This window comes from Cupressus sempervirens, chromosome 5 (assembly GCF_028749045.1).
Source record: "Cupressus sempervirens isolate cs-2001-9-10 chromosome 5, ASM2874904v1, whole genome shotgun sequence".
Classification (NCBI taxonomy): Eukaryota; Viridiplantae; Streptophyta; class Pinopsida; order Cupressales; family Cupressaceae; genus Cupressus; species Cupressus sempervirens.
The window spans coordinates 499,763,113-500,339,828 of record NC_143122.1 but is presented as its reverse complement, the minus strand read 5'-3'; positions in this window follow the sequence as shown (position 1 = coordinate 500,339,828).

The window sequence follows — 576,716 nt, the reverse complement described above, 5'->3', positions numbered from 1 at the left end:
ATAACACCAAGGGTGAATCCTATTAAAAAGAAACTCAAAAAGATGCACTCTCATGTGGCACTTCTTGTTAAAGATGAATTGGAAAAACTATTGAAATTTGGTTTCATTCGCGTCATTGATTATGCTAAATGCATATCAAATATATTTCCACTCTCAAAACATGACAAATCTATCAAAGTCTTCACTAATTTCCAAGATCTTAACATAGCATTACCTAAGGATGATTTTATGCTACCTAACATTGATATGATAGTGGACATGATGGTTGGGTATGAAATTTACTCACTAATGGATGGTTTCTCTAGCTATAACCAAATCAAAATTAGGCCAGAAGACCAAGAGAATACTACCTTCACCTATATGTGGGGACATTTTGCTGGAACACAATGCCATTTGTCTTAAAGAATGCTAGTGCAACATATCAATGTGCAATTACGATAATATTTTATGACATGATGCAAAGAATAATGGAAGACTATGTTGATGATATGCTAGCCAAGAGTATGTAGAAAATAACTCATCTACAATATTTGGGACCTATCTTTGATCGCATTGAAAATTAGTCTTAGATTGAGTCTTAAGAAGTGTGCATTTGGCATCACATTAGGAAAATTAATAGGGTGTATTAGGTCTATAAGAGGCATAGAGGTGGATCCTGAAAAGGTTCAAGCTATAATGAAAATTCCTCCACCTCAAAACATTAGTTAAATGAGAGTGTTACAGGGTAGAATTCAATCTATTTTCTGGTTCATATCATAGTTAGCAGATAAATCATAACCCTTCAATAAAACTTTGCATAAGGGTGTGGAATACAACTAGAACACATATTGTGATCAAATCTTAACATAGATTAAGCAATATCTTTCTAATCCACCAATACTAATGCCTCTCATTCATGGGAATCCACTCATTTTGTACATCTTTGCAACAGACTCATCTCTAGGTATAGTACTAGCTCAAAAATATCAAAACAATAAATAACTCACTATTTACTATAGCATTCATACATTGGTCTCATATGAGATGAATTACACTATCATTGAGAAATTTTTCTTGGCAATTGTTTTCACTTACCAGAAGCTGAGGCACTACATGCTTGCTCATACTACAAGACTGATTGTGAAGATTTATCCACTAAAGTATCTACTTGTAGGACTAGAAAATGGTTTAGAACCAAGCATACTATGAGAAACCAGAAGAACTCAATAAAAATACACTAAACCCTTCTAATATAACATGAAAAAAATTGAAATAAAGAGAACCAACATAAGCAAAGCCCCCTCCTCAGGTGTAGTTATCATGTCCTTTCTTCTCCATTTTGATGTAGCTTCAATTTCCTATAGTGCACACAATTTAAAGCAAAAGAATATGATGTGATGATTCTATTGAGAATAATAGAAGTGTGCTTCAAGCCTAATGGATTATAAGAGATGTTCTAAGGATAAAAAATGAGAGAAAGATGGCTCAATTTATAGCCAAAATACAAGAGATGAGATATGAATGAGAGGATGGACACTTGTCAACTTGAATGCATAACTTGGCATGATATTCCTTAGAATGTCTATGAAAAATATGACACAAGATGCCAAATGTAAGAGTCTATGATGCATGAAAGTCAACATGACTAAAAGTGGAGGAGAATCTATGATGTGCATATGACATCTCAAAGCCACTTGTAGACAAGAAGCTATGATGAAGGTGGTTTATTATAGTCATATCTAACGAATAAAATATGTCAAATTTGACACATATTAGCCATGTGTAAAGGGAGAGTCTATGGTATATGATGTCCATGTGTCAAGAATAGGTGGAATATTTGAATTAAAAATTCATATATCCATGTCCTTGGCATGCTATCAATCTTAATAAATCATTCAATTTGATAATGTCTTTGATCTACCCACCATCATCCTAGTTGATCTGTGTAATAATCACATCTCATCAAATGGATAATCTTACATTTATCTAATCAAATTGGCCAATAATTTACTATTCTACCCTATACGAGTAGTTAATCTATAATCTATTCCATTGTCATCTCAATTATTTTCATCCCACTTTACTAATTATTCTTACTAACCAAAATTTCTTGATTAATTGATATTTATTAATTAATTGATTCATCCTTCACATATTATGGGAATTCTCAAATTTCCTAAGTCATATTTTCCACTTCTAATTTCTATTTTTATTACTTTCCATTTGTGAAGCATGACATGGAAAAAGGACATGTGACATTTAACAGACATAGTAAATGCCATAGGATCAAAGTTGATCGATAGGGTTGATCATAATAACATCGATGGACATTGTCAATGTTGTTAAATTGGTTTGATAATGCCACAATTTAACACTGAGGGACTCAATAATGTCAATGATCAGATGATGAAAATGATAGTTTGACCTAGCATTGAGGGACATGATAGTTCTAACGTTAGTTTTGATAGATTTCCAAGGCACTGAGTGACACAAAAATCCCTAGGGTTGGACATATGATGATTGACAAGGAATATTTGACATGTTTTAAGTAGATTAGGGTTGATTTTGACCAATTTTAGGTTGATTTGGGATGATCTGGATTTGATTAGAAAGGATTTTAATGATGTTCAAATGATTTCAGGTTGATCAGATGAGATTTTGATGATGTTCAAATGATTTATAGTCGATTCTATAAATTTTGGATAAAATAGGAGCCAATTCTGAAATAATTTGCAATTGATTCTATGAGTGATGAAAAATATTATCACAATATGCTCAAATGATAATCAAGTTGGCCAAAAGATCAAAATTAGTAAAATGAGAAAATGGTATGTGTTAGTATAAAAATGTGATTGAATCGTAGACATGAACCATTTTTGAGAGTGTATATTTTCTCCATTTTTGATACAATGTGATTTAGAGCATTGTGTGAAAGAATACTAATGAAAAAGCCATAATAACATGCCTTAGTAGGGGTGATATATATGGGTTCCCCCTAATTTTAAAAAAAAATAATGCAAAGGATAGTTCAATTTTTTGATAATGAACAGACTAATTCATAGCAACTGACGAATCAAAAATTACAGTTCAAACACAAAAGTTATGGGGTTTAGAGTGCAAAATGGGGGTCAATCAGGACCCCAGGAGCAGCTTCGAGCATCCAACTACCCCAAGTGTGGCTAAAATGCACCCAACTGCACATAGGGCACACTTGGCATGATCAAGTGCACCCTGGGAAGCCCAACCATGCCATAGGATGCTCTAGGGGCTGAAAAAATGGCCCAGAATATTTTTTGCATGCCAAAAATAATAGAAAGAGGTAAAAACATTGGTAAAATCAGTTAAAATGGTCAAATGTTTCTAACTTTAGTCAAACCTAGGTCGCAATTAGTAGAAAGTTAATAGGTAGTTAGGTAGAGGGTCAAAAACAATGCAAATGAACTCAAAATGACCCAAAATTTGGTGTGCATGTTCAAAACCCTAGGAAGAGCTCAAAACATAGGTCAACCTAGTCAAACATGATAAAATATTGTCAAACATGGTCAAACATAGGTCAAAATTATTCCATGCAATGTATTATTATGCAAGAACATAGGAATGCATGATGAAAATGATTTTGGTGTATCAAAATACATGACCATGGTGGTGGTGGATGAGATGAATGTTAGAAGACAGAAGACATGAGATGAGGACTAGTTATTATAAGGTGATTTTTTCTTTCATAAAGTACAATATATGTCAAAGGAGCTTTATTTTGATTGGAAAATGAGATGCAATGCATCATGGCATAAAGGGCCAGAGCACAAATGCAAACTTTTTTGCATAAGCAAGCATGATGTAGATGGAAAATGACCTTGTCCTTCTTGAGGAATATATACATGTCCCATACTCTTATAGGTACATGTAACAGAAAGAAAAAATAAAATAAAAACAGATGACCATGAACCATCCTAACCACTCTAATAGATTAGTTTATATCATCAAGTGGCATAGGAACATGACTAAATAAAAAATAAATCACTCACTAAATAGTGTGAGCCCACAACTATTCTCATCCATTATTACTTACTTTCTTAGTGTCTTTTAGTTTGTGTTAGCTTTGTGATGTGATAGGTTTTATTGTTGGTTCATTTGATAGTGACAAGTTGGATTAATTATTGGTTCACATTGCTCAGATAGTAGGTTAAGGTGTGATTGTCATTGAAGTGTAGTGCTTTGAGTTTTACCCTGCAAAAGTGTAAGTGTTTAAGAAAAATGGGTGATTATCCGTAGTGATTATGTACAAGGTTTATTGCAATTTTTTGGTGGGTTCTATGATTTTTAGGGTTTTTGGAAGATATTTGATGCTTTTGTGTTGCTTGTTTCTTTAGGAAATTTTATGATTTTTAGGGTTTATTTCAAGACATTTTATGATTTTTATCAATTTTTTAGTACATTTTGCAAATTTTAGTGATTTGGTTAAGGAAATTTTATGATTTTTAGTGATTTGTTCATGACATTTTATGATTATTATTTTTTTCAAGACATTATGTGATTTTTATGAATTTTTTAAGAATATTTTATGATTTTTATATATTTTTTTGGATTGTATCTAAATTTTTAGGATTTGTTTAGGATCATATTTGAATTTTTAGGACTTTTTCATGACCATAAAGGATCACAATTTTTAATGCCAATCTGATATGTGATAAGTCCAATGGATAACATGTGCTTGGGGACATGCCCTCAATTCAATTTCAAACTCCTACACTATGTAGGTAATATGCTCACAGACAAGACACAACCAATGTATAAGGGCCAATGACAAAGTATGTCATTCTAGTAATGCTTGGGTAAGATAACAATTGATATTAACCAGTACGTGGGCCATGATCAAGAACGAGGGATGTCTTGCAATATGAAGGATGTGATCAAGGATGACAAGGGGGGGAACTAGATAGAATCTCGATAGATGGAGGAGCAACAAATAATTACACATAGTGCTTGTTTGCTAGGTTTTCACCAAGGTACTAGCCCAAAGTTCCTATTAGCCAAGTTTTCACTTTTGGACACAAATTTTCTCTTGACTCAAATATTCATGTCAAGACACCTATTTTCTATATTTTCATCAAGGCATCCATTTTTTCATTATTTTTTCTCTTTTTTATGACTTTTTGCTATTTTTTGATATTTTCTCAGGACTTTTAGCACTTTAAAAAACATTTTAAAAGAATTTTAGACAGAATCAAGCATGTTTCTAACAAAATACTAACATGAATCTGTTGTTGGTATTTTTGGTTGATAACCACTTGACTCACAAGTGTCTATAGCTACATAGATTTGTTCGAAGTTTGTAGCTATACTCAAACCATTGGAATGGCCTTGAGATATACCATCATGTACTATATGTAAGATAGTGTCTAACTCTCATGAATCAAGGCATCTAAGGATAATTGGGTCAAAGGATCCTTTGTATAGGATGTCACTGATGATGGCGTGCTCAAAGGATTGATGTATTGATGCAGGAGCATCTTGCATGGGAAAATTATTTAAAAAAAAAAAAAAAATTGAGGAGGAGAGAGAAAGTGATGAAAATAGAAAGAAAACAATAAAAATTAAAAAATAGGAAAAAAAGAGAAAAGAGGATTTTCTATTTTCAAGGTGCATAGGTGGCGTAAATAGAAAAATAATAAAAATAGTTGTTATTCCATCAATCGAGGCGTGTAGGTGGCATTTTAGAAGTTTGTGAAAAGTTCCTTAAATCATGCATTTAATATTTGTTGTGATCCATAAAGAAAATTTAATTTTGTAATTGGGCCACATGGTGGTGCTTAGTTGTATTTAGGTGGAAATTCTAGAAGGTTGTAGATATTGTAGAAGGTTGTGAAAATTCTAGAATATTGTGGATAAATCATGCCTTTGGTGGTAAGTGCCTATTTAAGGAAGGCTTATGTTCATTTGTAATCAAGCTCTTCAAGTGTAAGCTCTCGTAGTGAAGCTCTTCTAATGTAATCTCTTGAAAGGAAACTCGAGAAGTAGAAGTTTGGGAAGTAGAAGCTCTTTGAGTGTAACCTCTTGAAGGATAGGCTTTTTCTTGTAGAAGCTCTTAGTGAGAAAATACCTCTTATATTGTAAGAATTTGGAGTCCTTTTATTTGGAGAATATTGTAATGAATTTCAAGTATTAATGGATGCTTTATGAAGCATTTTTGTCATCTCTTTGTCTCCATCTTGTTGTGATCTTGGTTGTGAGTTGGTACAGGTGGTATGGCCCTACATTAGTGGTATAAGAGTGGGAGTTCTTGAGTGTGCGGACAGATCGCCGAACATGAGGCAGTTTGCACTAGGACCTTGAGTTGGGTGAAGTTTATCAAGAAGTTCTTGATTGTGTAGACAGATCACCAAATGTGAGGCAGTTTACACAAGGTTCTTGTGTTGCACTAGATTTGTCTTCTAAAGACTTGATTATGGAGAAAAGAAAGAAGAAGATGACTTTTGTGATTGGATGGATTCTGAGGATTCCTCAACTAGAGAAAATTAAGGCAAGAAATCAAGAGGCATTGCTAGTTGATTTGCAGAAGCAAGTGAATGAATTAGAAGCTAAGTTGCGGAAATAAAGAGCACATTACCAGAAAAGGGATGTTGATAATTCCTTGGATGCAGAAAAGAAAGATGATCCAGTGGAAGAGCAAGTGGATGAAGAGGAAATTATTTGTGAACCTAAAGTTGAAGAAGATGAACAAGAAGAGGAAGAGCATTAGGATGACAAGATTTATGAACCTGAAGTAGATCAAGATGATTTTAAGATTGCAGCAATGAAAGAAACATATAGTGCCTTCATTGGAGATCAAGTAGGTGAAGTAGTTACATGCAATGTTGACGACATGAAAGAGGCAAGCAAAGATGACTATGTCAAAGAGGTAAATTTCTATGAATTATATGATGTTGAATTTGAGGTGAGTTTGAAAGATATTGATAATGGTTTGCATGAGGATCTTGTTAGTCATGTGTGGTATGCAAAGGAAGATTGGTATGGTGTTGCTGGGTTCATTACATATGTAATTAATTCAACAAGATTCGATGAGGATGAGAGTTATACTTGGATAGAGTTCATTGCAGAAGAGAGATTTCAGCAGCAAACACTTGTTCTAGCTAGGGGTTGGAAAAGAAAAAAGAAGGAAATATATTGGCACCAGATACTTGTTCCAGCTATGTGTTGGAGGAAGAGAAAATAAAAAACTTTCAATAGTGGCTACTTCATTTTGTGAATCCATACTCACAAAATTTTTCCTACCATGGGAGTCAGATGTAGGAGCATCATGCATCAGAAAAAAAAAAAAAAAAAAAAAAAAAAAAAAAATGTGGAAGATTTGCATGTTGGTTTTCTTGTCCCTGTTGAGGTGGAAGCTTATGGTGAAGATGAGGATGGTTGTGTATCTTTCTTTTGGCGTCAAAGTGTGGGACACACTTTTCTATCTACCAAGGGAGTCTGATGCAGGAGCATCTTGCATGGGAATTTTTTTTTTAACAAAAAAAAAGAAAAAAAGAAAAAAGAAATTGTGGAGGAGAGAGAAAGTGATGAAAATAGAAAGAAAATAATAAAAAATTGAAAAATAGGAAAAAAGGAGAAAAGAGGAATTTCTATTTTCAAGGTGCATAGGTGGTGTAAATAGAAAAATAATAAAAATAGTTGTTATTCCATTAATTGAGGTGTGTAGGTGGCATTTTAGAAGTTTGTGGAAAATTACTTAAATCATACATTTAATATTTGTTGTGATCCATAAAGAAAATTTAATTTTGTAATTGGGCCACATGGTGGTGCTTAGTTGTATTTAGGTGGAAATTCTAGAAGGTTGTGGATATTGTAGAAGGTTGTGGAAATTCTAGAATGTTGTGGATAAATCATGCCTTGGGTGGTAAGTGCCTATTTAAGGAAGGCTTATGTTCATTTGTAATCAAGCTCTTCAAGTGTAAGCTCTTGTAGTGAAGCTCTTCTAATGTAATCTCTTCAAAGGAAACTCAAGAAGTAGAAGTTTGGGAAGTAGAAGCTCTTTGAGTATAACCTCTTGAAGGATAGGCTTTTTCTTGTAGAAGCTCTTAGTGAGAAAATACCTCTTATATTGTAAGAATGTGGAGTCCTTTTATTTGGAGGATATTGTAATGAATTTCAAGTATTAATGGATGCTTTATGAAGCATTTTTGTCATCTCTTTGTCTCCATCTTGTTGTGATCTTGGTTGTGAGTTGGTACGGGTCGTATGGCCCTACATCAGTGCATCATGTATAGAGGTTTAGTTTTGAGTGTTGGATAGGTTAGGTAGTTGGATTTGGGCATAAGTAACTAGATACAAGGAAGAAATAGGAGGATTGAGACCAATGACTTCCCACATGAAGGCTAACTGAGAGAGCTCAAAAATACTTTGTGGAATATTGAACACTAGAACACTTATATTCATGGGATCAACTTTTTCATTTTTTATCCTTGGGAGCTTCTTAGCTTTTTCTTTTTCATGGTCTAATGGTGCTTTTCAGTTTTCACCAAGAGAGACATTCTTGACATTTTTTCCTTTGTTTTTATTTTTACAATTGGAAGATAGAGACTCCCCAAAATATGCCAACGTGTTTAATTTAGGATAAATTTCCTCTTTATGGTTGCCAATTGTAATGTCTTTATAGAGTTTGAATACTTTTACAAGAGCATCATAATTGTTGAATCGATCAAAGATTGATGGTCCACATTGGTCTCAATCTAATAGTGTAGGATAACTTGAGGGGATGTCATCATCAATATTGAATGGGATTTGGTCAAAGGTATATAAATGGATATATGATTCAGTGGTATTGTTGGGGTTATATTCAGAAGTTGGAGAACTTGGATCCTAAAATGTTTTGATCCAAGGTGTGGAGTTAGCTTGAGGGATACATGGAGTTATAGTAAGATGTTTATTATCCATAGGTAGGATTTAGGGTCAGTATGGTAAAGTGCATAAGGACTATCAAGATTATTGGTTTTAGGTTGGATATCCTTAGATGTCTTTTCATCGTTCAAAACATTCATAGTCCTAGAAGAGCATACCTTAGTACTAGGAGGACTTATTTGCAATGGCCTAAATCCAATCCCTAAACTAGGAGGTTGTTATTTTATAGTGATAGGTTCAATTATTCCTTATTTCTAATATCCAAGACCACTACATCCATTGTATCCTTATTTTTACATGATAGTAAACCTAGGTCTATACTTGCTAGGAGATATCAAAGTCAGTTCTTGTTCTAATTTTTCTTTCTCAATATAGATAGATGTAATCTCAAAGACATGTTCTTCATGTATGCCACGTCCACTAATGAAATTGATTGAATTAGTATTGTTTGTACTGATCTTGGGCTATTGTACTTATAGTAGTTGTGATTTACCATAAGATTGGGGAGAAAGTGGTAACTCCCTAAAGTGGAATATTTGAGACATAAAGTATTCTCCACAACCTTTGTATTCGATCTTTAGTTTGTCCTTAGTCTTACTAAGGAGTATATTATGGTCCATATTTAGAAGAATTTGTGGGTTGTGACTTCATTGTTTATTGGGACTTGGTATGCAATAACATCTCTTAGGTTAGCAAAAAATTGGAAAGGATCTAAATCACCAAGGATGGTAACCTCCACATTGTTGTAGCCAAACTTTAGACATTGATGAAATCTAGAATGTGCAGCTTTTATAGCATGAATCCAAGGATATCCTACTATCATGTTGCAATTCATTTCAATATCTAGGACTTCAAACAATGTGTCTTCAGTAGTCAGACCAAATCTTATAGGTAATATGATAACATCCTTGGAGAAGCATTCACCATCATTGTAGGCCTTTATTATGATTCTGCAAGAGGGATCCACATCTTCTTTAGAGTAACCTAGACCCTTGACAACTTTAAGGGTACAAATGTTAAGTCCTACTCCTCCATCTATCAAGACATGTCTAACCTTGGCATTATTGATAAAGACTTCAATATGAAGGGGGCCACTATGGTTAGGTTTGTCTTTAGGAACATCCTAGGGTGAAAAGGTGATGTGATGTAATGCATATAGGTTCCCAACCATGACCTAGAATTCAGCAACATTAATTTTATCTGATACTACTAACTATTTTAAAGGCTTGGTCAAGGGTCTTCTGCTGCTGGGGTGATGCACACAACAAATCTAGGATGAATATTTTCACAAGGGTTTTTACAAGTTGGTCTACAAGGCTATAATCTAAAGAAGTTGGATCATTAGGCCTACCAGATGTTGTAGTTTTAGGGTGATCTGAGTATGACTTGTTGTGACAACACAACAATAGTCTTCAGCCTTTAAGGTGAATGTGGATATGCAGGAGTTAGACTCATTGAATAATTGATGACATAGTCATATCTAGTGTGTGTGTAATTTACATTAGCTTGTGACTTTGATTTTTAACTAGAGGCTTTCCCTTTGTTATGATTACCCAAAGGATCTTTGAAAATATTATGATCAGAATTGGATGATAGTAGTGAAGGGTCATCGATAAGGTCTTGGATTTCATGTTTAAGGTGGAAACATGACCTAGTCTTGTATCCTTTAGTACAGTGGTAATCACAGAATTTGTTGTCATCCCATCAAGTAGGTTTAGTTGATGGTTCATCCCTGACTAGGAGTAACTGCAAGAAGTTATTGCTAAGTAGTTGTTGATATATTGTCTCAAGTGGTATCCCAAGGGTGTAAATTTTCTATCTTTATTTTTGGGGTGTCTCTACAGTCTTCCCTACATCAAGGATTTAATTTTCTATTGTTGAGGAGGATCTTGGGTAGGAGTTTTTAAGTTTGTAGGGTCTTCACCTTTAAGATTCATTTGAGGGTGTGTTATGTTGATTGTTCATGCATCCACAATACCATCATTGGTTACATTCTTTTTCTTGGATAAAAACTATGCCTTGTAATTAGATGAATTTTTATAGGTATTTTCCTTGCTTGTTTGTTTTGACGATGCCTTTATAATAAGGGAATCTTAAATGCTATCCCCCTTAATCATTAAATTAGCAATGGTGCTTGGACTTTTGATCTTGAGTTAATACATTAAATCAAGGACTAGGTTTTCAATGCATAGATTAACTTGTTGTTCTTTGGGAATATCCAATGAGCATTAACTTACAAGGTCTCTCTAACATAATAATAATGTTATGAATGGTTCTCCCATCTTCTATTTTGTTGAGCATAAATAAGGTAATGTCACCTTGTTTGTTATGTTGAAGGAAAAGCGGGATATGAAATTGTCTACTAGTTCTAACCAAGATTTGATATTATCAGGAAATTTGAAGTGCCAATCAAGTGTTGGCCCACCAAGAGAAAAAGGGAATAGGCTCATAAGATATATGGGATCATCACTAAGCTCAGTACAAGAGGCATAGAATTCTCTAATGTGGTCAATTGTGTTTATTTTTTCTTGATATTTTTCAAATATTGGTGCCTCAAAATGTTTTGGGAATGGAGGCATATATAGACTTTTATCAAAGGGATTAGGATGTAAATCCCTTTCTATGTATAGGGCTTGTTTCTTTTGGACTCCCAATGCCTCAACTTATTTGGCTAGTTGTTTCTAGTGTTGTACTAAATCCTCATTAGAGTGTTGAGTGTTAAGTCTTTCTTTGAGTCTTTTATGTATATGAGTAGATCATTTTCTATGGTGAGAACTATGTCTACTCGGCTTTGACATTTCTTTATCTAAAGATGTAGGTGATTTTTTTCTAGGAGGTGGAGTTATGTTGGCACCTCATGTTAGAGTGGGCTTACCACTGCACCAAAAGGCTGATCTTTCAATGCTTGATACAACCAATCAACTTATAGTGTTGATCTCAGATTGATTTTGATAATTGAGTGTCAACACATTTAAGAAATTTACTTGGTTCATGTCAAGCTAGTAACACATGCCAAGTATAATATGTATAGATGTTGAGTTGCAATGAGTGCTGAGTCACTCATGTGCTGAGCAATTCAAGTGCCAAGTGAACAGTTGATGCCGAGCAATTCAAGTGCCAAGCAAGACAAAATTAAAGTAAGTGCTGAGTAACACAAAATTGATCTAGTTGTTTGTGATGGCACAAACAACTATGTAAACCATTTTTTGAGCTGACTTATGGATAGATCTTGAAGCTTTGAAGATAAGATTGAATCTATTTGGATTCTCTATGCGATCAACATGCAACCAATTAGAAAATGGAAGGAATTGAGTGGGAAAAATGGATGAATCTCAATCATAGATTCATACATAAGCCTAAGCCACCAAAGTCTTTTTAAAGGGAGATGAAGCCCCATAATTTAGTATGAGAGAGATGATAAGTGAATGTGTATGCAAGGAGGTGATGCTAGCAAAGATTTGAAGGAAGTGAAAAGGGTGAATTGATCAGTATACATTCAAGGTGACTTAGAAGGACATAATTGTAGAATTAGTTTGCTAAATAGAGGATTGCGGATACATCAATTTCATATTAGGTCAGAAAGGATCAAGATGGACTAAATTGAGATTTGAGATTAGCAATATTGGATTGTAAGTGTATCAGATCAAACATTCTACTATACTTTCTAACAACTGTATCAGCAGGATGAAATCCTTAGGAGTAAGGTTGGTTTAATAGTCATTATGAAATCCTTTAACAGGGTGACATTCCAAGTGAGTGTTCTAAATTCTTTTAGCCAGACACTTTTAATAGGGTGTTAAATTCCTTTAATAGGGTGGGATCTAACAATCCTTTGTAAGCCTTTAACAAGGTAGGCCTTTCATAGGGCAGATCATGAGAATGGTCAAACTATGTAACTTTAATAGGTGAACTTTATTGCTGCACTAGTGAGGAATTATGGGTGTCATCCCCACCCTAGTTTTACCTTCTCATTGGAGGGTTTCTAGGTAATCATATCTGGTGTCAAGTGTTTATGTGAATGCATTTACTTTACATGTTATTTCAATATGTTTATGCATGTATTGTTTTAAAGTTAAAAGTTTTATTGGAAAAAGATTAGTACTTCTGAGTCACCCCCCTCTCAGAAGTATACATTTCTCATTTGTATTTCCAACAATTGGTATCAGAGCTAAGTTCTCATTAGGAGAAGCCTTATAGCTTGGAGAAAAGATCTTGAAATGGAAGTCTACTAGTTGGGAAAGACCATTAAAAATTAGGAGATTGAGATACATCTCTTACTACAACAACTGAATGAAGCCAGAGATGCCTTGAGAAGTTCACTAAAGAGAAGGAAAGAGATTGCTATGGAAAACAATGACACACAATACAAAGAGATTGACACCAAAAAGTTATTTGTAGATGGTAACTCCTATGAATTTGATATAGCAATTGCAGATCTCATGGACAAGAACATAGTACAAGCTAAGGAGATCAGAAATATCAAGTTGGAACAAGAATCACAAGCTATATTGCTATGTGAGATGACTAAGAAAAAGAAGAAAGCTATAGAAGAAAAGACCATGATTGAAGAAGACAAAAGAATTTTGGCAAATAGACTAGAAGAGAAGTCAACAGAGCTATCTAGGATCTCAAACATGTAATTAGACATCCTAAGCCAAATGATGAATGCCCATCATGAGTTGAATGTCAAGGACATTGAGATAACTACATTGAAGTTGCATAATGAACAACTACAAAATGACTTGAAAAGAGAAAAGGAGTTTGCTAAAAGTTTCAACAAGCCAATGAAGCCATCAAGTACTTTAAGCAACTACTGAAATCCCCTAGATTTAGTAAAGACACATCAGGATTGAGCTACACAAGCACTAAAGAAGGAGAATCATACAAAGATGCTAAGGAAAGAAAAAATAAAGGTAAGAATTCTAAACCTACTTGTCATCATTATGGAAAGGAAGGACACACAACTAATTTTTGCAAGAGAAAGAATGCTAGTCAAAATGCTAAGCCTAAGAATGTGACTCATTGTCACAATTGCAACAAACAAGGTCATCAGGCACATGAATGTATAACCAGAACCATGGATGCACCAAAATTTGAAGGACGTTGCTACAATTGTTAGAAGTTTGAACATAGATCCTTTGAATACAAATCCAAGTTCACATGGTCATCAAACACATCAACAAAGGGAAGAAGGTATGAAAATTCCTATAATTGGGATTATAATACAAGACATAGTTGTCATTATTGTCAAGAGGATGGATACATCCCTAAGAATTGCATAAGAACACACTTCAGTGGTAGCTACAACAAATGGTTGAGTCAAACTACATGCTTTAGCTATTTAAAGACTGGTCATATCAACAAGCATTTCCCAACAAGAACAAAGGCACCTAACTCAGAGTTGAACAAAGGAGAAGGCAAGGTAGATGTTCAACACATCAGAGGAGAAATGAACAAAACATGGAGGAAGAAATATGGATGCAACACATCAAATGAAGGGATCACTTCACCTAAAAGGTCAAGTGATCACATTTCATCAAACTAGCAAAAGGAGGTGTGTGGGACTTATACTTTAAAATGTTTTATCATACATCAGTTCCAAAAGAAGTTTGCACTAAAAAGGATATAATAGCATAAAGAAAGATGCAATATAATAAGTAAATTCCATGATTAAATCTTTAAGTTTTCATCCTACTGCTGAGTGTGAAAAGTCATCTTCAATTGCCAAGTAAATTCTAGTATGTGTCGAGCTATCTGTCAAAGCTAGTTGAAGCCAAGTCAGTAGTAGCTACCGAGGGAAGGAAATTTCTATTGGTGCCGAGTAAGAGTAATTCTTATATTTGTTGAGTGATGGGAAAACTAATGGATGTTGAGTAAAATAGAAATTTCATAGAAGCTAAGTTTATAGCTATACATGCACCATGCATTAAATACAATGTTTTGAAAGGGTATAAGGTAGGTTTTTGCTCATTTTTTCATTATTACAAACATAGAGCAAGAGTGAGGAGAGAAAAGAGGAAATTTTCAAGCAAGAATGAAGCATTTGTAGAGATTCCAACAATGATTAAGCATCATTTCATCAATCTAAAGGTATTCTTCACCTGCCAAGTTACACAGTTTTATTTTGTTAAAACCTTAGTTTTCAAATGGCATTGAGTTCTAAGAATTCAATGAATAAGGAACCATTTAAAGTTCAACTAGTCAATAATGAAGTAAAACAACTAGACTTTACGGCCATACCAAAGGTTGCATACAAGAATGATCCAATAGGTGTGTTATCTATTATTCCACCCAAGGTCATAATGGTATAAGATGTGAGGAAGTGTTATAAGTAAAAAGTAAGAGGAATTGGAGACATGGAAATATTTTAGGCTTATGATAAATTATGTGAAAATGGAGTGTTAAAGGAAGAGTTCAAAATCGTAGAAAGAAAGGGACTAACCCATGCCCTAGATTTCCCCACTATCTTCAAAATAGAATGGATAAGAATTGTCTTAAGCAAAATCCATGATGGATACCTATGGCTGGAAGGTGGACCCATCAACTTTCAAAGAGGATTATACATAGGGTTACAGGATACCCAACACTAGATCAGCCCAAGACCCTAAGAAGCGACTCTGAAGAGGTGATAGAGTGAAATATAGGGGTTAAGTGGAACAAAAGAGGAATGACAATTGATACTATCAAATATCCACTTCTTGAATTTGCAAAGAGGGTCATATCAAAAAATTCTATCAGTCAAGCTGACTGAATAGTGTTCCTTGTATAGCAGTTGATGAAGGATACAAGATTGTGAAGAAAGATCATACTTATGGTCTTGCAGAACTACAGTTCCAACAAATAATGGAGAACCTAGGAGCAATAAGGAAGTCTAAAAGTGCTCAATGTAAGTTTGGTTCCATATTGATATGCATATTTTTCTATGTTCAAAATGAATTTCCATTTTTTGGTAGAGTAGGGTGGAAGACCAATAGGTTTGTGGCTATGCAAATAAATGAGTACATTGAACAAATGGGAGACAATTTTGAGTCTATGATGAGTAGTTACTTTGAAAATTTCAAGCAATCAATGAAACAGACGCTGAGAATTCTTCTTTCCCTGGTAGAAAAATAGTACAATGACATTTTCTTTCTAGTAGATATTGACTATACCTTCATTCGAGCTGTAGTGTGTAGCATTAGATGGCTAATGCCTTTGGGTTATGAGATCAACATTGATGAAGCTTCAACTGCCATCACTACACTTCTTGCAGAAGAAGTTGACAAGATAGCTATTTTTTTTGGTAATTATGATGTTGTCAAATCAAAGGTTGAAATGGAGTTGAAAAAAACCTCAACTCTGAAAAAGAAAGACAAAATAGCAGGGAAGCTAAAAGCAAAATTTGGTGAAGGAGCTGAAGGAAATAATGGGGAATATGATGACGAAGAACAAGAGGAAGAACAAGAGCAAGGTCAAAAACCTCTTGCCCTAACCCAAGGCATGGGTGAAGATGTAGAAGAAGAAGGTGCCAAGGATGAACAAGTTGAGGAAGCACCAATCAAACAAGAACCAAAGAAGAGAAAGGCTAAGACACAGCTTGCAACTCAACCAAAGGGAAAAAAAATTGCGAAATCAAGCCCTGCAAAGCCTATTGCTCTAGCTACAAGAGTTAGTACAAGGGCCACCAATCAAAAGGCCAAGGAGCAAGTAAAGGAAAAGAAGAAGGCTACTAAACAAAAAGGTCTTGTGCAGAAGAAACTAAGGAGAAAATATGTTGTAGAATCAGATGATTAAAGGACAGAGTCAGAAGACACAAGCTAGTTTAGAGTGGTAAGTCATGCTCCCAAGTTTGATATTGAAAAAATTTGTGATGATGTTAGAGATAATGCATACTTAATTGGTTTGAAAAATATTGAATTTAATAAATTGAGTAGAGAAGATCAAAATAAGGTTGAAGAATTAATGTATGCCATGATGGAAAAATTCAAGAATGCCTCTCTTGAATTTGACAATGCAATGCCAAAAGACTTGTATTCAATTGTTGAGAATAAATGGCACTATTGCCTGAATATGGAGAAGGAAATAAGAGAATCTACATTGGCACAAGTGATGCTAGAATTGTCAAAAGGGAACATCACAAAGGCAAACAAGAAACATGGTAGCAAATTTGCACCCAAGTACAGGGCATTTAGCATCCTCCAAAAAAATATTGAAGATGTTGTAAAGAAATCCAATCAAATGTGGAAGTTGATATATGGTTTGACTACTATCAAGGAAGGAGAAGAGGATTAATTTGAGGGCAGGAATAATGGAGAAGATGAGGATGATAATAAGGAACGAGAAATTGAGAAAGAAAAAGGTGATAAAACAGTGGAGGAGGCACAATAGAAAAAGGATGAAATGGCAACATTTGAGGAGCAACAAATAGAACAAAGTGTGCAAGACACACAAATGCCACCATTAAGCCCTCCACATGACACAAACACACCTGTAGTCACAATAAAAGTTAAAGATGTTCTTGATAAATCAGCTCAAAAGATCAATCAACTAACTACAGAGGATCTAAAGAAGATCCTTGACCAATCCACACTACAAGCTAAATTGTGTGATAATCTAGTGTTGGTCAGTGTGGATGAGCTACAAAAAGTAGTAGTTGACATAACTAGGGATAAGGTGAATAAACAAGAACCACCTTCTACCATCCCTATAGCTACTAGTGGTCAACCTCTAGTGCAACCATCAGAGGATACATCAGCAAAGGTTGACACCATAGTCAAATTTTTTTATAACTGAACAACAGACTTAGACCACAGAGGAGCCCACAAATGATCAAGCAGGATAGACAAATGCTTCTCTACCTACTACACAAACACAAGGTGCACCACAAATAATTGTCATTGATCAAGGAAGATTAGAAGAATACAAGGACATTCCAAAGGAAAAGGAGTAGGAAGCCATTCAAACATTGGTTAATTTACCAAAAACTGGCACTCCTACCAAAGTCCTTTAGGAGCCCAACACTAATGCAATGCCTCATCAGATTTCTACACTAGGCTCAAGCTCAACAAAGGTTGCAAGGGTACTTCACTATGGAGACCCAACACTAGATAAAGAAATAGTTATACCAAAATATGACTATGCAACCATGAACTTAGAATAGATTAATATTAAAAAGAGGCATTGGAAAGAAAGAAGAATCAAGAGATACTCAAGAAAGAGTATAAAAAAAGGCAAGCACTATGTGAGATCAAAGACATCTTTTTAGATGCCTTCAGCTTGCAAACACCTGATGAAACCAAGCCTATATTGGAACAATTGTCATAAATTGTTGAACAGGTCACAAATGAAGGCCAGGAAACCAATGTAAAACTCATGGAATGGTCTGAAAAGAAATTTCAAGGAAAGGTAAATGAGAAGATATCTAGTGGAATAGCACTATCAAAAGTGGAACTATGAAATGTCCCTTTTCTGATTTTTTATGATATTTCAAGCCTCTAATCAGATCTTTAAGATCAAACAACCAATCTTTCAAAGATCCACCAATTTCTCAATAAACCCCAAATCGGGTATGCTGAAAATAGTGCCAAAAACTTCACAGCTTCACATATTATTAGTAAATTTGAAAGTGGAAATTTTTATAGAAATTTCAGCAGCATAAAAGCCTACAAAATAAAATTTTCAGATCTGTATAACATTTACAAAACAGCTCCCAAACGAAGGATAAAAACAATGCTCATCGAGCTCCCGAAAACAACATAGAATAGCTCGAAAACACCACCAAAAACACAAATAATCTATCACAGAAGTATAATCATGACCAAATACATATATTGAGCTCTATTTTAACATCTAAAAGTTTGAAATATAGAAGCAACCGAAACTGATATGAAATACTCAACTGGAAACACCAAACTCTTACAAAAAACACACCCGAAAAACCACAAATTTGCACTGTTCAGCACAAAGGAAAACTTTGCATGAGCATGCACATGGAATGGCTTCAAAATCCCATCCTTAGCTTTCTTTGAAACCTACAAACTCCCATTCTTGGGTCTCCTTCTCCACAGGTTTGGTAGCCTCTGAAGAATAACAAAGAAATGAGCAAAAATCAAGTTCTGGAATGAGCCCAAAATGCCTCCAAACCCCTTAAAAGAGGGCATAACCCTAACTAATGTCCAAGAAAGGTTAATGAAACATATTTTAATAATAATTTTCATTTATTAGTCCAACGGTTTCCAAAGATTAATCCCCTTTTTTCAAAACTTCACTTTCTTGGGCCTGCCTGCCTTGGCAATAAATATTATTTTTAATTATTTGAAAAGGGACATGATAAGTCCTCCCCTCCCAAATATTTCTTGTCCTAAAGAAATGGCTGAAAAATAAACCAATCAATCCACTTGGATCCCAAATGTAGTCATGAACTATACTACTATCAATTAACATAGGCTCTTGCAATATCCTCTGCAATATAACCAAGAGGAATCCATAATCAAACTGATAATTATAGCTCAACCAAACTCCAAAATCACCACTACCATAGTCAAAAACCCATGAGACACAAAATCTTAGAACATCAGAACCCAAGTAAAGTGGACAAATCAAAATGCCAACACAGTAAATACCATCAACGCATCCCACTAGCCTATATGGAATGTATAATCCAACTCTGCAACAATGGTGAATGCTCCCGAATGAAACTGTACCAAGTATGGAGAATCCACACATTGTACAACTCCTGCAGTCAACACAACTTTGCAAATCACTAGCCATTGTCTCATAACCATAACTCCCATGCACTGCTGATGGTGAAAAGACATTACAAGATAAATAGTAAGAAATAGAACCCAAACCAAAATTTCCATGAACAAGTGATACAACCCACTGTGACTGACCACCAGCTAAGTCAAGAGATGTCATATCCAAAGGAGTAGAATCAATAACAACAACTGCTAGAGCATCACTCCCAAACTCCTGCTCTAAGTCAAGTATTATCAAGCTGTCAATTGCAGAACCTATTGCCGTGTCATGCCCATCACAACTCTCATCCCGAGGTGTCGAACCATCCCATAATTGATGACAAGCACTATGAACCAAAGTACATCTCTGTATCATCATCTCATCAACATGGTCATCAAAGGTAAATTGATGAGCATACCTCACAGTGTAATGCTGATAGAATGCACCAATCTCAGTCAGTGGCTCAGATTGCAATCCATATGTAACTAACTGCAATCGATCACTAACCAAGTTAGAACTAACTACTACCTCTGAAGACATTGCCAAGGGAGTAGTATTAATATTAGGAAGCATGCCAACTATCGGCTCACCAACATCACACATGATCTTTGATACAACATCTCTAGCCTTCGTGCCATCAGTACTAGAGGTCACCACCATGTCAAGCATACCACAACAATCTACTGCAGCACCCAACTCAACTGAACCTAACTCTAGTGGGGATGAACCCGATATGCTAATGTTAGTATCAAGGATGGATGCATCCCCATCTCCACTGTCTTTGAAAATCTCAACCATGGACATCCTCAGATCACCAGACACCACAACTTGTGACTGTACAAAATCTGGTAAAGATTGTAGTTGCTCTAACTCCATGGTCACCTTAGCCAAATGAAACTATGACTCCTTGAAAGCCAACTGTGTACTCTCAAGAATCTTAGAAGTCACCTCGAGCTTCTGAGTAAACTCACTCACCTCATCTTCCTTGGCCAATAATGCATCATATGTTGTACTCCCCCACTCCATAAGATAATCTTTGTCGGCTACCAACTGCATATAATCCTATCTCAAAATCTGGATAGCCTCCCATAAAGAGTGGAATTCTGTCAAGGAAAGATAACTACCTCCCTGCTCATCACTAATAGGAGAACCCCATCCATAAACTGCTAACAACTGACGAGTATCATCAAAATGTTGGCAAGCGATAGCAATGTCTCGCTCACTAAATCTCAACTGATTAGACACATGATGGCACTGGGTAGACTGTCTCCTACAAACCTCCTCTAATGCACTGTCTAAAGGAGTATCCTCAAAGTTACTAGTCTCTAGAGTATTACCATCCATATCCTGTGAATCAACTCGAAAGCTCATATCAACATACAGAGTATCAAAAACTATAGCACTGCTATCCAACTCCTCTGTACCAAAAGAAACTACCAAGGAAACTAAGTCTTCAAAACTGCCCACTACATCCTCCTAGATGTCATCAATGCCAATATGATCCTGGGACTGATCTGTACACACTACCAAATATGAAAGATCATCAACACATTCCAGCAAGTATGGTCGACTAGATATATGAACAAAGCCCAACACCAGTGTATAAAAACTAATATCGACATCGAACAAGCTGCTAGCACAAGAAAAGACAACACCGTGCAATCTACTAATCAAATCCATGATAGCACCCAAACAAACACTGCTACCAAAAAGTGTTAAAGATCTCCAGTCAACTGAATCCCAAACACCAATATAACAATCTTGAGTCCATATTCATAAACTAGAATTAGTTGGTAACTCAAGAAAACTCCTCACCTGAGTAATATGACCAATACCAACTAACTCCACATACCTGTCATGATGAGATAATGAAGTCAAAATACCGTCTTTGTTCACTTTCAACTGGTTGGACAAATCATGTGAAGTACTACCAGCCTCAACCTCATGTGATGCATCATCTAACTATGCCTGGTACTCTTTCTCAGCAAATTCATGAATGCTCAATGTCTACTCATCTCTACCAGGTATCTCACCATCGTGCACAACAACATCCTCATAATCATCATCTGAACCCACTACACTGTAGTCACTGCCTGTTGTAACTATACCATCCTGAATACCTATGACATCACCCTTTGATGACCTGTATACAATTATCTCAATTTGAGTATCAAGTTGACCATTACTTTCAATTTGTGTAATATCCTTCCTCACTACCTCCTGTGGTAGAGTAGAATCTAAGACCTCTGCTTGGCTATAAGCTAGTTTCTCAAACTCCTCATGCAAGTTCTTGGTAATTGTGTCATCTGCCTTGTGAGAAAATCTACCAAATAGAAATCCAATCAACTTATCCACCTTAGCTGGGTCGGACAACATGTCATTCATCATATGGTGGTGCTCAACCAACTGTTCAGACATGTCATGGCTTATTTTCCTAAGTTTATCTTGAATGTCTAAATAACCATCCTTTCTACTGTTCTGACTCTGGATATCAATTGTCCAAGATCATGTCCTCTGAGACTCTGTACTATACCTGTCCATTCTGGATAAAGTAGAGTGTTACCCCAATAGGTTATAACTTCTTCAAACACCAAGAACTAACATGCAATTGATTAGAAGTAGCATGCAACCATAGATTTTGACATGCAGCTGATTAGAAGCAACATGCAACCACCAAATTCACCAAGAACTAACATGCAAATGATTAGAAGTAGCATGCAACCATAGATTTTTACATGCAGCTGATTAGAAGAAACATGCAACCACCAAATTCACCAAGAACTAACATGAAAATTATTAGAAGCAACATGCAACCATAAATTTTGACATGCAAGATTTGGGTAGTTGTCAAAACTAACATGCAAACTTCTACAAACCCTCAAGCTGGCAAGATCATAGCTCTGATACCACTGAAATGTTCCTTTTCTGATTTTTTATGATATTTCAATCCTCTAATCAGATCTTTAAGATAAAACAACCAATCTTTCAAAGATCCACCAATTTCTCAATAAACCCCAAATGGGGTATGCCGAAAATAGTGCCAAAAACTTCATAGCTTCACATATTATTAGTAAATCTAAAAGTGGACATTTTTATAGAAATTTTAGCAGCATAACAGCTTACAAAATGAAATTTTAAGATCTATATAATATTTACACAACAGCTCCCAAATTGAGGATAAAAACAATGCTCATCGGGCTCCTAAAAACAACATAGAATAGCCCAAAAACACCACCAAAAACACTAATAATCTGTCACAGAAGTAAAATCATGACCAAATACATATATTCAGCTCTATTTTAACATCTAAAAGTCTGAAATACAATAGCAACCCAAACTGATATGAAATATTCAACCGGAAACACCAAACTCTTACAAAAAACACACTCGAAAAACCACAAATCTGCACTGTTCAGCACAAAGGCAAACTCTGAATGAGCATGCACATGGAATGGATTCAAAATACCATCCTTATACTTTCTAGAAACTTGCAAACTCCTATTCTTGGGTCTCCTTCTCCACAGATTTGGCAGCCGTTGAAGAATAACAATGAAATGAGCAAAAATCAAGTTCTGAAATGAGCCCAAAATGCCTCCAAACCCCTTAAAAGAGGGCATAACCCTAACTCACATCCAAGAGAGGTTAATGAAACATATTTTAATAATAATTAATTTATTAGTCCAATGGTTTCCAAAGATTAACCCCCTTTTTCCAAAACTTCACTTTCTTGGGCCTGCCTGCCTTGACAAAAATTATTATTTTTAATTATTTGAAAAGGGACATGACAAACTAGCTACAAAGATTGAAAAAGTGAATAAGGTACTTGAGAATATATTCTCTCTGTACACAAAATTGTGTGACCCCACACTCTTCACACAAGAAACAAGCTAGAGGATTCTAAGTCTGGAAAGAAACCTAAAGATATCAGGCATGCAACTGCCTCAAAATCCAACTTAGAGTGAGAAGCACTTTCATTCAATGCTTCACACACAAAATGAACTAGCTGTATTAATAGTATAAGAGGCTAACACAAGATCCAAGCTAGTCCACATTCAAGCTTCCCTAACCCCTCACATGGAAATACTATAGAAGGAACTAGCCTATGCTAAAACAATGCTAAAGAAAGATCCTAATCTTTCAACATTAGACAGCTTAGTTCACCTTGTAGCTGAGACAATCATCCAAATAAAATCGTTAGATGTTGCAATAGACAACTAGAATGCTGGTCTCAAGATTGTAATGGAAGTTAACAATAAATTTTTGGATAAATACACACTCAGTGTATAGACCCTTTGACATACATGTCAAAAAGGGGGAGATAAACATAAGGTGGAGATAAAAAGGTTTAGATAAAATCCAAGAGGAGACAAATATGCAAGGACATGTGAAAGGGGAGATAAAGTAAATAGAGAGAAGAGAAAAAAAAGGGGGAGTAAACAATAGAAAAGTAGAAATAGGGCATATTAGATAAACAATATCAGCAAGAGGCAAATCTACTTAGAGAGATTTTGGATACAGAAAAGACACATTAACTTAGGGGGAGTTACAAATTTTTGAGGTATATAGTCCATCACAAAATTTTGAACAATTTTGAAGTTTTGTATATATGTCAAACTAGATGTATATTATACTTGAGGAAATTAGATTTGTTATGTATAGTTAACTACTTTTGCCACTCATATCAAAGGGGGAGATTGTCGATCTCAGATTGGTTTTAACAATTTAGTGTCAACACAGTTAAGAAATTTACTAAGTTCATGCCGAGCTAGTAACACATGCTAAGTATAATATGTATAGATGTTGAGTTGCAATAAGTGCCAAGTCACTCATGTGCTGAGCAGTTCAAGTGCTGAGTGAATAGTTGATGTCAAGCAGTTCAAGTGCCGAGTGAATAGTTGATGTCAAGCAGTTCAAGTGCCAAGAAAGATAGAATTATAGTAAGTGTCAAGCATCAGTATTATCAAGTGCCGAGTAACACAAAATTGACCTAGTTGTTTGTGATGGCACAAACAAATATTTAAACTATTTTTGGAACCAACTTATGGATAGATCTTGAAGCTTTGAAGATAAGATCAAATCTATTTGGATTACCTATGCAATCAACATGCAACCAATCAGAAAAATGGAAGGAATTGAGCATGAAAAATAGATGAATCTCAATCGTAGATTCATACCTAACCCTAAGCCACCAAAGTCTTTTTAAAGGGAGATGAAGCCCCATAATTTAGTATGAGAGAGAGAGGATAAGTGAATGTGTATGGAAGGAGGTGATGCTAGCAAAGATTTGAAGGAAGTGAAAGGGGTTAATTGATTACTATACATTCAAGGTGACTTAGAAGAAGGACAAAATTGCAGAATCAGTTTGGAGAACAAAGGATCAAGGATGCAATAATTTCATATTAGATCAGATCAAGATGGATTGAATTGAGATTTGAAATTAGAAATAGTAGATTGTAAGTGTATCAGATCAAACATTCTACTGTACTTTCTAACAACTATATCAACATGATGAAATCCTTAAGATTAAGGTTGATTTAATAGTCATTGTGAAATCCTTTAATAGGGTGACATTCCAAGTGAATGTTCTAAAGTCCTTTAGCCAGAAACACTTTTAATAGGGTGTTAAAATCCTTTAATAGGGTGGGATCTAACAATCCTTTGTAAGCCTTTAACAAGGCAGACCTTTCATAGGGCAGATTGTGAGAATGGTCGAACTATGTAACCTTAACAGGTGAACTTTATTGTTGCAGTAGTGAAGAATTGTGGGTGTCATCCCCACCCCAGTTTTACCTACTCATTGGAAGTTTTTTGGGTAATCATATCTAGTGTCAAGTGTTTATGTAAATGCATTTACTTTACATGTTATTTCAATATGTTTATGTATGCATTGTTTTAAAGTTAAAATTTTTATTAGAAAGAGATTAGTACTTCTAATTCACCCCCCCTCTTAGAAGTATATATTTCCCATTTTCATTTCCAACATAAAGTACATAGGAGGTGGTTAATCCCTTGTCAAAAATCCTAAGGGGAGTGCTAAACAAATTTCAAACAATCTCCCCCTTTACATTACTTGAGGGTCTGAGGATTCAAACCTATGACCAAGCTCTGATACCACTTATTAGAGTGGGGCTTTTGCTGCACAAAAAAATTGATCTTTCAATGCTTGATACAACCACTCAAATTATAGTACATAGGAGGTGGTTAATTACTTTTCACAAATCCCTAGGGGAGCATTGAACAAATTTCTAACACCTCAAAGACATAATGGTCCTTGTTGTAGTACTTTTTGTGCCATCGATTGTGATTGTTGTACCATGGGTTGTTGTTGCATCACTTGTTGTGGTTGTTTTTGTGCTATTTATCATGGTTTCTATTGAGATATCTTTATTTTTTGAATATAAGGCCATGTATGTGACTATTTTTGTGGAGGCATCTATTGAGTGTGTTGTGTCACATGTTGTTGTTTCAATAATTGTTGTTGATAGGAAATTTGTTGCTTTAGGCATTTTTTATATTCCAACTATTATTTTAGTTGCACTTGTTGTTTAGCAAATATTGCTTGTTTTTTTAGGAATTGTTTTTGTTACATTGCATGTAATTCAAATGGATTTAGACTAGGTTGTGCATTAGAGGTTTTGGGTCCTTGTACTACTTGAGGTTTTTTGTTGTTGTTGTGGATGTTGATATGTTACATGTATGCTAAGTGGATTTTGATTTGGTTGTGCATTAGGGATGTTAATTCCTTGTACCACTTGATGTTGTTGTTGTATTGGATGTTGGTTATGTCCCTTAGAGCTGAACCTTAATTTAGGTTCTTTGTTTTGATGCATTTGGGTTTTTGATGTTTCACCTTGGGACATCATATTGATTTGGCAATGAGCCATGTTCCTTTGAGGAATTGGTGAAATATCAATAAGGCTCTTCCTTTGTGCTTCAATAGGGGTTTTTGCAATATTTTTTGATGCTTCACATGGTGTACTCATAGGAGACTCCATAACATTTGATGTCATAATAGTTGGTAAAGTTAGGAGCAAGGGTGCACTCAGTTGATTTCCATCCAAAGGATGTATGTGTGACATCCCTATGGTAAAAGTCCCCTTAGGTAATTCTTGTTGTTGTATCATTTGATTAAGGTCAATTCTTAGTGTCCTTTTTAGATACTTTGGAAAAGTCTTATTATCATTTATTGATAAGGGTTCATCAAATAGGGGATTGATATTTATGTGTTCAAAGGTGCCTTGGAGGATCTTAATAATTTATTCTTTATGAGATATCCTAGGTGTGACCTCTATAGTTGAATATTCTAAAGGTTGTTTCCATTTATCCATGTCCAAATTAATCATAGGTTGTATGTTTTCAAATGTCTAGTTGTCTTAATATTTATACTTGTGTCCTTCAATATTGGGATTAAACTTGACAATTTCTTGGGCCACCAAGAGTTTAAAGTTCTTTCAAACATTTGTGTCTTGACAAGCCCCAACCATTTCTTCATTATTGATGCCATGGTCTATGTCAAAATCATCAATTAGGTGTAAAGTACCTTGTTGTATGCTTGATGGATTGAAGGTACTTATGTTAGGTTTGTTGAATTCAAAGGAGTGTGTTTATTCATTCTTAGGTATTGTAGGTACACTTGCACATCTATGTGGTATAGGTATGAATATGAGTTCAAAATTAGGACTCCATTAAACCATTTCATGTGTAGGGGAAGTGTTAAGAGGAAATTTTATGGTGGACATGTCGTTAAAGGTTGGCTATCTTGTGTCTTGAGAGTTGTTCTTTGGTGGATACATGCTTGGTGGGTCCATGAGTAAGGGTTGTGATACTTTGGTTTGATCTATGTCAAGTGTTTGTTGAGATTTCTTGGTCTTTCTTTATCTTGGATGTGCTTTAGGTTGTGTTTTTACTTTAGAAAACAAGGGTTGTTACAATTCTTCTAATCTATGGGATGATTGTGTCCTTGTGAGTGATGGCATGATACCTAATAATACAGATGCAATGGGGAAAACTCAAAATGGATTCTTTGCCTCCCCAATGCACACCTAAACTACCAATTTTTCTATGATAGTACCAAGTGTTCCCTCGGGGTGTGCACTTAGTATCCAAAAGGGTGCAGTTGGAAAAAGACATGTTTGGATGAAAAATATGCAAAGTATGGATGATCTAAGTGTTTTTAGGTGTTTTATAGGATTTAGGGATGTGCTGAAAGGTTGGGAAATGTAGTTTAGGGTTATGGAACCTAAGATGAACTTTTTAGTTACCAAGTGCACTCTAAAACTACCAACTATGCACCTGAGGTGTGCAATAGGTTAAATAGGGGTGCAGTTGATAAAATAGGCCAAAACTTGATAATTTGGAAGTGGGTATGCAAGATATGATTTTTTTTTGGATTTTTAGGGACTTATGTGTGTTATGTAACCTAAGGAAGTGAAAAATGACTTAGGGTTATGATATGAAAAATGTAAATTACCTAAGGGGATGATACACAAATGCAAACATGGGTGACATTTTTGATTTTGACTAAGATGGATGAAGATGATTCTAAGGTATGCAAAATATAGTTTGTGTTGGACCTTAGACTTGGAAATCATGTTAAAGGTTGATGTATGAAACTTGAGGTGTGATTATGCAAGGGGTTATGCTAAGGTTGATAAGGATGTTTAGGACATGCAAGATAGGGATGTGAGATCAAGAAAAAAAAGTGTTGGGTTTGACAAATGATTTGAACAAGTTGATTGTTGAAGATGTTGATGGGATTTTGATATTCAAGGGAAATGTTAGGGTTTTGGATTATGCATGGTAGAGTGATTATGAAAATAAGAATAAGAAAAATGACATTTAGTCAGATAGTGCTATGAAAAATGTATATAAGGTTTTGAACTTAGGAGAAATATTTCAAAAGTATTAATCTAAGAGTTTAACCTTACGAAGATGGACTTTGGATCTTGACCAAAAGAGACAAAAAAAGAAGGATCAAGTTGATAAAAATAACAAGATCAATCTATCAAGACATATATAGAGATTGACCCAAAAAATGACAAAAAAATGACAAAAGGACTAACGTCAAGATCCATCATCCATCAACATAAGGAGATACTCTAGGACTCATACTTTGTTCTAATTTTTGACTAAATTCAAAGGGGTTTTAGGTTCAAAATGAGGTTTAGATAGGATGAAAATTAGGAGTATGTGAATTGGATATGCAAGATGTAAGGATCCTAAGATGCAAGATGATGTTAAGGGTGAAATATGATGTTTAGGGTTATGATCAGAGTGAGGACCTATACAAGAATATAGAAGCAATTTTAGGGTCCCAAAATATTGTTAGGAAGTCCAAATTTACTATTTTGGAAACCAAGTGTGCTATGAAAACACCAACTATGCTCTAATAGTACAAACTACACCTAGGGTGTAGTTGGGACCAATTTGATACACTTGGGAAGTTGGGCTAGAAGTTTACTAATTGTAGACTCGGTGACTTTCAAAAGTTAAGCAAGAAAGCTAGCTAACTAGGGATGATATTATGAGTAGAATTTAGATGTAGAATGAGGGTTAGGAGATGATATATGAAGCCTAAGATGTGTAAAATTAGGGTTAAGACATACATGAATGATGGTCTAGACATTATTAGAATGAGGACCTATATAGGCATCTAGTAGCATTTTTGGGGTTCCATAATGTTGTTCGGAAGTTAAAATTAGTTGTTTTGGGAATTGAGTGCACTTTTATAGAGATAACTACACTTAGAGTGTAGTTGGGGCTAGTTTGAGCACAGTTGGTAAAGTGGGCTAAAACTTGGGTGATTTTGGACTTGATGACTTCCATACTATCATCTTAGAGAGCTAGTTGATAGGGGATAATGCTATGGTTAGAATGAGGATGGAAAATGAAGGTTAGGACATAAGGAATGAGGAATAAGATGTGATAAATGATGGTTAATGTATGAAATAATGCAAGTTGGGGGATGCAAGATGAAGATTAAGTGTTGAAAGTTGAAAACTAAGAGATGTAAAAGGAAGTCTAAGGGATGCACTATGAAAGTTAGAGGATGGAAAATGAGGACTAAAAGATTCCAAATGAGGCCTAGAGGATGAAAGTATGAGGCTTAAAAGAAGACAAGAACAAGGTTATGATATGCAAGCACGAAGCCTAAATCATGCCAAGCACTCCTAAGATTATAAGTATCCATGTTTTCAAAGTCTCAAGTATTTCGAGTGTTTGGAAAAAGTCTACAATTTGTTGACAAGAGTTGTAATGTTTTGACAATGTTTGAAAGTGCTAAAGGTTCAAATGCATTTGAGTATATTTGGAATTATTTGTTGACAATTGGCTAATATAGATATGTAATTTTTGTCATTTATGGCAACACATGATGTACATTCTTACAAGATTCCTTGAAAATAAAGAGACTTAGCTTTTGGTAATCAAAAAATTATCTAAGTATAGAATATGGTATGCAACAATGTATTTTTTTGTTTATAACTTGTTGCTAATGTCATATTATGACTAGAAAATTTAGATGGAGATATTATAAATGTTGATGATTATGTGTATAACCTCAAAATCTAGTACAAACTATACATAATAGAGATAATCATGTTTTAGCAAAACATGATAGCGGGATTGAAGGAAAGGATTATTTTGTTTACAAAATAATTACTTGTCCAATTTTGGGACAACATCCTAGATGTTTACTTTAAGTTGGAAAAGTGGATTGTGGTCTTAGATGACCCAAAAATGATTTGTGTAAAGCCATGGTATTTATGCAAAGGACATTTTGCAATGAAGTCTAGTAAGTTGTGCTAATATTGTGATGTGCGAACTTATTGTGAAAGTGATATATGTGAAGTTTTGTATAAGCTATTTTGTGATCCAAAATTGAGCTAAAGATTAGACATCAATTGAGGAAGAAGATAGAGTACTTATATTCCAAAAGTCAGATTACTTGTTTGGGTAGTGAGCTCTTCTTGTAATTAGAAGTGTATGTTTGGGTAGTGGGCTCATCTTGCATTCTCTGTACTACAACTCCTAACAAGGATTCAAAGCATCCTAATAGGGACTCCTTATACTAAATTTTCTCATTGATTTCTAATAGGGTCCATCCTCTAACAAGGAACTTATATATTAGTATATTATCTAGTGGGTATCATCTCCACTAGGGTTTTCCTTTGGCCAATGTTTCCCTAGCAAAAAAAAATGGTGTTATGAGTTTTTGATTAAGTAAAGTAGGTTTTATAGGGATCCTAAAATCAAAAAGTTTTTACAACATATCTAAAATAAAAATATTAAGAAAAGTCCAGCTACACTAAAACTACTTAATAAAAGCCAACTGTAAACAACAGGCCTGTGACCAGGAAACAAAAAATCAACTACACTGGAACAAGAAAGAACTAGCTACACAAGGAAAACAAAGTAGCACTAACTATCAATTCTCTCGATCAAGAACTTAAAGGGTCTCTATAGCTTCATTGGTCTTCCTATCATTTGTATCTTCCTGGTCCTAGTTCTGAGCATTCATCTGGTCCTTGGTTTCTTTCAGATCATCCTCAGCCTGCCCAATGTCCAAGCTGGCCTTCTCCATTATTTCCTTGCCAAATCTAGCACTAATTAGTGATTCACCTGGACTATTAATTTTCTCATTCAAGGCATTCAAAGTGGTAATCACCTGATTGGCCAAGTTCTGATGGTAGAACTCCACCCTTTGGACTCTTTGTTCAACCTTGGTGATTGTGTCCTCCTAGACATTGAAGTGCCATTGGCTTCCATCCTGGCTTCTCTCCTCTTCATTGTGTCCTTGGTCACTACCAATTTTTTTGGCTTCCTTCCTAGCTTCTTTTCCCCTTAAGGTCTTCAATTTCATGGAATAACCATTTGATGGACCAAAAATTGTCTATCATGCTGTTCTTAGCATTATCTAAAAAGTTAAGCCCAATTTCCCTTGCATCATCAGAGATAACAACCAAAGCAGGGTCAATGAGTTCATCATAGTGGGCTTTGCCATCAATGTCCTCCATCACTTGGATATTCAACGACTCCCTGATAGTCCCCAATTTAACTATATTTGAATTAAAATTCCTCCAAGAACTCCTCCCATTTTTTGTTATCACCTCCCCACTTTCTTTACCCTGAATATCTACAGACAAAGAGGTAGTGGGTCTAGGGCCTAGAATCTTAGGGATCTGGGCATTGATTTCAAAAGCCTTGTTGCTCATTTTTGTGCCCCAACAATATTCAAAATTTAAATGCTTTCCTACCCAAAGACTAGTTCCCAGGTTTAATGTTATTTTAATGCCTAAGAAACATTAAAAAAAATTAAATGATCAAACCTTATGATTTGTTTTTGCGGGCTCACAAGTCCCTCATCATCAGATCAAGGGAGATCTATGGCTGGTGCTATCTCGCTATGGGGAGTTGCATGTTAGATACCCATAGCAACATAGAACCTTTTGGCTATGTGTCAGGTGGGTCCCTCTTTGCTTGGTTGTTTCCCGGTGTCAGTTTTGGATATATCAACATAGGGCGCTATGGCACTATCGAGAAATTTGTTCTTCTTGCTATTAGCAACATAGTGCCTAGACAAAAAATAACATTACAACAACATCAGGAAGATGATGGGTCCCAAGTATGCTCCATTGGATACCAGTGATGAATTTCTTAGACATGTCGATAGTTGATCAGTCTTTTTATTGGCTAAGGCATTACTGTGTGGAATGTGGGCCCTGCGAGGACTTGTTAGACAGGTTGGCACATGGCCAGTTCTCATTGGTTGGTATGCTAAGAAGTCAGATGCATCTTGCTCACTGTTAGATCTCAAAAAATTGATGATAGGCGCTATCTTGCTATGGAAAGCTGCAAGGATGTTATCAATAGCAACATAGCACCTTGGTGACGCATGGCACAGATGACATCATGGGCTCATTTTCTCAGAAGGTATCAATAGGTGGCTTGTCTTCCATGGTAGCTGTTAGGTAGGTCAAAATATGAAGGCAAATCTTATTGGCCCATCTAATTGACCAGGTATGTAGTCCTACACAGATTTTGATCACTGTCAAATTTTCAAGGATCGAGGGCTAGCGCTTCCCTGCATTATGGAGATGCGAGGAGATTAAATAATGTAGGGAAGAAATTTGGTGACACTTGTCTCAATTGACATCATAGGTCCACCCTTCCTAAAAGTAATATTATGACTCATCCTCTGTGGCAGATTGTTAGGTGAGTTAGAGTATGATAGGGAGCATCTCATTGATCAGTCTAGCTAACTTGGCTTACAGTTCTGTGGAGTTTTGTGCACCATAGATGTGAATTTGGATCCATAGCTAGCGCTATCACACTATGGGAAACTGTATGATATATACACATAGTGACATAGTGCCTAGGTGACACATGTCTCTATCGAACTAGTTTCCCTGTGGATTGCCAGTTGGATGCCATGTGTTGCCAAGTGTGATACAGATTGCCAGGTGTGCTGAGGTGTTTCGTGGGACCTAAAGGTTAAGGACAGAGTGTAGTAATGCGATGAGTCTTCACGATCGTGAAATTAAGTAAGATCCATGGCAAGTGCTATCTCTCTATGAGAAAGTGCTAAGAGGATATGCATAGTGACATAGTGCCTAAGTGAAACGTGTCCCAATGGGTCTAGTGTAGGCAATAATAGTTAGTGGCTGTCAATTAACGTGATCATCACAGTTGGAGTTTGAGAGGCTGGCGCGCTTAGTTAAAAGACATGGTCAACTCGGGAAGACTTTGTAGGGTGGCAAAAAGATAAAAGACTATTGGTCCACGTGGCTCATCCCAGTGCCAAGATAGGTTGACTTGCTGACTCTACTGATCCATACACCAAAAAATGATAAGAAATTAGGTTTTGCCGTACGATTTGATCTCTGTAATAAATCCTAACCAACCCAGAATGAATGCAAGACAAGGAAGAACACTCCACCTCCGATTCAACCCATCTACCTAGTCAGAGTGGCTTAATGGTGCCATTTCTATCTTCTTAAGGCATTATTTGACAGAGAGGATTAGATATCATTGCATCTAGATCGGTACCCAGATCGAATTTTCTTCTGGATCCCCATGACTATTCTCTGCAGGACTTTAATGTAGTGGTTGTAGAATAACTATAGTTAGAGGACATCTTAGTTATGCCTGCAATATAAAGGAAAATTTTGTAGATTTTGTTCAGGTCAATCATTCTCTATTGTTCTCTACTGTTGCTTTGCAATTCCAGTGTAACATTCCCTTCCCCTTTGAACTGAATGATATTCTAACTTATCTCCTTCAGCTATTGGTGTGAAAGTGCAAGAACCCTTTGCCTCTCACTGATGTTTTGTGGAAATCTATAATCTGCATGACTATATCTCCTTGGATCCAAGAATGATAATATAAGTGAATATCCCTTTCCTTGTGTCAGTCATCTTGGTCTCCTGATCTGCATGTGATTATTAGATTAAATCAAGTTTGAACATGTATATCCTTAGTTTCATTCTAGCTTAATAGTGCATATATGGGCAAAGATTGGTTTGAATAATCTATTTTGGTGCATCACCTCTTTATATTAGATTAGGTAGGTTTTCTTTCATGCTCTCCTTCTCCCTTTTCCTCTCTAAGAGTAGTTAGGTGCATCCTGATAGTAAGAGGAATCCTGCCTTCTCTGGATAATCAACCTCATAGTTCAAGTCCCATAGCTTGGAGGTTGTTTCCAAGTTTCACTAGGTTGTCCTCATGCATAGGCTTTGGAAAAGGGTGCAAACCTAAGTGACAACAGTTTTTGGCACGCCCGGTGGGACTAAATCTCAAAAAATTTCAAGCCCGCTAGTGTCAAAAAAGAAGATTTCAAGAACAATACCGAGGAGATAGTACTGGCTTTGATGTTTAAGCTTTCAAGAGGGTCATTCTTCAAGTACTTGGTGACTCTAAGCTTCAAATACATATCCAGTTCCAGACTAAAGTTGCAGTGATTCATGCCCAAAGATAAAATAAGGGCATCTTCTAGAGGTAAGTTTTAGTATCAAGAGCTTTCATTTTCAAACCCTAGAAGAAGGAGGACTAGAATATCTTTATCACCAGTTAGGAGTGCAATAGTAACAAATATACCTACAAGATCTATTTCTACTCCTCTTGCTGTTAGAACTTAGCCTAGACTGCCATTAGTACATATCAATAGATCACTTGTCTATATGGCATTTCCTAGAGCTCATACTTTTGTCACCTTTAATGGTGAGAGCCCTTTCTTATTAGCCCAAAGACATGACATACCAGTAGCTGCCCTCAAAAGTATACCAAAGTTTACTGGTGAAACTTCTATCTCCCCTTCAGAACACATTCAAGAAGTTGTGAATGTCTGCAATATCCATGGTATTACAAAGGATGATGTTTCAGTTAGGATCCTAGCCTCATCCTTGAAAGGAAAAGCACTACAATGGTATAGAGGTTTAGCTCATGGTTCTATAAAAAATTAGGATGGATTAGGAGCAGGATTGTGCAAACATTTTGAGGATAAAAGTGACTATTTGTCACTTTTAGAATAGTTGACCACTATAAAAAGAGCCCCCCATGAATGTATGACTGATTTTAACTATACATTTCAAAAGACATGGGATAGAATACCTACTTCAGTGAAGCCTACCCCTGGTAATGCCTTCTTACATTACCTTAGAGCTTTTAACAGTGATATTGCCACTACAATCCAAATTATGGGAGGAGATACCTTGCTTAACACTTATGACATATCAATAAGGGTGGAAAATATATTGATACAAGGAGGTAAGCTAGCTCCAAGGCCTCCTATGCCCTTCTTCCCTAATGTTCCAAATCATCAACCAGCAATGGCTCCCCTTCCCACAACTTCTACATCACAATCCCTTACAACAGTCCCTCAAGCTTCCACATCCTCAAATGGGATAGATGAGATCAAGGATATGATGCAATCTTTGATGTAGAACATGGAAAAAAGAGACAAGAACCTTGATAGAAGATTGCAAGATCAAGGGAAGAAGTTAGAGGATCAAGGAAAGAGGCTGGAGGATAATTTCTCTATGATGCAAAAAGTAAGCAACAAGGTGGTGACTTTAGAAAGACAACAAGCTCAAGGTAGTAAGCCTCATCAATTGTAGTATCAAGCTCCCATTAGTGGTAGGCCTCCAAATCCTAATCATTGGAACAATTCCTTTGATTAGAACAGCTAGAGTAGCCATGCTTCAACCTCAAATGTAAATCAAACTAGGGCCATAGTCCCTCAAAACAACATGGCTCAAGATCAAGATTTTTGTCCCTCTTGTAACTACTCCTATGCCTATTGTATGTGTCAAAAGGTTGAATCTTTTATGACTTTGACATTCCAAGAACCTATAGCAAAACAATCATACAAGGAGGATCAATTTAAAGATGCCTCAGATATGCAAAGACAGGGTGATTGCTCTTTTATGAATCATCCGATGGAGGAGCATTGTAATGTAAACCAAGAATCCATTGCTCATAACAATAGAAGCAAAAGAAGAGCTATGGAAGATGTCCCTCCTCCTCCCAATTAGGCCTCAACTTCAAATGCAATATCTAATGAACAAGCAATCGACAATCAATTAGGTACCTTTCACCAGCAAAGGCAAAATCATGGCAGAAAGGATGCAAGTGATCCTCAGGTTATTCCATCTCAAAATCATACAATTACAGCTCCCAAGGCTCCTACCAAAGCACCTATTAGGCCATTTAGTGTAGTAGAGAAAATGAAGAAGAAAAATGTGAATATCTCTATGTGGGATGTTGTTGCTACTATACCCATGCAAAAGAGGTTGTTGTAGCAAGAATTGGAAAGAATTGAACCAAAGGATCAAACACTCAGTATGGAAAGTGCCACAAGCATAGTACAACCATCAAGGGAGGTAGAAATAATTAAAAAGGTTAGACCTCCTCCATTCTATGTTTCTCTAATTATAGGGGGCAAGCTAGTCCATAATTGCATGATTGATTCAAGGGCTAGCAGTTTAGTGATGCCTAAGAGTGTTGCTGATGCTTTGGGAATGAAATATAAGCCCATTGTTAGGAATGTATTATAGTTGGATGATAGTACTGTCAAGACTGTGGGAATCCTTAGGAATGTGGAGATGGCCTTACATGCATGCTCAGGTTGTACTGTAACCCAAGATATCTCTTTTGCTGAGGTTGAGCCATATTTTCCCAATTGTTTGTCAAGAGACTTTACTGCCCAAATAGGTGGTTTCATATCTTCTGATTGGTCATATATGTCTTTTAAAATGAGATATGGAGCCAATGCTTCAATTAGAGTAGAGGTTCAAGCCCTCCATCATACTGAACCCTACACCCCTAATTCCATCAAAATGAATTGCCCTATCCTAGAGATGGATGAGAATGACATAGTGAATGAGACCACCACTTCCCTAGTAGAGATACCTAATTTTTTCTTGCATGAGTGGGCTAATGCATATCAATTTGACCCTATGTTAGAAATCCTTGAGACGGGTCTCAGTACATATTGTATATTAGAGAAAGATGCTCTAGTTCCCAATCTTGTGGAGACTAAAGAAGATGTAAGTGGGATATGGAGTATGTACTTTGATGGATCAAGGAATAAAAATGGTTAAATGTTGATTTCTCCTGCACAAGTAATGTACTACTTCTCCTTTAGGCTCCAATTTAGATGCACTAATAATGTGGCCAAGTATGAATCCTTGATTCAAGGTTTCCTACTTGCTCAAAAAAGAGGAATCCAAGCCTTAATGGTATATGGAGATAGTGAGTTGGTGGTTAATCAAGTGAGAAATCAGAATACCACCAAGAATGGTCTACTCAAGTCTTATAAAAATAGGGTATGGGATTTTCTTGAAGGTTTCAATGCATTTAATATTCAAAGCATCCCTAGAAAGGAAAACAGACATGCTGATAGACTTGCAACAATAGGTGCATCTTATGATGTGCCAGAGAATATTGAGGAGGAGAAGAAGCAACAAATTAGAGTGGTAGTGAGGCCTGCCATCCCTAATAACAACATCCATTGGAAAGTGTTTGAATCTAATAAGAAAATTGTGAGCTTCTTGCAGAATGAGGCAAATTTTTTAGAGAGAAATCAGTCAAGGTTGCGGGATTAGTATGGTGACCAAATCATTAACCTCAACTCCAACAAGCTACCTAAAGGTCTCATTACTCTAGATTATGTTTTTAATCCTGATGATCAAGCAAGAGGCAAGGCCATGAACCTAGCTACTGATGAAAGTGACTACATTCCAGTCATGGTTGCTGATGGAAAATCCTTAAACATGGGGAAGGTATGTTTTGAAATTGAACAAAATTTTTTTATTCATCTATGTCAAGAATTTAATGATGTATTTGCTTCGACATATGATGACTTAAAGGGCTTTGACCCAAGGTTGTTTCAGCATACCATAGATTTAATTAATGATGTAAAACTAGTGAGACAAAAATAGAGACTAGTGAATCCCAAAATTGAACCCTTAATGAGAAAAGAGCTATCTAAGTTGATTGAGGCCAACATAATTTTTCCCATCAAACACTCATCATGGGTAGCAAACCTTGTCCCTATTAGGAAGAAGAATGAAGAAATTAGATTGTGTGTGGATTTTAGGGACCTTAACCAAGATTCCCTTAAAGATCACTATCCTCTCCCTTCTATGGAGCAGATTTTGTCCAAGGTCAGTGGTTCAAAGAGATTTTCATTTCTTGATGGATTTTCTAGCTACAATCAAGTGCTGGTTAAAATGTTTGATGGTACAAGACTAAATTTGCCACTAAATGGGGTACCTATGATTATTGTAAGATGCCATTTGGGCTAACCAATGCAGGTGCTACATTTTAGAAGGCCATGGATATTTCCTTCAAGAATTTGATTGGCAAGTTTGTCTTAGTTTACCTTGATGATATTATAGTGTATTCTAAGAATGCAGAGGATCATTTTGATCATCTAAGACATGTATTCTTAAGATGCAGAGAGTTTGGGGTTTCCCTTAACCCAAGAAAGTGTGTCTCTACTACTAATCAAGGAAAATTATTAGGACATATTATATGTAAGGATGGCTTAACCATTGATCTGAAGAGAACAAAAGAAATACTTTCTCTCCCTCTTCCTAAACACAAGAAAGGGTTGCAAAGTTTCTTAGGTAGGATAAATTTTGTGAGAAGTTTTATCCCTAATCTTGCTACCATGGTGAAACCTCTTATAGCTATGCTCAAGAAAGGTATGATCTTTGCATGGACCAAGGAAGGGAAGGAAAGTTTTGAAGAGATTAAGACAACCATAGCCTTAGCCCCTACTCTCATGAATCAAAATTTTGAGAAGGATTTCATTCTTTATACCTTAGGTAGTGACTCAAGTATCTCTACTATCTTGACTCAGACAAATGACAAGAATGAAGAACAACCAATAGCTTTCTTTAGAAAAGGGCTTAAGGAATATGAAGATGAGTACAACTATGTAGAGAAGCAAGCCCTTGCAGTCATCAAAGCTTTAAAGAAATTTAGACACCTGCTATCTCATAATAAGATTCATTTATTATTACCCCATGCCATTGTAAAGGATTTCCTTTTGAGAAAAGATATTAGTGAGAAAAGAGCTGGCTGGATTACTAAAGTAATGGAATATGAGGTTGACATTCAAATTACCAAGATGGTAAGAGGGAGGGGATTATGCAAATAGATGTTATCATCTCAAGAGCCTAATGAGGAAGCTACTATGATACTAACAGAGAAATAAGAGGTAAGAAATGGTGACCCAAAGAATTGGATGGATGATATGATGAATTTCTTGCTAGGCAATGGATACCCTCAGGGATTAGACAAAGCTAAAAGGAGACAGTATAGGCTATAGTCAATTGCTTATGTCATAATTGATGGTATCCTTTTCAGGAGATATTTTAATGGAACCTTATTGAGATGTATTGACACAAACCAGGCTAAAAGAATGATCAAAGAACTTCATGATGGTCTTGATGGTGGCCACTTCTCAGCTAGAACAACTGCAATGAAGATCATGAGGGCTGGTTATTACTGGCCATCTATGTTTCATGATTTCCATAAGTATGTGAGGAAGTGTGAAAAATGTACCTTCTTCTCTGAAAAAAAAAAGACTTGTAGATCTTCCCCTTCATACTATCTAGGTGGATCAACCTTTTGCTCAATGGGGATTGGATTTCATAGGCCTTATCAATCCTTCTCCTAGTTCTGGTCACAAGTGGAATTTAGCTGCTACAGATTACTTCACCAGATGGACAGAGGTGGTTGCATTGAAGGATGCCACTGAATCTTTAGTTGTTGAATTCCTTGATGGGATTGTGACCAGGTTTGGTGCCCCTTCAACTATTATTTTAGATAATGTAAGGTCTTTTGTTGGAGCTCAGATCTGTGCACGAGCAATTGACCATAATATCTATTTGGCACATCCTTAAATTACCATCCTCAGGGTAATGGCCTAGCTGAGTCATCCAACAAGAACCTGATTAGGATCATGAAAAGGACAATAAAGGATAACCAAAGGTGTTGGCATAAAAATCTAAAGACTACACTGTGGACTGACAGGATAACACCTAAAAGATCAATAAGGAATTCACCATTTGTGTTAGTTTATGGCAGAGAAGCAAGGTTTCCAATTTTATTAGAGTTCCCAGCCCTAGAGCTAGCTCATCAGCTAGAGTTGATTGAAGATGATGCCATGCCAGTAAGAATTGTAGAGCCGATGGAGCTAGAAGAGAAGAGAAATAAATCTATGCAGACCCTAGAGACACACCAGCAGCAAGTAAAAAAGAGTTTTGATAGGAAGGCTAAGGTCAAAATCTTTAGGGAGGGAGATTTGGTTCTAAAATGGGATGTAGATAAGGAAAAACTAGGAAGAAACTCAAAATTTGACACACTATGGAGTGGTCCCTACTTGATTGAAAGTTGTAAATAGACCAATGCTTTCCAGTTAAGCAGGCCTGGTGGTGAAATTTTTCCCATCCCAGTCAATGGGATTTATCTCAAGCCATGTTTTTGAGGGTTTGAGATTCCATGTATATAGTTAGCTTAGTTTTGTTTTCCTATTTGTTCTTGGCTTTCCCAAGAAGTGCACGAGCATAGGTTTTGTCTTTGTGAGACAACAAGTTTTGAAGGTTGCAGAAAGAACTTTTGGTCTTTGGTTCTAGTTGCAGAGACAGAGGTTTCTGGGATTTCCTCTCAGAGGTAGGGTTAGGGTTTCAAAGTGCACAAGTTCCACATCTTTTCGACTCTATAGCCCAATGGATGCTTTAGGCCACTGGTCTTATGCATAGTAGGCTAGCATCCCCTATGAGTTGTCAAAAATGTTGCTCATTTTTGCGCCCCGACAATATTCAAATTTTAAATGCTTGCCCACCCAACGACTAGTTCCTAGGTTTAATGTTATTTTAATGCCTAAGAAACATCAAAAAAATTAAATGATCAAACCTTATGATTTGTTTTCATGGGCTTATAGGTTTCTCATCATCAGATCGAGGTAGATCTATGGCTGGCGCTATCTCGCTATGGGGAGTTGCATGTTGGATACCTATAGCAACATAACACCTTTTGGCCATGTGTCTAGTGGGTCCCTCTTTGCCTGGTTGTTTCTCCAGTGCTGATTTTGGATAAATAAATAGAGGGGGCTATGGTGCTATCAGGAAATTTTTTCTTTTTGTGGTTAGCAACATAGCGCCCAAACAAAAAATAACATTACGGAAACATCAGGAAGATGGTGGGTCCCAAGTATGCTTCATAGGATACTAGTGATGAATTTGTCAAACACATTGATAGTTGATCAGTATTTTCATTGGCTAAGGCATGACTATGTGGAATGTGGGCCTTGCAAGGACTTGTTAGACAGGTTGGCACATGGCCAGTTCTCATGGGTTGGTACGCTGAGAAGTCAGATCCATCTTGCTCACTGTTAGATCTCAAAAAATTGATGGTAGGCACTATCTCACTATGAAAAGCTATGAGGATGGAGCTGTTAGGCAAGTCAAAATATGAAGGTGGATCTTATTGGCCCATCCAATTGACCAGGTATGCAATCCTACATAGATTTTGATCACTGTTAGATCTTCAAGGATCAAGGGCTGGTGCTTCCCTGAATTATGGAGATGCGAGGAGATTAAATAATTTGGGGAAGCAGTTTGGCAACACCCATCTCAGTTAACGTCATAGGTCCACCCTTCCTAAAAGTAATATTAATGCTCATCCTTTGTGGTAGATTGTCAGGTGAGTCAGAGTATGATAGGGAGCATCTCATTGGTTAGTCTAGCTAACTTGGCTTATAGTTCTGTAGAGTTTTTGAGCATCACAGATGTGAATCTTGATCAATGGTAGGTGCTATCATACTATGGGAAACTGCACAATATATACGCATAGTCGCATAGCGCCTAGGTGACACTTGTCTCTACAAGACCAGTTTCCTTGTGGATCACCAGTTGGATGCTATGTGTTGCCAAGTGTGGTATAGATTGCCAAGTGTGCTGAGGTGTTTCATGGGCCCTAAAGGTTAAGGATAGAGTGTAGTAATGTGACAAGTCTTCACAATTGTTAGATTAAGGAAGATCCATGGCGGGTACTATCTCGCTATGAGAAAGTGCTCAAAGGATACACATATTGACATAGCACCTAAGTGACATGTGTCCCAGTGGGTCTAGTGTGGACAGTAATAGTTAGTAGCTGATAGTTAATGTGACCATCGCAGTTGGAGTTTGAGAGGTTGGCGTGGTTAGTTAAAAGACATGGTCAACTCGAGAAGACTTTGCAGGGTGGAAAAAAGATAAAAGATTGTTGGTCCACGTGGCTCATCCTGGTGCCAAGATAGGTTGACTTACTGACTCTGCTGATCCATACACCAAAAAATGATAAGAAATTAGGTTTTTCCACATGATTTGATCTCTGTAATCAATCCCAACCAACCTAGAATAAATGCAAGACAAGGAAGAAAACTCCACCTCTGATTCAATCCATCTACCTGGTCAGAGTGGCTTAATGGCACCATTTTTGTCTTCTCAAGGCATTATTCGACACAGAGGATCAGATATCATTACATCTAGATCTACACCCAGATCGGATTTTCTTCTAGATCCCCATGATTATTCTCTATAGGACTTCAATGCAGTGGTTGTAGAATAACTATAGTTAGAGGACATCTCAGTTATGCCTGTACTATAAAGGAAAATTTTGTAGATTTTTTTCAAGTGAATCATTCTCTATTGTTCTTTGCTATTGCTCTACAATTCTAGTGTAACATTCCCTTTGCCTCTGAACTGAATGATATTCTAACTTATCTCCTTTAGCCATTGGTGTGAAAGAGCAAGAACTATTTGCCTCTCACTGATGTTTTGTGGAAATTTTTAATCTACTTGACTATATCTCCTTGGATCCATAAATGATAATATAAGTGAATATCCCTTTCCTTGTGTCATTCATCTTGGTCTCCTAATCTACATGTGATTATTAGATTAAAGCAAGTTTGAAAATGTATATCCTTAGTTTCATTCTGGTTTAATAGTGCATATATGGGTAGAGATTGGTCTAAACACTCTAATTTGGTGCATCACCTATTTAGATTATATTAGGTAGATTTGCTTTCATGCTCTCATTCTCCCTTTTCCTCTCCAAGAGTAGTTAGGTGCATCCTGATAGTAAGAGAAAGCTGGCCTTCTTTGGAGACTCAACCTCATAGTTCAAGTCCCACAACTTGGAGCTTTTTTCCATGTTTCACTAGGTTGTCTTCATGCATAGGCTTTGGACAAGGGTGCAAACCTAAGTGACAACAAGCCTCATCTGATTTCCTTTTCTTGGGATTCTCTGACACGTTAGTATAATCCTCGTCCTCCTTTTCAGTTTCCCTCCCCTTGTCCTCCTCCTTCTCATCTTCCTTCCCCTTTGTCTCTTCCTCTGAGTTTGTGTCCTCATCATCATCATTATCCTCCTCCTCCTCCTAAGGCTCAGGCTTAGGGGGAATGGGGGGTAATCCTCTGGGGCTCTTTCTATAGAGAATGTGGGCAAAGGGTTTCTTTTCTTCCTTGGGGCTTCACCTTTAGAGGAAACATTGTCCTCTTCTTTTTATTTTATGCTATGCACATCCTCAGAATCCAAACTCCTAGTTTCCTCAGATGCACACCTAGTATCACTAAGAGATTTCCCCCTGGTTTGAGTATTCAGATACTCATAGACCAGGAGGAGTAATCTCTCATGAAGGGAAAGATTAGCGGTAAGTTTCCTCTTAAAAACCTTGATACCATTAATAATGGAGGTGAAAAGATCAAAAGGAAAATAGATTTTGATTCTATGCCTAAAGTGGTTAAGCAAGACAAAATGATGCATGCTAATCCTATCAAATCTGGGGTCTAGGGAAATATATTCAATGATAATCCTAAGGACATACCTCCATAGCTTTTTAATTGACTCTATCTTGTAATATGTCTCTACCTTGAAGAGCTTATTCAGTTCCTTTTCATCCTTCACAAAAACTTTGACAGTGTTTGTCGACATTTTCTTGTCTCTAAAGAAGTTACTCCCTTCTAGAGGGATCTCTGCAACTCGAGCTATCAAATCCACATTGACATGGTGGGTGACCCCATTGATTTTGACTCTCCCATTTTTCCAAGAATCCACCATAATCTTGGTGATCCCCACATCAAATCCATGGAGCATCTCTAGGAATCTAGTGATTTTACCCTTTTCCAACTTATACCAAACCTTCGGTTTCTCCTTCAATTTCTTTGCCTCCCCCAATAGCTCCCTCCTACTTCTCTCCACTACCATGGTTTATGCTAATTCAATAAGCCCCAAGCTGCTCACAATTTACTTATAGACCTCGACCTCCTTCAAGCTACAAAACTCGAAAAAATCATTGAATTTACTAGTTTTAATGGTTGTATTGAAGACAACCCTTGAAGTGTGTCGTACGTACATGCTATAATATTTTGAAAAGAGTTTCACATGATTTTCATTAACTCCCACTCCTACATGCAATCTTACAAATCTTCCCATCATTAATTTTGGATTTCTATTGTACTTCCCTGGATGCGATCTTGTCATATTAAATTATTCACTACCACAAGAAAGTTGTCGCTAACATGTCACATCATCTCTAAATTTTTGGTGACCACTTCATTGGCAAACTAGTTGGCTGCTGAATTGGCCTCCCTATACATGTGGATGATATAGGTCTTGTTGAACTTACCTAGGTTAGACTTTAACTTGATTACATTCACAATGGTCTAAGAAGTCATAGAGTTATTGTTGATACAATTTATGATATTTAATGAATCCCCCTCTAGCCAAAGGTTCTCAATCCTAGAAGCCAAGGCCAGTTTAACAATGTGAGTAGCAGCATTGCCTTATACGAAGTTATTCATCTGATGTCCAAGTGGGTTGGAAAAGGCCATAAATCCTCCACTATAGCTATTTTTGATGATGCCTCCACTGCTTGCAGGATTGAGGTTCTCTTTTGTAGCCCCATCAAAATTGGCTTTGTACCAATTTTTAGGGGGAAAAAAAAGCACCCAACCTCCTGTGTTTTCCTGTCCCTATCTTTTTTCCTTAGTTTGCTATTCCCACCTTCTTCAATATTTCCTTCCTTTATGGTGGAAAAATTCTCCTTCATTGATCCTTCAATTTTCTTAGCAATAACAAACTCAAGGGATTCTCTATCTCTAAAAATTCAGTTATTCTGCTCTTTCTAGATGCCCTAGCAGAAGTGTGGGAGGGACTAGGAGCGAATTGGTTGAGTGATCAAACCTGAGTGTGAACTCTTCCATTGGCTAAAAAATTCTTTAATGTTGGTTGTGGGACACCAACTGACCCCAAAGTCCCTGGTCAGGAGGTTCCAAACATTGAGGAAAAGGAGTAATGAATAAATAAGTGATTGACCATCTCCAAGTCATGCTTACATAGACTACACCTATTGGGGATGATCTAACCTCTCTTGGCTAAACTATCCAGAGTAAGGATTTTGTCTTGTAGCAAAAGCCAGAAGAAGAAATTGATTTTTGGGGTAAGGCTAGGAGTCCATGCCTTGGCCCAAATGGGTTTCTCCATTCTATCCCACATTGAAAAATACCTAGAGGCAATAGAGTATTTCCCATTTGAGTTATCTCCCCAAATGACTTCATCCCTTTTGTTATTTATGGAAATAACATTCAGGCTAATCATCAAAGAATTAAGGTCTCAGGATATCATCGATAGGTCATTCCATCCATTACCTATTTTGTACTCACTGACATTCAGACCATATCTTCTTAGGGATGGCTCTGCCCATCCACAATAATTTGGGTGATCAATAAGGGGTCTCTGGCTCATCCAGTCATGCTACCAAAATAAGATATTCTTGCCTTTACCAATTTTCCATTTTGCCTTGGACTTAGCCAAGATTTTTTCCTTTAGGATCCCATTCTATAAGTATGATCCTTGAGAAATTTTAGTCTCATGGAGCAAAAAATTGAGAGATTGGCTTCTTAGGTATTTCTTAATCATAATTTCCCTCCATTCTCTAGTACTTTGAAAAATGTGCCAGATCTATTTGGCTAAAAGGGCATTATTGAGATGTATGATTTTTCTAATACCAAGGCCCCCATAAAATTTTGGAAGGCAAACAAGGTTCCAGGTGACAAGATGATATCTTTTGTGCTCTTTAACCCCACTCCAGAGAAAGTTCCTCTGAATCTTCTCCATTCTGTTAGCTTCTTTAGATGGGATCCCAAAGAGGCTTAATCCATAAGTGGGGGGATTTTGGAAAATAGATTTCACCAAAGTGCATTTGCCAGCCTGGCTAAGGGTAGCACCTTTCTAGCCGGCTAATTTCTTGTTGAATCTATCAATGATGCTGTTCCAAAAAGATTCTAGGGGTTTGGAGCCCAAAGGCTTTCCAAGATAACTTGTAGGAAGAGTTCCAATACTAGTTCCTAGAATACAAGAAATTTTCCTCCGTCTCTCTAGTGGAGTATTGAAGATGTAGACCAAACTCTTATCCTAGTTGATAGCCTAGCCAGAACTCCTAGTATAAGTATTCAATAGACCCTTAAACACTCTGGCCTCCTAGATTGTAGCCTCTCCCCCCAGAATAGTATCATCTACAAATTGCTAATGGGTGAAGGAATGATGAGCAAATGAAGGCTTGAGACCTTGTAGACTCTGGTCCTATCTTTTTCTTGAAATTAGCCTTCCCAAGAAATTAGACAAAATGATGAAGAGAATAGGGGAAAGAGGATCACCCTGTCTCAGCCCTCTTGAAGGGAAAAATAAATTTGATGGGGAAATATTAACCAGAATAAACAAAGAAGGGGAAGAAACAAGTTGAAAGATGAGTTCACACACTTGGGAATCAAATCCAAAAGCTTGGAGGACTACCAACAAGAAATTTTAATCCACCCTGTCATAAGCTTTAGAGATATCAAGCTTTAGCAGGAATGCTTCCCTTTTGCTAGCTTCAAGAGAGTGAATCACGTCATGTACTATGGTAATAGAGTTTAGAATCTATCTCCCTGGGACAAAGCCAATTTGTTGAGGGGATATAATTAGGTGAAGAACTCTAAGGATCCTGATAGTGAGGACTTTCGATATGATTTTGTAGAAAGAGTTGCAAAGATTGATGGGCCTAAACTTATCCATCAAATCTGCCCTTGGGATTTTTGGTACGAGAACCAGAAATGTGGCATTAAGTTCTTTCAAAAGGTTTTTGGCCCCAAAGAATTCTTGCACAACCTTCACAACATCCCCTTTGACCACCTCCCAATAGACCTAAAAAAAGAAAGTCGAGAAACCATCCGGGCCAGGGGCCTTATCAGCTAAAAGGGAGTTGAGGGCTTGAAAAATTTCCTCTGGGGTTGGGATAGCTTTCAACATGGAGTTTTGATGGGCTTGCAGTAGAGGAAAAATAGTAGATAGAATATCCTCTTGATTAGACACCGAGAGAGAATGATCCTTAGTGAGAAGAGAAGAGAAAAACTACACTACTTCATTTTCTATCTCATTATCTTTAGATAATGTAGTCTATCCTTTCTTGACACTGGAAATCCTATTATTGGCCCAATGTTTTAAAGTAGATAAGTGGAAGAACCTAGTGTTCAAGTCCCCTTCTTTAAGCCAGTTAATTCTTGATCTCTATTTCCAAAAGTGTTCTTCCCTAGAAATGATGTTATGGAGGTCAAAGAGGATAGACCTTTCCTCCAACCAATTCTAATCATTATATCCTTCTTGCTGAATCTCTTCCTAGATTTTGTAAAGCTAATTAGTCTTCTCATCCTTGTCTTGGAAAATGTTGCCAAAGTCTGATTTGTTCCAGATTTTAATGTTTCTTTTCACATTCTTCAATTTTTGGGCCTCCCTGAACATAGCAGTACCCTCCACCTCCATGTTCCACTATGAAGAAATCTTGGTTTCCAAAGTTGGGTGGGAAATCCACATTTTCTCGAAATGGAAAGGGAAAAATCTTTTGAACAAAAGAGGACAAATAGAGAGAGCTATGGGGGAGTGGTCCGATCCCATTCTAGGGAGAAGGGAAAGTTGAAAAGAGTGGGATTGCAACCAAATAGGGGAAATAAGAGCTCTATCAAGACAGACTTGGATGCAATCCCCCCAACTCTCCTGTTAGACCAAGTGAATCTACCCCCCAGGAGATCAACATTCATAAAGGCCAAGTTGTTAATGAATTTTGATAGGTCTAACTTACTCTCCTGATCTGGTGCAAGCCCTCCACTTTTTTCATCATCAGATGGGGGGATTTGAAATCCCCCATTATAATACCTTTTTTTTTATGTTGTTGAGGATAATTACCTCTAGCAACTTAGCCCAGAAGACCTTTCTCTCCCTTTTGGAATTGGGAGCATAAAGATTTAAAATAAACCAAGAAACATCACTATGAATATGGGACACATTTTATAAGAGGGCATTACCTACATTATAGATAGTAGATATATGATAAGCCTTGTTATTATAGAGAATCAACACCCCTATTGCAGCTCCCTTCGAGTTTGTGGCCTCGCTAGTCATGTTCTTGTAGAAAGAGAGCTTGCCTACCACATATTTTCTCATTTTGGTTTCTTGAATCAATAAAAAATATGGTCTTTGGTCTCTAATCATATTTGTAACTAACTCCTATTTGTGAGCCCCATTTGGGCCCCTTATATTCCAAGATATGATCTTCATTTCTTACTTCTAGAGTATTCCTTAATGGCTCTCTAGCTCCCATCTGCTAGGTTCTTTCTAGTCTCTTCTTGCAATAACTAGTTCATATTTTTCCTTCTTGAAGTCTTGTGCTTACCCCTGACATCAGCCTTAACCCTACTCCTAGTTGTCACTGGTGATAGAGGAGGGTGGTCATAGTTCTTCTTCTTTTTTCAAACTAGACTCCAGCCATTAATACTATCTTGAGAGCAGCTATCAATCTAATCTTTCGATTGAGAGATCTAATTTAGAGAAGAGTTGTTAATAAGCTCTATGATCTTAGTGCCCAAACCTTTAGGTATTGGAAAGTTAATTAGAGGAGCAAGACTTCCCACCTAACTAGACCCATCACTGACATCTTCATCACTTTGGTTGTGCTCCACTGCCCTTGAGTAATCATCAACACCATTGTTCGGGGGATCTAAGTTAGAGACCCTTGAAATCTCTACCCAAGGGGTCTCTTGCCTTCCTACATTCTACTCTTTTACAAGCATCACATTTTCTTCTATCACAGCTATGACCAAAATAGTTGGGCTATCCACCTTAGACTCCTTTGGATCACTGTTGTGGGTTTCATTTTGTATATCAAGGTCAAAGTGGGGTGGACCACTGTAACATTTATCACCTTGGAATCCATCTTGCCTGGTGGCATTACTCTTTGCTTCCTTTCCATCCTGGTGCTTGGACTACTTAACAGGTTTGTATCTCTAGATCAATTTCTTCTTTTCCTTGACTAAGGTTCCCATGGGCTTGGATTTCTTCTTTGCTTTGGCCAAGTTATTAGAAACTTGACTTTTTTGACTTTTTTGCTTCACAACCCTTGGGCACTAATTTTCCTTATGCCTAGCCTTCAAACAAAGGAAACAGACAAAAGACACTATTTCATAGACCAATTTTTGAACATGTACTCCAAGTTTTGAGTGAGAAGCCATAGTTTTTGGCATTTTTGTGCTTTCTCTAACCCCAATGCAGATACGAGCATAGTTGAGTTGTCTTTTAGAGGCAGTGATCAGATCAATAGACAAAAGTTCTCCAAAAGACCTAGCTAGCCCCACAAAAAACATCTTCATTCCAGAATTCTAAAGGAAATTTAGGTAGTCTAACCCACATAGGGGCTTGAACAAAAAAAGAGTCATTCAGATTTAGCTTGGAAGACCACTTTTGGAGGACCAAAGTGAAATGACCAATAGCCCATTGGCCTTTATTGAGAATGGAGGAAATATCTTCCATGCAAGTGAATTCAAAAGACAAAAAGCCCTTTGCCATGACCATGACTAAAACTTGACCTTTAAGAGCCCATTTCTTCTTTATAAAAGACCTCACATCATCTATATTCGGTCTAGGCCCCAAGAATTTTCTAATCATGGTAGAAACCATGGATCAAATGCTATGATCCACTATTTCATTTGGAATGGCAATGGCACAAGAACCTTTCTCCAACTTGGGAAGAATCTTAACAGGTAGGAAATAAGACTTACTTGAGGGCTTAATCCCAAAAAGAGAAGACCATTTGGTAGATTGACCCCCATTAGGAACCAAGGGAATCTTGACTGCTTCCTTGGGGGGAGCATCTGATTATCTTTGTGCATTATTACTATTACTATTCAACATTAATTTATGACTTTGTTATGCATGGTTTAAAGTAAGAAATAATATCTAGTTGGTGACTAATGTTTGTAGGCTACTGACTCACCCCTCACCTCTTAGTAATTTTAATTTCTAAGAATATTTATCAGAGTCTAGTTACTTTGAAGAGGCTTAACAACTTGAGTAAGATCCCTATGAATATGGAATAGTTGATGAAGAACCTTGAAGATGCCCTTGAACAAAATTATCTCCTTATTGAAGAAAGAGATAAGATGAAGGATAGATATGAAGACTCCAAAGTACACATTGGTCATTTGAAGGAAAATATTGAACATCTCAAATCCAAGCATGAATCTACTAAGTTTAGAACTAGTGACGATGATTATTCAAAGCTAAATATAGAGTACAAAATCTTGAAGCATGAATTGGAAATTACAAATTTGAAGTTGATTTGAGGAATGATCCTAGCAAAATTGAGTCTAATTTGAAAACCAAAAATGAAGATCTGAGAGCTAGTCTAGCAAAGAAGAAATTTGAGTTTGATACATTGAAAGAAGATCATGAAGAACTTCATAAGTATAATATTATTGTGAAAAGTGAATTAACTCAGTGCAAGCAGTAGCTTGAGAAGCTTTATTATAGAAGAGAAAAGCTTGATGATTCAATGTCAATATAGAGACCAAATTATGATAAGACTAGTCTTGGTTATCTAGTTAACATGTCTATTAAGAAACTTGAGATTAGATCAGATAAGAAAGAAAAAGGTAAATCTGATGATAATATTGAATCTAGTCAATCTTTTGATAAATCCAAAGAAGTTGGACAAGACCAGGAAGTTGAAATTTTGGATGAACCAAAGCAAGTGGAATCTCCAATGGAAACCAGGTATGAATTTAGAGATAAGTGTTCTTTATGTAATGAAATATGACATATGAAAAGAAATTGTACTAATAAGTCATTTAACCATGTTAAGGATTTTTACTATCATAATTGTCATGGCATTGGTCATAAAGCAATTGATTGTAGGAAACCTAAGTATGATAATAATAAAAGTAATAGTAGAATGTCTAGAAATACTAACCTTGTAGATAGAAAAAGATCTAATTAAAGGACATCAAGTGAAGGAAGACCTTATGAAGATAGAAGATAGATCATGTGTTATAAGTGTAACAACCTTGGACACATTGCTCAAAATTGTCATGCACTTGATGATCAATAGAATCATAGAAGTAGAACACTAATATGTTAGTTGTGCAACAACTTTGGACATACAAAAAAGTACTATAGAATGGACAAAAACTTTAGAGATAGAAGGAACAATGGAAGAAACTTTGGGAATAGAAGGAATGATGGAAAGAATGTCAGAAATGATATAAGGAACCATGAAAGGAACTGTGGAACTAACAGAGATAATGAGGAACAAAGAAGTTTTGTTAGTGAACTTCAAGAAGGACTAAATGAGGCATTCATAAAAGGAGTAGATATCTCAAAGGAAAAGCTAGAAAGTGATGAGATAAGAAGATCAAAGTTAGTTGTTGAGTTTGATTCAACTAAGTTGAATTATGTTTGTTCATAGCATCAGAATTTGAGAACTTCATCAAGAAACTAAATTATAAATAGTAAAGTTAGGAAAAGCTATATCCAGTTAAGTTTGGATGGTACCTAAGCTCACTTGTAATTGGGAGTTTATCTAAACAAGTTATGAAGGAATTCAGAGTTACTAGTATTACATAAAAGGTTAATTCTATAGTAGAAGATGAGAAGTATGTTTTTGCAAAGAATTTCATATAGAAAATTTTAGCAGAGTTTTTTCATGATGGAAAATAGCTATGGAAAACCTCAGGTGTCATTTGAAGATCAAAATAATGATCTTGAGTAGTTATTTGATTACAAAATATAATTGATAGCTTTTTCATGTCTGCAAAGTATGAAATTAATGCAAGTTGAAATTAATGGAATAAATGGAGTACAAAATTTATTTTCACTTCATTGTGAATACATCCAAAGTAAAGAGTACTCAGAAGTAAATTGTCAAGGTGATTTCAAAGAAAATCCTATGTTTAGAAAGAGGTATTTTATCATTTTTTGATAAATTTTTTTGGTAAAAATTATTATTTGATAGAGTCATGGATATGTTAGTATTGCACAATATTGAGAATGAGGATAGACCTAAGTTTAAGATTGTTTCCACAAAACCTACTAAAGGAAAACCTAACTCAGTGTTATCCATCACTCTAAACAATGTAGTATATCTTGAAGATATAGGAAGTTATCTTAACAATAAATTTGAGTCTATTGGTAGTGAATATATGAACAAGGACATGGAACTAGTTTTTAATCACGATATGACTATGAAGTCTAGATTTGAACATTTAAAGGAACTAGACTTATTCAAATATCAAATTTACCATGAATTGTACATAGATGAATGGACATAGATCATATTAATTAGGATACATGATGAGAAACAATGGACGCAAGATAATGCAATTAATATTTCTACCAAGTTTATTCATGAGGTAACTAGTCTTAGTAAACAAGGCAGTGTACCTATGGGTAATGCAATGTATAATGGAAAGTTTGCAATGTGTTGACAAGAGTTGTAATGTTTTGACAATGTTTGAAAGTGTTAAAGGTTCAAATGTATTTGAGTATATTTAAAATTATCGATTAACAATTGGCTAATAGAGATATGTAATTGTTGTCATTTTTGGCAAAACGTGATGTACATTCTTACAGGAAACCTCATAAATAAAGAGACTTAGCTTTTGGTAATCAAAAAATTGTTTCAGTGTATAATTTGGTATGTATTGTTTTGTTTATAACTTGTTCCTCATGTCATATTATGACTAGAAAAGTTAAATGGAGATAGTATACATGTTGATGATGACGTGTATAACCTCAAAGTTTAGTACAAACTTTATAGAATAGAGATAATCATGTTTTAGTGAAACATGAGAACAAAATTGAAGGAAAGGATTTTTTTGTTTGCAAAATAATTACTTGTCCAATCAGGGCCGACATCCTAGATGTTTACTCTAAGTTGGAAAAGTGGATTGTGGTCTTAGATGAACCAAAAAAAACTTGCATAAAGGCATGGTATTTATGCAAAGGACATTTTGTGATGAAGTATGGTAAGTTGTGTGAATATTGTGATGTGGAAACTTACTATGAAAGGAATATATGCAAAGTTTTTTATAAGCTATATTGTGATCTGAAATTGAGCCAAAGATTAGAGATTAATTGAGGAAGAATATATAGTACTTATATTCCAAATTTTTGATTACTTATATGGGTAGTGAGCTCTTCTTGTAATTATAAGTACATGTTTGGGTAGTGGGCTCATTTTTCATTCTCTGTACTACAACTCCTAATAGGGATTCAAAGTATCCTAATAGGGACTCCTTATACTAAATTTTTTCATTGACTCCTAACAAGGTCCATCCTCTAACAAGGAACTTATATATCAGTATATTATCTAGTGGGTATCATCCCCACCAAAGTTTTCTCTTGGCCAGGGTTTCCCTAGTTAACAAAATTGTTAGAATTCTTTAGAATAACTGAGAGGGGGGGGGGGGGGGGGTGAATCAGTTATCCAAGGTCCAAATGCCCTATTAATACTTTTTCACTACTTTTAATGAATCCATACACTTTTCTTCCATCATATTAACAAGTTATAGTAAATCAACATGCAAAGATAAAACATGCAAGATCAACACATGTCACAATGATTTATGTGGAAACCCAATTTGGGAAAAACCACCAGTAACATGCTACTTGATTCTCACTCTTCTGAAGTGATGCCCTATTGAAAGCCTACCCTATTAAAGGCTTACAACACACTGTTAAATGTGACCTTATTAGAGGATTTCACCAAACTGTTAGGAATGGGCCTGGTTAAAGGACTTTAGAAAATTCACTTGGAATGTCACCTTGTTAAAGGATTTATCTCATGACTATTAAACCAACCTAAGTCCATACGATTTAAATCTTATTGTTACAATTGATAGAAAGTAATTATAATGGTCTTTTGATTTGATATAACTTACAACATACTTTGTAGATTTCAGATCACACTTTCAGTTCAATCCTAATGCTTGGCTTCAACCACTTCAGCTTTGACTGCTTGACTTTGTTCTCAAGATTTGTCTCCTTGAGTCTTCTAACTCATTATACCAATGCATCCATATTAGGGGTCTTCTTACTAAAACATAGTCACTATGCTATCTTATCTTCTTAGCAGCTCCTTCAGCATTTCATGCTTTCATGCTTGACCGCCTCTCTCTCTTTTTTTTCATTAACTTATGACTCCTTAAATAGAAATCTAATTTGCCTTTGCTGCTCATTTCTCCCTCTCCAATTTTAGGGTTTTGAATGGATTAGGTAGGATACAATGTATCTACCTCATATCTTGTTTTATCTTCAAAATTTGTCAGTTGTATCCTTAAAAATTTTTACATGGTGTTCTATGCCACCAGCTCATCATTCTTATCTTCCATTTTAATTCAAAAACTTCTAGATAACAACCTTGTTAGCTTAGATCTGGAAAATCTTTGATTTTCAAAATAATGTAGCAACTTGACATTATTGATTTACTGGTGCTTGACATCTCTGTGTTACTCAACACTATTAGTTTTACTAGTGCTCGACATCTCTGCGTTACTCAGCACCTATTGATTTTATTGGTACTTGACATCTCTATGTTACTCAACACCTATCTTTTCTTGACACTCAATATCACTCGGCACTTGAACTTTCTCAGCACTTGAAGTTTACTCGACACTTGAACTTGCTTGGCAGTTGAAGTTTACTCGGCACTTACTAGGAATTTGCTCGGCACATACTAGCTTGCTCGACTCCTTCTCTCTAATGAACTTAGTTGAGCTTTACAAATGTCTTAGCTAAAACTTTACATCTTTGATATGTTTTAGTGTGCCCTTTCTCTATATCTTATAGTGTCATCAAATACACTTTTTCATCAATGGCTTAGTTGATCCTTGTACTTCATTACAACATCATAACTTCAACCTTTCTCTAGGTGTTCTAGTTACATCTTATTGATTGCCTCCTCCTTCACAATCAACTAATTGATAGTATTTGGATCACTAAAGAAATTTTCATTCCTACAAGTAGCAAGTTTGACATCAATGACAAAATAATGATTGAGAACATTCTTTACCAGTTCCATATATCATTCCAATAGCTTTTCTTATGATCATTTCAATGATTTCCAACAATCGCCCTCTTTGGCATTGATGGCAAACCAAACTGATCAATTGATCTACTTAGTTAACACCAAGATTGTATATGTTGTCTGCTATATTTCTTTGCTTCTACATCTTTTACTACTAATCTCATATATCTCCCTCTTTTATATATATCTCCCTCTTTCTTATATATTGATTAGGTTTCTACACATTTCTCCCTCTTTGACATAAATGCTAAAGATGTAGCATCTTTATCATGCTGAATATGAGCTTTGGCTTCTTGTTGTTTTCTCCCCCTGTCACCATGCTTGTGACTAATTTGGAGTTTCTGCTCTTGTTGTCATCCTCTGCATCACTCTTCTGATATTTCAATGATTTGTTTTTGTTGATGCAGGGCAACATCCTTGTTGGTTTAAACTGCTTTAGTTAGGGGTATTACCCCCAACTTTCCTCTAAGATATTCATAAGCATCCTTGGGCAATGGTTTGGTGAAGATATCTACAATTTGTTCCTTTGTGTGAATGTATTCCAACTTCATTTGTTTGTCTTCTACCAATTCTTTGACATAATGATACTTGATTGCAATATGCTTGGCTTTTGCATGCATCACTGGATTTTTGGATATGTTTATAGCACTTGTATTATCACAATATAATATCATAGGTTTTGTTACCTCTTCTTTCATTCCTTTCAATAGATGTGTGAGCCATACAATATTTGTGCAATTCACTTCAGCTACTACATATTCTGACTCTGCAGTGGACTAGGATGTACATGTTTGTTTCTTGCTAGTCTAGGTAACTAGCCTTTTGCCTAGAAATAATGCACCTCCACTTGTGCTTTTTCTATCATCAATGTTTCCTCCCCAGTCTGCATCTATATATGCATTGAGCTCAAAGTTTTCATTCTTTTTGTAGTATGGACCAAAGTTATCAGTTCCTTTAAGATATCTCATTATTCTTTTTACTGCTATGAGATGATTTTCTTTGGGGTTAACAAAGAATCTAGCTACTATTCCAACTACTAATGCTATATCTGGTCTACTATGTACAACATATTGTAGTTTTCCAATCATGGATCTATACATTGTTTGATTGACTTCAACAAATTCATCATTTTTGGACAGCTTATTTCCTGTTGCCATTGGTGTACTGACTAGTTTGGATTCCTCCAATCCAACCATTTTAAGAATCTCTTTGATGTACTTTGATTGTGTTACAAATATACCATGTTTGAGTTGATGTACTTGCAATCCAACAAAGAATTTGATTTCTCCAAACATAGACATCTCAAATTCATGTTTCATTTTGTCAGCAAAGCCTTTGCAAAGCACTTCCTTTCCAACAAACACTATGTCATCCACAAAGATTTTAGATACAATAATGTCTTTATCTTCTTCTTCTTTGATGTACATGTTGCTGTTATCATCAGTTCTTTCAAATCCAATTTGCACTAGATACTTGTGAAGTCTCTCATACCATGCTCTAGGTGCTTGTTTCAAACCATAGAGTGCTTTATGTAGCTTACACACCATATCCCTATTGTTTTCATCAACAAATCCTTTTGGTTGTTCAATGTAGACTTCTTCTTCTAGTATACCATTTAAGAAAGAAAATTTTACATCCATCTAATAGACTTTAAAATCTTTGTAGGCAGCATATGCAAGTAAAGTTCTTACTCCTTCCATTATAGCAACAGGGGCAAATGTTTCCCCATAGTCTATTCCTTCTTCTTGAGCATAACCCTTGCATACTAGTCTACCTTTGTTTCTAGTAATCTCACCATTCTCATCTAGCTTGTTTCTGAATACCCACTTGGTGCCAATCACATTCTTGTCAACTGGTCTGGGAACCAGACTCCAGGTTTTGTTCTTCTTTATTTGATCAATCTCTTCTTCCATAGATTTGTACTAGTCATAATTTTGTAATGCACCATATACTATCTTAGGTTTAGATTTTTCGATTAGACATGATTCATGTCTTAGTTTGTTCCTTGTCATTGGTCTTGCATCTTTTTCACCAATTATCTGTTCAGCAGGGTGATGTCTTTTTACATATTTGGATAATCTTGGCTTTGTCCTTGTTTCCATGTTTGATCTTTCGGATTCAGGATCACTATGCACTTTGTTGTCAAGTTGTTCTTCATCATATGTACTGTCTTCAGAATCAGATTATGCATTTTTTTCATTCTGCAACTCAGCTTCTGAATGCAACTCGACATTCACTAGTTGTGACTCGACTGAAATTGATACTTGTTGTTGATTTTCAATTTGATTGACATCATCCTCATCAATAGTCATTCCTTCATAAGAATACACAAAGGTTTTGTACTCTTCCATTTTCTTTGGTACTTCAGCTTGGACTTCTGTGTGCTCATCAAAATTTACATTTGCACTTTCCACAATTTTGTTAGTGTTAATATTCAAACACTTATATGCCTTACTTCTAGTGGAGTAACCAAGAAATATACCTTCATCACTTTTTGCATCAAATTTTCCATTTCTAGCATCTTTAAGGATAAAACATTTGCAACCAAAAACTTTGAAATGTTTTACATTGGGAGAGTGACCATACCATAATTCAAAAGGTGTTGTATTTGTACCTTTCTTGACTTGTACTCGGTTTAGTGTATGAACAACTACACTTACAGCTTCTCTCCAGCATATTAGAGCAACAATATTTTCCATCATTAGTGTTCTGGTACAGTCAATCACAGATCTATTTTTTCTTTCAGCAATTCCATTCTATGGGGGGAGTTCTAGGAGCTGACGTTTGTCTTTTGATTCTTTTATCATTACAAAATATCTCAAATTCATTTGATGTGAATTCACCACCTCTGTATGATCTTAGGCATTTCAAGCTTTTTCTTGTTTCCTTTTCAACTCTAGCCACATACCACTTAAACATTTGAAAAGCATCAGATTTTTGTTTCAAGAACATAACAGTCATCATCCTGGAATAGTCATCAACAAACAACATTACGTATTTATCTCCTCTATAGCTTTGTACTTCCATTGGACCACATAAGTCAGTATGAACTAATTCAAGTACTTCTTTAGATGTATAGTTTTTGCTCTTGAAACTTGACTTAGTCATCTTTCTTAGCTGACATTGTTTGCGCATGATATTATCAGGCTTCTTCAATTTTGTTAAACCTCTGACTTTCTTCATTTTACTGATGTTGACCAAATTGTCAAAGTTGACATGACATAATCTTCTATGCCATAACTATTCATCATCAAAATTTTCAATAAAACAAGAAATATCATCCATATCAAGGTAAAACAGATTACTCTTTGTTTGATCTCCTTTTCCTATCAGTTTGCCATCAATATCATAGATTTTTGTAGTTTTGTTTCCAAATTCTAGTTTGCATCCTATATTGCCTAACTATGAGATACTTAGTAAATTGTAGTTTAATCCTTCAACATAGTATGCATTAACACATGAAATTTGTTCTGCGAGCTTAATGGAACCTTTTCCTTTGATTTGACATGGAGCATCATTACCAAATCTAACACTATTTTCATCATACTGAGTAAAGTTAACAAACTTACTTTTATCTTCTGTCATGTGATGTGAGCATCCACTGTCTATGATCCACCTATCATTCTTGTTTATACATGTTACTAGTGCTATGGGTTCTTCTTCATCAGATTGATCCTTCATGGCTACATAAACAACGTCATCATCATTTTCATCAGAATTTTCTTCAACAATGTAACACTTCTTACCTTTTTCTTTGTAATCTCTTTTGTCATCATCTCTTCTAAATTTATTTTTGTTGACTTCCTTGTAATCCTTTTTCTATGGACACCTGGCTACAATATGACCTACTTCATTGCAATTGAAAAAAATGATAGGCATCTTACCCTTGAATTTTCCTTTACCTCTGTGAAATCTTCTAGCAAGCAATGCTTCCAATTGTTCCACATCTTCCTCAGCAGTGCTGCTGTCACTAGATACATACTTCATTTTTCTTCCTTTCTTTGATTTCACCTGTTCAGCATCTTTCAATGATAACTTGGCCTTAAAGGTAGATTCAACATTCTGTAGTCTATAGTTGTCAAAATTATATAACTCAAATGTAGTGAGTCTACCTATTATACCTTCAAAACTTAGATTGTTTCCTGGTATACATCTTAGCTCTTGTATTGCTGATACTCTAATAGCATAGATAAGAAGCAAGGTTCTTAAGAACTTACTATTAACAGTATCTTCATCCAATTGACCACTCAAGCATCTTATTGCACTTACCACTTCCTTTATTCTTGCACCATACTGAGCAGCGTTCTCATTTTCTTCCATTTTCATGTCATCAAACTTTCCTCTAAGACTTTCTCTTTTTACTCTTTGTACATTCTGATCTCCTCCATAGATGTCTAATAGGGCTTTCCACATTTTGAATGCAGTATCACATCCTTTGATATAATCAAATTCAGCATAGCTGAGTGCAGAAGCAATTTCCAGCATTGTCTGATTGTGTTCTTGCTTGTTTTTCATATCTTCTGCAGTAGGAGCACCTGTTGGATCTACATGTTCAATAACAATTGAATTTTGAGCATAATCTCCTATGGATCCAAGATGTAGCTTCATCAAGCTTTTCCATGCAACAAATTTTCTTTATTGAGCTTGGGAACTTCTCTCTTAGGCATTTTGATCTTTTCTGCTTATAGTTCCTTTAAACTGAGTCAACAGTAAGGCTCTGATACCAATTGTTAGAATTCTTTAGAATAAATGAGAGGGGGGGGGGGGGGGGGGGGGGGGTGAATCAGTTATCCAAGGTCCAAATGCCCTATTAATACTTTTTCACTACTTTTAATGAATCCATACACTTTTCATCCATCATATTAACAAGTTACAGTAAATCAACATGCAAAGATAAAACATGCAAGATCAACACATGACACAATGATTTACGTGGAAACCCAATTTGGGAAAAACCACCAGTAACATGCTACTTGATTCTCACTCTTCTAATGTGATGTCCTATTAAAAGCCTGCCCTGTTAAAGGCTTACACCACACTGTTAAATATGACCTTGTTAGAGGATTTCACCAAACTATTAGGAATGGGCCAGGTTAAAGGACTTTAGAACATTCACTTGGAATGTCACCCTGTTAAAAGATTTATCTCATGGCTATTAAACCAACCTAAGTCCATAGGATTTAAATTTTACTGTTAAAATTTCTATAAAGTAACTATAATGTTCTTTTGATCTGATATAACTTACAACATACTTTGTAGATTTCAAATCACACTTTTAGTTCAATCCTAATTCTTGGCTTCAATCACTTCAGCTCTGACTACTTGACTTTCTTCTCAACCTTCATCTCCTTGAGTCTTCTAACTCATTGTACCAATGCATCCATATCAGGGGTCTTCTTACTGAAACAGAGTCACCATGCTCTCTTATCTCCTTAGCACCTCCTTTAGAATTTCATGCTTTCATGCTTGACCGCCTCTCTCTCTCTCTCTCTTTTTTCATTAACTTATGACTCCTTAAATAGAAATCTGATTTTCCTTTGCCACTCATTTCTCCCTCTCCAATTTTAGGGTTTCAAATAGATTAGGGAGGATACAATGTATCTACCTCATATCTTGTTTTATCTTCAAACTTCGTCAGTTGTATCCTTAAAATGTTTTACATGGTGTTTTGTGCCACTAGCTCATCATTCTTATCTTCCATTTTAATTCACAAACTTCTAGATAACAACCTTGTCAACTTAGATATGGAAAATCTTGAATTTTCAAAATAATGCAATAACTTGGCATTATTGATTTACTGGTGCTCGACATCTCTGTGTTACTCGACACTATTAGTTTTACTGGTGCTCGACATCTCTGTGTTACTTGGCACTATCAGTTTTACTAGTGCTCGGCATCTCTATGTTACTCAACACCTATCTTTGCTCGGCACTCGATATCACTCGACACTTGAACTTGCTTGACACTTGAAGTTTACTCGACACTTGAACTTGCTTGGCTCCTTCTCTCTAATGAACTTAGTTGAGATTTACAAATGTCTTTGCTAAAACCTTACATCTTTGATATTTTCAGTGTGCCCATTCTCTGTATCTTATAGTATGTCATCAAATACAATTTTTCATCAATAGCTTAGTTGATCCTTGTACTTCATTACAACATCATAACTTCAACCTTTCTCTAGGTGTTCTAGTTACATCTTATTAATTGCCTCCTCCTTGACAATCAACTAATTGATAGTATTTGGATCACTAAAGCAATTGTTATTCCTACAAGTAGCAAGTTTGACATCAATGACAAAACAATGATTGAGAACATTCTTTACCAATTCCATATATCATTCCAACAGCTTTTTTTATGATCATTTCAATCATTTCCAACAAAAAATATGGTGTTATGAGTTATCTTTATGTATTGTTACTATTATTGTTCAACATTACTTTATTACTTTGTTCTACATTGTTCAAAGTAAGAAATAATATCCAGTTGGTGATTAAAGTTTGTAGATTACTGATTCACCCTCCACCTCTTAGTAATCCCTATTTCTAACAATTCATATCAGATTGTAGTTACTTTGAAGAGGCTTAACAACCTGAGTAAGATCCCTATGGATATGGAATAGTTGATGAAGAACCTTGAAGAGGCCCTTGAACAAAATGATCTCCTTAATGAAGAAAGAGATAAGCTAAAGGACATATATGAAGACTCCAAAGCATACATTGGTCAATTGAAGGAAAAGATTGAACATCTCAAATTCATGTTTGAATCTACTAAGTCTAGAACTAGTGATGATGATTATTCAAAGTTGAAGATAGAGTACAAGATCTTGAAGCATGAATTGAAATTTATGAATCTAAAGTTGACTTTGAGGAATGATCCTAGAAAAATTGAGTCTGATTTGAAAATAAAAAATGTAGATCTAAGAGCTAGTCTGGCAAAGAAGACATCTGAGTTTGAAACATTAAAAGAAGATCATAAAGAACTTCATAAGTATAATACTATTGTGAAAGGTGAATTAACTTAGTGCAACCGATAGCTTGAGAAGCTTTATTCTAGTAGAGAAAAGCTTCATGATTTAATGCCAAAATAGAGACCAACTTGTGATAAGACTGGTCTTGGCTATCTAATTAACATGTCTATGAAGAAACCTGAGATTAGATCAAATCAAAAAGGAAAAGGTAAATCTGATGATAAAATTGAATCCAATCAATCTTTTGATAAGTCCAAAGAAGTTGGACAAGACAAGGAAGTTGAAGTTTTGGATGAACCAAAGAAAGTGGAATCTCCTAAGGAAACTAGGTATGAATTTAGAGGTAAGTGTTTTTTATGTAATGAAATAGGACATATGAAAAGAGATTTTCCTAATAAGTCATTTAATCATGTAAAGGATTTTTATTTTCATAATTGTCATGGTATGAGTCATAAAGCAATTTATTATAGGAAACATAAGTATGATAATAATAGAAGGAATAGTAGAATGTCTAGAAACACTAACCCTATAGATAGAAGGAAGATCTAATGAAAGGACATCAAGTGAAGGAAGACCTTATGAAGATAGAAGAAAGATAATGTGTTATAAGTGTAACAACTTTGGATACATTGCTTGGAATTGTCATGCACCTGATGATCAACACAATCTTAGAAGCAGAGAACTAATATGTCAGTTGTGCAACAACTTTAGACATACAAAAAGTACTGCAAAATGGATAGAAACTTTGGAGATTCCTAAGTAGAATCATTGCCTATTCTATATGTGCAAGATCAAAGATTGATGAGCAATAAACTAGATTCATTTATGTAGCATATATGTGTATAGAAGGAACAAGTAAATCATAGTGAAATTGTGAGAATGCAACTCGTAGAGAACCTAGAGAAGATCAAGAGGACTAAGAATGATGTGTTTAGATTTTAGTCATTGATCAATCAAATATTCTTTCATGTACTTAAAAGATTTCCATATTTATCAATCACTAGGATAATGAACAGTGATAGAGGTACAATGGAGAAGGTCTTAGAAGTATGCAGAAGGCATCCTTCAGATAAGATATTACATAGTGGAAACTTGATAATTAAAACATTTCAGAATGAGATGAGATAGAGATTCAAAATTGCACTTACAATTGTAGATAGATTTAAAGAAGATATTTGCATTATGGTTGATATAGATTATACTTATATACAAGCAGTAGAACTGTGGGAAACATTTCTTGATCCTTTGGGTTATGACTTAAATGATGATATAATAGTTAGTTAAATTGATTTATTATTGAAATTAGAGAAAGATAAAGTAGAATACAGATTTGAAACTTATGATGAGATTACCTAGTTAGCTCATCAAGCAACCTTGGAGAAGGCATCACACAAGAAGATAGAGTTTATTAAGAAGAAAGCCTTATTAAATGCCATTATGACTGAGAGTGAGTCTGAGGTAGTCAGGAAAACTATGAAATAAGGCATACTTAATATACAACCTTTGTCAATATCTATTGTAGAGACATATTTAGAGAAAAGAATTCCATATGTAGCAGTGTCAGATGTTTAGCCTAGTGAGCTGAAGAGAAAATATGAGAGATTGGTGGAAGCTGTGACCACTAAGACAAAAAGGGTCAAGAAACAAGCCACTGAACTAGGAAAAAGGGAAAAGACATTGTTGACAATTGTTGAGTCCAATGATGAAGAGGAAGAAGAAGAAGAGGTTAAGCAAGAAGAGAAGGTGATATCATCAAAGGAATTAGTAGGAAAAGCTCAACAACCCTAGAAGCTGAAGATAGAAAAAATTAACATAGTTATTGCTAATGAAGGTAACTTTGTTCAGATGAACAAATTTTATGATTTGTGCAATAGTTTTGAGAAAGATCAGATTGATATCTCCACTATGAGATACATTATAGAAAACAATTTGAAATTGAAAGATATTGAGTGATTAGTGAACCAAAAAGTCTATGGCAGACTTATTAAGAAGAAGACACCTACAAGGGAAGAAAATCTAGAACTTCAAAAGTCTGCTTAGAACTATTTGCGAGACTGATGATGAAGAAGAGATTAAAATATTATTGACTAATCTTGCACCTCACTTGAGAAATAAAGTAAGAACATTTATATTTATGGTGGGTGAGAAAGATAAATTAAGAAGTGAGACTATAGTAACAATAAACTAGATGTTGACAAAATCAAAGACAAAATCTCCTCCAACACTTAGAACCTTGGAAGTGCCAGTGAGTAGTGATACTATGTAGATAGATTAGACCAATGTTACCATTAACATTGATGATACTAATCCATTTGAAGGCTCCAAACTAAATGAACCTAATACCAATGATATTGAAGAAAAAATAAGACAAATTGAAGAGGAAAAGAGGTTACTTGAAGAAGAAAACAAGAAAATAAAAGACACCAAGTAGAAATTGCATGAGGATGAGCAGAGAAGAAAGGAAAAGGAGGAAAAGAAAACAATAGCAGAAGAAGAAATAACAAAGAAAATAGAGGAATACAAGAAGAAGATATTGGAAGAGAAAGAAGAAGAAGAGAAAACAATGAAAGAAGAAGCCAAGAAGCAAAGGGAGGATGGCACTAAACCTTCTAGTTCATCTACTGCACTTTGACTTGCCAACTTAGCAACTAATGATGATGATCAAATGGATTTGATCTCATCCCTATCAAATCTTATTCAAAAGAATAGAATAGTAAAGAGTCTACAAAAAACCTTGATGGAGGTTACTAATAGACTGCATAGTACTTTGGAAGTACAACACATAGAATTAGATCCTAAATAGAAGGCATAAATAGTGCTGAAATCATTTGATGAAGAATTTACTAACTTGTTAAATGTTGCAGAAGCAAAGGCACAGATCTCACATGATGCTAACTTGTTTAGCACCATCTTTCAAAACATTAAGAATGATTTGGTTAGTCTTGATACTTGTATCAAGGAACTTTGGAAATGTTAATAGGATGGGAAAATATTGTACATTAAGTGTACTCTATCATACATATAGACTAAGGACATTGACAGTCAGATAGAAGAAAATATGAGTGAACTAGTGGGTCTATCCAACTAGATCCAACATCCATCTTGTAAAGATGATGATTTTGAAGGATAGGTGGCTAGTACTCACAATTATATCAAGAAACTAGAACTTTGGAAGTAACAAATTTTGAAGAGGATATCAGATTTTAGAGAGTCTATTGCTCTAAAAGTATCTTATGTTGAGATATAGTTGGAAGAATGTGTCAAGGCCAAGGACACCTATTCTAAATTTTTGTATTCATATCTTAATGCAGTTGAGATTGCATCATATGATTTATGTGCAATTATCACCTCTACTAAATCCACCAAGGAGACATGGGCTAAGGGTATGGATAATCTTAAGGGAAATTTTGATGATTGCATGAAGATCCTATTAGCTTAAGGGAGGACAACACTTTTGATAGTTTTGGACAATTTTTGACATTTTAACCTTTGTCATTGATGTCGAAGGGGGAGAAGTACACATGAAAATTGATAAGAGTAGAAGTATGTTTAAGGAAGATAAATATTGTAAAGTATATTGTAAGGGGGAGCTTATGTAAAGATGGACAAATATAATAGATGCAATGTTATCATATTGTTTATATAGTTTTTGTTACTTAACCAATTTTCCCTATTTTGTTTCCATCAATGCCAAAGGGGGAGATTTTTGACAATTAGCTAATAGAGATATGAAATTGTTTTCATTTATGGAGACACATGATGTACATGATTATAGGAAACCTAAAAAATAAAGAGTCTTAGCTTTTGGTAATCAGAAAATTGTCTAAGTATAGAATTTGGTATACAACAATGTATTGCTTTGTTTATAATTTGTTGCTGGTATCATATTATGACTAGAGAAGTTAGATGGAGATAGTATACATGTTGATGATGACATCAATAACCTCAAAATTTAGTACAGACTATATAGAAGAAAAATAATCATGTTGTAGCAAAATAGGACAAAGGAATTGAAGGAAAGGATTATTTTGTTTACAAAATAATTACTAGTCCAATAAGAGACAACATCCTAGATGTTTAATTTAAGTTGGAAAAGTGGATTGTGGTCTTAGCCAATCTAGCAAAAATTTGTGTAAAGGCATGGTATTTATACAAATGACATTTTGCAATGAAGTATGGTAAATTGTTTAGATATTGTGATGTGCAAACTTACTGTGAAAGAGATATATGCAAAGTTTTGTATTAGATATTTTGTGATCCAAAATTGATCTAAAGATTAGAGATCAATCAATAAAGAAGATATAATACTTATATTCTAGAGGTTTGATTACTTGCTTGGGCACTCTTCTCTTCTTGTAATTAGAAGTGCATGTTTGGGCAATGGGGTCATCTTACATTCTTTGTACTAAAACTCCTAACAGGGTTGGAATCTCCTAATAGGAATTCAACATCTCCTAATAGGTACTCCTTATAGTGAATTTTCTCATTGACTCCTAACAGTGTCCATCCTCTAACAAGGAACTTATATATCAGTATATTATCTAGTGGGTTTCATCCCCACAGGGTTTTTCCTTGGCTAGGGTATCCCTAGTTAACAAAATATGGTGTTATGAGTTATCTTTGTGCATTGTTACAATTAGTGTTTAGCATTACTTTATTACTTTTTTATGCATGGTTTAAAGTAAGAAATAATATCTAGTTGGTGACTAAAGTTTGTAGATTATTGATTGATGCCCCCTCTTAGTAATCCCTATTTCTAACATTATCTCGATTAATGTTATTCACACATAGAAGACAATAGAAAAGAATAGTTTTAGTTAAAATTAAAAGACACATCAAAAAATAGGCTTTAAGGATGTATCTATTGAATTCCCACATGAACCAAAGTTCATTCATGCTTATCCAGAGTGGACAACCTCAAATCTTTGCACCATAAGATACCCCTTACAACACTCACTTCCTGGGGCTTCCAAGATCTACTTCTCAAGGGTCATCACTTCCCAAGGGCCTATTGCCTCTACTAAGGACTATAATAATGTGATATTTCTTTATGGGCATGGGTAACCCCTCAGCCGATGTATAGAAAGGATTTTGGCCACTAAGACAAGGTGTTTAGTTTGGGTAGTCGTTTTGGCAAGTGAATGATAAACTTCCTCAATAGGTCTCCCAACCCCAAGAAATAGGGTTTGACAAACCATAAGGGTACATGAGGAGAGCTATCAAACATAAATAACATCGACATGACATTAACCATATCAAGTCTATTATAGTGACTAGAGTGTAGACCTAGGTTTAGCCTATTACCACTTTGAGATAGACCCTTGGGACTTACTAAGTGGTAAGTCTTAGTTCCAAGGTAGGTCTCTCTAAAGAAATTGCACAAATTTCTCTCAAACCCAAGATCCATGAATGACAAGGGGAGAGGATATGTTAATGGAACTCTTAAGGTTATAAATAATATAGAGAAATCATACAAAAAATAAATTTCATTTTATAGTACCAAACTAAGTTGTAGGTAATTTAAGAAAACTAAACACATAGTTTGAACAAGCACACAAGTCTTCATCAACATCCTACAATAAAGAATTAGTAGTTTTCAATAGATATGTATTATACCAACAAATGCCACATGCTACTAATAGATCATTAGTAATACAAATAACCTCTACCCTAGGTTCTAGAATGAAATTGAAACCCTAGATATAGATTATGACTGAAACATGAACTTTCTATGAACCAAATGTACCCTGACAGTGCAAACTGCAGCACAGAGGGCCAGAAACAATTAGGAGATCCCCATGTGTACATAGTGCCAATTGTGATCATGGTACAATTAGGGCTAGTAAGAATGTAGTTGGTAGTTTCATACAAAATTTAGGAAGAAAGGACAAAACTAGGGTAAAATTGGGTCAAAATAGCACCCACAACTTGCAAAATTGAAAGCCAGACTCCCAAGTGTGCTCTCATAGTGCCAAGTATGCCCTTGGTGCATTTATGGCCTAGAATGGTGCAATTGGTAGTTCTGGAGTGTAATTGGTTAGGTGTGAATAATAGGTAGAAGTTATAGCAATTCCTAAGACCCTAAAATAGCTTCAAAAGGCCTCCAAGTAAACCTTGATAGAGCTAAGTGCACACCTGAGATAAAGAGCTATAGAAATGCATAAATGAAAGAAAAAAAATTATTACTAGGCATCCTAATTAGACTAGGTGTGATTTTTAGCATGATTTTTTCTGATACTACATTGGGGGAGTATCCTAAGCGTTGAAGAGTATTGATATGTTGTATTCATGGCTACATTTGTCATTGATGTCATCAAAATAGTAATTCTGTTAAGACTGGAAGAATAGTAGTCAGTAATTTTAGTATGCCTACCGGTAGGAGTTGAGGAAGTTTCAAATGAAGTGCAATGGAGGATATGTTCCTGAGGTTGTCTTGATTATGTGGTTCAAAGGACTAAGTTTGATTTGATGTTCTACAGAAGTTACACTTGTTTTACTAGAAGGAATGAAAAAATAGAGCATTGAAAAACAAAGTTATGATGATCTATCGCTATCTTTCATCTGAGATGTAATGAAGGTGATGCACAGTTAATAGTGATAGAGGATGATTGTATGATGATTCCAATGTGTGCTCATAATGTGGTTTCACATGTATAAAGGAAATTACTTTTCCTTATTTGTGTATGATCAAGGATCAAGAGGATCAAGTGAATGCAAAGTATCAATATGCAACTCAAAAAGGAGAAGAATGCTTACTGAATGTATGTAAGTAATCCAAAGGATCATTGGATATGTAGTATGAGATCTAGTTACAAGAGCTAAAGGAGAAAAAGTCCAGTTGATAGGATAGAGATAGAGGAAGAAGTACATTTTAGTTCTATTATTTTGTAAGGAATAATATCGATATCATTTGAATAGTGGGTTCTTTGATCTTAACCTTGGAGCTATTTGGGTAGTGGTTCCAGCTGTCTTCCACAACTTTTAATAGGGTTGACACAAATCCTAACAGGGATTCAAAGTCTCCTAATAGGGACTCACATGTGCTGAATGTTGTAACAAACTCCTAACAGGTATTCAAAGTCTCTTAACAAGGACTCACACGTACTAAATGTTGTAATAAACTCCTAATAGGGTTTATCCCCTAACAAGGAATATTTATATTAATACATCATCTTGTGGGTACCATCCCCACTGGGGTTTTCCCTCTGATCAAGGGTTTCCCTAGTTAACATATCTAGTGTTAATTGTGTATGAGTATCTTGTTGTGGTTTTAATTTATATTACTCACATGGTTAAGTTTGTTTAAGGTTAATGTTTGTGATGATAGTTGGATAACTGATTCACCCCTCCTCTCAGTTATATTAGTGGACTATATATTCTAACAATTGGTATTAGAGCATCAGGTCCTTGAAGATAAGGCTTAACAACTTTGGGAGATCAATGGTGAATATGTTCAGGAAAGATAGTCTAAGATTCGATGGGGCCAACTATGATAGTTGGGAGGAGAAGATGAAGATTCATCTATTGTGCATGGGTTTGGGTTATTGGATCTTGAAAAAGAGTGAGAAGACAATTGTCGAAGATGGAAAGCTTGAAGAATGTGGTGAAGCAAAGAGAGATCTATTCATGTGTAACATGCGAGCTAGAGAAGCCCTACTATCAGCTCTTCTAGAGAATGAATACAATCAGGTAAAGACATTTCAAACTTCTCATGAAATTTGGAAAGATTTACAAGTTACTTTTTAAGGTGATGAACATGCAAAAATGATGAAATTTCAAAGTTGAATTTGCACATTTCAACATGCTAAGGTGATGGAATGTGATTCCATTAGAAATTATGTACGAAGAATATCATAAATTGTTGTTATTAGAAATTCTTTAGAATAACTAAGAGGGGTTGGGGGGGGGGGGGGGTGGTGAATTAGTTATTCAAGGTCCAAATGCCCTATTCAAACTTTTTCACTAAGTATAGTGAGCCCATTCAACCATTCATTCATCTAAGCTTTAAAAATTTCTATTCAGCAAGTTACTATAAATCAACATGCAAGCATAACACATGAAAATATCAACACATAACATAGTGATTTACGTGAAAAATTGATTTGAGAAAAACCACTAATAACATGTTATTTAATTCTCACTCTTCTAAAGTGATGCCCTGTGAAAGGCTTGCCCTATTAAAGGCTTCCAACACACTATTAAATATGAACTTGTTAAAGGATTTAACCACCCTATTAGAAGTGGGCCTGGTTAGAGGACTTTAGAACATTCACTTGGAATGCCACCTTGTTAAAGGATTTACAAATCACTATTAAACCAACCTAAGTCCATAGGATTTTCATATCTAATACAATTTCTAGAGAGTATTAGAAAGTATTTGATCTAATTAAATTTTCCATCATTAATTCCATTTTCTACTAATTCTTATTTTGTGGAATATAAGGATTTTAATTCGAGTATTCCATAAAATATTGCATGATCATGACACTTGGATATGACACCTCGCGGATTCTCCTTTGACACTTGACTAAGATTTTTCATAATCAAATATTATTATTCTCTTATGCATGTTCCTATTTGGCTTATTTGTCATAGATTCTTGGCTTTAAGTGGGCTTGAGATGTCTTATGATGTGTCATAGATTCTCTTCCACATTTAGCCAAGTTTGACTTCCATGCATCATAGAATCTTTCAATTGGCATATTTTGTCATATGCATCATGGATTCTCATAGGAATCTCTTGCCACATCGCATATATATGGATGACAAATCCAATGCTCTCATCCTCCATGTCAATTATAAAATGGACACTCTTTCTCTCATTTTGGGTCCTTGAATCCTTGAAGTCTTGGAAGTCTTTAGGTCCAAATTCTTGAGTCTTTGAGTCCCGACTTCTTTGAATTTTGCATTCTTGCTTTCAAACTGAAATTAGACTTCTAGTATTCTCATGGAATTATCCACATCATAGATATTTTCTTCAATTTTGTGTGCACTATAGGCAAGTTGGAGCTACATCATTTGGAGAAGAAAAAGGACATGTGAGCTACAAATGAAAGAGGGGTTTTCTATTGCTTTCTTTATTAGTTTGGCTTTCATGGTATACTAGTGGGTGCTAACATATGTTGATTGAGTTTTGTGATTTCTCATAGTATGCTATGCATTTAACCCATTTTCTAGTTGCTACATTTGGTGAACCCGACGTGAACATGCATATCTAACTTGGGTTTTTTTGTTTTGTGCTTGTAGGTGCAAGGAAGGAGCTCACTTGGAAGGGTATAATGACTATCTGGTCTTCCTTTTCACACCTATATTAATTAGGGGGTCTAAAAATATGGTTGAATCCTTTCATTCTATGCATTTTTTCAGCTTGCTGTCCTAGGGTGCACTCTGCTCTATCAGGGTACACTTGGGACTCATAGGAGCAGTTTTAGGAGTCTAGAAGCCACCAAAACCCATTTTTGCTATTTTTGACTTACCAACTACATCATAAAACTACCAACTACATTATTGCCATAGTTGGTACTATTTGGGTGCACTTGGTAGTATAGGTGTCAATTTTTTTTTTGTTTCTGGGTCTTATCTAGGCACCAATTCTCCATAACTTGCACCTGGGCTCCCAATTGTGCCCAAAAACTACCAACTGCACTCAAATGGGCCCCAAATACATCATTGACATAGTTTGCACTATTTGGGTGAACTTGGGAGTGTTTTGAGTGATTTTGGCCTTCTGGGGTGCAATCTGCTCTGTCAGAGCACACTTGGGTTCACAGTAAGCACATGCATCAATCAAAATCTACATCTAAGATTCTTATCACTCTCTAGGACATAGATTAGATGATTTTGTGTTACTTATGGTCTATTTTCAGCATGTGGCTGTCATTGGATGAAGACATGATCATAAGAAACTACTAATGTGTGCTTTGCAGGATGTTGTCGAAGACTTTGTGTGTTTGTCAAAACTATGTGTGTGGATTTTCTAGCTTAGATAACATTTTGTTTGGTGATTAAAATGATTTTTTTCTTTTTTCTTGGCATGTCTAAAGTGTTTAAATCCCTAGGGGTTACATTGGATGTATCCTCTCCCCTTGCCATTCATGGATCTTGGGTGTAAGAGAAATTCATGTAACTTCTATAGGAGGCCTGCCTTGCACCAAGATACTTGATATTGGGTATGCCAGGGGACAACCTTCAAGCAGTAATGGGCCAAAGCTAGGTCAACATTCCAGCTGCTATATAAAATTTGATTATGGTGAAAGCTGTGTTAGTGGTATTGTTGCATGATAGCTTTCCTCTAGTACCCTTGTGGTGCATCAAATCCTAGTTCTCAAGGCTGGGAGACCTTCTGTGGAAGTTTATCATTCACTTGCCGGACAGAATGCCCTTACTAAAAACCACTGGCCAAAATCCTTTCTATCCACTGGCTCAAGGGGTCACCCATGCCCATGAAGACATCCTACATTGTTGCGGTCCTTAGTAGAGGCAACGGTCCCTTGGGAAGTCATGCCCCTTGGGAAGCGGATCTTGGTAGCCCCAAGAAGTGAGTGCACTATAAGGGAGATCCTGTGGTGCCAAGATCTTAGGTTTTCCACTCTAGATAAGCATGAATGAACTTTAGTTCAAGTAGGAATTTAGTGAATATAGTCCTAAAAGCCTAGGTTATGGTGTGATTGTTCACTTTTAACAACAGTTATTCTTGTCTTAATGTGTCTTACATGTGTGTAAAACATAATCAAGATAAAAGACAAAATTTTAAATTTACACGTTGGATATCATTTGAACTTGTCAAAACATTACACATTGTCAAAACATTTTAGTCCTTCTCCAAACTTTGCAAACTCAAACCTTGGAAAACATGGTGACTTGTGCTCCTAAATGTGCTTGGCAAAACATAGATCTCACACTTGCATAGGCTTCACTTGCATTCACCCTAGTATAGGCCTCATTCATGCATCATATAGACTTCATATTGCACCTTTTAGTCCTTATTTAGTATCTATTACCTTTCATATTGCATCCATTTAGGTTTAGTTTATCTCCCTTAGTTTTTTGCATTCCCATCTTAAAATTTGCACTTTGCATTCACCACCTTGCATCTTTGCATACCTATTCATCATCTTGACCATTTTATCCATCATTTTAGGTGTCCTAACCATCATTTTGAGCATTCATACAAGTCTTAAAATTGTCCTCTACTGTTTACCTCTTTGTGACATAAATATGGAAATCATAGCTCCTAGAATTACCTTAGTTTCAGACCAGTTTACCAACTGCGCCCTGAAACTACCAATTGCATCATAAAACTACCAACTAAATCATTGATTTAGTTAGCACTATTTGGGTGCACTTGGTGTTCCTCAAATCTAATTTTGGATTCCAGATAGCATTTTGAGGCTTCAACAGTGTCCTTAGGTACCTGGTTAGCTCCCCTTGCATTAGCTTGACTAGATTAGCATTCTACATCACCTAGTATTCATTTCCTTCAATTAGGACATAATTTTATAGTTTATAACCTCTTTTTTGTACCTCCCAACCCATCCTAACATCAAACCCAACATCCTAGCTTCCTGGCATATCATTTTGGCAACCATACCTTTTAGAATCAGCAAACATTCTTCCTAGCTTACCAACTATGCCCAGAAACTACCAACTGTGCCCAAACTAGCTCCAAGTGTGTAAATTATGTATTAGTCCTATTTGAGCACACTTTGCACTTTTAGGGTGCACTTGGGTACCTGCATGACCATTTTGGGCCTCCGAACTGCACTTTAGGACGCTAAAATTGCATCTAGGAGCCTCTACACCTCCTCGTTCTGCACTTGACCCAAAACCACATCTTGCATGAAAAATCCCCTTTTTCATCATAGGAATTGTCCATATTTCATATCCAATCAGAATTACCACCATTTTGAGTCCCCAAAAAATCATTTTGAACCCCCAAAATCTTTGAATTTAGTAAAAAATCTAGACAAAGTATGAGTCTTAGAGTATCTCCTAGTGTTGATGGATAATGGATCTTGACTAGTCTTTTTATATTTTCTTATCACTTTATTTGGTCAAAATCTATCTATTTCTTGATATATTTGACCTTTTCATCTTTTATCAATTTGATCTTTTCGTCTTTTATCAATTTTTGGTCAAGATCCAAAGTCCTTTATCACAAGGTTAAACTCCTAGATCCAAAATACTTTCTAAAAGGTTTTACCTAAGTTCAAAACTTTCCATATACCCTTTTTATAGAATAATCATATCCCTAGGATCCCCAAACATCATTTTGGCTTACCCTAGTGGTATATCCCCTTCATCTTGCATGGTCCAAACCTTAGCATCATTCTCACTACCAAACCCTATCAGATTATCCATCAACCAAATTGCTTTCTTGATTATTTACCCTCATTTTTCATATCCTAAACATCATTATCAACCCTTTGAAACCATCCTTTGCATAGTCTACCTTGAATATACCTACCTTTAGTGTCATTACCAAGTCCAAAACATAACCCTAACCTTCATTTTGGATACCTTCATTTTGCATACCCTCAAAACATCACCTTGCATTTGCATTTCCATAACATCCCTAGGACATTTGCACTTTGCACATCAAAACCCTAATTCAGTTAGCATTTCCTCACATTTCATAACATTCCTAAACACTTAAAAATCCCAAAATAGTCAAAATTTCCATTGTATCTGCATTCTTAGGTATCATGCCAACACTTACTAGGACACAATTAGCTCAGAGACCTGAGGAATTCTATCAACCTTTTTTTTTCTGAGGCACAAACACAACCAAAACCTCCTCCAAGATAGAAGAAAAGCAAGAGAACCCAAGTAACCATTGATGAAGAACAAATCGAGGCATCACAACCTTTACTTGCAGACCCCTTAAACATGTATCCACAAGAGCACCATAACCAAGCTATGACACAAAAAACCTTAAACAATGCACCTACCATGGGATTTCCTCCAAAAAATTCCCCCACAAATGGGAATGTTCAGTGGAGTCCTAACTTTGAATCTATATTCGTACCAATACCACATGGAGGTGGAAGTGTACCAACCACACCTGAGGATGAACAATCACATTCCTTCAAATTCAGCCAACCTAACACATCAAACATACAACAAGGTACTGTACACCTCAGTGATGAATCTGACACTAATTATGGCATCACTAATGAAGAAATGGCTAGGGCATGTCAAGATAAAAACTTTCATAAAAACTTCAAACTTTTGGCAGCCCAAGAAATTGTCAAATTCAACCCAAATATGGAAGGACCTATGTCCAAACATCAAACCAACACAACCATTGAAAACCTACAACCCATGATCAATTTGGACTTAGATAAGGGAAAAAAACCTTTGGAGTTTTCAAATGCAATAATGGCACCTATAAGGTCCCATCAAGAACCAACAATTGAAATCGTCCAAAGTACATTTGAACACATCAATGTTAATCCCTTGTTCGATGAAATACCACCAATTTCTTAACACCCCAAAAGGACATTGAGACTTGATTTTAGTCACATGATGTAACAAAAAGATGCACCTAAAGGGACTTGTGCTCTAGGGATGCCAGACATACCTTCTTTGGAGGAAAATCAACAAAGTACACCTTTGCTCCTAACCCTACAAAGTGGTATGACATCAACTATTACGAAGCCTCCCACGAGTACACTATGTGCAACATCAACTATGATAATCCCTATTAAGGCACAAAGGAAAATCCTTATTAACATTTCACCCATTCCCAACAAGAACTCATCTCATAGTCAAGTGAATATGATGTCACAAGGAGGAACCTCTAACACACAAAGGAGCCAAAGCAACAATAACAACATGACGATCACTTCTCAAGGACATAACCAACTACCCCAACAACATCAACCTATGGTGATGCAAGGAATTAATACTTCCAATCCTCAACCAAGTATACATCCACTTAACACACATCCCACATATCAACAATAACATCAACCTCAATGACAACAAGCTCAAGTGGGGTGAACATCCAACATTTTTAATATGTAGTTCCATGTAAACCCACTTGACTTATAAACAATTTATCAACAACAATTTCAGCAAAAATTCCAACAACAACAAACCATGTTTGCTAAACAACACGAATAACTCAAACAAAAAATGGAATATCGAAGATGCCTTAAGCAACAAATTGCATACCAAAAACATTTATTACAACAACAACATGTGCCACAAAGACCTCAATAGATACCTCTACAACAAAACTCACATACATGGTCTCACATACAACCAACAGAGTTATCCCAATAGCAACTACCACACATGACACAAAAACAACACATGGTACAACAATCATAGTCAATCCCACAACAAGTGCCACATCAAATGCCACAAAAAGTACCCCAACAACAAGGACCCTTCTATATTCAAAGTGCCAACATACCTCCACCACCTAGCAACACTTCACTAGACTCATCAGACACATAAATGTCAGAATCGAGTAGACATAGCTCCCACCATAGCAAATGGTCTACTCATAGACACAAAAGACTTGAAGGAAAGACCATCATGCAAAACCCCAATGAAGAACTATTAAAACAATTCAAACAACTTTCCAAACAAGTTGAGGCATTGGGAGTCCAAAAGAAATAGGCTTTATATATAGAAAGGGACCTACATCCTAATCTATTTGATAAAGGTTTGTATATGCCTCCATTCCCAAAACACTTTGAGGCTCCAAGGTTGAAAAAATATTGAGGAAAAGGCAACCCTATTGATCATATCAAATAATTTTGTGCTTCATGTACCAAACTTAGTGATGAGCCCACTTACCCTATGAGATTGTTCCCTCATTCTCTAGGTGGGCCCACACTTGAATGGTACTCCAAAATTCCTAGTAATATCAAATCTTGGTTAGAACTCACAGACAAGTTCATCTCCCACTTTTCCTTTAACATTACAAATGAGGTGACACTTTCTAATTTGTGATCAACTAAAAAAAAGGTAGGAGAGCCATTCATCACATTCTTACTCCGTTATAGAAGCTTAGTCAGTCAATGCTCACAAGACATTCCTAAAGAACAACAAGTTAACTTGTGCATTGAAAACTTAGTCCCAGACTTAATATATGAACTCAAAATCAAGAGCCCAAGCACCATTAAACTAATGAAAAAAGGGGCTAGTATTGAAGATGCCCTTATCCATAAGGGAATCCTCAAGACAAATAAGGACAACACCAATACCAACTTTTCTAATGATAAGCCAAAATTTTTCTCCAAAAAAAAGAATGTGACTAATGATGGCATTGTGGATGCTCGAACAATTAGCACAACACAAACTCAATTGACTATGAAAGGCACAAACCCCACAATTTCACAAACTCCTAATCAAACAACACCTGAACAATAGAAAATTGAGACTTCCATGCAAGACAAACCTCAAAGATATTCTAGAACCAAGGACATAAAATTCACACCATTTGGGATACCTCTTGAGACTGCATTATAACAATTGAGTAATAACTTCCTACAATTACCCCCAATCAAAGACAAACCATTGACTAAAGTAGATTGGTGGGATGACAAAAAGTATTGTGATTACCATCACACCAAAGGGCATAAGACTTCATCATGCTTCCAATTGAAACATGCTATAAAGACCTTATTGATGATGGTGTAATCATGGTTGATCCATCACTATTAGCATCCAACTCTGACCATACCATATTCAAAGATCCTTTGGGTAATCATGACAAAGAGAAGCCCTCTAGTTCAAACTCAAACTCACAAGCCAATGTGAATTACACGCACACAGGATATGACTACACTATCAACTATTTTAATGAGTCAAATTCTCGAATATCCACATTCACTTTGAAGGTTGAGGACCCTTGTTGTGCTATCACTACACACTATACCAAGATTATTGTACCTAGAGCCCCATCAAGACCTACTACTTCTACTAGACATGTATCCCCTAGTAGACCTGCTACCCCTACTTTGTCTGATTATAGTGTCATTGAAAAACTCAACAAGACCCCTATGCAAATATCCATCTTGGACTTATTGCGTGCATCTCCCCAACATCAAAAGATCTTGGAACAAGCCCTTAAAGAGTCAATAGTCCCAAATAACATGGATGTTGCCCAGTTCCAAGCCATGGTTGGCAACTTATCTACCTCACAACATATCACCTTTTCCCCTCAGGATGTTCATAAAGACAAAACCAACCACAATGATCCCCTCCACCTCGAAGTCTTCATCCATAATGCCAAAGTCAGATGTGTCGTAATAGATGGAGGAGTAGGACTGAACATCTATACTCTTAAGGAAGTCAATAGTTTGGGTTATTTTGAAGACAATATGTATCGCTCTCGAAGAATCACAATAAAAGCCTATGATGATGGTGAATGCTTCTCCAAGGGTGTCATCATATTACCTATTAGAGTTGGCCCAGTTACTAAAGATACATTGTTCCATGTCCTAGATATCAAAATGAACTGCAACATGATACTAGGATTCCCTTGGCTTCATGCTATGAAAGCAGTGTCCTCTACATATCATCAATGTCTAAAGTTTTCCTATAATAACATGGAGGTTACCATCCCTAGTGATCTAGATCCTTTCCAATTTTGTGCTAATCTAAGAGATGCTACTACATACCAAATCACAACAAATAATGAAGCACAACCCACAAATTCCTCTAAGTATGTGGATGTTGATATACTCCTCCGTAAGGCCAAGGAAAAGATGAAGATTGAAGACAATGGGTGTGGAGAATACTTTTTGTCTCATGTATCCCACATCAGGGAGTCACCACTTTCTCCCATCAGTACACAAAATGCCACTTCTATTAATAAGAATAGATCCATATGTATTGAGAAAGAAAAAGCAGAAGGAGAACCTACTTTGATATCTCCTGGCAAGCATGGACTTGGGTTTACTAAACAAGGCTATGATGGCTATAGTGGTCTTGGATCTCAAAAACAAGGAATCATTGAACCTATCACTACAAAAGGAAGACCTCCTAGTTTGGGGTCTGGATTTAAACCATTATGAATAGGTCCTCCTAGTACTATGGTACCTATGTGTAAGACTATGGATGTTTTGAATGATGAAAAGGCATTTGAGGATATCCCACTTGAAACCTACAATCCTCTAACTTCTAAGCATAACCCCAATAACCTAGTTGAATTAGATACCCATATATCTACCTTCAACCAAAGCCCATTCAGTACTGATGATGACATCCCCTCAAGTTATCTTGAATTATTGGATTGGGACCAATGTGGACCACCAATTTTTGATCAATTCGACGACGATGACACTCTTATAATAGACTTTGAAATATATGGAGGCATTATGGACAATAATCATAAAGAAGAAATTTCTCCTGAAGAGAACACATTGACATATTGTTGGGAGTTAACTCCATTTGACATCAAAGAAAAAAATAACGAGCATAGGTCTCTTGGTGAAAATTGAAAGGCACCATTAGCCGGTGAAAAATCAAAAGCTAAGTAGCTCCCAAGGATAGAAAATGAAAAATATGATGCCATGAATATCAGTGTTCCAGTGTTCAACATGCCACAAAGTCTTTTGGAGCTCTCTTAACCAACATTCATGTGGAAAGTCATTGGTCTCAACCCTCCCAACCCTCCCTTATATCCAGTTGTTTATCCCCACATCCAGATACCTAATTTTCCCAACACCCAAGATCAAATCTTTATCCAACAAATCTTTGCATATGCCATCATCAATTAAATCCCACATGACATATCTATTGACCCATTTATCCTCAGATGCCTTGATTCACAAGAGGTAGACATTGTCCTACATACAGTACATGATAGTATATCTCGAGGCCTTTCCGGTGGTTTGGTCTTAGCTACAGACTCGAAACAAATCATGCATAGTTATGGTCAGTCATAGACTCTGAGATTATCAGCTAGCAACAATGACACCAGATCTCTTCTCAGCATTCAACAACAACATTCTTTATTCCATCTAAAAGTCCTGAAAAAATATTTAAAAAAATAGAAAAAAGTCCTGAAAAAAAAAAAAAAAAAAAGTGAAAAAAGTCATGAAAAAATGGATGCCTTGATGAAAACTTGGCAAACAGGTGTCTTGGCACAAAAATTTGAGTCAAGAGAAATTTTTTGTCTAAAAGTGAAAACTTGGTAAACAGGCACTTTGGGCAAGTACCATGGTGAAAACCTGGCAAACATGCACCATGTGTAATCAATTGTTGCTCCTCCATCTATCAAGATTCCATCTAGTTTTTCCCCCTCTATCATTCCTTGATCATATTCTTCCTATTGCAAGACATCCTTGGCTCCTTGACCATGGCTCATGAACTAGTTAATGTCCTTTATTACCTTTCCTAAGCATCACTAGTCTACACACACACTTTCATTGGCCTTTGTACATAGTTTGTGTCTTGTTTGGGGGAATATTACCTACATAGTGCATGAGTTTGAATTTGAATTGGAGGCATATCCCTAAGAACTTTTTTTCCATTGGACCTATTACCTAATAGGTTGGAGCTAACACCTGAATATGCTTTTATGATCTTAAAAAAGTCCTTAAAAATTCAAATAAAATCTTGAAAAAAGCATTAAAAATCGTAAAAATGTCCTGAAGTAAAACCTAAAAATCATAAAATGTCCTAAAAAAATCAGTCACACAAAAAATCAAATATCCCCAAAACCCTAAAAATCACAAAACCCATCAAAAATTTGCAATAAACCTTGTACATATTCATTGTGGATAACCACCCCTTTTGTGTACACACTTGCACTTTGCAAACTGATACTCAAAGCACTACACTTTCATGACAATCGCACTATCTAAACAATGTGAACCAATAATCAATCCAATATATCACTATGAAGCTATCAATTGAATCCACAACTAGAACTATCACATCATTAACATGTCAAACACCATATGACCACCTAAAACACTAAAAAAAATGTAATAATGGACAAGAATAGCTGTTGGCTCATGCTATTTAGTGAGTGATTTATTTTTCCTTTATTTTTCTTCGATCATGTTCCTATGCTACTCGATGATATAAATTGATCTATGAGAGTGGTCGAGATGGTTCATGGTCATTTTCTGCTATTTCTATTTGTTACAATGTACCTTTGAGAGTCTAGGGCATGTACATATGCCTTAGGAAGGACAAGGTCATTCTTTGTCTGCATCGTGCTTGTTTATGCAAAAGGCTTGCATTTGCGCTCTGGCCCTTTATGCCATGATGCATTGCATTCCATTTTCCATATCAAAATAAAACTCCATTTGACATATAGTGCACTTTCTAGAAGCAAGAGTCTTTCCATCATACTAACATCTCCTCATCTCATTCTCCATCACCATGATCATGTCTTCCGATTCATCAAATCATCTTCATCTAGCATTCATGCATTCCTGCATCATCCTACTCTGTCAATCAACTTTCTATGGCTTTCCTCCTAGTTCAACCTTAGTTTGACATTTATCTCACCATCTTTGACCAAATCTAACCCCATTTGATGATTTCACTCATGTTATGACATCTTTCCATCATTTTGGGCATGCACACAAAGTTTCAAGTCATTCCAAGTCTATTTGCACCCTTTTGGGCCCTTTGTACAATTTTTTGTCAACATTTACCCAAGTTTGACTTGCATTAGTCCTATGTTTGACCAAATTCTAATAATTTTTACCACCTTTGATTGCACTTTATCATTTTTCTAACATCTCCCTAGGGTTATGCTAACCCATACAAAGTTTCAACTCGATTCGGGACCATTCGGACCCCAATCAGAGCCCTAGAGCATCCTAGGGTGTAGTTGGGGTTCCCAACAATGTCATTGACACACTTTCTCATACTAACTATGTCATTGATGCACTTGGGAATTCCAACTATGTCATTGATTGACTTGGGGACCTAGGATCCCCATAAAATCTCCTGAAAGCCCTATGTTGCACTTCGGAGGCCATAAATTTTGCATTTTAACTTGGATTTGCAATTCATAAGTTGTGTTGGATTCATATCTTCATTAGGGGAAAAATAAGCTATCATTTTCATCATTTTTTTTCTTTCTTGAGTTTTAACCCTTGCAATTACTCTCGGGCTCCTGATTGACTCTATTTTGTACTCTAGGCCTCATAACTTTCACATTTTAGCTCCGATTTTCATTCTATCAGTTGCTATGGTTTTGTCTTCTTTTTGTAAAAAAATTGAATTATCATATGCTTATCTTAGTAAATTTTTTGAGGGGTTACCCATATATATCATCCTTACTAGGGCATGTTCTGGCTTTCTCACTAGTTATTCTTTGACACAACACTCTAAATCACATTGTATCAAAGAGAGGCAAAATGTAGATGCTCAAAAATGTATTGCATCTATAGTTTCATCACTTATTCATACTAATTTTTCCCATTTTCTCATTCTACTAACTTTGATCTTTTGGCCAAATTGATCATACTTTATCATTTATATCCTCTTTCACATCAATTTCATGTCAACTCAGAATCACCACAAATCAATTCAAAATCACTTAGAATCAGTCCTAATCAACCTGAAACATATTAAAAATCTCAAATTAATCATCATTTATTTGACTCCTAGGTATTTTTGTGGCTTTCAGTGCCTTGGAAACCTATCAACCTATCAATCTTATCAATCTGACCTTAGAACTGTCATGGTTCTCAGTGCTAGGTCAAACTATCATTCATGTCATTCAATATTTGACATTGTTGAGGCTTTCAATGTCGGATCATGGCATCATCAACCATTTTAATAATTTTGACAGTGTCCATTGATGTTATTATGATCAAACCTTATCAATCAATTTCAATCCTGTAGCATTTAGAATGTCAGTTAAATGTTACATATCAACCAATTCATGTCATGTGTCCTTGGCATGTTATCAATTTCGATCTATCAATCAATTTGACCATGGATTTGGTATATTTATCATCATCTTATTCAATCTATATCATTATCATATTTTCATCAAATGATACAGTCGCATTTATTTAACCAATTTGGCCAATCATCTACTAATTTTCTCTGTAGGATTAAATAACCCATAATTTAATCCTATTATTCTTTCTAATTATTCTTCCTAATTATCATCCTCAATTAATTAATTTTATTAATTAATTGGTTCATCATCTGCAAACCATGGAAATTTGCAATTTCCTAAGTTCCATTTTCCATCATTAATTCCATTTTCTACTAATTCTTATTTTGTGGAATAAAAAGATTTTTAATTTGAGTATTCCATAAAATATTGCATGATCATGACACTTGGATATGACACCTCATGGATTCTCCTTTGACACTTGACTAAGATTTTTCATAATCAAATATTCTTATTCTCTTATGCATGTCCCGATTTAGCTTATTTATCATAGATTCTTGGCTTTAAGTGGGCTTGAGATGTCTTATGGTGCGTTATAGATTCTCTTCCACATTTAACCAAGTTTGACTTCCATGCATCATAGAATCTTACAATTGACATATTTTTTCATATGCATCATGGATTCTCAAAGGAATCTCTTGCCACATTACATATCTATGGGTGAAAAATCTAATGCTATCATCCTCCATGTCAATTATAAAATTGACACTCTTTCTCTCATTTCGGGTCCTTGAATCCTTCAAGTCTTGGAAGTATTTAGGTCCAAATTCTTGAGTCTTTGAGTCCCCACTTCTTTGAATTTTTCATTCTTTCTCTTACACTAAAAGCACATTTCTAGTATTCTCATGGCATTATCCACATCATAGACTTTTGATTCAATTTTGTGTGAATTATAGGCAAGTTGGAGCTACATCATTTGGAGAAGAAAGAAGGACATGCGAGCTACAAATGAAAGAGGGGTTTTCTATTGATTTCTTTATTAGTTTGGCTTTCATGGTAGACTAGTGGGTGCTAACATATATTGATTGAGTTTTGTGATTTCTCATAGTATGTTATGCATTTAACCCATTTTCTAGTTGCTAAACCAGCCTCTATATCTTCAATTATGTTATCAATACATCATTTATCCATTATCTTAACTGATCCTTGCACTTCATTACAATATTATAACTCAACCTTTCCCTTAGGTGCTCTTGTTACATCTTATTGATTAAATCCTCTTTATCAATAAACTAAGTGATAGTACTTGTATCTTATAAGAAATTGTCATTCCTACACATAGCAGGTTTGACATCAATGACAAAAAAATGATTTAAAAACATTCTTTTAATAAAAATATCCCTCTTTGATCTTCAACAATGACCTTTTCAATCAGATTTCCCATAGTTGTAGGTATTTGAATTGTAGGTAATTGATCTCTTGGTGGAGCTAAGCAAGATGATGAGGTTATATGGAAGATCTGGAAAAGTCTATCACCACCATTCAAGCAAACTACTTAGATGATTTAGCTAGTAATGCCCTATACAAAAGACTTCACAAAGAAATTTTTTCTTCGAAGATTGGAATTTTTAGAAACATAAATGAGATAGTCTAGAGAATTAACCAGAGTTGAGATAGCTTTTAGTGCTATGCACATTTGACCTAATATGTCAAGAAGTACAAGCACAAGAGGAGATTTTTCTAGTAGTAGCATATCTAAAGAAGATAAGAAGATTGAAGAAGGAATAGGCCTTCTAGTAAGAAGAGAGAAAGATGGTAAGAAAATGTTTAAGTGTTGGACTTGTGATGAATATGGTCATTTTACATCTAAATGTCTTGAAAGAGAGAAAAACATTTAGAGAAAAATTTAAGCCTATAAGAGATAAAGATATAAATTGCTTATATGATAATGAGGATGAAGAATTTTATGAAAAGGATCAGAGTGAAAGTGATGATGAATTAGGATTTATTTCTATTAAGGAAGATGACCTTGATAGAGAAATTAGAGAGGAAAGAGCTCTAGTTACCCAAGTTGAGAAGAAATTAGATTAGATAGTTGATAGTGGATGTTCACATCACATGACTGGTGATATGAACAAATTTGTTAAGTTCAAAATCATGATAGAGGTATTTTTGGAGTTGGTAACAATGCAACCTATCATATTATAGGATTTGGATCTATTACTCTTTATGGTAAAACTAACATTGATGATTTTTACTTTGTTGATGTCTTAAAACATAATTTATTAAGTGTTGGATAGTTGGTAGACAAAGGATATCTATTTTAGCTCATAGAGAAGACTTTCATTATCAAAGAAAAATATGGTAAGCTAATTGGTACTAGAACTAGATCTAGAGGTAAAGTATTTCAGTTGAATCCTATTGAAATAACATGTTTGGTTGCAAAGGTTGATAACAGTTGGTTATGGCATAGAAGGTTCTATCATATAAGCTTTGACAATATTGTGAAAGTTAGTTGTACATTTGCAGTAAGAGATCTACCTAAGATTATTAAGCCTACTAATGTTATCTGAAATGAATGTATTTTGGCTAAGTAGAGAAAATTATCTTTTCCTAGCAAGAAGTTCTCTACTATAGATAAATTGGAGATTGTTCAGACAAATCTAAGTGGTCCTACAAGAACCAAAGGATTCTATGGTGAAAGGTGCTTTATAATTTTTGTTGATGATTACACTAGGATGATGTGGGTAGCATTTATTAAATAAAAATCTGAAGCTTTTGAGAAATTTAAGATATTCAAGAATAGAGTTGAAAATGAATTTGGTGTTAAGATTAAGTGGTCAAGATTAGATAGAGGAGGAGAGTTTAGTTGGAAATATAATATAGGCTAGGTTACTAAGAGGGGAGGGGTGAATTAGTAACCACTAAAACTTAATCTTAATTCACCAATTAATCCTTCAAATGTATTCTAATCTAATTGCATGTATGAAAATTTGAAGGCATTAAAACATTCATAACATTTTGACACACAATATAGTAACCTAAAAACCTTCCAAATAGAAGGTAAAACTGGGGTGGGGATGATACCCACACACTTTAGTAGTGCAGTATAAAGTTGGGCTATTAAGGCTTGCAATGATCACTCCTAATGATCTTCCCTATTAGGAGCAACAAGGATTGCTAGGTCCACCTTGAAAAAGGATTTACAAAACATACAATGAAGTATGTGCTTGATAAAGATATTTTCAAAAGACTATTAAGTGTACCTTGTGAAAGGATTTAACTATTCCATTTGTTAGGATGAACCAATGGCTAATATTTGATCTACAACTTTGGTTTTTCTGAATGAGATTCCTTTGGAGTGTAATGATCACCTTGTTTTGATAGATAAATCTTTTTTGCTCCTTATACTACTTACAACCTTCTTACTTCACACTTCTACTCTTATTCATTCATTCTATATTTTTAATACCTTTTTGGATGTGATTCAATATATTACATATATACCAATCTAATTACATTTCATCAGAGTCAACTACAATACAAGTTTCACCAAAATACACAAAGTCAGCCCAACTATAGGTACTCAAGTTTTGAAGAAAAACTTAGTGAGGTTCTAACACTTGACAACCATTGTCAATGCTTTGCATCATCATGCACTTGGTAGATGTAGAAGCTTGACTCATACTAATCACTTCCAAGTAGTCTAAACTCAGTCTGCACTGGTGACACAATGAACCCTACGAAACTCAACATATAAACTAAATTACTTGGTTGACATGGCATAGCTCAATCAACACTATCACTGTGAGCTTGGTAAAAACTAAATCACTTGGTTGACACTATATAGCTTGGTCAACATTAGATTCACATTGTTAAAGATGCAAACTCATTAGGCACTAGAAAACTTGGTTTGCACTGAGAAACTTGGTATACACTATGAAACTTAGTTTACATTAATAATCATCAACTTGGGTGGATACTGCTTGATGCAAACAGAATATTGTTCCTGAACTTGGTAGCAACTGTAAAACTTAGTAGAGCATGAATTACTTGGTTAACAATGTAGTCTACAAGATAAGCTTGGTAGCTGCTAACCATTAGATTAAGTGTGTGTGTCACTAATAATTTTTTTTGACTATAATTTCAACAATCTCCCCCCTTGGCGTTAGTGACAAAAACACTTATAAATCAAAATTGAATTCAAAAGTTCAAAAACAATCTCTTAGTCTCCATCATGTGGCTTCAACTCAGTAACATACTCTGTGTTTGAGATTTTTCAAAATTTCTTTTGTAAGAGATGTTTATTTGAATATCTATACATGTGTATATGTATGATATTATGATGCTCCCCTATACATATATACAATATACTTTACATATTATATACATTTGTCTCATATCTTTATATTACATCTTCTTAGCTACTCTCCTTTTATTGCATCATCTCATATTCTCCCCCTTTTACGTATTCTCCCCCTTTTTGACATAAATGCCAAAGGTGTATGCTATATGATTATTCAAAAATGTGATAAGAAGTTAGAATGTATGTTTAAAATTAGTGACATTGTCTTGTCCCAATTGTCTTGCAACACCTTGCTTACATGAAGTGAAATTTGAACTTTTGCTGATAACTCTATCATGTGATCAGCTATGGAGAAGTTGTTATCATGGATGAGAGTTTTGGCATGTGCAATATGTTTTTACAATGCATCCATGTTTAGAAGAATCATGCCTTGTATATCTACAAGTGTGGCCCTTATCTTGGCTTCTTCCCTTAACAATTCTGCTTGCTATGAATCAAAAATTTGATCTTTGTGTAATGAGCATAACTGTAGCCTAGGTCAAGTGATAGTTGTTGTACACTTGCCTTCAGATATTCATCTATCTTGGAGAGTTTATCTCTGATTTCCTACATAAAGATAGATGTGTCACATAGTTTACCAAATGGAGAAGTGACATTATTGGCAGAGGTTTCCAATGAGCTAAGGATAGTAGACAAGTCTACTTGTTATAGTGTAATTGTCTATCCAACTAGCTCTAATACTATATTTTCAAATTTCTTCTATGCTCTTTGCAACAATTTCTCTTGCCCATTCAAATCTTCATTAAATTTCTGAACCACTTCTGCTAATTGGGTCAAAATAGGTTGAGAAGTGTCAACTTTAGTGCTAAGTGCATATGCAATAATGTTCTTTACATCTTCTAACAATTGATACTTTCTATTTCTTTCTTCTCTAAGCCTCTATTTCTTGGCCTTCTTCTGTAAAAGCTCTCCTACTATATGCATTTGATCAAGATTCAAAGTAGAGATATCCCAATTTGGGATAACTATCTCCTCATCAAGATCAATTTCTTCTTCTCTATCTTTGCATTTGTTGGAGACCTTAGTAGTTGGTTGAGGCTTTCTCTCAACTATCTTGGTACTAATTATTTGTACACCTAGACTAGTAACAATAGTGGAAATGGAAGGATTGGAAAAAAGGGTAGATATTGCACTGATTGAAGAAATACCTTATTGTTGAGTAGCCAAAATTGATGAAGGAGGAAGAAGCATTGACTTCTCGATAGATGAAGTGTTGGTTGCTTCAATAAATGAATTACTAAGCTAAATAGGTGTAGAGATTGGTTGAGTGCTTAGATTTGTAGTGTTTTTCACAACCAAATTGATAGAAGCTTTTCTCAGAGAGTAAGGAAGTGAGACCATAACTGCTATTGTAATTTTTTTAGGGTTAGTTTCCTCAATACTTTGAATCTTAGAGAGATTATCCTCATTGGCTTCCTATTCTTGTTCCTCATCATCTTTATTATCATCATTGGTTTCTTCATCATCATCATTGTCTTCTTCTTCCTTGTCATCTTCACCATCATCTTTATCATTGACATTAACAAAAAAATCACTCTACTAATGAAGATTGAAAATATTCTTGCATGTATTAATTGAATTCTTCATCACATGTTAAATGTCATTGATCAATATTAAGCAAGTGTTAAATTTTAAAGTGAGTTTTTTTTCATTCTGCTTCATGGAATCTTTCACTTATTTATCATTGAAGCTTGACTTGAGTTTCCTCAGAGTTTTCTCATATATATCCTTTGCATTTTTCTTGGAGTTCTTCCATCTTGGCTTATTAATCTCCATTATTTCATTGTGAGTCTACTGTGCAAGTTGGTCAGGTGAATATTTCCTTTTGCCTAGCTTAGACATAATCATGTCCTCAACTTGCTTCTTCTCCTCTACATTTCTAGTTTCATACCTCAATGATTTAAAGTTTTCCATGCCATCTCAAGAATCAATTTATTTCAATTTATTTTGAAATGTAGGTGGAGGCCATTTGAAAATCACATCCTCTACTTCTTTATCTAATTTCAATTTCTTTCTAGATGTTCTTCTTGTAAATACTATAGTAGATGACTTGGTAGGTTTGGTTATAATAACCTTACATTTCTTCTTGATTGGCTCTTCTTCTTCTAATTTTGCTTCATCTACCTCATCTTCTAAATTATTTTCAATCACATCATCTCCTTTACCTTTAGTCAATAGGAGAGTAGAACTAGTTTGCCTTATTTTTTCTATCCTCTTCTTTCCTTTGCCGACAACCTGTGGAAGCTTTATTTCTAGTTCAATTCTGGATTTAGCTTCATCATATGTTCCAAAATATGTGGCCTTGGGATCTATAGGTTCAAAAATGCCTCAATTATGTCCTTGGTATCATCAATATTAACCTCATAGCCTAGAGGTTTAATCCATACAACTCTAGGTTTGACTGCGTGTATGTACACTTTGTCATAATCTACCATAAAAAAACATCATCATTATAATCTTCTACAAGTTTCTTTGGAATTCTAAATTTTTTATTCATCTTATCCTTGAATGAATCAAAATAGTTTTCCATTATACTATGATAATTTTCACCCATCTTTTCTATAAACTCACTGATTTGATATAGAACAAGTACATATTTTCTCCATACAATGTACCTTTTGAAGGGAAAAAACTTTGTACAAAGAAGAATAAATGGGTTAAAAGTGAACTAAACTTAGACAAGTTATTCTTTGAAGTTCTAATGCTTTCCATGTTTTTGTTGAATTGGTTCAATATCAACTCGGCAAGGCCGAAGGACCTTTTTTTCTTCACTACCTCTAGAGCTAGATCCAATGCCTCACATGATACACTGTTGAGACAACTAGAGCTATATACTTTTTATGAAATTAAATTAATCCCAAAATTTAGCTCTATGTTGATTACACAACTGATCTTCATACCTCTTCCATCCCATTTGGCAAGAGTCTTCTTTTCCAGTTCTACCTGACTTAGGGTTTTGGTAGATTTTTCCTTGGTCAACATTGGGAGCCCTATGATCCAATAAATCATTTTCTTTGTTATGAAAATAGGTTACTTCAACCATAACTACCCATTGTGTACATGGCTAGGGATGAACCTTATCCATTTTATCTAAAATTATCAGGGCATGTGTGGGATGTGGGTTAAACCCTTGGCTTCCAAGTGTTGATGCTAGGGTTTTAATGCACCATTCACACACAACTTTTCAAAAGTTTCATCCATTTCTAGGTTTCCTATGTCTTGAACTAGATAATGAAAATGTGAGTGAATATCATTAACCAGTAGTACCTTTGGTGGAATTTGTGATTGAGCTCTAGTAGGATCAAGGGTTTCCACAATTACTAGAGTCAACTTGAAATCTGGTGCTTTCTACTCAACTCCTGGAACCAACATCTTGAATCCTTTCTTGATTTTGGTACTGAAGGATGCCATTTCTTAGTAGGGTTTATGAGAATACAGAAAAAAAATCACATAGATCACTTTGACACATAGAAATTGCTCTTTGCATATAGCCCTTGAAAATTCTAAGTGACAAATGAATTCAATTTCACCATTTTTAACAAGTTTCACTTTCCAATTGCTACAAATGCTTGGTACATTTTCTTACTTGATGATAGACTGTCATCCACTTTGTTTGAATTAATTTCCTGGCAAATCCATTCATGACTCGGTGTCCACATAATAACTTAGTTACTCTCAACCTTGCTTGGTAGGGTCTTGCAAACTGACCTAGCTTGGTAAGGTCTAGAATTTCCTTAGACACTCGATGATCCCTTTGCATCTTGAATGCTGATATGGATCTTTCCTTTTTCCTATCTAGAATAGAAGTAAGATGTCTACTTCATAATCTTAGTTCCATTTATCCTTGTGTTCTCAAGATCAAGTAGAAGTGTTTGAGTCACCCAATTCTTGAGTGACATGTGCTTCATTGCTCAGACTTGCATTCTCAAAAGATTTCAAAATCCATTATTGTCTCATCTAATTTTTGATGTTATCACCCTTGGCTTTGTTTTCATCTTCAATTCTTCCAATGTTCATATAGTTCTTGGCAAGGTGTCCAAGTTCTATACAAATGAAAAATCTTCTAGTAGTGTCTCTTGTCCTCATGTGATGTTTTACATAGTTTATTCCAGTGTGTCCAAATTCTCCACAGTAGTGACATCTACACCATGTGTTGTAGACCCAACCAAATATAGCATTTACAATCTATTATGCTAGATTTAATATCCTAGTTTTGCATTCAAAAGATTTATGCTCATGCTTCTTGCATTTGTGACATTTGCCTTCAAATTTATGTTTCTCTTTGCATTCATTAGCTCTATGACCATGCTTATTGCAATTGTAGAATTTTCCATTGAATTTAGCTTTACCATTACTCCAACAATTTTTTAATGCATGACCTAGTTTACCATAGTGATTGCAAGTAGGTCTTTGATTATTTTGAGTTCCTTTCTTGGATGATTCACCTACTTCTATATATCCAATTCTTGCTTTTCCTTTTCATCTGTATTGGATTTTCTCATTTAATCGATCCACGTCTACTTTAGATTTCATCATTCTCTCATTGGTTTTCTTTTTAATGCTTAGATCATTCTACAATATTTCATTCTCTAATCTTAGATTCATGATTTATTCATTTGCATTAGTAAGTTGATCAATGAAGTCTTCCTATTGAAGGGATAGATGCTAAATTTCATTGTTCTTTCCTTCTAACTCTTCTTTTATCTTGTTTTTTTCTTCCATAAATTCACACAATCTTACTAAATGGATTTCTTGTTCTATTTTTAGCTTCCTTACTTCTTCTTGAAGTATACCATTCTTTTCTAATAGTTCTTTGATTGCTTCATTAGCTTCATCTAAATTACTTTCTAAATGGATGACTTCAATTCTTTCTTTGGTATATATTTTTTCATTCATCTATACTACAACATTTTTTTCTTCTTTTTAGGAATTGAGAGATTTTCTCCTTTTCTTTCTTAAGTTGCCCAATAGCTAGTTCCAAATCTAAATTTTTATTATCAATAGCCTTATCAAGTCTAAATACTTCTATTATCTTTGATCTTTGCTCAAGTTGTTAAACTTCTTCTTTGAGAACCACAAAGCTCTAATACCAATTGTTGGAAATACAAGATAGCCTAGGTTACTAAGAGGGAAGGGATGAATCAATAACAAATAAAACTCAATCTTTATTCACCAATTAATCCTTCATATTATGATCTAATTGAATTTATGAAAAATTGAAGGCATTAAAACATTCATAACACTTTGACACACAATAGGGTAACCCAAAAACCTTCCAAATAGAAAGTAAAATTGGGGTGGGGATGATTTCTACAAGCTTCAATACTGTAGTATAAAGTTGGCTTGTCAAGGCTTACAATGATCACTTCTGATGATCTACCATGTTAAGATCATTAAGGACTACTAGGTCCACCTTAAAAGGATTTACAAAACATACAATGAAGTATGCACTCGATAAAGATATTTACAAAAGACTATTAAGTCTACCTTGTGAAAGGATTTAACTATTCCACCTGTTAGGATGAACCAGTGGCTAGTCTCTGATCTACAACTTTAATTTTGTTGAATGAGATTCCTTTGGAGTGTAATGATCACCTTGCTATGATAGATAAATATTTGTTGCTCCTTATACTTCTTGTAGCCTTTTTACTTCTTACTTCTGCTCTTATTCATGCATTCTATATTTTTAATACCTATTTGAATGTGATTCAATATATTACATATAAACCAATTGAATTATAATTCATCAAGGTTAGCTACAATAAAAGTTTCACAAAAATACACAAAGTTGGCCCTACTAAAACTATTTGGGTTTTGAAGACAAACTTAGTGAGGTTCTAACACTTGTCAACCAATTTTAATGCTCGGCATCATCATGCACTCGGTAGACATAGAAGCTCAACTCATAATAATCACTTCCAAGTAGTTTGAACTCGGTATACATTGGTGACTTGGTAAACACTATGAAACTCAGAATATAAACTAAATTACATGGTTGATACTATATAGCTTGGTCAACACTATCATGTTGAGCTTGGTATAAATTGAATCACTTGGTTGACACTGTATAGCTTGGTCAACACTAGATTCACATTGTTGAAGCTAGGAACTTGGTAAGCACTAGAAAACTCAATTTGCACTAAGAAACTTGGTAAAAACTATGAAATTCAATTTACACTAATAATCATCAACTTGGTAGATAATACTTGGTGCAAACTGAATATTATTCCTGGAACTTAGTAGCAATTGTAGAACTTGCTAGAGCTTGAACTACTTGGTTAACACTGTAGTCTATAAGATAAGCTTGATAGATGCTAACCATTTGATTAAGTGTGTGTGTTACTAATAAACAAACTTGACTATAATGTCAAAAAGTTCACCTCTAGAGAGTTTAACATGCTATGTGAAGAGAATGGGATCAAAGGATAGTTATCTTCACCTAGAACACCTTAACAAAATGAGATTACTGAAAGAAGGAATGAGTTAGTACCAGAAGTAGCAAGAGTGATGTTATTTGAGAATGATGTCTCAAAGAAACTTTTGAGAGAAGTAGTTAACACTATAGTATATACTTTGAATAGAGTATAGATTAGGAAAGGAATGAGCAAGATAGCCTATGAGTTATGGTTTGGTCACTCACCATCAGTTAAGTATTCTACATTTTTTGGAAGTAAGTGTTACATAAAGAGAGATCATGATATTGGCAAGTTTGATCCTAGAAGTGATGAAGGTATATTTCTTAGTTATTCATTGAAAATAAAAGCATGTAGATGTTTCAACTATAGAACTAAGGTAATAGTTGAGTGTGCAAAAGTAAGGATTGATGAAAAGTTTGGTACTTAAGAGAAAATGGTAGATTATAATTCTAATGAAGAAGAGGATATTTTTGGAATTGTTAGATATAATTTTGAAGTTCTTTTTGAGACTAAAAATGATTTGTAGAATGAAGTATTTTTTGAACACAAAGAAGATCAGAGATTTGAACCTAGGGATGGGATCAGAGTTGAGATGCCAACTCCTACTTCCAACAAAAACATGACAAAGAATCACCCTCTAGAGTAGATTATTGGGAGTGAGAATAAAGGTGTGATGATAAGAAATAGAGTAAATGAGTAATTGTGTCTAATTTATCCAGTGGAACCTAAGAGAACAGATGAGGCATGTAAAGATGATCACTAAATGTAAGCTATGAAAGGAGAACTAGATTAGATTGTGAAGAATGATACATGGGAAATAGTTCCTAGACCTAAAGACAAGAATGTAATAGGAACCAAATGGGTATTTAGAAATAAAATAAATGAGTAAGGAGAAGTTGTGAGAAACAAGGCTAGACTTTGCAAAGGTTACTCACAAAAAGAAGGCATAGATCATGAAGAAACCTATGCACCCATGGCAAAGAATGGAAGTAGTAAGGATGTTCTTGGCTTATGCAGTAAGCAAGAATTTCAAGGTTTATTAGATGGATGTCAAGTCAAATTTTCTTAATGGAGAACTTGAAGTTGAGAACTACATTGAGAAACCTAATGGATTCCCTCTAACAGAAGACAAAGAATTTGTATGCAAACTAAAGAAATCATTCTATGGTCTAAAGCAAGCACCTAGAACCTTCTATGAAAGGTTGGAAAAGTATTTATCAAAGGTAAAATAGATGGTAATTTATATTTTAGGAAAACTTATGATGGTCTATTTATCATTGTAATATTTGTGGATGACATAATATTTGGAGGAAATGATGAAGAAAGTGATAAGTTTGCTGAAGAGATGAAAAATGAATTTGAAATGAGCATGATAGGAGAAATGGAGTTTTTTTTAGGATTTCAGATTGCACAAAATAAAGTTGGGATATTTATTTTGTTACAAGATAGAGTTTGCATTGCACAAAAATATCAACCTATTAATGCTTGATACAACCCACTAGACTTATAGAATACACAGGAGGTAATTAAGCCATATTGCAAATCCTAAAGGGGAAGGCTAGTGGTTAGTCCAACAATTCCCCCCTTAGCACTATTTGAGGGGCCTGTGACCAAGCTTTGATACCACTTGTTATAAGTTGGAGTTGCCATTGCACCAAAAAATTGACCTCTTAATGCCTGATAAAACTTACTAGACTTATAGAACACACAAGAGGTGGTTAAGCCATGTCACAAATCCTGAAGGGGAAGGCTAGCAGTTATTCCAACATATTTCACAAACTAAGTATTTGAAATATTTGTTGAAAATATTTGGTTTAGAGAATTACAAACCTATTAGTACACCCATGATAACTAGTCACAAGTTATCTAGTAAAGATGAGACACCTACAGTTAAACATAAAAAGTATAGATCTATGATTGGAGGATTGCAATATCTGAATCATGCCAGACCACATATAGAAAATGTAGTTGGGATTGTGGAAAGATTACAAGATGATCCAAAAGAGTATCATTATGTGAAAATAAAGAGGATATTTAGATATTTGAAAGGTACATCTGATTATAGAATATGGTATGATAGATCAAGTGATTTCACCTTATGTGCATATGCTGATATAGATTGAGCAAGCAATATAGATGATAGAAAGAGCACCAATGGTGGAGCATTCTTTCTTGGAGGAAGATTTGTTTCTTGGTTGAGCAAGAAACATGACTGTACATCTTAGAGTATAGCTAAGGTATAATATGTTGCAATAGAAAACAACTGTAATCAAGTTAGGTGGATGAAACAAATGTTGAAGAATATTGGAATTGAGTTTACAAAACCTGTTATCATTTAATGTGATAACACAAGTACAATAAGTCAAAATGGCTAAATATGGAGGAGAATTTATGACGTGCATATGATATCTCAAAGCCACGTGTAGACAATAATCTATGATGAAGGTGGCTTACTAAGTCATGTGTACAAGGAATACAATATGTAAGATATGACACATATTACCCAAGTGTAAGGGGAAAACCTATGGCATATGATGTCCATGTGTCAAGAATAGGTGGAATATTTGAATTAAAAATTCATATATCTACATAAATGAAAATTGATAAAATAGAAATTAGAAGTGAAAATTAGGACTTAGAAAATTTGAGAATTTCCATAGTTTGCAAAGGATGAATCAATTAATCAATAAATATCAATTAATTGTTAAATGTTGGCTAGTAAGAATAATTAGTAATGTGGGATGAAAATGATTGAAATGACATAGGAATAGATTATAGGTTAAATGTTCCTATAGGGTAGATTAATAAATGATTGGCTAATTTGATTAGATAAATGCAATATTATCTTTCGATGAGATGTGATGATTACATAGATCAACTAGGATGATGGTGGGTAGATCAAAGCCATGATCTAATTGAATGAATAATTAAGATTGATAACATGCCAAGGACACATGACATGGATTAAGGACATGTGACATTTAACAGACATTATAAATGCCATAGGATCAAAGTTGATTGATAGGGTTGATCATAACAACATCGAAACACATTGTCAATGTTATTAAATTGGCTTGATAATTTCACAATTTAACACTAAGGGACTTGACAATGTCAATGATTGGATGATGAAAATGATTTTTTGACCTTGCACTAAGGGACATGATAGTGCTAAGGTCAAATTTCATAGGCTTGATAGATTTCCAAGGTACCAAGGGACATGACAATGCCTAGTGTTGGATAGATGATGATTGACTAGGGATATTTGACACATTTTAGGTAGATTAGGGTTGATTTGGGCTAGTTTTTGGTTGATTTGGGATGATTTTAAGTTGATCAGATGAGATTTTGATGATGTTGAAATGACTTGGATTCAATTCTATAATGTTTGGATAAAATAATAGCTAATTTTGAAATGATTTTTAATTGATTTAAAGGGGATACAAGTGATGAAGAATATTGTCACAATATGCTCAAATGACATTCCAGTTGGCCAAAAGATTAGATTTAGTGAAATGAGAAAATGGGATGTGTTAGTAAAATAATGTGATTAAACCATAGACACAACTCATTTTTTATCTTCTACACTAATCAACAAAGCTACTCTGATAGGAAGGTTGAAAAAATGGGTTATGATCCTTCATGAGTTTGATATTGAGTACATGGAAATGAAAGCTATCAAGGGACAAAAAATTCTGATCAAATAGTAGAAGCACCATTTCAAGCTCACCAACCACTAAATGTTGAATTTGCTGATGATTCTATTGTACTGTTGACACATCAAACATGGGTTATGTCCTTTGATGGATCATTTTCATTGAATGGGTTTGGTGCTATAATTTTTTTCATCACCCCACATAAGCATTCTTTACCCAAGGCATACAAGATTATTTTTCATTGTACAGACAACATTGTTGAATATGAATCCTTGATCAATGGGATTAAAATAATGGTTGAATGGAGGTTAGACAAACTAAACACCTTTGGTGATTCACTATTGGTGATCAACCAAGTTAATTATATCTATCAAAAAATAGATGAAAATTTTGATGCCTTATAAGAGACTGGTTGACAATATGAAAAAGTACTTTGCACATGCTACTTTTCAGTAGATTCCTCTAGTAGATAACAAGATGACCAATGTAGTGGCCATTCTAGATTCTATCTTAAAAATGCCAGAAAATGAATTTTGACATGAGTTCCTAGTGGAGAAATTATCCTAACCTTCCTATTGTAATCAGCTAAAAATGGTCATCTAGACCATTAGCCCCCTTCTCAACATTTTGGCTAAATCAATTAATCATTTTCCTAGGCCAAATTGCTAAGAATTAATTAATTTGATTATAATATTTAGTTTTAATATATTTTTCCAAGTTCATATTTGATTAAAAGAACATGTCACCTTTTAATTAAATAAAAGATCCCATTCTTTTGACCCACACAATGTGCACACATAAAGTGTTTATTTCTATTTATAAATTAAAAGAAAAGGATTTTGTCTCACATGAAAAGTCAACTCCTTTTCATTGGTTAACTTTCTCTTACACATGGATTATGCAAAAATTCAATCCCCACCCTTGATCATCCATCCCTTGATCTTGATCTTGATCATCTACGCAACTTTAAAAGAAAGAGCTCTCCCCTTCTCAATGGATCCATCTTCTTGATTATTGTTATGTTGCAGGTTTCTTGATATCTTTCTTGGAGATTTGTGGAAAATTTCTACTTCTTGTCTAAATTATTTCAAAACCATTGCATATTAACTTAGATTCATGTAACTTTCCCTTTTACAATAATCTAGATCATCTAGTTTAACTAGTTTGGCTTGGTAGCACTATCATTTTGTTAGTATAGTTGCATTGTATATATCATCCTTGCTTAGACCATATTTTCATCACATGCTTGAGGACTCCTCTTGGACACTTACACTTTTATCCTTGTCTAAGGAACCTCCCATTGCATGATATACTAGCAAGGGCTTCATCTCTAAGGGTAATCTGAGAGAAAATTTCATACTTGTTTATGGACCTCTGTACTCCATGGATAGGGAGCTCTAAGCCAACATTCAAGCATTCCAACTCATGGAATACCTTGGATAGAATGGCATAGAGTAGTGCATATTTCTAGTGTACATTTATGGCACCCACCATTGGGTAGAACACTCTAGTTTTGCCCCTAATCTAGGTTTTTTTCTACATTTTCTTCTTGCAGTATGCTCTTTTATTTACTTTTTATAGTCATAAATATCAGGTGATACTTTCTCAGTATTGTACAATATTTTTCAGCACTATTGAGTAAGAATTTTCCAATAAAAGTATCATGCACCCATACTAAACTATATCGATTTGGTATAGTAAGTTGTATTGCACGGCTATAGGAAAAACTATCACACATAGAAAAAGTATCATACCACTATACTAAAAACTATTGTCTGATACTCTTCTAGCATAAAATGTTTCCCAACCTGAAACTTCTTAATTTTTGGGTTCTTTAATAATTTTTTCATTCTATATCTATTTGTTTGTCAAGTTTTTCAAGTTCATTATAGTCTGTCAGAGGTTTGGTTGCATGTTTTCATATTATTTTTAGGACTAACTCATGTTAGACTAATGGTTGTTCTTATCATTTTTTCCCCCTAAATGCTTGAATACCTACCTTAAAAGAATGCATGCCAAAGCTTCAAATGAAAAAAGGCTGCTAACACTGATTTTCATGGCTGCCCAAAGAAAGTAAACAAACAAGTGTGTTTTATTTCCCTTATTTTTGTGTTCAGAAATATTACTAGTTGTTCATATTTCATAGCCACATAAAACTTGCAATTGGGATTTCTTTGTGGTAGGAAAGTATCCTTTTCACCCTTGTGGTGAATCAAAAATCTTGACCCACCTTTAGATTTTGAAAGTAAGTGGGTTAATTGATCTTCTTGGTGTGTTTGGGGGAAACAATTGGCATAGGAGAGTATTCTCTTCCCCCTTGTAGTGAATCAAAAATCTCGACCTCCAAAAGTTGATCTAATTTTTTTTAGTCTATCATGCTTTAGAGGACCTACTCCTAAGAAATCAAGAGGAGCGACCCAAGTGGAGACAAGTGAACCTAGATATTTTGACCCACTATAAAATCAAGGTTATCAAGGATACAAAAACTTGGTAGATATAGTACTTGTCTTCATCTAGTGGAAGTACTTGTGGGATTGTGACCAAGAGGAAATTAGTAGGTGAGAATTCTTAAGGTACTCTTGTGGATCTAAGGTCTATTACTTATCATATGATAGGGTATCCCATATCAAGAATAAGAGGAGTGCTATAAAGAAAAGCCCTTACTAAGAACCTAGGATAGAAACTACCTTATTTTTCTTCTTAACTTCTTGCTGCAAGGATTGATCCTAGTGGATTTGTGTCCCCTTGGTTATGCCAATGAAATATCCTTGAAAAATTCAATATATCTTATGGATAACCACTTGGTATGTGGAAAAGAGGCATCAAGTGTGGTCCATGTTGTTGAGTAATGAACCATGTCCTTTAGGTAGATATTGGTTGATGTGTTCTCAAATGTACTAGACCCATGGAGATCTTTTGAAAATACACATGATGATAGTTATAGGGATTTCGTTTAAGACCTCACATATTCTTGTATCATGCAAGGTTTATTTGTTCCTTTCTTGATTTTTTTAAGACTACTCCATGTGTCACATCTTTCTTTTGAAAATTGAACTTTCTATGCTATCAACTTTGTCAACCAAGTTGAAACATCAAGTCTAAACATTTTTCTTATGTTTCTTACTAGGGGAGTTCCATTTTAACTTTGATTTTCTATGTCTCTAGTGCTTCAACATGTTTAAAGTGTCTTTTGGTCTTTCCCACCTTCTTCATCTATGTCCTCTTTTTAGGACCCTCTTTTGCTAAATATTACCTTAATCTATTGACTACACTTCTTGATTGGAATATTTGTTCACTTATTTTTGCTTATCTATGTACTTCGCTATTTAGAATTCTTGCCTAGCTCTTGAAATGAGTAACTAGTGTTGTAATCTTCTTGGACACTTTGATTGATAAGTCACTCAATCATTTTTACCTCTATTTGACAAGTGAACACTCTACCTCTCTAGTTTGGACATCAAGTTATCTTGTGTTACATTATTATCTTCGTCTAATCTCCTTCATGCTTGATTTTATATTTTCTTATATGAGATTCAAACCTCAACCAAGTCTAGATGATCATGATTTATTCTATGTTGGTAGAGAGTTTCAAGATCTATATGCTCAATACAAAGAGCTAGAATAGACAAATGATCCTACTTACCTTCATCTCACTAAGCACATAATGCGAGTGCACTCTAAATTTGAAAAAATGATAGAGGAGAAGATTACATCATTATATAAATAAATCTTCCTTAAGGCCTTTACATATATGTGGGTTATATTCTTCAAGGTCTACATATTCTAGTCCAAGATATCAAATCTCTTCATCTTCTAGATCCAAAGACCTCTTTAGAGAATAAGGCAGTGACACCTCCTTTGAGCCTATGCTAATATTTAATGATGGACCTATCTTTGACCAAGATAATGATGAAGAAATGGATGGATTATATGCACTTGAGAAGAAAAAAAATGATCATGGAGATACTTTTAGATAAATTTTCCTCCCTTGGAATATTTGTATGATGACATTTGAAAACACTTCTAAGAACTAAGCTCATCACATTGCCTAAGTTTAGCTGATATGGAAACCCATTCATAGATATCTATTATTTTTATCATCAACATAATGAGAATATTACATCAAATTTCATTGAGATGACACATAAAATACAAGATCTTATTGATGATGGGATTATTGATACCTCTAATGAATCATGTGATGAGGATACTTCTCTTGAGCAAGATCATATTGATGAACCTATGTCTAGTGATGGTCTCCTTGAGACTCCTACTTATTCCAACACTCATGAACCTCTCAAAACTTCAAAGCTTTCCAACATGCCTCCATAAAATAAAGAACCTAATTCTTTCCATGTACACTATGCCTATCCTCAAGGGATACCTCTAAAAGAAACTCAAGATAATATTCACTTGGCTAATCCTAAATATACTCAACTTTCACATGATGGTATGCTTAGCATGCCCACTTTAGCTAATCCCCCATTACCTCTTTAAGAGCCTATCATGAAAACCTCATATATTGCCAGGTCCTTAGAAGTGGCTCCATGTCAAGAGGACTCTAAAAAAGATAAACCTATAGATGTCAAGAAAGATAAAGATCAAGAACCCTTTCATCTCCTTCAAGAGGTCATTATTCCATATCCTATGTCTTATCCACCTCTTAAGTATGATGAAGACATCACTTCCAATATTTACATTGAGATTACTAAAAATTATGAGAAAATATCTCTTCATAGTCTATCCAAAGCTACTTGTCAAGATCAAATTGTGTTGGAAATATTTCCAAGAAATCATATAAGGTAAGTTATGATTGTCATTTATGGCAACATATTTGTTTTGTAGATTAGCCTCATTTAGTTGCAAAAGAAAATTGTCTAAGTATCAGACACTGTTACATCAACAAGATACTTTTGATGATAATAAAATATTCCCTTGGAATATTCTTATGCATACTTGACTAGAGATGCATGAAATTATAATGATGATGTATAACAGTGTGCATGTCCATATAGTCAATCGAGTTCAAGTTATGAAGAAATTTGTGATGCAGTAATGACACAGTACAAAACAAAACATATCAATAGAATATGTTTAACAATTCAATTTTTTTTTTTTGAGTTATTAATTGTTGTTGAGCCGACTCTAATAATATTATATGAGCTAACTAAGGAAGAATTTACCAAAATGTTTTGTATAAGTAAAGAACTTTATTTGTGAAGTAAAGTGTGAAGAAAAGATGTGAAAAAGTGAATGATCATTCAATAATCAGTAATTGTGATGTTATTATGATCTTGTGAAATGTGAGTAACAAGTGAATGTGATACTTTGTTATATGATGTGAAGATATGATGTAGTCTGATATGTGCATAGTTGCTCTTGTGTGAAGAATCATCTATCAGAAGATTTGTGAAGTACAAAAAACTACTCAGTATTTTATCTATACCTATTTCTTGAAGAACTTATTGTATAGTTGCATGTTAGGAAAGTGGGCTCTACTTGCACACATTTGTATGTAATCCACCATCTCTTAACAAGGTTGAAGCAAATCCTAATAGGGTTGAGGCTTCTAACAAGGCCTAGTCTCCTAACAGGGACTCGAGACACTATACATGCTTTATAGACTCCTTACAGGTTCAATATCCTTAACTAAATTCTTTATATAGTGGATCATCTAGTGGTTCCATCCCCACTGGGGTTTTCCCTTGGCCAAGTTTTCCCTAGTTAACAAAATATGGTGTCATGATCTCTCTTTGTGTATGGTTGTTTACATTTTTCTACACTATTGGCTTATTTTCTTATGCACATTATAAAGTAAATAATAATATTTAGTTGTGGGTAAAAAGATTAAAAATACCGATTCACCCCCATCTTAGTATTATCTATTTCTAACAATTGTTATCAGAGCTTAGTTATTTAGAAGAGGCTTAATAAATTGAATAAGATCCCTATGGATATGGAACAACTAAAGAAAAATCTTGAAGAAGCACTTAAACAGATTGATCTTCTTATTGATGAAAGAGATGGCCTCAAAGATGATGCTAAAGCCTACATTGGTGAATTAAAGGACAAGATAGATGACCTAAAGTAGAAAGGATCTACTAATCAAGCTAGTGATGATGTATTGAAGATTTCAAGAAAGAAAATGAGATCATAAAACATGAATTAAAGGTAGTTGAACTTAAGCAATGTAACATCAAAATTAGAATCTATTAAGTTAGATCATGCAAAATTAGAGAAATACAAAACCATTGTGAAAGGTGAGTTGGTACAAACCAAGCAATAACTTGAGAAATTATATACTAGCAGTGATAAAATTGAGGAGCAAATATGTGTGCAAAGACTAAGTTATGATAAGACTAGACTTGGATTCTTTCTTTGTTAATCCACCAAGAAATCTACTAAAACAAAAGAACCTATTACCCTTGAAGTCAACAAGGACCTAAGAAAGATAGAGGATACATCTAAAGACAAAATGAGTGTTGCTCACTCTAAGAAAGACAAAGAATTTAATCAAGATATGAATATCAAAAGAAAGGAATCCTTTGCTTGGTGTGATGAACCTGAGGACACTGAAGTCAATAGCAAAGTTAAGTCTTTCAAACTTATTTCAAAATTTTATTGTCATAATTTTCATGGATATGGTCATTATGTAGTAGATTGTAAGAAACCTAAATTTGATATTAATAATGTAAATAGTAGGATGCATGGAACACTAACCATGCAGGTAACAAATGAAGATCCCACAGTAATGATAGTGGAGAAAGAAGAAAGATTATTTGCTATAGATGCAACAATCTAGGACACAATCCAAGGAATTGTAGAATACCTAATGACAAGCTGAATGAATAGAAAAGAGATGTACCCGTATGTCAATTGTGTAACAACTTTGGACACACATCAAGGTTTTATAGAATGGATAGAAAAGATCTAAACAAGAATTAGAATTATAGAAGGAACAATAGAAGAAATGAAGTAAAAGAACAACCAAATGAATTGAAGGAATCATTTGTGAAGGCAAAGGAACTAGAAAGCTCTCATACAACTATAGAAAATGCAATTGAGAGGACAATGAATTCACTTATTATCTATGACTCCTCTCACCATAATTGAGCATTCTCATGAAATAGAGTATCATTTATTAATAACTAATGCTAGAGGAAATATTAAGGGTTGTGTAGTTAATAGTAGGTAGTAGACATTGAGAAAAGTCTATAGTAAAGTGCGCATTGCTTGATATGATTAGGATGAGGATATATGAAAGGATCAAACTCTCTACTACACAAAGACAATATATTGAACTAGTGGTAGATATGCATTTATTACATGATATAAAGTGTGAAAGATTTAAAGGATGTGAACTGACTTGTTTAGATCATTTTCTTGTGCAAAGTTTGTGTGTGAGATTGAAGCAAAATTTGAAGAATTAAAGAGCCCTACAAGCACACAAAGTCATCAAAAACCCTAGAATGCAAACTTTGAGGTATTTTTCTGAATTTTTGAGCATAATCCTTCAAAAATGGCAAGGCAAGAAGTATATAATGTAAGCAATAGGCCTAGGTATAATTTCAAGAAACACCCATTTGTTTCTTTACTTGATGAACCCATTGGAGCATTTTTGTGAGTTCCAAAAAATGATCTTCATGTGGAAGATATCAGAGGTTATATATACTACAAGATTGAAAGTATAGATGATTCAAAGATTCACAAGGATTTGGAGAAGATGTGCAACAATGATTTATCATTAAAATTTGAACATAGATATCTAGAACGTCTTAACCTAATTAAGCATATGTTCTACACAGATTTCATTAATAATGATTGGACAAGAATAATCCTTAGCAGAGTACATGGTGCTCTTCTATAACTAGGAGATTCTATCATTAGCATTGACAATGACCTAATTCACAAGGTCACAAGATTGAGCAATCAGGGCAGCAATCCAGTAAACATCAAGAATGTGTGCAAACTTGTTGAGTCAATGTGAGGCCTCACCCTATCCACCGTAGTATAGATGACACATTTGCACTATGATACATCTAATTTGACATTTTGATATACTTCGAGACTATAGAGTTATGTTATTTTAACATTTTCATTTTAATGATCTTCACATTAGGACCTAATTGATATAATTAATGATTCCATTTCATGTTCTAAATTATTTCAATTTCTTTAATAGAAATTGAATTGTAGAAATGCTTGAAATGTCAAATTATAATTCTAGGGTTAAAGGATAGATTTTGTTGTGAAAGAAAACCTAATATTGAGAATGGAATGATAAAAAACATATGGATGCAACTTCATAACATGATAGAATTAGATTATGATGGATGCACAATCTTAATTTAAATATGATAATTTATGATATGCAAATAAATTTTAATCGGATTATGATGATTTGTGATATGTAGATTTGATTATGATGATTTATGATATGCAGATTTTGACATTCTAACATTTGGAATGATTAAGAAAGGAAATTTAATTGAATTATGTTAATATGGGTTTCGTAACATTTGAAATTATATATAAGTTTTATATGACCTCCTTGGACTACTAATTCTTGGGTTTAATATGCAGGAGTGGAACCATGGAAATTCTTGGGAGAAACAAGTTCCAAACCTATGTGAAACACAGTTTGACCAAGCTAAATCTTTTGAAGCTTCAAAAGCTTCATTGTGAAAGTATTTCATTTCATAATGTAAATTTGTTTGTATGAGGAAATGTTTAATCATAATGCATGTCATGGTGAAGTGTAATGTATTTTAATGTGTCACTTGACACTTGTATTTCTCTATGTGTTGATGACATGTCACCTAGAGTGTTGGTCACAAGGTCACTTAATCTTAGTCCTTTCCCTTTCTTCCAATTAATGTTTAAGTACACCCACTTGGGAGAGAGTGTTGGGATGGTTCCACATCATGTTGATTTTCGGATTCAGACTTGTCAAGGATTTTAGGGGGCCTAAATGGGATCCTAAAGTGTCATTTCATTGAAAATTAGCCACCCTAATGGTAGTAGAACATGTTAGGTGCCTAAATTTAACCATTTTAGTGATTAGCTAACTTAGGGGACCCCTTAAACAATGACCTCTTGAACCAATTCGAAATTTGGGGTTTCCCCATGAGTGTACCCTCACCATCCCACTTGGTCAACTTTCTTATTTTGAAGGGGCAACAATGTAAGAGAGAGGGGGCTTGATGTTCCTACTAAAAAAGGTTGGTAGAGAGTCTTTTTAGAGGGGTGGTGATAAATTAGTGGGTGTTCAACCACTCTCTATGTTTAGAGATGGTTAGGTTTTGGAGGGAGATTAAGGGAGCTCTACTACAACTGTCATTGCCCTAGCTTGGAACAAGGTTGGTGTTTCTAAAACTATGCTTCATTTTCCTTCTTGAGTATTGCAAAATAGATCTGTAAGTATGAGGAATGTGTCAATGGAGTATGTATTGTATTGGGAGTCTTTGGATTATGGATTTTTTATATTGTGTGGTGGCAATGTGAAAGTGAATTGTGTTCTTGAAGATTTTTTGGTTTTCTTTCTTGATTTTGTTTTCTTGTTTGGATTGGAATGTGAATATGATCATGGGTGTGAGGGCTTCACTCACCCTTTTGGGAAGGGAAGAAAAGTCTAGGGTGAAAGGCATAGTTGGGCTTGAAACATAGTTGAGGACCTTGGAGTATGGGCTCCATTGTATGCCATTCTCATTCATATCTTTTTTGGGGGGTGATAAGGGAAAAATGGTGAAGAAAGGAAGTAAATGAAGTATGGTTTCAAGGAAGCTATAGTTGTTGGTAGTGTGTTTGGAGGATGTTTATGGAAGCCTCAAAAGGGCAAGATACTTTGTTGATTTGTGATGCCTCAAAAGAGCATGATACCTTGTTGATTTGTGAAGCCCCGAAAGGGCATCAAAGTTGTTTATTTTAGATATGATATGATATGGAAAATCTCCTTTTGAAAGCACACCTTCACCCTATGTTTAAGGTTCCACTGGTGAACCATTGTGAAATACCTTGGGATGGGATTGTTGAAAACTTGTAATGTGATGTTCATGCATTTGTAAGCTTGGAATGAAACCTAGTTTGGATCTTGTTTCCCTTGCTTAGTGGGTGGCTTCATAGAAGCCTAGGTTGGGAGGTGAGTCTCCATGGTTCCTAGTTTTGTGGGTGTTTGTAGGTTTTGTAAAGATGGTTTCTCCCTAGACAAGGTTGAAAAAAAGAATCAAGTGTGCAAGAAGAGATCAATGTTCCATACCATATCAAATTTCTATGATTTCAAGTCTCCATTTGTTATTTCATTTTGATTTGGTTACCATTGTATATTGTCAAAGTTGTGTAAGGAAAAATTGAGATTTATTTATATAGTTTACTTGAAGGATGTATTCATTGTAAGTTTCCATATCTTATGAATTGATGTAATAGGGAGAAGTTGTAAAAATGAGACCCTCTTTCTTATGGTGTTCTATGAATAACTAGTTAGGAACATTTCATAGTATTGTGTGAATGATTTCTTAGATGTAGTTGATTCAATACTGATAATTGCATTGTAAAATTTTATGTTATGGAAGGGAAGAAAGTTGGGATATTTTGATAGTTCAATTTATGTGCATGAGAGTTAGATCATTTAGTTTTCAAGATTTAATAAATCCCTAGGTTAGACAATACTACCACATCATCAATGTGTTCACCACAATTCCATGGAAGGATAAAAGGAAATTTAGCTTGAGGATATACATAGTCCAAAACTAAGAGAAAACTTTCTATAGGAGCATATTATGCTCTCTAGAAAATGTATGGGGAAAGAAAAATAATCCCTTTCCAAAATGTAGATCAACAAAATATTCATAGGAATATACCTTGGGATCCCATACATAAAATAATAAGAACTAGGACATTAGAATAAGGATTCACATGAATAATAATCTTTTGGCTTGTCAACATTTGAAAATCAAAGACTCATAAGAGTCACATGACTTTTGTCACATCTTTCTCAAATAAATTATATATGTATGCTTAAAACATTATTGAGACTACATTAGGACCTAAGCACCTATTCCTTTACCCTAGGTGTTGCTCAAAACATCACCATCAAGAAATAATAAGAATTTAAACAAATTAAAAAAAAATAAAACAAAAATAAGTAAATGAATAAGCAAAGCCTAGGCACCATGGTTTAAAGTGGGGAAGAGACCAAAATTCAAAAAAATAAAATAATTAAATTTAAAAACAATAGCATCATGTGATGGGGCCTAGGTGCTAGGTTTTTGAGTAAGTGGTAAAAGTGTCATCATAATGTGTAAAGCACCTTACACTTGGACGAGACTTAAGGTGTAGATGGAGGTACCTACTCTTGACACATGTTAGGCCTAACCATAGGTGCCCTTCTTCATTTCAAAAAAATGCTGCCCACCTTGGCTTAAGCACTTTGGCCTTGGCTTAGTAACCTAGGAGGTGGGCTAGATGCCTTGTGTGGGTAGGGAAGTAAAGAAAGTAGAAATTAAGAAATTTTAGGAATAAGCGCCATGTTTTATGGTAAGAAGGGAAGTAGTTAGGAAGTGGGATTAGTAAATAAAGATATGTGCTAGGTACTAATTAAGTTAATATTAATATTATTTGTTAGTAGGATTCCTAGGATAGGTAGGAAAGTATGTTAGGAAGGTAGGTTAGAAAATTATGTTAGAGGGTATGGTTAGTAAGTGAGGAGAATGGTGTTAGAAATTAAGAGTATGGGACAAGTTGATGTTACTTTATATTAATTAATAAACATAGTAAAAGTGAGAAGAAATAAATAAAGTTAGGATGTTTTAGAAAATTAGTTAGTAGTAATTCTGATAGATAGATAATAATAGTATATTGTTAAAGTTGATTTAAGTGTACTAAAAAGTATAGTGAACTTGTGGGAATCACTAATTAGTAATTAGTAGTAAGTGGATAATAAAATTATACTAGTACGATAAAAATTAGTTGTTAGTAGTATATAGTGATTCATAAAATTTGTGATTATTAAGAGTTTAGTAAATAAGATAATGCTAATATATGATTGATAGATCATGTGTAATAACCTAAAGATAGATCATGGTCAGGAGAGGCATTCCTACATAATAAAGCTTCACAGTGAAAAAGATATTTTAATATAGATTGCATAGTGAATATTGGGGACTACTAGTATTCTAGTAGGAAGTAGGTCACTTAGTAAGTATTTATCTATGAGAGAATACTCTTACTCTAACATAGCTTGTGATAACTAGAAAATGATATTAAAGTGTTATCATCAAACAAGACAATGACATTTTAATGAAATGAGATCAGATTCTAGGATGATAAGGCATATTATCTAAATGATTAATATATCCACTAATGCATCCACTATAACTTGTTTAAGGGAGTACTACACTTAGAAAACTTTTAATAAAACCCTTGTTATTAAGATGTAAGTATTGAAGTCATTTCTTTTTTTAGTGTTGAATCTTTTGTATGCCTTATAAACCATAAGTACTTACATCTTGAGCACTTATCTTATAAACAAGCTAGATGCAACTTATTATTGTCAATGCATTATTAACCTAGGATTGCTGTCTCAAAAAAAAAAGTTAGTTGTGTTTTTCTTTGAAATTATGGGCATGACAGGAAAATCTCAACATAGATTTTGATGGAAGGAACATGAAATTCAACTCAATCCAAGATGATGGAGTGAGACTTATTTGCAAGATTTTGGGTTACAAGTATAATCATGGATCAAGAATAGATTCAATCCCTACAAGATTTCTACATGTAGCTTACCTGGTAGTAAGAAGCGAAGAAGTGAACATGTATGATATTGTCAGAACACAACTATTGGATAATATCTCAAGAATCAAGAAATCAAGAAGTGCAGTATTCAGATTTGAATCCCTTCTAACACACATATTCTTCTATCCTATCAAGAAGTTTCCTAGTATCATAGTTTGGAATGAAAATGAGTGCACTATGTCGCAGATCACTCAAGCTTATAGGTCAAGACCTAAAGCTATCAGAGATAAAAACTTGGATAGGATCATGAAACATTTCCAAATATAAATGAAGAAAAGGTATAGAATACCTCCAACACTAGTGGAAAAATATCAGGATAAGATGTTATGTTTCATGGTTGAGATAGATTTTACATGCATGGAGGAAAAAATCCCTTGGGTGAAATTTATTGAACCTATGGGATATGAGATGAGTGAGGATTTGATTGAGGGGTATGCATAGATAATCCTTCATTCTAAAGTTGATTCTAACTATCCCAGATGGGGAACATATACAGAGAAAATGGGAGAAGTGAAAACTAGTCAAGTCATGAAGGACTCCAAGAAAAAGGTAGAGAAAGCTATTGATTCTATCTTAAAAGAATCTAGAATGACAAGGAAAGAGTTTGATGAGGTAAAGGGAATTGCTATGGAAATGAAGGCCAATGGTCAAACTGAGCTCTTATCCCCTACACCCATTGTAGTGGCAGGACCTATTGAAGAGGTTATAGTTGCCCAAACAAGTGCACAAACTTCTTTTGTGCCTTATGCAGCAGTTGCACAACAACCACCAAGAAAATTGGTAAAGATAGAGAAACATCAACACCAAGAAAATCCACAAGGATAGAAACCCCTCCTAAAAGGAGAGTAAAGCATATCATTAGTGCCCCAAGCAAAAGAAGGAAAACTCTATAGATTAGCTCATCTAAGTTTGAGGAAGAGACTAGTGATAGACCCATTGAAGTAACTAATCAAGAAGCCAAGACATCAGTAGGACACAAAGCATGGAAGCCAAAGGTAGAAAACCTTAACATGCAAATTATTAAGATAAAAATTTTGTATAATTAAATAAATACTATGACTTGTATAATAACATGGATAGGAGAAAGCTAGAAAATGTTATATTTAGAAATATTATTTTGAAAGATAAGAGGTTTGAAACTATAAAAGTTCAAATACTTGAAGATTTGTACAATAGATTTCTAAATAAGAAGAGCAGAGTTGTAGAAGAGGATAAAAAAAAAAAGAATAAACATGGTGAGAAATTTATGCACTGTAAATAGTGAAGAAGATGTAAGAGAAATTTTGAAGGGTATAACACCATTACTAAGGCATAAGAAAAGATCCATTCTTATTATGGAAGGAACTTATGAGAAAGTCAATAAAGAAACTTAGGAGGCTATAGTTTCTTTCATGTGCACTATGCCTAAGGATAGTGTGTGGACTAAGAAGGCAAGTCAGATGCCTGGAGACAGTGCACAGATACCTAAAGTAAGTGCACAGATGCCTAGAGATAATGTACAGATAGAAGAGGCAAGCAAGAAGCCTAAAGTAAGTGCGCAATTAGTAGAAGCCAGCCAAACACCCAAGGAGAGTGTGCAGACAAAGGAGGATAGTCCTACAACTTACAACCCTCCTCACAATATTGAGCCAATAGCTACTCCAAGTTCTCCTCCTCACATCACTATTGGCAGTGACTCTATGCAAGTAGATAACACCAAAGTGACTATTGACAAATCAGAAGATCCATTAAAGGATTTTTGTGCTAGCATTGTTGGTAATATTGTGGATTAGAGTAGTTTTGATGAAGAAGAGGTTTAGGAGACTACTAAAGAAGTTACACAAAAAATGGAAACTAGTACTGAAGAAGGTACCTCAAGTGTGCCTTTGGAAATAACAATACCAGTAGGAATTTCCATTCCTTCTACTCAAACAATAGCAGCAACTCCAGCTCAATCTGGTGAAGAAGATGAGGCGAAGAACCTTATATCTTCTGTAAGAAAACATTTTGAAAAGAAGAAATCAGTCAAGTCAATAGAAAAGAATTTGACCATAGTTTTGGACAATATGGAAAAGGTAATAAGACCTGTTGACACCCTAGCTAATATTCAATAGTGCACAACAATTTTGTGCAAGGCTTTTGACGATGAGTTTTCTACACTCATGAATGTAGCTACCATTCAAGCACAGGTTGAGCACAATGGTAAACTTCTAAACACCATGTGCACTAACATGAGAAATAATATGGAAATGTTGAAAATATGTATTAAAGCACTAAGGTAGTGCATAGAGGAAGGAAAATAGGCATATGCTAAGTGTAACATAGCATACATTTATCTAAAAGAATATGATGATCAGATCAAGGATGAAGTGACTAAGCTTTAGGCAGTCACTAACAAATTTTTGAATTAGAATCAAAAAGTGGACACCATTGACCATACAATTCAACTACTTCATGATAGTATAAGGGAAATACAAGTGGAGAAGGAGAAAATTCTAAAGAGGTTCACTCTTTTGAGAGTACATTGATTCCCTTTGATAACATTGCTGGAAAACCAATTGCAAGAATGCTTGTTTGCAAAATCTTGTTATGACAAGTTTGTGGCTATAGATTTAAATGCAATAGAATTGGTAGCATATGCTTTATGTGTGCTTATTAGTGTATCTGATGCACTGAAGGATAGTTATAAGACACAATTTGAGTGGTTGAAGACCAATTTCAGTGATTTTATTTCCAAGTTTTGATATGAAGCTACCAAAATTTGACAATTTTTGATACCTTTGTCATTGATTTCAAAGGGAGAGATAATGTATGGAAAAAATTGTATTGTAACAAACTATAATAGGTACAATATGTAAGGGGGAGAAATAAGTTGTAATAGGAAGAAATAAAGAATGTAGTCTTTTATAACATCAAATAAAAATGCTTTCTTATATGTTTTATGTTATGGCTATTTGTTTTGATTGGCATGAAAGCATGTTTGGGACTTAGCCAATTTTCCCAAAATGTTTCCATCAATGCCAAAGGGGGAGATTGTTGGAAATATGTCCAAGCAATCAAATAAGGTAAGTTATGATTGTCATTTATGGCAACATATTTGTTTTGCAAATTAGCCTCATTCAGTTGTAGAAGACAATTGTCTAAGTATTAGACAGTATTACAGCAATAGGATAGTTTTGATGATAACAGAATATTTCCTTGGAATATTCTCTTACACAATTGACCAGAGATGCATGATGTCATAATGATGATGTATACCCATGATATGTTCGTATAGTAAACTAAGTTGAAGTTATGAAGAAACTTACGATGCAGTAATGACATAATATAGAATAGATAGGGTATAATATAGTGGCAAATTTTTGTATTTTGGAAAATTTGACATTTTTCCAGTGTTATTTTTGGCAATTTCTAAGCCCTTCCATGGTTTCTTGGTCACCAAGATTTGTTGGGTTTACCTAATTGCCTAGCATTGTAATTGCCAAGGCAAATGTTATGTTTGAGTTTTTCCCTGGTGGTATTTGCCTTTCACACAGCCAACCAGGTAACACTTATTGTGGAATGTTCGTCGGGTTTCAAGTTTTCATTTAATGCAGTATGGGAGAATTTTTCATCCTAGTTTCACTTTACCATGGAGGAGTTAGCTTGTTTCACATTATGGGAAGTGGAGGAGTCGGCTTGTTTTGCCAACACACTTTCATTTTGTCATGGAGGAGTCAGCTTGTTTGGCAGGGTAAATTGGTAACTGTATTGATTTGTATATAAATCCAAATTCACCCAAGCAATGAGACATTCACTAAATACTGCTAGTACTCCAAATTTTTGGTAGCACAGGACACATCGCGGACAAGACTCAGACTCTAGAGATAGCTTCCACAAGTGGTGGTACACTAGTATGTGTAGCTATGCTATAAAATACTCTCCTTGAGCTTATGTAGTTTAATTTAATCAGAAGCTTATCTATAGTTTCCTTTCTTATCTAATTTTTATTAGAAAATTTTCAAAAAGAAAACGTTAATGGTTTTTAAAGCTTGCATGCATGGATATTGACCACCTAAGGTCAATATCCTATTTCCTTTTCCATGAAATGTTGATTCACCAACTGTCAAAAATTAGATTTGAAATTTAACATTTTTTCTTTAAGTTTCAATTCCTAGTTTGAAAGTAATACTGCTTATTCTCAGGGAAGTAAAGTTTAAATGGATTATTAGTGGATTGAGATGTCAGGGGAGGGTGAGTCTGTAACTAATATTGCTTAGTCTCAAGGAAGTGACAAGGGTAAGACCCCCAAGGGTAGTGAAGGGATTAATCTTACATCAAAATGCCGAAAACTTAGAGATAATACCATAAAGGCTTTCTTTGGAATTGACAATGTTTCTTGTCCACCAACATTGGCAAGTACAAGTGCAGAAGGAAATCATAATACCTCACCACCACTAAAGGAGCAGGTTGTTATTCAATTAAATTAAAATGCATCAAACGAGGACAAGAATGTTCCAACAATAGAAGAGTTGTAACATAAGATAATATTGATGTTGGTAGGAAGAAAAGAAAAAGGAATGTAAAAATGGGGTGGGAGTGGGAAATGAAAAGGACTTTCTAGGTTGATTGGGTAGCAAAGTACTGGTTTATTGAACCAGTCACAAACAATGATGAACCACCAACAGAATGCAAGTGTACGATTTGTACTTGGAAAACTAAAACAGAGAAAAAGTTGTAGTTAAAGCTTGACACAATAGAAAAACATATTGGTAAGGTTTATGAAAATTTAATCATAGATGGAAAGGAAGTAGTAGCAGTGAGATGGAAATCAAAGGAAGAATGCCTTCATGTTAAGTATGCCATAGAATATGAAGAGCATTTCAAGAAAATAGCGGTAATTGGTAGTGGAAATAGTGGCAATCCAATCAAGGATGGGCTTCAACATGCAGCCAATGATGCAAACTTGGCAAAGACCATTCAGATGAGTGTTGTTTTTCATTTTCTATCTAGAGGGCATCCTATGAGAGAATTTTTAGAATATGGTAATTTATTATCTTTTTTGAGAGTTCCTCACTATCCTATGTCACATTGGTCAATATACACTGGATGGGAAATGGAAAGCTATCTTGCTGAGGTGGAAAAACAAAATGTACAGGAGAAAGTAAAAGAATCCAAGTTCATTTCATTATCCTTAGATAAAGTCATTGCGGTAGATAACACTGCTTGGGTCTTATACATATATATACTGTCAAAGATCATGTCCATCAAGATAATCTACTTTGTGTTCATAAAATGAGGGCCAATTCAACTACAAAAAATTTATATTTAGAAGTTAAGAAAGCTTTGAATGAAATTGTTGGTATGGATGACTTGACAATTGCAAAGAAGTTAGTGTGTATCAGAGCTGATGGAGCTGAAATAATGCAAGGGCAAAGGACTAGTCTTTGTGCAAGATTACAAACTAGTATTGCACCTTACATGCTTGGTATACATTGTATGGCCCACCGGATGAATTTAGCATATAAGATTGTAAGTACTTTTCCTACAGTGTCAAAAATTGAAGATCTAATCCATGAGCTCCACTTGTACTTTTGCAAAAGTCCTAAATGCTTTGTAGAATTTAAGATTTTTTTCTGAGGGAGTAACAATAGGAAATAAGATTCTCAAGGATGTTGAGACCAGATGGATATATTTGCATGGACTAGCAGAACGAGTTCTAGCAGAATATCAATCCTTGATTGGAATTCTATATGAGCAATGCCTTATAGTGGATAGAGCTCCTGATTTGTTAAATAAGTTAAGTGATATAAAGAACCTATTAAATTTAGCCAGTCTTCTCCCCATGCTAGATTTAATGAAAAAACTTGTTAAGAAAGCCCAAGACAAAACTATGTATATTCATGAGTATTCTGATTTACATAAAATGACATGCATGGCTTTGGATTCTTTGTATTTAGATCTCTCAGGTCATAGACCAATTTTTTCAAGGTGGGAGATAATTACAAATTTGAATCATGCTGAGAATTTTTTACAATTAAATGGGAAAAATGAGCTATGTGTGTTTGTGAAAGGATTTGAAATACAAATGCACCAATCTAAAACAACCAAGAGAGGCAGAGTACTACCAGTTAGAAAGGATGATTTTGACAAGATTTTTAAATCTATTAGTGAAAATGTGAAGTCTATTTCCTACCAACTTTCAAGTGAGATTCATGAAAGATTCCCTTGAGAAGAAATTCTTGAAGCCATGAGTTGTGTGTTTCCTCAATTTTGGAAACACTTTGGATATAATCCAACTGATGCAAAGTTGTTTCATAATAAACTTGATGAATTGATAACATAGTTTCAAAGCATACAGATTGCAATGGACAACTAATACAAGGAATCTTAGATTCAAATAATCTTAAAAATCAATGTAAACTTTTTGCATTGTGTATGAAAAACCAGATGGAAAACTTTGAGAATCCATTCGATCCTGGTGCAATAATAAGGCTCTGGAAAAGGATAAGTCAGAGTGAAGTATTACGTACTTCAAAGAATATTTCAAACTTGCTGATTTATGTCAAACGATGATATCAGGGTCGATGGAAGATGAGAGAGTTTTCAATGCATTGGGGTTTTAAAAATAAAATGTCAGAAACAAACTAGACAAAAAATTGCAAACTTGTTTGAGGTTGTTTGTAACTCAATACAATGTTAGAGATTTTCCTTATGATAGGTCATTGGCCATTTGGAATTCTACACGTGAAAGATGAGGCCTTTGCAACACTTTAAAAGATTATGGTTCTACTTCTACTACTGAATCCAACATAAACGATGAATTTAGGTCTCAAAGTCAAAATGAAGATGAAGATTTTACGGATTCTGAATACCCAATTTAGAATGAAGAGGAACCTATTAGTACTTGTCAGACTTTAGTTTTAAGATCTGGATTCTGGAGTCCATATGGGATATAGAAACATCACATTTGAGACTGATTCAATGAAGTGAATTGTGATTTAGTAATGTAGCATTCAGTTCTAAGGAATTTATAGGTATACAATATACTCTAGAGTCTACTTCAATTCTTCCATATTCATTATTCAGTCATATTGCAATTACAATTTACAAAAATTGAGTTCAAGATTTTTGTTACTCTATTGTTGACATAATGTTATTTTTGTACCTTTCTCTTGATTTGAGTTCAAGATTTTTGTTAGTTGTTACTCTATTCATATTGTTGACACAATGTTATTTTTGTATCTTTCTCTTGATTTAGTTGTTTGATAATAAAAAAAAGAGATAATAGAGATGTGTGCAAAGCCCATAACATCATAGAGAACTACTAACTACAAAACAAAATGGAAAATTGAAATACATAGAGTTGGAACAATATTTGCTCTTAAAGAAAATTATAGTTAATCTGAAAAATAACAATAGATCAGACCATTTCTAAGCCTTGGGAATTCATATTTATATCACTTGAGTTGCAAAAAGCTTGAAGCTTACAAAGGTTACATCATGATTCATTACAAAAGACAAAAGATAACAACAATTAAGATAATCATTACGATTTGTTGAAACCTTTTGTGACATATTTTAACAGAAAAAGGGGAAATAATTACAAAATGTGACAAGTGGCAAGTGATCATTAAGCTTGTCTTCCAGTTCTAACTATAGCATTACCCACAATAGATGTACTACAAAGGTAAAGTAATCTATTATGATGAACAACTTCTCTTTGATATTCTTCTACAACACTTGTCCTCCAATTGATTCCCTGGGGCCACCATCTTTTGTGCTAATCATCTTCTACTGAAGGGATTGCTTTGATATCTGCTATAACCTCCTAGATGGCAATATCTGTATCCACAATAAGCCACACTATATTTCTAACTACCTCTAATTCACTGATGTTTTTAGTCCATTTTGCATCTATGATGGCTTTACCCTCTCCAGTAATTTTTTTCATATCTGCTTCAATTTTGTATGTCATATCAATCATATCATAGACAACTTGATCACTTGATTCACCTCTTGAAAATTCTATAAATTTTGGATGGTCTAATATTAGATCAAAAGATTCAAACCACTCTTGCGAAGATTTGAAATACCCTTCATTGTTCAAAATTGTTGGAATGAAATTTGGGGTTCCCAATGCTATGCTTTTCAATTTTCCCCTTACTGCTTCGATCTTACCAATGAAGAATGAATTCATTTCTTTAACTTGATGTATCATTTTCATTATAGGAACAATGATCTCCTTAGGTAGTTCCTTTTTCTATGTGAGTAAAGGAATTAACCTATCAAAGAATTGAATGTATGGCCCCCACTAGGAAAACAATGGAGATAATAGTGATAAAGCCTCAGAGCATTGGTATTCATTACTCTGCATAGTAATGTACATAATATGTATAGTTACAAAGGCTCTCTTTAAAGTAGTGATTCTATGAATCAAAAACTATTTCATTGTCCTGATCTTTGACCTTGCTAATCTCAAACTCATCCACATCCATATGTGTTATTGGATGTGGTTCTTCTGCTATCTGGTCAATTTGAATATTTTGGTCTTGTACCTCCCTTACTCTTAGTGACCTTTCTTCTCTTTTCAAATCTTCATTCTCCTTTTTTGATTCCTCCAAATCATGTTGTAGAACATATGTTCTTCTCATTTCCTCTTCATACTTCTTCTTGGCATCAAGGTACTTTTCATATGTCTGCACCAGTTGTTCTTGAAGAATATCAATCTTGTTCTTGCCTAGCATAGCAGTAGTGTTTTGAAGGTTGTAAATTTGATCTGAAGAAGTTGAATGTGCATTCCAAAAAATTGCATTAACTGCTGGTGTCTCTTTAATTTCCATCAAGGTAGGCTTCTTTGATTCTAGAGCTACACTCCAAATAGCCATTGTCTTAGTATCTATATTAAATCCTACCCACTGTAATTCACCAAATGGATTAATCTCCTCATAAGAGATTGATTTTTCTTGTCTCCTCATTTGATCAAGAAGGAATGATGAACTAATATCCCATCCTGGGAAAACTATCATACCACTCCTTTGTACCAATTCCCTAGGCTCCTCTACAGTGAGGCTTTCACTGTTAGGATCATAGGCTTGGAGCTTCTACACCATTTCAATCACTTTTTCATCTGTGTCTCTAGGTTTTACATGCAAAGAAAGTTCATTCTATTTGAGTTTATACAGAAAACTTTTGAATTCTTCACTCTTGATAAAATTATCATCCTTCATGAATTCTTGAGCTTGTATAATTCTGTCATCCAGCATCATGGACTACAGTTCTAAACTATTGGGTCTCCTCTCCTCTTCAGCAGCTTGATCAATTAAGAACTTTTTTCTGGCATCATCAAAATACCTAGTTCCTTTTGGAAGCACTTGTAAGGCTTTCTCTCTAGCCTTTTCTAGAACCTCAATCAATTTTTTTTTCTTCTTGCCCCCTTTATCCCAGTCTAAAGGGCCAGGCTAATCTTCTTTGTCACTAATTTCCAATACAACATCTGCCTCTGGAGAAGAACAGTTTACCCTATCTCTAGCATTTAGAGGAACTTGAGCCATAATGTTATCAAACTCCTCAAAACACTTATCAATTTGTTTAAAATAGGGTAAATCAGAATAGAAGCCCTAGAAATTAGGATCTACTTTCTTCATTTCTTCCTCTACTGAGAGGATTTCTCTCCACTTCTGCATCCTATCAGCACAGACATCTTCATACAATACATCCCTTATTACATCCTCTTCCCAAATTTTCCTTCCAATGATGACATTATAACCCCTCATTTGTTTAAGAGCACTTGTAACAATGTTATATGGGTCATAAACCCTAGTGGGGACAATGGGGAAATTTAACTCTCTTAGGAAGGCATCAACTTCCTCAATGGCCTCTTTTCCAATTTCAAAATCCCCTGCTTTGAAATTTCTACACACAAAAGACCCCTTTTTAATGGTTGGCCCTAGATATTCTCTATTCATGGATAACAACTGCCAAACAATTTCCACTACACCCACCCTCTCCGGTACATATCTTGGCAAGAAATGAGGGGGTTGGGAACAACCAAAAATTCTAATCACTGTACAGTTTCCTAACAAAAAGGAACTGCCCCAATCATGATCAATTGGTTCCTCATCATCAAAACACATAGTTGGTCTAAAAATCTTCTTAATTAACCTAGGTAATCTTTCCAATTTTGAACCTAACATCCTATGAATAGTTGCAACAAAATCATTATAAAAAGAGAGGGAATTAGAAAAAGAGTAGAACCTCTACTATAATCTTGTCCATCTTTGAACAGGAAATGCCTCTCCAAAATTGTCCAAAGCTTCAATGAAACTAGAATCCAAATGGCCCACATTGTAGAAGAGGATGAGATACATAAGCAACGAGTAATGTAGAAATTTGAAATTGTCAAGATCACCTTGTTGAGATCTCACCCTCTGCTGATGAGTATTATTAGCAATGAATGTTCCAAAATCATACCCCACATTAGTATGTGGGTCTTGAATGTCTAGAGCTATCACATACAATGTTGGGGAGGCATCCATGGATCCATCTACTCCAAATAGTTTGTTCAATCCAAAAACTATTTTCTGAAAGTATGCACACAAATATGACAAGGGTATAAAATCAGTAACCATTTTCGGAATTCTCCTTTCATCTTGTTTTGATTTTCCCTCAGGATATGTCACAAAATTGCATGTGTTGTATAGAAATCTCTCTATTTCTCAAATATTGCTTCCAATTTTTCTAGGTTAATAGGAGCTGACATGGGACCCTACAAATCAAATGCTTCAACAAAAGCAATCTTACTTAACTTATAGAGAATGCTCATATCCTTTCTATGAAAGGACCGAGTGGTTGGATTATATGCATTTACTAGTGCCTTGATAAGGTCAACATCCACGTATACCTCTAGCATTATCAACTTTCCTAGGTTCCTCATCCATGGATTTGAGACAACAACCTTCTGCACCCTATTCTTGTAAAAGTACCAAAACAATTCAGTTCCATTGGTGTACGGTACTTGAGCATCTCTATAGAAGCACTAATTGTCTCTAAACGTGTGGACATTAGCACTTTGATCATTGGAAGATTTAGGAAGAATCTTCAACCATTCTTCTACAAATTTGGTAGACAATGAAACCTTGTTGCCCTCTTCAGTGCTCTTCTTTACTGATGATTCTACTTCTACCATTCTGAATCTCTGATCTTACTACAAATTCTTTTGGCTCTGTTAGCTCTAGATGTCTGAGAATTCAATTCACCTTGTAAACCTTTTGCTTCGATAACTGGTACTTGAATAATCCTTGGATGTTCAACTTATAGTAGTACTAGTTTTCTACAACTTGGTGACGACGTTAATGACTTTAAATTTTTAAAAGCTTGCATGTGCATGGATATCGACCTGTAGTAAGTACCTTAGTACCGCCTTAGGTCTTCCTTTATTTAATTTTCCTTAGAATGTCAACTCATCAACTGTCAAGAATCATATAATAGATTTGAAAACATGTTCTTTTATCCTTTCAAGCTTTAAAATCCTATGAGTTGCGAAACCCTTCTTTTTGCACTCTGTCGCAAGCAGTTTAACTTAACCTTGAATTCTTTTCTCAAAACTGTGAAACCCTTCTTTTTCTTTTCTCGGGCTATCGCAACTGTTAAATCAAATAGTCACTTTACCCTTGTGATCTTATGTTATAAAGCCTTATATCCTCTTCCAATGAGATTCCCCTTCTGTCGTAGCTTCGAAACTTAAACTTTTCACATCGTAGTCTCGCAGTTGTGAAAACCCATTTCCTTCTAACCGGTGCGAAGTGGCAAAGATGGCTTCATCTTAACTTTTTGTGGCTTCGCAAGATGACCATATCTTTCTATCAAAACCTCAGAACATGAAAATCCTTGCCATCGCAGTCTCACGACAATTGGAAGTCTTTTCCCTTTAGTCGTTGCCAACATCCGATGGTGTGATCTCCCTTTTTCGTGACTTCGTAACATAAAATTTCATCATCATTTAAATCAAAGATGATGCAACCTCTACCCTCCTTGTAGTTTCACAACACACATCTTTTCAATCGGCAATGATGTGATCTATGCCCTCCTCACAGTTTCGCAACACATAAACTATTAACTTGCGATGATGCAATCTCTGCCCTCCTCGCGATTTTGCAACACACATCTTTTCAATTGGCGATGATGCAATCTCTGCCCTCCTCGCGGTTTTGCAACACATATCTTTTCAACCAGTGATGATGCAATCTCTGCCCTCCTCATAGTTTTGCAACACACAAACTATTAACTTTCACTTTGACAGCGACATTGCGATAGACCTGTTAAAGCCTTTCTTGTAGTTTCACAACTACCAACTTCAAACTGATGAAACCCTTTGCGAACCTCCAATGCCATCGACTTCGCGTATGTTTTTTTAACATTGAATAAAATGAAATGATTTGCCCAAAAAATTAAAATTTTACTGTGATTATTATTTTTTGTTCACCAATGTATAAATTTTTTGTGATTTTAAAATAACACAATTTGCCTACATTTTACACATTGTTTGAGAGACTATGAATGATTTGCCAATGGAGATTATTATTTTTTCTTTGTAAACTATTTTTTTGCCACAAAAAATAATTTTTTTTGTCAGGTGTTTTACACCTTTCACCAATTTTTTACACCTTTTCTAAAGGAGGGGTTTCTTAAAGTATACCCTGAACAGAGCATATCAGTAGAATATGTTTAACAATTTAATTTATTATTTTGAGTTATGAATTGTTATTGAGCTAAATCTAATAATTCTATATGAGCCCACTAAGGAATAATTTACCAATTTTTTTTGTATAAGTAAAGAACTTTATTTGCAAAGTAAAGTGTGAAGAAAAGACATGCAAAAGTGAATGATGATTCAGTAATCAGTAATTGTGATGTTATTGTGATCTTGTGAAATGAAAATAACAAGAGAATGTAATACTTTGCTATATGATGTAGTCTAATATGTGTTTAGTCACTCTTGTGTGAAGAATCATCTATCAAAAGATTTATGAAGTACAACAAACTACTCAGTATTTTATGTATACCTATTTCTTGAAGAACTTATTGTATAGTTGCATGTTAGGGTAGTGGGCTCTACTTGCACACATTTGTATGTAATCCACCAACTCTTAATAGGGTTGAAGAAACTCCTAATATTTTTGAGGATTCTAACAAGGCCTAGTCTCCAAAAAGGGACTTGAAACACTATACATGCTTTATAGACTCCTATCAGGGTCAATATCCTTAACTAGATTCTTTATATAGTGGATCATCTAGTGGGTTGCATCCCCACCAAGGTTTTCTCTTGGCCAGGGTTTCCCTAGTTAAAAAATTATGGTGTCATGATCTCTCTTTATGTATGGTTGTTTACATTGTTATGCACTATTGGTTTATTTTCTTATGTAGATGATAAATTAAATAATAATATTTAGCTGTGGGTAAAAATATTAAAAATACTGATTCACACCCCCCCCCTCTTAGTATTATCTATTTCTAACAAATTGTCCCCTCATGTTCTACTTCTCCATATCCACCTCAAATCTATGCTCAAGATTCAAATTCTCATATCTGTAATGTCCCCATATTTTTAACATCTTAGTGGAGTTCCTAGCCTTTACATTCTCCGAAGGCTAAGTGGAGAAATAAGGAGAAATTGATTAAATTAATTTCTTATAAAGTAATTAAATAAATTAAAATTAAAAGGTGACTTTATATTTAATTAATTTAATTTTATATAAGCACAACTAATTATTGTATTGGAAGGGGGGAAGCTTCTAGAGAGTGCATTTTCTAGAAGTACAACTAATTATTTCCTTGGAAAGGTGGAAGCTTCTAGAGAGTGCAATTAAATAGTATTTTATTCATTCTAGAAGGGTGAGGGAAAAGAATAAATAGAAGTGAAAGCTTCATTGCTAGGCATCCTATTATTGTCAATTGCATTTGATATGAACTTGGGAGAAGAAACTAAGGGTTTTTTTATTTTAGCTAGGCATTGGAGAGCATCAATTCTTTATTGTTGCAACTATTTGAGGTGGTGAAATATCCACTAAATTTGAAATTTAGGAGAGCTTCATTCTGGAGTTCTATTTGTGCTTAAAGTTGAGGAATAACCAAAGGTTTTGAAGGATACTAAAGGATTATCAAGTGCAGACATGAAGATTCATCTTTGGTAGCCATTAGTAATCATTTTTCCCTTGTTGCTATAGTATGCATGAACAATTCCATGCTACAATACCTGTGCTACAATATTTATGCTTGATTCTGATTGCAACTTTCATTTCCATCCCTTATGCATCATTATTACTAGGCTCCTCTTTCAACTATTAGTTGTTAGCATTGTAATCTTAGGCATATAATTTTGTTGTTGTAAATAATAACTTAGAATCATATTTGGCATTGTTGTAGTCATTATTGTAAGCCCATTTGTCTTTGCAAATTCATAGCAACATTGTACATGGGAATGAATTCAATAAACAAGATATATGTTGCATACTATTTGTTTGACAAAATGTCCATCTAATAGCATATATGATCAGCATAATAATTGTATGCCAATTTTTTATCAAAATTTCAGTTGGCTATTGATATGCATTCCATATCTAGTTGTTTGTATTTTAGTCAAGTTTGTTTATTTGTGACACACACACTTAATTAGATGGTTAGTAGCTACTAAGTTTATCATATAGTTAATAGTGTTAACCAAGTAACTTAGACTCTACCAAGTTCTACACTTTCTATAGAGTTCTAGAAAAATTGATTAGTACATAACGAATAGTATCTCTCAAGTTACTAATTATTAGTGTAAACTGAGCTTCATAAAGTTTACCAAGTTTCTCAATGCAAATTGAGTTCTCCAGTGCTTACTAAGTTTGTAGTTTCAGCAATGTGAATCTAGTGTTGACCAAGCTATGTTGTAACAACCAAGTGATTCAATTTATAATAAGCTCATAGTAATAGTGTTGACCAAGCTATGTAGTTTCAACCAAGTGATTTAGTTTATATGCTGAGTTTCATAGTATTCACTGAGTAACTAATGTAGACCGAGTTCAAACTACTTGGAAGTGATTAGTATGAACCAAGCTTCTACTCTACTAAGTGCATGATGATGCTAAGCCTTGACTATGGTTGCTGAGTATCAAAAACTCACTGACTTTGTCTCCAAAACCTAAGTACTTGTAGTTGTGCCGACTTTGTGTATTTTGGTAAAACTTGCATTTTAGCTGACTTTTACGAATTCTAAAATGGATTGGTATATATGTAATGTATTGTATCACATTTGAAGATATATATAAGTATGGAGTAATATGTATTAAGAAGAAAAAGTTCAAAGTAAAAGGCTACAAGTAGTATAAGGAGCAACATTTATCCATCAGAGCAAGGTGATCATTACACTCCAAAGGAATCTCATTCAACAAATCAAGTTTTAGATTAGAGATCAACCACTAGTTCATCCTAATAGGTGGAAAAGTTAAATCCTTTCACAAGGTAGACTTAATAGTCTTTTGAAAATCTCTTTACCAAGTGCATACTTCACTATATGTTTGTAAATCCTTTTGCAAGGTGGACCTAGTAGTGCTTATTGCTCCTAATAGGGCAAATCATAAGAAGTGATCAATGTAAGCCTTAACAAGCCAACTTTATACTATAGTACTAAAAATTGTGGGTACAATCCCCACCCTATTTTTACTTTCTATTTAGAAGGTTTTTGGGTTTTGGGTCACCATATTGTGTGTCAAAGTGTTATGAATGTTTTAATGCTTTCAATTTTTCATGCATGCATTAGATCTAAATACATATGGAGTATTAATTTATGAATAAAAGATTAAGTTTTATTGGTTATTGATTCATGCCCCCCCCCCCGCCCCCCCACTTAGTAACTTATCCTATCTCAAATCAGAGCTTTGTGGTTCTCAGAGAAAAAGCGTGAGCAAAGATAAAAAATAATAATGGAGGTATTCAAACTTAATAAGGCTATTGACAGTTAAAAGCTAGATTTGGAATTGGCTATTTGGAAAACTTGAGAAAGAAAAGGAGGAAATCTCTTTATCCCTAAAAAGAAGAAAGATCTTGTAGTACAGATGAATGAGAAAATCTACATTGAAGAAAAAATTGAAGATATCCATTTAGAAAGTACTTTAGATGAAGCCAATGAAGTAATAAGAGAATTATTAGAAAATAATGGTACACTTCAAGAAGTAAGAAAGTTGAAAAGAGAATGAGAAATTTAGTCAGTAAGATTGTGTGAAGTCATGGAAGAGAAAAACAAGATAAAAGAAGAGTTAGAAGAAAACAATAATGAAATTCAACATCTATCCCTTAAATAGGAAAACTACATTGATCAACTTACTAATGCAAATGAAGAAGTCATGAATCTAAGATTAGAGAATGAAAGATTGCAAAATGATCTAAACATTGAAAGGCAAACCACTGAGAGGATGATGAAATCTCAAGTGGACACAGATCAATTAAATGAGAAAAATCAATATAGATAGAAATGCAAAGAAGGAATTGGATATACAAAAGAAGGTGAATCATCCAAGCAAGAAGATCAAAAGAATTAAAGACCTACTTGCAATCACTTTGGTAAAATAGGTCATACATCAAACAAATGTTGCATTAATGATAAATCTAAATTCAATGGAAAATGCTAGAGTTGTAATATGCATGGTTAGAGAGTTAATGAATGCAAAAAGAAACCTAAATTTGAGGACAAATGTCACAAATTCAAGAAGTGTGGGTACAAATATTTTGAATACAAAACCAAGATATTGAATCCAGTTGAATAGATTGTAAAAGCTATATTTGGTAGGGACTACAAAACATGGTGTAGATGTCATTACTGTGGATAATTTGGACACATTGGAATAAATTGTGCAAAACATCACATAAGGACAAGAGACTCCACTAGAAGATGTTTCATTTGTATAGAACTTGGTCATCTTGCCAAGAACTATATGAACACTAGAGTAATTAAAGATGAAAAGAAATCCAAGGCTGACAACATCAGAAAGTAGATGAGATAGCAGTGGATTCCAAAACCTTCTGAGAATGCAAGTTAGAGAAATGAAGAAAATGTCACTCAAGAATTGGATGACTCAAGAACTTCTACTTGAACTCCCATAGGGATAACTAGAACTAAGATTTTGAAGTAGACATTTTACATCAGTTCTATTCGGCTAAAAGGAAAGACCCAAATCAACATTCAAGATGCAAATGGATCATAGAGTGTCTAAGGAAATTTTGGACATTACTAAGCAAGGTCGGGTTGTAGGACTATATTCAGCAAGGTCAGATGTAACTAAGTTGTTCTGTGGACACCAATTCATGAATGTTCCTATTGAGAAATTAATTCAAGATAAGTGGAAGATTGTCTATCATCAACCAAGTGAATGTACCAAGCATTTATGACAATTGAAAGATGAAACTTGAAATCAAAGATTTCATTATTTGATTCAACATATAGGAACCCTAGAAATGGATGAAACTTTGGAAAAGTTATGTACAAATGATGTGTTAAAATTAGAGCATCAACACCTAGAAACCAAGGGTTTAACCCACATTCCTCACATGCCCTAAGAATTTTAGATAAAGTGGATAAGGCTTAGCCTTAGCTATGTGCACAATGGGTAGTTATGGTTGGAGCAACCTTTCTTGATAACAAATAAAATGATTCATCGGATCATGTGGCTTCTGATGTTAACCAAGGAAAAAACCACCAAAGCCCTAAGTCAGATAGAACTAGAGAAGAAACCATTGCTGAATGGGATGGAAGCGGTATGAAGATCAGTTGTGTTGTTGATATGAAGCTAAAATTTGAAATTCCTATAATTGCACACAAGATATATAGCTCCAGTTGACTCAATAGTGTATCATGTGAATTAGTGGATCTCACTTTCAAAGTGGTCAAGAACAACATGTCCTTTGACCTTGCCGAGTTAATGTTGAACCAATTCAAAAAAAACATGGGAAGCATAAGAACATTAAAGAATAACCCTTGTAAGTTCACTTCACTTTTAACCTATTTATTTTTCTTTCTACAAAATTTTTTCCCCTCAAAAGGTATAGTTGTATGGAGAAAGGATCTACCTATTATTTATCAAATCAATAAGTATATAGTAGAGATGGGTGAAAATTATGTCAGTATCATGGACAACTATTTTGATGCATTCAAGGATAAGATGAATAAAAGATTCAAAATACCAAGGAAACTTGTAGAATACTATAAGGATGATATTTTTTCATGGTAGATTGTGACAAAGTGTATATACAAGCAATAAAATTGAGAATTGTATGGGTCAACCTATAGGTTATAAAGTTAATATTGATGACACCAGGGATATTACAAAGGTATTATTAAAAGAACCTATAGATCCAAAGGCTAAATATTTTGTTACATTTGATGAAACTAAATGAAGAATTGAATTAGAGATAAATCTTCCTTAGCCGGTCAACAAAGGAAAGAAAATGATAGCTAAATTGAGACAAACTAGCTCTACTCTCCTATTGATTGAAGGAAAAGGAGATGATATAGAAGAAGATGAAGTAGATGAGGCAAAATTAGAAGAAGAAGAGCCAGTCAATAAGAACAGTAGGATTATAATAACCAAACCTACCAAGTAATCTAGTATAGGAAGAACATTTAGGAAGAAACTAAATTAGGTGAAGAAGCAGAGGATGTGATTTTCAAATGGCCTCCACCCACATTTCAAGAAAAATTGAAAGAGATTGATTCTGAGCTGACATGGAAATTTTTAATCATTATGGTATGAAACTAGAAATGTAGAGGAAAAACAACAAGTTGAAGACATGAGATGTCTAAGCTAGGAAAATGGAAATATTCTCCTAACCAACTTGCACGATGGATTCCCAATGAATTAATGGAGACAATTAAGCCAAGATGGGAACATGCCAAGAAAACTGCAAAGGACATATATGAGTAGACTTTGAGGAAACTCATGTCAAGCTTAAATGATAAAGAAGTGAAAGAGTCCATGAAGCAGAATGAAGAGACACTTAGTTGGAAATTTAAAAATTACTTGATCTTGATCAATGAAATTGAACATGTGGTGAAGAATGCCACTAACACATGGAAGAATATTTACAATGTTCATAAGCAGAGCTATTTTTTTGTTCATGCTAGTGATAAGGATGTGATGGTGAAGATGAAAAGGAAGAAGAAGACAATAATGATGAAGAAGAAACAAATGAGGAGAATAAAGATGATGAGGAACAAGAATAATAAGCCACTGAGGAGAATCTCCCTGAGATTCAGAGCATTGAGGAAATTGACCCTAAAATAATTGTAGCAGTGGTTATATCCTCACTTCCTCATGCTTTGAGAAAAGCTTTAAGGTGATCAAGCTCAAAAAAAGTTAATACTAAGTTTGTTGTGTCAAATACTACAAATCCAAGCACTCAACCAATCTATGTACCTATTCAACTTAGTACTTCATTGACTAAAGTGACTAGCACTTCATCTACCGAGCAGTCAGTGCATCCTCCCCCATCAATTTTGGTCACTCATCAACAAGGTATTTCTTCAATAAGTGAAATATCTACTAATATTTCTATTTCTTCTACTTTTACCTTTGTTACAAGTTTGAGCATGCAGATAATAAGTACAAAGACAGTTGAGAGAAAGCCTCAACCAAGTACAAAAGTTTCTATCAAAGGCAAAGATAAGGAAGAAGACAATTTCGATCTTGATGAAGATATAGTTATTTCTGAATTGGGATATATCTACTATGAATCTTGATCAAATTCATATAATAGGAGAGCTATTGAAAAATAAAGCTAAGCAATAGAGGCTTCGAGAAGAGAGAAATAGAGAGCATCAAGTGCTTGAAGATGCAAAGAACATTCTTGTAGATGCACTGAGGTTGATAATTTTCAACCTATTTTGGCTCAATTAATGGAAGTGGTCTAGAAATTCAATAAATATTTGAATGGACAAGAGAAATTGTTGCAAGGAGTAGAGAAGAAATTTGAAAATAAAGTATTGGAGCTAGTTGCACAAAAGATTGCACTATACCAAGTAGACTTGTCTACTATTCTAGGCTCATTGGAAACCTCTGCCAAAAATGTCACTTCTCTATTCAGTAAACTCTATGATACATATATCTTCATGTAGGACATCAAATATAAACTCTCCAAGATAGATGAAGATCTTAAGGCAAGTACACACTAGTTATCACTTGACCTGAGTTATAGTTTTGCTCATTATACAAAGATCAGATTTCTAACTAATTTGCAAGTAGAATTACTAAGGAAAGAAGCCAGGATAAGGGCTACACTTTTCAATATACAAGGCATGATTCTTCCAAATATTGATGCATTATAGAAACACATTGCACATGCTAACACTCTCATCCATGATAAAAACTTCTCCTTGCTGATCATATGATGGAATTATCAGTAGAAGTTTAGATTGCATTGCATGCAATCAAGGTGTTGCAAGAAAATTGGGATAATAAAATGTCATTGATTCTAAACGTAAACTCTAACTTCTTGTCACATTTTGGCATTACAATGTGGCATTCACCTTTGGCATTTATGTCAAAAAGGGGGAGAAGATGTTTACAATGTGTAAAATAGGAGAAGATGTGATACAAAAGAGAGAATATAAAAAGATGCAATATAGGGGAGAAGATGAGAATATGTATATAATATGTAAAGCATATTGAATATATAAATATGGGGGAGCATCATAATATTATACATATACATGTATAGATATTCAAATAAACATCTATTACAATTTTATTTTTTGAAAAATTTCAAAAATAAAGTATGTCATGAGTTGAAGACTCAAGATGGAGACTACAAATTATTTTCAACTTTTGAATTCAGTTTTGATTGATAAGTTTTTTTCTCACTAATTCCAAAGGGGGAGATTGTTGACATTTTGGTCAAGTTTGTTTATTAGTAACACACACACTTAATCAGATGGTTAACAACTACTGAGTTTATTGTATAGTTAAAAGTGTTAACCAAGTAATTCAAGCTCTACCAAGTTCTATAGTTGCTACCAAGTTCTAGGAACATCATTCAATTTGCACCGAACAATATCTATCAAGTTGGTGATTATCAGTGTAAAATGAGGTTCTTAATGATTACCAAGTTTCTCAGCACAAACTGAGTTCTCCAGTGCTATTTGAGTTCACAATTTTAGTGATGTGAATCCAGTGTTGACCAAGCTATGCAATATCAACCAAGTGATTCAATTTATATGAAGCTCATAGTAATAGTGTTGATCGAGTTATGCATTATCAACCAAGTGATTTGATTTACATGCTAAGTTTCATAGTATTCACCAAGTCACCAATGCAAACTGAGTTTAGACTACTTGGAAGTGATTAGTATGAACCAAATTTCTATGTCTATCGAGTGCATGATGATGCTAAGCATTGATAATGGTTGTCAAGTATCAGAACCTCAATGAGTTTGTCTTTAGAACTTGAGTACATGTAATTGAGTAGACCTTGTGTATTTTGGTGAAACTTGTATTGCTAACTTTAATGAAATGTTAATTGGATTGGTAAATGTTATGTATTTTATCACATCCAAATAGATATATAAGTATGGAGTAATATGTATCACATAAGAAGAAGTACAAAGTAAAAGTCTACAAGCAGTATAAAGAGTAGCAAAGATTTATCCATCACAACAAGGTGATCATTAAACTTCAAAGAAATCTCATTCAACAAATCAATTTGTAGATTAGAGATCAACCAATAGTTCATCATAATAGGTGGAACAGTTAAATCCTTTCTCAAGGTAGACTTAATAGTCTTTTGTAAATCTCTTTACCAAGTGCATACTTCACTATATGTTTGTAAATCTTTTTGCAAGGTGGAGCTAGTAGTCCTTATTTCTCCTAATAGGGTAGATCATTATAAGCCTTAATAAGTCAACTTTATACTGAACTACTAAAGCTTGTGGGTATCATCCCCACCCTAATTTTACTTTCTATTTGGAAGGTTTTTGGGTCACCATATTGTGTGTCAAAGTGTTATGAATGTTTTAATGCTTTCAATTTTTCATGCATGCAATTACATCTAAATACATATGAAGCATTAATTGGTGAATAAAAGATTAAGTTTTATTGGTTACTGATTCACCCCCCTCTCCCCTGTAGTAACTTATCCTATCTCATATTTCCAAAAATTGGTATGAGAGCTTTGTAGTTCTCAAAGAAAAAGCTTACTAGCATGAGAAAAGATTAGAGGTAATGGAGATATTCAAACTTGATAAGACTACTGATAATGAAAAGCTAGATTTGGAATTGAGTATTTGGCAAACTTAAGAAAGAAAAGGAGGGAATCTCTTAATCTCTAAAAAGAAGAAAAGATCTTACAATGTAGATGAATGAGAAACTCTATATTGAAGAAATAATTGAAGCTATCCATTTAAAAAAGAAATTTAGATGAAGCCAATAAAGTAATAAGAGAACTATTAGAAAAGAATGGTACACTTCAAGAAGAAGTAAGAAAGTTGAAAAGAGAATGAGAAATTTAGTTAGTAAGATTATGGGAAGTCATGGAAGAGGAAAACAAGATAAAAGAAGAGTTAGAAGGAAAGAATAATGAAATTCAACATCTATCCCTTCAATAGGCAGACTACATTGATCAACTTGCTAATACAAATGAAGAAGTCAGGAATCTAAGATCAGAGAATGAAAGATTGCAAAATGATCTAAACACTGAAAGGCAAACCAATGAAAGGATGATGGAATCTCAAGTAGACATGGAGAAAAATCAATATAGACAAAAAGACAAAGTAGGAATTAGATATATAGAAGAAGGTGAATCATCCAAGCAAGGAGATCAAAAGAATTAAAGACCTACTTGCAATCATTATGGTAATATAGGTCATAGATCAAACAAATGTTGGAGTAATGATAAAGACAAATTCAATGGAAAATGTTAGAGTTGCAATATGCATGGTCATAGAGCTAACAAATGCAAAGAGAAACCTAGATTTGAGGGCAACGTTATAAATGCAAGAAGTGTGGGTACAAATCTTTTAAATGCAAAACCAAGATATTGAATCCATCAGAATAGATTGTAAATGCTATATTTGGTTGGGGCTACAACACATGGTGCATATATCATTACTATGGATAATTTGGACACATTGGAATAAATTGTGTAAAACATCACATAAGGACAAGAGACTCCACTAGAAGATGTTTCATTTGTATAGAACTTGGTCATCTTGCCAAGAACTATATGAACACTAGAAGAATTGAAGATGAAAAGAAATCCAAGGCTGACAAAATTAGAAAGTAGATGAGACAACAATAGATTCTAAAATCTTCTAAGAATTCAAGTTAGAATAATGAAGAAAATGTCAGTCAAGAATTTGATGACTCAAGCACTTCTACTTAATCTCCTATAGGGATAACTAGAACTAAGATTCTGAAGCAGACATTTTACATCAGTTCTAATCAGCTAGAAGGAAATATCCAAATTAGCATTCAAGATGCAAAGGGATCATAGAGTGTCTAAGGAAATTTTGGACATTACTGAGCTAGGTCGAGTTGCAAGACTCTACTAAGCAAGGTTGGGAGTAACTAAGTTGTTGTGTGGACATCGAGTCATGAATGTTCCTATCAAGCAATTAATTCAAGCCATGTGGGAGATAGTCTGTCATCAACCAAGTGAACATACCAAGCATTTCTGGTAATTGAAAGATGATTTTTTTTAAAAAGTGGCAAAATCAAATTTATTTGTCATTGTGAATTTTCAAGAGCTATTTGTAAAAAGTGATTTCTATACATCTAAGAAATTTGTATGAATTATTGTTGAAGTTCTCTATATTTTCACAAACTCTACCAAGCAATGGTATCCTCCAATAGCAAGACAAAGATAGGATATGAGATTTTAGCTCAAGGAGTCAAATGGAAAGCACCAGATTTCAAGTTGAGTTTGGCTGTTGTAGAAAGTCTTGATCTAACCAGAGTTTAGTCTCAAATTTCATCAAAGGTACTTCTAGTAAATCACATTCTCTCACATTTTTTTTGTTTCATTCAAGATATAGGAATGCTAGAGTTGGATGAAACTCTGGAAAAGTTGTGTGTGAATGTTGTGTTAAAATTAGAGCATCAACATCTAGAAACCAAGGGTTTAACCCACATTCCTCACAAGCCCCAAGAATTTCAAATAGAGTGGGTAAGGTTTATCCTTAGCTTTGTGCACAATGGGTAGTTATGGTGTGAGTAACCTATCTTGATAACAAAGAAAATAATTCATTAGATCACATGGATTTTGATGTTAACCAAGGAAAAAACCATTAAAACCCTAAGTCAATTAGATTTGGAGAAATAAACCCTTGCCAAATGGGATGGAAGGGGTATGAAGATCAGTCGCGATGCTGATATGGAGCTAAATTTTGGAATTCATATAATTGCACACAAGATATATAGCTCTAGTTGACTCAATAGTGTATCATGTGAAGTAGTGGATCTCATTTTCAAAGTGGTCAAGAACAACATGTCCTTTGACCTTGCTAAGTTGATGTTGAACCAATTCAACAAAAACATGGAAATCATAAGAACATCAAAAAAATAACCCTTGTAAGTTTGGTTCACTTTTAATCTATTTATTTTTCTTTCTACAAAATTTTTTTCCCCTCAAAAGGTATAGTTGTATGGAGAAAGGATGTATCTATTCTTTATCAAATCAATGAGTATATAGCAGAGATGGGTGAAAATTATGCCAGTATCATAGAGAACTATTTTGATACATTCAAGGATAAGATGAATAACATATTCAAAATACCAAGGAAACTTGTAGAATACTACAAGGATGATTTTTTTTTATGGTAGATTGTGACAAAGTGTATATACAAGCAGTAAAATTGATAATTGTATGGGTCAAGCCTCTAGGTTATAAAGGTAATGTTGATGACACCAAGGATATTATTGAGGCATTGTTAAATGAACCTCTAGATCCAAAGGCTACATATTTTGGTATAGTTGATGAAGCTAAAGCTAGAATTGAATTAGAGATAAATCTTCCTCAGGCGGTCAACAAAGGAAAGAAAAGGATAGCTGAATTGAGACAAAATAGCTCTACTCTCCTATTGACTAAAGGAAAAGGAGATGATATAGAAGAAGATGATGTAGAATATGAAGTAGATGAGATAAAATTAGAAGAAGAAGAGCCAATCAAGAAGAAAAGTAAGATTATCATAACCAAACCTACCAAGTCATCTACTATAGTGTTTACAAGAAGAAAATTTAGGAAGAAACTAAAATTGGGTGAAGAAGCAGAGGATGTGATTTTCAAATGGCCTCCACTCACATTTGAAGAAAAATTAAAAGAGATTGATTCTGTAGCTGGCATGGAAAATTTTAAATCATTATGGTATGAAACCAAAAATGTAGAGGAAAGGCAAAAAGTTGAAGACATGAAGATGTTTAAGCTAGGAAAATGTAAATATTCTTCTGACGAACTTGTAGAATAGATTCCCAATGAATTAATGGAGAAAATTAAGCCAAGATGGGAACATGCCAAGAAAATTGCAAAGGACATATATGAGAAGACTCTAAAAAAAATCATGTCGATCTTACATGATAAAGAAGTGAAAGAGTCCATCAAGCAGAATGAAGAGAAACTTAGTTTGAAATTTAAAACTTGATTGATATTGATCAGTGACATTAAACATGTGGTGAAGAATGCCACTAACAGATGGAAGAACATTTACAATCTTCATAAGAAGGTTTATTTTTTTGGTCATGTTAGTGATAAGGATGATTATGGTGAAGATGAAAAAGAAGAAGAAGATAATAGTGATGAAGAAGAAACAAATAAAGAGAATAAAGATGATGAGAAACAATGAATAGGAAGTCACTAAGGAGAATCTCTCTAAGATTTAGAGCATTGAGGAAACTAACCCTAAAAAGATTGTAGTAGTAGTTATAGCCTCACTTCCTGACGCTCTGAGAAAATCTTTAAGGTGATCAAGCTTAGAAAAAGCTACTACTGAGTTGGTTGTGTCAAACACTACAAATCCAAGCACTCAACCAATCTCTATACATATTTAACTCATTACTTCATTGACTAAAGTGACCAACACTTCATCTACCAAGTAGTTAGTGCTTCCTCCTTCATCAATTTCAACAAGGTATTTCTTCAATAAGTGAAATATCTACTTTTATTGCTAGTCCTTCCATTTTTACTATTGTTACTATTTTGAGCATGCAAATAATAAGTATGAAGATAGTTGAGAGAAAACCTCAACTGAGTACAAAATTTTCTATCAAAGGAAAAGATAAGGAAGAAGACATTGATCTTGATGAAGATATAGTTATTCTAAATTGGGATATATCTACTCTAAATCTTGATAAAATGCATATAATAGGAGAGTTATTGTTGAAGAAAGCTAAGCAAGAAAGGCTTAGAGAAGAGAGAAATAGAGAGCATCAAGTGCTTGAAGATACAAAGATTATTCTTGTAGAGGAACTCACCACTAAGGTTGATACTTTTCAACCTATTCTAGTTCAATTAGCAAAAGTGGTCCAAAAATTCAATGAAGATTTGAATGGACAAGAGAGATTGTTGCAAAGACTAGAGAAGAAATTTGAAAATAAAGTATTGGAGATAGTTGCACAAAAGATTGCATTATACCAAGTAGACTTGTCTACTATTCTAGGCTCATTGGAAATCTCTGCCAAAAATTTCACTTCTCTATTCGATAAACTCTATGATACATATATCTTCACATTGGACATCAAAGATAAACTCTCCAAGATAGATGAAGATCTTAAGGCAATTGCACACTAGTTGTCACTTGATCTGAGTTATAGTCTTGCTCACTATACAAAGATTAGATTTTTGACTAATTTGCAAGTAAAATTACTAATGAAAGAAGCCAAGATAAGGGCTAGACTTGTAGATATACAAGGCATGATTCTTCCAAACATGGATGCATTGCAGAAACACATTGCACATGCTAACACTCTCATCCATGATAACAACTTCTCCATTGCTGATCATATGATAGATTATGAGCAGAGGTTGTGATTGCATTGCATGCAAGAAAGGTGTTGCAAGAAAATTGGGACAAGATAATGTCACTAATTATAAAGGTACATTCTACCTTCTTGTCACATTTTGGCATTACAATGTAGCATACACCTTTGGCATTTATGTCAAAAAGGGGGAGAAGATGTGATACAAAAGAGAGAATATAAAAAGATGTAATAAAGAGGAGAAGATGAGAATATGTATATAATATGTAAAGTATATTTAATATATATGTAAGGGGGAACATCAGAATATTATACATAAATTTGTATAGATATTCAGATAAACCTCTGTTACAAAAGAAATTTTGGAAAATCTCAAAAATAGATCATGTCACCAAGTTGAAGACACAAGATGGAGACTACAAATTGTTTTGAGCTTTTGAATTCAGTTTTGATCAATAAGTGTTTTTGTTACTAATGCCAAAGGGGGAGATTGTTGACAATTTGTTCAAGTTTGTTTATTAGTAGCACACACACTTAATCAAATAGTTAGTAGCGACTGAGCTTATTATATAATTAACAATGTTAACCAAGTAATTCAAGCTCTACCAAGTTCTATAGTTGCTACCAAGTTCTAGGAAGATCATTTAGTTTGCACCAAACATTATCTATCAAGTTGGTGATTATCAGTGTAAACTAAGCTTCATAATGATTACCAAGTTTCTCAATGCAAACTGAGTTCTCTAGCACTTACCGAGTTCATAGTTTTAGTGATATGAATCCACTATTGACCAAGCTATGCAGTGTTAACCAAGTTATTCAATTTATATGAAGCTCATAGTAATAGTGTTGATCAAGTTATGCAATGTCAACCAAGTGATTCAATTTATATGTTGAGTTTCATAGTATTCATTGAGTCACCAATGCAGACTGAGTTTAGACTACTTGAAAGTGATTAGTATGAACCAAGCTTCTATTTTTATTGAGCGCATGATGATGCTAAGCATTAAAAATGGTTGTCGAGTATCAGAACCTCACTGAATATGTCTTCAGAACTTGAGTACCTATAGTTGGGCAGATTTTGTGTATTTTGGTGAAACTTGTATTATAGCTAACTTTGATGAATTATAAATTGGATTGGTATATGTAATGTATTGTATCACATTCAAAGAGATATATAAGTATGGAGTAATATGTATTAAGAAGCAAAGTATGAAGTAAAAGGGTACAAGCAGTATAAGGAGCAACAAAGATTTATTCATCATAACAAGGTGATCATTAGACTTCAAAGGAATCTCATTCAACAAATCATGTTGCAGATCAAAGATCAACCATTGGTTCATCCTAATAGACAGAATAGTTGAAACCTTTCACAAGGTAGACTTAATAGTCTTTTGTAAATCTCTATACTGAGTGCATACTTCATTGTATGTTTGTAAATCCTTTTGCAAGGTGGATCTAGTAGTCTTTATTGCTCCTAATAGAGAAAATCATCAAAAGTGATCATCGTAAGCCTTAGCAGACCAACTTTATACTGTAGTACTAAAGCTTGTGGTTATCATTACCACCCTAGTTCTACTTTCTATTTGATAGATTTGTGGGTCACCATATTGTGTGTCAAAGTGTTATGAATGTTTTAATGCTTTCAATTTCTCATGCATGCAATTAGATCTAAATACATGTGAAGTATTAATTAGTGAATAAAAGATTAAGTTTTATTGGTTACTAATTCACCTCCTCCCTCATAGTAACTTATCCTATCCTATATTTCCAACACTAGTTTCCATGTATATGCATTGAAAATACTAAAAAGTACTACACTTGCATGTTAGTTCATTGTAAGAGGTATTGTAATAACATTTGTGAATATTTTGAATTTCTTAGTATCATTAAAACTATATAAAAAAATCTAAAACATTAAAAAATTAGAATAGAGAAAGTCAACATACAAGTGTTTGACATACCTTGAGCTAAAATTAGTTAGTTTGGGTGAGGGATATCACATTGGTATCAAATCTTGCTTGCAAAGTGTATGACAAAATGTCAAAAAACTTAATTTGAGAAGGATTTGGTGTTTCATAAAGTTATAACTGATTGGGGTTATTATAGTGGTATCAGAGCTAAATCCTACAATCCTAAGGGTTTAGCAATCACATGCAACCACCTAGGGTTGGCTCTCACATATTTTACACTTGCAGGTAAGCTTTTTTTGATAGGGAACAAGATTTTGACAAGCAGACAGACACCATGGGTGATAAGAAAGAGCATAGCCCACCAAGAGATAATAGGAATGAGGATTAGGAAACAAGTGAACTTTTCAGAGCAATGGTTATAGGACAAGAGCATATGGCTTAGGCTTTGCAGGCACTCACCACCATGATTGAGTGCATGAACTCACAAGACAGATGGAATCAGGAACAAGAGGATAATAGGAGTTTGACAAAATGTCAAAAAACTAAATTTGAGAAGGATTTGGTGTTTCACAAAGTTATAACTGATTGGGGTTATTATAGTGGTATCAGAGCTAAATCCTACCATCCTAAGGGTTTACCAATCACATGCAACCACCTAGGGTTGGCTCTCACATATTTTACACTTGTAGGTAAGCTTTTTTTGACAGGGAACAAGATTTTGACAAGCAGATAGACACCATGGGTGATAAGAAAGAGCATAGCCCACCAAGAGATAATAGGAATGAGGATTAGGAAACAAGTGAACTTTTCAGAGCAATGGTTATAGGACAAAAGCATATGGCTCGGGCTTTGTAAGCACTCACCACCATGATTGAGTGCATAAACTCACAAGATAGATAGAATTAGGAACAAGGGGATAATAGGAGTGTAGTGGGATCACCTAGAACTCATAGAACTCTTTCCAAAATAGAAAATAGGCCCACATGTCCTACCTTTGTTAGAAAGGAAACAGTACAAGAGCTAGCTAAGGATGTTGAGGATGGGACATTTGTAGATATCATTATGGATGCTAATGATGAATGATAATTATTAGCACCATGGGTATGGGGGAGAATGAATTTTGATAGGTTTGTGAACCAAAGAGGAGAACACTACCATGTAGTCACATAGAATAGGAGACCTGATGGTGAGGATAATGCACTAAATTGGGCTATAGGGAAGCTTTCCTTGACTACATTTGATGAGAGTAGCAGAATGAAAATACAAGCTTGGATTCACAAGCTTGCTACCTTGTTAGCACTAAGACCGATGACAGAAGTGGAGGTAATAAAATATGCCATGCTACATTTAGAGGGAGATGCACATGATTGGTGGTACCATGGGATGGTTACAATTCAACATAACCAAGTGACTTCATATCAAGACTTCACCAAAAGTCTACTTCAAGGAGTTGGCACAGTTAAAATAGACATGCTGATTTGAGTATTTCATTAGTGACTTTTAGAGGCTGTCTATTATGGTGCCAGATAGATAAGATAAGAGATTGGTTGTTTTATTCACGGAGGGATTATCCGAACCATTGAAGGGTTAAAAGATCCATTCAATTTTCAAAAAGTAATTAAGAAGGCTAGAAGTATGGAACAAGTAGCCCCAGCAAATAAATTTCAGTCAAACAGTGCATCATCTAGCAAAGACAAACCATTCTTCAAGAAACCTAAGAGGAATGAAACAAAGGCTGAAAATAAAGATAAATCATTTGCTCCTTTGGATAGAGAGACATTGAATGATTTAAGGAAGAATTTTTTTTTTTTTATTGTAAAGGACCTTATGACATGAACCATGACTATCCTTCGAGGCCAAAGGGGAGAGCATATAGGGTCATGTGGGCTTGTTGTGAGGATTCTAATTTTGAAAATTCAGACCAACAATCTAAGAATAAGGAATCAATTGAAGAAATGGAAGGCATAGATGATATAGGTGATGAGAAGACTAAAGGTAGACATAAGAAGGCCCATCTCACTAGTGTACAACAAGAGGGATCATTCAAAATGAGAGGGGTAGTGGCTAGTCAATGAGTTATTACTTTGCTTTATATAGGTGCTACTCACAATTTTATTGATTCCAGATTGATTGAGAGGCATGAGATATAAAAAAAACAATTTGAGAGTCTAAGAGTGAGGGTAGCTGATGGTTACATCTTCAAATGTGACAAGAATATTATAGGTCTACCCCTAAAGATAAAAAATTTTGATTCCAAAGAAAATTTTTATGTTGTTAACCTGGGTAATAAAAATTTGATCTTGGGTATGACTTGGCTACATGCCATAGGGGAGTTTTCTCTCAATTTGAGAGACATGGAGATGAAGTTTTAGTTAGAGGGGAAGAGCCATATACTTAAGGTCATTCATGACATTGGGTTTAGGATGATGTCTTACAAATGCATGGAGAGCTTGTTGAGACATGACTAGGTTGAGTGAGCAACTCGTTGCACTTTAATGCCATCATAGGGGCAGCAAAAGTTAGAATATCACCCAGGTAGAACTGAGAATCAAGCACTACAAGGTTTTTAGTGAAATACCACTAGGTAGACCTAAAAACAAAGGTATTGAGAATATTATTGAGTTAGAGGAGGGTGCTAAACCCATCATGATCACACCCTATAGGAATCCAAAGAGATTAAAGGATGAGATTGAGAAAACTATAAAAGAACTACTTTTTATGGGGCACATTAGACCAACTAAGTCACCTTTCACTTCTTCTATGGTTTTGGTGAAGAAGAAGCATACAGCTCTTAGGATGTGCATAGATTATAGGGTCCTAAACAAGAAGACTATTAAAAATAGGTACCCCTTCCCACAGATTGATGAGTTATTAGATGAGCTACATGGAAGATTTTTCTTCTCCAAAATTGGTTTGAGATCAGGCTATCATCAGATCCAAGTCAGAGAGTAGGATATAGAGTAGATGACTTTTAGATGCCATTGTGGCCATTTTGAGTTTGTAGTTATGCCATTTGGGCTAACTAATGCTCTAGCTACTATTTGGTCCACAATGAATAGGGTTTTTCAACATCAATTTAATTAGGAAATTTTTGTTAGTCTTCTTTGATGACATCCTGGTGTATAGTAGGACATGAGATGAGCATGTGTGGCACTTAGACACTATGTTGAGAATTTTGAGTGGGGAGTCCTTGTATGCAAAGGACTCCAAATATGATTTGGGATTATAAAAATTATTATATCTAGGTCAAATTATTAGTTCTTAGGGCGTACTCATGAATTTTGAAAAGATTCATGCTATTATCGAGTGGCCTACTCCAGTGAACTTGACATAGTTGAGAGGACTTTTGGAATTGTGTGGGTTCTATAGGAGGTTTTTTAGTGGATATTCTAGGCATGCAACACCCCTGATGGACTTGATTAGAAAGGGGGATTTCTTATGGACTCTTGAGGCATAGGAGTAATTTTATAAATTCAAGGAGTTGATAACTTCTTATCCAGTGCTAGCATTACTAAATTTTAACAAACCTTTTGAGTTGCATTGTAATTCATTAGGCAAAGGTGTTGGAGTGGTGCTTATGTAGGACACACACCTAATTTCTTATGAGAGTAGGAAGATCAGGGGGCTTTAGAAGAGCTTCAACATTTATGATAAGGAAATGTTGGCCATAATGCATGCTTTGGCCAAATTTAGGAAGTATTTAGTAGGTAGCAAATTCAACATAAAAACTGACCACAATAGCTTGAAACATTTCTTGGCACAATGAGATCTTAATGATAGGAAACAAAAATGGGTAAGTAAATTATAGGCATATGATTTTGATATTACCTATTTCAAGGGGATACAAAATGTAGTAGCAAATGCCTTGTCACAAAGACCCCACTTGAGCTTGATAACCAATATATTAGAGGATTGGAGATATTGTATCCTTGTAGAGTATGCAAAGGATACATGGGCATTAGGATTCATAGATGGATTGATCCAAAATAGTGATTTCACCCTTGTGAATGAGATCAACATTTACAAATGGCACATTTATTTGGTGCTAGGGTCAAAGTGAAGAGGATGTTGTTGAGAGTTTATCATGACTCAAATATGGCAGGACATCTAGATTTTTACAAAACCTAATGTCAGATTTGTGAGCATTTTTCTTGGAAGGGGTTCAAAGTTGAGTTGTTTCAATATGTTAGAGAGTGTCCTACTTGCCAGTAGAATAAATAGGAGAACTCTTATCCAACTGACTTACTTAAGCCACTTTTGATTCCTAATAGAAAGTGGGAGTGTTTATCCATGGACTTCATGATAGGACTATTGAGAGCCCATGGTAGAGACTATATATATGTTGTTTTTGATTAGCTTACAAATTTTGCCCACTTCTTCCCAATCAACACTAAATACACTACTACATAGGTGGCGGATTTATTGTTCAAAGTGGTATTTAGGTTGTATGGTTTACCTTAGAGCATTGTCAGTGATAGGGATAGTAGGTTTATGACTCACTTCTAGTAGGAGTTGTTTAGATTGTGTGGGATAGAGTTCACTCTATGTACTAGCTTCCACCCCTAGATAGATGGTCAAATAGAGATAGTGAAAAAATCAGATACCTTAGGAATTAAATAGCATGGCAATAGAGAGATTGGGTTAAGTGGATATATCTATGTGAATATTATTATAAATCCACTTATCACATGTCTATAAAAATGTCACCATTCATGGCATTATATGGATATGAGGCACCCAATTTTGTGGATTTACTGCTATTAGATAGTAGAGTTCCTAGTTTTGGAGACTTATTATAAGAGATCCAAGACATTGTGAAGGCTCTTAAGGATAAAATCACTAAGGCAAAGAATCAACATAAGTAGTATGTTGATTAGAAGAGGACTAAGTAGACTTTTGAGATAGATGATATGGTATATTTGATGTTGTAGCCTTACTGCCAGTCCACTCTCAAGAAGAATGGTGCCAAAAAAATTAAGCCACATTATTATGGGCCTTTTAGGGTGATTAGGAGAGTTGGAGAGGTGGCTTACAAGTTGGATTTACCAACAAAGAGTAGAGTCCATAATATTTTTCATGTGTCACGTCTCAAAAAGGCATCAGGATACCAAATTGTTCCTTCTATAGTGCATCCACCCTTGGATGATGATAGGAGATTAGTTATAGTACCAGAGGTTATCATTGAGTTTAGGGAGAGGAATTTGAGGGGATGTACTATTAGGGAGTACTTGGTGAAGTGGAAGGACATACTAGTAGAGGATGTCACTTGGGAGAGTGAAGAAATTTTGCAACATCCAAAGTTGAGATTGCTTAGGGACAAGCAATTTCAAGAGGGGCAGACTATTATGTCCCCATCTTTTTAGCATCTTAGTAGAGTTCTTAGCCTTTACATTCTCTGAAGGCTAAGTGATGAAATAAGGAGAAATTGATTAAATTAATTTCTTATAAAGTCATTAAATAAATTAAAATTAAAAGGCGAGTTTATATTTAATTAATTTAACTTTCTAGAAGCATAACTAACTATTGTATTGGAAAGGGGGAAGCTTCTAGAGAGTGCATTTTCCAGAAGTAAAACTAATTATTGCCTTGGAAAGGGGGAGGCTTCTAGAGAGTGTAATTAAATAATATTTTATTTCCTTCTAGATGAGTGAGGGAAAAGAATAAATAGAGGTGAAAGCTTCATTGATAGGCATTTTATTATTGTCAATTGCATTTGATATGAACTTGGGCGAAGAAACTAAGGGTTTCTAATTTCAGCTAGCCATTGGAGAGTGTCAATTCTTCAGTGTTGCAAACATTTGAGGTGGTGAAATATCCACTAAATTTGGCATTCAAGAGAGCTTCATTCTAAAGTTCTATTTGAGCTTAAAGTTAAGGAATAACTAAAGGCTTTGAAGAATATTGAAGGACTATCAAGTGCAAACTTGAATATTCATATTTGGTGGCCATTAGTAATTGTTTTTCCCTTGTTGTTATAGTACACATGAATAGTGTGATGCTATAGTACTTATAGTACCGTGTTTATGCTTGATTCTGATTGCAACTTTCATCTCCGTCTATTGGGCGTCACTATTATCAAGTTTTTCTTGCAACTATTTGTAGTTAACATTATGATCTTAGGCATTTAATTTTTTTATTGTAAGTGATAACTCAGAATTAGATTTCACATTGTTGTAGTCATTATTGTAAGCCCGTTTCTCTTGGAAAATTCATAGCAACATTGTGCATGGGAATGAATTCAATAAAGGAGATATATGTTGCATACCATTTGTTTGACAAAATGTCCATCTAATAGCATATATGATTAGCATAATAGTTGTATGCCAATTATTTATCAAAATGTCAGTTAGTTGTAGGCATGCATTCCATATCTAGTTTCCATGTATATGCATTGAAAATACTAAAAAGTACTATACTTGCATGTTAGTTCATCGTAAGACGTATTTTAATAACATTTATGAACATTCTAAATTTCTTAGTAATATTCAAACTATATCAAACAATCTAAAACACCAAGAATCAGAAAAGAGAAAGGCAACATACAAGTGTTTGACAATATTCTTTGAGCTAAAATTAGTTAGTTTGGGCAAGGGATATTACATTGGTATCAGAGCTTGCTTGGAAAATGTTTAAAAAAATGTCAAAATAACTAAATTTGAGAATGATTTGGTGTTTCAAAAAGTTATAACTGGTTGGGGTTATTACACTATCAAAGCTACTCATGAGTCTATTGATGCCCATGGTCACATTTCTCACTCTTAAGATGTTGATATCCCCACTCACTATCTATTTCCATCTCCAAAATCTATCCTTAGTCCTTATTAATCTAAGCTAGAACCTTCAAACCTTCCTTCCATTTTGGGGCCATACATTCCTTCATCTCCTACATTTTTTTTTCCTTAACTCTCCTATTTGTACACTCAAAAGTGTCCCACTCTAAACCCTTCTATCCAAATGATTCCATGAGTTCGGAATGCTTGGATGCCGGCTTAGAGCTCACTATCCACAGAGTGCAAGAGAGTATATTTCAAGAATAAGAAGGCTCTCAGATGAGCCTTAGAGATACTCTTCTTTCTTGTAAACCATGCAATGGGAGGTTCCAAAGACAAGATGCAAGAATGCAAATGTCCCAAGGAGTTCCTCAAGAATGCAATGCAAATGAAGATTAAGCTAGAATGAGATGCAAAGTGGAACTATGCTAAAACATCTATGAGAGTGTTACAATACCATTATTAATCTATGTGAGATTAAGCTACATGTAAAAATGAAAGCTAAGCTAAGCTAGAATGCCATGATGCCATGGATGAGAGAATGTAGACAAGAAATAGAAGTTCTCCACAAAGCTCCAAAGAAACCTGTTAGAAAACCTACAACATAACAATATTCAAAATGAGGATGGATTGAGGGGGAAAGCTCTCTCCCTTTTAAAGTTGTACAGATGATAGAGATCAAGATGAAGATGGTGGATGATCAACGGTGGAATTTGAAAAGAGGAGTGATCCATGTGCACACACAAGTCAACCAATAGAATATAAGTTGACTTGTCATATAAGACAAAAGTCACAAAGCCTTTTCTTTTAATTGCAAAATAGAAAAAGGACTTTATGTGTGCACTTTAAGTGGGTTAGAAGAATGGGGTCTTTTATTTAATTAAAAGGGGACATGTTCTTTTAATCAAATAATGAACTTAGGATAACATAGTCAAACTATAGGTTATAATCAAATAAATTGATTATTAGCAATTTGGTCTAGATAAATAATTAAATTAATTTAGCCAAAATGCTGAAAAGGGGGCTAATAGTCTAGATGACCATTTTTAGGTGATTACATTTTCCCCTCTTTGACTAATGCGTGATCAATCTGGGAACACATTATGTCAAAGAAAATCAAAGCCAAGTAGGTGATGATAGATATAGATATCTAATTCCAAAGAATGAAATGCAAAAATAGATAGCAAGTCCTGAATGCACAGCCTGATAGTAGTAGTACTAAACATTAGGAAGAGATGATGTCAAAATTCAAGAAGAATGCTAACACTTAGCAAAGTAGATAGATCGAGAACAAGTGAGAAAATCAAACAAATGCTCCTAAGAAATAGATAGTTGTAGCAATCAGTGATAGAGTATTTATGCCCCCTCGGGATCGAAATTGAAATGAGGTAAGGGGATGCAAAATTTGGCTAGACATGAGAAAATTAGAATATAGCAATGTCCAAGATGATAGATAGATGATTAGAACCCAAGAGTGACTAGAAAAAAAAAGATAAAATGCCCCAGTTTGACTAGAGTTGACCTTGAAGGATATATCATAAAAATTAGGTCAAAACAAGTAGAAAGGTGATTTTAGACATGAAACAGTGAGTTGAAGTAGATATGAAGTATGGAAATGATGAAGACATGAAGAAATGAAGATGCCCCAGTGATGATTCAGAGATTAGACCTCAAAAGGTCAGCTAACTGCTCAGAAGAAAGTAGAATTTTAAAAGACAATTCTGACCTTCAAGATGAACTCGAATTTGGATTTCGATCCCGAAAATGAATCTATGACATTGAAATTATTTAAGAGGTAAAAACTTTATATAATGTGATGATAAGATAGAAAAGAGATGAAGTGAAAGATTAAGAAGGTGAAAAGACATGAACAAGAAGAAAGTAAAGAAAAATATAAAAGGAGTTAGCCAATATGTTTGCAAAAAGATGAAGAGAGAGCTCTCCCCATATGCAAGAATGCAAGACTAAGCTAGAAAATGAACCTAAAATGCAAGATAATATGAAAAGTGGTTTACCAGAAAGAAGTGCATAACATTTAGACTCTTAATTTCATCATTGAGCATTTATTAGGGACATCATGAGATCATACAACCATCATTAGTATAACTATGAAGATATGAATATGATCAATATTAGATAGGTATGTGGAAATCCAATCTAAGCATCAGAGACATGTAAGTAAAGATAAATACACGATTAGATTCCCTAAGTTTAATTTAGCAAGATTACACTTGTATCAAGGCATAAGCACCAGGATAAACCTTGAGTGCAGTCTTGCGAAACAGTCAAGGATGATACATTTATAAGTCAAAGTGTTGAATAGGACAAGCACGAATGCTTACAACACTATAGAAAAAAAAAGTATACCCACAAGCAGAAATCAAGAAGACATGCCCCATGGCCCCAGTCTTCTAGTCAATGACATCCTTGAAAGACTATTAGGGAGGGAACACATGGCAAAGAAATCATCATAGACAGCAAACAAAGTAGATAAAGATCAACATAGCTCAGTCGTTTAAGTGTTAAAGTGTGTGTGTGTAAGTCACTTGGCCATTTCTTCAAGACTTGATTCTGATAGTGAGAAATATTGCGACATCAGAGACCGTAGGTAAACTATCTGTAAAATGTTAAAAAACACTTGATGTCAAAGTGGGGGTAGTGTTGAGAAACACTATTTTGTGAGTTGTCAAAGAAACCCTAATGCAAAAGAATACCTCAATAGGCTAAGTAGCTATGCCCTCGAGATGAGGACAAGAAACAATTCCAAGCCAGGAAATGTGTAGCGAAGTGGATGACTGAGACTGATAGACATAGGTGCAAGGATTTCAAGTAGCGCCTATTTCCAGGTTTTCACCACTTGACAGATTTTTTTAGGACTTTTTTCAAATTTTTTGTATTTTTTTATTTTTGAATTTTTTTGGTGATACATCAAAGTGCCTATTGCTAGGTTTTCACTAAGATAATCATATTTTCATGACATTTTTTGATTTTTAGGATTTTTTCAGCATCATATATGATTTTTTGGATTTTTTAGAAGGTTTTTAGAAATTACTAGTTCTCGAGAAAGATCACATCATTTTCTCCCAGTGTCTAGCAAGGTGTAGGACATGATGGAGCAGAAAGTTGGCGGATAGACAAAGATGGATAAGAAAGGAGTATGAAGCAAGTGAAAGTGATCCTCAAGGACTGACTCCTCAAGAGTACCCAAGCTAGGGAAAGAGGTGAAATAGTCATATGAAGCATATTTTGGATAAGCAATGGAAGAAATGAGCAAGATAGCATGTAGGATAAGTAGTGAAGCCAACAAGTGAGATAGCATGAAGCATGTAGCCCAAAAGAGTAGCCATGTCAAGAGACCTATGAGAACCATTTTCATTTATTATGATCAAGACCAAGGGGTCAACTAGATAGGATAGGAATGGGACAGAGCAATAAAAATAAAGCTCAAGATGGAGGCTATGAGGGAATGATAAAGCACAAATAGATAATCTCATGGATAACATAGCCAATATGCAAAGATAGCTCAACATTGTCAAGATCAAAGAGAGAAGAGGGGATAGATGGATGATGAAAGAATTACGCATGATGCCTGTTTGCCAAGTTTTCATCATGGTACTTATCCAAGGTTCCACAAGAAGTAGTTTTCACCATAGGATAAATTTATTTCTCTTTACTTTTGCTACCAAGGTGCCACAAGAAGTGGTTTTCACCAAGGCACATTTTTTTTTTTTTTTTCATTTTTTCTATTTTTTCTTCTCTTTTTTTTTTTTTTTGAATTTTTAGAAAAAATTGAAGCTGTTTGAATGTAGATAGTACTCCTATAGGAAAGATAAGTCATGATAAGACAAGACCATAGAAAGATATGCTCAAAGATGTTGCTAGGGTGATGAAAGAGAAATGGTAGTAGGAAGAATATATGGAGGATAATAGTTCATGTATAGAAAGTAAGTGTAAGCTTTAGAGGATTTCATGAGGGTAACTGAAATATTGGATAAGATCAACATTGACACACACCTTGAAGGGTATTGGAACAATGGAGGAATCATGGATGAAATAGATTGAGATTTAGATGTATGAGGTGGTAGAAGAGATTTGGAAAAAAGTAAAGTGGAAGGCTTTGGAATATTTTTAGGAAGATTTTTGGAAGAAGATGGAATGGAAGCCTTTGGAAGCTTGAATGTCAAATTTGAAATATTTTCAATATTCAAGTCTTTTAAAAGAGACTTGGGAATCCATATAGCTTTAGATTTTTCTTTTGATACTTCAAAACACATTTCTTCAATAATGGCTTTAGGAACCCACATTTGTTTTGATTTAGCTCTCTTAATAGTTGACCTTTGCGGTCTCTTTTGTGAATTCTCCTTCTTAGCATTCATATGTCGATTAGATGGGACATAGTGATCTTTATTTTAAAATGGATTCTTATGTTTATTCTCACTTCCAAATGACTTGGGATTTGTGGATGAATAAGGCTGATATGACTGGTTTAGATGGATAGATGGGTGAAAATTCATCAAGGATGAGTGTCTTTGTTGATCTTGAGGTATGATGGGAGAGCTAGAAGTGGAAAGTGTAGGAGATGAAGGAACGTAAGGCCCAAAAATGGATGGAAGGTTTGAATGCTTTAGCTTAGATGGATAAGGACCAAGGATAGATTTAGAAGATGCAAAGGGATAGTGGGAAGGGATATCAACATCTTTAGAGTGAGCAACATGGTCAAAGCCATCAATAGTCTCATGAGTAGCTTTAATAGGATCAACACTTTTAATAGGAGTAGTTGAAGCTTGAGCACAATTTTGAAGTGGATATGGAGAAGTAGAACATGAGGGGATGCTTTGATCTTGAAAAATAGCCTTGGATAGCATATGAAGAGAACTTTTCTCATAATTTTCAGTAAGCTCAAGGGAGATAATGGAAGTGGTATCTTCATCATACTTAGGAGGTGGAAAAGATATAGGATATGGAGGGGAGAAATCTTGAAAGAGATGAGAGGGTGCTTGATCTTGATCTTTCTTGAAATTTATAGCTTTTTCTTTTTGAGAGTCCTCTTGACATGGAGCCACTTCCAAGGACAAGGGAGAATGAAGAGTGAATGGAGTAGTGTTTGGATTAGGCATAGTAGTGGATGAATGTTGAGGATGTTTAGGATTAGTAGCATGGAAAAGGTTTGCAACCAAGTGAAGGTTAGCTTGAGTTTCTTTTAGAGGTAGCCCTTGAGGATACACGTAGTCAATGTGGAAAGCATTAGGTTCCTTTTTTGATAGAGGCATGTTGGAAAGCTTTGAAGTGTTGGGAGATGCATGAGTGTTGGAAGAAGTGAAAGATGTAATGGAGCCACTACTAGACATAGGTTCATCAATGTAATCTTTCTCAAGAGAAGTATCCTCAACACATGAGTCACTAGAGGTTCCAAGATCAACAATCTCATCATCAATGAGATCTTGGATTTTATGTTTCAGATCTATACAATTAGAAGTAGCATGGTCATTAGATTGATGATAGGCACAATAGGTATCCAAGAATGGATTTCCATAGGAGCTAGACTTAGGAAACATGATGAGCTTGGTGCCAAAAAGTGTTCTCAAAATGTCATCATAAGAATTCTCCAAGGGAGTAAAATTTCTCTCAAAAGTATGTCTACAGTCCTTTGGTTGTTTCTCAAGTGAATAGAATTCATCCATGTCTTCATTATTATCTTGGTCAAAGATAGGTCCATCATGAAATTTTGGCATAGGCTCAAAGGAGGTATCACTTGCTTGTTCTCTAAATAGGTCTTTAGATCTAGAAGATGAAGACATTTTATGTCTTGAAGTAGAGCATGTAGACCTAGAAGAAGAGGATGATCTCAGAGAAGGTGACTCACATGCATGTAAAGACCTTAAGGAAGATTCATGTAATGATGCAATCTTCTCCTCTAACCTTTTCTCAAGTTTAGACTTCATTTATGTCATGCACTTAGAGAGATGAAGGTAAGAAAGATCATTTGTCTCTTCTAGTTCTTTGTATTGCACATATAGATCTTGAAAATCTTTAGTGACATGGAGGATATCATGATCATCTAGATTCGGTTGAAGTTTGGTAGCACAAGGTTTAGATTCCATAGTTTTAGATGCAAATCCAAGCATAAAAGAGCCTAGAAGATAACTTGATGTTGAAACTATAGGAGGTAGAGTGTTCACTTGCCAAGATAGTAGAGAGATATTAAAGTGACTTGTCAAACAATATGTCCAAGAAACTTATGACATGAATGACTCAGTCAATAGCTAGGCAAGATGCCCAAATAGCCAAATAGATAGAGCAAGTGAGGTGACAAGTAAACAACTCTCTAACCCAAGAGTGTAGTCAAGAAATCAAAGCAACCATTTTAGCAAAAGGATAACTAGCAAGCATGCATAGACCATGAAGACAAAAAGAACTAGAGCACTAAGACCAAAGAACCACTCTAAGCATGTTTAAGCACTAGAGACATAAAAAATCATAGCCAAATGATGAAACCCCCCTTAGCAAGAAAAAAAAAGAAAAATGTTAAGACTTGATGCTTTGACTTGGTTGACAAAGTTTGACAATAATTGATAGCATAGCAAGTTTGATGTTCAAAAGCAATTTCTTTCCAAGCAAGATAGTAACACATGGAGTAGTCTTCAAACAATCAAGCAAGGGACAAAGCAACCTTGCATGATACAAGAATATGTGAGGTCTTAAAATAAATCCTTAGAATTATCATCATTTGTATGTTCAAAAGATTTTCACAGGTATACCACATTCGAGAACACATCAAGCAATATCTACCTAAAGGACATGGTTCATTACTCAACAACTTGGTGCACGCTTGTTGCTCCTTCCCCTCACACCAAGTGGTTGCCCACAAGAGATATTGGCTTTGTCATGGAAATTCCATAAGCATAACCAAGGGAACATAGATGGTGAGTGTAAATCTTGGGGTGATCCGGGTAATCCACTAGGATCGGTCCTTGCACCAAGAAGTTGAGCGGCTAAAAAGGGTAGTTACTAACTTAGGGTGTTTAGATAGGGCTTCCATTCATAGTGTTCCTCTTGCTCCCAATTATGGGACACCTCACCTTGTGATGAGTAACTGATCTCACAATCACAAGAGTACCTTAAGCATTCTTTCCTAGTGATCTCCCTATGGTTGAAATCTCATAAGCGATCACACTAGGAAAAGATAAACACTACGTCTACCAAGGTTTTGTGTCCTTGATAGCCTTGAGTTTATAGTGGGTCGGAAGAGCTAGGTAATTTGCTTGTCCCCACTTGGGTCGTTCCTCTCAGGTTGTCTGAGAGCAGGCCCTCTAAAAGATTCTAAGTACACAAAGTGGATCAACTTTTGGAAGTCAAGATTTCTAGTTCACCACAAGGGTGAAGAGCATACTCTCCTATTCCAATCATTTTCTTCCAAACACGCTAGGAAGATTCAGTTACCCCTTGCTTTTGAAACCAAATGGCAAGTCAAGATTTCTGATTCACCACGAGGGTGAAGAGCATATTCTCCTATTACCAAAAGACTTCAATCACAAGTTTTATGTGTCTATAAAAAATGAACAATTATTCAATGCCACACATGGAAACAAAAATCAAGTAAGTTTGAGTTTTTATGCTTTGGGCAGCCCTACAAACAATGTTAGTAGCCCTTGCGCATTTGAAGCTTTGACATGCATTTTTTTTATGCAATGTTTCAAATTTTTTTCATAAGGATGGCAACCTATAATCACAACTTGTTAGCACCAAAAGTTAGTGTGAAATAACATAAAAATATGCAATAAAAAGTGGTGAGTTGCCTCAAAAATCCAATTTATCTTCCAACCAAGTACATGCAAAGAAAGTGCAAGTTAATCACAAATGCTATCATTTTTACTCTTTGGTTTTGACCTAGTCAACAAGATTGGACTTTTTTGCTATGATTTCTTATTCAAAAATTAAAATTAAAAGAAAAGACCCCTATTAAAAATTATATATCTTTCCAAAAATGCAAGAAATTTAAAAAAATCTCTTCATTTGCGCTCTAGAGATTGATTTTGTCAAAATAGAACAAATTTCTCAAATCAAGTTTTTGATCCTTAATACGACTTCAAAATTCAAAACAAAAAGAAACAACCCCCATTAGAATTAAAAATTACTTTTGGAAATGTAAGTTTTTTTGAAAAATACGCTGATGTGCAACCAAAAATAACTTTTTATGAAAATAAAAGAAAATATCATAACTTTCGCAAATCATGTCAAAATGCTCTAAAAATTGGACTAGGACATTTTGAACACATAAGAAACCTGTAAAAAAAATTTTGAAACCAAAATCAAAGCGGTTTAAAAGATATGATCAAATATTTAAACCAACTAGATTTTTGGCCTTCAAACCAATCTACTTATGAGTTGGCCTTAAAAGCCAAGTGATAATTCTACAAAAGCACTTGATTAGATCCAATATGCTGCTGTAAAAAAAAATAGAGATGAGAAATGAAAGAAAATGGAGCTAGAAACTTGATTCATGCCCCACGGTGGGCGCCAAAAATGTACACTCGAAAGTGTCCCACTCTAAACCCTTCTATCCAAATGATTCCATGAGTTTGGAATGCTTGGATGTCAGCTTAGAGATCCCTATCCATGGAGTGCAAGAGAGTATATTTCAAGAATAAGAAAGCTCTTAGATGAGCCTTAGAGATACTCTTCTTGCTAGTAAACCATGCAATGGGAGGTTCCAAAGACAAGATGCAAGAATGCAAATGTCCCAAGGAATTCCTCAAGAATGCAATGCAAATGAAGATTAAGCTAGAATGAGATGCAAAGTGGAGCTATAATAAAACATGTATGAGAATGTTACAATACCATTATTAAGCTATGTGAGATTAAGCTACATGTAAAAATGAAAGCTAAGCTAAGCTAGAATGCCATGATGCCATGGATGAGAGAATGTAGACAAAAAATAGAAGTTCTCCACAAAGCTCCAAAGAAACTTGTTAGAAAATCTACAGCATAACAATATTCAAAATGAGGATGGATTGAGGGGGAAAGCTCTCTCCCTTTTAAAGTTGTATGGATGGTAGAGATCAAAATGAAGATGGTGGGTGATCAACGGTGGAATTTGAAAAGAGGAGTGATCCATGTGCACACACAAGTCAACCAATAGAATATAAGTTGAATTATCATATAAGACAAAAGTCACAAAGCCTTTTCTTTTAATTGCAAAATAGAAAAAGGACTTTATGTGTGCACTTTAAGTGGGTTAGAAGAATGGGGTCTTTTATTTAATTAAAAGGGGACATGTTCTTTTAATCAAATAATGAACTTAGGATAGCATAGTCAAACTATAGGTTATAATCAAATAAATTGATTATTAACAATTTGGTCTAGATAAATAATTAAATTAATTTAGCCAAAATGCTAAAAAGGGGGCTAATAGTCTAGATGACCATTTTTAGGTGATTACACTATTATACCTCAAGATCAACAAAGATGTTCATCCTTGGTAAATATTCATTCATCTATCCATCTAAACCAGTCATATCAACCTTATTCATCCACAAATCCAAAGTCTTTTGGAAGTGACGATAAACATATGAATCCATTTAAAAATGAAGATCACTATGTCTCATCTAATTGACATGTGAATGCAAAGAAAGAACAATTATTTAAGAGACCACAAAGGTCCACTATCAAAAGAGCTAAATTAGAGAGAATATGGGTTCCTAAAACCATTATTGAAGAAATATGTTCTAAAGTATCCAAAGGAAAATCTAAATCTACATGGATTTCCAAGTCTCTTTTAAAAGACTTCAACATTGAAAAAAATTTAAAGTTGACATTCAAGCTTACAAAGGCTTCGACTTCATCTTCTTATAGACATCTTCTTAAGACTATTTCAAAGGATTCCACTCAATCTTCCTTCAAGATTACTCTATTACCTCATACATCTAAACCTAAAGCTATTTTCTCGATGATTCATCCACCATTCCATCACCCTTTAAGGTGTGTGTCAATGTTGATTTTTCCCACTATTTCATCTACACTTATGTAATCTATTCAAGCCTACATGTATTTAATATCCAACCTCCTTCTTGCTTTCCAAGGTATGAACTTGCATCCTCCATATGCCTTTTTCTCTATCCTCTCCTTTCCATTATCTTATTAGCATCTTCAAGCATATTTTTCTATGGTCTTAGCTTCTCATGGCTTATCTTTCCTATAGGAGCACTATCCAAATTGGAAAAATATTGACCTATTTCTAGAAAAACAATTTTAAAAAAAAATAGAAAAGGAAAAAAAAGAAAAAAGAAAATTATGCTTATTCACTAGCTTGTTTATCTATCATGCCCTGCACCTTGCTATACATGGGGACAAATGATGTGATATTACTTGAGAACTAGTGATCTCTATTCATTCTAAAAATCCAAAAAAATCACATATGATGCTGAACTTAAAAAAAAAAAAAAATTAAAAATTCGAAAAAAAGGTCCTAAAAAAATCTACCAAGTGTTGAAAACTTGGAAATAGGTGCCGTGTGAGGCCCTCACACCTATTTCTATTAGTCTCACTCATTCACTCTATAACACATTTCCTAGCTTGGAATTGTCTCTTGTCCTCATCTAATGGACACAATTTCTTATCCTATTAGGGTCTCCTTGTGCATTAGGGTTTCTTTGGTAACTTACAAAATATTGTTTCTCAACACTTTCCCCTTGACATCAGGGGTTTCTCAACACTTTTCAAATACTCTACCAATATTCTAAAATATTATGATATTTCTCACTATTAGATTCAAGTCATATAGAAATGGCCATGTGACTTACACACATGCACTTAAACATTAAACTTATTGAACTATGATGGCCTTTTTCTTCTTTGCATGTTATTTATGATAATTTATTTCCTAAGTGTTCCCTCCCTAATATTCTTTCAAGGATGTCATGGAATAGAAGACTAAGGGGATGGAGCATGTTTAACTTGCTTTCTACTTGTGGGTATACTTTTTAGTCTAAGGTTTTTAGAGAATTCATTCTTGTCCTACTTGACACTTTAGACCTACAATGTATAATCCTTTTCTATTTTTGCAAGATTGCACTCGAGGGTTATCTTGGAATTTATGCCTTCATACATGTGTAATCTTTCTATATCAAACCTAGGGAATCTAACTACATTAGCCAACTTGACTTACATGTCTTTGATTGTTAGGTTGGATTCCCACATTCTTATCCAATAAAAACCATATTCATAACCTCATAGTTATACAAGTAATGATTGAATACTCTTATGATGTCCTTAATAAATGCTCAATGATGAAATCAGAGTCTAAATATTTTGTGTTTCTTTCAAGTAAACTACTTTTCATACTAGTTTGCATCATAGGCTCATTCTATCTTAGTCTTTCATTTTTCATATCGAGAGAACTCTCTCTTAATTTTTCACAAACATGTCAACTTACTAAGTTCATCTTCTCTTTCTTCTTTTTGATCACACCTTGTCATCTTCTATCATATTTTTCTCATCTCTTTTCTATCTTATCATCACATCTATATAATGTTTTGACCCCATTTTGACTTAATTTTGACATCGTAGAATCATTTTTGGGATCAAAATTGAAATCCAAGTCCATCTTGATGGTCAAAATTGTATGTAAAAATTATATCTTCTTCTATGTAGTTAGTTAGCCTTTTAAGGTGTAATCTTCAAGTCTTCACTAGGGCATCTTCATTTCTCCATGTCTTCACCATTCCTACATTGCTTACCTACTTTGATTCACTCCAATTCTTCTAAATCATCTTTCTACTTGTTTTAACCTAATTTGCATACTATATACTTTTTGGGTCAACTCAAGTCAAATTGGGACACCCTATCACTTCTTTAGGGTCACTCTTCAGTTCTAATTGCATATTTATCATCATGGAATTTGTTATGTCTTGATTCTCCCATATCTTTCTCATTTTTGCATTCCCTTTACCTCATTTTGATTATGGTCTTGAGGGGGGAGAAATAATCTATCATTTCTTGCTATAGCTATCTATTTCTTAGGAGCATATGTTTGATCTTTTCATTTTCTCTCAACCTATCTAAATTGCTTGGTGTTAGTATTCTTCTTGATTTTTGATATCATCTCTATCCTAGTGTTGAGTACTATTGCTATCAGACTATACATTCAGGACTTGCTATCTCTTTCTGCATTTCATTCTTCAAAATTAGATCTCTCTATCTACCTACTTGGCTTCTGTAATCTTTGACATCATGTGTTTCTAGATTGCAAACATTAGTAAGAGAGGGGAAAATGTAATCACCTAAAAATGGTCATCTATACCATTAGCCCCCTTAACATTTTGGCTAAATTAATAAATCATTTTCCTATGTCAAATTGCTAAAAATAAATTAATTTGATTATAACCTATAGTTTGAATATATTATTCTAAGTTCATATTTGATAAAAGAATATGTCCACTTTTAATTAAATAAAAGACCACATTCTTTTAACCCACTCAATGTGCAGACATAAAGTCCTTTTTCTATTTATAAATTAAAAGAAAAGACTTTTGTTTGACATTTAAAGTCAACTCCTTTTCATTGGTTGACTTTCTCTTACACATGGATCATATGCCAAAAGTTGACCCCCACCCTTGATCATCCATCCCTTGATCTTGATCTTGACCATCTGTACACCTTTAAAAAAAATAGCTCTCCCCTTCTCAAAGGATCCATCTTCTTGAGTATTGTTATGATGTAGGTTTCTTGATGGCTTTCTTGGAGCTTTGTGGAGAAATTCCACTTCTTATCTAAATTCTCTCAACATCATTGCATATTAACTTAGATTCATGTAGTTTTCCCTTTTGTAATAATCTCAATCATCTAGTTTAAATAGTTTTTCTTGGAAACACTATCATTTTGTTAGAATAGTTACATTATACATATCATCCCAGCTTAGATCATGTTTGCAACACATGCTTGAGGACTCCTCTTAGATGCTTACATTCTTGTTCTTGTCTAAGGAACCTCCCATTTTATGGTTTACTAGCAAGGCCTACATCTCTAAGGCTTAGTTGAGAGATCATTTCACACTTGTTTATGCTCCTTTTCACTCCATGGATAGGGAGCTCTTAGTTGACATTCAAGCATTACAACTCATGGAATACCTTGGATAAAAGGGTTTAGAGTACTTTACATTTCTAGTGTACACCTATAACTCCCCAAAATTTTGAATGATTTTTTATGTCATAGGACATGATTCATCTCACTACAATCACATATACTCCTACTTACATAACTAGATTATTTTGGATACTTTGACCCAAAATGAGAAATGTCGCCTTATTTGAAATGCTTCATGGTATGTCATCATTGCTAATGACTTGTCTAGGAGAGGTCTTGATGGTACAGTCCTTAGGTGTCTAGAACATGAAAATTCAAATTATGTGTTAACTAAGGTACACAAAGGAATTTTTGGATCACACTCAAATGGACTAACTCTAGCTCTCAAACTTATTAGTGCTAGTTAGTATTGGTTGGAAATACAAAAAGAGAAAACAAAATATGCCAAGTCTTGCAAGTAGTGTCAAATCCATAGAAATCTAATTCATGCTCTAGATAGGGAGCTAATTTTTTTCATCACACTTTGGTCATTCTAGCAATGGGCCTTTGATTTGTTGGGTCAGATTCATCCTTCTTTCTTGAGTTGACACAAGTTCATCATAACAGCTACAAACTACTTCATGAAGTGGGTAGAGGAAAAAACTCTTGCAAAGGCTAATGGAAAAATTGTAGCTATGTTAATCCTCAACTACATTTGTAGGTATGATGTACCATCCTCCATTATTACTAACAATGGAGAGTAATTCAAAAATAAAGATCTGAAAGAGCTATGTTAAAAGTTCAAAATTATGCAACATTGGTCTTCCATCTACTACCCCCATGGTAACAAACAAGAAAAAGCATCCAATAAGGCTATTCTAAAAATCCTACATCACACAGTTAACAAATTTAGAAGGTATTGGCACCTTCAAAACAATATGGCTATATGGGCTTACATAAAAAGTATCAGGATTCCTCTTGGAACAATGCCCTTTGATTTAGTATATGGAGTGGATGTTGTGCTTCCAATCAAGGTGAGATTCCTACTTTGTGAGTCTCTCTCAAGGGCCTCATTACTGATGATGACTACAAAATATCTTAGCTATAAGAGCTAGAACTACTAAATGAATGATGCCAAGTGGTGTTTGATCATCTATGAGCTTACCAAAAGAGGATGTCTAAGAACTACAATAAGAAAGTTAAACCATAGGACTTCTAAGTGGGTTACCTTATTTTGAGTGAGAACCCTAAGAATTAGCAACATCAGGTACAAAAGGGAAATTTTGAGCCCAACTGGCTTAGTCCATACATTGTCATTGTAGTGTTTGAATCGGGCACTTATCAATTCTTGACTACTAAAGGAAAATCACTCAAGGAGCCTATCAACACTCTTCATCTAAAAAGGTTTGACAATTAATATTCTTTGAAGCTCTTTTTACATATATAAATGTCCTAAAAAAATCCTTAAAATTGCAAAAGATCCTAAAAAAATCTATTATCTTGGTAAAAACCTAGCAATAGGCACCTTGGTAATACCAAAAAAATTGAAAATTTAGAAAATACAAAAAAAATTGGAAAAAACAAGAACAAAAAAATTGAAAAACAAGAAAAGTGTCCTTAATGAAAACCTAACAACTAGGCATTGTAGTAGAAGAAATAGAATCTCTACCAACAAGGTGAAAATCTAGTAAATAGGTGCCTCTTGTTTCAATTGTTGAATCTTTTAGCACATCTTTTGGCCTTTTTATAGTCTCTTTCCTACTTTCATTTATTTGCTTTTCATTTTAGTTTACTAATTTTTCTCATGCATACACTCTTAGTTATCTTCAAGACTCTTCTCGTATCTACATCAGATGAAACTGGTCATAGTCTAGGGGAAACACCCTATGGTTTTAGAGGTCCTCTTTTGTGTCAATCACCAATTTTCCTAATTATGTTTTTCTACTATCACTTACTCTACTGATGAGATGCCTCTCGAAGAAGATCTATTTTGCATCAATCACCATTTGTCCTAACTATGTCTATTTACTCTCTCTTAGTCTATTGATGAGATTCCTCTTAAAGAAGATCTCTTTGGTGTCAAGCACCAGTTGTCCTATTATGTGTCTACTATTTTCCATCTACTAAAGAGATTTCTTATTATACATTCTAAACTTCAACATTCGATATAAATCCTCTGAAAATGAAACTAAAATTAAAAACTGAAACTATTTGGGTTATGCTGGGCTTTTCTTTGTCTATTTTTCTGTCTTTGTCATTCCCCTTTGAGAAACTCAAGGATGTCTACTTTTACTAGAGCAGAAAGGATTGGGGGTATGATCTTTTCTTTATTTTATGTTTGATGGTTTAGTTCTAATGATCCTAAAGATCTATATAAAAGGGGTGTCCACTATAAGAGTCTCTATCTCATGTTAGATGGCAATGTGTACCTTGACTCATTTTATATGGAAACTTTGGTGAGGTTGGTTCTTCTCCTTGACTATTTGAGTGAATTATCTATGCTATCATAAAATACTCATACTCATCCTGTAAAGTGAATGTATGGGTCATTGCGAGTATGCTTAGCGCACTTTTGTCTTAGGTTATGAATGTAAGGTTTATTGCGAGCATAATACTTACTAATTACTTAGCATGAGAAGGATCATTCTCTTCCTATCCATTCTTTGATGCTTATGTTAACTTGATAAATTAACAAGAAAATATGTTCTTTTCATTCTGGCCTCTTGTGCCTTAATGCTTACATCTAATTCTAAAAAAACTATGACTAATTTCATATTCATATTCTCATTATTGTAATATCAATGAAGATTATACAACATTTGATGACCTTAAAAAAATTCTCTATGATGAAAACTACATCTTACATATTTGGTGACCAAACCCAGGGTTTACATCTAGCATAGGACTACATTTCATAGTAGACTTGCATTTAGGTATGATCTTGATTATTATTTGATTACTTTCTCCAACTTGAGAGTTAGAAGATTTCTTAGACATATCACATTTCATCTTGACTGCACAAGCGTTTGATCCCATTGTTGATCTTTACGAATTTGATGGAGCACTTGTCATGAGTAACAAATGTGAAACCTACATGAGATGTTAGTACATATCCATTTTATGTTACATTAACATTCATTTACATTTCAACATAATCAAATAATTTCATAAACATACATCACATATCCATGTCTAATCCATCATATATGCATCATACATCACATCTCATCTATGCTCTGCATTCATACATCATAAACATCTGCATAAATCAAAATCATCTAGGAAAAAATCTCATGTATGGACATCATAAAGAAACAAAATGTGAGATAGACAATGATATCAAAAGATATCTCTCATATATATTAATCAAATGAGTCAAAATATGAAATGATACAAAAGGGAGTTACTCAATACTCTCAAAAATAATATCTCAAAATGATAGAAAGGGGTGATATTGATAATCTAATATGTAATCAATCCAACAAAAAAAAAAAAAGAGAGTAAGCTAACTACAACCTTCCCCCTCATCCCCTAGTGGAGGAAGAGGAGCATCTACACTAGTAGGCAATCGAACACCCTTTGATGCTCTCACATACTCTAACAAATGGGGCACCTACATTGTAGCTTCTAGTACCACCCTAATATATAAAGCATAATAATAGGTAGCTCATGTTATCTATATAGAGGCCTCATCATGATGTATCTATAGATAATCCTAGAGCTCCTAGATCTCTTGATCGTGCTCTAGCAAGCATGCATCTTGCACCACCACTTGGATCTACAGCTCTCCTATTTGTTGCCATGCTAACCTTACTCTATCTTGGAGATAATTATAGGGAATATTATGTTTGTGCTAACAAATCTCCACCCTGTAGTTCTTCCAAAGGCTGGTCCTATATCTCCTCATCTTCCCCTCCCTCTACCTCATCCTACTATGGAGGTTGGTCTTCCACTCTCTATCATTAACACATCCCCACCAATGGCACCTCATGTTCCAATCTCTCCCTATAGTCTCCTTTGTCTAGACCCACTCCTAGTAACACTAGGATCCATCCTTATCTACCAAGGCATAATCAAAACCTATGTCACCCTCTAAAGAGGTCTCTCTTATTGAAGTTGGTGTGGTTGTTACTATTTTTTCACTACTTGTATGGGTGCTACTATGCCCACTAAATTTCTAAACCATGGAAATGGATGACTGGTAAAATAATACCTAAACTCGAGAGTCATCCCTCCATCTACTACTGCTAGCAAGTAGTCCCACTGAGTAAGTGTGAGGCCTCACACATCTATAATCAACCATTTAGGATCTAATCTCACTAACCACCCCTTCTTCACCTCCTTGGTAAAGTAGTCACTCCTATGATATGTCCTATAGCCACCCATATTTCCTCCGCACTCATGTTAGTGGGAATCTCTTGATTACCTAGATTAATCACTTGATCAATTTCTATGATCCAAACATATATCCCAACAATGCTTGGGCATCATCCCAAGCCTCTATATCCCTCCAAGGTCTCTATACCACTAACACCAGGTCATCTAGCTGCACTCTCCACTATTCATTCTCACCCAAAATGGGCTAGGTCATCTGATCTCTATACCTCCATATGCAGAGCTCATGTGGATATCACAAGCCCTCACAAATAGGCCTAGTAATGGGAAGGTTTTCCCATGCCCATATTTATAGAACATACATCCTTGCCTCCATGATCTTCACCTCTCTATAGGAGATCTCATGCATCTCATGAAACATATGCACTAATTTACACTGGCCCCATCCAAAGTGTGTAGGCTTCTCGATCATCCGCTATAGCATCCAACCCTATCCACAATCTAACCTGTGTTGCCCTCTATTCAAAATCAAGTTGCAACCAAGGAAAGCACCTAGTACCACTACTAGTCTATGCATAGAACCATACTATTTTGTGAGCTCCTCCCAAGGGATTTCCTTGCCCATAATAATGTCATCCTAAAATATTGCCCTCAATGCTAACATACCTAGACTCACCTATGTGTCATACTCAATGCAAGGGCCATAAAAGGGAATCATAAGTATTCGATATATATCCTTAGGTGTAATTGGTATCTCTCTAAGTGGAAGTTGGAAGGTGTTTGTCTCCAAATAGAAACACTCCATCAATGTTGTCAATAATCTATGATTCACCCAAATGTTACGGATATTATATAAATGAGAAAGGCTGAATGCATCAATATGTATAAACTTTGCAACATCTAATTGTCTAACTAAGGCCCTGATGGTCGAGTAATGTGATCAAAATCCAACATCTAGGAAGTCAACCTACAAATAATGAAAGAAACAACTAGTACATGATCAATCAGAATGATATCTCTGAACATTACAAAATGCTGCTAGAATTGCCTACAAACATGCTATGACAACCTACGATGATGCTAGAATAGAAAAAACATACAATTTGACTCAAAAACTAACTTGATAGTGAAAAAATTCTTGTGCAAGATTTCACAATCTCATGCCACATATGCACTTTACTGTATGAAGAAAGTTTGCGAGTCGTGCAAGAAAACATGCTCGTGTGAGTCATCCCTATGCTACATGCAAAAAAGAGCCTATCATAGGCTTTCTTATATGAGACATGGGTATGGATCCTATAAGATTTCCCTTTTATTTGCATGAGATTATGTTGTCATAGCACATCTTCATGTGAGAACTCTTATAGGCTCAGATGAGGAAACAAATCCTCGCACAAGAACCCAATGTAATTAAACCTAGAACAACCTAAATCAAAGAAAAATTTGACCAAAATGCAAAAAATATAGAATCACAATGAGGTTTATTGATGACTTACTAGTGGTCTATATTTTGTTGGTTGACTGTGTCTCTTGAATCACTTGAATCAATGAGAATACACGTGGACCACCATTTTTGCCTCAAAGCTCCTTCTCCGCAAAAGACAAGTGATCAAATGATCAAATGATTTGAAAATGACCCTTTGGTTCCTTATATAGGTTTTGATCTAATTTTTCAAAGTTCTCTAATTGGCATGAAAATTAGCCCATAGCTAATTGGGCATCTCTAAACAACTCAAAAATCATATTTTAAAATTTTGGAACCAACGATGATCAAATTCTTATGCAGACTCTCTTTTTATTGCAATATGAATCTTAGAAAAACATCACTTCAACATTTTCTCAAATGTTTAAATTTTTACATCAAAAGTTAACTCTAGTCAACCATGGTCAAACTTGGTCAAACAAACCTCTAAATCGACTCCAAATTTTCTATAGACTCTTGTGAACCATTCTACATTATTTTGAATCTTTGATCACACCACTATCTTCAAATCTACTACTTCACATCACTATTTTCACACCACTATCTTCAAATCTACTACTTCACATCACTATTTTCATGTGTCATCTTTCAATTTTTCTCACAAGGGGGTAGGATGATTACATCATTAAATCAATCAAATCTTGCTTAAATCTAATTTGAACTTAATATCCTCATTTCTATGGGGGTTATCATCAATAGGGGCATCTCTATTCCCTCATTTGGCATAATATGCTATCTATCCTATTTATTGATGAGCTGATCAAACTTATAGCAATCCTTATCATAGCTCAATGGATAGGTATTTGGGCATTCTATCTAAACTCCTGAGGGTTAAGCCTCATTTTAGTGATAACCCTATGACTCATGATAGTTCTTTTATCTCTTTTATGGACCAATACTTAGGTGTTCTATCTAGGCTTTAGAGGATTAAGCTTCATTCTAGAGATAATCCTAAGCTTCATTTTAGTCATTGTTTAATGGACGGGTATCAAGGCATTCTAATCCTTACTCCTAATGGTCAAGCCTTATTTTGGAGACAATCCTATGAATCATGATTGATCTTTTCATCTTTTAATGGACAAGTATTGGGTCATTCTAACCCTAACTCTTGAGTATTGAGTCTCCTTCTAGGAACGATCCTATGAATCATGACAATCTTTATTCTCCTAGACTAGTATCTACATATTCTATCTAGACTTTGAAGGGTTAAGCTTCATTCTTGAGATAACCCTAAAAATCTCTTAAAAGAGGGGCAAATGTAATACCCCAAAATTGGTACATTGGCATTTTCAACCAATTTTGGTGCATCCATCATACAACATCAATTCCTTGATCAATTAAATCCTATTATACTAGGTATTTCTAATTATGATTGTCTTTACTTGACCTAAGTGTCAAAGAAAAAAACACCTAATCTACATTAATCACATACTTTACTTAATTCCTAAATATCAACTTAAAATTGGCTAAATTAACCTTCTAATCAAATTAATTTAATTACAAGTCCTAGCACTTAAATTGAATTAAATTCACCCCGTTTAGCTAATACATATGAAAATGGAATTAAATATATTTGATTTAATTAAATACCCTCATCCTAATTATTGAATTTAATTATTCAATTATTAGGTCATATTTAATTGAATAAATCAAATATCCTCTCCAATATTTCTTCCTAATTCATCTCATTCAACTCCTTCAATAATGAAAACTTTCTATTTTGACTCAACTCTCCTCTAATTTGAACTATTCATCTAGTTTATTCTTGAACATTGATTGGTTCCAAGGTTCTATAAAAGAGACCCTCAGCCTTTCATTTGAGGGGATGCAATTGATGAGTATCAAATAATTGTTGGATGGAGCACACAAGCATGTTGCATTCAAAACTCCATTTCTTTTATATGCTTTCTCATATAGATTAGAATGCATCCAATAGTTAGAGTAATTTTCTTATCTTGTTCTTAGATTAATTTGCATATGTCTTATCTTAATATGCATTCATCTAGATTAAATCCTTCATTCTAGTTGGTCTAGTTACTGAATTCTTGATTTAGAGAGCACATAGTAAAACCTCATCTAGATAGAAGGCAATATATCACCTTGTGTAGATATTTAGGATGAATAATCTCATGTTCATTTTTGGATGTACCTGATAAATAGGTACCATGTTGAAAAATTTGGTTAAATTAGAGGCCATATTTAAAACTCACAACTATCATCTGAGGGCTTCAATAAAAATATAGGTCAATTTTTTTCTTTTGCTCTATAAGATTGTTAGATAACTAAGAGGTGGGGGAGGAAAGAGGGGTGAATCAATTAATTCCAATTATCCTATAGGACCTTAAAGTAATTTAGTACCAAATTGAACTTCATAAACTTTTGCAACAATAACTTAATAACCAAATTCAACATCTCAATTCAAACTTATAATACTTTTACTTCAAACTATTATCTCATTTTTCATTACTTTACTGGGTATTGGAGTAATAAATTAGCTTATACTGAGTTACAACAATATTTAAATTAAAATAAAATAAAAAACTTGCAATACATAAGCATTCACACATTTTGGCACATATATTCAATGTGGAAATCTTGTAAAGGGAGAAACCACTAGGAACCAACAACCCAAAAGTTTCACTCTTCTAAAGTGAACTCTACTAGGAGCCAATCTTGTTAAAGGTTTAGATGCACATTTTTATTGTGACCTAATTAGAGGATTTTAACCAAAGATCATATAGAACTTATCATTCCTTGTCATTACTAAAGAGTGACCTACTTTAAAGGACTTACAAACATCATTAATTGAATTTTTGTTACCATATAGGATTTCACAGACTTGTTAGGTCCACATTGTTAAGATATTTTATCTACTATAATGGTAAGAAAGTAATGGTCAAATGATCTCCTAGGTTTAGCACTACCTTTCTTGTTTAGATCTCTACTCTACTTAGTTTATACCTTTTGATCTCTTTCTAGTTCATTCATACTCTTTTTCTTTTACCTTGAACTTACTCTACTTGATCTTTCTTCCTTCAATCTTCTCGGTTCACCTTATTCTTCTTTCTCCTTCAATAGTTTTCAATTTATCATCAAGAGTCAATAATGATCAATAACTAAAAGTAGTCTCAATCATCTCCTTAAATACTTAACTTCTACCTTCTAGATACTTCTATATTTTATTGCTTAATTACAATCATAGATCTTAGATTCATTGCATCTAGTCATTTGGTCAATACTAGTTCACCTCAAATTTTGTGCTCATTCTAAAAATAGAAAATTTTCTCCTTATGATCATCTCTAAATTATTCCAATCATGGATCTCATTAAAAACTTCAGCCTTATCCTTTATGATTCTCAAACATTCTCAATTTTTATCATTTTTCAACCTCAAATTAGTCTTTTTTTGTTCTTCACTTGACGAACATTTCAACCTTCACTTGGAAAACACATCACTTGGTTAACACTAGAATTACTTAGTTAACACTATAATTAAACTTTTCTTTTTCAGATGCTTGTTGACAACTATAATCATTCAGTTAAAACTATAGTCCTTATTTCACCACCTCACTAGTTATGAACTTAATCACAACATAACATGATTCCAAAACAATGAAAATATAATTAAACTATCATAGTCTAATTCATTCAAGTACCCATTGAATACCAATACTTGTTAGCTCTTTCATCATCATACTTTCTTCAAATCCTTTTCATCAATCAAATGATATGGTGCTCTACTAAATTAGCATAATGTCTAACAATAATGTCCCTTGTTGGGAAATATTAAATTTGTTCAATAATTACTTACTTTTGATCCACTTATATAATAATAACTTCTTTTTAACTATTTTAAAATACCTTGACTAGCCCATTCTTATGAATCCATCCACATCTCAAGTAATATATATGATGGTCAGGACTATACTATTGCAATGAATATGTTTTATATTTATCACTGAAATATATGCTTTAATGGACTATTATACTTCAATTTGATATATAAATTTTACTTTATTTATTGCTATAGGATTTTCCTACTACTTGAAGTGCATAAATGGATTAGTAAGGATGCTAATCTTTAGTTTCTCTTGGGAACACCCAATATGTGTAAGCTACCTGGGATAATGAAATTATTAACTTTTTTTAATCTAACTTACTCTTTGAATTCACTGCTTATTGATGATCATAATTTTATTTAGTTTTGTTGGTGTAAATAGATATTTACTATTTACACTTTAATTGATTTTACTTAGGTTATTACATTATTTTATTATTTATTAGGTTGACACTTAGGAGTTTGCATACCTTTATGAGTTGTCATGTTAACAACACAAAAGTATGCAACTCTAATTCAACACATGGTGTCTACAACACTGGAGTTTGCATAATTAACTGAGTTGTCATGTAGAGAACATAGTTGTTTTTACTCCTAATTAAGCATATGGTGTCTACAACATTATCTTTCATACTACACCTTTGTAGGCTTATCCTCTCATCATTACACTTACTTTTATGCTTAATGGAGGATAACCCTCACCTAGTGGACATGTGCTTGGTTGTAAGACTTATCATGTTGCTAACTCCTAGGATTTCTAGATGCATCTTAGAGGCCTTTATATCTTGACACTCCTAGTGTAATTTTACATTGAATTGAATACTATATTGTTATTCTGATCATACTCTAGTTTATTTTGTGCTTGTGTTTGGGTTCCTTGGTCTTGGGTGAATTTTTTCCTAAGGAAAATTCTTACATTGTATCAGAGCTAAGGGAGATTCTCATCACATACCCATTGGAGACCTTGTTGCTTCATCTCTTGAAGGGACCTAATTTAGATCTAGAGCATCTATAGCAATTGGGAGCATCTAGATCTGAAGCAGACCTTGCCATTACATCCAGAGTGACAATTTAGTGAAAATTGAGTATAAATTCACCTATTTTAGGCCATAGTCAATTTTGAGGTAAATTTTTTTTGCAAATTGAAACCCGAAGGCCTGATTTGCAAATTTGGTATGGTCATCATTCAATCTATTTAAAATCATTTTCAGATCTACTATTAATTTTGCATTTTCAAAATTTATTTTTGGAATATCAAAATAATTTTTTTGGAAATTTTTAGCCCACTTGGGGGTACGAGAATTTTCTTTTGTACAGGGACTGGGAAGTCACACCCTGACCTTGTATGAAATATTATTCCTTTAACCTATAGAGTATATTCCTCATTTAAATCTAGCAGTAGCACTGAGCATTTTGGCTTGGACATGGGGTGACATTCCTCAAATCTCGGCGAACAATTTCTCACCGGTGGGCTTCTTTGTTTTCATTACTGGTGACCTTCATTTTAAAAAGGACTATAGCTCTTCATGTACTAAAAGTGGGATTTTATCCCGCTCTTGGAAATTAATATTCGACTATGACAATCCTCATTGGCACCAAACTTATTACTACTAGCACCTGTCTCATCATTTCTATAGACACATGGTGCCCTAATCCACAACCAAGTGTATAAAGATGCCAAACACTCTACCACATGGACACCTATGTGTCCTACAATAGTCAACAATAGACAACCACTTTGCTCTCACCACATGGACACAATCCTAGTCACTTGCCAATGCATCAGTTGCAGAAGACACATTAGCTAATGATCACATGGCATCCTAGTTAGAACCTATGACTTAGACTATTGTATCCACATCATTAAGCCTAGTTAGTAGCTTTCATATGCCACGTCAATTTTTTTGTACAAATCTATATGGATGACATCATCAACCTTATAGGTGACATCATTACCATGTCAGCAGGGGCCTACATTTGTGCTGATGTCAGCAAAATACTATGTTAAACTTGATGGTCATTGACCATCATTCTTAGGCAATCTTCAACTAATGTGACAATCATTTGACCGTCAAATTTAAAATCATGTTTTTCTTTCCAAACCCCTCTTCAGATCTAGTTTTGATTTGGCAGCCTAACTTTGAGAGGCCATAACTCGGTCATCTAGACTCCAAATCTGGTGTATTTTTTTTGATTTTGTGTAGAATTTCTTGAACTTTTTAGTGGTGCAATTCTTTTCTAGTTTTGGTACACGAAATTGTTAGAAATAGCATTTTTTGGCGATTGTACTTGTCCAATCCTGCATTTTGCAACTTCACTCGCTCTGTACGAGCTCATCTGGACTCATTTTTAGGTTCCATTTTTTTTTAAAGTGAAAATTGTTTGTCCACTTTCCAAATTTGTAGTCAAATTATAGGCTTGTGTGGACAAAAATACCACTTTTAGAAATAGGTCATATTTTGCATTATATTGCTTCACAATTGTTGTATTTTTGAGCTACATTGTAAAATTCTAGATTTGTACTCTACAAAGAGGTAGTAAACGAAAAAATTAGAAGCCCACTTTATCCATTTTGACAAGTGGCCTATTGTAAAATGCATTACATATAAAGTGCCAAAATCATTCATTTTGGGAAGGATTTTTTGATTGAGTGAAAAGGGGGGGGGGGTGTACTGTGTTTTGTGTCTCCTTAATCTTGTGCTCTTGCATTATAGGTTCTTTTTCAAGGTTAACTCCACATGATTATGCCACTTGGAAAGAAAACATTAAAGAACCATTGGTAGAAAAAGGTTTACTGCATTATGTAACTGGTGTAGCAAAGAAACCTCTTGTTAATGTTGATGAAGCTAAAAAAGAAGACTGGGAATCCAAACAAGAGATGGCCCTAGGAACCTTGTTGAAAAAATATCTCTAATCCTATCAAATTTCACATTAGGAAGCTTACCAATCCAATAGAGGTATGGGCTAAACTTGAAGCATCATATGGGAAACTAGATGAAGACATGACTTACACCATTGAGGACAAACTTTTCAAGTTGGATCCTAGGAATTTTTACACCATCAAAGACTATCTTACCCAAGTAGACATGTATAGGGCACAACTTAAGGATTGTGGTGAACCCATCAAGGATGGAAAGATGATCAAAATCTTCCACCTAAATATGTTCCTTTTGTTTCCAGTTATAATACTCATAAATTAATGATGGGTAGTGCTTACATTAAGCTTTCATTCGAGAAATTTTCAGAAATGTTGATTTTAGAACATAACAATCTAGTGAGTATGGGAATTCTTAAGTCTTCCAAGACCAAAGACTTGGTAGCTAATGAAGGTAATTGAAGTGGTAAAAACTCTAACAAGAAGCAAAAGCAGTGGAAGGCTAAGCCACAAGATGACACACAACAATCTTCCTCAAAACAAAAATCTCCCTCACATCAATCTTCTTCCACTCAACAATATTCTTCACAACAAGGAAAGTTTTCTTTCAAAAATAATCAGAAGTGGAACAATTCCAACAAAAGAGAGAAGAAAACTTGTTCCTATTGTAAGAAGAATGGTCATGATGAACATGAGTGTAAGGATAAGCAAATTTATTAATTGGTTAACATAATGAGGAAAGACAAAATTGATGTACCAAATGCATATAAGGATAAGGGATCTTCAACCACTTCAAAAGGTAAGGCACAAGCTTTGGTAGCAAGTACAAACAATGATGAGGAATGAGTTCTTGATTCAAGAGCAACACATCATATGGGTGCTTCAAGGGAGTATTTTTCCTTTTTGAAACCATCAAATGTACCTGACATATATGTGGGCAATGATACTCAAGTGGAAGTTGAAGGGAAAGGCAATGTTGAGTTGGAAAATGATGTCTTCAAGGATGTTCTTCATGTTCCTAACCTTAGCACCAACCTTCTCTCCATCTATCAGATAACTCATATGGATGTGGCAACAAAGTGGAGTTCCTCCTTGATATAGTAGTGGTGAAAAATCTCCAAGATGATTTGATGGTGGTGGTTGGAAAGACTTTATTCTTTCTCACATCTTGTGCCTAAGTCCACTTCCCTTGCCTTGCTGGCTCATTCAAATACAGAAAGTAAACTATGGCATGAGAGATTTGGACACTTAATTATCGCTAGCTTCATCAACTTAGTAGCAAGGATATGGTCATTGGTCTACCTCAAGTCAAGTATTCAGAGGGTGTATGTCCAGGTTGTGAAGCAGGAAAGCATCCCAAAGAGAAATATGACAAGGGGAAGTCTTGGAAGGTAACTATTATTCTTGAATTGGTTCATAGTGATGTAGTTGGCCCATTTCTAGTATCATCATTTGGTAAGGCCCACTATGTTCTAACATTTATTGATGAATTTTCATGGTAAACTTGGGTCTTTTTTCTTACTCATAAGAGAGAAGTATTTGATAACTTCATCTCCTTCAAAGCTCAAGTTGAGAAAAAATTAGGGAAAGCCATCAAGATTCTATGAATAGATAATGGTAGGGATCAACTCCAGGCTTATAGACTTTTTCACTCATGAGGGTATTAATCTTCAACATTCAATTGCATACACGCCACAGTAGAATGGTGTCGCTGAAAGAAAGAATAGAACCCTTAAGGAAATGACCACTTGTATGCTTCAACATAAGTCTCTATATCAAGTATTTTGGGTAAAAGCCATGTGTTGTACAATTACATCCAAAATAGAAGTCCCCATAAGGCCTTAGAAGGAATTACACCTTTACATCCAAAATAGAAGTCCCCATAAGGCCTTAGAAGGAATTACACCTTTTGAGGCATGGTGTGGCAGAAAACCAAGTGTAAAGCACTTCAATTTTTTTGGTTTTCTAGCATGGGCAAGGATACCTCCACAAAAGCAAAAGGCATTAGAACCACAAAGAAAACCATGTATATTTGTTGGATATCTTGACCATCTCAAGACATAAAAATTAATGGATCCAGAGACTTGTGAAATCTTTGATGAGAGGAGTGTTCACTTTGAAGAAACATGTCCATGTTTGGCTTCTTCAACTCCTCCTTCTTCCTCCTTCATGGATAGTGATCATAGTGATGATAGTGACTCAAAAGATAATATTCCTACAACTTTGACTCACTGGCCAATACCTTTGGAAGGTCCAAAAATAGTTGAGGACATTCCTTCTTCTTCCACTAAACCTCGTTGAGCACAACAAACACTTGATGTAGCAAGTTCATTGGTGGGAAATCCTTTAGACACTTGGAGGACTAGGTTACAACACAAATCATGTCCACATGCATATATAACCATTACTTCAGATCCATAGTCATTTAAGGAAGCATCTAGGATTCTAGAGTGGGACAAGGATATGGAGGAAGAATATAACTCTTTGATTAAAAAAAACACTTGGGACTTAGTTCCTCTTCCTAAGGGAAGAAAAGTGGTTCAATGTAAGTGGATCTATCAAACCGAATTTGTAGTAGATGGAAGTGTGGATAAGCATAAGGCTAGACTAGTTGCCAAAGGCTTCTCTTAGGTTCTAGGTATTGACTATACATAAAAAAATTCACTAGTCATCAAGATGAACTCCATTTGCTTGACACTAGCTATTGCTACAACTCATGGTTGGATTGTACACCAGATGGATGTAAAGAGTGTCTTTTTGAATGGTGATCTTCATGAGGAAATTTATATAGAGTAGCCATAGGGGTTCATATAGGATTCTACTATGGTTTGTAGATTGAAGAAGTGTATCTATGGTCTTAAGTAGGCTCCTTGGGCTTGGTATGCCAAGATGATTCCTTTTTACTCTTAGCAGGATTCGCCAGGTGTCATTCTGATTAGAATGTCTACATTCTTTAGAAGGATGACTCACACTTGATACTCATGCTTTATATAGATGACTTGATCACTACAGGGAGCACTTCATCCATCATTTCTAGTGTCAAGACCTCTTTGCAAGACAAATTTGCTATGACAAACTTGGGATTACTACATTACTTCCTTGGTATTGAGATTACATAGTCTTTAGCAGGGATCACACTTTCTCAACCCAAGTATGCTCTTGACTTGCTTTCTAAGTTTCAAATGAGTGATTGCAAGCCTACTCCTACTCTCTTTCTATCAGGTGTCAAGTTAGAGGCTAAGTGTACCATTCCACTTGTTGATGTTACATTATACAGATAGTTAGTTGGGAGTCTCATCTACTTGACACAACCTACCCTGATATAGCTTTTGCAGTTGGCATGGTTTCTCACTTCATGCAAGAGCCACATGAGCTTCATTAGAAGGCTACCAAATGTAAATTGCACTACATAAAGGGTACACTTACACATGGGATACATTATGCAGTAGGCACATGACTTAAAACTAGTTGGATACACATACTCAAACTATGCAGGGGACCTTGATTCTCACAAGTTTAATTTAGGTTACATATTTCACCTTGGTTCTAGCCCTATTTTTTGGTAGAGTAAGAAGCAAAATAATGTTGCTCTTTCTTCAACAGAGGCTAAGTATCAAGGCCCTATCAATGTAGCTACAAAGGCTCTTCAGTTATAGCACATCCTGAAGGAGTTTGGATTTGATCTACTAGAACCTATAGTCATTCATTGTGACAATTAGAGTGCTATTGAGATCTCTAAGCATTGAATTCAACATCAGTAGACCAAGCACATTGAGGTTCATATGCACTATATTAGAGAGCTGATACAGGAGAAAATCATTGTTTTATAGTATTGTCTTAGAGAAAAGCAGGTCACAAATATCTTCACCAAAATCTTCATTGAGATCAAGTATACTCATTTGTGAGATCTCGTGGGGGTGCAGGATGCTGCAAAAAGGGGAGTCCCTTGACTTCTCTCTTCTTTATTTTAGGAGGGCTCTTTTCCTCATCTGAGGTCTTCTTCTCTCTCCTCTTCTTTATTGTACTTATCTTTCTTTTTGGAGGAGGGTTTTTCCCATGTGGTTTTCCCTCTTTGTTTACTTTATGAGAACTTTAATTGCAACATTGTATGTAGAGCATTACTTTTGTACATGGGTACCTAACATGGCCTCATAGCTAGGACCCATCATGCATTTGTGAGCTTAAGTGCATTCCCCTAACTTGCACTTAAGGGGGGGTGTTGGTGTAAATAGATATTTACTATTCACACTTTACTTAAGTTTACTTACGTTATTGCATTATTTTATTATTTATTAGGTTGACACTTAGGAGTTTGCATACCTTTATGAGTTGTCATGTTGACAACACATAAGTATGAAACTCTAATTGAACACATGGTGTCTACAACACTAGAGTTTTCATAATTAACTGAGTTGTCATGTAGACAACACAATTATTTGCACTCCTAATTAAGCACATGGTGTCTATAACATTATTTTTTGTACTAAAACTTTGTAGGCTTATCCTCTCATCATTACACTTAATTCTGTGCTTAATGGAGGATAACCCTCACATGGTGGACATGTGACTAGTTGTAAGACTAATCATGTTGCTAACTCCTAGGTATTCTAGATGCATATTAGAGGCATTTATATATAGGCACTCCTAGTGTACTTGTACATTGAATTGAATACTATATTGTTATTCCAATTGTATGCCTAAAATATGGGCACACTTCTATGAGTCATTATATCCAAGATTTCTCAAGACTGAGGTCTCAAATGGCTGCTCATAGCTCTCTATTCATGGAGTGCAAGGGTTTGTAATGGAGGCCCTCAGTTTGACCTAGTTTGTGCCCATACAAGTACACCATAAAATGAGAGATTCAAGGATAAAAATATGAATGCAAATGAAGATGCAAACCAATCTAAATGATAACAATGCAAAGCAATGCAAGAAAAGAAATCTAATCTATGGAAGCAAACATGGATCTAAGCTAATATGAAAATGCAAGGATGGAATCTCATGATGAAAGCCATGGATGCAAGAGAGAAGAAGATAAGAAGATAAAAGTTCGCCACAAAAAGCTTTAATGTCCAAACTCTTCCAAAAATTTCTCTCCAAACCTACAACATAACAATAGCATAATAATAGGATGTCTAAAATGAGGAGAGGGCTCTCCCTTATAAAGAAAAATGTGGAGATGGGAAGATTCTCACAACCAATATGGGATAATATAGTTTGATCCATGCGAGACAAAATTCCACCAATGAGAAAAGAGGAGAATAATTAAATGAGGGAAGGAAACAGAAATTTATTTAATTTTTATTTATTTCATTTCCTTTTTCACATGGGATTTATTTATTTAAAAGGGAGAAAGTTCTTTTAATTAAATAAGAAATATTTAATTAAATTAAATGAGGGGTTTTTCTCTTAATTAATTAAATGTGGATGAATTATTTAATTAAAAGAGAGGTTTTATTTTAATTAAATGGGGACTTATTTTATTTAATTAAAAGGGAGATTTTATTTTAATTAAAAAAGACTTAGGATAAAATGAAAAACCTTAGAAAAATAAATAATTGAATTTGATCAAGAAAATTGATTTAATAAACTATTGCAAACCATTGATTCAAGAAATTGATAAATTGATAAATTAAATAATGAGGCCCTATAGTCTAGGCAACCATTTTAGGGTGCATACACTTACCCCTCTTTGACTAATGTGTGATCAATTTGGGAACACATGTAGTTAAAGAAAGAAATTGAAGTGTGAGGTCGATTTTGGATCACAAAACAACCCAGATGTGTGGTCGATTCGGGAACACATCAAGACAAAGAATACAAATAAATTTTGACTTGAAAAAAAAGTCGAGGATAAATTTGATAAAATTGAATCAAGGATTGAAGTTGATAGGTATTTCCCCCTCATGATCAAAATCAAAATGAGACAGAGGAGAAACAACAAATTGATAAATTTGATCAAATCAAACTAAAGATAAGGTTCTTAATGTAAGATGAAAGATATAAGAATTACAAGACCAAGGTAGATCATAAAGCATGAAATATGATGCCCCAAAGGTGAATTAGAAGAAAAGAAATTGGGTAAAAGAAAATGGAAGATAGAAGTTTGGAAGAGATGAAAAGAAATAGAAAGAAGAAAAGAATTTTTTTCATAAGAAATAGAATGCTCCAAAATCAATCAACTATTTAAGATAGAAATTTTGATTGAGATCAAGAAAGAGGATAAGGAAATGAATAGAAAAATGGGCCCATAGTTGATTAAAATTCCACAAGAAAGATGAAGGGAGAACCCTCTCAAACTCATAATGCAACCTAAAAATGCAAACTAACATGAAGTCTAATAATTCAAGCTACATGAAAATGAAATGGTGTACTTGCAAAAGATAAATTGTAACATAGGATTTTGTGCTCATCATTCATTAGAGAATGTAAAAGAACTTATTTTCATCATTGGGCCATTATTAACGGACATCAAAAAATCACACAATCATCACTAGTCACAAATGAAACTATGAAGATATGAATGTGATTTATATCATATTGGAATGTGGAAAGAATCTAACATAAGCATCAAAGACATAAAGGTCAATATGACTTCAATATTAGCTTACCCAATTTAATGTAGCAAAACCATGCTCACCTCAAGGCATAGATGCTAGGATGATCAGAAGAATGGTTTTGCAAAAAATAGTCAAGGACGATGCCTCAAATCTCCTAAGTGTTTCAAGGGGACAACAAGAGACACTATAGAGTTTGAAGACCACACCCACAAGCATAAAACATATAAAAAAATACCCCATGCCCCAAGTCCTCTAACTATGCATCCTGGAGAGACTTATTAGACAAGGACACTCAACAAAAATTAATGACAATCAGCACACAAAGAAAAGGTCATGACATAAGTCAAGCATTAAGTGTTTGTGTTTATAAATTTAAGTGTGTTAACTGATATTGAGTTCTAAGGATAAGGATTTAATGCTTGCAAGTAGGTAAGAATGCATGAAAAAAATAGGTAAGACCAAACCGATAAGTGTTGAAAAACACTCAATGTCAACGGTTGTATTAAAAAATACGATTGGGGTGGTGTTGAAACACACCAATTGCAAGGTGTCCTTAAGAATAATGTAGCCAAGAGACCAAAGCTAACACAATTATGCCTCCTAGACAAAGACCAATTCCAAACCAAGACAATAAGGACAAGGCATGATGGAGAAAGGCTAAGTGTTGACGATGCATGCTAAGAAATAAGGGTGCAAAGGCTACAAGTAGCGCTCATTTCTAAGTTTTCACCACTTGGATTTTTAATTTTTTTTAGGACTTTTTATAATTTTTTTGTATTTTTGCTACCAAGGCACCTATTTCTAGGTTTTCACCAAGACACTTTTTCTATTTTTTTGAATTTTTGAATTTTGAATTTTTTTTGTATTTTTAGAATATATAATTTTTTTTGGAGATACACCAAAGCGCTTATTACTAAGATGATCATTTTTTCAGGACATTTTTCAATTTTTAGAATTTTCACTATATATATTTTTTTTTAAAAAAATTAAATTTTTGAAATATATCATTTTTTTGTTATTTTCAAGATCAATAAATATGTAAAAATAATATACAATGCCCCCAGACAAAAGTAAGGACCAAACCCTCAAGCATGATAATATCATGTAGTCTCAATGGATAGCAAGGTAGAGGACATGATGGAGTAACAAGCTAGTGTATATGATGGATAAGCAAAGAGTGTATGAAGGAGAATAAAGGAAAGAAATCCTTAAGGGAAAACTCCTCAACAGTAGCCAAGCTAGGAAAAAATTGTCATGTTAAGCACATTTGGACAAGAAATGAAAGGCCAACATAAGATAATTAATGAAAGAATAATGTAAAAGTGGGAAAGATGCAATCCAAAGGAGTAGACATGTCAATAGGCTTCATAGCATCTTATTTTACTCTTTTTAATTAGATCAATACCAAAGGGGTAAATGGAAAAAGGATACTGAAAGACTAGAATGAATGGAGGAAAATAGATATGAAGGCTAAAAATGAAAGGAATGAAAAAATGGTCATCATAAATAGCTCACAAGATAGCCAAATGTTTGTGTATAGGTCAACATTGTCAAGATCAAAGAGAGAAGATGAAATGGATGAAAGATGTAAAATAACTATGTATGATGCCTGATTGTAAGGGTTTCATCATGGTACCTATCCAAGATGCCACAAGGGAGTGGTTTTCACCATAGGAAAAATTTATTTCTCTTTACTTTTGTTACCAAGGTGCCTGATTACCAAGTTTTCACCAAGGCACATTTTCAAATATTTTATTTTTTTCTTTATTTTTTTTGAATTTTTTTTGGAAGAAGTCAAGCTTTTTAGATAATGCTCCTTGAAAGTTTAAACCATGGCATGAAAAGGAGTTGAAATGATATGCTCAAAGATGTTGATAAGGAAAGGAAGATGGAAGACAAAAATGGAGGATATGGCTTTATGCAAAGCAGATGAGATTGGAAGATGGAAATAAAGGAAAAATCAACGTCAATACACACCTTGAAGGGTGGCAAGAGAATGGAGATAATGTATATTAAGGAATACATGAAGGTATATGGTGAGTGGATAGAAGAAGTTGTGGTTTAGGTGCATGGAATGGAAGAATACTTTTGGAAGAAGATGAAGTGGAATTTTTTGGAAGGTTGAATGTCAACTTCAATCATTGTTCAACATTAGACTCTCTCAAGAGAGACTTTGGAATCCATATAGCCATAGGCCTCTTTTCATTTTTTTTTGATAATTTAAAGATAATATTTTCAATGATGGATTTTGGAACCCATACTTGTCTTATAATTTTTTTCTTAGATATCTCTTTTGACTTTATGCCCCCATGTCGATTAGAGGAGACATGATGGTCTTCTTTTTTATATGGATTCTTGAATTGCTTCTTTTTCTTGTATTGAACATTCAAGTTACTTCCAAAAGACTTGACACTTGTGGAAGAAGAAGGATGATATGACTGGTTTAGGTGAGTCGATGGATGAAAAGGATTCAACGATATGCATCTATGTTGATCTTGAGGAAAGATAGGAGAGGGAGAGACATAAGGACCCAATATGGATGATGAATTAGGAGAGTTGGGAGGGGAAAGTGAAGGGACAAAATGAACCAAGATGGAAGGAAGATGTGAAGCATTTAGTATTGGCGGAGGAGGTCCAAGGATGGATGTGGAAGATACAAAAGGGTAATCAATAAGTTCATCAAAATCTATATGAGAATCAAGGACATTAGCATCTTTAGAGTGAGCATTAGGATTTTCAATAAGATCATTAAATCTTGAATAGGAAAAACTTCTTTGATAGGAGCACTTGAAGCTTGAGAAGACTTACACAGAGTAGAAAGTGGAAGGCAACATGGAGTGGTAGAAAAAGAAGATGGAAGACTTTGATCTTGACAAGGATCTTTGGATAACATAAGTGTAGAGTTTTTCTCTTGATTTTCAATAAACTCAAGATTGGAAGTAACAACACTATTTTTAGTAACCTTAATGGAAGTATCATCTTTGGAAGGCACAACTATATTAGGGTCATTTTGATTTTCAATAAGCTCAGCGGTGTAAGTAGTAGCTTGATCTTGCTTAGGAGAAGACTTAAGACATGGTGGAATGGATGAGGAAGGGCATGAAGGATCAAAATGACCATGAAATGAATTAGAGACATCATGAAAATAATTGGATGACATGGAGGGTTCTTTATCTTGATCTTTCTTTATACTCTTTTCTTTATCAATTTTAGAGTCCTCTTGACATGAAGCCACTGTTAAGGAGAAATAAGCATCTTGAAATTGTATTGAAGACTTTGGAATAGATGATGAAGGACTAGCTAAAGTAGGCATTACAACACATGAAGGCTTAGGCTCTTTAGGTTCAACATTATCAAAAGTATTTGTAGCCAAGTGAAGGTTAGCTTGAGTTTCTTTAAGAGGTAGCCTTTGAGGATAACTATAGGGAACCACATGAAAAGCATTAGGATCTTTGTTGGATGAAGGATTCGTAGAAGATTTGAGAGACTCAAAATCTTTAGGGGATGTATGGATAGTGGAGGAAGTAGAAGATGGAAGGGGAGCATCAGAAGACAAATGTTCAACACTAACATGATCTTGTTCAAGAGTGTAATCTTTATTTTTAGCATTAGGATCCTTAGAAGAGAAACTCTTAAGCCATTGATATTTTATTTCAGTGAAAAAAAATGCTCTCTCTTCCTCAAAAAATTTAGATTTATCATTTAGATATTGTTCACAAAATTTATCAATGTTGTTTTCAAAATTTGAGTCATATGGATTACCATCAATATCTATCCATGACTCATCCCCTTTAAGCACAAGCATAGGACTAGGATTAATTTTAGGACTCATAGGAATATAATAGTCATCATCATAATAATAATTTTCACTATAGGCATTATAGATAGGCATATCACAAGACTTTTCATGTTGTTCATTATGATATATCTCAATAAGAGGAATAAGGCTCTTGGTAGAAGTAAAAAAAGAATGATATCATGAAGAAGAGGTAGGTGAAGACCTACATGAATGATATTGAAAAGAATCATGGTAAGACTTGGAATATGAAGAATTTGAATGATATTTAGAAGAATCATGATAAGACTTAGAAGATAAAGATTGTGAATGATATTTAGAAGAATCAAGATAAGACTTAGAAGATGAGGAATGTGAATGATATTTATAAGAATCATGATAAGACTTAGAAGATAAAGAGTGTGAATGATATTTAGAAGAATCAAGATAAGACTTAGAAGATGAGGAATGTGAATGATATTTAGAAGAATCATGATAAGACTTAGAAGATGAAGAATGTGAATGACATCTAGAACAATCATGATGAGACTTGGAAGATAAAGAATATTTGGTGGAGGGATATTGTGATCTAATCTTGTGTATGATCCTAGCAAGAACATCTGATTTCTTCCCTTTTTAATCATTTTTGCCAAAAGGTTAGCATCCATATATATATTGTAGTAATAACACTTTTCAAATTTAAGAAGGAGATTGAGTTCGTCTGTGCTTAAACGAGGGTCCCTAACAAGATATTCAAGATCCATGGTTCTAGAAGAAGAAGAATCAAGCATGGAAGAAGAGAAAGGATGAATAGAAGAAGGTAGACTATATGATAATAGGAGTAAAAGAATCAAGAAGACATGAAGAAGAGGAAGAATGGAAATGGGAGATTAGAAAGACATGAAAGATGAAGAAGAAAGAAAACCAAGAGTCATTTTGGAAAATTTGATACCATTTGAGTTCATTTGAATGTTGAGAAACATGTAATAGCACTTGTAACCAATATAAAAGAAAAGGTACTAGTTGATGGGATAACCTTAAGAAACATTGGTACCAAACTAGGATAGTAAAAGCACTCAGTTGTCCAAAAGAGATGTGATAAGATAGAATTTTGTAATAGGTATAAACTAACATTGCCACAAAGGTGACCACAACTTTGGGTGAATAACCTAGCACATATGGATCAGGAGGATGATTTACCCAAATTATAAAAATTAAAATTGAATTTTGATGAAAGTGGATGGGCAAGAGATTACTAAGACTCTTCAAGCATAATATTGAATAATCCAGGGTATATCTTTCTCAACAAGGATAATCTCTAACTCACTAACTCCAAACAAGGTCTCTTGTGAAATCAATGATTACTAATTCAAGATTTCAAAGCACAATAACCTAAGGTACAAACAAGCTTCTAACAATGAGCTAAGTAGCCTAATTTGAACTGGATCAACCTAGGGAGATTGGAAATAATAAGACAACATAGCAATTTGATCATAAAGTCTTAACTCAAGAACTTACCTTTTGTTTATTTTAAATGTTCAACTAGGTGTATCGATAGATTTTTAATCATGAACCAAGCACACAAGACAACAATCAGGGATTTCAAGAAAATGTCTTCAAATAATGAGCAAGGGACAAAGCAACCTTGCACATGAACAAGAATAGTGTCATAGTATCAATCTAATCCCTAGAACCACTATTGTGTGTGTTCTCAAAATATTTTCCAATCATGCACATAGTCCTAGAAAAGAAAATTTGGTAGTACTATGGTTCTTAGTAATGTTCAATTCTATAGCTTTTGCAATCTAGAGTGGGATAAATCCAATCTTGGCACACTAGGGTTTTGACATATTTTGAGAATTTAATCAATCAAAGATACTGAGGAGATTTGATAGCCCAACAAAAGACTACACCCATGAGGATTTCCCCCACAAGGACATTTATATAACGGTTGCTAATACCACATCAAAAATGGCTATTACCATTTGAGGTACTGTCCACATGGTTGGCACAGTAAAGGGAATGTCCACTATGGTTTAACCCTCTCTAATCAAGGAAGACTCACAAAGTTGTACCACATGGAGACTTGGTTTGGATTCAAGGGTTACAAATTTTTGATGTGCCCAAAAAGAAACAGAGCATACTCCTCTAGCCTCTTCACCTTACCCAAACATAGCAAACAAGATTTTTTGACATGCTAATTTGAAATCACCTCACCAACTATTTGAAAAATCCAACAAAAAATATCACCAATCTCAAAAGAGAAAAGGAGTAATGGATGTTGAAGACAAATTTGAGTAGAATAGTGAGATAATAACAAATATCCTTCCCTACCTACAACGAAATCTTTCGTCAAGTTGAGCTTTGCATGTAAAGCAAGTGAATGAACCTGAGTCTCTCAAGATCTCTCAAATAGTGTTCATAGGGCCTAATTACTATGTGAAACACAGATGTGTGAAAGAAAATCTACATCTAATTTTAAAGCACCAAATGAAGTGTGAATCTATGAAAGCATATAAAAGCACTCAAGCTAAACACATGAAAGAGTTCATTTTACTACCAAATCCAAATGTTATAGAGATCAAAAAAAATACCTAGTAATCCTTGCAACACATCTTTTCTTTTTTGTACCTTTCATTTCACTTGAACGCTCGCTTGCAACGAACAAAGCAACAAGCAAAATAAGCAAACACAAGATATGCAATATATATCCAACTTATGCAAAACTAGAGTTAAATCTAAAAATCTATTTTTTTAAGAGTGATAATAATCAACAAATAACCTAAATGAAATCTCACATCATGCATTGATCTATTGTAAAAATAAAATGCAAGCTATTCATTAAATGCCCTTTTTTTATTGATTTTTGACCTAGTCATCAAGATTGGACCTATATGATATGAATTTGAATCTAAAACCCTAAATGAAAAAAATAAACCCCTATAAAAAAATTGGAGAGCTCTCCAAAAATGTCACAATTTTGAAAATTTCTTTTTGTTTGTTCCCCAAGGAGCCATTTTGTCAAAATAGACTAGTTTTTGCAAATCACATTATTAAGCCCTAATATGATCTCTAAAATCAAAATACAAAGAACCAACTCTATTTATAATTTAGAGAGCTTTCTGAAAATGTAGACTTTTCCAAAAAATTTGCTAACTTACTCTTTAAAATGATTTTTCATTAAAAATAAAGAAAAAATTATAAAAAATTGAAAATACCTTGCAAAAATCTAAAAATTGGACTGAAGCTTTTTTAATATGTTTCCATTTTGTAAAACAAAATTTAGATCAAAATACCTAGCCATTTGGGAGGTATGATCAAATCTTTCAGATCTAGGGTTTTTTGTCTCCAAACAAATCTTCACAAGGGAGTTAATTCCAAAAATATAAATAACCAGCAAGCAAAGGTGGGTTGCCCCATAATGGGTGCCAGAAAAGTATGCTTAAAATGTGGGCACACTTCTATGAGTCATTATATCCAATATTTCTCAAGACTAAGGTCTCAAATGGTGGCTCATAGCTCTCTATTCATGGAGTGCAAGGGTTTGTAATGGAGGCCCTTAGTTTGACCTAGTTTGTGCCCATGCAAGTACACCATAAAATAAGAGATTCAAGGATAAAAATATGAATGCAAACTAATCTAAATGATCACAATGCAAAGAAATGTAAGAAAAGAAATCTAATCTATGGAAGCAAACATGGATCTAAGCTAATATGAAAATGCAAGGATGAAACGTCATGATGGAAGCCATGGATGCAAGAGAGAAGAAGCCAAGAAGATAGAAGTTCTCCACAAAAAGCTTTAATGTTCAAACTCCTTCTCTGAAAATCACTCTCCAAACCTGCAACATAACAATAGCATAATTATGGGATGTCTAAAATGAGGAGAGAGCTCTCCCTTATAAAGAAAAATGTGGAGGTGGGAAGCTTCTCACAACCAATATGGGATAATAGAGTTTGATCCATGTGAGACAAAATTCCACCAATGAGAAAACATGAGAAGAATTAAATGAAGGAAAAAGAATTTATTTAATTTTTATTTATTTCATTTCTTTTTTCACATGGGATTTATTTAATTAAAAGGGAGCAAGTTCTTTTAATTAAATAATAAATATTTAATTAATTTAAAAGAGGGGTTTTTCTCTTAGTTAATTAAATGTGGATGAATTATTTAATTAAAAGAGAAGTTTTCTTTTAACTAAATGGGGACTTATTTTATTTAATTAAAAGAGAGATTTTCTTTTAATTAAACAAGACTTAGGATAAAATGATGAACCTTAGAAAAATAAATAATCAAATTTGATCATGGAAATTGATTTAAATTGATTTAATAAAATATTGCAAACCATTGATTCAAGAAATTGATAAATTTAATAATGGGGGCCCATAGTCTAGGTGACCATTTTAGGGTGCATACACTGATCATACTCTAGTTTATTTTCTGCTTGTGTTTGAGTTCCTTAGTCTTGGGTGAATTTTTCCCTAAGACAAATTCTTACAACTTTGATTATGTCTTATGTCCTAGATGATTACTAAACAAAGTTTTCTATGAATAGAATCTTGTGATGGTGAATCTGGAATAGTTTTAATTTAGTCTCCTATATTCCTTAGTATTATTCATATATTGCTTTCAAGGTTCTACTGTTGTAGATAATTGTCACTATTTGTTGGTAACTATATTATGTGTTCTTTATCTTCACATTGTCCCTTTATGATCACCTCCAATTGAGTTTCTTATGTTGTTACTAAATCAGACCATTAGGATGTTATTCTCTGATTGGTGCTTAGACTCTATCTTCTCTTGTCTACTAACTATAGATTCTCTTGTTTTCTCTTCCTATATTCTACTTCTATCATTCTCCTTTCCACTAAGTTAGATGTCTCCTATTGACGTCAACATATGGCTTTCTAGTCCTTATTTACATAGATCCCTATTTCTCTATGGCTATTGGATATACTTCCTAATTCAATGCTACTTTCATATTATGCTTGTGAGTGCTAAATGTGGGCCTCAAACTCACCAACACACTTCAACATAGTCATTATTCATTAGATTGATTTAGGAATGAATATGAGATTGTTCATCTTCAATGTTCGAAAAAGGTGATGTGTTGTCTTCTATCTCATCATGGTTTTAGATGGTTCTCTTAGAAATGAGAGTTCAGTGACCAGATTAATGAAGAATAAAGGATTTAAGCTAGAATGAATGCAAGATTACACTAAACTTTTATGATTTTTCTATTCAATATAAATGAGATTAAGCTATATGAATATGCAGGATAATCTAAGAAAAATAAGAAAAAATTAAACTAAATGTACACACCTTTAAACTAGAATTTAAAAAAAAAAAGCTAATACAAGAGATTTTTAAACATACAAATATGAATAATCAAATTGATAGAGCTTTGTTACTCATAAATTGCATCATATTTAGTGATAGATGGGAGTTCTCCTTTTATAGAATCCCAAAATCAATCAATGGTGGAGATTGACTTGGTTGGACAGAGGCAATTCGCTAAAAAATCAATACAATTGGAAATTTTCCCTATGAGAAAGGGTCTCTTTGAGTCTTATGGAGTTAATTGCTCCCTTGTAGAGTGAGTGAGGAGTTAACTAGCTTTGTTTCCTTTTCTAATTAAAGTTAACTTAATGTTTTCCATTTTGAGCTAAAGAGGAGATTTCGAAGAGAATGTTTGATTTATTAATTAAATATGACCTCATAATTGCATATTCCTATTAATTGAATAATTCACTTCAATAAAAGAGATGATGATATTTAATTAAAAAAAGTATATTTAATTCCTTATGTCATGTGTATTAGCTATATGGGTAATTTAATTTATTCAAATGCACTAGGGCCTTTAATTAAATTAATTCAAGTGGAAGGGTTTCTTATCTAATTTAAGTTAATATTTAGGAATTAAATAAAGTATGAGCTTATTGTTGACTTATGGTTTTCTACAATTGATACTTAGATCAAGTAAAGTCAAGTGATCAGAAATGCCTACTAAAATAGAGCTTTATCAATTTATAGGTTGATGTTTTCAGATTAATGCACCAAAATTGGTCTAGAATGTCAAGGTGCAAATTTTGGGGTATAGAATTTGCCCCTCTTTAAATTAATGTGAGAGTAGCATATTGATTTAAAGAATAGTCTAATGTTTGAAGCAAAGAGCAAGAACTAAAATTGGCTCTAAGATTGTCGATACGAAGGCCAATTGATGATATTTTTAGGGTTATCTCTAGAATGAAACTTAACCCTTCAGAGTCTAGATAGAACATCTTGATATCAGTCCATCAAAACAAGAATTTTCATGATTCATAGAATTGTCCCCAAATGAGGCTCAATACTCAAAAGTAAAAATAGAATATCTAAATACCCATCCATTCAAAAATGACAATAAGCTCTTGCCACGAGTCATAGGATTATCCCCAGAATGACGCTTCTTCCTCAAGAGTATAGATAAAAAGACCAAATATATGTCCATTGAAGCATGACAAGACCAATCACAATTCATAGGATTGACCCCAAAATGAGGCTTAATCCCTAGGAGTCTAAGTAAAAATGCCTACATACATATCCATTGAAAGGTGACTAAAAGAGTATATAAGATTATATTTAGAATAAGGCTTAATCCTTTGGATTCTAGATAGAATACCTAGATGCCTTTCTATAAAAGAGATGATGAGACCAATCATGACTCATAAGAGTATCCCTAGAATGAGTCTTAACCCTCTGGAGTCTAGGTAGAATTCCTAGCTACTAGTCTATTGAGATATGATGAGGACTATCATTAGCTGATCAAGATAATTGGTAGAAAGTTACTCATGTGATCGATAAATAAGACACTAGTAATAGATGATGCAAGATACAAGGAATAGAGATGCCCCTAGATATTTTAAATTATCCTAGGTAGATTGTGGGATACCTAGCTTGAAATGAGATATGAGTATTGGATATGCCCCTAGTGATGAAATGCTTCTAGTATTGACAACTTTAAATCCTAATTCAATTTATTTGAAGCAAGATTTGATAGATGCAATGATGTAATCATCCTACACCCTCAAGAGCAAAATTGAAAGATGACATGTTAGAAAAATGATGTAAGGGAGTAGATATAAAGATAAAGGTTCAAAAAGAAGATAAAATTGGGTAGAAGAGTTTGCAAAAATTTTGGAACCCATTTAGAGTGATTTTGAGGTCTATTTGACTAGTTTTGACCAAAGTTGACCAAAGTGAAAAAGTTGACTAGTTTTGACCTAAGTTGACTACACGAGCCTGCGATTGCATCGGTCCCAAAAAATTATAATGCATGTTTTAGCTATTTATGAGTGTCAAATTTTGATTTGGATCCTAAAAATGAATTCAAGATGGTTAAATTAGATGGGGTGATTTTTGTGCTAATTGGAGCACTTACAAAAATTAGGTCAAATCCTTATATAAGGCCCCAAAAGGTCATTTTTATAATCATTTGATCATTTTTATTTTGTAGGAGGAGCTCTGAGTACCATGGTGGTCCACATTCATTCACAATGTTTCGAGCATTCTTGATGTCACATCTAAGCAACAAACTACGGGTTGCTAGTGAGTAGTAAAAAAAATATCATCAAGTCAAATTTTATGCATTTTGGTTAAATTTTTTTACGTTTTTAGTCATTTTTAGAGTAAGGTATATCAATTTATCACATGAGATGTTATTTAATCATGGAAGCCAATAAGAAACCTCATGCGAGACTTTGCTAAGAAGGCAAAGTCTTTCCTGGGAAGCACTCATGAGTCACACCAAAAACCATAGGTAGGGTTGTTCTATTGCACGACATTGTGCAAGAGTTTTCATAGAGTTATATGCTCATGCTAGAGCTATCCTAGTCTTGTAGGAGACTAGACATTAATTTCTACAAGGTCATTTACTCACCTCAAAATAGAGGGTTAAATTCTTGGTTGTAATCAAAAAAATTTGATTCTTGTCTTGTAGGAATCCTTATAGATTATTGTAGTATTGTTGTAGATATGTGTTGTAATTTTTTCATTTCTTTGGATAATAGTTTGTCGACTGAATACTAATTTTTTTTTGTTTGTTTGTGTTTGTAGGTTGAATTTCTAGATATTACCTTTCAATCCACCTATCTAGCCATTGGTAGGTTGGTTATGCAGTTAGATGCCACTAAGATGGCACATATAGGATCATTAGGTTTGTTACATCTTCACCACATCCCTAATTTTTGGGTGAATCATGACCTTTCAACAATGTTGGTGGAGCATTTCCATAGTGAGATGAACATCTTCCACCTTCCTCTAGGTGAGATGACCATCACTCTAGAGGACATATACAAGATTCTACAGACCCCCCTACATGGTCCATAGATAGAGTATGATTCAAATTTGAGACCCAAAGTAATAGTATTAAGGTAGCTATTCCAAGATGATACCATCCTATGCAATGCCATCTCATTGGATGAGTTGATCCAAAGATATAAATAGAGGCACATACTTGTAGTAGTACTGGGAGGCTTCCTTGGAGGCTTTTTGATGCTAGATAGAGGGTGACACAAACTTGAGTCTAGATGAGGTCAAATGCTACAACGTATGTTAGATTTTCTAGCTTAGTTTGGATGGAAGTGGTGTATGTTGGCATATATGTATCATGTTATACATGAGATTGCCTATGGGGAGGAAAAGAGCATGGTTACAAGCATATTTTTTCTATAGGTGTGGGTATGGGAGAACTTTCTTGTCATGAGGCCTTTATGTGATGATATATGGCAACCTTATGAGCCTTACATATGAAAATATAGAGGATACATAATCCAACCCACTTTGGGTAAGACATATTGTTAGAGGAGACAGCTAGATGACATGATGGTGGTGACATGGAGACTATGGTGAAAGCCTAAGGTATGGAATGATGCCTATGGATAGCTAGGATATATTTTCATTTCAAAGCCACTAGTTGGTTGATCTATCTAGTATATTGAGATATTATCATTAACTTAGGTTTGGAGGTAGTTTAGGTATCCTAAGACCTCTCATAGGAGTATTATTCATATGTTTTCTTTATTTATAGGTAAAGAAGGGGTAGTCATTGAGATTGGATTTGGGTAGATATATGATCAATGCACAAGATCTCACCATTTCTAGATGGGAGTACTTACTAGATATCATAGATGTCAAGGTGATCCCCCTATTTCAAAGAAAATATTTTTATTATGCACCCACTTTTGAGATTTACAAACCCTATAGCTAGAGATCCTCAATTAGATGTACAAAAGCCACCAACACCCCCATAGCAGTAGGCTCAGTAGCAAGGACCCTAATAGAGAGTCACATAGATTTTGATACCTCTATAAGTTATAAGGTTGGATCAAGGTGTAGGGAGAAGTGGATGTGGGTTAACACTATGGAAGACCTAGCAAGAGATGGCCACCTTGGGTGTAGTTGGAGGAGATACACAGAGACCTAGAGTAGATCACTCATCATAGGGTGCACCAGTAGGAGATGTGTTGACACAAAAATAAGAGGCTCTATGTTAATCAAGAGAAAGGAATAGGAAAACTCAATGATTAGTTGCAGAGCTACAGATTGAGGTGGTAGCTTGAGATGCATGTTTAGCTAAGCATGATTGGGATATTAGAAAGTTCAGGGAGTACCTAGAGTGATAGTAGGATGAGACTCATCATCAAAATACTTGGGCAGCCTATTACTTTACCATGTATGCTGGAGTAGTTCTCAAGGTTGAGTAGGTGCCCATATTTTCAAATTATGCTCATGGTTTTGAGAGTGTGCCCCATCCAACAAGAGAAGATGTTCCTTCCCCTCCTCCTTCTGGTGCTAAGGGGGAGGGTTTTAGTTATCTCACTCTCTTCTTGTCATTTTTTTATGTATAACATGTTGTTTCTAATGTACCAACATCATTTTTGAGTCATTTTGATACATTGACACTGATAGTGCTCAAGCAACAACCATTTTTTTATCACCCCCCATAAACATTGGATCTTTGTGTGTGTGTGTGTGTGTGTGTGTGTGTGTGTGTGAGAGAGAGAGAGAGAGAGAGAGAGAGAGAGAGAGAGAGAGAGAGAGAGAGAGAGAGAGAGATCATTCTTGATATTATTGCATGTGTCCTCTCTTTATGATGTTCTTATATGAGATAGATCCTATATGATAAATTTTCTTTCTTATATGATTATATAGATGTATGGATTACTAGTATAGACGTAGAAGATGAGATGGAGATGTGTGATTTATGTTCTTTTCTTATGAGATTAATGTGAAATGAGATGTTTTACTTTTACTCAGATGTATATGATATGAAATATAGATGTATATGTAAAAAAAATTGTAATGCACATGTCTATGGATGTATGTATCCACAAAATGGATATATTCTAACATGTGATCCAAGTTGTTTTAGATTTATGCTCATAGAAAATGCTCAAACAACTTGTGGAAGATGAAGTGGAAGACTAAAAACTTGTACATTTGAGATGAGAATGTGACATGTATAGGGAATCTTTTGTCTCTCATGGTGTCAAATTCAATCATATGAGTCACTGGAAGCATGCCAAAGTGCAAGTCTAGAATGGGATACTGTTGGTGTAAATAAGTATTTACTATTTACAATTTACTTAAGTTTACTTAGGTTAATTCATTATTTTATTATTTTGCATTATTTTATTATTTATTTAGGTGAGACACTTAGGAGTTTTTGTACTCTCATGAGTTTTCATGTTGACAACATAGAAGTACACAACTCTAATTCAACACAAGGTGTCTAGAACATTGGAATTTGCATCATTCACTGAGATGTCATGTAGGCAACATAGTTATTTGCACTCCCTTTTTTAGCACATGTTGTCTACAACATAAATTTTTGTGCTACACCATTTTAGGCTTATTCTCTCATCATTACACTTACTTCTATTCTCAATGGAGGATAACCCATATCTGGTGGACATGTGCCTATATACATGAAAATGAGGCCTCTGATCTTTCACCTACACTTCAACATGGTCATTAAATGTAGATTCATCCTAGAATGAACATGGAATAGTTCATCCAAGAGGTCCAAAAATGTGACCTTTTTCCTTCTAACTAGAAGGATTTTTCCTATGTGTTCTTAGAATGAGATGCAGGCAACCAGACCTTTCTCGAATGAAGGATTTAATGCATAATGAGAATGCAATTAATCTATATGGAAATGCAAGTATTAATATAAGAAATAAGAGCTATTAAGCTAAATGTATACATTCTTATTCTAAATGAGAATTTAAGATGATAGAAATGTAAAAGCCTTAGAAAGTAGGTGAGTACTCAATTTGATAGCAATTCAATATGATAAAAAACAACCTCTATAATGAGGGATTTAGAGTCCCTTAAATAGAATCCAAGAATTGATCAATGGTCAGGATCAATTTGGATGAATAGTTAAGTGCAAGTGAAGTTGATTGTTTCATATCTGAGTGCGATGAGTAGTTAACTGAACTTTTTATGAGTGTGAGAACAAGTTAACTAGATTGCTTCCAATTCAACAAATAGTTCACTCAAAGTTTCCATTTTAGAATTGAAGAGAAGATTTTGAAGATATTATTTAATTTAATAAAGTGATATATGACCTCATAAATGCATTTTTCATTTAATTGAATAATTTCATTCAATTAATTAAAGTAAGCATAATTATTAAATTAAATATTTTAATTCCTTAATACATTAGCCTTAGGATATAATATAATTTAATTAAAGTACAAGTACTTCAAATTAAACTAAATCTTAATCAAATAGGTTCAATGTGACTAATATGAGTCAATACTTAGGAATTAAATAGGTAGTCTAATTAATGTAAATTTAAGGTTTTCTGCATCTGACAATTAAGTCAAGTAGAAAAAATCATAATAAGGATTGCCTAGTAGAATAGGACTTTAGAATTGATCAGAATAGACTAGAATTGATGATCATGGCAATGAGCCAATTTTGGGGTATAACATTTTGTCCCTCTTTGAATGAATGCGTGAGCAACACATTCAATTCAAAGAAAATCAGAAAGCATGATGCAAAGATCAATAAGTAAGATTGGTTTTGAAATTGATGACATAGAGGCCAATTGATAAGCTTTTAAAGATTATCTCCAGAACAAAGTTTAATCTTAAGGAATCTAAATAGAACACCTAGATACCTAAATTGACAAGCTTTTAAAGATTATCTCTAGAATAGAGTTTAACCTTAAGGGATCCAGATAGAACACCTAGATACCTAAGTTGATAAGCTTTTAAGGATTGTCTCCAGAGTAGAGTTTAATCCTAAGGGATCTAGATAGAACACCTAGATACCTAAAATTGATAAGCTTTTAAAGATTATCTCTAGAATGGAGCTTAACCTTAAGGGATCTAGATAGAACACCTAGATACCTAAGTTGAATAAGATTTTAAAGATGATCTCTAGAATAGAGCTTAATCTTAAGGGATCCAGATAGAACACCTAGATACCTAGAATTGACAAGCATTTAAAAGGTTTTTACTTTAGAAATGAAGCTTAACCTTTAAGGATTTAGATAGAACACCTAGATACCTAAATTGAATAGATAACAAGATTCAATCATGAGTCGTAGAATCATCCTTAGAACAAGGCTTGATCCTCAGGAGTTGGGGTTTAGATTGTCCCAATACCTGTCCATCGAACTCTGATAAGAACTACTATAAAGTGTGATCAACTAAGACAAGATGAAATAGATGACAAAGATGTTAGATAAAGTAGAAAAAGATGCCCCTAGTGATGAGATGCCCCGAGTCATGAGGCCATAAGATGGGAACAAGATTCCCCAAGCAATGAAGATTTGGGTTGAGTCGAAATTCACATTCAATAATGTAATCATCCTGCCCCCTCGGGAGTGAAATTGAAAGATGATACACGAGAAATATGATATAGAGTAGTATAGAGAAATGGAAGAATCAACAAAACATAGAAGAGATCAAAATGATTAGAAGAAAATTCGAAGGCAATTCAACATGATTTTGGGGTCTAGAAGACCAAGTTTGACCAAAAGTTGACCAAATTTGACTAGAATTGACTTTTTCTAGAATTTGTGATAAAATTTGAAGAAATTTCAAGTTGAAAAGATTCAAGCTTTACAAAGTAGCTGAAGAATTTGGACTACACAAGTGTTTGATCACGTCGGTCCCAAAATTTTAAAATGCTTTTTTGAGCCACTTAAGTGTGTTAGATTTTGAATTTGATTTGGAGCTCTTTGAAAAATTAGGTGAAAACCTATATAAGGGCCTAAAGGGTCATTTTCAAATCATTTGTGCATTTTGTCTTTACTGAAAGAGAGCTTTGAGAGGAAGATTGCGGTCCCAGTGCAAATGCATCATTTCGAGCACTCCCAATGACATAGCCGGCCGACAAACTATGGACCTCCAGTGAGTAGTTGAAAAACTTGCTTTGCATTTAATTTTTCATGCATCTTGATGTAGTTTTGCACATTTTTAGCACATTTTTAGGATAGTTCAATTGGTTCTCGCATGGGGGTTTTAGTCCTCGTGCGAAGCCAATCTCTCTTCACGCAAAGATTCACCAACCTATTGTTTCTTCATGCACGTTGGTGGGGAATATCTTGTGGGAGATACCCACCTTTTGCACAAGATGTGTGGGATTATTAGGTGTATGTCACTTATAGTTTCATTGCCTCTTACACGAGAACTTGTTTTCTCATGTGAAGACCTGCTTTCTCATGCAAAGAAGCAAGATCTAGCATGAAAACATGAATTTTAGCATGAAATGATGGTGTAGGAAATGAAATTAAAGTTTGCATTTTTTGATTTTTTCTCTTAATTTTGCTTTCATGTTCTTGTCATTTTGACTTCTTGAGTGAGTATTGACTGTGTGCTTGTTGTTGTTGCTCACGTGTGCAGATGGTCTTTGATGACGTTTCATTTAGGTCGCACTATTCACCATACAAAGCTCTGTTGTGGAGCCTTGATGATGCAGACATGGCCCATATTGATAGATTGGGCTTAGCATATTTATGCCAAATCCCAGTAGTGCTAGTGAATCATGACTTGTTGATAGCACTGGTGGAGCATTTCCATTTAGAGATGAACACCTTCCACCTACCATAGGGAGAGATGACAATCACCCCAGAGGATATTTACAAGATACTACAGATACCTTTTCATGGGTCATGAGTTGTGTATGACACAGTGCCTTGAGCTGGCACAAAGGCACTAAGGGCTATATTCTAGCAAGAGTTAGCAATAGGGCAAGCCATCACATGGGATGAGCTTGTCCATACATATGGGACCACTCATAGGTTGGCATTAGTGTTAGCCATTTTCATCAGCTGTTTCTTGGTACCTAATAGAGGACAGTGTGGGCTGGAGTGTGGGTGGGGTTTTATGCTTTAGAGGATGCTTGAGTTTCTTGAGTGATTTAGATGGGGCTAGTATATGCTTGCTCACATGTTCTATGAGATGCATGAGATAATGTATCATGAGAAGAAGAGCATGGCTCCCACAGTCTATGTTCTTCAAATCTGGGCATGGGAGCACCTACCCATGACACAATTGATTTTTGAGGATGCCTGAGAGATAATGGAGCCCTATATATGCAGATATAGGGGGAAGCTTACCCAAGTAGGCCTAGGTAAGATGGAGCATTGGAGGATTCATCTTGATGACCTATTCTTTGTCATATGGTGGCCCTAAAGAGAGACAAAGGATTGGGATGATGCTTCCTGAGAGCTTGGTTGGATGTTCTCCTCGTGGCCACTATTAGGTTGAACCACATAGATTATAGAGAGATTTCCTATCGCACAAGTGTGGGAATAGCATGGGTGGCTGCAAGACATCTCATAGGAATATTGTGCCTATGCCAAGTTAGCTCAAGACTTGGCACAAGGATGGCCAACGAGGTTAGATCCTAGGAGATCTATGATTGATGTGTACAACTTGGTTGCAACATAGTGGGACTACCTCCCAAAAATTGTAGATGTAGGGATGAAACCTACATACCAAGCATATGTTATCAATCACCCCTTTCCTTGATTCACAAATCCAATGGGGATGGCAATACAGGGACCACAATAGGTAGATGTATAGGGTCCAATCCAGTAGCCAACATAGCCACCAATACAACAATAGCCACCACAAGTGTGATAGAGAGTGATAGGTGTAGATTCCCCCATGCTAGATGGAGTCTGATCTAGGTGTTGGTGGTAGTAGTATAGGGTAGGGTCAGTGATAGAGACCATGGACAAAGGAGTAAACATCTACAGAGTAGAAGCCCAAGATGTTGGATGAGGAGATGCAGAAGCAACCTATTACTAGGTCCCAAGATGCCTCGAGGAGGGCGAGAGAGTAGATTAGATAGGCCTCCTAATAGTTGGGAGATTTTTAGATATAGGTGGCGATGAGGGAGGCATGGATCATCATATGAGATCATGAGATCTAGAGGCTATTAGAGCAAGTGCAAGCAGCTGAGCGAAGGGAAGAAATGTTGTAGGATGAGGTCAAACTTCAGGCAGTGCAAGTGGCCTACTATTTTGCAGTATACTCCACAATAGTGCCCAATGAGGCTCAATAGGTGCCATGTTTTTCTCAGTATGCACAAGATTCTCGAGGTGCATTCCCACTAGCCAAGCCAGACATGCTACCTCCTCCTCCTCCTCCTCCATGATGTGATGGTGTGGGCCAGAGTTAAATTTGACATTTTTACCTCCGAGTTTTGATTCTAACTATGTATCGATTGGTGGTCAACACCATTTTGTATCATTTTTTATTGATAGTGCTTGAGTAGCATTCATTTTTGTACTGACACATTCTTTTGACACACACACACACACACACACACACACACACACATATATATATATATATATATGATTTTGGAGTTGAGATTCTTTTGTTTAAGTCATTGTCAATGTCTGTCTTTTGATTTGCATGAGATGTTTTATGCTATGATTATGAGATGCAAACATGATGTGATGTATGGATACATGTTTGATTTGAGTTGTTTATGTAGATGAAATGACTTTATGGATTTATGAAATGAAATGCATAGGTGAATGGACTAACATCTCATGTAGTGTTCCATGTTTTTTTTTTTCTTAATAGTGATAGGTATCTCATCGAGGGGCATGAGAGGATAAACCAAAGAATCAAATTCTTATGTAGTCATGAAGAATCATGATACATTGAAGAGACTAAGAATCACTCATCATTGAAGGCAGAAGTAGATTTGCAACTGAATCATATGTTGGATCGAGTAATGCAATCTTATGCTATATGAAACCTTATATTAGATGCAACCCTAGGTCTGGTTACCAAGCCTTAACAATTTATCATCATTGAGCATAGGAAAAAATCTCATATGTCATATAATTTCCACTAACATTGCAATCATGGAAATATGAATAGGACATATGTTATATGTTTGTCGAGATTAAATGTAAGCATTCGAGGCACAAGAAGCCAGAATGACCAAAATATTTTTCCCTTTTATTGTAGTAACTTAACATAAGAATCAAAACATAAATGTTAGGATGAGAAAAATGTTGCTTGCATGGCAAACACACCAAAAACACAAGAGATCTATCTTATGCTAAGTATTCAATAAGTATTCTATCCGTAATGACCCTTGAATTTGTAACCTGAGATAGAAGTGTGCTAGATATACTCATAGTGACCCATATATTCACTTAGTAGGACGAGTATTAGTACATACTATAACATGAAGAGTTCACTCCAATAGGCAAGGAGAAGAACCAACATTATTGAGATATCCATATAAAAGGATTCGAGGTACACCCAACCATTCAATACGAGATGGAGGCTCTTATAGTGGACACCCCTTTTATGTAGATGCTTTAGATCATTGGAACTAAAACACAAATAGAAAGCAAAGAAACGATCATGCCCCCAGTCATTACTTCTCTAGAAATGACATCGTCGAGTTGCTTGAGGAGACATGATGAAAATGAAAACAAAACAAATAAAAAAAATTATTAGCATATCCAAACAAGTATGTCATTTTGGGTTCAATGTTTTTTGGGATTGATGTCAAGTGTCAATATCTAGAACATAGATGAAAGAAATCTCTTCAGTAAGGTGACAATAGTAGAAAAATGCAGCCAGAATGAATACTAATTGAGATCAAAGAGGAATCTTCAAGGTGAAGAACCTAAGGAGGACTGAGTGACAGTAGACAGACATAGCCAAAATGGCTGACTAACGCAAGAGAGATTTTCCATAAAAGAATCTCGAAATGTGACATGAGCAATAGTAGGAAAACACAGTTGAAACAACTAGTGACTATTGTGAAAGAGATTTTGTGAGGAGAATCTTGACAAAGAGTGACACTAGTGATAGTTGGTAGACGCAGTTGAAACAACTAGTGACTATCATGCAAGAGATTCTATGAGGAGAATCTCAAAAAATAGTGATACTAGCGATAGTAGGTAGATGCAGCTAGAACAACTAGTGACTCTCATGTAAGAAAATCTATGGGGAGAATCTCAAAAAATAGTGACACTAGTGATAGTAAGCAGATACAACTGAAACACCTGGTGATTGTCATGCAAGAGATTCTATGACACTGAAGGGGAATGCCCCCAAGTTGTGAGAAGACTCAATTCATGGATACATCAGCAAAAGCAACAAACTAAAGTAGGAAAGCACCTATACAGGAAGCCAGAAGATGCACTACAAGATGGAGCATTAGAAACAAGAGGTACCTATTTACCAGGTTTTCACCTTCTTCGCAGGGCTTTCATTTCTTTTTTTTTTGCTACCATCATGCCTATTTCCAGGTTTTCACCAATGACACTTTTTCTTGTTTTTCAATTTTTCTCTTTTTTTGTATTTTTGAGTTCTTCAATTTTTTTTGAAATTTTTAGAATTTTCCATTTTTTTGGTTATTACTAAGGCACCTATTGCTAGGTTTTTGCCAAGATAATAGATTTTTTTTAGGACTTTTTCTTATTTTAAAGATTTTTTCCAAGTAATATAGATATGTACAAAGAGATTCTAACATCAGATCAGCTATAAAACCGCTTCAGGTGGAGAGTGTTGATAGGCTCCTTGAGCACTTCTCCCTTAGCTATAGAAAGTTGGTAAGCACCAGATCCATACATTGTAGTAATTATGTAAGCACCAAGCTAGTTTGGTTCAAACATCCCTTTCTGGACCTGTTGTTGTTGATTCTTGGGATTTTCTCTTAGGATGAGATCACCCAGTTGGAAGTCACTTCACTTAACTTTCCTATTGTAGCTTCTAGAGATTTGCTATTGATAAGCTCGTAGATGATCACATGCCACTTGTTGATGTTCATCTAATAGCACTAGCTTGAAGCCTAGCTATTCTATAATCTTCATCAGTAATAAGACCTTTCATAGAGATTCTCAAGGTAGGAATCTCGACCTCTATTGGGAGCACAACATCTACTCCATAAACTAAAGCAAAGGGCATTGTACCCATTGGAGTCTTGATGCTTGTCCTATATGCCCACAAGGCTAGATTAATCTAGAGGTGCTAGTCCCTCTTAGATTTTCTGACTATATGATGGAGGATCTTGAGGATCACCTTGTTGGATGCCTCTGCTTGACCGTTAGCTTGGGGGTAATAAATAGAAGATGAATGTTGTGTGATTTTGAATCTTTTACATAGTTCCTTGAGGTCTTTGTTTTTGAACTATCCTCCATTGTTAGTAATGATGGAGAATGGTACACCACACTTGCATATGATGTAGTTTGTGATAAAAAGAGCTACAACTTTGCTAGTTGCTATTGTGAGAGGTACTGCATCTACCCACTTTGTGAAGTAGTCTATAGTTGTAATAATGAACTTATGTCCATTAGAAGAAGTTGGGTGAATCTAATCCACCAATTCAAAGGCCCATTGTTGAAATGGAAACATTGTGGTAGATGGAATCAACTCCCTAGCTAGAGCATGAATCAAATTCCCATGGAGCTAGCACTGCTTGTAGGACTTAGCGTACTTGATTGCCTCTTGCTCCATTTAAGGCCAATAGTAACTAGCTCTAATGTGTTTAAAAGCAAGTGTCAAGTTATTTGAGTGGGATCCACAAATGCCCTCATGAACATCAATTAATGCACGTTTGGACTCTTTGAGTTCTAAACACCTAAGGAGTGTTCCACTAAGACTTCTCCTAAACAAGTTGTTAGTAATAATGATATACTGCGAAGCATTACGAATAAGGTAACATTTCTCATTTAGAGTTAGACCATATAGAATGGTTTGGTTATGGAGATAGGAGTAAACATGATGGTAGAAAGATGAGTCTTGTCCTATGATAGAATAGATCATCCTGGAATTAGGGGTATTGTAGGCAGGGTAGTGTAACACTTCCACCAAGAACTCATGTTGGAGATCATTTTTAGACATTTGTAGCAAGGAGACCAAAGTAGCCATAGCATTAGCCACTTTATTATTTGCTCAAAGAATTTGTTGGAAGGTGATGTGTGCAAAATACTTCTTCAGGTCATCAACCATGCATTTGTAAGGGATCAGTTTCTCATCCTTTGTTTGATACACATCATTAACCTGGTTGATTATAAGCTAAGAGTCCCCAAAGATATCTAATTGATCAACTCTCCATTTAGCTGCAATCTTTATGCCATTAGTCATAGCCTCGTATTGAACAATGTTGTTTGTACAAGGAAACAAAATCTTGTATGCTTTGGGTAATGAATATCTTTGTGGCATTATAAAGAGAAATCCAACACTAGATCCCTATTATGTGAAGGACCCATCGAAGAACATCACCCATGTTTGGTGTGTAAGTGTCATAATTAACTCATCAGGGAAATCAATGTTCATTAGAAGAAGACTTTGCATAGGTGCATCTACTAGTTGATCTGCAATTGCTTGTCCCTTGATAGCTTTTCATTCAACATACTAAATGCAAAACTCACTGAGTATCATGACCAATTTAGCCAATCTTCCTATGAGAGCTGCCTTACTGAGCAAGTACTTCAATGGATCTATCTTAGCCACCAGCTACATAGTGTGGGAAAGCATGTAGTGTTTCAACTTTTGTGAAGCAAAGACAACTACCAAGTAAGCTTTCTTAATGATGTTGTAATTCCTCTCATAAGAAATTAGTGTGCAACTCAAATAATAAATAGTGCTCTCCTTGTTATCATTGTCCTCTTGAGCTAATAATATTCCTAGAGATGTTTTAGTTGCTGAAATGTACAAAATCAAAGGCTTTCCATAGATTGGAGGCATCAAGATTGGTGGATTAGCAAGATATTGTTTTATCCAAGTTAAGCTTTGCTCGCAATCCTGACTCCAATTGAATTTCACACCCTTATGTAAAGTCTTTGTAAAAGGTTATGATCTATCAACCAATTGTAAGATGAACCTATAGATAGATTGGAGTCTTTCTTGTAGACCTTGTATTTGGCTGATGTTATGGGGTGGAGGCATATCCATAATTGCTTGAACTTTCTTCAGATCTACCTCAATTCCTTTCATAGACATGATGTATCCCAATACTTTCCTTGATGTGACAACAAATACACATTTCTTAAGATTGAGCTTGAGACTAAAATTTTCCATGCAATCTAGGATAGGTCCCAAATCTAATAGATGATTATTGCATTTTGCACTTTTGACAAAGGTATCATCCACATAGTCCTCCATGGTCCTATGCATCAAGTCATGGAAAAGTTTAGTTATTGCCCTCTGATAGGTCACACCAGCATTTTTCAAGCCAAATGACATTACATTCCAACAGAAGGTTCCCCATGCACATGTAAAAGTAGTCTTTTCCTGATCTACTACCATAATTTTTATCTAATTATAACTAGAAAACTCATCCATGAGTGAGTACATCTCATATCTTGCTATCATGTCCACTATCATCTCAATGTTGGAAAGCGGAAAATCATCCTTAGGACATGCTAGGTTGAGATCACAAAAGTTAGTACAAACTCTGATAGATTTATCATGCTTGGAGACTAGAACAATGTTAGATATCTACTTAGCATAATCAATTGCATAGATGAAACCAGCTTTCAGAAGCTTCTTGAGTTCAGCTTTGATGAGCAATGCAACATGAGGATGCATTTTTTGAAGTTTTTGTTTAACTAGTTTGATGCTTGGTGTGATGGACAAACGATGCATAATGAGATCAGGATCTAGTCCTAGCATGCCATAATATGTCCAAGCAAAATTTATCTTCTTCTCTCCGAAGAAGGCAAATGAATTCCTCCCTTTCTCCTGGAGATAGTGACTGTGCCAGATGTATCATATTAGGATTTTCTTTTGTGCCCAAGTTGATCAGCTACAACATTGATGATCTCTCTTGAAGATGACTTGGAAGTGCATCAAATATCTCATCTGCAAGCACCTTAGAGAGGTTTGCACCATTGGATACATCTTTTATTTTTACTTTTTTGGGTTTTGACACTACCACAATGTGGTTTTTACCATCAAACATTGTGTATTTTTTCTTTTTAATTGTATGACTAAGATATTTGATGTTAGCTTCAATCATGTTGATGCTCTATTCACTGGTGAAAGACATTATAGGTTTGATAGTGTTTAGGTAGCAGGCAAGAGTATAGTCATTCTTGAATGTGGGGACTTCACTAGATGCATTAGTATTCTAGTCTATAAGCTTGAGATATGTGAGTGAAAGAGTAGTGGTGGGTTCAATTGTGTTCATGGTAGGGTCATTAAATGCTTGGACCAGTAATTTGAGACTAAGAGTAGCTTTGTCCAAAGTGTGTTTGAATGCCTTTGAGTACTAACATCAGGAACTAACGACTCGAGGGCACTAGTTGGATCAGACCTATCTGACCTAACCCTAGATGTTTCACCCACTTTGAGTTGATTTTCATAGACATGAATTTGGTCAATGTCTTTATCTGTGGTTGCTTCTAGAAGAGAGTCAAACTCATATTCCTTTGAATTAGTGTTGAATGGTGACACGCTATAGAATTCCCCTACAGTGATAGGGACATACTCGCCTTCATCATCTAGGTTTTTACACAAATACTCAACATGAAATGCCTAACTAGACTCTCCCTTTTCTGAATGAGTATTGGGTGGATCAATTTTTTCCTTAGAAGAGTCACTTGTATCATCCATAGTGCTTATACATGGCATAAAGTCATCTGGCTCAGAAAATAATTTAGCCAGATCATTAGGAATAGGATAAGGATAAGAATCATCATCATCTAAACTATTGTCTTAAGTATCTGACTTAGCTTGTGACTCATTTTCAGATGAATCCTTAGACTTTGGTATGAATTTGTTAGGCCCTAAATCAAAGGGAACCTTCTTAAACCCTAGACCAGATGTATCTCTATTTCTTCAAGCTATTGCTTTGATAGGGTCAACTAGACTATTGTTATTGCACCCAATAGGGCTAGTTCCCTTATAGCCAAAGTGCTTCATGAGTTTAAGACCAGGACCATACTTCTTAGGAGTGATCTCATGAGCTTGTTCTATTAAGTCTACTAGAGTCTCTTCTTTTTAAGGTCATGCAACAATGGCTCTATTTTTTCTTTCATCCTCTAAGGGAACTATAGCCTTGATAAAGGTGCTATTATACTTGGTTTGAGATGTCAACAAAAATAGCTTCTTTGCCTCAGATGGTCTCCCATAATGATGAGGAGACTTAGGAAGAGATGTTAATGACAACACTAGTTTGATATGGTACTTGCCCATGCTAATTTATTTCAACTTGAATGACTGCTCAATTTGTTTTAGCTTGTTGTCATGATAATCAATAGATTCCTTGATGGCAAGGATGAAATTCTCTGCTGCTTTAAGCATATTGCATGTATAGCTAGTAGTAGTAAGGATGGTAACTTTGGAGCCATGAAATAGGAATTTGATGCATTGATGATATGTGGATGGCACAACGTGCATCTCATGTATCCATGGTCATCTTAGTATAATTTTATAAGCCAAGGGAATGGCAAGGACCTGACAAGTAACATCCCTTTCTATAGGATTGATGCGAAGGGGGAAGACCACAAGACCTAGGGACTTTTGTTCAACTTTGTTATATGCTTTGATAGTGATCTTGCATCGAGGATCAATAGAGTCCTCAGAATAATTTAATTTTCTAAGTAGAGTAGCAGAGATAATGTTTAGCCTAGTGCCATTATCGATGAGTACCTAAAAAACACATGTTTGATGTATCATAACCTCAATGTATAGAGGTTGATTGTGTGGGTGACTTAGTGAGTTGTCATCCTCCTTGGAGAATGACATAAAGTAAGGTGAGGTTAGGTGACCTACCATAGATTGAAATTGCTCAAGATCAAGATCTTGAGGAACATTTGCCTCAGTGAGGGCTTTATCCAGAATCTACCTATGAGCAGGAAGATTTTAAGTAGCTCAAAAATGGAGATTTGATCAAGAACATTGTAGCTAGTTGTTGCTGAATTGGTTGTGAGCTTTGCACCTTTTCTAGATGGACCAGCAAGGGTTTTATCCCTATGTTTTTAAAGATTGAGAGTAGAAGGTGTAGGGCCATTGAGCACCAACTTGGCACGAGAGCATGTAACAACATTGGCACAATGTTGTGAAGACACATTGTCATTTGTGTGGGAAGTAGGGCCCCTCAAGAAAAATTGTGTCTTGGGTTTATTGTTATCTTTCTTGCCCTTAATGGTTATAACATCATAGTACTCAAAACCCATAGGTTCAACCATATGGACTATCTCATCATCATTGTTAGAATATGTATAGTTGACCTTGTTGTTAGGCTTTGGTTTCAAACTCTCTCCTTTTTCATAAGCCAGGAAGGGCTCTTTGAATGCCCTGTGATCTGAGTTCTTGTTATGTCTATCTACCACAATGTCACAATCATCAATCATGTCCTAGACCTTGTGACATAGGTTTATATTGTTGCTAGTTTTGTGCCCTTTATTTTGGTGGTACTTGCACAATGCAGTTTCATTCCACCATGGTGGGCATGGTTATAGATCATAGGGGTGAGAGTTGTCCAACAATGAAATGATCTTGTTTTGTAACAAGGTTTTGTAAACCACATCCAAAGGTTCACCCAGAGGTGTATACTCTTGTTTAGGGAATGCAACCCATGAGTTTCTCGGTCAGTTCCCAGATGTCTTGTTGTTAGGAGGAGGTTTCTCAACATTCTTGGCTGCATTAAGACTGTTTGTGAGATTAAAGGCCGTGTTAACAGGTTTAGGGGTGATATTGTCAACAACTCCATCATGTACAATTTCTCAATTCTTGTTGATGTACTTGGATTTGTCCTTGTTGGAGGTGGATCCTTGTCTTGTGTTCTTCTAAAGGGTAAGTTCACCTTTCTTGACCATAAATTCCTCTATGCAAATAGCCTAGGTGACCATTTCTTCAAAGGTACATGGACCTTGAAGTTGGACTCTATACCCAACATCAGGTAGGAGATTATCAGTGAAAATGTCAAGCTTTTCCACTTCATGAATTTTGCATGAATATTTAGTGTAGAGTCATCTCCACCTCTCAAGGAATGTGAGAAAAGGTTCCCCAATATTCTGCTTAAGGTTACATAAATCTCAAATATTAACAAGGTGTTGAATGTTATAAGAATATTGCTAGACAAACAAGTTGGAAGTTTTATCAAATGTCTTGATACCTTGAGGTAAGTGTGAAAACCACTCCATAGCCTGACCACCTAGACTTATGGGAAATAAATACATGAGATATGTCTAGCATAAATTCCATAGACAAGGCACCAAATTCCCACAAGTGATCTTGGGGATCAGTAGTTCCAAATTATTTATCATACTTAGGTAGCTTGACTCCTCTTGGAAAAGGAGGCATGTCTATGCTCTTGTCAAATGGAAATGGACAAAGAGCATTTAAGGTGTATGTTTTAGTGGGTTTGTCTTTCTCACACATCATCTGAGCTAGTTGGTCTTGCATGATTTTTAGTTGTTTTTATAGTTTAGAGGTCTCAATTTCCTCTTCAGGCATAATGATGGTTTCCACATTGAAGTGATGAGGTAGCTTAGCTCCCTCTTGGGTAAGTTTGAGAAAGTACTTTTCTTTCTCCTCATCGAGTAGGATTTCCATGACTTTCTAAAAGTTTTTGTCTTTACAACACTTTTCTATGTGTTTAGGAAGCATTTCTACCTCTTCCTATTCCTCATCAATATCATGGTCTTTTTCTTTGTCATTCTTAGGTTGATCTTGATGTCTACTATGATTACCATGTTTAGGTTCATGATCAACTATCGTAGGAATGTGTTCAGTTTTAGTATGTTGTGATTGGAAAGGCTTTTTTAAAAGTAATTCAACTATTTTGTTTGGAGATGTGTGACCTTTTCTAGTCTCAAGATCCTCTTGATACAAGGGATTCTTGGTTTGTTGTAAGTTTATGGAGAACATTTGCTAGACTCAAGGTGATTTGATGAGTGAGGGAGATTGTGAAGATGCCTCACTAGGCGAACTAGATATAGACCGTGTAAAAAAAGGAAGGCAACCTTTGCCATAATTATGAGCCCTAGCTCGACCTTGCCTACATCTAAGGGGATAAAACACATTCCCACTTCTTGTTTTGACAATCATAGACAAGGACCAAAAGCAAGAACCAAGACAAGGATCACAAACACAGTCTCAAAAAATAAAAGGAAGAGTGTTGTAGACTAAGGTATGAGTAGTCTGAGTGAAGGCTAGAATAGCCAAGGATTATGACTATCACGAAATGAAGTATAAAAAACACTAGAGGATAAGAACAAGACAACAAGATACAAGACTACTTAAAGTATAGACCGCAAGTCATCAATCAAGAAAAATGTTGTTGTTTGGGACTATTTATAGACAGAGAAGAGGTAACTTGATGTAGGAAATAGACTAGATGCAAAGTGAAAATTGTTTGAATGAGTTGATTTGATAGTTTTGAGATAAGGGATCATGTGAATATCCTCTAGGAGGTGTAGGAGAAAGTACACATGCAGGCACAAAGACTCAGATCAACAATTTAAACTTGCGTGAGGATGTGCTCCAAGCCATGCAAAGAAGTGATAGATTTTGGGTAGACAAAATGCAAGATCTCACGTAGAGATATGCAAGTTCTCACATGAAGATTCAGATAGACTCATGCGAAGAAGTGATAGGACAAATTGGCTCATGCAAAATCTTGCAAAATTGTGCATGAAATTTGTGACCAGATAGATAATAGAGTTGGATTTCGAAGAGATTTTTGACAATTTTAGACTGTTCCAGATAGATTGTTTGTTCATTTGATAGATAACAGACAGATTGTAAGATTGATTTTCAAGTTTTTGAAAGAATATGGGGTTTCAAGCAAGACAAAGTGTTTTCAACAAGACATGGGAAGCAAGCAGCAGTCGAATACAATCCAATTGAGGTTAAAGAAACTCAGAGGGATGGGAGAGTCTTTACTTTTAGTTTGTTTATACAAAGTTTGGACATGTCTAAGACTCGATAAAAAAAATGCTTTATCCTTAAAGACAAAAAATGGTAGAGAAGGAAAAAATTTTGCCCCACAACTTATACGCATGTGTGCACCTCACATAGCTATCACCCCCTAGAGGCCACCCGTGTTTTTGGTGTATTCAAAGGGCTCAATAACATATACACTAAATAAAAACCCTTCTCGTAGGGTTCAAGCATATATACCACCTTCCAATGCCCAGTAGCATGCCTATGGTGAATTCTATAAGAGAGATTCTTCTCCCTCATTGTACAAAGATTATGCTCCCTTTGGAGGTGAACTAGGTAGCCTCTAACTAAAGGTTTTTACTTGACTTCCATTTGTATTAATCCCTAGTGGCTCTACAAGTGGAGTTGAGACTAGCAACCCACACCAACATCTAAGCATGCACACACTTTCTTAGCAAGACTAGGGCTGGCATCGGCCAGTGCAACAGATAGAGCCTCCTCTTGATATATGCTATCAAGAATCAAGAGGAAGAAATTAATATGGATTTGAAGTCTTTCACTCTATAAAGCATCTTTATTATAGTGAGTTGGAATCTCTAGAGAAAGGAGTGTGCTTACTTGGGTCATTCCCAAAGGTTGGATCACTCCAGTAGGCCCTCTAAAGGATTGACTCAAACTAGTGGATCGAACATAAGGGTCAAAGTTTTTGATTTCCCTCAAGGGGAAAGAGCATACTCCTCTACCTTAGTTTCTCACCCAAACACACATAACACATTAATCATCAACTTAGCTTAATCAATCTAGACTCATCATTTTTAAAGATTTTGATCCCCTAAAATGAAACCATCATCTTATCATAAAGGAGGATTAGCACTAGAGAACCACTAAGTTGCTTGCCTCCCTTAGATGCTATCTTTTAGAAGTGTCTAGGTTTATGATTCACCTCCAAGTGGTGAAGAGCATAGTCCCCTATTCTTCTATCTTGCACCCTATGAAGTTCACAAGCCTTAAATAGACTATGTTTAGAAAGCAAGAAAAAGACACATTATTTTAGTGGGTTTTAAGATTTGGTCTTCGAAAATTGTATCTTTGATAGCATCCTACAAACACATAGTCAGACATTCATGCTTAGGAAATTTTGTATAAAGGAGTCTTTGTCAAACATCGTGCAGACAACTATTAAGTTGCAGAAAACTAGAAAAGCTGAAATAATGATGCTTCAAAGAAAACACATCAGCAAAAAAATGACAAACAACATTTTGAAAAATTGTATTTTAATTGTGTTGTTTCAAGATTTTGCACGAAATCTTGCGCAGGCCCATGCTAAGTCTTGTATTATATCGCATGAGAAAATGGTGTGCTACACAAGAACTTGTGCAATAGGGAACTTTTTTATGCGAGAAAGTGTATAGAGACATGTGAAACCTCTCAAATATTCATGCAAACATGAAATTTTTTGCACAAAAATCTGGAAAATTGTACAAACAAGTACGATAAAGTAATAAAAATGGCAAAAATCAAGATAGATGAGGCTAGAAAAATTGTTTTTCTCTACCCCGTGGTGGGTACAAAAAATGTATATGTGAAAATGAAGCCTTTGATCTTTCACCTACACTTCAACATGGTCATTAAATTTGGATTCATCCTGGAATGAACATGGAATAGTTCATCCAAGAGGTCCAACAATGTGACCTGTTGCCTTCTAACTAGAAAGATTTTGCCTATGTGTTCTCAGAACAAGATGTAGGCAACCAGACCTTTCTAGAATGAAGGATTTAATGTGTAATGAGAATGCAATTAATCTATATGGAAATGCAAGTATTAATATAAGAAATAAGAGCTATTAAGCTAAATGTATGCATTCTTATTCTAAATGAGAATTTAAGATGACAACAATGTAAAAGCCTTAGAAAGTAGGTGAGTACTCAATTTGACAGCAATTCAATATAATAAAAAATCCAACCTCTTTAATGAGGGATTGAGAGTCCCTTAAATAGAATCCAAGAATTGATCAATGGTTAGGATCAATTTGGATGAATGGTTAAGATTATATAGAAGATTCAATTATGATAGAAACTTCCTTGTGCAAGTGAAGTTGATTGTTTCATAACTGAGTGTGATGAGTAGTTAACTAAAATTTTTATCAGTGTGAGAATAAGTTAACTAGATTGCTTCCAATTCAAGAAGTAGTTCACTTAGAGTTTTCATTTTAGCATTAAAGAGAATATTTCGAAGATAGTATTTAATTTAATAAGTGAGATATGACCTCATAAATGCCTTTTTAATTTAATTGAATAATTTCATTCAATTAATTAAAGTGAGCATAATTATTAAATTAAATATTTTAATTCCTTAGTACATTAGCCTTAGGATATAATTGAATTTAATTAAAGTACAAGCACTTCAAATTAAATTAAATCTTAATCAGATAGGTTTAATGTGACTAATATGAGTCAATACTTAGGAATTAAATAGGTAGTCTGATTAATGTAGATTTAAGGTTTTCTATATCTAATAATTAAGCAAAGTAGCAAAAATTAGAATAAGGATTTCCTAGTAGAATAGGACTTTAGAATTGATAAGAATAGACCAAAATTGGTGATCATGACAATGAGCCAATTTTGGGCTATTACAGTGCCTAGTTATATGACTTATCATGTTGTTGACTTCTATGCATTCTAGAAGCTCTCCAGAGGCCTTTATATATAGGCACTCCTAGTGTACTTTCATATGGCATATTGAATGAATATATCATCATCCTGATCATACACTCTCTTTGGTCTACTGTTGTGCTTGTGTTTGAGTTCCTTGGTCTTGGGTGAATTCTACCCTAAGGAAAATTCTTACATGGTATTAGAGCTCAAGGAGATTCTCTACACATAGCCATTTGAGACCATTCATGCTTCAATACCTCAACTCGAATCTAGAGTATCTGCAAAAATTAAGAGTGTCTAGAGCTAGATGTGACCTTCCATTGTGTTTGGAACATTGATTTAGTGAAAATCAACTATAAATTTTCCTATGTTGGGCTAAAGTTGATTGTGAGGCAAAATAAATTTGTAAACTGACACTCGAAGGCACTGATTTACAAATCGGGTATGATCTAATCGATCTATGAATTTATGTTCAGATCTGATTTTTAATTTTTCTCTACAATTTTTTTTTGATTTGGGTATTTTTGGATATTTTTGCCCAGTTAGAGAAATTTTTTTTGCAGAACTATGTAGTCACACCTCGGCTTTGCAATTTACTCTACAATTTATTTGCGAGCGATATTAATTAATCATAGGCATATATTCCTTATTGGCAAGCATTAAATCTATCACCATATTCTAATTTGGGTGTGGCCTTTACAAATTTCTTGGTGACACATTTATCTCCACCGGACTGGAGGCCCAACCTCAAAGGGGCTTTTTTTTTATACTATATGAGTTGTTCTTTTAAACAACCCACAAACTTTCCTCCCCATGAATGTGGGATAAATAGAAAAGGAGCGGCACCGTAAATAAATTTTGGCCCTTGCAAAGAGTTTTTTGAGGTGAAAAGAACCTCCATCGATGATGTCCATCGTTAAAACTTCAGCGCCCTTAAACTACATTCTCTAATGAGTGTAGATTTATCTCCGCATGTCTTCTCATCTGCGTACACCACATGACACTCAACAAAAAGGGCCATGTGGCATTTGCTAATTTTCCCATGTGGATAGACCCTGTGGATGACATCAGCTTTGCACTATCATCCTAGTTTTCCAATGAATGTATAATCCACCTCTATAGTGACTACATAGTCAGCCACTTACTCATTGTTGAATTAGCTAACACAATCAACACTCCATGTTGGACAGACGTGGCACTATGTCACCACACCAGTTAGCCAATTGCATAGTGACTTAGTTGTAATGTTAGTGAACATGTAGGAGTATATGTCAGCTTCTATACATTTGACTATGTAGCCCAATCAACACATCTATACTATGACACATGGTTGTCTGTATAGGTTGTATGAGTTTGTACAACACCGACATCATGCTAACATCATTAGAGGCTTGAAGGTCACTAACATCATCATTTTATGAGCTCAAATTTGACAGTCATCTAACTATCATTCTAGGAAAAATTAGAACTACTGCAATGGTTGTATGACCATCAAATTTAACCCCATCTTTTGCTGATGCAACCCCTCTCTAGATTGATTTTTGAATTTGTAGTCTGACTTTGGGAGGCCATATCTCAGTCATTTGGATTCCAAATTAGGTGAGATTTTTTTTGAAATTGGGTAGAATTTCCTAAAATTTTCAATGGTGTAACTCTTTTTTGGTTTTGGCACATGGATTTGTCAGAAATAACATCTTTTGGTGGCTATACCTACTTAATCCTGCATTTTTCAACTTCAAATGCTTTGTATGGGCTTATTTGGAGTCAAAAATAGGTTCCATTTTTTTTTTAAAGTGCATTATTTTTTTTCTACTTTCTAGATTTGTAGTGAGATTGTAGGGTTGTGTGGACAAAAGTGTTACTTGTAGAAATAAGGCCTTTCTTTGCTTTGTATTACTTCAGAATTGTAGCACATTGTAAAGTTCTAGATTTATAATCCATTAAGAGGTTGTAACAAGAAAAATCAAAAGTTCATGAAGGACAACATTAGCAAGTGGCCATTGTAATTACGCTACTTATAAAGTGCCAAAAACATCTCTTTTGGGGGGGTTTCTTGATTTAGTGAAAGGGGGGGTGTTCTTGGTGTTGTGTTCTTCCTTTTCTACAATTTTCTTTCATTTTCTGCATTATGAGAAATTTTAAATTTCTTAAATTAACTCCACATAACTATGCTACATGGTCCATCAAAATGTGGTATCACTTAATGCATGCTGGAGTTTCTCAATATGTAGATGGTACCCTTCCTAAACCAGGAGGTGATAAGGTATCAACTAGTGATATTTTAGCTTGGGTGGCAATCGATAGGAAAGCCCTAGTGATATATGTTTGGGGTTTGATGACAAGATCATGTATCAAATTAAGAAGTCTTCTATATCCAAGGAAGCTTGGGATACCCTTGAAAAATGATATGGTAAAGTGTTTGAAGAGGATGTTTTCAAAATTGAAGACGAGCTTGTCTCATTAAATCCTAAGTCATTTGATTATGTACAGGATTTCATCATTACGGTGAATGAACTAAGGAAAAAGCTTATTGATCGTGGGAGTCCTATCAAAGATGATAGTTTGATCTATCTCATACATAAAAAGTTTCCATTGGAGTATTCCACATTTGTTTCTTCTTATAACACCTCAAAGACTACATTAGGGTTTGCCTATAAGAAAGTCTCCTTTGATGAATATGTTGATCTGTTGGATACAAAAGAAATAAAGTTGAAATCCATGGGGATTCTCAATTCACCTAAGTCTAAAGCATTAGTTTTCAATAATGAGGGTTCTCAAAATTTAGCTAGTCAATCTTCAAATAAAGGAAAGGGTAAGAATAAGAAGTGGAAGAAGAAAAAATTAGAGGATGCAAAAAAGACAACATCACAATCCAATCAATAAGCCAAGTCTTCCTCAAATTCCAACAAGAAGGGGGACAACAATAAGGAGAAGAAAAAGTGTGCTTATTACAAGAAAATGGGTCATGAAGAACATGAGTGTTATCATAAAAAGATTGATGAGTTGACCAACATCATGAAGAAACATAATGTTCCATTACCTAATACTTATAAGGATAAAGGGTTTTATTCAGATTCAAAGGGCAAAGAGCAAGCACTCATGGCAAATTCAAATTCTTCAAAGGAATGGATTCTTGACTCAGGTGCTTCATATCACATGGGTTCTTCGAGAGAGGATTTTTCTTCAATGAAATAATCAAAGGTACCACACATCTTTATGGGAGATGATACCAAAATGGAAGTTGAAGGGAAAGGAAATGTGGAAATGGAAAATGGAGAGTTTCAAGATATTCTCTATGTTCCAAACCTAAGTTCTAATTTCCTCTTGATCTACCAAATCACTCACCTTGAAGATGGACATAGAGTTGAGTTTCTTCTAGACTTAGTACAAGTGCACAGTCTTAAAGATGACTGATTGGTTGCAATGGGGAACATGAATCATGACAAAAGGTTGTACTCTTTCTCCCATTTTGTGCCCAAGTCTCCTTCAAAGGCCTTGTTATCTCAATCAAATTCTCAAATCCAATTATGGCATGAGTAGTTTGGACATGTTTCCTTCTATCTTTAGCAACTTTGCACAGATAGAATGGTCAAAGGTCTACCCCAAATCAACTTTTCCCACAGTGAATGTTCAATAGATTTAGTGGATATGCATCCAAAAGGGTCAAGAGCACTATTTTTTCTACAAATGGTTCACATGGTATTAGCAAGACCTTTTTCAGTCAGCCAAGGTCACTACATACTGACCTTCATTGATGACTTTTCAAGATACACTTGGATCTATTTTCTTGATGGTTAGAATGAAGTGTTGGACAAGCTTCTAGCCTTCAAGAATCCTGTTGAAAAGAAATCCAAGAAATCCATCAAATTTCTATGAATGGACAATGAAAGTATGTATGTGAATAGAAGACTAAAATACTTTTGTAGACTTGAGGGAATTGATCTTCAGAATCCACAAGCATTCAATCTGCATAAGACAGATGTTGTGGCTTTGAGGATCCACACTCTTAAGTCCATGGCAAATTGCATGGTAGAAGCCAAGTCTCTAGATCCATCACTAGAAATCGAAGCAATCTTTAGTGCCACTCACATTTTTAATAGGTCTCCTCATCCAACCTTAGATGGAAAGACTCCTTTTGAGGCATGGTGTAGTAGAAAACCTATTGTGACACACTTTAGAGTCTTTGGTTGTCCTGCATGGGAAAAGATATCTTCCAGGGGATGCAAGGCACAATCATCTCAACCTTGTACTTTTATTGGTCATGAAGACAATGTGAATGCATATAGACTATTGGATTTAGAGACCCATCAGATCTTTGTGGAGAAGGATGTACACTTTGAGGAAATTTCACCAAGCTTGTCCTCTAGTCTTCTCCACACATCATATCATGTGGAGACTGATAGTGACACTAGTGATAGTGCTTCAACAGATTTAGACAATTGGGGTTCCATCGATAGTTGCAGCAAGAGGTCACTACATTAGTCTAGTCCACATGCATATATACCCATAGTGATAGGTCCTAAACAATAGGGTACATTTAATCTTCCAGGTCTAGCTTCAGTGATAGGTTTGGGGGATAGTATTGATGATCTGCCTCTTCTTCTTGATTTAGGAACACCCTCTTCAACTATCACAAGGGCTCCATTTGACCCTCTTATTCATTCTCTACATGATCAATCATCATAGGTTGAACTGATTGTGGATACTTATGATCAGCAGTTGTAGAGGGGTTCTTCATTAGCTAAGGAGATAGACAATTCTTTGAGATAGGTTCTTTAGCTAGTTGAGTAGGTTTTAGAGACATCACTTACCTATGGAATTATTTCCATGCACAATAGAAGTGTCTCATTTGTACCCTTGGCATTGTGTCTTCCTAAGGGGGGGAACACCATTCTACAGTCTTGGATCAACTTCTTCATTAGAGCAATCACTAACATGAATTCTTCTTTGTGGGGGAGGGGGGAGCCTATCCTGTGTCTCTTCCTCTTCTCATTTTTCTCTTATGTATATATTGCATGTATGTCATAATGGGGGGGTCTTGATTACTCCATCCATCCATACATTGTGTGTGTTTTTCATCTCTCTTTTTGGGGGAGGGTTTTTCCCATGAGGTTTTCCCTCTTTCTTTGCTTTATGAGAGATTGCATTTTATTATGTACATGGGTATCTAACATGGCCTAGCAGCCGGAACCCATTATGAACTTCATCCTATTTTTGTAAGCTTAACGACATTCCCCTAAGTTGCACTTAAAGGGGGTGTTGGTGTAAATAACTATTTACTATTTACACTTTACTTAAGTTTACTTAGGTTAATGCATTATTTTATTATTTATGTACATGAGACACTTAGGAGTTTTTGTACTCTCATGAGTTTTCATGTTGACAACATAGAAGTACACAACTCTAATTCAGCACATGGAGTCTACAACACTAGAGTTTGCATCATTCACTAAGTTGTCATGTAGACAACACAATTATTCACACTCCCTTCTTAGCACATGTTGTCTAAAACATAAATTTGCATGCTACACCATTGTAGGCTTATCCTCTCATCATCACACTTACTTCTATGCTTAATGGAGGATAACTCATATCTAGTGGACATGTGCCTAGTTGTATGACTTATTATGTTATTGACTTCTATGCATTCTAGAAGCTCTCCAGAGGCCTTTATATACAGGCACTCCTAGTGTACTTTTATATGGCATATTGAATGAATATATCATCACTCTGATCATACTCTCTCTTTGGTCTATTGTTGTGCTTTTGTTTGAGTTATTTGGTCTTGGGTGAATTCTTCCCTAAGGCAAATTCTTACAGATACAATGCTACACTAGATGCAACCCTAGGACTTGGTAACTGATCCCATAAGATATAGTTTTCATCATTGAGATTTTTTTTGATAAGGCCATTAGATATTGTAAAATCCTCACCAATATTTATATCATGAGATTATTAATATGACATTAGCCATTTTTTTTTGAAATTAATGTAATAATTAAGGCAAAAGAAGCCAAAATGACTAGAACATCTTTTCTTGTTGATTTAGCAAGCAAGAAAAAACATCAAATCATAAATGCTAGGATGACCAAAATGTTTCTTGCATACAAGAACACCAAACATGTAAGAGACCCTAATCATTCTAAGTAAAAGTAAATATTTTCCCACAATGACTCTTTATAATTCATGACCTAGGACAAAAAATTTCTTGATGTACTCACAGTGACCCATACATTTACTTCTTAGGATAGGGATTCGTATTAAAATATCATAGATAATTCATTGAAATAGATAAGTAGAAGAACCAACCTCACTAAAGTTTCTATATAAAATGAGTTGAGGTATACATGGCTATCCAACATGAGATAGAGGCTCTTATAATGGATATCCCTTTTATTTGGATCCTTTGGATCACTAGAACTAAACCAAAAAGTAGAAGAAAAAAAAGGTCATGCCCCTAGGCCTTGCTCCTCTAGTCGAGATAGACATCTTGAAGTTGATCAAAGGGGAATGAAAAAGAAAAAAGAAAAGCTCAACATAGGTCAAACAATTTTAGTTTTGAGATTTTCTTTAAATTTTAGTTTCATTTGATTGATGTCATGTTTGATGTTCAAAGTGTTTGTGAGAAATCTCATCAGTAATAGGGAAATAGTAGATAGAGTTAGTTAGAACAATTGGTGTTTGACACACAAAAGACTCTTTGAGAGCATAGGGAATTATACCCTTGTACTAGGTAGATTTCCCCTAGACTATGACTAGTTTCAGTCCATGTAGGTATGAGCAGTGTCTTGATGATTAATGAGAGCTATGAACAAGTAAGAGCAGCAAAAGAAAATAGGAAATTACAAAAAAAAAGATCTAAAAGTGGGAAAGCGTTAGCAACAAACAATTGTACAAAAGCTAGGAGGTGCACTACTAGATGGAGTGTTTTGAACAAGAGGTGCATGTTTACTAGTTTTCACCTTCTTGGTATAGATTCCTTTTTTTTGGCCTCCATGATGCCTATTTTCAAGGTTTTCATCAATGGCACTTTCTTTCTTTTTCCAATTTTTAAAATTATGTTTTATTTTTTATTTCATTTTTGTATTTTGTATTTTTTCAATTTTTGAGTATTATCAAAGCATCAATTGCTAGGTTTTCACTAGGATAATAGAATTTTTTTAGGACTTTTTCCAATTTTTAGATTATTATAGGAGATATAGCTATGTACAAAGAGCTTTAGAGAATATTAGTTGTAGAACCTTTTTAGGTGAAGGGTGTTTATCATCTTCTTGAGAAATTCTCCTTCATTAGTTGAGAGTTGATAAGACCCTAATCCAAGCATAGCAATGCCAATATATGGACCAAGCTATTTTGGCTCAAACTTTCCCTTTGATACCTGGTGTCGTTGATTCTTAGGGTTCCTCTCTTAAGATGAGATTACCCACTTAGAAGTCTTGTGATTTGATTTTCTTGTTGTAACTCTTGGACATTCTCTTTTGGTAAGCTCTTAGATGATCAAACATGATTTCCCAACATTCATCCAATAGTTAAAGGTCTTCTAGTTGAGATATTTTATAGTCATCATTAGTGATGAGGCTCTTCAGAGAGACTTGTAGAGTAGGAATCTAGACCTCAATTGGAAGAACAATATTCACTCCATATACCAAAGAAAAAGGTCTTTCCCTAGTGGGTGTTCTTATTCTTGTTTTGTAATCCCATAGAGTAAAATTAATTTGAAGGTACTAGTCCCTTCCAAATTTGTTAACTTTGCAATGTAGGATTTTAAGGATCACCTTGTTGGTTTCTTTTGTTTGTTTATTACCTTGGGGGTAGTAGATGGAAGACCAATGTTGAATGAATTTGAGCTTTGAACATAGCTCTTCCATATCCTTGTTTTTGAATTACACCCAATTTTTAGTGATAATCAAGGAGCGTATGCCATAGCTACAAATGATGTAGTTTAGAATAAACATATCTATAGTTTTGTTAGTGGCTTTATTAAGAGGTACTGCCTCTACCCAATTTATAAAGTAGTTTGTAGTGGTGATAATGAGATTGTGTCCATTCAAAGAAGAAAAATGAATCTGATCCACTAGATCAAAGGCCCATTATTGGAATGGAAAAAGTGTTATGAATAGACCTATCTCCTAGCTAGAGCATGGATCATATTACCATGAAGTTGACATTTTTTGCGAGATTTAGCATATTGGATTATGTCTTTCTCTATTTCTAGCCAATAGTAACTATCTATAATAAGTTTTCAATCTAGTGTTAGGCCATTTGAGTGGGATCCACAAATGCCTTCATGTACCTTAATTAATATTCATTTAGATTCTTCAAGTTCTATACACCTAAGGAGTGTACCATGTTGACCCTCCATTACAAGTCATTATCTATGATGACATACCATGAAGTATTATAGATAAGGTGAGGTTTTTCATTCTGAGATAGAGTTTTCAGAATAATTTTGTAAAAGAGGTAGGAATATATTTGATGGTAGTGGGATGAGTCATGTCCTATTACAGAATAGACCATTTGGGATTCAAGAGAGTTGTAATCTAGGTAGGGTAATGTGTCCACTAGGAACTTGTGTCTGAAGTCATTTTCTAACATTTGGAGCATGGAAGCCAAAGTGGCCATACTATCTATGACCTTGTTATCTTTTCAAGGATTTTTTTGGAAAGTGGAAGTGCAAAGTACTTTTTTAGATCATCAACCATTCACTTGTAAGGTATCAATTTGTCATCCTTTACTTGATAAATATCATTTAACTAGTTGATTACCAACTATGAGTCTTTGAATATATTCAGTTCATCCACCCTCCATTCAATGGTGATCCTCATTTCATTCATTAAGTCTTTGTATTAAAAAATGTTATCTGTAAAAGGAAAAATAACCTTGTATGCCTTAGGTAGAGAGTACTTTTGTAGTGTGATGAATAGTATTCCAACACTCAATCCTTGTTGTGTCAGAAGTAGTATGGACTTATTAGGAAACTCAATTCTCATGGGTCCATAGTCTTGTAGTAGTGCTTCTACTAGCTGATCAATAATTGCTTTCCCTTTGATAGCTTTCCTTTCCACATACTGGATATCAAAATCACTTAGTATCATTGTCATGCCCAAATTTAACATGCAAACACAACCAGCTTTTTTTTTGTTTTGAAAATAATCTATATTGGTTATGAAACTTCATGTCCAAACTTTTCTTAAGATCCTAGAAATGCATGCATGATTCAAGTTCCATTGGTGATAGTAATGGTGAAGTTATGAATGTGGGTAATGTTTATAATGTTTCAATTGCACTTGACTTACGAGATGCTTCATACCGTACCATTTATTTATTTACTTATTTATTTTATTAGGAGAACAATATACTTTACCCAACTTTGACCCCATCTACTTGACACCCTTCTATTTGGCCCTTTAGTTATTTATTTCATTATGATGTGATTAATTATAAAAGCTATAAATTTTCTTGCTTATGACCCACTAAATAACATGCCTAGTTAATTAATAGCCCTTAATTAACTTTCCTTTTTTTTATTAATATTATAGTCTCTCCATTTTGGCTGAATCCCTACAAATTTGACCACCCAGAACACTCGATTAATATCAGTCAATTATATGGTTTATTGTAATTATTGAGTTATATATTGTTCATTTGTTAGCCCTATTACTGTACACTTGAAAGTGTCCCACTCTAAACCCTTCTATCCAAATGATTCAATGAGTTCGAAATGTTCGAATGTCAGCTTAGAGCTCCCTATCCATAGAGTGCAAGAGAGTATATTTCAAGAATAAGAAGGTTCTCAGATGAGCCTTAGAGATACTCTTCTTGCTAGTAAACCATGCAATGGGAGGTTCCAAAGATAAGATGCAAGAATGCAAATGTCCCAAGGAGTTCCTCAAGGATGCAATGCAAATAAAGATTAAGCTAGAATGAATATGAAAAGTGTAGCTATCATAAGCATGGATGAGAGTGTTACAATCCAAATATTAAGCTATGTGAGATAGATTATTGAAAAATAGAAGCTAAACTAACATCCAACATGAATCTAAGCTAAAATGCTATGGTATGAGAGAATGTAGACAAGAAATAGAAGTTCTCCACAAAGCTCCAAAGAAACCTGTTAGAAAACCTGTAGCATAACAATACTCAAAAGATGGATGCTTTGAGGTGGAAAGCTCTCTCCCTTTTAAAGTTGTATGGACAATAGAGATCAAGATGAAGATGGTGGATGATCAATGGTGTAATTTGAAAAGAGGAGTGATCCATGTGCACACACAAGTCAACCAATAGAATATAAGTTGACTTGTTATATAAGACAAAAGTCACAAATCCTTTTCTTTTAATTGCAAAATAGAAAAAGGACTTTATGTGTGCACTTTAAGTGGGTTAGAAAAATGGGGTCTTTTATTTAATTAAAAGGGGACATGTTCTTTTAATCAAATAATGAACTTAGGATAGCATAGTCAAACTATAGGTTATAATCAAATAAATTGATTATTAGCAATTTAGTCTAGGTAAATGATTAAATTAATTTAGCCAAAATGATGAGAAGGGGCTAATAGTCTAGATGACCATTTTTAGGTGATTACATTTTCCCCTCTTTGACTAATGTGTGATCGATTTGGGAACACATTACATCAAAGAAAACACAAGCCAAGTAGGCAGTAATAGAAATAGATATCTGATTCTGAAAAATGAAATGCAGAAAGAGATAGCAGTAGTACTAAACACTAGGATAGAGATGATGTCAGAATTCAAGAAGAATACTAACACCTAGCAAAGTAGATAGATCAAGAGCAAGTGAAAAGATCAAACAAATGCTCCAAAGAAGTAGATAGCTGTAGCAAGTATTGATAGACTATTTCTACCCCCTCGGGATCAAAATTGAAATGAAGTAAGAGGAATGCATAAATGAGCTAGACATGAGAAAATTGGAATATAGCAATGTCCAAGATGACAGATAGATGATTAAAACCCAAGAATGACTATAAGAAATTGATAAAATGTCCCAATTTGACTAGAGTTGACCTTGAAGGATATAGCATAAAAATTAGGTCAAAACGAGTAGAAAGGTTATTTTAGACATGAAATAGTGAATTGAAGTAGATATGAAGTATGGAAATGATGAAGACATGAAGAAATGAAGATGCCCGAGTGATGATTCAAAGATTAGACCTCAAAGGGTTAGCTAACTGCTTAGAAGAAGGTAGAATTTTAAAAGACAATTTTGACCATCAAGATGAACTTAGATTTTGATTTCAATCTTGAAAATGAATATAGGACATCAAAATTATTTAACAGGTCAAAAATTTATATAATGTGATGATAAGATAGAAAAGAGATGAAGCGAAAGATTAAGAAGGTGAAAAGACATGAACAAGAAGAAAGTAAAGAAATATATGAAAGGAATTAGCCGATATGTCTACAAAAAGATGAAAAGAGAGCTCTCCCCATATGCAAGAATGCAAGACTAAGCTAGAAAATGAACCTAAAATGCAAGCTAATATGAAAAGTGGTTTACCAGCAAGAAGTGCATAATGTTTAGACTCTTAATTTCATCATTGAGCATTTATTAGGGACATCATGAGATCATACAACCATCACTAGTATAACTACAAGGATATGAATATGATCGATATCAGATAGGTATGTGGAAATCCAATCTACGCATTAGAGAAATGTAAGTCAAGATAACTACGCGATTAGATTCCTTAAGTTTAATTTAGCAAGATTACACCTATATCAAGGCATAAGCAATAGGATAAAGCCTGAGTGTGGTCTTGCAAAATAGTCAAGGATGATACATTTGTAAGTCAAAATGTTGAATAGGTCAAGCATAAATGCTTACAACACTATAGACAAACAAAGTATACCCACAAGCAGAAATCAAGAAAACATGCCCCATGCCCCCAGTATTCTAGTCAATGACATCCTTGAAAGACTATTAGGGATGGAACATATAGTAAAGAAATCATCATAGATAGCACACAAAGTAGATAAAGATCAGCATTGCTCAGTTGTTTAAGTGTTTAAGTGCATGTGTGTAAGTCACTTGGCTATTTCTTAAAAGCTTGATTCTAATGGTGAGAAATATCGTAACACCCTAGACTATAGGTAGAGTATTTGAAAATTTTTGAAAAACACTTGATGTCAAGGTGGGGGAAGTGTTGAGAAACACTATTTTGTGAGTTGTCAAAGAAACCCTAATGCACAAGAATACCTCAATAGGCTAAGTAGCTATGCCCCCGAGACGAGGATAAGAAACCATTCCAAGCTAGGAAATGTGTAGTGAAATGGATGATTGAGACTGATAGACATAGCTACAAGGGTTTCAAGTAGTGCCTATTTCCAGGTTTTCACTAGTTGACAGTTTTTTTCAAGAGTTTTTTCAATTTTTTTGTATTTTTGTATTTCTGATTTTTTTGGTGATACATCAAAGCACCTATTGCTAGGTTTTCACTAAGATGATCATTTTTTCAAGACATTTTCTAATTTTTAGGATTTTTTTCAGCATCATATATGATTTTTTGGATTTGTTAGAATAATTTAGATATTACTAGTTCTCAAGTAAGATCACATTATTTTCTCCCAATGTCTAGCAAGGTATAGGACACAATGGAGAAACAAGCCGATGGATAAGAAAAGATGCATAAGAAAGGAATGTGAAGCAAGTGAAAGTCATCCTCAAGAACTGACTCCTCAAGAGTACCCAAGCTAGGGAAAGATAGCCATATAAAGTAGGTTTTGGATAAGCAATGGAAGAAATGAGCAAGATAGCATGTACGATAAGCAGTGAAGCCAACAAGTGAGATAGCATGAAGCATGTAGTCCAAAAGAGTAGACATGTCAAGAGACCTATGAGAACCATGTTTCATTTATTATGATCAAGACTCAGGGGTCAACTAGATAAGATAGTAATGGGACAAAGCAATAAGAATAAAGCTCCAGATAGAGGCTATGAGTGAATGGAAGAGAACAATAGAAATCCTCGTGGATAAGATAGCCAATATGCAAAGATAGTTCAACATTGTCAAGATCAAAGAGAGAAGACGGGATAGATGGATGATGGAAGAATTATGCATGATGCCTGTTTGCCAAGTTTTCATCATGGTACTTATCCAAGGTGCCACAAGAAGTAGTTTTCACCATAGAATAAATTTATTTCTCTTTACTCTTGCTACCAAGGTGCCACAAGAAGTGGTTTTCACCAAGGCACAATTTCATTTTTATTTATTTTTTGCTTTTTTTTCTTTTTCTTTTTTTGTTTTGAATTTTTAGAAAGAGCTCAAGCTATTTGAATGTAGATAGTTCTCCTATATAAAAGATAAGTCATGATAAGCCAAGACCATAGAAAGGTATGCTCAAAGATGTTGATAGGGTGATGAAAGAGAAATGGTAGTAGGAAGAGTATATGGAGGATAATAGTTCATGTATAGAAAGTAAGTGTAAGCTTTAGAGGATTTCATGAGGGTAGTTGAAATATTGGACAAGATCAACATTGACACACACCTTGAAGGGTATTGGGATGATGGAGGAATCATGGATGAAGTAGCTTGAGGTTTAGATGTATGAGGTGGTATAAGAGATTTGGAAAAAAGTGGAGTGGAAGACTTTGGAATATTTTTAGAAATAGTTTTGGAAGAAGATGGAATGGAAGCCTTTGGAAGCTTGAATGTCGACTTTGAATTATTTTCAATATTCAAGTCTTTTAAAAGAGACTTGGGAATCCATATAGCTTTATATTTTCCTTTGGATACTTCAAAACACATTTCTTCAATAATGGGTTTAGGAACCCATATTTTCTTTGATTTAGCTTTTTTAATACTGGACCTTTGCAGTCTCTTTTGTGCTTTCTCCTTCTTAGCATTCACATGTCGATTAGATGGGACATAGTGATCTTCATTTTTCAATGGGTTCTTATGTTTATTCTCACTTCCAAAGGACTTGGGATTTGTGGATGAATAAGGCTGATATGACTGGTTTAGATGTATAAATGGGTGAAAAGTCACCAAGGATGAGTGTCTTTGTTGATCTTGAGGTATTATTGGAGAGCTAGGGAATGAGCTAGGAGTGGAAAATGTACAAGATGAAGGAACATAATGCCCCAATATGGATGGAAGGTTTGAATGCCTTAGCTTAGATGGATAAGGACCAAGGATAGATTTATAAGATGCAAAGGGATAGTGGGAAGGGATATCAACATCTTTGGATTGAGCAACATAGTCAAAGCCATCAATAGACTCATGAGTAGCTTTGATAGGAACAAAATTTTTAATAGGAGCACTTGAAGCTTGAGCATAATTTTGAAGTCGATATGGAGAAGTAGAACATGAGGGGATACTTTGATCTTGACAAGTAGCTTTTGATAGCATAGGAAGAGAACTTTTCTCATAATTTTTAGTAAGTTCAAGGGAGATAATGGAAGTGGTATCTTCATCATACTTAGGAGGTCGACAAGATATAAGATATGGAGGGTAAAAATCTTGAAAGAGATGAAAGGGTGCTTGATCTTGATCTTTCTTGACATTTATAGCTTTTTCTTTTTGAGAGTCCTCTTGACATGGAGCCACTTCTAAAAACAAGGGAGAATGAAGAGTGAATGGAGTAGTGCTTGGATTAGGCACAATAGTGCATGAAGGTTGAGGATTTTTAGGATTAGTAGCATGGAAAAGGTTTGCAGCCAAGTGAAGGTTAGCTTGAGTTTCTTTTAGAGGTAGCCCTTGAGGATACACATAGTCAATGTGGAAAGCATTAGGTTCTTTATTTGATGGAGACATGTTGGAAATCTTTGAAGTGTTGGGATATGCATGAGTGTTGGAAGAAGTGGAGGTATCAAGGAAACCATCACTAGACATAGGTTCATTAATATGATCTTTCTCAAGAAAAGTATCCTCATCACATGAATCATTAGAGGTATCAATAATTCCATAATCAATAAGATATTGGATTTCATGTTTTAGCTCAATGCAATCTGAAGTACTATGCTCATTATGTTGATGATAAGCACAATAGATATCCAAGAATGGGTTTCCATATGAGCTAGACTTAGGTAACATGATGATCTTTTTGCCAAGAGGTTTTTGCAAAGTGTCATCATAAGAATCTTCCAAGGGAGAAAAAGTGCTATCAAAATTATGTCTAGAGTCCTTTTTTTGTTTCTCAAGTGAATGGTATGCTTCCATGTCTTCATCATTTTCTTGTTCAAAGAGAGGTCCATCATGATATATTGGAATAGGCTCAAAGTAGGTATCACTTTCTTTCTCTCTAAGGAGGTCTTTAGATCTAGAAGATGAAGACATTTGATGTCTTGAAGTAGAGCATGTAGACCTAGAAGAATAAGATGACCTTAAAGAAGGTGACTCACATGCATGTAAAGACCTTAAGGAAGAGTCATGTAATGATGCAATCTTCTCCTCTAACCTTTTATCAAGTTTAGACTTCATTTTTGTCATGCGCTTAGAGAGATGAAGGTAAGAAAGATCATTTGTCTCTTCTAGTTCTTTGTATTGCACATATAGGTCTTGAAACTCTTTAGTGGCATGGAGAATATCATGATCATATACATTTGGTTGAGGTTTGGTAGCACAAGCTTTGAATTCCATAGTGGTAGATAGATAATCAAGCATGAAGGAGATTAGAGGAAGCTAATAAGATGACACAAGATAACTTGATGTCCAAACTAGAGAGGTAGATTATTCACTTGCCAATATAGTAAAGATAGAGTAAAGTGACTTGTCAAGAAAGTGTCCAAGTTACTTATGAGACTAGTGACTCAAGTCAAGAGCTAGGCAAGAAGCCAAATAGCTAAGTAGATAGAGCAAGTAGGGTGACAAGTGAATAACTTTCCCAACCCAAGAGTGTTGTCAAGAAATCAAGGTAACCATTTTAGCAAAAGGATAACTAGCAAGCATGCATAGACTATGAAGACAAAAATACCAAGAGCACTAAGACCAAAGAGCCACTTTAAGCATGTTCAAGAACTAGAGACATAGAAAATAAAAATCAAATGATGAGACTCCCCTTATCAAGCAACACAAGAAAAATGTTAAGACTTGATGCTTTTACTTGGTTGACAAAGTTTGACAATAGTTGACAGCATACCAAGTTTGATGTTCAAAAGCAATTTCTTTCCAAGCAAGATAGTGACACATGGAGTAGTCTTAAAACAATCAAGCAAGGGACAAAGCAACCTTGAATGATACAAGCATATGTGAGGTCTTACAAGAAATCCCTAGAACTATCATCATGTGTATGTTCCAAAGATTTCCACAAGTATACCACATTCAAGAACACATCAAGCAATATCTACCTAGAAGTCATGGTTCATTACTCAAAAAATTGGCCCATGCTTGATGCTCCTTCACCTCACACCAAGTGGTTTCCCACAAGAGATATTGGCTTTGTCATGGAAATACAATAAGCACAACCAAGGGAACACATATGGTGAGTGTAAATCTTGGGGTGATCCGGGTAGTCCACTAGGATCAATCCTTGCACCAAGAAGTTGAGTGGCTAAAAAGGTTAGTTACTAACTTAGGGTGTTTAGATAGGGCTTCCATTCATAGTGTTCCTCTTGCTCCCAATTACAGGACACCTCACCTTGTGATGAGTAACCAATCTCGCAACCACAAGAGTACCTTAAGCATTCTTGTCTAGTGATCTCCCTATGGTCAAAATCCCATAAACAATCACACTAGGCGAAGACAAATACTATATCTACCAAATTTTTGTTTTCTTGATACTCTTGAGTTTATAGTGGGTTGGAAGAGCCGAGTAATTTGCTTGTCCCCACTTGGGTCGTTCCCCTCAGGTTGTCTAAGAGCAGGCCCTCTAAAGGATTCTAAACTACACAAAGAGTGGATCAACTTTTAGAAGTCAAGATTTCTGATTCACCACAAGGGTGAAGAGCATATTCTCTTATTCCAATCATTTTCTCCCAAACACGCCAAGAAGATTCAGTTGCCTCTTACTATTGAAATCAAATGGTAAGTCATGATTTCTGATTCACCAAAAGGGTGAAGAGCATACTCTCCTATCACCAAAAGATCACAATTGTAAGTTTTAATGTGCCTATGAACAAAAAAATAGCATGTGCCACACATGTAAAAGTAAAGAACAATAAAAATTGGGTTTTTATGCATTGGGCAGCCTTGCAAACAATCATTAGTAGCCCTTGTGCATTTGAAGCTTTGACATTCATTCTTTTTATGCAATGTTTTAATTTTTTTCACAAGGATGGCAACTTGCAATCACAACTTGTTAGCACCAAAAGTTATTGTGAAATAACATAAAATACTACAATAAAAAGTGGTTAGTTGCCTCAAATATCCAAGTTATCTTCCAATAAAGTGTGTGCAAAGAAAGTGCAAACTAATCACAAATGCTCTCATTTTTACTCTTTGCTTTTGACCTAGTCAACAAGATTAGACTTTTTTTCTATGATTTAGGATCCAAAAATAGAAATGAAAATAAGATACCCCTACTAAAAATCTAAGAGCTTTTCAAAAATGCAAGAAATTTAAAAAAATCTCTTCATTTGTGCCCTAGAGACCCATTTTGTCAAAATAGGAAAGATTTATCAAAGTGAGTTTTTGATCCCTAATATGACCTCAAAATTCAAAATACAAAGAAAGTACCCACCTTAGAATTTAAAAGAATTTGTGAAAATGTAATTTTTTTTGAAAAATACACTAATTTGAAATCAAAAAAAACTTTTTATGAAAAATAAAGAAAAAATCATAACTTTCACAAATCACATCAAAATGCTCTGAAAATTGGACTGAAACATGTTGGACACATACCCAACTCGCAAAAAAAATTTTCAAAACCAAAATCAAAGTGGTTTAAAAGATATGATCAAATCTTTAAGCCAACTAGATTTTTGGCCTCCAAACCAATCTACTTATGGGTTGGCCTTAAAACCAAAGTGATAATTCTAAAAAGGCACTTGATTAGATCCAATACGCTACTATAAAAAATCAGAGATAAGAAATGAAAACAAATGGAGCTAGAAACTTGATTCATGCCCCACGGTGGGCACCAAAAATGTACACTTGAAAGTGTCCCACTCTAAACCCTTCTATCCAAACGATTCCATGAGTTCAGAATGTTCGAATTTTGGCTTAGAGCTCCTTATCCATAGAGTACAAGAGAGTATATTTCAAGAATAAGAAGGCTCTCAGATGAGCCTTAGAGATACTCTTCTTTCTAGTAAACCATGCAATGGGAGGTTCCAAAGACAAGATGCAAGAATGCAAATGTCCCAAGGAGTTTCTCAAGGATGCAATGCATATAAAGATTAACTTAGAATGAATATGAAAAGTGCAGCTATCCTAAGCATGGATGAGAGTGTTACAACCCAAATCTTAAGCTATGTGAGATAGATTATTGAAAAATAGAAGCTAAACTAACATGCAACATGAATCTAAGCTAAAATGTTATGGTATGAGAGAATGTAGACAAGAAATAGAAGTTCTCCACAAAGCTCCAAAGAAACCTGTTAGAAAACTACAACATAACAATACTCAAAAGATGGATGTTTTGAGGGGGAAAGTTCTCTCCCTTTTAAAGTTGTATGGATGGTAGAGATCAAAATGAAGATGGTGGATGATCATTGGTGCAATTTGAAAAGAGGAGTGATCCATGTGCACACACAAGTCAACCAATAGAATATAAGTTGACTGTCATATAAGACAAAAGTCACAAAGCCTTTTCTTTTAATTGCAAAATAGAAAAAGGACTTTATGTGTGCACTTTAAGTGGGTTAGAAGAATGGGGTCTTTTATTTAATTAAAAGGGGACATGTTCTTTTAATCAAATAATGAACTTAGGATAGCATAGTCAAACTATAGGTTATAATCAAATAAATTGATTATTAGCAATTTAGTCTAGGCAAATGATTAAATTAATTTAGCCAAAATGCTGTGAAGGGGGCTAATAGTCTAGATTACCATTTTTAGGTGATTACAATTACTATATATGCATGTTTTCTCATGACATAGGGTATACCAATTAATTAAGGAGCACCCTAGTATCATCAACAAAATAGTCTTTGGCTAATGTAATTTACTAGCTTTTAATCATGTTTGTTAAATTCTATTGTTGTACCATAAATTAATTAGTATATTTATTTATTCCACATTGTCATCATAATACAATTTTATATTAATCCTTGAATGCTAATAATAATAGCACAATATTAACACAATTTTATTTTCTTTATTTTCTTGACATCCTAAAAGTCTACTTCATTATTATTTACTTCACTCCTCATTAATTTGACACTTAATACATAAAATATGCTATATCCCAAGACAACTTACCTATTTCCAATAAATTTAAAACTTAACACATATAAAATACACATGTAATCCCAAGTTTACTTACCTCTACACCCTTCCCAATGACCATATCCTAAGTGGATGCCTAGCTAGGAGTTCCCATCATTAACATGGAAGCATACTCTTCCCATGCACCAAAGTCCAAGGAAATGGGGGAGTTTTCAAAATGAAAAGGATGTATAACATGTGTCAGCCATAAGGAAGCTCCTTTTTACATTTTCATACTCTTCCTAGAGGATGGCATTAAAAGGGGGACCACCTATCCCATCGATTTCCTATGCCCAAGTTGTTAGCATTTTTCTTGGTAAGGTGCTTCTCTTGTTTCTTTTCCATGGGTTTTAGCAAACATTAAAATGCCTAGGCCTTGTTAGGATATGGCACCTCTTTTATGAAATTTCAAACCCATTTTATGTTTTTCTAGCATTATTTTTTTGATTTCCATTGTATAAAGGACCACTTGATTCTTGGCACTTGTCCTATGTCTTGTCATGGGAAAGTTTCAAGGTTTATTCTATGTGTATAAAGGTCATGGGTATTATGTGAATTCTATTATTATTATTATTAATATTAATATTTATTTATATATATATTTTTATTAATTGTTAAATTTTTAATTAAGATGTAGATGTGACTTGGGGGTCACATGATCCAATGGGTACCTCACTGTCACTTAGGATAGGTATTGCTAAAAAGGTTTTTCTAGGATATATTTTTTTCTATTTATTTTTATAAGCTACTTCATTGTTATTGGAAAACCTAGAATCTAGAGAATATACTACTAATATTTTATTGCTCTGTATTTGGGAAGGATTTATTTTCTTTCCCCATACATTTTCCAAAGAGGAAAATAGATCTACAACAATATGTCTTGTAGATTTGCATTATATGTTCTCTTACAAACAATATTCATTCCAACCTATCATGGGGTTGAGTTGTGGGCTTGTCTACTTAGAAGTGTATTAAGCTTGGAAACTAAAGGAATGATGTTCATGCAATCAACAAAACCACTTTCTCTTCAACATTATTGAGTGCGCACAGAAATTGTATGAAATCAACTAAGTTTTTAATTTGTACATTTACAACCAATGGTAATCCTTTATCTATGAAATATTTCTAACTATTAGCCATCTATATACAAAATTTCCTCATAACATATCAATTGAACATAAAAGAGTTTTTTTTTTATAAATAACATTTCCACTAAAAAAAATGAATATGCAAGTAGGACAAGAGAATGGATATCAATGCAGATTTCATCAATAAAATTTACACTAAATATTTTTTTATTAGCAAGGTGTATACCTTCCCTAAATTTTCTTCACATTTTCCAAATGATAACAATGATACCAATGTAAATCTGCAACTCATAACAATGGTTCCATTACACATCTGACTCCCAATGATCATTACTTCAAAATGAAACATATGTGTACAACATTTACAATACACCTTTTTCCTGCTCATATAGTAACAAGCACACTTTTTTTTACATCACATTTGAGCAACACAAGAGACTCTAAAATTATGTACATTGAGATAACATAAACATTGAGCCATCTTTACATAGTTGAAACTTCTCACTTGCCAAGGGTGAAACCCTAAAACTTCATGGCATGAATCTTCACAACCTGCACAAAACAACACAAAACTTGGAACCATGGAGGCTCACCTCCCAACCTAGGCTTCTATGAAGCCACCCACCGAGTAGGGGAAACAAGAACCAAACAAATTACACACATACTTCACAAAATTTTGCACAAAAGCACAACACAACACATTCAACACCCTCCCATGGCTTGCACAATGATTCACCATTGGAATCATAAAATGTTGGGTGAAGGTGGGATTTTCAAAGAGGAGATATTATAACAACATAAATAACATAATGTCATTGAATTTTGCCTCTCAAGGCCACCATAATCATAAACAACTTATTGCCATTGGATTTTCCTCTCAAGGCCTTCAAAAGAAATCATCTCTTCCTCATCACCCAAAAACTCCTTATACCTCCCAAAACAACAAGATTCATGGCCATAATGGAGCCCATACTCCATGATAATAACAATCCCTCATCATGAGGTAACCTTTCTCAACTACATTGTCAAGCCCAACTTATGCCCTTCACTCAAGGCTTCTCTTCCCTCCCAAGGGTGAGTGAAGCCTTCACACCCTTAATCACAATCAACACTTATATTTAAACAAGAAACAACAACAACAGAACAATGAAGAACAAGAAAGTAAAAACCAAGGGATAATCTCCAAGAGCACAAGAGACATTCACTTCTCCACAACACAATGACAAAGATCATAACACTAGATTCACAATGCAATGCATAATCCATAGATAATTCTTCACACTTGCAAATTTTCTTATCCGTAGAAAAGAATAAAAGAACATGTTTGACTTTCCAACCTTGGCCCAAGCTAGGGTAAGGATAGTTGTAGTAGAGCCCCCTTAATCTCCCTCCAAAACTTAGCTGTCTCTAAAATTAGAGAGTGGGTGAACAACCCACTAACTTGTCACTCCCACCTTAAAAGACTCTCCATTAACCATTTTTTAGTAAGAAACATCAAGCCTCCCTATCTTACATTGTTGCTCCTCCAAAATAAGAAGGTTGACCAAGTGGGGTTGAGAGGGTTCTATCATAGAAAAACTAAAATTTCGAATTGGTTCAAGTTGGCTTTGTTTAAGGGGTTCCCAAAGCTAGGAAAACATTAAAATAGTTAAATTTAGGCCCCTATCCTACTATACTACCATTAGGGTGGCTTTCTAACAATAAAATAACACCTTAGGATCCCATTAGACCCCCTAAACTCCTTGTCAAGTTTGAATTCGAATTCCAACATGATGTGACCCATCCAAACACTCTCTCCCAAATGGGTGTACTCAAGCATTAATTTGAAAAGAAGGAAGAGGACCAAGATTGAGTAACCTTGAGAACAACACTATAGGTGACATGTCATTAACACATATACTATACATGTGTCAAGTGACACACATAAAAATACATTACATTTTCCTTGGCATGCCTTTAATGCATCTAATATATGATTCAACCATACAATTATGAAGAAAAATACTTTCACAACGAGGCTTTTGAATCTTCCAAAGATTCCCCTTGGTTAAACTATGTTCACAAGGTTTGGAACTTATTTCTCCAAGAATTTCCATGGTTCCACTTTCCTGCACACTTAGCTCACTGTCAATAGTCCAATGAAATAATATAAAAATACATGTAGATAAGTGCAGACTAATCCAATATCACTTAATCCACACTAACTTATTCAGTTAACTTCGATCTAATTATTTCCATAAACTATTCAAAACATTTCAATATCAAAATATGTGTATCAAAATTTATCTTTCTTATCATAATGAAATTACCATTCTATACACTATCAAAATAGTTGTCTATCATAACCATGAACACTAAGGTCATATCTATTAAATCATTTAAGCAAATAAATAGATCTTGGTATATGTATTTAAATGGAAATCACTAATATGTAGACTTGTTAACTGGTATCTTTTCAATCAGGTTAAGGATAATGACATTCCTAGCAATATCCCTTCATCACATAACGAGGGATTTGTGTGTGAGTTTCTAGGGTTAATTCCTCAGACTGTTAGAATGTTTCCATAATCATGTCATAATATAAAACCAATTTTCAAATGTAACCATACGTCTTGTTGTCCTCATTATCAAATTACATTTATCTGCATATCACAATCCTTCATCTTATAAAGCATCATAATCAAATTAACATTTATCTAAAAATCATAATATAATTAACGTTTCGCATCGCATAAAAATCTAATAGTATCAGGTCATAAAATGGTATCCATATGTGTTCAATCATTTCATAAAAAATAATAGGTTCTTATGTAACATGATCAGATTAACATTCTGAACAACCTCATAACCTATTCTCTATCATAGTGATGAAATATTAAATTCATGACTATTAAGTTACAAGGCATGTGAGTTGGGTTCATTTGCATATCTAAATCTATCCTTTGGTGCTAATTTTCATTTGAACATTACAATTTGACATTCAAGTATTTTTGTAATTTAGTTTCCATTAAAGCAATTGAAATAGCTTAGAACATGAAATGAAATAATTAAATATAACAATTAGGTTCTAATAAGTGTGAATCATCAAAATGTTGATATTAAAATGACATAACCCTATAGTCTCAAAACTATATCAAAACATCAAACTAAAAGTACCACAATGCAATTATGTCATCTATACTATGATGGATTGGGTGAGGCCTCACATCCTCCCCCCCTAGACATGAATCTCCTCCTTGAGTTCATCAACAAGGTAGTACTATGATATTATCTTTGTTGCATTTATGAATTTTGTCCCAACTTAAGTCTCCTACTTATTGGTGTTAATAGACCAATTTTTACCTTACTAAGGTCTTACTGCTAAATTTTTTATGTCCTTGCTTAAGGTCCTTAACATAGCATGCATCTATGGTCTTATCTAGTTTAATATACATTATATACTTGTGCTAAAAGAGGTTGTACCATATTTCATATTTATGACATACGAAGGGGTGGTGTCTTAGAAATCTTGTCTAGTAGCTTCGCAATGGATAAAAAGAAGGTTTACTAGTATATTAATTCTCTAGATGGTTTGTCAAGGATCCTCCTTGGTATGGCCATTTCAATACAATATTCTTGCCAACCTAATCCACAACAAAATGCCTCATAATTAACTCAAAATAAAAGGATCAATTTTACAAGAAATCATCATAGACGTGGCCACATTGGTAAATCAAAATTAAAATAAGATGTGTCCTTGAGGCAAAATGGGAGCAAGATCAAGAAAGATATGGAAATGATAAGTGTCAAATTGTTGGTAAGCAAAATAAAAATTGCATAAATGCAAAATTTGAACAAAGGACTAACAAAATTTTACATTGAATAACAATTTCACAAGCATGATGTAGTCGTACCAAGGTTCCGTGATGGAGAAGAGGAGAAATTGTTGTTTAATGGCTTGGTAAGAAGTCTCATATCTACTATGTCTCTAAGTGCTTCATTCATAGATCGTGGTTTAATTGGGTGCTCTAACACATCTTACACTAGGTTGTCATTTACTACATATGTTGAAATGTAATGGGTTAGGCACCTAGTGTTGAAACTAGACTCTGCTAATAGTTGATCTCAAAAGGGAATGTATGCTTATGCGACCTTGCCATAGAAATATCCTTTATTAATGATTCAATTTAACATCCAATCTTTGAGGGTAAGCATGGTATCTATAAACTATCATGTAAATACTTTTTGAAACCTAGATTCCCAATTTGAATTGTGTCCAAATAGATGTGCCTGAATAAGTAATTATCCATACTATCCAACATATATATTAAGATCACAACTCCTAGATGAATAATATCTTCTTAAAGTTCAGAGTTCTATATGATAGTGTGATAAGTAGCAATCATACTAAGGAATCCAACTATCAATTACATCCTATATCCAATATAGGAATATCATGCCTTGACACTTACAAATTGTGTTTCGAATGGATTATTCTTCAATATCATAGACCCATTTAAGAAGGTAATAATTCCTCTACTCTATTATATATATATCAGGTATTCCATGACCACCTTAATATTAATCATTTTTGTTTAGGCCAGTTTTCACTTCCATCATCATTGCAACAAATCTTAATATTACACTTATATTCACATCCAAGATATCATTCTGTGGTTCACTTCATCATGTTTTGATATTGTTATATGCCCTTCAACTGTTATCGTTTCCCACACTAATTTAGATGTTATATTTTTATGACACCATGACCCTTCAACATTATTATTATTAATGATAATCAATTACAATTGTCACAAATATATAATTAATTCATAAATAGTTAATGTTGTTTAGTTATAGGAATAATGCTAAATTGGATCATGAAATATATATTCTATTAAATATAATGGATATTATACCTTGTACTCATATATTTGTAATACCCTAAAATTGGTCTTAGAAAGTAATTTACTCCTCATCTTTCAAATAATCAATAAGGTCCTAATTTATTAGGCATTTCTAGTCCTAATTGACTCTATCAATTGTAGAAAATCATTAATTTACAATAACTATAAATAAATAAAAATGATAAATTCATGAATATTGACATCTTGGCTATTAAACCCACTAAATCAATTAATTTAATTAAAATTTCCTAATACTTTGATTAAATTAATTTTACATTTTCAAAAATTATACATGACAAATGAATTAATTAATTAATTGAATTAAATGTCTACACATATTTATTATTTGAATTTAAATATACAATTTTAATAAAATCTCCAAAATCTCTTTTTGAGTTTAAAAAGATGGAAACATTGAGTGAAATTGGAAAAGAGCAAGGAAACAAATCATTTAACTCTCTCTCAAATGGAGACTTCCATGAACACTCATTCAATCCAATTGATATACACCATTTATTTATTTAGTGATTACAACCTAATTATAATCGGTAATCCCTTATAGCTCAATACTATAGTGAGAAGCTACAATTTGATCATACATTATGAGATTCCTAATCCTAAGACATTTTATACAAAAAAAAATTTTGCTCACAAAATTAGGGCTATAATAAGTCATCCAATAAAAAAAGCAGTTGATGCCTTTTACAATAATAAATTTGGTCGAGCTTTTGGGGGTGTTGCCCCTGAAACCCCCATAGGGGAATTGCCCCTCTATCCGACCTTGTACCCTAGGACCCCATAAGGACCCCACATGGAGTGCTTCGCCTTAACCCCATCTCGGGGACATTTCCCCCAAACCCTCATACTAAAATATGGGGGAAACTGTGTTGAATAAAGTGTGGAAAATTAACCTTCAAGTCTGATTAGGCTCCACGTTACAAAAAAATGGGATTTGTCAGTATAGGTAGGTTAGAAATATATTGCTAGATCAATTTTAAGATCTTGTCACACTCTTCATTCTACTTATAGGTCACACCCTTATGTAGTGTCTTTGTGAATGGTTGTGACTAGTCTACTAGTTGTGAGATGAGTTAACGAATAGATTCTATTCTACCTTGTAGTCCTCTTATTTGACTAATATTCCTAGGTGGAGGCATTTCTATGATAGCCTAGCTTTTTAGGATCCACCTCTATGTCTTTTGTAGAAATTGTTGGAAAATGAAGATGGGGTAACTGAGAGGGGAGGGGTGAATCAGTTACCACAAAAACAAATTCAACAGTCCCAAAGATGCCTTAAACTTAGTTGTTGCTGCTACTTGGTAAACACATAAATTGCTGCTTAAAACTAGATAGATGTTTAGTTAATTTATTAAGCATTTACTGAAATAAGCAACCATGCAAAAGAAAGCAATCATGAACACAGTAGACACCAGATTTACGTGGAAACCCAATATGGAAAAAACCACCAGCAACTAGTCACCAATTTTCACTCTTCTGAAGTGAGCCCTGTTAGGAGCCAATCCTGTTAAAGGTTACAAAACACACTGTTAGGTGTGACCCTGTTAGAGGATTTAATCACCCTGTTAGGAGTGGCCTCGTAAGAGGTCTTTAGAACAATTCAACTGAATTGCCACCCTGTTAAAGGATTTATGGAATGGCTGTTAAACCAACTCTGTTAGGAGATTTTGGAATCACTGTTACAATGGTTAGAAAGCAAAAATGAATGATCTGAAAATACATGCAACTTATCTTGCTGAATACAGATCTCAGTTTAGCTCCACAAGATCCTTTCTGATTAAATATATCTTTGCAGCTCCAAGATTTCCTTCTGCTCAACTCTGCTTAGGCACACACAAGTCTCTTCCTTGCATTTCCTTGCACTATTCATATATGCTCCTTTTTTTTCACACCCTTTTCCGCATCTTGAGCCTCTCTTTATATACTATACATGATACCAGGTCGGCCCAACCAACTTGACAAAACATATTCCAAAAGTCAGCTTGAACTAATAATCAAAACAAAATTCTTCACTGGCCGACTCTGCTAAAAAAAAAACTGCTTCCTGTGTTAACCGGTAGAACTCGGTAAAAACTACAGTTACCGAGGAATTCGGTAAACCTACCACTTCCTTTGGAAACCGACTAGACTCGGTAAAAGCCGTCTTCGATTACCAAGTGAGCTCGGTGAAAACTAAGCTTTCCTTAGCTTACCGTGCAAACTCGGTAAACACTAACCGTTCGCTACAAAATCCTTTGATACTCGAGTGATCTCGGTAAGAACTAAACTTTCCTTAGCTTACCGTGCAAACTCGGTTATCACTAACTCACCGTGTGACATATAGGAATGCTCGGTATACACTGCAAAAGGCTTTACTGACCGACTGAGCTCGGTAGACTCTATAAACTGTTTTCCTGACCGATAGAACTCGGTAGACTCTATCTGATAACTGATATGGCATTTGTGTAACATCAAAGACAATACATAATTACTTAATTGTATCCAACAATCTCCCTCTTTGGCATTGATGGCAACACAACATGTCATAGCAAAAATGAAATTTGAAAGCAATTCTACAGCAACACAACACAATTAACAATTCTCCCTCTAAGATAGAGAACTCTCCCTCTTACAATAATCTCCCTCTGTGAAGAAATCAAATTTCGGAAAAGATATGACAGTAATACTCTCCCTCTTTGACAACACATGCCAAAGACAATCCAATTTCAATGAATTTCATTGTACCTTTAGTACTGATTCATATGCAATATTTCCTTGATTTGCTACATCAACTGATGATTGTTCAATTTTGTAAGAGCTGATGCATCACTAAAACTTATTTTTAGTGAACTTCAGATAGGGGAATAACCCCTAACTTACCTCTGAGATACAAAAATGCATCCTTAGGTAAAAGCTTTATGAATATGTCAGCAATCTGTTCCTTTGTATGGACATATTCCAATCTGATTTCCTTGTCCTACACCAATTCTCTGACAAAGTGATACTTGATTGCAATGTGCTTAGTCTTAGAATGCATTACTGGATTTTTAGATATGTTGATTGCACTTGTATTATCACAAAACATGACGACTGGTTCCTTGATTTCCATCTTCATGCCTTGTAGCAATTGCTTGAACCAAACAATATTAGAACAGTTTACTGCTGCAGCAACATACTCTGCCTCTGTTGTTGATTGAGCTGTACAATTTTTCTTTTTGCTTGTCCAAGAAACCAACCTCTTTCCAAGAAAGAATGCACCTCCACTTGTGCTTTTTCTGTCGTCAAGGTTTCCTGCCCAATCAGCATCAGTAAACACTTTTAAGTCTAGGTTTCCTCCAAATTTATACCATAATCCATAATCTTCAGTTCCTTTCAGATATCTCATTATTCTTTTGATTTCCATCATGTGATTTTCTCTTGGTTTGGTTGAAAATCTTGCCACAATTCCAACTGCAAGAGCAATATCTGGCCTAGTATGAACTACATATTGCAACTTTCCAATCATAGATCTGTACAATGTCTGATCTATTTCCTTTGAATCATCTTCTTTGGTAAGTTTTAGTCCAGTACACATGGGAGTTCCAACTGGTTTACAGTCTTCCATACCAAACTTATTCAATATCTCTTTGATGTATTTTGCTTGAGCGATGTAGATGCCATTCTTGTTCTGCTGAATTTGAAATCCAACAAAGAATTTGATTTCACTGAACATTGACATTTCAAATTCCTTGCTCATTTGTTCTGAAAATTCTTTGCAAAGATCATCATTCCCTGTGAAAATAGTATCATCTACAAATATTTCTGCCAGGACAATCTTATTTTCTAGTCCTTCCTTGATATACAAACTACTGTTATCATTATTTCTTTGAAATCCAATTTGAATAAGATGGCTATGCAATCTTTCATACCATGCTCTAGGGGCTTGTTTCAGACCATACAATGCCTTGTGCAATTTGAAAACCATGTTCTTTTTATCTGGATCTATAAAACCTTCAAGTTTTTGAATGTAGACCTCTTCATCTAGTATACCATTTAGAAATGCTAACTTGACATCCATCTGATAAACTTTAAATCCTTTGTAAGCAGCATATGCTAATAAGGTTCTAACACCTTCCAATCTAGCAACGGGAGCAAAAGTTTCTCCATAATCTATGCCTTCCTCTTGAGAATATCCTTTGCACACTAATCTAGCTTTGTTTCTTGATACTTTACCATTTTCATCCAACTTATTTCTGAAAACCCACTTTGTACCGATTAGATTTTGTCTTTAGGCCTGGGTACAAGAGTCCATGTTTTTTTTTTCTCTATCTGCTCTATTTCTTCATTCATTGCTTCAATCCAATTATCATTTTCTAATGCATCTTTGACAGTTCTAGGTTCAAAATCAGCAAGTAAACAAGTACCTTTCAACTTACTTCTTGTGATGGTTCCTTCAGATTTATTTCCAATGATCTGATCTCCTGAATGATGTCTCCTGACATATTTGGCTAGAACAGGTTCTTTTCCTTTTGGATGAATCTTGTCATTATCTTTTTGCATTTCTCCTTCATGCTCAGTTTGGTCTGGCTCGGTATCAACTGGCTCGGTATGCACATGCTTGGTTACCTCTGGCTCGGTAATCTCTAACTCGGTATTTTCTGACTCGGTAGACGTTGGCTCGGTAGATGTTGGCTCGGTAGATGTTTCCTGCAACTCGGTTAGTGATGACTCGGTAGAAAAAGGTTTCTGATTCTTAGATGCAGTTGATATTATATCCGGATCACTGAAGACGAATCTTTTGTAATCTTCTGGTTCTTTTATGCTTTCTTCTTCAGTCTTTTCTGCAAACTCATCAACTTTCACATGTATACTTTCTATGACTTTGTGAGTAGATAAGTTCAAGCATCTATATGCTTTACTCTTGCATGAGTATCCAAGAAATATACCTTCATCACCTTTTACATCAAATTTACCTTTTCTAGATTCTTTCAAGATATAACATTTGCTTCCAAATACTTTCAGATAACTTACATTGGGTTTATAGCCATACCATATTTCATAGGGAGTTTTGAATGAGTCCTTTTTTAACTGTACTCGGTTTAAGGTATGAACTGCTGTACTGATAGCCTCCTTCCAGTATTTGATAGCAACATTCTTTTCTATCATCAAGGTTCTTGCACAATCCATGATGGATATGTTCCTTCTTTCAGCTATGCCATTTTGTTCAGGAGTACCTGGTGCTAAAACCTGTCTTTTGATTCCTCTTTCAATACAAAAGTTATTGAATTCATGTGAAATAAATTCACCACCTCTGTCTAACCTTAGGAATTTCAATCTTTTCCCTATTTCTTTTTCTACTCTTGCCAAATACCATTTGAACTTTTCAAATGCTTCTGATTTGTTCCTTAGGTACATGATGGTCATCATTCTTGAATAATCATCAACAAAAAGAATAAAATATTTTTCACCAGTATAGCTTTCAGTTTCAATAGGTCCACATAAGTCAGTATGCACAATTTCTAATAAATCTTCAGACTAATAATTTTTGCTTTTGAAACTAGACTTACCCATCTTTCCAATTTGACAATTCTTGCATAAACTGACCTCTGGCTTCTTTAAATCAGGAATGCCTCTCACTTTCTTGAATTTGCTTATCTTTACCAGATTGTCAAAATTCACATGACATAACCTTTTATGCCATAACCAACTCTCTTGTACTTGAGCAATAAAACATGAATGTTCATCAAGTTCAAGATAGAACAAGTTACCTTTAGTTTGAGTACCAGATCCAATCAGCTTTCCTTTACCATTTAGCAGTCTTGCTTTGCCTTGGATGAATTCTACTTTGAGTCCATTGTTGAGTAACTATGCCACACTCAACAAATTGTGCTTTAGGCCTTCTACCCAATAAGCATTATCACATACAAGTTCCTGGGTTAGAGTGATTCTTCCTTTTCCTTTGATGCAACAAGGTTCATTGTTTCCAAATCTTACACTGCCACCATCATACTCTTCAAATTGATCAAATTTTTTTTTATCTCCAGTCATATGATGTGAGCAGCCACTATCAATGATCCATGTATCATTCTTACTTATGTGAGAGATGAGTGTCATTTCTTCATTGTCAGATTCATCTTTTACAGCAATGTAAACAATCTCATCCTCTTCTTCATCATTAGAATCATTAGAATCTTTAGCCATAAAACATGATTTCTTACTTTTATCCTTAAATGATTTGAGATCATTCTTACTGTTCCATTTATTATCTTTCTTTTCATCTTTATCTTTCTTGTTTGGACACCTTGCAGCAATATGACTGACTTCTTCACATGAAAAGTAGATTAGGGGTACTTTACCTCTGTATTTACCTCTTCCTCTTGAATATTTCCTTGCAAGTAGAGCTTCAATTACTTCAAGGTCGCTGTCAAAGCTCTGATCTAATTGATCTTCACTCTCTGACTGAGATTCCTTCTTCTTCTCACCTTTGTCCTTGAGTGAAAACTTGGCTTCAAATGCAGACTCAATGTTCTTTGCAGCTGGAACATAATTATCAAAATTATCTAGTTCAAATGCTATCAATCTTCCAACTATGGCCTCTAGGTTTATCTTATGATTGGCCTCACACCTTCTTTCTTGAATGGCTGATACCCTGATGGCATAAACTGGAAGTAGAGTTCTAAGAACTTTACTTATGACTGTCTCTTCATTGATACTTCCTCCAGAAGCTTTGATAGCACTGACACATGCTTTAATTCTTTCAACATATTTGGCAATGTTTTCATTTTCTTTCATTTTCATCTGATCGAACTGTCCTCTCAGACTTTCAGCTTTGGCTCTTCTGACATTGTCATCTCCACCATAGATCTCTTTCAGTCTTTCCCACATTTCATAGGCAGTAGTGCAGTCCTTGACATCATCAAACTCTTCATAACTCAAGGCAGATGCAATATCAATCATCATAATGTTATGAGTCTTCTTTATAGCAATGTCATTGACTGATAATGTACCTGATGGTTCTACATATTTCTCATCAAGATATTTCAGACCAGTGTCACCAATGGAAGATAGATGAAGTCTCATTAATCCCTGCCATGTTGATAAGTTGTTTTGGTTAAGCCTTGGGATTTCTCTCTTGTAAGACATCTTGATCTTTGGCTTAGATTTTTGAAATCTCCTCCTGCAAGCACCAAGAGCTCTGATACCAATTGTTGGAAAATGAAGATGGGGTAACTGAGAGGGGAGGGGTGAATCAGTTACCACAAAAACAAATTCAACAGTCCCAAAGATGCCTTAAACTTAGTTGTTGCTGCTACTTGGTAAACACATAAATTGCTGCTTAAAACTAGATAGATGTTTAGTTAATTTATTAAGCATTTACTGAAATAAGCAACCATGCAAAAGAAAGCAATCATGAACATAGTAGACACCAGATTTACGTGGAAACCCAATATGGAAAAAACCACCAGCAACTAGTCACCAATTTTTACTCTTCTGAAGTGAGCCCTGTTAGGAGCCAACCCTGTTAAAGGTTACAAAACACACTGTTAGGTGTGACCCTGTTAGAGGATTTAATCACCCTGTTAGGAGTGGCCTTGTAAGAGGTCTTTAGAAAAATTCAACTGAATTGCCACCCTGTTAAAGGATTTATGGAATGGCTATTAAACTAACTCTGTTAGGAGATTTTGGAATCACTGTTACAATGGTTAGAAAGCAACAATGAATGATCTGAAAATACATGCAACTTATCTTGCTAAATACAGATCTCAGTTTAGCTCCACAAGATCTTTTCTGATTAAATATATCTTTGCAGCTCCAAGATTTCCTTCTGCTCAACTCTTCTTAGGCACACACAAGTCTCTTCCTTGCATATCCTTGCACTATTCGTATATGCTCCTTTTTTTTCACACCCTTTTCCACATCTTGAGCCTCTCTTTATATACTATACATGATACCAGGTCGGCCCAACCAACTTGACAAAACATATTCCAAAAGTCGGCTTGAACTAATAATCAAAACAAAATTCTTCACTGGCCGACTCTGCTAAAAAAAAAACTGCTTCTTGTGTTAACCGGTAGAACTCGGTAAAAACTACAGTTACCAGGGAATTTGGTAAACCTGCCACTTCCTTTGGAAACTGACTAGACTCGGTAAAATTTGTCTTTGATTACCGAGTGAGCTCGGTGAAAACTAAGCTTTCCTTAGCTTACCGTGCGAACTCGGTAAACACTAACCATTCGCTACAAAATCTTTTGATACCCGAGTGATCTCGGTAAGAACTAAACTTTCCTTAGCTTACCGTGCGAACTCGATTATCACTAACTCAGTGTGCAACATACAGGAACGCTCGGTATACACTGCAAAAGGCTTTACTGACCGACTGAGCTTGGTAGACTCTGTAAACTGTTTTCCTGACCGATAGAACTCGGTAGACTCTGTCTGATAACTGATATGGCATTTGTGTAACATCAAAGACAATACACAATTACTTAATTGTATCCAACAGAAATAATATAGCCTAGTAGGTTTCCTCATGTGACCTCGAATGCACACTTCTTAGGATTTAGTTTGAAACTAAATTTTCCCATGTGGTATGATATAGGGGCCAAGTCATTAAGATGAGCTCTTTTTTGCATGATTTTATCTAGAGTATCATTGACATTATCTTCCATTATTTTTTTCACAATATCATGAAAGATTGTTGTCATATATTATTGGTATGCAACTCCAAAATTCTTTAATCCAAATGGGATTACATTCCAATAGAATGTCCCCTATGCACAAGTAAAGGCTATCTTTTCTAGATCTTTTGGCATAATCCTAATTTGGTTATAGCCAAAGAAACTATCAATCAGTGAATATATCTCATACCCAGTTGTCATATCCAATATCATGTCAATGTTTGGTAGTGAAAAGTCATCATTTGAGTATGCTTTTCTTAGATCCCATAAATCAGTACAAACACTGATAGAATTATCATGTTTAGAGATCGAGACTATGTTAGATATCTATTCAAAATAGTCAATGGTTCAAATGAATCCATCTTTTAGTAGTTTCTTGAATTCATCTTTGACCAAAAGTACCACATGATGGTGCATCTTTTAGAGATTTTATTTTATAGGTTTTATGCCTAGTTGAATGGACAAGTGATTCATGATGAGATCTAGATATAGACCTAGTAAATCTGAGTATGTCCATGCAAATTTGATTTTATTTTCTCCAAAATAAATAGTGAACTCCTTTTTCTCTTTAGTTGATAATGACTGTGCAAGATGTATAATGTGTTGATGCTCTTTAGTACCTAAATTTACTGGTTGTGTTGGTTCTATTAGCATTGATGATCATTCCTAGAAATGACTCAAAAGTGCATCAAATATCTCATGTTTAAGTGCCTTAGAGAATTTTTTTCCTTTATATATGTCTTTTATTTTTATTTAATAGGCTCTAGTACTACCACAATGTGGTTTTCACCATCAATGCACCTATTTTTATTATTTTTTATTGTATGACTAAGATATTTGAGGTCAACTTCAGTCATGTTTGCACTATTTTTACTAGTGGAAGAAATTACTGGTTTGACATTGATTAGGTACAAGGAAAGAACATAGTCATTATGGAACATAGGGACCTTGTTAGATGTAGAGTTAGAGTTCTATTCTATTAGCTTACGATAGATGAGTGGAAGAGAAGTTGTTGGTTTGCATGTGTTCATAGTATAGTCATCAAAAACATGTACAAGTAAATCAAGGCATAGTGTAATTTCATCCAAAGGAATGTTGGAATTCCTCTGATTAGTAATGGAATTAATTAAGGATAAGTCAACATTAGTAGAATTAGACTCATTAGCCTAAACTCTAGATTGCTCTCCTACTGTGAGTTGGATTTCACATGCATATACCATGTCTACATCTTTGTCAAAAGTCATGTCTGAGAGAGGTATGTTGTATCATGAAGTCATATGGATGTAGCTTTGATCGAATCAATCAAACCTTTATTTTTTTAAACCTATAGGACTATTTTCCTTATAACCAAGTTATTTCATCAGTTTAAGGCCTTTCCTATACATTTTAGGGGTTATTTAATGAGGCTAAGTTGTGGTGTAAGATGGGACCTCTTCCTTATATAGCCAAGTTAAAATGGATCTATTCTATGAAAAATGGTCTTAGGTAGTACTGCACTATGTATTGTTTATATTTACATTGTTCCTTTACAATCACCTATAATTGGGTTTCTTATGTTGTTGATAACTCAAATGATTAGGATGTTATGCTCTTATTGGTACTTAGGCTCTATCTTCTCTTGTTTTCTCTTCATATTATCTACTTCTATCATTCTCCTTTCCACTAAGTTAGATGTCTCCTATCAATGTAAACATATTGGTTTCCATTCCTTCTTTCTATAGATCCCTATTCCTCTATGGCTAGTGGATATACTTCCTTATTTTATGCCTCTTTCACATTATGCTTGTGAGTGCTAAATGTGAGCCTTGGAACCAACACTACACTTCAACATAGTCATTATTCGTTGGAATCATCCAAGAATGGACATGTTCATCTTGAATGTATGAACAAGGTGAATTTTTCCCATCTATCTCATTAGGGTTTTAGATTGTGCTCTCAGAAATGAGAGTTCAAGGACTAGACCAAAAAATAATATAAGATTTAAGCTTGAATGAATGCAAGATTACACTAGAATTTTATGAGTTTTATATGCTATATAAATCATATTAAGCTATATGAATATGAGATCTAATATAATAATAATAAGAAAAGATTAAGCTAAATGCATGTTCCTTTAAACTAGAATGAACAAATAATTTAAGTAATATAAGAGATTTTTGAATGCATAAATATGAGTACTCAAATTGAAAGAGCTTTGTTACTCATAACTTGTGTCCTCTTTAATGAGAGACAACAGTTCTCCTTTTATAGAATCCTAAAATCAATCAAAAATGGAGATTGACTTGAATGGATAGTGGAGATTCAATAAGAGTTCAATTCAATTAGAAAATTTCCCTGTGAGAGAGTCTCTTTGATAGTTTTGTGGATTAAACTACTCACTTTTAGAATGAGTGAGGAGTTAACTAGCTTTGTTTCCTTTAGCTAATTAAATTGAACTAAATTTTTCCAATTTTGTACTAAAGAGAGGATTTTGAAGAGAATATTGAATTTAAATTAATTAAATATGACCTCATAAATGCATATTCTAATTAATTGAATACTTCAATTCAATAACTAATATGATGATATTTAATTAAATCAAATATAATTAATTCCTTATGTCATGTGTATTAGCTAAAGAGGTAATTTAATTTAATCAAATGCACTAGGGCATTTAATTCAATTAATTCAATTAGAAGGGTTTATTAGCCAATTTAAGTCAATATTTAGGAATTAAATAAAGTGAGATTATTGAAGACTTAGGGTTTTCTATAATTGATATTTAGATCAAGTAAAGTCAAGTGATCAAAAATGCCTAGTAAAATAAGACTTTGTTAATTGATAGGTTGATGTTTTGAAACTAATATAATGAAATTGGTTTAGAATGTCAAGGTGCCAATTTTGGGGTATTAGAATGCTGAGTTGGCATAATAATTTGTATTTTCCCAAGTATGATACAATTTTCTAGATTGACTATGTATATTGAATCTGTAGCTATGATTGATTCTCTTATTACTGGTTTAATCTATGTTCATGTTCCTTTTCTGTCATCGTTGAAAAGAGATAGTTTGAAGAGTAGAACCTATCATGGAACAATCATTATTTTTCAATGATGTTAAACTTGCTACTTGTTGGTGAGACAATTTCTTTTTGGTCTTAGTGCTATCATTTGTTTAATTCATGAAGAGGATTTCAAAAGAGAAGATAATAAGAGAAACTAGAGAAAGGTTGAGTTACTTCATGTATAACAGGAGTACTAAGACCAAGTAAGACATTGATGATATCATGTATTGTTGATCTACTTAAGGATAAAGTAAATGGTTACTTTACTAAAGCAAAGAAAAAGTTTTTTCATAAAAAGTGTCTACCAAACCTAGCCGAGAAAATAGTGTAGGCCAAGAAAACCTAGTTCGTGTTTTTTTTCTATGTGTCGAGCATCAGTAAAATTTAGTATATGTCAAGAATCAAGGAAATAATAGTGGCGACTAGGCTAAGAAGATGTAGTTGATGCCGAACAACACAATGTTGGTCAAGCATCATAAGACTATTATTGCCAAGTGAACAATGTAGATTTCAAGTGATAGAAAAAAGTGTTAAATCAAAGATTTGATGAATCTGAGCTAAATAAATTAATTTCTTCTATTACATGAAGCATGTGGAAGATAAGTATGATGAGTTGGTATCACATAATTTAAGATAAACCATTTTGAGGCAAATTTAAAAAAGATTGTAAAGGAAGTTTCTAGAGGGATTAAAATAGAAAAGTAGGTAGATTCATTGAATCTTACCTAACCCTAAAATGAATGATTATGGTTAAATAGAAAAAATCTAAATTCTCTATTTATAGAGATAGTAGTCCAGAGGAAAAGGTTATCATGCGTGAGAATCTAAGGAAGACAAGAAGTCTAAGGTGTTGCTTCATATGGTGGTTGAATAGAAGAGACTGCAATTAGCATATAAAGAAAGAAGGCTTAAGAGGTTGAATACTTGAAGGGTGAACAAGCTATTAGAGATGATGAGTATGAATGCCAAGTAGAATGGAAGACTAAACCAAAGATTTATAATCTTCAAGTGAGTTGTAATTTATTATCAAATTAAGTCTTTTTGTTACTTTCTAACAACTGTATTAGTCTGGATAAATCCTTTGGATTAAGGTTGACCTAACAATTATTTGTAAAATTATTTAACCAGGTGGAATTCTAATAGAATGTTTTAAAGTCCTCTAACAAGGCTCACTCCTAATAGGGTGATTGAAATCCTTTAACCAAGTCACATTAAAAGTGTGCATTGTAACCTTTAATAGGTTTGGTCTTTAATAGCGCATCACTTTAGAAGAGTGAAATTGGGTAGCATGTTACTAGTGTTTTTTTATAAATTGGGTAGCTTCCACGCAAAATTTGCTGCAGTAGAAGAGTGGAAAATATGATAAGTAATGTTTTACGTTTTGTGTGTGTTTTAAATTTAAATTTTTTCAATAATTTCCTACATGTGGTGGCATACCTAGAGTAGCAATTCGATGAGCTCTCCAGATATAGCCACCTAGGACCAGGTGTGTGGATTTTAAAATTAGAATAGTTGTTTTAATTCGTAGTTGTGCTAAATAATTAAAGAGAATTCCATCAAATACTGGTGACAGATAATAGGCAGTTACAAGAATACCCATGATTGCTGCATGGTATTGATGGTAAAGCATCTTTCAGATTCCTATTCTTAGCAGTTACAAGAATATCCATGATTGCTGCATGGTATTGATGGTAAAGCATCTTTCAGATTCCTATTCTTAGCAGTTACAAGAATATCCATGATTGTTGCATGGTATTGATGGTAAAGCATCTTTCAGATTCCTATTCTTAGCAATTACAAGAATATCCATGATTGCTGCATGGTATTGATGGTAAAGCATCTTTCAGATTCCTATTCTTAGATGGAAAAGAAAATGTTTTTATTACTACTGGACAGCAAGGCCAGTCAGACTTTTGTTATTAAAAAGCCAATCTTTTATGTAAAGAAGGATTCGAACTTGGGGAGGAATGGGAAGTTTTATGTCTCCTTTGGTCTCCTATGTTTTTTTTTCAAGATTATGGTTCTACTATTATGCTTCATATATTTCTCATGGCAATCAGTTTAGGGAATAACAATTGCAAAAAAATGTACTCTGATGCGGGGTCAATATCTCACATTTGAACCGTTGGTTTCTCTCAAATTTTTATATGTTGTTTGAAACCTAGTTATGCCAAATATCAACGGTTAGATTGAGTAAATATTTTCTAGTTTAAAAGTTATTCATGTCTGAGTGCGGGTCTATCCGAAGGTAGCAAGAAGATATTTTGGGGGATTTATTTTCAGAAAAAATGTACTTTGATGCGGGGTCAATATCTTGGGTTTGAACTGTTGGATTTCTCTCAAATTTTTATATGTTGTTTAAAACCTAATTATGCCAATTATCAATGGTTAGATTGAGTAAATCTTTTTTTTTCAAAAGTTATTCATGTCTGAGTGCAGGTCTATCCGAAGGTAGCAAGAAGATATTTTGGGGGATTTATTTTCAGAAAAAATGTACTCTGATACGGGGTCAATATCTCAGGTTTGAACTGTTGGATTTCTCTCAAATTTTTATATGTTGTTTGAAACCTAGTTACACCAAATATCAATGGTTGGATTGAGTAAATCTTTTCTGGTTTGAAAGTTATTCATGTCTAAGTTTGGGTCTATTCGAAGGCAGCAAGAAGATATTTTGGGGGATTTTATTTTCAAAGTTTTGTTTATTGAATCTGATTTTAGTGTGTGATCCTGAAGGTTGTAGATGCCCCTTGAAGCAACTCAGTTGAGTGACTAATTCCTCCTGAGTTTTCCAAGGTGTGGCTTTGCATCATTTTTGGTATCAGAGCTTGAGAGTTGCAAGTTGTGAATTTATATGTTGAATGCCCCTGATCAAGATTCTTCAATAGGGTCAAACAAGATGGTGACCAATGCAGAGTTAACAAAGAAAGTTGAGGAGCAAGAAGAACTTCTCCAGAAAGAGAATAGAGAGTTGAAGGGGATACTGGCAGAATTAGCCAGTAAGTTGGAATATATGCAGAATGTAGTTGAGAAGAAAGAAATGAAAGAAGAAATGGAAGAAGAGTAAGATGTACCCGACAGTGAAGAAGATGAAATATCTGAGAATGAGAAGCCATTTTTTAAAGCTTTAAAGGCTTTGGGAGGAAAATCTGTTGAGTTACCGATGTTTACAGGAAAGATGGATGTTGAATTAGTATTGGAATGGATTGAAGCTCTAGAGAATCATTTTGAATGTGAGAAAGTTTCAAAATCATAGCAAGTTAAATTAGCTAAATCTAGAATGAAGGGAGCAGCCCTTACATGGTGGAATTTTGTGGAAGAAGAAAGGGTAAAAGAGGATAAAAGGAAGATTTCTTCATGGAAGAAGATGGTGTCAATGATAAGAGAGACATATCTCCCTGAAGACTATGAGGTACAGTTGCATTAGAAGAGGAAGAATCTTAGACAAAGGGATATGGATGTCTGTACTTATACAGAAGAATTTCAAAAGTTAGGTCTAAGGTCAAAATTTGCAGAACCTGAGAGTATCAAGGTAGCAAGATACCTAAATGGTTTGAGGATGAACATACAAGAAGAGTTGCAGTTGCTGAGTCCTAACACCATAGCTAAGTGCTATCTGCTAGCTTTAAAGGTGGAAGAGAAAATCAAAAGGAGACAAAAAAATAATAACAGAGGTAGAGGAAGGCAACCATTCAGAGGAAGAGGTACATTTAGAGGAAGAAGTCCAAATTTTCAGCCACAAACAAAGCTGCATAATGAAGTTAACAAGTTTGATAATTTCAGAGGAAGTTTCAGAGGTAGAAGGCCAAATTTCAGAGAAAGATAAACAGGAAGGACGAATGGACCAATAAGATGCTACAACTGTAATCAGGAAGGTCATATGGCACACAAATGTCTAGCAAAAGAAAGCTCTAGTACTCATGGTGAAAAGAGAATACACCTGGCACAAGAAGCGGATTTACAAGAAGATTTAGAAATTTATGGTTATCCAGAAAAGGGGGAAGCACTTATGATGAGAAGAACACTGTTGAAAATGCCTGTCAAAGAAGAACCACCATAAAGGAAGTCCATTTTCAGAACTACCTATAAATCTAGAGGAAAAGTTTGTAAGGTACTGGTAGACTCTGGTTCTACAGAAAATTTTGTGTCTCTTGAAATGGTGGAAAAGTTAAAGCTACCAAGAATACAACACCCGTATCCTTACAAAGTATCTTGGTTAAATAAAGGACAACTGACTATAGTAGAAGAGCAAGCTTGGGTGGAATTTCAGATTGGAGCCTATAAAGATAGATTATTGTTTGATATTGTTAATATGGATGCATGCCATTTATTTTTTGGCAGACCATGGTAATATGATCTCAAGACACATCACAATGGAGTGAAGAATACATATACCATTACAAAAAATGGAAAGGTCATTGAATTGATACCTTTAGTTGAGCCAAGTCAAGAAGAATCAAAAGCCGCAAAAGCCAAAGTTATGGTGATGGGAAAGAAAGAATTTTTGAAAGAGGTGAAAGGAAATAAGTGTCCACTCTTTGCACTGGTTCCTGTACTCAAAAATAAATTATAGAATGATGCTGAAAATCAGACTGAGGAAGAAAATTCAGAGATGGAGTCTTCAAAATTGAAGGTGGAAGTGACAGAAAAGAAGAAGGAAAAGGTGCCTAAAGAAGTGGAACCAATTCTGGACAAGTACAAATAAATTATAGCTGATGGAATACCAAGAAGTCTTCCACCAGTGTGAGAAATCAGTCATTGTATTGATCTCATACCAGGATCAACATTACCCAACAAGGCGGCATATAAGCTAACACCACAACAAAATGAAGAAATGGCAAGACAAATTGAAGAATTTGCTAAAGCCATTAAAGAGGTCCAAGATCAAGTCAAGTTGCAGCTACAGAATTCAAATTAGAAGTACAAAGAAGTTGCTAATCAGAAAAGAAGAGAAGTACAATTCAAAGTTGGTGATTTAGTATGGGCATATTTGAAGAAAGAAAGGTTACCCCAAACAAAGAATACAAAGTTACTACCTACGAAGGTTGGTCCTTGTCAAATTTTGGAAAAATACAAACATAATGCATACAAAATTTAGTTACCTACAGACATTAGTATTTCACCCATATTCAATGTTTGTGATCTCACATGATACAAAGGTTCTGAAACACAAGTTGTACATGAAGATTTAGTAACAGAAGATCTGCAACAAGTACCTAAACCAACACCACCTCAATTGGAGAAAATCTTAGATACAAAAATAAAGAAGACTCGCAGACGACAATACACTCAGTATTTAGTCAAATGGAAGAACAAACCAGTGATAGAGGCTATCTAGATGGATGAGAAACAAATCAACAAGTATGGTTCATCCGTTCAAGATCTCATCTCAAGTGGACTTGAGATTCTTTCTACAGGGGAGTATGCTGTAGTAGCAAAGCAGAAAATATGATAAGTAATGTTTTATGTTTTGTGTGTGTTTTAAATTTAAATGTTTTCAATAATGTCCTACATGTGGTGGCATACCTAGAGTAGCAATTCGATGAGCTCTCCAAATATAGCCACCTAGGACCAGGTGTGTGGATTTTAAAATTAGAATAGTTGTTTTAATTCATAGTTGTGCTAAATAATTAAAGAGAATTCCATCAAATACTGGTGACAGATAATAGGCAGTTACAAGAATACCCATGATTGCTGCATGGTATTGATGATAAAGCATCTTTTAGATTCCTATTCTTAGTAGTTACAAGAATATCCATGATTGCTGCATGGTATTGATGGTAAAGCATCTTTCAGATTTCTATTCTTAGCAGTTATAAGAATATCCATGATTGTTGCATGGTATTGATGGTAAAGCATCTTTCAGATTCCTATTCTTAGTAGTTATAAGAATATCCACGATTACTGCATGGTATTGATGGTAAAGCATCTTTCAGATTCCTATTCTTAGATGGAAAAGAAAACATTTTTATTACTACTAGACAGCAAGGCCAGTCAGACTTTGGTTATTAAAAAGCCAATCTTTTATGTAAAGAAGGACTCAAACTTGGGGAGGAATGGGAAGTTTTATGTCTCCTTTGGTCTCCTGTGTTTTTTTTTCAAGATTATGGTTCTACTGTTATGCTTCATATATTTCTCATGGCAATCAGTTTAGGGAATAACAATTGCAAAATAATGTACTCTGGTGCGGGGTCAATATCTCGGGTTTGAACCATTGGATTTCTCTCAAATTTTTATATGTTGTTTGAAACCTAGTTATGCCAAATATCAATGGTTGGATTGAGTAAATATTTTCTAGTTCGAAAGTTATTCATGTCTGAGTGCAGGTCTATCCGAAGGAAGCAAGAAGATATTTTGGGGGATTTTATTTTCAAAGTTTTGTTTATTGAATCTGATTTTAGTGTGTGATCCTGAAGGTTGTAGATGCCCCTTGAAGAAACTCATTTGAGTGACTGATTCCTCCTGAGTTTTCCAAGGTGTGGCTCTGCATCAAAATCCTTGTGTCAAATTGTGTGAATGAGTTTTTAGTATTCATGTTTACATTTTTTCAATGTTATTTTGACCTAGGACAATGACCTACTAAGTTGAGATATTGTATGATCTCATGGATGCATGCATGATATGGTTTTATGGATATGAATCTGTTAAGCACTAAAAAGTTTAATTTGTACATTTGGACCTTGGATAATTGATTCAACCCGCCTCCCAACTGAAGAATTCAAAAAATTGGTATTAGAGCATTGGTGCTTGTGAGGAAATAGTTTGAAGGTACTAAAAGATAAAAATAAAGATATATAGAAAGGAGGTGCCCAAATTGAACAAGGAAAACTTTCTTGCATGGAAGAGTTTGATGAAGCTACATCTAGGAGGTCTTGGAGATTATGCACAATCTACCATTAACATGGAGCATGTTGATCCTACTAGAGCCCCTACTACTAATGATCTGAAAAAGGAGAATCAACACAACCGGCCAATGTTAGAGCTTGCCTCTACCCTAAGCTACTTAGAGTTTGATGAAATCAAATGATGTAATTCTACTAATAAGATGTGGGATGATATAGAGACTACCTATGGAGGAGAGCCAAAGCTAAATGTATAAGAGGAAATTTTGATGACATGAAAAATGCAAGAAGGTGAGACTATAGTCCAATATTACACAAGAATAAAAGATGTTGTGAATATTATTAGAGGAGAAAATGGTGTTATTGAAGATAAGACTGTAATTAGAAAAGTATTCAGAACCCTACTATCTATGTTATTATAATCTCTATCATACAAGAACTAAGGTGTGTTCCTAGTAGTAATCTAACCTTTGAAGGACTGATGGGTAGACTCACTACTTTTGAACTTTTTAATTTTGATAATTTCAAAACTAAAAAATGTTGAATCTTCTTTCAAAGCTAAAGCTAACACTGAAAGAACCTAAAGTGAAGAAGAAAAAGGTCAAGCATGGCTCTAGTGATAGTGATACAAATGAAGATGATATAGAAGAGTTTGAAGCATTATTGGCTAGAAGATTTCACTAATACAAAGGGAAATACAAAGGTAAGCTATCTATCATGTGTTTTAATTGTAATGAGATTGGTCATATTGATGCTAGGTTTTAAGAGAAGAAGAACAATAGAAGTGGAGATAAATACAAAGGTAAAAGAGATGAGAATAGAAAAGAATATAAAGACAAAGGAATGAACTCTTGCTACATTTCAGAAGAGGAAACAAAAGATGTATTTGATGACCATGATAATGAAGTTGTCTATGTTGCTATGAAAGATGATTTTGATGAAGATGAGGCAACTACATTGATATCTTATGTGAAAAAAAGTGATAGATGGATCATTGATAGTGGATGTTCACATCACATGACTAGAGATAAAATTAAGTTTTTACCCTTTAGTATTACAATGGAAATAGTGTTAGATTTGGTAATGATGCATCCTATTTGATAAAAGGTAAAGGATTAATCAAATCGACAAAAAATATCATATGTGATAATGCTTACTATGTAGAAGAACTTAACTATAACTTGTTGAGTATGTCATAATTTAATAGTTCAAGTTGCAAAGTTAAATTTAATAACAAGAAAGAAAATATCTTTGACATTGATCAAAAACTAATTGGAAATGGAGATCATACTAGAGGTACTCTATTTTAATATGACATGAATTATACTCCTTGTCTTGCTGTAGAATTTGATGATGTGTGCCCATGGAACAAGAGGTTATGACATGTTAAATTTGATAACTTAGTTAGTATTAGTAACATAAAAAGAGTCAGAGGTTTCCCAAAATTGAAAAAAAGTAATAATGTGATTTGCAAACAATGTCAGTTAGGAAAGATGACAAAATCTAGTTTTAAAAGTAAGACTTGCTCCTCAAAAGAAATTTTGGAATTAGTTCATATTGATTTGTGTGGACCAATTGATGTGTAAAGATACAAAAGTGATAAGTAAATCATTATCCAATTTGTTGATGATTATTCTAGGATGATGAAACAAAAATTTGATGCTTTTCAAATGTTTAAGTGGTATCTAGCAAGATTTGAAAAGGAGACTAGAAAAGTCTTGAAATGATTAAGATTTGACAAAGGTGGAGAATTTACATCAAATGAGTTTTAGATATTCTGTAATGACAAAAGAATCAATAGACAAACATCTGTACCTAGGACCCTTGAACAAAATGGGATTTCTGAAAGGAGGAATAGATCTATAATGGATTGTGCTAGAACACTAATGATGGAGAAGAATGTTTTTTTGAAATACTGGAGAGAAGCTATAAGTACATATTTTTATAACTTGAACTAAGTACAAGTCAAGAAAGGTACTAATCCCACATCTTTTGAACTATGGTATGGATACTCAACCAATGTAAAAAAAATTAAGGTATTTGGAAGCAAGTATTACATTCTTAAGGACAATAGGAATGGTAAACTTGATGCTAAAATTGAAGAAGGTATATTGATAGGCTATTCAATAAGAAGTAAAGCTTACAAGTTTTGAAATACTAACACTAACAAAGTTGTGGAAGGTGCGAATGTGAAGTCAACATTTCTAAATGGTATACTAGAAGAAGAGGTACACTAAACAATAAAAAAATGGTATGTAGATTACAAAAAGATTTATATGGTTTAAAGAAAGCCCCCAGAGCATGGTATGAAAGGCTTCACAATTATCTTGTGAAGATTGGTTTTGAAAAGATTGATGATAACAACAATTTGTACTTGAAGATAGAAGGAGGTAAAGGGATTTTACTAGCTGAAATATTTTTTTTAGATTATGGTAAAAACAGGTTTTGAAGGGACCCCAAAACTCTTTTACATCCTCAAAAAAGGAAAAAACACGCTAACCAAAAGGAAAGAGTCCGTAAACCTACTAAAAAGTAGCATCAAAATTAGGTTTTACAAGGACCTAAAACCACTAATAAAGTCTAGATAATAAACCTAGGTTTTACAAGGACTTGGAACTGACAGTATGTATAAAAAACTAAAATCTAGAAACCAGGACCAAACACAGGAACTAGAAGAACCAGCTAGAAAATAGGACCTACACAGGAACCTGACTAGAAAAGAAGACCTAGGAAACTATTGCAATTCTATAATCATCTTCACAGCCTCCTTACCAATCTTAGTCATTTCTTGGATGGAGTTAGCAGTCGAAGAAGCAGCATCAATCAAAGATTTTTTCTTCGAACTTTGTCTTGTCCTCTTGCTTGGGCCCTCCGAAGATATGGTTCCTTCATTAACTCTTTTACCCAGAGTTAATATTTGTTGATGATATCATATTTGGAGGATAAAATGCATTGTATAGGAAATTTACAAATGAAATGAAGAGATAATTTAAAATGTCTGTGTTTGGAGAGATAAAGTTCTTTGTTGGTTTATAAGTATATCAGATGAAATATGGTATTTACATCACTCAGTCTAACTATGTAAAGGAAATATTGAAAACTTTTGGTATGAAGGATTCAAAACCTATTAGTACTCCTATGGTGATAGGACACAAACTATCCAAAACTAATGATTTTGCTGAAGTAAATCAAACATTTTATAGGTTTATGATTGGTAAATTGCAATACGTAGTACATAGTAGACCTAACATTGCATTGGTTGTTGGGATTGTTGCAAAATTTACTACAAATCCTAGGGAGAATCATTTGATGATAGTTAAAAGGATCATGAGATACTTGAAAGGAACAAAAGATTATGGTCTATAATACAAGAAGAATGATAAGTTTGAATTAAGAGCCTATATAGATGTTGATTGGGCTAGAAACATTGATGATAGAAAGAATACAAGTGGTGAATCATTTTTCTTAGGAAAAAGATTGGTCACCTGGAGTAGTAAGAAATAAATTTGTATATCTCAATTCACTATTAAAGTTGAATATTTTCTTGTTGTAGTGAATTGTAAAAATGTGTTATGGATCAAATAGATACTTAAAGGAATGAAAGAAGAAATTACTAAACCTATCAGAGAATGTTAATTGTGACAATACAAGTGTTATAAACATATCAAAGAACATTGTGATGCACATGAACACAAAGGAAATTGTAATCAATTATCATTACTTGAGAGAGTTGGTTCAAGACAAAGAAGTGAGAATGAAATATGTGAATACAAAAGAAAAAGTAGTTGATATATTCACAAAATATTTACCAAAGGATGCCTAAAAATATCTTAGGGGTAAACTAGGGGTGATACCCCTATCCAAAGCTACTTAAGAAGCAAGATTAGTGACCTGCATCAACTGAGTTGAATGTCATATTTTAGAATTTGGTGTAATGGATCTTACTTTAGGAGTTTCCTAAAGTGTTGAAGGAGTTGAATCATAAGATTTATAGTCACATGCAAAGTGATAGAGGGAGAACCTAAATTGATTATATCTGCACGAAAAGATTACAATTCTTTGGCATTGTTGTCAAAGAGTGAGATATAGAAAGAGGGAGATAGTCGAGAGAGATCAAAGAAGGATATATAAGGTTAAGGGAGATATCAAAGTATTAGACTGATCAAATTAGAAAATTAAAAATTAAAATAAAGAGGCACATATATTGATAGAGGGAGAAATTTCAAAGGTATTAATTTTCTTTTTGGTATTGTTGTTGTTATTGGTTTCCCATCAATGCCAACGAGGGAGATTGTTGAAAAGAGATTGTTTGAAGTGTAGAACCTATCATGGAACAATCATTATTTTGTATCAATGATGTCAAACTTGCTACTTGCTAGTGAGACAATTCTTTTTGGTTTGAAAGCTATCATTTGTTTGATTGATGGAGAGGACTTGAAAAGAGAAGATAACAAGAGAACCTAGAGAAAGGTTGAGTTACTTAGTTTATAAAAGGAGCACTAAGACTAAGTCAGACATTGATGATATTATGTATTATTGGTCTAATTAAGGCTAAAGTAAATGGTTACTTTAGCTAACCTAAGAAGAAGTGTTTTCATAAAAAGTGTCTGCTAAGCATGGCTGAGAAAATAGTGTAAGCCAAGTAAACCTAGTTCAAGCCGAGCAGAAATGTTAGTATGTGTTGAGCATCAGTAAAATTTGGTAAATATCAAGCATTAGAGAAATAAAAGTGGTGAATAAGCTAAGAAGACATAGTTGATGTCAAGAAACCTAGTGTTGGTTAAGCATTAGAAGACTATGATTGTCGAGTGAACAATGTAGATGTTGAGTGGCAGAAAAAAGTGTTAAATCAAAGATTTGACAAATTTGAGATGACTAATTTGATTCCTTGAATTATGGGAAGCATGTGGAAGATAAGTTTGATGAGCTAGTCGCATAGAATTCAAGATAAACTATTTTTAGGTGAATTCAAGGGAGATTTTAGAATAAGTTTGTAGAGGGCCTAAAATGAAAGAGTGGGCAGATTCATTGAATCTTACCTAACCCTAAAATGAATAATTGTGGTTAAATGGAAAAGATCTAAATTCTCTATTTATAGAGATACTTGGCCAAAAGAAAAGGTTTTCATGTGCAAGAACATATGAGAACCTAAGGAAAACAAGAAGTCTAGGGTGTTTCTTCATATGGTGGCCGAATAGAAGAGACTTCAATTGGCATACAAAGAAAGAAGGCTTAAGAGGTTGAATTCTTGTAGGGTGACCAAGCTATAAGAGATGAAGAGTATGAATTTCAAGAAGAATGAAGGACTAAACCAAAGATCTATAATGTGAAAGTGAGTTATATTTTATTATCAGATCAAGTCCTATTGTTACTTTCTAACAACTATATTAGTTTGGAAAAATCCTTTGGATTAAGGTTGACCTAATAGTTATTTGTAAATCCTTTAACTAGGTGACATTCTAATGGAATATTCTAAAGTCCTCTAACAAAGCTCACTCCTAATAGGGTGATTAAAGTCCTTTAACCAGGGTACATTTAAAAGTGTGTATTTGTAAGACTAATTCCCTCATACCCTATTATAAATCTTAATGACATGAATATGATTAGATCTAGGAAGAGTGAGGAGATGAGATGACATGTTTCTATCTGTTGTGTATAGAATGAAAATTAAATATTGTTACCATACACCTTATGATAGAATGATGATAATGAGGCTATGGGATCTAAGTATGCCATGATTGGCATTTTCCTTATCAGTAATGAATTTGTGCTCTTATTGAGATTGATATATGTTTTAATTAGTTTTGTGCTAAACACCCTATTTGGAGTTACATTATGTTGATTAACTAAGACCCTATGGAATAAGGCTCAAGATGTCATAACTTAGAAACTATATTGATGGGTTCATGATATTTTATGGCCTATTAGGATAATTGAATTAGATAGTTTTTATAGAAAGAGGAATAAACACCCACCCTTATGAATATTACTAATAGACATAAGATGAAAATTTTAACCAAATTTGGATAACGGTCTACATGGTAGAACTTGATATGATGTAATGTAATAAGTTAATTATTGTGCACGTTGTATTAGGTAGATATATTGACATTCACAAGGATAGATTTTATGGCCCAATAAAATGTAATAGATTTATTCTATGATTGATTTTGAAAACCATATGACTAAGAAAACATCTTGATTACTTGACATAATTGATGCACCCTATTATGTGTTTTATCTCATAATGATAATGAGATACTGATAGTAATCAAACTATATTGACTCAAAGGATACTAGTTGTGATTTTTACATTTGGTGATTTGGACCTAAGATATGCATTCGAAACCAATTTTCATGTTGGTCAACTTAACAGTGTAGATTCAACATTCCACCACCATGGTAGAAAATGGAATATAATGTGATTTAGAATATTAAAATTGATCATGATAGGGAAAGATTAATGCTGATATGTAGATTTTGATATCTTAATAATTTGAATGCTTTTCATATGAAAATGATTAGAAAAAGAAAGGTTAATTATGGAAATTTGAATACGTTGATTTTGAAATGTTAAAATTGTCATGTATTTATACACACACATCTTATATTATTTTTCATTGGGCCACTGATGTTCAAGTTTAGTGTGCAGGCAATTGAACCATGGAATTTTCTTGGGGAAACAAGGTCCAAACTCATGTAAACATGGTTTAGCCAAGGCAAATCTTTGGAAGATTTAAAAGCCTTGTTGTGATGTATTTTATTTTTTAAATGTAAGCTTGCATGTGTGTGAAAATTTTAATCTCAAAGATGCATTATGGACATGTCATGGTGATGTGTAATTTGGTTTAATGTGTCACTTGACACTTTTAGATTGTTGTGTGTTAGTGACATGTCACCTAGGGTTTTGCTCATGGTAGCATTTAAACCTTAAATTAATTACCTTTTTAAAGATTAATTAAACCCACTTGACAAGGGATAGGATGAGTCAATATCAAAGGAAATTTCGAATTCAAACTTGACTAGGATTTTAGAGGGTCAATAGGTGGTCCCAAAGTGCCTTTTTTGTGAAAATAAACTACTTTTATGTTAGCATAATATGTTAGGGGCCTAAATTTGAAAATTTTAGTGCTTATCTATTCTAGGAGGTCCCTTAACCAATGTATTCTTCCACCAATTCTAAAATTGAGTTGGTACATCAGTTCACCCCCATCTTCCCTCTTAGTCAAAAGTAACAAATTTGGTAGGGACAAAGTTGTAAGAGATAGTGGGAGGGCCTTTTAGGGAGACTTGGACAAACTAGTGTGTTTTTCACCCACTCTCTAACTTTGGAGACAATTAGGGTTTTGGAGAGCAAGCTAAGGGAATAGGGAGCTCTTCAATAACTTGCATTTTCCATTTCCTTGGGCAAAAGGTTGGTGCCCATTTCATCATCCTCATTGCACTTGTTCATTGTGTATAATACTTGTTCATATTGTGAATGGAAATATGTAATGTATGTGGTGTTTTATTTGTTGTTATGTGTAAAGTTTGTGATGGATTTCATTTGCATTTTCTCTTGATTTTTTGTATGAAATGTTTATGAGTGTGAAGGCTTCACTCACTCTAGGGAGGGAAGAGATGTCTTGGGTGAAGTGGTTAGTTGGGCTCAACAATGTAGTTAAGAAAATCTTCTCTTGGAGAGAAGATAGTATTTTTCATGGAGTATGGGATCCATTGAAGCCATATGCCTTGGTTTGTTATGGGAGGCATTAGTGTATGTTGATAGCCTTGAAGAGGCATTTGTATTATGGGAGGTATAAGTGTATTGATGTGATGAGGAGGATGTATTTGATAGCCTTGAAGAGGCTATTGTCACAAAATTTTGTACCCTTGTCCAAAGTTTTTACCTAAGAACAACCTTGTGAAACATGGAAACAACCTCCAAGTTGTGGGACTTGAACTATGAGGCTGAGTCTCTAGAGAAGGCTGGCTTCCTTTACTATTAGTTTGCACCTAACTACTCTTGGAGAGGAAAAGGGAGAAGGAATGCATTGAAGCAAATCTACCTATTCTAACCTAAGGGGGGTGATGCACCAAAAATAGAGTGTTCAAACCAATCTTTGCCCATACATGCACTATTGAACCATCATGACACCAAAAGATATACACATCCAGACTTGCTTTAATCTAACAATAACATGAAAATCAAAAAAACCCAAATGAATGACACAAGGAAAGGGATGATTCACTTATATACCATTCATAGGCCAAAACAGATACATTCATACAAGATTGCAGATATCTACGATACACCAATGAGAGGAAAATAGTTCTTGCACTTCACATCAATAGCTGAAGGAGATAATAATTTCATACAATTTAGAGGCAAAGGGGATTTACAGTGAAATTGCAGAGCAATATTAGAGAAAATAGAGAAGGGTCGACCAGAGAAGACAAAATCTACAAAAATTGCCTTTATAGCTTAGGCAAAACTGAGATGTTTTGTAACTGAAGTTACTCCACTACCACTGCCATTAAGTCTTGATAAAGATTTGGAGAAACTATGATCTGGGCACAAATTTAGATACAATGAAATCTAATATTTTTTTGAAATAGGGCCTTGACAGAAATGGAGCCATTAAACCATCTTGACCAAGTAGATGGATAAACTAGGGCCGTGGAGTGTTCTCCTACTATTTATTGGGTTCAACATTCATTTGAGAGAAGTTGGAATTAATCATGAGGATCAAATCATGCAAGAAAACTCAATTTCTTTCATTTTTGGTTCATCAGTCAACAAAGTCAGTAGGTCAACTAAATCTCGCAACCAAAATGGCCCACGTGGGCCAATAGTCTTTTATTTTTTTGCTACCTTGCAAGGCCTTTCTGAGTTTGACCACCAAACCAACTAACTGTGCCACCTTCCCAACTTAACCTTGATGTCACATAATCATCAATCTTAACTGTTAATGCCTTATTCAGGTCCATAAGGACACATGTCCTTCAGGTGCTTCCCTGCATTGTTTAATTTTCTCACATCTTCATATTGTTGGAAAGCATCGATCATTGATCTCCATAAGATCAATGATTGTGAAAGATCCTCCTTATACTGCACCTGTCCCTTAAAATTTTTGAGCCCACAAACCATTCAACATACACCTCAACATGACCTAACACCACCTTGGCATCACCCTATGGCTTCAAAATAACATGACCCCACAAGGACACGCGGCAGTGATGGGCTTGCCCGCATTGCTTAAAACTCATGCACTTTCATATTGTGGGCAAGTGCCAGCCCTTGGTCTGGGAGATCTGATGGTGTACATACCTATTCTCTTTGAACCTAAGTGAACATCCTCTATGACATTGTTAGGACATGTGTCATGAGGCTGTTGCCCGTATTATCAAGAAGTCTGACAAAACACAAAATGTGGGAGAGCGCTTGCCAATTAAACTGCCAAGTCACTCGATAGCTCTCCCCTTTGTAGCCCACAAAAGAAGATGGACCCACTTGCCACATGGCCTTAAGGTACTTGCCCACATTACTTAAAGGTATTGCATTTTAAGAATGCAAGAAAGTGCCCATTGTAGATTATGAAAGATCTGACGGTGGGTAAAGTTGCGGGCCAACAAAAATAAACTTAGGGAATATATGGGATATAATAAGGTTTTTTATTCATTTATTTTTTGTATCTCCATGGCATTAAAATAATATAAAAGATTGTTAAAGACTGTTGGGTGGGCTCAAGTATTTGAATTCAATTTTTTCGTGGGAGGTAAAAATAGGTAACATTCTGGCAACTCAAAGGGGACGCAAGCCAACTATGCATATGACCAAAGACCTTATGCATCCATTGGGCCATAAAGTCATAAAAAAGGTGGATCTCATGCATTATGAAACCCTAACCCTACCTCTATGGTAGTAAAACACTAAAAGCTCTATCTTTTCTCCTCTGCAAACTTAGCAAAACACGTGCTCGTGCACTTCTTGGAAAGCTGAAAACCAACAGGAAGAAAACTAAGCTACCTATGTACATGAAACCTCAACCCCTATCAAAAACATGGTTTGAGATAGATCCCATTGACTGGGATAGGTAAAATTTCACCACCGGGCTTGCTTAATTGAAAAGCATTAGCCTTCTTGCAACTAACAATCACATAGGGACCACTCCATAGTGCATCAAATTTTGAGTGTCTCCTTGGCTTTGCCCTGTCCACATCCCATTTCAAAACCAAATCACCTTCTCGAAAGATTCTAATCCTAGCCTTCTTGTCAAAGCTCCCTTTCACCTGTTGTTGATGTGTTTCTAGGGTATGCATGGCCTGACTTCTTTTCTCTTCCAACTCCATCAGCTCTGCCATTCTCACTATCATGGCATCATCTTCAATTAACTCTAGCTAATGAGCTAGTTCTAGGGATGGGAATTCTAATGAAATTGAAAGCCTTGCTTCTCTTCCATATACCAACATAAATGGTGAATTTTCTATTGACCTCTTAGGTGTTATTCTGTCAGCCCACAGTGCAATCCTCAACTTTTGATGCCAACACCTTTGGTTATCCTCTATAGTTCTTTTCATAATCCTAATAAGGTTTTTGTTGGATGACTCAGCCAAACCATTGCCTTGAGGATAGTAGTTTGAGGATGTGCTGAAGTAGATATTATGGTCAACTGCCCATGCACAAATCTGAGCTCCTATAAAATATTTTGCATTATCTGAAATAATGGTTGAAGGGGCACCAAACTTGGTCACAATTCCATCAAGGAACTCAACAACTAAAGATTCTATGGTGTCCTTCAATGAAATTGCCTCTTTCCATCTGGCGAAGTAATCTGAAGAAGCTAAAATCCATTTGTGACCAAAACTAGAAGAAGGATTGATGGGGCCTAGGAAATCCAATCCCCATTGAGTAAAAGGTTGGTCCACTTGAATGGGATGAAGAGGAAGAGCTACAAGCTTTTGCTTGCCAGAGAAGAAGGCACATTTTTCACACTTCCTCACATACCTATGACAATCATAGAATAGGGACGACTAGTAGTAACCAGCCCTCATGATCTTCATTGTAGTTGTCTTAGCTGAGAAGTGACCACCATCAAGACCATCATGAAGCTCTTTGATCATTCTTTCAGCTTGGTCTATGTCAATGCATCTTAATAGGGCTCCATTAAAATCTTTCCTAAAAAGGATACCATCAACTATGACATAAGGAATTGACTATAATCTATACTGTCTCCTTTTAGTTCTATCTAATCCTTGAGGATATCCATTGCCTAATAATAAATTCCTCATATCATCCATCCAATTCCTTGGGTCATCATTTCTTGTCTCTTATTGTACTATTAGTATCATAGTGACTTCCTCATCCGATTCCTAATATGATATTATCTATTTACATAACCCCCTCCCTCTTACCAACTTGGTGATCTAGATGTCAACATCATATTCCATTACTTTAGTAATCCAACCAACTCTCTTCTCACTAATATCTTTTCTCAAAAGGAAATCCTTCACACTTGCATGGGGTACTAACAAATGAATTTTATTATGAGACAAAAGATGTCTAAATTTCTTTAAAGCTCTAATGATTCCAAGGGCTTGCTTCTCTACATAGCTATATTTGTTTTCATACTTTTTAAACCCTTCAGTAAAGAAGACTATGAGATTCTCTTCATCTTTATCATTTGTTTGAGTCAATACAGCAGAAATGCTTGACTCACCACCTAGGGAATAAAGGATGAAATCCTTTTCAAAATTTGGATTAATGAGAGTAGGGGCTGAGGCTATGTCTACCTTGATCTCTTCAAAACTTTCCTTCTCTTCCTTGGTCCATGGAAAGACCATACTTTTCTTGAGCATAGCTGTAAGGGGTTTTACCATGGTAGCAAGATTAGGGATAAATCTTCTCACAAAATTTATCCTACCAAGGAAACTTTGCAAACCTTTCTTATGTTTAGGAAGAGGGAGAGAAAGTATTGCCTTTGTTCTTTCTTGATCACTAGTTAAACCATCCTTAGACATAATGTGTCCTAATAATTTTCCTTGATTGGTAGCAAAGACACACTTAAGGGATACCCCAAACTCTCTGCACCTTAAGAACACCTATCTCAAATGATCAAAATGATCTTCTATATTCTTTGAATACACTATGATATCATCAAGGTAAACTAATACAAACTTTTCAATCATTTTTTTGAAGGCCATCTCCATTGCCTTTTGAAACGTAGCACCTGCATTGGTTAGACCAAATGGCATCTTACAATAAGCATAGGTACCCCATTTGGTAGTAAATGTAGCCTTGTACCTATTAGACTCTTTGACCAGCACTTGATTGTAGCCAAAAAATCCATCAAGAAATGAAAACCTCTTTTAACCACTGACCTTGGACAAAATCTACTCCATGGAAGGGAGAGGATGGTGATCTTTAAGGGAACCTTGGTTAAGGTCCCTAAAGTCCACACACAATCTAATTTCTCCATTCTTTTTCCTGATAGGGACAAGGTTTGCTACCCATGATGAGTGCTTGAAGGGGAAAATTATATTGGCCTCAATCAATTTGGATAGCTCTTTTCTCATTAAGGGTTCAATTTTGGGATTCACTAGCTTCTATTTTTGTCTTATTGGTTTTACATTATCAATTAAATCTATGGTATGTTGAAACAACCTTGGGTCAAAACCCATTAAATCATCATATGTTCAGGCAAATACATCATTAAATTCATGGCATAGATGCATAAAACTTTCTTACTCAATCTCAAAACATACCTTCCCCATGTTTAAGGATTTTCCCTTAGCAACCGTGACTAGGGTGTGATCATCTTCGTTAGTAGCTAGGTTCATGACTCTGCCTCTTGCTTGGTAATCAAGATTGAAAACACTCTCTAAGGTAATGGGACCCTTAGGCAATTTTTTGGAACTGAGATTAATGATTTTATCACCATATTGATCCTACAGTCTCGACTGGTTTCTATCTAAAAATTCTACTTCATTATGCAAGAAGCTTACAATTTGTTCATCAGATTCAAACACTTGCCAATGGATGTTTTTGTTAGGGATGGCAAGCCCTACTACCATTTTTATTTGTTGCTTCTGCTTCTCCTCAAGATTCCTTGGCACATCATGAGATGCATCTATTGCTGCAAGTCTATCAGCATGTCTATTTTCTTTTGTAGGGATGCTTTGAATATTAAATGCATCGATACCCTCAAGAAAATCGCATACCCTATGTTTATAAGAGTTGAGAAAACCGTTCTTGGTGATATTCTAATTTCTCACTTGATTAACCACCAACTCACTATCTCCATATACACTTATGGCTTGAATTCCTCTTTTCTGAGCAAATAGGAGACTCTAAATCAAGGATTCATACTTGGCCACATTATTAGTGCAACTGAACTGGAGCCTAAAGGAGAAGTAGTATATTACTTGTGTAGGAGAAATCAACATCACACTAGCCCCTGATCCATTCTTATTCCTTGATCCATTAAATTACATACTCCATATCTCACTCACATCTTCTTTAGTCTCCACAAGATTGGGAACTAAAGCATCCTTCTCTGATATACAATATGTACTAAGGCTTATCTCAAGGGTTTCTGACATAGGATCAAATTGATATGCATTAGCCCATTCATCTAAGAGAAAATTAGGTATCTCTGCTAGGGAAGTAGTAGGCTCATTCATTATGTCATTCTCATCCATTTCTAGGATAGTGCAATTCATGTTGATGAGATTAGGGGTGTAGGGTTCAGTATGATGGAAGGCTAGAGGCTCTACTTTGATTGAAGCTTTGGTCCCATATCTTGTTCTAAAAGACATATATGACCAATCAAAAGATATGTAACCACCTATTTGGGTATTGAAGTCTCTTGATAGACAGATGGAAAAATGTGGCTTGACTTTAGCAATAGATATATCTTGAGTTACAATACAACCAAGGCATGCATGTAGGGCCATTTCCACATTCCTAAGGATCCCTATAGTCTTGAAAATACTACCATCCAATTATAATACATCTCTAAAAATGGGTTCATATTTCATTTCCAAAACATCAGCAACACACCTAGGCATCACTGAACTACTAGCTCCTGAATCAATCATGCAATTGTGGATTAGTTTACCCCCTATAAATAGAGAAACATAAAATGGAAGGGGTCTAATCTTTTTACTTGTTTCTACCTCCTTTGATGGTTGTACTAGGCTTGTGGCACTTTCCATGCTAGGTGGCTACCCCTTTGGTTGAATACTTTCCAATTCTTGCTGCAACAACCTCTTTTACATGGGTATAGTAGCAACAACATCCCACTTGGAAATATTATATTTGTCTTCTTCATTTGTTCTACCACACTGAATGGTGTAGTATGTACTTTGTTAGAAGCCTTGGGAGCTACATTTGTAGGAGGTTGAGATGGAACAACCTGAGGATCACTTACATCCTTTCTGCCATTATTTTTCCTTTGCTACTAAAAAGTATTTGATTGATCATTTACTGCTTGTTCATGAGGTATTGCATTTGAAGTTGAGGCATGATTAGGAAGAGGAGGGGTAGAATCTTCAATAGCTCTTCTTTTGCTCCTAGTGTTGTGAGAAATAGAATCTTGGTTTACATTACAATGTTCCTCCACCTGATGATTCATAATGGAGCACTCACCTTGTCCTTGCATATACAATGCATCTTTAAATTGGTCCTCTTTGAATGATTATCCTTTTGCAAGCTCTTGGATGGTCAAAGCCAAATAAGATTCAGCCTTCTAACACATGCAATGAGCATAGGAGTAGTTATAGGAGGGACAAAAATCCTAATCTTGGGCCATGTTGTTTTGAGGAACTATGGCCCTACTTTGGTTTACATTTGAGGTTGAAGCATGGCTATTCAACCTATTTTGATCAAAAGAATTGTTCCCATGATTATGATTTGGAGGCCTACCACTATTTAGAGTTTGATATTGCAATTGATGAGCCTTACTACCTTGAGCTTGTTGTCTCTCTAAAGTCACCACCTTGTTGCTCACTTTTTGCATCACAATGAAGCTATCCTCCAACTTCTTCTCTTGGCCCTACAATCTTTTATCTATGTTCAGCATCATCGATTACATCATCTCCTTGATTTCATCTATTCCATTTGAAGATGTGAAAGCTTTAGGGACTAGAGAAAGGGATTGTGATATGGAAGTTGTGTGAAAAGGAGCCATTACTGGTTGGTGATTTGGAACATCATGGAAGAAAGGCATAGGAGGCCTTGGAGCTAGCTTACCTCATTGTATTAGGATGTTTTCTAACTTTATTGCTATGTCATAAGAATTAAGCAAGGTATCTTCTCCCATAGTTTGGATGGTAGTGGCAATGTCATTGTTAAAAGCTCTAAGGTAATGCAATAAGGCATTACTAGGGGTAGGATTTATTGAAATAGGTATTCTATGCCATGTCTTTTGAAATTTATAGTTGAAATCAATCATACATTCATGGGGGCTCTTTTTATAGTAGTCAACTACTCTAAAAGTGACAAACGGTCACTTTTGTCCTCAAAGTGTTTACACAGTCCTACTCCTAATCCATCCCAATCTACTATAGAACCTTGAGTCAAACCTCTATACTATTGTAGTGCTTTTCCTTTCAAGGATGAGGCTAGAAGCCTAACTGCAACATCATCTTTTGTAATACCATGGATATTGTAGATATTTGCAACTTCTTGAATGTGTTCTAGGGTAGAGATAGAAGTTTTACCAGTAAATTCTACTATACTTTTGAGTGCACCTATTGATGTAATGTCTTTGGGCCAATAAAAGAGGACTTCCACCATTAAAGGTGGAAAAAGCATGAGCTCTAGGCTGTGCCATATAGACAAGTGGTCTATTGATATGTGTTGATGGCAATCTAGCCTGAGATATAATAGCAAGAGGAGTAGAGATGGATCTTGTAGGTGTATTTGTTACTATTGCACTTCTAACTAGTGATAAAGATACTCTAGTCTTCCTTCTTCTAGGATTTGAAAATGAAAGCCCTTGGTACTGAAATTTGCCTCTAGAAGATGCCCTTATTTCAACTTTGGGCATGAATTACTACAACTTTGGTCTAGAACCAGATGTATTTGAAGCTTAGAGTTTCCAAGTACTTGAAGAATGAATCCCTTGAAGGCTTGAACATGAAAGCTAGTACTATCTTGGTATTAATCTTGAAATATTCCTTTTGAAACTAGTAGACTTGAATTTTTTTTTGAATACAGTCCCACTGGGCATGCCAAAAACTATTATCACAAAAGTTTGCACCCTTGTCCAAAGTTTTTACCTAAGGACAACCTTTGAAACATGGAAAAAACCTCCAAGCTATGGGACTTGAACTGTGAGGTTGAGTCTCCAGATAAGGTTGGCTTCCTTTACTATCAAGGTACACCTAACTACTTTTGGAGAGGAAAAGGGAGAAGGAATGCATAGAAGAAAATCTACCTATTCTAACCTAAGGGGGGTGATGCACCAAAAATAGAGTGTTCAAACCAATCTCTTCCCATACATGCACTATTGAACCATCATGACACCAAAAGATATACACATCCAGACTTTCTTTAATCTAACAATCACATGTAGATCAGAAAAACCCAATGAATGACACAAGGAAAGAGAGGATTCACTTATATACCATTCATAGGCCAAAACAGATACAGTCATGCAAGATTGCAGATATCTATGATACACCAATGAGAGGAAAATAGTTCTTACACTTCACATCAATGGCTAAAGGAGATAAGAATGTCATATAGTTTAGAGGCAAAGGGGATTTGTAGTAAAATTGTAGAGCAATATCAAAGAAAATAGAGAAGGGTCGACAAGAGAAGACAAAATCTACAAAAATTACCTTTATCGCTTATGCATAACTAAGATGTTCTCTAACTAAAGTTACTCCACAACCACTACCATTAAGTCTTGATAAAGATCTGGAGAAAATATGATCTAGGCATAGATTTAGATATAATGAAATCTGATATTTTGTTGAAACAGGGCCCTAATAGAAATGATGCCATTAAACCATCCTGACCAATTAGATGGATAAACTAGGGTGGTGGAGTGTTCTCCTACTATTTACTGGGTTTAGAATTCATTCGAGAGTAGTTGGAATTGATCATGAGGATCAAATCATACAAGAAAACTTGAGTGAGTTCATTTCTGGCTCATCAGTCAGCAGAGTCGGCAGGTCAACTAAATCCTACAACCAAAATGGGCCACATGGGCCAATAGTCTTTTGTTTTTTTTCCACCTCGCAAGGCCTTTCTGAGTTTGACCACCAAACCAACTAACTGTGCCACCTTCCCAACTTAACCATGATGTCACATAACCGTTAGCCTTAACTATTAATGCCTTAGCCAAGCTCATAAGGACACATTTCCTTTAGGCACTCCCCCACATTGTTTAATTTCCTTACATCTTCATATTGCGAGAAAGCGTTGATCGTTGATCTCTATAAGATCCTCCTTATACTGTGCCTATCCCTTAAAATTTATGGGCCCATGAACCATTCAGCATACACCTCAACATGACTTGGCACTACCTTGGCATCACCCTATGGCTTCATAATAACCTAACCCCACAAGGACATGCGGCAATGAGGGGCTTGCCCACATTGCTTAAAACTCGTGTACTTTCATATTTCAGGCAAGCACCAGCCCTTGATCTAGGAGATCTAACGGTGTACATAACCCATGCTCTTTGAACCTACATGAACATCCTCTATGACATTGTTAGGACATGTGTCACCAAGGCACTTTCCTGCATTGTCGGGAAGTCTAACAAAATACAGAATGCAAGAAAGCGCCTACCAATCAAACTGCCAGCTCACCCGATAGCTCTCCCCTCTGCAGCCCACAAAATAAGATGGACCCACCTACCACGTTGTCTTTAGGTGCTTGCCTACATTACTTAAAGGTAGTGTATTTTGAGAATGTGGGAAAGCACCCACTATAGATCATGAAAGATCTGACGGTGGGGAAAGTTGTGGGCCAGCAAAAATAAAATTAGGGAATATATGGGATACAATAAGGTTTTTTATTCATTTATTTTTTGTATCTCCATGGCATTAAAATAATATAAAAGATGGTTAAAGACCACTGGGTGGGTTCAAGTATTTGAATTCAAATTTTTGGCAAGAGGTAAAAATAGGTAACAGAGGCATTATGCAATTGTAGATGTATATACGTATATGGATATGGCATTATTTTCTTTGGAGAGCCCACCTTCACCCATTATTTCATGATTTTAATGGTGAATCATTGTATTAAACCTTGGAGGGATAGCAAATGTATTGTGTTATTGAGCTTGCATGCATTGTGAAATGTTTGAGTATAACCCATCCGAGCCTTGTTTCCCCTACTTGATGGGTGGATTTTTAGAAGCCTAGAATGGGAGGTGAGCCTCCATGGTTCTTATTGTTTTCTTATGTTGTGTTTGCATGATTTATGCTCAGTTGATCCATGGAAAAAGTTTGGTACCACCCATGTATTGATGGGACAAGGAGGGATATGTCATAGTGTAATATATTTTAAGGGATGAAATCTTTCTCCATGTTAATATGCATTGTATTGTAAGAGTTGAACCCTTCTATTTTGTCATTTTTCTATTGTATTGTAAAAATAAGATCTTCATTTTATGTACATTGTTGTGCAGAATAGATCCATGAAGGAAGTGAAGAAATTTGGGACATTATTATTGTATTCATGTGGAAAGATTCAATATCATGCATTTAGTTGCATTAAAGTGGAAATATTATTATTTTATAGTGAGGTGTGGGAGGAATTCATTCCAAAGAATAGGACCATTGTTGACACTTTTATGAACTTGTATTGTTTGTATCATTTTGTTTTTGGAACCAAAAATCAACGTAATTTCCAAGGATTTGGCTAATAAGAAATATCATATAAAGTTCCATGTATGAAAAAACATATTAAGCCTACTATTTCATACTTGATTTTGTGTTTAATAGTAACTCGTGAGTTGGATTTTATTGCTTAAGTGATTCCTTGATTATATGTTGTAAATGAACCTTATAAAAGAAAATTATGTCAAATTATTACTAAACCCATATACCTAGCATTATGATGGATAAAATAGAATGGAGTAACTAGGGAAATTTTTTCATAATATAGACCTATTCATTCATAATAGCTCTCTGGAATTTATATGAAAAGTGGTAAAATATCCACTCCTAATACAGTCCATTATAATATTAAATCAGAATATTCCCTAAAATCTTTTCTTACGAGAATCTATTGATAAATGAAATCCATAGGGATATGAAAAACTATTCCAATACCTATTAAGAAAAAAGAGCTTAAGAAAAGACTCACAAGAGTCACATGACCCTTGTGTCATAGTTGCACATTTCAAAAAAATTAAATAAAAATATATATTTAATATAGAAGATATGTCAAGTCACCCTTCTAGATTTTTGTAAGTCAACCCCTATCCCTATGGGAGAAAAGACCTTAAAACATAACATTATATTTTCCACCATATGTGCGGAAAAGGAGGGATGGGTTCCATCATCTCCAAACCCCCATGTCACCTTATGCTCCTTCATTGTTGTATTTACCCCTTATACAACTACCTTCAAGTGTTCATTTTACCAAGGTGGGAACACAAACCTTAGGTTGAGTTCCCTCTGGTCTATATTCAAGACCGCCACCCACACATTCACATGTGGATTACTAGGAAGTGGTTTGGGAAGCACCCAAGAAAGGAGAGGTGATCACAATAAATAAGGAAGTGGCAACATGGCCTTGTGGAAGATGGAGACATTAGAATTGGGATGGGGTCAGGTAGATAAAGGGTAGAAGATAGATTAAAAGTTAAGAGGATAGTGGGTATTTAAGATAGGTGGGCAAGTTAAGGGTCAACATGTGATTAGGATAGTGATAAGGAGATTGGGGGCCTTAGGTATTAAAGCTTCATGTTTGTGACTATGCTTAGGCAATATTTGAGGAATGTAAATAGTTAGTTAGTAGTTAATAAGTGTTGAACTTAGATTAGTTTTGACAAGTGAGTGTCAACACACTTAAGTGATTTACTTAGTTCATGCCAAACTAGTAATACATGTCAAGCTATAGTGAGTGCTAAGTCACTCATGTGTTGAGTCACTCAAGTGACCATGTCAAGCTATAGTGAGTGCTAAGTCACTCATGTGTTGAGTCACTCAAGTGTCAAGTAGATAGACCGTGTCAAGTGATTCAAGAGTCGAGTAAATAGTGGATTCTAAGCAATGCAAGTTTTGAGTCACATGTAAACAACTATGTAATCCATTTTTGAGCTGACGTAAAGGTAAATTATGATACTTTATAGATAAAGACAAATCTCTATTTGGATTCTCTATGCAATTACATGTAGCCAAATAGAAAAAGGGAAGGATTGAATCTCAACCATAGATTCATACCTAACCCTAAGCCACCAAGGTCTTCTTAAGGAGGAAAAAAAACCTAAATTCTCTATGAGTGCATAAGGAGTTGAAAGAGCAAAGAGGATAGTTTGCATACGTAGACAGAGCATTCAAAGTGACTCAATTACATGCAGCCTATTAGAAAAAGGGAAGGATTGAATCTCAACCATAGATTCATACCTAACCCTAAGCCACCAAAGTATTCTTAAGGAGGAAAAAAACCCTAAATTATCTATGAGTGCATAAGGAGTTGAAAGAGCAAAGAGGATAGTTTGCATACATAGATAGAGAATTCAAGGTGACTTAGAAATTATGAAGAGAAAGTGAATCTTAGAACCAGTTTAAGCACAAAAAAGGATAGAGAAAAGCATATAACATTGATACATTTGATCAATAATGACCAATAAGACATTATATAGAGGTGTTATGTTATTAGGAAATCAAGTGCCAACCATAGGATCTATGTTGAGACATTTTAACAAGTAATTTCAGTCAAATCTCTTAATAAAGTAGTCTTAATAGGCAATATGAAATCCTTTAATAGGGTGCTTACTTAGTTGTAATTTGAGGTCCTCTAACATTTCACATTTCTAATAAGGTGTTCAAATTCTCTAAAAAGGTGAGACCTAACATTCTTTGTAAGCCTTTATTAAGGAAAACCTTTCATATGGTAGATCATGTTTCATGGTCAAAATATTGTAAGCTTCATTGGATAAACTTTATTGCTGTAGTAGTGAAGATTTTTGGCTGTCATCCCCACCCCAATTTTACCTTCTCACTTGGAGGGTTTCTATGTAATCATATCTAGTGTTATGTGTGTGAATGCTTACATGTTTTTATGATTTAGATGTATATGCTTTACATGTTATTTTAGTTTACTCATTGAATGCATATATAGATATGTGGTGAAAGTTTTATGGGTCCAAGTTTAAACTACTAATTCACCCCAGTCCCCCCCAAAAGTTTACCTTTCCTATTGTAATTTCTAACAATTGGTATTAGAGCCAAGTTCTCTAAAAGAGAAGCTTTGCAGCTTTGAGGAAAGATCTTGAAATAGAAGTCTACAAGTTGGGAAAGACCATTGAGAACCAGGAGATTGAAATACATCTCATAGTACATCAACTAAATGAAGCAAGAGAGGAACTAAAGAAATCCTTGAAGAGAAGGGAAGAAATTTCTATTGTGGAGAATGCCACACTATACAAAGAGATTGACACTACCAAGCTATTTGTAGATGGAAACTCTAATGAATTTGATGAGGTAGTTGTAGATCTAATGGAAAATAATAGAGTCCAAGTTGAGGAAATTAGAAATCTCAAATAAGAACAAGAATCACAAGCTATATTGCTATGTGAGGTAACTAAACAAAAGAAGAAAATTATGGAAGACAAAGCCATGATTGAAGAAGAAAAAAGAATTCTAGCCAATAGACTGGAACAGAACTAATGAGAGCTAACTAAGATTTCCAACATGCAATTGGATACTCTAAGTCAAATGATGAATGCCAACTATGAATTAAATGTCAAAGACATTGAGATAACTACATTGAAGTTGCAAAATGAACAATTACATAGTGACCTAAAGAGAGAAAAGGAATTTTTTGAAAGTTTCAACAAACTAAATGAAGCCATCAAATACTTTGAGCAATTATTGAGATCCCCTAGATCCAATAATGATACATCTGGACTGGGATATACAAGCATTAAAGAAGGATGATCATCCAAAAGTGCAGAAGAAAGGAACACCAAAGGTAAGAACTCCAAACATACTTGTCATAAATATGGTAAGAAAAGGCATACTGTTAATGTGTGCAAGAACAAGAGTACAATTTAGAATGTCAAGTTTAAGAACATGATTCATTGTCATAAGTGCAAAAAAAAGGTCATTAAGCACATGAATGCAAAATCACAACCATGCATACACAAATATTTGAATGATATTGCTACAACTATTAGAAGTATAGGCATAGAGCTTATGAATGTAGATCCAAACCCATGTGGTTATCAAACAAGCAAACAAAGGTAAGGAATAGTGGAAACTCTTATAATTGGGATTATAATACAAGATATAGCTATCATTATTGTCAAGAATATGGACATATTCCTAAGAATTGTATCAAGACACATTTTAGAGGCAATTACCAAAGGTGGTTAAGTCAAACTACATGTTTTAGTCATTTGAAGGCTAGTCACATTAGTGAGTATTGTCCAACTAGATCAAAGGCATGAAATTTTGAATTTGATAAAGGCAAAGGCAAGGCAAATTTTGAACATATTAGATATGAGATGAACAATACATGGAAGAGAAAGGATGAGTGCAACACATCAAATGGAGAAGGGATCACTTCACCCAATGGTTTAGGTGATCACACTTCATCAAACTAGGAAATTAAGAGGTATGTGGGACTAATATTTAAAGGCTATATCTTACATCAGTTCCAAAAAGGGAGATAGTACTAAAAAAACTACATTAGCATGAATAAAGATGCAAGATATTGTTAGGAATTCAAAGATAAATCTTTAAGTTTTTTGTATTTTTATCGAGCATGAAATGTTTCCTATGTGTGCTGAGTAGAATGCTATAATATGTTAGGTTAGCAAATTTGGCTGGTTGATGCCAAACTCATAATGGATGCCGAGTGATATAAATATCAAGGGATGTCAAGTTGATGCTAATCTTACAACCATGTAAGTAGTTAGAATTAAATGAAAGGGTTTTAAAGGGTATTTGATCTATTTTACCTCATTCTTCATCATTTTAAAATTTGAGAAAGAGTGAATAGAGTAGAAGGTGATCTAGAAATCTATTCAAAACATTTGCAAAGGATTCTAGTAGCGATCTCAAACTAGTTCGTTAGATTATTAAAGATATTTATCAAGAGCCAAGCTACAAAATTTTAATTTTCATAAACCCTTGTTTTAGACAATGGCATCGAGTTTGAAAAATGTTGAAGGGAAGGAAGTTTTAAACATCTAGTTAGTGAGTAATGAAGTTAAACAACCCATTTTCAAAGTTAGTCTTGACATCACATATAAACAAGATCCTTTGGTGCATTGTCAATGATCCCACCGAATGTGATAATGGTACAAGATGTGAGGAAATGTTATGATTGCAATATAGGAAGAATTGGTGACATGGAAATAAAAGGTGCATACAACAAGTTATGTGAAAATGATCTTTTGAAAGAAGAATTCAAGATTGTTGAGAAAAAGGGTTTAATACAAGCCCTAGATTTTCCAAATGTATTTAAGACAGAGTGGATATGAATAGTGCTAAGCTAAATTCATGATGGTTTCTTATGGCTAGAGAGTGGACCTATCAAAATAACCAAAAGAATAATTCATAAAGGTACTAGCTATCCAACCCTAGATCAGCCTAAGACACTAAGAAGTGATTCTAAGGAAGTGATTGAAAAGAATACAGGAGCTGTCTAGAATAAAATAGGTATGACTATAGACACAATCACTGATCCTCTTATTAACTTCATTATAAGGGTAATTTCACACAAGTTCTATCAATTTAATAGTGTAACCTATATAGCTATGGATGTTGGTTACAATATTGTCAAGAAAGACCGTACATATGATCTAGTAGAACTACAATTACAACAACTGATGGAGAACCTTGGAGCAATCAGGAAAATAAAAAGTGCACAATGCAAATTTGGTTTAATATTGATTTCTATATTCTTTTATGTACAAAAAAATTCCCTCATTTGGTACTATTGGATGGAAGACCAATAGATCAATTGTTGTACAGATTGGTGAGTACATTGAGTAGCTAGGAGAGAATTTTGAATCAATAATGATTAGTTACTTTGAGGATTTCAAAAAGTCAATGAAGTAGAGATTAAGGATACCAATATATTTGGTTGAAAAAACATTATAATGATGTATGTTTTCTTGTGGATGTTGCTTATACATTTGTGCAAGCTGCCACACCAAGAGTAAGATGGTTGACACCCTTAGGCTATAAGGTAAATGTGGATGAAGCCTCTATAGCCATCATAGCTCTACTAGTAGAAGAGGTAGACACAAATAAAAAGTATTTGGAAACTATGAGATGGTAAAATCAAAGATTGTCATGGAATTGAAGCCTACCTCTACAATCAAGAAGAAGGACAAGCTAGTAAAGAAACTGAAAGCCAAATATGGAGAGGGTGCTAAGGAGGAAGAGGAAGAATGAACACAAGATCAAGAACCTCTAGCACTAACACAAGGCATGGGAGAATATAAAGAAAAGAGGAGACTAAAGGTGTCAAGGAAGAAGAAGCCAAGGAAGCACCTACTCCTACCGAGCAAAAGAAGAGGAAGGCAGAGGCATAGTCTATAGAAAGGACCAAGAAACTTGCCAAACCAAGTCAACCAAAGACCACTATGCCTACAACAAGATCCAACATAGGTGCCACAACACAAAAGGCCAAGGAAAAGACAAAGCAAATAGAGTAAGGAGGTCAGGAGCAGAAAAGATAGATTTTGAAGAAGAGAAGATAGAGTCAGATGACAACAACCAATTTAACGTGGTGAGTCACTATCCTCTCTTAGATCTTGAGAATTTATCTAAAATGTTAAGAATAATGTAGATCTATTAGGTTTTAGTTATGTTGATTTTGAAAAATTGGGTGAAGAAGAGAAAAATCAAGTTGAAGAGGCCCTATATGCCATGATGTCAAAATTCAAGACAACACCTCTGGAATTTTCCAACTCAATACCTATAAGTCTATATGACATAGTTGAGAAAAAGTGGCATTGCTATCTAAATGTGGATAGACAAATTAGGGAGACAACACTAGCCCAAGTAATGCCTAAATTGACAAAGGCACAAATTACTGAGGCTGTAAAAAAAATGTAGTTAGGTTTGCACCTAAATGCAGAGCCTTTAGCATTCTAAAAAATAATATTGAAGCTATTGTAAAGAAATCAATTCAGATATGGAAACTCATTTATGGGTTAACCATAGTTAAGAAAGGAGAAGCTAAACCTTCAAACGTTAAAGATGATGATAAAGAATATGATGACAAAGATAACATAGTTTGAGGAGAGACATAAATGAAAGAAGATGACAAGGCAATAGTTGAGCCTGAGTAGCAAGAAGAACTGAGTGTGCATGACACTCAATTGCCAAGTGTCAGTCCTCCACATGACACAACCAAGACAACTAAAACTATAATTGTCAAGGATGTCTCTAATCTATCAGCTCAAAACATCAATCCTCTTACAAAAGAAGACTTGAAGAAAATACTAAATCAATCTACATTGTAGGCCAAACTTTGTGGCAATCCAATTTTCGTAAGTGTAAATGAACTAAAAAAGTTAGTAACTAATGTTACAAGGAAAAAGGTGAATCCACAAGAACCACTTTCCATCATCCCTTTAATTACTAATGTACAACCTTTGGTCCAAATGACTGAAGTTACATCTACCAAGGTTGATACAATTTCCAAAGTTGATACTATTGAGAAGAAATTAGAAGAACAAGACATCACTATAAGATAGAAAGAAATAGGTTAGATAGACTTATCTACACCTACAAAATAAGAACAAGGTGCTAGTCATGTCATAGTAGTAGAATAGGAAAGCCTAAAGAGAGTGAGTAGACACCTAAGGTGAAGGAACAAGTTGCCATTCAAGTACTGGTAGCTTTACCAACATCTAGCACTTCTTCTACACAAACTCTTTAGAAGCTGAGCACAACAACTATTCCATTGCAAATCTCAGCGCCAAGCCCAACCTCATCAAAGGTTGAAAAGGTAATTCTCTATGGATATATAAGCCTTGATGAAGAAATTTTTAGACCAAAATATGATTAGGATACTATGACATTAGAACAAATAGGCATACTATAGTAGGCCTTAGAAAGAAAAAAGCATCAAGAAATGCTTAGGAGAGAACATAGCCAGAAGCAAGCACTTCAAGACATTAAGGACATCTTTCTAGATGCATTTAGTCTGCCAACTCCTGAAGAGACCAAGAGATTAATAAAACAACTAATAGATATAGTGGAAAAGGTCAATAATGAAGACCTTGATACAAATGCCAAACTTTTAGAATGGTCAAAAAAGAAGTTTCAAAGCAAGGTCAATGAGAAAATATCTAGTGAGATAACACTAACACAAGTTACATTGGAAACTAAGGTTGAGGATGTGAAGAAGGTACTTGAGAATGTCTTCTCATTATACAAAAAATTATGCAATCCAACACTCTTCACTCAAGAGACTAGGAGTTAGATTTTGAGCCTGGAGAGCCAAATTTCTACATCAAGTGCAAGATTACCAACAAATCTAGCTCAAAGTGAGAACCATTTTAGGACACTACTTCAAACATAGAGTCAATTAGTTGTATTGATAGTAGATGAGGCTAACATAAGAGCCAAAGTGACAAGTATTCAAGAAACCATCACCCCACACATGGAAATATTGCACAAGGAGCTAGGTTATGCTGAAAATCTATTGAAGAACCCCAATCTTTCTACTTTAGATGGTCTAGTCCACCTTGATGTTGATCTCGCAATCCAAATTAATTTATTCGATGTTGCATGTGATAATTGGGATGCAACCCTGAAGATCATATTAGATGTCCATAAATCCTTTTTGGACAAACATACAATGAATGTATATCCCATTTGACATAAATGTCAAAAGGGGGAGAAGTAAGAAAGGGGGAGCATAGTAATAGGGGGAGATACATCAAAGGGGGAGATATACATTTTTGGGGGAGAAATAAAGTAGAGAAAGAGCAAGATGAAAAATATCAACTAAGGCAAAGAATGTTAGATGAAAGAGTATTAATAAAATAGGGCATTGGAGAAAAAGTGTGTTAGTAGAGACACATTTACTCAAAAGGAGCACAAAATTTTGGTTTCAAAATAGACATACCAACTTCGGGGGAGTTATCAAATTTTGACGTATACAAGTTATTGCACAATTTTGAAATTTTAAAGTTTTGTAAATAAGTCAAGTCATGAATATGTTATGCTCCATATATTAAGTATGATAATGTATATTCAAGTCTTCTTAACACTCATGTCAAAGGGGGAGATTATTGATCTCAGATTGGTTTTGACAAGTGAGTGCCGACACACTTTAGTAATTTACTTAGTTCATGCCAAACAAGTAATACATGCTGAGCACATGTAAATATTAGACTGTACTGAGCTATAGTGAGTGTCGAGTCACTCATGCGCTGAGCCACTCAAGTACCGAGTAGATAGAACATGCCAAGTACTTTAGGAGTTGAGTAAATAGTAGATGTAGAGAAATGTAGGTGCCAAGTCATAGTATAAAAGATCAATGCATGCCAAGCATCAGAGACTTCATATGTCGAGTGACATAGTTTTGACATATTTATTTGTAATGGCACAAACAACTATGTAAACTATTTTTTAGCCAACTTAAAGGTAAATTATGATATTTTAGAGATAAGGACGAATTTTTATTTGGATTTCCTATGCAATTACGTGTAGCCAATCAAAAAAATGGAAGGATTAAGTGGAAAAATGGATGAATCTCAGCCAAATATTCATACCTAACCCTAGAGCACCAAAGTCTTCTTAAGGAGGATGAAAACCTTAAACTATATATGAGTTAATAAGGAGTTGAAGGAGTTAAGAGGATAGTTTGCATGTAGATAGAGCATTTAAGGTGACTTAGAAGTTATGAAGAGAAAATGAATTCTAGAATCAATTAGAGTAGAACAAATGATAGAGAAAAGGGTACAACATTGATATGTCCAATCAATAAAGGTCAAGAAGACATTGTATAGAGGTGATCTATTATCAGGTAATCAAGTGCCAACTATAGGATCTATGTTGAGACATTTTAACAGGTGATTTCAGTCAAATATCTTAACAAAGTAGTCTTAACAGGCTATATGAAATCCTTTAATAGGGCACTTACTTAGTAATAAGTTGAAGTCCTCTAACAAGGCACACTTCTAATAGGGTGTTGAAATATTCTAACAAGGTGAGACCTAATAGTCTTTGTAAGCCTTTAACATGGTAGACCTTTCATAGGGTAGATCATGTTTCATGGTCAAAACATTGTAACCTTCATTTGATACACTTTATTTCTGCAATAGTGAAGATTTGTGGGTGTCATCCCCACCCCAGGTTTGCCTTCTCACTTGGAGGGTTTTTGGGTAATCATATCTAGTGTTATTTGTGTGAATGCTTACATGTTTTTATGATTTAGATGTTTATTCTTTACATGTTATTTTAGTTTACTCATTGAATACATGAGATAGATATGTGGTGAAAGTTTTATGGGTCCAAGTATAAACTACTAATTCACCCCCCACCCCCCTCTTAGAAGTTTACCTTTCCTATTGTAATTTCCAAAAATAAGATTGTTAATATAAATTGATTTGTAATTAGAAAATAGGTAGACTTGAATATTGTTTGGTTATTAATAAAGTATGGGGCATATATGGTTGATATATAAGTAGTTTGTTATTAAATGTGATGATATAATCCCTTTCTCATTTAATCTAATTAATGCATAACATAATATAATAAACCCAAGTTATATAATATAATAGACCCAAACCATAAATTTTATAATTCACATATATTAATGTGTAACATGATAATACATTCCTACTTAAATTTTGAGTAAGGGAAATTGAAAAATAATTTTAGTAATCAACTTTCATAGGATGTTATTATATAGTTTTGACTATATTGTGTAGTAAATAATTATTGTTGGTAGATTTACTAATTAGTTAACATAGTTTAGTTATCAGTGCAAGTAAAACTATATAAATGATGAATATTGGACAATGTAATACATATATGATCATATTAGTGTGTGTGTGTGTGTGTGTGTGCGCGTGCATGCACCTATTACATTATTGTATAATGTAATTCATGAACATCACCTATTATTCAAGATATATTATATGGTATGCAATAAAAGATACTCTCTAATATAGTATGTGTAGAACACATAAAAAAATAATAGTAAAAATGTAATGAAAATTATAAAATATAATATGTATAGGCTACTTTACGCAATGTGGTTAAAAATGGGTAGGTGGATTAGTGAGCATGGTGTAATGTAATATTTCAATGGGATATGTCCTAAGGACAATAGAAAAACTATAGAGGTGTAGGTTTTGAGCTAATGAACGATTCGTAGTCAAGAGTTACTATGTAATAATACCCTTTGTGAGAGAATTGTTGATGTTCTATCCATGAAACACAATCATAATACATAACTCGAGTACATTCCATCTTTAATAAGTAACCCTACCCTAATACAAAGTTGATTGCCATGTTAAGACAACCAGTAACCCTAATGCATATCAATATAGTGGGTTACATGTTGATCTCATTTTTCAGATAATTGTGATGTCAAACCAATAAGGCTACTTTCCTAATTCCAATAATGAATAAATGATATGGAACCCCACTCATACTAGTAAGGGTCAGCTCAATTTAAGAATTGAAGGTATGTTACCACCTTATAATCATGATCGATAAGTATTCCTCAACTTTTTAGCAATGCTCTGTTCCTTATGTTACATCCTAAATGTTATCTTTCTCAGGAAAAAAAATGTTGTGTTTTGTCCTAAAAGTTTGGAATGATAGTATTGTAACATTTAATAGTGTTGGCCTTTAACAGGGCATCATTTTAGAAGAGTGAAATTAGATAGCATGTTACTGGTGGTTTTTCCCAAATTGGGTTCCACATAAAATCCTTGTATCAAATTGTGTAAATGAGTTTGTAGTATTTCATGTTTACATTTCTGCAAAGGTATTTTAACCTAGGACAGTGAAAGCTAGGGTATTGAATGATCTAATGGATGCATGCATGATATGGTTTTATGGATATGATTTGTTAAGCACTAAAAAAATTTATTTGTACATTTGGACCTTGGATAACTAATTCACCCCCCCTCTTTGTTATTCTAAGGAATTTCAAAAATCAATGGTTAAGTCTAGTGTTATATTTTCTTTTATGTTTTTCATATATATTCTCAAATGTGCTCTCTCCATTTTATACCTCTATCACAATTCTTAATAGGGTGTGTTTTAATAATTGCATCTCTTCCAATTGACTTGATTAGTCTTAACTATGCTTGCAATTTGAATTTTTTTACTATGGGTTGATGGACTCATTTAAATTTGATATTTTATTGGTTAGTAGTTTTTTATCTCATATCTTATGTTTGCATTCTAATTACATCATTTATCACTATTGATTAGTTTCTTTCGACTATTCATTGGTTCCTTAATTGGGCATTGATGCAAATATCCAATTGGCAACAACTCCTTTGTCCATAGTCTTGATTGATACATCCATCATCCTTAAATGCTCTAGATATTATGAAGAAACAATGGGAATTCATTTGTTGCTCATTACCTATCATCTGACAATCTATTGAATTGTAAATCCCTTTACCAATGTGTGGAGATGGGAGATGGTTTTATTCATGTCATTTATAATTATACAATTTAGATTATATTTGACATCTGATACATGTCATGTGTATAATGTTGTCATATGTGACAATTCTTTAATATATGTGTATTATTTTATGCTAATCTTTGATTATTCTTTATGATTTTAATTTTTGTTATTATTGTACTTTTCATAAGCAAATACTATTGCATTCACTTCTCCAAATTAGTGAATTAATTTTCAATCCATTAACCAATCATAAATAATTATTTCTTTTGTTAATCGTGTATTTTTAAATATCTATATATTTTTATTAACTAAATATTTTATATAAATATTTTATCTCAACTATGAGAGGTTGATTTGATTTGGCATTATAGAAGCCCTTTTTCAGAATCTTCTTTCGTATTCTTTTTTTTGGAAAAAACTTTGGATTACAATTGATTTTTAATAAAGTGCAATTATATTTTTTAGCAAGATATTTGAGCTAGACTTAATTTTTATTTAAGTACAATTTTATATTTTGTGACATATTCTCAGTTAATTTCTTATTAATTTTTTTGCATATGCATTATATTATTAATACTAATATAAATACATTTTCTATAAGATGAATGTTATAGTTTTAATTAAATAATAATTTTAAATAACAATTCAATCAAATTAACATAAAGATATGCATACTTAAATTTTAAAAAATTACATTACAATTACATAAGTTCTATATTATACTCAGTGTTTCTTACTTTATTTTATACCTTTAATAATTATATAATCTTATAAATAATTTTAAATGTGACAAATATTTAACCTTTAAAAGTAACTTGTGTAAATCATATTCATACATACAATATAAATTCAATTACAATTACGATTAATTATTAACTATTAATGACAAGTGCATGCCACTATGTGGCACTTGTTCATATATGTAATTATTTTAGTATGTTTTTGATAAGAAAAATAGGTTTTAAGGGATCCTAAAACCCATAAGTTTTACATAAACAAGGCTGATAATAAGCCAAAGAAGCCTAGGCAAAACAGAGGTCCAACAGCTGAAAAAAGACCTGAAGGCTTAGCCCAAAACAAAGGCCCACAGAAAGGCCAAAAAAAAAACAAACTAAAATAGACTACAGAAAACCTATCGAAAAGCCAAAAGCTAGGAAGACAAAAAGACAAAAGACAAGAAAACTAGTCTTCAGTTATCTTCTTCATTTCCTGCATAGTCTGAGCTGCCTTGATTATCTTTTGTTGCTCCTTTGCCATTTGATCCTAGACCTTTTCAATGGCTTGATCCATACTGGTGAGAGTACTGATTGTGGCCTTGTCATCATCCAACCTGGCCATATCCCTGCTCTGTCCTCCCTCCTCCACCAGCAAGCCCCTATCCTTAAGTTTACTAGCAAGGGATTGGATGTTGTCATTCATCAAACTCAGGAGAGAAATCATCTAACTTGCCAGGTTGTGGTTGTAGTTTTCAAGATTTCTTAATCTCCTTTTATTTAAGATTTCTTTATTTTCCTGGTCCTCCTAGCTATCATTGCCTATCTTATTCTTAATACTTTCCATCTGGGATACCCTTTCTCTAACTTCATCCAGCTCATGGAAGAGCCATTTGATTGATCTGAAGTTGTCAATCATACTACTGCAGGCATTATTCAGAACGTTCATTCCAATCTCCCTTGTGTTGTCTGAGATAGCCAAGATAGCTGGGTCTATGAGCTCATTAAGCCTAGGTTGCTCCAGATTGTCCACCAGGATCTGAGGGTTCATAGCTTCCCTAAAAATCCCCATAGTAGCAGTCCTCGCATTGAAATTTTTCTAGGCCTTTATCCTATTTTTGACCTACACTTCCTCCTCGTTCTCACCATTGATGATATTCACTTTTTCCTCCGAAGGAGGCTGAGACTAGAAAGGGGAGAGGGGAAGAGGAATAGCATTTGTCCTCTGATTTCTAGTCTCCTCAACTCTCACAACCTCCCTCTTCCATTTTTTCCCAAGTTTCTCCTCTTCCTCCTCCTCCTCCAACACTTTGTCAGAATCTTCTGTATCTATTTCCTCCTCCTCCTCAGCATAACCCTCTTTTGCATGAGCTTGGTCATGATCCCTAGGGCTTTTTTTACTGGGAGTTGTAGCAGTGGACAATTTCCTAGCTTGACCTTTTTTCTTCTTTCTTGAGGAAACATTCTCCTCCTCCGAGCTAATGCTCTCAATGTCATCAAAGTTAGAAGAAAAGTTGGAGCTACCTTCATCAACATCCTCAACATGAGGAGGGTTCTTGCATATAGACTGAGCTTTGAAATGCTCATGGATGAGGAGCAATAATCCCTCATGCAAAGCAGGGTTAACAATGGATTTCTTCTTGAAACTAGAGATTTCCTTGTTCATAGAAGTGAGAAGGTAAAAGGGTATGGAAATTCTTTTCTTATGGAAAAAATGATTTAAAATCACAAAATGGTGAGTTTTGACCCGATCAAACCTAGGGTCAAGGGTAGCATAATCAATGAGGGCATATAAAACATACCTCCATAAATTTTTTATAGTCTCCATCACATAGAAAGACTCTTTCTTTTCTAGCTTGTTCATCTCTCCAGATTTTTTCACGAACTCCTTGACTGCATTGGATGAAAGTTTCTTGTCCCTCTAGAATTTGAAACCCTCCATAGGGATACCAGTGACCTTCACAACCACCTCCTCTGTGATTTGGAAGGAAACCTTGTTCACCTTGACCTTGCTGTTTTTCCACGAGTTCACCATGTTGTTGGTGACCTCAGGTCAAAACCATGGAGTTTCTCGAAAAAATTCACAACTTTGCCCTTTTTCAAAATTTTCCAGACTTTGCCCATATTCTTCAACTTCTCCACTTCACCCGACAGATCCTTTATGCTTCATTCTCCAGTCATGACGTCCATTTTTTCTTTAACAATTCTCATGAGCCCCAATCTCTGCAAAAATTTTCCAGCCAAGATTTTGGCTCTATTTCTATTATTGGGTTTGTGATTGTTCGCCTCTCTGATACAATAGTGAGTGAAAATGATAATGATCCTCCAAATGTGTCAAAAAGATAGAGAAAATCCCTTGAGAATACGAAAACCAAGAAACATATTATTGCTCGTACCAACATCCATTCTTTCTTTATTAAACATGATTACAGTTAGATTGACTCGTACTTTCATGGATTTTCTCCAGCTCAATTAGTGACTTAGCCTCCATCGAAATATCTTTTCTGGAATGCCAGATCATCTCTTTGTCTGCTCCCACCCCTTTGTTAGCGAACCAATCAGCAACTGGGTTTGCCTCTCTAAACGTATGAGTGACGTGGACCTTCTCAAATTTTGTGAGGGTGGCATGTGTCTCATAAATTATATTTTCTATTCACCATGAGAGAGGGGAGATACCATTAATATTGTTAATTATGTTTTTGGAGTCCCCTTCAAGCCAAAGTTTGGAAACTCTAGCTTCAAAAGCCAGCTTAACCACACTGCACGTGGCTCTAGCTTCAGCGAAATGGTTGGTCTAGGTTCCAAGTGGGAGAACAAAGGCTGTTATCCCCTCCCTAAAATTGTTTCTTATAATTCCACCACTTCTAGAGGGGCCAGGGTTTCCCTTAGAAGCACCATCAAAGTTGTCTCTTGACCATCCTTCTAGGGGTAGGATCCATCTGGCATCCTATCTTTTGGGATCCCTGTCTTTTTCTTTGATCGTCTTCCTGTCCCCTATATCAGCTTCCCCCTCCTTCATCACTTGAAGGTTTTCTTTTATGTTTTTCAAAATCTTCCTTCCTAGAATTATAGCTAGCTCCTCTCTATCCCTAAAAATTTTGTTGTTCCTTTCCTTCCAGATACTCCAGCAGAAGTGAGGCAAAAACCAAGCATAATTATCGTGTCGGCCTGCAATTTTACAGAGGCTTTTCCAATGACTAAAAAAGTCGATGAGGTTATTCGACCAGCACCAGAGAATCTCCATTTCCTAATTAAGAGAATTCCACACCTCCCTAGCAAAGTCACATTGAATGAAGATATGATTTCCTGACTCAGACTGGTTTTTACAAAGTGGGCATCTGCTGGGCATAACATGGCCTCTCTTCATGAGGTTATCTTGCATTAGAATTTTGTTCTGAAGGGCCAGCCAATAAAATATGTTGATCTTAGGAGTGAGGCCCAAGAGCCAGGCATCCACCCAAGGGGGTTTCTCCTTTAAACCCCAGAGAGAGTTGTAGCTAGAAGCAATAGAATAAATTCCATTGGGATTATCCCTCTAGACCATCTCATCCTTATTATTACTAGGGATCAAAGTGTTAAGCATAATCATAATTGGTTTCAAGTCCTCAAAAATGAGGGAAAGGTCTCTCCATTCTTGACCAACCCTATAATTGCTTACTTTAAACCCATATAGCTCCATACATTCTTGCACCCATCTCTCAAAAAATGGGTTGCTAGAAAGTGGGCCTTGACATAACCACCTGTTAGACCAAAACTGAATATCCTCCCCATTGCCTAGTTTCCAAGATACCCTAGCCTTAGCCAAGTCCCTGGCCTTTAGGATACCATTCCAAATAGTCGACCCTTTAGGGATGTCCTCATTGAATAAAGTAAAATGAAGAGAGGGTCTTTTGAGGTATTTATTTTCTAGAATGTCTCTCCATTCACCAGTGTTATTGAAGATATGCCAGATTTGTTTTGCAAGAAGCGCCTTATTGAGATGGGTAAGCTTTCTGATGCCCAGACCTCCATACCTCTTGGGGAGGCAGACCTTCTCCCAGGCAACAAGAGGGTACCTTTTCTTTCCTTCTAGTCCAGTCCATAGAAAGTCTCTTTGGATTTTCTCCATTTTCTCTAAAAATTTCATAGGAATTCCAAAAAGGCTCAGAGCATAAATGGGAAGGTTCTAAAGAGTGGATTTGACCAGAAGACATTTCCCATCCTGGTTGAGAGAGGCACCTTTCCATCCAACCATCTTCTTATTGAATTTTTCCAGAATACCATTCCAGAAAGAGTCAGGGGGAGAGGAGCCCAAGGGGAGTCCTAGATAGGATGAAGGGAGAGAGCCCACCCCACAACCAAGGATTCTAGTAATTTTCCTTTGTCTTACTTCAGGGGTGTTAACAAAGAAGGTCAAGCTTTTTTTCTAGTTAATTAGCTGACCAGTCCCTCTGGAGTAAGTATCAAGAACCTCTTTCAAAGTCTTAGCTTCTTTCACAGAAGCTTCCCCCCCCCCCATAATAGTGTTGTCTACAACTTGCTGGTGAGTGAAGGGGTCATTTCTCAAAGAAGGCTTAATCCCTATAAGACTTCCATCAAACTTTTTACGTTCAATAAGCCTCCCAATGCAGTCAGCTAAAATAATGAAGAGGATAGGTGATAGGGGGTCTCCTTGCCTTAGACCTCTAGAAGGTTTAAAGAACTTAGAGGGGGCTCCATTTATTAGAACAACAAGACAGGTAGTAGACACCAATTGAGAAATGAGTTTACACACTTTATTGTCAAAACCAAAGGCCTAAAGGACCTTTCCAAGAAAGGACCAGTCCACCCTATCATAGGCTTTTGAAAGATCCAGTTTGAGCAACATACCTTCTCGCTTGGAAGCTTCTAAAGAATGAATAACCTCATGAACCATTAGTACCGAGTCCAAGATTTTTCTCCCAAGAACAAAGCTCGATTGTTGCTGAGAAATGATTAGATGCAGGATTTTAAGCATTTTGGAAGTGAGAACTTTAGAGATATTCTTCGTATTTATTTTAGTATGTTATATGCCTTGATTTTCATATATAATTCTTATCATTCTTTAATAAGTTTAATTCTTGAACTTAAACTTATTAACTCTTTATACACTTTATATATCTTTTTATTATTGGTTAAGTATCAATATTGATAGTCAATAATATTACTACTATATCAATTAATATAATATTTATATCAATTTGATATATTCTAACAATAAATAATATCTCTAATATTTTTTTCATTCATGATATCTTTAATATTATTTATTAAATTCAATCTTTAAAATGGGGGCATTACACTAACTAAGGAAGGTTTGACATCAATCACAACATACCAACTAATATGACTCTAACATACAATAATAGCTTTCTTAGTTACATTATCAGCTAGGGCTAACGAAATGTGTATGTTATCCCATTAAACCATTGGTAGATGTTGTTGATCTCAAATTGATTTTGACAAGTGAGTGACAACACACTTAAGTTATTTACTTAGTTCATGTTGAACAAGTAGTACATGTTGATTACAACATGTATATTATAGAGCATGCCGAGTCCACAGTGAGTGCCGAGCCACTCATGTGATGAGTCACTCAAGTGCCGAGTAGATAGTATATGTCGAGTGATTCAAGAGCTAAGTGAATAGTGGATGTTGAGTGATATAGATGTTGAGTTACAATAGAAAGATAAGTGTATTCCAAGCATCAAAGATTTTAGGTGTCGAGTAAGATATTTTTGAAATATTTGTTAGTAATGGCACAAACAACTATGTAAACCATTTTTGAGCTGACTTAAGGATTAATTACGATATTCTGGACATAAGGAAAAATCTTAAGTTGGATTCTCAATGCAATTAGATGTAGCCACTCATAAAATGGGAAGGATTAAGTGGCAAAATGGATGAATCCAACCATAGATTCATACCTAAGCGTAAGTCACCAAAGTCTTCTTAAGGAGGAAAAACCATAAACTCTCTAGCATGTGTGTAAGGAGTTGAAGGAGCAAAGGGAGAAGTTTGCATGTGTAAACAAAGTATTTGTTGTGGCTAAGGAATTACGAAGTGAGATTACATTGCAGAATCAGTTAGAGTAGAATAGAGGAAAGAGAAGAGTATACAACAAAGAGACATCTAAATAAGAAGGATCAAGAAGACAATTGTTTAGAGGTGATATGTTATTAGGCAATTAAGTGCTGACCATAGGATCAATGTTGAGATATTTTAACAGGTGGTTTTAGTCAAAATCTCTTAACAAAGTAGTCCTAACAAGTTGTATTAAAATCCTTTAATAGGGTGCTTATCTAATTGTGAGTTAAAGTCCTTTAGCAAGGCACACTTCTAATAGGATGTTGAAATTGTCTAACAAGGTGAGACCTAACAACCTTTGTAAGCCTTTAATAGGTTAGATCTTTCATAGGGTAGATCATGTTTCATGGTCAAAACATTGTAACCTTCAATGGATACACTTTATTACTACAGTAGTGAAGATTTGTGGATGTCATCCCCTCTGCAATTTACCTTCTCACTTGGAGGGTTTCTAGATAATCGTATTTGGTGTTATATGTGTATGAATATTTACTTTTTTACATGATTTAGATGTATGTGCTTTACATGTTATTTTAGTTTATACATTGAATGTATGAGATAGATGTGTTGTGAAAGTTTAATGAGTCCAAGTTTAAATTATGGATTCACCACACGCCCCCCCCCCCCCACCCTTGCCCACCACCCCCCATGTCAAAAGTTTACCATTCCTATTGTAGTTCCAATAATTGGTATTAAGGCCTTGTTCTCTAAAAAAGAAGCTTTGTAACTTTGAGAAAAGATCTTGAAATGGAAGTCTACAAGTTGAGAAAGACTATTGAGAATTAGGAGATTGAAATACATCTCATTCTAAATCAACTGAATGAAGCAAGAGAAGAACTAAAGAAATTCTTGAAGAGAATGAAGGAAATCACTATTGTGGAGAATGACACACAATACAAGGAGATAGAAACTACTAAGCAATTTGTAGATGGAGACTCAAATGAATTTGATGTAGTGGTTGCAGATCTAATGGAAAGGAATAGAGCCCAAGCTGAGGAAATTAGAAATCTCAAGTTAAAGCAAGAATCATAAGCCATACTACTATCTGAGGTGATTAAACAAAAGAAGAAAGCCATGGAAGACAAAGCTATGATCAAAGAAGATAAAAGATTTTTGGCCAACAGACTGGAAGAGAAGTCAATAGAGCTAACCAAGATTTCCAACATGCAATTGGATACTCTAAGTCAAATGATGAATACCAACTATGAAATGAATGTCAAGGACATTGAGATAACTTCATTGAAGTTGTAGAATGAAAAACTATAAAATGACCTAAAGAGGGAAAAGGAATTTGCTGAAAGTTTCAACAAATCAAATGAAGCCATCAAATAATTTGAGAAACTATTGAGATCTCCTAGATCCAATAATGATACATCTGGACTGGGATACACAAACACTAAAGAAGGAAAGTCATTCAAAATTGCTGAAAATAGGAACAACAAAGGTAAGAACTCCAAACCTACTTGTCATAATTGTCATAAGAAAGTACTTACTACTAATGTGTATCAAAGTAGAACTAAAAATTAGAATGTCAATCATAAGAGCATGGTTCACTATTATAAGTGCAACAAAAAAAGTCATCAGGCACATGAATGCACAACCAAGGCCATACACATGCAAAGATTTGAAGGATATTGCTACAACTATTAGAAGTATGAACATAGAGCTTTTGAGTGTAGATCCAAACCCACGTGCTCATCAAATAGGAAAACAATGGAAAGGAACAATGGAAACTCTTATAACAAGGATTATATTACTAGGTATAGCTATCATCATTATCAAGAATATGGACATGTTCCTAAGAATTGTATTAGGACACACTTCAAAGGTGACTACAAGAGGTGGTTGAGTCAAACCACATGTTTTAGCTATTTGAATATTGGTCACATTAGTAGGTATTGCCCAACAATATCAAAGGTACCAAATTGTGAATTTGATAAAGGCAAAGGCAAAGAAGATATTGAAAATATCATAAATGAAATGAAGAAGACATGGAAGAAGAAAGATGACTAGAACACATCAAATGGAGAAGGGATCACTTCACCCAATGGGTCAGGTGATCACACCTCATCAAACTAGGCAATCAAGAGGTATGTGGGACTGATATTTAAAGGTTATATCATACATTAGTTCCAAAGGATGTACTAAAAATATTTTATTAGCATGAATAAAGATGCAAGATGTTAGTAGAAATTCAAGAAAAATCTTTAAGTTTTTCATATTATTGCCAAGCTTGAAATATTTCCTATGTGTGCCAAGTAAAATGCTAGTTGATGCTAAGCTTGTAATGGATACTAAGAAAATGGAATGTTAATGGATGGCTAGTGAGCCTAAAATTGGTTGATGCTAAGCTTATAGCTATGTAAGCATTCAACATTTACTGTAGGGTTTTCAAAGGGTATTTATTCAATTTTAGCTAAGTTCACATCATTTCAAATTCAAGAAAGAGTGAGGATAGTAGAAGGTGATTTGGAAATTCATTGAAATAAGTTGTAGAAGATCTAAGTAGTGATTTTACATCATTTCATTAGATATCATAAGGTATTTATCAAGAGCTAAGCTACACAGTTTATATTTTTGTAAACCCTAGTTTCACATTATGGCATCAAATTCAAAAAATGTAGAGGAAAGAAACTTTTGAATGTTCAATTAGTGAGTAATGAAGTTAAGAAATGAATTTTCAAAGCTATTCATGATATTTCTTACAAGAAAGACCCTTCTGGTGCATTATCTATGATACCACCAAATGTTTTAATGGTGCAAAATGTGAGAAAATGCCATAACTATAAGATATGAAGCATTGGTGATATGGAGGTTAGGGAAGCATACAACAGACTCTATGATAATAGTGTGTTGAAAAAAGAATTCAAAATTGTAGAGAGGAAAGGGTTAAATTGTGCCCTAGATTTCCCAAATGTATTTAAGATAGAGTGGATTAGGATAATGCTTAGCCAAATTCATGATAATTCATTATGGTTGGATAATGTACCTATCAAAATTATTAAAAGGATAATTCATAGGGTTACTGGTTATCCAACCCTAGATCAGCCCAAGACACTGAGAAGTGACTCAAAAGAGGTGATTGAGAAAAACATTGGAGTTGTATGGAATAAGAGAGGCATGAAAATTTATATAATTATTGATGCATTGATAGAGTTTATTGTGAGGGTTATGTCACACAAGCTATACCAATCTAGTAGATTAAACAATGTGTCCTATATAGCAATGGATGTGGGTTATAAAATTGTTTAAAAAGATTACACATATGATCTTGCAAAGATACACGTTCAACAATTGATGGAGAACCTAGGAGCAATTAGAAAGAAAAAGAGTTCACAGTGTAAATTTGGTTCTATTTTGATTTACATATTCATTTATGTTCAAAATACTTTTCGTACATTTGGAACTATTGGTTGGAAGACAAACATATTAGTAGTAGTGAAAATTGGTGAATACATTGAACAATTAGGAGAGAATTTTGAATTTGTGATGACTAGTTACTTTGAAGAGTTCAAGTCGTCAACGGAGAAGAGGTTGAGAATACTAGTCTCACTAGTAGAGAAAAACTATGATGACATTTGTTTCCTAGTGGATACTGACTATACATTTGTCCAAGCTAATAGACCAAGGGTGAGATGGTCAAAACCATTAGGATATGAAATAAATGTGGATGAAGCCTCTGCAATTATAACAACTTTACTTGTAGAAGAGGTAGATAAAACTACAAAGGCATTTGGAAACTATTAGTTATCGAAGTCCAAAATCACTATGGAATTGAAGACAACTTATGTTATTAAAAAGAATGATAAGCTAGTGAAGAAACTAAAAGATAAATTTGGTGAAGGTGATGAGTAGGAGGAAGAAGAGGATGAAGGGGAAGAAGATTCCCAAACACAAGCACCTCTTGCACTAACACAAGGTATGGGAGAGGACTAGTAGGAAGAGAAGGAAGCTAAAGTCATTGAAGGTGCTAAGGAAGAAGAAGTCAAGGAAGCACTTACTCTCACAGAGAAAAATAAGAGGAAGGCCAAGGCACAACTTGTGGCAAAGGCTAAGAAAATTCTAAAACCAAGTCAAGCCAATCCATCACTACCTACTACAAGGGCCAGTACATGTCCAACATCTCAAAAGGCCAAGGAAAAGACCAAACATATAGAGCAAGGAGGTCAAGTGCAAAAAAAGCTAAGAAGGAAATATGTGGCACAAGAAAAATCTAATGAGGAGAAAATAGAGTTAGATGGCAATAGCCAATTTAAGATGGCAAGTCACAATCCTCTTTTAGACTTAGAAAATTTATGTTAAATTATTAAGAATAGTGCAAACTTATTAGGATTTACACATGTTGATTTTGATAATTTGGGTAAAGTGGAGAAGAATCAAGTGGAGGAGGCCATATATGCAATGATGGAAAAATTTAAAACTATTGCACTAGAGATCGCCAACTCAATGCTAAAGAGTTTATATGATAGAGTTGAGAAAAAATGGCACTATTGTCTAAACTTAGAGAGACAAATTAGGGAAATCTCTCTAGGACAAGTGATGCTTGAACTAACTAAGGCACAGATTGCTAAGTCCATGAAGAAATATGTAGTTAGGTTTGTACCTAAATATAAAGCATTTTGCATTTTGCAAAATAACATTGAGGATATAGTTAAGAACAGAACTCAAATGTGGAAGCTTATATATAGGTTAACTATAGTTAAGGAAGGTGAGGAAGAGTCCACTGAGGTCAAGAATGATGAAGAAGATGATAAGAATGAAGGTACTATTGAGGGATAAATAGAAATGCAAATGGATGACAAGGAAATGGCTAAGGAAGAGCAACATGAAGAACAGAGTGTACAAGACACACAATTGTTGAATGATAGTCCTCAACATGTAATTAGTGTAAATACTAAAACTATCACTATTAAGGATGCTTTTGATCCCACAACATAGAAAATCAATCCCCTTATAGAGGAATATCTCAAGAAGATCCTAGATCAGTCCACACTACAAGAAAAACTTTGTGATAATCCTATACTGGTTAGTGTGGATGAACTACAGAAGATAATGATTGACACAGAAAGGGAAAAGATGAATCCATAAGAATCACCTTCTATTATCCCTCAAGTCACTAATGTACAACCTTTGGTCAAGGTTGATACTATTGAGAAGTATATAGTGCAAGTACAAACCACTACTAAAGAACAACAAGAAATAGGCCAGATAGAGTCATTTGCACCTACAACACAAGATCAAGGTGCAAGTCAAGTCATTGTGGTAGAATAGGGAAATCCTAAATAAGTAGAGCTAACACCTAAGGTGAAGGAGCAAGTTTACATCCAAGCCTTGGTAGCCTTACCAGTATCTGGCACTCCTTCCACTAACAATCTTTAGAAGCTAAGCATAGATGCAACTCTATTCTAGATCACAATGCCAAGGCTAAGTTCATCAAAGGCAAAGGAAGTCAAATAGTATGGAGATGTGAGCCTTGATGAAGAGATCATTATACCTAAGTATGAATATAATACAATGACTATAGAACAAATGGGCATACTCCAACAAGCCCTAGCAAGGAAGAAGCATCAAGAAATGCTTAGAAGGGAGCACATGCAGAAGTAGGTATTGTAGGATATAAAAGACATCTTTTAGATGTATTTAGTCTGCCAACTCTAGATAAGACCAAGCCATTTACGGAATAATTGATAAATATAGTGGAACATGTTAGTGATGCTGACCTAGACACAAATGCACAATTATTAGAATGGTTAGAAAAGAAGTTCCAAAGCAAAGTAAATGAAAAAATATCAATTGATATAGCACTAACACAAGTTGCATTGGAAACTAAGGTTGAGGATGTGAAGAAGGTACTTGAGAATATATTCTCATTTTACACTATATTATGCAATCCATCACTCTTCACCCAAGAGACCAAAAGTCACATCTTGAGCTTGGAAAATCAGATCAATTTATTAGGTGCAAAACTACCTATGAATCTAGCTAAGGGTGAGAAGCACTTTAGGACATTGCTTCAAACATAGAGTTAGTTAGCTACATTTTTAGTAGATGAGGCCAACATAAGGGCCAAACTGACTAGCATCCAGGCTACTCTAACTCCTCATATGGAAATTTTGCACAAGGAACTAGGCTATGCTGAAACCCTAAAGAAGAAAGACCCAAATCTTTCTACACTAGATGGCCTAGTCCACCTTGTTTCCTAGCTTGCTATCCAAATCAAATCTTTGGATGCAACATATGAAAACTAAGATGCAACACTCAAGATAATATTGGATGTCCATAAATCTTTTCTGGACAAACGCACTATAAGTGCATAGCCTATTGACATAAGTGTCAAAAAGGGGGAGAAATATTTTGGGAGAGAATAAGAATTTTGGGGAGGTATAAGGAGAATAAGATAATGGGGGAGAGTAAGCAAACGAGGAGACATAAGATAAGAAAATAAAGGAAAAGGAATAGAGTAAAAGATAGATTAAGCTAAGGGGGAGCAAGCACAAAATGACATGAAGTCAATGATTCTTAGTTGAGGCATATTTACTCAGTAGAAGTACAAAATTTTGGATGTAGAACATTTTGAGGTATACAAGCTATTACAAATTTTTGAAATTTTGAAGTTTTGTATATAAGCCTAGTTAGAGATATGTTATGCTCATGAGATTAAGGATATTAATGCATACTCAAGTGTTTTTGACACTCATGTCAAAGGGTAGGATTGTTGATCTCAAATTGGTTTTGACAAGTGAATCTCAACACCTTAAGTTATTTACTTAGTTCATGCCAAACAAGTAGTACATGTTGAACACAACATGTATATTATAGAGCATGCTGAGTCCATAGTGAGTGTCGAGCCACACATGTGCCGATTCATTCAAGTGTCAAGTAGACATTATATGTCAATTGATTTAGGAGCCAAGTGAACAGTGGATGCCAAATGATACAGATGTCAAGTCATAGAAAAAAGATTAGTGTATGCTCAACATTAGAGATTTTAGGTGGCGAGTAAGATAGTTTTGACATATTTGTTTGTAATGTCACAAACAACTATGTAAACCATTTTTGATGTAATTTAAGGATGAATTACAATATTTTGGATATAAGGATGAATCTTAAGTTGGATTCCCAATTCAATTACATGGAGCCAATCAAAAAATTAGAAGGATTAAGTGGAAAAATGGATGAATCTCAGTCATAGATTCATACCTAACACTAGGTCACCAAAGTCTTCTTAAGGAGGACAAACCCTAACTCTCTAGCATGTGTGTAAGGAGTTGAAGGAGTGAAGAGAGAAATTTGCATGCACAAATAGATAATTCATGGTGGCTAAAGAATTATGAAGTGAGATTACATTGTAGAATCAGTTAGAGTAGAATAGAGGAAGGAGAAGAATATACAACAAAGAGACATCTGATCAAGAAGACAATTGTTTAGAGGTGATCTACTATTAGGTAATTAAGTGCTGACCATAGGATCAATGCTGAGACATTTTAACAGGTGATTTTAGTCAAAATCTATTTAAAAATTAGTCTTAATAGGATGTATTGAAATCTTTTAACAGGGTGCTTACTTAATTGTGAGTTAAAGTCCTTTAGCAAGGCACACTTCTAATAGGGTGTTGAAATCTTGTAACAAGGTGAGACCTAATAGTCTTTGTAAGCCTTTAATAGGGAAAACCTTTCACAATGTAGATCATGTTTCATGGTCAAAATATTATAACTTTCATTAGATAGACTTTATTACTATAGTGGTGAAGATTTGTGGGTGTCATCCCCACCCTAGTTTTACCTTGTCACTTGGAGGGTTTCTAGGTAATCATATCTGGTGTTATATGTGTATGACTATTTACTTGCTTACATGATTTAGATGTATCTTCTTTACATGTTATTTCAATTTATACATTGGATATATGATATGGATGTGTGGTGAAAGTTTAATGAGTCCAAATTTAAACTACTGATTCACCTCCTCACCCTTAGAAGTTTACCTTTCCTATTGTAATTCGAATAGATGTTACCCAAATTTACCTATACTTGAAGATCTAATAATTTTAGGGTTTTCCAAGTTTTTTCCTAATCACAAATTCATGGTTAGATTTTATATAGCAGCTCTAGATCTATAATTTTTGGAGGAAACAAGTATTACCCTACACATTTTGAGGCTATTTTTCTCTCTCCTTTTCATCTCATAGCATAAATCTTATTTTCTATTTTAATTGCAATAATTACATACATAGAGTTCCTAGATATATTTAAAATTTGTCACTTAATCAATTAGTTTAATTTATATTCACATTGCATATTTAAAGTTAACAAATATTGCATGATAGAGGACTTTCTTGCATACTTTCTTAGTATAAATTGGGTTTAGTATTGGCATCCCTTCATCCAATTTTGATTTTTATAATCTAACTTGAGTTTTTTATTAAGGAAAATAGGTTTTAATGGGGCCCTAAAACCCTTACAAAACATAAGATAAACATAAAAAGAATGCTTAAAGTATTAGTCTAACTAAAAGAAAACATACTAAAATAGTTGCAACCCCCCCCCCCGCCCCCCCCCCCAACATATAAAAGAAAGAATCCCAAAAAACTAGGGGAGAAGGATAGAAAACTAGGAGAGGTGAAAAAGCTAGGAAGGTTGCAAAGGTGATTTCTTTGAGTATTTACATAGCACAAATTTCTAGCTTAGACATTCTTCCAACTACCTCCCTTCATGTTAGATAAGTCTTTTTCTAGTTCTTAGATATCCTTCTTCTTTGTGCTAGATCTAGTTCTCTTCCTCAAACTATCCTTAGGAGACCTATCCTTGGGGCTAATGGGAGAAAGATCCTCCTCTTTGTTGGTTCTACGTTCTTCCACTTTGTTAATGATCACCTTTATGTTCCATTAGCCTCTCTGAGAATGTTGTAGCTTTTCTTAGCAATGTTATGCATAGAACTCTCCATGGTTTGGACCCTGCTCTTCACTTCCTCCATTTTGTTATCCATGTACTTTTCCTCCTTTTTTTTACTATTTTCAAGTTGTAATTCTCCCTCTCCAAACTAATCACTTTGTATTTGAGCTCCTAAATTTCATGGGAAATCCATTTGGTGGTGCGATAGCTTTCCACCATGTTTTTTTTAGCATTGTTGAGCACATCTATTTGAGGATTTTCCTTAGTGGTGTCACTAAAAATCACAAGGGTTAGGTTAATCAACTCTTCCATTTGGATTTTTTCCTCTTTATTCTCCATTACCATGGTTTTGATTAGTTCTCTATTAATCCCAATCCTAGTAGAAATAGTATCAAAATTCCTCAACACCACATCCATCTTTTCCCATAATCATGCATTTATATTGGTTGGTTCCATATTCCTCATAGTCATGCTCATTGTCTTCCCTATCACCCTAATTAATATCCCCCTCAACACTATCCTTCCCCACCCCCTATTTTTCCTCCTTGGATTTGATAGGTTTCCCTCTTTTCTTGCCCTGAAGGTCTTGACCTCATAATCCTCCTCTTTGTTGGTTGACATTTTAATGGTAATGTTTCTCTTACCACCCTTCCTCTCAATACCCTCCCCTTCTCTAAGATAGGTTTCCTCTTCCCCTTTAGCATTGTCACCCTCTTTGTATATGCCCCTCTCTCTTTCATTGTAGTCCCTATCTGAAGAGATGTCGAAACCCTATTTAGGTTTGGTTAATACTTTTTTCTCCTTTCTATCCATTTTGATAAAAAGTTTACCAATATTATATTTTGGGGAAGCTTCCTCCTCTAAGTCCCTCATGGAAGGTTGGGTTACTAGAGTACTTCTCCTTATAGTTGTTAATATTTTCATTAATAGACAAGTAAAGGTAGAAAGGAATAGAATTCTTTGCCCCATACCTAAAATGGTTGAGAAGCACAAAATGGTGGGTGCAGACGTGGTCGAATCTAATGTCAAGGGAAATGTACTTTATTATAACCCTCAAAACAAAACTCCACAATAGCTTAATGGTGCTTGGTAGATAGTAAGTATGTTTCTTCACCAAAGCCTTATTTTCCTCCAAATCCTTGGTGAATTTAACCAACACCTAGCCAAAAATCTTTTTATCTCCATAGAATTTCTTCCCCATTATGGGAATACCTATTACCATAGAGATAAAATCCTCCATCACCATGAAATCCACTCCATGAATTTTAACAATCCCCTCATTCCAACTCTTTACCATGCTTTATGTAACAAAGGGTTTCCATCTGTGGAGTTGTTTAATGAAATTTGTGACTTCACCTTTTTTTAGAATGATCCACACCTCAGAGAATCTATGCCACTTTTGAGCTTTGTCCTTAAGTTACCTCCTATGTCTTTTCCCCACCATGATTTCTTCCTCTCTACAAGCTTTTTTCTTGCTATTGATACTCTTTGAAGTTAGATTATAGTTGGCACTAGTCATTTTCTTGAAACTTCTTTTCACATTGTGGTCTTTATCCTCAAAATAAACCCTTAAAGTAACATGATGGATATTGTTGATATGAGAAGCACAATTTCTTTCCTACTTACACATCACATTTTTGCATATTTCTCATAACTCATAAACAGTCATAATGAACCTTTTATGATTCCCAATCTACCCAGGATCCTTTCCTTTTCAATCAGCTCATTGATATCTGGCAGAAAATTATGCTCATTTGTCCACTTTTTCACTTCATTGTACTTGACTACCTATTTGGACAACCTATCAGCCACTTGATTGGCTTCCCTATATTTGTGAGCCACATAAGTTTTATCAAAATTCTTAAGGTGCTAGATGCATTCTTCAATGATATTTGTAATTGCCCATGTTGGCTCATTCTTCTCATTAAGGCAATCTATAATATTCTTTGAGTCCCCTTCAGGCCAAAGATTTTTGACTTCCATGTCTTGAATCACCACTACATAATGATTAGTTTGTATTCCTAGAGAAGCATAAATAATGGCAATTCCTTTGCCATATACATTTTTGATGATGCCACCCACCCCTACCTTTCCTAGGTTGCCTTTGGCCACCCCATCAAATTTTTTTTTATGTCATCCCTTAGGTGAGAGAGTCCATCTACAATATTTCCTCTTATTATTATCCATTCCCTTTATGATAAGAAAGGGGTTATGACCTTTAATATTAGTACAATTTTCAAATAGAGCATTAAGGCTTTTGTGGAAGACAATGTTTGCATTTGTTTCGTTCTCCCTAAAAATTATGTTGTTCTGCTCGTTCCACACTGCCCAACACACATGGGGAAAAGTCCAATTCCACAAGCCTTTGATCCCATCCCCATATAACCCATGGTGCCATTGTTAAAAGAGACCCAAAATGTTGGAAGGAATGGACCAGGTCATATTGAATAAAGATAAGAAATAAGACCAAATATCTCTAATGAATTGACAGTGGATAAAGATATGATCTACACTCTCACTATGATTTTTGCACAAAATACATATGTTGGGAATCATATTCCCCCTCCTGATGAGGTTTTCCACCATTAAAATATGGTTTTGGAGCATAATCTAGATAAAAATGTTAATTTTGGGAATGAGACCCAGAGACAATCTTTGGCCCAAACTGTGGCATTTCTATTGTTTTGCATGTTCTCATAGCTAGAGGCTATAGTATGGTTTCCATTATTAGTCCCCCCCCCCCAATTAATAGTGTTCTTGTTGTGGGACAGGGGTATATGCATGATCATGCCCATCAATGGCTTGAGATCTGAGGATATCTTGGTCAGATCAATCCACTCATTATGAACCCTATAGTCACTCACTTTTCTCCCATATATTTCCATACAAGAGTCAGCCCATCTATTAAATGACTCTATGTTCCATGCAAGCCCTAGTCTACACTAGTCATCATGCCATAAATTTATGTTTTCTCCATTTCCCAGTTTCCATTTAGCTTTCTCAAAAGTTATATTGAGAGTAATTTTTGAAATCCCCTCATTCTTTTGTATTGAATGACTTAGGGTGACATTATTTAATTAATGAATTTATCTCATCTAGTTCACATTAATAAATTTATATATGTCATTTTCACCACTAAATACAAAGAAATGAAAAAAGAGGCCAAGGAAGGTTCTAAAAGTTGAGGAGGTTGTGTCAAATAAGGAGGAAAAATGTCAACAAAAGAGAAGAGAAAGAATTAGAGAGCTAAACAATGTTGGGGCTTCTAGTTCAAAATTTATTTTAAAAAAGGATAACATTGAGTACACAATAATGGATACAAATGTTGAAAAAGTAGACAAAATACAAGGATATTCAGATGAATTTTCCAATCTAGTAATGATAAAGGCATGTCTTCATAACCTCATTTTTATTCCAATCATCATGAATTTCATGATTTTGTATGAGAAGGTTACCTTTACATGACTTAGATTCTTTTCATGAAAATAGAGTAACAAATCTTGTGCATCAGACCCAAATTTAAAGTTGAACCTTGAATAAAAGGCAAATAGTAATTGAACTATAACTCATTTCCCAACTATAATTGAAAATAAAATAAAAATTTAAATCATTAATGTGGTTGTGGACATGGAAACACCAATTCAAGAAGAAACATGTTTGAATGATAATGAAGTGCATATAAATTTGAAAATTAATAAAGATGTGATAGACAATATTTGAAGCTTAATTCAAGGGAGAGAAATTAGGACACATGCAAGTAGATAATAAATTTGTGTTTGAATGTCAATTAATGTTACAACTAATTATAATGACTAAAATGTAAAAAGTGATGCAAAGATTAGAGATTTGTGTCAAACCCAAGAAGAAGGGTGAGTCTTTAAAATATGATATATATACACTATTTCTAGAGCCCTTGATACAATCAGGAAATAAGTTCATTCTAAATATAGGAATGTAGCATGGTGAGCAATAAAAACAACTTTCATAAAAAATAAAAACATGATATAAAAGAATGATGAGTAACATAAGTGGATATATCAATGTTCATGATAAAACTTTGGCAATAGTTTGAAGGAGAAAATTTAACTTTGAAAGTGATCCAACAAACAAATTTTGGATTGCTAGTGGTAGACTCCTAGTGTCTGATGTGAAACTTATTAGTGAATTCAAAACTTAGATTGAAAGTTTTTGGCACAATAACACAAGAGTATCACCCAATTCCTGACAAGTTCTTAAATTAAGATTTAGCTCAAAAATTCATGATCCACATCCAAAGAGACTTTTAGACATAACTCAAACTAAATTTTACAATTTATTTTTGGTGATAAAGTGTAAACTATTGCATTAGTCAAATTTATTTTGAAAAGTATAAAACTTGGTATATAAGGATTAATAAGTGTAAGAATTTTCCTTAGGGAAAAATTCACCTAGGAACTAAGAACTCAAACACAAGCACAACTTTAGGCCAGAAAGTGAGAGTATGATCAGAATGATAATATATTCATTAAATTTGCATTAAGAGTACACTAGGAGTGCATGTATATAAAGGCCTATGAGATGCATCTAGAATGCCTTAGAATCAACTACATGTTAAGTCATACAACTAGGTACATGTCCACTAGATATGGTTTATCCTATATTAAGCACAAAAGTAATTGTAATGATGAGAGGATAAGCCTACAAGGGTGTAACACACAAATAAGTGTTGTAGACAACATGTGCTAAAAGGGGAGTGTAGATAGCTGTGTTGTCTACATGACAACTCAATGAATGATGCAAAATCTAGTGTTGTAGACACCATGTGCTAAATTAGAGTTGCATACTTCTATGTTGTCAACATGACAACTCAAAAAGGTGTGCAAACTCCTAACTATATCACAAAATAAAATAATAAAATAATGCATTAACCTAAGTAAACTTAAGTAAGTGTAAATAGTAAATACATATTTACACCAAGGAAGAAGCTGGTCCAAGAATGTAGGATGACATTCCTCCCCTTTGGAAGAAACAATGGCAAAAGTACAACCCTAAAGATGTGTGATGGCCCTAAAACCTACTCAAGTATCCCTTTTTTGATACTAATGTTCACCCCTTCCAACTGTGCTGAAAAGAATGAATGCAGATCTAGCAAGGATGTCTATTGAACTTATTCCAAAGAATCATCTATCTCCTCAACTAATAAAGAAACCTCTAACAATAACTATTCATAAGGATCCACAATCATGTCAACCTATGAAGATTGATCATGTACAGAATGAACATGTAGATCAGAGAAAGCCCTCACAACAACTGTAGAAGGACCATCTTCATCAAAGAGAAGATGTATATCATCAAGGCCATCTCCCAAGTCTACAGTATGTGACTCCACAAACAAACCTACAATGTCTGTCATGTAGTCATCAACTAAAGCTGGAGCTAGAAGACAACATGTACCTTGTTGTGTTGGAACTTTCACTGTGGCAATGTAAGCATGTGGACTAGATTGATGATGTGACCTCTCACTACAACTGTCAATAGAACCCCACATTTCTAAATCTGTTGAAGCACTATCATTGGTGTCACTATCAGTTTCCATAGTATATGATGTGTGCAAAGGAATAGAGGATAAGTTGGGTGAACTTTCCTCAAAGTGAACATCCTTCTCCACAAAGATCTCATGTGTCTCTTGATCCATAAGTCTATAAGCTTTAGCACTTTCTTCATAACTAATGAAGGTACAAGGCCTAGGTGTTAGTGCCTTACAATCCTTGGAAGATAGGTTTTCCCATGTTGAACAACTAAAGAATTTAAAGTGACTAACAACTAATTTTCTACCACACCATGCCTCAAAAGGAGTCTTACCATCTAAGACATTATGAGGAGACATGTTAAGTATGTGAGTAGCACTGTTAATGGCTTCAACTTCTAATGTAGGATTAAGAGGCTTGTCTTTTATGATGTAGCTTGCCATGGTCTTGAGAGTTTAGTACTGCAACATCTATCTTATGTGGACTGAATGCTGGTGGATTCTGAAGATCGATTCCCTCAAGCTTGAAAAAGTCTTTGAGTCTTTTGTTCACATATCTATTCTCATTTTCCACCTATAGCACCTTGATGGCTTTCCTTGATTTTTTTTCAACATGAGTCTTGAAGGCTTGAAGCTTATGAACCACTTCATTCTTATGATGGAGGAAGTAGACCCAAGTGAATCGTGAAAAGTCATCAACAAAAGTGAGGATGTAGTAGCCTTGGCTGACTGAAGTCACTACAAAGGGTCCTACTAAAACCATGTCAAAAAACTAGAGAACAACTAGTTCTTTGGAAGACTTCCTTTTATCATACTTCTCCTTGAGAAGCATATCCACTAACCATGATGAACACTCTCTCTTAGAAAAGTTGATGTTAGGTAGACCTTTGACCATGTGTTTAAAGAAAAGTTGCTGAAGATAGTGGAAGGCAAGATGACCAAATTGATCATGCCATAATGTAGTTTGTGAAGTAGAGTGAGTCAAAAAGGCTTGAGAAGGAGAGTTAGGCACAAAGTGGGAGAAGGAATAAAGCCTCTTGTCATCATTGACTTTCCCCAGTGCAACCAATGAATTATCTTTAATACTTTGTGCCATCACTAAATCTAGAAGGAACTCAACTTTATGACCATCTCCAAGGTGAGTGATTTGGTAAACTGATAGGATATTGGAGCTAATGTTTGGAACATAGAGAACATCTTTGAATTCCCCATTGTCCATTTCCACATGTACTTTTCCTTCAACTCCTATTTTAGTATCATCTCCCATGAAGATGTGTGGTAGATTTTACTACTTCAATGAAGAAAAATCTCCCTTTGAAGAACCCATATGGTAGGAGGCACCAGAGTCAAGTATCCATTCTAAAGAAGAACTTGAATTTGCCATAAGTGCTTGCCATTTACCCTTTGAAGAGGTTGGAGTTGAATCCTTGGAAGTACCTGACACTTGAATTTTTTTCTTCCTAAGTAGATTTTCTAACTCATCAATTATTTTAGTCTTGTAATGATGCTCATCATGATTTGGCTTTTTGCAGCATGCACAAAAAAGTTTTTCCTTCTTTTCATTACTTCCCTTCTTGTTGGAAGAAGAATTTCCTTGCTGAGAGGAGGATTGATGTGCCTTAGATTGTGATTTTTTCTCCCACTACTGCTTCTTCTTCTTGTTGCTAGAACTTTTCCTTCCTTGGCTTGATTGGTGCTCATCACTAGCCACCAAGGCTTTGGTCTTTGATGTCATGATAAGTCCTAAATCCATCAAGTGAGATTTTTCAACAGTCAACATCTTTACAAATGCATTAAATGAAGGCTTCTGGTAAGTAGTTCCCATGGTCAACCTATGAGTATTAAAACTTGAAACAAACAAAGCATAGTTTGAAGGTAGCCTCATCAGGATGTGATGAATCAATTTGTCATCCTTCATGGGATTACCAAAATCTTTAAGTAGTGCCCTATACTCATTGGTTTTGTTGATATAATCTTTAATTGTTTCAAACTTCTTTGGATCCAAGAGAAGTAGATCATCTTCAATCTAAAATCCCTTTTCTTCATCCACCTTACCATACAATGATTGAAGTTTATCCCAAGATGGTTTGGATTTCGTAAAACTGGCAATGTGAAAGAAGACATCTCTATGTACACAACTCCTTATAATTCCTAGAGCCTATTGCTTTTGATTTTCCATTCAATGAGTTCTTTAGCATCAATAGGTTTCATAATTATACCATCAACATAAGGACTATATCCTTTTTCCATTAATCTACTCCATGCAATATATTTCCATGTAGAATAATTGTGTGAAGTTAGAGGTGGACATTTAAATAAACCCACAATGTAGAAATGAAAAGAGCACAAAAGAGAGACACAAAAAACATAGTTCACACCCCCCTTTTCACTCAATCAAAAGACCCCCCCAAAAAAGATGCTTTTGGCACTTTATAAGTAGTGCATGTACAATGAGCCACTTTTCAAAATGAACAAAGTGGAATTTCTAATTTTTCTTTTACAACTGCTTTTTGAGGCCCAAATCTATCACTAAGCAATGTAGCTCAGATGTACACCAATTTTGAAAGGTAATCAAAGCATTACAATGTAAAAAAAACCCCTAGTTCTAAAAGTGAGATTTTTTTCTACACAACCCTAGAATATAACTATAGATCTAGAAAGTAGACAAAAAATGATGCACTTTCAAGAAAAATGGAACCTGAAAAGGTGAACAGATGAGCCTGTACAGAGCGTTTGAAGTTGCAAAATGTAGGATTATATAGGTATAGTCACCAAAAAATGGAATTTTTGAAAAATCCTTGCACCAAAATAGAAAAGAACACCACCTTTGGAAATTTTAGGAAATTCTACCCAATTTCAAAAAAAATCTCACCTGAATCAGAGTCTAGATGTTTGAGTTATGGGCTTGTAAAGTCAAGCTACCAAAGAAAAAAGAAATCTAAAGTAGGGTCTAGAAATAAAATTGTGTGCTTAAATTTGATGATCAAATAGCCATCGTAGTAGTTCTAAATTGCTTGGGAATGATGGTTAGATGACTGTCAAATTTAACCTAGTGACTGGCTAACATCGGTGAAAAAAGACTAGCTGGGTGATGTGGCAGGTGACTGTGTTTTTCATATGGTATAGACTGTACATGTGGCATATGGTACATGTGGCACATGATGTATCACATTGACATGTCTACCTATGGGGCAATTGACTATACTCAGGTGATGAAGTGTCTGTGTGTTGCATCAGAGGTGACGTGGCAAAGAGCTATTGTCATGGCAATGTTCACCGTGGCAATACACATGGACTGAGGACATGGTAGGTGTAGATATGTCTACATGTGTCATGGGTCACTTGTGATAGTTTGCATAGTTTATTTTCCACATGGGCTTGAGCCCAGATTTACCAGAATTTAATCACATGCTAAAACTTTAATGGTGATGTCAGTTTCCCTATCATGGGTGCCAAAATTTACACAACATGTCTAGAATATACTGTGCCATCAAGAGGAAAAATTCACAGGAAGATATGCAAGCCAGAGTTGCAAAATTCACTAGCCAAGATTTTGGGTTTACAGTGCCAAAGTTTTACAATCTTTTGTCCCACATGCATGGAATAGTTGGATTGCAAAGTGTTTAAAACACTCTGCCCACTATGCTTAACACAAAGCAAGCCATGAAGGTTAGGACAAAGAGGCTACTGAGAAGGTGGGTTGGTTGGCTATAGTCTATTTGGTCTGGTGGATATAATGCCAAGTTTTGTAGGCTTCTAGTAAATGCCAAAATGCAGTGTCCATTGGTATTGAAAAAAGCCTGCTAAAAAATGGAAGATGCTCACAAAATAAATTTGATGGTACTGTCCACTTATTTAAGCCTATAAAAAAAAAAGTTTCTCTGTGAACAAACAACCTCTAAATTTTCGAGCCAAGGTGTCACTACCTGGTTCTGCTAAAAAAAAATTCTTTGCTATGTGCCTAGAGGGAAATTTTTTTCTTTCAAAAATATAGACAAAAATGATAGAGAATTTAAAATGTAGATCTGAATAGTAAAATTGCAGATCAAAAAATGACCATACCCAAACTTGCAAGTTAGGGCATCTGGGTGCCAGTTTGCAAAAATTTTTTCCTCATAGTCAAGTTTGGCCTAAGTTAGCTAAGTTTATAGTTGATCTTCACTGAATCAATGTTCTGGATGCAATGGAAAGGTCAGATCTAGCTCTAGATGCTTTGAATTTTTTTAGTACTCCAGATTCAGGTTGAGGTGTTAAAGCAACAATGGTCTCAAATGGCTATACGATAAGAAAATCTCCAAGCTTTGATACCATGTAAGAATTTTCCTTAGGGAAAAATTTACCTAGGAACTAAGAACTCAAACAAAAGCACAATTGTAGACTAAAAAGTGAGAGTATGATCATAATGATGATATATTCATTCAATATGTGTTAAAAGTACACTAGGAGTGCCTGTATATAAAGGCCTATGAGATGCATCTAGAATGTCTTGAAATTAGCTACATGATAAGTCATACAACTAGGCCCATGTCCACCAGGTATAGGTTATCCTCCATTAAGAATGAAAGTAAGTGTGATGATGAGAGGATAAGCCTATAAGGGTGTAACACACAAATCAATGTTGTAGACAACATGTACTAAAAAGGGAGTGAAAATAACTATGTTGTCTATAGGAAAACCTAGTGAATGATGCAAACTCTAGTGTTGTAGACACCATGTGCTAAATTAGAGTTGTGTACTTCTGTGTTGTCAACATGACAACTCAAAAAGGTGTGCAAACTCCTAAGTGTCTCACAAAATAAAATAATGCATTAACCTAAGTAAACTTAAGTAAGTGTAAATAGTAAATATGTATTTACACCAACAATAAGGAGAGATTCACAAGATAGAATATTGATCTGGCCATCAATCCTAAGGAGAAGGGTGATGTGAATCTAGACTAGTTGATTCACCCTTCCATGTTCATTCTCAATGATGCTAACAAAGATCATTCATTGATGTTCTCCTTGCCTCTAGGAATGGAATGATGGAATTTTACAAAGAAATTAAATGACCCTTCCATAATCTCAATGACATTTATCTAAAGACTGGGGATTTGAAAAGTAAGGTAGACATTATAAAGGTGGTTGTTCTTGCTATGGATTCAATGGAAGAGGCCAACCTAAATATGGGGGACTATTTTGATGTGAGAGGGAAGAGGAAGGACATTTTTATTTTCAAATGGTTAGAGGATAGGATCTTAGCATTGGAGGTTAAGGTTTATAGCATTATTTTTCTTTAAAAATTATTCTTGATCAAAGCTACAAGATCTTAAAGGCTTCTAATGACCATATAAAGATCCTCCTTGGGAAGTTGGTGAATCTCAACATGGATATAGCTATCGTTTAGGTTGCACATGATAAGGAGTCTCTAGTGGGTACTTAGTTTGGCCTTAGTAGACAAAAATAGAGAAAATACTAAGAAAAATGACTCCACTAGTACTAATGAGGTTAAAGAGACAAGGAAAATAGTGATGGACAAGCTAGAGCTTGAAGCTATTGAGCTACCAAAGTGCCTAGGTAGTTGTGCCTTATTGTTAGTGGTGTCTCTTGTCCCAATTGGAATTTTTACTTTTCCATTCCTATTTTGTATGTTGATGTTTTATTATTGAGATTTAATGGTTTCTATTTTTAGATCTTGATCATAAAGGATTGTAGGGCCTCTTCAAAACCTCTTTTCACTAAATAAAAAATAAGGAAAGAGTCCCATATTTTTAGAGAATTCATGCTCAATTTCATTTCCACTATGATGAGTTTTGATGTATATGCACTACCATGCATACAAATGAAATATTACAACAATATGGTATAAATATCCAACTTCATACTATAAATGAGTTATGTAAGAAAATATATAATAGAGAAAGGAAATGAAATCAATCCAAGTGAGTCAAGTGAGAATTAATGTTAACGTGAAATAACCAAGTTTCGAGAGCATACACCAATGTAGAGCAACAAAGGAGAGTTAGAGTTAGAGTTTGAGAGAGAGAGAGAGAGAGAGAGAGAGAGAGAGAAAGAGAGAGAGAGAGAGAGAGAGAGAGAGAGAGAGAGAGAGAGAGAGAGAGAGAGTTACAATAACATCAATGTGACATGTATAGAAGAATGAGGGGAAAGGAGATGCATTTGTAACTCCAACTTCTATGAATGTCACATCCATAATAAGTGTGTGAAAAGTGTCAAGATCTTCAAAAAAAGGATAAACTAATTTTCTTTATAAAAAGAATTACAAAATGAGTTGTCCTTACATGTGGACTAGAGGAAAAGTAAATGACATGTCATTCACATGTGTATGAGAGGAAAAACTACATGTAGAGATCCTTAGAATATCCCAAATTAAATAAATCTAAAGAAAATTCAATATTTCTAGCACCCCCACCACCTTGGCACCTCCCTCCAGCACACACACCTAATCTTTACTTGGGGATTTTACATCAAGGGGTTGCAAACCCAAAATTTCACAATGAAATTGAAACCTCTCTTTAGAGAGTGGTTTTGTCAAAATATTAGCCACTTGATCTCTAATAATTAATTCTCCTAATTTTAAGTCCACCAAATATAGTAATACAATCATCACTTTCATTAAGTGATCTTTGAACCCATTAAGGTTTTCTCTTAATAGTAATAAAGTCATCACTAGAAGAAGAGTCATGATCTATAAATGCATCATTTGTATCAACATTATCATCATTAATAGTATTATAAGGAATAGGACAAATAAATATGGTTCTTGAGGAGAAGGTTTAAGAGTGGGAGGAGGGTTTAGAGAAGGAGGTTGGTCCTCCACTAACACTATTTTAGTGCCACTAAATTCCATATCTTGCACATTAGACAAATCATGAACTCCATTTTCTACAATATAGACATGCCTTGAAACTTTCACTTTGTTAGTAGTAGAATCATAAAATCTATTATCCTTAGTATTTTCATCATAGCCAACACAAATATAAGGATAAGACTTTGCATCTAACTTATGCCTTTTTTCTATTTAGGGGTATGAAAATAAACAATAGATCCAAAAATCCTCAAGTGATGTAAATTGGGCTTCCTAATAGACCAAGCTTCTTTGGGACTTATGTCCTTAAGAGCTTTGGTAGGATTCCTATTAATAAGATAAATGGCATAAGACATAGCTTCAACCCAAAACTTAAAATGCATATTCTTAGCATGTAACATACATCTAGCCATTTCCACAATGGTCATATGCTTTATTTCTACCACACCATTTTTTTGTGGTGTATAAGGAACACTAAGTTCATGTTTAATTTCACATGATTTAAAATAATAATGAAAAGCATTATTCACATATTCCTTCCCATTATTAGCTCTAAGAATCTTAAGTTTAAAACCAGATTTCCTTTCAACATAAAAATTTAATTTAATTAAAGTATCAAGAACTCGATCCTTGCTATGAAAGAAATAGATCCAATTTCATCTACAAAAATCATCAACAAAATTAAGTGCATACCTTGATCCTTGGATGGAGTTATTCTCCATGAGGCCCAATAGGTCACTATGGACTAGGAAAAAATTATGAGTTGCCCTCCATGATTTACCATTTAGAAATGGTTCCCTATGCAACTCACCACTCATAAAACTGGTGCATACAACTTTGGAATGAATAATGTGAGGCAATCCATTAACCATTTTTACTTTTTTCATTAAAGTAATATAATTAGAATTTAAATGGCCAAGTCTTTCATGCCATATATTAAAATCAATAGTGGTATGTAAAGAATACCTTGAAGTAGAAAATTCATGAAATTTCAATAAATTGACATGATCCAAGAATTATTAACCACTTGATTATTTTGAGGATCAATGACATAGCACATATCTATGTAAAGATCAACTTTATAATCTTGATAGAGATTAGAAACAGAAAGAAGACTAGGTTTCAAATCAGGAACCTAAAGAACATCATTCAATTTACCATTGGAAGACTCACATCACTTAAACCTTCAACTTTTAAAGTATGATCTAATTGAATATGAATGTTAGCCAAATCAGGTTGCAAAGAATCAAACACTTCCTTATGAGAAGTCATGTGTTGAAAAGCACCACTATCCACAATGTATTCTAATGGTGTAGAAATATTATAAATACAAGTATAAGGATCATGAGAAATAGAACCATTAGAATTACCTTTTTATGATTTGAATTTTTATGGTGATTATTGTTGTTCATGGGTTTCTTATCATTTTTCTTTTGGAAAAAATTATTAATGACATGACCATCTTTACCACAATAAGTACAATGAGGTTTGAAATTGGAATTATTCCTTTGATTATTATTATTATTGAATGAGATTTATTATTTGAATGATTAGATTAATTATGGTTATGATTATGGTTATGATGATGATCGTTCTAATTAGATCTAAAGTTATTTTTTGAATTCTTAGACATGAGATAATGTTCACTTGATTTAATAATACCAAATTGAATGAGTTTAGCTTCTTCTTGATGCATTAAGTTTTGAAAAATAACATAAGTCAATTGAGAAGATAAACTAGGAATCACAAGTTGAGCATGGATATTAGTAATAAATTACTAGAATTGTCTAAGAAGACATTTTTAAGAATAATATGAATCAAATAGATATCAACTAATTCAATGCCTCAACTAATCAAATTAATTTTAAGAGTATCAAATTTTAAAAGGAATTCATCCATAGTTTTGAAATCTGTATACCTAAGATACTTGAGTTGATCCTACAACTGTATTTTGTGGGATTCATCTACACTATCATAAGTAGTTTGCAAAATTGCACATGCTTCATGAGATTTAGTATAATTTGCAATCAAAATATATAAATCAAGAATAATTGAAATTTCAATCAAACATAAAGCATCTTCATTTTTATTTTTCCAAGCATCTTTTTCATCTTGGGTGGCAGATGTGGTGGGCTCAATGGAAGCATCAATTACAATATCCAAAATATGTTTAAAAAGAAAGATAAATGAAATATGATTTTTTCATCAATGGTAGTTTGAACTCTTGAGTTTAATTTTTGTACTTAAAGTTGACATAATTAGAGAGAGAGAGAAAAAAAATATCCCCACAATTAAAGAACAAAAATGAATATAAACAGATGAATAATCCAAAAAGTGTCTAAAGTTAATTTAGTTCAAGGAGATTTTATACTAATTAATTAATTATAAAATGGACTTACATAAATATTTTTTGAAAGAGAGAAAAATGTTATACTTTAATTGTGGTAAATGATGACAAAATAAAACAAAATATTTCTAATTTATATTAACAATGGGAAGATAATAGCATTCAATTTAAAATGATTGACTTAAAAAATTTAAGCAAACCACAATTTGTAAAAGAAGGGTTAGAAATATGTAGCAAATACAAATGTTATGATCTAGCAGTACAAATAGGATTCTAAATGCTTGCAATCATTAAAACCTCAAAATGAGCCTTGGAAAGATAAGAAAATGCATCTCATGATGATAACTTCATGATAGAGTTGCAAATGAAAAGAATTGCAAATGGAATAATGCAAGAAAATATTATTGAAGTTTATATAATAAGGAAAAGACAAATATGAAACTCAAAAATGTGGACCCACGAATCTTGAGATAGTTAGGACATAAATGCAAGGGAGAAAATGACTCTATCAAGTAGAGGAAAATAATTGATAATAACTAACATAATTGGAAAATTAATAAAATTTAAAAAATTAAAGATGAGTTGTTATGAAATAAGAGAGTGCTCCTGAAATGGAAAAAAAAATGTCTCCTAATTAAGAGCACAAACACAAGATGGACTGGAGCAGTGGAAAGGAAGAGGAAATGGAGAGAATGTAGGAGGAATAAAAAATAGTGATAACTATTAGACCAACTAAGAAAGGACACATAGATTGAGAGAGAAGGGTGTGAACTAAGATGCTAAGGCAAGCACTCACAAGGAAGTGTATAATGAAAGAGCTGCAAAATTGAAAAATATATAAAATTTATGAATATTGCAATATAATAGTAGAGTAAGCTCAAAAATAATGATAGATATTTATATTTAGGCTTAACTATGAGTAATCCAAATAAATAAATTCTTGATAAAGGATTATACTGAACAAAAATACAACAAAATTGCATTGATTTAGATAAAGACAAATAGTAAACTAAAATAGAAATTGGATAAAGATTGAAGCTAAATGGTGTCCTAGAAATAATAAAAAAATATAGACACACATGAATTTTTAAAAATAATAAGAAAAAATGACATTTTGAGTAGGAATTAAGCACATAGATTTTTTCCTGTAGGAGAAAAGATTAGTATTATTCTAATTATATATATATATATATATATATATATATATATATATATATATATATATATATATATATATATATATATATATATATATACATCTTTCAAGAAGACTATAGAACTAAGTTCTTCTTATTTTGGTTGCAAGCCTTCCAAAACAAGATAAAATAATTGCAAGAAAGTAACCCTTTGGAAAAAATCCTTCCAAAGGGGATTAGATGTAAAAAAAAAATAGGGAAGAAAAACCTAAATACACAAGATGTTAGTATGAGTTGTAAAAAATGCAAAAAACTCTTCTCTCTAGAAAAGTCTCCAAATAATGTGAGCTCCAATGAATGGAAATATTCAACACAAGAACTCAAAACAAGGTTAAGAACCTATGCTCTAGTCCATGTAAGAAAATATATAATATAGAAAGGAAAATGAAATCAATCCAAGTGACTTGAGTGAGAAATAATATTACCATGAAATAACTAAGTTCCAAGAGCATACACTAATGTAGAGAAACAAAGTAGATGAATATTTTGAAAGAGGAAAGTAAAGAAAACCCCTTGTGAGTATTATGATTTAAGGAAAAATCCTATGAGTGTGTGTGTGTGTGTGAGAGAGAGAGAGAGAGAGAGAGAGAGAGCTTATTATAACAACATCAATATAATGTGTAAAGAAGAATGAGGAGGAATCTCTTTTATAGAGATGAGAAAGGACTTGTTGGTGTAAATACATATTTATTATTTACACTTAAGTTTACTTAGGTTAATGCATTATTTTATTATTTTATTTTGTGAGACACTTAGGTGTTTGTGTACCTTTCTGAGTTGTCATGTTGACAACATAGAAGTACACAACTCTATTTTAGCACATGGTGTCTACAACACTAGAGTTTGCATTATTCACTGAGTTGTCATGTAGACAACACAGTTATTCACACTCCCTTTTTAGTACATGTTCTCTACAACATAGATTTGAATGCTACACCATTGTAGGCTTATCCTCTCATCATCGTACTTACTTCTATGCCTAATGGAGGATAATCCATATCTAGCGGACATGTGCCTAGTTGTATGACTTATCATGATGTTGATTCTAAGGCATTCCAGATACATCTCAAAGGCCTTAATATATAGGCACTCTTAGTATACCTTTAATGCATATTGAATCAAATACATTGTTATTCTGATCATAATCCATTCTGGTCTATAGTTGTGCTTGTGTTTGAGTTCTTAGTTCTTGGGTGAATTTTTCCCTAAGCCAAATTATTACATGGTATTAGAGCTCTTGGAGATTTTCTCTTCACATAGCCATTTAAGACCAATTTCTTGCTTTAGCACCTCAACCCGAATCTAGAGTATTGCAAAAATTAGGAGCATCTAGAGCTTAAATAGACCTCACCATTATGTCTGAAATGTTGATTCGGTGCAAATTGACTATAAATTTGGCTACCCTAGGCCAAAGTTGATTGTAAGAAAAATTGTTTTTACAAATCGGCACCTAGAGGCCCCAATTTGCAATTCAAGTATGGTCATTTTGACCTCTATTTCTCTGTAATTTTGAATTCTGCTTTTTTCAAAAAAAAATTGCCCAATCGAGCTAGTAGAGAAAATTCTTTTGCAGAACTAGGCAGTCACACCCTAGTCTTATAGAGAATATTCCATTGGAATATTCTTAATCAAATTGGCAAATTTAATTGACGGTCAGCATTATAATTTGGTGAACTCTTTAGAAAATTTTGGTGGCTTAATATTCCACTGGACCCATGATCTTACCGGCTGCACAACATTCTGGTGGGTTGCATATTCACTAACCGACCTTGTTATTTGAAGCCATTGGTAGTCCACTCTTTTAAATAGCTTTGGAGTCACAAACCCACATATGTGGGATATTATTTGAAAAACTCTGGCCAGGTTCCTAGTGGATATCTCTCGTTGATGGAATGAAAAAAAGTTCTTGGCACTCAATTTTCATTCACCGACAATGTTCATAAATTTGATTTCTGTGAACAAATTTTGTCCCCACAAATCTAATCTAGTGCTTGCTTAATAGATTTTGGTATTGGAAAGTAACCCTCTAGCATAATATTCTAGCGATCACTATCAAAGTCATAGTAGACATTTAGTCCAATAACTGGCCTCCATGTTGCAATTTTTTATTTGGCCATCTCAGCATCGTCCTATGCCAACAACTACCTGCCACATGGTAAACTACCAATACATAGTCCACATTAACCTACCACATAGATCACCAAATCAGTAGCATAGTCAGTGTCCACACATGCACGACAGTCGAACATGTCATCCATGTTTGTAAAATTTTGTATAGGTGACATCATCATGACATCATGCTAACATCATCACAAGGCTAGAAGTTGCTGATGTCACTAGTTCCTGAGCCTAAATTTGATGGCCATCTAACTGTCATTCAAGGGCAATTTGAACTATTGTGATAGCTATACGACCATCAAATTTAACCCTTTCTTTTTCTGATGCAACCCCTCTCTAGATTGATTTTGGATTTTGTAGTCTAACTTTGGGAGGCCATATCTTTGTCATTCAGACTCCAATTCAGGTGCAATTTTTTTTGAAATTGGGCAAAATTTCCCAAAATTTTTAGTGGTTAGCTCTTTTCTATTTTTGGTGCAAGAATTTTTCAAAAATTTCATTTTTTGGTGACTATAATCTGTAGTTAGATTCTAGGGTTGTGTGGACAAAAATATCACTTTTAGAATTAGGGCTTTTATGCATTGTAATGCTTTGATTACTTTTTAGAATTGTTGCACATTTGAGCCATAGTGCTTTGTGATAGGTTTGGGCCTCAAAAGGTAGTTGTAAAAAGCAAAATTAGAAGTCCACTTTGTTCATTTTGACAAGTGGCCAATTGTAAACACACTACATATAAAGTGCCAAAAGAATCTCTTTTTTTTGGGGGGGGGGGGTGTCTTTTGATTGAGTGAAAAAGGGGGTATGTATTGTGTATTGTTTCTCTCTTGTGTGCTCTTTTTATTTTTTGCATCATGGGTTCATCTAAATGTCCACTTCTAACTTCATGTAATTATTCTACTTGGAAAGATATTGCATGGAGTAGATTAATGGAAAAAGGTTACAATCTTAATGTTGATGGTACAATTACCAAATCTACTGATGCTAAAGAAATCATTGATTGGCAAAAACAAGACTAACAGGCTTTAGGAATTATCAAGAATTGTGTACATAGAGATCTCTTCTTCCACATTTCTAGTTTCAAGGAATCCAAACCTGCATGAGACAAACTTGAATCATTGTATGGTAAGGTGGATGAGGAAAAGGGATTTTAGATTGAGGAAAATCTACTTCTCTTGGATCTAAAGAACTTTGACACAATTCAAGATTACATCAACAAAGCCAATGAGTATAGGGCACTACTTAAAGATTGTGAAAATCCCATGAAGGATGAAAAATTGATTCATCACATCCTAAAGAGGTTACTATTGGGCATTTGTTTTGCATGAGGTCAATGGTAGGAATCCATTGCATAATTCCTCTCTTGAAAAGATAATCTTTTAAGGATCCACTCCAAGGTTCAGTATTTGTCTTGCGACGTACCAAAATCTGCTTAGTTAAAGATAAATGTGAGTGTTCAAAAGGAGGCCTTTGCTGGTTCTAAAAACTATTTTATCTCAAAATTGAAGTAATTATGTTTGCTATCTCAAAATATCACACCAAAAGAACAATATTTTTGTATTTTTTGTTTTTTAATGAATGCAACTCTAACAATGCAGCTACTATGAGGTCCTATTCTAACAAGGGGTTAGTTAAGAAAATAAAGAAACTGAAAGAAAATAACATGAAATCAAAATGACTTGAAATTGAAATTCCTAATTGACATAAGATACAGAACACAACATGCTATGAGTTAAACCTTCGAAGAAATTTGTAGGAAACCAACGAAAATAGGAGCAACACTTCCTAGAATCCACTGATACAATCATCGATGAGAATCTTTAACAAATTGAATGGTGTTTCACTCTTCATCAAATCACAAGGCCATAGAAAGTGCTCTCATGTGAGATGAAAAGCTATGTAGACATAATTGAGTGGTCTCTTCTCAAGCTTGTTACATTAGTAGAATTCATATATCTGTAGCAAACACCATAACTAAAAGATCGCACAACAAAAAACAACACAATAAACCTTTGGCTCAATCACAATCTCATGAATAAAATTCTAAAAAATATGACACATTTAGGCAAGAATGACTACACTCCAAATGTGAGCACCCAAAACATAACTTTATTGCATAATAAAGATGGCCCTTGCTACATATTACAATGGGGTATTTATAAGAAATCATCTCCTCAATTTGTGTTGAGAGTGAGAGATATCTTTATGCAATAAAATGCCTTTTAAAACATTAAAACAAACTAACAATCTAACTGGTGCTTGGAGGGACTCCATCCATATTTTGTTCATTAATTGGATGCATGAGCCCTTTACACATCAAAAATAATGAAAGCATGAGAGAGAAAGTAGGACGAATCCATCGGTCAAAGTGGAAGTGCATGGAGGTGCCAAAAATAGAAGCTAGCCCTTCACTAGGCATGTGTCAAAGTTAACTTGCCATCAAAATGTGCTCTTGATACATGGAAAGTGCTATTTTTGGAATAGGCAGTCAATTGTTGATGCACCTCTAAATTGTAGACCTATGAACCTATAGAGCTATGGACTTGTAGAGCTACATAAAAATGCAGAGCTCGACTGGGTCAAAATCTCAAAATTTTACTAAGTGTCAAAATTGAATTTTTGGCATCTGGGTGTTGTTCATCTTCATCCCAAAACTATGTTTGGATGTTTGCTGTTGAATTTCTCTATCATCTCAATAATCTTAGCCACATCTAGAAGATCTAAAGCCTCATACTTTTCCTTGACCTTCTATCTATAGTTGTCCACATTAATTTGAGTCTCTGCAAAATCTTCGAGTTTGGTATCCAACTCTAACAAGGCTTCCTCTATCCTAAAGGCTTGTCTAATGTCTTCATCACTAGATGCCTCCTCTAAAGTTTTCTTGAAATTCTCCACTACTACCTCAACTAGCAATATCTTTTCTCATTCTTCATCCTCAAATATGTCCAAGCATGCATCACTGTACAACTTTTTTGCTTGCAAAATTTGCTCTCGGGCTTGGTCCTTGAGCATATGTATCTCATTATGCAATGTTTCCATCACTTTATTCCCATCTTCTATTTTCTCTATCCAATCATCTATCATGTCTAGCTCTTCTCTAGTATATACATCAATCAGAATGTGGTACCTTTTTCCTTTTATGGCTTGTAGAGTTTGCAAATCTTTGCTCCATGCCCATACCTCATCCATGATACTGAAGTCCTACCTCAAAATTGCTAGGATCTTATCAAAATTCTCTTGCATAGCATGCAAAAACTTCAAACTTCCTATGATTATAGTGATGCTTTTATCCTCAAGGCTGTCCCACCATTCTTGACAAGCTTTCAAAAATGGATTGAGTTGTACACCTTCCCCTTCTCTAAGAATGGTATTCAAAGTCTCCTCGGGGCATTCAGGATCAAGAGGACCAATAACTTTGGCTAAATATACCTTTAGGATCTCAACTTGCCTACAAAGTGTTCTAATTTCAATCTCATCCTATTTCATGTGCCTAAGAATCTCTTTGACTCCCATAGTCATCATCTGTCAAGATGTATCATGTGTAGGCTTTCCCAACATAATATCTTTCACTTCATAGTCCTCAAGACTAACAGCTTCTGCATCTGTACCTTCAAGAGGGTGAGCCACTTGTGCAAATAAGGTGTGGTTTTGTATGGAAGTGTCAAATTAAAATGGCATTGCATCATGTAATGGAGACTCGGGCTTGTTCAAAATCTGTACAATATCACAAATTTCATCCTTTGAAGCATGAAACTAATGCTTGGCACTTCTCATTATTTTTTTCTGAAACCATCTTGGGATATGTCTCTCTACAAGCTTGGCTCTAGATGATGAAGGGATGTGTTCAACTACCTCCTTCCCTTTATCACTCTTTCTCAAAGTCTCTTGCTATGAGGACTCTTCTTCTATAGTCTCTATCTCTGTAGATCATGTAGTTTGATCCTCAACTTCTTGAGAAGGTTGTTATACACATTTTACTATCTATGCATCTTTTGATGGCTTATCAGTAACCCTTGGTTCTGGTTGCTCTTGTAATGATGGTTCCTTTTGAACATGTTCCTCTTCTAAACTTGAAGGTGGAGGAGTTACTAAACCCTTATCTACTATCGTGACCTGTGGGGGAGATGGAGGAGTGAAATTAGAACCTTGTGTCTCTGGTGGCATTTGCATCTAGTCTTGCTATTGGAGTTCACCTATAGGGGTGTCTCTGATCTTATCCCCAACTAACTCCATATTGACAAGCATGAAATCAAAATTTAGGATGGAGAGAACATCTTCACCTTGCTCCCTTTGCTCATTCACCCATCACTGTACTTCATTTTCTAAAGAAGAGAGTTCTAAAGGTTTCACTTGGGTGGGTGGCTGGGTACTCATGGCACTCTTCCTTCTCTCCAATTTTATGGCTTTTGCCAACCAAGTTCTCCTTTGTAAGGGTACTTGTTCCTCCTCCTCCTTCGGTTCTGTTTCTTTCTCATCTATTTCTTCCTTTAGAATGGTTTTGGGAATAGATGGATTAGGCACTAATCTCTTATTAACTCTTTGCCTCTTGTTCATCCTAACCTTGATCCTTTTTTGTCTCTTTGGAATCACAAGAGAAGAAGACTCTTCTTGCACAAGAGGAATAGAGCTCTCTAGAATTTCTCCCTCTTCAGGTTGGCTTGGAAAAATAGGAGGCAACTGAGGTTCATCCTGGATTTGAGAGGCTCCATACCTTGGGATTCTTGTGAGCTCTTTTCATGCTGCCAAGAAGACACATGTTTTGTAACCTATTCTATCTAAATCCTCTAAGGAGAGGTTCTCTTCCTCTTTCCCTTCATTTTAGGAGGGTGATAATATCCCACTGGGCAATCAAGTTGGTAGACTATCTCTAGCCTAATAGGAGACTTGAGTACAAAGATAGGAATCATCACTTTCCTTCCCTGACCCCTTTCTAGGCGAGCATGTGCATGGAAGATTACAGTATCAAAAATTGGATCAAATAGAAAGGGTTTCTTAATCCAACTCTTTGTCATTTGAATGACATGTCTCACTCGATGATTAATATCATCTCCTTCCTCTCTATCAACTTCTGCATTTAGAATGGGTCTCTAACCAACTTTATCTACATTGAATAGGGATCCAGTCATTCCTCAGAGTCCTGTAGCCTTATCTCATCAGGGATGCTCAAATGGAGAGCCTTTTTCTGCTAGATACAAAGTCATCCTACAATAGTCTCTGATGCAAACATCATAGTCATTTGTGGTGTTCATCCAATGATCCTCAATAGCATACTCATGATAGAAATCTTTTCTTGCCAGGTTTTCCACTTTTTTCACATTGTCAAAATATGGTCGAAGATAGTTGTACTCTTCAAGAGGGTAGTTCTCCCATTCCCACTTGAAAGTCAAGATATCCTATTTTCTCTTCACCTGATATGCTCCTACTACAAAAGGCCAATCCCAACAAGGTCTCTATTATCTTTTGATCCTCTCATAAGTTGACTCAATCTGTTGGGATATTTTCATTAGGACCAAATTGTCACTTGGGTACCTTGGGAGTTTCTTTAGATTAATAGATGCACCACCTACCTGAATGTATGCAAATGTCCTAAATTGTATGAAATATGCTTTGAGAGCTGTGATCTGTGCCTTGGCTTCCTTGAACAATCTCTTCCTATAGTCCCTCTCGATGAATTGAATGACAGCAAAGATGAAGGCATCATTTACAATCCTTTACTCTTTGCTCTATTTTGAGAGATTCTTCTTCACCAACTAAGGATAGACTATGTATGGCCATGCATTGGGATCCTACATACTACCTTTCTTGTACAACTCGAGATAGCTTGTTGCCCTTGCTACAAGCAGGTACACCATGTAAGAAGTCATATGGAACTTCTTATTGTCCTTTACCATTCTTAGTTGATCACACAAATTTTCACTAAGTGTGGTGGCCCAATCGAATGGTATCTTCACACGTCTAATGGTCTCAATGAAGTTGACTATGAATGGAGCAATATGACCTACTACAGGTAAGCCCATGACTCTACTTAGGAGAATAATAGAATATCTGATATCATCCTTCATGTATCCCCAAGTTATATCCACTTTGCTAATTTTCTTTCCCTAAGGTGGCTTCTCAATGAAGTACAAGGAATGTATGATGTTGATGGCTTCTTGGTGATGACCTTTATACCATCTTTCAACTACTTCATAGGAAAGTCTAATGAACTGATCAGCTCTAGGTAGATGAAAAACTCTCTCGATGTTGTCAAGTCACAAATCTAAGACCACTTCTCTGGTGAGTCTCTTAACTACACCCTCATTAGGAACAAAATGATGAGATAGGGTCATGATCAACTCATCTGACTATACTAACACAGGATGTGATGCTACATTCACTAATCTAGATTAGATCAATGCAGACACCAAGGTTGACCTTTGTGTCGGATTGTTGCATACTCTCATAAATTCTCCTAAGTCTGTGTGTTTGAGTTCAACATCTTTGATCTCATCATACTCATCATGTAATTTTGATTTTGGGGTCACAGCTTGAAATTTGTAAACAACTGGTTTCATTGCTGACCTGGATGTGGATGCCTTCTAATTGTGTTACCTATGCATCATACAAAAAAGAGAAAACATGATCAACCACCAGATAGTGAAAAATAATGTAAGAGAAAAAAAAAATGTCCCCCTTGGAGGCTTATTCTTTTTTTTTGGATTATTATTTTTTAAAAAAATTTTACAAAAAGGAAAAGCAATGTGGCATGCCCCCAAGGGTGGCATGGCACATGCATCTGAGGAAGGCACTGTAGAGCCCACCCAAGGGTGGCACTATAAAGCCCGCCCGAGGGCTGTGTAGCCTGCCTGAGGGTGGCGTGACAAGCGACCACCCAAGGGTGATGCTACATAGGCTGCCCAAGGGTAGTGCTACAAAGCTCGCCCAAGGGCAGCACTATGCACATGCCCGAGGGTAGTGCTACATGCTCGGTGTTGTGTGTGCATGTCCCCAAGGGTAGTGCAACACCCGCTTAAGGTTAGGGGGCAAGGGAGACTTACCCTTGCTCCAAAAAAAGACTTTGAAAAAAAAATTAAGATGGGGAGGGGTTAAAAGGGCTTTATAACCCTTGTCCCATTGTATGCACTATTCCTTGATGCATGTGCAAGGGGTGTGTGTGATAGTGTGTTTTTTGATTTTTTTTTTAAAATTATTTATTTATTTTATTCTTTTTCTTCGTGAAACTTGCATCTCAACCTTTTCAATTTTTCTAATTTTATTGATGTTTTTGACTTTTTTTTTCTTCTTTTGTTATTTTCTCATTTTTAGTTATTTTATTTTATTTTATTGTTTTTTTTTTTGTTTTTTTATGCAATTTATAAACAACTTTTCTTCTTCTTACTCTTGAATCAAGAGTCTGGGAGTCAAAAAAAGTAGGGGGTCCCCATTCTTGACTAGGAATGGGGTGTACGTTGTGGATACCACAAAAACTACCTTTAGAGTATGTTTCATTTGTTTCAAGTTATAATACTCATAGGTTGACCATGGGAAGTGCTTACCCAGAAGCCTACATTTGATGCTTTTGTAGAAATGTTGATTGTTGAACAATCTCACTTGATAGATTTAGGACTTCTCACAACATAAAAGACCAAAACATTGGTTGCTAGTGATAAGCACCAATCAAGTCAAGGAGGAAGAAGTTTTAGCAACAACAAAAAGTAGTGGCCAAAGCAAAAATCACAATTAGAGACACAACAATCCTACTCGCAGTAAGGAAATTCTTCTTCCAACAAGAAGGGAAGTAATGAAAAGAAGGACAAACTTTTTTGTTCATATTGCAAAAATCCAAATCATGATGAGCATCATTGCAAGACTAAGAGAATTGATGAGTTGGAAAACCTACTCAAGAAGAACAAAATTCAAGTGTCAGGTACTTCGAAGGATTCAACTCCAACCTCTTCAAAGGGAAAAGGGAAAGCACTTATGACAAATACAAGTTCTTCAATGGAATGGATACTTGACTCATGTGCCTCCTATCATATGAGTTCTTCAAAGGGAGACTTTTCTTCATTAAAGCAATCACAGGTATCACACATCTTTGTGGGAGATGATACTAAAATGGAAGTTGAAGGAAAAGGACACGTGGAAATGGACAATGGGGAATTCAAAGATGTTCTCTACATTCCAAACCTTAGCTCCAATCTCCTCTTAGTTACTCAAATCACTCACCTTGGAGATGGTCACAAAGTTGAGTTTCTTCTAGATTCAATGATGGTGCATAGTCTTAAAGATGATTCATTGGTTGTAGTGGGGAAAGTTAATCATGGTAAGAGGCTTTATTCCTTCTCCCACATTGTGCCTAAGTCTCACTCTCAAGCCTTTTTAACTCACTCACATTCAAAAATCAAACTATGGCATGAGCAATTTGGTCATCTTACCTTTTGCCAAATTTAGCAACTTTTCTTTAAACACATGGTCAAAGGTCTACCTAACATCAACTTTTCTAAGGGTGAGTGTTCATCATGTTCAGTGGATATACATCTTGAGGAGAAGTATGATAAAGGAAAGTCTTCAAGAGCACCATTTTTTCTCCAGTTGGTTCACATGGTTTTAGGAGGTCCTTTTGCAATGACTTTAGTTAGCCAAGGCCACTACATCCTTACTCTCATTGATGACTTTTCACAATTCACATGGGTTTAATTTCTTCATCACAAGAATGAAGTGGTTGATAGGCTTCAAGCCTTCAAGATTCATGTTGAACACAAATCAAGGAAAGCCCTCAAGGTTCTAAGGATGGACAATGAAAGAAGATATGTGAACAGAAGACTTAAGGACTTTTGCAAACTTGAGGGAATTGATCTTCAGAATCCACGAGCATTCAATCTACATAAGACAAATATTGTAGCATTAAGGATTAGGACTTTCAAAACCATGGCAAGTTGCATGATAAAATCCAAGTCTCTTGATCCTACACTTGAAGTTGAAGCCATTAGCAGTGCTACTCACATACTTAATAGGTCTCCACATAATGCCTTAGATGTCAAAAATCTTTTTGAGGCATGGTGTGATAGAAAAATAGTTGTGAGTCACTTTAGAGTCTTTAGTTGTCCAACATGGGCAAAAATATATTCTAGGGGATGTAAGGCACTAGCACCTAGGCCTTATACTTTCATCAGTTATGAAGATGATATTAAGGCATATAGACTTATGGATCCAAAGACTCATGAGATTTTTGTGGAAAAGGATGTTCACTTTGAGGAAAGTTCACCCAACTTATCCTCTAATCCTCTCCGCACATCATACACTATGGAAACTAATAGTGCCACCATTGATAGTGCTTCAATAGATTTAGACATGTGGGGTTCTATCGATAGTTTCAACGAGTAGTCACAACATCAGTCTAGTCCACATGCTTATCTTGCCATAGTGATAGGTCCAACAGAGCAAGGTACACATTTTCTTCTAGCTCTAGCTTTAGTCAATGACTTCTTGGTAGACATTGTAGGTTTTGAGTCACACACCATATATTTGGGAGACAACCTTGATGATTTACATCTTCTCTTTGATGAAGATGATCCTTCTACAATTGTTGTGAGGGCTCACTCTAACCCTCATGTCCATTCTCTACATGATCAACCTTTACAGGTTGGCATGATTGTGGATCCTTATGAACAACAATTGTTGGAGGTCTCTTTATTAGTTGAGGAGACATATTGTTCATTGTAATAGGTTCAACAGACATCCTTGCCATATTTGCATTCGTTCTTTTTAGCACAATTGGAAGGGGTGACCATCAACATCAACATAGGGATACTTGAGTAGGTTTTAGGGCCACCATACATCTTCAGGATTTTACATTTTCCTTTGTTTCTTTGAAAGGGGAGGAACATCATTTAACATTCTTGGACTAGCTTCTTCCTTGGAGCAGCACTCACTAGTCAACATTCTCATTTGGGGGGGGGCTACCTTATCTCTCTTCCTCTTCTTTCTTATTGGGGAACATTTTCCTCTTATGAGGTCTTGTTCTTATCATTCTTCACTATTGTATATACTTGATGTATGCCATAATGGGGGGTCTTGATTACTCCATCCATCCATGCATCTAGCCTTTTCATCTCTCTTTTCGGGGGAGGGTTTTTCCCATGCGGTTTTCTCTCTTTCCCTACTTTATGAGAGATTGCATTTTTATTATGTAAATGGGTATCTAACATGGCCTGTAGTTGGGACCCATTATGCATTTCATACTAGTTTTTGTAAGCTTAAGGGAATTCCCCTAAGTTGCACTTAAAGGGGGGTGTTGGTGTAAATACATATTTACTATTTACATTTACTTAAGTTTACTTAGCTTAATGCATTATTTTATTATTTTATTTTTGAGACACTTAGGAGTTTTCGTACCTTCATGAGTTGTCATGTTGACAATATAGAAGTACACAACTCTATTTCAGCACATGTTGTCTACAACATAGATTTGCATGCTACACCATTGTAGGCTTATCTTGTCATCATTGCACTTACTTCCATGCTTAATGGAGGATAACCCATATTTGGTGGACATGTGCCTGATTGTATGACTTATCATGATGTTGATTCTGAGGCATTCTAGATGCATCTTAGAGGTCTTTATATATAGGCACTCCTAGTGTACTTTTAATGCATATTGAATCAAATACATTGTTATTCTGATCATTCTCCTTTCTAGTCTACATTTGTTCTTTTGTTTGAGTTCTTAGTTCTTGGGTGAATTTTTTCCTAAGGAAAATTCTTATAGCACTCATATTTGTAACTCTAACTTCTATGAATGCCACATTCATAATAAGCTTGTGCAAAGTGTCAAAAACCTCTTAAGAATGATAAACTAATGTCTTTGATAAAAAGAATTAAAAATGAGTTGTCCTCTCATGTGAACTAGAGGATAAGTAAATACACATGTGTACAAGAGGAAAAACTACCTGTAGGGATCCTTGGAATATCCCAATTTAATTACATCCAAGGAAAGATTAATATTTCCAACAAGTTCATATCAGGATTTTTTGTAACCTATCTAATGGGGATTTTTTTTAAAAAAAATTATGCATGTCTTTCTAGTGTATGTGATATATATATAAATCTTACATTATTAGACTATTGTTTGCATGAAAATTATTCAACTGAATTTGGACAAAAACTAGTTGCTATAAAAATATTTTAAATTGTTGAATATCCATTGAAAGATGGAAATGTTGGAAGATGGTACCATCTAATTACTGAAAAAAATAGTTTTAATAAATTTATGAATAAATTTAAAAATAAGATCATTCCTAAATATGAAAAATATTCTAAAAATGCTATATGGGTTGATGGAAAATTTTACATATGCAAGAATACAGTTCTAGTTAATAGCATACTTTCAATCATTGACTTTGCAAAAAACCACACACTTGCACCATAATGTTATGTACAAGCACAATATTATAATTTAGTGAAAATAGAAAAAAAAATCATATTTTTTCTAGGCATGCATCATATAGTATAGGAGATTGATTCTTTTTTAGAGAATACCATTTCTGAATGAGTGATAATAAACTACAATTATCAAATTTTATATAGTATTTATGCAAAACCTTTTATGATAATTTAATGGAGAGAGAAATTCAAATGATAAAACATATATTATGGTTACATAGGGAAACTTGAGAATGGTAGATTATTTAGTTGGTTGAGTAGGACACATAAGAAAACTAATATCTACTATATGTGCAATTTGTTTGATTTTGGACACAAGAAAGGAGAACATGATGGTGGTGTTGCATGTGTTAAGAGAGACTTTTTCATAGAGCAAGTCAAATTTGAGGAAAAATCCCAATTCAAAAATGTACATGCAATTATTGAATGGTATAATACATTTTTTTCTATAGGATCAAGTCATAGCTCTACAATTAGATGTTTCATCTAGCTAGTTGAATACAAGAATATTATTTCAAGATATGACTTTGATACAATCAGAAAAAGCATTTATTTAGGAGTTTTGATTCGAATTCTTGGTATGTATGAACTAGGTATCTTGCATATTTTTGTCAATTTTGTATTGTAATTGAATGAGAATAATATGAGAATAAATTATGGGTTGAGTAATAATAACATAAATTCTTAAAACCTAGTGAGACACAAGTTGAAGACAATACAAGAAATGAAGACCCAGATTATATATTTGCATCAAAAGATTATGATTATGTTTTAGAACGTATACAACCTAGAAATTTAATTAATTTCTTGTAAGAATTTAAACTATACTATTTATGTATATCATATAATTTATTATGTATTTGAATTAAAAATTAAAACAACTTTTATTTGTATGTTTACTTAATTTTATTTTGTAGGGCATGTATATGTCATTGTTGCACCTAAGGATAATGATGAGCATATTGAGTATTGTCTATATATGTGTGGAACTTAAGAAAAAGTTGATATGTCATTAGATAGATGAATTGTAGTTTCACTATCCAATTGTTTCCATTGTGGTTATTGGTTAGTACTTATGAAAATACCTAACAAGAAGGAATAATTTATGAACTTTTGAAGACTACCAATAAATAAAGAATATTTTAATATATTCCTATTTGGTGGTGGAAACAAACATTAAATTATTAAGATACAAAGGGAGACCCACAAATAAAATATCATGGATACTTCCAATGGAGAACATAATGCAATCATAGATGCATTATAGAAGAGAGATGATGCATATAGTACATTAGGCTATGTTGGCTCCTAGTTTGACAGTGTTTGGATAAATAAAAAACTTTAAAAAAATGCATCAAAGGGCTTCTAATTCCTATGATGGATGCACATGAACAAAACTTGGGCCAACTATAAATCTATACTCCTTCTTCTCTCTAGGTTGTGAAAAACCTACGCAAGCAGACCTTAGATTCCTTTATGTTACCAGAGAAAAACATAAATCTAAATTTACAAAAGGTAGATAAAAAACCCAAAATATTTTACACTCATTCAATAACAAAGCTATGCAATAGAAAGTTACAAAACCTAAGCATTCACAAGCTAAGTGAGGGTTATCTTTTCAACATAAAAGGAAAATAGATTTGGATATTTGATTATAAATAATTTTATCAAGAACCTCGACATGAAACAAAAAGTTATACAATATCCTAATTGAGATTAGTGCCTAATCCATTGGATGTTAAAAAAATTACAACATACATCAAGATCCTTATGATCTATCCATTCACTTTGTGAATGAGACATCAATTTTTAATATGATTCTCCTACTTATTAGAGTCCTTCCATGAAATATGCAAACATGTCAAAGAAAACTAAGAATTTACTTTATTCTTTGAATTAAAAGCAAAATATACTATGGAATAAAACCTTATACAAGTTGTGACCAATATACATGATCTTTGTTCACATATCACAAAAGATTGCAAAAATTAGAGACATGAGACAAGAAATAGAATGCAACTATTTCCATTGATTCTCTATATTCATTTCTTTGAAGTAAATACATAAAATGCATGTAATTACCCATGAAAAATACAAAATAGGATAGAACTATGAATATCACTTCTTTATTTATTGTTCATATAGAGAGGAAATGTTGAAGAATAGGTGGAATCATAACTTGAGAACTTTCTCAATGTGCAGGAACCAACCCTATACAATGAGGAAAGAGAAGAAGATATAGAAGAGGAAGAAATCCTAAATCTAATTTGTTGATGCCATTTGTCCACTTGAAATTTTTCCACCTATTATTGTAAAGCATCTTTCCTCTTTCTTCCTCAAACTAAAAACCAAATCCCCATCATTATTGTTGAAAATAAGCCTGGACTACTCAATAATGAAGATAATAAACTGCCAAAAAGATGTCAAATCTGCTACCAAAAATTGTGCCAAAACTTCACTTAATAGTTTAAAGAAAAATACCACTACTAGAGACATCTCTACCAAGTTTAGAAAAAACTCACTTGACAGTTTCTTCTAAAACTAAAAATGAACCTCCATGGTAAAAACTCAAACTATCTAAATGTCCCTATTTTACAAAACTTGCAATAAATTTTACCCATTAATACATGCACACATTCTGACTTAAAAAATGAATAGTTCGCTACTTCCTCTTTGCAATGGTATATGATTGTCATATGTTTGGACAAAAATGATGCCCTTTGCATGCATTTGAATTTTTAGGCCACAAGTGCATAACAAATTTCTTCTTAATTGGAAAATTTGTCATTTATTACAAAGCTAAAAAAAAATTAAAAATTAATTTTAAAATGTGGGCCCATTTCTCTTTTAAAACCTTTTAACATTTTTGGTTGAGTGCTCACCTCATGAGGGGAAATTTAAAATTACTTTAAAATTTGGATATTAATTACCCTCCAAATGCACATGGTCAAATCTTAGTCAACCACCAACTAAGTGCCACATGTTTCTTTTTCATCACTTCACAAGTTTGAAGCTAGGAGATGGAGAAGTGGCATTGAACTATGCTTGCTACCTTGCAAGACTTAACCTCATATTTTAACAAGTTGTAGAGATGTTGTGTCACAATATTAGGACCCTTAACTATTAACTAATAGAGTAACCCATGAACTAGCCCGTTGTAGCTTTGTGACCTCATCTATAAACTATGCCTTTAGACCCGCAATGTCATGCACAACTATACCCACCTCAATTTTCATTCCACATGCACATCTACCATTGGTTCATCAAAGGTCTATGTTAGTGCTTAATAGTCACATGAGTTATTTAAGATTTACTTCTTTATTAGGGTAATCTTATTTGTGGGTCCACTAAGCATAGCTACCTCCATTTCTAAACATGCATGCCATTGAGAAATTTAAAGGACATGTGTTTCTTAATAAAAACAAGTAAGAATCTTTCACCCCTTGAATGTGGGATATATCCTACTCATTTTCTTACTACTGATCAGTGACTCTCTCCAAAATGCACATAGCATGGTGATGGAAATCAATCTCTACCTTGTAAATTATATTCAAAAGTAGTTTACCATTTGAGTTTTCTCAAGGTTAAGAATAATTGACAAAGTATATTTGATCTTCTTATCACTGCGAATTGATTGGGGTATTCAAAGGTACAACTCCCTATGTTAAACTTCATGAAATATCAATGTTTCTTTAATGTATTTTTATATTGGCAATACAACTCCACCATATTCATTTCTTGACCTAGTGCAACTTCATAGTGATTCTCCCATTGCCCACTCATGTGTTGCTATGTCCTATAAGTGGATTGGGAAAATAATCTAATGAACAATATTTCTTCATTTTGGCTTTGATTCCAGGATTATGGATCAATCAAACCAATGAGAAGTTCACAACAAATTGTCTTCAATGAAAATGGTCTTAGGCAATAGTCTCACTCAATAGGCTAATGCTGAGGTGATTCCACCATGCATGAGCCTTAGATTATCCCTAGTATATTCAATTCCTTTTTCATTTATCACTATAGTAATACTCTCACATACTCAATATGTAATTAGGAACAATATGTTGCCACAAAGTGATTATCAAATCCTCCAATAAACTACACTGGAGAGTGGTTGAAACATCATTTCATTTCCTTATGTTTTAGTGATCTAAAAATGAATTGCTTTGACTGGCACTATGATCTGGGAGCATCCTAGGTGTAAGAGAAATCTTGCATCACCCAAAACTATTTTATTTTTAGTCTTTTCTATTTTAATAAGGACTAGTAGATAGGGTGGTTACTATTTATGGGAACTTTCTATTTTTAGTAAGTTTGTCATATGAGCTCAGAATGTTCTCATTTTCTACATGAAGGTTAATTTTAGAGTTATAAGTCTACCATAAAAATCTCATTGCTCCTCTTAAATATCAAAGAAGTTATTGCAGAAATAATAGTCCAACAATATAATTAAGAGTGGGGGTGAATCAATTATATAACAATCAAAAACATGTATCCTCTCAAGAAATTTCAACCATTCAATCAAAGTAAACAACAACCATAAAGAGATGCATACACATAATTACACCAGATATGTTGACTAAGGAAACCCTTGATCAGAGGAAAAAAATAGGTGGGAATGATGCCCACAAAATGATGTACTAATATAAATATTCCTTATTAGAGGATGGACCCTGTTAGGAGTCTATTACAACATTGTTGGAAATCTAATTAAAAAGCTCATTATTGAAGATCAAAGAGGAAGATTGTTGTTTTTAGTCATTGTTTTGTCATTGATGTCAAACCTACTATTTGTAGGAATGACATTTTCTTATAAGATCTAAGTACTATCACTTAGTTGATTGATGAAGAGGATTCAATCAACAAGATGTAACAAGAACACCTAAGGGAAAGGTTGAGTTATGATATTGTAATGAAGTGCAAGGATCAGTTAAGACAATGGTTAAATGATCTATTGATAACATACTCAAAGATACAAAGGTTGGTCACATTTAGAAACATTGAAGGAAGAAGTTGTAACAAGGTTGATTGCAAAGCTTAAACTAAGATCATTAGTGGGTGTCGAGAAAGTTAGTTGAAGCCAAGCAAATTCTCAGTTGGAGCTGAGTAATAGAAAATTCTAGTGTGTGTCGAGTGATCTCTAGGTCCCGAGTGTAGATCAGGTGCTGAGCATTAGGAAAATCTTAGTTGGTACTAAGTGATCTTGAGGTGCCAAGTATTAGGAAAAACACAGTTGATGTTGAGTAACACAGTATGTGCCAAGCACTAGTATTTCAATAGTGCTGAGTTGCTGCATTATTCAAGAAGTTTCTAGAGGAAACAAAATATGGGTTAGATGTAATGAATCCTACCTAATCCATACAAATTGAAATTAAAGGAATGATTCAATTGAGAAGGAAAGGAACCCCAAGACTTCTATTTAAGGATTTATCGACCAAGAAGAAAATGTTGCTGATAATGTTGTTGCTGAAGAGCCAAACTACAAAGTATTTAGAAGGGTGTCAAGGAGAAGACATCTAGGAGAAGGAAGAGCACTAAGGCTCTTCTTCTACAAGTGGTCATGAAGAGATGATTGCATTGGTACATTGAGCATGGAGACTCAAGGAGACTAAGCTTGAAAGGAGGGCAAGCTGTTAGAGTTGTAGAGATTGAAGGTGAGGCAACGGTATGAGCTAAGAAGTGATCTGGAATCTGCAGGCTAAGTTGTATGTTGTATTCAAGTCAAGATTTTTCTAATACTCTCTAGTAATTGTATTAGATCTAAAAATCCTATGGACTTAAGTTGGTTTAATAGCCATTTGTAAATCCTTTAATAGGGTGGCATTCTAAGTGAATGTTCTAAAGTCCTCTAACTAGGCCCACTTCTAATAGGGTGGTTAAATCCTCTAACAATGTCACATTTAACAGTTTGTTGTAAGCCTTTAACAAGGAAGGCCTTTCATAGGGCATAACTTCAGAAGAGTGAGAATTCAGTAGGATGTTACTAGTGGTTTTTCCCAAATTGGGTTTCCACATAAATCACTATGTTATGTGTTATTCTTGCATGTTGATTTACAGTAACTTGCTGGTTAGAAAAGTTAAAGCTTGGATGAATGAATGGTTGAATAGGCTCACTATACTTAGTGAAAAGTTTGAATAGGAAATTTAGACCTTGAATAATAGATTCACCCCCCCCTCCCCCCCAGTTATTGTAAAGTATTTCTAACAATTGGTATCAGAGCCATATGCTGATTTAGTTTCAATGTACTAGAAGCAGGAAGATCAAGATGTCCAAAAGAGAAGTTCCCAAGATCAATAAGGATAACTTTGCTACATGGAAAAGTCTGATCTATGTTTCACATTTCTTTTATACACTGCAGAAGAACCCTCAGCATATGTTGTTCAAAGATTCACAAAAGCTAGTCTTTCTGAGAGCTGTGAATGATGACTATTTGAAGCATTGGACCTGATGGTTGGTGGTGACATATATCAAGCTTCCTAGGATGACCTTAAGAAGATTTATCAAAAATATTCAAGGTCAACAATGAAGAAAGGTCAAGGACCTTGTTCCACAGTCAATAAAGGAATTAGCCAAGGCATTTCAAAGCTCAAGATATCTAACCTATTGTCATATTTCAAACAAGAAATTATAAATGATGTTGCTACACATATTGATGTGATGAATGAAAAGAAGAAGTAAGAAGAAGTTGAGTTATAACTAGTTGAATACTACCCTCATTGCTGGAAGTAGAAGAAAGATTGCCAATGTAAATTGGTTGCAAGCATGGAGAACCAACATCTTCCAACTAAGTACCTTAAGATAGATAGAGATGATGAGCAAGTATTTTTTGTTGCTCAATGCTAACCATGGGCCCAACATCAAGGTATGCCTCAAGACCCTTTGCAAAATTCAAATTCATATGGTAATAAATGGTAAAACTATGATCCCCAATGTCCTCCACAATATCAACCTAATTGGAACAATGCTGGGCAAAACAACCAGCAACAATCCAAATGGCCTCAAAATTCCCAACCACCTTGGACTAACCAATAGAGTAACCAATAAAATAACTAATAGAACTTTTGGAAAAACCAATAAAACCAATGGCAACCACCCCAAGGGAATTGGTAGTCTACAAACCAATGGAGGGGATCTCAACAATGGCCTAACCAAAATACTGGTACTCCATAACTACCATCTCCAGTTCAACAACCTACTCTAACGCCACCACCTAAAAATACTACACCTCAAAAGTAGACACACCTACCTACACAACCTCAACCAAACCCAAATAGCCAACAGCCATAGCAGCCCATGTATAGTGCTGATGCTCAATATTATCCTACTTACACTCTAAATGTTGTTGATATACATCTAAGATCTGGTACAACTTTACTAGTTCCTAAACCAACTCTTATAATTGAAATACTAGACTCTCCTACAACATCAAAAGCCTCAGTTGCTAAAATAGTTGACCCAACTAATGTTACCATGTCAACCCAAGCTCAACTAGTAGTAGAACCTCCTTTTCTAGAAAAGATTATACAAAAGAAACCTGAACAAATAGAGGAACAACCTTTTGATATTTTTGATCAGTTGAAAAGCATTCATGTCCAAATACCCCTATTTCAAGCCATTAAAGATGTTCTAGTTTATGGAAAAAGCCATTAGAGATGCTTGCCTAAAAAAGCCTAGAAGGAAGAAAAAGGACCCCACCATAGTCCATGTTGTGGGACAATTGGTTGACATCATGTTAGGGAAATTGATCACACCAAAATATCATGATCCAGGAAGTCCAGTAGTGAATGTTAGTATAAATGGTCAGTGTGTTAAAAATACTTTAATAGATCCTGGAGCAGCTATAAATGTCATGACCAAAGATACTATGAAGAAGTTGAAAATATAAGGACTAAAGGCTACACCAATAATTCTGCAACTTGTAGATAGTTCTATTGTCACCCCTGATGGGATGATAGAAAACATAGTTGTAACCTTAGATTCTCTAAAGTATCCTATAAACTTCATGATTTTATCCCCCAAAGTTAATCTATCTAGTTACCCTATCATCCTAGGTCGACCATGTTTAGCCACAGCTGATGCAAATATAAGTTGTAGATTAGGGAATATGACCATATCAAATGGCCAAGCAATAAAGAAATTTTATTTGTATCCTCCAGCCCAACCATTACCAAATTTGAGCACATCTATTTGGCCAAATTTAGGGAATGAAGAAGAAGAGTTAAATTATATTGTATAGCTCATGATGCTACATAGATAGTCTTTTCTAAAACTACAATAAGAAGATTCAGTACTTTAGAGTATCCTCGCTAATAGTTGTGTGGTAGAAAAAGATGTATCTAAAAGTTCTGTGTTGGAATTAATCACATATGAAGAATGTGATAAGAATTATACTTTTCTCAAAGAACCTGATATTCTTTAACCACTCTTACCTTGTGAATTAGAAGCAAGTACAATTTATGAAGCTAATATGATAGAGTGCACCACTATTGTTGAACTAACTAAAGGTCATAATTTCCATGTTAATCCCAAATTAACACCCACATAGATGGAATAGTTAAAATAATTTCTTCAAAGGCATGAAAAAGCCTTTGCATGGGACTATAGTGATATGAAAGGGTTGAGTCCTACACTTTGCACCCATAAGATATACATCAATGAAGGTTGTTTACCACTCTCTCAACCCTAGAGAAGGATAAATCCAAGCCTTAGAGAGATAATTAAAACTAAATTGCAAAAATTGCTTGATGTTGGATTCGTTTATCCTATATTTGATAGTAGATGGGTGTCACCCCTGGTTGTAGTGCCTAAAAAGGGAGGAAAGTAGAGAATTTGTGTATATTATAGAGAGTTGAAAAAAGCTACCAAGAAGGATCATTTTCTTTTACCATTTATAGACCAAGTTCTAGACACTCTACCTAGAAAGAAGTATTTTTCTTTTCTAAATGGATATAGTGGATATAACCAAATCAGTATTACTCCTGAAGATCAAGACAAAACCACATTTACATGCCCATGGGGTACATTTGCATACTCTATTTTACCATTTGGTCTATGCAATGCTCTTGCAATGTTCCAACGAGTTGTTATTAGCATCTTTTATGATATATCACATGATTGTATGGAAATCTACATGGATGACTTCACAACATTTGGCGTCACTTTTGAGGAAGCAATGGTGAATCTTGAAAATATTTTAGTAATATTTCAAGAACATAATTTGGCACTTAATAGCGAAAAGTGTTTCATTCTCATACAAGAAGGCATGGTACTTGGTCATTTCATATCAGTTGCAAGCATACAAGTGGATCCAACTAAAATAGATGTAATTCAAACATTATCCATACCTAAAAAATCAAAAGATGTAAGATCTTTTCTAGGTCATGTTGGATATTATGGAAGTTTCATAAAAGATTTCAGCAAGATAGCTAGTCCCTTGTATAAGTTACTCACAAAAGAAGCTGAATTTAGTTGGACATTTGAATGTGATGAAGCCTTCCTATAGCTTAAGAAACTTTTGACTATAGCCCCAGTTTTACAAGGCCCTAATTGGAATTTACCTTTTCATATATATATATGCCTCTGACTATGCTATAGGTATAGTTCTAACACAACAATCTCAAAATCTTGAAAATGCAATATATTACATAAGCAAAAGCCTTAATGGACCAGAGCTAAACTACATTGTGACTAAAAAAGAATTGTTAGCAGTAGTTTATGCCCTCAACAAATTTTGGCATTGCATAAGTGGGTATTCCATATTTTTTCATACTGATCATGCAACAATTAGATATCTCATGAACAAACCTGCTATAACAGGTAGGTTAGCAAGATGGTTACTATTGTTGGAAGAATTTGATATAACTATTGTTGATAAACCTAGAAAAGCCAAAGTTTTAGCTAATTATTTTTCAAGAATCCATCATGATGATACTGACACTACTTTGGCAGATGATGCATTTCCAAATGAGCATTTATTTCATATTGCTATTCAAACTCCATGGTATGCAGACATTGCTAACTATATTGCAACCAATAAAATATTAGCACATTTTTCTTACAAGGAAAGGAAGATGCTTGTAGAGAAAAGTTTGTTTCTCTTGGATAGATAATCTTTTGTTTTACACTGGACTTGATCAAGTTATGAGAAGATGTGTGAGAGAGGATGAGACATATGAAATTCTACATGCATGTCATAATGAACCATGCAAAGGACACTTTGCAGCAAAAATAGAAACTTTCAAAATCTTGACAACTAGTTATTATTGGCCTACACTTCACAAAGATGCAGTCAACTATACACGAAAGTGTGACAAGTGTCAAAGGATGGGCTGACCAACAAGAACAGATGAAATGCATCTTAATCCTTAGATGGCAATAACACCATTTAACAAATTGGGCATGGACTTCATTGGTCCAATTGATCCTCCATCTAATGGGAAATCTTATATAGTTGTGTGCACTAATTACCTAACAAAATGGGTTGAAGTCAAGGCTATGAAGCATGCTCATGATGAAAAAGTTGTTGAATTTCTATATGAATTTTTTTTTACCCGCTATGGTGTACCCAAAGAGCTAGTCATTGACCAAGGTGCACAATTTACCTCTAATCTGATCTTAGAGTTGATGAAACAATATAACATCAAGCACCAAAAATCCAATCCTTATCACCCTCAAGCTAATGGAAAAGTAGAGGTCACAAACTATGAGCTAGAGAATATCCTAACAAAAAAAATCCATTTGCATCATAGGGATTGGACCAGTAGAATACAAGAAGTTGTTTGGGCTTACAAAATAACCTGGAAGACTACTATAGGATTCACACCATTTGAGCTTTTATATGGTAAGGTAGCAATGCTTCCAATTGAATTTGAACATAAAACTTTAATGACAACATTGGCATTAGATATTGAACTTCCTGTAGCACAAAGAGAACACCTTCTGCATCTTAACTCTTTAGATGAGATGCACAAAGCTACTTTGGAGTGCACTAAAAAAATATAGAGACAAAGAAAAAAATGACATGACTGTCATATTATTAGTAAACAATTTCAAATTGGTGACTAGGCACTACTATATGATTCTAGATTTAAAGATATGCCAAGAAAACTACAAACAAGATGGCTAGGACCATATGAAATTAGTCATATCTTTGATAATGGACCTATTCAACTAACTACCATTGATCCAATACTTTTCAAACTATTAGTCAATGGTCATAGATTGAAATTGTATAAATGGCCCCAAACAAAAGAGGACTTCCTGTAGCAGTTTCAGTGCCCGGATTCAAATAAAAATCAAATAACTCTTCCTGCAGCTAAAGGTGTCAACCTTCTAACCATCGCTCTTCAACATTAGTTTCTTTGTGCATGTTCATAATAAATACTTTATGTCCACATAAAGTCCACTTTTCATTCACTTTCTCATTCCATCTCATCTCTTTACCTTCCACCCATCCACCTCATCTCATTTCTTTGTCTTCCATCCACCCACTTTCCATGTCATCAATTTCACATGTTTTCCATAAACCCCAAAAGATGCTAATGGATACTGCCATTTATATAACTTCTAACACCTTTTTTTTTGGTACGTGTGATAATTAGTTGATAGGTATAACATTTTCAAATTATAATTCATTTATAGTCCACAGATTTTATTAATTATATTTAATACTACATAATTTATATGATGGCGGCGTTATGCTAGTCCCTTACCTATACTAGGTCTGACAAGTGTGGACACTTGTCCAAATTTAGCAGGGGGTAGGGAAGGTCACTAATATCCAATGACATTTATAATTATCCATAAAGATTTTTCTAAATCTTCATATTTCCTTCATTGATGGAATTTAATTGCTATAAGTACACAATTGAGGTGTTGTACCCCTTATTTTTGATTGATTTTTTTGTGTCAAGCTATGATATGACTTGTGTTTAAATTTCATGTGATCTAAACCCCATTTTTGGAGGATTCTCACACATATTCATGATTAACCTTCATTAAAAGCCATATTATTGTGCATAACAATTCGTTATGACATTAATTGCCTATTAAAACAAAGAAATGTGAGTTGAGTCTGTAAAACAACAAGGTAGCTTGAACTCAAAAGGGGGAAAACATAGAAGATAAAGAAATTGTTAAGAAAATGGGTGGATAGTTGTAGTGGAGAGAACCAATGGAACACACTATGTTGTTCTCAAATGTAGAGGTCGTAAGAAGGTTTTAATACATGCGGATGGCTAGGGTATTTTTTGAATTTGAATGCATTTGATGAGGAGGAAACTGTAGAATTTAAAAAGACATTTGGTGAAGTTGAATCTTTTGTTTGGGGTTTAATGGTGATTACAACAGAGGAAGGCATTTCTAAAGTGACTAGGTTGCTTGCAGTTAGAGAACATTATCCCAGCGCACATGATACGAGGTCAACAAGAGCTCAATTTACTAGACTGACTGATCCTCAAATGGACATTACAAAGTAGGCTTGCAAGAGAATGTCACTGCCGCTGCCATACAATGAATTAGCCATGCACATTATTAGGTACTTTACATGGAAAGGCAGATTCTCATACTTACATGCACATCATCTCAAATTACTTAGTTGTATAAGGCATAATGTTTCAGTAAACATTCCAAATTTCTTATATAATATGCTATGTATTAGTCTAGAAGAAACTCAAAAAGGAAAAGATAATTTCATTACCCATCATGCCCTAATTAAGTTACTGATAGAAAGGTCACTTAGGGATGTGTCTCCCATGACATGGGATGAATTTGTACAAGCCAAAACTTTGCAACCCCAAGCTGCCCCTAGTGAATAGCCTAGTGATGAAAATGTAGCTCCCACTAATGAGCCTACTAAACAAAATACCCAAGAGGTTGAAGCCAAAAAGGCCCAAGGAAATGTGCAAGAAACTATCTTTGTTCAAGAAAATGTACCTTCACCTGTGCAAGAAACCCTAAAACCTACTTCTAGCAGAGCAAAGAGGAAACAAAAATTGCAAGAAGAAATCTCTGTTTAGGAGAAGGAAGAGCCAAACCCTATAGTTGTGAGATAGAAGAGAACTAGAAAAAGTTCTACAGCAACTACTCCTACAGCAGAGACACCCAAAGGGAAAGGTAGGAAAAAGGCTATGATACAAGAAGAAGCCCTAGGATGAGAGGGCAAGTTTCTAAAGATTCTACTCTATCCAAAACATCTACTAAGGAATCCCTTGTGCAAATTGTCTCTGATCACTCTCCTCCCCATCCTGAAACTACAAGCACTCCTAAAAATCCTAATGAGGAATGTAGGGATGAAATCAAAGGGAATCCAAATGATACCCCAACAAAGCAACTAGGTACTTCGAGTTGGAGGGATGAAATAGTTCCTAAGCAAGTTGATCCAAACACTACCCTAGTTCCCCATAAGTCAACATGGATTACTGGTTTTGTAGAATATTTATGGTAGGAATAGAGAAAGAGGAAAATAAATCATGAAGAAGATAGTGGTTCTATTACACTACAAAAACTCATTTTTTAATTGTTTGGACAACATAAGTTTTCTAAGGCCTTGTGGGAAGAAGAGAGGAAAAAGATGAATATAGCTATAGCATCTTAAGGTGAAGAAATCATAGATTTAAAGGAATAATTAGCAAGTCAAAAGCAATGGATGGATCAATCCCTCAAGTTGGCTGGTCAGGCACTTGCTTGTAGACCACCACTAAAATTTTATTCTCTCTATTTAAAAGAAAAATTTATTTTTTTTCAATTAATGCTAACTCTTAAGGATATTAATGCAGAGTTCAAATCAGCACAAGAAATTTATGGACTATATCAAACTCTGCCACCCTAGCAGCAGAATTTTCTTTGTGAATTATATGTTCATAATTTTGTTATCCCCTCAAAGACTCAATGGAATTCCTTTCTCTACATAGGTGATATACATTTAAGAGCTCTCATTTCTTGGATGTCCAATGAAGCAAATTATGATAGGCAGCTAAATAATTACAAGGATGAGGAAAGGACAAAACCCTTGCCTTTAAGAGTTGAGAGTAGCAAGCTAGATGAAGTTCTCAAGGATTGGTTCACATTAACTTATGGAAAGAAGAATATGGAAGTAAGGGGATAGGATCTTTTCTGCTAGAGCTAAGGCTCATGCTGATTATGAGAATTTTCCCTACTTTTCTTTCCAGAGAGCTATGACTGGTGCTAGGAGTAGATGGGCCAAATTGCCTGAATCACTTAAAAAGTCAAAACCACATAGTCCCATCAACTTGGAGGCAACACTTTATAGGGTTGAAAAATATTTAGAGTTAGGGAAGAAGGAAAAAATAGAATTATGGTGTCCCCTAACCATGTAGCCTCCAATGCTCCTATGGTCTTTGTATGACATTAATGCTGATAGACTCAACAAGCTTCAGGAAGATCACAGAAGGGAAGTGTGGGAAAGAACAAGAGGATTTTACTATACCTTAAAGAGTAGTAGGAAAGGAATGACTAAGATTGGAGAGTTAAATCATTAACAAGAAAGTAAAATACTTGAGGAAAAGCATTAGTTTAGCAGGGGGCAGATGATGAGGTCAAATATTGCCTTTATTTCATGATAATTTTTAAACACTTTGTTGATACTCTATTTTATTTCTGTCAAAACATTTGTGGACCTATGTTTACCAAAACCTATGATAAACCTATGGGTAGCTACTATGTCATCTTTTTCTAGTATTATACATATTATGTGGTATTTCATATAGCTATCAAAATGTGTGTTCTTCTACTTGAATTTAATTTGATAAATGATTATTTGCAAACATGTCTCTACATAATAACTAACCTATTAGCAATGAATCTGAAAGATTATTGGAAGAATTCAAAGATGAGCACCAACAACATTTAAGGAGAAAAGAACACTAAGGTGTAGCCATAATGGAGGAAAGTTGTAATGATTCCAAAGGACACGATAGCGAATATGGAGGAGCTATGAAGACTTATTTCCTTCTCTATATTTACTCCTATGGTGAATGAATGTTCAAACTTTCTTATTCCCACCTTGAGCTGTTATCTCTTCTTCTTGCCTTGAGTTGTTATTTTCCTTCTCTCCTATGGATTTAAAGCTAGGTTATTTACTTTTATGTTATGGGAATAAGCATCAATCTCTTATATATAGGAATCGACCCAAGTGTGTTAGTTTAGCCAGTTAGAAGAAAGATTTTATGAGAACAGAATATTAACTTTTATAGTGAGTTGTGTTTTTATAGTTTTGTGTTATGTAATGAATTTCTAAAATGTAATGAATTAAGTTTTTGGCTTCTATCTTGTGTTAGTAGTTTAGTTGAAGCCAATCAAGGGGGCCCACTTGGGAGGTGGATTAGATTAGGATAGAATAGATTTATTTTCAAGCATTCTTAGTATCATAAGTAGAAGTTGTAAGTTCTTTCCTATAGCATCACACTTTGTGAATGTTCCTGCAGCATATGTGAGAATAGTTGTATGGATGAATTGAGTTGGAATATTTGTTAGGTTTTCATCATATTTCTAGTATTCATAGAGTTAATAGTGTTAGTTTTGTGCAACAATAGTGTAAGTTCTTTTACTTGCATTTTTACTTTCTTGTAGCATAAGCTTAGTGACTCATTAAGTACCTAGTACACATACTGTGCCAATCATTTCAAGTATACGTCCCTGGGCTGACAAGATTAAATACACCTCATAGTGGGAAAAATAGTCCTTAGTTTGAATATACTATTTCTAAGCATGGCCTAGAGCATGACTATGATACACCTATTGTGAGGCAGACCACAAACCTTATCCCAAGCAATCATAGTGTAATGCCTGCCCCTAGCTAGTCGGGATCTACACGATGTACCACTTCCTACCATTTCTTGTTTAGCTTAGCATATATATATATATAGAACTTGTACATGCATGGATTTTATGCAGGTTGCAGGTACTGGGTATTGACTTTCCTGAATTGCCAAGATGAGCGTACCCTATCGCATTATCTCAATGGTAAGAGAGGGGAGATAAATTCTCAAGTCTAAACCCAAACCCTTTAAGCCATTTGTCCTAATTGAAAAATTATGACAAGTATCTGAGTTGAGTACCCTTTGAATGCATCAAATGACATAATTCGTGATGTTAACCCTTTTGGTTTGATTTTGTATGTGTTTTGCTATAGTGGATTTTTCATATTTTATTTTATGAGTCTTTGGTGTATTTTCTATTAATTAAGCCTAATTAAAAGATTTAATTAATGGTTTAATTTAATGGAAAATTAATATGGTTTTTTTTTATATTCATTTTATTTAATTAATTAGGAAATTAATTAAATAAAATAATTAAATTTGAAGATAAGAGTTATAATTTTAAAGTTGGAATGTGACAATATTTATTTAAGTTAATAAATATTTTAGCAATTAAGTTTTGGAAATGAGTTTAAAAGTGGAAAAGATATTAAAATTATTAAAAGATTCTAGATTGCATGATGTGTGCATGTGATTAAAATATAAATATATTAAGATAAAACAAGTGGAGTTATTAAAGTTAGTGCATGATATTTAAAATTAATAAATTAAATTGAAAAGAGTAAAGTGAATATTAAATTAATTAATGTGCATTATTTTAATATTTTCTCACATAGGAGTTTGCAAATTCTTGGGAGTTGTCATCTAGACAACACAAGAGGTTGCACTCTAATTATGCACGTGTTGTCAACAACATAGGAGTTAGCGCACAAATTAAGCACATGGTGTCTACAACTTTATGACTCATCTAGAAGGTTTGAAAAAGCTCGTGCTTAGTTGTCAACACCTTCTGGTTGTTTCTAGAGACATTCTAGTTGCTTTCTGAGAGTTCTTTATAAGGAGGTACTCTTAGAAGCTTAGGGAGAGCATTTGGAGTGTGGTTGGAGGATCTGGAACGTTGGAGAAGGAAGGAGCTTGCTCTACAGATTTTGAGGAGAAGGGAATTAGCATCAGTATCCAGGTGCACTTGTGATTTTTGCATATTCCCTTTTTGCACGCTTTCTCTTCGTGTCTTCATTGTGTCTGCTAGATGACTACTTGGATAATTCTTGTGATGAATGTTTAATTCAAAGTTGCATGTTGTTTCTCTCCTTGTGCGAAGAAATCAATAGAGAACTCAATTAGAAAACCCTAGCTTCCATTCATGAAAAGAAATTAGTTTTAAATTGGGTTTGGGTTTGAATTGTAATAGAATCGAGGATTTGATTAGACAAGGGTTTGTATTTTATCAAGAATTCTAAGAAAAAATTATAGTCAAACCTATTAGAAGAATTAATGGGTAAATTTATAGAATAAATGTGTTATAGGAAAAATTCTTAAAATTGGAAGCCTTTAAAAATTGTGTATATGTTCTTTGTGAAAATATACATGTTTATATATTTTTTAGATCTACATATGTATATATATATATATATATACATATATATATATATACATATATATATATACATATATATATATATACATATATATATATACATATATATATATACATATATATATATACATATATATATATACATATATATATATATACATATATATACACATATATTTATATACATATACAAATATATATAGACATACATATGTATATGTATATATATATAATAGAAAAATTGAATGATATATCACAGTGAGAAACTTTATTAAAATCCAAATCACATGTTTGATAAATGTTTATTGAAAACGTTTTAAATAAAATAAAATTTTAAATCAATTTTGGGGGGGACGGACCTGCGCCCCGTACCCTATGGGTGCAAAGTACCTACGTTGTAGGTACTGCGACGACAAGTGGTACTCTATACCACTGCTACCACAGGCCCTGCAATAGCAGGGTACCTACGTACCGCAATGACAACGGTTTTGTATATATGTATTGCAACATTTGTAATTATTTTTGAACTTGCGGGCTATGAATCGATTTTGACATTTTGATTTTTTATAATGTTTATAAATGTTATTATTATTAAATGTTTATTATTATTATATATATATTTATGTATATATATATATGAATATATATGTATATAAATATATATGTATATATGTTATTAATAATAAATAATAATTATGTTGTTATAAAGATTTAATATTATAAATGTTATATATATTTGTTAATAATAATATATGATAATAAATATCATTTAAAATGTATATAATCATGAATAAATAGTAATGTTTTTTATTTTATAAAAATGATATGTTATTAATGTTAATGTATCATATTTTTTTTATTAACAATGTTTTTGATTAAGTTAAGTAGCAAGAGGGTGTTGGCCTGTGGTACAAACAACTCGCACTAGACTACTAAATGTCGATTAACAGTCTCAAGTGCCAAATCTAAGATCACCAAGGATCTACAATATTAACATACCTCCATCAATGACAGAGGTCAGAGAATAACACACCTTGGGACAAGCCCCCAAACAGCTGTGAAACAAAACCAAAAACAAGAACCAAGGACTTGGATGAGCCCTTTAAAACTTCCAGCATTCATCCAAACACAAAAACTAATGGTTTGGAAGTGCCCTTTAAAAATTCTAGCATACCTCCAAACATAGGACAACCAGGACCATGAAGTAGTAGGTCCTTTTAACATCAGCACATGAACAACAAAACAAGGCAGCAAGTTGCCTGCCTTTTCTTCTTTGAATCAGAGGTTTGGACCCATCTTGGCCCAATTCTTAGGCCAACACCTTCAAAGATCTTCCAACCCATAGTATTCTCCTTTCCCACCTCAATAGTGAAAGGGTCCCCCATAGCAAAAGCACGATAATGGAAGATCAAAACAACAAAGTTGGGAAGATGGAACCTCCAACCCCCCACCTACCAATAGCAACAACCAAGAAATTGTCCCCCTCACTAGGAGTCTCCCACAACTCACACCAGATCTCCACCTCAATAGGAGATAGCTTCACCTCCATAGAAGTCATGCAAGAAGGAGCAAAGACATGAATCCATGCTCACCACCACTGTAACAACATTTTTCTCATAATGAGAGGACAAAGGGGAGTCCTCACAACCACCTCAATAGTAGATAGCTTCACCTCCATAGAAGCCCTATGAGACAGAGTAGAGACAAAAAACCAAGCCCACCACCTCTGTAACCACATTTTGTTCATAGTGAGAGGACAAAGAATAGCCCTCCTAGCCAAGAACTAACCACCCACTAGTGGTGGAACCCAGGCATGGTTAACTAGCATTAGGACACAAGAGCCTAATGCATGAAACTAGTAGTGTCCAAGAGAAGCCAGCTGCATAAGCCTCCACAACCTAAGATTGCCCCAACAGTAGCAACCTTACCTAATATTAACAATGTTAAGTATGAATAATCAATTTAATAATAATTTTTTGACTATTACTAAATTGAGAAGAGAGATATTAGTAGTCTATATATAGAGATGAATATGGTATAATCAATTTATTAATAATATTTTTAATATAACTTGTTATGACTAACAAGTTATTATTAAATTATTAATATTAATGGATTTGGAGTATGGCTGATTTTAATCAACTGATATTTAATGAATTGTAAATATAGTTATGATATTAATTAAGTTGTGCGATAGAGTCTTAATCGAAATGATTATCGATAATACAAATTTGTTAAGGAAATATTAGTATTCATTGACAGAGTGACAATTGTGGTCATTATAGATTCATTAATAAGATTTCCAATCTAACTTGTTATTAAATATTAACAACTCATTATTAATATTATAGAATTGGATTATGGTTGGCCTTTAACTTACAAATTATGGCTAGTTATTAATTGGGTCGTTGATATGGATATGTAATTATTAATTTAATTAATTAATTAGAGATGATTAGATTTAATTAATAATTAAGTTATGTAATAGAGTTTCAATTGATATGATTCTTTTAACGAAGTTGTTAAGTATCTACATCGAAGTTGATAAGTTTTATTCCAATGACTTGAATAATGACTTCAGATATTTTAATGGTTGTTGGTGATGATTTAATCAAGAGGCTTAAGTTTTAGTGATATTTAATTGAGTTAATATGTATATTGTTCATTAAAGAATTGTTAATTGTTGACAAATAATTAATTAATAATTATTAATTAATGATTTGGTAATATTAAAATTGTTAATAATAAATATCATTTAACAATGTTAATTATATTTATCACTTAGAAAATTGGTTTTTAAATGGTTTGCGGGCTATATTCAGTAATCAAGTATTACTATCTTAATAATATAATAGATGATTATTTTTAAGTCTTGATGTGATCTAATAAATGAGGAAGAGTTTATTTGCAAAGGAAGAATTGAGAATCCTATTAACATGAAAGTTTATACTAGAAATGTAATTTGAACTTTTAGAAAAGTTTAACCGACATTGAATATGGAATTATTAATTTAATAATAATTGATAATTATTATTAAATTGAGGGGAAATATTAGTACTCATTTAAAATAATGGTGAGACGGGTATTATAGATTCACCTTTGATATAAATTGTTATTCATGAACGTCAATAGAGTGGATTACTATTAAACATAATTTTTGAGATCGATTTTAATCGATGAAGATTATTGTTAATAAATGATTGCCTTGGAGAGTGTTTAAGGAGTTTGTAAATTAATTATTCAAAAGTTGATAGGTAATACTCTAAAGACTTGAAATAATGGCAGGATAATGCTATCAAGGGAACAAATGGGTTTATGTGTAGGTCAAATGATGAACCTTGCACACTTGAAATATATAATTGAAAATGAAAACTGAAACCTCCATACTCAATTCAACTATGTAAAACCTCCATACTCAATTCAACTATGTAAATTTAGCAAACCAAAACATGTGCTTGCATTGTGTTTTCTCTATGCTTCTTGTTTTGGGTTTTCGGGTGGACTAGTGTTGACTAGTTATAGGACATCTACCAAAGGCTCAGGGGCTATGATTGTGATGTGATGATGATGTCTTTTGATCTCGATCTTTCTAAACCCAACCATGATAATGTGATGGTATGCTCTATGAGATGTTTGTATTTACTGATTGTTATTGCTCATCAGTCTTCTTGAGTGAAGCTAAGTTATATGTATTTGAGACACTTGACTTAACCATTTTTGAGTCATCGATCAGTTATCCTTAGATTATTTTCTAGTTGCCATGATGGGACTGAAATGTTGATTTATTTATTGATGATGTCATGTTGTGACATGTTTTGACTCAACCATTTTGGAGTCTTCGATCAGTATGATTTTGAGATATATTTTGGTTATTGAGAACCAATGGATACTTTTGATTATCAATGATACCTTTAGCTGCCAATAAAGAACTGTTGTGGTCATGATTATCTATGGATGCTTTTCATTTGCTCATGGAGATTTGATGCTCTTATTATGGATTATTCTTTTGGTATTTCTTTCCAGTCACTTGTATAGGACTGTGGTGATTTTTTGATTTATGATTCCATGAGCTTAGGGTAGGTTATCTACTTGTAGTGTCGAGAAGTGGCTTGTAATGGGGGTGGGGGCCCTAAGTGGCTGCCAGGGTAACTCATTGTAAGTTGTTTTAATAAGTGAAAACATTTACACTAAATGGGGATTAAATGAACCTAATAAGATAATTATATGCTCTCACCCATGCCTTAAGTGCTAGTACAGACTAGGATAGGAGTAGAGAGAATGCTTGGTTGCGACTTTGCATTCCGTAGCATGCCTTGTCAATATGAGAGGATACTAGTGGCCACATAAGGATCAGTAGGGACCCTAGAGTCCTAAGCTAACTGCAAGGGTAACTTTTACATAATTTGTGTGATGACACTTTCCTACTTACAGAGTAGGTTTCCTACATGTCATTGTGTGCCTCTGGGATTAGATGTCAGTTTTGTGATTGAAACCTTTGAGTTAGTATACTTTTAGGATTCCTGGACTTAGAGAGTGTTTGTGCTATGTGGTTTTGATAACCTGTTTGGGACTTGAGATTATCTTCTCAGTGCGGTGGGAGTGGACCACTTAGGTTCCATGTGGTCAGGTGGTAGTGCTTTTTCACTCTTACCATTTGAGATCCATCTAAGACACCATGGCTGATGCATTCTCTTGTTGGCATCTATCTTCATTCTGTTCATGGATTATGATGGTGGACTCGTATCCTTATATTGATGATTTGCATATGTTAGATGATTTTATCTTATGCTTTACTTTGCATGTTAGATTACTTTCTGTATATGATGTAGTATGATTTAGGAGTGACTTTCCTACTATGTTAATACTAATGATCTCTTCGGTGATTTGGAATGTTACGCACAGAGGGATGACTAGGATCCATGATGGTCTAATGATGCTATTTACAGTTGGGAGGAACAGTGCACTTAGTTATGTTTGTAATTTATGGTGATCTCCTATGATGATGTATCATGTATGATTTGTGGTTTCATTTATGTTATTGCATCATGGACTAGAGTTAGTATGATGATGTAGTTTATTTATAGGGTTATATATTCTTTTAAGCCTTGCATACCCTGTGGCATGTACAATGGATGATTGAGCAATCAGAATTGTAATTTAAGAATGTTGGACTTTTCATTATTATTCCATGTGGATGTAGTATTAGATGGAATCATTAATAGTTAGTTTAGATGTAACTCAACGTTAAGGGATCCTTAAGAATGAAACCTATTATGTGTGTATGTTTATGTTTACTTTCAGTTGGACATTGCTATTGCTTTCGCTAGTATGTTATGAATGGTTTTACTTTCATGTTTTAAAAAAAAAAAATGCTACCAAACTTAGTAAAACTTTAGGTTAATTCTTTGGATCCTTTGGTGGGGTGTTATGCATAGCAATTCTTTTCTTCTTTTCCATCCTAGTCCATAATAAATTTTTCTAAATTTTTTCAATGGCCAAAGCATACTTCCTGGGTATCTTAAAAACACTCAAAGATATAGGGGCATGTTCTATAAAGTGGATTTTAGAACAATTATCTTACTAGCATAGCTAATGAGGGATCCTTTCCAGCCAGCTAACATTGAGTGGATTTTAATTGAGGTAAACCAAGATATGACCCTGTAAGGCTACCAACCTCACAATCCATAATTCTTTTAATTTATTTTTATCTATTCACATTAACATTAATGAAATAGATCAAGCTTTTGTTCCAATTAATAGCATGTCATGTAGCCCACTCATAATCCTTAAGAGCCTTTTCAATATTTCTCTCATTTTTTACTAAGGTTTCTCCCATCATAATTGAGTCCTCTACAAATTATCAATGAGAATAGGTTAAATCCTTAGAAGAAGGTCTTAAACCCAAAAATTCCCCCTTTTGAACCATTTTTTCAACAAATACAGCTAAATATTCAGCCAAGAGGATGAAAAGAATAGGAGATAATGGATCCCCTTGTCTTAAACCAAGAGAAGCTTGAAAGAAAGGAGTCAAAGATCCATTAACAAGAATAGAAAATGTGGTAGAGGAAACCAACATATGTACCAACTCCAAAAATATTTTATTAAACCCAAAAAGATCTAGACCACACTTTAAAAACTCCCAGTCCACCCTATCATAAGCCCTGGATAAATAAAACTTTAAAAAGAACCATTCTTTCTTAGGTTTGGTGAGGGAGTGAATATTTTCATGCACCAATATAATAGAATCCAATATATACCTACCTAGAAAAAACCCATTCTATTGTCTAAAAATTAGATTAGGTAATAAAGAAAAAATTGTGAGAGAGAACTTTAAAGATTATCTTACAAAAGGAATTGTAGAGACTGATTGGTCTAAATTGGTCCATGTTATTAGCCCTCAACTTTTTGGGTATCAAAGCCAAAAAAGCATTGTTTAGCTCTTTAAGAAGTTTTCTAGAACTAAAGAACTCTTTAGCACCATTAAAAATGTCCTCTTGAATGATATTCCAATAGGTTTGAAAAAAGAGGAAGGGGAAACCATATGGAGTAGGAGCCTTGTGTCCCTTAAAGGAAAAATAGCCTTAGTTATTTCATCATTAGAAGAGATGGCAGTAAGGTTTTTGTTCTGATCTTTAGATATACTTTTTGGAATACACTTTAGAAACTCCTATTTTTCCTTATCTAGATTGTGTTCTTTCTCCAGCAAACCACTAAAGAAATTCATGGCTTCCCTTTTGATAGCCTCATCCTCATCAATAATAACACCATGAACTTTCAACTTGGAAATTTATTAGCCATTCTATGCTTCAAAGTGGTCATATAGAAAAATTTAGTATTCCTATCCCTTCCTTTAATATAAACTTTTCTAGACCGCTACCTCCAGTACATCTCCTCCTTGGTAATAATATCATGCAACTTAATAAATTTTAGATCCTCCTCCTCCTAGACACATACTCATAACTCTCAAACTAAACACTATCTTGAATCTCTTTTAATTCCTCAAGAATACCACTTTTGTTGTCAAAGACATTCCCAAAAGTTTCCCCATTCCATATTTTGATGTTATCTTAAACATTTCTCATCTTTTTAGCAATTTAAACATATTTTTTCCCTCAACTTGAATCCCTTGCCAATCCTTAATAAGGCTTTCTAGCTTAGGATGTAAATTCCACATTTTTTCAAAGTGAAAATGATAGTACTTTTTAATGATGATAGGGTTAGCTAGAAGATAAATGGGTAATGATCAGAACCAACTCTCACATGAGATGATATGTAACATTTATAACTTTGAAACCAATCATTACTAATAAGTACTCTATCAATAATTTCTTGGATGAGATCCATACTTTACCTTCTATTCATCCAAGTATAGTCCACACTTTGAAAATCCATGTCACACAGTAAATGATTATCAATAAATTCCATCAAATCCATTCTAATGTCCAAATTGGTCTAATTGCCCCCCATCTTCTCATTCTCTTCTAGTGTTGTATTGAAATCAGCCATAATGACCTAGTATGAGCAAAGTTCTTTCTCTAATTAGAAATTTTAAACCAAAGAGCTTTCCTACCCCATTTTGTATTAGATGCATAAATATTAGTTTGCACCTATGAAGTTCCATCCTTAGCATTAGAAAATTTAATATTTATCATATTCCTATTCTATAATACAAGTTCCCCATGAATATAATTATCATTCCATAAAATAGCCATACCTCCCAAGGTCCCATCAGCTTCACCCCCTAGAGACTACCATTTTCTATACTTCTATTGGTCTCCCAAATTCTTTTCTACTAACTAGTGGGTCTCCCTAATGGGATAGGGGTTTGACCAACATACCCTACTTTGTTACAGTTCCTTGTTGGGGTAAGGGAATGATTAACATCCCTGGTTTTGATACTCTTGAGGTCCCCTATTTTGTTACTCTTTCCTATTAGAGTAAGGGAATAAATAGCATCCCATGATTTATTGCTCCTAGTTTTCCTTTTAATCAAATAACTTTCTTTGTTTTTTTAAAGTTGATCTCCTCCTTTTTCTTAGATCTAAATTTCTTCTTAGACTCCACATCTATCGAATCTACTCCAGTAAATTTTTCCTCTTCTGTTAAAGCTCTAGAGATATATTTTGCATCTCACCACTTGGTTGATCTATCCTTTAATGGTCCTTCCCTATGAGGTGAAATCCTATTATCCTTGGTGCCCATCCTTAGAATAATACATTCATGTACCTCTTGATTTTTTGAATCCTTATTGTTAGCAATATTCGTGTTGTAGTCACCCAAAATTTCTACCTGTAAACTCTCCTTAACCTCTACCACTTCCATTCTTATATTCTTACCATCATTATCAAAGTTATCCTTAATCTCTAGATTATTGATGGGAATAGCTACATCCTTTTCCAAGTTCTCCTTCTCATTAATTTTATGCAATTGGAGAGTCTTCACTTAGGCACAAACATTATCTTCTTTAGTCCCCTTCACAACTTGGTTTTGTTCCACTACCTTAGCATCCTTAGAACCTTTTCAAACCTATTATTTCTTATCTTTTTTTTAGAATGCTAACCTCTATAGGGAATTTCTTTGTCTAGTGGCCTAATTTTTTATAGTGAAAGCATGCAAAAGGGATGTTTTCATAGTCAATGTTCTACTGTTAGAATTCCAATTTAGATTGGAGTGTAATAGCTTTTGGCATATCAACCCCTTGAATAACCCCTACATAGATTCTAGTGTAAGTTAATCTCCTTCTTGAATTTGTCACTAGGTCTAAAGATAAGAGTTCTCCAAAGGTATTAGCAATTCCTTGGAAGACATCTTCAACCCAGAACTCAAGAGGCATTCCTAGAAGTTTGATCCAAATAGAGGCTTGAACCATCAACTCATCCTAAGATTTTAGGTTAGAAGACCATTTTTTTAAAAAGATTTTATGTTTACCCACAACCCATGGTCCACCACATAAAATATAACTTCTATATTCATCACATGAAAAGAAAAAGGATAAGAATCCTTTTGACATTGCAGCAATATCAATTTGTCTCTTCAAAGCCCAATTCCTTTTTAAAAAGGCTCTAATAATCTCAATATTCAATTTGATACCCAAGAACCTCTCCACAAGGGTATGATCCATTCTAGAGATATTCATATCTATAATTTGGTTTGGCTTGTCATTTCCAAGATAAATGAACCTTTCTCAAAAATAGAAACATTATTGACTGGAGGAAAGGAAGACTTACCTGTCGGCCTAATACCAAACAAGCTTGACCATTTTCTGGCAAGAATATTGATAGAAACCACAGACCTAGGTCCCACCTAGATCCCTATTTGCTCTACCTCCATTGAGTTCCTTCCTAATCTGACCTGCATTCATAATACTCTCCTCTTGACTTCCCTCTTCTAAAGGGCCTGCACCAATCCTATCCCATTTGAATTTTGAATTCCACCTTTCCTGCTCACTACTTTCTAATCACTTGCTCTAGCTCTCATCGCTCATACCTCTTTTTTGACCAATCTTTTTATTTTGTTGAAGAGGATGGTTCTGATAATAATTACGATGATCATGATGAAGAATATGTTTCTATTGTAATGAAAGATGATTCTGATAAAGATGAGAAAACTACATTGATCTCACATGTGAGCAAGATTGATAGATGGATAATTGATAGTGGTTTCTCACATCATATGACTTGAAATACAATTAATTTTAATATGGTATAACATTATAATGGAAGTGGTGTCTATTAAAAATAGGAATTACTGGAGAGGGTGGGTGAATTAGTAATTTAAAAAATTTAGTCACCAACTAAATATTATTCATTACTTTGAACCATACATAAGAAATTAAACAAGTAATGTTGAATAGTAATAGTAGCCATGCACAAAGATAACTCATGACACTATATTTTTTTAACTAGGAAACCCTGGCCAAGGGAGAACCTTGGTGGGGATGATAGCCACTAGATAATGTACTAATATATGTGTTCCTTGTTAGAGGATGGACCCTATTAGGAGTCAATGAGAAAATTTAGTATAGAGAGTCCCTATTAAGAGACTTTGAATTCCTATTAGGAGATTCCAACCCTATTAGGAGTTGTAGTATAGTGGATGCAAGATCAGCCCACTACCCAAACATGCACTTCCAATTACAAGAAGAGCTCATTACCCATATAAGTAATTTGTCCTCTGGTATATATGTGCTGTAACTTCTTTCTTGGCTAAACTGTAACCTCAACTAGATCTCGAATCTCAAAATCAACTTCACATATATCACTTCACAAAAGTTCGCATATCACATAATACAATTGTTCAACACAACACATCACTAGATATTTGAATTCACAAGATGTCCTTTGCATAAATACCATGCCTTTTCACAAATTTCTATTGGCTTTGTTAAGACCATAATATACTTTTCCAACTTAGAGTTAACATCTAGGATGTTGGCCCTAGTTGGTGAAGTAATTATTTTATAAACAAAATAATTCCTTTACCTTTAATTTTTCTGTCCTATTTCATTTTAGAATGTGAATATCTCTTTTCTATACAGTCCATAGTGATGTTTGAGGTTATAAATGTCATCATAAACATGTATACTATCTCCATCTAACTTTTCTAAGTATCTTTATTTCCAAGGTTTTCTATAAGCATGTACATCATGTGTTTCCATAAATGACAAAAATTACATATCTTCATTAGCCATTTGTCAACAATCTCCCCCTTTGCCATTGATGGCAACAAAATCAAAAAAATTGGCTAAGTATCAAAAACTTGTCAAAACATTACAGTATTAATAAATTAATCATCTTTTACAAGTTATCCATCATACACATGATCCACCTTTCAATATTATTTCATACCTTACCTTATTTACAATTTTATTATGCATCTTCTCCCCCTTTGACATCAACGACAAAGGTTAGAATGTCAAAAAATGTTCATTTGTTGTCGAAAACTTTGTTCATCTGTGTTAAACTGATAATATCTTCATGTAGTCATCAAAACTTGCCTTAAGACTATTTAGACCTTTTATCTAGGTACCCTTGTTTGTTTTAGTAGAAATGAGAATTGCAGATAGGGCATATGATACAATCTCAACTGCATTGAGATTGGAGTATAAGAAGTTTGAATAGGTTGTTGACAATTGGCTAATAGTGATATGTAATTGTTATCATTAATGGCAACACATGATGTACATGTTGATAGGAAACTTTGAAAATGAAGATACTTAGTATTTGGTTGTTAGAAAATTGTCTAAGTATAGAATTTGGTTTCTAGCAGTGTATTGTTTTGTTTATAACATGTTTCAGATGTCATATTGAGAGGTAAAGTTTATCTAGCCTAATCTTGCACCCATCTAGAAAAGTTGATGATATTGAGAGTCAAATTGCCAGTGTTCACAACAATATTAGGAAACTGGAACTTGGGAAAGAGTAGATATTGAAGAGAACATTTCATTTCAAAGAATCCATTGCTTTGAAGTTATCATTTGTTGAAAAATAGCTAGAAGAATGTGTCAGATATCAATTCAGTTGAGATTGTATCATATTCATAATGTGCAATTCTCACATCAGAAAAGTCTACCAAAGAAACATGGAACAAAGGTATGGATAGTTTGAAAACTATTTTTGATGATTGTATGAAGATAATTTCAGCATAAAGGGAAGACATTAGTTTTTGATAGTTTTTGACTAAATCTTGACATTTTGACCTTTTTCATTGATGTCAAAGGGGGACAGATTCATGTGAAAATAGTATATATGTCATTGTTGGAAAAAACACAAAGGGCAGAGATACATGTTTAGTATGAAGTATATTAAGGGGAAGCATATATCTAAAGTTGTATTAGATGTAAGTTGTTATTTACTTTTTTTTTTGTCACTTAGCCAATTTTCCCTATTTTGTTGCCATCAATCCCAAAGGGGGAAATTGTTGAAAATTGGATAATAGTGATATGTAATTTTTGTCATTAATGGAAACACATGATGTACATGTTGACAAGAAACCTTAGAAATAAAGACACTTAGTATTTGACTATCAGAAAATTGTCTAAGTATAGAATTTGGTTTATAGTAGTGTATTGTTTTATTTATAACATTTTGTAGATGTCATATTATTACATGAAAAGTTAAATGGAGATAGTATACATGTTGGTGATGATGTGTATACCTTGGAAGTTTGTATAGACTATATGAAATAGAGTTAATCATGTTTTGATGAAGTAGGACATTGAAATTGAAGGAAAGAATTATTTTGTTTGCAACACAACTACTTGTCCAATTAGGGCCAACATCCTAGATGTTTACTCTAATTTGGAAAGGTGAATTGTGGTGTTAGCTGACCTAGTATTATTTTATGTAAAGACATGGTATTTATGCAAAGGACTTCTTGCGATAAGAAGAGTGCTTGTATGATTATGTAATTGTGAATTGCGAAGTGAGCAAACTTTTGTGAAAGTGATATATGCAAAGTTTTGTATGAAATATTTTGTGATTCAAGATTGGGATGAAGATCAAAGATCAGACAAGGAAGGAAAATAATAGTAAATTACTTGTTTGAGTAGTGAGCTCTTCTTGTAGTTGAAATTGCATGTTTGGGTAGTAAGGTCTTCTTGCATACATTATACTACAACTCCTAATAGGGTTGGAATCTCCTAACATGGATTCAAAGTCTCCTAATAGGGATTGATAATACTAAATTTTCTCATTGGCTCCTAATAGGGTCCATCCTCTAACAAGGAACATATATATCAATATATTATCTAGTGGGTATCATCCCTATTAAATTTTTTCCTTGGCTAGGGTTTCCCTAGTTAACAAAATATGGTGTCATGAGTTATCTTTGTGCATCGTTACTATTACTATTCAACATTTCTTTATTTCTTTTTTTATGCATGGTTTAAAGTAAGTAATAATATCTAGTTGGTGACTAAAGTTTGTAGATTACTAATTCGCCCCCCTCTCAGTAATCCCTATTTCTAACATAGGTGTCCTTGGGTTTGACACACTCCTCCAACTATCTCTCAATAATAGACATATTCAAAGCAATAGACTCTCTAAATTCCAATAATCTCTTCAAAAAAAAATTCTTTCTAAAGTTTTATTTTCTTGATATCACTATGAACATTGACCACTCATTCTTCAAAATCATCAACTTTGTTGGAAGGTTGCTATAACTTGTTTGATGGAGCTTCTAACTCACTCATATTTCCTTCAATCTTACTGTCAAAATCCTAGGTCAACTTATGAGATAAGGTACACTTGATGTACAATATCTTTCCATCTTGTTCACATTTCCAAAGTTCCTTGATACAAGTATCAAGACTTAACAAATCATTCTTGATATTCTGACAAATGGTGCTAAACAGTTTAGCATCATGTGAAATCTGGGCCTTTACTCTACAACATTCAACAAATTTGTAAATTCTTCATCAAAATATTTTATCACTACTTGTACCCTCTATTCATGATTTTCCTTGATATGCTTGATTGCCAGAGTACTGTATAATCTATTAGTTACCTCCATTAAGGTTCTTTGTAGGCTCTTTACTTTCCTATTATTCTCAATAAGTTTTGTTAGAAATGAGATCAAGTCAATTTGATCATCATCATCACTTGTTATGATAGCAAGTGAAAGTGGAGTAGATGAACTAGATGGTTTAGATTCATAATCCCTTTTCTTCTTCTTTGCTACCTCTTTAACTCTTCTCTCTTCTTTCTCTTTCTCTTCCTTTTCTTTTCTTTCCTTCTCTTTCTTTTCTTCCTCTATTTTCTTTTTTTTTTCTTCCTCTATTTTCCTTTTCATTTCTTCTTTAACTCTTCTTTTCATTTCTTCTTCAAGTAACTTCTTCTTGGCTTCTTTGATTTTTCTCTTTTCTATCTCTAATAGCCTCTTTTCCTCTTCAATTTGTTTCAATTGATCTTGAATAACCTCAGCCTAAGATTCAAGCTATTTGGAACTCTCAAAAGGGTTAGTGTCATTAATGTTAATAGTAACATCTATCTGGTCAATTTGCATAGTGTCACCACTTACTAACACTTTTAAAGTTCTAGGTGTTAGTGAAGGTGTTTCCTTAGACTTGGCCATTATCTAACTAATAGCTGCAACTATTTCACTCCTTAATTTATCCTTCTCACCCACCATAAATAGAAATGGTCTCACCTTGTTCCTCAAGTAAGGTGCTAGATTGTTCAACAAATTCTTGGCTTCTTCCTCATCATTTGTCTTGCATATGGTCCTTGTCATAGACTTCTAAAGTTATATATCCTCTTCCTAAGCTGGTGCTTTCTTCTCTATAAGGCTATCATAGAGTTTCTATTTTACTGTGCCTTTAATATCCTTAAGTTTCATATTGTTAGCAATTATATATCTCACAATAGAGATATCAATCTAATCTAATCTTTTTCTTGTTGTTCCTATTGTCTATTTGGAAATAGTTACTTTTTTTCCCTATTTTGCTTCTTGTTATTCTTCTTCTTCATTGGATTCCACAATTGTTAATAATTTCTTATATATTTTTCTTGCTCTAGTAGCTTGTTTCTTGATTCTTTTAGTCTTGGTAATCACGACTTCCACTAATCTTTTTTATTTTCTCTTCAATTCACTTGGTTTTTCAGTTGATACTACATCATATGGAATGCTCTATTTTGAACATTTTTCTACAATAGACACTAATAATGGTTGCACATACATTATTCCTTGTTTTGTTGTCTTCGTAACTACCTACGACTCACTTTTTCTCATACCACCCTTAGAGATTTCTTCATTATTGTCTCAATCTTCTTGTGAGATGCATTCTCTAAGGATTCTTGCTAGGCTAATTGGGTAATTTCTTTATACATCCCAAATCTAAACTCAACTTGGTCCTTCTCAAAATTCAACAATAGATCAATATATCCAATCTCTACATCATCACTTAACTCATAACCTAAGGGATCAAGGAATGTTTTCTGAGGTTGTACTACTTGAATATGAGTTAAATCTATATCAACCATAATACATATATCATTGTTGCAAGTGCAATTCTGAATCTTTTTCTCACCCCATTCTGAAATGTTTTCATTATTAAATTCTTGCTATCCAAGATTTTATCTACTTGATGTCTTCTACATACATTTTTAATCTCCTCCATGTTACACTTCTCACTACTCATAATTTTAGTAACAGATAAGTATGGAAATTTCTTAAGTATATGCAAGAATATATAATTGATCAATGACTAAAATTTAAACACACCATTCTTGGTCTTCTTGATTTTCTCTAAGTTTTCAAGAAGTTGTATTCTCAAAATCACTTAGGTTAACTTGTTCCTTCTCAACACAAATCTTATAGGCTGCATAGATGAATCCTACTAACAATTCATCAATCTTGGAACTTGCACAAATATAGTAGGCAATGATTCTACTCAAGAATCTTACATCATCTTGTTTAATGGTGCTAATCACCATGGCCTTCCCATTATAAACTACTTTTGTGTAGCTCTCAACTTTCTTCTTAACAAGTTTCTCACCTATAGGTACATTGCCTTATTAGCTAAGATGAGTTACTTCCTCAATAAGGTCAGCTAAAATGTCAATTACATTGTCTTCCATCTACAAATTTCCCTCATAAGTTCTACTTAGTATAATCTAAGTCCATTCATCGGTGTCCAATTCTTGGTAGAAGTGATATTTGAAAACATCTAGTTCTTTCAAATGTTCAAATCTAGGCTTTATAGTCATATCATGGTTAAAGACAATTTCCATATCTTTGCTCATATATTTGCTCCCAATAGTTTCAAACTTGTTGTTAAGATAACTTCCTACATCTTCCAAATATACTACATTGTTCGAAGTAATGGATAATGTTGAATTAGGGTTTCCTTGTATGGGTTTCATAGAAACAACCTTCAATTTTGGTCTCTCCTCATTCTCAACATTATGAACTACTGACATATCCATGATTCTTCAAATATAAACTTTATCGAAGAAATTCTCTAGATAAATGATAAAATACCTCTTTCCAAAAATAAGGTTTGGTTAACTAGGGAAACCCTATCCAAGGGAAAACCCCAGTGGGGATGATATCCACTAGATAATATATTAATATATATATGTTCCTTGTTAGAGGGTGGACCCTATTAGGAGTCAATGAGAAAATTCAGTATAGAGAGTCCCTATTAGGGGACTTTAAATCCTTGTTAGGAGTTGTAGTACAGTAGATGCAAGATGAGCCCACTTCCAATTACAAGAAGAGATCACTACTCAAACAAGTAATGAGTCCTCTAGTATATAGGTTTTGTAACTTCTTTCTTGCCTGATCTCTGACATTAGCTAGATCTCGGATCACAAAATCAACTTTACATATATCACTTCACAAAAGTTCACATATCACTTAATATAATTGCTCAACACAACACATTACTACACATTTGAATTCACAAGATATCCTTTGCATAAATATCTTACCTTTTCACAAATTTCTATCAGTTTGGCTAAGACCATAATATGCTTTTCCAACTTAGAGTAAACATCTAGGATGTCAGCCCTAATTAGTCAAGTAATTATTTTGCAAGCAAAATAATTCCTTTACCTTTAATTTTGCTATCTTGTTTCACTAGTAGAATGTGAATATCTCTTTTTCATATAGTTCATACTAATGTTTGAGGTTATACACATCTATAAACATGTATACTATCTCCATCTAACTTTGGTAATCATAATATGATGTTAGTAACAAGTTGCATACAAAATAATACACTATTGTAAAACAATTTCATACTTGGACAATTTTCTAGGTACCAAAAAATAAGTATCTTTATTTCCAAGGTTTTCTACAAGCATGTACATCATGTGTTTCCATAAATGACAACAATTACACATCTTCATTAGCTAATTTTCAATAGTGTTAAATTTGTTAATTACACACCATGCTATGTGAATGGTAAAGGATCAATTAAATTGAATGAAATGTTCAATTGTGATAATGCATATTGGATTGATAGTTTGAAATATAACTTGTTGAGCATGGCACAACTAATAAGTTCAGGATATAGAACTTTTTTTCTATAATAATAAGGAAAATATCTATGATGCTACTAGTGAACTAGTTGGAAGTAGAGAGCAAAAAAGAGGTAACATGTTCTATCTAGACCTATCTAAAGACACTTATCTATTTGCACAATGCAAAGATTTTTTGCTATGGCATAAGAGGCATAGTGAATTTTGATAACTTGTTAAGTATTAATAAAATTAAAATAGTTAGAGGGTTACCAAGACTAATACAAATAAATAAAATGATGTGCAAAAAATGTCAAATGGGTAAAATGACAAAATCTAGTTTCAAGAGCAAGACCTATTCTTCTGTTGATATTTTGGAGTTGGTTCATACTAACTTGTGTGGTCCTATTAAAATATAGAGCTTTTATGATAATAAATACTTTATCCTATTTGTTGATGACTTTTCTAGAATGGTGATTATAATATTTATTACAGAAAAATATTATGCATTCCAAATGTTTAAGTGGTATCTTTCTAAAGTTGAGAAAGACATAGGAAAGATTCTAAAGTGTTTGAGATTAGACAAAGATGGTGACTTCATCTTAGATGAGTTCAACATATTATACAATGACAAAGGAACCAAGAGGCAAATAAGTGCACAAAGTATAACACCATAGAATGGTATAGTTGAGAAATGGAATAGATCAATAATGGATTGTGCAATAACTCTAATGATGGAGAAGAATGTTTCACAAAAGTACTAGAGAAAGGTTGTAAGCATTCAAATCTACACTTTAAACTAAGTTCAAGTCAAAAAAGGAACAAACAAAATACCTTTTAAAATTTGGTATGGATATGCACCAAATGTGAATTATTTTAATTTTTTTGGAAGCAAATGTTATATATTGAAAGATGCAAGAAAAGTTAAACTTGATGCAAAAAGTGATGAAGGAATATTCCTAGGTTATTCCACTAAGAAAAAATCTTATAAGTGTTTTAATTCTAACACTAACAAAATTGTGGAAAGTGAAAATGTTAGAGTTGATTAATTTGCAAAGAAAAATGAAGAAGAATGCAAGAAAGAACCTAAAGATTATAGAAATTTTATCTATATCTATGAAGGTGAACCTAGCACCCTACTTGAACCAGTAAAGGTTTTTTTCAAGTATTAGTAGCCAGGAATCAATGAGGTTCTATGAAAGGGTTCTATTAAGCATTAGTAAACTATCAAGAATCAGGCTATAGGAATTGAATCATAGACAATGACTATCAACCAATAGTCAGAAAAAACCAAATTGGAGCCAGAGATAATAGAAGTTGAACATATAGAATCTAGTGAACAACAAAAAGGGGAACCCAGACCTAAACCTATATTTTTAAAAGTGTGCGAGGATACATCATAAAAATCATTGAAGATAAAAATTTAGGAGTCATAAAAAGAAGAAGATTGAAGAATGATACATGTTTATTGTGTGAGTTTGAACCTAAATCTATCAAAGATGCTTTGGAGAATGAAGATAAGATCAAGGAAATAAATGGAAAAATTGAAAAAATTGATAAGAAAAAAACATGGAGATTGGTAGCCAAACCAAAAGATTAGAATGTGATTTGAACTAAGGGGGTGTTTATAATTAAGCTAAATGAGAAAGGTGAAGTCACAAGGAACAAGGAAAGACTAATTTGTAATGGATATGCAGAAAAGGAAGGTGTTGACTATGGTGAAACCTTTGCCCCAATTGTAAGGTTGTAAGTAGTGAGAATTTTGCTTGCATATGTTTCTTATAAGGGTTTCAAAGTGAAGCAAATGGATGTAAAATCTATTTTTCTAAATGGAATTCTAGAGGAAGAATCATATATTGAACAACCTAAAGAAATTGTTGATCCAAAAACAAGGAATATGATATGTAAGTTACACAAATTATTATAAGGTTTGAAGCAAGCCCATAGAGCATGATATGAAAGGTTGCACAGTTACTTGGTAAAATTTGTTTTTGAAAGAACTAATGACAATAGCAATATGTATTTTAAAAGTGAAGATAAAAAAAAGGTATTGCTAGCTGAATTTTGTTTTGATCACATCATATTTGGAGGAAAGGATTCATTGAGAAAGTCATTTATTGATCAAATGAAAAAAAGAGTTTGAAATGTAAATGTTTGGAGAGATTAAATTCTTTGTTTGTCTACAAGCTTATCAAATGAACAAAGGTATTTTCATCACCTAATCAAATTATATCAAAGAAATATTGAAGACTTTTGGTATAGAAGACTCAAGACCAATTGTAACACCTATGGTGACTGGACACAAATTGTCAAAGAATGATGATTCCATTGAGGTGAATCAAACATTGTACAGGTCAATGCTTGGAAACTACAATTTGTTGTACATAGAAGATCTAGCATTGAATTAGCTATTGGAATTATTTCTATATTCTCTTCTAATCCTAGAGAAAACTAGATGATGGCAATAAACGGAATACTAAGATACTTGAAAGGAACAAAAGACTATGGACTATGGTACAAGAGAAGTGATAAATTTGAACTAAAAGTTTATACAGATATTAATTAGGTAGGAAATTTTGATGACAGAGAGAGTACTAGTGGAGTTTCTTTATTTTTATAAAGAATATTAATTTAATGGATAGGCAAGAAGAAAAACTAAACTATAGTAGAGGTTGAATATGCTTCTATAGTAGTGCATTGTTCAAATGTTATATAGATTAAGCAATTTTTGAAAGGTATAAAGTAAGAGATCATTGAACCTATTGCGATATATTATGATAACACAATTTCTATAAACATATCAAATAACCATGTGATGCATACAAAGAATAAGAATATTAAATAAAGTAACATTACTTGAGAGAGTTGATACAAGACAAAGAAGTGATATTGGAATATGTGAATATAAAATAAGATTTGGCTCAAATATTCACAAAGGTACTACCTAAGGATTCTTATGAGTATTTAATAGTTAATTTAGGGGTCATTCCCCTAACTGAATAAAACTAATTAGAGTTGTTTCATTGCATCAAATGTTGTAAATCAAATTATCATAAATATTGATGCAGAAGGTCACACTTTAGGAGTTTTATAAAGTTGTGAAAATTAAGACACTAACATATGAGTAGATGAAGCTACAAGGAGTTTAAAGTTGAGATGACATTACTATATCATTCATATTAGTAACATGATGAGATGTGTGTATGGTCTATCTTTTGCATTCTTGTCAAAGAGGGAAAGATTAACATGATTGAGTTACCATAAAAGTTATCAAAAAAAGAGGGAGAAGAATGCATGAGTAGTATACATAAATTGGGAGATATTAGCATGATACAAAGAGGGAGAGTAAGATTAGAGAGAAGTTATGCAATAAGAATGATTTTTTTCAAGAGACATATGTTTATAAAGGGAGCATCTTGAGATTGATTGGATGAGAATCATAATGAAACTAAGAAAAAGAGAACACAACCATAGAGGGAGATGATAGTCCAATATTGATGTTTTTTGGATTTCATGGTAACTAATGAAGTATGACTAGTGTTTCCTTCGATGTCAAAGAGGAAGATTGTTGGAGACTATAGTTATAGAAATTTTTATGTTTTCATTCATGTCAAACCTATTGGTAAGGCACAATGCTTATTGGAGAGAAATTTTACTAATAGTTTCTAGTTCTATATCATTTTATTGATGAAGAGGATTTAAAATAAATAAATTATGAGATGACCTAGAGAAAGTTTGAGTCAATATGTGTTAAGAATTATGGAAATATAATGGGAAATTGACAATATAATGTGTTGATTAATAAATCCATGAAGCATAGAAGATAGTTGGATGAAGCTCAAACTTAAAGAAAGTCATAAGGACAAGCTTAACTAAGTATCATTATTACATGGCCAATGAAAGTGCTAAAGTAGAAGATTAAGGAAGTTATATAAAAGACAAGAAAAATAGTTCAAACTAAGTGTTAGTTATTGCTGAGAAAATGTATGAAGAAGTGTAGCAGTGATCGAGTGTAGTAATGATTGAGGGAGCCTATTGATGTCAACTAAGAAATTCTAGTGTAAATGTATGAAGAAGTGTAGCAGTGATCGAGTGTAGTAATGATTGAGGGAGCCTATTGATGTCAAGCTACAGAGTAATGACTGGGCTAAAAAACATAGTGATTGCTAAGTGATAACAAAAGTTATAGTTTGAAAAAGATTTGAATTTGAGATTGTCTTAGTTGGAATTTTAAATTAGTCAAAGCATGTAGAAGATAAGGATTGATGAGCTAGCATATTTAATGCACGTGGAGAGTTTCTTAAGTGATCAAAGGCAAGGATTTAATCAAAAGTTTCTAGAAAAATAAGGAGAACAAAAAGATGGAAGGATTTGATGAATCTGATCTAACCCTAAGATTCATGATGATGTTTAAGTGGAAACAGATCAAAATTTACTATTTAAGGAGTCATAAGGAATGAATTTTAAGGTTGATTTATTTTTTATTGGTGATCTTAAGGAGGATTTTTAAAGGGATAGCACAACAAAGGTAAAGTGTGAAGACTCTGTGAAGATTGATTACTTGAGGAGATCCCAAGGAGATCAATGATGGAGATGTTAATGGAGGCAGCTCAAAGAAGTAATGGATGAGTGAATGGAGATCTAAATTTGCAAAGTGATGTGTACTTTGTAGAGAAAACCTATTGTTACGTTATAATCATTGTATCAGTCAAAATCCTTTAATATAGGTTGACCTAACATTCATTTTGTAAATCCTTTAATCAAGGTGACCTTCTAATGGAATTATCTAAAGTCCTATAAAAAGGCTACTCCTAACTGTAATACCCCAAAATTGGTACATTGCAATATTAACCAACTTTGGTTTATTCAATTATTCCTAAGTCCTATTTTACAAGAAAATTTTAATTCTGATAATTGCTACTTGACCTAGGTGTCAAATGTAGAAAATTCCTAATTTGCATTAATCATATTATTTATTTAATTCTTAAATATTGACTCAAATTAGCTACATAAACCTATTGATTTAATTTAATTTAATTATAAATGTTTTACTTTAATTAAATTAAAATTAGCTCTTTAGCTAATATACAAAGGAATTAAATACATTTAATTTAATAAGATATCTCCTCTTTTTAATTATTGAATTTAATTATTCAATTAGTTAAAGTTATCCATTTATGAGGTCATATTCTATTTTATTAAATTAAATATTCTCAAAAAGGTGATCTTAACTCCTTTTATCACTCAGAAAGAAATCAAGTAACTCCTTTCATCACTCAAAAAGGAATCAATTAACTCCTTTTATAACTCAAACAGGAACCAGTTAACTCCTTTTATCACTCAAAAAGGAAATAGTTCCTTTTATCACTCAAAGGCAACCAGTTAACTCCCTTTTCATGAGGAAGTTTCCTTTATAACTGACTCTTCTCTTCAATCTTGACTGTCTATTTTGATTAATCTCAACCATTGATCACCTCTTGGATTCTATAAAAGAAGCTCTCCATTCCTCATTATAGAGGATGAATTTAGGAAGTTGTGTTGAACTTATGCTAAAATTCTTACTCACTTTGCTCACATTTGCATAGCTATATTTCTTTCATTGTAATATCATTTAGATTTCAAATATGCATCCATTTAGCATACTATGCTTCTTCATTTCTTAGATTAACAATTGCATCTCTCATCTAGATTAATTTCACTTTCATTTAGCTGCATAAATCCTTTGTTCTAGAGGTTTGGTTGCTCATTTCTCATTCTGAGAGTAAAGGCATAATCTTTCTGTTAGAAAGCAGTAGGTCGCTCTATTAGATTTTTTGGATAAACAATACAATGTATTTTTCGAGATGATTTCATAGGTAATGACCATGCTAAAGTGTCTGTGAGAATATGAGGCCCACATTTCACAATCACATTTCTAATGCCCATTATGGGGCTAAAAAAATCAATTTTTCTTGCCTCATTTTTTATATTTTCTACATTTTTTATTGTTTTGTCTGTACAAGTTTGTAGATATTGATGCAAGAAATATTATTTTCACATGAAAACCTGAAGATTTTGCATCTTCCTCTACACTTTCTCGCACGAAAAAGTGCATAATTGTGTGGATTATGGTGCAGTGCACATCATTTCTTCACATGGGTCTATGCATGATTTCACCCAAAATTTTGCAACAACAATGCAAAATATAGTTTTTTAGATTCAAGTTTATTTTCCCATAGTTAAGCTTCTATTTGACTAATGGTGTATTCTAAAGCATTTTATTTATAATTTTTGGTTTTTTCCAGCATAACCATGGTTTGTAGGATGCTTGACGAAGACATATTTTATCCAAACATTTTAAACTTGTATTAACTATGTGAATGTAGGACACTTGTCAAAGATACACATGATGAAGAATTATTTCAAACCTACTTAAACATTCTGTCTTCTTTTGTTGCTTTCCACACATAGTATAAGTAGGGCTTGTGAACTTTGTAGGGTGAAAGATAGGGGAATAGGGGAGTATGCTCTTTACCACTTGGAGATCATGACCAAGGGTAAATCAGAAACCTAGAAGCCTCTAAAAGATGACATCTGAGGGAGGCAAGCAAGTTAGTGGTTCTCCCAAATGAAGCCTTTAATGAAAAGATGATGATTTCCTTTTAATGGATCAAAGTCTTGGAATAGACCAAGGTGGGATCGATTAAGCTAACTTGGTGATTAATATGTCTTGCATGTTTGGGAAAGGAAATAAGATAGAGGAGTATGCTCTTTCCCCTTGAGGGAAATCAAAAACTTGGACCCTTAGATCTAAACCACTAGTCTGAGTCATCCTTTAGAGGGCCTACCGAAGTGGTCCAACCTTTGAGAATAACCCAAGTGAGTACACTCCCTTTGCAAGAGATTCCATCTCACTCTAATAAAGAATCTTTGTTGAGCAAAAGACTCCACAACCATATTAATTTCCTCTTCTTCATTCTAATATCACATATCAAGAAGAGGCTCTGCTATTGCACTGGTCAGTGTTGACCCCAGTCTTGCTAGTCAAGTGTGTGCACTTTTAGATGTTGGTGTGGCCTACTGATCTCAACTCTACTTGTGGAGCCACCAAGGATTAATACAAATGGAAGCCAAGTAAAAACTTTTAGTTAGTTGCTACTTGATTCACCTTCAAAAGGAGGCATAATCTTTGTGCAAGGAGGGGGAAGAATCTTTCCTATAGAACTCACCATAGGCATGCAATTGGGCATTGGAAGGTGGTATATGTGCTTGACCCCTACCATAAGAGTGTTCATTCAACATATTTGTTATTGAGCCCTTTGAATACACCAAAAACACAGGTACCCTCTAGGGGGTGACATGGCTGTGTGAGGTGCACACATGCACATAAGTTGTGGGACAAAGGTTTTTCCTTCTCTACCAATTTTTTTTTTTAGGGATAAAAGCATGTTTTTTATTAAGTTTTTAAACATTGTCCAAACCTGTCAAACAATCTAAAGGTAAAGACACCCTCACCCCTTTGAGTTGCTTTGTCCTCAATTGGGTTGTTTGAAACTATTGCTTACTTCCCGTGTTTATCTGAAAACCAATTGTCTTGTTCAAAACAACCAAAATATTGTCCAAAACTTGAAAATAGTCTTACTATCTATCTGAAATCTATCAAAACAACCAAAAATCTATCCATAATAGTCTAAAACTTGCAAAAATCACTTCAAAATTTAGTATCTTGTCTGTCAGAGCTACTTGTGCTCTAAATTTGGTCTATTATCTGCAACATTTTACCTAATTTCTATCTGTAAAGAATGTTAAACAATAGCTTCTTGCTTAGCTAATGACTTGCGACCTACACATAAACTAGTCTTGTCTCTTATTCACTTTGTCTTTGGTCATACCTTAGTATACAATACCCTTATCTTGCTTTGTTTTTGAGACTATGTTCTAGTGTGGTCCTTGTTTAAGCTTTTGCTTTTTGTCCTTGTCTATGACTATGGCAACAAGAACTGGCAGTATGTTTTATCCCCAAAGACCTAGACAAGGTAGAGCTGGGGGTATTAATCATGGTAGAGGTCACTCTTTAGTCCATACATGGTCTATCTCTAGTTCATCTAGTGAGGAATCTTCATGATCCCCCTAACCTATCAGGTCATCTTATATTTGAAGATCATTCTCTACAAACTTACAAAAAATCAAGAACCCCTTATATCAGGAGGATCCTAAAACTAGCAAAGGTCAAACATCTCCAAAAAACATAACTAAATTTTTATTTAGACAACCTTTTCAATCAAAATACATTGAAACTCATCACATTCCTACAATGGATGATAAAGAAACCAAACATGGGGAATAAAGTAGAGACCAAGATCAAAATAGGGATGAATGACATAAGGAACCTCTCTTTACTAATGAGAATGAAGAAGAGGTAGAAATACCCCCTAAAAATCTTGAGAAATGTTGTAAAGACAATAATTTCCAAAAGGTCATGGAAATCTGCCAAGAGGGAGCCAAGCTGCCTCATCATTTCAATATTGAGACTATCATTACACTTGAAGAGGAAACTGAGATTTCCAAATTGCAAAAACAACTAAAAATCATGCAAGACCAATTAGCTCAAATGATGAGTGACAAAGACAAACCTACAAAAATGTACACTTTAGATGCTCTTTGTCCACTCCCCTTTGACAAGAGTATAAACATAGCTCCTTTTCCAAGGGGAGTTGAATTTCCTAAGTATGATAAATACTTTTGAACTACCAATCCCTAGGATCATTTGTGGGAATTTGGATCCTTTTTTATGGAATTTATGCATAATCAAACATATCTCATGTGTCTATTTCCAAGGAGTCTAGGTGGTCAGGCTATGGAGTGGTTTTCACACTTGCCTGTTGATATCAAAACATTCGATGAAATTGCTAACTTGTTTGTCCAACATTACTCTCACAACATATAGCACTTGGTTAATATTCAAGACTTGTAAAACCTTAAACATAGAGTTGGGGAACCTTTACTCACATTCCTTCAGAGATGGAGACAACTTTACACCAAATACTCATGCAAAATCCTAGAATTAGAGAAACTTGACATCTTTATGGATAACCTCCTACCTAATTTTGGGTATAGAGTTCAACTTCAAGGTCCAAGTACCTTTGAAGACATGGTCACACAAGCTATCCAAATAGAGGAATTCATGGTTAAAAAGGTTGAAATAACCCTTCAAAATGACACTAAACAAGGGTCAACCTCTAATAAAGACAAGTCCAAATATGTGAACAAAAATTGAGAGCTTGTACATGACAGAGTTGTTGACAACATTACTCCTAAACCTGCCAAGGCAGCGTTCAATCTTATAGATAATCTTAGAGTATCCAAGAATGTTGAGAAACCTCCTTCTAACAATAAGGCATTTGAGAACAAACCAAGGAACTCATGGACTACATGCCTTAAGTGAGATTTTACACCTCTTGGTGAACCTTTCAATGTGGTTTATAAGACCTTGTTTCAAAACAAACTCATTTCTCCATTGGACAATTCTTGACCTTATGATCTGCAACCACAACCACCATGGTGGAATGAAACTTCATTTTGTGAATACCACCAAAATGAAGGTCATAAAATTGGTAACTATATCAACTTGCACCACAAAATCCAAGATCTAATTGATGATGGTGACATTGTGGTGTATGGACATAATAAGAACTCAGATCACAAGGTTTTCAAGGAGCCATTTCCTCAATACAAAAAAGGAGAAAACTCGAAACCAATGCCTAACAACAAGGTCAACTATACATACTCTAACAATGATGATGAGATAGTCCATATGGTTGAACTAGTAGGTGTTGAGTATTGTGATGTTATCACCATCAAGGGTAAACAAGAAAAAACTAAACCTAAGACACCATTTATCTTAAGGGGTCCTACTTCCAACACCTCTGACAGTGAATCATCACAAACTTGTGCCAATGCTATTACATGTTCTCATGCCAAGTTAGTACTCAAAGGCCCTGTGTCTTCTACTCCTGAGATAGAACAACACAAAGATAAACCTATTGTTGGTCCATCTAGAAAAGGAACAAAACTTGCTAGTTACAATATACTTGATCAGTTACAATGAAAAAATACTCAAATCATGATCTTTGAACTACTCAAAATCTCACATGCTCATAGGAAGATTCTCAAAAAATCCCTCACTGAGGCAAGTGTCCCTCAAGATCTTGATATTGAGAGGTTCCAATCTATGGTAGGTCATCTAACTTCGCCTTACTCTATGACTTTCTGATGTAGAGCCCTCTGTATTTATCTTCAAGGAATCTTATTTCAACTCAAAGGATTCACAATAGGCTGGTACACCCTCAAGGAACCAAGAACATCTCAAAGATTACAACAAAGAACCTAGACATTATACACCAATAAAGACAACATCTTGACTCACACAATCAGATTGCTATGTCTGATTGCATTGTTCATAACTTCAATTATAAATATATTCTTGAAAAAATATTTGGAGGAATTGTTAAAAATTAGTAATTCTAAAACATATCCAAATCTGAGACCAATAAAATTAGTATATTATAAATTACATACTCTGAACCAAGACCCATTTTCTCTGTCATAAACCAGAACCAAAACTGGTAACCCTTCCTAGGGCATCACATAACGTTCACAAAACACATTAAAATAATCCCAAACCAATTCCACATCATCCATCTATTATTATAGTTTCCAAATCTGTAAGCCATTTATTGTTATAATTCATATATAATTTTTCAAGCACAAATCCCTGCCTTCATCTTGAATGGATATCTTTAAAAACCAGTTTCTACTAAAATGCTCATAACTTTCACAAATTAAAATTAAAATGATCCAGACCAGTTGGAAATGAAAGGTAGTTCACATATATTTCTAATTAATATCATTAGAGATCTTGAGTCTCCAAAATATGTCCACATCACACACTGTAACATGACTCTATTCAGCAAATCTCAAATCTGCAAACATCCACTTTCACCAAAATACCCATAACTTATTCATTTCTTCATAAAAATGAACCAAACCAAAAGCATGAGAAGAAAGATTCATCATACTATATATCAATTAATATATTACATGGTTTCCAAGCTCTACATGGCCGTAAAAGGCCTGGAAACTACTCTAAAACTAAAAAAACAATCAAAACCACAACAATAAAATGCACCAAAAATGTATCAAAGTATTTCCTCCTCTCCAAATTGATTTGGTTTGACCATAAAATGGTTTTTATATCCATTTGAAATTTATAAACCTTCCTAACTACCCCAAAGACCAACCATATACCTTTTTACATCATTTTTCTATTATTAACAACTTTCTCAAAGTTGCATTTTATAACTTTTTATGCAACTTTTACATTTTTGACAAAAAATGGCTTCACAGCCTTTACAACTTGACCCAAATACAATACAAATGACTCAAATGACTTTAGATGGATGTCAATAGATCCATTCACCAATTAAATAAACATTTTTGCATTATTTATCATATTAAGACCTCCTTTGACAACTTATTACAAATGGCTTCTCTAGCTTTTATATCTTTGTCTTCTTGAAATTTAGGTGCCTCTACACCATACTCCCAACCTTGAAAAGTTTCCAAGTCCCTTGGAAACATGGAATCAATAACCTGCAAGAAAAAATATTAGATCAAAATCCTCATCTTTTCCTTTGCCTCTTCACCATCATCACTGGATTGATGCCTCCTCCACTTTCCTATCTCTTTCACCAATGACTCCCATCAATGGAGTTATGCTGATTGCCTCTATGGTGCTTCTCATTCCTCAGTCCACTCCTCCATGCTGCATCACAACCTCTTGTCCCTCACCTAGGAGTCCCATCATGCCTCTCTCCCCAGTCTATTGGCAACACACAAAGGACCATCCTCTCTGGCCCTGAATCATCTCCTATGATCCTTTGGTAGACCTCTCCTATCCACCCATTGCAGCTAAGTGAACCGGCACCATTCTGCAACCACAAACTTCAAAACAAGAATCTAAAATAACCCAACACTGCCTGGTGTAGATCATCTTCCATCTACACGCTCAGAATCTTCTAAGCTCTGATACCAATCTGATGCAGAGCCCTCTGTATTTATCTTCAAGGAATCTTAGTTCAACTCAAAGTATTCACAATAGGCTGGTACACCCTCAAGGAACCAAGAATATCTCAAAAATTATAACAAAGAACCCTGACATTATACACCAATAAAGACAACATCTTTACTCACACAATCAGATTGCTATGTCTGATTGCATTGTTCATAACTTCAATTATATATATTTTCTTGAAAAAAAATTTGGAGTAATTGTTCAAAATTAGTAATTCTAAAACATATCCAAATCTGAGACTAATACAATTATATTATTATAAATTACATACTCTGAACCAAGACCCATTTTCTCTGTCATAAACCAGAACCAAAATTGGTAACCCTTCCTAGGGCATCACATAACGTTCACAAAATAAATTCAAATAAACCTAAAAGAATTAGACATCATCCATATATGATTCTAGTTTTCAAATATATAAGCCATTTATTGTTATCATTCATATATAATTTTTCAAGCACAAATCCCTGCCTTCATCTTGAATGGATATCTTTAAAAACCAGTTTCCACTAAAATGCTCATAACTTTCACAAATTTAAATTAAAATGATCCAGACCAGTTGGAAATGAAATTTAGTTCACATATCTTTCCAATTAATATCATTATAGATCTTGAGTCTCCAAAATATGTCCACATCACATGCTGTAACATGACTGTATTCAGCGAATCTCAAATCTGCAAACATCCACTTTCACCAAAATACCCATAACTTATTCATTTCTTCATAAAAATGAACCAAACTAGAAGCATGAGAAGAAAGATTCATCATAATATATATCAATTACTATATTACATGGTTTCCAACCTGTACATGGCCGTACAAGTCCTGGAAACTACTCTAAAACTAAAAAAACAATCAAAACCACAACAATAAAATGCACCAAAAATGTATCAAAGTATTTCCTCCTCTCCAAATTTATTTGGTTCGACCATACAATGTTTTTTATATCCATTTGATAGTTATAAACCTTCCTAACTACCCCAAAGACCAACCATATACCTTTTTACATCATTTTTCTATTATTAACAACTTTCTCAAAGTTGCATTTTATAACTTTTTACGCAACTTTTACATTTTTGAAAAAAAATGGCTTCATAGCCTTTACAACTTGACCCAAATACAATACAAATGACTCAAATGACTTTAGGTGGATGTCAATAGATCCATTCACCAATTAAATAAACATTTTTACATTATTTATCATATTAAGACCTCCTTTGACAACTTATTACAAATGGCTTCTCTAGCTTTTATATCTTTGTCTTCTTGAAATTTAGGTGCCTCTGCACCATACTTCCAACCTTGAAAATTTTCCAAGTCCCTTGGAAACATGGAATCAATAACCTGCAAGAAAAAATATTAGATCAAAATCCTCATCTTTTCCTTTGCCTCTTCACCATCATCACTGGATTGATGCCTCCTCCACTTTCCTATCTCTTTCACTAATGACTCCCATCAATGGAGTTATGCTGGTTGCCTCTATGGTGCTTCTCATTCCTCAGTCCACTCCTCCATGTTGCATCACAACCTCTTGTCCCTCACCTGGGAGTCCCATCATGCCTCTCTCCCCAGTCTATTGGCAACACACAAAGGACCATCCTCTCTGGCCCTGGATCATCTCCTATGATTCTTTGGTAGACCTCTCCTGTCCACCCATTGCAGCTGAGCAAACAGGCACCATTCTGCAACCAAAAACTTCAAAACAAGAATCCAAAATAACCCAACACTGCCTAGTGTAGATCATCTTCCATCTACACGCTCAGAATCTTCTGAGCTTTGATACCAATCTGATGCAGAGCCCTTTGTATTTATCTTCAAGGAATATTAATTCAACTCAAAGGATTCACAATAGGCTGGTACACCCTCAAGGAACCAAGAACATCTCAAAGATTACAACAAATAACCCTGACATTATACACCAATAAAGACAACATCTTGACTCGCACAATCAGATTGCTATGTCTGATTGCATTGTTCATAACTTCAATTATAAATATCTTCTTGAAATTTTTTTTTGAGGAATTGTTAAAAATTAGTAATTCTAAAACATATCCAAATCTGAGACCAATCCAAGTAGTATATTATAAATTACATACTCTGAACCAAGACCCATTTTCTCTATCATAAACCAGAACCAAAACTGGTAACCCTTCCTAGGGCATCACATAACGTTCATAAAAAAAATTCAAATAAACCTAAAATAATTCCACATCATCCATATATGATTCTAGTTTTCAAATATATAAGCCATTTATTGTTATCATTCATATATAATTTTTCAAGCACAAATCCCTGCCTTCATCTTGAATGGATATCTTTAAAAACCAGTTTCCACTAAAATGATCATAACTTTCACAAATTTAAATTAAAATGATCCAGACCAGTTGGAAATATAATTTAGTTCACATATATTTCCAATTAATATCATTAGAGATCTTGAGTCTCCAAAATATGTCCGCATCACACGCTGTAACATGACTGTATTCAGCGAATCTCAAATCTGCAAACATCCACTTTCACCAAAATACCCATAACTTATTCATTTATTCATAAAAATGAACCAAACCAAAAGCATTAGAAGAAAGATTCATCATACTATATACCAATTACTATATTATATGGTTTCCAAGCTGTACATGGCCGTACAAGGCATGGAAACTACTCTAAAACTAAAAAAAATCAAAACCACAACAATAAAATGCACCAAAAATGTATCAAAGTATTTTCTCCTCTCCAAATTGATTTGGTTCGACCATACAATGGTTTTTATATCCATTTGACAGTTATAAACCTTCCTAACTACCCCAAAGACCAACCATATACCTTTTTACATCATTTTTCTATTATTAACAACTTTCTCAAAGTTGCATTTTATAACTTTTTATGCAACTTTTACATTTTTGACAAAAAGTGGCTTCATAGCCTTTACAACTTGACCCAAATACAATAAAAATGACTCAAATGACTTTAGATGGATGTCAATAGATCCATTCACCAATTAAATAAACATTTTTACATTATTTATCATATTAAGACCTCCTTTGACAACTTATTACAAATGGCTTCTCTAGCTTTTATATCTTTGTCTTCTTGAAATTTAGGTGCCTCTGCACCATACTTCCAACCTTGAAAATTTTCCAAGTCCCTTGGAAACATGGAATCAATAACCTGCAAGAAAAAATATTAGATCAAAATCCTCATCTTTTCCTTTGCCTCTTCACCATCATCACTGGATTGATGCCTCCTCCACTTTCCTATCTCTTTCACTAATGACTCCCATCAATGGAGTTATGCTGGTTTCCTCTATGGTGCTTCTCATTCCTCAGTCCACTCCTCCATGTTGCATCACAACCTCTTGTCCCTCACCTGGGAGTCCCATCATGCCTCTCTCCCCAGTCTATTGGCAACACACAAAGGACCATCCTCTCTGGCCCTAGATCATCTCCTATGATTCTTTGGTAGACCTCTCCTGTCCACCCATTGCAGCTGAGCAAACGGGCACCATTTTTCAACCACAAACTTCAAAACAAGAATCCAAAATAACCCAACACTGCCTAGTGTAGATCATCTTCCATCTACACGCTCAGAATCTTCTGAGCTCTGATACCAATCTGATGTAGAGCCCTCTGTATTTATCTTCAAGGAATCTTAATTCAACTCAAAGGATTCACAATAGGCTGGTACACCCTCAAGGAACCAAGAACATCTCAAAGATTACAACAAAGAACCCTGACATTATACACCAATAAAGACAACATCTTGACTCGCACAATCAGATTGCTATGTCTGATTGCATTGTTCATAACTTCAATTATAAATATCTTATTGAAAATTTTTTTTGAAGAATTGTTAAAAATTAGTAATTCTAAAACATATCCAAATATGAGACCAATCCAAGTAGTATATTATAAATTACATACTCTGAACCAAGACCCATTTTCTCTGTCATAAACCAGAACCAAAACTGGTAACCCTTCCTAGGGCATCACATAACGTTCACAAAACAAATTCAAATAACCCCAAACCAATTCCAAATCATCCATATATGATTCTAGTTTCCAAATATGTGAGCCATTTATTTTTATCATTCATATATAATTTTTCAAGCACAAATCCCTGCCTTCATCTTGAATGGATATCTTTAAAAACCAGTTTCCACTAAAATGATCATAACTTTCACAAATTTAAATTAAAATGATCCAGACCAGTTGAAAATGAAATTTAGTTCACATATATTTCCAATTAATATCATTAGAGATCTTGAGTCTCCAAAATATGTCCGCATCACATGCTGTAACATGACTGTATTCAGCGAATCTCAAATCTGCAAACATCCACTTTCACCAAAATACCCATAACTTATTCATTTCTTCATAAAAATGAACCAAACCAAAAGCATGAGAAGAAATATTCATCACAATATATATAAATTACTATATTACATGGTTTTCAAGCTGTACATGGCTGTACAAGGCCTAGAAACTACTCTAAAACTAAAAAAAAATCAAAACCACAACAATAAAATGCACCAAAAATGTATCAAAGTATTTCCTCCTCTCCAAATTGATTTGGTTCGACCATACAATGGTTTTTTATATCCATTTGACAGTTATAAACCTTCCTAACTACCCCAAAGACCAACCATATACCTTTTTACATCATTTTTCTATTATTAACAACTTTCTCAAAGTTGCATTTTATAACTTTTTACGCAACTTTTACATTTTTGACAAAAAATGGCTTCATAGTCTTTACAACTTGACCCAAATACAATACAAATGACTCATATGAATTTAGATGGATGTCAATAGATTCATTCACCAATTAAATAAACATTTTTACATTATTTATCATATTAAGACCTCCTTTGACAACTTATTACAAATGGCTTCTCTAGCTTTTATATCTTTGTCTTCTTGAAATTTAGGTGCCTCTGCACCACTTTCTCTAAGGAAGATGACAATTCATTGAATGACCCACATAATCAACCTCTACATATTGAGGTTATGATACACTAGAAACATGTCCAACGTGTGCTTATCGATAATGGAGTTGGTTTGAAAATTAGTCTCTGCTACTTTACTCAAATAATTAGAATATTCTAAAGAGTCTATTGACCCTCAATGCAAGATAACTATCAAAGCATATGATGAAGTTGAGCAAAAATCTTTAGGTATTGTTGTGTTACCTCTCCAAGTTGGTCTTGTCAAAAGGGATGTCACTTGTCAAATCCTAGACATTCCCAAGTATCTTACAATATTCTTCTAGGAAGATTGTGGATACATGAGATGCAAATTGTACCTTCCACTTACCATCAATGCATAAAATTCTCATTTCATGGCTCTGAAGTCACTATACTTGCAAGTACTAGCTATACCTGTAGCATGCTAAAATTTGCAAAAAACTTCATACCTACTAATAGAGAGTCTACAAATTATCATGATAACAAGCTGAAGCAAATTGAACAGTCACTAAAGCTAAAAGAAATTGGAATGGGTGAATATCAAATGGAACCTATCATGTCATTAACATCTCTTCCTAAATCTCCTCATCATTATGGGAGACCCTCTAAAGTGAAGATACTTTTTGTATTGAAACCTCAAACCAAGTACAATGGTACATTTTTCAAAGCTAATGTCCCTCTTGAGGAGGAAAGTGAAAATAGAGCTATTGTTGCATGGATCTATAAAGAAGAAACTCCAGTTGACCTCACAGACTAGTCTCGTGAAATTACTCAAGAGAAGTATGGTTCAGGTTTTAAACTCATGAAATGCTTTGGCTATAAGGGAACTAGTCCTATTGGATGCAATAAAAATGGTCTAATTAATCGGGTCAAAGTGATAGCTAGGAGGAATTGAGATACATTTGGTTTAGGCTTCAAGAAGATTCCCTTCCATCTAGGGATCAACAAATTTGTGCCAAAACCTAAAAATTCATCTAGAAATGAGTCACAAGTTGAGTCTGATGATCATGAAGATGATGTTGATGATGAGGATCCTTATCCTTATCCCATTCCTAATGATCTTGCTAAATTCTTTGCTAAACTTAATGATTTTGTACCATGTGTCAGCACCATGGATGGTGATGTTGATTTTTCTGATGATACTACTAATTCACATAATACCCAACAAGAACTAGAAGAGTGTAGTCATGTTTTGCACATTGAGTATCTTTATAAAAATCTAGATGATGAAGGAGAGTTTTTCCCTATCACTATTGGGGAATTTTACAGTATGTCACCATGTAGCATAGATTCTAAGGAATATGAATTTGAATCTCTCTTAGAGGCAACTATAGACAAAGATATAGATCAAGTTCATGTCTATGAAAACTTCCTCAAATTACATGAAGTTTTTAGGGTTAGCTCAAATGAGTCTTATCAACTAGTGTCATTGAGTCTATGATTAATGACATTAGAACTTGGAGATATTTGAACAAACTTATAGACACAACCACTCTAGGTCTCAAATTACTTGTCTGAGCATTTGATGATTATATTGTGAATGCTATTGAACTCACCACTTCTCTTTCACTCACCTATCCTAAGCTCATAGACTGGAATTCTAATGCATCTAGTGAAGTCCCTACATTACAAAATAACTATTCTCTTGCCTATTACTTAAACATTTTTGAACTTGTAATGTCTTCCACCAGTGAACAAAGTGTCAACACGACTGAAGCTGACATCAAATATCTTAGTCATACAATCAAAAAAAAAATAGAAGGTATAATGGTGAAAACCACATTGTGGCAATGTCAAAACCTAAAAAAGTAAAAATAACAAACATATCCAAGGGTGAAAACCTCTCTAAGGCACCCGTGGATGGGATATTTGATGCACTTCCCAATCATTTTTAGGAAAGATCATAGTGTTGATAGAGCTGACACATCCAATCAACTTGGGAATGAAGGAACATCCTCACATGATACATATTGCACAATCCATGTCCCCAGAGGAAAAAGAAGATTTCATTGCTTTCTTCTGAGGGAAAAAGATAAACTTTGCATGGACATATTCAGACATGCCAAGGCTAGATCATGACCTCATTATGCATCACTTGTCCACCACACTAGGTGTTAAACTGGTCAAGCAAAAAATTAGGAAAATGCATCTTCATGTTGCATTACTCATCAAAGTTGAATTGGAGAAACTTCTAAAAGTTGGTTTCATCTGCACTATTGATTATGTTAAATGGATATCAAACATTGTTCCAATATCTAAGCATGACAAATCTATCAGAGTTTGTATTGACTTCCACGATCTCAATTCAGCATGTCCTAAGGATTATTTTACACTACCTAACATTGATATGATAGTGGACATGATAGTAGGATATGAGATGTACTTACTCATGAATGGATTTTTTGGTTATAATTAGATCAAAATTACACCAAAAGATCAGGAAAAGACTTATTTTACTTTTGCATGGGGAACCTTCTACTAGAACATGATGCCATTTGGTTTGAAAAATGCTGGTGCTACATATCAGAGAGCAGTCACTACAATTTTCCATGATATGATGCATAACAATATGGAGGACTACATTGATGATACATTGGTCAAGAGCACAAAACATAATACCCATCTTCAAAATTTGGGACCTATCCTAGAGCGCATGGAAAAATTTAGTCTCAAGATTAATCCTAAGAAATGCGCATTTGGCATCACATCAGAGAAACTACTAGGATACATTGTGTCTAAAAAAGGAATCAAGATGGATCTAGAGAAAGTCCAAGTAATTATGGATAAGCCACCACCTTGTAATATCAGTCAGATGAGAGCCTTACAAGGAAGACTTCAATCTATTTGCAAATTCATCTCATAGCTAGCAGATAGATCACAACCTTTTACCAAGACTCTACATAAAGGTGTGAAATATAACTCGAGTTAGGATTGTAAGAAAAACTTGACACAGATAAAACAATATCTTGCTAATCCACTGATCCTAATGCCTCTTATCTATTGGAAGCATCTAATTTTTTACATCTCAGCAACAGAGACATCTTTGGGTATCTTATTAGCTCAAGAAGACAACAATAACAAGGAAAGGGCTATTTACTATCTAATTCATACATTGATCTCATGTGAGATGAATTACAATATCATTGAGAAAGCTTGCTTAGTGGTCATCTTTTCTTCCCAAAAGTTGAGACGCTGCATGCTTGCTCACACTACATGGTTGGTAGCCAAAATTGATCCACTAAAGTACCTACTCAATAAGGCACCTCTAATAGGAAGATTGGCTAAGTGTCTCATGATACTAAGCAAGTTTGACATCTAGTATGTTGAATGAAAGACTATCAAGAGAGAAGAAATTACTAATCAGCTAGCAGATGCATCAATGTAGAGTCTTCTCCCACTAAACATTAATTTTCCTGATGAATCAATTCTGACACTCACAAACCAAACTTGGGTGATGTTCTTTGATGGTTTCTTCACACAATAGGGATTCGGTGCTAGATTACTCTTCATTACACCACACATATACTCACTACCTAAGGCATACAAGATTCTATTTTTGTGTAGCAACAACATTGCAGAATATGAGGCTTTGATTAATGGCATGCAAATTGCAGCTGAATGGAGAGTATATCAACTGAACATCTTTGGGGACTATCAACTCATAATCAACCAAGTTAATGATGTATATCAAAAAAAGGATGATAAATTGATCCCTTACAAATGCATGGTTGATGACATGAAGAAATACTCTTCTCATATCACTTTTCAGCAAATTCCTCAAGCAGACAACAAAGTGGCTAATGTCATGGCTACTCTAGCTTCTTTGCTACAAATTCTAGAGAATGATATTCAACACGAGTTCCTGGTGGAAATGTTACTCTACCCTACCTATTATACCCCTAAATCTCATATGATCTATTCTACTATAGGACAAGATTCACCTTGCTACCACCACATATACTCCTATCTGCATGACCAAACCATTCCAGATGGTCTAACCCAGAATGAAAAATGTCACCTTATCTATAATGCTTCATGGTATATTATTATTGCTGATGACTTGTTTAGGAGAGGTCTCGATGGAACACTCCTTAGGTTTCTAGATTCTGAAGAGTCCAAACACACAATAATTAACATCCAAAAAGGCATTTGCAGATCTCACTCAAATGGCTTGACACTAGGTTGTAAACTTACTAGAGCTTGTTACTATTGGCCAAATATGGAACAAGGAAATCAAGTGTGCCAAGTCCTAAAAATAGTGTCAACTCCATGGGAATCTGATCCATGCTCTAGCTAGGGAACTAATTCCATATATCACATTGTGGCCATTCCAACAATGGACCTTTGATCTTGTAGGTCAAATTCACCCATCTTCCTCTAATGGACATAAGTTCACTATTACAACTATAGATTACTTCACAAAGTGGGTAGACGCAGTCCCTCTCTCAATAGAAAATGGAAAAACTATAACTTTTCTTACCACCAACTAAATCATATGTAGGTATCATGTACCTTCCTCCATTATTACTAACAATGGAGGATAGTTCAAAAACAAATATCTTAAGGAGCTATGTAAAAAGTTTAGAATAATGCAATATTGGTCTTCTATCTATTACCCCTAGGGTAATGGTCAAAAAAAAGCATCCAACAAGGTGATACTCAAGATCTGACATCGCACAATTAGTAAATTTGGGAGTGACTAGGACCTTTAGATTGACTTAGCATTATGGGCATATAGAACAAGTATTAGAACTCCAACAAGTAAAAAACCCTTTGCTTTGGTCTATGGAGTGGATGTTGTACTTCCAATTGAGGTGAGATCCCCACTCTAAGAATCTCCATGAAGGGCCTCATTACTGATGAAGATTATAGAATATCTCAACTTCAAGAGCTAGTATTACTAGATGAATGTTGGAAAGTGGCGTGCAATCATCTTTGAGCTTATCAGTAGTGTATGTGCTTAAGCTATAACAAGAAAGTTAAGCCACACAACTTCCAGTTGGGTGATCTCATTCTGAGAGAAAACCCTAAGAATCAACAACAAAGGGTTCAAAAAGGGAAGTTCAAATCTAACTGGTTGGGTCCCTACATAGTCATTTCAGTGTTTGGATCTAGTGCTTTCCAACTTTCTATAGCCGAGGGAGAGGTGCTCAAGGAGCCCATCAACACTCTCCACCTAAAGTGGTTCTATAGCTAATTTGATCTCAGAAGCTCTCTATATATACTTAAATGTCCTAAAAAAAATCTAAAAAATTGCAATAAGTCCTAAAAAAAAATCATTATTTTGGTGAAAACCTAGCAATAGGAACCTTGGTAATACCAAAAAAATTTTAAAATTTTAAAAATCAAAAAAATCAAAAAGAGAAAAATACAAAAAAATTGAAAAACAAAAAAAGTGTCATTGATGGAAACTTGGAAACTGGCATCATGATAGCAAAAATAGAATTTCTACCAAGAAGGTGAAAACTTGCTAAATAGGTGCCTCTTGTTCCCAATGCTATATCTTATAGCACATCTTCTGGCTCATGTAAATTTTCTTTCCTACTTTAATTTGTTGCTTTCACTCATGTATCCATGGATTGAATCTTCTCATAACTCGGGGGTAACACACTATAGTGTTATAGGAATCTTATAAGAAATGATAATGTTGAGCAAGGAACGAGAAACAATCCAAGTAAGTTAAGTGTGAAACAATGTTACCATAAGATAAGCAACTCCAAGAGCATACACCAAGATGGTTCAACAATGGAGACAAGGATTTATAAGGGGAAAGCAAAGAAAACCCCTTGTGAGTATTATGAATGAAGGCAAATGCCTAGAGAAGAGAGAGAGAGAGTGTGTGTGTGTGTTGGAGCAAAAGTAGCTCAATACAATAACATCAAGTGCTAAGAGAGTGTTGTTGTGAAGAAAGGAGGAGAATCTCTTATATAGAGATGAGAGAGGAGTTGCATTTGTAACTCCCATTTCTATGAATGCCACATTCATAATAGGTGTGTGCAAAGTGTCACAATCCTCTTAAGGAGGATAAACTAAATAAAGAAATAAACAAGAGTTGTCCTTACATGTGGAATAAAGGACAAACAATGACATGTCCTCCACATGTGTACAAGTGGACAAACTACATGTGGGGACCCTTGGAATATCCCAATTAAAATATATATCCAAGGAAAGATTAACCTTTCTAACACCCCCCCTTAATCTTTACTTGGGGAGTTTACTTCAACGGGTTGTAAACCCAAATTGTTACAATGGAACTGAAATCTCTCTTTAGAAAGTGGTTTGGTTAAAATATCAGCCACTTGATCTTCTCCTTTACAATAAAGAAGAATAATTTGATTGTCTTCAACTTGTTCTCGAATGAAGTGATGTTGAAGTGAAATATGTTTGGTGCGTGCATGATAAACTGGATTCTTTGCCAAGGCAATAGCACTTTGATTATCACAATGTATAGGTGTAGGTGATTGTTGAGGTAGACCCAAATCGTCAAGAAGTCTTCGAATCCACAAAGCTTCCTTAGCTACATTGGTACAACCTTTGTATTCAGCTTCAGTTGAGCATAGGGAAATAGAGTGTTCTTTTTTGCTTTTCCAAGAAATTGGACCTGAACCAACAAAGAAAAAATAACCACAAGTGGATTTCCCATCATTGGGATTTCCACCTAAATTGGAATCAGTATAGCCATGTAAAATAAATTCAGAGTTTGCATCATAAAATAATCCCATATTAATAGTTCCTTTAATGTACCTTAAGATGCATTTAGCAACTTTAAAATGAGTTTGTTGAGGTTTAGACATAAATCGAGAAACTAAACCAACACTATAAGCAATATCAGGTCTAGTAAGAGTTAAATAATTTAAACTTCCTACCAACTGTCTATACAAAGTTTCATCAACGAAAGGAGTATTCATATCATTCATTAATTTAGTTCCTAATTCACATGGAATTGAAACATGGTTAGATTCATTCATCTTAAATTTTTCTAAAAGATCATAAGCATACTTGCTTTGAGAAACAAAGATACCTTTAGGAGTTTGAAAAATTTGCATACCTAAGAAATAATGTAAGATACCTAAATCTGTCATTTGAAATTTTTGTTTAAGTTGGAATTTGATATTAGAAATCAAAGCGTCTGAACTAGAAGTGAGTATTAGATCATCTACATAAACAATAACAATGATAATAGCATCATTAGTATGTTTAATATACAAATTAGGATCATTTTTACTTCTAGTAAAACCTTGAGAAATAAAGAAAGAATTAATTTTAGAATACCATTCTCTAGGTGATTGTTTAAGACCATAAATAGATTTGTTCAATTTGCAAACTAGATTTTCACTACCTTTCTTAACAAATCCAAGAGGTTGAGCCATATAGATTTCTTCATGTAAATCACCATTTAAGAAGGCACTTTTAACATCCATTTGATGAATGGGCCAATTCATTTTAGATGCTAAAGCAAGAACTAATTTGATAGTAGGCATTTTAGCAATAGGAGCAAAAGTTTCATTATAGTCTAATCCTTCAATTTGGGAAAAACCTCTAGCAACTAGTCTAGCCTTAAATTTACTAATTTCATTATTAGTATTCAATTTTGTTTTGTATAACCATTTACATGAAACTAGATTCTTGCCAGGGGGTAATTTGACTAAGTCCCAAGTTTGATTAGCAAGTAAAGAATCATATTCCTCTTGCATGGCTTTCTGCCAATGAGGTTGAGAGTTAGCTTGATCAAAAGACTTAGGATCGTTAGAATTCATAATAGTAGTCATCAAAGCATAATTACAATAATTAATCCTTCTATGTTTAATTCCATTAGATTTAGAAATATAATTATCAGCTTCATTGATTAGGTTTTGAGCCCATTTAGGTTTACATTTAGTTGTAATGGAATTATCACTAGAGGAAGAATCATTAGTAATAAAAGTATCATTAGTATCTACTTGAGTATCATGAGATGTAGGAGCAGAAATAATTGGTGGTACTTGATTTGAAGGATTAAGAGAAAGAGTAGGGTTAAGAGAAGGAGGTTGGTCCTCCACCAGTACAATTTTAGTGCCACTGAATTCTTCATCATGTGTAGTAGAGCAATCATGAACTCCATTTTCTACAATACAAACATCTCTAGCAACTTGAACTTTGTTAGTAGTGGAATCATAAACACGATAACCCTTAGTGTTTTCATCATAGCCAACAAATATATAAGGAGATGACTTAGCATCTAATTTATGCCTTTTCTGTTTAGGCGTATGAACATAAGAAATAGAACCAAATATCCATAAATGATGTAAATTCGGTTTCCTACCAGACCAAGCCTCTTCTGGAGTGATAGCCTTGAGAGCTTTGGTAGGAGTCCGATTAAGAATATAAGTTGCACAAAACATGGCTTCAGCCCAAAATTTATAATGCAGAATCTTAGCATGCAACATGCTTCTAGCCATTTCAACAATGGTCTGATGCTTTCTTTCCACCACACCATTTTGTTGTGGTGTATAAGGAATAGTAAGCTCGTGCTTAATTCCACATGATTTCAAATAAGAATGAAAAGCATTATTCACATATTCCTTCCCATTATCAGTTCTAAGAATTTTAAGTTTATACCCAGATTGCCTTTCAACATATAACTGAAATTCAATAAATATATCAAGAACTTGATCCTTGCTATGCAAAAAATAGATCCAAGTTCATCTAGAAAAATCATCAACAAAGGTAAGTGCATACCGAGAACCTTGGATGGAGGTATTCTCCATGGGGCCCAAAAGATCACTATGGACAAGATGCAACTTATGAGTTGCTTGCCATGATTTTCCACTTGGAAAGGGCTCCCTATGCATCTTACCACTCATACAACTTGTACAAGCAATCTTGGAAGGAATAATGTGAGGCAAGCCATCAACCATATTATACTTTTGCATGAAAGTAATATAATCAAAATTTAAATGACCAAGTTGTTCATGCCATATATTGAAATCAATAGAAGTATGTAAAGAATATCGTGAACTAGCAAATTCATGGAATTTAAACAAATTGTCATTATCCATTTTAGCATGAGAAATCACTTTGAGAGTTTGAGGATCTATGATATGACATGTATCTTTGTAGAATTCAACTTTATAGTTCTGACATAACTGTGAAACAAAAAGCAGATTAGTTTTCAAGTCAGGTACATATAAAACATCATGCAATTTACCATTAGGAATAGTAACATCACCTAGTCCTTCAACTTTACAAGTCTGATTATTAGCTAACTGAATAGGAATGTTAGCAATATCAGGTTGTAAAAAATCAAAAATTTCTTTATGAGAAGTGACATGTTGTGATGCACCACTATCAACAATCCATTCTAAAGGTCTACAAAGATTAAAGCTACAAGTAAAAGCATGACGAGGATTAGAACTAGTCGAATTACCTTTTTTATGGTTTGAGGTTTGATGATTGTTACTATGATTCATAGGTTTTTTATCATTTTGCTTTTTAAAACAGTTATGGACAAGATGACCATCTTTGCCACAATAAGAACAATGAGGTTTGGAATTGGAATGATTCCTTTGATTATTAGTATTACGAGTATTATTAGGATGATTGGTATTATTATTATATTTGGCATGAAATTTATTGTTGGAGTTATTTGAATTAGAATTAGATTGTTTGTAATTATTATTATTGGAACGAAAATTATTAGTTGAATTTCTAGACACAAATGCATGTTCAGTTGATTTGAGTGTACCAAACTAAATTAATTTAGCTTCTTCCTGTCTTAATAAAGTTTGAAAAATAACATAAGTTAACTGAGAAGTTAAAGTAGGAATAGCAAGCTGTGCATGAATATTAGTTATAAACTGTTGAAACTGTCTAGGAAGACATTTTTTAAGAATAAGATGAATTAAACGAATGTCCTCTAATTGAACACCTAAAGCCATAATTTGACTTTTAAGAGAATCAAATTTTAAGAGGAATTCATCCATACTTTTAAAATCTGCATACCTAAGATCTTCGAGTTGATCTTGCAATTGTATTTTGCGGTATTCATCGCCACTGTCATACTTGGTTTTCAAGATGGACCATGCATCATGAGCTTTAGAACAGTGAGCAATCAAGACATATAAATCTGGAATAATGGAAATACCAATTAACCCTAAAGCTTCTTCGTTTTTAGCTTTCCAAGTATCTTTCTCGTCTTGAGTAGCCGCTGAACCGGGTTCAAGAGAAGGGTCAGTGGCTATTTCGAAGAGATGTTTAAAACAAAAAATAAATGAAATATGAGTTTTCCAAGAATGATAATTAGAATAATTAAGTTTGATTTCAGGAATTAATGTTGACATGATTAAGAAAAAAAATTGTTCTTTTTTTTGAAAAAAATTCCTTAATTTGAAAATCAGATTAATTGAAAAAAAATTGTTAAATGAGAAAAAAAAAAATTTAATTTTATTAATTGAAAAAAAATTTGGTGTTTTTTTTTTTTTTTTTAATATAAGATTAAGAATATATTTTGTTTTTTTTTTGAATTAATATTTTTATTTGTTTTAAAAAAAAATAAAGAAGAAAAAATAGTGATAAAAAAACGTTATAAAAGTTTTGTTTTAATAAATAAAACAAGAGTTTTCTTTTTTTTTAAAGGTTGGGCGGAGATATGTATGAGAAGTGGAGCGTTGGCGGTGACTGCCGCATGGCCAGACAGCAGAGTTGGATGGTCGGTGGTGGAAAAAAGCGGGGTTTCGAGAATTTAAAAAATGCGAAGTGGATAAGGATGCGGGCTCTGCCCGCGCAGGCGGCGGTTGCCGCGTGGCCTGGACGCGGGCCATGCCAAGAAGCGTTGGAAGGGGGTTTATGGTGCGTGCGGCCATGAATAGGGCGAGACGGGAGAATTGCAGGTCTCGCAATGTCGACGGCGTTGCAGACTGGTGGCGCGCGGTAGTGCGCAGCGGCGCAACCGGGAACGCGCGGTGTCACACGGCAGTGCAGGGGCGCTGCTAGCTCGTGGCGGTGGTGCGCGGTGGCGTGGACGGCTTGCAACGACACACTGGTGTCGCATGGCGGTGCGTGGGTGGCGCACGGGTGGCGCGTCCGCCCAAATTTAAATGCAAGATTTTTATTTTTATATTTTTATAAAAAGATGCAATGATAATAGAGAAATGATAATATATAAAAAAATGTTTGCTTTGAAACAATAGAGTTATTTGATTTATAAGGATGAAAATCCTATAAAAAGATGTATGTTGTATGCTTGAAATTTTCAGGAGCATACAAAGAAATATAGAAGAATATATTTTTAAAAAAAAATTTAAAGAGTAGGAAAATTTTTGTTTAAAATGAGTATAAAAAATTAGAGAGTTATTTAAAACTTTACTAATGTAATACTTTTTGTTTTGGCAGCATGCTGTCCAAAACAAAAAAAAATTGAAATTTACCAAGAAAACCCTTTGGCGGCAAGCCTTCCAAAGAGGGTTAGTAAAAAAATATGAAGCTTTACAAGAAAACCCTTTGGCAGCAAGCCTTCCAAAGAGGGTAGTAAAAATATGAAACCTGCATACACAAGATTTGTTAAAAAGAGCTAAAATCACAACACAAACTTCTCTCAATAACGTCTCCAAATAAGGTGTGCTCCAATGAATGGCAACCTTCACCACAAAACTTAAAATAAGGATTAGATAACCAAGCTCTGATACCATATAAGAAATGATAATGTTGAGCAAGGAATGAGAAACAATCCAAGTAAGTTAAGTGTGAAACAATGTTACCATAAGATAAGCAACTCCAAGAGCATACACCAAGATGGTTCAACAATGGAGACAAGGATTTATAAGGGGAAAGCAAAGAAAACCCCTTGTGAGTATTATGAATGAAGGCAAATGCCTAGAGAAGAGAGAGAGAGAGAGTGTTGGAGCAAAAGTAGCTCAATACAATAACATCAAGTGCTAAGAGAGTGTTGTTGTGAAGAAAGAAGGAGGAGCATCTCTTATATAGAGATGAGAGAGGAGTTGCATTTGTAACTCCCATTTCTATGAATGCCACATTCATAATAGGTGTGTGCAAAGTGTCACAATCCTCTTAAGGAGGATAAACTAAATAAAGAAATAAACAAGAGTTGTCCTTACATGTGGAATAAAGGACAAATAATGACATGTCCTCCACATGTGTACAAGTGGACAAACTACATGTAGGGACCCTTGGAATATCCCAATTAAAATATATATCCAAGGAAAGATTAACCTTTCTAACAAATCTCTTGCAATAGTCACTAGTTGTTTTAATTGTGTTTGCCTACTATCCATTGTGTCACTATTTAGATTCCTCTCATGGAATCTCTCTTGTGATTGTCACTAGTTTTTGTAACTATGGCTGCCTACTATCGCTCATGTCACTTTTGAGATTCCTCTTACGGAACATCCCTTGCATCAGTCACTAGTTTTTCTAACTGCATTTGTCTAATGTCACTAGTGTCACTTGGAGATTCCTCTCATGGAAGATATCTCTCACATTAGTCACTAGTTGTTCTAACTATGTCTATCTACTATCACAAGTTCACTTAGAGATTCCTCTTATGAGATATCTCTTGTGTCAGTCACGAATTATTCTAACTATGTTTGTCTACAGTTGCAAGTGTCACTTAGAGATTCCTCTTATAGAACATCTCTAGCATTTGTCACATGTTGTTCTAACTATGCCTATCTACTATTGCTAGTGTCACTTAGAGATTTCTCTTATGGGATCTCTCTCACATCAGTCACTAGTTGTCCTAACTTTTTTTTGTCTATTGTCACTCAATTTACTATCAAGATTCTTCTTATTGAAGAATCCTCTTTGACTTCAGTCAGTAGTCATTCTAACTATATTTGTCTACTGCCTTCCTCCTACTATAGAGATTTCTTTCATATATGTTCTAAAAATTGACACTTGACATCAATCCTGTAATATGAAAATTAAACTCAAAATGATGAATTTATTTGGAATATGTGGATCTTTTCTTTGTTTGTTTTACTTTCTTCTTTATTGTGTCTCTTTGAGCAACTCGATGATGTCACTTTTCACTAGAGAAGTTGATACAGAGTCCACACTTTGGAAGCACTAAAAAACTTTAAGCACCTTTGAATAGAAAAATAGCTCACACTACCATCTAAATCCTTAATACTCCACAAGGTCACTCAAATTTTTAACCACTTTCAAAAGGAATACAATGAGATTTAAAACTGTTTCACGGGTTGTACAACCCAACCTTTCAACTAAGACTGAATTCTACTTTTCCTCCTTAAACAAATCAAGACCACATACTCTCATCTTGGCACAATGGTGTTAACAACTTCACAAGGTTATTCACACTTGTCTCACCTCCAAAAGGAGCCCAATTTTTTATTTACAACAGTTCAAAAAAAAATCACAAACCAACTCTTTACACAAGGCTACATTTCAACTTCTTCTCACTTAAGGCAACAAGATCCACTATACCAACCTTGGCACAAAGTGACCTCAGTAACCCCAACCTTCATGAAATCAATGGGGACCTAAAAAAACCCACACATGATTCAAACAAAATCAAAACAATGATTAGATTCACTGTCATCAGTCACAGACCAGAATGTAGCACTAAATCCTTATTTCACACAAAACAACCAAGAGTGAAATTTGAGACTCTAAGGCTTCTCCACACAAAAGAAGGTTAAAGGAAACTCCAATATGACCAAAATAAGGTGTAACAATGATTGGAATCCCTATACACAACATATAGTGCAAACTGACACAATAGACCTAGAAGGCAATTAGGTCTCCCAACACTATTTTTCACCAATAACTCAAAACTTTTGCAAAGGACTTGGCAAACAAAGTACAATTTCTAACACCCTTTTTAAGATACTAAAAGACTCCAAAATTTGGAACCCTGACTCCACTCCAGTATGCCTTAACCCAACCGTGCACTCAGGCCTAATTAGTAAGTTTAGGTTCGGTCTACAAGGAAAATGGACATGATATGGGTTCATGGATCAGACTCCCAACTTTAGAGTGTGCTCCTAATCCAAATAAAGGTGCTTTGTCTTCACACCAAGTCCCAACTTCCCTCCTTCACACTGATTCATCAAATTGAATCAAATAAGGTCTAATACATGGGCATATTAGACCTAGAGCTTGCTCCCATAAATACCTATTGCAACCTCCTACCTCCAAAACTTAAAAATATGGAAGTTCATTTCCCTAGCTTACCCCATACAAATTTGGAAGAATTTCCAATGGTGGGAGTTCAAACTAGGGCCATTTCTTTGGCCAAACCCTTGTTTTGAGGGTTTCACAGGGCAAGGAGAGAAAAAAAATGGATAACTTTCAAAAGAGGATTGATCTCCCCTTCAAACTAATGCCAAAACTTTTTAAAATGAAGATTCCAACTTATCAATGTGAAACAACAACCCTACAACCAGTAAAATTCTATACAGTACAGAAAAACAGGGTGAAAATGTTGTAACAATAGGTTCTCTATTAGATTTTGGAAGGAAAATACATTTGAAACTTCTCCTCTACCTCTCATTCGAGTGCATAGGGCCTATAAAGGTATTTTCAAACAGTTTTAACTTACCAATGATAGTTTTATGGTTATTTGCAAAAAGTTGCTAAGTTGTTGCAAAAATTGCTAATGCAATTTTGCAATTTTTTTGCACTTTTGGAATTTCAACTAACCTCCACCTAAATGGGTTCTAACCATTCCAAGTGATTATTCTAAGACTCAAAACTACTAAACCAACCTAGAAAACAAAATCTAAATCAAATTCCACCTTTGGACCAATCAATGCCCATGTTCATATTGTCACCTTGGGGTCTTGTGTCCATCACAAATGGTGGATGGCCTTGAGGAGATTTTTGTTAATCCTAAGGCCTTATTACATTGCATAAAAAAAACTAATTGATTAGGTGCTCTGCAGCAGAAGTGAGGACTAGGGGCATGATCTTTTCTTTGCTTTCTATTTGTGGTTTAGTTCCAATGATCTGAAGCATGCATATAAAGAGGGGTGTCTACTATAAGAGCCTTCATCCCATATTGGATGGCCATGTGTACCTTGATTCCTTTTATATGGATAAATCAATGAGGTTGGTTCTTCTCCTTGCTTGATGGAGTAAACTCTTTATGCTATAGTAAATATTGATACTCATCCTACTAAGTGAACATATAGGTCACTTCGAGTATATAGGGAAACTTTTGTCTTAGGTTATGGACACAAGGGCCATTGTGGATAGAATATTTACTAATTACTTAGCATAAGAGGGATCTCCCATGTGTTTGGTGTTTCTACATGCAAGAAACATTTTGTTCATCCTAACGTTTATGCTCTGATGCTTATGTTCACTTGCTATATTAAAAGGAAAAATAATTTTTGGTCATTCTAGCTTCTTGTGCCTCAAATGCTTACATTTAATCTCGACGAAACTAGAACATATGTCCTATTCATATTTCCATGATTGCAATATAGTGGGAGTTGTATGACATATGGGATTTTGCTATATGCTTAGTGATGGAAATTTTTGAAGCTTGGTAACCAAACCTAGCGTTGCATCTAGTTTAAGGTTGCATCTAGCATAGGATTGCATTGCATATTATGCTTGCATAAGTTCAATCATTGATTTACTTTCATCCTTTGTGATGTGGGATTTTTGTCTTCTTCAAAGTATCATGTTTCTTCATGACTACACAAATGATTGATTAATCACCCTCTTGGCTACTTTGATTGCCCTAACTCCATTTTTGGGATCAAATTTGAAATCTGACCCACTTAAACAACTCAAAATCATTTTAAAAAATTTTGCAACCTCTATGATCAAATGCTTGTGCAGTCCATTTTTTTTTATACTTTCTAAATCTTGAAATCTTTTCAAATCACAGTTTCTTCAAATTTTCCAAAATTTATAGTAAAAGCCAAATCTGGTCAAATTTGGTCAAACCTTGGTCAAAATTCATCTTTTAGGCCTCCAAATCACTTCAAATTAGCTTCTATATTTCTTCTAATCATTCTGATCTCCTCTATTTTTCTTTAGATCATTTTTATCTCTTCTATATTCTTTTGATCATTCTAATATCTTCTATATTTCTTCAGATCATTTTGATCTCTTCTAAATTCTTCTAATCATTCTAATCTCCTCTATTTTTCTTTTGATTATTCTAATCTATTTATATTTCTTTAGAACATTCTAATATCTTCTAAATTCTTCTAATTGTTTTGATCTCTTCTATATTTATTTAGATCATTCTGATCTCTTCTAAATTCTTCTAATCATGCTGATCTCCTTTATTTTTCTTTAGATCATTTTGATCTCTTCTATATTCTTTTGATCATTCTGATATCTTCTATATTTCTTTTGATCACTTTGATCTCTTCTATATTTATTTTGATTATTATGATCTCTTTTATGTTCTTTTGAACCTCATATTTCTTTAGTATTTGTTAACATACTATGCTACATCACATTTTTGGTGTGTCATCTTTTGATTTTGCTCTAGAGGGGGTAGGATGATTACATCATTGAATGTAAATTTCAACTCAATTTGAATCTTATGTCCTCATCACTCAAGGAATCTTATCACTCAGGGCATCTTGTTCCCTTCTATCTAGCATCTATCTTATATATCTCATCTTTTGATCAACTGGTCACATCTTATAACAATTTATGGTCAGACTGCGATAGACAAGTATCAAGACAATCTAAACCCTAACTCTTGAGGATCAAGCCTCATTCTGAAGATGATTCTGACCCATGATTGGATATTATTCAGGTGTTCTATCTAGACTCTGGGGGATTAAGCTCTATTCTGGAGATAATTCCAAATTCTTGCTAAGTATTAAGCTTTGATCTAGAGATAACCCTAACTTTTGTTGAGGATTAAGCCTCATTCTGGGGATAATTCTATGAATCATCTTTAATCTTGTCATTTTTTAAATGGATAGGTATTGGGATAGTCTAAACCCCAACTCCTAAGGGTTAAGAGTTTTGTTTTGGGAACAATTCTATTAAATTTGGCAATCTTTATGCAATTAAATTTAGTATCTAGGTGTTCTATCTGGATCCCTTAGGGTTAAGTTTCATTCTAGAGATAATCTTTAAAAGCTAATCAATTGGTCTATGTATCATCAATTTTAGAACCAATCTCATTTCTTGATCTATACTTCTAATTTCTTTGAATCAAATGTGTTGCTTATACATTCATTCAAAGAGGGGCAAATGTAATACCCCAAAATTGGCACATTGCCATATTAACCAACTTTGGTTTATTCAATTATTCCTAAGTCCTATTTTACTAGAAAATTCTAATTCTGATAATCGCTACTTGACCTAGGTGTCAAATGCAAAAAATCCTAATCTAGATTAATCATATTATTTATTTAATTCCTAAATATCAACTCAAATTAGCTACATAAACCTATTGATTTAATTTAATTTAATTATAAGTGTTCTACTTTAATTAATTTAAAATTACCTCTTTAGCTAATATACAAAGGAATTAAATACATTTAATTTAATAAGATATCTCCTCTTTTTAATTATTGAATTAGTTAAAGTTATCCATTTATGAGGTCATATACTATTTTATTAAATCAAATATTCTCAAAAAGGTGATCGATTAACTCGTTTTATCACTCGAAAAGGAATCAATTAGCTCCTTTTTATCACTCAAAAAGGAATTAGTTAGCTCCTTTTATCACTAAAAAAGGAATCAGTTAACTCCTTTTATCACTGAAAAAGGAACCAGTTAACTCCTTTTATCACTCAAAAAGGGACCAATTAACTCCTTTTATCACTCAAAGGCAACCAGTTAACTCCCTTTTCATGAGGAAGTTTCCTTTATGACTAACTCTCCTCTTCAATCTTGACCATCCATTCTGATTAATCTCGACCATCAATCACCTCTTGGATTCTATAAAAGAAGCTCTCCATTCCTCACTATAGAGGATGAATTTTGGAATTTGCATCAAACTTATGTTGAAATTCTTACTCACTTTTCTCACATTTGCATAGCTTTATTTCTTTCATTGTAATATCATTTAGATTTTAAATATGCATCCTTTTAGCATACTATGCTTCTTCATTTCTTAGATTAACAATTGCATCTCTCAACTAGATTAATTGCACTTTCATTTAGCTACATAAATCTTTCATTCTAGAGGTTTGGTTTCCCATTTCTTGTTCTGAGAGTAAAGGCATAATCCTTCTAGTTAGAAGGCAACAAGTTGCTCTATTAGACTTTTCAAATAAACAATACAATGTTTATTTTAGGATGATCTGGCAGGTAATGACCATGTTGAAGTGTTTGTGAGAATCTGAGGCCCACACTTCACACTCATACTTATAGGGTGATTAAATCCTTTAATAGGGTCACATTTAACACTATGTTGTATAACCTTGAATAGGGTTGGCTCTTAATCAATCTCACTTCAAAAATGTTAAAAATTTGTAGCATGTTACTCGAAGGTTTTTCCCAAATTGGGTTTCCATGTTAAATCCTAGTGTCAAAGTTTTATTTTCATTTTTTTGTTTTTATTTTTTTACATGTTATATTTTACAAGATTTTATTTATTGGTAGTCAACACATATAGAGATAGAGAGTTAAGATATTTCATGAAATGTTAAATTGTTGATGATATGTTATAGAGACTGAGTGGATATTTTAAGATTGATTAATTTGTTTGAAGTGATTAAAATTGTAATTGGTACATTCAGACTTGAGGATAAATAATTCACCTCCCCCCCCCCCCCCCCTCTCAATTATTATAAATCATTATAACATAGTGTTTAAAGCTTTTTACAAGGATAGGATTAATGACATGAAGGATATGTTTGAAGAAGTTTCCAAAGAGAAATATTGGTGAGGGTATGGGGTGGATGATAAATAATAGGTTGAGAAGGTGGGAGAGAAATAATATGTTTAGGATTGTTTCTTGTATGAAAGGTATGAAATATTCCATGATAATCCAAATAATCACTAGGTTTCCCTTTAACATTTATTTGAGGGAAACTTTTAATGATGATGAGAGGTTTATTTTATGGAGAATAACCTTTAAGAGTGAGAATAGGATGAGTGATAGTAACTTGATTAAGATCTTTCTTCAACATAGATTTGTGAATAGAATGGAGCTCCTAATTAAGATCATACCTAATTAATGAAATTAATATTTTAGTTTTTTTCCAAGGAATCCTTAGAATAGGGAGTTTGGATTTCTATTCACAATTCATTGCTACTAGGAGAATCAAATGAAGGAAAAGTCATATTGATAAAATAATTTATAATTTATTCTTATTTCTCTAAAATGTCCCTAAGAGGAAGCTATGTAATAGGATAAGAAGAAACATCAATATTGTCATGTTGAAAAGAAGAGGTATCAATCATTATGTTATCATTTTTATGAGGAAGAGAAAAGTCAACATTATCATCTAGAGGTTTTCCCCAAATAGTGATATTGTTAATGGAAGGAATATCTCTATTAAAAAATAACACCATAGAGGAGGAATAATCATGAGTTAAAGTGGGATTCATAAAGATGGGAGGATTGAAAAAAGATATAAAACCACCGTTGACAATGTGTCCCCATAGTCAAGACCTATATTAGGAGAAGGGGAAATATTAATTTGTCACTCATATCCATAAAGAAAATCATTAATGTTGGTGGAAACACATGATAAAGGTCATTTAATAGGAGGATAGTGTTTTATTTCAAAGATAATGAAACTATTTTGAGAATTCTCTAAATAGCTTGTGTAATATGAGTAAAAGATAACTAGTGCATATGGACTAGAAACTTGTCATTTTATGATTGAAATGTATACAAGATCCAATAAACCACTAAAGAAGAATACAGAAAAGTACATACACAATTATGTAAATTCCATGAAAAAGAGAAGATATAAATACTACTAATACAAACAAGTGAATACAACAGATACCTAGATTCAAAATAATGCCAATAACAAAATAAGAGAGATCAAGGGATCTAAATCCAAACTCTAAAATAGGAGACATGTCAAGTTTGAAAAAAAATTTAATGTTAAAATAGAAGGAATAAATATAACAATGTAAGCTAGATGAGGTAGATCATCAATTAAACACTTTCTTACTAAGTCATTCAATACAAGAGAAAGAGAGGCTTCCAAACATAACTATCAATATAAACCAAGTCATATTAAAAAACTGAAGTAGAATTAAGGGATGCAAATACTAATCCAAAATTATATCAAGGAAGTATGCAAGAAAGTATTCTTTCATACAATGTTAATTAACTCTAAGATGTGCAATGTGAATGTGAAATTGAACTAATTGATTTGATAACTAACAAGAGTAAACTAGATCTAGTCATTAAATGTGTGTAATAAACCCAATTAAATTATGGAAATTGGTCTATTCTAGGATAAAATAGAAATGGGGGAGAACTTACCTTGAAATATGTGAGAGAATATTTCTTTTTACTCCAATAAAATTATGGATCCGAAACTATGGCTATAATTCTAACTATGGATCTATAATTGAGATAGAAAACCTAGAGAACCCTATTTTTCCTAGATCTTGAGGAGTGTGTTGACATGGAGGAAAATTAGTTAGACACTTTATGAGATTGATGTAGGAGCATCCTGGGTTGCCTTGCTATCCTACTTTTTTGGTTTATTCTACCAGTTTCTATTGAGTTGCAATGTTAACCAAGTTGTAGTGTTAACTGAGTTGCAATGTTAATTGACTTCCAATGTTGACCAAGTTCCAATGTTAACTAAGTGTTCCTTCATGTGTTGAGTGAACCAAATATTTGTTGATGGTTGGTTCTTTCATTGACCAAGATTTTATGTGATTTGTTCTTAGTTTGAGCCAACTTATGCATTTAATTTGGATCATGAATTTAATGATAGGATCTTTTCTTGGGATGTGTCTAGACCATTTTGAGGTTGACCTTTCTATTATGTGATGATCTAGAATCTTATGTAAGCCATTTTGGCAAGTATAAGTAGGGGTATTTGGTTTAGTGGAAAATAACTTAGAGAATTTAGAGTAGATGTTTCTAGAAAAGCGAATTTGCAACTAGATCATGGATATTAAAGTTGTATTTTATATCTACTTGTAACCTAGAAGGCCTTATAGCTAGGAATGTATGTTGATAATTTGATGAATCAGTAAAAGTTCTTACTCTCTCTCCTTGGTGTTGTTCTCTATGTATTTTCTTTCATTTTTTTTACTCAGAAAGGTGTTTGGATAATTAGGTGTGCCTCTAGCCCTCACTATTTAGCTTTCCTCCTTGTATCAAGTGGTCTCAAAGCTTGAGGTTCATCCTTGAGGATATTGGATTACATGGAACCCAAAGTTGAATTTTTTTGTATGGTGGTAGATATGTGGATTTGACCTATAACCTATAAAGGGTTATGATCTTGTAGGAACCTATTTTTAAAGATGGTTCAAGGTAGAGGAAATGTTTACATGACTATTATGGACATGTTGAGATAAATTGTAACAATATTAGATATTGTGGAGATAGTCCAAAGGAGAGGGATGATGTGAGTGATGGTGAAGCAATGACACCAAACCCTAATCTAGAATGTAAGGAAGATCAAGATTATTGTGGTTTCATAATGCACACATTATTTCTCCTAGAAATGGGGACCCCCTAGTAAAGTTTTGTTTTCCTAGACCCCTAGTCTAGGGCCTAAGTCATTTTGGAACTCCATCTAGAGTTTGGGTCAATCCCTAGTCCTCTGATTGAGAAAATTAGGTGCCAAAATTGACGAGAAAAATAAAAAAGAGTGAGTTTTTTAAGAAAATGTGCACACTAGCACACCTAATGCAAATGTGCACCTCCTAAAGGTGCACAAGTGTGCTAGATGAACAATGTGCTTCTATCTCCCTGTGGAGATGCACACCAATGTAGGTGTGCACCTCCAAAGTGTGTGCACTATCTTGGGTCTATAAACACCCAAGACCCACCCCCCTCTCTTCATTCATCTCTCCATGCTACCTTGACTCACACATCTACACCTATTAAGGTGTGCCAACATCCCTACTAACCTACACAAACAAACAACACAAGTCATCAAAGGTGTGCACATGTACACCTATTTAAGGTATGTATGTGTGCACCTTTATGTGTTCTAATAAACCTTTAAAAAAATACATATCCCAAAATAAGGGCTAAAACACCTAAGTGAAAGGTGCATGCATGTGCACCTATCCAATGTGCATGTGTACGCACCTTTCAAACTCTAAATCTAAAGACTCTTAAGATAATGGTGCACAGATGCACACCTTGTCAAGGTGGACATCTGGGCACCATTTTTTCCACCCTAAACACTAAGACTAAGTAAGGGTGTACACATGTGCACCCTTAGTAATTTAAAAACCAATTTCAAATCTCCTATGCACAGTAGTGCGCATGGCATGTGTGTACTTTGTCAAGGTGTGTGTACTTGTACAAGTGTACAGTTCCACCCAAAATGACTATGTAAGAGTCATTAAGTACACCTAGCTAACTATCATGGTGCACAAGGTGCACTAAATTTCTTTCTATAGCTATTAAGGGGAATTTGAGTTATTTTTCAAGGTTTTGGTGTTTTGGGTTACATTTGTAACTTTCAGGACTAATGGTTTTCTATTTTTTCTATAGATAAAATAGCATCCTCATCATCTTTACTTGTAGAAAAGATGGCTCTAAATCCGTGGTATTCAAATTCCAAGGAACACCAAAGAAATCTCATTTTTAGGATCGATATTCTATTAGAAACAATAGTCCACCAAGATAACTGAGAGGGGGGGTGAATCAATTATCCAACAATTAAAACATTTATCTTCTTTAAAAAAACTTAACCATTCAACCAAAGTAAATAGAAACCATACAAAGATACACATAGACAATTATACTAGATATGTTGACTAGGGAAACCCTTGATCAGAGGGACAACCCCAGTGGGAATGATGCCCACAAGATGAAGTACTCATATAAATATTCCTTATTAGAGGATGGAACCTATTAGGAATCTATTACAATATTTAGTACAATGAGTCCCTATTAGGAGACTTTGAATCCCTATTAGGAGATTCCAACCCTATTAAGAGTTGTGCCAACCCTGTTCAGAGTTGTAGTGTAATGTATGCAAGAAGACCCTACTACCCAAACATGCAATTTTAACTACAAAAAGAGCTCATTGCTCAAACAAGTAATTTACTAGTATCTTCTTCTTTCCTCTATCATTTTCTCTATCCTATCAACTAGACCAATCACTATCACACCTTGTACACTAGGTCATGAACCTCAAATCCAAATACCAAACCTTGGGAATGAAGTTTCCTTCAGTTCTGCACTGCTTTTCTCAACTTTTCATTCAACGCTCTTCATTTCTTATTGTCATTCATTCAATAATTCATTCACAATAGATGATAAAGGAAAATATCCTTCCTTTACCATGAGTCCATAAAATAATTCCCTAACTCAATTGTTAGTCCCTCTTAATTAATTATTATAGTACCACCTTAAGAACATGTTACACTTAGCAATAACTTTAATATTCTACCTTGCAACTTGAATAACTTCTTGTACATGTAATATTATGATGAGTGAGCTTAGCCATGTTATTCTCAACATTTATTCTTCATTTCCTCAACCTTGATCCTCAAGATATCAACTCTGCTAAGAGATATAACAAGTTTACCAAAGCATGCCTCTGTAAACTCTATCTCAAAAAAAATCACCAAAACTTACATAACTTCTTCTACACTTACTCTTTCTACTTCTGACATTAATTACATATACCAAATACTCAGAAGTATCTCCCATAACCTTGGGTGGATATCATGCTCAATTAGTCATATGTACCAACTTGATCTTGCTATTATTCTTCTATCAGATACTACAGAAGGCATCAAACATGCTATGTTGACATCAATAAAAAACTCAATCATGAATGTAATATATCATTAGCATTCATGCTTCCAACCAATCTTCCAAAAATCTCTCTAATCTTCCAACAATCTCCCCTTTTGGCATTGATGGAAACATAGATGAGAAACATCTAGTTCCAAGAATACCAACACAAGACTGTCAGTCTTCAAATCCTCTTCATCAGTCATACTCCCCCATTTATATACTTCAATGTATTGTATACCAAACTATTATTCTTTATATTGTGCTGATGTTGAACATCTTCCTTAGCATATGCCAAAATTCTCCCCCATTTAGTATAAAATTTTTCCTGCTAAATCTCTCCACCATTGACATCAATGCCAAAGGCTTCTACAACCAACATCTATGTATCAAACTTAGCAACAACTAATTCTTACTCAGCTCGAATGTCAAAAGACACTTTTCAAAACAACATCAACAAGAGTCCTAAATGACTCCATCCATCACAGATACTCCCCCATTTAGGAAGCATTAACATCTAGTCTAGACAAACAATGGTGCTTTATTACCCTAGATTGATGCACTCTTGCATCTTCTACTCTGATGTAGGAAGGGGCATAACCCCAAGCATACCTTGCAAATACTTAAAAATCTCTTTGGGAAGAGGCTTAGTGAATATATCTACAATCTTCTCTTTTATGCTCACAGACTCCAATCAAATTTCCTTTCCTACAACTTTTTTCTCTCAACATATGATACTTAATAGAAATGTGCTTAGTCCTTGAATGCAATATTGGATTCTTACACATATTTACCACACTTGTGTTGTCATAATGTATAACAAAAGGTTTGCTAATCTCTATTGCAATTATTTGTTGTTGCAACATACTCTGCTTCTATTGTACTTTGAGATGTACAAACTTACTTCTTGCTTAACCAAGAAACAAATCTTCGTCCAAGAGAGAAACCTCATCCATTAGTACTCTTTCTATCATCCATACTACCTACCCAATCTACATCAATACAATAACTTAGAGTAAAATCATTAGATCTATCATACCATAATCCAAACTTAGATGTTCCCTTCAGATATCTAAATATCCTTTTCACTGCTGCATAATGTGCTTCTCTAGGATCACCCTAGAATCTTGCAACAATTCCAACTGCATTTGCTATATCTAGCCTTGTGTGAGTCAAATATTGCAATCCTTCAATCATAGATCTGTATTTCTTCTTCTCAATAGTAGATGTATCATCCTTAGTAGATAACTTGTGTCCAATTACCATAGGTGTTCCAATAGGTTTACATGCTTCCAAACCAAACCTTTTTAGTAAATCCTTCAAGTACTTAGTTTGAGAAATAAAGTTTCCTTCTTTATTCTATATAATCTGCAATCCTAGAAAATATTTCATCTCTCCTATCATACTCATTTCAAATTCTTTCTTCATCTCTTCTACAAACTTCTTACTTTCTTCATCATTTCCTCCAAATATAATATCATCAATAAATATTACCAAAATCATCAAGCCATCATCAATTTCTTTCCAATACAAATTACTATCTGCCATACCTTTGCTATATCTGAGCTTTGTCAAATACTTGTCCAACCTCACATACTAGGTTCTAGGTGCTTGCTTCAATCCATACAATGCTTTCCTTAGTCTACATACTATGTCCTTGTCATCTGTTAAAGGACATCCTTCAAGCTGCTCAATGTATACCTCTTCTTCAAGTTCTCCATTTAGAAATGCTAACTTGACATCCATCTAATATACTTTGAATTTCTTCTATGCTACATAGGCTAAGAATAATCTTACTACTTCTATTCTAGCCACTAGAGCATAAGACTCCTCATAATCTATTCCTTCTTGTTGTGAGTAACCTTTACATACCAATCTTGCTTTGTTTCTTACAACTTCTCCTTTCTCATGCATCTTGTTCCTGAATATCCATTTAGTTCCTATCACATTCGTGTCTCCTAGTCTAGGGACCAATTCACATATCTCATTCTTTTCTATTTGATCTAATTCTTCTTTCATAGTTTGATTCTAATAGTTATCTCTATATGCTTCATCTAAATTCTTAGACTCAACTTGAGATATCAAGCATAGTTCTTCATTAACTCTACTTCTTGTCATCACACCTTTTTCTTTGCTTCCAATGATCTATTTGTATGGGTAATTCTTTATCATGTTCCTTCCTAAAGTAGGAGTTGTTATCTCAACTCCTAGCTCTACTAAAGGCTTTGAGCTTTGTTCCTATTGCATAGTCATTTTGTACAAGGTCAACGACAAGAATCCATTGTGCAATTCCTCTCTTGAAAAGCTAATCTTTTTGGGATCAACTCCAAGGTTCAGTATTTGTCTTGCAACGTACCAAAATTTGCTCAATTGAAGATAAATGTGATTATTCATGAGGAGGCCTTTTCTGGTTCTATTATAATCTTGGAATGAATTAAATTTTTTTGCTATCTCAAAATCACACACAAAAGAACAATATTTTTGTATTTTTTGGTTTTTCAATAAATGCAATTCTAATAGTGCAACTAAAATGAGTTCCTATTCTAGCAAGGGGTTAGCAAAGAAAATAAGAAAATTGAAAGAAAATAACTTGAAATTGAAATCCTAAAAGACATAAGCTACAAAAAACAACTTGTTGCAAGTTAAACTTTTGAAGAAATCAGTAGGAAATCAATGAAAATAGGAGCAGTGCTTCCTAGAATCCACTGATGCAATTGTCAGTGAGAAATTTCAATAATTGAATGATGTTTCACTCTTCATCAAATCACAAGGCCATAGAAACTGCACTCATGCAAGACAAAAAAATATGTAGGCACAATTTGATGATCTCTTCTCAAGCTCGTCACATCGACAGAATTCATAAATCTATAGCAAACACCAAAACTAAAAGATCACACAACAAGAAACAATGCAATAAACCTTTGGCTCAATCACAATTCTATGAACAAAATTCATAAAACAATGACACATTCAGACAAGAGTCATTACACTCCAAATACGAGCACCAAAAGCATAATTTTATTACATAATAATGGGGGCCCTTGTTATGTTTTAAAATACGATATTTAGGAGGAAGCTTTCAGTTGAAGTAGGAGTGTCTGGAGGTGCCAAAACCAGAAGTTGGTCCTTCACTAGGTGTGTGTCGAAGTTAAACTTCCATCAAAATGTGTTTCCCATGCATGGAAAGTGTTATTTTTGGAACTATTAGTTAATTGTTAGTGCACCTTTGGATTACGAAGCTACGGACCTATGTACCTATGTGCCTATGCACTTGCAGAGCTACAAAGCTATGGACCTTGACAAGGTCAAAAATCTCAAAATTTTACTAAGTGTCAAAATTGAAATTCTGGCATCTGGGTTTTGTTCTTCTTCATCCCAAAGCTATGTTTGGATGTTTTCCCTTGAATTTCTCTATCATTTTCATTATCTTAGCTGCATCTAGAAGATCTAAAGCCTCATATTTATCCTTGACCTTCTATCTATAGTTGTCCACCTCAATTCAAGTCTCTACAAAATCTTTGAGTTTGGTATCTAACTCTCACAAGGCTTCTTCTATCCTGAAGGCTTGTTGGATGTCCTCATCATCAGCAACCTCCACAAAAATATTCCTAAAATTCACCACTACTATCTCTATAGGTAACAACTGTTCATGTTCCTCATCTTCAAAAATATCCAAGAATGCATCACTTAGTGTCTCTCTACTTCCAAAATTCGCTCTCGGGCTTGGTCTTTGAGCCAATGGATCTCCTCATGTAAGGTCTCCATTAGTTTATTGTTATTCACTATTTTCTCTCTCTAGTCATCAATCATATCTAATTCTTCCCCAATATATACATCAATAAAAACTCAATATCTTTGGCCTTTTATGGCTTGTAGAGTTTGTAAATCCTTACTCTAGGCACGTACCTCATCCATGATACTGAAGTCCTACTTTAAAATTTCTATGATCTTATTCATGTTCTCCTACATAGCATGCAGTAACTTCAAATTTCTTGTGATAATTGTAACACCTTTCTCCTCAAAAATTTCTCGCCACTCCTGACAAGCCTTCAAAAATGGGTCAAGTTGCACACCTCCCCCCTCTCTAAGTATAGTGTTCAAAGTATGCTCAGGATGCTCAAGATCAAGAGGACCAATGACTTCAGCTAGATATCCCTTTAGGATCTCAACTTTCATTCAAAGTGCATGGAGTTCAATCTCCTCTTATTCCATGTACTTGAGGACCTCTTTGACTCCCATAGTCATCATTTGTTGGGCTGAATCCCATGTAGGCCTTCCCAACATAACATCCTTTAATTCATAATCCTTGAGGCTAAGGCCTTTTGAATCTATGCCTTCAAGAGGGAGAGCCACTTGTGCAAATAAATCCTAGTTCTATATGGTGGTTAAAAATGCTAATGGTGCTACCTAATGTGATGGAGACTCAAATTTGTTCAAGATCTCTACAATATCAAAAATGTCTTCCTCTGAAGCACAAAATTAAGGCTCAGTACTCCTCATTATTTCCTTCTAGATCCATCTAGGAATGTGTCCTATTGAGGACCTAGCTCTTGATGATGAAGGAGTATGTTCTACAACTTCCTTCCCTTTGTCACTCCTACCAGGAGTTGTATCCTATTGGGAGGGCTCTTCTTCTATAGCATCAGTCTCAATAAACCCTATAGCCTAAACCTCAATGTCTTGGGAAAGTGGTTTAGAATATTCCACCATTTGTCCTTCTAACACATCATCGATCACCATTTTTTCTAGTCTCTCCTTTGATAATGACTCCTTATGAACTTGTTCTCCTCTATACTTTGAGGTGGAGGAGTTGCTGAGCTCGATTATACCATTGTAACTCGAGGTGGAGATGGAAGAGTAAGATCAGGACCCTGTGTGTCTGGGGGCATTTGTGTCCAGTCTTCCTATTGAGGTTCACCTATAGGGGTGTCCCTGATCTTATCCCTAGTCAACTCTGTACCTACGATCATGAAATCAAAATCTAACATTGAGAAAACAGCCTCACTTTCTTCACTCTACTCATCCACCCACTGATATACTTCATCTTCCAAAGAAGAGAGCTCTAAAGGTTCTGCTTTACTAGATGGCAGGGTACTCATGGCACTCTTTCTTCTTTGTAATTCTGTGGCTCTTGCTAGCTGAGTTCTTCCTTTTAGGGCCACTTGTTCCTCTTCCTCTTCTAATTCTTCTTCTTTCTTCCTCCTCTTCATATCCTTCTAGAATGCTTTTGGGAATAGATGGATTAGGCACTAATCTTCTACCATTCCTTTTCCTTTTCTTCATCTGAATCTTGATTCTTTTCTTTTGTTTCTTGGAGGTAGAAGGAGAAGCTAGCTCATCTTGTGTAGGAGGAATGGAGACTTGCAGAATCTCTCCCTCTTCTAGTTGGCTAGACACAATAGGAGGCAACTATGGTTCATCCTAGACTTGGATAGCTTCGGTATCTTGGGACCCTTGTGGACTCTATTCCTGCTACTGGGGAGGGGCCTATTCTATTTGAATCCTCTAAGGAGAGGTCCTCTTTATTTTGTTCTTTCCCTTCCTTTTAGGAGGGTGATAATATCCAATCAGGTGATCAATCTGGTACACTATTTTTGACTTGATAGGAGACTGAGCTATGAAGGTAGGAATTGTTACTTTCCTTCCTCTACCTCTTTCTAGGTAAGCATCTGCATGGAAGATTACAGTGTCAAGAATTGGATCAAGTGGAAAAGGTTTCTTGATCCAATCCTTTATCATTTTGATGACATGCCCCGCTCAATGATTAATATCATCAGCCTCCTCCCTATCAACCTTAGCATTCATAATGATTCTTTCACCAATTTTATCAGTGTTGAATAGGGGGTCCAATAACTCCTTCGAATCCTATTGCTTTATCTCCTTCGAGATGTTCAACTAGAGAGCCTTTTCAGCTAGATATAAAGTCATCCTACAATAGTCCCTAATGTGGACATCATAGTCATTTGTGGCATTCATCCAGTGATCTTCAACAACATCCTCATGATGGAAGTCTCTTTTTGCCAGACTCTCCACTTTCTTAACATTGTCAAAATATGGTCGGGGAGAGTTGTATTCTTCAAGAGTATAGTTCTCCCACTCCCACTTGAAGGATGAAATATCATATTTCCTCTTCACCTGATAAGGTCCAATGACTAATGGCCATGCCTAGCAAGGCCTTTGGGGTAAAAGCACATACCTGTGTCACCTTTTATAAAGAAACATGCTGTCAAAATGTGACAGTTCAACATTAATGACAAAAAAAAGGTATTTGCGTTTAAAATATGAAGATGATGTAAACTGATGAAATGTGTAGAATTTAATGAATTTTATGCCTATAATTTTTATATTTTTTTTGAGTAAGAATTTATTCATTTTATTTTATTTTGAAGTCCATTTTTTAACTATAAAAAATATAGGGTGTAGTTCCTATCAAACAAGTATATGCAAATCATATTTTTTTGTTCTGACTTGAAAATATCTTATAGATGACATGTATAGCTAGTGAACAAAAAAAGAAAAAATTATTTTTGATGTATATTTTCTTTGTTATAAGTAGTCAAGTTTGACCTTATCAGAATCCTATAGTTTTTTCCTCCCATCAAAACTTCCCTATCAAGTCTATACTTTCTTGAAAAAAAATTACATATATGTGAAGAGGATTCTCTCCTCTAGAGATAAATATAACTTTTTAATTTTTTTGATATGATTTACTATTTTTTTTCTTTTTTTGAGGGAACATCTTCTGAAATGTTGAAATATTGACTTATAATATTATGAGATTATAACATATTATAACTAATCAAAACACTCAAAAATTTATATAATGATGATATTGAATCTAAGATCTATAAAAGGGTATTTTTAGTTTTTGAAAATAATTAAGTTTTGATAGAGAAATGAAATTTGACCAAAACAGGTTTTCGTATCATAAACGGTGATATAGATCTGTGCTTTTACCCTTTGTTGCCTCTTTATCTTCTCATAGGCTAACTTGATCTACCAAGAAATCTCCAATAGTACTAGTTTGTCACTTGGGTATCTCGGGAGCTTCTTAGGATTGATGGATGCACCAGCTACTTGTAGATAGGTGAACATTTTGAACTGGATGAAGTAGGCTCTGAGAGCTATGACTTGTGGTTTGGCTTCATCAAATAACCTCTTCCCATAGTATCCCTCAATAAATTGAATGATAGCAAAGATGAACACATCATTCACAATTTTTTATTCTCTGCTCTGCCCTGAGAGCTTCTTCTTCACTAGTTGGGGATAGACTATGTATGATCAAGCATTAGGATCCTACATACTATCTCTCCTGTACAAACTAGGATAGTTTGTTGCCCTTGCTGCAAATAGGTACACCATGTAAGAAGTTATATAAAACTTCTTCTTATCCTTCACCATCCTTAGTTGCTCACACAAGTTTTCACTTAGTGTGGTGGCCTAGTCTAGTGGTATCTTCACCTGTCTAATGGTCTCAATGAAGTTGACCATAAATGTACTGAGGTGACCTAATGTAGGTAAGCCCATGACTTTGCTTAGGAGAATTATAGAATATCTGATGTCTTCCTTCATATATCCCCGAGTCATATCCACTTTTCTTGTTATCCTTCCCTAAGGAGGCTTCTAGATGAGGTATGAGGATTGTATTATGTCAATGGGCTCTTACTAATGCTCCTTGTACCATCTTGCAATTGTTTCATAGGAAAGTCAGATGAACTAGTCTACTCTAGGAAGATGAAAGATCCTCTCAATGTTGTCAAGTTGCAGATCCAACACCACTTCTTTGGTGACACTCTTGACTACCCTTTCATCAAGAATGAAATGCTATGATAGGGCCATGATTAACTCAATTAATTGTATCAACATAGGATGTGATGTTGCATTGACCAATCCAAAATGGATCAATGTTGACATCATGGCTGATCTCTCTATTGGCTTGTTGCAAATCCTCAAGAATTCTCCTAATTTTATGTGTCCCAAGTCAGTATCTCAAATTTTTGCATGGTCATCATGGAATCTCAACTTTGAGGGTACACCTTGGAATTTGAACATGACAAGTTTGGGTGCTACTTTGGATGTGGATGCCATTTAATCACCTACACATTACGAGAAAAAATTTTATTAGTCCAAAGATAACATAAAAGCTAAGGAATTAAAATGAGCATAAAAAAGAGTCTCCTTTAGGCATTTTATTCACTTTATATATATATATATATATATATATATATATATATATATATATATATATATATATATATATATAAATTTATTATTATTATTATTGAAATTTTATAATTTTTTATCTATTTTTGAAATTTTATATATATACTTTTTTAATTTTATTTTTTATTTATTTTTTAAAGTTTTACATTTTAAAAAAAAAATGGCTGCATGAGTGCACCACGGGGGTGAGAAGCATGCCATGGGCCCAATTAGGGTTTGTAAGTGAGTGCTGCCAACTAGTGGCGTGCAAGCAGAAAGGCACAATGCACTATGCACAAAAAAGATGTGGGCATCAAAGGCACTGTGGCTGCGGGTGCCAAGCAGAGAGGTGTTACCACATTTGGCATGGGCATGGGCACAATACAAAAGCATTGCCACTAAAATCATGTCATTGGCATGAGACAACAAAATGCTGCTGCACTTGGTGTCGGTGCAAAATAAAAAGTGCCACCACTGAGATCATGCCATGGGCACAAGATAACAAAGCACCACTGCACTTGGCATAGACACGAAATAAAAAGCACCACCACTAAGATCATGTTGTGGGTGCAAGACAACAAAGTGCCACTGCACTTGGCACAGGCACGAAATAAAGATCATGTCGTAGGCACTAGACAACAAAGCATCATCGCACTTGGTGTAACTGCAAAATAAAAAGTGTCGACGCACTTTTTCTCACCTTAGCGCAGGGGTCAAACTTGTCACCTTCAAAAATAAAAATGGTGCATGAAGATTTCTTTTGGGGGGGGATTATAATCCTTCCCAACACCAGGCCAGGTGTACGAGGGGCACTCTGCCCATGTGCACGTGCTTGCGAATGACGGATTTTTTTATTTTTATTTTGAAATTTTGAGCACTCATACTTTAACTCTAATAAAATTTCTTTCCCTAACTCTCAAACTATGAGTTCAGGAGTCAAAAAAAAGTAGTGGGTCCCCATTCCTAGTTAAAGAATGGGGTGTGTTTTGTGGACACCACAATAGTTCCTACCTTTTCTCTCCTTCACTCTACAAATCATTGTTAGTCTCAAGAAATACCTCATCATTCCTTGGCTTAGTAACAAAATCATCATCTAAATTGTAATCAACTATTCTCTCTTGTATTCTAAACTTCTCATCAATTCTCACATTTTCACTTTCCATAATAGTCTTAGTTCTCTAATTATAACATCTATAAGCCTTTCTTTTCAATGAATAACCAAAAAACATACCTTCATCACTTCTAGAATAAAACTTACCAATGTCATCATCTCTCTTTATGCAACACTTCCAAATATTCTAAAATACTTGACTATAGGTGAGTGACCAAACCATTGTTCATAAGCTATCTTGTTTGTGTCCTTCCTGACTTGTACTTTGTTCATAGTGTAGACTGTTGTATTCATGGCTTCTCTCCAAAATGTCTTGGATACATCATTTTCTACTAACATGGCTATTATAGCTTCTGTAACAAATTTATTCCTTCTTCCTGCAATGCTATTTTGTTTAGGGGTTCTTAGAGCTAATAGCTATCTTTTAATTCCATTTTCTTCACAAAACATGTTAAACTCATTTGAAAAAAATTATCCTCCTTTATCTAATCTTAAACATTTAATCTTCATACCATATTTATTCTCAACTCTATTCATGAATATTTTGAACTTTTCAAATGCCTCATATTTCTCTTTAAGAAATACAACCCACATCATTCTAGAAAAATCATCAACTAGAATCATAAAATACCTTTCACCATACAATCCTCTAGTCTTTGTAGGGCCACTAAGATCTGTATGTACAATTTCCAACTTCACTGTAGTAGTAAACTTCTTGCTAGGAAAAGAAGTTCTATTATGCTTTGCCAAAATATATTCCTTGCAAATTGTGTTAGTAGGCTTTACAATCTTTGACAAATCTCTAAGAACAAACATTCTACTAGTCTTTACAATACTATCAAAGTCTATATGACAAAATATCTTATGCCATAACCAAATATCATCTACCTTTGCAATCAAACATGTCATTTCACTAGGATTCAACTGAAGTACATTACCTCTAGATCTAGTTCTTGTTCCAATTACCTTTCCATCTTTATCTTTGATCATACATGTCTTTTCTATGAACAACAACTGATAACCATTTTCTACTATTTGTCCAACACTCAAAAGATTGTGTGTTAAACCATCAACATAGTATACATTCTTAGTATTAGTTTTACCATCAAGAGTTATAGATCCAATACCTTTTACTTGGCATGCTACATTGTTTCCAACTCTAGCAATTCCTCCATCCTAACTTTTGAAATCAAAAAACTTGTTCATATCGCCATTCATATGATTTGAACAACCACTATCAATTATCCAATTAGATTTCTTGTCAACCTATGATACCAAAACTACCTTCTTTGGAATTTATTCTTTAATTGTCACAAATCCAAATTCATCATCACTAGCACTTAATACTGTAATCACCTAAAAATGGTCATCTAGACTATTAGCCCCCTTTTCAACATTTTGGCTAAATTAATTTAATCATTTACCTAGACCAAATTTCTAATAATCAATTTATTTGATTATAACCTATAGTTTGACTATGCTATCCTAAGTTCATTATTTGATTAAAAGAACATGTCCCCTTTTAATTAAATAAAAGACCCCATTCTTTTAACCCACTTAAAGTTCACACATAAAGTCCTTTTTCTATTTTACAATTAAAAGAAAAGGCTTGTGAGACTTTTGTCTTATGTGACAAGTCAACTTATATTCTATTGGTTGACTTTTGTGTGCACATGGATCACTCCTCTTTTCAAATTCCACCGTTGATCATCCACCATCTTCATCTTGATCTCTACTGTCTATACAACTTTAAAAGGGAGAGAGCTTTCCCCCTCAAAGGATTCATCCTCATTTGAATATTGTTATGCTGCAAGTTTTCTAATAGGTTTCTTTGGAGCTTTGTGGAGAACTTCTATTTCTTGTCTACATTCTCTCATCCATGGCATCATGGCATTCTAGCTTAGCTTAGCTTTCATTTTTACATGTAGCTTAATCTCACATAGCTTAATAATGGTATTGTAACACTCTCATACATGTTTTAGCATAGCTCCACTTTGCATCTCATTCTAGCTTAATTTTCATTTGCATTGCATTCTTGAGGAACTCCTTGGTACATTTGCATTCTTGTATCTTGTCTTTGGAACCTCCCATTGCAAGGTTTACTATCAAGAAGAGTATCTCTAAGGCTCATCTAAGAGCCCTTGAACTTGAAATATACTCTCTTGCACTCCATGGATAGGGAGCTCTAAGATGGCATCCAAGCATTCTGAACTCATGGAATCATTTGGATAGAAGGGTTTAGAGTGGGACACTTTCGAGTGTACAAATACTTGATCATTAGAATCATTATCTTCATTTGCATACAAATAATTTCTATCCTTTCTAGGCTTATGATTTCCCTTATACTTTTTCTCCCTTTTAGAACACTTAGATGCATAATGACCATATTCATCACAAGTCCAACATTTAAATATTTTCTCACCTCCTTTCTCTCTTATTACTATAAGGGCTACTACTTCATCAATCTTTCTATCTTCTTTAGAGCTATTGCTACTAGCAAAATCTCCTCTAGCACTTGTGCTCCTTGATAGGCTAGGTCAAAAATTCAAGGCACTGAAAGTTGTCTCTATTCTTGTTAATTTTTCAGACTGTCTAAGTTCATTCTCAATTGCTTCAAGTCTTTCAAGTAATGTCTCCTTTGTGAAATCTTTGGTACATGATATCAACAATTGTATCATCTAAATTGCTAACTTAAATGGTGATGCTAGAGTCTTCAATATCTTCCATATAACTTCATCATCTTCTTTGGTTCCTCCTTGAGCTTTAATACCTATAGTAATTTCTAATATCCTACCTATATATGTTCTTATAGATTCATCTTCCATCATTTGAGCATCTTGAAATGCACAAATCCAACTTTGTAGCCTCAACTTCTTAGAATGTGCATCACCTTCAAATTATTTTCTGAAGCTTTCCAAATCAAATGTGAAGTAGTGAGTGATTTTACCTAATTGTACTCAATATTAGGAAGTGTAGTCAATATGCTTCTCTAGCTCGCATGTCACACATGAAAAGATTTCTTTCTGCTTTGGTGCAAATTTTCAAATCCTTTTCTTTAATGATTGTCTTTGCTGATTTTATCAAGATCCAATATCTCGGACCCATACACAACAAATGTGTCTTCATATTTTCCTTCTAGCTATCATAATTTCCACCAAAATTTAGACTATATTTCCTAAACATGTTTGCTATAGATCTCCCAATGTTGTTAAACTTTTTCTTCAAGGATGTGAGGCTCTGACACCAATTGTTAGAAACAATAGTCCACCAAGATAATTGAGAGGTGGGGTGAATTAGTTATCCAACAATTAAAATATTTATCTTCTTTAAACAAACTTAACCACTGAACCAAAGTAAACAACAACCATAAAAGAGGCATATGGACAATTATACCAGATATGTTAACTAGAAAAACCCTTGATCAGAGGGAAAACCCTAGTGAAAATGATCTCCACAAGATGATGTACTAATATAAATATTCCTTGTTAGAGGATGGAATCTATGAGGAGTCTATTAAAAAAATTAGTACAATGAGTCCCTATTAGGAGACTTTGAATCCCTGTTAGAAGATTCCAACCCTATTAGTAGTTGTAGTGCAATGTATTCAAGAAGAGCCCACTGCCCAAACATGCAATTTCAACTATGAGAAGAGATCACTACTCAAACAAGTAATTTACTGGTATCTTTTTCTTTCCTCTTTCCTTTCCTTTATCCTATCAACTAGACCAATAATTGTTAGACCTTGTAGACTATGTGATGAACCTCAGATCCAAATACCAAACCTCGGATCACTTAGCAAAACCTCAACAATGAAGTTTCATTCACTTCTACACTGCTTTGCTCAACTTTGCATTCTGCACTCTCTGTTGCTTATCATCAATCATTCATTCACTCTACATGATAAAGGAAAATATCCTTCCTTTATACCAAGTCCATAAAAAAATTCCCTAAGTCAACTGTTAGTCCTTCTCAATTAATTATTATAGGACCACCTTAAGAGCATGTTACACTAAGTTATCTTAATCTTTTTCCTTACAACTTGAATCACTTTTTGTACATGCAATATTATGATGAGTGAGCTTAGCCACATCATCCTTAATATTTCTTCTTCATGTGCTCAACCTAATCCTCAAGATATCAACTCTACTAAGAGATATAACAAGTTTACTAAAACATGCCTCTATAAACTATAAATGGTTATCACGCTCAACTAGTCGTATGCACCAACTTGATCTTTCTATTGTCTTTTGTCAAATACCACAGAAGACATCAAACATGCTATGTTTACATCAATGAAAAAATCAGTCATGAATGTAACATATAATCATCATTCATGCTTCCAACCAATCTTTCAATAATCTCCCCAATCTTCCAACACATTCAGAGAATAGAGACACTAATCTTGGCCACATCAATTAGAATGTGTTCCTCGCAATATGCAACAAACCTAAAGAGAGGTATTTCATAGTGTCAACAATAATCAAATTAGGATTAGTGAATATGGTATCACATCTCACATATTTTTAGTCCTCTAAACTTATCATGGCATTAGTAGAGAACTATGTCCCTAAGAAGAAGGTAGTAAAGAGCATTATAGGGGAGATAGTCTTGGACCTTAAACCTAGGAACATTGAGAAAGTGTTCCATCTCCTAAGAGTTGATTAGTATGTTAAGATAACCTATGACTAAGCAGAAAGGTGGTATAGGGAGAATGGAAAGGTAGCTTTGAAAAAGATATAATCTTCATTTTTTATTGATAGAACACCTATGGGATGCAAAGCTAGAAAGGTAGACATGACTCAAGAATATATGAAGGATGACATTGGATATGCTATTGTAAGTTTGAGCTGAGTCATGGGCTTACTAGTAGCTGGACATCTTAATATCTAGATGGTCCATTTCATTGATACAATAAAAATGGCCAAAATTCCAATAGGCTAGGCTACTATCCTCAGTAATAATCTTTATGAGCAACTCATAGGAGTACAAGCTGATCCAAGATTCTATATGACATCATACATCGTGTTTTTTTTGGTGGCTAGAACAAAAAATTACCTAGGCAATTATAAGAAGGGTAGCATGCAAGATGCTAATCCATGGCCTTATGTGGTATACCCCCAACTGGTGAAGAAAAATCTCTCAAATCAAAGCAAGGAATACTAGATAGTAAATGATGCTCTCATATGTGCAATCATCTAATTCATAGAGGGTGATTATGCTAAGAGGATGTTAGTAGAGGTAGTAGCAAGGATCAAAGAGATCGATGCCTATTACATCTATTTTAAAACATTTACTTATCTAAGGGTAGCTAGCACAAAGATCAACCCAAAGAAACTCCCAATATATCCATCAGATAGACTCATTTTGTTGGAGATTTCTAGACAACTCACATATGCATATGATAGAGTGAGGAAACAACATCAGAAGACATGGCTATGGCCAATCACCATAGGTGCTTTTAAAGTCAAACAAAAATAGGATATCATGACTTTTGATTAGAATAGGATCAATATCCCTTAGAGGATTAAAACTCCTCTCATCCATATTTTGACAATATTGGCAAAGTTTAGCATCTGGTAGGAAAGCAGTTTGTTCATGAAGATGCCATAGAAGATCATTGGATGAATGTGACAGATGACTATGATATCTGAATAAGGGATTATTGTAGGATAACTCTATATTTGGTAGGGAGCACCTTAAAAATAAAGGTCCTCAGACACTTAAGATATCTTGGATCCTTTGTATATTCATGATAAGATATATGATAGATTCATCATGAATGTCAAGATAGATAGAGATGAGAATGTGGATATAAATCATAGGGAAAGGCATATAATACAGTTGAAAAGACAATGGATTAAGAATTCTTTTAAGCTTGACCCACTTCCTCAGGAAGTTATCTTTCAAGCCACAACATGCCCAATTAAGGGGAAAGGTGCAAAAGTTATAGTACCAACTTTCCCTGCTTAATCCCCAGTTAGATAGAAAATGGTGTATCAACATGAGAGGGAAGTTGAGTACTTTAGGGTAGATAAATGAAAGAATAAAAGAAAGAAGAAAACAAAGGGGAGTGAACAAATTGATTAGGTCTACCCATCTCAACAAGATCTAATAGAATCAGAGCCTCAAGATGAACAAGTAGCTCAAGATCAAGAGACTAAACAAGTGCCCCTACCTAAATAGGAATAGGAACAAGAACCAAAGCATGAAGGATAGGAGGTGTCACCACCTAGTCAAGAGGAAGAAGCCACTCCTTCACCTGCTAAGAATGCTAAGATTGGGCCTACCATGAGAAGGACATGAAGGGGAAAGTTACAAAAGAAAATTATTCCCTCCCTCAGGTTCCTAGAACCATCCCTAAGGAGGATGATGAAGAAGATAATCTCCCCTTGAATCAAAGGACTTGCTTGGCTAGGGTTGCTCAAGAAATAAGAAGAAGAATTTCCATCGCGACATTGTCATTTATTCCTAAGGAACCTATTTAGGTTACCATTTCTAAAGATGAATAGCAATAGTGGATTGATGATCAGTAAGAGCAAGAAATAAATGTTTTCAACATTTCTGTGGGTGATAAAATATGAGATACACCTACAAACCAACCTTTGGGAGAGGATTGGAACAAAATGCCACCTCTACCACAAGTGTCCCTAGGTACACCACCACCTTCATTTTAGGACTTGTCTTTCTTGGATAAAGGCTTAGCTACTGCTCTTCATCCTATTACTAAAGAAGAACAAGTAGTGCATGAAGAAGAGCCCAAATAGATGTTAGCCAATGAAGTATTAGAGGAGGGGTAGATACCTAAAGAACCTCAAAAAAATTCTCAAAATACAGACTTTGGCTACCATGGATACAAGAACTCCTAATGTAGATCTCTCTTAGAAGGAGAAGACTTTGGAAAGAAGTGATAGGTGGAAAGGGATAGTAATATAAACCTCCTCTTCAACCAAATACATGTCTCCCATGGGCACTACACCAACATGGCTAAAGAGGAAGGTTATGGTTCAACAAAAGAGGTAGCTAAACATGACTATTGAGGAGATGATGGATGAGCTAATAGAAGTGATCAAGAAGCCTGACCCACTTGATGCACAACAATTGGCCTTCATAATGAAGAATAAATATTAGGACTTACTTGCCCATGTAGCTATCCCTCCTCCACATGCTAATATCAAAGATTTGACTCCTGAGGACTATTAGATTAAAGAATTCATGTTAGGAAAGCCCATGATAGACATAACTAAAGTCTAATGGATTGTGGAAACCTAATCAAATTGATAAAAACAATTCAAATCAAATCTAGAAGCAAAATTAAAAAGTCTAATGGATTGTGGAAACCTAATCAAATTGATAACTAAAGTAATTATTACTATGGGTGTTAAGGAGGTGTTCAGGCATTTAGATGGAAATGAAAATGAATTGGTGATGTTGCACAAATAGAATGAGCTTCTAAGAGGTTATCTACATGAAATTGTAGGCCCTTTGGACCAAGATCACCTAGATATTACTCTCATTATGGAATTAATGCTAAAAAAACAAACACAATCAAATCCAGAAGCAAAATTAAAAAGTCTAATGGATTGTGGAAACCTAATCAAATTGATAACTAAAGTAATTATTACTATGGGTGTTAAGGAGGTGTTCAGGCATTTAGATGGAAATGAAAATGAATTGGTGATGTTGCACAAATAGAATGAGCTTCTAAGAGGTTATCTACATGAAATTGTAGGCCCTTTGGACCAAGATCACCTAGATATTACTCTCATTATGGAATTAGAGAGAAGAGATAAGGGGAGTGTATAACTTGATTCATTTTTGGGAGCATGTCAGCAATGGCCTGTAAATTTGAGTAAAAAGTTGTACAGATAATATAGGGCAACCTGAACCTATTACATTACATTCAGTCTAGTGCAGGGAAATTGGTATCTATAGTGAACTGGGATTTTGGTTTGATGGATGAAGTGTAGACCTAGGCTAAGGAACTTAAAGTTTTGACAACAATAAAGGGTCAATGGTATCACACTCTCATGGATGAATATATGGTAGAAGAGCTGGATAAATTGGAAGTTTGAATTGAGAAGATAGATGGAGGGAATAAGGTCATGGATGGACTTCATGAAGATATTCAGAAGTTAAAAGACCAAACTCAAGAAAAAATTTTGGAAGCAAAAAGGTATTATGATGCTATTACCCTTGATATTTTTGAAGATGAGACAAAAATTAATCTCAAGTTAGTACAATCAGTGGTCAAAAAATTCTTAAGAACTTTCAAGGATGCTTTATCTGATGAAGATATTAGGCAAGCAGTTAAGATTGAAGAGGTATTGTTGGAACTTGACAGTAGACTTGACAATTTTATGGAGACTGAAATGGATGTCTATAATTATCAACAAATAGTCAAGCATAAATATGAGATTTAGATTTTCTAGAAGCTTCCCAAGTATCTCAAATTGTAAAAAAACTCAAGAACAAGCATTGAGACATAGCTATAGCATAAAGGGGAAGAAAACCCAAAAGCTAGAATTTCAGTTTTGACACTTGGGAAAATTTTGGATTTTTTGAACCTACCACCAAGGTATGCAAGGTGTTTTTTTGAAGTGATAGTGCACTAGCAGTTAACTGGCAGTTGTTGATTTAGAGCTTTTTATGCACCAAAAATGCATTTTGATAGTAGTTTAATTCCTACAAATGCTTAGAGAAGGTCAAGCTTCTATTTTTACAGCCTCCAGTGACTCTCATATCCTCTTACAACTTAATTCTTCTTATATGCTTCTTCTTTCTTTGTTTTAAGACATGAAAAGGCTCATGCACCCATTAATTAATATAAAGAAGGGTGAAGTCTTACTTAGCACCATTTAGAGAGTAAATTTGTATATAATTAGATTTTTTTATTAATTTAGGAGCATATATTTACATTAAGAGATCTCTCACTCTAATCACAAATTGAGGGGATGATTTCTTATAAATTCAAGAATGTAACATGTATTCTAGGCTATTATTTTGATGCAATGATATATGCTATTGGTGCTCTCATTTTGAGTCTAGTTATTCTTGTTAGAGTGTGTTATTTTTTTGAGTTCTTGTTCATGATAATAATGGAGCCAATTTTTTTATTGTGTTGATTTGATTGTGTGATATTTTAGTTCTAGTTTTTTTTGTGTGTTGATGAATTCTATTGATGTACCAAGTTGGAGAAGAGATCACCTTTTTGTTCCTACATAGATTCTTGTCTCACATGAGCACACTTTCTATGGCCTTGCAATTCGATGAGAAGTGAAACATCTTTCAAATTTTACCAAGTTCTCATCAATAATTACATCAGTGGATTGGAGGAAGTGCTACTCCTACTTTCATTGGTTTCCTACCCGATCTTTTCAATGATTTAACTTGTAGTCGTGTTGTTATCATGGTTTATGTTTGTTAGGACTTTTCCTTTCAAGTTATTTTCTTTCATCTCTAATTACCTTATATTTTTTATTTGCTTTTCTAACCCTTGGTTAAATTAAGAATTCATATAGTTTAATTGTTAAAATTGCATTTCATCATAAAAACAAAAAATACCAAAAAACATATCTCTTTTTGTGGTTACTTTTTGAGACAGCAACAAATTGAACATGTTATCCAAAATTGGTTAGAACTAGCAAAGGCCTACCTATGAATAAATACATTTATCTTCAACTAAGTGGATTCCAATAGGTCACAAGATCACCCAAAACCTTGTATTTGATCCCATATTAGCTTTTTAAGAGAGGAGTTCAAAAGGATTCATGTCGTTAAACATTGTCCAAAATGATAGCTCAAAAAGGATGAAGAAATATTGTTGAGAGTGTTATCTAGGGCACATTCAATGTCATAGAAGTTTTTCCTTCTATGAAAAATTGGAGACAAAAGAACATGATTGTGAAGAAGTATACTAAGGAATTATATAGGTTGGACATCAGATCTAGACGTGTGGATGATGAGGTTGACAAAGTTGCAAGGTATCTCAATTGATTGATATCTAGAATTCAAGATGGAATAAGTTTTATAAAATTGGAAAGTTTGGAAGAAGCATATCAATATGCCTTGAAAGCTAGGGAGATATTTAAAAAGAAGTATGAACAAAGATGGAGAGGTCAAGGTGGTAGATTCCAACAAGTAGAGATAGATCTTATGGAGAAGGTAATAGATATGATAATTTTGTGCAAAATAAGGGAAAATATGACAAGAAAAGTGATGACAATGAAAAGATCAAGTGGAAAGTTGGTAATTCTTACCAAGGAGGTACTAGGTCTTACTAAGGAAGAGGTAATTCTTATTCTAGAGTTGGTTTTCATGGTAATTTTTAAAAATGTGGTAAAGAAGGGCATAGATCCTTTAGGTGTAGATACCCTAGTGAGAATGAACAAGGTAATGGAAATGTTGTGATTGAAGGATACCTTGGGGTTTCACCAAGTGGACCTAAGGTTGGAGAAAATTTGATGGTGAGAAGAACTTTGTGTAATAAGGGAATTGACAAGAATCTTGTCCCAAGGAAAAGTCTTTTGAAGACCCAATGTAACATGGTTGGAAAATGTTGCGAAGTGATCATTGATAGTGAAAGATTGGAAAATTTGGCATCAGAGGGGTTGGTTACAAAGTTGAAATTGCAAAGATTGAGAAACCCTAAACCCTATCATGTTTCATGGATCAAGGATGAACATAAGTTGTTGTTAAGTGAACAATGTGTTGTGAAATTCAAGATTGGAAATTACTTTGATGAAGTTATGTGTGATGTTATGCCCATGGATTGTTGTCATATTCTATTGGGTAGACCTAAGAAATTTGATAGATATTCTATGCATGATGGAAGATTAAATCAATATAATCTTTAGGTAAATGGAAGAAAGATATTATTTTTGCCTTTGATTGAAAGTCCAAATGAGGTTAATTGTACTACTTTCAAGTCTGTGTGGTCAATGGGAAGAAATTTGAAAAGGAAATAAAGAAAAATCAAATATGTTTTGTCATAATTCCAAGAAGAGAAAGTTGTGCTAGTCATAACTGAGTGACAAAAAGTAGTGATGATCTAGTGGAAGATAGTAATGACTAAGTGTCAAAGCTTACTAGTAACCAAGTGATATTAGAAATTAGCAATATTGATCGAGTGCTAGAAAAAATTGAAAGTTTACTTGATGAATACAAGGAGATTATTGCAAAAAATATACCTAATGGTTTATCACTAGTAAGAAGTATAAGTCATTATATGTATCCAATTCTTAGAGCTAGTTTTCCAAATAAATCACTATATACATTGACACCTACAAAAAATGAAGAACTTAATATTAAAGTGCAAGATTTATTTCAAAAATGTTTGATTAGAGAAAGTTTGAGTCCATGTGTTGTACCTATAGTATTAGTACCTGAGAAGAATAAAGAGTGGATAATGTGTATTGATTCCAAAGCTATAACAAAATCACTATGAAATATATATTTTGTTGATCTTATATTGGTTTTGACAATTGAGTGTCCACACACTTAAAACATTTACTAAGTTCATGTCAAGCTAGTAACACATACCAAGTATAATATGTATAAGTACTGAGTTGTAATGAGTGTCGAGTCACTCATGTGCTAAGTGAATAGTTGATGTCAAGCAAGTTCAAGTGTCAAGCAAGACAGAATTATAGTAAGTGTCGAGCATCAGTATTATCAAGTGTCGAGTAATACAGAATGGACCTAGTTGTTTGTGATGGCACAAACAACTATGTAAACTTTTTTTGAGTTGACTTAAGCATAGATTTCAAAGCTTTGAAGATAAGATCGAATCTACTTGGATTCCCTATATGATCAACATGCAACTAATCAAAACAATGGAAGGAATTAAGTGGGTAAATAATGAATTTTAGTTGTAGATTCATACCTAACCCAATGCCACAAAAGTCATTTTAAGGGGAGATGAAGCCTCATAATCTAGTATGTATGTGTGTATGTGTATGTGAGGAAGTGATGCAAGCAAAGAATTAGAGGAAGTGAAAGGGGTGAATTGATCAAAAAATATTCAAGGTGACTTAGAAGTGTGAAAGAATTGCAGAATAGAGGAGAAGTTAAACAACATTGTTGTAACATATCAAGAGGATCAAGATGGATAGAATTGTGATCTAAAATTTGCAAGGTAAAGTTGTAAATGTATTAGATCAAACATTCTATTGTTACTCTCTAACAACTATATCAGCAGGGTGAAATCCTTTGGACTAAGGTTGATTTAACAATCATTGTAAAATCCTTTAATAGGGTAACATTCCAAGTGAGTGTTTTAAATTCCTTTAGCCAAACACACTTCTAATAGGGTGTTAAAATCCTTTAACAAGGTAGGATCTAACAATCCTTTGTAAGCCTTTAATAGGGTAGGCCTTTCATAGGGCAGATCATGAAAATGATCAAACTATGTAACCATAATAGGTGACACTTTATTGCTATAGTATTAAAGAATTGTGGGTGTCATCCCCACCCTAGTTTTACCTTCTCATTGGAGGGTTTTTGGGTAATCATATCTGGTGTCAAGTGTTTATGTGGATGCATTTACTTTACATGTTATTTCAATATGTTAATACATGCATTGTTTTAAAGTTAAAATTTTTATTGGTTAAAGATTAGTACTTCTAATTCACCCCCCTAGAAGTATACATTTCCCATTTTTATTTCCAAAAATTGGTATCAGAGCTATGTTCTTATCAGGAGAAGCCTTACAACTTGGAGAAAAGATCTTGAAATGGAAGTTTACAAGCTAGGAAAGACCTTTGAAAATTAGGAGATTAAAATACATCTCTTACTACAACAACTAAATGAAGCCATAGATGCTTTGAGAAGTTCATTGAAGAGAAGGAAAGAGATTCCTATGGAAAAAAATGACACATTACAAAGAGATTGACACCACAAAGTTATTTGTAGATGGTAACTCTTGTGAATTCAATGTAGCAATTATAGATCTCATGAAAAAAAAATAGCACAAGCTAAGGAAATTAGAAATCTCAAGTTTGAACAAGAATCACAAGCTATACTACTATGTGAGGTGATTGAACAAAAGAAGAAAGCTATAGAAGACAAGGCCATGATTGAAGAAGACAAAAGAGTTTTGACAAACAAATTGGAAGAAAAGTTAGCAGAGCTATCTAGAATCTCAAACATGCAATTGGACACCCTAAGCCAAATGATGAATCTTCATCATGAGTTGAATGCCAAGGACATTGAAATAACTACATTGAAGTTACATAGTGACCTCAAAAGAGAAAAGGAGTTTGCTAAAAGTTTCAACAAGCCAAATGAATCCATCAAGTACTTTGGGAAACTAATGAAATCACCTAGATCTAGTAAAGACACATCAAGATTGGGCTACATAAACACTGAGGAAGGAGAAGTGCCCAAAGTTATTGAGGAAAGAAACAAGAAAGGTAATAATTCTAAACCTACTTGCCATCATTGTGGTAAGAAAGGACATATAGCCAATGTTTTCAAGAGCAAGAATGCTAGTCAGAATGCTAAGCCAAAGAACATGACTCATTGTCACAAGTGCAACAAACAAGGTCATCAGGCACATGAATGTAGAACCTGAACCATGTATGAACCAAAATTTGAAGGACACTACTACAATTCTTAGAAGTTTGGACACAAAGCCTTTGAATGCCGATCCAAGTCCACATGGTCATTAAATGAGCCAACAAAGGGAATATGAGAGCTCCTATAACTAGGATTACAATACAAGACATAGTTGTCATTATGTCAAGAGTATGGACACATCTATTAGAGTAAATAATTATTTATTAATTATTTATTCTTTTACTTAAGTTTACTTAGGTTAATGCATTTATTTAATATTTGTAGTTGATGAGTTGTTGACAACACGGGAGTTTGTTCCTATCTAAGTCATACTTATCTCCTCACCTTGATCAAGGATATTCCACCTTTTGTGGACATATGCTTAGTTGTCAACCTTATCTTCTAGAACTTTCTGGCTTGTTCTACAAGCTTCCTTGAGGTCTTTATATTCAGGCTTTCTCATTGTATCTCTCAACTGATTTTGCAAGGAATATTGTATAGAAATACATTTTCTTTATTTGCAATATCTTCTCTCTCAAGTCCATTTAGTTTTTCCAAGCTGCACCTCTTCCTTCTTTGGTTTCCCTTTAGCAGGTTATTTGCATGTAGGTAATCTTGGTGAGTGGTGAAGTCTACTTTCATCAACTTCTACATGGTATCAGAGCCTCCCTGCTACTTCTAGACTGAAGGATTTTCCTAGCCATGATTCAAAGACACAAACCCTAGTTTATTTATGATTTTTCTTCAATATGGAGGAAGAGCATTTTTTTGGAGCACTTTAGGCCTAAACAGACACTACCATTAAGATCAGAAGGCCCATTACAGTCAAGATTCATTTAAAATTTTTGAATTTTGGCTACTATATCATCTAGAAAAATTATTTAGCCCCTCAGGAGGATCATACAGACGCATTTATTGTAGGGCAGACAAAAAAAAATGTTGCAGAGCAAACCACCACGGCATTGCCCAGTGGCCATTGTGGCTCCACCCACATACCACCCAAGCACTGCCGCCACCAATAGTGCAACTGCAGCATGGCCACTACTCTACGACCCCCATCACCTAGCCTACTAGAAACCCTCCTGGTGGTGCCCCCAATTCCCTTTGCCTCTATGACCACTGCCACCAGTGTTGTGCCTATTCTCTATTCACCTATGGCTCTGTCCACCTTTGCACAGTTAGGGACATTTGACACACTCTACAAGTGCCATGTGGCATGGGTGCCACATTGGCATCTACCACGTCACCTTCCACCTTAGCATCCTAAGAAATGGCTTCCATGTGGCACTGCCATGTGGCCCCTTTTTTTGTTATGATGGCCTTGAGGCCACCAATTTTAAGCTCATGATTAGCTAACATTAGCATGATGTCACCCTACATCACACCCCTACAAGTACTCCAGGTCCTTTTTTGATCTACTCATAATTTTTTGGCCATAACTTGAGCATATAGAGGTATTTTTCTAATTTGAAAGAAGCACCAAAAAGCTAGTTCTGAAATAGAGATTTGGTGTAGGCATTTTCAAGTTTTGACACAGTTTTATTGCCCATTTTGGTAGTCAAAGTTTGAAGTTCTATTTTTCACTCTGGCATGCATATCTTTTGCATCCCATATCCATTTTTTGAAAACATTATATTTTTGGAAAGTTAGTTCTATCTACTTTTCAAAAATACTATCATTTCCTTTAGATTCTACCCCATGCTCTTTCTATCATATTTTTGGTATTTTTTCTCTATGGTAGATATCTTGGTTGTTGCAAGTTTGAGGATCATTTTCATGGCATGGGATCTTTTTTTTTGGGTTGTACTATCTTTTGTATCAGCTTTTTCCCTTTTTTTACCATTATAGCTATCATTTGTAAGCATCTTTATGCAAACAAATTGAGATAAAGTACCACTCTTGCATTTTGGGTTCAGGAACATTATTTTGAGATAGTTGTACTTGCACTATTTTATAAAGCACCATAGGGAGGATAGTTGTTTCCATTTTTGTGCCCTCTTCCTTTGTCAAGTGAGTGTCCCTTCCATGACATTAGCCTCGTGCATAGTTGGTGACCATTCCTTTATAGGTGTTTGTACCTCTTCAACTCTCTCGTCATTCTTGGTTCTTTTTGTAGAGGATTTTGGCCCCCTTTTTTAGTTTCCTATCATCTCACCCCATCTGCATTGGGGGGGGGTGGATGGTGGTGTTATTATATTGTTCTAATGCTTCCTTGGTTTGATAGTGTGAGCTATGTATTTAGTACTTGATCCTATATACTAGGTGATTATAGTGGCTAGCTACCTATGTATTTTGGTGAGATGGATCATCTACCATACAGACACACTCAATCCATTCCTTCTTCTTCCATGAAGGTTCTCCAAATCAGTAGTTTCTTTCTGATGGTAGAATTTGAGGCTTCTTTATGCTTTAGTGATGCTCTTCATGATCACTCTTTGATCCTATTTTCTAGGGCATTCCTCTAGTTGGAGGCTTCTTTAGTCCTTCACTAGATTTTTTTACCTCTTTTTGGGGGAGGGTTTTTCCCATGAGGTTTTCCCTCTTTCTCCATTTTTAGAAGTTGCATTGTACATGGGTACCTAACATGGCCTCATTTTTGGGACCCATTATGCATTTCATCTTAGTTTTTGTGAGCTTAAGGCATTCCCCTAAGTTGCACTTAAGGGGGGGTGTTAGAGTAAATAATTATTTATTAATTATTTATTCTTTTACTTAAGTTTACTTAGGTTAATGCATTTATTTAATAGTTGTAGTTGATGAGTTGTTGACAACACAGGAGTTTGTTCCTATCTAAGTCATACTTATCTCCTCACCTTGATCGAGGATATTCCACCTTTTGTGGACATATGCTTAGTTGTCAACCTTATCTTCTAGCACTTTCTAGCTTATTTGAGGCCTTTACATTTAGGCTCTCTCATTGTATTTCTTAACTCATTTTTCAAGGCATATTGTATAGAAATACATTTTCTTTGTTTGCAATATCTTCTCTCTCAAGTCTGTTTAATTTTTCCAAGCTCCACCTCTTCATTCTTTGGTTTCCCTTAAGTAGGTTATTTGCATGCAGGTGATCTTGAAAAGCTGTGAAGTTGGCTTTCATCAACTTCTACAACATCCCTAAGAATTGCATAAGAACACATTTCAGTGGTAGCTACAATAGATGGTTGAGTCAGTCTACATGCTTTAGTTGTTTGAGGATTGGTCATATTAGCAAACACTACCCAATAAGGACAAAGGCACCTAACTCAAAATTCAACAAAGGAAAAGGCAAGGTAGATGTTGAACATATTAGAGAAGAGATTAACAAAACATGGAGGAAGAAAAATGGATGCAGCACACCAAATAAAGGGATCACTTCACCTAATAGGTCAAGTGGTCACGTCTCATCAAATTAAGCAAAAGGAGGTATGTGGGACTGATATTTAAAATGTTTTATTATTCATCAATTCCAAAAGAAGATAGTACTAAAAATATATATTAGCGTGAAGGAAGATGCAAGATAATAAGTAAAATCCATGGTTAAATCTTTATGTTTTCACATTACTACTTAGTGTGAAAATTCCTCTTCAATTGTTGAGTAAAGCACTAGTATGTGCCAAGCTATCAGCCAAAGTTAGTTAAAGCCAAGTTAGTAGTAGCTGTCAAGTGAATGAAATTTCTATAAGTGCTAAGTAAAGTTAATTCCAATAGCTGTTGAGCGATGGTAAAATCAATGAATGCCGAGTTAAACAAAAATCGCATTGGAGCCAAGTTTATAGTTGTACATGTACCATGCAATAAATGCTATCTTTTGAAAAGTTATAAGGCCAAATTTCACATTTCTTTCATCATTACAAACATAGAACAAGAGCAAGTAGAGAAAAGAAGTGATTCAGACCATAGTGAAGATCGAGCTTCAGTTCATTGATTTCTAAGGTATTCTTCACCTATCAAGCTATGCATTTATATATTTGATAAAACCCTAGTTTTCATAATGGCCTCAAGTTCTAAGAATGTAAAGGAGAAAGACACATTCAAAGTACAATTAGTTAGCAATGAGGTCAAACAACTAGATTTTAGGGCCATACCAAAAGTTGCTTATAAGAATGACCCAGCAGGTGTGTTATCTATCATTCCACCTAAGGTTGGCATGGTTCAAGATGTGAGGAAATGTTATAATTGCAAGGTAGGAAGCATTGGAGATATAGAAATTAGACAAGCATATGATAGATTATGCAAAAGTGAGGAATTGAAGGATGAATTTAAAATTATAGAGAGGAAGGGCTTAACCCATGCCATATATTTCCCAACAATTTTCAAAACTAAATGGATGAAAATTGTTTTGAGCATAATACGTGATAGATTTATATGGCTAAAAGGAGGACCTATTAAATTTTCAAAGAGAATTGTACATAGGGTTACTAGATACCCAACCTTAGATCAGCCTAAGACATTAAGAAGTGACTCTAAAGAGGTAATTGAGTGAAATATAGGAGCTAAGTGGAACAAGTGTGGAATGACTATTGACACTATTACATATCCACTTCTTGACTTTGCAGTTAGAGACATATCACATAAATTCTATCAGTCAAGCAGACTAAATAATCTTTCTTGTATAGTAGTTGATGTAGGCTATAAGCTAGTCAAGAAAGATCATACCTATGATCTTGCAGAACTCCAATTGCAATAGATAATGGAAAACCTAGGAGCAATAAGGAAATCAAAGAGTTCTCAATGTAATTTGGGTTCAATACTGATATGTATATTTTTCTATGTTCAAAATTATTTCCCATCTTTTGGTAGAGTAGGATGGAAGACTAATAGGTTAGTTGCTATACAAATCAATGAGTATATTGAACAAATGGGAGAGAATTTTGAGTCAGTAATGACTAGCTATTTTGAAGATTTCAAGTAGTCCATGAAGCAGAGGTTGAGAATTCCTATTTCCCCAATAAAGCAACATTACAATGATATTTTCTTTCTTGTAGACATTGATTGCACTTTCATCTAGGCTGCAATACCTAGAGTTAGATGGTTAAGGCCTCTAGGGTATGAAATTAATATTGATGAATCTTCAGCTACTATCACTACACTTCTTGCTGAAGTAGTTGATAAGACTACCAAAAATTTTGGTAATTATGATGTTGTAAAGTCAAAGGTAGAGATGGAATTAAAGACAACCTCAAATTTGAAGAAGAAAGATAAAATGGTGAAGAAACTAAAACCCAAGTTTGGGAAAGGTATAGGAGATGGAGAAGATGATGAAGAAGAAGAAGAGGAAGAAGAGATACAAGGTCAAGAAACTCTAGCTTTGACCCAAGGTATGGGTGAGGATTAGGAAGAAGAAGGTGTCAAGGGAGATGATGCTAAGGAAGCACCAACAAAGCCACAACCCAAGAAAAGAAAAGCCAAGACATAGCCTATTGCACAACCAAAGGCAAAGAGGGCTGCAAAACCTAGGTCAACAAAGCTCACAGCTCTAGCAACAAGAGCTACTACAAGGGAAACTACTCAAAAGGACAAGGAGCAAGCCAAAGAGAAAACTAAGGCAACTGAACAAACTGGTCATGTGTAGAAGAAACCAAGAAGAAAATATGTAGCACAACCAGAGATAGATGATGAGAAGATAGAGTCTAAGGACACAAGCCAATTTAGAATGGTAAGTCATGCTCCCAAATCTGATCTTGAAAACATTTGTGATAATGTTAGGGACAATGCAGATTTGATAGGTTTGAAAAACATTGAATTTGGAAAACTTAGTAGAGAAGACCAAAACATGATTGAAGAATTTGTATATGCCATGATGGTAAAATTCAAGAACACTTCTCTTGAGTTTGATAACACAATGCCAAAATATTTGTATACAATTGTTGAGAATAAGTGGCACTATTGCCTAAATATGGAAAAAGAAATAAGAAAGTCTACATTAGCACAAGTGATGCTAGAGTTGTCAAAAGGAAAAATAACTAAGGCAAATAAGAAATACGGTAGTAGATTTGCACCAAAGTATAGGGCATTCAACATTTTACAGAACAAAATTGAAGATGTTGTGAAGAAATCCACACAAATGTGGAGGTTAATATATGGTTTGACAACTATCAAAGAAGGAGAAGCAGATCCCTTTGAGGGAATAAATAATGAGGAAGAAGGTGAGGACAAAGAAGAAGACATAGAAAAAGAGAAAGAAGACACTACTATGGAGGAGACGCAATAGAAGAAAGATGAGATGGCAACAGCTAATGAGCAGCAAGTAGAACAGAGTGTTGAAGACTCACAATTTCTAGCCATGAGCCCTCCACATGATATAAACACAACTACAAAAACCATAACAGTGAAAGATGTTCCTAAAAAATCACCTCAGAACATAAATCCATTAACTGTAGAAGATTTGAAAAATATACTTGACCAATCCACATTACAAGCAAGGTTATGTGAAAATCGTGTATTGGTCAATGTGGATGAACTACAAAAGGCAGTAGCTAACATAGCAAGGGAAAAGGTGAACACACAAGAACCACCTATTGGCATCCCTATAGCTACCAATGCTCAACAAATAATAAAAATAGAGGATAAATCCACAAAGGTTGACACTACTACAAAAGTTAATGAAGCTCAAACTACAAAAGTAAAGGAGCCTACAAAAGAACAAGCAAGACAGACAGATGATTTTGTACCTAATGCAGAAACACAAGGTGCACCTCAATTGATTATAATTGATCAAGGCAGATCTGATGAAGAGAAAGACATACCCAAGGAGAAGAAGCAAGAAGCCATACAGTGATTGCTAAAATTACCAACATCTGGCACTCCTACTAAAGTCCTTCAAAGGCCGAGCACTGATGTAATACCATTGTAGATTTCAGCACCAAGATCCAACTCATCAAAGGTTGCTAAGGTATTTCACTATGGCAATGCACTTTTAGATGAAGAAATAGTGATACCCAAATATGATTATGCAATAATGACATTAGAGAAAATAAATATCATGCAAGAAGCATTGGAGAGAAAGAAGAATCAATAAATACTTAGAAAATAGTATAAACAAAGGCAAGCACTTCAGGAGATTCAAGATATCTTTTTAGGTGTTTTTAGCTTGCAAACACCTAATGAATCTAAACCTATATTATAAAAACTATTAGAAATTGTTGAACAAGTGACTAATGAAGACCAACATACTAATGTTAAACTTATGGAATGGTTTGAAAATAAATTCCGAGGGAAATTCAATAAGAAGATATCTAGTGGAATAACACTATCACGAGTTGAGTTGGCTAACAAAATTGAGAAAATGAAGAAAGTACTTGAGAACATTTCTCATTATACACAAAATTGTGTGATCCCACACCCTTCACACAAGAAATTAGCCATATAATTCTAAGTCTAGAAAGAAATTTGAAGATTTTAGGTATGCAACTACCCCAAAATCTACCTCAAAGTGTAAAGCACTTTCATTTAGTGCTTCATACACAAAATCAACTAGCTATGTTAACAGTAGGAGAGGCTAACATAAGAGCCAAGTTGATTAATACACAAGCCTCCCTTACCCCTCATATGGAAATACTTCAAAAGGAACTAGCATATGAAGAGACAATATTAAAGAAAGACCCCAATCTTTCAACATTAGATGGACCAGTTCATCTTGCAGTAGAGACAATCATCTAGATAAAGTCCTTAGATGTTGCATTAGACAACTAGGATGTTGGTTTGAAGATTATAATGGAAGTCTGCAAGAAATTTTTGGACAAATACACAATCAGTGTATAGACCCTTTGACACTAGTGTCAAAAGGGGGGAGAAATATTAAAGGGGGAGACAAATATAAAAGGGGGAGATAATATAGAATAAAGGGGGAGATAGCCCAAAAGGAGATAACCCAAAAATGGGGAAAGAAAGCAAAGCGAGAGAAACTAGAAAAAGAATAGAAAAAAGAGTATATCAGAAAGAAATAGAGTGTCAGTAATTTTGAAGACAAAGATTATCAGCATGAAGCAAATCTACTCAAAGAAGACTACTTAGAGAAGAGAAGAAATTTTGGATACAGAATGGGCACATTAACTCAAGGTGGGTTACAAATTTTGAGGTATACAATTCTATTATAGATTTTTGAAAATTTTGAAGTCTTGTATATATATGTGGATTTGTATATATATTATACTCAAGGAAATTAGTTTTTTTATGTACAATTAAGTGTTTTTGACACTCATGTCAAAGGGGGAGATTGTTTATCTCAAATTGGTTTTCACAATTGAGTGTCTAAAGACTTAAGACATTAACTAAGTTCATGTTGAACTAGTAATACATGTTGAGTATAATATGTATAGTACCAAGTCACTCATGTGCCGAGTGAATAGTTATTGCCAAGTGAATAGTTGATGTTGAGCAAGTTTAAGTATCGAGCAAGACAGAATTATAGTAAGTGTCGAGCATCAGTATTATCAAGTGCCAAGTAATATAGAATGGACCTAGTTGTTTGTGATGGCACAAATAACTATGTAAACCATTTTTGAGCCAACTTATGGATAGATCTCGAAGCTTTGAAGATAATATTGAATCTATTTGGATTCCCTATGCAATCAACATGCAACCAATCAATAAAATGAAAGGAATTAAGCAAAAAAATGAATGAATCTCAGTCATAGATTCATACCTAGCCCTAAGCCACAAAGTCTTTTTAAAGGGCACAAAAGCCCCATAATTCAGTATGTATGTGTGTATGTGTATGCAAGAAAAGAATTGAAGGAAGTGAAAGGGGTGAATTGATCAGAAAATATTAAAGATGACTTAGAAGTGTGATAGAATTGCAAAATCAGTTTGCAAAATAGAGGAGAAGTTATACAGCATTGTTATAATAGATCAAGAGGATCAAGATGGATAGAATTGTGATCTAAAATTAATAAGGAAAAGTTGTGAGTGTATCAAATCAAGCATTCTACTATTACCTTCTAACAACTATATTAGCAGGGTGAAATCCTTTGGACTAAGGTTGATTTAACAATCATTGTAAAATCCTTTAACAAGGTGACATTCCAAGTGAGTGTTTTAAAGTCCTTTAGCTAGGCATACTTCTAACAAGGTGTTCAAATCCCTTAACAAGGTAGGCCTTTCATAGGGCAGATCATGAAAATGGTCAAACTATGTAACCTTAATAGGTGACACTTTATTGTTGTAGTAGTGAAGAATTGTGGGTGTCATCCCCACCCTAGTTTTACCTTCTCATTGGAGGGTTTCTAGGTGATCATATATGGTGTCAAGTTTTTATGTGGATGCATTTACTTTACATGTTATTTCAATATGTTGATGCATGCATTGTTTTAAAGTTAAAAGTTTTATTGGTTAAAGATTAGTACTTCTAATTCACACCCCACCCCCCCTCGGGACTCTCAGAAGTATATATATTTCCCATTTGTATTTCCAATAGATTTCCTATGCCAAGGATGGATGATATAATGAATTATTTGAGTAGAGAAAAGGGTTTTACCAAGATTTATTTGAAGAGTGATTATCATCATATTAGAGTTAGAGAAGGTGATGAATGGAAGATTGCTTTCAAGATAAAAGATGGTTTGTATGAATAGTTGGTTATGCTTTTGTAGTTCTACTAATACACATAGTAATTTCATGAGGTTGATGAATGAAGTTCTCAAGAAATTTTTGGGTAAGACTGTGATTATTTATTTGGATGATATTTTGATATTTAACAAAACTAAAGAAGAACATCTTGAGCATATTAGACAAGTATTGCAGAGATTGAAAGAGGAGAAGTTGTTGATAAATTTGAAAAAGTGTTTCTTTATGCAAAAGAAATTTATGTATTTGAGATTTGTAATTTTAGTTGATGGTTCGAGAGTGGATCTTGAGAAGGTTTTAAAAAATTGGAATGGCCTATGCCTGAGAATGTGGGTGAGGTAAGATTATTTGATGATTTGTCCAATTTTTATAGAAATTTAATAAAGAAATTTAGTTTTGTTTGTAATGTTATGACTAAGACAATGAGAAGAGATAAAAAGGATTTTCAGTGGACACATGGGGCTAACAAGAGTTTTGAGACTTTGAAACAAAAGATTTTTGAGTTACCTATATTAGCTTTGCCTGATGTCAATAAGGTATTTCAAGTTGAATGTGATACAAGTGGTAGTGCAATAGGAGCTTTGTTGAGTCAAGAAGGTAAACTTGTTGCTTTCTTTAGTGAGAATTTGAATGATGCTAAAAGGAAGTATTATGGGTATGATCAAGAGTTTTATGCTATCTTTTAAGCCTTGAAGAAGTGGAGACATAATTTGATTCCTATGAAGTTTGTGTTGTATATTGATCATAAAGCTTTACAGTGTTTGGGAAGCCAACATAAGTTGAATTAGAGACATATGAAAAGGGTTGAATACTTGTAGAGTTTCACATTTGTGATACATCATAAGAGTGGAGTACTAACTACATTGTTGATGCATTGAGAAGAAGATGTTCTTTTTTGACCAAGATGAAGGTTGAAGTTCTTGATTTTGATGACATGAAGGAATTGTAGTATACTACCCTTGATTTTTTTGAGGCATGGAGAGAGTGCAGGGAACCAAGTCTATTAAGTCAAATGAGTAAGTTTGATGAGTATTTCATTGAAGAAGGTATGTTTTTCAAAGGAATTTAGTTGTGTATACCAAGAATTTCTATGATAGTTATTGGATTGGTTGGACATTTTGGAATTGATAAGACATTAAGTTTTTTGAAGGATAAGTACTATTAGCCATAGAGGTATAAGGATGTTCATAAGTTTGTAAGCAATTGTGGAATTTTTCAAGTTGCAAAAGGAGTAAGTCAAAATATGGGATTGTATACACCTATTTTTGTCCTTGAGAAACCTTGGGGTGACATACTTTTAGATTTTGTTCATGGATTACCTAAGATAGCAAGAGGGTATAATTCTTTTTTTTTTTGTTGTGGATATATTTTACAAGATGACACATTTCATGCCATGTAAGAAGACATCAAATCTTTTGTATATTGCTGAGATTTTCTTCAAAGAGATTTTTAGATTGCATGTATTACCAAAAAGTATTATTTCTGACAAAGACAGTAATCTTGTTGGTTTTTTTGGAGGACTTTGTGGAAGAAGATTTATATTGAGTTGTAGTTTAATTCTACATAACATCCATAGATATATGGATATTTAAAGGTTGTGAATAGAAACATGGGTAATTTGTTTAGATGTTTAGTTAGATATAAGCCAAGTAATTGAGATATGATATTGGCACAAGATGAGTTTGCATATAATAATTCAATGAATAGAAGTACATAAAAAATAACTTTTATGATTATTTTTTACTAAGAAAAATAGGTTTTATAGGGATCCTAAAACTTGAGAGTTTTTACATAATATCTAACATAATAATTTTAAATAAAGTCCAGCCCCTATGCATCTGCTTATAAAAAGCCAAAACAAAAGATAGGCCCATAGTCAAGAAACAAAAGCCAGCTAATCTAGATAAGGACAAAACAAAAAATAAGAACTCTTACTATTAATTTTCCCTATCTAGATCCTTCAAAGTTTCTGCAGCCTCGTTGGCACTTCAAGTTTCCACGCCCACATGTTCTTGGTTTGGTTCATTAGCTCATTCCACCAGGCCCCTAGTCTCTTTCATTTCTCCCTTGGTCTACTTGAAGTCCATGTTGGCCTTATCTTCCTTTTCCCCACCAATTCCTACATTCTTCAATGATTCACCCAGACTATTGATGTTCTCATTTAGAGTGTTTAGAGTGGAAATCACCTGATTGGCTAGGTTCTAGTTTGAAATCTCCATCTGTTGCACCTTTTTCTTGACCTTAGAGAGTCAATCCTCCTAGTTAACAAGATAACCTTGGTTTCTGCTCATCCTTTGGCCTTCCTTTTGGCTCCTTTTCTCCTTGATCTCTTTAATCTCATAGAACGATTGCTTGATTGAGCTAAAGTTGTTGATCATGTTGTTTTTGGCATTATTGAGCAAATTGAGTCCTATCTCTCTTGCATTATCTAAAATTGCAACCAAAGCTAGGTCTACGAGTTCATCAAAAGGGATTTTTCCCTCTTTGTCTTCCATAACTTGGGGGTTCATTATCTCCCTGACGATCCCCATCTTTGTCGTTATAGTGTTGAAATTTCTCCATGACCTCCTTTCTTTCATTACTATCTCCCCACTATCTTCCACTAGAATTTCCTTAATCTTCCCCTATGGTGAAGAAATAGAAGGGATAGGGCTTGAAATCTTAGGAGTCTAATCTTTCGTCTCTTCCAACAGTGAAGCCTCCTCTACCTTCCTTTTCTTGGGGTTCCCCAGTAGAATAGTAGTGTCCTCTTTCTTCTCACCATCCTCCCCCTTCTTCTCTTCCTCCAACTCCATTTCTTCTTCTTCTTCATTATACTCCTCGTCCTCCTATTCCAAAAGTTTAGGGGTTATGCCCTAAGGGCTCTTTCTGCTAGGAACAATATTGGCAAAGAGAGAGATTTTCTCCCTTCCCTTAGGCTTCTTTCCTATCAAGAGGGTGTTGCTAGAATGTACTTTTGTGATTGTTACTAGAATGCAGCCTCGATGAATATTAAATTTGAGGGATGTTGCTAGTGAAGAGAAGAGAAATACTAAAGGGGAAGAATTTTCTAGTTTTATGAAGTCTTTACATGTGGAGGTGAAGTTGAGGTTGGAAAAATGTAATAAGAAGTATAAGGAGAATGTAGATAAGTATAGGAGACATTATGTTTTTGAAGTTGGTGATAAGGTGATGGTTCATTTTAAGCAAGGTAGATTTCTTGTTGGAACATATAGTAATCTAAAAAATGAAGAAGTTTGAACCTGGAAAGACCTTGAGGAATTTTGATAGTGGTAATGCTTATAAATTTGAGTTACTTGATGACATAGATACATCTCCTATATTCAATGTCACTGATTTGTATGAGTATCATGAGTTAGATAATGAAAAATTCGTATTAGATGATTATTCTAAGAAGCAGATTGAAGAGGTTAAACATATATTGGATCAAGGAGTTGATAAAAGTACAAGAAGAAAATATTACTATGAATATTTGGTGAAGTGGAAGAAAAGAACCATTGAAGATGTTACATGGATTTCTCAATCTGAGTTGGATTCAACTTACATCTCAATGATTCAAAAGAATCATTTATTTCAAACCCAGTTGGCTAATGCAAGAGCATCCTAGGTTGCCTTGATATCATGTTCTTTTGGCTCATTTGGCCAGTTTTTACTGACTTGTAGTGTTAACTAAGTTGTAGTGTTAATTGAGTTGTAGTGTTAACTAAGCTGTAGTCTTAATCATATTTTAGTGTTAATCATGTTCCAGTGTTAATTGAGTTCTAGTGTTGACCAAGTTCTAATGTTAACTGAGTGTTCCTTCATGTGTCAAATGAACTAGATATTTTCTAATGCTTAGTTATTTCTTTGACTAAGTTTTTTTTTTGTTGATTCTTAGTTTGAGCTTACTTGTGTATTTGATTTAGATCATGAATTTAATGATAAGATCTTATCTTGGGATATTTGCAGACTATTTTGAGGTTAGCCTTTCTATAATTTAATGATCTAGAATCTTCTATAAGCCATTTTGGCAAGTGTAAGTAGGGGTATTTAGTTTAGGTTAGAGAAGAACTTAGAGAATTTAGAGAAGATATTTCTAGAAAAGAGAATTTGAATCTAGATCATGGATCTTAAAGTTGGATTTTGTATATGGTCATGATCTAGAAGGCCTTATAGTTGGGCATGTATGTTGATAATTTGATGAATCAATAAAAGTCCTTACACTTTCTCTCCTTAGTGATGTTCTTTGTGTGTTTTCTTCCACGATGTTTACTCAGCAAGGTGTTTGGATAGTTAGTGTGCCTCTGGCCCTAGCTATTCAAACTTCCTCCTTTGTGTTAGAGATGATGGACATGTTCCTTGGATACTATAACAAAAAATCAACCCAAGTTCTCCATAAAACTCTCAATGAATAGTTTTGAGAGATGCATTCACAATTTTGATATCATTCTCTTATATACAAGAAAATTATGTCTTATTTTTCTAGACGAGAGCTTTCCTTGGTCAACCCCTAGATTGAAGAATCATCCTTGAAATTGAGATGTAAAACACTATTAGAAATAAAGAATACTAAGAGGGGGGTGAATCAATATTCCAACACTTTATCCCAACTATAACTTTCAACACTTAACTATTAACATACATAAGTGAATAAAATAAAAAGCAATGTATAGGAAACCAATAAACTCATAACACCATAATTTTTTGACTATGGAAGCCCTGGCCAATGAAAAACCCCAATGTTGATGGTACTTGTGAGAAATGCACTAATCTAAAAATGTTATGTAATGCATTTTGACCATATTCGGAGTCTATTACATACATTTACATAAATCCTTTTTAGAGGACAAGACATTTTTAGAGGTCTCAACTACATTAGAAGTTTTCTTACAATGGAACTCACTTCTCATACAATGATATACAATCAATACAAGACTTATGGATACTATACCAAAACTAATTGTACTAATATCTAATTAGTCTTTTGTGTATCTCCCATCTAATCATGCCCATGTAGAATATAACTTGATCTAACCATTAAAATTTTGATAGTCCATCATACATGAAGTGTGCATATCATGTGCATAACATAACCATACTTCACATGAACAAAATTCCCTTCTTATATATATTTCTAATTATCTTGTCAAGTCAACCTTAACAACAAAATGTGTAAGAAATTATCCAAAAATTATTGTAAAATTTTTTTGACTAAGACTTAACATATAGGATGTTGTCCCTACATTACCAACTAATTGAATTGACAAGCAAATTCAACTCCTTCAGCAAAAGTGTTTAATGTCTTACTTATTCTTTGTATTATGTGATAATAACATGTCTTCTTATTTTTAATAAAAAATATATGAAAACTAATATTTTAAGCATAATTAAATCATCTACAAACTATATTCTATGATAATACAAAATTGTGACTATTTATACTAAACCAGTGAAGCTCATTGGCTAAAACTATACCTCTATTGACAATATTCCTATATTATACCTAGGCAATTTTTCTCATACAACAAATATTAAAATTGTACTTAACTTCATGTGAGTGTACCTACAAGTAGTATTTTCATAAATGAGAAAATATTTTAATCCATATCTAACAACTTGCCAGCAATATACCCCTTTAGCATTGATGGCAACACTTTGTGAAAAAAATAACGAAGTGTCAAAATTTTCAAAACAAAAAAATTGTCCAAATACTTAGCCATACCAAAACTTCCATCTTTATTCCTAATTATACCATATTCACCTTTAAATTTTCCCTTATACTATTTACATACAAATTTTTCATTGATATAACTCCCTCTATGACATCAATGAAAAATGTGAGTAAACTATGTACAAGTCAAAAACTTAATGTTCAAAAATTATCTTCATACAAACATTAGGATATTTGTAAAATTCCTCCTCAAATTATCAAACTCTATATGCCAATTTTTCTTCATATTCTATTCTACTCATATGATACCACAAATAGTATACGTTATAATTTTTGTGTTGTGCAGATCATTTGGCCTAAATACCTCAATTTTTTCTTAGAAAACTCCAATAATTCTAGTTGTTTCGGCATCATCCCAAGATGTGGTGTTAAAATACTTTTCAATAATGATTTTTTTTCAAAACTCTAAAATGTTCTCTCTATAAATTACTAATTGCATCAAATATTTTACTCACTATCCCATACATATCAACTATACTTAGCCCTTTTATAGAAAATTCATTAGCTAGTTTCTCAAGCTTTTCTTCATTTTACTTTATGCATTTGTTAATATCATAAACATATTTCATATATTTTGTACAAGCAATGTATAATTTCTTTCCTTCATTTACACATTCATTTTTTCTTTAATACTTTCATCTATCACTTTAACATCATTAGCAATATTACTGCATAATTTATAAAATTGCTCTCTTTCAAATTCTCTTTGTGCCCTAGCTTTGGTAGATTCCACAAGTTATGTGTAGTGTGCATCAACATAAAAATCATCTTACTATCTGTAACACCTCACTCGAGAACCCAAGAGAAATTAACCTACTCTGCTATAATGTTTATCAGACTATATTTTTCTCTTAAATACTTATACAACATTGTGAAAATAATTTAGAAGTAATATACACATACATGTCTATTATACGTACTAAAACACACAAAATGGTAAAATATGAAGTTTACTATTGAGAATGATCCACATTCTCTAGTTTACTATCTATTTTATACCACTTTTTTTGACAAAAATATGTCTTTTATGGTGTTGGATGTCACAAAAAACCAACTTCAATCATTTAATACAATAGTTCAAGTGTTAATCAACATTGAAACATACTTGAGATTAGTGTAGTATTTTTTAAATGGACAATGTGACTATAGACACAAATTTTATTCTAATTTGACAAGTTGTAATATATTGAATTTATAGAAATCATTGTATTTATTATGTTTGAATATATTAAATTCATTTAAATCTTTTAAATTCATTTGTTTGAATGATTTGACATGTAGAAATCATCATCATCCCAAGGAAGAGAGTAAATACTCAAATAGAGGAAGAGAAAGAGAGAGATTTGGCAATTAAAAGGGATAAAAAAGAGTATTGTGTGAACAAAGAAAATTGCAATCAATTAATAAATAATTATCTTTAGGTGATTAGTACACATAATCTTATCTTCAATCCTAAACCATGCCAAACACTTCCTCCTCTGCAACTCTTTGTATCTTTATAGAATAACAAATATGCTGATATCAATGACAAATATTGTAATAAATGCAACACATAACCACTAAATCATATCTCCAGCAATGCTAGTATACTCCCCCATAGGAATATCATCATTATTCATGATGACACTTTGTAGTAGCCTTCTCAATATGATATTAGTGAGTGGTACATTTCCTTAGATAAGGTCTCTTTCACTAGTTGATTTGGGCTTTAGTACTAACCCCTTTTGTGTCTTTTTGGCTTTACTTTCCTTGTTTTCTTTGGATTTTTTTCTCTCTTATGAATTGGAATGGAGTTAGAATCCTAGATTTGGGGGCTTTTGTCCTTAAGGTTAGTAATTTTTCTACCCATATGTGATAATTTCTTTCTTCTCTGCTTACTTTATTGAGGGTGTCACTTTCTTCATACTCCTACTAAAGTGGGGGCTAAATGTACCATCTTAAGATGGATGCACTTTATTTTGAGAGGTTTTAGCCCTCCTTAGTCTATTTTTCATCTCTTCTTATCCAATTCCCTTCCATTTTTTGATTCTTCATCTTGTCTCACTTTCTGACATGGTCTTCTAGGTGTCACTTTACTACCCTTTTGACCATGTCTCTTGATCAACTTGTTATCTCTCAATTTTACTTGCACTTCATTCTAGACCTTTTTAATTCCTTCCTATCCCCTTTCCCAGGAATAGGTCAACCAATTCAACCTAGTTTGGAAGTTCTCTTTGGTTATGAGGTTTGAGGCCTAAAAGATCTTGAGTTTTCTAATTAATTTAATTTAGTCGCCTATCAGCATGAGTTATTTTATTGCCCAAAAACTAGTATATAAGGAGGCTCAGGGGATTCATTTTCACATCATACATTTACTATAAATCCATAAGAAAAAAATTAATCAAGGAATTATTCTTCAATAAATCATCTTCAAGTATTCAAGTCCAAGCATCTCCGTCTTGCATCAAACTTCTTCCTTCAAGGTGGTAGTGGAGTTGCGCTCAAGGAGAAGATCCATCATTCCAAATCATTCAAGTTTCTTTATTATTAATCTATATTATTTCACATACATTTTCATACATGAGGTTTTGGCTTCTTTGATGTCTTTATGGTTTCTTTGAGTCAAGGTTTTTACTCTTACATACTTGATCACATATCAAATACAATTGCATCTTTAAAGGTATTTGTATCTTTCATTGGATATTATTCAAATGTACTACATGAAAGCATTTCCTTTATTAGTTATATTTCAATTTATGGTCAAATCCTTAGCTTAGGGCTTGACCAATAGGCCCTCATCCAACCCAACAAAAAAAACCTTCATTTTTTGTGTAGGAGTAGGACAGCAGAATTTCACATGCAGATCAAGAAATAACTCTGTAAAAGCTTTTTGGAGAAATTGGTTTGATGTTGTTATAGTATCATCAAACTACATCAAGTTTTTAGAAATATTTCCTTTCTCAAGGCTGACCTTTTTCTTTTTTTCCTTCTTGTCAAATAATTTATGATTTTTGTTCCTTTCATTGATTCTTTCAAGAATCTACAGTCATATATTCATTAGCATGCTCAGATCTATGACTTTTAGGACTAAAATAATTCTTCCTCTATATATTCCAAGGTGATTCTTTTATATATTTTTTCCTTTCACATCTATATCTTATATCTATATCTTAATTGGGCTGATTGTATACACATAGCATCTAAATCTACACTATTTAAAGCAATTGGTTTAATTTTACACACATATTATCCTATAATGGACAAAGAGAGTATTTCCTTGTACTTCATTCCCCTTTATAATTTTAATTTGGTATTGGAACCCTTCTTCCTTTTTTATCTAACTAATCTAATTTGGACTAGTAAGTGGAATCATATTAGGAAATTCCCATCTTTTCCTCACATGCATATTTGAATGGCTTAGTGGCCTAAAAAAATGGAAGATCTACAACCTTATTAAAGTGTCTCCCATTTCCCCCTAAACAAGTATGTGTCTTGTGATATTACTATCTTTAGTGCATGACTTAGAGCCCACTTTCTCATATGCACTCATTAGATTCTTTACAATCTTTTTTTTTCATTTGACTTATCCATCGTTCTTAGCCCAAATATCTTTATTATGGGCTTACATTTAAAATTCTTCATCATTTTAAAAAAAAATGAAATCTTCCTATCACATTTAATTCTCCAAAGAATTGTCTCCATATATATATATATATATATTATTATTTTTTTTTTATTTTTTTTTTTTGAAAAGTACACTTTGAAATCTTGTCATGCATTGATTGAAAAAATTAGTATCATGATTGAACAAATATTTTGGCTTTCTAAAAAAAAACGTAGAAGATTTTCTAATTTATTGAGTGGTCTCAACATTTTCAACATCAACATAATTTTGGTTGAATTGTGTACCTTTAAATGAAGACAATGTGCCTTGATAGTGCAACGCCCTACTCTAGAACCCAAGAGAAACTAACCTATTATGCTAAAATATTTATTGAACTATTTTTCCTTCTATGTTTATACAACATCATGATAATAATATGGAAGCAATATACATATACACATCAATTACACATAAGCAATTACAAATAGAGTTTATATTTCTTGAGGGTTCATTCACGTTGAGTCGCATTTAAGAAAGTTTTATTAAATTAGTTTTAATAGTAAATACAATGTGCATAATCATAAATGAATAAAATATATATAATCTCAAAGGAAAATTTATGAGTACAACTAATACAATGAAGAACATCCAACAAGAAACATCCATTGCACATATCATAAGATATGTAATATAAACACAGTACATAAAAATGCAATACATCATCACTTGGGATATAAAGCCACAAGATACATGAATACATAGATACAATATTTGAATAGAAAGTCTTCAAGATGAGAATAAGAATGCTAATGGTATAACTGCATCAAAAAACATCCAATATCAATGCCAAACTGAGGTGGGGAAATGGTAAAAACTCACTACCTCTTAACCTTATGAAAACCTAGTCAATCCCACTCCTGCCTTGTAGGGGAGATAATGTGCGATCCACATGTGGATATGAAATCACAAATTATAGTCTTGGGAAAGGAATACTAATATCTTAGTCTACCTTAAGGGTAACATAAACTATTGATAAAGAAAAGATAACCAAAGTTGAAAATATTATCAACAAATACCAACATCTCATACCAAGGTCAAAAACCAAGTAAAAATAAAGTATCAAAACCAAAGAAATACAATCACTAAAAGAACACCAACTTCCAAATCAAATTTCAATAACCAACAAATAAATAATTGTCATCAATGAGAATAAATCAATAACTCCAAGACTAAATGTTCCACAAGAAGGAAATATAAAATCTAGGTGGGAGGAGACTCGGGATACATACTAGGGAGTGTGATCAATGGTCAGAATACTTGAGTGACCTTAGAATGGTCTCTTACTAGACACTAGACCCTCAAGCATTGAGCTACCCTAGACTAGTTACTTTGGACCCCAAACCCTCAATATGACACATGCAAAACTAGAAATACCTTCTCATAATGATGATGAATATTAGTCATACCTATCACTAGGTATCATCCCATTCCCATCCATATCCTATACAAAAATTTAAGGCATTGAAAAGGCAATACAAATATATTATTAATATTTAAATAGATTCCCAAAAGTTTTAAAGTTTTCACTTATTAAGTTAACTTACAATGAGTTATCTTGACAAACACTTTGGGCCCTGACCCCTATTGTAAGTCACTCCAATAGGATGTACCTAGACTACCTTCCCAATCTCACAAACCATAATTGTGTCCCATACCAAAAAATAAAAAATGATCAAATTTGGTTCTATGAAAGGTAACTTGAAATGCATTGATTCTCAAAACCAAAGTCATCATAAAAGCTTATCAAAGATAAATCCCATAAATATAAATCTCAATTTGAATCATAAATTACATCATGACTTCAGTCTAATAATCATTATAAAATAAATTTCAAAAGATTAGTGCACATCCTAGTCTAGCCAGCTAAATGGTTCACATAAAAGCCATCTTGAAATAAAACATCACATTAAAATTTCAAAACCATCACAAAAAAAATACCACAAAATCTTGAGTAAACACATATAAAATAATGCAAGGTTCCATGATATGGTTTGGATTAGATTGTTTTCAAACGTTTGAGTCATAAGGATGTGTTTAGCATAAAAGTAAGATTATACATGTTTATATATATTTTTATTTAAAAGTTAAATCTTTGTATGCATATAAAATGTCATGTAATATTATCATGTTAATAATTTAAATAGTCTTTAATCATAAATGATTTAATTAATAATACAAACATATATTGTTAGATTAAATACTAATATTAATTCTATTCTAAAATATTAATATGACTTTCATTTAAGCCCAATATTTTTACTTACTTTTGTTTTAATTCATAGTGCAATTATAAATAACTCAAACTTAAAATTATAATTTTAGTTTAATTATTTATAATTTCACCCATAATAGCAATTACACATAACTAAATAATTATATGGTGAGCTCCACTCTAACTCTTCTTTTAAATATAACTAAATCATAATTTTATCCATCAATTACTTTAAACTTGTTTGTTCCTTTTTTTTGATAGATAATGGGTCGAAGCCCAACTTATTATTATTTGTTCCTCTCTCTACATCCTATACTCTCTCTCTCTCTCTCTCTCTCTCTCTCTCTCTCTCTCTCTCTCTCTCTCTCTCTCTCTCTCTCTCTCTCTCTCCATCATATCCCCTACTTTTTTCCCATCCTTTGTCCTCTTTTCGTATCCCCTATTAGAATTTGAAAAGATTAATAACCTAGAAAACTAGTGCAAAGAATAAATATCTAAACTATGAATGCAAATGATACAAAATCAAAATAGCAACACAGAGTTAGTCTCCAAGAGAGTAATGCAAATGCTAGAAGAAAAATAGCATTAAGAGAATGTAAAAATAAGAGATGCAAATACAAGCTAGGTAGCATGCTTATATAGGCTAGGAAGAGGGAGGAGGTGGAAACACCAACCAATGAGGAGCAACCATCTATCAGACTAAAGATAGCAAAGTATCTTCCCAAGATAGCTAATGGATGTGCACATGTAGGAAGGTGACACCTCACAACCATTCACCTAATAAGACATGCTTTACTAACTTAAGGGAGATTATTAAAAGTGAAGAAAAAACCTAGCAAAATAGGAAAAATAAAAACTACACTAACACCCCCCATAAGCGACACTTAGGTGGATGTGAAAATGGGTCCCGGCAAGTCAAGCCTGATGAGGTACCCATATACATGAGATTTCCCAAAAGAGAGAGAAAAGAGACCCCCCAAAAAAAAGTTAGGACACCGAGTGAGAGGAAGAGGCCCCCCAAAAGATGAAGCACCCCGCACCCCCAACAAAACTCGCAAATGAATGAACTTTCTCTTAGTGAAGGGTTTGGTGAAGATATCAACAACTTGCTCAGAAGTCAAACAATAGATTAGGTCAATGACATGACCATGGATGAGCTCCCAAATGTAGTGCATGTGGACCTCTATGTGTTTGGTCTGCTGATGTAGAACTGGATTCTGTGAGATCTGAATGGCACTTTGGTTGTCACAAAATATGACTGATGGCCATCTAATTTGGATACCAAACTTAGTGAGAAGATGTTGAAGCCAAATGGCCTCAGTGGTAGCATTTACAGGCCCCCGATACTTAGCCTCAGTAGAAGATAGAGCAATAGCAGACTACTTTTTGCTCAATCAACAAATAGGACTTGACCCAAAGTGAGAAGCTATACCCTGACATAGACTTGTGATCCTCAGAATCACCTGCCCAATCTGAATCTGTGTAGCCCACCAAATCAAGCTCAATACCTATTGTGTAGTGAATCTCATGACTATGAGAACCCTAAATGCAGTGAAGGATCCACTTGCCTGCTTTCCAGTGTAGCTCATGGGGCTCCTGCATGAATTGAGAGACCATGCCTATAGCATAGGAGATGTCAAGTCTCGTATGAATCAGATAAATGAGACTCCCAACAAGTTGGTGGTACAAAGTACCATCAACAAGTGGAGAAGAACATTGAGCCTCAAATTTGACTCCAGAAAGGAAGGGAGTCAAAGCAGGCTTACAATCAACCATATGAAACTACAAGAGTAAATCTAGAGCATACTTGGCTATGTGATGGTGATCCCAGAAGGAGACTGAAGCATCTAAATCCTAAGAAATTAATGCAACAAGCCCAAGTCAGTCATAAAAAATTGTCCTAAAGGGCCACTTTGATAGCCTTAATAGTGGGTGAAGAACTTCCTATGATCAACAAGTCATCAAAATACAAAACCAAAAATAAAAGTGAATCACCTTGTTGCAGAATGTAGACTCTCCACTGAATCAAGAGTGAACTCAACCTGCTTTCCTAAACCTATGTGAGTGATCTAGTATATTGATAGGAGATTGGTTGATAATGAGGGTACACAAAGAACATCATGGAATGTGCCATCCCCCACATCAACAGACCCTCTTCCACACACCTCAATAGGAGTGTCATCGCCCATCAAAATAGAAGGCATAGTACATGGCTCCAAGGATGCAAGTTCTTCCTTAGATGAAGCCATGTGGTGTGAAGCACCCAAATCAAGAACCCAAGTGGATGGTGAGAAAGCAACTACAACAAGAGCCTTGCCCTTTCCTTTCCCCTTGTTTTTTTCTTTGGCTTGTTAGACTCTTCATTAGAACTTTGTTTGATAGACTTAGGAACACTAATATTATTCTTCTCAAGAATGTATGTCAAGTGATCAATTTGTTTCTTCAAACATTTATGTTCATTATGACTGGGTCTTTTACAATAGGCACATTTAACCTTTTCTTTCTTAGGCTTATCACCCTTAGAGGATGAGGTATCAATAGTTTCTTTTGAAACAATTGATATCTGATCCTTCTTTTCCTCACTATTATTTTATTTCTCATCCTTACTATTGTTGTTACTACTTTATCCTTTTTATTCTTTTGTGCCTTGGTTGGCAGCTAAGGCATGTGACTTAGAGGACTTAAGAGTGGCCATCTAGATTAGCTTGTCCTATTCTCAAGTGAGATTGATAGCAAAATCATCTAGAGATGGCATCATGAATTGAATACCAAGTGCACCCTTAGTAGCATAGAAGATAGAGACAAACACGAAATATTCTAAACTTAGCTTAGAGAGAATACTAAGAATCAGTTGTTCATCTTTCTTTTCAATTCCACATTGTTTTAATTGTAGCCTTAGTGATTTCAATTTGGTGAAGAAATCTTGGATTGTGTTAAAATTGCCTAAACTTAAACTAATTAATTAATTTTCCAACATATCACCCCTCATTGAATCTTGTGTGCCAAATAGTGTTTCTAGCTTTGTCCATACTTCATTTGGTGTATCCAAAGACTCAATGTGAAATAGCAAGTCAGGAGAAATAGACAAATGCAATGTTCCATATGCCTCATCACATTTGTTAAACCACTTAGGCTTATCTTCATCTTTATTAGGTTCAGTTTCAAGTCCCATAGTTATCCTATTTAATCCCACTTTTCTTAAGTGAATTATCATGCGTGATTTCCACTCAAAGTAATTGTATAGAGTTAGGATGGGCATATTTTTTTGATCCATGATGAAGAAATGCTAAAAAGAAGAGAACCCAACGACAACAATGCCCTCCCTTTTTACTCAATCAAAGAACCCTCCCCCCCGCCCCCCCCCCCACAAAAGAAAAATAATTTGGCACTTTATTTTAGTGCGTTTACAACTACCACTAGAAAGAAATACTTAGTGGTCTTGATTTCAATGCATTACAAACCCTCATGAAGAGCATATGCTAAAAGTGAAACTTAGGCACAATAATCAAGGAAAAACATAGCACCACTATGATCTACTCAAAAAATCATGCACTTTCAAAAAAAGAATCGCCTCGATACAAGGTTGTATGAGAAATTTATGATCCTCTGAAGTTTCCAAAATGAGAACTATGCACAGTTACGGCCAAGAATCTGCAATTTTTGAAAAATTTATGCATGAAAATCAAAAAACAACTTCACTAGTGGATAGAGCACAAAAAAATAGCCAAGGGCATAACAAGAATTGTCAAAATCAAAGTCCGTATGAGCAAGAACAAGACATTTGAAAATTGCTTTCAAATTTGTGACTGCCAACGAAGAGGGGTATGGCTGTAGCTTTTTGCGCTTGATACTGCAAAATATATAGATCGCATGAAAAATCTAAGAGATACCCAAATGGTCTTTTAGGGCTGTGAACAAAACATAGAAAGCATTTTTCTTGTTGATGTACAAAAGATGTTGTTGTAGTGTAAATCAGACGCCTTTAACAATAAAAAATGGCTTCAAAAATCAATAAATGACCCCAACAACCAGTTAGTAAATAATTTTGCCTTTCAACAAGAATTACAAAACATGACTTAATATAACTAAAAAGAAAGACAAAATATACTAATAGATGGATAGACTATCATTTTATTGATAATCCTCCTCTGAATTGAGAGGTACAGCTCCCTCACAAATGATATTCAATGAATATGATACTTGGTTGTGCCTTTAACCTAAAGACACAAAAGGGTTTCTAACATTCGCCCATCAACATTAGGTGAATGTGATTATCAAATTTATGAATAAAGAAAGGAAGAAAAATAAATAACCCTATGATTGCTTATTCAACTTCCCACATTGCATTACAGAAGAGTTAAGAGGGGTTGTAGGTATTAACATGTGAAAAATGTGAATGCATCAATCATAAGATTACATACATCAAAAATCTAATGTAAAGGATATCACTATGTCTAAAACAGGGAAATAAAAGACCATAAGATCCTTTAAACTAGAAATATGAATGTACAGATTATAGAATCAAACACATGCATATCCTCTTTATTTCAGACACATAATGGAATAACAATAGTATCATCACATCCTTCCATTACAAACAGACTGCAAAACCAATCTCTCTTCCCCTAAAGCAGCTGTAGAACTTGCTCCAAAACAAAAAAAAAAGAACAACCCTCCCTTTTCTTGAACTAGAGCTGTCTTCTCACCTGTTATAGCAACTGTAGAACTTCTAGCCTAGAAAAGAAGAACCCTTTCCATTTCCATTTGCCATCTATTTACCATCTCTTTTTTGGTAACCTTTTGGTTATGTTTGTAACTGATTCTTTGCAATATCATGATTTGCATTCTTTAATATTTCATTTCTTTTTCAATCATTAAATTCGAGAAGCTTCCATACTTTTCAAATTCACAATTAAAAACCTTTAATAAAAGATGCTCCATTGGATGTTAATGCCACATGTCACTTGAAGGGTTCAGCTAGTAAAGACACGAGTCACTATTATCTTTGCATGTATCGACCATGTGTATAATTGGATTTTTGGAGGCTTGCAACAAACAACCATACATATATCTTGTCTAAGTCAAAAATATTTATGTTTGTGCTCTTTTACACATTGAAAATTTCATGCTAAGGTTTGGGTTGATTATGTTGAGATCTTTTTGTCAAACAAGCTGCAGTCGACAGTGATATAACTGCACTTTGTATGGACATTGGATGTGGAGATATGTTCTTAAAGATCCATTCCACAATATGCAAAACAAAAGCCTCCAAACAATACTCTTTTTCAACTTCAAACTTGATCTTTCCTATTTTATTATCTACAGGTGTCACTGGAAATTGGGAATGCGACAATAACTGATATGCTTCTCTATTTCATTTCATGTTGCACTGAGAGATTTGATTCTTGGTATACCCATAAGAAAACTCTGCACTTAGAAAAAGCTGCTACTGAGGATTGTGAGGCATCTTGTATTACCATGGATTATATTTGACTTTTCCCTTTTAGCACGTTCCTATGCCTATTGATAATCCCTACATTGTGAACAATCAATTTTTTAAACATTGAAATGGTACTCATTTCACCAGTCCAATTCTATGGGACTGTCTTATCTTTGGCATCGCGGTCCACTGATAATAGTGAAAATTTCATCATTGATGCTACTGATAAGAAGAGAAGTTGACGTCGGCATGGATCTTTGGCATCCCTCAAAACTCGATGCTTGTTTGTATTAGCCCTTTGAATGTTTGGGGCATTTCCTCTATTATTGGCCTTTTGTCAAGCGGTTAACTTGCATTCTTGATTATTTGACAATGATGCCTCCTCAACATGCTAGATTTCTTCAACCTTCTATCAATCTTTGTACTCAATCTCACCTCTATGATGTAATTGATGATTCTAGGCTGGGGCATCTCATCAAGAGATTCATAGATTATATTTGGCCTCTTCTACTATTCTGTTTTTACCTGCACAAATAGATCTTCAAATGCTAAGAAAGGCATGACCGTGGGCTCCTCATTTGCATTTAATGGGACTCAAATATTCCTATTCAAAAACTTAGGTAGCTTAATTGCCTTCTCCAAATGCTAGGTTTCAATTCATGTTTCCTCTGAAACTTATGAGGTCTCAATCACATGCAATTTCATTCTCCTGGTGATCAAACCTCTAAATTAAGGATCAAACCTCTAAATTAAGGTCATGAGTGTTCAATTCTAGCATGGTGTATTATCTCCAACTTGAATTGGAATGAATCCTTCATTGGCTTACACCTCATAATGCCTTTTGGATATTCTTGAAGCATATTGGGCCTCATGGAAATTACATTAAGATCATAATCTTTTAATGCTTTGAGTATGTCATATAATCTTACATCATAACCCATCAAGAAGATATATTATCAAATTTAAACTTGGAATTTTAGCTCTATCAATCACCAACTTGAACACAATCTAATTCTTTCGATAATTTTACTCTTCAACTAGTCCGAGTGTCTAGTCTTGAACTAGATCTAAGTAGTGATGAACTGTGAATCATTGGGCTCTTGAATCTGCATTGAACCTTGACATGGGAGTCTAATTATGAGAACCCAAACTTATGCTTGGAAGATCATACTGCACATCTGTACTGATAAGTTTGAGTTCTGAATTTTGATTTTGCAGACTAAGTCTTCAATTCGAACTTGAACTCGAAGTTGAAGTTAAAACCTTTGGTTCAAGTTTGAGTCTAGCTCTACTGCACCTATAATCATTTCTCTAAACATAACTTTGAATCTAAAGCTAAACTTTAGACTAGGTACTTGAATTAGTATTTGTGATATTGCATGTTGAGTTTGAACTTGAAGTTGGAGCTAAAGTCAAAGTTCTGAATTTGATTGTTCAACTTCAATATATGTTCACAATTCTATCTTCTTCATGTGTCATAGTTCATAAACCATCATCAACAATTAAAAACCAATCAAAATTGACTTTGCAGAGTTAGCTTGGGAGTTTAGAATGTGGGTGTTAAAAGCAGGGTAACAATTGGCTCTGACTAGGGATGTGGGCCGTAAGGGACACCAAGAATCCAATAATCTCTGGTAGAAGGCCAGTGCTTTATCCATTGGGCAATGAATTCATGGAGTCATAAAGAATCTTGGGGTTTCTTGCAGAGAAGAAAGAAAAGGGGAGAAGGCCAACAAAGGAGATCAACAGATGAAAGCAACCAACAACACAACAACTGGACAGCTACACTAACCACCACCAAAAGAAAACTAACCTAGGCACAACAAAAATTTATGTACAAAGGATAGGGAGAGCAGCCCATAACTCCAAAGATAGATCTGACTGCTCATGTGAATCCATTGATTGGTTGTGAGAAGTATCTGCATGTGTGGAAGAGAGATTGATACGCAAGATGCACCATTCCAAATAGGTAATTAATGACTATTGCAAGGAGAGATCTGACCACAATATGCTGCACCAACTTAGGAATTTCATCAAATCCAAAAAGCCAACTTACATCACAAAATTTAGGCTACACTATCCTTATCGAAGCCTTCAAATCAAAACTTGGGACTAGGCTTGTTGAAAGCCTATCTGTTGTGAGTGTATCAGCACTTTCATGTTTAAAATAGAATGCCTCTAAGTCTTGATGCTGAGACCATTCCTTTCGAGTTGGTGTAAAATCAAACAAGAAAACCTCATAATCTACCTCTTCCTCAAGCTCAAGAACATTAGGTTTTAGATCATCACTCAATACATTTTGATCAACATTAGACCAAACAAATGGAGAATTTGAATCTTTTGAAGAAATCAAAGGGATCAAACTTAAATTATTCTTTACCTCAACCAAACTCAAATGGTCTTCATTATACACTCTTGTGTCAGCTTCCTCAGTCAACCATGAGTGATTTCTTGAGGGAGCTTCTTGCTGGTTGTTATGTTTTGAATTCACTGTTGCTTCTTTATTTTGCTTCTGTATGATCATGATGCCAAAATTTTCAAGACCACCTTCTCCCTACTCTTTTCCATCATATATAAGATCATAGGGCACAAAGAGAGGATTATCTTTAATTTCAAAATCTTCAATGAATTCAGTAGGTAAGTATAATGCATTCATTCTACCCCAAACAATCTTACCATCATCATTTTGGGATTGATTCCCTACTGCTGTCATATCAACCATATCTTGGTCTTGGCATACAAAAGAACAATTATAATTCAAAAAAAAAATTTGAATATTAGAAGCTGGACTATCCTTAGGACATATAGATAAGAGTAATGGTTTTTCAAGACTACTTTCAATGACCATAGGATTGAACTTAGTAGAAAAAACCTCTTCTTGTTGCATGTGATTAGAATCTTCATCAAGTGAAAATAAAGGTTGGAAATCATAAGTTTTTAACTCTTTATCATCACTTACCAAGAACTCTTCTATGACATGAGGTTCTTTCTAAAAATTTAGCTCATCTTGTTGACTTTGTTGTTGATTTTCCTCCTGTTGCTGATCAAAACTCCAAGGTGTTGATGATTTTTGCATTGTCATTGAAACACTTGGATCTTTTGAGACTAAGGGGAGAGAAAATGAAGGTTCTTTAATCTCTAATTTTTCTATTGATATCTTTGTAGCCACTAGAATTTTTTTATCAAAATTTTTAAGATCATTGAATCTTTGGTACAACAATCTAATAGTATAGAGGATCGACGATCCTCAGAAGGATTTAGGTTTCTCTTTTCAGCTTCATAGATGCTCCCTTTGAAGGCATTCCACAAATACTGGAGCATCGGATCTTTCTCAAAATTTATCTCATTAATAGTAGGTACCTTTCAAGGCTTCTTTTTTAATCACATTTCTTGATCACTCATGACTGTATAGTTGCAAGAAATATAACCTGATGAAATCACTGGAGCTTCTTCCTCCACAACTTCCAATTCTTTCTCAAGCTGCAACACTTTTCTCTTGCATGCTTCCAAATCTTTGAGCTTGTGAAATTTGTGACATAAACTCATCCACAGCAAGGCAGAGTTATGGTCATCTTCAAGACTTATCTTTAGTTTCACAACCTTTGAAATGCTTTGTTTACAATGTTCCCAGAAATCTTGTAGAACCTTATCATTCATTTGAAGGATCTTCAGGATAGTGGGGCCTGGTCTTTTCCCATTCTTGTAACTTTCTAGGATTTGCAAGAAGAACTAGTAGAGTCACCACTTTATTAGAGTCACCAATCTCCTATATGTGGAGATATACATATAAATTGAGGAAACAATTATTCAACACTGATCTTTGCTTCTGATCCCTAGCAGAGTCGCCAAAAACTATTAGTAAACAGTTTTTCCTTTCAACAAGAATTATAGAACATGACTCAATACACTGGAAAAGAAAGACAAAATATACTAACAGATGGATAGACTATCATTTTATTGATAATCCTCCTCTGAATTGAGAGGTACAGCTCCCTCACAAATGATATTCAATGAATATGATACGTGGTTGTGCCTTTAACCTGAAGACACAAAAGAGTTTCTAACATCCACCCATCAACATTAGGTGAATGTGATTATCAAATTTATGAATAAAGAAAGGAAGAAAAATAAATAACCCTATGATTGCTTATTCAACTTCCCACATTGCATTATAGAATAGTTAAGAGGGGTTGTAGGTATTAACATGTGAAAAATGTGAATGCATCAATCATAAGATTACATACATCACAAATCTAATGTAATGGATATCACTGTGTCTAAAATAGGGAAATAAAAGACCATAAGATCCTTTAAACCAAAAATATGAATGTACAAACTATAGAATCAAACACATGAATATCCTCTTTATTTCAGACACATAATGGAATAACAATAGTATTATCACATCCTTCCATTACAAACAGACTGCAAAACCAATCTCTCTTCCCTTGAAGCAGTTGTAGAACTTGCTCCAAAATAGAAAGAGAACAACCCTCCCTTTTCTCGAACCAAAGTTGTCTTCTCAACTGTTATAGTAACTGTAGAGCTTCTAGCCCAGAAAAGAAGAACCCTTTCCATTTCCATTTGCCATCTATTTGTCATCTCTTTTTTTGGTAACCTTTTAGTTATGTTTGTAACTGATTATTTGCAATATCATGATTTGCATTCTTTAATATTGCATTTCTTTTTCAATCATTAAACTCGAGAAGCTTCCATACTTTTCAAATTCACAATTAAAAACCTTTAATAAAAGATGCTCCATTGGATGTTAATGCCACATGTCACTTGAAGGGTTCAGCTGGTAAAGACACGAGTCACTATTGTCTTTGGATGTATCGACCATGTGTACAATTGGATTTTTGGAGGCTTGCGACAAACTACCATACATATATCTTGTCTAAGTCAAAAATATTTATGTTTTTTCTCTTTTACACATCAAAAATTGCATGTGAGGGTTTGGGTTGATTATGTTGAGATCTTTTTGTCAAACAAGTTGCAGTGACGATGATATAACAGCACTTTGTATGGACATTGGATGTGGAGATATGTTCTTAAAGATTTGTTCCACAATCTACAAAACAAAAGCCTCCAAACAATAATTTTTGTCAACTTCAAACCTGATCTTTTCTATTTTATTATCTATAGGCATCACTAGAAATTGGGAATGCGACAATAATTGATATGCTTCTCTATTTCATTTCATGCAGCACTGAGAGATTTGATTCTTGGTATACCCATAAGAAAACTCTACACTTAGAAATAGCTACTACCGAGGATTGTGAGGCATCTTGTATTACCATGGATTATATTTGACTTTCCCATTTTAGCACGTTCCCATGCCTGTTGATAATCCTTGCATTGTGAACAATAAGTTGTTTAAACACAGAAATGGTACTCCTTTCACCAGTCGAATTCTATGGGACTGTCTTATCTTTGGCATCACAGTCCACTGATAATAATGATAATTTCATCATTGATGCTACTGATAAGAAGAGAAGTTGACATTAGCATGGATCTTTGGCATATCTCAAAACCCAATGCTTGTTTCTTCCATGCAACTTGCATCTTATGTATTAGCCCTTTGAATGTTTGGGGCATTTCCTTTATTATCGACCTTTTGTCAAGTGGTTAACTTGCATTCTTGATTATTTGATGATGATGCCTCCTCAACATGCTAGGTGTCTTCAACCTTCTATCAATTTTTGTACTCGATCTCACCTCTATGATGTATTTGATGATTCTGGGCTCGGGCATCTCATCAAGAGATTCGCAGATTATATTTGGCCTCTTCTACTATTCTAATTTTACCTACACAAATAGATCTTCAAATGCTAAGAAAGGCATGACCGTGGGCTCCTCATCTGCATATAATGGGACTCGAACCTTCCTATTTAGAAACTTAGGCAGCTTAATTGCCTTCTCCAAATGCTAGGTTTCAATTCATGTTTCCTCCGAAACTTATGAGGTCTCAATCACATGCAACTTCATCCTCCTACTGATCAAACCTCTAAATTAAGGTCATGAGTGTTCAATTCTAGCATGGTGTATTATCTCCAACTTTAATTGGAATGAATCCTTCATTGGCTTACACCTCATAATGCCTTTTGGATATTCTTGAAGCATATCGGGCCTCATGGAAATTACATTAAGATCATAATCTTTTAATGCTTCGAGTATGTAATATAATCTTACATCATAACCTGTCAAGAAGATATATTATCAAATTTAAACTTTGAATTTTAGCTCTATCAATCAACAACTTGAACACAATCTGATTCTTTCGACAATTTTACTCTTCAACTAGTTCGAGTGTCTAGTCTTGAACTAGATTTGAGTAGTGATGAACTGTGAATCACTGGGCTCCTAAATCTGCATTGAACCTTGAAATGGGATTTTGATTATGAGAACACAAACTTATGCTTGGAAGATCATACTACGCATCTATACTGATAAGTTTGAGTTCTGAATTTTGATTTTGCAGACTAAGGCTTCAATTCGAACTTGAACTCAAAGTTGAAGTTAAAACCTTTGGTCCAAATTTGAGTCCAGCTCTACTACACCTATAATCATTTCTCTAAACATAACTTTGAATCTGATGCTAAACTTCAGACTAGGTACTTGAATTAGTATTTGTGATATTGCATGTTGAGTTCAAACTTGAAGTTGAAGCTAAAGTCAAAGTTTTGAATTTGATTGTTCAACTTCAATATATGTTTAAAATTCTATCTTCTTCACATTTCATAGTTCATAAACCATCATCAACAATTAAAAACCAATCAAAATTGACTTTGCAGAGTTATCTTGGGAGTTTAGAATGTGGGTGTTAAAAGTAGGGTAACACAACCAAAATATGACATGCAAATGCTGGATCAGCTTCCTAAGTCCATCAATGGCATGTTGGAACCTACAATGCTGATTGAAAACTCCAAATATGCAAGTTGGTTATTAGATTTGAGATTGAAACCCTAGAGAAAAATTATTTTTGTCAAAAATTTTCTGATTCTCAAGATCATCCAAAGATGCAAGTGAAGAGCATACTTCATTTTTCAAAAAACTACAATAGAATTTATTAGCCCCCCCCCCCTCAAATCTCTCAAATAAGGAAACTAAAATCTACTCTTGCACATAGAAAAGCTCTGATACCCTGTTAGAACCTGAAAAAATTAATAACCTAGAAAACTAGTGCAAAGAATAAATATCTAAACTATGAATGAAAATGATACAAAATCAAAATTGCAACACAAAGTTAGTCTCCAAGAGAGTAATGAAAATGCTAGAAGAAAAATAGCATTAAGAGGATGCAAAAATAAGAGATGCAAATACAAGCTAGGTAGCATGCTTATATAGGCTAGGAAGAGGGAGGAGGTGGCAACACCAACCAATCAGGAGCAACCATCTATCGCACTAAAGATAGCAAAGTATCTTCCCAAGATAGCTAATGGATGCTCATATGTAGGAAGGTGACATCTCACAACCATTCACCTAATAAGACATGCTTTATTAACCTAAGCAAGATTATTAAAAGTGAAGGAAAAACCTAGCAAAATAGGAAAAATAAAAACTACACTAACATCCCCTACCATCTCTCTCCATCCTCTCTCTCTTACTCTCTCTTCATCCTATCCACTCTCTTTGTATCTCCATGGAGTATTTAATCTTCATCTTCCTATTATCTCTCTCTTGCATCCTCTCTTTCACTCTACCTCATATCTTTGACTCTCTCTCTCTCTCTCTCTCTCTCTCTCTCTCTCTCTCAATCTCTCTCTCTCACACATACTCTCTCTCTCTCTCTCCCTATCCCCTACTATCTCTCTCCATCATTTCACTCTCTCTCTTTCTATCCCCATCTTATCCACTCTATCTTCCTCCCTGCATCATATTCCAGGTACTCTCTAATAATTATCTCTCTCTCTCTCTCTCTCTCTCTCTCTCTCTCTCTCTCTCTCTCTCTCTCTCTCTCTCTCTCAGAGTTCTTTCCATGTATTTTTCTCTATCTCTCATTGTCAAATCCTCTCTCTCTTTCTCTACATCCTACACCCTACTCTCTCCCCATCCTCTCTCTTCCTACCTTCTTACCCCCTACTATATCTCTCCATTCCATCTCTTTCTCTCTATATATTATCACCCACTCCCTTTCAAACCTCTCTATTTTCATTTACCCTACTATCCCTCTCCATCCACTCCCTCTCTCTCTCACTCTCTCTCTTTTATCCCCTACTCTCTCCCCATCCTCTCTCTCACATCATATCCCCCACTAGCTATCTCCCATTACCTATTTATTTTCCTACCCTTTGCTATCTCTCTCCATCCTATCCTATCTCTCCCTCTCTTCATATATCCACTTTATCTCTCTCCCCTCTCCTTCCTATATCCATCCTACGCTCTATCTCTCTCTATCACTCACTCTCTCTCCATCCTATCTCTCTTCCTATTTGAGAATCCTTTATCTCTCCTACCCACTCACTCACTCTCCATTGTATCTACTCTTTATCTTCATATCTTCATCATATCCTCTCTCTCTCTCTCTCTCTCTCTCTCTCTCTCTCTCTCTCTCTCTCTCTACTCTCTCTCTACTCTCTTTGTCTCACTCTCTCATCATATCCCCTAATCTCTCTTTAGTCTCTCTCTCACTCTCTCTTCATTCTAATTATTTGAAATAAATAAGTATTATTTTTTATTTTTTATTTTTTTCAAAATTAATAAAAAAATATAATTTTTTTTTGAAATCAATTAAATTTTAAAAATAAAAAATTTAAATAAATATGATCATACAATTGTTATTTTCACATTGTTAAGATCTTCTAAAACATGCAAACATACTATAATAATTTTTCTATCTTGAATGTATTTATTTTTTCATAAATATTTTCAACGAATAATTTTGTTTGATGAATCTTTACGAGGGTTTTTGTTGAAGTTTTCAAATAATTTTATTTCAAATCCTAGTTGATAATAATCATTTTCTTCCTTTAAAATTTAATATTGAATTTTCATTGGTTTCTCTTATCAAGGTTATCTAAATTAATTTCAACGACATAATTATATAGTTTACATTTCAGAAAGATTTCCAAATAATGCATGAATCAAATTTTATTTTTTAATTGAAAACTAGAATTGTTCTATAGATTTCATTCCATAAAGTTCAACAAATAAATTTCAGCAATGTGGCAAAGATGAGGTAGAAACATATTCTAAGATAATCTCTACGAAGGGCTTCTCAAACCCTAGCTCATTCTGACAGCTCTAATTGTAGACAATTTGGTGAATATGTGTAATCCAAATACTCTTAAGCTTTCAAAAATTATTTGACTTCAACTCCCAAAATTTCTCTCCCAAAAACTGTGTGTGCTCAAATGACCAAAAAATCTTAAATAAAGAGTCTTAACCCTACTTAGGATTTCTAACTTCTAATTTGCAAAAAATAACTCAGTTAAGTTAACTATTAAATAATTCAATTTGTTAAATCTTCCATGCAAACTTAATGCACTTTTAAGTTGAAATGTTATTTCATTTTTCCTCCACTTAATTAATTAGTGCAAGTGATTTTAAAAGCACAACTTATTAATTTAATTAATAATAATATAGCTCACTATTTAAGTGAAACTCTAATCTTATCATTATTAATTAAATAATTATAATGAATCATATTAAACCTATAATAGTTTAATTTCTCTTTATCCAATTTTTTAAATTATACTTTTAGATCAAGTCTTTTAATTTAAAGAAAATATTTAATTAATTATCAATTAACTAAATATCACCATATTTTAATATTTCTTTTTAATATTCAATAATTTCTCATATTATATAATTAATCCAAATATCATGATTAAATCATTTATCAAGTGAATCACATAGTCAAATCCATATAAATGAATCATAAGCACGAATTACCAAAAATAAAATTAAACAACACATGCAAAGATAAAATCGCGGGTTTAAAAAGGGTAGGCAGTTAAATACAAGTCATCCTTCTCAAGACAAGTAATTAGGCTATGGCTGAGATTAGATCTAAACATTTTCTACCCATTCTTACCAATGAGTTCTTATGATAGGGTGTGCTCATCCTAGCAATTCATGGAAGTTGATGCCCAGGACTTGCAAACTACATAAAAGATGAGTATGCACACACACACACACACACACACACACACACACACACACACACACACACACACACAATGGAAATAAGTAGTACATCATGTAGATCTTGTAATCACCCAAAAAATGATCTAGACTATAAAGTCCTCTTTCTAGAATTTTTGCTTAATTTATTAACTATTTATTCTTGATCAAATCATCAAAAATCTATTTATTGGATAATAACTTATGGTTTGACCACTATATCCTACATTCTTATTTAATTCAAAGGAACTTGCTCTCTTTAATTAAATAAAATTCCCCACTTCCCACTTATCCTAAGTGTGCACACATAAAGAATTTTCCCCATTTAAAAATAAAAATAAAAGGCTTTTTTTGTCTCATATGAGGGACACAAAAGTCAACTCTTGATTGTGATTGGTGAAATCCTTATGCACATGGATCATTCAAAATTCATCATCCACCCTTGATTAAATTCCTCTTGTCCTTTGATCTTTATCCATCTATATTTAAAAGGAAGATGTCTCTCCTCATCTCATAACATGATAGTTTCATACTAATATTATGTTGTAGGATTTCTAGGTACTCTTAGAGCTCTTGGAGAACTTATGACATCATTTCATCTACATTAGTATCTCATAGTGACATACTTGTGTTAGTGTATCTTTCCTTCCATGCTTTATATTATCTCATCTAGATTAAATAGGAGGACTTGCAACACTCTCATGCTAGTTAGTTTAGCTTGTATTTCATATATATTTAACTTAGTTTGCACTTGCATTGCATTGCATATTGATTCTTGGACACTAGCATTGTTTCTCTTATCTTTGAATCTCTCATTCTATGGTGCACCTTGAAAAGGGCTACATATCTAAGCTCATTTGAGAGCCACACCACTTCTTTTCACCTTTTTTATGTCACAAATAGGGAGCTCTAAGTCATCACTCAAGGTTCCTAAGCTATTGGATCCCTTGAATAGAAGGTCTTAGAGAAGTGTAACTTTTTTATATACATTTTTGGTGCTCACCGTGGGGCTTTTTTGAAAGATTTAGAAGAAACATTAATCATCTTGTGGCTCATAATCAAATTACTAATTCAAATGAATATGAATGGGATTATCTTTATGACACATCTTGTGAAGTGGGAGTTGATGTGGTAAAAACTTATACTAACCAAACCAATGTAGTTAAAGAGGATTTTGTAGGTGCTAACAAGTTAGGCTCCCAAATCTCTTTAGTGGATCACGTTGGTGTTTTTAGGATTAATCTTGATTTGGATTCCTTTGGAGATTTTCTTATAAAGACAATCTCTCATGTTACCAAAGGAAATTCCTTCCACATCAATAACCTTGAAGCTTTCTCATTGCTATCACTCATACAACCTAATCTCATTGATTGGTCCATACAAAATAAAAGACCCAAGCTTCCATCTTTCCAAAATGATTATGAGATCACTTTCTATCTAAACATTGTTGAGCCAATAGTCTCTTCTACTAGTGAACCACCGGTTAATATGACTAAGTCATACTTCAAGTACCTTAGTCATAAACTAAATAGAAAATTGAAAAAATGAAGTTTATTTGAAAAAAACCACTTTTTGGTCTGTAAGCCAAAAAATAGTAAAAATAAAGACATATCTGAGGGTGAAGACCTCCTTGAGGTGTCCAAAGATGAGGTACTTCGTAGTCTTCCCAATTATTTCTAGGATAAATCATCAGTTTTGATTGAGCATATGCAGCCCATTAATATTGGTACTGAAGAATCTCTTAAAATTATACATTTGTCTTAGTCATTATTAGCTGAAGAAAAGGCAAGTTCACTCATTTCTTCCAAGAAAAGAAAATCATTTTTTTCTTGGACATATATTGATATGCCTAGTCTTGATACAAATCTCATTATGAATTATCTTTCTATAGCTCCTAGTATTAAACCTATCAAATAGAAATTAAGGAAGATGCATCCATGTGTGGCCTTTCTTATGAAAGATGAGTTAGAAAAATATTTGAGTAGAAAATTCATCAGAGCTATTGAATATGCTGAATGGATCTCCAACATTGTTCCTATTTCTAAACATGAAAAATTCATTCAAGTTTGTATTGATTTTTGAGAACTTAACAAAGCTTGACCAAAGGATGACTTTCAACTCCCAAATATTAACATGATAGTGGATATGACTATGGCTTATAAATTTTTCTCTCTCATGGATGGTTTATTGGGTCATATTCAAATAAAAATAGCTCCCAAGGATCAAAAGAAAAAATCTTTTATATGTGCTTAAGGTACCTTTTGTTGGAATTTCATGTCTTTTGGTCTTAAGAATGCGGGTGTTACTTATCAGTGGGCTATGACCATAATTTTCCATGACATGATGCACAAGAATTAGAAGATTATGTTGATGACACCCTTGCTAAATCCAAACAAATAAGTACTCACCTAGATGACCCAAGTTTGATAATTTTTAACTTAGAATTAATCTGAAGAAGTGTACTTTTGGTGTCACATCTAGAAAAATCTTAGGCTACATCATATTAACTAAAGGCATAAAAGTTGATCCCAAGAATATACAAGCGATAATGGAAATGCCACCTCCTAGGGAAGTTCATCTCTCAGTTGGTTGATAGGTCCCAACAATTTAACAAGAATTTTCATAAGGGATCCACATGTGTATGGAACTATGTGGCTAAACCACCTAGTTATGCCTCATATTCATGGGAATCCCTTGATACTATACATCTCAGTTACGAACATTTCTCTAAGGGATTTTCTAGCACAACATGATGATAATAGAACAAGGTGAGAAATATACTATATCTATAATCATCCAAAAATGGTCATCTATACTATGAGCCCTCTTTCTAGCATTTTTTAGTAATTTATCTAATGCTTATCCTTGACCAAATCTCCAAATATTTATTTATTTGATTTTATACTATATTTTGACCACTTTATCCTAAGTTCATATTTAATTAAAAGAACATGTCCCCCTTTTAATTAAATAAAATTCCCCACTCATTTCTTATCCTAAGTTGCACACACAAAAGAATTTCCCTAATTTAAAAATAAAAGAACATGATGCACAATTTTCTAGGTGGGAGAAATCTTCTATTTTAAAAATAACTTTGATTCTCCTCCACGCATTTGAAACCTTCTCAAAAGTAAAATCTTCATCATGATTGGTGGAGATACTTGTGCACATGGATCACTCAAGATTCATTCTCCTCCCTTGATTGTGCCTCTTTTGCCTCTTAATCTCTACCATCCATTTTTCTTTAAAGGGGAGGGCTCTCTTCTCATTCAAAAATCTAGGTCTCTCATGCTATTGTTAAATTGCGGGTTTTCTTGGTGCTTTTGAAGACTTGGAGCATTGTTGCATTTTTGCATTTTAGCTTGGCTCTCATTCTACTTATACTATGATATACTATGATATGCTTTAGCTTAGTTCTCTTGGTTATCTTTCATTTCATTTAGACTAGCTTACATTTGCATTACATTTTATTTTAGATTCTTAGATATCAACACTCTTGCCTCTACTCTTTGAATCTCTCATTCTATGGTGCACCTTGCAAGGGTTGCATAGTTTGGTTCATTTTAGAGCCACCATCTCATAGTCTTTTCACATCATAGATAGAGATCTATAAGCTACATATTAAGATGCACTCTTTCATGGGTATTCTTAAGTATAATAGTTTATAGAAGTGTGACACTTTGTACACACATTTTTTGGGCCCATTGTGGGGCTAGAACCAAGTTTATAGCTCCATTTTCTTGCTTGCATTTTAATTAAATTATCATTTTTGATTTTTTAGAGCAACTTCTTGGATCTAATCAAGTGGTTTTGCAAGTTTCTCACTTTGGTTTTAAGGCTAACCCTTGTGTTGATTTGTTTCAAGGCAAAAACCCTAGTTTTTGAAAGATTATAGCATATCTTCCAAACTACTATGAGTTCAAATCTATTTATTTTTAAAGGTTGGGGATGCATCTATGATATCATAGTCCAATTTGAAGATTGGTTTGAGTTTATTTGCATCTATTATGAATTTTTCTTTGTTTTTCATAAAAAAAAATGTATATAGTCACAAATCAAAAAAAAAATTGGAAAACTCTACATTTTTCAAAAGGTCTTTAAATTATATAGAGGGTAAATTCTTTGTATTTTGAATTTAAAGGTCATATTAGGACTCAATAACATGATTTGATAAATTTGGTTTGTTTTGACAAAATGGGTGCCTGAGGCACAAATGAAGAGATATTGTTGTTTTTCTTACATTTTTGGAAAGCTCTCGAGTTTTTTGTAGGGTAATCTTCTTTAAATTTCTATTTTTGGACTAAAATAATAAAAAACAAGTCCAATCTTGCTAACTAGGTCAAAAGAAAAGAGTAAAAATGAGAGCATTTATGATTAGCTTGCACTTTCTTTGCATACACTTAGTTGAAAGATAACTTGGATTTTTAAGGCAACTAACCACTTTGTGTTGCAGGTTTTACTTGGTTATTATTCCCTAACCTTAGTTTTTTTATAGGAAGCTTCTAAATTCCTTGATAAAAAAGAACACATGTCAAAGACCTATGCTAAGAGGCTACTAATTCTTTCTTGTAGAGTTGCCTAAAAAGAAAATAAACAAAAAAAAAGTGTTCTTTATTTCCCTTATTTTTGTGTGCATAAATATTAATAGTTGTTCATATTTCATAGGCACATAAAACTTGCAATTGGGATCTCTTAGTGGTAGGAAAGCATGCTCTTCACCCTTGTGGTGAATCAAAAATCTTGACCCACCTTTAGATTTTGAAAGTAAGTGTGTTAATTGAGAGTCTTAGTGTGTCTGGGGGAAGCATTTGGAATAGGAGAATATGCTCTTTAGCCTTGCAGAGAATCATAAATCTTGACCTCCAAAAGTGGATCAATTTTGTTTAATATAGAATCCTTTAGTGGGCCTACTCTTGAGCAATCAAGAGGAATGACCCAAGTGGGGACAAGAAAACATGGCTCTTCCAACCCACTATAAACTCAAGGCTATCAAGGATACAAAACCTCAGTGTACAAAGTACTTGTCTTCATCTAGAGGAAGTACTTGTGGGATTGTGACCATGAAAAAATCACTAGGTGAGAATGCTTAAGGTACTCTTGTGGCCATGAGGTCTATTACTTATCATATGATAAGGTGTCCCATATCGAGAGCAAGAGAAGTGTTATGAATGGAAGCCCTTACTAAGAACCTAGGATAGAAACTACCTTATTTTTTCCCTCAACATCTTGGTGCAAGGACTGGTCCTAGTAGATTACCTAGATCACCCCAAGATTCTACACTAACCATCTATGTCCCCTTGGTTATGCTTATGGCATCTCCATGAAAAATCCAATATCTCTTGTGGGAAACCACTTGGTTTGGGCCAAGTTTTTGAGTAATGAACCATGACTCTTAGGTAGATCTTTCTTGATGTGTTCTCACATGTGAAAAGACCCATGAAAATATTTTGACCATACACATGATGATAGTTCAAGGGATTTATTTTGATACCTAGGTATATGCACCAAGTTGTGGTGCCAAAAATATTACACCCAATTTTTTTAAAATTTTGCAAAGCATGTACATGCTAAAGCATGCATGTGCTTTGGCTTGGGCTCCACAAGCCAAAGTGTGTGTGTTATAGCATGTACATGCTTTGAAAAAGAAAAATAATCTATAAATGGGCTACCATTGCTTTTGGTTTTCTATTTCTCACAAATAGTGTGCATGCAGATTAAAGAAGTCAAAGAATTTTGCCACCCACCTACTCAAAATACCTCATCATTTCCAAAGTTCAAGATTGGTTCACGTAGTACATTTTCTACTCTTGTTTTTGCATTGCTTTATATGTTTTTGCATTGTTTTATAAGTTTTTACATTGTTTTATAAGTTTTTTTCAATTTTTCTTTAAATTTGTTTATTTATTTAGATTGCAATTGGTTTCTTATCAATAAATGTAAATAATCAACCACCTAATCCCCAACTAGATCAACAAAATCAAAATGAAAACCCTCCACAAGATCCTAACAAAAACCTTCCAGAAGATGAGAATCAAAACCCTCCACAAAAAGAGCAAGAAATTTTGCAACTTGCACCAATTGGAAGAACTCCTCCTGACACACAAGAAAACATAATCAATGAAATAGAGAAAGAGGTAAAAATGAATTAGAAGCACTCATTGGTAGGTTGAAAGCTTGTGGACAAACAAATCCAATGAGATCACAATTGGCATCCTCCCTCGAGTCCATTATGACCCATGTAGCTTATGTTAGTGATTAGTTGGATATTTGGTGTGTTAAGAGAGATGAAAAAAGAATATATTATGCAAATAAACTATCATATCAAGATGTAAAAAAAAAAACAAAAGGTAGAATTTGTGTATTGTTTAAAAGGCCTAGTGAATAAAATATTGTTAAAGAGATAACTAAAAAGTTCCCCATTCATTGGTGCATACATGATGGTATTAGAAATAACTTTTGGGATAGGTGGTGGATGATCTTTGATGCCCCTCCCTCCAATAATCATGAGGTTTTAAATTATTTCTTAAAGAAATTGTATTGTGAATTTCTACTTGGGGAGATCCCTAACTATTTTGATATATTAGAATCTCGAGGTAGAGGTGGGGGGTCATCATTTGAGAGGCCAGGGGCACATCATGACCCTAATGTAGTTAGGGCACCTATTGTCAAGGCATAGGGTGAGCATGTGATTATTCCTTTAGTTGTGAAAGAACATGTAGAGATCAACACTCTAGGGACTATTAATGCTTTGGCACAGACCCTCATTCATTGCACGAGTCCATTAGTTGAGGAGGAGCTTTTTGTGCATCGCAGTCACATGTGCACATCATGTGGATTCTTATGCACATTTGGTAATCATGTTGGAGATAGTATGGATGATGGACTAGTCACTAATTAGTTCCTAAGTCAAACATTTGGCATTAACACACAAGTAAATTATAATTATAATAAACTAATTTGATCACATTTCATGTGTATATTGAATGACTAATTAATTAGCATTTATTGACATTATTCAAAATTCAAGGTAAGAGTGTTGCTAGCCCTAGTAGAGATCCCCTGGCCCCATTTTTCATCTCGTCGATGAGTCTAGAGGTATGTATCAATTTAATCATTTAAATTAATACTTATATTTATTAAGTAATAATATGAAGGATTGACAAAAATAATTTATGCATGTGCATCAGTTCTCCACAGGACCATTGACATTCACTAAGGACTCTGAGCATAGGTGTGATATGAGCTTCATAGAGGTACATTTGTTTCATGTTAATTTAATGCATTTGATTATATTTTTTTCATGTTTCATGTTACATGTAACTTTTATTTTATGACATGCAGCTCTTGACATCTGAGGCTCCTCCTCATCTTCACCAGTCCATCAATCGTGGTGTTGCTACAACAATGGCTAGTTTAGAGCCATTGACTAAGGTATGAAAGAATTTTCCTTGTTTTAGTTTTTGTTTATAATAGTTAGTATCAAAATTTCTAATTTTATTTATAAGTGATTATATTGATTGAATTTTTGTAGGGCCTTGTTACACTTGATCGTCCGCAAGCCTTTGAGGTGGACATACAGAGTGACTATTTGATGGCCATAAGAAAATAATTAATTTTGTGTATTCATATATTTTATTTCAATGTATAATAGTTATTTATTCATATCTACTTTTTTGTATCAGCTCGAGTTACAAAGGAGCCTAAACAATAGGACAAGTGAGCATGTGAGAAAGACCCCATCATCTCCATCATCTCCCTCCACATGATGATCAAAGACCTCTAGGGATTTGTTTCCTTCCCCTCATGGGAAGGAGAAGAGATAGTTGATAGACACACATGTATAGGCATTAGTGGACATATATGTTGGATTTTATGTTAGTGGACATATTCGATATACATTTGATGTATATATGACATTTTATATTTGATGTATGACATATATTTGATGCATGACATTATTAGACTTATGACATTATTAGTTAATATATGATATTTTCATTCATGTATGACATTATTATTTATCATAATATATTATATGTTCATTCATGTATGACATTATTGGTTATCATAATATATTATCAAGGTTGCATGGGTACTTGTACCCACACCCCTGGTACTCATACCTACGTACCCAAGTACCATGTACACATATCCCAAGTACCAATTATGTAGTGGTGAGCATCATAGCTAAGGACCTTGATTGAGATTCCTGATTTTTTTTTAGTTTTTTGTTTGTGTATCAGCTCATTGTTTATCAAGTTTAATTCAATACCTAATCAGTTTGAAACTTTGATGGAATATTGATTAACAATAAACTTTATCACTATTCAAGCATAAATTTATCATTACCAATATGTCATCATCTATGATTTATGATCCTTCTTCATGTTTAAAGTTTTTCTTGTCTATTATTTGTTTATCAAGCTTAATTCAATACCTAATCAGTTTGAAACTTTGATACAATATTGATCAACAATAAACTTTATCACTATTAAAGCCAGAAATTTATCATTTGCAATATGTCATTGTCCTATGATTTATGTTCATGTTTAAAGTCTCCCTTCTATGTTATGCATCTAAATATTTATCATAAATTATTATTACAAACATATAAAAAATTTGAAATTGAAAATAATACATTACATTTTCAAACTTTATCACTATTTTTATTTGAAAAATCATTTTCATGACTCATAAATTTAGGTTTTCTATAAATATAAAAGTATAATTAAAAATAAAGTTTGACATGCCCAAGTACCCCCATCCCTTATTATAAAAAATAGCTATACCCGTACTTGTACCAGTACCCTAAGTACCCGAAGTACCCCCATCCCCATGAAACCTTGTATATTATATGTTTGTTCATGTATGACATTATTGGTTATCATAATATATATCTTGTTTTTATTGTTTACATTTTAAGTACATTTCATGTATTTCATGTTAATGTAAATTATATCCAAAATGATGCAGAGTGCTCAAACCAAAAGCTAGTGGATTCCTAGTAAGAACACTTTTAAAGGAAACTACCTTTCCCACCTTCATAAGTGTCTTAAAAGACTCTTTCCAACTTGGTTACAATATTGAAAAAACTTCTACCCAACATCAAAAAACTACTTGATCACTTTCCCTTTCAAGGCTTGGGAAGCAATAAGGGGAAAATGAGCAAATTTGAGAAATGGATCATAATCAACTTCTTGTTTCAAACTAACATCTTAGCCACCTCAAGGAACACCTAATAACTATCTCACAAACTTTATTCTATCATCTATTCCATCCTTCCAAGAGATTCTTCAACATCCTATGAGTGAAAGTAATCTTCCAACATCCTATGACTGTATTTTCTTTGTAACAACATGTAATTTGCCAATTTTTGGACAACTCTTCACAAAGGGAAGTGGTTATGTTTCAAACCCATGAAATGACTATTAAGACAACCAAGAAGATCTTTAACATTTTCCACTAACTCCATTCAGTGATAACATGCAGCTATATAAGGTATAATGACTCTCAAAACACTTATTGAGTCAACTTATTAACAAAAACAACAAAAAAAGGAAAATCATTAGGACTAAGGCAATTTGGGTTTATAGGTGACCTCAAGTTCCTTGACCTTACAAATAAGGATTACCTTATTACCATAAAAAAATAACATGTTCAAAATGATGTGTATTATCACCCTTGTACCTTCTATCATGAGTCTCCATCATTGGATGAGATGACATATCCAATTGCCATAGTTAAAGATCACTACCCTATGGCATTTAGTGACTCTTAGGGACAATTCGGTTTGGCATGCCTAAGAATGTTCAAGCCCTCAATGGGATAGGAGGAGCCTGGGGCTAGTTTTTACCTAGCCACTCGGAGCTAAAAAAAATAGACAATTCAATCCCACAAAAAAAGGTGAGAGAGATTTAGCAATTGGCAACTTTGTAGTGGCCAATACTACAAGTTTCAACATCACCCAAAATGGCATCGCAAAATCAAAATGGAGTAAGATCACCAAAAAGTGAGAGAGGATATTATAATTCTCTATAATATGGTCCTATAGCACTTAGAATTGCATACATACCATGCACAAGCTCTGAGATATGCCCTGTCAAAGATCGTTGCCCTATGGCATTTAGTGACTCTTAGGGACAATTCGGTCTGACGTGCCCAAGAATGTTTGAGTGCTCAATAGGATGGGAGGAGCTTGGGAATATTGTTTACCTAGCCACTCAAAGCTAAGAGAATAGATGGTTCGATCCCATGACGAGCAGTGAGGGAGATTTGGTAGTAGGCAACTTTGTACTAGCCAACACTACAAGTTTTAGCATCACCTAAGATGGCATTAAAAAATTAAAATAGATTAAGATCTCCAAAAAGTGAGAGAGGTTATTTTAGGTCTCCACAACATGGTCCTATAGCACCTAGAATCACATTCATACCTTGCACAAGCTCTAAGACATGCCCCATCAAAGATCACTGCCCTATGGAATTTAGTGACTATTAGGGGTGATTTGGTTTGGCATGCCTAAGAATGTTCAAGTGCTCAATAGGAGGGGAAAATCTTGGGGCTAGGTTTTACTTGTCCACCTAGAGCTAATGGAATAGATGGTTTGATCCTACAATGAACAGTGAGCGATATTTGGCAATCACAAAGGGAAGTGGTTATGTTTCAAACCCATGAAATGACTATTAAGACAACCAAGAAGATCATTAACATATTCCACTAACTCCATTAATTGATAACATGCAGCTATATAAGGTTTAATGACTCTCAAAACACTTATTGAGTCAACTAATTAACAAAAAAAACAAAAAAGGGAAAATCATTAAGACTAAGGCAATTTGGGTTTATAGGTGACCTCAAGTTCCTTGACCTTACAAATAAGGATTACCTTATTACCATAAAAAAATAACATGTTCAAAATGATGTGTATGATCACCCCTGTACCTTCTATCATGAGTCTCCATCATTGGATGAGATGACATATCTAATTGCTATAGTCAAAGATCGTTGCCCTATGGCATTTAGTGACTCTTAGGAACAATTTGGTTTGGCATGCCCAAGAATGTTAAAGCCCTCAATGGGATAGGAGGAGCTTGGGGCTAGTGTTTACCTAGCCATTTAGAGCTAAAAAAATAGATAGTTCAATCCCATGACAAAAGGTGAGAGAGGTTTAGTAGGTGGCAACTTTGTACTGGCCAATACTACAAGTTTCAGCATCACCCAAGATGGCATCGCAAAATCAAAATGGAGTAAGATCACCAAAAAGTGAGAAATTTTATTATAGATCTTTGTAATATGGTCATATAGCACTTAGAATCACATCCATACTATGCACGAGCTCTGAGATATGCCCTGTCAAAGATTGTTGCCCTATGGCATTTAGTGACTCTTAGGGACGATTTGGTCTGGCATGCTCGAGAAATTTTGAGTGATCAATAGGATGGGAGGAGTTTGGGAATAGTATTTTCCTAGCCACTCAGAGCTAACAAAATAGATGGTTCGATCCCATGATGAACAGTGAGGGAGATTTGGTAGTAGGCAACTTTGTACTGGCCAATACTACAAGTTTTAGCATCACCTGAGATGGCATCATAAAATCAAAATAGATTAAGATCTCCAAAAAGTGAGAGAGGTTATTCTAGATCTCCACAACATGGTCCTATAGCACCTAAAATTTCATCCATACCTTGCACGAGCTCTGAGATATGCCCCATCAAAGATCACTTCCCTATGGCATTTAGTGACTACTAGGGGTGATTCAGTTCGGCGTGCCCAAGAATGTTTGAGCGCTCAACAAGATGGGACAAGCTTGGGGCTAGGGTTTACCTAGACACCCAAAGCTAATGGAATAGACAATTTGATCCACAATAAATGATGAGGGAGATTTGGAAGTTGGCAATTTTGTACTAGCTAATACTACAAGTTTCAACATCACCCAAGATGGCATCATAAAATCAAAATGGAGTAAGATCTCCAAAAAGTGAGAAAGATTATTGTAGGTCTCTACAACATGGTCTTATAGCACCTAGAATTTCATCCATACCTAACACAAGCTCTGAGATATGCCCCATCAAAGATCACTACCCTATGGCATTTAGTGACTCTTTGGGACATTTTGCTTTGGCATGCCCAAGAACTTTTGAGCACTCAATGGGATGGGAAAAGCTTGGGGCTAGGGTTTACCTAGCCACCTAGAGCTAAAAAAGTAGATAGTTTGATCCCATGATAAATGGTGAGAGAAATTTGGCAATTGGCAACTTTGTACCGGCCAACACTATGAGTTTCAACATCACCCAAGATGGCATCACAAAATAAAATTGGAGTAAGATCCCAAAAAAGTAAGAGAAGTCATTGTAGGTATCTGCAACATAGTCCTATATTATGTAGAATTGCATCCATACCCCACATGAGCTCTGAGATATGCCCTGTTAAAGATCACTACCCTATGACATTTAATGATTCTTCGAGATGTTTTAGTTTGGCCTGCTCAGGAATTTTTGAGCGCTCAATAGGATAGGATGAGCTTGGGGCTAGGGTTTACCTAGCCACCCAAAGCTAACAAAATAGATAGTTTAATCCCACAATGAATGGTGAGGGAGATTTGGCAGTTGACAACATTGTACTAGTCAGCACTACAAGTTTTAGCATCACCTAAGATGGCATCGCAAAATCAAAATAGAGTAAGATCTCCAAAAAGTGAGAGAGGTTATTGTAGGTCTCCACAACATGGTCCTATGGCACCTAGAATTGCATCCATACCTCGCATGAGTTTTGAGATATACCCCATCAAAGATCACTGCCCTATGACATTTAGTGACTCTTAGGAATGTTTCAGTTCAATGTGCCCGAGAACATTCATACACTCAATAGGATGGGAAGAGCTTGGGGCTAGGGTTTACCTAACCACTTGGAGCTAAGGGAATAGATAGTTTGATCCCATGATGAATGGTGAGGGAGATTTGGTAGTTGGCAACTTTGTACTAGCAAACACTATGAGTTTCAACATCACTCGAGATGGCATCACAAAATTAAAATGGAGTAAGATATCCAAAAAGAGAGAGAGGTTATTGTAGGTCTCTACAACATGGTCCTATAGCACCTAGAATCACATCCATGCCTCACACGAGCTCCAAGAAATGCCCCATCAAAGATCAATACCCTAGGGCATTTAATTACTCTTAGGGACATTTCGGTTTGGCATTGCCAAGAATGTTTGAGTGCTCAACAAGATGGTATGAGCTTAGGGCTAGGGTTTACTTAGCCACTCAGAGCTAACAAAATAGACATTTTGATCCCATGATGAATAGTGAGGGAGATTTGGCAGTTGGCAACTCTGTACTAGCCAACACTATGAGTTTCAGCATCACCTGAGATGGTGTCACAAAATTAAAATAGAGTAAGATCTCCAAAAAGTGAGAGAGGTTATTATAGGTCTCCAAAACAAAGTCCTATAACACCTAGAGTTGCATTCATACCTCACATGAGCTTTGAGATATGCCCCATCAAAGATCATTTCCCTATGACATTTAGTGACTCTTAGGGACATTTTTGGTTTAGCATGCCCAAGAATGTTCCATCACTCAACAAGATGAGATGAGCTAGAGTCTAGGGTTTACCTAGCCACTTAGAACTAATATAATTGATAGTTTGATCCCATGACAAATGGTGAGGGAGATTTGGTAGTTTGTAACTTTGTATTGGCCAAATATACAAGTTTTAGCATCACCTGAGATGGCATCGCAAAATCAAAATGGAGTAAGATCTCCAAAAAGTGAGAGAAGTTATTGTAGGTCTCCACAATATGGTCCTATAGCACCTAGAATCACATCCATAACTCACATGATCTCTAAGATATGCCCTATCAAAGATTACTTCCCTGTGACACTTAGTTACTTTTAGGGACATTTCAGTTCAGCATGCCCGAGAATGTTTGAGTGCTCAATAGGATGGGATGAGCTTGGGGCTATGGTTTACCTAGCCATCTAAAGCTAAGGGAATAGATAGTTTGATCCCATGATGAATGGTGAGGGAGATTTGGTAGTTGGCAACTTTGTACTGGCCAAAACTATGAGTTTCAGCATCACTCGAGATGGCATCACAAAATCAAAATAGAGTAAGATCTCCAAAAAATGAGAGAGGTTATTGTAGGTCTCCTCAACATAGTCCTATAGCACCTAGAATCACATCCATACCTCACATGATCTTTGAGATATGCCCCGTCAAAGTTCACTGCCCTATGACATTTAGTGACTCTTAGGGATGTTTTGGTTCGACGTGCCCAAGAATGTTTTACCACTCAACAAGATGGGACAAGCTTGGGGCTAGGGTTTACCTGGCCACTTGGAGCTAACAAAATAGACAATTCAATCCCATGATGAATGGTGAGGAAGATTTTGCAATTGGCAACTTTGTACTAGCCAACACTACAAGTTTCAGCATCACCTGAGATGGCGACACAAAATCAAAATAGAGTAAGATCTCCAAAAAATGAGAGAATTTATTGTAGGTCTCTATAACAAGGTCCTATCACACTTAAATTTGCATCCATAGCTTGCACAAGCTCTAAGATATTCCCCATCAAAGATCATTGCCTTATGGCATTTAGTGACTCTTAAGGACGTTTCAGTTTGGCATGCCCAAGAATGTTTGAGCACTCAATGGGATGGGATGAGCTTGGGACTAGGGTTTACCTAGCCACCCAAAGCTAACATAATAGATAGTTCAATCCCATGATAAATGGTGAGAGATATATGAGAAAGATACGTATGCCTAGGCCACTCTGTGCAAGATATGAGCAAAAGTTACTAATTAGGCCAAATTGGGTCTTTTTGAGTTTTTGGTTACAAATCATTCAAATACATATATAAATTACAATTATTTCAATGAATACACAATATATATTAAACAACTTGCCAAATTTGTAACCATTTCCAAATAATAATTCATTCAAACATACAAATTTCAATGAATTCACTATATATTAAACAACATGTTGAATTTTAATCAAATTTGTCTCTATATAACAACAAAGAATATTTAAAAAGGACTGCACTAACCTTTTCTATAGAAAGAATATTCAAAAAACCTTCAAATAGCATATCCAATGATTGAATTTGGTATTTTCTAGATTCAAATGGAATGAAAGAATGTTGAAAAAGCCTTCAAATAGTGTTTGCTAACTTCCAACAGCTTGAAACCCATGTTTTCTGTCGGAACAACAAAATACACAACAAAGAAAAAGTAGAATATGGATCAGCAGGGACCCAAATTTGTGTTATGACCATTTATTGGTGTTTTCATATAGTGTGTATTCATTATAGTGCATATGCACTATAAAGCATGTACGCACTATAGTGCGTACACACTATGTGAAAAATAATCTAACCCTATCCCACCATCCCCCATCCCCTACTCTCTCTCTCCTCTCCCATCTCTTACTCTCTCCTCTCCCATCCCCTACTCTCTCTCTCTCACTGTCCCTCTCCTACTCCCTCTCCCACTACCTACTCTCCTTCACTCTCTCTCCCATCCCCTACTCTCTCTCACTCTCTCTCCTCTCTCATCCCCTACTCTCTCTCGCTCTCTCTCCTCTCTAATCCCCTACTCTCTCTCTCACTCTCCCTCTCTCACCACCTACTCTCTCACACATCCCCTAATCTCTCTCACCCTCTCTCCTCTCCCATCCCCTACTCTCTCACACACACACTTCCATCCCCCCTCTCTCTCCCTCTCCCACCACCTACTCTCTCTCCTCTCCCATCCCCTACTTTTTTTTTCTCTCCCTCTCCTACTACCTACTCTCTTTCCCATCCCCTACTCTCTCACCCTCTTTCCTCTCCCATCCCCTACTCTCTCTCTCTCACTCCCATCCCCCCTCTATCTCTCTCTCTCCCACTGCCTACTCTCTCTCCCATCCCCTACTCTGTCTCTCCCCTCTCCCATTCCCTACTCTCTCTCCTCTCCCATCCCCTACCCTCTCTCACTCTCTCTCCTCTCTCATCCCCTGCTCTCTCTCACTCTCTCTCCTCTCACATCCCTTACTCTCTCTCACTCTCCCTCTCCTACTCCCTCTCCCATGCCTACTCTCTTTGACTCTCTCCCATCCCCTACTCTCTCTCACTCTTTCTCCTCTCCCATCCCTTACTCTCTCTCTCACTCTCTCTCCTCTCCTATTTCCTACTCTCTCTTGCTCTCTCTCCTCTCCCATCCCCTAATCTCTCTCTCGCTCTCCCTCTCCTACTCTCTCTCAAACTGCCTACTCTCTCTTCCATCCCCTACTCTCTCTTACCCTCTCTCCTCTCCCATGCCCTACTCTCACTCTCTCTTACACACACTCCCATCCCCCTATCTCTCTCCCTCTTGCATTGCCTACTCTCTCTCACATCCCTTACTCTCTCTCTTGGGCTACTCTCTCTCTCTCCCCCTCTTAAATCCCCTACTCTCTCTCTCACTCACACACTCTCATCCTCCTCTCTCTCTAGCTCTCCCTCTTCCACCACCTACTCTCTCTCTCTCCCATCCCCTACTCTCACTCTCTCCCATCCCATTCTCTCTCGCTGTGAACCCCTACTCTCTCTCTCACTCTCACACTCTCTCCCATCCCCTACTCTCTCTCTTACACACACTCCCATCCCCCTCTCTCCCTCTCCCACTCCCTCTCGTACCACCTACTCTCTCTCCCATCTTCTGCTCTCTCCCCCCTCTCCCATCCCCTACTCTCTCTTTTGGCAACACTTCCATCCCCCTTCTCTCTCCTCTCCCATCCCCTACTCTCTAGATCTCTCACACACACTCCCATCCCCCCTCTCTCTCCCTCTCCCACTCCCTCTCCCATTGCCTACTATCTCTCTCTCTTACTCTCTCTTTCCCTCTCTACTCTCTCTCTCCCATCCCCTACTCTCACTCTCTCTCCCATCCCCTACTCTCTCTCTTCCACCCCCTACTCTCTCTCACACACTCTCTCCCATCCCCTACTCTCACTCTCTCTCCCCCATCTCATACTCTCTCTGCCATCCCCTACTCTCTCTCCCCCATCCCCTATACTCTCTCTTACACACACTCCCTTCTCCCCTCTCTCTCCCTCTCCCACCACCTACTCTCTCTTACACTCTCTCTCCCATCCCCTACTCTCTCTCACACACACACACTCCCATCCCTCATCTCTCTCTCCTCTCCCATCCCCTACTCTCTAGATCTCTCACACACACTCCCATCCCCCCTCTCTCCCCCTCTCCCACTCCCTCTCCCACCACCTACTCTCTCTTTCTCACTCTCTCTCTCCTTCTCTACTCTCTCTCTCCCATCCCCTACTCTCACTCTCTCTCCCATCCCCTACTCTCACTCTCTCTCCCATCCCCTACTCTCTCTTTGCCACCACTACTCTCTCTCTCTCTCACTATCTCTCATGCCCTACTCTCTCTTACACACTCCCATCCCCCCCTCTCTCCCTCCCCCACTCCCTCTCCCATAGCCTACTCTCTCTCTTAGGCTATTCTCTCAGGCTACTCTCTCCCCTCTCACATCCCCTACTCTCTCTCTTTCACACACACACACACACACTCCCATCCCCCCTCTCTCTCTCCTCTCCCATCCCCTACTCTCTCTCACACACACACTCCCATCCTCCTCTCTCTCTCACTCTCCCTCTCCCACTCCCTTTACCACCACCTATTCTCTCTCTTTCTCTCTCCCCCATCCCCTACTCTCAATCTCTCTCTCCCATCCCATACTCTCTTTCCCACCCCTACTCTTTCCCATCCCGTACTTTCTCTCTCTTCCACCCCTACTCTCTCTCATACTCTCGCACTCTCTCCTAGGCCCTACTCTCATTCACACACACACACTCCCATGCTAATCTCTCTCCCTCTCCCACTATCTACTCTCTCTCCCCCATCCCCTACTCTCAATCTCTCTCTCCCATCTCGTACTCTTTCTTTGCCACCCCTACTCTCTCTCTCTCACTTCCTCTCTCTCACATCCCCTACTCTCAATCTCTCTCTCCCATCTATACTCTCTCTCTCTGCCACCCCTACTCTCTCTCTCACTTTCTCTCTCTCTCCCCTCTCCCATCCCCTACTTTCTCTCTCACACACACACTCATCCCCTCTCTCTCTCTCTCTCTCTCTCTCTCTCTCTCTCTCTCTCTCTTCTTCCCTCTCTATGCACTATTTAGGTCTTAATAGTGCATGCACACTAAAGCGCATATGCATTATTAAGACTCAAATTTTAAAAAGCTTTAAATAGCACATGTGTACTATAGCATTACACTATTTAAAACTTTTCATTCTACCACGCTTAATGCTTGGTTTTTCCTTGCGGATCAAACCTAAAGGTTTGGAGTCTGTAAACTAGTATGAGACATGTTTTGTTGCATACATACAAAAAATGATTAATTTTTCTTGTGTGCTCTCCTTCAAGTTTCGTCATGGTTGAGCATTGATAAAATTAGGTTATATGACATTGTAGGTCTCTGTGTTAGCTATATAACCATATAATTTATTTTTTATTTGAATTATTTCAAGCCTTTCAACTATAATTTCTTTTGAATGTATGTCCATTTTTTGTCAAAAATCAACATGTACTAATTGGGTTGTAGATTTTAGCTCGTTCATCAAATTTGCAACAACTTAATTTTTTAGAAACTAGACTCCACTCTACACACTTTGAAAAAAAAGAATTTTAAATTTTAGATTAGTTTTCAATTATTTCTAGGGGGAGCACACAGATATTTCATGTTTTTTGGATGTGTCTAACTAAAAATTCATTAAAAAAAATACACATTATAAAATTACCCGAAAAATCTGGGATAAACTACATAGTGTTGGGTAACTTTTGACTAGAGCAATTAAAGAATTTCAAAAAAAAAGTAAAAATTTTAGGGGGGCCACACTTTGTACTATGTTATGTTTTTTTGAAATAAACAGTACCACTCTCTATGGCCCCCTTTTTTGAGGACATAAAATTAAACATTTTGAAAAAAAATAGTAGTTTAGAAACTAGATTCAAAAGACTACTATTGTTTTTGTCATATCTTAAAATCTTGAGTGTAACAATCTGCAAATTTTTGTTGAAGTTTAGAAATTGTTGATTTCATAAAAAAGGTGTCCACTTATACCCCCCTTTTGGCACCACATCTTAGTGCACTTACCCACCTCCCATATGCTTATATCATGAAAGGTTTCTTTGTCCCTTCTTGATTTCTTGAAGACTACTCCATGTGTCACTATCTTGCTTGGAAATAAAATTATTTTGAATATCAAACTTGCTATGCTATCAACTTTTTTCAAAACTTTTTCAACCAAGTCAAAACATCAAGTGAAAACATTTTCTTGTGTTTCTTGTTAAGGGGAGTCTCATTATTTGACTTTTATTTTCTATGTCTCTAGTGCTTGAACCTTCTTAAAGTGCCTCTTTGTTCTTAACACTCTTGGTCTTTTTCACCTTCATGGTCTATGTCCTCTTTCTAGGACCCTCTTTTTCTAAAGGTTACCTTGATCTATTGACTACACTCCTTGATTGGAAGATTTTTCACTTGTTTTTTCTTATCTATATACTTGGTTATTTGGGCTTCTTTCCTAGCTATTGACTTGAGTCACTAGTGTCATAATCTTCTTGAACACTTTGCTTAATAAGTCACTCATTCATTGCTACCTCTATTTGAAAAGTGAACAATCTACCTCTCTAGTTTGGACATCAAGATATCTTGTGTCACATTATTAGATTCCTCTAGTATCCTTAATGCTTGATTATCTATCTACCACTATGGAATTCAAACCTTGTGCTACCAAAACTCAACCAAATATAGATTATCATTATATCCTCCATTCCACTAAAGAGTTTCAAGATCTATATGCCCAATACAAAGAACTAGAAGAGACAAATGATATTTCTTACCTTCATCTCTAAGAGAATGATAAAAATGAAGTCTAAACTTGAGAAAAGGTTACAAGAGAAGATTTCATTCTTAAATAAATCTCCCTTCAAACCTTTACATACACATGGGTCATCTTCCTTAAGATCTACATATTCTACTCCAAGACATCAAATGTCTTCATCTTCTAGATCTAAAGACCTCTTTAGAGAACAAGTAAGTGATACCCCCTTTGAGCATAGTCCAAGCTTTCATGATGGACCTATCTTTGACCAAGATAGTGATGAAGACATGGATGCATGATATGCACTTGAGAAGAAACAAAAAGATCCTAGGAATACTTTTGAGATACCTTTTAGTCACTTGCAATATTCTTATGATGATATTTTGGAAACATTTCTTGGCACTAAGCTCATCACATTGCCTAATTCTAGCTCATATGGAAACTCATTCTTAGATATCTATTATTCTTATCATCAACATAATAAGCATAGCACTTCAGATTGCATTGGACTAAAACTTAAAGTCTAAGATCTTATTGATGATGGGATTAGTGAACCTATGTCTAGTGGTGGTTTCCTTGATACCTCTTCTTCTTCCAACACTCATGCATCTCTCAACACTTCAAAGCTTCCCAAAATGCCTCAATCAAACAAAGAACCTAGTTCTTTCCATATTGACTATGTGTACCCTCAAGGGCTACCTCTAAAAGAAACTCAGGTTAACCTTCACTTGGCTGCAAATTTTTTCCATGCTACTAAGACTAGTAATTCTCAACCTTCATGCTCTACTATGACTACTCTGAGCTCTACTCCATTACCTCTTTATTCTCCCATGTTCTTAGAAGTGGCTCCATGTCTAGAGAACTCTCAAAAAGAAAAAGCTATAAATGTCAAGAAAGATCAAGATCAAGCACCCTTTCATCTCTTTCAAGATTTTTTCCCTCCATGTCCTATATCTTATCCACCTAAATATGATGAAGACACCACTTCCACTATTTTCATTGAGCTTACTGAAAGTTATGATAAAATTTCTCTCCATATGCTATCCAATGCTACTTGTCAAGATCAAAGCATCTCCTCATGTTCTACTTCTTCATATCCACTCTAAAACTATGCTCAAGCTTCAAATTCTCCTATCAATGCTACTCGTGAGTCTATTGATGGCCTTGATCATGTTTCTCACTCTAAATATGTTGATATCCTTGTCCACTATCCCTTTACATCTTCTAAATCTATCCTTGGTCCTTATGCATCTAATCTAAAGTCTTCAAACCTTCCATCCATATTGGGACCTTATGTTACTTCATCTCCTACACTTTCCACTTCTAGCTCTCCTATCATACCTCAAGATCAACAAAGACCTTCATCCTTGACAAATATGCATTCATCTATCCATCTAAACTATTCATATCATCCTTATTCATCCACAAATCCTAAGTCTTTTGGAAGTGACAAAAAATATAAGAATCCATTGAAAAATGAAGATCACTATGTCCCATCTAATCAACATGTGAATGCTAAGAAAGAAAAAACATTGAAGAGACTACAAAGGTCCACTACCCAAAGAGCTAAATCAAAGAAAATATGAGTTCCTAAACCCATTATTGAAGAAATGTGTTCTAAAGTATCCAAAGGAAAATCTAAAGCTATATGGATTCACAAGTCTCTCTTGAAAGACTTGAATATTGAACATAAATCTAAGTTGACATTCAAGCTTCCAAAGGCTTCCACTCCATCTTCTTCTAAACATATTCCTCCAATATTACTCTACCACTTCATACATCTTAAACTCAAGCTATTTCCTCCATGATCCCTTTGTCATTCCATCACCCTTCATGGTGTGTGTCAATGTTGATCTTGGCCACTTTTTTATGTACCCTTATGCAATCCTTTCAATCCTACACTTACATGCTATCCATAATCCTACAATCCTTTCAAGACATGAATTATTATCCTCCATATACTTATCCTACTACCATTTCTCTTCCTTCCCCATATCAACATCCTTGAGCATACTTATCTATGGTATTGGCTTATCAAGACTTATCTTTCCTATAGGAGCACTATCCAAATTTTAAAAGATTGAGCTTTTTCTAAAATCCCAAAATCCAAAAAGAGAAAATGTTCCTTGGTGGAAACCACTTTTTGAGGCACCTTGGTAGAAAAAGTAAAGAGAAATAAATTTTTCCTATGGTAAAAACCACTTCTTGTGGAACATTGGATAAGTACCATGACAAAAAAATAGTAAAGAGATGTCATGTATAATTCTTGCATCATACATCTATTCCCTCTTCCTCTTTGATCTTGACAATGTTGAGCTATCATTGTGTATTGGCTATCTTATCCATCAGATTCCCTATTGTGCTTGCTCATTCATTTATAGCCTTCATATCTAGCCTCATTCTTATATGTATATCCCATTGCTATCATATCCATTCAACCTATTGGTCTTGATCACATAAAGAAAAACATAGTTCTTAGGCCTCTTAACATATCTACTCTTTTGGATTACATGATTTCATGCTATCTTTCTTGTTGGCTTCATTGCTTATCCCATATGCTATCTCACTTGTTGGCTTCACTATTTATCGTACATGCTATCTTACTCATTACTTCTATTTCTTATCCAAAGCCTTTTTTATATGGATATCTTTCCCTAGCTTGGGTGCTCTTGAGGAGTCAATCCTTGAGGATCACTTTCACTTGCTTCATTCTTTCTTGCTTTTCCATCTTATCCATTAGCTTATTTCTCTATCATGTCCTACACCTTGCTAGAAATTGGGACAATTAATGTGATATTTCTTGAGAAATAGTAATCTCTAATTCATTCTAAAATATCCCAAAAAAAACATTTATGATCCTAAAAAAATCCTAAAAATTAGAAAATAACCTAAAAATTTATCATCTTAGTTAAAACCTAGCAATAGGAACTTTGATGTATCACATAAAAAAAATCAAATTTCTCATAAATCCAAAAAAATTGAAAAAACTCCTTAAAAAATCTACCAAGTGGTGAAAACTTGGAAACATGCACTGCTTGAGACTCTTGCACCTATGTCTATCAGTCTCATTCCTTTCACAATACATTTCCTAGCTTGGAATTGACTCTTGTCCTTGACTAGGGGGCAAAATTGTTTATCTTATCAAGGTCTTCTTGTGTGTTAGGGTTTATTTGGCAACTCATAAAACAATATTTCTTAACACTTCCCCCTTGCAATCAAGTGTTTCTCAACCTTTTTAGATACTCTTCTCATAGTCTAGGATGTTGTGATATTTCTCACTATCATATTCAAGTCTTAAAGGAATAGCCATGTGACATACACACATGCACTTAAACATTAAACTTTATAAGATATATTAAACTTTATCTTCTTTATGTGTTGTCTATAATGATTTCTTTGTTGAGTGTTCCCTCCCTAATAGTCTTTCGAAGATGTCATGGACTAGAATGTTGATCTCAGATTGGCTTTGACAAGTTAGTGTCAACACACTTAAGTTATTTACTTAGTTAATGTCAAAAAAATAGTACATTCCAAGCACAACATGTATATTATAGAGCATGTCAAGTCCATAGTGAGTGTCGAGCCACTCATGTGCTGAGTCACTCAAGTACTGAGCAGACAGTGTATGCCAAGTGATTCAGAGTTGAGCAAAAAGTAGATACCAAGTAATAAAGATGTTGAGTCATAGAAGAGAGATCAGTATATGCTGAGCATCAGAGACTTTAGGTGCCAAGTAAGACAATTTTGACATTTTTGTTTGTAATGGCACGAACAACTATGTAAACCATTTTTTAGCTGACTTAAAGATGACTTATGATATTTTGGAGATAAGGACAAATCTTAAGTTGGATTCCCAATGCAATTACATGTAGCCAATCATAAAATGGGAAGGATTAAGTAGCAAAATAGATGAATCTTAGTTGTAGATTCATACCTAGCCCTAAATCACCAAAGTTTTCTTAAGGAGGACAAACCCTAAACTGTCTAGTGAGTGTGTAAGGTGTTGAAGTAGAATATAGAGACTTTTGCATGCACAAATAGAGAATTCATGGTGGCTAAGGAGTTATGAAGTGGGATTACATTATTGAATCAGTTAGAGAAGAATAGAGGAAATAGAAGAGTATAAAGAAAAGAGACATCTGATCAAGAAGGATCAAGAAGACATAAGTTTAAAAGTGATCTATTATCAGGCAATCATGTGCTACCATAGGATCAATGCTGGGGCAATTTAATAGGTGATTTTAATCAAAATCTCTTAACAGAGTAGTCCTAACAAGATGTATTGAAATCCTCTAACAAGGTGCTTACTTAATTGTGAGTTAAATTCCTTTAGCAAGGCACACTTCTAATAGGGTGTTGAAATCCTTTAGCAGGGTGAGACCTAATAGTCTTTATAAGCCTTTATTAGGGAAGACCTTTCAAAGGGTAGATCATATCTCATGATCAAAATATTGTAACCTTTATTGGATACACTTTATCACTATAGTAGTGAAGATTTGTGGGTGTCATCCCCACCTTAGTTTTACTTTCTCACATATGGGTAATCATATCTTGTGTTATATGTGTGTGAATCTTTACTTGCTTACATATTTTAGATATACATATTTTACATGTTATTTCAATTTACACATTGAATGTATGAGATGGATGTGTGGTGAAATTTTTATGGGTCTAAGTTTAAACTATTGATTCACCTTTCCCCAAAAGTTTACCTTTCCTATTGTAATTCCAACAATTGGTATCAGAGCCATGTTCTCTAAAAGAGAAGCTTTACAGGTTTGAGGAAAAATCTTGAAATGGAAGTCTACAACTTGGGAAAGACTATTGAAAATCATGCGATTGAAATACATCTCATTCTACATCAACTAAATGAAGCAAGAGAATAATTAAAGAAATCCTTGAAGAGAAGGAAGGAAATTTCTATTATAAAGAATGACACACAATACAAAGAAATTGACACTACTAAGCTATTTGTAGATCGAGACTCCAATGAATTTGATGTAGCAGTTGCATATCTAATGGAAAATAATAGAGCCAAAGTTGAGGAAATAAAAACATACCTACTTGTCATAATTGTGGTAAGAAACAACATACTACTAATGTGTGTAGGAGAAAAGCTACAAATCAAAATGTTAAGCATAAGAGCATGGTTCAGTACCATAAGTGTAACAAACAAGGTCATCAACCACATGAATGCAAAACCAAGACCATGCAAACACAAATATTTGAGGGATATTGTTATAACTATCAGAAGTATGGACATAGAGATTTTGAGTACAGATCCAAACCCATATGATCATCAAACAAGGAAAAAAAGGTAAAGAACAATGGAAACTCTTATAACTAGGATTATAATACAAGATATAGCTATCATTATTGTCAAAAATATTGACATGTTCCTGAGAATTGTATTAGGACACACTTTAGAGGTGACTACAAGAGGTGGTTGTATCAAACCACATGTTTTAGTTGTTTGAAGATTGGTCACATTAGTAGGTATTGCCCAATAAGGTCAAATGCACCAAGTTGTGAATTTGACAAAGGCAAAGGCAAGACAGATGTTGAAAATGTTAGAAATGAAATGAACAAGACATGGAAGAAGAAAGATGATTGTAGCACATCTAATGGAGAAGGGATCACTTCATCCAATGGGTCAAGTGATCACATCTCATCAAACTCGGCAATCAAGAGTTATGTGGGACTGATAATTAAAGGTTATATCATTCATCAGTTCCAAAGGATTTACTACTAAAAATATTACATTAGCATGAATAATGATGCAAGATGTTATTAGAAATTCAAGAAAAATCTTTAAGTTTTTCATGTTCCTGCCAAGCATGAAATATTTCCTATGTGTGCTAAGTGAAATGCTAGAAGATACCGAGCTAACAAACTAGCTAGTTGATGTAGAGCTTGTAGCAGTTTCCAAGTGAATGGAATATTAATGGATGTCAAGTAAGCCTAAAATTGGTTGATGCCTAGCTTATAGTTGTGTAAGCACTCCACATTAACTATAGAGTTTCAAAGGGTATTTTATCAATTTTAGCTCATTTTACATCATTTTAAATTTGAGAAAGAGCTAGGATAGTAGAAGGTGATCTAGAAATCTATTCAAAGTAGTTGCAGAAGATTTTAGCAGTGATTCTACACCAGTTTGTTAGATCTTATAAGGTATTTATCAAGTGTCAAGCTATACAATTTATATTCTCATAAACCCTTATTTTGTACAATGGCTTCTAGTTAAAGTAATATAAAGGGAAAGGAGTTTTTGAATGTCCAACTAGTTAGTAATGAATTTAAGAAACCAATTTTCAAAGCTATTCTTGATGTTGCTTACAAGCAAGACCCTTCTGGTGTGTTATCCATGATACCACTAAATTTTTTAATGGTGCAAGATGTTAGGAAATTCTATAACTATAAAATTGGTAGCATTGGTAATATGGAGATTAGGGAAGCATATAACAGACTCTGTGATAATGGTATACTAAAATAAGAATTCAAAATTGTAGAGAGGAAAGGGTTAAATCGTGCCCTAGATTTCCCAAATGTGTTCAAGTTTGAATGGATAAGAATTGTATTAAGTAGGATACATGATTGTTCATTATGGCTAGATAATGGACCTATCAAAATTACTAAAAGGATAATCTATAGGGTTACTGGTTATCCAACCCTAGATCAGCCTAAGACACTAAGAAGTGATTTGAATGAGGTGATTGATAAAAACATTGGAATTGTATGGAATAAGAGAGGCATGATAGTTGACACATTCACTGATCCTTTGATAGAGTATGTAGTAAGGGTTATTTCACACAAGTTTTACAAATCTAGTAGATTAAATAGTGTGCTCTATATAGCTATAGATTTGGGATATAAATTTTTTAAGAAAGATCACACATATGATCTAACAGAGTTACAACTACAGAAACTGGTTAAGAATTTAGGAGCAATACAAAAAACTAAGAGTGCACGATGAAAATTTGGTTCTATCCTAATTTGTATATACTTTTATGTGCAAAACACATTCCTTACATTTGGAATAGTTGCATGGAAAACCAATAGATTAGTAGTAGTGGAAATTGGTGAATATATTGAGCAATTAGGTGAGAATTTTGAATCTATGATGACAAGCTACTTTTTAGGACTTCAAGTAGTTAATGAAGAAGAGGTTGAGAATACCAATGTCATTAGTAGAGAAACACTATGATGATGTATGTTTTCTAGTTGATGCTGATTATACTTTTGTACAAGCTACTACACCAAGGGTGAGATGGCTGAGGCCACTTGGATATGAAATAAATTAGATGAAGCCTCTACAACTATAATATCTTTACTGGCAGAAAAGGTGGATAAAAATGCTAAGGAATTTGGAAGCTATAAAATGGAAAAGTCCAAAATCACCATGGAACTAAAGAATGCCTCAATTATCAAGAAGAAAGATAGGCTGGTGAAGAAATTAAAGGCCAAATTTGGTGAAGGTGTTGAGCAGGAGGAAGAAGAAGAAGAAGAGGATGAAGAGGAAGAAGACTCTTAGGAAAAATCACCACTTGTACTTACTCAAGGAATGGGAGAAGACCAATAAAAGGAGGAGACTGAAGTTATTGAAGGTTTCAAGGGAGAAGAAGCCAAGGAAGCACCTACTCCCAAAGAAGAAAAAAAGGAAGGCTAAAGCCCAACCAGTGACAAAAGCCAAGAAGGTAGCCAAGCCAAGTTAGCCCAAACCAACAACACCTACTTCAAGGGCTAGTGCACATGCAACTGCACAAAAGGCTAAAGAAAAGACAAAACCTACAAAACAAGAAGGTCAAGTGTAGAAAAATCCAAGAAGGAAATATGTGGCACAAGCAGAATTAGATGAGGAAAAAAAAAAGTTAGAAGATAATAGCCAATTTAAGGTAGTGAGTCACAATCCCCTATCGGATCTTGAGAACCTTTGTAAAAATGTTAAGAATAGTGCAAATCTATCAGAATTTTCTTATGTTGATTTTGATAATTTGGGTAAAGTGGAAAAGAATCAAGTGGAGGAGGCTATCTATGCCATGATGTCAAAATTCAAGACTACTTGACTAGAGATTGTCAACTCAATGCCAAAGAGTTTATATGATAGAGTTAAGCAAAATGGCACTATTATCTTAACTTGGAGAGACAAATAAGAGAAACCTCTTTTGCACAAGTGATGCCTAAACTAAGTAAGGGTAAAATTGCTAAGGCTATGAAGAAGTATGTAGTTAGGTTTACACCTAAATATAGAGCCTTTAGCATTTTGCAAAACAATATTGAGGATGTAGTTAAGAAGTCCACACAAAAGTGGAAACTTACTTATGTGTTGACTATAGTAAAGGAAGGAGAGAAAAAACCCATAGAGGTAAAGGATGATGAAGAATATGATAAGAATGAAGGTATTGTTGAGGGAGGAATAGAAATGAATATAGATGACAAGGCAATAGCTAAACCAAAGTAGCAAGAAGAATAGAATGTACAAGACACACAATTGCCTAATGTCAGTCCTCAATAGGTCACAAGTGAGAATACTAAAAATATAATAGTTAAGGATGTTTCTAACATCACAACTTAGAGAATTAATCCCCTTATAGAGGAAGATCTCAAGAAGATAATAGATCAGTCCACACTATAGGAAAGACTTTGTGATAATCCTATACTGGTCAATGTGGATGGATTATAAAAATTAGTGATTAAAATAGAAAGGGTAGAGGTGAATCCACAAGAACCACCTTCTATCATCCCTCAAGTCACTTATGCACAACATTTGGACAAAATAGCAAAAGCTACATCTAAAAAGGTTGATGAAATTGCAAAGGATATAGTAGAAACACAAGTCACTACTAAAGAATAATGAGAAATAGGTTAGATAGAGTTATTCGCACCTAATGCACAAGATCAAGGTGCATCACAAGTCATTGTGGAAGTCAAGGCTAAGCCTAAAGAGATGGAGCTAACACCTAAGATGAATAAGCAAGCAACTATACAAGCCCTAGTAATCTTATTAGCATCTAGCACTCTTTCCACTCAAACTCTTTAGAAGTTGAGCATAGATGCAACATCATTGTAGATCTTAGTATCGATCCTAAATTCATCAAAGGCATAAGAAGTCATGCAATATGGAGATGTGAACCTTGATGAAGAAATTGGTCTACCCAAGTATGACTATGATACAATGACTATAGAACAAATGGGCATACTCCAACAAGCCCTAGCAAGGAAGAAGCATCAGGAAATGATTAGAAGGGAGCACAAGAAGAAGTAGGCACTATAGGATATTAAAGACACCTTTTTAGATGCATTTAGTCTACCAACTCTAGATGAGACCAAGCAAATAATTGAACAACTAAAAAACATAGTGGAGAAGGTTAGTGGTACAAACCTAGATACAAATACTAAGTTATTAGAATGGTCAGGAAAGAAATTTGAGAACAAAGTGAATGAAAAGATATCAGGTGACATAGCACTTACACAAGTTGCATTGGTAACTAAGGTTAATGGTGTGAAGAAGGTACTTGAGAACATATTCTCATTATAAACTAAATTTTGTAATCCAACACTCTTCATCCAAGAAACTAGAAGTCACATTTTGATCCTAGAGAGCCAAATCAATTCATCAGGTGCAAAACTACCTATGAATCCAACTCAAAGTGTAAAGAACTTTAGAACATTGCTACAAACCCAAAGTTAGTTAGAAGCATTGTCAGTAGATGAGGCCAATATAAGGGCCAAATTGATTAGCATCCAGACCACTCTAACCCCATGCATGGAAATTTTGCACAAGAAACTAGGCTATGTTGAAACATTAATGAAGAAAGACCCAAATCTTTCTACACTATATGGTCTAGTCCGCCTTGCTATCGAGCTAGCTATCAAAATCAAGTCTTTGGACATAGCAGGTGAGAATTGGGATGTAGCTCTCAAGATAATCCTAGATGTCCATAAATATTTCTTGGACAAACACACTATAAGTGTATAGCCCATTGACGAAAGTGTCAAAAAGGGGGAGAAATAAAGGAGTGAATTTTGGGGAGATATAAGGAGAGTGAAAAATGGGGAAGATTAAGCATAGGGGGAGACATAAAGATAAGAGAAACAAAATGGAGAAAGAAAAAAGTTAGAGAAAAGACAAATTAAGCTAAGAGGGAGCAATCATAAAATAGCATGAAGTCAAAGAGTATCAGTTGAGGCATATTTACTTAGTAGGAGTACAAAATTTTGGATACTAAACAAACCTATCAACTCAAGGGGAGTTATCAAATTTTAAGGTATACAAGTTATAAAATTTTAAAATTTTGAAGTTTTATACATAAGTCAAGTTATAGATATGTTATGCTCATGAAATTAAGGATATTAATCCATACTCAAGTTTTTTTTACACTCATGTCAAAGGGGGAGATTGTTGATCTCAAGATTAGTTTTGACAAGTGAATGTCAACACACTTAAGTTATTTACTTAGTTCATGTTGAACAAGTAGTACATGTGGAGCACAACATGTATATTATAGAGCATGTCAAGTCCATGGTGACTGCTAAGTAGATAGTGTATTCCAAGTGATTTAGGAGCTGAGAAAATAGTGGGTTCCAAGTAATATAGATGTTGAGTCACAGTAGAGAGATCGGTATATGATGAGCATCAGAGACCTTAGGTGTTTAGTAAGATAGTTTTGACATATTTGTTTGTAATGGCACAAACAAATATGTAAACCTTTTTTGAGCCAACTTACAGATGAATTATGATATCTTGGAGATAAGGATTAATGTTAAGTTGGATTCTCAATGCAATTACATGTAGCCAATCAGAAAATGGGAAGGATTAAGTAGCAAAATGGATGAATCTCAGCCGTAGATTCATACCTAACCCTAAGTCACCAAAGTCTTCTTAAGGAGGACAAACCTTAAACTCTCTAGTGACTGTGTAATGTGTTGAAGTAGAATATAGAGAAGTTTGCATGCAAAAATAGAACACTCATGGTGGCTAAGGAGTTATGAAGTGGGATTACATTGCAAAATTAGTTAGAGTAGAACAACGGAAAGAGAAGAGTATATAACAAAGAGACATTTGATCAAGAATGATCAAGAAGACAATAGTTTAGAGGTGACTTGTTATAAAGAAAGCAAGTGCTAATTGTAGGATCAATTCTGAGACATTTTAATAGATGATTTTAGTCAAAATCTCTTAACATATTAGTTATAATATGTTGTATTGAAATCCTCTAACAAGGTGCTTACTTAATTGTGAGTTAAAGTCCTTTAGCAAGGCACACTTTTAATGGGTTTTTGGAATCCTTTAGTAGGGTGAGACCTAATAGCCTTTGTAAGTCTTTAATAGAGTAGACCTTTCATAGGGGAGATCATGTCTATGATCAAAACGTTGTAACCTTCATTGGATACAATTTATTATTGCAGTAGTCAAGATTTGTGGGTGTCATCTCCACCCCAATTTTACCTTCTCACTTGGAGGGTTTTTGGGTAATCATATGTGGTGTTATATGGGTGTGAATGTTTACTTTCTTACATGTTTTAAATATAAATACTTTACATGTTATTTTAGTTTATACATTGAATGTATGAGATGGATGTGTGGTGAAAGTTTTAAGGGTCCAAGTTTAAACTACTAATTCACCCCCCACCACCCCCTCTTAGAAGTTTACCTTTCCTATTGTAATTCCAACATAGAAGACTAGGGACATGGGGCATGGGGCATGTTTTACTTATTTTATGCTTGTGGGTATACTTTGTTAATCTAAGGTGTTTTGAGAATTCATGCTTTTCCTACTTGACACTTTGACTTACAATGTATCATCCTTGTCTATTTATGAAAGACCATAATTAGAGGTTATACTAGCACTTATGCCTTGATATAGGTGCAGTCTTGCTATAATAAACTTAGGGAATCTAACTGCAAGTCATCTTGACTTACATGTCTTTCATACATATGTTGGATTCCCACATTTTTATCTAATATAGATCATATTCATATCCTCATAGTTTATGCTAGTGATGATTGTATGATCTTTTGATGTCCCTAATAAAGCTCAATGATAAAAACTAGGAGATACTTATGTAACCCTTGTAATTGCACCTTTCATACTAGCTTGCATTCTAGTGTTCATTCTATATTAGCTTTGCATTTTGCATGTTGAGAGAGCTCTCTTCTTTATCTTTCATGGATGTGTCAGCTAACTACATTCATCTGTCTCTTGGTTCTTCTTGATCTTATCTTATCTCTTCTTTCTATTTCTCACTTCTTTTCTATCTTACCATCTCATCTATGCTTTTGACCAATACTTTCTAATTTTGACATCCTAGATCCATTTTTGGGATTGAAATCCAAATTTGGGTTCATCTTGCTAGTCAAAATTTATTCCTTCTATGTAGTTGGCTGACCTATTGAGGCTTAATCTTTGAATCTTGTTGGGGAAATCATCATTTCTTTATTTTTTCATTATTTCTACTCTCTTCCACTCTTCTCTTTCATTTATATTTCATCTCATTTCCTCTTTCTTCTTTCTTTGACCTAATTCTTATGCTTAATCTTTCTTGGTCAAAATTAGTCAAACTACGACATATTGTCATTGCTTGGTGGTCACTCTTTGGTCTTAATCTCTTATCTATCATCATGAACTTTTTCTAATTTGATCAAATCTAACCTATTTCATTTTGATTTCAATCCTAAGGGGGTGGGAATATTCTATCATTTTTTCAAATTGCTTTCTACTACAACTATCTATTTTCTCTTGATCTATTTGCTTTATTTTCCCAACATATCAATGCTCATATTGGGTACTAATATTGTCTAATGTCTCTCCAAATGTTCAATATGGATGCTGATAGACTATGCATTTAGGATCTTCTATCTCTCTGTGCTTCATTCTTCAAAGTCAGATCTTGCTATTATCTTGGTTTCTTCATTTTTTGATGTAATATGTTCCCAAACTGATCACACATTAGTAAAAGAGAGGAAAATACAATCATGCAAAAATGGTCAACTAAACTATGAGCCTCCTTTCTAGCATTTTTTCATAGTTTATCTAATGCTTATCCTTGATCAAATCATCAAATATTTATTTATTTGATTTTATCCTATAGTTTGACCACTTTATCCTAAGTTCATATTTAATTAAAAGAACATGTCCCCCTTTTAATTAAACCAAATTCCCCACTCATCTCTTATCCTAAGTTTCACATGCAAACATTTCCCTTATTTAAAAATAAAAGAAAAAGCATTTCTCTCTAAACATGAATGCACAATTTTCTAGGTGGGAGGAATCTTCTATTTTAAAAATAACTTTAATTCTCCTCCACATATTTAAAACCTTCTCAAAATTCAACTCTTCATCATGATTGATGGAAATTCTTATGCACATGGATCGCTCAAGATGCATTCTCCTCCCTTGATTATGCCTCTTTTTCTCCTTAATCTCTACCATCCATTTTTCTTTAATAGGGAGGACTCTCTCCTCATTCAAAAATATAAGTCTCTCATGCTATTGTTATGTTGCAATTTTTCTTGGTGATTTTGAAGACTTGGAGCATTCTTTCATTTTTTCATTTTAGCTTGGCTCTCATTCTACTTACATTATGGTATACTGTTTAGCTTAGTTTCCTTTATGCTTTAGCTTAGTTCTCTTTGTTATCTTTCATTTCATTTAGACTAGCTTACATTTGCATTGCATTTTATTCTAGATTCTTGGATATTGTCACTCTTGCCTCTACTCTTTGAATCTCTTGTTCTATGGTTTACCTTGCAAGGGTTGCATAGTTTGGTTTATTTGAGAGCCACCATCTTTACATATCATAGATAGAGAGCTATAAGTCACATGTTGAGATGCCCTCCTTCATGGGTATTCTCAAGAATAATAGTTTATAGAAGTGTGACACTTTTTGTACACACAATATCAACCAAACATTAGTTTCTTATGAGATCAACTACAATAACATTGAAAAGGCTTGTCCTATTGTAGTATTTGCATCACAAAAATTTTCTCACTACTTGCTTGCACATACGACACAACTAGTTGCTAAGATTGATCCTCTAAATTACCTTCTAAATAAAGTTGCACTTACAGGAAGACTATCTCAATGGATGATGATTCTATCTAAATTTGGCTTTCAGTATGTAAAATGTAAGGCCATAAAAGGGCAAGCCATTTTTTATTAGCTTGCTAATTTTCCCTCGAGGACAACACTCCCATGTAGATAGAGTTCTTGGATTCATCCATTATGTATCTCATTGAGAGAACCTAGAAAATATTCCTTGATGGATCTCACACTCAAAATGAGGTTGGTGTTGGTATCTTGTTCATTACACCCCATGAATATACAACTTCTAAGTCATACAAGTTTCTATTTCCTTGCACCAACTATATAGTTGAAGATGAGGCCCTCACTAACGATATCAAGCTAGCTATTGAATGGAGGATTACTAAATTTCATATTTATAGAGATTCTCAACTTGTTATAAATCAAATAAATAATGATTATGAAACCAAAGATGACAAGTTGGTACCATACAAGAAATTTATTGATGCCCTAAGAAATTATTTCACTTTTTTCATGAACCAACAAATTCCTAGGGCTCAGAACAAGGCTACAAAAGCTATGGCTACCTTGTCATCTATTCTACCATTACAAGAACATGAGTCTTATTTTTAATTCTTGGTGGAAGAGATATAATATCCTTCTTATTATTCCCCAAAAAACCAAGTTATTTCCACTATTTTTAGTCATTATTCCTCTCATTATGCCACCATTTATTCTTATTTATGTGATTAAATTGTCCTTGGAAAATATCACCTGCAATGAAAAATTCCAACTCATCTGCAATGCCTCCCACTATACCCTTGTCTTTGGTGACTTGTATAGGAAGGTCCTAGATAGAATTCTTCTTAGGTGGCTAGAAATGGATGAGTCTAAAAGAGCCTAGCTGAAGTTCACAATGACATTTGTGGATCTCACTCTAATAGCCTTGTGCTTTCTCGGAAACTACTTGGGGCTAGTTATTATTGGCCTACTATGCAAGCAGATGTCATGTGTTATGCCAAATCTTGTAAGAAATGTCATCCATGATGCATTGGCCTTTTCAACAGTGGGCCTTTGATCTAGTTGGCAAGATCCACCCTAGTTCCTCAAGTGGACAAAAGTTTATCATTATAGATACAGAATATTTTATAAAGTGGGATAAAGCTATGTCTCTTTCTTCTACTACTAGGAAGCATGTTGCTTCGTTTATTCTATATCACGTTATTTGTCATTATGGAATCCCCTCCTTCATAGTTATTGAAAATGGGGGACAATTCAAAAACAAGGACCTTAGACAGCTCTACAAGAAGTTCAAAATCAAACAATATTGATCCTCTATTTATTATCTCCAAGGGAACGGGCAAGCTAAGGCATCAAATAAGACATTATTGAAAATCTTGTATAGGAATGCACATAAGTCAAGGAGAGATTGGCATCTACAAATCAATCCCGCATTATGGGCTTATCAAAATAGCATACACACTCCCACTATAGCTACCCCATTTTCTCTAGTTTATGGTTCTAAAGCTATTATACCACTTGAGGTTGAGATTCCTTCTTTGTGAGTATCTTTATAATAGTTGATTACTGATAAAGATTATAGGGACATGAGAATACATGAAAATTAGGTCATGGATGAACACCATAAGGCCACTTTTGACCACATAAGAGCTTATGAAAAATGCATGTCCACAAGCTAGAATAAGAAAAATCATCCTAGAGATTTTCAAGTTGGAGATCTCATCCTTAGAGAGAACCCAAAAAATCAGCAAAATAAAGATAAAAAGGGGAAGTTCAAATCTAATTGGTTGGGTCCCTACATTGTCACTATTGCATTTGGATCTAGTGCATATGAGCACTCTATACCTAAGGGGAACAATTCCCTAAACCCATCAAAATATTGCACTTTAATATGAGCTATGCTTAGTGCTTGTTGCTTAGCTTTGTATATACTTCATGATCCTTAAAAAATCCTTAAAAGTGTAAAATGTCCTATAAAATTATCATCTTAGTGAAAACCTATCAATAGGTTCTTTGATGTATCACCAAAAAAATCAAATATCTCAAAAGACACAAAAAAATAATAAAAAGTCCTAGTATAAAAAAATCTGGCCAAATGGTGAAAACCTAGAAATAGGTTCTACTTGAGACCTTGCATCTATGTCTATCAGTCTTTCTTTACACTCATGAACCTATTCATCTCATTTTTCTTCATCTTTCCTAGCTTAGAATTAACTCTCATCTAGGTCTACGGGCATAGACTACTTGGCTTATTGGGGTATCTTTGTGCATTGGTATTTCTTTGCTAGCTCACTAAACAATGTTTTTCAACACTTCCCCTTCACATTGAGTGTTTTTCAACAATTATTAGATAATTTAGTTATAACCTAGGATGTTACAATATTTATCACTAACAAACTCGTGTCCTAAAGAGACAACCATGTGACTTCCACACACACACACTTAAACACTGAAACTAACTGAGACTTGTTGGTTTTATTTATCTTTGGTTGTTGTCTATGATGATTTCTTTGCTAGATGTTTCTTCCTTAATAGTCTCTTGATGATGTCATGTTGGAAATGTAAGAGTGCAACTAAGAGGGGAGGGGTGAATTAGTTAGTACAGAAAATAATCCTTGTTCCTTAGATGTCAATACAAACTTTCACTGATCATGCAATATTGACTAGCATAGTTAACATTAGAATATTAATAATACTTGATTAACAAAGAAATATTATGATTATTTATATGTTTTATCCTTTAGTAACTTATTTTTAGAAACTTATAGAATTAAGAAAATAACATGAACACAGATGACACCAAGATTTAACATGGAGACCCAATTTGGGAAAAAAACACCTTGCAACTAGTCACAATAATTTTCACTCTTCTAAAGTGAGCCCTATTAGGAGCCAACCCTGTTAAAGTTTTACAAAACATACTATTGAGTATGACCCTATTATATGATTTAAATCACCTTTTTAGGAGTGACCTTGTTAGAGGTCTTTAAACACTTCAATCTTGAAATGTCACCTTATTATAGGATTTACCAAATAATTGTTAAGTCAACTATGTTAAGAGATTTCTTTAGTGCTACAATCATTAGAAAGAAACATCAATTTTGACTTGATTGATGAAGAAACTTCCTTTATAGATTTAGATCTTTGTTCTGGCTTGACCTTTGGATCCTTCCTGATTACATGTTCTTTACAATTTATCTTCCATACTTTCCTCCTATACCTTTTTCCTTCACTTACATATCCATCTTATTTCATATTCCACTTCTTCTTCTTATCTTAACAAATTGACCTTTCTTATATATCATAAGCTAAGACAAGTCAGCCTGAATACCCTTTCAAAACAATAATAAAAATCCAAATAGTTGACCTCAAACAATTATTTATTAGACAATTACATTATGTTGTAACTCAATCAATACTAGGATTGAACACTCGGTCAATATTGTGAGTCCTTCAATGCCCAACCACTCGGTCAATACTGCAAGTAGTAATCCCTTCATTAACCAACTTCTCAATTCATACTAGAAAAGTTTTCTTTAATTGACTACTCAGTCAATACTAAGATTTCCAGGTTAATACTACAAACTTCTTCACTGCCTGGTTAATACTGAGATATACAAAGTTAATACTGGAAAGTCTTGATTGCTTAGTTAATACTGACATTTGTGTAAACATAAATAACAATACACAATTGAAGATTTTTTTTCAAAAAACTCTCTCTTTTTCATTGGTGGTAACATAACATGTCAACATAGACTAATAAAGTATGAGCAATTAGATAATATCCTTAATTTCATTCTAATTTTTATCCATACCAACTCAATCTAAGATTTTTCTTGGATTTGTTTCCGTTGCTTCCTGTCAACACTCTATTGTGGACTTTTTTTATTTAATCCCTCTTTGTTGTACATTCCATCATCTAAATATATTCCTTCTAAGATGCAAAACTCTTCCTCTTTCATTTTGATACTAAACATTCCCTTTCTTTCATCTCTTTCTTGTTGACATTACTTAACTCTCCCTCTTTGACATTAAATGCCAAAGGATAGATATTTTAAAGTTATAATGTACCTTTTGTACTAATTAATATGTGATATACTCTACATTTCACACCTGAAGTGTGACAACCTACATCAACTTGATAGATCTTCAATGAAACTTGGTTGATACCTCACTATCTTTTGCTTTAGTGAGCATCAAATATGGGAATAAAAGGCCTTAGTTTGCCTCTTACAAAATAAATGAATCCTTAGGTAAAGCCTTAGTAAATATATCTTCTATATGCTTGTTGGTATTCACATATTCCAATCTAACCTCTTTATCTTGAACCAGTTCCCTTAGGAAATAATATTTGATTGCAATGTGTTTTGTCTTTGTGTGCATCACAGGATTTTTGGACATACTAATTGCACTTGTGTTATCACAATAGATAACCACAAGTTTCTTGATTTCTTCCTTGTAATGCCCCACCAGGGAACCCAAAATAAATTAACCTAAAGTTTCACTAAGTTTGTCAAAAACTTTTTTAAACATAAAAGATAATAACAATAATAGATCAAATATAGTAGAAGAAATAACTCACATACATAAAACCATCAAAATATATTACATCTCCTAAGGGTCCCATGATGTTGAATCACATTTAAGTTTAATTAATAATAAATCCAATACATAAAAAATCCACATCAAAGAATAATCACAAGTACGAATCCAATAAATACAAATACAAAGGATGCCACTACGCATAATTAGAATGCATAATTAGCCACTTTACAAATCACAAGGTATGAAAAGCTCAAAGAATATACATCATAAAGTAAATACATCATTTTGTAAGATCTAAAATCAAATACAATGCAACAAATAATAATCATCCATCAAATAACACAAGATTAGAAAGAAAGGTACAACTACACAAGCACATATAGCAATGACATATAATTGTCAGATACCAATTTTATAAGAAAAATTCACTACCACCAGACCTTGTGGTAACCTAAATGGCCCACTCCCACCATGCTAAGGAGATAGTTGTTAGCTATTTTTCCCTCCTGCGAAAAAATTTAATTCAAAAGTATAGCATTCCCAATGGTCATATAAATTCAAATATTCAAATGTTCATGACATAGGAATACATAAAAATCTTGGATTGTCCACTTATTCCTAAGTTTGTCACCCTTCATGTTATATTTCATGCTCATGGTTCAAGTCACAATCCTACGACTACCTTTTTCTTGATCACATGCAGTCAAGATCTATTCATCTAAATTGTTGTGAGGTTGTGAGGTAGTTACCTTTGCAGTTGGTGCAAGGCCACAGTTTATAATGATGACATCTAGTTAATGGTTGTGATGTTGCAAAGGCTTCTTGTACACATATTGCAAGGATGGATTTATTCTTATCAAATGAAAGGTAAATGAGGAAAATTGACATATTCTATCAAAATTTACTTAAGAATTGTAAGTTGTGATCATGTGATGGTCAACTAGATAGTCAATCCACTGGATCAAAGGGTTAAATATCCAAACTATAGTTTATGATGTGATGAAGTGATTAAATTTTTTTTTGCATTATCACAAGAGTCAAAGATATAACTAAGGTTAAAGTCATAATCTAGCTACAAAATGATACATGATGGTGGGCTCAATCTTCATTACATTTTTTGTAAGTTTTAAAGTTAGTTATCAGATAAAGGCTAAATCCTTCAATCGATGATATTCAATCAACAAGGCTTCAACTTTTTCAAGTTCCAATGTTGTGAGGTGGTCATCTTCATAGTTAAAGAAAGGTAGTGGTTTAAAATTTTACCATCTAGTTAAGAGTGGCAACATTGCAAGAGCCCTCTTGTTCACTCGGCCATAAGGGTTAATGCGTTAACCATGATCAAGGTGGTGATGAAGAAATCTTTCCTTGTTCACACATTCACAAGGTTAAATCATCCAATTAGGGTTTAAGTGGTGACTCTATGAAAGCCTTCTATCTACATAGTCACAAGGAGATAAGAGTTCACCAGAGTTTGAGCTGCAAAGTGGAAAATTCTTGTTGTGTGCATGGTTGCAGGGTTATGAACTTGACTTGGGGTTAAATTTGTGATATTGTGATTTTCCTTTATTTGTATGATTGTAGAGGGTTTAAGGCTAATCATGGTCAGAGCCCCAAAGTTGTGATTCCATTGTCTTCGCATGGTCATAGAGGTTAAGGATGGGACCTAAGTTAAGGTCACAACTAGGTGACAAGGGTTAAATTCTCAGTTGATGTAGGGTCACAACTTGAATCCAATAGACAAGAATGGATAGTGTGCAGATTTAGAGGTTTGATCTTGGTTTCAAATCCCAGATGATCTGTGGAAGTCGTATACACACTTTATGAAAATACATGATCTTTAATGAATGTAGTTAAATGCCTTTCTACCACATGGAATCATGGATCTAGTTTAATAGTGTGAATTCTAGAGGCTAAAAAGGTATGTCATAGTTTCACTAGGTGTGCATCTTCTATTGGCTAGTGTACTATTTTTATCAAGGTTTTTCCAGTTCTCCAAGTACTGTTGATTGAATAACAATCTATGGTAGTCATTTTCCCACTTTTCCAAGATGAATGAACTTTAAGCACAGTGGGAATACACCTTGTTGATATTAGGAATAAGGTGTCTCAACCTTGGATAATTTCTATTCTTATTATTTGTTTTGTAAATGTATTTTTTACAAGTAATGTAATTAAGCATAAGTGCACATGTCTAGTTGGCATGTTGATGTGTCACTCCACCTGTATGTGTTGACATCTTGAATTGTGTGTAAGGAGATCATGGTTGAAATGGTTATGATTAATTCCTATGATGTGTATGAGCTATCTCTGGAAGATTTGATAATGGGTGAAGATGTGAAAACATGTGGCAATTGATCATTGAGTATTGTACACTCAAGTCTCCAACTCACGTGTAGGGTTTGGAGCATTGCCTCAAAAAAAATTAGGTTCCTATTTTTCCAAAGAATGGTAAAACCCTAATACGGTTGTTCTTTACAAGTTTCCCTAAAAGGGAAAGCACATGATATAAGCATTTTAGGGTTGTAGATAGGAGAGAGAGAAAGTTTATTGTTGGTGTGGTATGTTGCTACTAGATTGGTCTTTTGTATCCTAAAAGAACTTGCATTGCAAGTGTGTTGTAACCTTTTGTGTTGAAGATAATACATTGTACAAGTTTTGGAGGAGTAGGGTTGTTTTACCAAAAGGTATTTCCCCACTGAAATATCTTTGTGTTTATGTCTTTTCTTTCTCTATCTATTTTTCGTATTCATAGTTGACTACAATAATATTGTTTACATAATATTGAATCTAAAATTGTAAGTATTTAAAAAGAATTTGCATAATAATTTCCTTAAGGCATTAGTGTAGGAAGTTGTTTCCACACATGAGTTTCCTTACAGCTGACATGTGTCTCAAAGTAGACCCCAAGAAGGCTTTCAACACATCATCATAGGGTTATGAATGGCAATTAGAAGGCAAGTTGTGATGTTGTAGTAATCCATCTAGTAAATAGTTAAGCTCACATTAGCATAGTCAAAAGCATTTAATGCTATGTTAGCAGTTGAGTTGGGATAGTGCAATAAGGAGAGGGAGCCTGGCTCTATAGTGTCACATGTAAAATAAATGCTTAGCCCTAAACCATGGTGATGGTGTGGAAGGTTAGTTTCATATAATCAATTGATCGTAATAGTTAGTAGAGGATGTTAGAGACAAGAAGAAATGGTGGCTACATGATGGTGTTATGGTTTTGCAAGGAGAAATAGCTAATAAAAATAAAGAGTTACAAAGCTACAATCATTTGTGGTCAAAAGATCAAATATAAAGATATAAGAATGGCAAGATGGTAAAAAGATAAAACATGCTTGGTCCAGATGGCATAGCTTAAGGCTTGACCTCCTTTGACTACTAACATGTTTGACTTGAATGTTGATTCTGAGAATAAATGGTTTTTAAATGGTGAATCTGATCTACTTGACCATTGACTAGTTATTTTTAACATCTCCCATGCCTGATAAATGAAAAGGGACACTCACTCATTGCCTAGTTATCCATTTACTTAGTTAATGCATTAATGGTCATCATCTTTATCTTGTGAAGGCTTTTCATTTGGTGAACTATATGATTCCTACATCTAAATGATACCATGATCAGATCTTCTTCAAATTTTTAGTGACTATTCCTTTGCAACTTGAATATAGTGGTTGAAATTTGGCTTCTTGATGAAGTTATCTAATTTATGCTTGCACTATAAATTGAAGTTTTTTAACCCTCTCAATGGTTGATCTTTTTTCTCTGATTCTATAGCACTGAAATCCATACTTTGTTATTGTAATTTCTTGTGCCTCTGAGTTACCATAATTCTCTGATTGAATCTCTTTCTTCTATTAATATACTATGCAATATCTTTTTGTCTTTTGTTAATGCATTGTGTTATTCTTCAACTATATGATTGTATCTATTTGTCCCTTTTAATGATATAGAGTGAAGTCTCTTCCTTATAGCATTCCTTTAGTTTCTGATTAGAATGTGGTTATGGGATGAAGCAAGGATTGAACCTATATACTTTGAGGTTATGTTGATGAGCTATGCATCCTTAGGTAGAGGTAAGATTGAACAAATATTTTAGTGTATCACCCCTTTATATTAGAAAAATTAGTTTTCTTTCATGCATTCCTTCTCCCTTTTCCTCTCAAAGACTAGTTAGGTGCACCCTGATAGTAAGGAATTCAGCATTCCTTAGAGATTCAATCTCATAGTTCAAGTCCCACAACTTGGAGATTATATGCATGTTTCACAAGGTTTCCTTTAGGTAAAAAATTTAGGTGAGGGTGAAAGCTTTTGTGACACCAATTTTTGATATTCCTAGTGGGACTAATATTGAAGCATTCATAAGCCTACTACTTCCTTGGTGTCAAAAGAATAACTTCAAATTGATGTTGAGAAGACAATGTTACTCTCAATTTTCCAAGCCTTCAAGAGGCTCATTTCAAGTACTTGGGTACTCTGTCACATCAATACATCTAGTTTCAAACCAAAGTTGTTGATTCATGCCCAAGCTCATACAAGGGCATCTTCTAGAGGTAATTTTGAGTATACTGAGCTTTCATTCTCAAATCCTAGAAGAAAGAGGAATAGATTTTCCCTATCACTAGTTAGGAGTGCAACAGAAGCACATACACCTACAAGGTCTCTTTCCACTCCCCCTATTGATAGGTTACAGCTCAAGTAGCCATCTTTTCAATTGAATAGATCATTATTCCATATGGCAAAGCCTAGAGCACATGTATTTGCCACATTTAGTGGTGGGAGCCCTCTCCTTTTTGCTCAAATACATGATATCCTAGTATCAGCTCTGAAAAGTATACCTAATTTTATTGGTGAAATTTATATCTCCCCTATAGAGCATATCCAAGAAGTTAAAAATGTGTGCAATATGCATGGCATTACAAAGGATGATGTTGTTGTTAGGCTTCTAACTTCATCCTTAAAGGGAAAAGCATTACAATGGTATAGAGGTTTTCCTCATGGCTCTATTACTAATTGGGATGGGTTAGGAGTAGAGCTTTGTAAAAATTTTGAGGACAAAATTGATCACCTATCACTTTTAGAATAGTTAACAACTATTAAGAGAGCACCCCATGAGTACATGAAAAATTTCAATTATAGATTTTAGAAGACATGGGATAGAATACCTTATGTAGTAAAGCCTTCCCAAGTAATGTTTTCTTGCATTACCTTAGAGATTTTAATAGTGATATAGTTACCACAGTGAAAAATATGGGAGGGGATACTTTACTAGATGCCTATGAGATTTCCATAAGGGAAGAGAATATCTTGATACAAGGGGGAAAATTGGCTCCAAGGCCTCCAATGCTTTTCCTTCTTGATATGCCTAACCATCAATGTAAAATAGCCCCTACCCCTACTACTTCTACATGTCAACCTCTTGCTATATATCCTCAAGCTTCTACATCTACTAGTGAGTTGGGAGAGTTGAAGCCTTTGATGCAAAATATAGATAAGAAGTTGTAGATTCAAGAAAAAAATTTAGTGGATAGTTTTTCAATGATATAGAAGGTGAGCAATAAGTTGGTAACCCTAGAAAAGTGGCAAGCTCAAAGAATCAAGCTTCCCCAACTTCAGTATCAAGACCCTATGAATAATAGAACCCCAAATCAAAACTAGGGTAATGCCCCATACAATCAAAATAGACCTATTGGTAATGCACATGCTACAAATGCAAACCAAAATAGGGCATTGGTCCCTCAAAATAATCTTGCTCAAGATCAAGACTTTTCCCTTCCTACAACTATTCCTAGATGCTTATTGTATGTGCCAAAAGGTTGAGTCTTACTTAGTATTGACCACACAAGAGAAAGTAATTGGATAGCAATATAATGTTACCCAACCTATTGAGGGTTCACATACACAATAGTAGGGTGATTGCTCCTTCATGAACCACCAACTAGAGGAGCATTGTCATGCCAGTCATGATGCTATAGCCCTTAATACCAAGAGTAAAAGGAGGGTTTTTGAGGATGCTACATCTCCCTCACCTAATCAAGATTCAATTTTAGATGTTGCTCCTTATGTACCAGTGATGAACACTCAATCTAATGTTTCTCTTTAGCAAAAGTAGAACATGAGCAACAAGGACTTTTTTGAAGCTCATGCTACTCAATTTTAGTCATTAGTCCATGCAGCTCCTAAAGTGTCAACCAAAGTAGTGAGTTATCCTTTCAAGATTATAGATTAGATAAAGAGGGCTAGTATAAATCTATCTATATGAGATGTTGTTGTTGCTATGCCATCATAGAGGAAGTTATTGCAGCAAGAGCTAGAAGGCATAGAAGCCAAGGATTATACACCTAAAAAAGAGAATGCAACAAGCTTGGTGTAGCTAATAAAGGAAGGAGAAACAAGTAAGAAAACTGGGCCTCCTCCCTTTTATGTTTCCTTGATCATAGGAGACAAACTAGTCCACAATTATATGATAGATTTAGGGGCTAGTAGTTTTGTAATGCCTAAAAGTGTAGCTAGTCTCCTTCACATCAAATATAAGCCCATAGTTAGGGATGTCCTTCAGTTGGATAGTAGTTCTATCAAGACTATAGGAATCCTAAGAAATGTAAAGATGGCATTACATGCTTTCCCTAGTTGCACTGTAACCCAAAATATATAAGTAGCAAAGTTAGAACCTTAATTTTCTATTTGTCTTTCTAGAGACTTCACTATAGAAATAAGGGGGCACATTGTAGTAGATTGGTCCTATATGCTATTCAGGAAAATATATGGGGCAAGAGCCTCTTTGAGAGCAAAGATTTAGCCCTTAACCACATAGAGACTTATACTTCAAGCCCTATAAATATGAATTGTACAATTATGGACGAGGATGAAGGGAACACATTTCATGAGCCTACTACTTCTTTAGCAAAGGTTCTTGATTATCTTTTGGATGAGTGGGCCACTGCTTACCAATTTGATCCCAACACAAGAGACTCTATAAACAAGCCTTGGTACATACTACATATTGGAAAAGGGCATTGTTATCCCTTGTCTTATGAAGACATAAGGGGAAATTGATTGTCTATGGAGTTTGTTCTTTGATGGCTCAAGGAACAAAAATGGTTTAGGGGCTGGTGGCATGCTCATTTCTCCTAAACTGGAGAAATATTTCTCTTATAGGCTCCAATTCAACTGCACCAATAATGTGGCAGAGTATGAGGCTCTTATCTAAGGCCTTAAACTAGCACAAAGGAGAGGTATCAAATCTTTAAAGGTATATGGGGATAGTGATGTGGTTGTTCATCAAGTTAGAAATTAGAATATTACAAAGAACAACCTTCTCAAATATTACAAGCATAGAGTATGAGATTTACTTGAGGGCTTTCAAGCATTTAACATCCAGAGCATCCCTAAAATAGAGAATAAACATGCTAATAGAATTGCAGTAATTAGTGCTTCTTATGATGTACCAAAGCATATAGAAGATGAAAAAGAGAAAAAATCATAGTTTTCGTTAGACCTATAATCTTGGAAAACAAGACCAATTGGAAAGTATTTGACTCTGATGTGCAAATTGTCAATTTTCTAAAAAATGAGGCAGATTTCTCAGATAGAAACTAGTCCAAATTACAAGGCTAGTATAGTGATCAAATCACCAACCTCAATTCCAATAAGTTTCCCAAAGGTCTAATCACCTTAGATAATGTCCTCAATCTTGATGATCAGGCAAGGGATAGAGGTATTAACTTAGTTACCAACAAAGATGATCACATACTAGTTGTTGTTGTTGATGAGAATATCCTCAATAGGGGGAAGGTATGTTTTGAATCTGAATAAGAAAGTTTTTTTCATCTATGTCAAGAGTTTAATGATATATTTTCTTGGACATATGATGATTTAAAGGGTTTTGACCCAAGTTTATTTCAATATACCATAGATTTGAATGATAATGCCAAATCGTTCAAACAAACAATTAATCCTAGAATTGAACCATTAATGAGAAAGGAGTTATCCAAGCTAATATAGGCCAACATAATTTCTCCCACTAATCATTCCTATTGGGTAGCTAACCTTGTTCCTATTAGGAAGAAGAGTGGAGAGATTAGACTATGTGTAGAATTTAGAGATCTAAATCAAGCCTCTCTTAAAGATCACCATCCTCTCCCTTACATGGAGTAGATATTATCTAAAGTAAGTGGTTTTGAAATATTTTCTTTCTTGGATGGGTTCTCTAGTTATAACCAAGTACTACTCAAGGAGTTTGATAGGTATAAAACAACCTTTACAACTAAATGGGGCACCTATTCCTATAGTAAAATGTCATTTGGGATAACCAATGTAGGTGCTACATTTCAGAAGGCAATGGAGATGGCTTTCAAGAAGATGCTTTAAAGGTTTATGTTGGTCTACCTTAATGATATCAAGGTTTATTCAAAGAATGTGGTAGACCATTTTGGCCATCTAAGTGCTCATAAAGTATAGAGAATATGGTGTATCCCTAAATCCAAGTAAGTGTGTGTTTGCCACTAATCAAGAGAAATTTCTTGGGCATGTTGTGTCCAAAGATGGTTTGACCATTGATCCAAAGAGAAAAAAGGAAATCCTTCAACTTTCACTTCCTATTCATAAGAAAGGATTGCAGAGCTTCCTTGGTAGAATCAACTTTATGAGAAGGTTCATCCCTAATCCGGCCACCATGGTCAAGCCTCTCATAGCCATGTTAAAGAAGAACATCGTGTTCACCTAGACAAAGGAGGGAAGAGCCAATTTTGAATAAATCAAGGTAGCAATAGCATCAGCCCCCACCCTCATCAACCCCAATTTTGATGACTTCATTCTCTATACCCTTGGAGGTGAGTTAAGTATATCAATTTTTTTGACACAATTAAATGATACAAATGAAGAGAAACTTATAGCCTTTTTCAATGAAGGGCTTAAGGACTATGAAGATAAATATAGCTATGTTGAAAAGAAAGCTCTTGTAGTCATAAGAGCTCTAAAGAAGTTTAGGAATCTATTGTCTCACAATAAGGTACATTTATTGGTCCCTCATGCAAGTGTAAAGGATTTCCTCCTAAGTAGAGATATCAATGAGAAGAGGGTAGGGTGGATCACCAAATTCATGCAATATGACATAGATATCTAGGTTAAAAAGCTTGTGAGGGGAAAAGGATTGTGTAAAAAAAATTATTTTATCTCAAGAGACAATTGAGGAGGTTGCATTAGTAGTGATAGATGAGCAACCAGCAGGAGATGAGAATCCAAACAATTGGATACATTAGACAACCTTCTTATTAGGAGAAGGATATTGACAAGGGTTTGGTAAGGCCAAAAGAAGACAATAAAGATTAAAATCTATCCCTTTTGTCCTATTATATGGGATTCTTTTCAAGAAGGATTTCAATGGAGTCCTGTTGAGATGTATTGAACTAGATTAGACTAATAGGATGATCAAAGAATTTCATGATGGCCCTAATGGTAGTCACTTCTTAGAAAGAACAACAATAATGAAAGTCATGAGAGCTAGTTATTACTAGCCAACTTTGTTCCAAGACTACTATAAGTATATAAGGAAATGTGAGAAGTGTGCTTTCTTTTCAAGTAAATAGAGATTAGCAGCTCTTCCCCTACATCCTATTCAATTTGATCAACCATTTTCTCAATGGGGACTAGATTTCATTAGCCCAATCAATCCACCTTCCAACTCTAGTCACAAGTGGATCCTACCTACAATAGACTAGTTTACAAGGTGAATAGAGGTAATTTCCTTTAAGGATACCACAGAGATTTTAGTAGTTGAATTCCTTGATGAAATTGTAACCATATTTGGCACCCCTTCAATGATTATATCTTAAAATGCTAAGTCCTTTGTTGGGACTCATATTTTCTCTTGGGCAATTAATCATGGAATATATTTGAGTACATCCTCAAATTACTACCCCTAAGGAAATTGCTTGGTGGAGACCTCCAATAAGAGCTTGATTAGAATCATGAAAAGGACCATTGAAGACAATCAAAGGTGTTTGCATCATAAGCTAAGAATAGCCCTTTGGGCTAAAAAAATTACACCTAAGAGGGATATTGGGAATTCTCCTTTCATGTTATTATATGGAAGGGAAGCAAAGCTTCCTATTTCACTAGAGTTCCCCTCTCTTGAGCTAGCTCATCAATTGGAGTTGATTGAAGATGATGCCATGACTATTAGAATGGTAGAATTAATGGAACTAGAAGAGAAAAGGTAGCAAGCTATGTAGACACTTGAGATGTATCAACATCATCTCAAAAGGAGTTTTAACAAAAAAATCTAAAGCCAAGGTTTTTAGAGAGGGAGATTTTGTCCTCAAGTGAGATGTAGACAAAGCCAAGCTAGGGAGGCACTCCAAATTTGATGTCATGTGGAGAGGTCCCTATGTCATCTCCAGTTGTAGACAACCAATTCCTTCTAGTTATCCAAGCCTAATGGTGATGTTCTACCCATTATAGTTAATAGGATTTACCTCAAACCCTGCCTCTAGAGAGGGTTAGTGTTTTCTGTATATATTAGATTAGTTTCTAGTTTTCCAAGAACTACATGAGCACATGTTATTTTTTCTAGAGATAGAAATTTTTGAGTTGTAGTTGCAAGCAGAGGTAGGGTTATGGTGTTTCATAATGCTTCAATTTCATGCTTTTTATAACTTTGTAGCCCAATAGATGCTTAAGCTCACTAGTCATATACTTACTAAGCTAGTATCCCCTCTGAGTTGCTAGAATCGTTAGCTATTTCTGCCCTCCCCTCAAAAAAATTAATTCAAAAGTATAGCATGCCCAATGATCATATAAATTCAAATGTTCAAATGTTCATGATATAGGAATACATGAAAACCTTGTATTATCCTCTTATTCCTGAGTCTTCTACCATTCATGTTATATTTCATGCTCATGGTTCAAGTCACGATCTTGTGACTACCCTTTTGCTTGATCATATTCTGGTAAGGTCTATTCATCTAAACCAATGTGAGGTTGAAAGGTGGTAACCTTTGTAGTTAGCACAAGGCTACAATTTATAATGATGACATCTAGTCAGTGGTCGTGATGTTGCAGAGGCTTCTTGTTCACAATGTCACAAGGATGGATTTATTCTTATCGAATGAAGGGTAAACCAATTGAATTGACATATTCTATCAAAATTGACTTAAGAATTGCAAGTCACAATCATGGGACAAATAATTAGAAAGTCAATTTGTCAAATCACAAGGTTAAATTTCCAAACCATAGTTTATGATGTAATGAAGTGATTCAAGTTTTTTCAGATCATCATAGTAGTCAAAGATATAAATGAGGTTAAAGTCATTATCCATCAATAAAAGGATACATGATGGTGGGCCCAATCTTCATTGCATCATTGCAAGTTTCAAAATTAGTTATCAAATAAAGGCTAAATCCTTCAATCAATGACATTCAATCGACAAGGCTTCAAGTGTTTCAAGTTTCAATGTTACAAGGTGGTCATCTTTGTGGTTAACGCAAGGTCATCATTTAAAATGTTAGCATCCAATTAAGAGTGGAAACATTGTGAGAGCCCTCTTGTTTGCTCAGTCACAAGGGATAAAGGGTTAAACATTATCAAGGTGGCAATGGAGAGATCTTTCCTTGTCCATACATTCAAAATGTTAAATCAGCCAATCAGCATTTAAGTGATTGTGAAAGCCTTTTGTCTACACAGTTGCAAGGAGTTAAGAGTTAACCAAAGCTTGAGCTGCAAAGTGGTGAAGTCTTGTTGTGTACATGGTCATAGGGTTATGACCTTGAGTCATGATTAAGGTTCTGATATCATAATTTGCCTCATTCACATGATCACAGAGGGTTTAAGGTTAATAATGGTCATAGCCCCAAAGTTGTGATTCAATTGTCTTCCCATGGTCATAGAGGTTAAGGATGGAACCTAAGTTAAGATCACAAGTGGGTGACAAGGGTTAAATGTTCAATTGATGCAGAGTCACAACTTGAATCCAATAAACAAGAAAGAATAGTGTGCAAATTTAAAGGTTTGATCTTGGTCGTCAGATCCCAATGATCTACAACAGTCACATACATGCTTTACAAAAATGCATGATCTTTAATGAATATGAGTAAATGCCTTCCTACCACATGGAATCATGGATCCAATTTCATAATGTGAACTATAGAGGCTGAAAAGGTATGTCAAAGTTTCACAAGGTGTGCATCTTCTATTAGCCAGTATACTATTTTTATCAAGGGTTTTCCAAGTCTCTAGGCACCTTTGACTGAACGATGATCTACGATAGTCATTTTCCTATTTTTCCAAGATGAATGAACTTTAAGAAAAGTAGATATACACCTTGTTGACATGTGTCTCAAAGTGGACCCCAAGAAGGCTTTCAACATATTATCATAGGGTTCTAAATGGTGGTTAGAAGACAAGTTGTGATGTTGTGTAATCCATCTAGTAGATAATTAAGCTCACATTCGCATAGTCACAGGCATTTAATGTTAGGTTAGAAGTTGAGTTGTAGCAGTGCGATAAGGAGAGGGAACCTAGCTCTATAGTGTCATGGGTAAAATAAATGCTTAGGCCTAAACTAAATGATGGTGTAGAAGGTCAATTTCATATAGTCATTTGATCACAAAAATTAGTAGAGGATGTTAGAAACAAGTAGTGATGGCAGCTATGTGATGGTGTCAAAGTTTCACAAGGAGAAATGGCTAATGGAAATAAAGAGTTACAAAGCTATGATAATTTGTGGTCAAAAGGTCAAATATAAAGATAGAAGAATGGTAGAATGGAAAAAAGATAAAACATGATTGGTCCACATGGCATAGCTTGAGGCTTGACCTCCTTTGACTACTGACATATTTGACTTGGCATGTTGATTGTGAGAAAAAATGGTTTTTTAATGGTGAATCTTATCTACTTGACTATTTACTAGTTATTTTCAACATCTTCCATACTTGATAAATGAAAAGGGACACTCATCCATTGCCTAGTTATCCATCTACTTAGCTAATGCATTAATGGTCATTGTCTTTGTCTTCTCAAGGTTGTTCTTTTGGTGAAATATATGATTTCTTGCATCTGAATGGTACCATGATCAAATATTCTTTAGATTTGTAATGATTATTCTTTTGCAACTTGAATATAGTGGCTGAATTTTGGCTTCTTGATGAAGTTATTTGAGTTATGCTTGCACTATAAAGGCAAGTTTTGTAATCCTCCCAAGGGTTGATTTTTTTTCTTTGATTCTACAACATACTCTACTATTGTAATTTTTTGTACGTTTGTGTTAACATAATTCTCTGATTGTATCTCTTTCTTATATTAATATACTATGCAATATCTTTTTTCCTTTTTTTAATGCATTGTCTTATTCTTCAACTACATTATTATATATATTTGGCCTTTTGAATGATATATAGTGAAGTCACTTCCTTATAGCATTCCCTTGGTTTCTAATTTGCATGTGATTGTTGGATGAAGCAAGGATTGAACCTATATACTTTGAGGTTATGTTGGTGAACTATGCATCCTTAGGCAAAGATAAGATTGAAAAACTATTTTAGTTTATCACCCCTTTAAATTAGAATAGTTAGTTTTCTTTCATGTATTCCTTCTCCCTTTTCCTTTCAAAGACTTGTTAGGTGCACCTTGATAGTAATGAAGTTGGCCTTCTTCGGAGACTAAGTCTCATAGTTCAAGTCCCACAAGTTGGAGATTATTTCCATGTTTCACAAGGTTGCCTTTATGTAAAAGCTTTAGGCAAGGGTGCAAGTTGTTGTGACAGTAATATTCTCAAGTCTCATACAGATATCAAGACACAAGTCAATACCAACATCTAGATCAAGGAAACACCTAAAAGTAAACTATCTCAAAAGGTACCAAGACACAAGTATTATCTATACCCAAAGGCAAGAATGGCATATAGGAAAACTACTATGCAAGTGGACTGGTGTCATTTCATGAGCCAACTCTAAGGTTACCCTGGCAGCCTCTCTAGACTCTAGCCCCCTAGTGTCTCTATGTGGCACTAGTATCCTTTCATACAGATTAGGCATACTAATGTAGCATGGTCACAACCAAGCATCCTCTCTACTCCCATCCTAGCTTGTACTAGCACTCAAGGCATTGGCAAGGAAAAACAATGACTTTAATTTATTTATTTTAAACCCATTTAATGAAATGTTGTCACTTATTAAAATAACTTACAATGGGTTAACTAGGCAGCCACTCTAGGCTTCAAACTCCATTGCAAGTCACTTCCCAATGTACACATAGATTACCTACCTTAGGCTAATAAAGTAGAAATCAAAGAATCACAGTTTTCACCTCAACTTTTTACAAACAACTAGAAAGAACCTATAGATAAAACACATAATTCACCTTAGTCCTTTACAAGCAACTGGAAAGCACCTAAAGACCAATCTCAATATCACCTCAGTCTTATACAATCAAATGGAAAGCACCAAAAGATAAGATACAATAATCACCTCAATCCTATACAAGCAATTGGAAAGCATCCAAAGATAATTGATCAAAGACTCAAAGGTTACACCATAAAAGTCACACCATTCAACCTAGTTATACACAAGAAAAATATAAAGCAAAAATTACCAGCAAATCATAACTCATCATAGAAACATATGACACATCACCATGGTCAGGTATAAAAGATCGTATACATAACATCATCATAGAAAAAATCCCCAAGCCTCTAGTAAACAACCTAATTTGGTCAAAGTAATAATTCAAAACTCAAACCCAACATTAGTAAACCACACATCACATAAAGTAAACAAATCATAGAAACACATGACACATCACCATGGTCAGGTATAAAACATCGTATACATAACATCATCATAGAAAAAATCCCCAAGCCTCTGGTAGACAACCTAATTTGGTCAAAGTAATAAGTCAAAACCCAAACCCAATATTAGTAAACCACACATCACATAAATTAAAAAATAATGTAACTTTCATAGCTCATTAGATTTGAAGTCATAAAGGTCAATTTTCACTGTGGTTTTCAAAAAAGAACACAAGATTCAATATACAACTAGGGTTCCAATTTTTGTCTTCTCAAAGTATTATAATTACTAAGCTTTTCAAATAATAAGATTTCCCTAGTATTACAAATCATTTTCATATATTTGAACCATATAAACACATCCAAGCTTATAAAAAACATTAATTCTCTCAATTAATTTTTTGATTTTCAAGCAAGAGGCTACAACACAACGGTAAATTGTGAACCTCTTAATTGGGAGGTCTTGGGTTCAAATCTACTTGAGATTAATTAATATTTAAGATAATTAATCACAATGTATAATAGTAATTAACGTTGGCTTTGGCCTTTTACCAATCCAAAAAAAAATTTGATTTTCAGTTTACTTTAAAATTACGTTTAAATAATAAAATAATAAATCAAATTTTCAAATGATTAAATTTAAAATTTCAATAATACTTATTAAAATTAATAATTATTATTATCAATTACTACCAAAATAATTTTAATTTATTAAACTTTGGAAAAAAAAATCCCAAAAAGGAAACCTGCTAAAAATGGAAAGTTTCTTAAAATAGAAATTTGCTACAAATGGAAATTCTCCTAACACAAAAATGTGCTAAAAATGCAAACTTTCCAAAAATGGAAACCTACTAAAAACAAAAACTTTTTCAAAATGGAAACCTACTAAAAATGGGAACTTTTCTGAAATAGAAACATACTAAAAACATAAACTTTCCCAAAATGGAAACCTGCTAAAAATGCAAAATTTCCAATACCAAAAACTTTCTTACAATGGAAACTTGCTAAAAATGCAAAAATTTTAAATATAAAGTCTTGTTAAAAATGGAAACTTTTTCGAAATGAAAACCTACTAAAAATTTACAAAATACGGGTTTCTAATTCTTAGTTCATATATAGATGATTTTCAAAAAAGGAACAATGAAATTTGCAACAAGGGTACCCAATTGAAATTTTGAAAATAGATTCATAAGAAGACATGGAGAAGATAGAAATTTCAAACGATGAATCTACTACACAAAACCTACAAGATCCTACCTGGATATGATGCTAAACAACGGATGCACAGAGCTCACAAGGAAAAACAAATTCTTCTGAAAACCCTCTTCTTAGAAATTGTTTCCTCCAAACCTCAAGTGTGGAGAAATGAACTCTAATTTCCTAATAAAGATTTTTTTCCCAAATTAGGGCTTCGATTGTGTAATCACGCAAAACCCCTTTTCCTTAATTACTTTAGTATATTTTAATTTCCATGTGCAACCTTTTTGCAATTTAATTAAAATATTTTTATTAAATCAATTTATTTCACTCTTATTAATTCACGAGACATTTTTAATAATATATTTATTAATTCAACTAATAATATTTTTTAGAGTTTATTATTTAAATAAAACTGCTAAATCAATATAATTATGCCAAAATTAGAACTTTAATCAAATCTTTTAAATTTAATTATTTTATTTTATTGACTTCTCAATTAATTAAATATAACTGAATATTAAATTTTCATAAATTAAATCATTAAATTATCTTTTAATTTAATTTAATAATAACTAAAATTCACAACAAACCCACAAAACCAAATACAAAAACTCAACTAAAGACAAAGAACATAATCAAACACCAGGGTCAAAATCACAAATTCACATCACTTGATGAATTTGGATAGGTACACAACTCTGATACTTGTCCTACTTTCTAAGACAATTGGCTTAGGTTGGGATTTGGACTCAAGAATTATCTCCCCTCTTTTACCATTGAGATACTATGATAGGGTACGTTCATACTAGCAATTCAGGGAAGCTGATACTCGATACATACAATATGCATAAAATCTGCATATGTACATACTCATATATTCTAAACTAAATAGGTAATGGTGGGAATTGGTGCATCATGTAGATCTTGACTAGCAGGTGACTAAAACTCCCTCCCTCAACCATATCAGGAATGTCAATCATAAAGTAAGATAGACAAGTACACCATACACATGCAAGTATGGGGTAAGTAACCATAGAAGTACATGTAAATAATCTAGCTACTAACCATCATGAGATAACTGAAATTAAATGAGCATACATATATCATCATCAAAATAATCATGAACACATGAAATAACTAAGTAACTCAACATATATATCAACTGAATATGACATACATCTAAGCAAAACTAGTAACCAAGCATTTTTTATCATAAAACATAATCATAAAACTAGCTTAAAATAATTCAGCAATATGACATGAAAAGACAAATATGGATAGGAATTACATTCCTTCAATCCTGAATTAATTTCTTGATCCACATTATGTTAGAACAATTGGCTGTTGAAGAAACATACTCTACCTCTGTTGTGGATTGAGAAATACAATTCTGCTTCTTGCTTGTCCAAGATACTAGCCTCTTACCAAGAAATAATGCTCCCCAACTTGTACTTTTTTTTGGCATCAATGTTTCCTACCCAGTCTGCATTAGTAAAGGCTCTCAACTTAAGATTCCCTCCTTTCTTATACCATAATCCATATTCTTTAGTCCCTTTTAGGTATCTCAAAAATATTATGACTATCATCATGTGATTTTCTTTAGGATTAGTAAAAAATCTTGCAACTATACCAACTACTAATGCAATATCAAGTTTGGTGTGTACCACATACTAAAGTTTCCCAATCATTGATCTATAAGTAGTTTGATTGGTCCTCCTTTGAATCATCATTCTTTGAGAGGTTATGTCCAGTAGACATGGGTGTTCCAACTTGCTTGGAATCTTCCATTCCAAATGCATTCAATGTTCCCTGATGTATTTTAATTGATTGATGTATATGTCATCATTCATCTAATGAACTTGTAGACCCACAAAGAATTTAATCTCTCCAAACATATACATTTCAAATTCTTTCCTCATTTCTTTAGAAAATGATTTGCATAACATCTCATGTTCTCCAAATATAATTTAATCTCTCCAAACATATACATTTCAAATTCTCTCCTCATTTATTTAAAAAATGATTTGCATAACATCTCATGTCCTCCAAATATTATATCATCTACAAATATTTGTGCAACCAATATCTTGTCATGTGATCCTTTGTTGATATACCAATTGGTATCGTCATTTGTCTTCTCAAAACTAGTTTTCACTAGATATCCATGTAGTCTTCCATACCATGTTATAGGAGCTTGTTTTAATCCATATAAAGATTTATAATTTTACATACCATATTTCTTTGGCTTGGATCAATGAAACCTTTATGTTGTTCCATGTAAACTTCATCTTCCAAGGCTCAATTTGAGAAAGCCAATTTAACATCCATCTAATATACTTTGAATCCCTTTTGTGTTGCATATGCTATAATTATTCTAACTCCTTCAAGTCTTGAAATGTGAGAAAATGTTTCCCAATACTCAATACCTTATTCTTGAGCTTAACATTTGCATACTAGCCTTGCCTTGTTCCTTGTTACTTCTCTTTTCTCATTCAATTTATTTCTAGATATCCATTTTGTACTAATCACATGTTTATCCTTAGGTCTAGGTACAAGAGACTAGGTTTTATTCTTTTTTATTTAGTCAATCTCTTCATTCATTTCTTCTATCCAACTTTCATTTTCTAAAGCATATTTTATAGATCTAGGCTCAAATTCACTAAGTAAACATATACCTTTTAAATTTTTCCTTGTCAATATGCCTTCTATCTCTCCTCCAATTATTTGTTAAGGTGCATGATGCTTTTTGAAAAATCCTAATTCACTCAGAGCCTTTACCTATCATAGTTCCATATGCAAATCTACCATGTTATCATGTTCCAAGAATAGATATTCCAAAATTAGCATGTATGTGTTCCCACAAGCTCTCTACATCCTCCTTTTTCTCTGGGTCTCCATACCCAATACAAGTTAAAGGGCTAGTAATGCCCATAATGTCCATAGCTGGTTGTGCCCCAATATGAGTAAAGGCATGCCAAATGCCTTGGCTCCTCCACCATTCTATAGGCTCCAGTGTCAGTAATGTTCATGTGGCCCTTTATTCTATTCTTGATGGGTCTATCATTGCCATATGGATAGTTGCCCTTTCTATATATGAGGTACCAATCTATCTAGTTGAAAATCCAATAACAAAGCCTCTTTACCACCTACAGGGGCATGTTCATGGTGGGGGTAGGGGGTGATAGGGGCCCTACTATTAGGTAGGGGGATAGAGGGGTAAAGGGGGCCATAGAATTTTGAGGGCTTCTATCCATAGGGGGCTATGGAGAAAAGGTATACTATGACATTATGGAAAAGATTTCATACATCATGGGTCAAGAAACATGAACTTAAATCCTAAGGCCACTGGCAACAGAACTCACATAATAGTCATTCATTTTATCTCATCCTACTTTTTGTCCCCCAAAACTCAAATTAACAATTGATCAACTAGTTAGAATTTAGGCTCAATGCATGCAAGGAAAGTCTATAACCATTTACATAGTTGTGGGAGAGATCTGATCCATAACACTCTAACTCAGCCATACATTCTCTCCAAAATCTTTTCTTTGGTTCAGAAATGGAAATGAGTGAACTAGAACTTGAAATGGAATTAACTTAGTTAACTCTTTCTCACACTTAGAAGAGACTCTGTTAACTCTCCATCACACTCAAATCTGAAATAGTTAACTTCATCTGCACAAGGAAGTTTCCACTCTAACTAAATCTCATTTCCAATCTCGACCATTTGTTCTATTTGATCTTAACCATTGATTGATTCTAGAATTCTATTTAAGAGGCCTTTACTTCCTCATTCCAGAGGTTGAATGGATTTTGCATCGAACTTATGCTAAAATATCTATCCATTACTCTTGCATTCTTAGCTTAAATTTCTTACATATCAATATCATTCTAGTTTAAAATGCATACATTTAGAATAATAAGTTTTTTAATTCCTAAATTAATACATGCATTTCATTTAGATTAATCTGCATTCTCATATAGCTTAATTAAATCCTTCATACTAAAGGTCTAGTTGCTAGCTTCTCATTCTGAGAGCAATAGCACAAAATCCATCTAGTTAGGAGGCAACAGATCAGCTTGTTGAATCAACTCGGATGAATGACTCAATCTTCATTCTAGGATGATTTGGCATATAAGGATCATGTTGAAGTCATTCGTATCCTTATATGCAAAACCATCCCAGAATAAACATTGAGTCGTTCATCTAAAATGATTTGGCAAACCGATCTATTGCCTCCTAACTAGATGGATTATGCTATTGCTCTCAAAATGAGAAGCTAGCAATTAGACCTCTAGTATGAAGGATTTAATTAAGCTATATGAGAATGCGGATTAATCTAAATGAAATGCATGTATTAAGCTAAGAATAAAATGAACATATTATTCTAAATGTATGCATTTTAAACTAGAATGATATTGATATGTAAGAAATTTAAGCTAAGAATGAAAGAGCAATGGATAGATATTTCAGCATAAGTTTGATGCAAAATCCATTCAACCTTTGGAATGAGGAATTGAAGGCCTCTTAAATAGAATTCTAGAATCAATCAACGGTCAAAATTAGATAGAATAAAGGGTCAAGATTGGAAATGAGATTCGGTTAGAGTGGAAACTTCCTTGTGTAGATGAAGTTAACTGAGTCTCTTCTCAATGTGAGAAAGGGTTAACTAAGTTAATTCCATTTTGATTTCTATTTTACTCAAAATTTCCATTTCTGAACTGAAGAGAAGATTTTGGAGATGATATTTAATTTAATAAAATAGAATATGACATCATAAATGCATAATCTTATTTGATTGAATAATTAAACTCAATAATTAAAATGAGGACATTATCTTATTAAATTAAACACATTTAATTCCTTTGTACATTAGCTAAAGAGGTAATTTTAATTTAATTAAAGTATGAGCTCTTATAATTAAACTAAACTTAATTAATAGGCTTAATGTAGCTAATTTGAGTTAATACTTAGGAATTAAATAAAGAGCGTGATTAATGCAAATTAGGATTTTTTGAATTTGACACTTAGGTCAAATAGTGATTATCAAAATTAGAATTGCCTAGTAAAATAGGACTTAGGATTGATTAAATAGACCAGAATTGGTTTAGCATGGAAATGTGCTAATTTTGGGGTATTACAAAAGTGGGGCTAGAATAATCTAATAGGTTAGGGAGATACACACAATGAATTACCCCCACCTTGGCCTCCACTCCTATTCTACAAGGTAGTCTCCTCCTCCCCAAGAGAACTATTTGTTAAGCCTTCCAACTCTAGGTAAGCATACATGTAGAGGTCCAAGATTAGAGAGATCCTAACCCGGAGGAATGGAACTAAATAGGGAGGGAACAAATCCTTATAGCCAATTCAGTCTATGGGCTCTAATCTATATGCTTCTTTGCTCATCCCAGAAGACCTCATTCAAGTGAATCTATCTTTAAAATATTTACAAGTCTTGGATCTTTCTTACTTGATTCTAAACTTGGTTCACCTAGATCTTCAAGATTTTCATCCTTTTTTTTGAGCTCTTCTAGTTGATCTGGCTATAACTTGGGTTATATTATCTATGACTCGAGCTACACTACCTAAGGCTACAACTCAAGTTGAATTGTCTATGACTTGGGTGCCTCTGTCTTTTACTTGGTCTAAAATACCAAAGAATTTCTATGTTCACCTGGTTGTTTATTGGCTTCAACTTTCTGATATAAATTCTTAGGTTCCTCCTCATAATAAATAAACTTTATGTAGTATTTAGGCTCCTTACTTCTCTATTCTTCACTTCTTTCTACAAACTCATCAATCTTCACATATTCACTTTCAATGACTTTGTGAGTAGTAAGATTCAAACATTTCTATGCCTTTCTTTTATTGGATTACCCTAGGAATATACCTTCATCAATTTTTGCATCAAGCTTTCCTTTCCTTACATCTTTTAAGATATAACATTTTCTTCCAAATACTTGGGGATAAAAAAAATTGAGCTTGTAACCATACCACAATTCATAATGTGTTTTATTTGTAGCTTTATTTAGTTGAACTCGGTTTAGGGTATGAATTGTTATGTTGATTGCTTCTCTCTAGTATTTTGGTGCAATACTCTTTTCTTTCATTATTGTCCTTGCACAATCTATGATAAATATGTTCCTTCTTTCTACTATTCCATTTTTCTCTAGAGTTCTAGGTGTTAATACTTGTCTTTTGATTCCTCTTTCATTGTAGAAATCATTGAATTTATTTGAGATGAATTCTCCTCCTCTATCAAATCTTAGACATTTTAGATTCTTCCCTATTTCTTTCTCAACTATAGCCAAAAACCATTTCAACTTTTGAAAAGCATCATACTTATCTTCTAAAAATATTGTATTCATCATTCTAGAATAATCATCAACAAATAGAATGTAATATATATCTCTAGAGGTAGATTTCCACACCTATTGGCCCACAAAGATCTATATGAACTAGTTCCAAAACTTCTTTAGAATTGTAGGACTTACTTTTAAAACTTCTTTCACTCATCTTTCCAATTTGACATTGTTTGCACATGCTCATCTTAGGTTTCTTCACATAAGGTATGGTTCTTACTCTTTTTTTCTTGCTTATGGTAACTAGGTTATCAAATTTAACATGACACATCATCTTATGTCATATCCAACTTTCCTCTATCTAAGCTAGCAAATATGTACTTTCAATGAGATCTAAGTAAAATAAATTACCTTTTGTCTGATTGTCAGTTCCAAATAGGTTTCCTTTTCCATCCAATAGTTTTTCTTTTCCATTTATGAATTATTTGTATCCTATATTGTTCATTTGAACTATATTTATTAGATTGTATCTTAAACCTTCAACCCAATAGGCATTCTCACATTTGATTACATCAGTTAATTCTATGATTCCTTTTCCTTTTACATAACATGGTTCATTGTTTCCAAATCTAACACTTCCACCATCATAGTGTTCTAAATTTTCAAACTTTGTTTTGTCACTAGTCATATTAATTTTTCTTACATGAGAGATAAGTTCCATCTTTTCATTTTCCTCATTATCAAGTTCATCCTTAATAGCAATGTAAACTACTTCTTCTTCATTATCATCACTATTAGAATCCTTAGCAATGTAATAAGATTTCTTACCTTTATCTTTATAGTCCTTGTAGCCTTTGAAGTCTTTCTTTCTTTTGAACTTGTACCTTTTCTCATCTTTATCTTCTTTGTTTGGACATCTTGCAGCAATATGACAAACCTCTTCACATGACAAATAGATCAATGTGATTTTACCTCTAAATTGTCCTTTTCCTTTTCTACTCTTTTTGCAAGTAGGGATTTAATAACTTCAAGGTCTTCATTAGAATCTTCTTCATCACTGTCAATTTTTTTTCCTTTTGATTTTCCTCCTTTTCTACCAAGGGTTAGTTTGGCTTTGAATGTAGATTCCAGATTGCTAGAAGTAGGAGCAAGTTTATTAAAGTTATCCAACTCAAAAATAGTTCATCTTCCCACAAGTGCATCCAAGGTTATATTATTTTTAGGATTGCATCTCATCTCTTAAATTTCTAAAACTCTAATTGCATAAGTAGGAAGAAGTGTTCTTAGTACCTTTTTAACTACTATTTCATCATAAATTTTCCCTCCTACATCTTGAATTGCACTCACACTTTCTTTAATTATTTCACTATATTGGACAATGTTCTCACCTTCTTTCATTTTCATTCCACTACAAAATTTGGGGTCAATTTATGATGGCAATTCATGATGGTGATGAAATTTATGGTCATTTTCATGTTCTTTTTTGCACTTGTCCCTGACGGCATCACAATACCAACATTGGTGTCATAATTGTGATGCCCCCAATCATAAAACAAAAAAAGAAAAACATGAGAATCATTTTCCATTTGTTTTGATTTTGTAGAGTTTCATATGAAAGAGGTGGAGAGGTCTGAATTATGAGGTTGGAGAGTTGTGAATGTTGTCATGGATTTTGTGATCAGTGAATTTGGTTTTTGTGCCCTTGTGATCTCTGCATTTCATTCTCATGCCCTTGCTCTATGATTTGATTATCATGTCATGCCCTTGCTCTACGATTTTCTTCAAGGGCAAGAAGAGGAACATATGTAAATTATTTTCTTTTCTTTTCCTTGTGAACATGTATGTCTTTATATTTCCTTCTAAACATGTATCTATTTATATATTTGGAGAGATATTTTTCAAGGTGGTTATTACATATATGATCTAGTTGCATACATATTATGGAATCCAAATAATAAAACAATAAAACTCACTCAACCCATGCTAAGTGACTTACCTCAAGATCCTACACAAAAATAATGCATACCATGAAAAATGGGTAGAGTTCACAAGAAATTTTACAAAAATATATCATAATAGATATCTTTGGAAAAAAATAAACTATAACCTTGTTACATTAGTCTAGTTGTTGATTAGCTAGGTTGATTACAAATTCCTATAGATTTTTCATCAAATTAGGTACAATAAAATGAACAATCAGCTTTACAAAAAAGGACCCAACTGCATACATATTCCATAATCCAAATAATAAAACAATACAACTCACTCAACCCATGCTAAGTGACTTACATCAAGATCCTACACAAAAATAATGCATACCACAAAAATGGGCAAAGTTCACAAGAAATTTTACAAAAACATATCATAGTAGATATTTTTAGAAACAAACAAGCCATAACCCAATTAAATTGGTATTACAAATTCCTATATATCATCAGATTAGGTACAATAAAATGAGCAATTAGCTATACAAAAAATGATCCAACTGCATACATATTCTAGAATCTAAATAATAAAATAATAAAACTCACTCTACCCATGCTAAGTTACTTATCTCAAGATCTTGCTCAAAAATAATGCATACCATGAAAAATGGGCAGAGTTCGCAAGAAATTTTACAAAAAATATATCATAGCATATATTTTTAGAAAGAAACAAGCCATAACCTAGTTAAATTGGTGTAGTTTTTATTAGTTGGGTTGATTATGAATTCCTATACAACTATCATCAGATTAAGTACAATAAAATGAACAATAAACTTTACAAAAAATGATCCATTTGCATACATATTCTAGAATCCAAATAATAAAATAATAAAACTCACTCAACCCATGCTAAGTGACTTACCTCAAGATCCTCATTGTTCTAATGTGGTTTTGAAAGCCTCCATTAATAGAAATTTACATGGAAAACTTGTTAAAATGTTCAATAGAGTTGAAAAAATAGAGAAATAGAGAAATCCATGTTTGAAAGATAGAGCTAAGAAGAGCAATTTGTGGTCATGGTCTTCCAATGGGTAGTCCTTCACCTGTCTCATTCTCTCTTATGCACAAAACAATATCTGGTGGGTTCTTGTAGTGCAATATAGTGGAATTTGTCTGACCTCTCATCAAATGGGTATAAACACTACCATTTGTTCTTCCAATATTACTTAAGGAAATTGATTCTTCCTCTTGTGTAATCTTTGAAGATGAATATGGTTGCATTGCAATTCTAAAAAGAGGACAAGTAGAGTGAGAGTAAAACCACATATCAATAAATTATATATGGAAGTTGTGGTTACAATTTGACAAAATTCTACATTTCTCATTCTCTTGGAATTTAGAGAGACAAACTGCACAATCTTGTCCTTGATTCCAACTATTTGATTTGTACTCAAATATATGCAGAGCATATAGACTTTCTTTATTCAAGCCTATGGTGAGAATAATTGTAGGATTTTCTTTCGAGTTAGATTAGCTAGTCCTCCTGAGGCATGATATACTGCTAAAAAGAGTTTGTCAGTTGAATCACCCATTACTGCTACAAACTATTCATCGCTCCATATAGACAATTGGATAGCATTTTTGATGAATGAAAAAGAGGTTTTGGGTGAGAATTTTATATGTTTTCTTACACCATGGAAGATATTTAAATTCTTATACCATGTTTACACAGATTTGACTGCATCATTTTATGGCTTAATTAGTTAATGATAGAGTTTCTCTTTCCTCTTAATGGTCTCATTATTCTTTTATGTGATAATTTGAGTGTTATTCATATTTTGTGCAATCTTTTTAAATCCTTTGGCATCTTCATGCTATCTTTAATTATGTTTGATTATTTCAATGAATGAATTTGTCTTTAAGGGGTCCTCTTGAGGCCTCCCTTTATTTTACAGTTCATATACTTACATCTCTGACTTTTGGAGAGGGTTTTTTGACCATGTAGTTTTGCTCCTTTTTCTTCACTTTGAGAGGCTTTCATTGTGCAATAGTAGTCAATAAGGTGTTTTTTTGTTAGACCTATTCATGTATTTCATACTCAGAGAGTTTTCAATCTTGCATTAACTAATTGCCTACATGTTGAAGAATATCATCATAGACATTTTTATACATAATCAAGAACATGTTTTTACATTTATTCTCTAACTTAAGTTCACTTAATCAAGCCTAAATTTATAATATTCTAGTCTAGTTGGTCTCTAGTTTACACATTGTGCATATCATGCACTTCTAACTTGAATATCTGGCTCTATCATACAGCAAATTTAGTTTGAGTTATCTCTTCATTGTAATTCATATTGCATATTATGACCTTTTTTTTAGGAATATGACTCCCTATTTGAATTTTTTTCCCTCTATTTTTTGTAGAAATTTTATGTACCAAGATCTTACATTGTGCATACTTTGATCGTTATAAGTATATGATGATTAGTTGGTTTAGTATTTCATTAAATAGCATCAGACACATAAATTATTTATTTAATTGAACTCCTTTTTGAGTTTTTTATTCATATATTTGTAACCACTTTCCTTAGTGTTATCCTAAGATGATACGGGCTTTTTTATGCATCATAAAAACATGAAGAAATAAATTGAAAATCTATTCTACAATATATAACAATAGAGAAACAATACAGCTGGGAGAAGCAAGAATTTTAGGTTAGTTGAAGATGGAAAAATATTTTTTTCAAGTGAACATAATTTGAACAATCAATTTTCCTAGCTAGTAGGATCAAGTATAGGTTTTCAAGGTGATAATATTGCATATGCAAATGCATCACTTGCATGCCAAGCATGAAGTGCATTCCCCAACTTCTTACGAGTGGTTGAATATAAAGGCTCCATATGCTAGCCCAACAATGGAAGCCAAGGATGTTGAAGAATAACTTCAGTGAAGAGTTAGTGACATTACCTATAAACATCTAAACATATTGAGAGACATTTTTTGGTCAACATTGAGGCCCTTTCAAATGATGATCAAATAGGGCCCTAAGGTGAAAATGTCTCAGAAATTAATTTGAACACCCAAGATCATGATTAAGGACTTCAAAGTCATGAGGATGAACTAGGTGAGATCACCTACCTAACATGGCTATCAAACTGAATGTGATGGGGACAAATAATAATAGCCCAACCCATTAGGAATTAGCAAGGTCAATCTAATATCAACACCATGTTCTTGCTTCTGAGCTAACAGTTCTTCAGGTGCATTTTCTCATAAAACATTAATTTTGTTGAACAAATTGTAAACTCTTAGAAAATGAATTCTTTTTTTCTATTACCATTGACAGGATTCCCATGAAAAAATCAAAATGAAGAGACATAAATACACCAATTTTTTCTTTTAAAATTATATGTGTAGATATGAACATTAAGTCCAACATGTCCTATATTTTTACAGATATACACATTAATTACACAAAATTTTCTTTTCAAAACCATATGTGTAGGTATAAATATTAAGTACAACATGTCCAATATTTTTGCAAATAGACACATTAATTACACCAAAATCTTCTTTCAAAACCATATGTGCAAATATAAACATTAAACAAATGATGTTCTTGATGCAAATGATATTGCTACTGATCACGATGATGATGCTTCTACTAATCACGATGATGATGAGGATGATGATGATGATTATAACTTTTTACTATTTATAATTCATATGTGGTGCTAATATTCAATGTAATTTTGAGTACATGTATCATGAATTTTTTAGCTAACATAAGCCAATTGATTTACTACTATAGAAATGTGAAGCCCTTTCACGAGCATCCCACAAAGTATCATGGATCATCAAGTATAAGTCAATAAACCCCATAGAGATTAATTTATTTTACCATTTGTAAAATATCTCTCATTGCCACCTATCTCTCTTATTTTATGGAGTCTAGGTACCAGAAAATAGGTATTTATCAGATTTGTCTTCCTCGAGTGAGGAAAATTTAGGAATGGAAGAAGAAAGTGAGACATTTAGTATGTCTAAATCAAGGAGATCAACTCAAGGTCAAAATATTAGAAATAAATTCAATAAGCACATGAAATAGTTCCTTTCTCAAAGAGGGTCATGTTCTTATGATGATGAGAGTAAAGGTGACTTCAATGTGCCCTTTAGGTACAAACATCTACATAAATAATGGGTCCCCAATGAAATACCTCCAATAAACACTATTTTTTGTGTTGGAGAGAGATATATATTGCATAGCACCATCCTCATTACATGGTTTGAGCCTATTTTCCATGGATGGAATAAAGGTCTCTTACAAAAAGGTTGTTGAATTGAGGGAGTATGTTAGACCTTGCTATGATTACAGTAGTTGGATGTTAATTGTTAGATATAAAAGAAGTATGTGTAGGTATGCACTAATGGAAAATTATATACAACAAAAGGTTAGTGGACAAAGTAAATAGTATTTATATACATTGGTGAAGGTCAAAAGCATCAAGGAATATTGCAAGTTTTATAAATAGTACACAACCTACATCAACTAAGAAGTGACCCAATTGCATATTTGAGGCATGTGAGGGAAATCACGTATTTGTATGTGTGACAAAATAAATATGTGGAGGTGGAGAGCTTCTTATTTATTATAATTTTAATCACATAGATACCAAAAGGCCACTATCATGGGTGAGGTGGTACCTACTATGTACATTTAAAATCAACTCCAAGCAATGAAGATAAACAAACCATTAAATTTATATATATATTGCTAACTTAGAATAATAACACATGTATTTTAACATGTCTCAATGATTTTTTTTGAAATGTAGAGCTACATTATGGATCAACAATCATAGGATCCATATAGTAGTGATGGTTCTTCTTCCCTATAGGTAAAACTCATTGTTGTTGTAGAAATTAGATACATGAAATATGTTAATGTGTATTTTTTATTATGTTTTATTATTCAGTACTATTTTGGATTAATTTTAAATATACAGCTAATAATATTGCTCTCACAAATGAGTGTTGATCAGGACAAGGGAAAGGAAAAATTAGTAGTCCACGAGGATGAGGAGTTGCGCCATGATGAGCTAGCTAAATTTACTATTGATATTAATTCAGCCACTAATCCAATTCTTGCATTGAAGAAGTGTATTAATGATATGGGAAAAAATTTATCAGAACTAGCATTAACTCAACCTTAGACTCCTGCAACACAAGATATGATCAATAAGTTGTTGGCCCTAGTTTGCACATATTCAATAAGTATTAATGTAGTTTTTAATTATAATAAAATTTCAATAATAGTTTTTATACTATACTCTTTTATTTATGTCATTAAATAAGATGCATGTGTTATTTTTTCAGAGTATGGTAAGGATGTTAAGGGGCAATCCTCTAGAGGATGATACTTCAAGTGGTTTAATTACATCCCATGTTCTATCCTACAATCTTTTTCTCAAACAGTTTTTTTTTAATAGCTCTAACAATCTTGTTTTATTGTGTTCTAAAAATCTCATATTTCAGATCTTACCATTGATCCTTTGTTCACTACATCACCTACCTACAAGGAATAGAATTAAAGAGGAACTTTTGGCTACAAATTTGGCAACACGTGGCTCAGTGGCAAATGTGGTGGCACTGCCTATTGGTAAGTTGATTACTCTTTTTCTCTCTCATTTTTCATGTGTTTATTTCACTTGAACTATTATTTATTTGGGGGCATTTTGTAATATTAGATTCATTTTATGAAGGAGGTGATGAGGATCTTCCTTGGTGTTCCCATATTAGACTACAGAAACATTAAAAAATTGTGATCAATTTCTCATTAGTAATGAAGATGGTCTTCTCCTGAAAGTGCCCCAACTTCCAAGTACTTTAAAGATTGATCCTTTCTTTTACTATACAATCATATACTCATAATCAAATGCACTAACCTCCCATCTAGTCCCTTGTAACAACTACTAATCACATTATTATTTTGTAGGAAATAATATATTTTATGAAAAACTTAATGATGAATGTTTGCATATATCTAGGTTGACCATACGCAAAGGGTGTCATATTTTGATTTCATTGCTAGATCATGTTTCCTTAATCTAATCAATTTATTCAATTAAATTAAAAGGTAGCTTCAGTTCATTTATGAATCTAATAGTTTCTTTTCTTTTCTTAAATGGTAGAATTTGCAAGCAAAAGAGTTAAAGGACTAACTCATTGATGTCATGACATCACTTTTTGGATCCAATGTCTTTCAAAGACTTAGGCTCCTTGAGAAAGTGGGCCAAGATTTGAAGTATGTTAGGTTCAACTACAGGACCCAAATGAAAAAAAAAAACCCTTGTTATCAGAAACCCCTTATATTCCCATTATTGAGTGGGATAATCTTATAAAGGATGTCACTGAGATAAAAGCAAGAAATGATGGAGAACCAGTACCACCCAAGGAAAGATGTATGTCATAATATTAAGAATAAAATTAAGTAATAATTACTCTTAATAATTATGTGATCTAACATATTTTAAACTTCACATAGGTTTCCTAATACATCAAAGGCAACTGAAGCAAGAAAATAGAAGCATGTGCAGCACAAGCTTGGCTCGAATGGATATTCAAAACTTGTTGCATGAGTTGTAAGTATAGGTAAATGAAACATTATATGCAAATATTTATAAATTGTAAAACAATTAGTCTTGATGACATTGATTACAAATAAAATCATGATACCTAGAAAAAATGTAGGCCATGAAATTTAAAAAACAATCTCTAAAGAGGACAAGAAATTAGGCTACACAAAAGGCTATACAGTTGTAGTTGAATGATTGGTGCAATGAGAGCACAAGGTTCTTCTATTGGATTGTTTGCTAAGGTAAATAAGTCAATTGATTTATATTTCAAATTAAATACTCTACCAATTACTATATTTGATATTAAGTTCCAAAGATATAGGTCATTATATTTTTTTTAAGTAAGGAAACAATGGTTATATATTTGATATACATATTAAAATGAATGACTAAGATTTCTCAGTATTTGTCTTCTATTTATATGTATATATTACTGATAAATGCACTAATTATTTAATTGGATTGCCAATCTTGATACATCAGTCGAGCACTGTAGAGGTGGCGATTCGAATGTGGATCCTAGTACTCAATATATATATTTTCTATTCGAGTTTTGATTTCTAAATTATTAATACAAGTAAACATTTTAAATTGAATTTGGTGTAGTAATAAAAATTTAACTATAATATGTATTGAGAATTAAAAAACCATCTTGTGTTGCAGTTGCAAGGGATGCAAACATTTTTCCTGATGAGCATGTTGAGGTCCAAGTCAGCGAGCAAGATGATATGGTTGGACAAGGTAAAGAGTGCTACAATGTTCTTTAAAATCTTTAAAGTCTCAATTTCTTTAAATTTAACCCTTTTATTTGTTATTGCATATGACTTTCTTTTGTAAAGTATAATGAGTGTATATTCACAGGTGTGAAGAAATATTGATGACAACATGGATATGCCTCTACAACAATATAGAGAAGGACAAAAAAAGAAAAAAAGAAAAAAGAAATGATTCATGTAACTTATTGTAACTTATTTATGTAACTTATAAAAATAATGGGCACGGTGAGAGAGAGGGATGGAGCGGGCGGGAATTGCAATTCGAATCACGTTGTTTTGAATCTGGAGAAAGGCGGGAGACAGGAGACCACGTCTGCAAGAGGGCATGCAGCAAGCACAGGGCAGGAAACAAAGGGGAAAGATGAGGATGCCTCAAAGGATGGGGACCCACGGGTTTTGATGCCCCATCCAGGTGAGAAGATTCCCCCTCCCCCCCATGTGGGCAGTGGGCCGTCTGGGACATGGGGACGCTGGTCGAATCTATTCGGGATAAAACCATCAGGTAAATCGTCTTTCCCAAAAGTCATTGACAAATATGATAAGGAGAAAGGTATTTTTGCTCTGGAAATCCCTAGGGAAATTATTGACCACAATATCCTAAGCATGGCGAACACTCTGGTAGGAAAATTTGTAGGGCCAAGACCTAATATTGATGTAGTGAGGACATTTACCAGGAGAAAATGGGACCTTAAAGGGCATGTAGATGTGACTGCTATGGCCAAAGGCTTCATGTCTTTCGAGTTTTCTTGCTTGGAAGATTTTTCTCGTATACTATGTGCTGGGAACTGGTCTTTGGGCAGATCCAACCTAATATTCCAAAAATGGACATCCAACTTGGATTTGAACAATGATTTCCAATCTCAGGTTCCAGTTTGCTTAAGATTTTTGAAACTTCCTTTGGAATATTGGCATGAGGATGTCTTTGATGGCATAGCCAGGACCTTTGGAGAGCTCCTCTCCATTGACTATGTCACAGCAGCTAAGAAAAGATTGAACTACGCAAGAATCTGTGTAGGAGTCATCGAAGGCCAGGACATGCCTCAGGTTTTAGAACTACAATCTCGTCTGGGAAACAGATCTCAAAAGATTGACTATGAAAGTGTGCCTTTTTCTTGTTTCCATTGTAAGAAGGCTGGCCACAAGGCTAGATCATGTCCACTTTTCAAAGGAAAGAGTACGGTGGGAAAGGCTCGTCCACAAGGGGGGATAAAAGACTCTCTAGATTCCAAAAAAGAATGGAGAAAAAAAGCATCGCAAGTCAAGGCAAATGGAGAGGCAGAAGAAAAAACTAATTCTGCTCCTAATGCGCCCCAAGAGGAATCAGGGCCTCCTCGGGTGACTGGAAACGTAGGAGGGGGAGAAGAGGAAGGAGTGAAAGACGATTCAATGCATCTCCCCAATGCGAAGGAATCTGAGAAGAAATCTGAGGAGATAGGTGAAAAAATGACTCTTCCCCCTCTGGATTCTCAGGAGGATGACTTGAAACTATCCTTTGCCTTGAACTCCATGGAAGAACCAAAGGAGGGGGAACCCATGTCCCAGGACCCTAACCCGGTGTGTTGTCCCCCCCCTTCAACAGTAAACAGAATCATAGAGAGGCTGTCTGCATTGACAATGGAAGATTCGGCGAGAATTGATGCTTGGCTGGACAAAGGACTAGAGGGAGAAGAGAATCCCTGGACGGAAGTCAGGAGTAGAAAGAAGAAGAATAGCAGGGACCATTCTCCGGTATCTCCCCCTTCTACTAGAAGCATGGCCAAGGCTGATCTCGGCCACAAATCTAACCTAGTGGGAAGGAAAAACAAGAATGAAATCAGGAAAGAGGAAGCCAGAAGAAACATTAAGGATGGAATGCAGCGCACCATCCAGGAAGCATGTTCAGTAGTTAAATAATGAAGATCTTATCTTGGAATATTCGTGGACTCAATGGAATCCACAAGCAAGAAGTTATTAGAAATATGATAAGGGACCAAAGGCCTAATGTGTTTCTAATCCAGGAAACTAAAATGAAGAAGGAAAGGATGGAAAATATTAAGTTCAACAATAGCATGAAGGGCATAGCCTCTAACTCTGAAGGAGCGTCTGGAGGACTGCTATTACTTTTCAATGATAAGTATTTCAATATAGTAGCTGAGTATGATGAAGATAACATTCTTTTCTGCAGAGTTCAACATTTGCACACCAATGATTCCTGGTTTTTAGTGAATATTTACGCCCCCAATAATAAGAGAGATAGAAAAAACTTCTGGACCAAAGTTGGTAATATGGTGCAAGATTGTGACATTAAGAAAGGTATAATCATGGGAGACTTTAACACACCGCTAGAAGATAAAGAGAAAAAGGGAGGTATGCCCCCGGATTGGGAAAGTAAACAGGATCTTTCTAACTTCATAAATAATCTGGCCCTTATGGATGTAGAGCTTAAGGGCGGATCCTTTACCTGGTCAAACAAGAGAAAAGGCCATGATTGCATTCAGGTTAGGCTGGATAGAGCTCTTATATCTTCAGACTGGCTTCAATCCTTCAGCTGCAGACTATCTCTGCTTCCCAAAATTGGTTTGGATCACTCTTCCATTTCTCTTTTAGTTTCCCCTCTGGTACACAGGAGATACCATCCTTTCAGGTTTGAGAAAATGTGGACCTCACACCCTGACCTCATGGATAATATCAAGATATGGTGGGGGATAGAGGTGGAGGGCTCAGCCATGTTCAGAGTCGCCAGAAAACTTAGCAATGTGAAGAGGTTGATTAAAATTTGGAACAAGTCTGATTTTGGTCACATCTTCCATGAAAAGAAAGAGTTATTTGATAATCTAACTATTATCCAAGATTGCATTCAGAAGGAAGGTTACACTGAGACCAACAGGGTTTTGGAGCTCAAGACCCTATTTGAAATTCATAACATTATTAATAAGGAAAAAAAATTTTGGAGGCAAAGATCGAGGATCACCTGGCTAAAGGAAGGAGATCGGAACACTAAGTTTTTTCACCTAACCACCCTCAAGCACCGTGCTAGTAACAGGATCTATGGTATCAGAAAGGGGCAGGAGTTGTTAACTGAAGAATTTGCCATCTCGGAAGAAGTTGTTTCCTTTTTCTCTAGCCTTCTCTCTGAGGACCCAATGCTTTCCAATTTGGACCAGAAGGATTTTTTACACTGTATCCCTCAGCTCATTCAACCTATCCATAATAAACAGCTCTGTGCTATTCCTAAGGCTTCGGAAGTTAGAGAGGCTCTCTTTTCTTTGCCTGCTGACAAGGCTCCTGGCCTAGACGGTTTTCCCACTTTTTTCTTCCAAAGGTTCTGGCCGGTGATCATGGGAGAGGTTGTTCAGGCTGTCCAAGAATTCTTTGGAGCCAAATCTATTCTCAAGGAGCTAAACTCGACTTTTGTGGTTCTCATTCCTAAATCCCCTGGGGCAGACTCGTTGGACAACTTCAGACCTATTAGTCTGTGCAACTCTCTCTACAAGATCATCTCTAAAGTTCTCACTTTAAGAATGCTCAAGATATTGCCCATGATAATCTCACAGCATCAATCGGGTTTTGTTCCAGGGAGACAAATTTTGGATTCTGTCCAGATGGTGCACGAAGTCATCCACTCTCTTGAGGCATCCGAACGGGAAGGTATGTTTCTCAAACTGGATCTTTCTAAAGCTTATGACAGGGTGGACTGGTCTCTCCTTGCGAAGGTCCTCTCGACTTTTGGCTTTGACAGTAAAGTTTGCAAAATTATCTCTCAATTGGTCTCCACCTCCTCCCTGGCTGTTCTGGTTAATGGAGTTCTTTCTAATTTTTTCAAACCTTCCAGAGGCCTCAGACAAGGAGACCCCCTTTCACCCATATTGTTCATCATTTTAGCTGAATGCTTAGGAAGGATTATAGACTGTAGAAAGCGTGAGGCTTGTATCAAAGGGATCCTTCCCTCCTCTAATTGCATTCCCTTTACTCATCAGCAATTTGTTGACAATACTATCTTGGGGGGGGGGAAGCTTCTGTCAAAGAGGCCAGAGCCCTGAAGAAGATTCTTGATACTTACTCCAGTGGGACGGGTCAGTTGATTCATTGGAACAAAAGCTCACTTTTTTTCATCAACACCTCTGAGTTTAGACAAAGTAAAATTGCCAGGATTCTGGGTTGTGGGGTAGGCTCTTTCCCCTCTACCTATCTTGGTCTTCCCTTGGGATCCTCACTCCCGGAGTCTTTTTGGAATGATATTTTGGATAGATTCAATAGGAAGATGGCTGGTTGGAAAGGGGTCTCTCTTAGTCAAGCGGGGAAATGCCTCTTAGTCAAATCTTCTCTTCAAAATCTGCCAATCTACGCCCTGAGCCTCTTTGGAATTTTGGGGAAAATAGCTGAAAGAATGGAGAAAATTCAGAGAGACTTCCTCTGGAATGGTAATGAAGGGAAGAAAAGATATCCTCTTGTTGCTTGGGAGAAGGTTTGCCTCCCTATGAGGTATGAAGGTCTGGGCATTAGAAAGATCACTCACCTCAATAAGGCTCTCCTAGCTAAACAAATATGGCGGATCTTCAGTAGCACCGGTGAATGGAGGGACACCCTGGTAAACAAGTACCTTAGAAGACCCACTCTTCTTTTCACCCTTTTTAATGAAGATATCCCAAAAGGATCGAACATTTGGAATGGGATCATGAAAGCTAGGGACCTGGCTAAGGCCAGGATATCATGGAAATTGGGAAATGGGAAGGACATCTAGTTCTGGTTGGATAGATGGCTTTCCCAAGATCCACTTATCAATAACCCTATTTTTGAGAGATGGATGCAAGCTTGTGCTGATCAAATTGGGTCCAAAGTTTGTGATTATTGGAATGGCCAGGAATGGAGTGACCTATCCCTCATCTCTGAGGTCTTGACTCTTATAATGCTTATGCTCAATTCCATGATTCCTATCAATTTGGGGGATGAGCTGGTCTGGAGGGATAATCCCAATGGAAGATACTCTGTTGCCTCAAGCTATAATTCCCTTTGGAGATTAAAAGAGAAGGCCCCTTGGGCGGAGGCTTGGATTTCGGGTCTCACTCCAAAGATCAACATTTTTTACTGGCTGGCTCTTCAGAACAAAATCCTTACTCATGACAATCTCATGAAGCGAGGACATGTTATGCCCAGTAGATGTCCCTTGTGTAAGAATCAGGCTGAGACCGAAAATCACATTTTCATCTTATGTGACTATGCCAGGGAGGTGTGGAATGTCATCACACATGATAATGTGACCCTCTGGTGCAAACCGGATAATCTCATGGATTTTTTCCATCAGTAGAAAGGTCTTTGTAAGATTGCTGGTCGGCAGGATCACTCGGACTGGATTTTACCCCATTTTTGCTGGGGAATCTGGAAGGAAAGGAATAATAGAATATTTAGAGACAGAGAGGAGCTAGCTATAATCCTTGGCAGGAAGGTCTCGAAGAATATAAAGGAAAATCTCCAAGTGCTGAAGGAGGAAGAAGAAGAAGAAGGGGACAGAAAGATAGCTAAAGAAAAAGACAGGAACCTCAAAAGGCAGGATGCTAGCTGGCTTCTCCCCCCAGATGGTTGGTCAAAAGCCAACTTTGATGGGGCCTCCAAGGGTAACCCAGGCCCTTCAGGCTATGGTGGAATCATAAGAAATAGCTATGGGGAGGGAATAGCTGCCTTTGCTTCCCTGCTAGGAATCCAGACTATTCATCTGGCCGAAGCTAGAGCTGCGAGTATGGTGGTCAAGTTGGCTTTTGAAGCCAGGATTACTAATCTCTGGCTTGAGGGGGACTCCAAAAACATTATTAATACCATTAATGGTATTTCCCCTCCCTCGTGGATGATTGCGAACATAATTGCTAAGACTTGCGCCACTCTCACAAAGTTCGATAAGGTCCACGTCACTCATGTTTACAGAGAGACAAACCCAGTCGCTGATTGGTTTGCTAATAAAGGGGTTAACGCCACCATTAATCTGTCCTGGCATGCCGGAAAAGATTTTTCGGCGGAGGCAAAGTTGCTCATCGACCAAGATAATATCTTGGGAAGGATGGCTCAAATCCAATGCAATTATGGATAATAAAGATTGCTTAATAAATGGTAAGTGCCATTATTGGCATTGTGATTTGCACCAGCAAAAGGGGTTTCCTCTGACTTTTCGACACGCTCGAAAGGATGATACCATTATTTTTAGAAAGGGGTTTATTCATGGGTATCATAAAAGAAACATCACCATTTTTTCGAATGCAAATAACTTGCACAGATCAGAGTTCATGAGAATTGTGGAAGTTGATCAGGTAAACATGACGGGTGAGAGGAGCAGAAAGGAGCCAGTGGGGGAAGTTCAGAAGTGGAAGAACAAGGCCAAAGTTTGGAGAGAGCTGGAAAAGGGTGGGGTTACTAATTTCTTCGAGAAACTTCATGGCTCGGATCCTGAGATCACTAACAGCATGGTGAATTTGTGGAATAATGGTAAGGTTAAGGTGAACGGGGTCTACTTTCAAATTACTGAGGATGTGGTTGCTGAAGTCACGGGGATTCCGATGGAGGGGCATAAATTCTTCAGAGACAAGAAGATGTCTTCTAATGCAATCAAGGATTTTGTGAAAAACACTGAAGAGCTGAACAAGCTGGGCAAGAAAGAGACGTTTTTTGTAACGGATACTATAAAGAAGCTCTGGAGGTATGTTCTCTACGCTGTCATTGAATATATAACCCTAGACCCCAGGTTTGATAGGGTTAGGACTCACCATTTTGTGATTCTGAATCATTTTCGCCATGGTAGTAAGATCTCCTTCCCGTATTATCTTTTTAACTCGATGAACAAGGCCATTTCTAGTTTTAAAAAGAAAGCTACCGTCAACCCGGCACTGCATGAGGGTCTTCTGCTTCTGACTCATGAGCATTTCCATGCTCAAACCATTAGCAAAAACCCTATCTAGGGGGCGGATGTTGACAAGAGCAACTCCAGTTTTTCCTCAGACTCCGACGATGTCGAGAGCATCAGCTTTGATGAGGTTTTTGAGCATTCTGGTAAGAAGACTAAAAGCCATAAGAAGGATTACCCCTCTATCAAATTACCCAGCAGAAAGAGCCCTAGAGGTCATACCCCAGCTAAAATTGGCTCTGCTGAGGAGGAGGAGGAAATGGATACTGATGATTCTGACAAGGTTTCAAAGGAGGAGCTGGATGAGGAGAAACTGAGAAAAAGACAGAAGAGGGAAGGAGAGAGCATGGAGCGCTCCAGCAATCAGGGAAAGGATTCTCTGCCCATTCCCCTCTCCCCTACTCATCCTCAGCCTCCTTTGGAGGAAAATGACAACTCTGGACAGATTGAGGGGGAAGTGCAAGTTAATAACAGAAGGAAGGCTTGGAAGAACTTCAATGTGAGAACGGCCACTATGGGAATTTACAGAGAGGCGATGAACCCCCAACTCCTGGTGGACGACCTCGAGAAGCCTAGACTCAATGAGCTAATTGACCCGGCGATGGTGGCTATTTCTGATAATGCAAGAGAAACGGGTATGAATCTGTTGAACAATGCCCGCAATAGCATGATCGACAACTTCAGATCAATTAAATGGCTTTTCCATGAGCTTAAGGATGTCAGAGATAGGGTTTCCCAAATGGAAAAAATCAAGAGCAAGATAGGTGCTGAAAGCCAAGGCGACCAGAACAGCTGGGAGACTTTGATAGAGAGGAGAGTAAAAAATATTGAGAACTACAATCACAACCTGGCTAGTCAAATGATCTCCCTCCTTGCTTTGATCAACGACAACATCCTCTCTCTCTTGGATAATCTCAAAGACAGGAACCAGATGGAGGAAGATGATAAACAGAAGAGAGACAAAGATAGGCTGGATGTGGATAAAGCCAAGGACAGCACTATGGAGCAGGATTTGACGAACACCTAGGATCATAAGGTAGAAGAGCAACAAGAGTGTGCCGAAGCTGCCCAGACCATGCTTGAGATGGAGAAGTAGTCTACTAGGTTTGGTCTCTGTCCTTTGGTTTTTGTTTCTCCTGGCTTTGGCTTTTTGTCCGGTCTCTGTTTTTCTAGTTGGTTCTCTGGCCTTTTTAGTGGGCAGCTGTTTCGGGCTAGGCCTTTGGGCTTATTTTCAGCCGTAAGGATTATGTTTTGGCTGGGCATTTTTTCGCTTATTTTCAGCCTTTCTTGTTGTTAAACTTATGGGTTTCATGACCCCTTAAAACCTGTTTACCTTATCAAAAACTTATTTATGTAACTTATTGATAATGATTGATGTTTATGTATACATTTTTTGTTTATGTTTAGATATTGAATGTTCATGTGAATATTCTAATGAATCTAATGCTTTAATGATAATGTGAATGTTCTAATGAAACTAATGTGTTATTGAATGTTATCATGTGATAATTCATGAATGTTACATTTTAATAATAGAATAAATGAATTTTTGATGTTAACAAGGAATTTAGATGTTAGGGGGGGTAAATGAGTTTCCACCTTCATGTGGTTGGCCCTGATTAGTAGAGAATATTAAATTATTCTCAAAACCAAGTGAAGCTCAACATTAACCTATGATTGCATGACAACTAACTGTGTGAATCTCTTGGTTTCATGCAATGTAGAAGGACGGTATAGTCAAACTCATTTATTTATGAAATTTAGTTACAATGTATGAAGTATTTGAAAGAATGGTTTACTATGGAATTGCCTCAAATTATTCCTCTCTAAGGTATTATATTCTTTCTATTTATCTACAGTCATGTTTAATTGCATTTGATAACTTTTGTTGTAAAATGGGAGACATGAAGAAGAATTTGAATCATGGAAAAAAATTATATTAGATCATTCTAAAGTATACATTGATAGATGAACTATTATTATTATTTATTTTTAGTGTGGTGATATGTTGAATAATATTAAAGGGAGGAAGCAAAGAATCCTAAAGTGTAGTCATTGTCTCAAGAAAGAGTAGAATACTCTTGAGATAGCCAAGCTTGTATTGACAAACATCAATAGACATTATTTTAAACTACACAGAACCTGCCAGAATAGAAGAGGTATCTCTCTAAATAGATCTAATCTTTCTCTTAACTATGCTCTAATACCATGTTAAACATCCCATGTAAGATCAGAGTTTTGATTATTCATCAAGTCTTAATTTTTTCTCCTACAAATCCTAAATGACCCCCAAATTAAATTGCCTATTTAGAAACTCTTTTTAGGATATGAAATAGTATCAAAGAATGGGAATTTGGTTTTTTATCCTAAATTTTGTTTACCTAATAGTTATTACAAGATTCATATTTATGTAAAAGTTTAATGAATGTGATAATTACTATATTCACAAACATTATATAGATAATAATAATAAATTATAGAAAGAGAATTCAAGTGTGCATATTAAAGTCACCCTTAAACAGATTTTTAAATAGTTGTTAATGTCTTGTCATAGCTAACATTGACTTAAACCAAGATCTAATGACTCATGTCATGTCAATTAGTTTCCCACACTTCAATTGATCATTTACATGAATGTAAATTTTTCACCTTCTCTTTAATTTAAACCCCTCAATTTGATTACAGGACATCCTTACACTGAAACAAGCATATCATGCCATGCAAGTAGTGAACAAATTGTAATATAAAAGCATTCATTTTTTGGCCTAAAAGAAATAGGAAAATTTAGTTTTTTCAATCATTACTTTGATGTACTTATTTGTCTTCTAGTTCTGATTTATTTACATGTACATACAAGAAGGGAAATATTTGATGTTTTATTGATTTTAGAATTAGATTGGACAACTGCACTATACTTTGATGTACATATTTTTCTTCTAGCTCTTCAATTTTGGGAAATTGTAATATATGTGAGACTGTGGTTCTTAGGACACTGACCATACATATACGGTTTTCTAAAATATTTTGGATAAGAACAACAATAAATATTCAAATCCTTCAAGGTAACTTGCAAAATATGGAATCTCAATCTTAAATATCATTGTTTTTATTTGTTGAAGAGAATTATTTGTTATAGAAGGGCATTGCAATGATCTGATGTTTCTATGTTCAACAACAATATCACTTAGTAGAGGGTCGCAGCCATTTCTTTTCCTTCCATCATCATTCTCTTTTACAATAAGGTTACTCATGTACTTGGGCCAATTTTGTGTTATGTTAAACAAAAGTATAGGTATTATTCCTGCTACCTTAATTAGATGGTTCATTTCATGCTTCCAGATAATTCCTCCTTCCATATTGGCAAGTTGTATATGTTCCCTATTTGAAATATGACATGCCATGAAAATTTATGGTAGTCCAATAAGCACTTCCACTGTCATGGGAGTTTTTTATTCCTTGAAGCTAAATCACTTAACTCATACAAGATAGCTTCTTGTTTACTATAGTTTGGCATCAATAATTCTTTAACTAACTTTACACCTTTTGCAAATCCCAATGAGTTTAAGCTTTCATCTTCATAGAGTTGGCTAAGTTTAGTTGAAAGGTTGCAAGAAATAGTAAAAGTGAATACCAAACTACAAGCAAGCCAGTCAATTGCACTTTTTATAATTCTTGTTTAACAGTAGTTTGATCAATAGTTGACATTAATGCAAGCATAATACAATCACTATTATAAATAAAAATATATAATTGTTTTTTTACCTCTTCTAGATAAAATCCATGATTTTTGATGATCTTATGGATGTGCTTTGGTGGCTCTACCTTCTACATATTCACAAATTCAATTGTGGCCTTCCATTTGGTAGTGGAATTGATGGCATTCTCTTAGAAAAGTCATATGAGATCTCATCATATAGGCCAATATATGTTTTAAATTCTGATGAAGTTAGGTGTATGAGGCACTTAAACTAAGAAGAGGCAAAAAGAGAATGTGGATCTCATAGTATAATAAGTTTGGGCTACCAAAATTAATGTGGGATTAAGATACCCAATACTAAGCTTGACTAAATTCCAAAAAAATAAAGACTCCCAACTATTCAATAAAGCATATAACTTGCAAGCTCAAGTCTAGACAAATAGGCCTAAAACATACCTTTTCACTAAACTCTCAAAGAACAATAATAAATGAACTTGAATTCATTATTACCTTACTAACACCACTCCAACATCTAATTTTTAGGCTCCTACTCATTGAGGAGATACTTAAACCTTCAAACCCTTGAATTTATGAAGATTTCAATGTTGAATATGGTAACTGGCCTTCAAAATCCAATACCTCTCTTGTTCTACTCTTCAAAAAGGTTCATCAATATTATATAAATGTAATCAATCTCCAAATCATTTGTGTTGATTGTATAAAAACTTCTACCATGCTCTAATTGTGAATTATCTACATTTTTATTGTAACAACATGTAACTTGTTGCTTTTTGGACAACTCTTCACAAAGGGAAGTGGTTATATTTCAAACCCATGAGATGGATATTAACACAACCAAGAAGATCCTTAACATCTTCCTCTAACTCCATTTAGTGATAACATGCAGCTAAAGTGGTGTTTCATTTTGACAAAGTACAGGTTTGCTATTCTAAAATAGGGAGTAATGATATTTGATAACTCAATGATCCTATATACAAGTTTAACATCAGCATTGATTCTTAGACATTCCTTGCCATATAAAAAGATCTTAATAATCACCAACAACTTGAGAAAAATTAATAAGAAGATATTAAGACTGTAACTCAAATACCAATATATGGATATTTTCACAAAATAAAACAGACTTGTATTATACAAAGTTATACATCAAAATCTGCATTTTTCTACTCTACCTCTCTTCTTTTCTATGTCTCTGCATGAGATTACATTTTTTTTTATCATAACAAGACCTTTCACCTCCTCTACAAGGTCATCTAAGATGGATGACAATCCATCTTCCCCAAAACTTGTCATTTTACAAAAAATTGTTGATAGCAATTTTTTTGACAATTTTACACTTTTTTGCACATATTTGCATTTTATGCTTTCACATATTTTCTAGGCACCCTAAATAGGTCCAACATCTTATTATGACCTTTTTAACACTCTATCTATTTCCTTGCATGTCATTTCCCACATTTTGACTCTCTTTGACCCACACTGTTTAAAACATGAACTTGGTCAACATTACCTTAATTGAACACTTAATAACATGAACTTAAATAACTATTACCCTAATCTAACATGACTCAAAAACATGCTACTTATGACTTAAAATTTGATGGGAGATGGTCAGGGTGCTCCTTCACCATACAAATGGTAATATATGATGTAAATAATTTGGCAACACAGCTGCTACATGATTGTATAGTTACCATAGTTGAAGTATAGTTGATATGGAGATTGGTTTAGAAGATCTTTCCATTTTTAAACAAGAAAGATCTATAGTGTCCCCTTTTTTTATTCTTTTTATTTTCTAGTTTATCTAGAATGCACACCACTAGAAGGGCAACTAAACGTAATACAAATGTTGGTTGCATCATACCACACCAAAAACCTTAAATAGATTAGAATCATATTGATCATGACTTGTACCTACTTCAAATCACTACAATGCCTCATGCTTCATATCATTGCAATGCCTCATGCTTCAAATCATTGCAATGCCCTTCCATAATGAATAGTTCTCTTCAACAAATAAAAACAATGATATTTAAGATTAGGATTCTATATTTTGCAAGTGCCCTTAAAGGATCTAAATATTTCTTATTTTACATATCCAACATATTCTAGCAAACCATATATGTATGGTCGATTTCCTCACAACCACAATCTCATGTATATTGAAATTGCCTAGAACCAGAGAGCTAGAGGAAAAATAAGTACATCAAATTATATTTCAATTATCCATCTTCATTCCTATCAAACAATTTTTTTTTAGATATTTTAGTAGATCATCATCAGGTCATCACAATTGTGATAGCCTGCCTGATGGAACATTGTTGGACCAACAACAATGTCATCAAACTCCTATTGCATTCATGACAGAATAATCTGATAGATAGTATTCACATCCATGACATGGTCATCACACACCATGGCACTTGTGATTGCATTGTGACAAATATCTATTGGCTGTAAAGTGTAGACATCACTATGGGGACAACATGATGGAATAGTTAGCCATCATAATTATGACACCCACCTATTTCAATTACAACAATGTAATGATGACCTATTGTTGTTACCATCTACCAAATTGTGATGTTTGCTTTGTCACAATTGTGATGGAAGATCTTCTCATCATATTGTGTGATGCCAAAAGTGCAATACCCATCCGACAAGAGCCATTTCTTGGTACTGTCACTTTGGTGATGGTTTACCATCACAATTATAACATCTTGCCATCATAATTCAAGTTCAAATGTGGTAGTATTCGATCAATCTTACCTCTCAAGCTTTCTACCTTGGCTCTTTACACAATTTTATCACCTCCATAGACACTTTGAAACTCTTACCACATGTCAAATGTAGTAGGATAGTTTTTGAACTCATCAAATTCAAAGTAGTTCAAAGAAGAAGTTATATAAATCATCATTATATTATGATCCTTTACCTCTCTCATCTAGTCCACAGTCATAGGTTTAGGTGGTAGTGCATATATGTTTTCCAAGTAGAATAGACCAATATCATTGATGATTGATAGATGCAACTTCATCTATTCTTTCCATGATGAAAATTTATCTCTGTTGATCTTCGGAATCTCCCTTCTATAAGACATCTTTATCTTTATCTTAGTTCCTTAAAACTTTTCCTAGCAAGGACCAACTTATCTTATACCAATTGTTGGAAATGTAAGAGTGTAACTGAGAGGTGAGGGGTGAATTAGTTACCACAAAAATAATTTTGCGTCCCATAGATGTCAATACAAACTTTCACTGATCACGCAATATTGACTAGCTTAGTTAACATTAGAATATTATTGATACTTGGTTAACAAAGCAATCTTAAGATTATTTATCTATTTTAACCTTGAGTAACTTAGTTTTTGAAACTTAAAGCATAAAGAAAATAACATGAACATGGATGACCCAAGATATAACATTGAAACCCAATTTGGGAAAAACCACCTTGTAACTAGTAACAATAATTTTCATTGTTCTAAAGTGAACCATATTAGGAGTCAACCTTGTTAAAGGTTACAAAACATATTTTTGAGTATGACCCTATTAGAGGATTTAAATCACCCTATTAGGAGTGGCCTTGTTAGAGGTCTTTAAACACTTCAATCTTGAAATGTCACCTTGTTAGAGGATTTACAAAATGACTATTAAGTCAACTCTATTAAGAGGTTTCTTTACTACTACAATGATTAGAAAACAATAGCAATTTTGACCTAATTGATGAAGCAACTTCCTTTGTAGACTTAGATCTCTATTTTGGCTTGACCTTTGGATCCTTCTTCATCATATGTTCTTTATAGCTTATCTTTTGCACTTTTCTACTCCTTTTTCCTTCGCTCACATATCCATCTTATTTCATATTCTACTTCTTCTTATCTTCACAACTTGACCTTTTTTAATATACATAATCTATGATAAGTCAGCTTGAATACCCTTTCAAAATAATAATAAACGTCCAAATAGTTGACCTCAAAAAAGTAATGATTAGAAAATTAAATTTTGTTGCAATTCATTCAATACTAGGATTGAATACTTGGTCAATACTACAAGTCTTTCAATGCCTAACCACTCGTTCAATACTAAAAAGTAGGAATCCCTTCATTAACCAATTGCTTGGTTCATAATAGAAAAGTATTCTTTAACTGACTTCTCGATCAATACTAAGATTTGCAAGGTTAATATTGTAAACTTCTTCACTACTTGGTTAATACAGAGATATACAAGGTTAATATTGCAAACTCTATATTGCTCGGTTAATACTAAAATTTGTGTAAACATCAATGGAAATACACAATTGAAGAATTTTTTTCAACATGTTATGGACTAGAGGACTAGGGGCATGGGCCATTTTTTCTCTTTCTTTCTTCTGGTGGCTATACCTTGTTGATCTTAAGTGTCATGAGCATTTGTGCTTGTCTTACTTGACATTTAGGATCTTCAAGACCGCACTTGCAGGTTATCCTGGTGCTTGTGCCTTGATGCAAGATAAATATTTCTACATCAAATTTAGGGAATGTAACCACACTAGTCATCTTTACCTTTATGTCTTTGATGCAAAGGTTTGGTTCTCGCATACCTATCTGATACAGATCATATTCATATCCTCATAGTAATACTAGTGATGATTGTATGACCTTCAGATGTCCCTAATAAGGATCTAATATAAAAAGTATTACCTACCTATATAACCCTTACAATTGTACCTTTGCATACTAGTTTGCACTTTAGGGTTCATTGTAGCCTAGTTTTGCACTTGAATGTTGAGAGAGTCTTCTTTATCTTTTATGGGCATGTCAACTAACTGTGTTGATCTCCATTCCCTTCTTCTCAATCATGGATTTTAATTTTCTTCAATATTATCAATTTAATGCTTCTTTAATTCCTAAAATCATGAAGGTTTAATCTTATTATCCCATCTACCTACACCCTTGGGTTAAACTTTTGACTCTATTTTGACCTAAATTTTTTAACCCATCAGATTTGCACAAAAATTAAACCCCTAGCTAATTTCAACCACATAGATCCATTTTTAGGATTGAAATCAAAATCCAAGTTCCACTTGATGGTCAAATTTGCATTAAAAAAATTCTTCCTCCTATGCAATTGGCTAACTTTTTTAGGATTTATCTTCGAATCTTGCTAGGGCAATCATCATTTCTTCATTTTGTTTATCATTTCTACTCTCTTTCTCTCTTATTTTTCATTATATTTCATTTAATTTTACCTTTCCTCTTTCTTTGACCTAATTATAATGCTTTATCTTTCTTGGTTAAAATCAATTGTGTTGGGGTATATCTTCATTACTTAGTGGTTACTCTTTGGTCTTAATCCCTCATCTTTCATTATGAACCTTTATCTATCTTGATTTGATCAGATCTAGCTCATTTCTACACCTCCACTATTTCATTTTGATTTCAATCCTAAGGGGGGAGGAATATTCTATCATTGCTACAAATTTATTTTTGCTACAGCTATCTCTTTGGCTTTTTCTGCTTACTTTGGCTACTTGGCATGACATACTAATGCTCATCTCAAGTGTTGATGTTGTCCATCTCTCTCCTAATGTTCAGTCTTTCTACTAACAGGTTGTGCATTTATGATTTTCTATCTCTCTACACTTTTTTCTTCAAAGTCAATTTATGTTGCTTTCTTAGCTTCTTTATTCTTTGATGTAATATATTCCTAGATTGATCACATGCTAGTCAAAGAGAGGAAAATGTAATCACCCCAAAAATGGTCATCTAGACTATAATCCCCCCTTCTAGAAATGTTTTCTTAATTTATTAATCGCTTATCCTTAATCAAATCATCAAAAAATTATTTATTCAATTATAACTTATGGTTTGACCACTATATCCTAAGTTCTTATTTAATTAAAAGAAACTTTCTCCCTTTAATGAAATTAAATTCCCCACTTTCTACGTATCCTAAGTGTGCACACATAATGCATTTTTCCTATTTAAAAAATAAAAGAAAATACTTTTTGTCTCATATGAGTAACACAAAATTCAACTATTGATTGTGATTGGTCAAGATGCTTATGCACATGGATCATTCAACATTCATCCTCCACCCTTGATTAGATCCCTCTTTTCCTTTGATCTCTATCATTTTTCTATCTTTAAAAGGAAGAGCTCTCTCCTCATCTCATAATCTCAAACTTTTGTACTAACATTATCATGTAGGATCTCTAGGTACTCTTGGAGCTTTTGGAGATCTTGTGACATCATTGCATCTACATTAGTATCTCATAGTGTCATACTTGCATCAATGTAGCGTTCCTTTCATTTTTTAGATTATCTCATGAGATTAAATAAGAGGGCTTGTAGCACTCTCATGCTTGTTAATTTAGCTTGTATTTGATATGCATTTAGCTTAGTTTGTATTTTCATTGCATTGCATATTGATTCGTGGACCCTAGCATTATTTCTTGTGTCTTTGAATCTCTTTTTCTATTATGCACCTTGCAAGGGGATGCATATATAAGCTCATTTGAGAGCCACAACAGTTCTTTGCACCTTTTGTACATCATGGATAGGGAGCTCTAAATTGTCATTCAAGGTTCCTAAGCTATATAGAATGTCTTAGATAAGTATACCTTCTATGTGTATATAAATCTCAATCAGTAGGTGACTATGACTCCCTCCTTTAACTATATTAGGCACATCAAATATAAATGCAAAATAGGAACACACACCATACATGTGCAAGTATGGGATAAGAACCATAATATATCACATGTGGAAATAGCATCATAATTCAATATAAATATCTCACTATCATGAAGTAAATTACATTTACTAACTAAGAGTAATTAATGCATCATCATTACAAAAGTAATCATTACCATCAATTAACTCATGAAATGTATCAACCATGTAATCAATCCTAATATATAATCAAATCATGAAGTAATGTCATATAATTATAACTCAAGTATCTATGAAATATAACATATGCATGAAAAAAGTTCTATAAGTATTTTAAAATCAAAATAGGAGTAGGCCTAACTAGGTTCCAAGAGATTAGGAGGTAGTGGCTTCTTACCATTTGGATCCCCATTAGATTGACATAGATATTGGATGTTCATTGATGTAGTTATAACATTATCTCTTATTTTATTGGAAACTTTCTATTTAGATATTGTATCTATGTATTCATGTATCTTGTATCTTGAGATTCTATGGGTTGTTGTATTGTATTTTGATGTACTTGTATTTATCATTACTTACCTTGAAATATGTGTAGTGGATGATTCTTATTGTATGTGATTCATTGTATTAGTTATACTCATATATTTTCCTATGACATTATGTATATATTATTAATTTATGATTATGAACATTGCACTTAAGATTAAATCTAATTTATAGAACTTTCTTAAATGTGACTTAGCATAAAGGAACCCTTGATAAATTAAAATTGTATTTTTAATTTATTATGCGTAATTGATGTGTATGTGTATATTTATTCCACATTATTATCATGATGTTATATAAATATTTATGAGAAAAAAATAGTTCAGTAAATATTGTAGCATAATAGGTTAATTTCTCTTGGGTTCTTGAGCAAGGCATTATTGATAGTAAGATACAAAGGATGGATTATTGCCTACTTGGTATGTTGACATTGTGCCTACAATGTGACAAGATGGAGTGCATACAACATTGGACATAATGTTTGACTAACTACCAACATTCCCCTTCAAGATCTGTGGCATGGTTTAACCACCTCATATGTTCTATAAGTCTAGTGATTAGATCAGGCATTGACAGGTTGATCTTTTGGTGCAACAGTAATCCTACCTTATAACAAGTGGTATCAAAGCTTGGTCACAGGTTTGAATCTCCTCAAGTAACATTGTTACTTGAGGAGGAGATTGTTGGACTAACTACCAATGTTCCCCTTCAGGATTTGTGACATGGTTTAACCACTTCTTGTGTTCTATAAGTCTAGTGGTTGTATCGAGCATTGACTTGTCAATCTTTTGGTGCAATGGAAATCCTAGCTTGTAACACATAGAACATGATGTATCTTCAACACGATATGATGATGTGACTCTAATATTAGATGATGGTGTAGCTTTAGGATCATTCTCTTTGTCTTGGTGTTTCATGTTCCTCATCAAAGATAATTCTTCATTAATCAATTATAATTTTCTTTATTCACATAATAATCTCATTTTATCCCTTTTAATTTCCAAATCTCTCTCTTGCTCTTCCCTATTCGACTATTTTTTTCTTCCTTGGTATGATGATGATTTCTACATGTTCATTTAGACATACAAATTAAAATGATTTATATGAATTAAATATATTCAAACATATGAATTACAATGGTTTATACATATCAAATCATTTAAAAATACAAAATATAATGATTTATATAAATTTAATATATTATAACTTGTCAAATTAGAATAAATTTTGATAATCACATTGTCCATTTAAAAAAGATAGCACTAACCTCAAATATGTTGTAATATTAATAAACACTTCAACAATTGTATAAAATGATTAAATTTGGAAATTTTTGATATTTTACACCATAAAAGCATGTTTTTTGTTAGAAAAATAGAATAAAATAGACAATAAACTAGAGAATATGGATCTTTCTCAATAGTAAACTATTATTTTATGGTTTTGTGTATTTTTCATAGCACAATCACACTATAGAATAAGTGCACTATGAAATACAAAATTTTCTCTCCCTTCCTCTCGACCTCTCTCACACACACACATTCTTTCTCCATCCTATCCCCTATTCTCTGTCCATCCTATCACCTCTGTCCCTCTTCCTACCCCCTATATATTTCTCTCTCCATCACCCACTATATCTCTCTATCATACCCCGTCTTTCTCTTCCTATCCCCTTCTTTCAATCTCTCTCTCTCTCTCTCTCTCATGCACAAAATCATATCCCCTACTCTCTTTCTCTTGTATCCTTACTCTCTTACAATCACTTACTATCTCTATCCATACCTGCTCTCTCTCTTCATATCTCCTACTCTATCCCCTTCCTCTCTCTCTTCCTATCCACTAGTATCTCTCTCCATATTTTCACTCTCTCACCCTCTCTATTCCTATCTAAATGCTATCCACTCTAGATCTCTCTTCCTCCCTACATCCTATCCTATGTGCTCTCTCCCAATACTCTCTCCCTTCTTATCCTATACTATCTCTCTATCCTATCCTCTCTATTTCCCCCCTACTCTCTTAAGCTCTCTCTTTGCCTTTATCTTTGTCTCTCTATGTCTCATTCTCTCTCTTTCTCTAAATCCTATCCCCTACTCTCTCCCCATCCTCTCTCTCTCTATCTTCATATGCCCTACTATCTCTCCTCATCCTCTCTCTCCATCCTATCAAATCTCTCTTTATCTCTACATCATATCCCCTACTATCTCCCAAACCTCTATCTCTCGTCCTATCTCCTACTAGGTCTCTTCATCCTCTCTCATTTACTCTCTCTTCTCATCATCTCTCTCTTCATATCCCCCACTAGCTCTCTTACATATCCTCTCTATTTTGCCATCCCTACTATCATTCTCCATCATATCCTCTCTCCCTCTCTTCTTATAGCCACTTTTTCTCTCTTTTTGCCTTCCTATATCCATCCTATTCTCTATATTTTTCTATTTATGACTCACTATCTATTATATCCACTTTCTATCTTCCCATCTCCATTGTATCCACTCTTTCTTTTTATATTCATCATATCCACACCCTCTTACCCTCTCTCTCTCTCCCCTCTCTCTCTATCTCTCTCTATCACTTATATCTCTCTCCATCACTTATATATCTCTCCATACTATCTCTCTTCATATTTGAACATCCTCTCTCTCTCCCACCTACTCACTCACTCTCCATTGTATCCACTCTCTCTTTCTATATAAATCATCTCTCTCAACATAAGGATTCATTCTCTCTATCTTCTCTCACTCTATTTCTTTCTTTCTCCATCATATCCTCTCTCTATGTCTCTTTATGTTTTTCATTTTCTACCTATCTCTTCTTATTATGTGTGTGGAAATTGTACCTCTATCTTTAAAGAAGAAACCTCAATAAGTCATTAGATCCATGCTAGTAAAAGAAAGAAAGAGAAAAAACTTCCACACTGGGAAGTACTAGAACCACCAAACTCAAGGAGTGAACAATCGAGAGCATTAATAAGCATAAAGAGGATTAGAATACTTCACCAAAAATTATACTATTATAATCCATGATTATCAACATCCTCATAAAATAGCATGTACATAAGCAACATGATGATGAAGGGAAAGTACAAAAGCATAAGAAATTAGACTAAATCTCCCTTATGTGTTTCCTCCCAACCCTAATGGAATCATGAGACATCAAGTATCCTAACCATAACCCTAAGAAAGAAGTCTAATATCACTAGCCACAACATTGGTGTTGTCTTATGAGTTCTATCCTACCAATAATCCATCAAATAAACTTACATGATATATGAAATGTCTAACATGCTAATCTACCAATAGTATCACTACTCATAGAAGTGATAAGAAACATCAACTAAGCAATAATATAGAACATCAAATAAAGTAATGCAACAAGAAAATATACTAAGCATTATCTAAAACATAATAACAATATATCCAAAGTAAAACATAAATCACAAAGGAATCATACTCAAGATACATCAAGAATCTAAGTAAATATCTAGCATTAGACTCAACTGGAAGTATATTGTCTCTATACATTAGTCCCTACTGGTGGTATAGGTATTTATGTCTCCCAACCATGTAGTACCTATAGGTCCACTCCCACTGTGATGGAGATAATGACCCAACCACAATCACATAGGATAATTGTGCATGGCTAATACACGCTAATCAAAGTATGATTCAAACATCCATATCATTGTGAAGATAATATAGTACATCAAGTTATTGGTTAGACTCACTATATGATAACTATTTTGGGACTCTAGTGGAGTGTAATATTCTTGGAATCATGAAGCTCAATCTATACAGAATGGTAAGTCAACTCCCTTGGGAGGTGATATTCCTAGCATAGTAACTCAACTCCAATAGGAGGCCACACACTGTGCCCTCATATGGTATGGTAACTCAACTCCCTTGAGAGGATACATACCATATAGGTGTTTTCTTTTCTTATCATTAAGTTTTATTATGTTATTTATTAATTTTGGTTATCAATTGTTTAAACCTCTTCATGTTACCTTGTTGGTCACTTCTAGGATAGGGTATATGAGAGAAGGCCCTCCACATGTCTACCTTGCATACCCATGCTCATCACATGATGAGTACCCATAGGAAATGCAAGTTCCCAACCTAACCCCAAAATAAATAATCCCTCTACCAGCCTATATATGGGAGTTTGTGTCTTGCAAGATCCTATCATACGTACATGTACATTCTCTTGTGTGGGTACAACTAACTTCACAAATATAATCACATGATACCAATGTAAGGGTTGGATATGAAATATGTGACAAAGTACCAAGTATCAAAAACTCACTCAACTAACCTAAAATTGGGAGTATGGATCCAACATAAATCTCAATGTCCTAGAAATAGAAGCCTAACAAGAGAAAAAACATGAAATATAATCCAAGAAGACACTGCCAAAAATTTAACATAATATGAGTGGCATGCAAAAAGAGGCAAGAATAAAAAGACCAAAATTAAAACTTCTCACAATACAAAAAAACTAAAACCACAACTTTAGAATATGGTCACAATGCTAAGGATCTAATCAAATTTACAAAACATGCTAGATTCACAATCTAATAAATCGAGCAAAAGACACAAGTACACAAAAATCAATATGGAAATATGAGTTTAGATTAGGAAATAAAATACCTCATAATATTCTATATCTATTCTGATTCCATAATCCTAATCATTGAGTCAAGGGATACAAGATCATATCCCTAACTTACCATATAGAGAAATGGGTGAAAACCAGATGGCAAACAAAATGAGATGATACCAAAAACACCCAAAAATAAAACATCAAATACATTGATGGAATTAAAATCTATTCTTCTAAATCTACCCAAAATCACAGTTTTCAAATAAAATATTGGATTAAGACACTTCACAAAAATCTAACAACATTTGACTAGGAAAACGCACAAACCCACATGCCAAAAATGAAAAACACTCACACCTACTCAACAAGTTCATATTAAAGCATGAAAATAGAGGGGAACTCTAGTTTTCATCCTCCAATTAAATAGAAATAAGAAAAAAAAGACATAATGAGTAAAACCATAAAAATGAGAAGGCCCTACCTCATAGACAAAAGGGTTAAAATGAGAAATACCACTCTAAAATAATGGGGTTATCAAATCAAATGAAACCATTGACATAGTGGAGAAACCCTAACATGAATTCAATGAGACTGATCTCCCGATGATTCACCATACCAAACTCTCACAATGATCAAAAGTTTGAATTCTCACAAGAGGGTTTCGAGGATTATCCTCTAAAACCATGAAACGAAAAGTGAGAAGTGAGAATAGAAATTCCCTTTTTTCCTAATATAAGTAATTTATTGAAGTGACCTATAAATTGGAATATTAAATAACTTAATAGGCTACTTGTCCCTTTCTTGAATTAAATTAGGAAATTCCAATTAAATTGCAATACAACTATGATCAATTGGCCAATAGTAAAATAAATTAAGTCAAACAATAAAAATCTCTCTAACCCGTTAAAAAACTATTTACTTAACATTTTTACAACCACTTCAGATTCCTAAATACATAGACACGCTCATGAATCTAAACACATATGCATAATGAATCTGGACTTACCAATTACCAAAGGGTTAAAATAATCAATGTATAGATACACTACCCATACAAGGATGATATTGGCTTGACATGAAAGGTTTGATCATTAGTTCCACATGCCACTATGGGGGATATAAATCCTACATAGTAAACAAACACAATCAAGTTTAGATGCACAATATATCATAGTAGAAGCATCAAGTATGCAAAATCACATAATTAAAGCATCTAATTAAACCTATTTAAATAATTATTAATTTATTTATTTGCATCAATTTACTGAAAGAGGCAAGGTGAATATTTGTAACACATAAATCAATGAATCTGATATAGATAAATTGTTTATAATTATTCTAATAATTCAATAATGAAAATAATAACAAAATACCCAAATCATAAAAGGAAAAATACAACATATGATCTTAGATAATCATCCTGCAATAGCATCATAATTCCCCAATATAAATTGTAGCAAATAACACAATGCAACCATTGTTCATATCTCAAGGGTATTCATGGAACAACCATATGATACCATATCAATCCAAGTAATTATTGGTACAAACCTTAGTGAAACCATAAAATACATTATAATCACATGAATCATGCATAAAACATAATCAACCTACTAAGATAGAAACATAGATTTAGTCCCCTAAGGGTGTAGATCACTCTTGGACCTCAACATGAACTCTCAAAACATAAGAACATCAAAGTTACATTCATTTGGATGGATCACAAAAATCAAATGGGAGAGGTACTACATTATCCCCCCTTCCTAAAGACTAGGCTTACTCCTAGAAGCTTACAATCCTAGAGTAGAAACCAAGCACGCCAAGAGAAAAATCTAAAACACAATACTCAAAAAAATCTCGTTGAATTCTCCACAATTGAACCAAATCACTCCTAAAACTCACATACCAACTTTTTAACCACCAAAAATGACCAACCACAAGAGAAAAAGTTTCACACTGACACACAAATTATCAACAAGGAATTTCATGTGCACTAGGAAAACTCATCTAGCCACAAACTCAACATTGTAAGGCAAGGAACAAACCACTATACCTCATCAATAGGTGTCCAACTACAACATGCACCTACCAAGTGACCACTATGCAAGGTTAAAGTACTAAGAACTTCCAAATATAGTTTGGACTAAATGGGAAGAATCATCTCAAAGCACCCAAGACTACTACCATGCAACACATGAGCATTCTTGAATCTAACCATAATCTCACTGTCTCACCTTAGGAACATAGTGGGTGAAGATTCTCTACCAAAATTGCATTCTATTGAAGGATACTATTCAAACTTAGGGAAAAGAGAGGTACAAACATGTCCAGATGCATAATCACAATTAAGAGCTCTCACAAGATAGAGGCTGACAATTTACATCTTTCTTGCAAAGGGACATTAACCATGTAGTCATTATAGTTTAGGAAGTTCAACTATCACTCAATTTTCAATCTTGAGTCATCTATGAAAGGACAACTCAAATAGGGGAGCATCAATAAATATTTGCATAAGGAGATACCACTATGGAGCATCAAGCCTTGGAAGGGGGTTTTTCTCAACCTTCACTCTAAGCTAGTCCAAGATAAGTTGGGGATGTACACTAGAAATGTGTCACACTCTAAACCATTCTATCGCAATGATTATATGAGTTGGAATCCTTGGATGCCGGCTTAGAGCTCCCTATCCACGGAGTGCAAGAGGCTAGTATTCAAGCATGAAGGCTCTCAGCCAAGCCTTAGAAATGTTCTTCTTGCTAGTAAACCATGCAATGGGAGGTTCTTTGAGACAAGAGAAAGAGTGCAAATATCTCAAGGAATCCCTCAAGTATGCAATGCAAGATGGAAGACTAAACTAGAATGGAAATGCAAGATGTAGCTATGCTAGAATATGAATGAGAGTGTTACAATACCATTATTTAAACTATGTGAGATAGATTATTGCAAGGAAAAACTAAACTAGCATGTGAGTATGAATCTAAACTAGTGTGCAATGATAATGAGAGAATGAGACAAGAAATGAGAATTTCTCCACAAAGCTCCAAAGAAACCTATTAGAAAACTTGCAGCATAACAATATTCAAATGAGGGATGGATCCTTTGAGGGGGAAAGCTCTCTCCCTTTTAAAGTCGTATAGATGGTAGAGATCAAGATGAAGATGGTGGATGATCAACGATGGAATTCGAAAAGAGGAGTGATCCATGTGCATGCACAAGTCAACCAATAGAATATAAGTTGACTTGTCACATAAGACAAAAAGTCTCACAAGCCTTTCCTTTTAATTGTAAAATAGAAAAAGGACTTTATGTGTGCACTTTAAGTGGATTAGAAGAATGGGTTCCTTTATTTAATTAAAAGGGGACATGTTCTTTTAATCAAATAATGAACTTAGGATAGCATGGTCAAACTACAGGTTATAATCAAATAAATTGATTATTAGCAATTTGGTCTAGGTAAATGATTAAATTAATCTAGCCAAAATGCTTAGAAGGGGGCTAATAGTCTAGATGACCATTTCAAGGTGATTACATTTTCTCCTCTTTGACTAATGCCTAATCGATTTGGGAACACATTATGTCAAAGAAAATAGAAAGCCAAGTAGGTGGTGATAGATATGGATATCTGATTCCAAAGAATGAAATGCAAAAATAGATAGCAAGTCCTGAATACACAACCTGATAGCGGTAGTACTGAACACTAGGAAGATGATGTTAGGATTTGAAAAGAATTCTAACACCTAGCAAAGCGAATAGATCGAGAGCAAGTGATAAGGTCAAACAAATGCTCCTAAGAAATAGATAGTTGTAACAATTAGCAATAGAGTATTTTTGCCCCCTCGAGATCGAAATCAAAATGAGATAAGAGGAAGTAGAAACTAGCTAAACATGAGAAAATTGAGATATAGCGATGTTTGATATGATAGATAAATGATTAGAGCCCAAGAATGACTATAAGAACGTGATAAAATGCCCTAGTTTGACTAGAGTTGACCATGAAGGACATAGTGTAAAATTAGGTCAAATCTAGTAGAAAGATGATTTTAGACATTAAAAGGTTGAATTTTAGTAGATATGAAGTATGGAAATGATGAAGACATGAAGAAATGAAGATGCCCCAATGATGATTTGGAGATTAGACCTCAAAAGGTTAGCTAACTGCTCAGAAGAAGGAAAATTTTGAAAATGCAATTTTGACCATCAAGATGAACTTAGATTTTGATTTTGATCCCAAAAATGGATCCAAGACATTGAAATTAGCTAGGGGTGCAATTTTTGCCCAATTCTAAGGAGTTTGAAAATTAGATCAAAATGAGGTTAGAGGCTATAAAAGGGGTCCAAGTGTCATTTTCACCATTCATTTGTCTTTTTGTGATTTGAGAGATTTTGTGAGTGGTCCACATAGCATCATGGCTTAGGCGAACATTCCTCTTCGTCAACACTATTTCAAGTGCAGCCGGTTGCACAACTAGCCAGAGCGATATGGGGCGCCAATAAGTAATTACTTTTTTGTCACTTTTTTGAGCTTTTGTTGATGTTTTTTGCACGTTTTAAGGGTTTTTTGAAAAAAAATCATGTGATACTTTTAAAGTATCACACGAGTATTGAAATACTATAGTGCAATACTTTTTTTCAAAAAAAGTATTATACCGCTTAGCAAAAAGTGTCGCTGCGGCTATACCCAAATGTCGCACAGAATGGTGCAAAATGTCGCACGACAAAATTATGTCGCACGGACTCAAAAAAAGTGTCACGCAACACTGTTGCAAAAAATTGTGTTGCACGATGCATGTAAAAAGTGTTGTACTAATATTTTTGATGCTTTTCTTAATTTTTTTTTCATCATGTGACTATTACTAATGGTTGTATATTTTACTTGGATAGGAGGTATTCTTGGCATTACAGATCAAAGCTCCCAGGGTAGTTGGTTTGCACATTGTGGAGCATTTGAGCGATGATGAGCAAACTACTCTAGTGGCTATGGGCTTGTACTAGATTGTACAGATGCCCCATATTCAAGCAAACCATAGTCTGTTGACTGTGCTAGCAGAGAGGTGGCATAGTGAGCATAACACCTTTCACTTACCGACTAGCAAGGCCTCTATTACCTTAGAGGACGTGTATTATATTCTACGAGTGTCATGCCATGGCAAGCTAGTAAGTTGCTTAATTAGCAGTTTGTTGATTTAGAAATGTCGATGTTGGATGCCAAGTGTACTGATGTCAAGTTTGATGATGGCACAAGTGTACTATGATACGACCCCAACAGAGGGGCGAGCACGAGTGCAGGAGCTATTCCAAGATGTGACCATTTTGGACCATCACCTGAGTTGGGAGAGATTGATGACCATGTACAGATATGATTATCCTTGCCCAACTTGTTATGCTCTTTGGTAGCCCAAGCCCTGGTGACAAACCGAGGACAAAAGGGCTTCCTACTAGGATGGGGTCGACTAGTGTACGATATGATCTCCCAACCATGTAGGATGGCATGGGGGCCTGCCATATTGGTAGAGATGTACCATGATCTCCATGAGATAGTATACCATGAGGGTGATTCATGGGCATGCAGAGTAGTGTTAGCACAGATCTGGGCTTGGGAGCACATCGCTATGATTCGACTACAGGTGCAGCCACGAAAGTGCAGCCAACCTTTTATTTTTTGCTATGGAGGTTTCATCCCACAGAGACATAGTGGAGATGTGACCTACTATCGACACGTGTTTGATGAGCTAATGGTATTTACAAGGCAACCGTACCAAGAGTGTCAATGGTAGTCAGATTCATGGGAGCTAGACTACATGCGGTATAGCAGACCAATGGTGGGTCAAAGTATGGACATTGTGCAATGATTTGTGATCAGTTGCGTATAGTGATAGTTTGCAGAGTGTTAGGTGGTATCGATGGAGACCACCACCTATGCTCAAATGTGCATAGATGAGGGATTGGGATGGCTACTAATGCTGGACTATCAGACAGTAGTTTGGGATACAACGGTGCTAGTAGCGACTCCCTAGGATTATTGCCCATATGTGGCAGATGCAGGGGCAGATCTAGGGTATCTTTATGAGATGCAGAGACACTCATTCCCTTGGTTCACATATCCAAATGCAGCATCTATAGGAGTGGGAGGTGGAGGTGGTGGGGGAGGAGGAGGCAGAGGGAGAGGGAGGGGGAGAGGTAGCAGGTAGATGAAGGGGGAGAGCTCCCGAGCAAGGCGAAGGAGGACGTGAGCGCAGATGATGTAGAAGGTAGAGGAGTCATCAAAGTCTGGTGATGATGATAGTGGGAAGGAGGAGGTACCCCTGAGGAGATGGTGAGCGGTGAGGGTAGAGGCACCTAGGAGGAAAGGATTGGGGTGTGAGGATCTATGCCTTGGAGGTAGAGCTGTAGGCATCTCATGTGATTATCGCAATACGAGATCAGTAGCTAATGGATGAGCAAGCATGAGCAGATGAGCTACGCCTAGAGTAGGATACCATGAGGCAAGAGGAAGCACATCATGGTGCACGATCTGCATACTATTATGCTACCTATAGGAGTGTGGTACCACCAGGACAGGGTCTTCCTAACTATTTAGAGCGAGCGGGTAGATTAGAGGGCGCAATGCAGCCACTGGATAGGAGACAAGCTCCTCCACTAGGGCCAGGACTAGCCGCAAAGGGTCATATTCAAACATGATGTTGAGTGATAGCTATGTTTTGATTGTACCTCATGTATTTTTGAGACATATATCCAAATTTTGGATCCTATATTTGTATATGTACCATGACACATTTGATATATATATGAGATATTAGATTTTATCGATATTCTTGTGTTCTTGTCTCAAAATGTATGTTTCAGCTTTTATGTGGTGTTTTAGTTGTTGTCTTCAGCTCATGTATGTGTATATGCTCATGTGTATTGATTTTGATCTCTCATATGGATGGTAAAGACTTAAATGTGTTTGTGAAAATATGTGACACTTGGATAGATCGTATGTGATGTTTTTGGATTAACCCCTTGTGATGATAGGATAGCAAAGAAATGTAGTGAAAGATTAAGGAGATAAAAAGATATGAAGAAGTGAAAAGATGAAAGCAGCTAGCTGATATGTCTGTGAAGAAAAAATGATGAAGAGAGAGCTCTTCCCATGTGTAGGAATGCGCAACTAGATTATAAATGACATGAACCTAAAATGTAAGCTACTATGCAAAGTGGTTTACTAGCAAGAAACTCATAACATTTAGACTCTTAATTTCATCATTGAGCATCTATTAGGGACATCATGAGATCATACAATCATCACTAGTATAACTATGAGGATATGAATATGATCGATATCAGATAGGGATGTGGAAATCCAATCTAAGCATCAGAGACATGTAAGTCAAGATAACTACGCGATTAGATTCCCTAAGTTTAATTTAGTAAGATTACACATGTATCAAGGCATAAGTACCAAGATAAACCCCAAGTGTGGTCTTGCGAAATAGTCAAGGATGATACTTTTGTAAGTCAAAATGTTGAATAGGTAGAGCATAAATGCTTACAACACTATAGAAAAACAAAGTATACCCACAAGTAGAAATCAAGAAAACATGCCCCATGCCCCCAATCTTCTAGTCAATGACATCCTTGAAAGACTATTAAGGATGGCACATATAGTAAAAGAAATTGTCATAGGCATCACACAAAGTAGATAAAGATCAACATAGCTCAGTCATTTAAGTGTTAAAGTCTGTGTGTGTAAGTCACTTGGCCATTTCTTCAAGACTTGATTCTGATAGTGAGAAATATTGCGACATCGGAGACCGTAGGTAAACTATCTAAAAAGTGTTAAAAAACACTTGATGTCAAGGTGGGGGAAGTGTTGAGAAACACTATTTTGTGAGTTGTCAAAGAAATCCTAATGCACAAGAATACCTCAATAGGTGAAGTAGCTATGCCCTCGAGATGAGGATAAGAAACAATTCCCAGCCAAGAAATGTATAGTGAAATGGATGATTGAGATTGATAGACATAGGTGCGAGGGTTTCAAGTAGCACCTGTTTCCAGGTTTTCACCACTTGACAGAGTTTTTTAGGACTTTTTTCAAATTTTTTTGTATTTTTGAATTTTTTTTATTTTTTTGGTGATACATCAAAGCACCTATTGCTAGGTTTTCACTAAGATGATCATTTTTTCAGGGCATTTTCTAATTTTTAGGATTTTTTCAAGATCATAGATATATACAAGATAGTTGAGCAGCAAGTCTCTAAGCATAGAACTTTTTAAAGTGTAGGATGTTGATAGGTTCTACAAGCTCTTCCCCTTTAGGAGTAGACAACTGATAAGTACCAGACCCAAATGTTGCTATGATAATGTAAGGACCCAACCAGTTAGGTTCAAATTTCCCTTTCTGCACTTGTTGTTGTTGATTTTTTGGATTCTCTCTAACCACGAGTTCACCTACTTGAAACTCATAAGGGTGAACTTTCTTGTTATACTAAGTAGACATGCACTTCTGATAAGCCCTCATGTGATCAAAAGTAGCCTTACGACATTCATCAAGAGTCTCTAATTCCTGTACTCGCATAGCTCTATGGTCCTCATCAGTTATCAACCCATGTAAGGAGACTCGCAAAGAGGGGATCTCGACTTCTAATGGGAGAATAGCCTCAGAGCCATAGACTAGAGAAAAAGGTGTAGCCCCTGTAGGAGTATGAATAGAGGTTCTATAGGCCCAAAGTGCCAGATTTATTTGCAAGTGCCAATCTTTACCAGACTTGTGAACTATGTGGTTTCAAATTTTCAGCAATGTTTTATTAGAGGCCTCAACTTGGCCATTCCCTTGGGGATAGTAAATAGAGGACCAGTGTTGCTTAATTTGAAACTTTTTGCATAGCTGCTTTAAGTCCTTATTCTTGAACTGCCCTCCATTATCTGTAACAATAGAGGATGGGATACCGTATTAGCAAATGATGTGATTCAATATAAACAGGGCAACATGTTTGCCTGTAGCAGTAGATAATGGTACAGCTTCAACCCATTTAGTGAAATAATTCGTTGCTGTGATGATGAATTTATGACCACTGGATGAGCTTGGATGAATCTTTCCTACCAAGTCAAAGGCCCATTGCTGAAATGGACAATATGTCACAAAAGGGATTAACTCTCACCTAGGAACATGTATCAGGTTGCCATAGAGCTGACATTTTTGACAGGACTTTGCATAGCGCACAGCATCAGCTTGCATGGTGGGCCAGTAATAACCCGTCCTAAGTAGTTTTCGAGCAAGTGTAAGGCCATTAGAATGTGCCCCACAAATGCCATCATGGACTTCAGGAAGTGCCTTCTTGGACTCTTCTAGCTCTAAACACCTAAGCAACATTTCATCTAGACCCTTCCTATACAAGTCACCAGAGACCAAAGTGTAGTGTGAGGCATTACAAAGGAGTTGGCATGTTTGGTTGCACATGAAGGTTTCCAGAATAACTTGATCACGTAGGTAGGAGAAAATAGCCACATAGCGGGAGGAATCATGACACACAATAGTGTAGATCACCTGGTTATCCGAGTAATCATAGGCTGGATGACACGGTTCTTCCACCAGGAACTCAAATCGCAATTCATGTTCTTGTAGTTGGATGATTGATGCTAAGGTGGCCATAGCATCAGTAGCCTTGTTTTTTGCTCTAGGAATCTGTTGGATTGTTACAAAGGTAAAATAATTCCTTAGAGCATCTATCAACTTTTTATAAGGGATCAACTTTTCATCCTTTGTGTGATATTCATTATTCACTTGGTTCACAACCAATTGAGAATCCCCATAGATGTGTAGCTTAGTTATTTACCATTCAAGGGCCATTTTGATCTCATTTGTTAATGCTTCATACTCTGCAATATTGTTTGTACATGGGAACAATAGTTTGTAAGACTTTGGGATCGTATAACCATGAGGGGAAACAAACAAAACCCCTGCTCTAGCTCCATTCTGTGTATGGGATCCATCAAAAAGCATCTTCCATGTTCTCTCAGTAATGTACATGATCAAGGCATCTGGAAACTCAATTTGCATAGGTGCTACATCTTCAAGTGGGAAGTCAGCGTACTAGTCAGCTATGGCTTGTCCTTTGATTGCCTTACGTTTGACATACAGAATGTCAAATTTGAAAAGAATCATCATCCATTTAGCAAGACGACCAGTAGGTACAGCTTTACTTAAAAAATATTTCAAAGGGTCTATCTTAGCAATCAAGTGAACTGTATGTGCCAACATATAATGCTAGAGTTTTTGGGAGGCAAAAACTACAGCAAGGCATACCTTCTCTATACTTGTATAGTTTAGTTCATAAGCCACCAAAGTTTGACTAATATAGTATATGGCTCTTTCTTTACCTGTCTCATCACTTTGGGCTAAGAGTGCTCCTAGAGAAGAATCCATAGCTGAAATGTACAAGATCAAAAGTTTTCCCAGAATGGGTGGCATCAAAACTGGAGGTTTTTCCAAGTAGCTTTTGATTTGATCTAAACTTTGTTGACAGTCACTATTCCAAATATAGGTAGATCCTTTATGTAGATTTTTATTGAAAGATTGAGCTATTGTCACTTAGGTTTGCACCCTTGTCCAAAGCCTATGCATGAGGACAACCTAGTGAAACATGGAAACAACCTCCAAGTTGTGGAACTTGAACTGCGAGGTTGAGTCTTTGGAGAAGGCCGGCTTCCTCTTACTATTAGGGTGCACCTAACTACTCTTTGAGGGGAAAAGGGAGAAGGAGAGCATGAAGCAAATCTACCTAATCTAATCTAAAGAGGTGATTCACCAAAATAGAGTGTTCAGACCAATCTGTGCCCATACATGCACTATCGAACCATAATGAAACCAAGGATATATGCATTCAGACTTTCTTTAATCTAATAACCACATATAGATTAGAGAACCAGAATGAATGACACAAGGAAAGAGAAGATTCACTTATACATCATTCACAAGCCAAAAGAGATACAGTCATGCAGGTTACAGATATCCACAAAACACTAGTGGAGGCAAATAGTTCTTGCACTTTCACGCCAATGGCTGAAGGAGATAAGGTAGTATGTCATACAGTTTAGAGGCACAGGGGAATTTATACTAGAATTGCAAAGCAATAGCAGAGAACAATAGAGAATGATCTGACCTTAACAAAATTTACAAAAGTTGCCTTTATAGTTCAGGCATAACTGAGATCTTTTCCAGCTGAAGTGACTTTGTAGCTACCTGCCATTAAGTCCTGTAGAGAATAATCAAGGAAAAATTTGATCTGGACAGGGCCCTAAGAAGACAAAAACAGCACCATTAATTGTCCTGGTCAGGTAAATGGGTCAAAATATGGGTGATGGAGTGTTCTTCTTGTTCTGTATTCATTTCATGGTAGTTGGGATCGATCATGAAGATCAGATCACGCAACAAACCCGATTCCTTATCATTTTTGGTGCATGAATAAGCAGGGTCAGCCAGTCAACCTATTTCTATAAGCAAGACGGACCATGTGGACCAAAAACCTCTTTTTATTTTGCCACCTCGCAGAAGTCCTACATAGTTGACCATCTCTTTCATCACTAACCATGCCAACTCCTTAAACTCTAGTTGCGACGGTTACACTAACTACTAGTCGTTAACTGTCAACCTTGGCCAGGCCCACAAGGCACATGTCACCAAGGCGCTATGTCACTATGGTTAAAATTCTCACAGTTCTCCATAGGAAGATAGTGCCCATCATTGATCTGAACTGATCTAACAGTGACCAAGATAGATCTGACTTCTCAGTGCATAGCCAATAGGAACTGGCCACGTGCCAACTATCTGATGAATCCTCACTAATATCTGATGGGGTACACCTAGGACCCACCATACTTCCAAACCTTGCCGCAGGATCACTTTCTGTTTGGGCACTATGTTGTTAATGGCAAGAAGCTCAGATTTTTTGATAGCACCATGGTGCCCACCATGGAACTAGCAAAACCTGGCACTGAAGAAATAATCAAGGAAAAGGGGACCCACCTAACACGCGGAAAAAGGGCACTATGTCACTAATCTATCCACTGTGCAACTTCCCATGGCAAGATAGTGCCAATCGTAGATATTCTTTAGATCTGACGATGGAAGAATTGCAAGCCGCAAAACATATTATAAGATTTGATCAAGTATTTAAAATAATATTAACTCTGCACACTAGCCTTGGCAGGTAAACATTTGAAATTTGAATCTTGGCGGGGGTGTAAAAAATGATAACATGAGCCTTATCAGCTAATTGAGAGATAAATCTTCTTGTGGATTGTAGACGTCCTTGCAGACTTCTAAGCTGACTGATAGTCTTTGGTAGAGGCATATCCATGATAGCTTGGACCTTTTTGGGGTCAACCTCAATGCCTTTTGCTGAAATGATATAACCTAGCAATTTTCCACAAGTGACACCAAAGGCACTTTTTTTGGATTCAGCCTAAGTTGGAATTGTTCTATACGGTCCAATATCAAACTAAGGTCTTTGAGATGTGTGTCTCATTTTCTTGATTTTTCCAATGTGTCATCAACATAGTCTTCCATTTTTTTATGCATCATATCATGAAAGATGGTTGTCATTACTCTTTGATATGTAGCACCAGCATTTTTAAGCCCAAAACGCATGACATTCCAGCAAAAGGTACCCCATGCATATGTAAAAGCTATCTTTTCTTGGTCTGCTGGAGCTATCTTGATTTTGTTATACCCAAAAAATCCATCCATGAGTGAGTACATCTCATAACCCACAGTCATGTCCACTATCATATCAATGTTTGGTAGTGGAAAGTCATCCTTGGGGCATGCTTTGTTGAGATCTTTGAAATTAGTACAAACTCATCTAGATTTGTCATGTTTAGAGATAGGTACAATGTTGGAAATCCACTCAGCATAATCAATGGCCCTAATGAAGTTTGCATTCAATAGTTTTTCCAACTCCGTCTTGACCAGTAGGGCCACATGTGGATGCATTTTTCTCAACTTCTATTTGATAGGCTTGACATCTGGTGAGATTAATAAGTGATGCATGATGATATTTGTATCAAGCCCTGGCATATTAGAGTATGTCCATGCGAAGTTAACTTTCTTGTCTTGAAAGAATTGAGCAAATTGTGTCTTTTCTTCATTTGACAAGGATTGAGCTACATGGAAAGATCGTATTTTAGGTCTTTGATTTTGGAGAGACCAATCTATGAGATCTGGGTGAATTAGTGAGAGTGGCGAGGAAGTTTCAATATGATTGACATGGAAGGAGTCATCTTTGGTCACTTGTGAAGTTGAGCCTATAGAAAATGTCACAAAGGAGTCCAGCTCAGGAATAGTCCTGTAGGGACTAGCATCATCCATTGAGACATGTTGTGAGTCAAAATCATCTGACCCTATACTAGACCATTCGACTACATTGGGTTGGGTTGTATAGACATGAATGACATCCACCCCTAGCTTGCAAGATGCATCAGAGAGACTTTCTCACTCATACTCATGAGAATCTGTACTCTGATCCCTAGCTATGAGATGAGTAATATTCTACCTAATTCATCCTCTATTTATGTCCTCAGAAGCAGACCCTTCTTGTTCCTATTGTTGGGAGGTAGAAGCTTCTTCATTATTAGCATTCAATATTTCTTCTCCCAAAGGAGGGAAGTGAGAGGAACAAATTCTTCGTCTTGTGCAATGGTAGCAATTACTGGATGGTCATCATCCTCCAATTTACTAGACATGAGCAATCTTCGATCACAGGTTGGTATATCATTGTTTAGCCCAAAGCCTAGACCAGTGGTGTCTCAAGTATCATGACCTTGAGTGTGACTTAAAGGTTCAACTAGAGCATTCTTACAACCATTTAAGGACCCGTGGCCCTGGTAGCCCATTTTTGCTAGAAATTTATAGCCTTTTCCATATCTTTTGGGAGAAATAGGCATAGTCACTATAACTTCCTCATCTTCCTCTTCTCTGTAGATCCAGTCCTTAATGGCATGTTCTTCCTTCTCTACTTCTAGAGGTAGTGATGATTGCACAAAAGTGCCAAAAAGTGTCATAGTGCAAGCGGAAGGCTTCTTTGTGGTAGTTGGTTTCCCATAGGACCGAGGGGAAACTGGTAAGGCAGCAATAGAGTCCAAAGTATACTCATCCATGCCAAGGCTCATCATTTTTAGTTTTTGTTCACACTCTGTGAAAGATGGTGTTAGCTCATGAGATCAACGATTATGTGGAACCAGTGTCTTGGCAGTAGATAATGTGTTGATAGACATGGAGTTGTCACCGGGGACAACTACTTCATTACCATTGAATGTGAACTTGATGCACTAATGGTACATGGAGGGTACTACTTGCATATCATGAATCCATGGTCATCCCAACAATAAGTTATATGCAAGTGGTATGTCTAAGACTTGGAAAATGACACTCTTCTCAACTGGACCAACTCTAATTGGGAGTACAATTAAACCTTTAGAAGGCCTTTTGACCTCATCATAGGCCTTTATAGTGATCTTTCACTTAGGATTGATGGCAAATTCAGACATTCCCAATTGTTGGATTACATTGAATGAAATGATATTTAACCCTGCACCATTGTCTATCAACACTCGGCAGACATGAGTACAAAAGATTTGAACTTCAACATGAAGGGTGAGGTTATGGGGATGACTGAGAGCTAAGTCATCTTCTTCAAAAAAGGTGAGATAGTGAGGCAAGGAGATGTGGTTCACCATAGCTTGGAATTCTTCTGCATCAATATCTGTGGGAATGTTGGCAGAACGTAAAGCTTTCTCAAGGATATCCCTGTGCAAAGGAGATAAGTCTAGCAACTTGAAAATGGAGATTTGTTCTTGTGTGCATTGTAGTTAGCTAAAAAGATCATAGTTGGAGATCTTGGAAGTAATTGGTTGCTTAGATGATGAAGCATTTTTAGGATCATGAGCAACTTTTAGGACAACCTTAGATTCCCCCCTAGTGCCAGTGTTAAGTGTTTCACTCTGAGAAGATGAAGACTCAGCCACTCAAAGTACCACCTTGGGTCTAGTATCAATATGATCTTGAGGAGTGGATCATGTCCTTAAGACCACTCTTGGTTGTTCATCTTCAGCATCATAATTTGTCTAGTTGTCATTGTTGGAGCTTGCCATACATATGTATTCAACGAGCTCAAGCATGCCTATAACATTATCAGTGTCAGCATAAGCATAACTAATTTTGGCATCATGATTCTTTTTGGTAGCTACCCTTGAGGTCTCACCCTTTTTGTATTCAGGTAATGGTTTTTGCAAAGCCTTATGATCAGCATTTTTAACAGGGCCATATGTGACAACTTTTCCAGCTTTGATGAAGTCTTGAATTACATCTTTGAGTTTGAAGCAATTTTCTGTGTTATGTCCTTTACTTCGATGATAGTTGCAAGTATGATCTTCTCTCCACCATGGAGGTCTAATGGGTGGATCATAAGGATGTAAGTTGTTTGGTAAGGTAACCAATTTGTTTGCAATTAAGGTTTTTAAAACCACTTCATAAGGTTTGACCATAGGTGTGTAAACACGTCACTTCCTTGCAAATTTAGAGCCTTTGTCAAAGGGTTGTGGCTTTGAACCTTCTTGTTGTTTTGTTGCATCGATGGCATTGGAAAGGTTAAACACAGGCTCCTTAGTCTTAGGAGTGTCCACTACTCCATCATTGACAACATACTTGTTTTTGTTCCAAGGTTTTCCTTTGTCTTTATTATTTCCATTGTTAACTTTATCCTTGTTTATGACAATGTCACCTCTTTTGATAGCAGCATCCTCAATGCGATATGCACTTTCCACCATGGCATTGAAGTATGTGAATAACTATTTTCTTAGATCAAAGTATAATTCGGGTACAAGTTTATTGACAAAAATGTCAATTTTTTCAACCTCAAGCACTTGCCGAGGATACCGAGAGTATAAAGATCTCCATTGTTGAAGGTATATTGCAAAAGATGCTCTTGGTTTTTTTTTTGATGTTGCATAAGTCTAGCACAGTCACAGGATGTTGAATGTTGTATGAATATTGCTGGATAAAGCATTCTGCAAGTTCATCAAATGTTTTAAGAGGAGGACTCAGTTTTGTAAACCATTCCATAGCTTGTTCTCTTAGACTCCTAGGAAATAACCTCATAAGAAAGGTGTCTTCATGCATAAAATCCATGCTAAGAGCATAGAAATGCCTCACATGATCATGAGGATCACCATTCCCATCATATTTGTCATACTTAGGAACCTCTATATCCTTAGGAAATGGCAGCATGTATAGACTCCTATCAAATGGAAGAGTGCAAATTGATTCAACAAATGATGTTTTAGGCAGCTCTTTTGAAGTTTGCAGTTGTGCAAATTCTTTCCATAGTTCCTGTATTTCTTCCCTTAAGATTTCAGCCTCAGTGGGCTCTCATTTTGGAATAATATGCTCAACATTAAAACCTTGAGGGAGTTTCCATCCCCTAGCTGCCATGTATCAGAAGTATTGGTCTCCATTTTCCTCTAAAGCTCTAAGCATTGGTTTTTGGGCAAAGCCATCTTGTTGAAATTTGATCACATCTTCACTAGTTACTTCTTCTTCACTATCATGATGAGATGGTTTAGGTGGTGAAGGACATGCACCAGTGGCAACTCTAGGAGTCCTTGGAGGCATGTGATTACCATAATTATTCTCAAAAGGATTTCGAGGACAAGTTCCTTTATATCCTTCATAGCGTGTCTGATTGTCAGTATCAACTTGTTGGTTTTCTCTTTCCATAGTGTATATCGCCTCCAAAGTCTTTTGGGTTTCATGTGCTTTTTCTTCTAGGTGATTCTTAATTTCATCAGGGTGCACCATAGTGACTATACCACTTGTATCCTTGGGTGTCTCAGAGGGTGTACCAAATGGATTTTCAAAACTATAGAGTAGATTATGCCTAACATTAGCTATTTGTGTTTGATTAGACTCGAGATCTTCCACACAAAGTTGTTTGTGAGGACACTTAGGTGGTGTCTCCAATTGTCTAAAAATGAAAGGGGTATGATTACCATCACCACCTTGATTTTTGGTTGTGACTGGCATGTAAAGAGTTGTATTTATTTAGTAGGACAAGAAAAGTGAGCCAATTTTGAAGCTTTTATGATCAGGACTACTCACTTGTCAAAATGTGATAGCTGGCTTATCAAATAGTGCTCAAGATCTTATAGCACGGGTGACTTGAGCTGAACAAATGAGCAAGAAGCTCAATAGCAGATAGCTAGAATACAATAATAGCTAAATTTTCACAAGTGATTCATCAAGATGTTTCAAGACTAACATTCGATGGACTAAACCCATCTTTTCAACCTAGGATGAATTCTTCACACATTGATACGTAGCTAGAACCAAGGGTGACCAACGCGACGCTCCTTAGACCAAAAAAATTCAACTGTAAACTCTATTTTTGACCCAAAATAACTCTAGGCAATATTTCCTTAGAAGGAGGGTGACATAAGTTCAGCATATAGTGTCACGTGATAGAATTTTAACATGGGTGTGATGCTTTTTGTTTAAGCGACAGACATTGTAACCAAGTACGACAAAAATTTACAAGTAGTGGGACAGAATTTAGAACTGACCTGTGACAAATTTTTGGGTAAAATCTATTGCACAATATTTCTCATGAGAGTGTGCGATAGAGTGCTATTTTTTTGCAAAAAAAGGTTAATTTTTGTTTTGAAGTTCATTTCAATTTGTCAATCAGATAGTTGTTTCAATTAGACAGTGTTTCATTTCAGTTCGTATCAGTAAATAGTAAGGTTTGCAAATAGTAAGTGCTTTAACATGTCTCAAAACAATTGATCAAGGGTAAAGACAACCTTGTCAATACACATTTGGGATATCAAGATAGCCTTCCTAACAACTTTTATCAGAATGTTTATGTTGCAAGAATGTTAACACTGGTCAAAACATCCAAAACAATAGCTAAGCAATCTACCTTAGAGTCACAGTTCATTACTCAACAACTTGGCCCACACTTGATGCTCCTTCACCTCACACCAAGTGGTTTCCCACAAGAGATATTGGCTTTGTTATGGAAGTGCCATAAGCACAATCAAGGGAACACATATGGTGAGTGTAAAATCTTGGGGTGATCCGAGTAGTCCACTAGGATCGATACTTGCACCAAGAAGTTGAGCGGCTAAAAAGGGTAGTTACTAACATAGGGTATTTAGATAGGGCTTCTGTTCATAGTGTTCCTCTTGCTCCCAATTAAGGGACACCTCACCTTGTGGTGAGTAACCGATCTCACGACCACAAGAGTACCTTAAGCATCCTTGCCTAGTGATCTCCCTATGGTCAAAATCCCATAAGTGATCACACTAAGTGAAGATAAAGACTACATCTACCAAGGTTTTGTGTCCTTGGTAGCCTCGAGTTTATAGTAGGTTGGAAGAGCCAGCTGATTGGCTTGTCCCCACTTGGGTCATTCCTCTCAGGTTGTCTGAGAGTAGGCCCTCTAAAGGATTCTACCTACACAGAGTGGATCAACTTTCGGAAGTCAAGATTTTTGATTCACCACAAGGGTAAAGAGCATACTCTTCTATTCCAATT